Below are 576,716 nucleotides of genomic sequence, written 5' to 3'. Positions count from 1 at the left end.
CTAATTCTATTCCATCTCAGAGGAAAGGCAGCAAGAGGGCACAACAGCTCCCTGGCTCTCCAGGGATCTAGCAGACCTCCTGAGGCTAAAAAGAAAGGCCTACAAAGGATTCACCTCCAAGGAGGACTATTCTGCACTGGTCCAGTCCTGCAGGGAGCAAACCAGGAAAGCCAAGGCTACAACTGAACTCCAACCAGCTTCAAGCATCAAGGACAATAAAAAGTCCTTTTTCAAATGTGTGGGGAGCTGGAGAAAAAGCAAGGGCAAAATTGGACCCCTGCTAAACCAGATGGGACAACTGACAAGTGATGCCCAGGAAAAAGCCAACCTATGAAATGGGTACTTTGCGTCAGTCTTTCATCAGTCCCATGGGACGCCCATGCCAACCATGGGACAGGGAGGTCCAGATGAGGGAGATCAGCCTGACTCCTATCCTGGGGAAGGTCTTAGAAAAGTTTCTTAAAGAGGCCATCGTTAATGGACTGGCAGATGCCAACATCCTGAGAGATAGCCAGCACAGGTTTGTTGCTGGTAGGTCTTGCTTGACCAATCTCATTTCCTTCTATGACCAGCTGATCTATCACCTGGACAAGGGAGAAGGGATTGATGTGGTATCCCATGATCAAATCTTGGCGAAACTGACCAGTTGTGGCCTTGGGTCCACCACGATCCACTGGCTGGAGAACTGGCTCCGTGGTCAGACCCAGAGGGTAGTAATTAATGGAAGTCAATTGTCATGGTGCCCTGTGACCAGTGGGGTCCCCCAAGGCTCTGTCCTTGGACCCATATTGTTCAACATCTTCATTAATGATGTGGACATTGGAGTCAGAAGTGGACTGGACAAGTTTGCTGATGACACTAAACTTTGGGGCAAAGAATCCACACCAGAAGACAGGAGGGCAATTCAGGCTGACCTAGACAGGCTCAGCAAATGGGCAGATGAGAACCTGATGGTGTTTAATGCTGAAAAATGCAAGGTTCTCCCCCTGGGAAGAAAAACTGGTAGCATCCTTATAGGCATGGCAGTGCTACGCTGGCTAGCACTATGGAAGAAAGAGACTTGGGGGTCATCATTGACCACAAGATGAACATGATCCTGCAGTGTGATGCTGTGGTTAGTAAAATGACCAAAATGCTGGCTTGCATCCGTAGATTCCGCTCAAGAAATTCCCAGGATGTCAGTCTCCCCTTGTGCTCAGCCTTGGTGAGCCTGCAGCTGGAGTACTGCATCCACAATTCAAAAAGGATGTGGAGAAGCTTGAGAGAGTTCAGAGAAGAGCCACGCGCATGATCAGAGGTCAGGAAAACAGACCTTACGATGACAGGCTGAGAGCCATGGGGGTCTTTAGCCTAGAAGAGTGCAGGCTCAGTAGTGATCTGATGGCCACCTATAAGTTTATCAGTGGTGACCACTGGTACCTGGGGGAATGCTTGTTTACCAGAGTGCCCCAGGGGATGACAAGGTCGAATGGTTATAAACTGCTGCAAGACTGTTTCAGGCTGGACATGAGGAAGAATTTCTTTACTGTCTAAGCCTTCAAGGTCTGGAATAGCCTGCCATCAGAGGTGGTTCATGCAACTACGTTGAACACCTTCAAGAAAAAATTGGATACTTATCATGCTGGGATCCTATGACCCCAGCTGACTTCCTTCCCTTTGGGTAGGGGTCTGGACTCGATGACCTTCTGAGGTCCCTTCCAACCCTAATGTCTATTAAAATCTATGAAATTTTACTTTGGGAGCTGTGACTACTTGTCTAGTAAAATAAAAGAAGCAGCCTTCTTAAATAACAGTACTGCTTAATCTCAACAGTAAGACCATAAGAGAAAAATATTTATATTATTATAATTTTTAAATAATAAAAGGTCCATATGTTTATGTATCTTCCCTTAGCTTTGTCATGCTTGTTGTTGACTTGTTGAGAAGGGCTTTAAATTAGGTATGTACGGGGGCTGGGGAGAAGGTTCTTCTGCTGAAGCAGAATCCACTAACCACAATGACACACAGGAGAGCATTCAAACAGTGGATGTCCAGATGGGTACTGACATCTTGAGGTAGAGACAACATGACAGAAAATCTGATGTGACTAGGGGAGGGCTCAGATGCCTTTATGGGAACATCAGAAATAACCAGGACAAACTGGCACTCCTTCTGGCTTATGAAGGATTCAACTTGATTGGGCTGACCGAGACCTGGTGGTATGATACTTATGACTGGACAGTGCATATTGAGGGTTACAGGCTTTATAGGAAGGATCAGGTTTGGAAGAAGAGAAGAGTGTGGCTCTATGTGAAAGAGCAGTACCCCTTCCTGCAGGTCACTTTTGACAGCAGGAAAGAGTCCCTTGAGACCCTTTAGGTCAGGCTACAAGGGAGACCAGTAGAGGGGGACCTGATGAGGATTGGCAGTACTCTGGGCAACAGTGACTATGACTTGATAAGGTTCACCATCCACCGTAAGACTGGAAAGTTAGTCACCAGAACAGAAGTCCTAAATTTCAAGAAGGCAGATTTTGGCAAACTCAAGAGGCTCATTGGAGAGGCCCTCTGTAACCAGCAGTTGGATGATTTGGGAGTGCAGGAATGATGGTACTTCCTTAAGGAGGTAATTCTCATAGCTCAAAACCAGGCCATCCCCAACGCAGGCAAAAAGTGGGAAAAGAGTCAGGAGACCTGCTTGGCTCACCAGGGATATTAGGGATCCATTGAAGGAGAAAAAAAGAAGCATATATGCAGTGGAGGAATGGCTCAGCAACCAGGGAGAAATACACCTGTATCGCCTGCAGATATGAATACAGAAATCTAAGGCAGGCATGGAGATCAAACTGGCAAGCAGTATAAAAGACCAAAAAAAAAGTCCTTCTGCAGATATATATGGAGGAAAAAAATATTGGGTTTCACTGTGGGACCCCTGCTAAATACCCAAGGGCAATCCACAGTCAATGCCCATGAGAAGGCAAAACTCCAAAATACATACTTTGCTTCAGTATTCCTGAATTTCAGTGGGGGCTGTTCATCTGACCAAGGGCCCAAGGAACAGGGGGAATGTAACAGCCTACATGAAATCAGCCCAGAACAGGTAAGGGATCTTCTACAATGCTTGAACATTTCTAAAACTGCAGAGCCAGATGATCTGCACCTGAGAGTCCTGAAAGAACTGGCTGAACCTATAACAGCATCACTGGCCAAGCTGTTTGAAGAGTCATGGAACTCAGGAGTGGTCCCACATGCTTGGAAGAGGACCAATGTGTTGCCCATCTTTAAGAAAGGGAAGAGGGATGATCCTACAAGCTACAGACCGGTCAGCCTGACCTTGGTCCTGGGTAAAATCTTTGAAAAGTTGGTAAAGGAGGCTATCAACCAGAAGCTGGTAATGGATGGGGTGATAAAAAGCAACCAGCATGACTATGTCAAGGGTAGATCGTACCTAACAAACCTTGGGTCCTTCTACAACCAGGTAACTTACCATCTGGACCAGGAACACAAGGTTGATGTCACCTACTTAGATTTCAGTAAAGACTTTGACTGTCTCCCACAGGATTCTCTCTAACAAGCTAGAGAGTACTGGGCTGGACCAGTCTACAGTGAGGTGAGTGGACAACTGGTTTAGAGGCTGCTACCAGAGAGTGGTAATTGATGAGATGGCCTTATCCTGGATGGCCATCTCCAGTGGTATCTCCCAGGAATAGGTGGTTGGACCCATACTATGCAATATATTAATTACCGACTTAGATGATGGGGTGCAAAGCTCAGTGATTACATTTGTGGATGATACCAGGTTGTGGGGAAATGCAGGAACACCAGAGGATTGAGCGAAGATCCAGGATGACGTTGTCAGACTGGATCTATGGGCAGAACAAAACCATATGAGGTTTAACAGGAAGAAGTGCAAAGTCCTTCACCTGGGTAGTAAGAACCCTCACCACAACTACACAGTGCGTGGTGGTTCACTGGCGGGCACAGTAACTGAACGAGACCTGGGGGTCAAGATTGACTGGAAGATTAATATGAGCCAATAGTGTGACTAGGCTGCCAGAAGGGCAAATAAAGCTCTGGTGTCCATCTGCCAATGTGTGGATCTAGGGAGGTACTCCTCCCTCTCTATTTGGCATTGGTTGTAACTGTTTTATTTTTCTTCTGTATAACTGCCGCGTGGCACTCTCACATTTATGTAACTTTGAAGTCTTGACTGTTAATCAAAATGAGCGCTTTGTACTTTTCTCCGCTGGCATTGAGCTACATGTGTGCGTTCTGTAAATTTCATTTCTTATCTAGAAGTGTTATTTCTGCAGAAACGAAACTTATGTAGAAAGTCTGCCTAGCAATTACTGTGTAAAAGAAACTATCCTATCCCTGTATGCTTAGCTTATATCATAGTTAGTGTCACAGAGGCAGTCCAACCAACATCTTTAAAGAGGCAAAGAAGCAGGAAACAGCAGAGATGACAACTGGAAAACTCTGTAGGCCTGATCACCCTGCAGACCAGTTCTCAGCCTCCCCTCCTGGGAGTATCCCAGTGAAAACAAAGGCCTCGAAAACCCGACAATCGACAACGACTCACCGTGTTACAGTTTTGTATTCAATATCTCATTTATGAGCTGTTGACCAGTTCTGGGACTTAAGGAGCCGGCAGCTGCACCTAGCATTGGACTGGTTCCAGTGTTGGAATGCAAGGGCTGGCTCTGGAACCTCGTGAACCAACAGACCCCCTTTGTATCCAGCATACTGTAACTGAAGAAACATCGGAGACTCCACTTCTCGACTGCCTCTCATCGTAGCTTAGACAGCATACCTACGCTCCCTGTACATGTATTTACTGCAACTTTGTTCCAGCTGGCTTCCCCTCTTATTCGTAAGAGGGTGAGGCCAGGTAAGTGAATAAAACCTTTTGTCTTACCTTATATCTACTCTGTAATAACTTCTACTACTAACATCCCATCTCAATGAGCCGTTGACCAGTTCTGAGACTTAAGGAATCGGCAGCCACACCTAGCATTGGACTAGTTCCAGTGTTGGAACTCAAGGGCTGGCTCTGGAACCTCGTGAACCAACGGACATCCAATAGACTTATTACAAAAAAAACTAACAACTTACTCAAGTCGTCTACTTGTGCCAACTCGGCGAACCTTGAGGGCGGCTATAAAGCTACCTCCGATCCCGCCCCACAAGCCGCGCGCTTGCCCGCTCTGCAAAGCCCGCGGCTCCCCAAGCGGTGCTGGAACTGCTAGCCCGGCATTCCGCCACATTGGTTAGGCCTCAGCTGGAGTACTGTTTCCAGTTCTGGGAACCACACTTCAAGAAAGATGTGGATAAGCTTGAGAGGGTACAAAGAAGGGCCACCCATTTGGTTAAGGGCATGGGGGGTAGGAACTGTGAGGAGAGACTCCAAGAACTGGAACTGTTCAGCCTGAGGAAGAGAAGGCTGAGAGATGACTTGATAGCTGCCTACAAGTACGTCAAGGTGGAGCATCAAGAACTAAGACAGCAACTAATCAGGAGTGCACCTCAAGGGAAGATGAGGACCAACTGGCATAAACTAATAGAGGGTAAATTCAGTTTGGACATAAGGAAAAAAATTTCCTCTGTAAGGGTCTCCAGAATCTTGAACACACTCCCAGCAGAAGTGCAGCAGTCATCCTCCTTGGAAGTGTTCAAGATGAGGCTAGACAGGCACCTCCTTGAGCTCATCTGAGCCCAATAACTTCATGACCACAGTAGGGGGTTGGACTTGATGATCTTACAGGTCCCCTCTGGTTCTATGTTTCTATGCCTCTGGAAGCTTAAGGAGGCCCATTTGCTGCAGAACACAAAATAGGTGATTTTGTGACCAGTGCCCTGACAACCATCTCATCTGTCATTGGAAGGTGTTTAACTGTTTATGGTCTATTCATTTCAAGCAGTAGCAAAACAAGTCCTTTAAGTAAGATCTTCAGGCTTAAGCACAACTTATTAATGATCTCTTATGGGATGGGTGTCAAACATATGGTCCAGATCCAGCCCGCAGATCCATTGTACCCAACCTGTCAGGCTACCGGTGGGCAACTGAAAGTGGGGAAGGCATGGCCAGAAGTGTGTGGCCTATCATTAAATCTGGGGCTCTTGGGCCCCAATGACAAGTGGCAGAAGATGGGCAAATAAGGGCTGATACAGCCCCAGTCACCCTCCGGCTCTTTTGCATATAGCCACCATTGCGGCTTTACCTCTTCAGCCACCAGCTCTGCTCCCCGCTATGCTTAACCCACTTTTGCTGCTTCATGCCCCATGCTGGAACCAGTCCATGCCCTGGGTTGGATCTCATACAAGGATCCTCATGGTCTGTATCGGGCTACAGACACAAAGTAAGTGTGATAACTATGTCTTATGGGTTAGCAGGCAGTTGCTTGTCAGAAGCCATTGTATCACATTACTGCTTGTTTTCTACTCTCTCTGCTATTGAACTAAATCAGCATATGCAATATAGAGTAAACCTTCCAATAACTCAAGGTAGCCATACAATAATTCTCTCAATAACCAAGTTACATACAGTATTAATATATTATTACAGATCATCCCCATTTCCATAAAACGTTTCTTAAATACTTCTTTTAAATCACTCTGCCAGCTAAACATCTATGCCATCCTAGTGGCCTGTTGCCTTCATTTGGTACATTAGCTCCTGTGACCAGTCACATGAGAGTCAGTATGTGGCTAGCATTGCAACCACATTTCAAATACTTTTTTCCCTAGTTCAAATGACTAAGTACCCATGTACAACTGGATCAGTGTAGGGAGACAGGGGGAGAGAAGACTAGCATAAGTCCAAACAAGGCTTGAACTTCCCCCTTGGAGAAATAGATAAACCACATTAGAGTTAAGTGACACTGTGACAAGGGGCAATCTCCCAGGCCTGGTCACAGTACTGGCCTGCCTGCCTGTCTAGGTCAGTCTGTCTGGTTTGTCCTGCCACGCCTTTGATGTAAAGTAAACTGGTGTCAGAATAAGCAGGAGGCTGCCCATATTAGACCCCAATACCTAGGGGTTTGTACATGACTCCAACCTTCCCTTCTCATGTTCCATGCCTCGCAGATGCTTTCCTTGAGTTGCTGTTTGCTCTGTGTTGAGGCCAGGCAAATTCAGCTCTTTGCAAGGCCTCAAACATTTATCCTATCATTCCACTCCAATGGGTCTCATTCACACAATCCACTGTCATCAGGCCTCTCCACCCATTCTCACTGGGCCTTTTACTCGCTGCCCCACACAGAACCACATTCAACCTTCCCTGTTGCCTTGAGTGGCTCCTGTAGGCCATCAGGCTTGCCTACTCACACTCCTTGACTGGCCCTGATGCAGCCTTTTGGGTCTGTCCCACAACCCTCATCTGAGTAGAGACCAGCCAATTCACCTGGCCCTGGTTGGAGTTCTGAATCAAGCCCCTTGCCAGGTAACTCCTCATCCCCACATTTGCACCCTCTTATTAGGGTCAATTACTTTCCTTTGTGGCCTCAGGTGTCTGAAGACTTACCTGGGCCTAACTGCCCCATTCCTGGGGTGTCAAAGCTGCACTCCCTCACTAGAGTAACTACTCTGCCTCACTCACTGGGGCTCACACTCCACCCCTAAACTGGGGCCTCTGAGTATTACAGTCCCATGGATTCAGGTGCCTCTCCATTGGCGTGCCCAGCTCCACTACCATGGGGGTCTTACACCTCTGTGGGCTCAGGTGTCTCTCCCATAGGCATGCCTGGCCCTGCCACTCTCTGGTCTTAACCCCACCATCGGGTTGGTCATTATCAGGTGCCCTTACCCACCTTTCACTGGGGAGGTAACTAGCCTAGCTTTTCTGGGGGACTGTCATGCCATGGACAGCCCCACCAGACCACCCTTTCCCAGGAGGGTGCATTTTTAGGTCTTACCCAGGGCCAAGCAGGCCTACCTGCCTTGGTCTAGCTCCCCCACTGGGGCTCCTGTATGCTGTCCTTTGGCTTTCACTCTCATTGGGTCCAGCTCTCACTCTGGCCCCATTCCAATCTTATAACAGTCTACATGCTGGCTGACCCTTACCCTCTTCAGCTGTGATGTCCCTCCCATTGAAGGGACATTCATCCCTTACAGGCTGTGGCCCCACCTCTAGGCCAGTCAGGGGGCCAGATAGCGCACGGTGACCCTGGCCTGCCCCTCGCATTGGGCTTAACTGCCCTTTGGCCCTGGCCCTCTTGCACTGACCAGCGCAAGGGATCAGAGAATCAACCTAGCAGCTGCTGACCCCCATACTCCAGAGACGGGTCCCTCCTGAGTCCCACCAGAGAGCCCTCTTCTATGCCAGGGGTTTGCCTGGCCCCCTTGTAGGCCTACCAGCTGTTTGCCCCATGCCTAGGCTGGGCCTTGTTCTAACTAGTCTGAAACCTTCTTCCTGGGGATCAGGACTCTATTGGGTCTATATGACCTCCTGCCATCCCCATAGTTCTTCCCTTATCACCAAGGTGTTCCATGAGCAGTAGCTCAGCTGGGTGTTGTTGCTCCTTTGGCTGCTTGCAGCAAACTGCTGCCTCAGCCCAGAGAACCAGGGTCTAAAATGGCCGCCTCATCAGGGCTGGCCTGCACCTGCCAGCTGCCTGCTCCCAGCCCTTAGACTGACAGAGCACCAAAGGTGCTCCATCTCAGACACTAATTACCCAGCCACTGTGCTCTGCCTACTAGGCAGTGCAGGAAGTGAAATAAAAAGCCAGGAATTGCCTGTTTTGTCAAGAGATCAAGGACCTCTGGACAAGACCCTTACATTGGTCTTGTATACACTACTGCTTTCCTCACTTTTTGCTTTTCTCTCCTTGTCTTCATTTCTTATTATGTCACTTATATTTGGCTAACTGGACTTGCCCTTCCAGCACATTCAGGTTACCTGATTTGTCAAACTCTCCAGTTTTCCTTCTCTTATTCCATGCGCCATTCTTTGCCTCATACTCTGTCCATTCTGTATCAGTCATACTTCAGCCTATTGTTTTCTCTCATTCTCTTGAATGCAAATTTGAGGTGGGGCTGAATGATCTTTGGGTGATCATGCAATAGAATCAAAATTAGTGCAGATGGCAAAAGCCTCTCCCAGTAGGTCTTTAAGGATTTGGTCAAATATAATATTTTAATCATTTTAAAAGGGGAGAACCTGCTGGGGAGCTCAACTGTTATCATGTAACTGCTGTATCTACATCAAGAGTGTCAAACTCATGCTAGGTTGGATCCAGACTGTAGGTGCCCTTCCTGGGTTGGATCCATGAGGCAAACAGGAACTGCAGTAGAGCTACATACAAGCAGCAAAGCGGGGCTGCATTTGAGTGGCAGCATGGGTCCAGGAGGGGGCAGCAGCACAGGTCTGTGTTCAGGTGGTAGTCCAGGTCTGTGTTTGGGCAGCAGCATAGATCTGGGGGTCTGCTGCTGATGGCCATGTTCACCGGGGTCCAGGAACCCCACATTCTATAGCAGGCTACACCCTCTAACTTCCAGTAGCCCACCAGTCTATTGGTGGGCTGGATAGAATGGTTCTGTGGGCTGGATATGGCCCACAGGCCTTATGTTTGACACTGCTGGTCTGGTCTCCATGTACAATATAGTAATACAATGGAGACAAATCATTATAGCTTAAACACTGAATGAAGCAGTTAAAATGTTTTTTGCTACATTTGTATTGCATGGTGATGTAGCAGCTGCATTGTAACAGTCACTGATTCCAGATACAGTTGTTACCTTTATCTGTACTCCTATTTTATCTTCCTACTGCTGCAACATATTAACTGATAATCTGTCCAGTTTAATTTTAAATGTCTGCAGATGGTCACACCTTCTCCTGACCCTCTATTCCAAATCAGGTTGGTAGTAGAGTCAGCTTGTATCAGTATGCTAGACCCCATGAGTTGCTCCCTTTACTGGTGTGGGAAGACTTGGATGACAAATTTATTCAGATACACATTTGAGGTCTGTTTTCATTGTTCTATGCCATTTAAAAAGCTCACTAAATGGTCTGAAATTTTATTTATTTATTGCTATTTAAGAAATGGATATTGGGACTAAACATCAACAGGTGAACAGATTTGTAACAGGAAGGCTAATGCCCCTGTTACTTTAAGGGAAAACTTGCAGCAGGTAGAGCCTTGGCAGCTAAATGGAAGATAGCTGCAAGGGGCTAGTCATTGAGGAAGCCCTGTGACCTAGGCAGGGAGCTGCCCATTAAAGAAAGAAGAGCACCTGCAGTGAGTTAAGGAAACACTGTTCAGAGTGAGCAGGCTGCTGCAGACAATAGAGCAGAGTCTTGCTGGGCAACAAGGATGAAGCTGCAGCTATAACTGTAAGCTCCTAGGGCAACTAAATGGCAAGCCCTAATGATTCAGCCTCACTCCCCGAAGCTGAAAGGCTCTCCCTTCAAAAAGAGGGAGTGGAGGTGGAAAACTGACTGCTAACTGACCAGCAAACTGCTTGCCCTGCTTGCTGCTCCTGTTTGCTGGCTTCCTGGTCACTCAGGGTATCTCCTTTTATACCCTGCTGAGCCTGACTGTTGATAGTTGGGTCCTTCCAGCCAGTATGTGCTTCAAGGCACCTATTTGGTTTAGGGGCTTATTGCATGGCTCCAACTGCTTCTTATACCTTGCCTATGCCTCACAGATATAAGTGCACTATTACTCCCTTGTTGGGGCCATGGTCCTTTCAGCTTCCTCTTCCTCTTTTCTGTTGCTGCAAGCCTTCAGCCCTGGCCCATTGATTTGGGTCAGGCTCTCTTGGCCTCAGCCCCTGTCTCAGGGCCTCCTGCCCCTGGTTCTGCTCTCCACCCCATCCTGAGCAATGATGCCCTAGGCCCATAGTGGGATTCAAACACCTCCATGCCCTGAGGTACTACTAGGACCTCCGCCAACCCTTTGTGGTCCCAAACCAAAAACATCAGTAACAACTCCAACACAAACATAAGCACACTGGCTATAACATAAGTCCTACTGTCACAGATGGGTATACACTGTTCAGGAAGATAAAGGATGACCTATACAGGCTTGAAGTTCAGTATTGAGAAATATAAAGTACGGCACCTCAGGACAAGCAACCCCAACATACCTACAGACTTGGCAGCACCAAACTGACTAGCACCATGAATGAAAGGGACGTGGGTGTAGTAATAGACTACATATGAATATGAGCCATCAGTGTGATGCTGTAGCCAGTAGGGCAAATAATACTCTGGCATACATCAATCGATGCATCTCCAGCAAAACCAAGGAGGTGATTCTTCCGCTCTGCTCAGCACTGGGTAGACTGCAGCTGGAGTACTGTATCCAGTTCTGGGCACCGCACTTTAACAAGGACATGGACAAGCTTAAGAGAATCTAAAGAAGAGCCACCCGTATGATCAGAGTCTTAAAGGGCAAGCCATATGAGGAAAGGCTGAGGGATCTGGAACTCTTCCGCCTGAGGAAAAGACAACTGAAAGGGGACATAGTAGCAGCTTACTGCTACACTAGGGGAGTATGTCAAGGGCTCTGTGAGCAATTGTTCACCAGGGCACCTGAGGGGAAAGCCACGAGTAATGGCCGCAAACTCCTGGAAGATCAATTCAGGCTCAACATTAGGAAAAACTTCTTCACAGTCAGGTTGTCCAGACTGTGGAATAAGCTTCCTGTAGAGATGGTGCAATCACCAACCCTAGAAATCTTCAAGAGGAGACTAGACAGTCACCTTGCTGAGGTTACCTGACCCCCAGTTATCTTTCCAGCTTGGTGCAGGGGGCTGGACCCAATAATCTTCCGAGGTCCTTTCCGACCTTACAATCTATGAATCTAGGAAGGACAGGCAGGGGAGTTGCACTTTATGTAAAAGAGCCATATGATTGCTCAGAGCACAAGTATGAACCTGGAGATAGGCCTGTTGAAAGTCTCTGGATTAGGGTCAGAGGAGAAAGCAACAAGGGTGATGTTGTAGTGGGGGTCTGCTATAGACCACTAGACCAGGAGGAAGTGGTGGATTAGGCTTTCTTTAAACAGCTAGTGGAAGTTTCCCTGATGACAAGCCCTGGTTCTCATGGGGGACTTCTATCACCCTGTCATCTACTGGGAGGGCAATGCAGCAGTGCACAGGCAATCCAGGAAGTTTTTGGAGAATGTTGGGGACAACATCCTGGTGCAAGTGCTGGATCAGCCAACTAGGGGCTGTGCTCTTCTTCACCTGCTGCTCACAAACAGGGAAGAATTGGTGAGGAATGTAGTAGTGGAAGACAACTTGAACAGAAATGACCACAAGTTGACTGAGTTCAGGATCCTGAGGAAAGGAAGGATGGAAAGCACCAGAGTAAGGACCCTGGATTTCAGAAAAGCAGACTTTAACTTGCTTAGGAAACTTATGAGCAGGATTCCCTGGGAAGCCGGTTTGAGGGAGAGGAGTCCAGGAGAGCTGGCTGTACTTCAAAGAAGGCTTACTGAGGGTGTGGGAAGAAACCATCCCTATGTGCAGGAAGACTAGCAAGAATGGCAGAAGACCAGGTTAGTTTAGCAGGGAACTCATCAGTAAACTAAATCAGAAAAAGAAAGCTTATAAGGAGTGCAAACATGGACAAAGAACTAGGGAGGAGTATAAAAGCATTGCTCGGGCATGCAGCGATGAAGTCAGGAAGGTGTAATTGGAGTTGCAGCTAGCAAGGGATGTGAAGGGAAAAAAGAAGGGTTTCTACAAGTATGTCAGTAACAAGAGGAAGATCAGGGAAAGTGTGGGTCCCTTACTGAATGGGGGAGGCAGCCTAGTGATGCAGGAGGCAAAAAAAGCTGAAGTTCTCAATCCCATTTTCACTTCAATCTTCACAGGCAAGGTCCACTCTCAGATTACTGAACCTGGCAGCACAGTTTGGGGAGGAGATGAGCAGCCAACAGCGGTGAAAGAACAGGTTAGGGACTGTTTAGAAAAGCTGGACAATGGGTCCATGGGGCTGGATGGGATGCACCCAAGGGTACTGAGGGTGATTGCAGAGCCACTGGCCATCATCTCTAAAAACTCATGGCAGTTGGGAGAAGTCCCAGATGACTGGAAAAGGGCAAACACAGTGTCCATATTTAAGAAAGGGAAAAAGGAGGATCCAAGGAACTACAGACTGGTCGGCCTCATCTCAGTCCCTGGAAAAATCATGGAGCAGATTGTCAAGGAATCCATCTCTAAGCATGTGGAGGAGAAGAAAGTGATTAGGAAGTTGGCTTGGATTCACCAAGGGCAAGTCATGCCTGACCAACCTGATTGCCTTCTATGATGAGGTGACTGGCTCTGTGGATTCAGGGAGACCAGTGGAGGTGGTATAACTTGATTTTAGCAAGGCTTTTGATACAGTCTCCCATAACATTTGTACAGGCAAGCTAAGGAAGCACAGGCTGGATGCATGAACTGTAAGGTGGACAGAAAACTGGAAGGATCATAGGGCTTAGAGGATAATAACCATAGGTTCAGTGTCTAGTTGGCAGCCAGTATCAAGCGGAGTGCCCCAGGGGTCAGTCCGGGGGCCAGTTTTGTTCAATATCTTCATCAACAACCTGAAAGATTACATAGAGTGCACTATCAACAAGTTTGCAGATGACACCAAGCTCGGGAAAGTAGTAGATATATTGAAGGATAGGGTGAGGATTCATAGTGACCTAGACAAATTGGAGTGGACCAAAAGAAATCTCAAGAGGTTCAATAAGGATAAGTGCAAAGTCCTGCACTTCGGATGGAACAATCCCATGCATTCTTTCATGCTCTGGAGAAAAAGATCTTGGGTTTACAGTGGACGAAAAGCTGAATATGAGCCAACAGTATTGCCAAGAAAGCTAAAAACATATTGGGCTGCATTGGTAGGTATGTTGCCAGCTGGTCAAGGGAAGTGATTATTCCCATCTATTCAGTACTGGTGAGGCCACATCTGGAATGCGGTGTTCAATTTTGGGCCTTGCACTACAGAAAGGATGTGGAAAAATTGAAGAGAGTCTAGTAGAGGGCATATAACTTATGTGGAGAGGCTGAGGGGACTTATTTAGTCTAGAGAAGGGAAGACGGAGAGGGGATTTAATAGCAGCCTACAACTACCTGAAGCGGGATTTGAAAGAGGATGGAGCAAGTCTATTCTCAGTGGTGGCAGATGACTGAACAAGGAGCAACAGTGTCAAGTTGCAGCAAGGCATGAACCCCACATGCCCCTGGAGCTTGATGGGGCACGGTGAGCTCCCACAGGTGTCAGCGGTGGGAGTGTAGCAGTGGTGAGTAGCGAGCTCCTGCAGGTGGCCACAGTGGTCTCGGTAGCAGGAGGGTGGGGGCGTGGCAAGTAGTGACTGTCCACAGGTGCCGCTGGTGGCACTTTTTGCAGGGAGTGCACGTGAACCCACGTGCAACCCCTACATGTCACCAATGCAGCAAGGGAAGTTTAGGTTACATATTAGGAAGAACTTTCTCACTAGGAGGGTAGTAAATCACTGGAACAGGTTATCCAGAGAGGTTGTGGACTCCCCATCCTTGAAGGTTTTTAAGACCTGACTAGACAAAGCCTTGGCTGCAATGATGTAGTTGGGGATGGTCCTGTTTTGAGCAGAGGGTTGGACTAGATGGCCTTTAGAGGTCATAGGAATTTTCTATGACAGACTGGTTTCAGGCTATTGGTGTCTGGAGGGGATCCACTGGCAAAGGAAGGGCAAGGCTGGGTTCTAGGACTAACAGGCAGGTTCCCTTTCATAGTTTAACAATTACATCAAGGTTTCTCAGGTAAGAGCGGAGGAGAGAGTACCAGAATCAGTCTGAGGCAGTGACCAGTTGGCCACTGACAGGCAGCATGGTTGCCCCTGGATCCTGGCCCCACTACGGGATCCAAATGGAAACAGTTTTGAAGAACCTGTCATTATCATAGCGCCAAAACTTACATTGTGTAATGTGATATGACTTTAAACTCAGAGCATATTCAGAGAAGCTGTAGGGGGACCAAAGTAAATGCTTTTTGGTCAGAGTGAGAAGCAATGATTTGGTGACTTCAGTTGATTGGCATACATCAGCTATCATTGTAATCACCATTTCCCTAAGGTGAGGAGCAAGCTTCACTGCTTTGGGCATAGTGAGTGTTCCTCAAGCTGATATGTCAGCTAAGAGCAAACAGGGATTTATTACAAAAACATATCCAGCAGATGAAAATAAGATAAGTGAGGTTTTCACAGGCTGTACTATGACCAAGACACTGCAAACAGAGCTAATTGCCACTATACAGCATTGGATGCATTTTCAATAGTGAATTTGGGATTCAGAGTGGGATTTCTGCTACTGGTCACCCAACTGCCTCTTGTGCTATTTCATAAGCTGTGCACCTTCTCCAAAACACAGTAATTCCTATGAATTCCCAGGTGCTACCAGTGTGCAAAAACATAAAGCAAAAGCAAGAGATGCAAATGCAGCAATAAGAGGTGATGTGTTTTGAAGAATTTGTTCACTCAGTGGTTTAACAACAAGTGGTGTGACTGCGAGAAGTGGGAGGAGGGGGAATGTGCCTTAGGCAGCCACCCTGCATGCTGACTTGAGGACAGAGCCAAAAGAATTGCAGTTTGAAGGGTAAACCGGTAAGTGGAAGAGCAAGACCATTCAGGGGAGGAAGAAAGTCCCAGAGTGCAGATGATATTAGCAGGTAGATTATAATGAGCCATAAAGTCCATGTCTGTGTTTTGGTAATCTCTCTCAACCGTGCAGTTAGATGTCACCCATCAAAATATCCTTTGTCTGCTACCTAGGAAGGTTTCAATAGTTACACTAATGCAGTTATATAGGTATAGTTATACTAACTTGTGGAAACTTTTATTTTGTTATGAATGGTCTCTTTTTTTTTTTTTTTGGTTTAGCTTAAACCCTTTCCTCAGCCATGTAAAATAAATTGGAAAAAAGAAATTTGTACCAAAATGACAGTGTCACCATAGGTGAGCAGGAAGTTACACTGGTATAACAATATCAGTTTACATTTTTCCTTTCATTATACTGAAAAACTTTCCCTGCAAACAAGGCCTAAGCCATGGAGCTGTCACCCAGATTCACAGAAGTTTAGGGCTGGAAGGGACCTTGTGAGATCTTTGGGTCCAGGTCCCCTGCTCTGGGCAGGAAACACTGCTGGGGTGCAATAACTCCAGCAAAGTATGCATCCAGTCTCCTTTTGAAGATCTGCAGGGTAGGTGCCCCCAGTTGGGGTATGCAAAGGCATCCTATATGCTGGAAAACATGGTACCTATATTAGAGTAGTGTCCAGGAGTCCTAGTAACAAAGCTGGTGTAATTAATTTATATTGAATACTATTGACCAACCTGTGCTCCAGATAATACATGATGTTTTGGAACACAATAGGATTTGTCTGCTTTTTCATAGAAAACATTTCATAGTCATGATAATCTAAAGTACTTCACAATAATGAGGGTAATACTGCTGATGCAGAAACTATATAGGAAACACAATAATATGTGCTTTATAATAATTCATACACATCCATGGACAACTGATATCTTATTGAGAGACAAGGGTTATTGGATTAGTCCAGAGGTTACCTCTACTTGTTACCAAGAATGACACAGACTTAATTAAAATGTATGTTCTTTGATTTATTTTGAAATATTGGGCATTTATACACATACTATTTTTTCTGCGGTGCACTGGAGATCCACTGCTTCAGAGCAGACTTGATTAATTGAGTCTGCTTCGTACCCAAGTTGAAGTGAACTGCACTGCGCTGCGTGCAGTTGTGTAAGTGGCCAAATGCATATCAGTGCTGAGAAAATGGCAGTGGCACACTTTTGAACTAAAAAATCTTGGAAGTGCTTTAGTTCAAAAGTGCACTGCTACCATTTTCTATGCACTGATATGCATTTGGCCACTTATACAATTGCAAGTGTCACAGTGCCCAGTGCTGCAGTGCTTGCATGTGTAACAATTCCAATTGTGAAATAGATAAAATAAATGATTTAGCAAATTTCAAGAGCTTTGCACAACCTCTTTATTTTTGCAAGTACTGAGGGACAGAACTTCAGTATAGTGTTCCACAGAAGAATGGTCTCTCTATCAAGGCATGGTCCAACTTTTAATACACCATCAGCATTGGGTGCAATCTCTAATACTGGCACAGGATCTGTATTTGCAGTCTTTGGATTAACAAGCTACAAAAAATGTAGATGTGCTAATAAGAGACAGCATAATGGATTAATAATTTAGGTGTACAAGAGTGAGTGCCTGTGAATAGGCTGTGAGAAGTACATGTTTTCCATTAGTACTACACCACTTGAAGTATGTAGTTGTTATTATATGTGACATTTTAAAGGTAAAATCACTTCAAAATTATTTTAATATGCCCTTCCACTGTGAAAATTAGTTCTCATCCTTGACGTAGCTTTGTTATTATGATGGTGAATATCATTAAGGTAAGTGGATTAGGAAGCATCTACACATGCATGAATAAGTTCTGGAGCTTATTGCTCCAGAGTTCTTTGCTCCAAGGTTCACTGTTTATTGATGGACAGCACATGGAGCCTGGTCAGAGCAGTCCCTGCTGGCAGGGGGCTGGGAGGGGTCAGCCTGCCAGCCCAGGACTGCTTCCCCCAGCTCAATGTGCTGTGGAGGGGCTGACTGGGGCATGAGGGAGCTTCAGCATGGGCCTAGCTGGCAGGCAGCCCCCACACTTAAGTAGCTTCGTGCCCCAGTCAGCTGAGCAGTGTCTACACATATGCAGCTGTGGATTTTTTTACCCTGAAGCCGAATAATACTTGTGGCTGCTTGCAGATCTGAAAAAACAAACAATCGCCCCCCACCCCCAATGCACTTTACTTTAAATTTGGCATGGTCCCAATACCGAGCCCCGTACAGATGCCCAGAAGAGGCATAACGTTAGTTAGACTTGGCTTGCCCAATGTTTCTACTGGTCAGGAGCTTTAGTGGGGCTTTTCTGGCACTTATCTAATGCTGAATCAGCTATTAGATAAAAGTGCCAAAAAGTCCCGCTGAAACACCTGATCTATACAGATGCTGCAGAGCCAGGTCTAACTAATTTGCTGCTGCTTCTGATAAAGTGCAGTTTATTGTCTTTTTGCTTTTTTTAACATCTGTCAGCAGCCTTTATTTACTAGTGCTATTCTGTTGTGGATTAAATTAGTTTATTCCAGCCTAATAGAGGTGCACATGTAGGTGCTGAGACCTTCACCGTGCAGCTAATTAGTCTCCTGCGCAGTAAACATCTTGTGTAGACGTGCCCATAGTGTGGGAAAATATTTGAAAGTTCTGCAAATGTCATCTTTGACCTGTATTTTTAACATAGGAAGGATCTCTTCAGAAAGGCCATATTTTACAAAAATGGTACTTCCATCAATCATTTCAGAGTTTTAAAGTCCTTATAAGTTTTAAACTCTTTAAAACTTGGCTCCAATCCCTTGGGGAAGGGAATAGCCTTCTCAAGTGTTATTCCTCAAGTATTATTTCCTACTTCACACAAGTGCCTTCTTCAGTCTGACATCTAAGCAAGATTAAGCAGTCATTTTTAGGACATTCTAGTTTCATGTTTCTCTAGTTTCATAAAGCCTGTAGTTTTTTGTTATAGTTAATATTAGCTGAATTTGGGTGGTATCAGGGATTAAGGAATATATTCTTCTGCCTGTCTTTTTATGGATGTAATGGCACCAGAGCAAATATATCTAATAGAAAATAAAGTCTATACAGACTAAGAGAAGCAATATGTTTTTGGTGAGTCATGTGGACTGTATAAAACTATTTTATTTTGAACATAAAAATAAAATAAATAACACACATTGTTTATCAATGTACATTGTGCTGTACTTGATCACTTTTAGACCCCATTAAAACAAGTTGTATTTTTCCTGTATGTAGAATAATTCTCAAAAGGCGCTATTTTATTCATTGCATTTGGCAGTCCAAACCGTATGGTAAACGATCACATTATATGCAGTACCCTAATGTTGTGCAGAATATAAATGCTGGGGAGGATAATGGATAGGGCAATTAGAGACCAAAATTGCATTTCTTATTCACGGCCCTGATCAGCCCTAGTTAGCATGTTCATAAGTAAAGAGTTAGTTATGGGAAGTTTTTTGATGACTAAATGAGTGAAGAAACATGTTTATTTCATAAAGCAGAAGACATGGTAATAAATAGATGCACTAGTTGGCATTCCCAATGGGTAGACTGTGTTTAGGTGAATATCATGATGAAATGAAGCTGTCATTTTGTGATGACATACCACATATGTTCTTTATTAAAAGTTATTTTCTGTTGTGAATATGGCTTTTTCTTCCTATGTCTTTCTAATAGATTTCAGTTCTTTAATCTCTAAGGAGACTTGCTAGGACAGTCTTAATCCAATCCCATCTCATCGGGGTGCTAAACTTGTGACTTAACAAGTCACAAAATCTAGATGAAGTCACTCTTGTTCAGGAAGTAAAACAAACTGCCTCTTCAGCATCCTAGGAACATGGGACTGGAAACATTACCAGCTCCAGTTCCCTGTTCACAAGCAACTATTTATCCAAAGAGTCTTAATAATCATCCACTCCTGCCTATTGCACTTAGGCACAAAGCAGTTGTGAAAACTGTACCAGTGTACCACGGGCAAAAAGCTGGGAAGTCAAAGACAGTGCCCTCCCACTGTAATGGCAGAGTTTTTAGGTTATCATCTACAAGCAGAGTAGAAAAATACTCTCAAAGGACGAGGAGATGGTACTGGTATACATCTATGCCCCAGAAGTGCAAACTAGGAATCTGCAGGGGCTGGAACACAGGAGTAGGTTAGTACATCAAAATGAGGACAAAGCAGGAGTTTCAGTAAAACTAGCAGGAACAAATCAAAGAACTTTGGGGACTTTTCTTCCTTCAAGCAGAAACTGAGGTCTCCCTACTGGGAGCAAGTAGTGCCCAAACTTTCAAAAACACATACTAATGAGGTTATACGAAGAAAGAATACACAGTAATTATTATTGAACATAACCCTATGTCATACCAAACTGTAGGTGGCCACATCTGGGAGTTACTTCCAGGCCAGGAGAAGCAGCCAGAGTCTGAAGGGAGTGTGCCAAGTCAGAGTGTAGGGAAGCCAGAAAATCAAACCAGAATTGAGTCAGGTATCCAAATGGTATACTGTCCATTAATTCCCTGAATTAGTTAAAGTCTGTTTTTCTGAAGTCCAGAGTCCTTACACTACTTCTCTCCTTTCTTGATTGTCTTAGGATCCTGAACTCAGTCAGTGGTCACTGCTGCCCATGTTGCCATATACTTCTACATTCCCCACCAATTCTTCTCTGTGTGTGACCAAAAGGTCAAGAAGAGCATGGCCCCTAGGAAAACCACTGCATGTGGAGATGAAGACTTCTGGTTGCTGCTCGAGGTCACAAGCTTCCAGCTTCCACCTTCCTAGGAATCCATGTCCCCTTCCTTCCTTCTCTAGCGCTACCTCTGGCAGTCCTTCCTCTGGCAGCGCTGCCTCTTGCAGTCCAGTCCTAGAGGTCTCCTCCAGCATGGAATCCATGAAGTCCTCATGGTGGAGGATGTTTTGGAGTCTTGTTTTTCAGATATATAGGGAGAAAAAGGAAGGCCCAAAGTGGAATAGGACCACTACTGTATGGGCAAAAGCAATTGGTGACAGACAGGGAGGACAAGGCTGAACTCCTGAATGAGTTCTTTGCCTCAGTCTTCCTAAATGAGGGGCAAGACAAGTCTCACAATGGGATTGTAGAGAGGCAACAGCTGGGTGCCAGACTACAAAGTGTTGACCCTGAGATGTTGCAGAGTCACTTGGAAGAACTGGATGTGTTTAAGTTGGCAGGCCCAGGTGAGCTCCATCCGAGGGTACTGAAGGCACTGGCTGATATCACTGCACAGCCGCTGGCAAGAATATTTGAGCACTTGTGGTGCGTGGGACAGGTCCCGGAGGACTGGAAAAGGGCCAATGTGGTCCCTATTTTTAAGAAGGGGAGGAAGGAGGATCCAGGCAACTATAGGCCAGTCAGTCTCCATCCTTAGCAAAGTCTTTGAAAAGATTATTAAGGCTCATATATGTGAGAGCCCAGCAGGAAAAATTATGCTGAGGGGAAACCAGCACAGGTTCATAGCAGGTAGATCATGCCTGACTAATCTAGTCTTTTTTAATGACCAGGTTACAAAACACCTCGACACAGGAGTAGGGGTTGATATCATTTATTTAGACTTCAGGAAGGCCTTCGATATGGTATCCCACCCCATACTGGTGAACAAGTTAAGAGGCTGTGACTTAGATGATTACACAGTCTGGTGGGTGGCAAATTGGCTAGAGGGTCGTACCCAGAGAGTGGTAGTGGATGGGTCGGTATTGGCCTGGAAGGGAATGGGTGGTGGGATCCTGCAGGGTTCAGTCCTTGGACCGATACTCTTCAATGTCTTCATCAGTGACTTGGACGAGGGAGTGAAGTGTACTCTGTGGACACACTGGAGGACAGGGAACAACTACAAGCAGACCTGGACAGGTTGGACAAATGGGCAGAAAACAATAAAATGCAATTTAACAAGGAAAAATGCAAAGTGCTGCAACTAGGGAGGAAAAATGTCCAGCACACCTACTGCCTAGGAAATGACCTGCTTGGTAGCATGGAAGTGGAATGGGATCTTCGGAGTCCTAGTGGACTCCAAGATGAACATGAGTCGTCAGTGTGATGAAGTTATCAGAAAAGCTAACTGCACTTTATCATGCATCAGCTGATGCATGACAAACAGAACCAAAGAAGTGATACTTCCCCTCTATCGGGCACTGGTCAAACTGCAACTGTTTTGGGCACTACACTTCAAGAGGGATGTGGATAACCTGGAGAGGGTCCAGAGAAGGGCCACTCATATGGTTAAGGGCTTGCAGGCCAAGCCCTATGAGGAGAGACTAGGGCACCTGGACCTCTTCAGCCTCTTCAAGAGAAGGTTGAGAAGTGACTTTGTAGCTGTCTATAAATTCATCATGGGGGTGCAGAAAGGAATTGGTGAGGCTCTACTCACCAAGGCACCCCTGGGGATCACAAGAAATAATGGCCATAAGCTAGCAGAGAGCAGATTTAGACTGGACATTAGGAGGAACTTCTTCACAGTTAGAGTGGCCAAGGTCTGCAATAGGCTCCCAAGGGAGGTGGTGCTCTCCCCTACCCTGAGGGTCTTCAAGGGGAGGTTGGGTAGGTATCTGGCTGGGGTCATCTGAACCCAGCACTCTTTCCTGTCTATGCAGGGGGTCCGACTCAATGATTATTGAGGTCCCTTCCAACCCTAACATCTATGAACCTATGAATATGAATTAGTCTAACTGTGGAGTGTCAGCTACTTGCACTAAATATGTGCAGGTTAGTTGCTCTTAATTAAAGACAGAACTTACCTTAAAGGCTCAAAGAGGGAGATAGCAAACTGCCCTGTTTGCTCATTCCTTGGTTGCTTAGGAAGTCTCCTTTTATACCCTCCTGAGCCTGGACTGGCTCTTCCCCCTACTCAGGGCTTTCGTCAGATGCAGGGAGCAGTCACTCAGCTAGCAGCACACCCAGCTTCTCAGAGCACATGCCCAAACATACACAGCCCACCAGAAAACACTTAGCCAGCCAAACACACAGGCAGCCCTGGCTTACTTACCTTTCTCAGAGCAGGATCTAATGCCTGATGCCTGGCTCTTCTTCCCCTTCCTGCTCCCAGTGAGCTGCTTGCAAACTCCCCTGTTAGCTCCCCCTGTTTGCTCACTCCAAATCAAAACTTGCTTGAAATTCAAACTCAGACTCTTTCCAAATCAAACTCACTCCAAATCAAACTCAGGGTCCATGGGTAAGGCAGGTTGAGTATCCTGAGAGTCTGTCAGGAAGCCAGTAGCAGCACAAGCCAAGGGTGCAACAGCCTGTGTATAAGGTTGAAACTTTTTGCCCAGACACTTCTTTTTCTGGGTCAGGGTTTTATATTGAAAACCATGAGGGGTCAGTGGGTGAGGGGTCAACTGACCCTAGGCTGATGTCTCCCGTGGCAAGGAATAGATGTATGGCTATGCCTAGCTAGAGTGTTCTGGCCACCTGTGTCTGGCCACAGTGTCTTCAAATGTCTTTTTTCCTTTTGTCCTCTCCACTCAATGTCATTACCAGACATACTTTATCCTATTGGTGTGTTCTACCTCACAGACCAGAAATAGTATGGCTGCTTAGTGTGGTGCTATGCATGCACAAATAAACTTACTGAAAGGCTGCACTATTTCTAGTTTGAGATGAAGGGTACAAAGGGAAATCATAGCACATCTCAACACATCATTGACTGATGCTGTAATTAAATGGGTACTTTGCGTCAGTTTTTCACCAGTCCCATGGGATGCATCTGCCCACTGTGGGTCAGGGAGGCCTGGGTGAGAGAGATTCCTTACCCTCCATTGAAGCTGACCTCATGAAGGAACACCTTGACAGCCTGGACACCTTTAAGTCAGCCGGCCCTGATGGTTTACACCCAAGGGTACTCAAGTAACTGGCGAGCATCATAGCGCAGCCCCTGGCACAGATCTTTGAGAACTACTGGTGCTCTGGTGAAGTGCCCAAAGATTGGAAGAAGGCCAATGTCGTGCCTATCTTCAAGAAAGGGAGGAAAGTAGATCTGGCAAACTACAGGCCCATCAATCTGACCTGTATCCTGGGGAAGGTCTTGGAAAAGACTATCAAAGAGATACCCAGCATGGGTTTGTTGCGGGTAGGTCTTGCTTGACCAATCTCATTTCCTTTTACAACCAGGTGACCTGTCACCTGGACAAAGGGGAAGAGATTGATGTCATATATCTTGACTTTAAAAATGCCTTCGATTTGGTATTCCATGGTTACCTCCTGGCAAAACTGGCCAACCGCGGCCCCAACCTCACCATAATCTGCTGTCTGGGGAACTGGCTCCGCAGTAGGACCCAGAGGGTGGTGGTTGATGGAAGCCAATCATCTTGGTGCGCTGTGACCAATGGGGTCCCTCGAGGCTCTGTCCTAGGGCCTATGCTGTTTAACATCTTCATCAATGATGTAGACATTCATGTCCAAGACATTGGATTGTCCAAGTTCACTGATGACACCAAACTCTGGGGTAAAGCATCCATCCACACCTGAGGACAGGAGTGTGATCCAGGCAGATTTTGACAGGCTCATGAAATGGGTGGATGAGAACCTGATGATGTTCAACATCAAAAAATGCAAGGTTCTCCACCTTGGGAGGAAAAACCTGCAGCATGCTTATAGGTTCGGCAGTGCTACGCTGGTTAGCACTACAGATGAAAGGGACTTGGGGGTGATTATTGACCACAAGATGAACATAAGCCTTCAGTGTGATGCTGTGACTAGTAAAGCAAGGAAAATGCTGGCTTGCATCCGTAGATGCTTCTTAAGCAAATCCCAGGACATCATTCTCCCATTGTACTCGGCCTTGGTGAGGCCGTAGCTGGCGTACTGCGTCCAGTTTTGGGCTCCACAATTCAAAAAGGATGTGGAGAAGCTTGAGAGAATGTAGAGGAGAGCCACACACATGATCAGAGGTCAGGAAAACAGACCTTATGATGAGAGGCTGAGAGCTATGGGACTCTTCAGCCTGGAAAAGTGCAGGCTCAGGGGCAATTTGGTGGCCACCTGTAAGTTTATTAGGGGTGGTCACCAGAACGTCTGGGGGAACGTCTGTTCACCAGAGTGCCCCAAGGGATGATGAGATCAAATGGTCACAAACTCCTCTGCAACCATTTCAGGCTGGACATATGAAAGAACTTCTTTACTGTCCAAGCCCCCAAGGTTTGGAATAGACTGCCGCTGGAGGTGGTTCAAGCACCCACTTCGAGCGCCTTCAAGATACTTTTGGATGTTTATCTTGCTGGGATCCTATGATCCCTGCTGACTTCCTGCTCCTGGGCAGGGGGCTGGACTTGATGATCTTCAGGGGGGCCCTTCTAGCCTGAATGTCTATGAAATCTATGAAATGTGATCCTTAATAATTTTTTCAAAGGTTTTCCTGAGGATAGAGATGAGACTAACTGGTCTATAGTTACCCAGATCCTCTTTCCTCCCCTTCTTGAAAATGGGGACCACATTGGCCCTTTTCCAGTACTCTGGGACCTGACCTGAACACCAGGCGTGCTCAGAAAGCTGTGACAGTGGCTGTGCAATGCAAATGGTGATTGTTAGAAATATCGTTCTGTGCTACTGGTAGTTTCTATAATATAAGGCTCTGTAATAGAAGGGCAGACAGCCTGGAAGGGGGAGTTCTGTTTAAAGTTTCTCTGTTTTTGTCTGTAGAAGACTCGCTTCTTGCAGAATTTCTTATACAAATCAGATATTGGTGTCAGATGTAGTTTCCTGAAGGTAGGGATTAGGTGGCACTCTGTTTTGTCTCCTTTGTTCAAACACTAGTTTATATACGTAAACAAAACACACAATACTTAGATTGCACTGCTATTTCCTGCATTAGGAAGTAATCTTGCAAAGCCTTTGATGTTTTCTGATACTTAGCAAAGAGGAAACATTGGGAACAGTAGGGATCTCAGCATCCACAAAACAGGTAAACAATACATCTTGGCTCATTGAGATGAAAAATGGTGTAAACATTTACAACTATTGTAAAATGGTGTTGAGGACTGTGATGGTGGACCTTGCCTCTCTGTATCCTTTTATAATCTCCCAAAGAGCTGTAAGTACCCCGACTTTCCCGCCTGCCACATCTTGGATGTTATTATTAGTTCTGCTTTATGATGTCACGTGTCAGGAGGGTTGTTATATATATATATATATATATATATATATATACACATTTGTTGTTTTATTTTGCTCTTTGGGTGTCTCTATTAGGAATCCTGGTATTATAGAGGAAAACTTCACTCGATTATTCCCACATACTCGCTGATATATATATTCACAATCAGATGCAGATTAACACTTGTCTTTATCTTTATTCTTTATAACACTATACAAACTTTCCTTATCTTTAAATAGAAGTGGTCCTTTTTTTTTTAAACATTTATATCAACTTTGTAATTCTATCTACATACTGTTCTTATTTAACCTTTATCAGTTTGGTTGGACTGAACTTGGTGTAAATAAACAAAGTCCCTTTAACTCTGGTTTGTCCGTTTATTTCCTTTTTTTTTTTTTTTAGAATAGGCTTTTCTCTTCAAGGCTTGTTATTTCTCTGTCTTTACTTTTGCTATGCTGAGTGTGTACCTTTCATCTGGTGCTTGCCTGAAGCCTTGAATCCTTGTGGTCAGCACTCAGTTGTTTTCACTAAGTTTGTGGGAGTGAGTCAATTCACTCTTTTTATTTTTTGTGTGTTTACTTTTCAGTGTGGCTGCCAGCCGCGTTTCCGCTGCCTCTTCAGGGATCCGCTCCTCTTCCTCTGAGCTCCGCTCTCTCCAGAGGCGAGAAAAATCCTGAGGTAAGTTATCTCCTGGAGATCTTCTTTCTCCCGCACTTTCTCCTTCAGATGCACTTTCTTTCTTCTCCCTTTCTGAGACTCCCTTCTCCTCTTTTTCTTTTCTTTTTCTGGAGCTTCTATCCTAATATGGTAATATCTCCGGAAGCGGTGTTCTCCGGCTCTTTTTGCCGGATCGCTGTTTACTCTTTCACAAGAACACTTAAATATTTCATATCTGCTAACCAGCTGTGAATTGTCTCCTTTGTATACAGGAGTGATATAAGATGAATGCCTCTCTTCTAACTTGAGGGATCACTTATGTAGCACTTTTTTGTTAGCAAATTTCAGCTAGCAATATTGCTGGACAGTTACAAAGACATATCATAATTACATGTAACCCTGCTTATGCTATGAATGTTTAGCTACGGTTATGTTTAGGACCTACCAAATTTGTGATTTCACGGATTTTGTGGGGTCTGTAAAATCCGGCATTGCCCATGAAATCTCAGCAACGCCTAGAAAATCCATGGAAAAAAATTAAACTTTCAGAAAACAAAATGCTGGCTCCTCAGAGGGAGCCAGTAGTCCTCCATGTGCTGCAGCAGCCCAGCAGAGCGGGGAAGAGAGGAAGGGGGAGCTGCCCATTTGAAGGGCTGCAGGCAAGATGGCTACCACCCCTGCTCCCTGATGCTGACTGACTGCAAGGACTGCCTGTCATGTGGCCCCACCCCTGCCCACCAATCAGGGTTGAGGGGTGGGCTGCATGCTGGACAGCTCTTTTAGCCCATCAGCACTGAGGGGTAGAGGCCACATGACAGGCAGCCTCTGCAGCTAATCAGCAACAAACATGGGGCCACTGGGGCCCCTTGGCCAATCGGAGATGTGGGGGGCATTGCACTCTGCCTCCAAAATGGCTGCCTGGGCCTGTGTTCTGCCCATGAAAGCAGGGGGAACCCCTGAAAATTAGGTAGGTTCCTTGTTATTTTCTATAATAGTAAATGTCATGTCTATATGAAATGTTTACTGAGGAGTTGCCTAATTAGTTCTACAGTAAACACTGCAGCATCTACATGTGTGGCTCTATTAGGCCACAGGAGACTAATAAACTCAGCTGCAGGTTTGTACTTGTAACCACAAGTACTATCCTGCTGCAGAGCTTTTTTTGTGTGCAGCAAAGCACATTTAGATGCTGACAGGGCTAGCTGCAGCATGAGGCTGCTTCAGTATGGAGGCTGCCTGCCGTCTAGCCCGGCAGCCAGCTCCTCTGCAGCATGTTGTGCTGGGTCAGAGCAGCTCCAGGCTGGCAGGCTGACTCCCTACCAGCTGGGGCTGCTTCAGCCCAGCTCAATGTTCTGCGGTCCCAGGTGCATGTGTAAACATGGTGCCCGGGAGCAACGAACTCTGGTGCTATATGCAGCAGAACTTATTGCGTTTCATTAATATACACATGTAGATGAGTCCATTGTGTATTCTTTGTCTGCACAGCCTCATTAGCATGCATTTTTAGGAGTTTGAGAGCTATTTCCATTGTTTTACCATTTGTTAAAGTGGGTTAAAGTGTGCAATTGTAAATGACAGGTGGATCAGATTTTGTGTCCCCCAGCCCTCCCTTCCAAAACTATGAAGTTTGTAACTAAGGCAAAGTTTAGTAAAGGTCACTACTCATTGTGGGCTGTGCAGCGTTCTGCAGTGGAGCGGCCCACATTGCCTGTGCCTTAATCCAACCATGTCTACATATTATTTAGTAGTCTTTTGTTAGAAGGCATATGAGGTTGTTTGTTTGTTATATCTTTCTCATTGGCTGTTTTGTAAGGAATCATTTACAATTGCAGTTGATTTTTTTGTTACAGACTGGGGGTGTCTACACAAGATATTTACTGCAGAGCTGCATTATTAGCTCCACAGTGAAGTCTCTGTGTCTACACATGGGGCCCCTATTAGGCTAAAGGAAGCTAATTAACTCCACCATCGGGTTAGTACTTGTAAATCCAGGTACTACCTATTGCACTTAGAAAGCTGTTTTTTAAACCTAGCGCTCTGAGAACTGATACAACACTCGGTTGATGAATAGCAGAAAGGCTTGTTTTAATAACTTCCAACAAGCTACAATGCTAAATAAGAGAAAAAAAGATTCTTTCCCAATATAAAACAAGCTATTAGTCCTTAGTATTAACTTAGCTGCACAGAGATCTTGACCCAATGCAATCAGGAAGCAGTTCTTTTACAGCCTCAAAGTGTGGCTCCTTCACTTGTTGGCTGGGTGGCAGGATGGCTTCTTGGACTGCACACATCTTGTTGGCAGATTTGCCTAGTTCTTATACTGTTTAATTGTATAGCTTCAAAGCATTTTTTCCTTGACAGCTGGCTGGTTAGATTCCAAACAAACAGGGAGAAAAAGGTTGATCATCATGTCACAACTGTTAATTGCCCAGCTCCTGTTCTGGATTTGTCTAGGTGTGAAGACTGTGGTTTTTTTGCAGCTTCTGTAATTATCAGTCAGTTTACAGGTGATGGGCCTTGAGCTGTCAGACAGGATGCTCAGAAGCATTGGTTATGAGACCTGTTTTGGGGTATTTATTTATCAATGGGGCAAATTTGCAATGGTTTATTCTGGTGATGGTCGGTTTACTCCAGACATACATTGAATGACTGAGACATTTACACATTGGCTGCCTGTTTTGAGAAATGTAAGGAAATGTACAGAACATCCTCCCTATATTAAATGCACCTTTTACAGGTTTCTTTTAAGATGCATATTTAGCCCTTTGTTTTCTTTAGCTGCTAGATCAACTGAAATGCATATGTAGCTACCTTGCCTTCACTGGCTGTCTTAGATACACACATGTAATGAGCAGGTCAGGACTCTGCCAACAATTTAAGCCACTTTTATTATCTTATGGCATGGGTCTAGTATTGAGTACTGCAAGCACTCCACTGTCTCAATGCCTAATGGATTGCAAGCCATTAGTGGATTTTGATTTTCTTGTGGCAGTCTTGTTACCACAATCTCTTGCCCCAGCCATTGTCTTGTATACCATCCAAGCTTTCACAGTTTCATGTGCAGCACTATCATATGGCAGAGTTCTTTAGTACACAGCAGCACCCGTGTAGATGGGGATGAGGGTGCTTCAGTGCAGGGGCTGCCTGCTGGCTAGCCCCAGAGTAAAGCACCCTTGTGCCCCAGTCAATTCCTCCACAGCATATTGAGCTAGGGTGGAAGAACCCCAGGCTGCCAGGGTCCCCTCAATACACTATTGTCCAGAGTACACATGCAAATGCAGCATCTGGGAGCAATAAACACCTGCATGATATGCGTTGGAATATATTGCATCACACTAATTTCACATGTAGATGTGCCCACTGTGGATTTAATCCTTTGTCCAGGTTCTTAAATTCTGAAGGAATAATCTTTTATAGTTTTTATCTGTGTACATCTAAATCAGTAATTCTCAACCTGGATACAACAGCACCCTGGGGTGCCTTGAGATCCTTTCAAGGGTACCCTGGGGTGCTATGCAATGTTATTACTGTTAGGTATGCACATGATTTATAAAACAAATTCAGAGTTTTCAAGTAGGAATCCATGGATTAAACAGTCTGACCTGTTGCCATCTCTCTGAGTTCTTTGCAACAGAAAAGTGCTCTTACTATTTTTCCACGGTCAAAAAAAAAAGTGCAAATTGGGCACATCTACATGACATGCTTACTGTGCATTAGCCTAATAACATTGAGCAGTAGCATGTCACAGCAAAAAACATGCTAATAGGCTACTGTACAGTGCTATCAGGCTAATGTGCAGTAAGTGTCATTAAATAACTCTGCACTGGTGGTACTGCACAGTAACTCTAGTTACTGTGCATTCATTTAGTACTTCATTAAGGAAGTATTAAACTAAATGTGCAGTGTTTAAGGAACATTAATGAACATGTAGACATACCCACTAAGAGTTAACATGGTCCAAAGGGGTGTCTCCAGTCTAAAGAGGTTGAAAAACACAGAATAAATAAGTAAACAAAATTAATTATTTTTGGAACAAAAGAATTTGTATCTTAAGGAAATTAAGAAAATATTAATTATGTGAGAATTTATGAATTGGGATGCATAATTTTTCTTACACACATAAGCAAATTAAACCAAAACCTACCAGTTCAGGAAAAAGTATTGTATATGCAAGTGGTACTAGTAGCCATGAAGTGAGCTGTTGTTGCTGGTACATTAGTAGCTATCAAAAAATCTGCAGTCTCCAATTATTTTTATATTTTATGACAATAATTGCACTGTAGATGACAGTTAATGCCAAAATATTAACTACTTGTTCCTTCTTCTTCTGATTTGTGTAAATTAAATTAGGCATGTAACTTTATATTAATATTTCTGTTGAATTCTGTCTTCTTTCTAGAGAGCAGAGTCTCTGCTCATTTTTATTGTTGAGCTCTGACAGGTGCCCTCTTACATGGTGCCTTCTGGATTAATGTTTTGATGGACACTAATATATCCCTTTCATTGAAAATGGTATGTAATCATTATACTGTCTATGTTAATAGGAATTATGCATAGAAGCATTTCATATTTTCATCCTCAAATTGCCACTTGGAAAAAGGAGAAGTATCTAACCATTACAAAAACAGATGAATGTATTTAATACAGCATTTCACCAAATGAATACAAATAGGTTAAATATCATAAGGCAGATTTTGCTTCTATTTAAGTCATTACTAGATTTGACATTAATGTTGAATGGAAAGTAGATCAGGACCAACCCATATATTTAAATATAATATTTTAAGTATAATATATGCTAATGATATACTATTACATTGTGTATAGATTAGCACAATAAATTATATATTACTATGAAGTTATTATACATAGACAATATCCTTATGTGGCAGTTTGTCATTTAAAAACATTAGTGACTCTTGGCAGTTATGGTACATTCCCAGATCAAAGACAGTTTTAAAATTGGAGTTTTATAAGAAAGAAATCAAGCAAAATATAGGATACAAATCCCAGTGCTGTTGAATCTTTTGAGAGGACATACAACTATCAACCCCCACACCCTACAGGTCTTTCTGCTTTAACTTGTTCAGTAGAACTTCTATCCTCAAAGGAACAAGACATATGAAAATATAATTCTGGAATTTCCTTAAGAATTATATTTTCCTTCTTTGTAAGTATGGTGTTAACCTGAGATTTCAGTTAACAAATGATAATATTCAGTCCACCTTTTTGTCTTGTTAGCTGTAGTCCAAGAGTTCCACGAGCTTATAAATATCATTTTCAAATGAAGTGTATCCTCTTTCCCATGTCCTGGTACTGATGGTGGAAAATTATGCATCTCTTGGATTTATTTTCCATGAAACGGGATTTTCTCTGGTAACTCTTGTTTCACTCTCCAGCAATCAGCCAGTGCTGAGCAGTTTACATTTCAAAAGAATATATAGCATAAATTACATATCTTACATTAACTGTGATATCTCTGGGCACATGCCAAGTTATTTAAAAACATTTATTAAATAAATATAACAAATTAATCAGGATAACAAAATACTTGATTTAGAGCAATAGCTCTACAAAAATTATGGTTTCCAAACAGTGGTTCATAGACCACTGGAGGCCTGGACAGCCATGGTGAATACTCTGTGGATTGCCGCTGGGCCTTCTCTCTTTTCCAATTAAATATTTGATGATAAGAGTGATTAGTTTCTTGTGAGGAATTTTCAGAGTGAACAGTCCTTCATTTGAATTTCATTGGCAGCCTTAAGATCAAGCCCACTTTCTGTTTCCCGTTACTCTGCAAGCTTTCTAAGACATGATATGTGGTTGATGTGTATTGTCAATAAAGACCCTTTCACTGCGCTAATGGGATTAATATGTATTGTCAATTTATTTGTCTAGTAGTTAATGCTCTGATCCAATTAAAGTCATTTTAGTGAATTAAAAAGACAAAATCCCCTTATTAGGCTTTGGGAGACATGTCACTTTATCTGTGTTATTAATAACACCCTAAATCACTAAATCTACACAATTTTTTGAAAACAAACGTGCCTTTTACCATTAATGTCATAGCATGTTGACTTTAACAATAAATGGAAATAAGCTGCTATGTTTTAGCTTGATTCTGAACCAATCCTGCTCCCATGCACATCAGTGTCAGGAATGTCTTTGATTTTGGTGAAAGCTGAATCAGGCCTTTGGGACTCCTCATACTAGTAAATTTTTACAAGCTCAGGCCTTTTCACTTTTTGGAAGTTGTGCATTAGTTATAATGCCACAAGGTTTGTGTAACATATGCTGTAGAGAATTGTTTAAATCCTGACCAGACTGCTGTTCTTATTGCAGTTTATTTTCATTCATGAAAACATTCCTATTTTTATTTGACTTGATAGATGCACATCCAAAATTTATTACTTGGGCCTAAGTAGACCTTTAGTTATACTTTAACAATGTATTTTGCCTTCTTCCAAGTTCATTTTCTGTTTTCCTGTCCTTCTGTTTTGTTTTAAAGCAGTGTATCCACAGCAACACATGCAATTTTAAAGGTGTATGTAAGTTTAGGTTACTCGGGACAAATCCAAAATATGAAAAAAGAAATAAGAATAAGATAATTATAAAACAAACGGATGGTACTCCAAGCATTAATTTAAAGGAGAAACACATTAATAAGCCCAGATGAAGAACGCAGTCCTCTCATTTTTAAGCAAAATCATGGTTCTGCCTAGTTTAAAGGTGAAGATGGCTCATCTGTTAAATAGCTACTGGAGCTTGATGATATACGATGATTAATTGTAATCTGCAAACACTGTCCTAGGCGTAAAGACCTCATAAAGCCAAAGATGACACAAGTGGGTTATTAGCTCTCATCATAGTGGAAAAATAAGCCAACTTGTGATCTAATTATCAATTTTTCATATTTGTGATTATAATGACTATGCATACTGTATGTAGAAAAAGAATTTTAGTTATTCATGTTTTTATCTCCATTCTCCCTTTTGCCTTACATATGAAAATATATTGGTTGGCTTCTACAAATCTATAAAATATAGTTCAGGGCTCTGTGAGGTCTTTACTGTATTACTTGCTGAGTTCTTCTCTTGGTAGATATTTTTATTTCTTTTCCTTTTCCCCTTTCTCCCCTCCTTGTCTATAATGAATGACCCTACATAGCAGAAACCTTATTAAAGTATATGTTTAATGATTGCCCTAGCAATACCAGTGGCCTGATAACAAATTGAAATGTCAGACACTCCATGACCCTCAAATAATATTGAAACCTGCCAGGCTCCATTAAAATTCTCTCAAATGGCATTATCTTGTGACAATAGATCAGTTACTTCTTCCAACTAATATAGTTATCACATGGGAGATGGCAATATGATCCCTTTAATCAAAAGAGTCAAAAAAGCAGTAGAACAGAGGGTAAAATGAGGCATTGTCAAAGCACCTTATGATGAACCCCTTCATTAACTTAGAGAATGGCACAGGAAGAGAAGGAGTGAGGATTTGATTGATATTCACTCAGGCATGTCATAGTGTAAAGAGAAAGAAGTAACTTCCAAATTTGAATGAACAGGCATTTTTTTTAAATGGATGATTTTATTGCATAAGCCATAAGCTACTTTTATAAGTACAGAAGCTATCCACTCCGTTACAGTGCTGCTGTGGAAGAAAAGAGACTTTTTCATCATTACTTCTAACTGCTCCCCCAGCACTTTCACATGGATAGAAGGTCAGTTATATGTTATGTTTCCTGATATTTGCAGTGAAAAGTATCAATAAAAAGTAATAATCATCATGATAATTATAATTAAGCAAAACAAAAACAACAACAGTGATAATAATAATCATAAAAACAATATCACATTCCTCAGCTTTAGGACTCACACCTCCATGAATTACTTTAATGTATGAAGGGCATATCCATGCATTCAGGCTGCCTCAATAATTGCACTTGAATCAGTACACTGTTTATGATTAGAGAGATGGGGCAGATATTTAGTAGTGTTTATGAAAAGGCTCTCAAAGGATTAGATCTAGAGTCCTTTGAAGTAAATTGGAGAAGTAAATTGGAGACTTTCCATTTAGTGCAGCAGGTCTGCATTAAACGGTTTCTTTTTTGCCTCAATGGAAGAGATGCTGGAACAGGAGAAGGCAGCAAGCAAGTCCTCTCCAGTTCTTCCAGCCTCCAGTTTTTTCTAGTTTCAAAGGGAAGAAATCAGGAAAGTTCTTTCTTAAAACATACTTCTTAGGTCATATAGTATCTCTAAGCCTTATTTCTATGGCTGTAAATGGGGATATAAGTAATTTTCTATCTCATAGCTTTGCTGTGGGGAAAAACCCATTAAAGACTGTGAGGTACTCAAACACTACAAATGCTACAGGATAGGGTGACACCTTAAGGGTGCATACAGTCATTTTCCACACCGGGTCTATGTTCATACAACTTGCTTAAAGGCACTAAAAGTAGACTGGGAGTGGCATGGGGGCCCAATGGGGAGGAGCTAGCAGATCCAGTTTTGTGGATCCAGGATGGGGTTGAGATTGGCTGGGGAGGAGGAGGAGTGGTGGGTCTGCAGTGGGGCAGTTGCCCGGTAATAGGGCTAAAAGTAGCTCAGTCCAAGGTCTGGAGGGACCCAGCCGTACAAGTATTTTGCAAACATGTACAGGGCTAGGGACAGAAGTTACACATAAACTAGTTTAAGTGATCAGAAACTGCCTTAAATCTGTAACGGAACACAAGTTCAGTGCACATAAACCAATTTCAGAAGTCTGAAACTAGTTTAAGATAAACCTGGTTGAATGTAGTATCAGTCTTAACTGATTTGGGGGAAACTGGTTTATGGAACTTCTGTCTCAGACTCCTTCCTGGTTCAAGTTAAATCAGAGCCTCCCAGCATGCTTTCCAGCCCTGGGCTCGGCTGTGTGCTTCAGAAAGCAGGCCTGGCCCCACCCCTCTTCTCCCTAGCCAGAGCTCCAGCTAGCTGAGAAGAAGGTGGAGACTGCAGCCTGGAGACAGCAGCATTTGCCTGGCTTCCCCCTGCCCCAACCCCCTCACTGCTTAAGCAGGGATCCTCCACCCCTGCCCCTCTCCCAAGGCAAGGACCTCAGTGGTATAGACCCCACCCAGCATCTGGCCATACCCTGCCATGCTGGATATTGCGGGTGTCTGTGTGTGTGTGTCTCCAATTTCACTGAAACAAAGGCAGACAGAACAGTGTCTGCTTAGGGCTAGGAACCAGTGGCTTGCAAATGCAAATACACCTGCCAGAAGAGCTTGAAACTAATGAGAGCGGTGCATTTGTTTTCCTTTGTAGGGCTTGATGGGCTGATAAACTTTGTGTTCTAATAAGCTCTGTTCTGGTTTGCTTGCTTCAAAGCTCGCAATCTGTCAGTGTTCAACAGAGACAGACAGAGGTGTGAGAAAGACCTGGTTTGCAATGAATATGACCTATGAGTGCTGTCAGTTTGCTGCACACAATATGAAGGATCAGGGAGAGAGAGACTGAAAAGCTCAGTACCATCAACAGATGCATGCAGTCCACACAAGCAGTCCTCCCTCTGCCCCCACCCTTTGCCTCCAAGTGCTAGCTGGGAGCCAGGGGTTGGAGTCTGGCAACACTCCTCACCCCTTGAGCAGTGAGTGGAGGGAAAAGCCTGGTGAAGCCTGCTTCCTTCTCCCCCCCCCCCCAGGTATGCCCCAGCTGGGGACTTTGCAGGCCAAGGTGGGGGTTTAAACCCCTCCCTAATCATAATGTCCTGTCAGGGCCAGGCCATTCTCCCCCTCAGCTCAGCACTGTGAAAGGGAAGGGAGAGCTTGCTCTAGCACCCCCAACTTCTAGCCTGAACTATTGCAGGCATATGCCTGTATTTCCTGATTCAAAAGTGAATGACTATCCACTTACAAATCAGTTCAATCTCTGCAGGTTAGATTAACCTGTGAAGATTTAATCAATACAGGCTCAGGCTTTCCTTAATGTCTGTCCAGAGCCCAGGTGTCCAGGAAATTGAGTTAACCCTTTTCTAGATCAGGTTACCCCACTTTTCATCTAAGTTTGTACACCTTCTCAGCTGAACTTGATTGAGTGCACTATTTTTCTGGCCAATGAAGCCCTCTGCACAATTGGGTATTTAGGTCAACCTAGCCCTGGTCTAAATGTAATGCCTGTACACACACTGAAGAAACTAACTCTGAACAAGTTAGTCTCCAAGGTGCCCTTCTGTTTTGCCATTTGTCTGACTTCAAACTAACATAGGTAACTGCCTCTCTCTATAAATACTATAGTAATAATGCCATATGCCTATCTTAGCAGGCAAGTGATTTGACCACATATCTCTATTTTCTCTCCTCTATGTTCTCTCTATTTTTGGATATAAAATATCAGCATTCATGCCTCCAGTGCTTCCTACAGCCCACACAGACAGATCTTGGCTTGAGGAAAACTTTCCCTAGTTCCATCAATTTCTCTGGAGGGCATGTTTTCCTGCCTTCTTTTGCTTTATTCCTGGCTTGAAAATTTAACCTGGTCAGCTGTTGCTAACATTGGTCTGGACCCAGTCACTGAAATAATTTGGGTGTGGAGGGTTATTTTATTACATCCTTCCTTTCTAAAAGTTCTAATTAGCTGTATGTGCTCTGAATTTAGTATTCATCATGGTCCACATGTACTGAAGAACTTATTTCCAGCAACTGATTTGTCTTATGCTTGCTATCAATGTTTGTATGGAGAACAGGCCTTAGGGAAAATGGTGCCCTGGGAGAACTTCTATTTTGGCACTCCCCTACCCCCACAAGTCAGCAACGCTACTACAGTCAAAAGCAGGCAGGTAGGGGCATGAGGTGCAGTCTGGCAGGGAGGCAGAGTGCCATGGTGCACCAGGAAGGCAGGCAGACAAGCACCACTGTTGCTGTGCAGGAGCAAGGTGGGTAGACTGGATCAGGCACCACCCCACCCACATGTGCCCAGCCTGACTCCTTCTAAGGAGCTAGAGACAGGGGATGGGCTCAGCTGGGCTCCACTCCTTCTGCCTGGAGCTAAGATCTGCTGGGGTGGGGCAGGGGGAAGAGCACTCCTGTTAGTGTAGGCTCGTGTGTGTGTGTGTGTGGTGCTCCCTGTACATGGTTGCTGGGTGATCCCCCACATCCCCCATCCATATGACTAGCACTGCTTATATAAGGCAGATTTAAAGGACTCTGTTGTACGTCATATAAATTAAGTGGGGCTTCTGAAGTTCCCCCACCTTGTCCTCACAAAGTCCATTTAAACAACATGCCCTAGGAGTGAATGGAAAGTCTCCCTGTGACCCACAAAAGGCTACAGCTGATCCATGAACCTTATTTTTTTACAGCATTGCAAGAATACTTTGGAAATTAGCAATTGTGATAGGATTTTTGGCAGATGGGCACTGGGTTTGTCTGAGACATGCTTGGATGGGATGGGCTCCACCTTTCTGCTAAAGGTAAACATGTGTTTTCTTCTAGGTTGGCGGATCTCCTTTGGCGGGCTTTGAACTAGGCTTGTTGGGGGAAGGGGAAGATGAGGGTGGAGGAAGCCTCGGACTGCCAAACCAAGCAACACCCACAAGTACAGCCCAGCCTAGACTGATGAGTGGAACATATACACAGCTAAGCAACAGGGGCCAGGGCAATGCTGAGAGTAGGGGGGCATCCTCAGGAGGCCTACAAATGGGATACAAGCAAGAGGAACTTACCCTCCTGCTAGCTGAGACAAACCCAGACATAGTGGGGCTTACTGAAACGTGGTGGGATCCAACGCATGACTGGATGGTGAATATCAAGGGATATAGGCTGTACAGGAGGGATAGGACAGGGAGGAAAGGTGGGGGTGTGGCACTTTACATTAAGGAGGAATACACATCCTCATCAATTAGCAAAGAGTCAGAGGAAAGGCACACTGAAGTGCTCTGGGTTAGAATACAAGGCAGCCGAGGGGAAAGAGACTTAATGGTGGGGGTCTACTACAGACCACCCAACCAAGGGGAAGAGCTAGACCAGGAATTCTTAAGTCAGATCACAGAGGTAGTTAGGTCAAAGAACGTGGTCATCATGGGTGACCTGAACTTTCCAAACATCTGCTGGGAAGAGCAGTCAGCCAGGTCTGACGGCTCACATAGGCTCCTAGCCAGAATGCAAGAACCTCCATCTAACTCAGGAGGTGCACAGGGGAGATGCCTTGTTGGACCTGGTGCTGGCCACTGGTGATGACCTGGTGAGGGGGCTGTGGGTGCTCGACCACCTGGGCAACAGCGATCATCGCCTGCTGGAATTCACCATCCAGTGCAAGGTGGCAAAGGCCTGAAGCAAGGCAGCAGCCCTAGATTTCAGGAGGGTGGACTTCAATGAGCTAAGAAGAATTGTTGGGGAAGCGCTGAGGTCCCAGAGGGGAGGGGAGCCAGGTGTCCAAGAAGAGTGGTTGCTCCTTAAGGAGACGATTCTCCAAGCCCAAAGAGAAGTAATTCCAACATGGATCAAAGGGGGCAGGAGGGCACAAAGGCCCCCATGGCTCACCAAAAGCATCCAGGAATGTCTCCTAGCTAAAAGGGGGGTGCACACCCAATGGAAGGGATGGGCCATCACCAGGGAGGACTATACTGTGGTTGCTTGGGGATGCAGGGGGGCAGTCAGGAAGGCCAAGGCAGAGATGAAACTGGGACCAGCTTCCCAGATCAAGGACAACAGGAAGTTCTTTTTTAAATATATAGGGGGCAAAAAGAAGGTTCCGGGTAATGTGGGGCCCCTGCAAGACATGCTACGAAATTTGGTCGTCACACCAGATGATCAAGCTAACCTATTTAAAGACTTCTTTGCCTCCATTTTCCTGAGCAGGGACCGAAACAGCCACCCCCCCAGGTCCCCCTTAGAACCCAGGGGAGGCGCAGCTAGGCCAAGGGTTAGTGAGGAACTAGTTAGGGAACTCTGGAGGGACTGGGTGTATTCAAATCTGCTGGTCTGGGTGATCTCCACCCCAGAGTACTGAGGGAATTATCTGAGGTCATTGGGGGACCCCTGGCACAGCTTTACGAGCACTCATGGTGCTCTGGTGTGGTGCCAGAGGACCGGAAGAGGGCCAGTGTGGTTCCCATCTTCAAAAAGGGGAGGAAGGAGGACCCAGGAAACTATAGGCCAGTTAGTCTTACCTCAATCCTGGGTAAACTTTTTGAGAGAATTATTCTGGCACATGTCCACGAGGGGCCAGCAGGGGAAATTATGCTTGGGGCAACCAACATAGAGGCAGGTCCTGTCAGACCAACCTGGTGGCCTTGTACAACCAGGTAACCAAATCCTTAGATGCAGGGTTAGCCATGGACATAGTCTTCCTGGACTTTTGGAAGGCCTTCGACACTGTCTCTCACCCAATTCTCATTAAAAAACTGGGGGACTGTGGTGTCAACACCTACACAGTCAAATGGGTTGCCAACTGGCTGGAGGGCCGCACCCAGAGAGTGGCGGTGGATGGGTCATTTTCGACCAGGAGGGATGTGGGCATTGGGGTTCTGCAAGGCTCGGTCCTTGGGCCCGCACTGTTCAACATCTTCATCAGTGATTTGGACAAGAGGGTAAAAAGCACCCTGTTCAAAGTTGCTGATGACACTAAGATGTGGGAGGATGTGGGCACGCTAGAAGGAAGGAATAGGCTACAATCAGACCTAGACAGTTTACAGTTTACAGGGGTGGACAGATGAGAATAGGATGGGATTCAACACTGACAAGTGCAAGGTGATGCACCTGGGGAAAAAGAACCACCACCATACCTACAGGCTGGGGAACTCCCTTCTTGTCAGTACAGAGGCAGAAAAGGATCTTGGAGTCATCATTGATGCCAAGATGAATATGGGCTGGCAGTATGGGGATGCAGTCTGGAAGGCCAACTACACCTTGTCATGCATCCACAGATGCATCTCAACCAGATCCAAGGAGGTGATCCTCCCCCTCTATGCGGCTCTGGTCAGGCCACAGTTGGAGTACTGCATCCAGTTCTGGGCGCCGCACTTCAGGAGGGATGTGGACAACATCGAGAGGGCCCAGAGGAGGGCTACTCACATGATCAGGGGTCAGCAGGGCAGGCCCTACGAGGAGAGGCTAAGGGACCTGTACCTGTTCAGCCTCCACAAGAGAATGCTGAGGGGGGATCTAGTGGCCTGTTACAAACTAGTCAGAGGGGACCAGCAGGCATTGGGGGAGTCCCTGTTCCCCCGAGCGCTACCAGGAGTGACTAGAAATAACGGTCACAAGCTGGCAGAGAGTAGATTCAGACTAGATACCAGGAGGCACTATTTCACAGTCAGGGCAGCTAGGATCTGGAACCACCTTCCAAGAGAAATGGTGCTGGCTTCTACCCTGGGGGTCTTTAAGAGGAGGTTGGATGAACACCTTGTTGGGGTCATTTGACCTCAGTACTCTCTCCTGCCATGGCAGGGGGTTGGACTTGATGATCTGCTCAGGACCCTGCCAAGTATGAAACTATGAGGTGATGCTAAAGTACAGTTATGTTCTGAAAAATAATGTGGTCAAATAAATACCCTGGATCTCATTAGGCTGCCTGCCTTTAAATGTTTGAAAGCTTTGAATGTTATTTTCCCCAAGCCTGGAATGTTATTTTCCCCAAGCCTGATTTTATTTTCGGCTTTATTTCTTTTGATAATAGAAGTCCTTCTCCTGCAATGGGATCTATGTGAGCAAAGGACTGATAACCAGCATAGCTTTCATTGCTGCACTGAGTTCTAAAGAAACCAAGATGGATATCTATACTTGATTTTATGCGCAACAAAGAGTCTAGCTGAATTTCTTTTGGAACTGAAGTCAGTGGAACTGTCTGAAGAGCACAAAGTTAATTACATCGTAACATAGGATCAAGGCCTAAATATGTATTTCTGTATTATTCTTGAGGGGTAAGGATATTATTATTCATTTAATTATTCCAATAGTTCCTGAGTACTTAGGCCTAAATCTTGCTATGGAACTGAATTTTCAAATTCTGTATCTTAAGTGCATGGAAAAACTGTTCACAAAGAATTTTTGGAAAACAATTTCATCCAGCAAACATCTTTTGTGGAAATTGTCAAGTGCTCACAGGTAATTCAAGAACAGAAATTAAGGCCCTGATCTAGTATAGGCTCTAATATATGTGTAACTTGTTCCATGTTAGTCACACCACTGGCTTCATTGCGACCCCTGATATAGATAATACTGCGCTCAGCTTGGAAGTTTGCAAGTGTACTGCATTGTTTACTATTGGTTTTTTACTTTGACCTAGTAAGACCTAACAACATAAAGGGAACATTCTTAAATAGTCTATTGTTCAGTGTTCTTATATTATCCAACTTCCTTTACCTGAAAATTAATAAAATGTTTTCTAAATATCATCTTATACTCTTCTATAACTTATCCTTTATCCTATGGCCCTCTTATTTCTTTCACCCTTTTTAGCCATTTTTACTCTTACTGTATTTATGACAAGCTGGTATACATAACCTAGGAAACAGGGAATATTGTTTTCATTGCTTTCCCTGATATGTACCCTTTTCTCCTCCAAACATCTTGGATTTTCTTCCAAAGCAAGCCTTGAATCCACCTTTGTTCTGAACTTTTCATTTTATTACTGGGATTTCATGCACTTCAGTTTTAATTAAAAACATTTGCATTCAGCAGCTCTTTCATTTTCTCTTTTCTTTTCTTTTTTAGTTGTTTGTGTGTTTGGAGATGGATTACTTAGATATTTCTTCTCTAATTGTTCACTAGTTTTTTCCTGTTTTTTTTAATCAGAATTCTTTCCAGTTGGGATATACTTTTCCAAACGTATTGGCCTGTACAGATGTGGCCCATTTCCTCCCTTCTCCAGGAGCTAGAGCTAAAATTGCACGAGCCCTTTGCAGCTATAATGTGTCAAAAGCTCATGTTTAATTAGCTGCTCACCTTGAGGTTTTTCTCTTCTATTGGATTTATGGGTTCCCCCCAAATCAAGCATTCTTTCCCTGAGGTTTGCATTAACTTGCATTTTTCTAAGCTGTATCTCATTTTGACATGAGTCCACTTTTCTCTAAGCTGCTTTGTATTATATTTCTTGGTCTTGACTGCTGCTTGCATTCTTCCCAATTTAGTATTAGCTGCAAACTTAATTAACATGCTCTCTATTCTGCTGTCTTCATGATTATTAATAAAGTTGTTAAATAAATATTGGACCTGGTGCTGCTCCCTGTGGTGCTGTGCATCTCCCCCCACCTCCAGCATTGTACATAGCAGTTATTAGTACTCTTTGCTTATGGCCTCTTAGCCAGTTTCACTCCATGAAGCATGTTCCTTTGGAAATTCCATTTGAATTTGCATGTAAAATGTCATGAGACACTGTCTGAATGTTTTATTGGAATACAGATCTTTCATATCTGCTATATCCCACTTACCCACACACTGGGCAGATCTTTTTAAAGAGAAAACTTTTTCCTGTGAGATTTATTCTATGTAACCACAAGCTATTTATATGTCATGGTTCCATGTGTCCACAGGTCTGCTTTATAGCTCATTGAAGTTAATAAGACCTCACAGTTGGGCTATATGCTGATTTTTGTTTTGGTATTACTATATCAGGTAGGAACGTGTTGTTACATATATTTTTAACTATGTAGTTGTATCAGTTCAACCCTAACCTGGATGCAAAAATATAAAGGAGCATTATACCAGTATAGCTCATTCTCCTTATAGTAGAGAAACATATCTCCTAGAACAAAACATGTTTATCTTGATATAATTGTTCCATGTTAAGGGATATGGTACAACTTTCTAGTAGTCTTGTTCTGTACTTGGCTTGTTCTGAATGTAAAAAAATTGCCAGCATGGTGATTGTTGGTAAGGGTTAGTTGGTGAGGAACATCACAAAAAGTGCATGTAATCAACATACTGATAACAGTAGAGAGCATAAATGAAGTTACACTGATCTGTCCTGGGTCCTGTATTTTTTTTAATCTTCATTAATGATATGGATATGCAAGATGGGATTGAGTGCACAGTTAGCAAATTTGTGGATGACACCAAGTTGGGTGGTTTTGCAGACACTCTGGAGGATAGGGCTAGGTTCTAGAATGACCTGGAGAAATTGGAAAAATGACCCAAAATCAATCAACAAGGACAAGTGCAAATTTCTGCACTGGGGGGGAGGGATTATCTGCACAAATACAAATTGAGGAATGATTAGCTGGGCTCATTACTGCAGAGAAGAACCTGGGGTATTACAGTGGACCATAGGATGAATAAGAGGCAACAATATGCTTTTGTTTCAAAACAAAAAAGTGATTCTTCCACTCTATTTGGCATTGGTGAGGCCTCAAATGGGGTACTGTGATCAGTTTTGGGGCCCAAAGGTCAAGGAAGATGGAGTTAGATTGGACAGATTCCAGCGTTGAGTGATAAAAATGATTAGAAGTTTGGGAAACGCGACTTATGAGGAGAAGCTGAAAGAGCTCGGGTTATTTAGTTTGGAGAAGAGAAGGCTGAGGGAAGATTTGATAAGAGCGTTCAACTACCTGAAGGGCAATTACAAAGCAGAACAATGGCCTCAAACTGCTGAGGTGGGGAGTGGCAATCTAATTCACCCACCCCACCCTTCAGCACCAGAAGGGGAGCTCCAAGAACAAGCTGCCTCCACTGCCCCCCACCCCTCTTTCCCATTCTGAAAATAGTGAGCACTGGCTGAGAACCCTGGCCATTATGTATGGGAACCTGGCTGCAGGCTTTCAGACAGCAGCTAGATTTCCCCTCCTCCCTGGAACCACCAGTGAACTTCTGTTTGGCTTTTGGTAACTTTGTAACTCAGAATGCTTTGCAAAAATCTTCCTGAGTTACATCTGGGAGCTGCACTTCTGTCTGTACCCAGAAGAGGTAGAGGAATCTCCATCCCTGGGAATTTTCAAGAGTTGGGTCCATTTTTCTTATTGTGAGTGCTATTTACTGAGACACAAGTGACATTCACACAATGTGCAAGCAGTCAGATTCCCTGGTGCCTTCTCCAAACTTCTGTACAACAAGCTGCTCTTCAAGTTCCCTATAGATGACTACACCATCTGTTGAAATGAGCCCTGAGTTTAAGACAAGTTGTGGGCTCTTCTTTCCTTAATGACTGCAGTTTCCTTGTTGAAAGCAGATTTTAAAAACATATTTCCATGTACTGGCCCTTTTTGTGCCCTCATTCATTTCAAACCTCCCTCATATTTTCAGTGGGCTTCCCTTATTTCCTAGTTTTTTTTTCTCATTGATGTATTTATAAAAGTGCTCCCTATTTTCCTTCATACATGTGACTAACATTTACTATTACCTTTTCCCCACATACCTCAGCTATCCCTAAGTATTCTTGCTTGGTTGCTTCCTGACTTTTTCATTTCCAGTTGACAGCATCATTGTAAAGGTGAACTAAAAAGAAAATTGGAAATTCTGTTTAGTTCCCCAATATGTCCTGAATGCCCCAGCTAGCCAATCTACCAAGGATACTCATAATGAGAATATGCTGCACCAGCAGAGTTGTCTTTTCACTGAGGAATTTCTGTGCGCCTTACACAAGCGGTTAATTTTTAGTGGTGCCATTTTATGGCTGCACAAAAGCAAGCAAGATTTTGTTGCAAATGGCCTCTATCAGACTAATGCTACAGGTAAGTGTCATTAGTATTGCTATATCCCACATATATATTTCAAATCTCATTTCTTATTTGTCCTTTCATTCAAAAGGTAAACCTTTTACTTCCTTTCCAAGTGTACAATGTTCTCTGTTAGAGGATCCATCATGGTGTTATATCTGGCAAAGAGAGGATTTTCTAACAAAAGATTTCAGGAGAAGCTGAAAATTCCCCACCCAGTATGGGGAATTCCTGTGTGTCTGGGCTCATGTGTGTGCATGTATGCAGTCAAACACATGCACTGGTAGGGGGCTGAATTTGGGGCAAAATCAAAACTACCTGGATCCTTCCATCGTTACCTTCTTTGGATAGTAACTTCAATGAATGGATCTATTTTTTTTTTTTTTTTTTTTGTTCTGTGGCCCAGGATATATGACTCTTTTCTCTTACACACAAACATTTCCAGTACTTCAGTCTGGGGGAGAGATTTGTTCCTTAATAAATAATTCCATAGATTTTTTTTCTAAAGTAAATCTTATTAAAAGTCCCTTGTTAGCAGTGGAAGGTAAAATCCTCTCTTATTTCTGAAAACAGAGAAAGGATATAAGTAATTCAACAATAATTGTGAACCAGTTCCCAGTAAGTGACGTTTTGGAACAGCTTGATTATTATGTGTGTCTGCACCCTTAAACATGTAATTCTTCTAATCTGTTTGGCACTTGTAAGGCCTAACCTGGAGTATTGTTTGCAGTTCTAGGCAAACACTTCAAGAAAGTTATGGACAAGTTGGCAAAAGTCCAAAGGAAAATAAAAATCATCAGAGGTCTAGAAAACATGATGAGATATTGAATTAATGGGACTTTGTTAAAGTAGGTAAGAATAGACTTTTAACTGTAAAGTTTTTCAGGTGACCTAGGTGATGCGTAGGATGAGACAAGGGGGGTCATATTCTTCCCCTGAGATTGGCCACTACTGGCTTCTGCAGGCAGTCACCGCTCATACTGCCCCTCCACCACCACCACCGACACTGATGCTGGTGGTTGCGGGCAGTCTCTGCTCGCTGCCATGGTGCCCCCTCAGCCTCAGGAGGCACCAGTCATTCCTGTCAGTCAGGAGGCACAAGGGTGGATGTGGAATATCCATCCCTGGAAGTTTTTAAGAACAAATTGGGATGGTGTAGGTATAGATGATCCAACCAGGGGGGATAGAGGATGGACTACATCAGTAGTGCTCAACCTACCTGGCCCCATGGACCAGGGGAGTGGCACAGAGCTGGTCCACAGACTGGATCCGGATCCTGTGTTTAGGGTCAGTCCATTAATATATGCAACAGCTATAAGCAGGCAGTTGCTAGTCTGAAGGACATGCAAACATTTCTCTTATTAGTTCATAACAAAAATTTCTAGGCTTGGGACTAGCACAGTGAAATATATTTCTTTTACAAAGCAGAAAAAAGATGGAATGGAGAGAGTTGAGAGATTTCCCTGAAAAGCATGAGATATTCTTGTAGAAAGAGAGAAGAGAAGTTGAAGAAATATGTGCTCCACTACTTGATTTTAGCACTTTTATGTGTTCAAGGCCAGAACTGATTTAGATCATCACACAGCTGTCAAAGGGTAATGACTTTCAGTCACTATTGACTTGGCAGAATTTTAACTAGTGACCTAGAAGTGAGGCTCTTTGTCTAATTACCAGTCTCCTAAACCATTTATTACCCTGTTGTAATAATTATTGGATTTCTATAATGATTGGTAGCCATTACTTTATAAATATCACATGCATCATGCTGTTATCTATAAAAGTGCTGATTTCTTTTCATATAAAAATGTAGTAATTATCCTTGCAGCAATTTAGTCAAAACAAGAGCAGATAAAAAGGAGTGAGGAACAGACACACTATTGTCATCAGGGACAAGCAGAAAATAAGTGAGCATTTTAGTTAGAAAACAGACGTTTCTTGTAATAAACCCATTTCCATCCTGCTCCATCTGTAGGAAGGGATGAAGCTTCAAGGACTGAGTCCAATGAACAAAGGCTCATATCTGTCACTAAACATTACTATTACCTGTGTTTCTAAGGAAGCATAACAGAACTATTAAAAAATGTGCATTACATACAATAAATTTCAATGACATTTCAAAAGATCCTGAAGGTTGAAATGGTTGGTTTGTAGTGCTCTTTCTGATGGTGGTGGAAAACACATACAGAATACATAGTGTCCAAGAAAAAGATATTTTCTACAACCTATGCCAATGTTTTGTATGTTCCCTGTTTGTAAAAGTCTGTTAGGGAAGCATGAGATTAAAGAAGGCATTTAACTTTTCCTATGAAATAGCAATTTAGGGTGTGATGCTTATTTATTGATACAAGAAACAATTTCATCAATGGAATCTTTTAAAGACAGCAAGAGAAGTATCTTGCCTTGAAATACTGTGGTGATAAGAGCTGAAATAAACCCAGTTGTGAGGTTCTATTATTCTTCAACAGTCTTGGGAAAACAGTCATTCATATCTGGAAAGGGGAACTCATATCTCTCTGAAAACTATCAGATGTTTCTTATTAAATGGCTAATACCTCGGTGAGCATACCTGAGACAATGGCTGTCTAAAAATGCCATTCTCTGTTTCAGAAGAAAGCTGCATCCAGTGTTTCCCAACCTGATAGAGGAAACATAATTAACAATATAATTACCTCTCCATCACCAGGTCAGGACAGTTACCTGGTATTAGCATGGGGGATCACCTGTTTTTCATCATTTAGTTCAGTATTAGCTTAAGGGTGCAGTCTCCTAGATCAGTGGCAGGGGCAGGCACTCAGGTGAATAGCATTTACTATTCTACTACGCAGCAGATGATGATTTTAGGTATGTCCCTTATTATTGCTCTCTAAAGGACCAACATATTCAGTGTTTCAATACCATCCAATTTGCCTGCAATGTCAGGCATTTCCTGATCCTATGCCATGTGGGGAGCATGGCTCACCATTCTTCCCTACCACCAATGTAATAACAAATAGCCAGAATGGGAATTTGCCCTTTCACATCAAAGGAATGTGTGTTTGCTTAAAACACCAGGCTTTCAAGAAGGGACTTGATGTTAGGGATTTTGGAGTGTCATAAGAGATAACATATCGCTTCTGAGTAGACTGATAGGATCAGAGACAGGAAATACTGTCTCTTGAAGGAAAAAGTGATCTTTGCTTTTCAGAGAGGAAAGATGTTCTTTATACCTTATCATTTTTATCTGTCCTATCTTTACATATTTTCATGTGTATGAGAAATAGGCTTAGAACTAGTCTCATGAAATATACATTTTTGTGTTGACATATTTCTTCTCAGGATTTTTTAGTTGTGCAATTTAACCTTGTTCTGGAGATATCAATAAAAAAAGTGCCAATATTTTAACAGTTATAGAATGCCTGAGTCTAAATATTAGACTTTCTTTGAGCACAGTAACAAAAGAATATTGCTTAGCTAAACAATATCTCTTTGCCTCAAAATCATCTGGCATGTACCTAGCTGTATCAAAAGAGCTACAGCTTGATACTTGAGAGCTACCAGGAGGTCAGAGAATGGACTGGAGGTTATGTCTGTGGTATCTAAAGGCCACCTGACCAAAAGAAGTCAGTATAGTCATCTGGGAAGAAAGAATACAGGTGAGACCGTTTACAATAGAGAATCAACATCACAGATATAGTGGAGCAGGGAGGACCCTGTGACCCATGCTTTGTGCACAAATTCTGCTCAAGATTGAACTCCATATATAAAATGTGCTCATGTCTTGCATTGCATTTCTAATCGAACAAAGATTAGCTCTTCATGCAAAGACATTCTGTCAGCACAAAAGTTGAAGCCAAAGTATGCCAATTTATTTTTAGAAGGTTTCTAATCAGTAAAAATAGTTTATTCTAGCAATAAGCCCTTTAGAATCTGTTATTACCACTATTGATGACTTGCTAGTTAGAGTATTAATGGGCCATAACCAAAAACTGCTGGTAATGACCAATTTCAAAAGGATTATTGCTTAATTAATGGTACTCCACCTATCCTTAGTCAGTTTTGTAGGTATCCATTTTATTGTCTATTTCACGACACTAAAACTAGTTTATTACACGTGCAGAAACATCACAAGAGCAGATAAAATAGATGCTAATTTTCTGGTTGTTGTCAGCTTTGCATTTAGTGGCCCATCAACTAAATTGTTTCTGAATTTACTTCTCTGTTATTAATATAGTAATTCCTATTGGGAATTTTATGAGAATGATGTACAGAAATGTATTGCACTTTTTTTTTGGTGGGAAGGCTGAAAAATTTAACATATTACAAATTTTCCCATTTTAAATGTTATATCTTATCCATACCTGACTTAGATGACAGTATTTTAAAATATATTACTTTAACATGTCAGAGTTGTTGCACATTTTTAAAGATTTATGTTAGATTTATTTGTAATCTACATTCCTCTTCTGGTGAAGAACACAGCTAAGGAAATGAACTGAACCTAAATGCTATTGCGGCGAGTCAATAAAAAGGCTTACTGTAGGGAGAGAGATGATTTCCTTTCACTAAATAAAGTCCCTATATTTTCTTTTTTCCGAAGAAGTTTTCATTTCTCTTGCATTCTAGAGGGTTGCTGAAATGCCTACCCCATGCCTATGTTGTACCTGAAGCATTACACTATCTGGGCATTTTCTAAAGGCCTATCCTGACCTGTTGAAATCAGTTGCATAGTATGTGTTCCCTTTAATACTGTAAAATCTGGTTTTACACACTGATCCTGGAAACACACCTATGCTTCATTTTACATGCATCAACCATCTCTTTGACTTCAGTACGGCTTTTCATACACGTAAAACTAAACATACACGTAAAACTAAACATAATAATAGTTGCATTATTTCTCACATAAATAATCTTTTTCAATAAATACTTCTATTGACAGTAATGGGATTCCTCAGGTGAATGAGGTTTATTACTCATGTAAATATAAACCTGGGTATGAGCTAAAGATTCAACTGAGAGAATTACCAGTGTTCCATTCCTTTTTGATGGAAATATGCAGACAGTGCAATTTTAACTTCTGCAACTTCAGAATGAAAAGCAATGTATATTAACCACCCATTATAAAGTTTCCTATTACAGTCCATATTGACCAATATTTGTGACTATCCTACCATATTCTTGTCTAAGGGAAGGGTACAGCTACAAATTGCAGATTTACACCATCTGTTGTCATTTAAGTCAGATACCTTCCAGTCCCATGCTAATTGTGCCAGATTGCATGGTGAGTTTGGCTAGGGACAGATATTACACATAAACCAGTTTAAGTGATCAGAAACTGGTTTAAACCTGTAACAGAACAGATGTTCAGTGCACATAAACCAGTTTCAAAATGGCTGAAACTGTTTTGAGATAAACCTGGCTGAATGTAGTATCAGACTTAACTTATTTGGCTCAAACCAGTTTGTGCAATGTCTGTCCCAGACCCTTTGCTGGTTTATGATTAAGCAGATTCCTTTAGCATCCTGGCATGCTTTCTGGGTTGGGTGGGACTCTCTGCTCCACAGCAGGATGGTCCCCTCCCCTCTACTCCCTGATTGGAGCTCCAGCAGAGACCTGAAGGCACAGCAGGACCTGCTTGGCTTCCCCCTGCCCTGCCTTACCTGCTCTCTGCTTGCTGCTGAAGCAGGAAATCCCCTCCCCCTTCCATGTCCCAGAGCAGGGTGGTATGCTAGCCAATGCAGATGTGTGTGTGTCTCCAATTTCACTGGGACAGGCAGACAGAACAGTGACTCCTTAGTGCTGTTTGGAGCTAATCAACAAGTCAGATGGTAAGCTGTTTAAGAAGAGTTTGAAGTGTTGGAGAAAGGTTGTTGTTTTGCTGATGGAGTGATAAACACTGTTATCATCCTCCTGCTGGCTTGCTCACCTGTCAGTTTGCTGCAGACAGTATGAAGAAGCAGGGAGGAAGATTGAAAAGGTCTGTGACATCAATGGGTGCATGCACTGCAACCTACCCCCTTGCTTTAGAGTGCTAGCAGGGGCCTGGGGTCTGGCAACACTCCTTCCCCTTGAGCAGCAAGTAGATTTCATAGATTTCATAGACATCAGGGCTGGAAGGGACCTCGGGAGATCATCGAGTCCAGCCCCCTGCCCAAAGGGCAGGAAGTCAGCTGGGGTCATAGGATCCAAGCAAGATAAGCATCCAATTTACTCTTGAAGGTGTTCAATGTAAGTGCTTGAACCACCTCCGCTGGCAGACTGTTCCAGACCTTGGGGGCTCAGACAGTAAAGAAATTCTTCCTTATGTCCAGCCTGAAACGGTCTTGCAGGAGTTTGTGACCGTTCAACCTCGTCATCCCTTGGGGCGCTCTGGTGAACAAACGTTCCCCCAGATCCTGGTGGTCACCCCTGATAAACTTATAGGTGGCCGTCAGATCACCCCTGAGCCTGCGCTTTTCCAGGCTAAAGAGTCCCATGGCTCTCAGCCTGTCATCATAAGATCTGTTTTCCTGACCTCTGATCATGCGCGTGGCTCTCCTCTGGACTCTCTCAAGCTTCTCCACATCCTTTTTGAATTGTGGAGCCCAAAACTGGACGCAGTACTCCAGCTGCGGCCTCACCAAGGCCAAGTACAAGGGGAGAATGACGTCCCGGGATTTGCTCGAGAAGCATCTATGGATGCAAGCCAGTGTTTTGGTCGCTTTACTAGCCGCAGCATTGCATTGCAGGCTCATGTTCATCTTGTGGTCAATGATGACCCCCAAGTCTCTTTCTTCTGTAGTGCTATCCAACATAGCACTGCCGAGCCTATAAGGAAGCTGCAGGTTTTTCCTCCCAAGGTGGAGAACCTTGCATTTTTCGGTGTTAAACACCATGAGGTTCTTGTCTGCCCATTTGCTGAGCTTGTCCAGGTCAGCCTGGATCACCCGCCTATCTTCTGGCGTGGATGCTTTGCCCCAAAGTTTGGTGTCATCGGCGAACTTGGCCAGTCCACTCCTGACTCCAATGTCCACATCATTAATGAAGATGTTGAACAGGATGGGTCTCAGGACAGAGCCTTGAGGGACCCCACTGGTCACAGGGCACCACGATGAGTGACTGCCATCGATTACAACCCTCTGGGTCCGACCACGGAGCCAGTTTCCCAGCCAGAGAATCATGGTGGAACCAAGGCCACAACTGGCCAGTTTGGCCAAGAGGTGATCGTGGGATACCAGATCAAAGGCTTTTTTGAAGTCAAGATATATGACATCAATCTCTTCTCCCTTGTCCAGGTGATAGGTCACCTGGTCATAGAAGGAAATGAGATTGGTCAAACAAGACCTACCCGCAACAAACCCGTGCTGGCTATCCCTTAGAATGTTAGCCTGGGCCAGTCCATCAAGGATGGCCTCCTTAATAAACTTTTCCAAGATCTTCCCCAGGATAGAAGTCAGGCTAATGGGCCTGTAGTTAGCTGGATCCACTCTCCTCCCTTTCTCGAAGATCGGCACCACATTGGCCTTCTTCCAGTTTTCGGGCACTACACCAGAGTGCCAGGAGTTTTCAAAGATCTGTGCCAGGGGCTGGGCTATGACGCTCGCCAGCTCCTTGAGTACCCTGGGGTACAGATTGTCAGGGCCGGCTGACTTGAAGGTATCCAGCTTCTCAAGGTGTTCCTTCACGAGGTCAGCATTTGTGGAGGGTAGGGGATCCCCATCACCCGGATCTCCCTGTCCCATAGCAGGCATGGGCATTTTTTTGTAAGCAGCAGCACATGTGCAGACACTGACCTAGGTGGTTGGGGCATGAGGGTGCTTCAGTTTAGGGGCTGCCTGCTGACTAACCCCACATTGAACACCCTCTTGCCCCAGCCAGCCCCTCTGCAGTACATTTAATCCAGTCAGAGCAGTCCTGGGTTGGCAGGCTGACCCCTGCCAGCTGGGCTGCTCCAACCCACTCAGTGCACATGTAAATGGCACACCTGGGAGCACTAAACTCCAGAGCAATAAGCTCTGCAGTCTATTGCTGATCATTAATGGTACATGTAGATGCACCCCTCATGTGAAAGTCTACTTTTGAACCCTATTAAGGCATATCATCTAGTCTCTTGCATCCATCAGTCCTTCATGTATTTCATTCTTTGTTTTTTCTGTGCACAAAGATTTTAAGTTAAAGAGATGGAGTTGAACAGTATGTAGAAGTTTTATCACAGAGGATGGCAACCTATGGCCAACGGGCCAAGTTCAGGTCATGCAATCATTTGATGAGGGCCACAAACATGGGGCTTTAACAGTAGTCACTTTCCCCAGCCTTTGCAGGGAAAAGTGCTGGCTGTGGAAGCTTTCCCTATGATGCTGCTGGGAAAAGCAGAGGCATGTGGCTCCTAGCACTTGCTTGCCCAGCCATCTCTGACCCAAACTGCGTTTGTCTGGCCCACAGCCTTAAAAGGTTGCTAACTACCATTAATAAATGTACTTTGCTCCCTGACACCAGTAGCACTGTATAATCTATAACTTTAGTTTTCACATATAGAATAAGTTATATTACTATAACTTAATATTTAATATTTATATTCCCTCCCATGTGGAAAGTAGGCTTAAGCTGATTTTAATTCTAAACACAACTTATTTTGAAGCCATTTTAGTGAGATGTTTTAATTAAGTAGACTACTTGTTTTATCCCTGTGTACTCAATGCAAATTAATGGAACTCAGCACACATTCTTTGTGCTTTGCTGCTGTTTGCAGCCTATGGTCCTATCTCCCATCCCACACGTTGCACTTGCACAAATGATTAACTACCTCAAGAACTTATTTCATCATAAGTGGCCTTGCAAATGCCTTCTTCCACACAAGAGAGAAGTGGTGGATGAATCAGCACAGAGCCATTTCCAAAGGTGTCAGTAATGTTATTCCAAAGCCATTAATTCTAATAAATACTTTATGCAATAATGGAAGTTAGCAAAAAGAAAGTTAATAATACACTATCCCTTTAGTAGGGAGCAAGAAGTGTAACTGGCTACAACTAGAAATATATAGTTTGCCTTCTCAATGAAAGAAAAGAGTTTAGGGATGAGGCAGACTGAAGCTCACTTCACAAGAGAACCTAGGTATAGACATCTTAGTTTTAGAGTATGAGAAATGATATTCTAGGAACTGGACTTAACTCAGGAGGCACCATTCCACTCTGTTTCACAGCTACAATATACTGAACAATATTCCCTTCAACATCATATTCCCTACAACCTCTTGTTCTGAAAGTGTTAGAGAGATTCCAGCCTTTAATGCCACATCCACTCAAGTTCTTACATTGGCCCAAACATCCTGCTGCCTAAGGGGAGATCAATTGATTACTGGCTATTTAACCAATTGACACTCTTTTGCCAATTAGTTTCATTAAATGAACTCTTCAGACCATGCAAATGGACTTTTTTAGCATAGCACTATTGATTAACCCTATTAGCAGGCAGAAAATATAAGGAAACAGAAAATATAAGTTTCCTACCAGGCTTCCTACCCTATTTATAGTACTGCAGAAGATAGCTGTAGTGAATGTGAAGTCTGTTTATCAAAATGAGTGCTTTTAAGGATCTAATCACTAGAAATGAGGTGTTACTGGGAGAAACTGAGACACCATTTCTCATTAGCATCTCTGGAAAATTGGTCCAAACCAGGTTCTTAGTTATCCTTGAGAAGGATTCAGTTAGATAAGATTCAACATCCTGAAAAATTTAACAAGGGAGTCTTTATATCTAGTCCCATTGTTAACTGGGGACAGCTATTTTGGATGGTGCCTACTGGCCCATAAATTGGCTTTGTCCTGTACCTGAAACACTTAACACATTTTACACTAACAAGGATTTTAAAAATTCACTAGCATTCCAATTTGTTGTGTCTTAGACCAAATTTTCCTATAAGACCCTATTGCTAAGACTGCATAACACTGCATCTGCAATATAGCATGAATATACAGCTACAATATATCAATTCATAAATTATGTAAAGTTACCTAATTCACTAAACATGCTTAAAATTAAAACTACAGCTTGTATACACATTTGATTGTCTTGCAATTGTACAATACCAAAATGAATCAAGTGCCTATTGACTAGTGTGCATACTGAGGTGGGTGGGGCCTGGTGAAACTCTTGCACAACTTGTGGCACTCTGGAGAAGTCCTCGAGGACTGGAAGAGGACCAATGTTGTGCCCATCCACAAGGGCAGGAGGGAGGACCCAGGTACCTATAGGCCAATCAACCTAACTTCCACCCTAGGGAAAATCCTAGAGAAAAGTTCAAGGAGTCTATCTGCGATGATCTTGCAGAAGATAAGATTCTGAATGACAGCCAGCATGGCTTTGTCACAGGCAGATCTTGCCTTACCAACCTCATCTCCTTCTATGACCAGGTAACTCACCATCTGGACATGAGAGAGCAGGTTGACATTCATAGATTCATAGATTCATAGATGCTAGGGTCGGAAGGGACCTCCCGAGTCCGACCCCCTGCATAAGCAGGAAAGAGTGCTGGGCCTACATTACCCCAGCTAGATACACATCCAACCTTCTCTTGAATACCCCCAGGGTAGGGGAGAGCACCACCTCCCTTGGGAGCCCGTTCCAGACCTTGGCCACTCGAACTGTGAAGAAGTTCCTCCTAATATCCAATCTAAATCTGCTCTCCTCTAGCTTGTGGCCATTATTTCTTGTAACCCCCAGGGGCGCCTTGGTGAATAAATACTCACCAATTCCCTTCTGTGCCCCCCTGACAAACTTATAGGCATCCACCAGGTCGCCTCTCAACCTTCTCTTGCGGAGGCTGAAAAGGTCCAGTTTCTCTAATCTCTCCTCGTAGGGCTTGGCCTGCAGGCCCTTAACCATACGAGTGGCCCTTCTCTGGACCCTCTCCAGGTTATCCGCATCCTTCTTGAAGTGCGGCGCCCAGAATTGCACGCAGTACTCCAGCTGCGGTCTGACCAGCGCCCGATAGAGGGGAAGTATCACCTCCTTGGACCTATTTGTCATGCATCTGCTGATGCACGATAAAGTGCCATTGGCTTTTCTGATGGTTTCATCACACTGCCGACTCATGTTCATCTTGGAGTCCACTAGGACTCCAAGATCCCTTTCCACTTCCGTGCCACCCAGCAGGTCATTTCCTAGGCTGTAGGTGTGCTGGACATTTTTCCTCCCTAGATGCAGCACTTTGCATTTCTCCTTGTTGAACTGCATTCTGTTGTTTTCTGCCCACTTGTCTAACCTGTCCAGGTCTGCTTGCAGCTGTTCCCTGCCCTCCGGCGTGTCCACTTCGCCCCATAGCTTAGTGTCATCTGCAAACTTGGACAGAGTACATTTCACCCCGTCGTCCAAGTCGCTGATGAAGACATTAAAGAGTATCGGTCCAAGCACCGAGCCCTGCGGGACCCCACTGCCCACACTCTTCCAGGTCGAAACCGACCCATCCACCACAACTCTCTGGGTGCGACCCTCCAGCCAATTCTCCACCCACCGGACTGTGCAGTCATCCAAGTCACAGCCCCTTAACTTGTTCACCAGTATGGGGTGGGATACCGTATCAAAGGCCTTCCTGAAGTCCAAGTATACGACATCCACCCCTCCTCCTGCGTCGAGGCATTTTGTAACCTGGTCATAAAAAGAGACTAGATTGGTCAGGCACGATCTACCTGCCACGAACCCGTGCTGGTTTCCCCTCAGCATAATTTGTCCTGCCGGGCTCTCACAAATGTGAGCCTTGATGATTTTCTCAAAGATTTTGCCAAGGATGGAGGTGAGACTGACTGGCCTATAGTTACCCGGGTCCTCCTTCCTCCCCTTCTTGAAAATGGGAACCACATTGGCCCTTTTCCAGTCCTCCGGGACTTGACCCGTGCGCCACGAGCGTTCAAATATTCCTGCCAGTGGCTCTGCAATGATGTCGGCCAGTGCCTTCAGTACCCTCGGATGGAGCTCATCCGGGCCTGCCGACTTGAAGGCATCCAGTTCCTCCAAGTGACCCTGCACCACCTCAGGGTCCACGCATGGAAGTCTGGTGCCTTGCTGCTGCCTCCCTACACTCCCAGTGAGAGACTTGTCATGCCTCTCGCTTAGGAACACTGAGGCGAAGAACTCGTTGAGGAGTTCAGCCTTGTCCCCTCTGTCCGTCACCAATTGTTTCTGCCCATTTAGCAGGGGTCCTATTCCTCCCTGGGCCTTCCTTTTACTCCCTATATATCTAAAAAACAATTTCTTATTGTCTTTTACTTGGGTTGCCATCCTCAGCTCCATGGTAGCTTTGGCCTGTCTAACTGCCTCCCTACAAGCACGAGCAGAAGAGGTATATTCCTCTTTGGTGATCTCTCCCTGTTTCCACTTTTTATGTGCTCCCCTTTTGGCCCTTAGTCTGCCCTGGATTTCTCTGGTCAGCCAGGGAAGCCTCCTGGCCCCTTTCCCTCTTTTACCTCGCACGGGGATCGTCTCGCTTTGTGCTCGAAGGATAGCTTCCTTAAGGCACAGCCACCCTTCTTGGGCTCCCATCATTTCAAAACTACTACTCTGCAGTACATCCTTCACTAATCGCCTGAGTTCGCTGAAATCAGCTTTCCTAAAGTCCAGCACGTTCACCCTACTGGTTACCTTACCCACTCGACGCCTTATGTTGAATTGTACTTTTAGGTGATCACTGTCCCCCAGATGGCTACCGATCTGTAGGTCCCCTACTATGTCATCCCCCGTTGCCAATACCAGATCCAGTAAGGCATTCCCCCTAGTGGGACCATGTACCTCCTGCGTCAGGTGGAGGTCCTGTACACAGGTTAGAAACCTGCGTGAGCGGTGGGACTTTGCTGTCTGTGTCTCCCAGCAGATGTCCGGGTAGTTTAGGTCCCCCATGACCACCGCCTCTTTAGCTTTTATGGTCTCTGAGAGTTGCCTCAGGAGCCCCAAATCTATTTCTTCCCCTTGATGTGGGGGTCTGTAGCAGACCCCTACCACCAAATCCTTTTCTCCTTGCCCCCCATGTAGCCTAACCCACAGTCCTTCTACTTCCTCATCCTTTGATTCTGTCTTGATGAGGGTTGATGTATATTGCTCCTTAACATAGAGCGCAACCCCTCCCCCCCTTTTCCCCACTCTGTCCTTTGTATACCTTGACTTCCAAAAGGCCTTTGATCTAGTATCCCACAATGTCCTCATGAGAAAATTGGAGGATTGTAGGGTTAACTCTGAGATAGTCAGGTGGGTGAGAAACTGGCTGCAGGATAGAACCCAGAAAGTCATAGTGAACATCCTGGTGAGAAGTGGGCAGTGGTGTCCTGCAGGGGTCAGTGCTTGGTTCAGTACTTTTCAACATCTTCATTAAAGATTTGGATGTGGGGGTGAAGAGCTCACTGTTCGTGGATGACAAGCTCACTGTTCATGGATGACACCAAGTTTTGGGGGCACGTGGTCACACTTGAGGATAGGCTACAGACACAGGTGGACCTAGACAGGCTAGCTGGTTGGGCAGATTGGATTCTGATAAAGTTCAATGTTGAGAAATGTAAAGTGCTCCACCTCAAGACAAGCAACCCCCAACACACCTACAGGCTTGGTGGCACCAAACTGACTAGCACCATGAATGAAAGGGACCTTGGGGTAATAACAGACCACAGTATGAATATGAGCCGGCAGTGTGATGCTGTAGCCAGTAGAGCAAATAATATTCTGGCATGCATCAATAGATGCATCTCCAGCAAAACCAAGGTGATGCTTCTGCTCTACTCAGCACTGGGGAGACTGCAGCTTCAGTACGGTGTCCAGTTCTGGGTATCATCCTTTAACAAGGACGTGGAGAAGCTTGACAGAGTCCAAAGACTTACTACTCTTGAGAGAGTCAGTCACAACATTTTAGAGTCAGAAGACTCTAAATGACAGAGTCAAAAGACACTACAATGACTAAAGTTTTACTAAAAGACACTAAAATGACTAAAGTAACACTCTCAAATGACAAATGTGTCATTTGAGAGTATTACTTTAGTAAGGTTTTTGTTGTGTTCCCCATCTCTCCGGGAGTGTGTGCAGTGGCAGGGAGCCAGCCCCCACTCCTCCCACCCCCCCACCTCTGGGTGAGCTGCCCACAGCCCCATTTCACTCCCCACTGGGGCTCTGTGGCCACGCATTGTGGCCTTGGGCCCCAAGCCCCACTCACTGCCCAACTGGGCAGCAGCCCCAGACCTGCCCTGCCTAACTCCTTCTCTTCCTCCCTATGAGACCTCAATTCCCAACCCCTGCCACACACACACTTATTTGTGGAAGCTGCTCTCCAGGATGCCTGATGGCCATGTGCATATACATGTACATGGTGCCCCCTGCCTGACCAACCTCCTCCCACTCCCCCAGCCCCTTGCACACTGGAACTCTGCCAGCCTGCAGAGAACTCTTTGCAAAAGAGCAAAATACATCCGTTTCTCTGTTAAAATGAAAAATACATGTTTTTCTCGGAGAAAGGGGAAAATCCATGGTTTTTTTTCTGTTTTTCCACTGGGAAATGGAAAACCCAGATCCCTGCTCATTACTAAGTTAACAAAATACAGACTAGATAAAAGCAGTGTAAGGTGGATACATAACTTGTTGGATCATTGTACTCAATGAGCATACTCAATGGGCAACACGTTTATCACAAATGACTCGTGCCCCTGGCGAGTAGGGGGCACGACAGCAGTGGGAGCACAGCAGCAGGAGTGGCAGGAGTGTGGCAGCGGTATGTGGGGGAGCTCCATCAAATGCCACCAGCGCTGTTGGCAGTGGGGAGGGTGGAAGGTGGTAAGCACCGATCAAGGGTCAGCAACCATCCACAGCCACCATCAGCAGGGATTGTGGACCACCTGCAGATGCCACCGATGGTGCTGGTGGTGGGATGACAAGTGACAACTGCCTGCAGGCACTGCCGACACTGTCAGCAGCGCCTTTCTGTAGGGGGCGCACTGCCACGCTCAGGGGGTGTATGTGCACCCACATGTACCCCCCTACATGTTGCCCCTGCTGTTTACTGTAGAGTTGACTAATTACCTCCACAGTAAACATTGCACATCTACACATGCACTCCTATTAGGCTACAGGAAACTAATTATCTCTGAAGCAGGATAGTACTTGTATTTACAGGATGGTTTCTGTATCCTGCTTATCTGTTTCAAATACTATCCTGCTGCAAAGTAAAAAAAACTCTGCAGCAGCACACATGTAGATGTTGGAGGGACTGGCTAGGACATGAGAGTGCTTCAGCGTGGGGGCTGCCTGCTGGCTAGCAGTACATTGAAGCATCCTTGTGCCTGAGTCAGCCCCTCCACAGCACATTAAGCTGGCAGGAGCAGCCCTGGGCTGGTAGGCTGACCCCCCCCTCACCTCCCAGGGCTGCTCTGACCCACTTCAATGTGCTGCAGCCCTAGGCACACGTTCAAACAGCATGCTCAGCAGCAATAAACTCTAGTGTGATAAGCACTGGAGTTTGTTACTTCACATTAATTGTATGTGTAGGTGCATCAAATATGTAAACAATGGCTTAATTTCTAACTGGGAAAGGGTATCAAGTGGGATTCTCCAGAGATGTGGCCTGAGTCTCACACTGTTTAGTGTTTTCATTAATGATTTGGATGATGGGACTGAGCGAACACTTAGCAAATTTGTGGATAACACCAAATTGGGTGGAGTCACAGATGCTCTAGAGAGTAGAGCTATGATCCAGAATGACCTGGATGGAGAAATGATCTGCAAGCAACTTGAGGATATGCAATAAGAACAAATCCTGCACTTGGAACGGGGACAATTGCACACACAAATATAGACTGGGGAATGACTGGGAGGGTGGGGGAGCTGACAGCATACTGGGGTATTACTTGCAAACCAAGGGAAGTGATTCTTCCACTCTATTCAGTACTGGTGAGGCTTCCCCTATAGTACCATGTCCAGTTTTGGGCCCCACACTTCAAGAAGGATGTGGACAGTTTGGAAAGAGTCCAGCACTGAGCAACCAAGATTATTAGGGGCCAGGTAGGCAAGACTTAGGAGGAAAGGCTGAAAGAGGTATAATTATTTAGTCTGGAGAAGAGAATCTTCAATAACTAGTTCTTATACCTGAAAAGTTATAACAAATTTATAAAATTTCCATATATAGAATCTAATTGTTGCGGGGGGGGGTCAGCTTATATTTAGGGTTATCTTATATTTGAATAAATATGTTAATTCAACCTGGAATTATTACTATAGAAAGGACCGAGTCATTATGAGTCAAAGCAACTTTTGTCTGTCATCTAGGCTACAAAATTATAGAGCTTTTTTGCAAGCAACATATAAAGAAAGCATGTGATGGCAGCAAGGGATTTACTTTTGTTTGTTTGCCAATACTGTTTTCCAAGGCAGAAAGCAAATATATTCAGGAATATGCACATGTGGGGCTTCATGATCCATTATACGGTGTGTAACAAAGCTGAGCTCTGCGGGAAAGAGCCAGTCATGGGCTAGGGGACTGCTGCTGCTGAAGAGAACAGCTTCCTAAACTACTCTGACACTAAAATTAAAAATAGACAGCTAGGCTTTATGCAGAAGGTAGTGTAGGGTAGCAACTTAGAGACTACCTCATTCAGGCAGCTTACAATGTGCTGTTCTATAGCACACACAAAACAGTTGGCATAATTCTTACTAGGGCTACTTATTCAATGTAAAATAAGAGCAAATTCAGTTACATTTCATAAATATTAGTGACAGACAATTGTTTACAAGACATAAGAACAGCCAATAAAGACAAACAAAGCTAGACCACTGAGTTGGGCAAGGCAATACTTATATTTTTAGTGATTTTTCTTCTACAGGTTGGTGGAGTAATCTTCCTACCTCTAAGGCAATGTAAATCAGTGCAAGTTGCACCTTGTAGAAAGAGGGAAAGGATATGGTAGTAGCAGGAAAAGCAATCAACAAGATGGGTGGAAAAGAATATAAATCAGGATGCTTTACGCCTTCTTCCACCTGGCTCTTGATTGCTTTTCCTGCTACAACCCTGCCCTTGTGCCCCTACCAGTAGCTCAGCTTGCACCAGCATATAACTCTTTTGAATGTAGCAAGAATAAAAATAAAAATATAGTTTATAGCTGGTGGTTACAGCCTGGACTGAATGCTGTGCATATGTGACATAGAGTCATTTCCACATTAGATGTTACTCATCCTTTCATTCTTTTCTTGACAAGGGAATGTCACACTCTAAGGAAGTTTCAAATCAATAACCAGTTACTTTGAATACACTCAGTTGCTGAGTTATGCTAGTTCTGCACAAATGCTAGTTGGGCCCTGCTTTGAAAATCTCTGAATCTTAATGAGGCCATTTCACTTGGGAGCAAGTTTGAAATGTCTTCTGAAGAAACCCCATGACTCCTGTGACAAAAATCAACCCAGCTCAAACTGTAGGCATGGTTTGAACAAGAGAGATTATACACAGCAAGTAGCTTCTGATATAGATTGTTTTAGCACTGAGACAAAGAGTGAAGGTGGTACTGCCTACTACCAGATATGCTTTGGCTTTAAATTACTGTATGTTAAATGCTTGCCTTAGGCCCAGGTGCAAAATTCCATTATTTTTCTTCTTAAGGAAAGTTGAAACACCTGCTCTGAAGAGGAATACCAGGCAGAAGTTTTGATGGCACCTTGTTTTAGATTTAACTTCTCCCACTTCCTCATTCTCTGTTTTAAGAATTTGGGCCCCAGGAACTAGAACACAGCTCAGACATGAATCTTTGAATACCTTTCTAATAGTGTGTGGGGCTGTGTGTGGCAGCTGCTAGCTCTGTACTAGTAACTTATTCTAAAAGTTCTAAGAAAAGGACCACTGATCCTAAAGGTAACCCTCTGCCACTAAGAGACTACACCCCTTTTATGCACAAGTCTGATATATTTCCAACATGTATAGTGACACCATACTCCTTGTACTATAATGGATAATAATGGACTATAATGGACAAATTCAATTCTTTCCTTATGGGGAAAATAATATATATTAGTTTATCGAGACACCAAACTATCTTACACACACACACACACACACACACACACACACACACACACACACACACACACACACATTCTGGCAAATGGATTTAAGGGTTTGCATTGCAATCCAATAGCAAAGACCTTGATGCATGTAATTATGTTATATAGATTATGTTAGAAGTATATTGGACTTCATTTGTAGAGGACTATATGCAATCAATTAAAAAGGTGAATGCGAACTATAAGGAGTTAGGACGGAGACCTGAACTGCAAACTTCCTTTTCTGTAGGTTTTGGTGGGGCTCTGAACAGTCAACTATTTTATACCAAGTTATTTCTATGTGGAAGTAAATATATAGAGGTCAATTCACTTTAGCAGCATGTTTTGAAGCAGAAGATCTAACTATTCCAGGTCAGTTTCTTTCTCTAAGTCGCATGGCCACTTCATTTCTCAATGTGGTTTTATTGAGAACATATTTTAGAAAGCTATTTAGGTGGTATCACGGTTTTATGTTGAAACACGAACATCGCTGTTGTAACGTGGCCTGATTTACAGAATGTCCATGAGGACAAGACAAAGCAATATCACATTTCATGGATTTTTCTGTGGGGAATCAAATAGTTTAAAGGAAATGAAATATAGTGAAGCCAGACATGGGATTGTGAAGTTTGGTCCTTTGTTATAAATCCTACAGTAACCTCTTTACTTTGAGGAGAAGAGATCTAGCTTATTGGTGATCTCTTTCCAAAATGATGTATTCATCTTTGCTTTAAAACATGCTGGAAGTCTCACATCACAGGGAAATATGTTAGGTAGCATCTGTCAAGGGCAATTTTTTTGTGTTTGGGTTGCCTCTTAGTTCTTGGCATTTGGATGAGTCTCTGAATCAGTGTAAAATCATAATACTTATATTATCTGGGTATCTTATAGTGCTGAAATATGACTGGGTTTAGCTTTTAGCTTTTGTATAAAGCAGGTAAGTGCATCATTCTCATTTTGTAAATGAACTTATTGGGATATGGAAAACTTACATGATTTGCCTATAGTTCATATAGGAAGGTTGGGCAGAGCCAGGCGAAGAACTCAAATGATACAAATAGTTGCTTCTTGTAGACTTTGTCCTTACAGGCACTCAACATGTTCACTTCCTAGAAATCTTTTGTAGAAAAGACCAAAACATTTTTAAAAGATAAGGAAATGTAGCATTCACATGGAGTTTCTTATGGCACCCAAAATAGGCAGAGCATTTCCTTTTTCCATTTTTTTTAAATACAGACCAGAAACATCTTCCCAAACTTGAGTTGCATTCGAAGGCAGTATTTACCTGTTGGTATTTTCCTCATAAAAAATATAGTCTTGTTAAAATCATGTGTTTTTTCACTTATCCCTTGCTACCACTTCTGCTGTGCAGCTTAGTACAGAGAAACAGCAGAAAATGGACAAGAACGAATATTTCTTTTATTCTATGCATACTCTCAAGGGTATAACATAAATTACAGTGAAGTTAACAAATACAGAGACCCTTTGGCATTTGACACAAGAGCCTTTTCTCTTTAATTTGGCATCCTAATAATACTCAGTGTCCCTTCCTTTGAGCAAGTCACTGACAGATGCTTTATTGTGTCTGTTGTTTCTCCTCTGGGGCTGTACATTAGGTTAAAATATCACAAATAGCTGCTATTAAAGTGTGAGTCACAGTAACTATAATTTTTCATGACAGCCAGAGGAAATGTGACATGTTTAGGAAACCCTGTCATTGATGCTAACACTCAGATCTTCAGGCAAATGTTTAATGACATACTCAGCATGCTGTGCAAACTTTGCTATCTACCAAACAAAAGGTTACTACTAGAGAACTATAAATATTCGGAAATGTCACTAGACAATAGCATTGCAAGGTTCTTTTCTTCCTGATCACTGAAGGCAAGATAAAAATCAGACAGATATGAACTGTGAGAAAGAGACTTTTTGTATATCCAGTTATTTTTGTTTAGTTCCTACAAATATTCTGCTGTAGAATATCCATGCCTCTATCTGTGTTTAGTTCACAGCTATGGGCTTCCTCATTTATTCTGACAGAAGCTTGTGACAGTATAGAAGCCCATATTTACTATCATGCGTCTGCTTTTATTCAGTTTAATGAAATAGCAGATAAATAAAATATATTCCTAACCAAGGGCTTAAGAGAGCAGGAGAAGGAATCCTTTCACTCTGGAAATCACAAGTTAAAACCTATGTTCACTTTATGCTGCAATGGTGTTCCTATCCAGATTGTGAACCCTGTTATCCTACACATTCATGGAATATGCTGGTTCACTCTTAGGGTCCCTGATATTCAGGGGCATCTACATGAGATGTGTTAATGTGCATTAGCCTAATTTAATGCACATTATGGGTGTGCATCTACATGTGCACACCCTTAGTGCACAATAAAAATGGCAAAATTAGGCCTAATCGTACCTAAATTTGATACCTGCATTAGTTAAAGCACATGCAGACGTGACCTGGCCTGCCCAGCCGCTAGGGGACACATGGCAGTGCTGCAGGGACTTTGCACTAACTTTAGTGCCAAGTCTCTGCACATGTAGACACCTGCCAAGAATCACTTAATGTGCATTAGCTTAATGCACATTAAATTTACTCATGCTTAAATACACATGTAGATGCATGCTTATTAGCTTAAATTAAAGTCTGCATATTTATGTAATTTTTATGATAACTCTTAGGCACCAGGGCTATTCTGGTAATAACCAAATGAACACTAATGTTTTCAGAAGACCTTCACTATGACTGATGGATTTTAACATGACTAAATGAAAAGTGCTGCATTTTGGATATAAAACCATGAGGTCTTGTATACATTACTGGGTAGGAATGGGCATTTATGGGCATTTAATGTCACTTAAGGATTTAAATTAGCAGTGATATAAAAAGGAAAACTAATTATTCACGTGGCTCAGAGAAGGTCATCATGCTGTAGACCGCATAAAGAGGTATGATAAACAGGGCAAGGGTAGTTATGCTGGTATGGCACAAGGCCACAGGGAAGGCTCTGTTAGTCTCCTATTATGTCAGGCAACTGCTGTATCTTTATACAGAGGAATAATTTCTGATTCAAATGTTTAGGAGGGTCTTCATCATAGTATTATTACAGGTTAAGAGTTTAAACTAAGGTGACAATGCATCCTGGTTTGGCCAGGACAGCCCCAGATTTCATATGCCACTCCCAGCTAGTTGGTGAAAATTGAAACAAAAGTCCTGGAACTGTAGGACCATAGCGTGCAGGCCAGCAGGGAAGCAGAGCAATGGTCCACCAAGCAGGTAGCCAGGCAGGCACCACAGCTGCTATGCAGGAGTAAGGTGGGCAGACTGGAGCAGTACCCAGTCCAGCCCTCCCCCTGCCTCCAGAAGCTGCTCAGGAGGAGCCAGGCTGGGCACATGCAGACAGGGTGGCATTGCTCCTGTCCCTCTACCTTGCTCCCACACAGCAGCATCAATGCCTGCCCGCATGACTCCCTGCCATATCATGCTCTCCATCTTCCTACCAGACTGTGCCCCCACGTCTCTGCCTTCAGCAACACCACTGACTTGGGAGTAGAGCAGTGTCCTGGATTTCCTTAAACATAATATAGTCACCCTAGTTTAAACCTAATCAGCTTAGTGAAGATAAAACTGCCTGGGATAGGAACTGTGCAGTATGGTTGCTTGCAGACATTAAAAAACCCCCAAACTCATGCTTTACCGGAAGCAGCAGTGCATGACTTCAACTTGGCTCTGCAACACCTGTAAAGATTGGGTGTTTCAGTGGGGCTTTTTGGTGCTTTTAGCTCAAGCTGATTCAATTATCTATTAGATAAAAATGCCAAAAAAGCCCCACTAATGTACCCGAACTTTAAAGACATTGGGTGAGCTGGGTTGAAGTAAGGTGCTGTCTTTTGGCATGTGCAGGGCTCGGTGTGGGAACACACTAAGTTTAAAGTAAAGTTCTGGGGGGGAAGCATATGGATCTTTCTGGAAATTCAAACAAAGGAAGTAAAGAGGTTTCTAGAAGGCAGTGATCATTTATTGGAATCCTGTGCTCCCAGAGACAATGGCAATCTTCACTTCACTTTCATTCTATAAAAAAAGATACCTTATTCACAGGCACTAATCACATGGGTGTTGCCCCACCATACCTCCCAATGAAAGCGGGAAGAAGATGCTATTATCCTCCTACTATCATTCTGTCCTTCCTAAATGGACTCAAACTTCCAAATGGAAATTTGACCTCTATACCTTGGAAGGTCTTATCATGGCAGATTAGCAGAGCTGGTTAAATAAGATTTTGTGTTTTCTATTGGGTTTTGTTTTAAATCTAATTGTACCATTGTGTGTATTGTTCATCCTATGTTGGGGCTACACACAAACCTAAAAAAAAAATAGAAATGGCTTTGGCACCTAAAGAGGGATTTAAGTTGAATTTAGGCACCAGAGTTAATCCTGAAAACTACTACTTGGCTTCTGCTTAGCCCTGGACTTGCCTAAACTCTGTAGGCATCTTGTTTTGCTTCTGCATACACCTAGAAGTATTTCAGCCTTCATAGAGCTGAGCAGCTCAGCACCTCTGCAGATTGTTATGTATTTTATCCAAACTACTTTCATGAAAGTAATTCCAGAGCCTCTGTCTCACCACTCTCAGATAACCTGGCAAAAGGGAGTCCTAACCTTCTCCCTTTTGATTTGTCTCATTTAGTGGATTCTGAATTCTTTTGTACAGAGTTGAACAATCTCAGCAACAGGGATGGAGAGTGGATATGCTCCATAGCCCTCCAAAACAGCCTACCGTGTGGTGGCTGTGGAATCCCCTAGGAGATAGGTTATTGAAAGCAGTCAAATGAAAGAGGAACTTGATGTGGCACCCATATACCAGCTAAATACTCTCACCAAGAGGTGGTTGCTAAAACAGCTATGGGAATAGCACCACCCAACCTTCTGTTTTAACAATGTGGCTCTTGAAGGCATAGGCACCTTCTGTTGGGAGAGGGTTCTGGGCTCTGGATCCCATTGTATGGATGGAAGTGCCTCCTTGCAACCTAGATAGAGTTGGGAATTAAGATGCACCCTATTCGCTAGCTTTAGGTGACTCCATGCTAAGTGTTCTGGCATTACAGAATTATATAATCATAGAAAAGTAGGGTTGGAAGGGAACACAGGAGCCAGCCTGGGGCTGCTTCTCATGCCCGCCATCTCAACATGCTGCAGAGGGGCTGGCTGGGGCATGACGGGGCTAGGTAGTAGGTAGCAGAGAGCCGCTGCACTGAAGCACCCATGTGCCGCAGCCAGTCCCATCAGTGTCTACACGTGCATTCCTGTGTAGTAAATAACACTGCCACAGCATACTACTTGTATTTACAAGTACTAACCTATGGCAGCATTATTGGTGTACCATGACCTAATAGGGCTGCACATGTAAACATGGAGACGTTGCCAATTGGGCAGCTCCACAGTGAACATCTTGTGAGAATGCACCCTGACAGTACTGTCCTACAGTGGAGTTAACTAGTTTACTCTGTCCTAATAGCACTGCATGTGTAAACAGTGATGTTTTACAACAGGGCTAATTAATCAGCTCCATAATAAATGTCTCCTCTAGACACTCTCTGTGTGGTGAGCTCAAGTGTGCCCTGCTCTGCCCATTCCCTCCTGCTCAGGGGCTCTGAGAGTGTGCACCACACAGTGCACTCAAGACAACCTGAGAGCAACACTGGGCACGCTAAGGCTTTGGGCTGCAGTAAACTAGCCACACTGCTGAATTCTGGGCTTTGCACTTATATAGCAAATGTAGTAAAGGTATATAGAATTAAAAGCTCAGTCACAGTTTTCTCCCTTGTTTGGAAAACATTGAAAACATGAGCATTAAACTTCTCTTTATCCACTTCCCCCAATTTTCTGTCCCATAGAAATGCAAGTGAGGCCTCTTTTTCCCTTCTGCCCTGAGAAACTTCAAATAGGATAGTTGATGTGAACCTAGAAAAGAGACACCTTTACAGGTTTCTTTCATTCTTTTTCAGTAACCTACTAAGTTTCAAATGGTGTGTAGGAGGGGAAACATGGAGAAAGCTGTTCATGGGTAAGAATATGACAGAAAGAGGGCTGCTCCACAGCTGAACTCAATGCAGCGATCTCTAAAACTCTATAAATTGGCACACACAAAGAACTGGGAGAGCCAAAGCCCACCCGCTGAGCCTGTGGAGATCTCCAGTGCCCAAATGCTTATAAAGAAATGCATTTCTGATATTAAGAATTTTTTTGAAAGTAATGGGGGGGGACAGTAAGGAGAGCTGAGGACCCACTGAGGAGAAGTCCCTGTGGCCCAGTGTTCCACTTGCAAACAAAGTACAATGGTGAAAGATTGGCAGACATTAGAGAATTACTGTCTGGAATAACATCAATAGAATCTTTGATGCAAGGCTCTTTAAGGGATTTACAAGAAAAGGTAGAGTGACTGAAGTTGAAGCAGGCTTACACAAACATTCAGATGTAGTTACTTATTTAGAGATGAGAGATTTCACTTGCTTGAAAGCAAGGAGATAAAAAATAGATGATTTTGGAGAATTGGGCGAGAAGCAGGAGCACGAGATTGAAAAAAATGGACTGACAAGGGGAATGAGGAAGTTTTAGAAGAATATTGAGCTCCTGCTAAAGGGAAAGAAGGAAGGAAAGGAAGTAAAAACAACTGTATGCATATGGAAATGGAGTTTATTACATACGCTGCAACCAGCTGTGAGGTCTCAGTGTGGATAAGGTTCTTGTACAACACTAACATGAAGATAGTGATCACTTAACAAGAATAATTAAAGGATGATATGCCTTGCTAGAAGAGCAAGGACAAAGCATTGTTTTAAAACATAACACCCATTAAAAAGGAGCTGTGGAACTTAATAGAAGGAAGGAAAGCTAGCTAGGTGGAAAACAGTTCATGGCCTGTAAAAAAGGTTGCCCAGGGTAGGGAACTGACTAAGATTCAGCTTCAAGACCCTAGTGTTTCACAGATTTCTTGTGAAAGTTTTTTACAGTGATATCCACCAAACATATAATTACCTAAAACCTGAGTACAGCAATGCTTTGCTTTTAGGCACCAGGATCTAGAGTGGAATCCAGACTCCTTGTTAGGTGTGTAGGTTTCTTAGACAGTTCAAGTATTACACTAGAGCCATCATGTGGTCAGAGAACTGCCTAGGGTAACCAGTGAGAAATGCTGAGTCAATTGTTAGAGTACTAGCTCAAGAAGTGGGAATCCTGAGTCCCTTCTCTGAGGGCATTCAAACTTATGTCCCAACTCCTGGTAACAAACCCTTACCACCTGGCCAAGGCTATTTAGGGGGCAGAGAGAGCATTCTCTGCTCCTGCAGAAGCTGTGCTGCTATAGAGAAATTAATTCAAGATTTATTGATGGAAAAAGAGAAAGGAAGATAGAGTCCAGGACTTTTAGTCAAATATTTTACACACAACATATTGGATTAATAGAGATCAGTTCCTTTCCATAGCCTACACAATCTTAATGCTTTAACACAAGAGGCAGAGAGTGGAAATTGTGGAAAAGTCTATGCCCCGTTTGTTAGAGCGTGCTTTTGGAAAATAGGAACCATGGGTTTGAATCCCAACAGACAGAGGACGGAATTGAACCTGGGCTTCTGACTTGCTGTACAAAAGTTTGAAATATTCGACTGTGGCATAAACTGAGCGTAAAAGGAAGTAGCAGCTGCCACAGTATTTCTTGAAGAACCCAGTCCTGATGGTGGATATTAAGCCTATTCTGAAAACAGTCACCCAATTGTGCTCCTCAGAGGACACAAAAGGAAGGATGCCTAGTTTCTGGATTCTGAGCAGCCATGGGTCCTGGGCCAGGCAGCCCTGTCTAGCTGGAAGAAGTTCTGAATATACAGAGGAACACATTTGGTGCTTGGGGATCCTTGAAGTCAAAAAGCGATGAATTTATGGAAATTGGGTTTCTCCAGAATCAAGCAGCAGCTTAGCTGGGGTGTTCAAATTTTGCAAATTCAGATTTAGGTGCATAAATTCCCCCTAAATCATTAATCAGATCTGGCCTCTTATCCTCTCTATGCCTTAGTTACTAATCTATAAAGTGGGAATTGCAGTTTTTCTGTACCTTACCATGGTGTTGTGAGGTGCTCAAATGCTTTTGTATTTAGGGTTATATAAGTACATAAGAAATAATCGTCAAATCAGATTGTGATTTAATTATTTCCATTAAATTTAAGATTGTGTGATTAAAATGAACTAGCAGATGATCTCCATTGATGTGACAGAAAATCAAGTCCCAAGGGTCCTTTAACCAGCAAAGCCAAATGAAATAAATGTTGAACAAGAGATAAGGATGTGGTGGAAAAGAAAAAGCAAGAAAGAGAAGATCTTTGGTCAGGTATTAAACAAATGAGGGCTTTGACTCCAAAGCTTGTTAATTTTTTTTCTTAGAATCTTAGTGAATTTTGAAATCAATGGAAGCCCACATTTAATTGCTTTGAAACCTAACAAAGATAAATTTGATTCTGCTAATCATTGGCCTGTCTATCTGTTAAATATTGATGAATAGATATTTGCCAAAATGTTGGCTAATAGGCTGGAGTCTCTGCTGCCATGATTAATAAGTAGAGACCAGACAAAGTGAATTCAATGTTGTTAATTAGTAGATAGTGTATGAAGAGTTTAAGAGTTATCCATTTAGCCCAGCTGAAGGGCAAGTCTGGCCTATTACTGTCCCATGATGCAGGGAAAGGTTTCAATAGGATTGAATTAAATTATTCAAGAAAAGTACAAAATTATGTAGGGAATGGGGAAAAAAACTAGATCAATAGATAGAATCCTTTTATACAACCCCTGTGGACAGAGTCAAAGCTAATAATAGTTCCTCTGAGCCTTCAGAGATGCACCTGGCAGGGCAGCTTCTCTGGTCAGGGAACCTTTTGCACAAAATGCTAAAAAAAAAAGGCAATATCCTAAGGATAAATACCAGCTTGTTTGAGAAAGAAAGTCACGCTATGTATGTATAAGGTTTTAATGCTGATCCTTTTCCCTCATATGCTCCTATTATGAAGTATAAAATTTAATAAAGACTTGGGGTGTAGAGTCAGTTAGACTAAATCTCAAGCACTGTATTTACTCACATACCCCACATACCTCCCCCCGCCCAAAAAAAAATGCCTTCCAAAACTGAGATGCGTGTCATAAGAAGGAAAGCTGATTTTCTATGCAGAATAGAAGCAGGAAGATGAAGTAAAACAACTGCTGCTTCTTTCCTTTCTTTTTTGTCCAGTCCCTGCATAGAGGAAGGGGTGGAGTCTAGCAGAGGCAGATCTGGGTGTGGGGTCTAGTCATATGTTTACACACCCATTAATTTTTGTTCTAGCCAAAGTTTAAAGCCAAATGCCCGGCAGCAGCAGCAGCAGTGGCAGCAACATTTCTATTCAGATAGCGCTTCAGGAATCAATGGATTTTATGGTTCATTATTACCTACATGATTCCTGCTAATCATTTTTCATTTTACAGGTTCTAATGACCTCCCTTTTTTTTTAATGATCTTGATGGTCCACTAAGTCAGCCAGCCTTTCTTTGGTAATTTTGCTATTTGTTAGCTCCTCCTGGTCTCTCGCCTCTTATTTCACAGCCTTATTTCTAGCTGTTTTCAAAATCCTAGGTCTGCTCATAGAATCTAGTCTTTGGCAGCAGCTACAGTTTCTGCTTTTGGCTGAGCAGCCAAGAGCTGCTGATAGTTTAGCTGGGACAAAGTTAAAGCAGTAGCTTTTGCCTAAGTAGGAAAGAGAAAGTGAGTGATCTGTAGATTGGGTTCTTTCCTGGCTTTATAAGCCCATCATTCTGGAAATTTCTTTTTCTTTATTCTGCCTTTCCACAAGCAAGATACATGTCTTATGGGGGGTCTGTAGAAAAATATGGTATTAGTATGTCGAGTGAATCCAGATACCAAAAAATCATTATAAATTTTAGATGGGCAAAAATCTTAATCAGATACTTAAGAGCTGTAAATCCCAGATACATTGCTTCCCATCTGGGAAGATGACATGATGCAAATTACAAGTTTCTAGTGGAAAGATTTTTAAACTATTTAATGAGAAGGGACAAGCTAATAATATTTTAGTGTTAGGATCAGAATGGTAGAAGTAAGCCTTCTCCAGAAGTTTACCAGTATGTTCTTCCTGATACTTTCAATGACATTTTAAATGCTCCAAATATTTAAAGACTAATAATGTTTCCAGTTCAGCTATTATTTGAAGGGGGAAAAAATCTTCTATGGTCCTTAAATAATCTAAAATAGAATAGAATTGGAGGAAAAAACAAAAGGCAGGTAGGTGCCTGATTATACTGACTGTCAATGAATTAAGCATCTAGCAATTATTCACCCCTTCGAAAATCTCCTCTGAATGGAATAAATACAGTCCCTGAATCAGCCATAACTGTGATATAGCACTTTCCACAGTGCTATAATATAATTAAAACATAGCAACTTTTTCATTTTTTATCTACTCCAAAATATAAGAATGATGGCCCAATGAAGAATGTCTTATATTTCATAGATTTCATAGACATTAGGGCTGGAAGGCACCTCGGGAGATCGAGTCCAGCCCCCTGCCCAAAAGGCAGGAAGTCAGCTGGGGTCATAGGATCCCAGCAAGATAAGCATCCAATTTACTCTTGAAGGTGTTCAATGTAGGTGCTTGAACCACCTCCGCTGGAAGACCGTTCCAGACCTTGGGGGCTCGGACAGTAAAGAAATTCTTCCTTATGTCCAGCCTGAAACGGTCTTGCAGGAGTTTGTGACCATTCGACCTTGTCATCCCTTGGGGAGCTCTGGTGAACAAACGTTCCCCCAGATCCTGGTGGTCACCCCTGATAAACTTATAGGTGGCCATCAGATCACCCCTAAGCCTGCGCTTTTCCAGGCTAAAGAGTCCCATGGCTCTCAGCCTGTCATCGTAAGATCTGTTTTCCTGACCTCTGATCATGTGCGTGGCTCTCCTCTGGACTCTCTCAAGCTTCTCCACATCCTTTTTGAATTGTGGAGCCCAAAACTGGACGCAGTACTCCAGCTGCGGCCTCACCAAGGCTGAGTACAAGGGGAGAATGACATCCTGGGATTTGCTCGAGAAGCATCTATGGATGCAAGCCAGCGTTTTGGTTGCTTTACTAGCCGCAGCATCGCATTGCAGGCTCATGTTCATCTTGTGGTCAATGATGACCCCCAAGTCTTTCTTCTGTAGTGCTAACCAACGTAGCACTGCCGAGCCTATAAAGGTGCTGCAGGTTTTTCCTCCCAAGGTGGAGAACCTTGCATTTTTCGGTGTTAAACACCATCAGGTTCTTGTCTGCCCATTTGCTGAGCTTGTTCAGGCCAGCCTGGATCACCCGCCTATCTTCTGGAATGGATGCTTTGCCCCAAAGTTTGGTGTCATCGGCGAACTTGGCCAGTCCACTCCTGACTCCAGTGTCCACATCATTAATGAAGATATTGAACAGGATGGGTCCCAGGACAGAGCCTTGAGGGACCCCACTGGTCACAGGGCACCACGATGAGTGACTGCCATCAATTACAACCCTCTGGGTCTGACCACAGAGCCAATTTCCCAGCCAGCGGATTGTGTTGGAGCCAAGGCCACAACTGGCCAGTTTGGCCAAGAGGTGATCATGGGATACCAGATCAAAAGCTTTTTTGAAGTCAAGATATATGACATCAATCTCTTCTCCCTTGTCCAGGTGATAGGTCACCTGGTCATAGAAGGAAATGAGATTGGTCAAACAAGACCTACCTGCAAGAAACCCATGCCGGCTGTCCCTTAGAATGTTAGCCTGGGCCAGTCCCTCAAGGATGGCCTCCTTAAGAAACTTTTCTAAGATCTTCCCCAGGATAGAAGTCAGGCTAATGGGCCTGTAGTTAGCCGGATACACTCTCCTCCCTTTCTTGAAGATCGGCACCACATTGGCCTTCTTCCAGTCTTCAGGCACTACACCAGAGCGCCAGGAGTTTTCAAAGATCCGTGCCAGGGGCTGGGCTATGACGCTCACCAGCTCCTTGAGTACCCTGGGGTGCAGATTGTCAGGGCCGGCTGACTTGAAGGTATCCAGCTTCTCAAGGTGTTCCTTCACGAGGTCAGCATTGATGGAGGGTAGGGGATCCCCCTCACCCAGATTTCCCTGTCCCATAGCAGGCATGGGCATCCTGTGTGACTGATGAAAGACTGACGCAAAGTACCTATTTAATAGGTTGGCTTTTTCCTGGGCGTCAGTTGTCAGTTGCCCCATCTGGTTTAGCAGGGGTCCAACATTGCCCTTGCTTTTCCTCCGGCTCCCCACATATCTGAAAAAGGACTTTTTGTTGTCCTTGATGCCTGAAGCTTGTATTCAAACTGTCCTAAGTCTGCAGTTGGTTCAATACAAGATTTCACCCTAAGAAATCCTTGCCTTTTGAAAAGTAGAAGTAAGGCATGGGCACTTTTTACTGTGCACATCTGTACTGTACTGTACTGTATCTGTAAGAGTCCTGAGGATACCATTGAAAAGTATGCATCTGCCCTACTCCACAAGTGCCAAATCTGGAAATATGGCAGGGAAGCTAACTGGAGGGCACCCCATCCCTCCTCTCAAGCACCCCTGCAGCAAAGATCTTAAGAGCAACACTGTGGGGCTTTATGCCCACATTTACAGATGTGGTAAGTTTACAGCAGGAGAGGGTGAGTTTCCCAGTGGGTCTCTCAGGAGCATTGTGGAAGCAGTATAGATATACTTTAAGGAGTTTCCTCAGCAGATATTATGGAGCTGCCCAGGTAATTGAACTTCACTCCTGTGTAGAAGTTAGAATCATAGAATAATAGAAATTAGGCCTGGAAGGGGCCTGAGGAAGTTATCTAATCCAACCCCCTGCTCAAAGGAGGACCATCCCCAACTATATCATCCCAGCCAAGGCTTTGTCTAGCCAGGTTTTAAAAACCCCAAGCATAGAGATTACATCACCTCTCTGTGTAGCTTGTGCCAGTGGTTTACTACCTTTCTAGTGAGAAAATTCTTCCTAATATCTAACCTAAACTCCCCTGCTGCAGCTCAAGACCGTTGCTCCTTGTTCTGTTATTGGTCACCATGAGAACAGTTTAACTCCATCCTCTTTGGAACCACCCGCCAGGTAGTTGAAGGTAACTATTAAATCCTTTCTCAGTCTTCTCTTCTCCAGACTAAATAAGCCCAGTTCCCTCGGCCTGTCCTTAGAAGTCTTGTGCCACAGCCCCCTAACCATTTTCGTTGCCATCCACTGGAATCGCTCCAATTTCTCTTACATTCTTTCTGTAACAGGGTCCCAAAACTGGGTACAGTACTCCAGATGTGGTCTCAGCAATGATGAACAGAGGGGAATAATCACTTTCCTAGACCTGACGGCAATGCTTTTACTAATGCAGCCCAGTATGCTGTTAACCTTCTTTACAGCAAGGACACACTGTTGGCTCATATTCAAGTTCAGAGACTTTGAACTTACACATTTAGGTTTTTTTTACAAAAAACCTGAACACTTTATATAAAAAAAAAAATTGCAGCATTTTGTAGTAGAAATAGTAAAATGGTTGTGAAGTGGAGACATTTCAATGGTTTCAAGATGAAATGTGTTCCTCAGCAGCTTGATGGGCAAACTGTCACAGAGCCTGGGAGTCTGGAAGTCTTTGAAGACAGACAGCTGAGGGATAGGCCAGCATCAGAGCCAACTGTCTGGAAAGTCAGTCAGTCAGAAATCAGGCTGTCCTCAGGAACCAGCTTCTCAGCTGTATGAAAAGCTCAGAGAGCCCCCCCAAACCATCAAGGAACCAGGGAGACTGTCACAAAACGAGAGGATCTTAGTGGGAACATCTACACAAGATGCTTTACTCAAGATTAGAGCAATTATTGTGCAGTAAGCACCACCGTGTACACATGCAGATTCTTACTGTGTCATAATTTGCTCTAATCATGAGTAAATTTGCTACCTATAAATACAAGTAGCAAATTTACTCCCAATTACTTACTGTGCAGTAGCACACATGTAAACAGCCAACCAGGATCAAATGTGGGGCGATAACTCCCTGCTCCCAGGAGCTGTCTGCTGCCAGGCCCAGGCAGGGACAATGTCCCCCTGCCCCAGCAGTAGGGATCTCTCAAGCCCTGCTTCACAACCAGGATCAGGGAGCAGGGGCTGAGAGATTCTTATCACCCAGGCCTAGCTCCACGATTGCTGAGAGATAAGAATTTTCCAGCCCACAGGGCTAGGGCTGAGAAATAAGAATATCTCATTCCTGACACTGTGATCATGGAGCAGGGACTAGGAGCTCCTGTTGTTTGTGTCTCAGGAACATTGTCCCCACACAGGCTCCAATGGTGGAGCCCACCTGGCAGCAGGCAGCTCCCAGGGGCAAGGAGTAATGTCCCAGCTACCGCCAGGAGGTAGTTGTCTCCTGGTCCTGTGCTCCCTGCAAGCCCCTGAGCTAGCACCTGGGGGAACCTAGAGTAGGGGTGGGAGCAAACTGCTGCCATGAGCAGCAAATCTGCTCCTGCTTCCTTGCACATGTAGATGCTCGCTCAGAGTAAATTACTCTAGTAAACCCACCCCAGAACATTTGCATGTGTAGACGTGCCCAGTGAGACTAGGTGCCCAGCAGCTCACCATGGTGAGTTGCCAAAGATGCTGGGTGCCTGAATGCTGGATGTTAGTTCTATAGCAGATTGCTACATAGGTTGCCTAGGAGCTGTGAGGTAAGATTACTTGAGAGTCCTAGGTCCCATGCTGCCCACTAGGTTGATTGTTTAGAGACCACAGAAGTCCATCAGGAGTTCACTGAAGTTTACATGTTTTTGGGTAATCTTCTGATTTTGACAAACCAACATTTTCTGGTAGGACAAAAAAAAAATACTGTAAAAGTTCTAAACAACTGTAAGATTCTATAAGATCACCTGTAAGATTGTTGTCACAGAGCATCACCACCTGCTTTTTCTACAAGTTGTTCAACTCTCTTGTCTCTACTAGGACGGTGCTTCAGGAGGTCAATGTTTGATAAATATGATGAAGGAAGCATTGAACTTTTTTGCATTGTACCCTAAGGCTTCAACCTTTCTCTGGGCCATCTGGGTGGTGGAAAGATCTGAGTGTGACAGGCTAACTACCCACCTGAGGAATTTGCCCTCCATTTCCCCAGGGAAAGAAGAGACAGAATACCTTGTCCGAAAAGAAGCACTTTAAGTTGGAAACATCTCAGGTGAGTGGCCATGAGCAGGTGACGTAGTTCTTTTGAGTACAATTTTGTTCTGGGTGGGCCCAAATTGTGACTAGATTTAGTGCATGAGAATTAAGGACCAGATTCAAAAAAATATTCAATCATCTATGTCAGGATTTCAGTTTCTTAGAGTCAAAACTGAAGTCCAAAAAGGCCTATTGCTTCAAAGCCACTGAACCCTGGAGAGTCTTAACTCTCCAGCACTGTTTGTTAGACCTGTAAGTCCCCAAGATTCCTGTAGTCCTAATTCTGCAGCAGAGGTAGAGGAGGGGTAGTAACATCCATATAATAGTCTAGTGGTGAAGGCATTCATACAGGAAGAAGGCATCCTGGATTTTGTTTTATAGACCCACCACTTGTTTTGCATTTTATGTTAGACAATCATTGAAAAAAGGCCCAGACATACATTACCCTTGAGATGTGATTAACTCTTAATCATGTCACAAGTAGTGACCTAGCCACACATTCATTCAATTAATGGTGTGATAAAGCCAGGAATAAGCAACAAAATGATTATACAAAACATTTCATTGGTTCCTATCAGGTCTTTAATTGACTGTATGGCAGTGCTCCCAGCCTCCACAGCACACTCCCCTGTCCACTCCCATGTAGTGTAAAGGCTAGAAGCATGGGTCAGCTGATTAGAGCTCCCAGCTGGAGGACCAAAATGAGCTCCCCCAGCTGGGAGTCCTGATCAGCTGACAGAGCTTCTACCCATGGGAAGCCCATGCTAGGAATCCAGTGCTAAATTACTCATAGATTTTGTAGACATTAGGCCCTGAAGAGGCCTTGCAAGATCATCAGGTCCAGCCCCCTTTCCAAAGGGAAGGAAGTTTGCAAGGGTCAGATCACCTCAGCAAGATAAGCATCCAAGTGTTTCTTAAAGGTATCCAGAGTAGGCGCTTAAACTCAGTTTAAAATCAAAGAAAAAGAAATACCACTTCATTGGAATGTGCATTGATTTGCTACATTAAGTTTTAAAACACAATAACCTAGGCAAAAGTAGTCAACAATATTGTTTTATTATTGCAGTGATGACAGTTAAATGTACAAAACTTATTCAGACTTGTAAATCTCCATCTTCTTCAGCATCTTCACAGAGCATTCAACACTGCACTGTTTATCATTGTCACACCTGATTCAATAATTACCATTAACACCTGTGACTTTATGTTTTTAGCTAGAACCAAAAACAGTCTGAACAGCTATGAAATGGAAGGCAGATTACTATGAATGGCTAATGGACAGCTAAATTCCAGAATAAAGGATATTTTGATTGATCAAACATCAGGACCATTAAAAAGGAGAGAGGGTTGTTGACACATGTGAAGTGAAGTGAGATTAATGGGAACCAAGTAGATGATAATGAGTCCTGAAGTCAATTGACTCTATTAGCCCTGTCTGAATAGAAATGCTGCTGCCACTGCTAGGCATTTGGTTTTAAAGTTTGGGTCAGACATATTGGATCAGATCCCACATCAAACATCACTTTTTCCCAGTAGCCTAGTAGTCAGAGACTCAGTGCTGATATGGAAGACATAGAATTCCGTCTTTTTCCAGAGGGGATATGAATCTCTACTTCCCACTTACCTGTGAATGTTCTGCCCACCCTTCCTCCCCATAGCAGTGTATGTGGTACCAAGAGTTCTTAAACCCTCCTATTCCACTTTGCATGGACTAATTATATATTCATTGTTAGGGAAGGAGAGAGAATAACTCTATAATCAAGTAGGTAGGACAATGAAGAGACCTGCATGCTGGTTTCTGGCAAAAAATTCTTTCAACATTTATCAGAGTACAGACTGGCATCCAGCCCCCATCCCTCTAAGAATGAAGCCCCATCCATTGGGTTGAGCATTTGATGAAGTACACTGTAGTCTACAAAAGCTCATGCCTCTTTGAACAAGGTAGCACACATCATAACAGATTCAATTAATCAAATCTGCCAGAGTGTGTTAGTTAATGCGCTCCAGCAGCCTCCATGTCACATCTATTCAGCATCCCCGTGCTTCAAAATGGTAGTGGGGCTGCTTGAACTAAAGCTCATTGAATGAGTTTTAGTTCAAGCACTCCAGTGTAATGTTGAAGCACAGAACACTGAATACATGTGATGCTGTGGACACTTTAATTAGAGCAGCTCTCAGAGCCGCTCGAATTAAAGCACTCTGCCCTGCATCCTGGAGCTTGTGTATACTTGGTCTAAGGTGCCACCTTGTCCCGCCTCATGCTTGCTTTCTCCCTCTAACCCACTGAATATTTATTTTGTGCAGCCTCAAAGGAAGCATCCCTTAGAGTGTAAACAGACTCATTTGAAATGGTCTTGGTTGTCCCAGGTCTTGACTCTGATCAGAACACAGTCGTCTCTACACACATAACCCTTCCAAGCTGCATAATTGTTCCCCTGCCAGAAGATGGTCAGGGAGAGCACACAGCCTGACACCCTTGTTCCTAGAACGACTCACAATTAAGCTAAATGAGCCACAGTTAACTCACATGCCCAGAAGGCTACTGAGGAAGTGGTGGGGAAGGTATGTTAGCACATTTAATCCAGCATACTTAACATGTACTTGAAGTGGGACAATGAATGTGAACATCTGTAGGATCCTGAGACAAAAGGCTTTCTCCTGGGGGAAATGCAACATCTGTTTATAGTCTTATTGTAATACCGGCTGGAGGACACACTCCTTGCAAAGGCCAGCAAGGGCCACGCTCCACAGAGGCTGCAATAGTGCGAGTTGTAGGTCTCACCGTCCCAAATTCACCATGTGTGCAGGTGGCCTTCCATCTCACTGGCAACAGGCTGCCCCACTACACTGCATTGCAAACTCCCAAAGCACTGCAGGCTGCACCAGGTCACAACACCCCATGGGAAAGGTGCCAGAAGCAGAAATCAGAGGGGAAGCCTGGTATATGTCTACACATGCAATTTATATGCACATGAATAAACTCCAGAGCTTATTGCTCCAGAGTTTTTTGCTCCCAGGCACAGTTTGAACATGCACCGAGGAGCAATTAACTCTGGCGCAATCAAGCTCTGGAGTTTATTCATGCACAGCACATGGAGCCCAGTCAAAGAATTATGAACTGGCAGGGGACTCTGGGGGTCAGCCTGCCAGCCCATGGCTGCTGCTTCCAGTTCCATGTGCTTCAGAGGAGCTGACTGGGGCATGAGGGAGCTTCAGTGTGGCAGGCAGCAGGCAGTCACTGCAGTCTAACATCCTTTGCCCCTGTCAGCCAGCTCAGCACCTACACATGCACTGCTGTGCATGAAAAAAACTTCATAGCAGGGTAGTACTTGTATTTACATCCTTTAGAGTGTAAGTAAATACAAGTACGGTCTTGCTGTTGAGTTTCTTAGTTTCTTGTGCCCTAAAAGGGGTGCACTTGTAGATTCTGAAACATATACTGAGCTGTTAATTAGACAACTGTCAAGTAAACATCTCATGTAAAAGCACCCAGTATTTCCTATCCATGGATGAAGTGGCTTCATACCTTTTACTCTGGATTTACTGGACTCCTTTCTTAGATGCATAACGGTTCCTCCAAATACATATATAAGGAACCTAGGTGTCTCATAAAATGCTGCACATCCTACTAGGCAGCAAGGAGCCTAAAAGTTAGGTACTACAGCACTTAACACTGTGATCCCTGACCTTTTGAGGATCTAGCTCTGTGTTCGGTATCTTTGCAGTGACAAAGATAATCTGCGAGATGTGTACCAAGTGTCAGCCAATGCATCACTTTCATCCTCGGTGCAGATAGCTTGAAACAACAGATCTGAGGGTTGAGAAGTCTTACTCATCACAGAGGAGCAATAATTCTGACAGTGTTGTCAATTAAAATGTTAATATGTTAGCTCTTTCACTGGCTAGTATTTTTAACACAAACATCCACCAAATGTGCTTACTCCATAGTCTCAAACCACTTCCAAGCCTTTCCTGGTGACAAAACTATATGGTTGCTTAAACCTCCATCTTGCCCTGATAATGATTTTTCCAGCGTAGTTATGCCAATGCCAGTACATTGTAGCTGCACAGAGAAAATGTGGGCACAGTGTAAAATAAATTTAATTTACTATGGGAAATAAGGTAAGGAATTCTCTCTTGGATTATTCATTGTTATACTTAATGCAATAATAATCTCAATATTTAAAATTTACCTGAAGCTGCAGTATTTCCAGTGTGCTGCAATAAAGTGTCACAGAATCCAGGGGACCTTACTGCATTATTTAGGCCCCATTTGTCAAAGAGTATATGGGCTTTAGTTATAGTTGGAATTATGGGGAAAGAGATAATTAGTGAGATCTATGGTAACTTCAAGGTGGTTACTACATGGGAGCTGCCTTATAGCAGGCACTGAAAACAGGAGCAGTGAAAATCTAATTAGCATTCAAAAATACTATAAGCAAGGGATGTCATAGTCACTCTAGGCAGGAAGGGGGGGATACTAATACTTCAGTCTTGCTATATAGCTGCATAAAATAGCCATATAAATGGTAATAGGCTATATTCTGCTTGTAAGAAGCCATTGAGTAGGAAAGACATTTAATTGTACATGCATCTTTTGATGTTAGCCAGTATCTTTGGAACTAGTCAGCATCTCAAAAATGCATATTGAGGCCCAAACTTCTGAGTAAGTATATTGTTAATACAGCAGGTCTTATGCTATAAGGGGGGGGCTGTCATTTTGAAGAACTGAACTGGACATTTTTAACATTGTCTGTAGGAGGATATATAAGGACGATGTTGTGGCTGGCATGGTAACCAGCTTACAATGTTCACCACTAAAAATTAAAGTTACAAATTCCTCTGAGAGAAATGTGAATGACTCAGTATTCTGTGATCCCACAAAGAAAAAGGACAAAACCTAGGAGAGCCCCCAGCACAAGAATGGCAGTGAATATTTATTCAAATCTCTAGAACTACATAATATATCCTGTCTTGTGAGACTGCTACCTGGACTTCTCACAAGACAGGATGTTACATTATTTATTTTTAATTGACCAGATTAACAATATTTTTATTTAAGATTATTTTAGCATCACACTGTTTGTGGTGGTAATAACTGCACACTGTTATTGGAAACAAGAAAATAAGCCTTCAATCCTTGGCCGGAGATAGAAGAGGGCAAAACATAGTTGACTGGGTTGGATCTAAAGGCCACTGAAGTTTCCACTCTTTTCAGGACGTTTGGATCAGCTCCTTGAAAAAGTCACTCAAATGCATATAGCAAATATGACTGGTTCCAGCATGCTCTAGTCAGTGTCTGGTGCCCATGAACAGGGGAGGAACAGCAAGGGGTCAATGGCTATACCTTGCCTTCTGAAGGAACAGGTGATCTACCCCGCCTTACCCACTGGAGCTGAAATGTAGCCATTTTTGGCAATGTGACAACAATTTGATTGTTCTGAATAATCTAACATGTTTGGGCAATTAGCAAATAATAATAATATCATGTTTAACTAACTGATGGGGCAATTAGCCAGGCAAGATCCCAACAAGGAAAGGTCTGTCATTTAAAATGTGGTCTTGGTAAAAGTAAATGTGATGGAGTTTCAGGTGTCAAGATCACCATGTCCTCATTGCTCAGGTGCATGGTGTGACAAGGACAGAGAAGAATATGCTGTTCCAAATGTTTTGCTCAGAATTTCTTAGTTCAAACACTTCTTATTTGAAAAGCATCGGAGTGTTTAGTTTGACATTAAGAAGCTTTCTAACACTGTTACATAAAATGTAACCTCAAATAAATGTAGCCTGACCAAAGATAATTGAGTTCACAGGTCCTGACATAGATAAGGCCTCTAAACTGCTAAGTGCTTTTATGTTAATTAAATTATTTACTCATTAGAAATGCCTGTTACTTAAAAAGGGTCACTGATGTGTGTTCATAAAAGCCCCTTTATGTACACACACACACACCCATATCAGCATTTTTTTTAAAGATTTCCCCCTTCCTCTAGTGCGTAACTGGGCTTCTGTGTGTTGTGTTTTATTGTGTTTTCCTTGTACTGTCCCTTTAAGACCAAAGCCCCCCACGTTCAGCACTGCAGGGTTCAGTTGCTCTGTGGCAGTTTTGCAGCACTGGGACTCCCTGTTTTCTGCCATGTGGAGCCAGGGGCATCCTTGGTTCCTCTCCCTCCACAGGACTGGACTGGGTCAAGTCAGAGGTGAGCAGGTATAAGATCTGCATACATCTACTGATGCAACTGTTGAGATCCACCCCGGATATGACTCCAGAGAATTGTAATAAAGAACTGTTAGTTCAACACAGCACAGCAGTGTCCAGAGTGTTGTTGCTGAACTCACAACATATCACTGGGTTTGTTTGGGGTTTTTTGCCTTTTTCACAGAATCAGAAATCAGAATCAGAAATTGGCCAGAGCTAACAGTGGGAGATTGGATAGGATAATTTGGTGCTCCTGATGGTAATGATAAATCTCTCAAATGTCTGGCAATGGTTTCTTGCTTGCAGACTCAGAGTGAAATCGAGCTCTAGATTTGAAATCGAGAAAGAAGCTGCCTCAGGTCAGACTGTCAGGGGCCACTTCCTGAGAGCCCCGTCTATTCCTATGAACATATTTTTCGTAACAAAGGCTTTACCTTCCTCCCCTCCCCTCTGCAGGGGCCCACTGGTAGCAGTCTTGGTGTCTTCTACTTCTTTCTTGTGGAAAGTTTTGGTTTCCCAGGGCTTTTGTGTTTTTGTACGAAAGAGCCTACATTTATCGTAGGGTGCAAGGGATACATTTATCATGCGGTGTGTTTTGTGGTGTGAAGAAACATCTAGAGTGAATGTTTTTTGGGGCCATTTTGGACTTACCATCTACTACACAGTTGCCTGTGACTGCAGAGGAATAGACTAGGTAACTCAGATGGTCCCTTCTAGTCACTTGCTCCTGTGTTTTCTAAAAAGGACAATGATTTAGTAACAAATTAATTCTGAGTATGAGAGAAATTTTGTAGACCTCATCCAGCCACTAGCAAGAAAATCTTTACAGTTTCTTGAAATTATAATGATAATTTTCTAGCATAAAAGATATTGCACCCAATATGCACTCAGGGCTTTGGCCTCTGCTGCAGGAGCCAGAAACCTAAAAGTTGGTTATTTAAATGGGCAGCATTTGGGTGCAGCCTTACATTCTTACAGAACAGATCTGACAATAATTTTATTTAATTTATTCTTAGTTCTGCGCATGCTAGCTGCAGGGAAAAGAATAAAATCAGAACAAAATAGTCCTTCTTGGTTCTATTACTGCTGGTTTCTTGGGGGAAATTAATTTAACATTTTCTCTCTTTTAGTATGCTTCTTGTAATCCCTTTATTTCCTTTCACAATTTGTGGATCCTTCATTCTGGAACAACACCCTTTGCTTGATTGTATTTTTGATTCCACTGGGATCTCAGGCTAAATCGTGTGGAACATGTGCTGTTGTAAGATTTGGCTGAGAGGTATAATGAATACAATATTCTCTGAAGTCTCCTTACTGTCATAAGTATATTGAACAAAGATATCAGTAATTCAGCAAACAGTTTTCGAATTGTAGACCATTGTTTAAGGAAAAAAATCTTACTTTTAGTCACAAAATGCTATCATTCTATATGGGGGCAGGCAATTATTTTGGGCAAAGGGCCGCTTACTGAGTTTTGGCAAGCCATCGAGGGCCGCATGACAGGCAGCCCAGGGCAGATAAATATTAATTTTCTAAATTTTGTAGGGGCCCTGTGGGCCAGATGGAATGGCCTGGCAGGCTGCATCCAGCTCCCGGGTCACATTTTGCCCACCCCTGTTCTATATGATTCACAATGGAGGCAGAAAATAAAGAAATGGCATTTTCCTAACTGCCATCTACTGATGTGTAGAGTGAAGTGGGTAGGACTGGGTTTTAGAGACTGGGTGGCAGAGAGAAACAAATGTCGCATGAGTATTTGCTTTTAAAACTTTACCTTTAAAAGTCTACTTTACTTTTCTTTACGTAAAATGTTTCACAAATGAAGTGTCATCCTTGTAAATGAAAAGAATAAGACAATAACAACTTCCTTTTGCCTGTATCTTTTACCCAGAGATTTAAAAACATTAGTCTATTAACTACTATACTATGCCAGTGAGACCAGTGAGTAATTATTATTATCTGCATTCTAAAGCTGAAGAAAATGGGGTATAGGAAGATGAAGGCTGAATGCTGAATGCTTTCAGTATTAATTGACTTTATTGTTGGTTGATGGTACTCAGTTGGTGTGTCTACACATACATTTGTTCTGGGAGCAGTTTTCTCATGAGTAAACTACTTGTGAGTAAACACTCCCCGGCAGGCATTTACATGTGCAGGGTCTCAGAAGTAGTTTTGCTGCTCACAGCAGCAATTTGCTCCCACACCTGCCAGCCTTCCACCAGTCCCCTGCAGCAGGCAAGGGGAGCTCTAGGCTTCCCTTGCATGCTAACCCAGGAGCTGGCAGGGAGCACAGCGCCAGGAGACAACTGTCTCCTGGTGGGGGCTGGGACACTGTTCCCTGCCCCTGAGGGGCTGCATGCTGGCAGGGTGGGGACAATGTCCTCCTGTCCTGGCAACAGGGAACTTCTGGCCCTGGCTATCTGACCAGGGGCAGGGAACTTAGAAAGATCTGCAGGGGAGTAGCAGGTCCCAGCCTCCTGCCGCAGTCCACCAGTGGAGTAGCTAGCAGTGAGCCCTTGGCTGGGTGGGGATTCCTCGCCCAGCTGGGGGCTCACTGCTACCTAACCCACCAGCAGATGGAGCAGGAAGCTGGGACCTGCCCCACCCTGCAGTTCTTTACAAGTCCTGTGCCTTGATTGCCTGATTGGGTACGGGGCTGGGACCTGCCCCTGACCAAGACAGTTCCCAGACCCTGCTTCACAGTCATGGGGTGGGGGCTGGAGAGCCTGTTCCCTGCCCAGCTCCACAGTGATGGAGCTGGGTAGGGAACACACTGGAGAGCCCAAGCTCCAGGACTGTAGAACCCGGGCTGGGAGATCCTTACCTTCTAGTGCCAGCTGCATGGTCATGAGGCTGGTGCTGAGAAATCTTTATCTCCCAGTGTAAGCCTTGCAGACATGGGACCCAGGCTGGGAGACAAGGATCTCCCGGCCCCGTGATCACAGAGAGAGGGCTGAGAGCTCCCTGCTGCTGGATCAGGGGAACATTGTCCGCGTGCCTCAGCAGCAGGCAGTTCCCAGGGGCAGGGAGCAACCACCCCACTCCTCGCTGACCGGGAGCACATTTACTCCCCATTAGGGGTCTACATGTGCACTACTGCGCAGTTACTACTGCAGTTACTAATCTCAAGTAATAATATAACTTTGGGTTGGGAGAAGCAGGGCACCAGCTCAAGGCACTGAATCATAGCGGGTACCAGAATTATACTCCCCTTGGGGAGTCTGCACTGCTGCCACCACTGCTGCTGCAGTACCCCCCTGTTCAGCCCAAACTAGTACCACAACTGTGGCAGCTCCTATGTAAAAATATAAGTGCCTGATTGCCCTTTCCCCAAGCTGTCCAAGGCTCCAGAATGTCAAGGTTACCCCTCTGGACTAGTGCACGGATAAAGTTGACACCTCTTTCTTAAGACTGTGACTCACAGCAGACTTGGCCTGAGTCCTTACCTCATGAAGCAGGATTTCCACAGTGAGAACTTCTGCAAAAGTTCTAATAAACAGTACTTCAGATTTTCTTCTGGTGCCTGTTTTGAAAGTGATAGGCCTGGCAAAGTTGGTCAGCACTGTCAGCAAGGTTGCTGCTAGCATTTTACCCACCCTTTGATGACTGGTCCCAATATCTGGCATGATGTGAGCATGCTCTTCCCCTCCATTTGCTTTAGGTTAGGCATTCATTTCCTGTGCACAGCTTCATAAAGCTGTGGAATAGCCTTTCTCTAAGAGAACTTGTGAAAAAGGAACATAGTAAAAGGGGTTAGTTGTAGCCATAAATATGATGAATGGCTTGCTGGAAACTACATTAAATAGCAGCAATATCAGCCCAGAGATGAGTTCTGCAACATTCTTATTGCAAGTGTGTGTAGATGGATGATTCACTATGTGCTTGCTTTTCATGGACATCCTTTAATAGGATGTTCTATGTCACCAGTCATTTGCACTTCTGCTACAGAAGACTCATGTGCTGCTGTTTAACATTTCATCACACTTTCCTCATCCGCCAGACTTTTATTAAATGATGGGGAAGGATATCAGACATGGTACACGTTTTGCCTCCCATTCCCTTTGTATTCTTAATCTCTGGCCTAACCATGCTTTTTGTTCTTTGGTCTGGGCAGACAATGAAGAATTTTTTCTTGTTTGCTTGTCCACCATAATCCTCTGGAATCACTATGGAATCATTAGTTTCCACTGACTGACACGTGTGGCAGGCAGGGTGAAATATCCAACATGCAGGGTGTGTGTAAAATCACTGAACAACAAAGCCAATATTCTGGATGCACATGGTAGCACTGCAGGAAGAACTGTTGACATTGTGTTGCAAGGACTGCTCATTCCTTCAGCAGGGAAATCAAAAATAGGAAAAGGTTCTGACCCGTGTCTCATGTTAAATTCCTGCAGTGTCTATATTGCTGTGTATTTTTGGACAGTAAGGTGAAACAGGTGGGGGGAACTGTTTCACTTGCCTGCTGCTGAACTCATTCATACAATATGTAATAAGAGAGTACTACATAAAGTACTGAATGGGAATGAAATGAAGAACGAAGATTAGGGGAAAGAACAAAACAATCAAATGACTAAACCTAATCTCTGCTTGATGAATTTGGATATCTTATGGTGAAAGTTATAAAAAGAAAAGCAAATCTCAGCATGTACAATGAGTCAGTTCCTCTGATGGGTACGGTAAATGTTACAACAGCATTTGCTCTCGGTTCAGTCTTATCATAATCAAGTGACTGTACTAGATGGTACTTTGGGACATTTGTAGAAGAGGAAGTGCAGAGGCAGGTATGGTACTGTAAGTTATCAATAAACAGCCCCACTGTGCCTGATCTCCTCTTTTGAAAATCCCAGTTGTAGTCAGTCATGCTTGTTTACATTAATACAGACCAATTTTATTTGTAGTAGTACTAGTATCCTACATTCATATTTACTATATGCTGCTTCTTTCAGCCAAGCTTTGACCTCAGATTGACCCAGGTCTTTGTATGCTGTACACCAAGGTGTTATTATTTCTGTGGCTAACATTAACTTAAACATACCTGAAAAGGCACCAGGGGCAGGCAATCTAGAAAAAACCAGAGCAGCCATATTTAATCACTGTTAAAGGCAGTTATATTATTTACAATGTTTCAATAAATATTTTTATACCTTAAGGCATCCATAGCAATTACTCAATAATAGTGTGATTATTATTTCAATCCCTCATTACAACATTTTTGACAGCATATGTTATTGCATAGAAATTATCACTAAGTAGATCATGGACCTGTTTCATTATGTGCAGGTGACATGGCTAAGCTTTGGCCCCTGAGCCCTATTTGTAAAATCAATAGGGTTTATTGGCTGTGATTCTTTAGAATCCATCTATCTATCAGGACTTATATATAAACCTCTTCTCCCCTTAGTGTCTAAGCACAGTTCATGGAATAAAGCAAACTGACAGCTGCTCAGAAGGGCAACTGGCTTTCTATATTTTTTTGGATATAATCTGAATGCATTGGTGGTAACGTTTTGCCCTTCTGGGAATTGCATAGCAGAAAGAGTTGTATGCAGGAATATGGTGAAGAAGGAATTCCTCCTGAACTATTTTTGGGGAGTTTCAGGGTGTTCCAGGGGCTGTTTGCCCCTCCAAACTATTTTTCAGTTTGCATAAATGGTGTAGGCTCAATAATCATAAGACAGTGATTCTCATACAGGTTGCCTGGGGTGCTCTGAGATCTTTTAAAGGGTCCCACATGTAGCTACACAATGTTTGCACCATTAGGCATACAGATACCTACACAGTATTCACAAAGTAAACCCAGAGATTTCAAATAGGAGTTCATATTGTCAGAACATTCTGGCCTACTGTGGTCTTTCTACATAGGCAGCAGAAGGCAGGGGCTAACAGGACTGAGCCCCCCCAAATGCGGGGCAGTGTTAGGGCCACAAGGCAGCCCAGCCAAGGGCTACTGGCAGCTTCAGCAGGGGTGGGGAGAGAGTGGGACTGGGGCTGAGGCTAGGGGAGGGGCACGTGCTGCATAGCCAGTGGGGCACAGGAATGAGCTGCAAATGGTTCATCGGGGGCGGGGCGTGGCTCTTGCTGCTACACCCCGGGAGTCATGGGGGCTCCAGATCTGTGCAGGGCAGGATGGGCTACCATTGCAGGGTGGGGCCAGGGCTTCAGTGCCAGCACTGAGAGGGGACTATGGTGGGGTGCAGCCACCTCAAAATACACTGTAGCCCTATGAACCTATTCCCAGTGCCACCACCCCCCACCCCAGCACAGCACTTTTCCCTCCCTTCCCCTTCCCCGGGAAGAGCCCAACATTGCCCTGGCCACAGCTTACAGTGTGTCCCCCATGTCTCCCAGGATGTGTGTAGTGGTAGGAACCGCCACCACCTCCCCGCACCCTCTAGATGAGCCACAACTTTGTCTTGTGCTGGCCCGGTGGGCATGGGGGTCCTGGGAGCTCCAGCCCGTCCAGCCCAGTGGCACAGCTGTGGCTGCTCTGGCTCTTGGCTCCAGGCCCACCCACCCAGGCAGTGTGGGCCTTGGGCCATGGCCATGGCCAGTGTGGGGAGGCAACTGGGTCCAGTGCAGAGCTGAGGGGAGGTGGATTCATTGGTGCTAGTGGTGCTGGCATCAGGCAACAACCTCAGGCACAGGGGAAGTGGTGGCCAGAAAGGTGCAGCAGGCTCCAGCCCTGATCCCAATCATGTATTGGCTCCGGGGAGATGCCAGCCCAGCATGGTCCCCTAAGGTGAATTCTGAGGAATTACTTGAGTCTACTGATGGGTCCCTAAAGACTGAAAAGCTTGAGAACAACTATCATAGGAAATCTTAGAAACAAGGAGGTCTTTGTGAAAAATGGGAGCCTATCTCATTGATGAGACTGTACGTCATATCCATTTATTTTAACTGGATTGTGTGGGGCCAACTGGAGTAAGCATAGCCAGACCCCAGCCCTGGGGAGATGCCAGCCCAGCATGGTCCCCTAAGGTGAAGGGGGCAGGGAAGGGGTTTATTCCCCCGCCTTGCTACCCAGGGAACCCTAGCTGGGGTCTGCCCAGCCAGGGCATAGCAGCTCCTGTCAGGGTCTCCCCATTTGTTGGTCCAGTGGCAGGGGTGGGGGCATGGCCAGATGCAGGCTAAGGTAAAGAGGGCATAGAGGGAGGACCACATCTGGGGTCTGCCAGCCCTGCCCACCACCTCTACCACTCACCCCCAGCCAGGCAGATCCCAGCAGGGGTTCCCAAGGAGGAGAGGAGAGGGAGAGGGGAATAAACCCCCTCCCTGCCCACTGCATCTCAGGAGGCCATGCTGGCCAGCATGTGGCCATGCCCCGCCGCTGCTGCTGGAGGGTGCGGACTGATTGTGTCTGCTCCTATGCGTGCTAATAAACTTGCATCAGAGCAGGCACGGGATACATGTATAGGTGCCCTGTACATGCCTAGTGTATTTATCTACTGCTTTGTAAAAGTACTTCAGTGTAAGTTATGTATGACTACTGCTATGTAATATGACATTTTGTATTAATGAGGTACTTGTCAAATGTCCTTATGCCTAATGGAAATGTGGCATGTGATTTTGGTCTATGTACATTTAAAGAATATTGATAGACATCAAAAAAGGACAGAAAATAAAGGAAAAGGAAGTTTAGGCTAAATATCAGAACACATTTCTTTAGTGCAGTATCAAATCTAGGTCCTTCACCATCTTGCACCTTGCACAGTCCTTTGTATCAGGGATCAGCAACCTCTAAGGAGTGGTGGGCTAATATAAGGCAGCTAGGACCAAAGATGGGCTGCACTTGTGACCTGCTGCTGCCATGCCAGCCTCTCTGCTCTGTGCTGGGCTGCTCTTGCACCCCTTACCACAGCTGCTGCCACTGCTGACCCTTACCTCTTGCTGCCAATTCCCATAGCCACTGACTGACACCGGCAATGAATTTGGCAGCATCAGTGGCAGTTGAGAGAGCAAAAGGGAGTAGGGAGGGCTGTGCTGCAAAAACAATAGGTTAGAGAACAGGAATGCATGGATCAAGATGGTAAAGGAGGAAACAACATATGAACTGCACTGCAGAAAGCAAAGGGAACCTGGAGGTATTCTCTCTAGGTCCACACTGGTGCTCTCATTACCTACTTGGCTCACATTTTGAGTTTGTGGGCTGGATACATTCTCTAGGTGGGTCAGATCCAACCTGGGGGCCATAGGTTGTCAACACCTGCTTTATGTTAATGTAAATTGTAAAGCACGTATAATTTGCTTCCAAATCCAACACTGTTTTACATTTGCTTTATGAGGTTTTATTGGCTACACCAATCGTAAGGTAATGGTTAATTTAGGCCAAGACTGAAAGAATCTTTTAAGGGAAGTACTTGGCATGTTTTTAAAATGAGGCTGGATGAAATATGTCACACTATACATCAGAGAACAATGCTACAGAAAACAGGTTGGTAACCTTATGTCTTCTTAATCTCTAAGTTCAGTGATTCAGGAAACCGGGATAGGCACTGAATTAGGCCTAAGAATGACAAATCCTGGAGCTGATCATCTCTCTGGGTAAAATGCTAGTATAAAAGCTTTTCCAATAGTTCTGACAAATAATTTTGACATGAAATTCAGGAGCTTTTCTGAACTTGCACTGATGTTACTGATAATCTTTATTACTGCAAATGTCAAGGTACTGTCCCAATCTCCTTCCTCTGTGTGTACGTGCATTGGGATGTGTCTGAGTTAAAAAAAATTAGTTAAGGGAATTTATTTTTCTTGTATGACCTTCCACAAGATTATTAGTTTGCAGTGGTCTGCAGTACTTCAGAGGGTCCAACACAAGCTCCCTATGGTGAAAGGACAGTAAATGATTACAAATTCTCTATCTCCGTAAGCCATATGGTAGGTGATACGAAGACCCTTAAAATTGCTCCTTCCTTGAGTTGCTTTTCCCCTGATGTTCCTCTTTAATCTTTGACCTGATCATCTAGGAATGAACACTCTGCCTGTCTTCTTGAGAGGCTTCTGGGAGCTATATTCAAATGTCGCTAACCCATCAAACTCCTGTACAAAAGGCTGATACTTAGTGTGCATCTGCAGAAACCTGATATATTGATACTTCTTTTGAATTAAGGAAAGCATAGGATCTTTTTCACTGCTTGCTTGGCTATCAACAGTATCAGTGACTTTATTGGTTTATTCTGGTTCCCGGGGATTCAGATTATATGTTGGGATTTTAAGAATATTTCTTTGACAACCCTCAGGCAGGCTTTAAGTGTGTGGGGGGGTATATTTTCCTTTATAAAATATCTAATATGCCTTTTATGGAGGGTAGTTGAGGGCTTCCTTCACCACTTGCACTTTCCTTAGTGATTTATGCAAAAGTGGGTGAAAATACTAGGGCTGGGTATTTGACTGGTCAAATAAAGTTCAATCAACTGATCAGTCAAATATTGGTCAAGAATTTTAAAATTACCAATAGGTCCAAATAATATACAGAAAAAGCACAATTTTTCCATTAAGGAATGTTTAAAAAAACAATAAGAAAATCATATTTCTGTCAAGAAAACTACCAAAAACATAGGTTTTTTGTAAAATGTTTATTATAATCTTTGGTCAAAAGAATGTAGTTAATTGACTGGGTTGTCAACCCTAGAAAATATTACTGTTCTGATTTTGTAACACTTGTGGGGAAATCTCACAGTACACAGGCAAACATGACAAAACAAGGTTTAAGAGAATGGAGAGCAATGTCCAAAGCATGAGTAACTAGAACTCTGCCACTTGTCCTGATTCACTCAAGTGGGAAAAATCAACATTGGGGCATTGGGTAGCCTGCTGTCTGTCACTACTTGCATTGACTGGGTGGCATAGTTCACATAGTTTCATCTGTGTTTTGAGGGAGCCTCCAGATGAGGCAAATATCAGAGATCAAGAACAAGCCCTAAATATCTAATATTTTGTGGTGCTTCCTTAATTCTAACTTCAGTAAGTCTCACATGCATTGTCTTTATCCCTTTGACAGCTAATACAGTTAACACAGTTTCTTTAACTCCCATGCTCTTAATACAGGACTATCATATTCAAATGAAATTCTGAACTATTAATATGCACAGAGTTGAAATATTAACCTATTTCATCTCTCTAAGGGTATTATAATCAGCAAACCAGAGAGGATTTAAAATGTATGTCTTATCTGCTAGCAAAATTGTAGAGATTGCTGCAGTGCACAACATACCGACTTAATGACTTAAACACATTTGGTAAAGATGTATTCTTTCTGCAGATAATTTGTAAATAGAATTAGAATTAGAAATAGTATCTTTAGCGATTTTTCATGGTGGCACATTAAAATGTAAAAAGGCTACCTGTGCAATACCATGCATTGCTTTGCTGTAATACTCTAATATGGAAGAAACATAAGTTAAAAAGAAATATCATAATGAACTTCCCGCATACATGGGCTAAGTTGGAAGAGAACTTCCACAAATATGCATTATGCAAATCCTCTTATTCACGTCTCCCATATTCTTCTGCACAAAACACCAGTCTTCTTGCCCTGTCTTGTTCTTCCATTTGTTTCTTGTAGACAGGAAAACAAATTGTTGTGGGAAGCATGAACTTCAAAGAGCTAAAATATCTCTTCAAATCTTTGGATTAGGACTACATAAAAAGTTCTGCTTTGCTGAGAAAAAAGGAAGACAATGAGCTTGGTCACTGGGATACCAGAATGCTTTTGTGACCACTGGCAGCGGCAAGTAATGTCTGTTGGAATTTGTAAAAGTGGTTAAGGAAATCTGTTTTAAATGTTGTAAATGCTAAAATTCTAACTTGGTTATTAACGTCATAAATAAAAAGGCATGAATAAAATTTAAGCAAAAGAAAAATTATTGGAAATGGTCTTGATGTACTTATTTGTGTATAGCCCCTTGTTGGATTTGGCCACACGCTAGCACAATATGAACAAAGCCTGTACACTACAAAAAGTAAACTAGAGAAGTATGCAAACTCTGTATCCTGTTCGTTAGCTTCTAAGTGTGCAGGGTATTGGGTTGCCAGATAACCTTGCAACCTTGCAAAATTAGTTAAAGCATAAGGAACAACACCATTTATACATGTTTTTTGTCTTTCATTTATCTGCCAGTGTTTTAGATGTCTTCAGATACCATTATTTCTGGAATGCCCATGACACATGGCCCTGATAATTAAAAGAGATATCTTGTCCTCAACCTATCATTTTCACAGCGAGTGTGTTAACATGAAACATTACCCAGTTGTTAAGTTGAGATATTGATTATTTCAGGCTGTACATGTGCTAATATTGTTTTCATTGTGGACCAGAGTAATGTGTTTACCCACAACAAAGGATGAACACAGATGTACATCTTTTGTTTGTGGCCTAGAGATTAATTTTCAGAAGGAAAGTGGGCAAATGACTTGTGATACCATTAAGTGGGGTTTTTTTCATTCTTTTTCCCCCTGAGTGCTTTAGTTACAAAACAATGCTTCCATTCTTAACATGCTAAAGGTAGGAGCAGCTGCTTCCATGGAAGAGGAAACACATGCTTTGCAGAATAAAGAAAGCTTGTGCTCTTTTTATTAAAAAAATGCTTTTTACAACTGAAACATAATCTGCAGATGGAGCAGCTGATATGGCTATTTTGCTGGTTGTTAGAGTTTATACCACATTAAATTGACTCCCATGGGTTTAATTTTTCAGTGCTGTTACAACCACCAACCTTTCTTATTGAGAAGGTCAATAGGCACAATATGAAGTCTTGTAAATCATTGCCTCACTATTTCTGTAATATCTAATGTGACCCTATTCACACACCTTAAAAATTATAAACCACAGCACATACTGTATATCAAACAAATAAATCAGCTGCTATAAATATAGTCTTCCTTTTGGTTCTGGACAGATTAATTCTACTGCATTTCATATGTTTTAAATTGTTTTTGGCTTCACAGGCAAGATCTCCTTTTGTATTCAGAAAGCAGAGACCCTGGATTTAACCTATTTAAAAAACTTAACAGAGCCAAAGTGACCCCTAAAGCATTTTTTAAAAAATCATTCCACTAAAATCCTTAATGAACATAAACATTAAATAAATTAAATGATTGCAGTGGAATAAAGACTTTCCAGCTATCAGATAAAACCTTTGAAAGGTAAATTTTTGAAAGAGGATAAGGAAAATGAGAATTATATGTAAGGATGACCTAATATCCATTCTGTATCTCAGATGCATTAATTTATGATGCACATTTATTACCCCTGTTTCATATTTGAACAGAAAGCATTACAAATATGGCAGCCTTTTATGTGGATTGTTTGAGAGCATTACCTAGTTCACTTTTCCATTTGTTTAAGCCAATTGTAGAGACTGTAAATTTTCTGTTATAGTATTTGAAGTAAATTCTGCATTTGGCTGAACAAATATAGACACACCATAGGCTTGCTGACATTAAAAAATACAAGGTACTTGAATAAAATATGAATGTACATGTATATGTACACATGGAAAAAGAAACAATAGGAATGAACATCCTTTACCTGGACAATCTAAAGACATTTTGGGTTTTTTTTTAAATAAAAGATGGCCTTCAGAACCTTTTGGCCTTGCTTTGATAAAAATTGAGGTCAGGTATCATCTAGCATTTGGCAAGACTTAGGGAGTTGTTGCATGTGCTAAAGGCCCTTTAAGCTGCCCCTTGGGACTCTTCCCCTTTCTCCTCTCTGTCTCAGGGTTTCCCCTCTGCCCTCTCACCTCAGATCCCCACTCACCACTAGGGTGGCCATCATAGAGGACTGTTGGGTTGTCCTCTATTGATATGAAACTGGATGCCTGTAGGACATAAAGGCTTTGGGTTTCATATCAATAGAGGACAGAGTAGAAGAAAACTGGAATGTCATCTATGATGGCCACCCTACTCACCACCTCCCAGCAGCTCCCAGCTTATCTGCAGCTTCCAGCACTGTCCCAGTGAAGCAAGCAAAGAAGAAGTGCCATCACCTCTGTCTGGGCTGGGCTCATCCCAGAGAGCAGCTGCAGTATGGCAATGGTGATGGAAGCAGGAAGGTTCCCCTTCCCTACTTGCTACTCCAGGACAGTACCAGGAGCTACAGGTGAGCTTGGGGACATGGGAGATGGGCATGATCAGTGAGGGCTAGGGGAAAAGGGGAGGAACCCTGAATGGTAGAAAGGAAGCCCAGGGGGTGGGAAGGACGGGGGTGCCGTGGCTGGTCCAGACCAGGCTGGCAGAAGGGGTGGGAGGGGGGAAATAGGCTCTATCCAGGTGGCGGGTGGTAGCCAGGACCCAGATTGCAGGCAGACAGGGACTGGCAGGTCCAATGAAATCCTACCGGCCCCCAGCTGCCTACAGTCTGGACTGCCTTCTCTGCCCCTGAAAGCAGGTGAGCTAGGCAAGCTCAGAGCCAGCTTAGCTTTGAGCCACATCCCAGGTCACTGGCCCTCAAACAGCAGGTCAGAGCAGTGCAGGTTACAGGAGGCATTAACCCTCAGTGTGTGTCTGCTCAATGCATTTGTTAATTTTAACACCAATTAAATTAGCACATGCTAAGTGTAATGTGTAACAAGGCCCTTATGTACTTCCCACTCTGAATTGTGGATGAGTGATTGTCTGGGGCCACTACCTGGGCAGTAGGCCTGTGTGAATAGGGAAGTATTGGATTTGGATTCGGAGTCAGCTGATTCAGAGGACAGTGATTCAATTCAGTGATTCAAATCACTGTCACCATTCGATTAATCTGATCGATTTCAAAAGATTCAGCACTGATTCGGAGAGATTTGGTGATTCGGATTGGCCAGGAGAGGCTGGGAGGCTGGGGCCAGGCAGGGCAGCCATGAGGGCTTCCCCCATGGCTCCCCCTGCCCAGGGACAGGCAGGTACAGAGGAGGAGCTGCTGAAGAACCTGCAGCTGCCTGGCTATGCCTGCCTTTTCCCGGCCGATCTGGATCTTCGAATCTTTTCTGAATCTTTTCCAAATCAATTTGGATGCTTCAAATCAATATGGAGCTTTTAATGGGTCTCCTGATTCAATTTGGATTCAGAGATTTGGACCCCAAATCGGGCTGAATGTCCTCCAAATCAAATCGGTGACCGAAGTTTCACACAGCCCTACTGGGCAGTGTACTATACTATCTTGAGGGATTTGTTGCCTGTGCTCTGAAATCAAATGTTGTCATTGGCAAATTGACTGGGTGCATCTGGAGGCCATAGGGAATCAATTTCCTTATCAAGGTTACAGTTTAAAAAGCTGTGGGTCTTATTATTTTGCTTGGTGTGTGTGAACCTGCATATTGTACAGGCAACATATGGCAGCTGGAGAAAGTCCACTGGCATTGCTTGGGTTGCCCCTGAGGGTCAGATGGCTTGCCAGGTATCTAACACCAAGGTGTTGCAACACAGATTGATGGGGATGGTGCAGCTCTGTTGGATTGGCCATGTCATACATAAGAGTAATGAGCATACACTTAGGCAGCTGTTGAATGGAGAGCAGCCTGGATGAGGAAGTGTTTTGCATGTCTGTTTGCTCAGAGTAGGAGACCAACTGACTCTGGGATTTCAGTCATCGCTGTGGGCAATCTACTGAGGAGCTGACTTATTAGGTCCTCAGTAAAACATCCCCACCTACACGTGTGGTGCTATTAGGCCAGAGTGAACTAATTAACTCCGCTGTAGGATAGTACTGCCCGACACAAGTACTATCCTATGGCGGAGTTATTTAGTGCACCACAGTGCACGTGTAAATGGTGACCAGAGCTGACTGGGGCACAAGGATGCTGCCAGCTAGCCCTGCATTGTTGTACCCTCATGCCCCAGCCAGCCCCTCTGCAGTGTGTTGTGCCAGGGTGGAGCAGCTCTGGGCAGGCAGACTGACCTCTTGGTCCCCCTGCCAGCCAGGGCTGCACTTCTCTTACTCAATGTGCTGCAGTCCTGGGCACATGTGTAAATGCTGTGCCCGAGAGCAATAAATTGCAGTATGAACTGCGCCAGAGTTTATTCAGCCACTGTAATTACACATGTAGATGTGTCCACTGGGTTCAATAAATACAGGCATATAAGGAATGAGAAGAACTAACAACAATGAACTTTACTGTGGAACAACAGGCAACTTCTGTAACTAACTAGCTACTAAACTGAAGAACCATCTCCCAATTATCAACTTCTTTGCTATGGTGACATATCTGCTAAAAATAGCTGTGTGATACTGTCATTTAGTACTTCCTAAAACAAGTACTAAATGATGGCACACTAATGACTGCTCCATAGGGGCCACATGTAGATGCACCCACTGAGTGTTGCATCCATGAAATGTATTCTAGTGTTAGGTCTTTGTATCTTTTCTGAATAGATTAGACCGTTATGGACCTCACCTTAAATCAGTTTCGGTTTTGTGGGGAGCAGTTTAGGATGGGAATTTGTGTTCATTTTTTCATTTTACATCTTTCTGTTCTTTGGTTTATTTTTTTTATTTCCTCCCTGGTCTTTTTTTCTGAAATAAGGTTTTCATGGGAGGGATTCTTTTGCGCTTAATAAAAATCATGCTTAACCCTTAGGGCAGATCCTATTTACCCATCATGCAGCTAAATGGCATTTATGTGACCACATTACTACAGTTTTTGGCACATAACAGGTTTTGATTCTATTTTTCTACAAGGGGAAATAGGATTGCCCTGCTCTTAGAGAAGGACCCTTCCATCTTTTAGCCCAGTAGTCCACTGGTTAGAGCATTTGCCCAAGAAGCAGCTTCTACATCTTTTAATCTACCTTTCTTGGGTCTCAGTGAAGTCCTCTAACCAGGCCAGATACTATGCATTGTCAGCCCCTTCTCCCTCCCTTCTTTTGAAGTTTACCCACTGCATCTAATATTCATTGCTTAAAAATGGATTAATAACTGGTAAACTCACTCCCCTATTGGGAGCAACAGGCAAGACTAGGACTGCAGCTGTTCTCCTTTCGGGGAAGCATTCTTTTCACCAAACCACACACCCTATGGTTTGTATTTTTCTGCCTGACCCCATGTATATCTCTATCTTGGCTGCCTACTAAGCTATTGGGGTACAAGAGGTAAGTCTTGTCATAATCCTCCTCTGGAATCTAGCTAGTGATGATTTTTCTCCAACTAAAATGTTGGGCCTTTCCTGGTTTTCACACAAATACTTGGACAATTATCTTTCCCTTGGAAACCTGCCACATCCTGGACTGTGTGTAAGCACTAAAAACTGCAGCTTAGTAGCTATGTACTTATTATTTAGGCACATGAAACATGGGAACTACCTCTTACTGTAAACTGCTCTTTTCATCTTCAACAGCTTTGAATGGTGGTGGACTCCATTGGACTCAAGCAAATCTTTGGGAAAAGGAAAGCAATGCCATCTCCCATATTTACTCAAATCTAAGACAAACCTAAATTTAAGACAACCCCAATAATTAGATTCTATACATGAACTATTTATAAATGTTATAGTTTTCCATGTATAGAATCTAATTATTGGAGGGTTGCCTTTATTACATCCCTCCCACCACTGCAGGGGGGCAGGCAGTGGGGGAAAGCAGGTGAGGTAGGGATATCAAGCAGCTTACCTCTTGCTTGTGCCTGCCCCCCTGCCACCTCAGCCCCTGGCTGCTCCCCCACCCCCTCCACAGCCTCAGGTCTCCCTTCCCATCAGCCTCTACTCTCCCCTTCCCCTGTCAGCTTTTGCCCTTTGCCAGAAGGCTCCATCCCCGTTCCAGTCTGAGGCACTGAGCATGACCCAAGCCCAGCCCCCATAGTAACCATGAAGGCTGAGTGCCCTGCTGTGGGGCTAGACTGGAGCTGTGCTCAGTGCCCCAGGCTGCAGCGTACATGACACCTGCTGCCATGGAGAAAGGTAAGGTGGGGAGGAAAAGAGGCAGAGAGGGGAGAAGAGGTTGCAGTGTGATGGTAGATGGGGGGAAGAGATTTCAGGGGGCAGTTGGCCAGGTGTAGAGGTGACAAGGGAAGCTGGGGAGGCAGGAAGCAGCGGTATCTATGGCTCTGACCCTAAGTAGGGGCTGAAGCCTGAGCCATAGCAGCTACCTACCCCTCTACCACCCTTGTACTTGATTCTAAGACAAGAGGTTTTATCCCCATGCTAAATGAGGAGGAAACCTTGTCTTAGAATTGAGTGCATATGGCAATATATATGGGAAAGGTGTAAGTGGACTGCCCTGTACAGTTCTGTAATGCCCCACACACTTGGGAAAAGTAGCATTTCTATGAACAGTAGCCTTTGAACTTGACTTGTCCTTCTTCAGTGCAAGGATTGTGATTGTGTCTGGCTTCCTGACTTTCTGTGTTTGGCTTCATATTCCCTTTCCTGTACAGGGTTAACCAAAATCTGACCTGTGATTTTAGAACACATTCATATAGGACTGTCATTGCATGTACATCTAAAGATTCCTTATGGGCTACTGGTTGCATGGTAGCTTTAAGAATTTTCTCAGATAAACTTAGTTTATCTGGGAAAATCATTTAGAGTTAAAACTTTGTTATCTGGCATCCATGGGGAATAGGGTTAACTGAGAGGCCTGAACAGGCGTCTTTGCCTGTTTGGGTGCCGCTTCTTCTGCTGCGTCCGGAGTGTCACCACCCCTCCTGCTGCATTGCCAACCCTGCTGCCACATCGCCAACAGTCCTGTGGGCCTCACGGCGCTGAGGAACAGGGAGGCGGGCCCTACACAACCTGCGATGACCTCAGCCATGGGGGCTCAGCAGCTCAGGCTGCTTTGTCCTGGGCCGTGGGGGCTCAGAGAAACTGGAAGTGCCACGGTGGGCACTTCAGGTTTCACTTTACCTTACAAGCTGGCATGCTGGTAAATAGAACATGCTGGCTTAAGGTGCTGGTTAATGGAGCTTTTACTGTAATAGATTACCACTAACTGTCCTACAAAGATTAGGGACACATAATCATTATGCAACTATAATGAAAAAAGTTTCAGGACAACTGGGCTTCTAATAATTCCTGAGGTTTTGTACAGTTTTTTTAATGAGAAAATTTTAATTCAGTGTTCTTGTCACCAGATCATGTTCTCTTGCATTACATATTCTTGTTGTTACTAGTTGGATTTTTTTTTAGGTAGCACCATCCCTTTGTTCTTCCCTTTTCTTCTCTTAAGATAGCTACCTCAGTAGAGTTCATATAAGCCCCGTGCATTCTTAGAATTTTCTGTAAAATTCCTTAAAATATGTAAATTAAAACTGGGTCACAATCTGATTTATGCATTATATTTCATCTCAGAACACTTTCAGTAGGGCAAAGCTATAATATAAAATGCTGGGAGTCCATGAATTATAACACCTGAAACATAGATGTGTTCACCAGAGTTCAAAATATCTATTTTTGTCACATTGTAGAATATATGTATTTTACAAAGAGAAATAAAACTTACTTTACTGAACTTCTACATCTGAGATCTGGAGTGCAACACTAAGTATTACTTGATTTCAGTCATATTTGGAGAGTTAACATTTTAAATATAAATGCCACAATTTTAGAATAAAAAATTTCCTTTTAATTTGGGAAGCCTAACTAGACATTATATTTTGATGCCTATCTCTATGTGAAAAGGCTTAAGAAAACACTTTCCTTGGCCATTTGATAGCCTGTACTACGTTTTTTTGAGTCAATAGCTGTATTCCTATTTATAATGTCGAATACCTTTCCATAGTTGATTGTAATCAAGCAATCTTTCATCATGTGGACTTAATCTCAGTAAGATGAATTCAGTAAAGTATATTTTATTATTATATATTATTTGTTTTGCAGTAGTACCTGGGAATCTCAGCCATGGACTAGAACCCAATTATGCTAGGCCATTGTGGTCCCTGCCCTTAAAGACCTTAAACTCTGAGTACAAAACAAGAGACAGCAAGAACCTCTGACAGATAGATGAGGAAGCACAAGAAAACAGTGATATAATATGGGTAAGAAGATTTGGAAGTAGTCTCAAAGATTATAACGCATAACTTTTGGCAAGGCAATTGTTGGTAATTGCTCTAATTTAGAAGGGGTGAGGAGGGAGGATAGGAGACTTTTTAAACTTCTGAAATGCATTCAGAAATATTTACCCTTATTCATGATCTTACCTACCAGTTAAGTTTTGAAGAAAAGTTCACTTTTTTATCAATGATTTTTACCAAACTAAGACTTGGAATGATAGGCTTAATTATAGATCAGTTTCAGTATTAAAAAAAATTCTGGCATATCAAGAGCTTCATTTAAATATTTGTGGAAGTTTTGAAAAATGTTCCTTCAATATAATTTCCCACTGAAGCAGAAAACAGATTTAATCACGTCACATAAAGAATAAAAATAATAAACAAGTGAATATATACTACAGTAATAAAACTCCATGTAGGCTTTCTGGGAATATAAACCATAAAAATTAAAATCAAGTTCTTTATTAACAAGAAACTGAAGGAAAATATTTAATGTTGTCATAATATATTTTGTATAGCATAGTGTAGTATAATATAGTAAATACACTACTTGTGAACCATTTTCTATTCACGTACTATGTATTTGGAAAACTATATTAAACATCATTGCCATACCAGTAAATGAGGTAATTTTAGTATTCATAGATTTGTTTGGTTTTTAGCTATTCTAAGATTTTAGAAGCCATTGATTATAATAGTGTCATTCTGGTTCCTTTAGTTATGGAACAACCATTTGACTTGGAATTACATTTAAAAATTCGAAAGCATGAACAATATTAAAATATTCAGCTCTTAGGGCTTTTGAAAATGGAATTCGAAAACTCTGTTGAAAAGAAGAGATCTAATACATACAATGGTGTTACATGATTATTATATAATTAAAAAATGCAGTTCAGTATTCAATCTAACCTGCCCTCTCTAATCCTGTTGGATGTTAAAAGAACTTTGTTAACCAGAGGAATGTCATATTGACTGAGCATAATAGTCTTTTAGGAAGTTTCTCAGATGTTTAATCACAACAGCAGATCCCAAAGGCATGGGACAGAACAGAACCTCTGTATCCTGCTCTGTACAGCGGTCAGAGAACAGTTCTTTTACTGCTCCAATGAAGGATTCACATAGTGCCATTGACAAAGTTTTCTTACATTTTTCTTGTTTCCTTTTTTTTTTCTTCTCCATAATAGTATTTACTAAGTATAGCCTGAACCTTATAAGGTGCTGAGTACTGTCCCTGAGGTTGTGAGGGCCTGATCTGAAAAAATATTGACGTGCCTAGATCTCACTGAACTCAAGTATCTTTGAGCATCACTGTCCATCGTCTTCAGACAAACAATGCCAGACCCTTCCGCAGGCTGACTGGTGCCCCAACCACATAACGGCATGTTAGGCACGATGTGTAATATAGCAAAGGTGTCTGTTACAGTGTGATGTTATGAATGTAATGACATGGTGCTCTTGGTTTGATGGTAATACATTTGTCTTTGCCTTGTATATTGGACCTGGACCCCAGAGGAGCCAACTTTTTGTATTCCAAACTCCTGAATAAAGTAGTTAAAAAGTCAAAGTCTTTCTTTCTTGCTTGCTTGCTTGCTTTCTTGCTTTCTTGCTTTCTTCTTCATTTGTATTTCCTTAAAAGGTATATTATACACTGAAATAATACTTGTAAAGTTTGTCACACTGTATTTCTTCATCTTAAGAGGAAATTTGCCTTTCCTTGGACATTTGTCCTTTAGTCACAGCTGTGTAAACAGGGAGCCTGTAAGTTGTGAAATTGAAAGTTCCTCTCTCGGACAGCATTTCTGCGAAAATTAAGAACTTCTATTGTGGTTCATGTGCCAGTCCGCCTTTTTTCCATGGTAAATCTTGCTTTATTGAATTCAGTACTGTGTAATAATTATGTGCGTCTTCATGACAGAAAGGGGAGCCAAGGTTTGTATGTGTTTCAGTGAGGTATGTTATAGTAGATTTCACAATCAACTTCAGTCACAGGGGTGGGAGGCAAGGAAAGCTGAGCAGAGATAGCCTTGCTACAGAAAGCTGTAAAGAAAACAAATTAAAAAGCCACCTCCCTCGCCTCTAAGAAGATTCAAATCAGTGCTGCACAACTTCAGACTGAATATTATTAAAAAAAAAAGATATACACATGGCTGGAGTTCTGATAGCCTTTTCAAAAGCAATTTTTATTTTATTTATTTTTAGATTCACAAAAGGTGCCCTATTGACATATCTCAGAGCAGTTTAATAAAACACATACAAATCTGCCTCTTTTCAAAGGCAAAAGGCAAAAAGATAATCACCAATAAAGCTCATGTTCCCTTCCCCCATCTCAGAAAAGAGATTGCTTTACCTCTTCACTCTGCAGACTACTAAATGCAGGTTCTGTCTGACTTACAGCAGAACTGCTCCTAAAGCCTCTTTCCACAGAAAGAATCCTCTGCCACCTTTTAAAGACAGGGATTGTTAATCTGAACACACTTCATATGACTTCCATTGCTGCTGTTTCTTGTGGGACCACTTCAGATGACTTCCACAACGTGGTGGCACCCAGGGCACAAGCCCTGGGTGTTCTCTTGGAGGGGTTGCAAGAACGGCAGCTGCTGCTGCTGTCACAGCTTTCCCAGGTGCTGCTGCCACCACCATCACCCAGAAGTGAATAGAAAACCAGGGCAGTTGTCAAAGAACGGGTTTCTTGTATTTGAGTGAGATGCTACCAACAACCAGCTAGGCAGATACACTTGCAATTGTTAGACTTCAGGAATTACCCTGGTAGACTGCATTGCACAAACACAGGCAAAATCTAGAAAAGACAACTTCAGCAGTTAGTGGGACACAGGTAGAATTTACACATACACACTCAAACTGTTATCTTGAAAAAACATGCTCAGCTGTTGTCTAACTCTGCCGCCACATACATTTTTTCAGTTTTCCAGATGTCTAAAATTCTGGATCTGTGCCTGCAAAGCAGTGCTTCAGTTTTAACAACTCTGAGCAATTTGCCATATAGTTCACTCCTAGCCCAGACTGCCATCCAGAGTAGATGGTCATCTGACTCAACAGCCTCAGGGGCTTGTTCCCATAAATGATCTTCAGAACACACCTAACCCACAGCTACCAGATTTGGTTCTACACAAAATGCAGTGGTGGCCACCCCATTTTTTTAAAAGCCAGAAAAACTTTCCCTCCCTTTAGACATTAGTTCACTGTATAATAGTCCAAGAAACAGGAACAGTGTTGATGTATAGGAAGTGCATGGGGGGTACACATGCACCCCTTGAGAGTGCCAGTGCACCTCCTGTCTAGCCACGCTTGCTGCTTAGGCAATGGGTGCGGGGCAGGCAGGAGCTCTTGAGCCCCCACCTGCAAGCATCGGCTGGGAAGTGGGAGCACCATGGCACTCCCAGAAGCAGCTGCAGCCACTTCTGGAAGTGGTTTCAGCAATGGGCTTCTTCACGATTGGCCACAGGGCACCCCTCCCCCCCCCAGTCAGCAGGCTTGGCCACAGGGACCATTGGCTGACTGGTTGCTGGGGGGGGGGCACATGCCCCCCTGACTAAGGTGGCACCAGTTGCCCATGAATAGGAAGTCAGGTTGAAGTCCTTCATCTGTCTAAAGAGATTCAAGCTTACTTTCAAACCTTCTAGTACCATTTTCTAACCACTACACTTATATGGTATCTTGAGGTGAGGAAATGGCATATTCCATCCTTCCTATTGAAACTCTTCCGCTGTGAAGCACAAGTTCAAGACTGATTGGACCAGAAAGAGGGCTGCTTGGCCAGGCAGTTCATTGTTTAAGGTACTCACTGAGGATGTGGAAAACCTGGATGCCAGTCTCTAATCTAAGGGCAGTTTATGCATCTCATCCTATAATTGCTTCATGGAACGCACACAGGCAGCCTTTGTAAAAGGAACGAGTACTCAGGACTATCCCATACCACATAATTTCCCCAACCATTAGGCTACAAAGACACACTCCCTCTTCTGTTCTCTTTCCAGATCAATGAATCTTAAATACTGTCACGTACAGTGACACTATTTTAACAGAAGTGGGGAAAGTTGGTCCTGCCCCTGAGAATAACCAGTAATTTAGTATTCAATTCTCACCTCTAGATGGGAAGTCACTGTGGGTTTGAAATACTTCAAAAAGAGCGGGGAACTGAATCGTGGTTTCCTCCATCTTTTCCAGGTTCTCTAACAACTACACTGTTGAATGAAATGCATTGGCATCTCAAATGGTCTTCACCTTTTTTTTGAAAGAAAGGTCAAAAGAAACTGCTTTCTGGAAGGGATCCAGTGTTGATTCCAAGTGGCAGGGCACTATTTTCTGCAGCCCTGAGTAAGGCACCCAAGCCAAAAGGGGCTGGGGTAGATGAGTAGGGATATAAGGCATTTAAGATTTAAACTCCCCTGTTCTCAGTATTGCCTGTTGACTAGCTCTAGGTATTCAGCATCCAGCTTGTTAGCTTTAGAAGCTCCTTGCTCAGAAACCAAGTTGTTTGGCATCCCATTCTGAGGTACCTAGTTGTAGGTCTGCACAATGCAGGACTGTACTGGGTGGAGATATCCAGGCTTGCTCAGCATTTGCTAGTTCCTGAAGCAGGTGCAACCATGATCACAGAGCTTTGTGTGAGCATATCTATTCTTCTTCTGGTACAGGACCTGGACCACACAGAGTTAACCTGTGTACCACTACATAGGCACCTAACTCAGAGCCCTGGGTTTCACTTGGGGGACCATGTGCCTATAAAGCACTGTTGCATTTACTTCCCCTTCTGGATCTGGCACATAATCTAGACATTACAAAGGTGTTAGTAAAGGCTAACTTCACAAGAAACAGAACAACTGTTGCACTAGATGTAGCCTGGAACACTATCTGTCCAAAATGTTGGGTTTTTTTTGCAGGGGTAGGGGGCAAGGTTCTTTTTTTACATGTTTCAGAAATGTCAAAGGTCTAGGAACCCCCTCCCCCCACGAATTGTGATGCTCTTAGATAAAAATGAGGGAGTTATCCGCAATATCAGACCAAACCTGTGACACATACCCTTTCCCACTCAATGTATTTTTCTTAACTCACTAGTACCACCTTTAATTTATCTAAGTCTTAAATTCAAGACTTAAAACTAAGTCTTCCACAAAGCATCACTCAAATTCCATTTGATTTATGAAAAAAATCAGCTTTCAACCTTGTAAAAAAGTGTAGAGCCAGGCAGTATGTTATTGAAAGTAATTTCATACCCAGTTCTGACCAACTACCCTCCCCCCTGCCCTCCTGCCCCCAAAAGTATAATCCACAAAGCGGGAAGACTTCCCTTATATGACTGTACAAGTATGCAGCTGCATTTTGTTTCATTCTACCTAATATGGCGTTTAAAAGCAGAGTTTGTATGCAGTGTAGTCTGATGTTTATTGTAGGGTACTGCCTCTTCCTGACACTCAAAGCAACAAGCTTTGGAAACCAAGCCACTTATTTAATGGGTAAAAGAGATTAGATGCTTTATTTTAAGTCATTGAAATTTTAAAATTTCAGCCTCTTTCCTTGAAATCTTTAGGTTTTAGTTTTCTCTTTGGTAAAATAGAAATGATATTTTCCCAGGTATTTGTAATTTAATCAATGAATGTCTGTGAAATGCATTAAGACCTCTATTTTCACATGATTATGCATTTATTTTATGTTTATAAAATCACCAATAATATTATAACATGCAGCTCAAAGACACTTCTACTGTTTTGAACTTCCCTGTTTTGGATTCTTTTTTAAAATTGTATATTTACAACATATGTGTATGTTTATCAAAGTGCCACTGGGAAATAAAATAACACGTAAAACTCATTTTTTATTTTCCAGTAAACTTCATAACACTCTCCCAGATTCCATCCTTTGGATGGATTTCTAGTTTATCTTATGTGTGAGAAATGACCTTATAACCTATGTGTGACAGTTGTTTGGGTTTTATTAAGTGCCCTGTTCGCTAGCAGCATAGGAGCATTACTCATAGATATTTGTGTGCTACCATAGTAAGCCAGGGAAAATTATTTCTATATATTTAACTACAGTGTCTTTCTTTTCCAACATGTCATTTAAAAGTGTCTTATATAAGGCAAAGTTTGCCAATCCAATTTTATGTTATAAAAGAAAATAGGCTTCTTTTTCTCTATAGTGTGTTTTGGTCTTCATTACTTTAGAACATGCACTTTCCAGCCCTGAAATGTGGCGCTATAACTATTTAATTGGCTTCTGTTTAAATGAATATTTATATGCAGAAGCTGTTTCTGGTGCATGGATATAAATTGATTTCTATGGGGTGTCCAGGGAAAAAAAGTCAGGAGAGGGAAGAGTAAGAGGAGAAGCTCTCCTAAGGGTTTCAGCAACTCTCCAAGGGAACTGCAGAAGGAATTAAATTTAGATGGGCGTATTAATAATGTTAATTTGAAACTTATTTAAAAGGATTCTTCCTGCTATTATTACAACAGTGTTTTATTGTAGTTTTCCCTGTTTTCGGTCTCAAATGCCAGCTATAATAATACCTTTTATATCAATGATACTCATTATATTGCTCAGGGCTAACATGCCACTTTTATCTTCATCTCTGTCTCTCTTGCGGTTTTTAATTCAGCATTAGGTACAATGTGATTGTCCTCATATGCACAAGACTCAAGTCATTGCATTCATGCTCTGATTTTTTAAATAAGCTTGAAATCTGCATCTGAAAAGGCAACTTTGGATAAGGTGATGATTACAACAGCAAAATCACCAAATTCATAGCACCATAGTTGTGAGTAAATTGGAAAGGCTAATGGTCTAAGCAGTGAATGGGGAGGTGAATAAAACCAAAGTCAATTATTATTCCAAAAACTAATGGTGTAAAACAACAAACAGTACAATAATGGGACCCCAAATGAATAAAAAGTACTGTGATAAGGTTACTATTGCAAACACAAAGCTAGCTTAATGCAGAACAGGCCTGCAAATAATTTATATTTCATGCCCTTTATTAACTGATATTTAATGAGAATTATTCACATTTTCATTGTATCTTATCAAGAACTGCTAATAAAAAGCCCCACTATTTTGCATGTGAGTTGCATCATTCCATAAATTTTTCAGCAGCCTATGACTCACTAAATAAAGTTGTCACTCAAGCCTCATTTCCCATCTGAGTGTGAGGAATCAAAATGGACATTGAATTAATGCTGCATATTGTCTGCATTTGATAAGGTCTCCGCAAGAATCTTTGTTCTGTCACCTTTAATGCACTCTGCTTGAGGGACTTGTTAGCTGATTTCTTATCATTTTCAGGGAAAGATGAGATATTACAAAGCTGTCCCTGGCCTCATCTAATTTATGCCTTTGAAATTTTTTGCAGGAATGAAAAGAACATGTAAAAACGGGGAACTCCATCTTTGTCTTTTCAAAAATGTGAATCAAAGAGGCCTTAAAATGGGGAAGGGGTTAGCATATAGTATTTGTGTTGTATGTGAAATCAGGTAATTATTGAAGTGGACATCACAAGTCAGTATTTTAAGCAGGCACCATAGCCCTTGAAAAAATGAAAAATACAACCTAAAGTAACAGATATCTCTTTGTATCATATATCTGTGAGCACAGAGAGACAGATAGTATGCTAGGCTTCTTATCATCACTGATAATCTCTCCCTATGCTCTTTAGTAGGTCTGTACATTGCATTTGGACCCTGTATTTGAAGTCGTGAAACATATTCACTCACTCACTGTTCACATACTTTATAGAGGAAGCCAGCTGGGCACCTATATTTAGGTTGCTTAACCCTTTTCATTATAAAAGATTTTTGCAGTGTTTTCTTAGAGAAGCTCTCATATCTCTATTGTTTGCTGCAGGCTTTTGATATTCTGTGGGGAAAACATCCTTAGGCTACAGAAATACCTCTTATTTGTTATGAAATTCTGTTCAGCTTTTGTTGTTGAGATATAAACTGCTAAAATCACCAGCTCTCTGCTGTGCCTCAGAAAACTTTCTGGCTTGCTGCAAAACAGCTATGCATATTAGCATTCTAATGCTTGGCCCACAACACCACAAAAACAGCAGTAGTACATGCTCCATGAAGAACTCCCACTGATCACCTACTTCAAAAGCCCATAAGTCCATCATCCCTCTCTTTTCCTGGTACCACCTAATGTCACTAGCCCTGGAGTTCTTGTGGTAAAAGTCACTGAGCTGAAGCCTGTGAGGATCAGCACCGCATACATAACAGAGAGGAGGCTGTTGCATTTTTCTCCTGGAAATTTTTTTCCCAAAGAAATGGTATTTGGGAAGGCTCTGTTAAAACAGTGTTTATTAGGCTGCAATGTCAAGTAAATACTTGGTTTGTGGATAAATGTTTGGTTTGTGGATAGATGAAGTGGGGACAGTTAACAAACTTCCCTAAGAGGTGCAAAGTTTAACATTTCAATACAGTGGTATACTGCTGGGTTGAACAAAAAAATTTAGTATTATAAGCATCTGTTTTATGATCTTCCTACCAAAAATGCTGCGTTGTCTCCAGCCTTTATTTATTTAGAGTGCTTGTTCTAGGAATTATAGCTGGAGTTCACAATTAAAACCATGTTCTACAATTTAGGCAATTTCAGCTAATAATAAAAATATTTGATGACACAGGTCTTATCATTGGATAATATACACGAGGGGGTTTGTTAACCATCCCACGTTTTGCCTCAAGCTGTGTAACTACCTTGCAGAAGATATTAATTTCATATGTTAATGTTCGTGTCATCAGATGTTCTTATTTACACACTGGGACCCTCCTAATTTGCACACTAAGCTTTCAAGCATTGTTTTTATAGGTTTCTTGCATTAAACATACAGCTTTGCTACTTTCATTAATGAAGGCATCTTTACAAGTAGAGTTTGGCCAGTCTTATATGGTATTTGGACCTGGCTAACTATAAAAATTGCTTGTGGTGGCTTGGGAAATGTATTTACATACAGTTTATGAATTCTGGTTGATGAAATGCAACTGTTGGACCATAAAATACCAGTAGATAGGGAGTCAACCATCTGCTTTCAGGACTGTAGCACATCTCACTCATACCAGGTGCAACAGTGGATTGTTAGAAGTCAGTAGCTGCTTGTTTAGGCAAGAATGCCTTGGGATAATGGCAACAATAGGAGAACCATTTTTTTTCAACCTGTCTGCAGTGAGAAACAGAACATTCCCAACTGTGTAGGATTATTTGGATTTATATTTTTTTCTGTGATTTAATATACTGTAAACCCCTATGCAAAGCTGTGTGTGTGTGAGAGGTCACACACTATTCAGCTGCCCATGAAAGTGAAACTATTAAGGAAAGTACCTAGCCAGTTGGACTGTGGTGAGAGCTGTACTTAAGTTACTAAGGTATCTTGAGTACAAGCACTGGTTCTGGGGACATAAAACAGTTGGGCCATGGCTCCCATTTCTGTGAAAGAGTAAGAAAGTCTGTGCTAAAGTTGTGTGCCGGAGAGGAGACCTGGGAAGAAATAGTGCTGCTGTCCGTTTGTGCCAAGAAAAGCTTAAGAGCACTTGGATCCAGGACACTGGGACCCAATACAGCTGCCTAGTAAGTATTTTGCCTGAGAAGCTCTACTAAGGCCATGTATGTGGATGAGAGAGACATAGTATAGTACAAACAGTATAATCACTGTGAGTGTGTCTATACAAGATGCTTTACTGTACATTAAACTAATCTAATGCTCAATAAAGCATCTACCAACTACATGTATACATTAATTATTGCACATTAAATTAGTCTGATGTGCTGTTTGCTAGTACCAATACATACAGGTACTAGAAAAATGGTGTGTTAACTAATGTGCTAAAGCACATGTGTAGACTCTAGCCATGAGCAATTTGCTCCCAGGCATCCCAGGCAGCAGGGTGCTACAGCTGTTGCCTAGCTAAGCCCTGATCTATGCCGGGCAGGAGGAGCTGTCCCAGCTCCAGAGTATTTCCCTCCCAGCCATGCAGAAATTAGGGTGGGGGAAAGCTGTCATATCTGGGAGGGAGCTGCCCTGCAGCCAGAAGAGCTTTCTCCACCCCATGGAGATTAGGGCAAGCTCCAATCTCTGTGCAGCTGGGAGGGACCTGCCCTGGAGCTGGGACAGCACCCCCACCCTGTGGAGCCCAGGCTGACCCCCATGCCTCCTGCCAGCCTAAGGATGGCACCTGGGGGAGCCTGGAGCTCCCCCTCACTGCTGCAGGGGTGTAGAGCAGGGCAGGAGCAGCTGTGGACTGAACTGCTCCTGTTGAGAGCAAATTTGCTCTCAATGGGCACACGTTCAGGTGCATCCCTGGGCACAGTTTAATGCACCTGAATTTTCTGCACAGAAAATTCAGGCACATTAACTGCATGCGTAGATAACATGTATGCTTGTTAAAAAGATGCTTTGGTATGGAACCAACCTAGGTTATAAGAAGCTTTAGCGTTTATGGATCCAGTGGAGTCCCAATATAGCAACCTAGGCCATTAGTGGGATCTCTATTAGGACTATGGCATGGCTGCATGCTGAAAAAAGTGTAAAATATAATTAGTTTTCAGTTCATGGTAAAAAAATTGACAGCTGATCCTGTAGCTTTTTCCATGCATATAATGCTTATTCTGTTAAGGCAATCTTACTGACTACCCAGTGGAACTCCTCATGTAAGTAAGGATTACTCACACATGCTAGGTTTCACAATAGATGAGGCCCTGGTTTCTAGGTTGTGTTGTCATGAGCTCTACAAATATCTGAACATGATTTGGGTACTGCTGGACTTAGAAAATTGAACAATGTCCACACCTAATTTGATTTCCATGCAATCCCCAAGGTGGAACTTAAGCTGCATTTGATGTGACTCTCACAAAGAAGAGAATTAATATGCAGCTAATCACAGATACACACAGATCTGGGCAGTGTTCAGATTTAATGCTTCTCTGTTTCTATTTATTAATCCAGCATGAATACACCTGTTTCTTTTCAGCAAAATTCTGTTCTCTATCCAGGTTTCCATCTGCACTGCCAGAGGCACAAGTAGGTCAAATGGCTTGCCAAAATTTACACAATGCACAATGGTTGAATAAGGATTAGGCCCCAGAAACAGCCATTCTCAGTCACAGTCTTCTTTTAAAAAATACCTTACAACATCCTACAATAATGGCTATGACCTTTACATCAGGGTTAGTATAGAGCTGGAATTGTGTAAGGGAGGGAGATTCTTCATTTACTGTTCTGGATTAGGAGTCACAAAACCAGCATTCATTTCCTGGTTCTGCCTCAGACTTATTATGTGACCTCAGGTAAATCACTTTGGCCAAAAACTTTCAAATTTATATACAAAAAGGTATCTAAATAGCCTGAAATCTAAAGGAGTATTAGCTAGTCAGCATCACCTAACTGACAAATGCAAGCTTAGCCATGGCTAAGCTGTGCTCTTCAAAAGATGGTGCGTATGAAAGAGAGAGACAGGGGGCTCCTATACACATGCAAGGAGACTGCTTCAATGTGCTGTAATTACAGTGCATCGGAGCAGACTTAATTAATCAAGTCTGCTGGAGCGTGATATTTACTGCACTGCAGCAGACTTCAGTATCACATGTATTAGTGTCCCCGCGCTGAAAAATGGCTGTGGGGCACTTTAAACTAAAACCCGTTTGATAAGCTTTAGGTCAAAGTCCCCCACTGCCATTTTTCAGCATGGGGACATTGATACACATGATGCTCTGGGCACTTTAATTAGCGCAACTCTCAGACCTGCGATAACTAAACAGCCAGGCTCTGTGCCACTGCTGCCCTGGGAGGCCTCCAGGACTCCAGGTAAGGCTTTTGGGGCCAGCACAGGTCTTGGCCCCAGCTTCCCCTAGCTCATAAGGTCACTTTGCTGGGCACCAGAGCTCACATGCAGAGGCATGCCTGGGGACAATTAGCATTGGCACAAATATGTGTTGCTACCATTTGTCCCATGGGAAATATGTGCCCCTGCACATGCATGCTTGGTGGGACATGCCCCGTGTGAGTATTTGACCTGGTTCTCACTCAAAACTAACCAGAAAAACATTCTGATGTTTAAAAATTTACCAACAGCTCTTGCGAAGAGAATGTCTGTGCCTCTTTGGGATGCACTGTGCACTTTTAGAGGCATGACTAGTACAGATGTAGAAAATGAATTAAAAATATACATTAAATCCTTTAAGGATTTAATTCAATTCCAGTTTTACAGACTGCAGCCAATTGCATGAAAACCTTTGATGTACTGGCCAAGAATTTGAGAGACCAAGTCCAATAGCTACATTGATTCTGTGGATAAACACTGCTATTGGGCCTCCAATTAGATTATGGTGGCAGAGTAAGGCATCTTGTTGCAGCCCCAGGGAAATGAGTTTGAATGCTCCTCTGGACTTATATGAAAGGTTGGTCCTAACTGACAGAGCTGTAAATGGGTATCTGATCACTCAGGCTGTAGAATCAAAAGGGACTGGACGTGACCGTAGCTCTTGTCATCATTACTTATAAAAACTGATGTTCCTTCACCATGGGTTGTTTGGTTTTGACAGACCTCCAACTGTTTTTATTTGCCCTGTAACTCACTATTACCAAAATAATCCCCATTACTTTTGTAAATTCTACAAGTCACTACCTACCTCCTGCATTAAATGCACGGTCTTAATGTTTTACAAGATTATGTAATCAACAGGATAACTAGTAAGCCAAAGAAAGACCACAGCAAAACAATAGGATCTTGTTCTTTATGCTTTCACCCTTTGTCACATTCCATGCTAATGAAATTGCAATTTGTTTTAAATAAGGACATGATCAGTAAGCAAACTTGCAAAATCCGAGTGGCGTGTTTAAATATTTAGTTACATCAACTATTGAAATAGGAACTCTGAACAAATAATCTACATACATTTTGCTCTTGTGAGTAAAAATATTCTGCCTCTTAAAAATATGAATGTTATGGACAGCAATGAAATAAATACAACATTATGGTAGCATTGTAACTAAAGAGTTTCTGAAAAATAACAAAATGAAACGCATTAAAAAAACCTTTGCCCCAGGCTATTATAATGAAGAAAAAGTGTTCCAAATGTGAACTAATGAAGTACAAAGTAATGAATATTTAATTTGTATAATTTACCGAAGTGCAGCTAGGAACCAAAGCTACATTCTTCATAAACATAATGTTCATTAGGCCTTTAGTACAGCTTGTGTGTAGTTATTATATTTTTCCTGTACAGCTACTACTCCAGTATTATACAGAGGTGAGTGAACATCTCTTGAGAGTGCCTGGAAAGTTCAGGGGAGAAGGGAAAAGAAGTGGGCTGCAGTGTCTATTAAATTTGAATAAGCTACCTGCTTATAGTGAAGAAGATAAAAGACTATGCACTGGCAGAGGAGCAACAGAGAAAAGGAATAGAAAAGGTAATTGAGTTTTACCTTAGTAGGCTTCTTCACTTGTCAGTATGAATATTATTGAATTAGCCCCATTACTGGAAGGATTACACAAAAGCAGAACAGTGTGAAGGCTTGGTATGAAACTTTAACAATATCAATGAAGGTGAGATAAGTGCTACCAAAACCGTGCACAGTAACATATCAGATAAAGGCTATCACTAGCTTTCAATAGAACCAAACTATGATGTGATGTGAATTTTAATATGGGCAAAAGAAAAAATGAAAATTTGAATAGGAAAAGAATCTCATGCACAAAGTGAACAGTTTCACAGACACATCTTGCATAGTAAATATTAAGAAGCAATTTTTTTGTATAAAGGAAATGTTCTTTATGCTACCATTTTATTTAATAGAATATCCTTTCCCACATCTTCCCACTCCCCAGAATGCCAATTGGATAATGACATAAGGTCACATTTTCATTTGAAATAAGGAGTTCACATTTTTATAGAGTCAAAGATGAATGAATTTAAATCAAAAGTGGATCTAAAAGTCACAGCTGAACCTTTGTTTTAATGCAGTAAATTTAACTTGTTCTATTTTGTATTTCTCCACATTTTCTCCAATCGTTTTTTTCCTTGTATTTCAATCCTAAATTATTTCTGCTATCTATAACTTATTTGTTGAAAACCATTCATATACATGGCTACAGAGCAGTCCTTAACTGTATTTGAATTAAGACTACAGCATACACAATATTTCACCCTCCTCTTCCAAATGACAAGGGGGAAATAATGTAAAATCCACTTCCTTGGGGATCAGTGGTTGCAAAAGGCTGCTTTTCTGCACTCTGTAATTCAAAATTAAGAGTGATATTATTAAACAAGAGAAGTTACCCTGACACCAGGGGGCCTCAATTACCATAAGAACTACTGGCGCCTCATGCTGGCAAAGCAGTCTAATAAGGTATTAAGGAGAACATGATTTTGACAAATTATATATTCTTGGAGTATAAATATGCATCATGCTGTGTTCCACATTTTGTCTTCTTCCTTCCTGAATGAAAGGGTAAATTGCCCTTGCTATGGGTCACCCCCATCTATTCCCATTCCTTGTTCAGTGTTGTAAGTTAGCAAAGTAGTCCAACTGGAACCGTTTTTGGACAGCTGGCAAGCACAATCCAGAAGGAACCCCCTGCCTGTTTGATATAACTCCTGCCCACTTGAAGATAGAGTGGGCAGATATTTTTATAGCCTCCAAGGAGATCAGCCTTGGCAACCTCAGGTATCAGCACATAAAGAGCCTGGCAGGGTTCTGAACCCAAATCCCTCCATTTAGCAAGTCATTTGCAAGAAGCAGCAGGAGGCGAGTTTACTTCTGAGTAGTAAGAGGAGGAACTGAAAAGGGAGAACATGACTTCTGTTGTGTGATCTGTGAATTGATCTAGGGAGTCTGTTCAAGCTAAAATATGCAAATAATGAGCCAGGAGGGATTATCAGCAAAGAGTAAAACAATTAAAAATACTAAATAAGAGAACAAACTACTGCCAAACAGACAGGTAAAAGTAAATGACAACTCCTGAACTTTAGCTAAAGATAAGAATTTCTCAAAATTTGCACAAATTAATCTCTTGTGATCTACAAAGAATGAAATAAAAAGGTGTTTCCCGTTCCTCTGATACTCCCATTCCTGCTTGTCCTTTAAACTGTTGACTCAATCCCACTCTTGTGTCAACTAATGGGTAAGAACAATATTAAGCACAATTTTTTTAGGGACTGAAACCATGTTTTTGGAAGCTATTTTAGAAATGGTTTCCTAAAGAGTAAGTTAAAAATCTCCATCACTAAGGAAACCAAAGAGAAGCACTAATGAATAGTAAACAATAGGTCAACAGAGCACAGAAGAAATGAGCATTCTCACTTTGTAATTGGAACTGGAAATCAGCTGACTTCACTAATCTCTAAAGCATGAAACATTTTGGCATACTAATTGCTCAAGAGCAAATTTGTCAGATGCCAGAAGACTTTTTCAACTCATTGTCCCAATTTACAGTCAGGGATCATGAACTATGTGAATTGAGACCAAATGTCTGCTCTGAGAAAGTGTAGGATTCTGAACACTTTACTTAGACAAAATTTCATGAAGTGAAGATAATAGGAAATATTGCCTTGGTAAAAAAATATGCAGGATCAGTTCCATTATCTGGTGTATTTTGTTACAGCAGGACTGTCAGTTTCATTTTTTTGAAAGCCTGATACCATTTTTAATTATGTTCCATGGGCTGTGAAATAATTCCAGACTTAATACTCCTCTCCATCCATATCTGATTTCCTACATATGTTAATGGTGAGTCTGCACAAAGATCAAGGCCCTTTGTACTCATTACTATCTTTGTTGTTATGTCAGATGCCTCCGTCTGCATTATTTGGTGGGAAAATTTTTTAAGCTTTCTCTGCCTTTTGTTGTTCTTCCTTCTACATCCTTTCTGTCTCTGTTTTTCTCCCCCTCTCTCCAGTCTTTGATCTGTATCTTTCTCTTTTTTTCTGTCTTTTCCCCTTCTTTGCAGCAACTCTAAATCCCATCCTCCAGGCTTTGCTCCTATTTCCAATCTCCATTCTGTATGATACAATGATGAGTATGGCTAAGAGTAATATGCACAAAGTAACATCATTAAGTCTCTGAGATAACAGTCCACTGATGGCAGAGAGCAGAAGAGTAAGGACTTCCTAGAACCATTTCTTCACTTTTTATCTATGGTCAACTCTACATTATTTAACACTTATGTCATAATTGATACCCAAGAACCTACTCTTTTAAAGACAAAAAGATAGATTGCGGGTCATGCAGATCCTAGACATACTATGCAAGATCTCACTAATTGGCTGGGTGTTTATTACTTCTTATTTATATCATGCACACAGTGTTAAAGAAGTTATGCTGCTACCATTGGTGGGGGGGAGGGGAGAGAGAGAGAGAGAGAAAGAACAATCTATGTCATACTCCCTTTATAGTCTTCCTTTAACATAATTTGTGGATAGCAGCAAAAGAACAGTTTAAAATACAGCTTGCAAGACTGAAGAGTAAGGTAATTAGTCTCCTCAAAAACTACACACTCTTCTCAAACCTGCACCCTCCAGGTACAAAGCAGGAATAGAGAGGAAGAGAAATATGTATGTGAATAACAGCCACAAGAAGGTCTGACATGAACTGGGCATAAGGAACAGGGAGAAGTGGATCCAAACCAGCTGGTGCCACAGAGAGAAGACAACTCCTCCTCCTAACTACTTGGCTTCAGAAAGGGATTTGAAAACACATTTTTGCCAAAACCAAATGCCAGAATTTGGGCTGAAATTCAGCCAAATGCCTATTAGTAGCCCAATTCCTATTGAAATAGCAGATGAGCACTGATGTTGTATGGTATCCTAGACATGTGATCTCCTGAGAAGAATATAGTACAAAATGGAAAATTTTCATTACTGTAGTTGGTCTAGCTATTACTAAAGTGCCAATATCAGATCATAATAAAAGGAGTATCAAAATTACTTGCTACCACATGTACTGTGCATTCACTGTATACATTATTTTCTTACAAGCTTGTTATATTTCATTCTTCTTTAAAAAGATATATAATATACAGATAGAGTGGTACATTTTAGGGTGGAGGAAGGTTTTTTTCCTTTTCTTTTGAAACTGATTCACAGCCATTTATGCTGGAAGAGTTAGTGTCTGGGCATATTAAGGCAATGAAGGTCCATTTTTTCCACCCTGACACGCAGTGAGAAGGATTTTATTCCTCAAGTAATTCCATTGCTAAGTAAAGGGCTCAAATGTGATCCCTTCACATGGAAAGGTATTTACACATGTGAGTCATCCTGGTGGACTACTTATATAGGGTATGGACAGATGTTATTTGTGTTGGGAGAAAGGCCTTTCTTCTGGCACAAAAAGAGAGTACCACCATTCAAGGACTTTTTTTGCAAAAGAGAACCAGCTCTTCTGAGAAATAAATGGGAGTACTTCCTTCCAGAAAAATCTCTCTTTTCCCACCCCAACTTTAACAGCTGTATGTTGCTCCTATGAGTGGCAGTTTCCCACCACCCAACTTCTCCCAGGAACTGTAAGTAGATGAATGACTGCTGCCTCCAGCACTTTCCCCAGACCACCCTGGGGAAGATGCAGCCGGAGTAATTCCCTGAGACTGGAGCTCAGTCCCTGCAGGAGGTGGTGGCTGCAGTCTGGGATGCTGGTACATTTGTCCTTTTGTCAGGCTTCCTAGAAATTTGCAGGACAAGAAATAAGCACCTATCCCTAGCCTAAATAAATGCCTGAGAAGAGCATTCATAATTTGGTGCAACAGGCTGCTTGGGGTAGGTATTTGCAGCAACAGCTAAGGTGGGAAAATTTGACTCCTTCCAGTTGCAACCATTTTAAAAGGATGTATCATTACCATAACTACAGACATGGAATAAACTAGATGAATGATTTTTAACCTTTTCTCGTTTGCAGATCCCTAAAAAATTTTGAATGGAGGTGTGGATCCCTTTGAAAATTTCTAATGGAGGTGTGGCCTCCTTTGAATTGTAAGTGTGGGAATTCACATATTTTTGATTGATCATAGTCACTTTTCATGGACCCCGGCCCCTTAGACATAGGTCTGCAGACCACAGGTTGAAAACCACTGAACTAGACTGATGAGTAAAACATTTGTATTGTAACCAGTGTCATTCAGGATGGTAGGGTGAACCATTCACTCCTGTTCTTCTTTCCACTTGGTAGAAAGTGCTAGGAATTCACTGCTGAAGAGATAGAATAGGTAAAAGGAAATGAGTGTAAACTTAGGGTAAAAATGGCTCAGATAGAGCATTTTTCCTAGAGTCATTTTCATATGAATGACAAATTGGCTTTAATCTTCATCTCAATATTAGAAATTTCATCAGTTTATTTTTATCATGTATAAGCATATTCCTTCTCCTTCCTGGCCATAAATGAACTGGTTTAATCCCAGCCTTTTAATTTAATAGAATTATTATTCCTTGTGCATCTCCCCTGCTGCTTCATATCACCACTGAATGTTTGTTAAGTACAGACAAAATTAATAGTTTCCCCCCCACACCTCTTTTTTTGCTTGCTTGCCAAGTACAATATGTGGTAGAAAGGATGCTAAAGAAATATGTTCATGCTTATTCAACAAAGAGTGTTTAGGTAATACAGTGTTCTTAGATCTTACAGAAAAGCATCACAATTGTTTGCATGGAAAATTTTTCACAGTGAATGAGCGCAGTCCTGCAAAGTCCTGATGTCCTCAACTTCCACTGAAAAAAACAGGATATTCAAATGTGAAGACAAAGCATCCTTATGCAGCACCTGAAAAGAAGTACTTGGCACTAACAGTACAACAAACATGCAAGTTGGAGCCCAGTTCCCCAAAGGCGTTTAGTTGCTTAATTGTCACTGAAAGAACCTGGGTCTAGGTTACCAGGCTAACTACACTGACATTCCTACAATTAATACACTTCCAAACCTAAAGACTGCAAAATTCTTTAAGAAGGGATTGTGCTTTTCAATATATGGAAAATATCTAGTCACTCATTGTAGGTACCACTGGAAAACAGACCAGCTTTTAATATTTAAGTGATTTTACATTAGTTTTATGGTCAGGTTTAAATGATATTTTATGTATATTTAAAAACTTAAGCGTGTAAAAAATACCCCAGTTTAATTTTAAAATACTTTATGAAGCTCAAGAGTCAACTGAATTGCCAAAAATGTGCCTGGAAGATCTCTAGTTCAAACGTAATTTAAAAAATCCCCACCTGAGTCATGTGAAACCTAAGCAAATCATCAGTTCAAATCCATTTGAATATGATACTGCATCCTCAAATCTGATCCCCAGCTCCAGAAAAAGTAAATATTTTAATATCTTTGTCTTCACAAGAATTTTAAGCTGCCAGTCCAGAAAGAGATAAAACTTTTGTAGGCTACTTGAAAAAAATGCATCTTCCTTTCAAAAAATCAGAAAATCTCCCAGAATGTGGTTATTGTTGTTACTTTTTATGACAGATGCACAAGCTTCCTGTTTTGCTCTAAACTCCAGCAGAAATAGGGCTGCACATGTGAATTCAGTGGCAGATCTACCCATGAAATTAGCCTGGCTGAATAAACTCCAGCACAGTTTGCATCAGAGTTTATTGCTCCCAGGCACAGTGTTTACACATGTGCCCAGCCCAGAAACACAAAATATTGAGCCAAGGCAGAGCAACCATGGCTAGCAGGAGTCCTTGAGGGGTCAGCCTGCTGGCTGTGGCTGCTTCAACCCAGCTCAATGTGCTGTCAAGGGCCTGGCTGGGGCACAAGGGGTGCTATAATGCGGGACTAACCAGCAGGCAGCCACTGTAGCACCCTCGTTCCCCAGGCAACCCTGGTCAACATCTACATAAGCATTGCAGCAGAATAAATAACTGCCATAGGATAGTACTTGTATCAACCAGTACTAACTTATGCTGGAATTAATTAGTTTACTCTGGCCTAATATCTCTGCACATGTAGACAGAGACTTTTCACTGCAGAGCTAATTAGGCAACTTGCAGTAAGCATCTTGTGTAGATGCACCCAGTGTAATGTATATGCTTCTATTACTAAGGGAAGTTTGCCTAATGGTTCAGGTGCTAGCATGAAATAAAATTGTAATAACAATTAGACCAGAGGGAAGCTCTGATAAGATTTAGAACATCATACTTCATTTAAATTAGGCTTTTACACACACACACAATGTCTGTATAGAAGTGCAAACAAGCAATTATGATGGATTTTGTTCATGCTTTTTTGCTTATATAGGGGCACACAAATATGAGCCTATATTTAAATGCCAGTGTTATTGACTGCAAATACACAAATATGTGTCTATTAGTATTTAAGGTTTTTTCATCCTCCGATTATGGAGAACGCTATCTATTTTTCTCTTTATTTTTTAAAGTCATAAAGCAGATAGAGGGATAAGACATTAGCCACATACAACCCCTGCTTGTAATGGCTGTCCATAAGACAGAGTGAGAACATGCACACACACAAAGCATGTTTGATAAATTAGAGGCGATACAATACTTTATCTTCATCGAAGTGGTTCAAAAGACAGTAAGATTTGTGACATGGTTTTTGGGGGATGGATATAGAATATTTTATCAAGGGAGACAATGTTGCAAAACAATACTACTTCTTTTCCTTCTTTCTTCTTTGGGAGGTGCCCAGAGGTATGACCAAAGGATACTACAGAGGTAATCCCAGAAGGTCTTGTGACCTAAGTGGTACACAAGACAGATATATGCACCATATATAGGGGAAAGGAAAGGAATCACTCGATTATAAATATGTGAGTACACATTCAATGGGGTTCTTTTAATTAAAGGAACAAAAATACTTTTTCATCTAGGGATGAAAAATTTCGTTTTTAGAAATGAGCTGAACGAGGTGGATGTGGAGGCTTGCAAATCTGGTCATAGAAGGGTCTTCTAACTATAAAGACTAATGTGGAAGAGGAAAGAGTATTGAGAGATGTATCTTTGAAGGGAAGAAAGGGCTGAAGTGATGAAAAAGAGATATCAGTGGATGTATAGGTAGGAGCAGTATGTCATAGGGACTTGAAACTGTAGACTGTGAATTTGATGTTATGGGGAGGCAATGAAGTGACCCAGAGATATTTGAAATGAAAAGTAATGGGTTCAATGGGGAAGTAAGGTCATTGCAACAATGGCTTTTTGGAGGAAATTAATAGTTGAAGGTGATGTCATTGAGACCAGTGAGTTAGCTATTGGAAGGCAGAGAAAAGGAAGTATTGTTAACAGCAATAGAAGAGAGGGAGGAAGAGGTAGTTTAAGGGGAGCTATTAGGAGTTTGGTTTTGGCTACTCTGAGTATAAGAACATAAGAAGTGCCATACTGAGTCAGACCAATGGTATATCTAGCCCAACATCCTGTCTCCAGCAGCGGCAGAAGTGAATGCTTTAGAGGAAGTGCATTGCACTGCATATATCCAGAGTGATCTATTCCCTACTCAGTGCCCTTCCTGGCATCCATTATGAGTTTAGAGATGCCAGAGGAAACATCTCCAACTGCTCTGTTCCATAGCTATTAAAAGTACTATCATCCATATATTTATCTTGTCCCTTTCTTGTATCTGGCTAGGCTAGCTGCCTCTACCACCTCCTGTAGCAGTTAATTTCACATGTTAACTATGCATTGCTTAAAAAGTACTTTCTCTTGTTAATTTTAAACCTGCCAAGTTTTTATATGATGGCAGGCAATCTAAGATGAAATGTGAGAAAAACAAGAAAATGTGAACTTAAACACAGAAAGAGAGCTAATAGGCAATTTTGTATGCTAAGGTAGATTAGAGATTTGTCAGCACACAGACAATAGCAAAACCCATCCAAGTGGATGAAGTCACCCAATTATATAGAGTAGACTGAAAAGAGTTGAAAGCCAAAGACAGAAAGGTTTTTACATTTCTTTTGTGTTCCCAAAATGTATTCATTTGCCCATGATAGAGGTCTATAAGCAATTCAGGCAATAGCAAAAAATGAAAAGGGGGGAAGAGATTAAGGATACAAACCAGGGCATCAGACAAATGTATTTATAAAGAAAAAAACAATACCTTACTGTATGGATCTTTGAATATGTTCCAAAAAAATTAAGCTCTAGACCATGCTCATCATCTGAGCTTGCAAAGGCCACTAGCAACATGTTGTCACTGGCATAGGTCCATGACATGATGTCCTATCTGTGAAATCCTTGTGGGATCAGATCTGACCTGCATGATATTTGATTTTGAGGTGACTATTTATTTTTCTCATGTTCTATTGACTGAAGTCACCTGCTAGAGGATTGACATTTTATTGCCCTTTTCATTTCAACCAGGTATTTAAAAGCAAACAATTCACCAGATGATACCTGGATCAAAGTCCCATTTATAATGAAATAATTGAAGCCATTAAAAGTTTTTTAAAAACCCAGAAAAACACACATTGCTCTCTGTCTTTAGTTCTCACCTCTTTAAATTTAACCAGTTTCAAACATCTCAAACTCTAAAGTAGAGCAAATCAGGAAAGAAAAGCAAAAAAGAAACTGAGAGAGACTTAAGAGGATGGCACCAAACCAAATGACAGATCACAAACCCAGGAAATCAAGCAATATGCAAATAGAGGTAATCAAGAAGGATAACAAGAAAAGCATGATCAAAGCTAAACACTTCTGATGTGAATGGCTCCTATGGTATTCTAGACGTGCATTGACACCCTGTAACCACACTAAAGGAGCTTAATAAAGTAATTCATATCAAAGTATATCACATAGCAAGAAAGAATGCATAATAGAGTAACAAATGGTGATGAGACTCCACCTCCTGCTTACAATTAACTCCAGAAAGTGCAGAAAGCAATTACAGAGACACTTGCCATTTAAAAAAAAAGGATTTTAATAAAAGAGTTGCAATTTTTAAAGGAGCATTGAGAAGAATGAAATACCCCTCAGGAACTCTTGCTGTGCTTAGAAGGTTTTCCATTAAACACCAATGAAAATTTTGCAAACCAATGGAAAGCAACTCAAGACTTACTGGGCATGTCTCCATGAGCTGGTTACTGTGCATTTAACTAATTAACTATGTAGTAAATGTCTCAGCAGGGCCAGCAGCTCTGGTTGGATTACAGGGCTGGGCCAGGGGTGCAGCAAACAGCAGCCTTTTGCAGCACTCACCTGTGGCCAGACAGCAGTTTGGGAGTAACCTAAATTACTATGGATAGCCCATAGGCTCGGTGGACCTGGGTTGTCCAAGGGGCACACGGAGCCTGCTGGCCTCCTGGACAGAGAGCAGCTCCTTCAGGCTCCCTGTGGTGTGTGCACCAAGGCACAAAATGGCTGCAGCCTTTTATAACCTGCAGCTAGGGACTACCAGAGCTCAGTCATCCCAGCCACCGGAGAGGGGGCCATGCAGGAGCCCTGTGGCTGGGCTTGGGCTGGCCCCCTAGTTGCTGGGCGGACCCAGCCAGGAAGTTCCCATGCTACTGCACAGTAAAGCATCTATATGTGCAGGTAGCAAATTTACATCCAAGTCAGAGTAAGCTGCCATAGTTACTGCGCAGTTTGGGAATGCACAGGTAGACGCACACCTGTAGTGCACAGTAATTGTCAGTTACTGTGCAGTAATTTAGGTTACTGCACAGTAAATATTCACATTTGCCCTTTATTTCTCTATTGTTCTGCAAGATAAAATGTGTAAGCACTTTTTTCCCCAGGGAAATCACAGCTCATTCAAGTTAACTGCCATTCATTCTAGGGGGTATCTATGCATGGAAAGGGCTGTATTACTATTGGTTTGTCCCAGGTTTTGACTCAGATCAGTCAGAACTGCCTCAAAGGTGACATCTGTTTTTAGCCATAGTAACAGTAGGAATCATGACCAAGCTCTGTTATGGGCACTGTACATATGTGATTGAAGGACAGGTTAGTGGAAGAGTAGATATATATGGACAGTCCAGATGTCAAAGGATGACAAGATACGTGAGAGTTGTAGGATGTAAGTGTCAGAGTATATTATGGCTGCTAAGAAAGTATGGATAACTGGAAGTAAAGAAACAGTAGCATATATGCCAGTGTAGCTCAGCATGTAGTCATTTTAAGATGAAAGATATAGAATCATAGAAAATTTGGGTTTGAAAGGACTTCAGGGGAGTCATCTAGTCCAACCCCTGGCTCAGAGCAGGACCACCCCCAATTAGATCACTCCAGCCAAAGCTTTGTCTAGCTGGGTCTTAAAAACCTCCAAGGATGGAGATTTCACCACCTCTCTGGGTAACCTGTTCCAGTGCTTTACTACCCTCCTAATGAGAAAATTCTTTCTAATATCTAACCTAAATTTCCCTTGTTGCAACTTGAGATCATTGCTCCTTGTTCTGTCATCTGTCACCACCGAGAACAGGCTAGCTCCATCCTCTTTCCAACCCCCCTTCAGATAGTTGAGGGCTGCTATTAAATTCCCTCTCAGTCTTCTCTTCTCTAGAATAAATAAGCCCAGTTCCATCAGTCATGTCCCCTAGCCCCCAAACCATTTTTGTTGCCCTCTGCTGGACTCTCTCCAATTTGTCCACATCCTTTCTGCAGTGGGGGGCCCAAAACTGAACACAGAACTCCAGATGTGGCCTCACCAGTGCTGAACAGAGGGGAATAATTACTTCCCTGGACCTACTGGCAACACGCGTACCAATGCAGCCTAGTATGCCGTTGGCCTTCTTGGCAACAAGGGCACACTGCTGACTCATATTTAGCTTATTGTTCACCCTAACCTCCAGGTCCTTTTCTGCAGAGCTGCTGCCCAGCCAGTCAGTCCTCAGCCTGTACTGGTACATGAGATTGTTCCATCCTAAGTGCAGGATTTTGCACTTCTCCTTATTGAGGCTCATGAGATTTCTTTTGGCCCAAACCTCCAATTTGTCTGAGTTGCTCTGAATCCTAGCCCTACTACTCCCCCTAGTTTGGTGATATCTGCAAACTTACTGAGGGTGCACTCTATGTCATCTTCCAGGTCACTGGTGAAGACATTGAACAAAACCAGCCCCACAACCAACTCCTGGGGCACTCCACTTGATACCAGCTGCCAACTAGACATTGAGCCATTGATTATTACCTCTGAGCCTGATGCTGCAGCCAGTTTTCTATATATATTATAGTCCAGTCATGTCAAGTTGTCAAGAAATGTCTGGTTTATTGGAATTCTAGGGAATAAACAAGTGGATGATATGTATAAGAAGTATCTGGGTATGTTTAATGTATATGATAGCATTATAAACAGGCGTGAGAGCCCTTTGGCTTAGGTGTAGCTGTGCCTCTAAGAGAAATCAATTAAAAGGGTTGGGGATAAGGATGTATATCAGACAGTGTCTGAAAAAATGGCATTAATAAGAAAGCTGTTATTTCCAGAATTTTCAAATACATAGAATGTCTCAAGTAGATTACAGGGGTACTTGTCAATGAGCATTATTTTCAATCTTTTTGGCCTGCTTTTAATGAGCAATACAAGATTTAAGGACAAGAAAGAACTGGGATACAAATTCACAAACATTTGAAGAATACAAAAAGCAGAATTCAAAGACTCTCAAAAATGTCATCTGAATATCAGTGGTATGAACTAATTTAATAACATTGAAAAATATTGCAGAAACCAGTTTCCAGCTGAGACAAGCTGAGAACAGTTCCTACTGGCTTGGTATTTTTGGCTCACCTGATGAAGCTGCCACCAGGGTCCCAGGTGGAGCTTTGGTTGTGGCCATGCGCATATAAGAAGTCCAGCTACCAGATGGGAGATTTTACTAACTGCTTACATCTGCTCATGTGTCTGGCCACCAGCCGGCAAGCACAGTAGTATCTCCAGGACTTTTATTAAGCTCAAAAAATGCAATGGCAATAAGAAAGCAAAGCACACAATAGAAAAGTAACCCTGGTTTCTTTTTTTTATAAGTATTTGCCTCAAATACAGATTGAGACCATCAGCTTCCTCTGTGGAATTTGCAATAATATTTGTGTGTGCCACTGTCTATGATTGAAGCTTGGCATATAAGGAATCATATATACACACACTTGTCTATTTTAACTAAAAGTACTACAACGCAGAAAAAGTTGTTGATGGCTTCAGATAATTCTTTGCATTCCTAAATCTCAAAAGCTATAAAGCAAGGATAAAATCCAGATTGGTAAATGAATTGCCTAATTCAATGTAGGCATAATTTACATACCTAATTCCCAAGAAGCAATCCAGCATCAACCCTGCTCCAACACCACAATACCCCTCAGGTATGTATGTTTATCTTGCATTATCATTGTGGACCACAACACTGTTTAGGCACCTAAATTTAGGACCTTGTTACACCTTACACTTAGCCCATGCTAATTTTAATTGGTGTTAAAATTAGCAGGTGCTTTGAGCAGTCACATGTTAAGGGTTAATACTGCCTGCAGTGTGCACAGTTCTGATCTGTCCTCAGAGGGCTGGTGAGTAGCGGTGGGACTGCAGCCAAGGTGGCTCTGTGCCCCCCAGCTCATCTGCTCCCAGGGACAGGGTAGGTGGTTCAGCCTGCCATGACTGGGTTCTTGCTTCCACCCACATCCCCAGACCAGGCCCACTGTCCTTATACCCCCCACCCCTTCACCAGCATGGATTAAGCCAGCTGCTGCCCCCTAAACCTCTAGCTGCCCAGGGCCTCCCAACCCTCCCTGCCCCCCATGTCCACCAGCTTACCTGCGTTGCTGACACTGTCCCAGGAAGCAAGCAGGGAAAGGGAACTCACTTGCCTGGCCACTGCCGCCACTGCTGAGCCACTACTGCTCCCTGGGCTGAGCCCAACCCAGAAAGTGGCAGCAGCACCAGCAGCAGATGGGTTTCTCTTCCCTGCTTGCTCCACTGGGACAGTGTTGGGAGCTGCAGATGAGCCAGGAGCTGCCAGAGGTGCAGGGGATGGCATATGCACCAAATTTTGCTTTTCTGTTCAGCTTTCTTCAGCTTTCCATCTCTTGTTTTTGTTGTATTGCTTGTGGTGAGTGGCACAGAGGAACCTCCACTCCCACACAAAGTAGGGTTTTCATATACTGATTTTCTGTCTCTCACATGAGAGAGGCTCTTCAACCCAGCAATGACTGGTTTTTATAGAGAACAGGATTTTCATGACTGTGTTCAGACTGCTCCTGAGCTCCAGTACCAAACTGACTGAAAATTTCACAGAGAGCAGGATTTACACCCTCCAAGGTGTCTAAGGTGTCTCCACCCTCTAAGTGGCAAAGGTCTGAATGCCTTGCAGGCTGCATCAGCAGGTCTGCATGTTCACAGGCAGCACTAGGGTGAGCCATGGGCCTCTGCTGCAGTATGAACCCACACACCCCCTCCCACACCACGTACCCATGTCCTTTCTTGCTGCACTGCACACCTGCGCAACCCCAGACTCGACCTCAACTCCCCTGTCTATGCCATGCTGCGCCACTGTGCCCCCTGGATGCAGAGGCAGGCAGCAAAAGCTGGAGGAGAGAAGGGGAGTCCAGAGACTCCAGCTGCTCTGTTAACCAGAGCACCCGGGGTGGGAGCAATGACCAGACAGGACCCCAGGAGCCGCAACTTAGGTTTATTTGTGGGCTGCATGAAACCCACAGGCTGGACAGCTGGACAAGGTGTACAGCCCTGATCTGCAACCTGGGTCACTGTTGTGTTCGCAGATGGGACCCTCAACACAGTAACAGTTGCTTTACCCAAGGGGCTGCCCTCTGGGAAACAGTCCTGCCATTTCAGGATCTTTGCAGCTGGACAGTTTCACAGCTCTTAGTCATTGACAACAGCAGCTGCTTTGGAGGGGACCCCGGTCATGAAACTGCTCACATAAACTGTTTCACAGAACTTGACAAGCCAGCAGCTGCTCTTATTACACTACTGTGTAATCGAGATGATGCTGGGGGGGGGGGGCGCGGTTTCCTGCACCTTTCCTATAGGTTCAGGAGTAACTGGTCCATAATAAACTAACAGTTACTAATTCACCAAAGATCTAGGTTATCAGAAGTTATGATCTCCCGCTGGATTTCCATCACAAAAACCAACAATATGATTCAAAACTCTATAAATGTTACCATTTTGCTAATTAACAACATAATTACACAACCCCCAGATGGTTTGCCAAATTCTCAGTAGGTTCCATTTTTGACCGACCACAATTTGCGGGTTTTAAGTTAAAGTCTCAGAATGCAAATATTTTGAGGGCAATTATTAATTCATTAGAAATCAATTAAATAATTCATTGACTTTGTAGAAAAACTTCTGAAAATTTAAATTTTAGTCAGATTATTTGCTGAAAATGTATTACAGTGCAGTTTGCACATAGAAGAAATCAATTAAACTCCCACCCTAAGCACAAAACTGAACATCACTTTAACTATGGATATAGAACAGGTACCAGTATTGTATACTTTCTAACCCCTGAGACACACTCATATTGAAACAGAGTAATACAGAGAAAATAGTAACTGAGTTTTTCCATACAGTGTTCAAATGAGAAAACATAAAAGGATGTGCCTTTGAGGTTTGAAAAAAAAATGTTAAAAGTGAATCAATTTAGAAGATCACTTTTACCAGAACAGAAAATACAAAGAACCTTTGCAAATAATTAAACATTGTAATTCTAGATTATCTTTAATTAATGAAGAGAAAGGCATGGCACCTCCAGAGCTTTGGAAGACTGCGCTGTGATTATGTCACAATTGATCTTTATTTAATTGTTCTGTTTGAGGATTATTTATCTTCTTTCCTTATGATGGTATCCTTCCTGCTCATAAATCAGAGCTGGTTATCAGCAATAGTTGCTAATTTCCCCTAAAGATGGTCTGAATTTTCATACTGAAATACTGAACATGCTGTATTGTTGATAATTTTTTTATTGTTGCAAATTATTTGTTTTAAAATCCTTTTTTGCAAGCTTCAAAATGATCCAGTTCCATGTCTGAGACTAAAGAATTAATCTGTTTCAAAGGGAAGATAAATATACTTAAGTAATGCCTCCGGGACGGTATACAAGTTCTAATAAATGATTCTGTGCAGCTAAAATTAAATGCTCTTGTGAAAGGCCTGAAGAAACTGTAAGGTGCATAGTTATGAGGAGGCCAAGTTGTAATGTTCACGTTCAGAATGAACTACAAATTTAAGTGTCCTCAAAGTCTGAAGACACTTTTAAAAATACATATTTTTTGCAATTTCTCAGTTGGTCTAATAAAAGGCATTGTGTCTGAACCAAGAGTTCTAGATTTTTGCATTGCTTTTTGTCTCGGACTAACACAGCCACTAAATACATCCCTGAAACATGGAAGATACCTTATTTTAGCTGATTTTGGGTGATAAACTTCATTGCTGAACAACACATACCTGCTTTCCATCTGACCACCAGGGAAGGAATCCTGCTTGTTCTGCACAACAAAGAGCAATCCTACAAAGACACTCTCATGGACTCAGAGGACCAGATTTCTAGCTTCTGCTTCCTCTGTGCCAAAATGAAGTTTATTTTCTACATATAGGGACTTTTTACCATATTTAACTTTTCCTGAGCCCATTGATGAGCATGTGAGCCCAAAAGCTTGCTGAAAAAAGTAGCAAGAAGCAAGAGTTCTAGATGTTTGCATTTCTCAAAGTCTGAGGGTATTAGCATTTAGTGTTTCGGTACAAATTACTATAAAGGTAGCCTGTACCTTCAGTTTTGGATGTTGACTCAAATTTTCCTGACATACATTCGAGTTTTGCAGGAGTTGTGGGGAAAAGAGGTAATAGGTTCGGTTTGGAAAATCGACATACCACCCATTCCACTGCTTTATCCACAGACCAAGGCGGTACTGTTAAAATCACCACATGCAAAAGATGCAATATCCTGCACAGGGCCGGTCCAAGGGTAATTGGTATCCTAGGGGAACTGTGTACCTTGGCGCCCCCACCACTTCCAATATAGAGGAAAATAAGAAGTTTAGAATGAACTTTTATGGCTTAGTTGGGAAAGCAGCCTGGAGACCGGCCCCAACAGCCCCAGCGCTGGCCCTGGCTCCGGCTTTGGCTCCGGCTCCGGCTCTGGCCCTGCAGGGTGGGTGTGCTGGGAAGAAGTGGAGGGCACCACTGGCCTGGGGGCAGGGGCTGCAGATTGGGAGTGAGGGGCATGAGCAGGGCTGGGGGCAGGGCCGGTCCAAGGTGGAGGTGTAGCTGGCCTGGGCTGTTATTTAGAATGATGTTCCTGTTATTTTTCCCCATATAATTTTGCCACCCCACAAATTTTGGTGCCTAGTTCACCTAATGGTTGGACCAGTCCTGATCTGCAGCTTCCACACTGGCCCAGTCAACTTTCCAGCACCCTTTTCCAGAACTGTGCAGCACAGAAAACAGGAATAGAAGGCAAACTACAAGTTGCTAATAGAGGCAGGGATTTTATGGAAGGGCACGCTCAGGTAACTACTAAAGTCACCAGAGTTATGTGTAATACTAAAGATACCCAGTGGGTGCTTCTACACATGTGCCCAACTGCACAGGTGTTACTGCTCAATTGTTTAATACTTGCTTTACCATCTGACTTCAAGTAAGTACTATAGTGATGGTACCGTAGTGATGGTGCTGACGCTACAGTGCCATAGCGATGAGCTACATCACCGCAGCTTGTTACTATGGCAACATAGCTTCTCATGTAGACATGCACGCTGATCTTGCTTTCTCTATTCTTGTCCTCAGCGGCACCATCACTACAGTATCAAACCAATGACCTCTCTAGGTCATCACAGGTGTGCTATCTAAGAAAAAACCATTGGTATGGGCACAGATATGGCAGAAGCAAGAAGTTCAGTTCAGACACCAACTGTACATACATATTGGATTGTGACCTCATAGCATATAGTTTTAAAGTCACATGATCTACAAACCAGCTGATATTTTCCTCTGTGCTGTTTCGGAAGCATGGGGGTTTCAAGTGCAACCTTCTTGTAGCTGGCCAGCCACATCCCCTTGAAATCCCATTACACAGTATCAGGAGCTCCCTAAGAAATGCAGGAAAACTGAAGTGTATGGTTTTATTAAAATATACATTACCTTGTAGTCTTCTTATGCTATAGGAACAGTTCTATATTTTAATACATCTGGAGTAAACATTTCATTTATCTTGTTTAGCATGTTAAACAATTTGTTGTGATCTTATTTATTTATAGAGATTTAGAGGTTACATTTTGCTAGCACATGCACATTCTCTTGGTTTGAGTGCAAATGTTTGTATGTATTTTCCATTACAAGAAAAAACCAGTCAATCATATAATAAAGAAATTCTTCCTTACAATGCATATATTTCCATAAAGTACCGAGAAATGAATTTTAATATATATAATATTTGCATTTTCTGTTCCATTAAAGTGAATCAGACCGCTAATCTCAGCCTTATCTTGATTCATATTTTAGTGGAATGCACATAAATGAACATACATATTAACTTTGCACTTTCATCTTGCATTGTATGCATATTTTCCCATTTCATCTCCAAAGTTTTCTAGTTTTATATTTTTGCTGTTTTCCTCATGAAAGGAACAAAAGTTCATGTATAAAATATTACAGTACACTAAATATACCAAGATTCATTTCTGCTCTCTACTTTTTGGCAAACAGAGATTACTCCTTATTAACATTTTCTGTAACATAGAGGAAAATGGAAGAATAGTATTAGCTAGTATTTAATAAAGGATATAGATGGTCATAAGAGAGTGCACTGGACATATACACAATTATTATATTAAAAGGTGGCTGAATGACATTTAGAAACATAAGGAAATGGAATTGGAGGAATAGGACTTACTTGGCAAGCTAACTAGAAAAGTGCAAAGCTTTGGGGAAAGTAATAGCACCAGAATTAATGTAACCAACCATACTGCAACAATCTGCAACTGTGAAATGGGTTCTGGAAGAAAGGGGAAGGATTGTATATGTTTTTTACATATAATGGCAGTTTATTTCCTCAGATTGCTGTTAGAGCAGAAACCATATTTCACACTAATACCACTTAATATGTTATTCATTGCCCTGGGCTCCAGAAACAAGTAGTGAATTAGGTCATGGTGAATAAATGCCTATCATTGTCTATCAAGTGACATTCCTCATTCCTTTTTCTCTTTTCTTCCTTTCATGTGGCATCAAAATCTCATGCTTTTGTTTATTAGGCTCTTCATGACAGACTACACCTTTTAGGAGTAGCTATGAATACATAGTTGTAGCCAAATTACAGTTGTAGCTGAATTTAGCATAAACATAAGACTGATATAAAACCCAAAGGAGGATGATGAGGATTATGGATTAATATGTCAAATGATCATGGTACTTAAAACAATAATCTTGAACTAGGTGCCTGTCAATGAGGGCCCGATGATCAGCTGGTGTAACTCCATTGATTTGAAGGGATGTGCACTAATTACCAAAAGCTGAGAAGCTGGCCTCTAGGACAGTAAAGCATGATTCCTTCATTTGCAGTCCCCAAACTCAACAAGATGACTGATTTAATTTTGGCAAATATTGTCTAATAGACAAGAGCACTACAGCTGCTCATCAGACTGAGTCACCTGCTCTTTATTATTTTAAGAAATGACCCTGTTTTCTTTTTTATGTGGTGTCCTTAGTCTCAGACAATTGTTGATATATTGCAGTTTTGATGTACATTGACATATTGCTCCTGAAGTGCTAAATAAGTGCAGCAGGCTGCAGCAACAAAGTTAATTTATACCCTGAAGACACGACCTTAACGCTTGGCAATGACTCGGTTGCTCTCAGGTGACTCCTCATGTTGTTTCAGAGGTATTTTGTCTGACTGTAGCAACTTTTGACAATGGATGTTTAACAATCTAGCTAATCAAATATTGATTAGAACATTAGTGTTAATAGTATACTGAAATAGTTTAATGATAATTAGCCATTTAAAATATTTGAGTTTTTTAAATCAGATTTATAACAATTTTAAACATTTATTTTTTATAAGTGTCCAGAGAGGATTGGTGCCTAAGTGTAGTAATCCTGTGTCCATTGATCAGTTGCACACAAAAATCCCAGTCTTGCAAACATTTTTGTGCTTAACTCTATGCTACTAAATCCCAATAATTTTGGGGGGGATTGCTGAATATGCTAAATGTTTCAGTTTATCAGGAATTGGATCCTCACAAAATTACCAATAAGAGAACTAACTAGTGTCCTTTAAAATTGTCTGGGATTATAGATATCCTTGTTGTCTTCCAGACTGAAAAAAATACTATGTTCTTTGCTTTCAAGCAGATAGGCACACGGTTGCTGTACCTCTCCCTCAAGAATTGACTTTAGCTGTGTGGTTTCCCTAGAAGGACAAAGTCACTTTAAATATCTAGTTACAGACCCATTACTATGTTAGAGAAATGCCCTGAAGACCCTATATTTTCTTTTATATTTATGCATTTATACTGCTTTAGTTAAGGCTGTGGCAGCACTTCTATCATGCCCACTTTATTTTCCAAAGCTGGTAAGATTTTTTTTCACACTGTAATGAGACCATAAAAAAGAGCTTTGGGCTGCAACCTGCATTACAAGATCTCAGCCTGCAAGAAGACTCATAGGCCAACATTTTTTAAAAAAAGAAGAAGCTTGGCTGCTTTTAAATTACATCCATGGTTTACTAATTTGGATGTGCTACTGCCAGATTATCTCTTGATGTGAGATATTAGAAAGTCTCAAAAGGACACAGAGTAGCTTATTAAGGGATAAAGAACAACCAGCTTTGCAAGGTATTCCATTCTTTAATTCAAGGATATTAAAGCCAAACAGATATATTTTGATAATGACCTTGTAATTAATATGAGTCAGGAAAGTCAGATGCTGTGTATTAACTTAACTTATCCCAAAGCTGGAATCAGATTCTTGTATGGGGAGGGTTTGGTGCCTATCTTCCCACGCTACTGGTAAAATGTAAGCATTCAATTTGCATTTTTTATTTTTCAGCTTGTGCTACAAATACTAGTGCTACTTAATGCTAAATAAAAATCTGTACCATGTAGGTATGTTACCTGGACCCACCACCGGCTAGTTTTTCAATGCCAATAATATTTTTAAGTACCTATGATGATAATCTTACTCATATGCCAGATTTTCAGGGGGCTTCAAAAAGGAAATAGGATGGCAGTATCAGTTTGGATTTGTGAAATATTAGATATTGGTTTGCTTCACTCATTTGATTTGATTGGTTTATAGTTGTGCTTTTCAATTTGAGATTTAAAAAGCCGACAGTTTCTAGCACATAGAACAGCATTGTCTATACTGCTTAGGCAAATGTTTCATTCCACTCTCTTATAACATGTAATGAAGACAGACTAAAATTTTCCTCCACAGGAAACAGGAGACAGAAAAGCAACTGCCAGGAAACAAGAGAAAGGAAAAACCAAAAATGAGGATTGCAGGGAAAACAGAAGCTATAATATTTATTTAATAGAGTATCCCCGTTTAACTGGTGGCACAACACTTCTGATACCACTTTCCAAGGCTAGCTGCACTGTTGGCCTCCCTCTGAACTGTCCAAGTGTACCCTTTTATCATGTCATGACTTTTCCTTTAGCTCAGGTAGGTCAAACTCAACTGGCCCTGTTGATTGGATGAATGGCATGTGACCAGTCCACAGGTCAAATCAGACCCCCAGGTCATGGACTGGCTAGAGCAGGCACCATGTGTCCTGGGCCAGCAAAGAAGCAGACCCAGGGGTGGCATAAGGGGTGACAGGGATTCATGGGCCATATCTTTGACTCCCTTGCTGTACTTGATCTAGGGTTGAATTACTAATCCTGCCATCTATATGGAATTGTGGGATACCTACTGAGAGGTCTGACTTGGCTCAGAACCTACAAGTCTTCCCTTCAGAAACTGTGACTGGATGTTAATATACCACAGTAACTTTAATTAAAAATCATTGCATTTTCTTAGCATAAAAGAAGAAGGATGGTAAGCCAAAAATGGTCTATTTGCAGTTCTAACTCACCTAAGACTTCCCACCCTCTTTGGAAGTTTAGGGAAAAATAACTGTTTCTGACCCCCAACTCAGTGTTTGTTTCTGTCTCAGTCTGAATTTCCCAAACAGCCTTTGCATTTGGCCTAGTCCGTGCCAATTCTAACATAGGTCATATCTTTAATCAAACAGGGAAGGACAAAAAAGTAAAGGGAAGTAGATCTTCCCATGTTGTTCTGTGTAGATGTTTCAGTATTGTTGAATAGCCACACTGCTTTTTTATAAATTCAATCCTTTCTATTGATTTTTATTTACCAGGAAATATGTGGCCAAACATTACCCAAATTATTTCGCTTTTTCATCTACTTCCTTACATCTGAAAATGTATTCAGTCACTGGACCAAATATTTATCCTTGCATCAAGTCACTTAAAAATATACCCTTCGAGATCAAATCCTAATGTTTTCCCTTACAATTCAATGGGGTTTGCCTTTAGTAAGGGATTTGACTCTTTACCAGGACACATTTAAAGGTGTCAGTTCATTATCATAATTTGTAGCTATACTGGGCACATCTATATGAGACATTTTACTGCACAGTAGACTAATCTACATACAGTAAAGCATCAAAATCTACATGTGTGCAGCATTTACTGCACAGTAAATTAGTCTAATGCATGGTTGGCAACTACCTGTAAATACAGGTAGTATATTTACTGCACAGTAGTTACTGCACAGTAGCACATGTGGTCAGCCCAGGCAGCAGGGGACAGGAGAACTGTCCCATCCCACAGGCAGCTGCCTGCAAGCCAGCCTCCTCCCCCCCCCCATCTGATTAGTCAATCAAAGGGGGTGGGAGGGCTGGGACACCATCCCCTGCCCTGGGCAGGTACCTGCTGCCCAATCCCTGCTCTGATATTGGAAACAAGGCTGGAACTCCACCCCCTGCCCTGGGCAGCTGCTGGTGCTCAGCCCCAACTCTAGCCACTCAGAGTGGGGGGCTGGGCAGCAGGCAGCTGTCTGGGGCAGGCAATGGTGTCCTTGCTTCCACTCTGATTTCAGAGTAGGGGCTGGCAGCAGGCAGTTGACCAGGGTAGGGGATGGTGTCCCAGCCTCCACTCCCTTCAATCAACTGATCAGAGTGGGGGCTGGGCAGCAGGCAGCTGCCTGGGGTAGGTGATGGTGTCCCTGCCTCCTCTCCAGTCTCAGAGCAGGAGCTGGGAAGGAGACAGTTGCCTGGGGTGGGGGTGGCAGGGCTGGGAGGCAGCTGCCTCGGGGGTAGGACAGCTCCCCCCACCTCCTGGAGCGCAGCCTGACCCAGGTACCCCTTCTAGCCTGGGACTGGCACCTGGAGGAACTTGGAGCTCCCCCTAGCATCTGTAGGGGAGCATAGCAGGACAGGAGTAGCCCTACACTGAACTTCTCCTGTCAGGAGCAAATTTGCTCCCTACAGGTGCATGTGTAAATGCACTCCCTGTAAAAGTTTACTGTGCAGTACAATACTATATTTTACTGCCCAGTAAGCTTACAATGCATTAATAGCACATGTAGACACACCACCTTTATTAACCACAAACACATCATCTGGATTCACAACCTCTCATAAACAAGAAAAAGTCAAACAGGGTTTGTTTATATGGAATACTCAGGGAAGTTAAAGCAAATCAACTAAAGGTGTGAAGCCAATACTCATAATGTAAAGCTCCTTAAGGACTAGGCTATATTGAAGCAAGAGGACTTTACTTTTTAATTAGAGCACTCAAAGGAGGGTTTTATGTGCATTTATTTATATGCAGTTTCATCACAACTTTAATTGGTTTATCTTAACTTTCATAAGAGTGTCTGGTCTTATGAAATACAACCAGTTTCCTAACACCCTCTTTAATCACAAGACTCTATGAATGAAGTGGAGGAAAATTTTAGTCACAGTTTCTGAAGGGAAGACTTGTAGGTTCTGAGCCAAGTCAGACCTCTCAGTAGGTATCCCACAATTCCATATAGATGGCAGGATTAGTAATTCAACCCTAGATCAAGTACAGCAAGGGAGTCAAAGATATGGCCCATGAATCCCTGTCACCCCTTATGCCACCCCTGGGTCTGCTTCTTTGCTGGCCCAGGACACATGGTGCCTGCTCTAGCCAGTCCATGACCTGGGGGTCTGATTTGACCTGTGGACTGGTCACATGCCATTCATCCAATCAACAGGGCCAGTTGAGTTTGACCTACCTGAGCTAAAGGAAAAGTCATGACATGATAAAAGGGTACACTTGGACAGTTCAGAGGGAGGCCAACAGTGCAGCTAGCCTTGGAAAGTGGTAACAGAAGTGTTGTGCCACCAGTTAAACGGGGATACTCTATTAAATAAATATTATAGCTTCTGTTTTCCCTGCAATCCTCATTTTTGGTTTTTCCTTTCTCTTGTTTCCTGGCAGTTGCTTTTCTGTCTCCTATTCTTCATGATGGCAGAAGTGTTGAATGGTTGCAGGAGAAGATTTTACCCAACTCCTTCTGCCTCTTTTCATGTTCAGTAATTAATTTTTTTTTTAACATCTCACCACAGTGTTTTGCAAGTAATCTGCAGGTTCTATTAATTTTTGGTACCCCAGGATATAAAGTTATATAAGGGGATTTTGACTACGGGGCATCTCCAGCTCATAAATGTTTTGCATACATCAGTACAAGCACATTCTTTAAAGATATTGACAGCATAGGCTTGGTTAGCTTGTCTGGTTATGCTCTTCACTCTGTTATCATAGATGATTTGCATTTCCCTTTGTTTCAAGAGCTTACTCTCTGCCTTTGAAGGACTTTGAGCCTGACAGGGTTCAAGCTAAGCTTCTTGAACTTAAAACCAGCATGGCTATCCCCTGACTGACTCAGCTTTACCTTGAATTGTGCCTCTCTAATATTTCACACCATTTCAATTACACTCTATAGCAGCACAGGACTATGTGAATTCTAGTGCTAAATTTAATCAAGTGTTCCTTCAAGGTGGAAAAGAACATATCTTTGGAATTAATGGAAAGAGACAAATGAAATCAATCCCCAGGATCTTGGTTCTGTCCACTCTGTATCAGAGGACATTCCAGAGAAAAGACCTTCAGTGGCAACTGAAGCCTGATAATGTAGAAACTTAAAACTGCAAAGTATGAAACCTATGAAAAATGGTACACTTCATCTAGACTGTAGAATCAACAAGAATTTAATAAAGTTAATCAGATCATCATCATCTGAGCGCACATAAATTTGAATTGTTTCCCCATTATGAAGTGCTTGTCGGTAAATTATTGCAGAGAAAGCCATTTTCAAATTAATGTTTGAGCCATTAAAAAATACAAAGGGCATTTTCATTAATTAGAGACAGCTTTCCTTCCTCTTGCTTTATCATTACCTTTCCTACCTGGAATCAGTTTAGTACTCAAAGTTATTGACATGTATGATTCACTGGCACTATTTGTTTAGAATTCATCCTATACCTGGTGGAATAAACTAATTAAGTGTAAATGAATAGTTATGTAGTCATCATCTAAAATGAGAAAGTGCAGTCCTCTGAAGTCATTATAATGCTTGGGTGGGAAAACAGCTGGAATAAGAGACCCTGTGAAGGTTATAGTTTCTCTCACAAAGTTTAACCAACATTTATCTCCTTTTCTGTCTCAGTGTGGAAGCCCACTCTGTTAAAGACAATGGGTCTCTTTCTTCATCAAGAGTCAGATGCTCTCTGCTTTACTGGAGATGTGAAAGTATTGTGTGAGGCGTTCTGTAATCCTGCTGTCACACAATATTAATATGGAAGCCAGGGTACTAAAAGAAAATAAAACCAAGCATTATTTGGATTTACAACTAAATATTTTATCAACATTTCTGTAGTGATACCAGGGATATAGCTTCTCATAAGAAAGGCTTTGGCTGTAGAACTCTCTGTCGCTGGGAATCAGGAGATTCGGTCTTGTCTTTAGGACAAAATGCAAACCTCATCTCTCTGCCTTACCTCAGTAACATTGTCTCCAAGGGAGATCCTACTCAGACAGGGAGTATTAATTAAGGTGTGAGGAATCTGGCCCTTTTGGGCACACCCAGATGAATGTGCATGTGCATTTCCCTGGGGAAAAAGAGCAGAGGCACATAGTTTTATAGTAGCCAGGGTCAGGAGGGACCTGAATAGATCATCTAGCCTGACCCCCTGCCACAGGCAGTAATGAATGCTGGGTTCGCAAGACCCTAGACAGGTGATCATCTAACCTCTTTTTGAATATGCCCAAGGTATGGGTGAGGGCCACTTCCCTAGGAAGTTGGTTCCAGATTCTGGCCACCCTAACTGTAAAATATTACAGTTGCCTCCTGATCTCTAACCTAAACCTATTCTCCATCAGCTTATTACCATTGTTCCTTGTCACCCCAGGTGGTGCTGGGGAGAATAGGGCTCTTCCTATTTGCTGTTGATCTCCCCTGATGAGTTTGTAGGCAGCCACCAGGTGCCTCCTCAGCCTCCTCTTGCCGAGGCTGAACAGGTTCAGGTCCCTCAGTCTCTCCTCATAGGGCCTGTCCTGCTGCCCTCTCACCAAGCGGGTGGCCCTTCTCTGAACTCTCTCCAGGCTGGCCACATCCTTTTTAAAGTGTGGCGCCCAGTACTGGACGCAGTACTCCAATTGTGGCCTGACCAATGTCGCATGGAGGGGAAGCATCACCTCTCTGGACTGGCTTGAGATGCATCTTTGGATGCCTGACAAGGTATGGCTGGCCTTGCTGGCTGCGGTCTGGCATTGGTGGTTCATGTTCATCTTGGAGCCAGTAATGACTCCAAGATCCTTTGCCACCTCTGTGCTTTCAAGAGGGGAACTCCCCAGCCTGTATGTGTGCTGTGGATTCCTTCTCCCAAGGTGCAGCACCCTGCATTTGTCTACATTGCACCACCTCATTGGTTGCACCACGTTGCACCACCTCATTGCATCACCTCATTGGCTGCACTACATTGCACCACCTCATCTCCACATGCAGCATCTCATAGTTGTGCTGCTCCTACTTGTCCCTGGGGAATGCTTGTGCATGTGTACTCTGGCACGCAGAAAGTTGCCCCAGGTGGGCTAGGGGAGGCTGAGGCCAGCACCTGGGCTAGCCCCAGCAGCCTTACCTGGGGTCCTGGGGTCTTTCTGGGACTTCAGCAGCAGCAGCAATCCTGCATACAGAGCCTGGCCAGCAGCCAGAGCATGGCTCCAACCAACAAGGCTCTGGTTTAGGGGCAGCACACACTATCTCCCCATGCACAACCTCATTTTTTTCAGGGGCAGGTCTTTTTGACACAGGGGGAGTGGAGGGGGAAGGGAATCTCCCCATGTAAAAAAAAACATACTGCGCTGCAAATATGCAATGCAGCAAACACCTGCCTGTGCAGTGCACGTGGTTTGCTGTACGTGCCTGTTTGTCTGGATGTACCCTTTATGGAAAAAATGATGCTGTTTTACCTATATAAGTCTGGTATAGATATTTATGGTTCTTATCAATTGAAATAAAATAAGGTAAGTTCCATACTGGGAAAACATCTTTTACAACCTGCATATTCATCACTGAAGAGGAGCGTTTTTCTAGAGGAAAAATGACAGAATACAGGGAAGAACACAGCATTTTCTAGATCCATATTTTAACTGTTATTAGGTCCTAGAATTGTTTCAGTTTACCACTAGGAAACAAAGTAAGGAACACCCAAATGACATTTCACCTTGACTTGGAATATTTTAAGGCACCAAATACTAACGTGTTTAATTATACAACTTATTTAAAACAAAATGAATTCCAGTGAAATATGCATACAAATGTTGGGATGCCTGCTGCTGGGAAGATGTTGCACTCAGTGTAATGTAGTAAAATTGAAAAAAAAAACCAGGCCTGCAAACCTGTTTCTGTCCAGTTTTCTTTGTTCACAGCTGCCAGCAGCTCCATTACTAATTTTTCACTTGAACATCCTTAATAGGTTTAGTAAGCATGCTGGACGTGATCCTTTTTCTATCACGTGCTCACATACTGAGATTTTTTTGTAGCAAGTCCAGAAACCTGTGTGTAGGAAATATCTGATATTCATGATGTTTGTTACATTGCCTACAGAACCCATTCCAAAATAATAACTCTGATGCTCACTCCACCTGGATTTCTAGTCTTTGCCAAGTAAAAGTATGGCAGTTACCATGTAAATATAGAACCTGATCCAAAGCTCATGGAAGTCAGTAACAGTTTTTCTGTTTTATCACTGATAACTTCTCTGAAATTAGTTCCTCTGGTTTATTTTTCTGGCTCAGGAATATGGTAATCAAAGACTTAAGGACACATTTCGAATGCAACATGAGACATTTTTAAGACCCCAGTTACATTTGCTTCAATTAGGAATGGAGAATTGTTTTATACAGAGCATTAAATGGCACATTAGCAAATATAAATATTTCTGTGAAATTAAAAAGGTTTACTTTCTTTTTGCAATGTTTTGGAGGGTTTTTTTTTTAATTATTGTTTTGTACCACGGTTTTTTTGCAGTTGTATGATTTTCAACCAAGCAGGCTGGAACTGAACCAACTTCTCTTGTGCGCAGAGGACGCATTTACATGTGCCCCTACAACGTTGTTGTTACTGCACCATCATTTAACACTTCCTTTTGAAAGTACTAAATGATGGTGCAGTAACACCATCATTATTGTGCCATGCTGGCAGCACATGGTTATTTTTAGCTCCTGTGTAGCTCCTATACCAAGGAAGTGAGCCACTACAATGACATAGCTGCAGCATCATGGTTTGTGCCTTCCAACATTACATCGCTGGAGCATCACATGTAGACACACCCAGTAAGTGAGTTTTTAAGTGGTGATCAAATGTTGCTTTTTTCTGTAAGCAAACAGAATCAGAGAGGTGAACTGTTCTCTTTTGAGACAGCACAGGTCAATTTTGAGCAAAAATATTTCAAAATCCTATTTTCTAACTATCCCAGCTATAGTTAATGATCTGCTTTAAATTCTGCTCCAGCATCATGGGTCTTGTGTTATGAGAATATGTCTTTGCCTCAGTAGTAAGAAAAAGAAAATTGTAGAAAAATATAATAGATATTTTTACCAGTTGAAAGAAAGAAAGACGCAAGCAGGTGCAAAATGGGTGGCTTGTATTTGGCTGCAAAAGGTAAAGATCACTGCCAGAAAGTATTGGGTAGAAGGGGAATGCCTATTAGAGGGTAGTTCTGCACTGAAGAGACATAGAGATCAAAAAGTCAGCAAGACAGGTGCTGTTGGGTGAGGTGCATGGCGGACAAAGCCCTGGGAAAACTCTGTTCCATAGTATGGCTTGGAAAGAAACAGTTATTTAGTATAGATCCCAGTAATTAGACCCCTCTTCCAGTTAGACCACTGTTCTGCATGAGGATCCAAGGCCAACACTGTCTCTAATGTGCTATGTGTGGGTACTATATTTCAAGTCTGATGAGTTGATACCTCCTTTTAGAGAAGGAGTCCTTCTCTGGACACTCAGTAACATAGGAATTGGGAGTGGGTTTGTGGCAGGTGTACAAAGGCAGAGCTCAGCTTCTCTATGACCTGTTTCTGAAAGAACTTTTCTGATCCTGGAGGAAAAAGTTAGTATTGTAGGATATGGACATATGGTGCATTTGCACTGGTATAACTTACATCAGTTTGTATGCTGATGTAATTTTCACTAGAGTCACTCTATAGGGCCTCTCTCCTGTGGCAGCTGCCTGCAGTAATCACCATAGCAGCTGGTCAGTAAGTAGTGCAGAAGCCAGTAACAGCCTGTTGACATTGAACTACCACAGGCTGGCAATGCCTAGAGCTACAGGCACACAATGAACTCACAACTGGTATGTGTAGTTGCTCCTAATCTTACTGTGGGATAGAGTGAAAGTAATCAGAGTAAAGGTAGATCACACCGCTGTATTTCCATCATATGTCTATCCACACAATTACTTGTAGTATAGTAGTGCCTGAAAGCTCCATCTGAGCTTAGAGGACCTGCGCTTATGTGCACGTAAGAGGCAGAGAAAAATAGAGGACATAAAGGTGTCAGGTTTCGTATCAATAGAGGACAGAGTAGCAGAAAACTGGAATGTCCTCTATGATGGCCACCCTAGGTGGAGCAGTGGCAGTATTACTTGCTACAGCTGCGGAGCGTGCAGGACAGTGCGCGGGGTTAGTCTGTGGCTGAAGTGCCGGGTCCGTGGACCCAGATCCAGCCCATGATTCCCAGCCAGCATGCAGGATCAAAACCAGCACGCAGCTGGAGCCTGCATGCCAGATTGGGCCCTGCTCTGCCACGTACCCATGGAGCTGGCGTTCTGGATTGGGGCAAACCATGCCTCAGGCCTCTAGTACCTGTGCAGCCCTCAGCCCCAGTGTGAGTCTCTCAGCCCCCAGCCCTGGAGACCCCAGAGCTCTGCTACTAACCTGTACTCCATGGTAAGATTTTTTTTTCTTCTTGAAGCCTTACCAAAATATGATGTGTGTTATATTTGGGGATATGGTATATTAAAAAAAATATGGCACTTCTCTGAGCTTTTTCTTTGCTTGCTGACCGGAAACAAAAAATGATGGTAAGTCTGATGTTTACATTTTTATGGTTTTCTCTGAAAGGCTCAATTTAACACTTTCTGTAAAATCCAGTGGGAGACTGAAAATGACACAGAGTTAGTCATGAAGTTTGCCTAAGGATTTTCTATTATATGGCTTGGAAAATGGTCTTACTGCAATGCTACAGAACTATCAAGCTGACAAGGGGAAGTAAGGGGAAAGGAAAACTGAAACAAATTGAGTTGGGAGGCTGGGACTGGAAATCAGAGAGAGACAAGGACTTGGGTGGGAAGAATGGGTCTGAGAGCTGGAGATGAAAGGAGGAGGCTGGAACTGGCTAGGCAGGCAGGCCAGGAAGAGGGGCTGAATTGGGAACCGGGAACCACAAAGTGTGGGAAGGACAATGGGAGCCACATTTGGTGCTTATAAGCATATGAGCATCTCATGTGCTCATAAAGCACATGAGATGCTTTACTGGGCATTACGTTAATCTAATACACAGTAAAGTATCACTGTCTACATGTATGTAGCAATAACGGCACAGTAGATTAGTACCTCCAGATACAGGTACTAGCAATTGTAGATGCTGAACCAAATTGCTCCCAATCAGCCAACAGGGGGCCACAGGGGCAGAGAGAGTTGTCTTGGCTCAGCCTCTCAGCCAGGTGGATCCCAATTTCCCTGTGGCTGAGCGAGCTGTCCTAAGTGCCAGGCAGCTGTATCCCAGCCACATGAAGATCAGGATGCGTCCTAATCTGTGTGGGGCTGGCATTGAACAGCTTCCACCCCCCGACCCACGCAGATCGGGGATGCCCCCAGAGCTGGGACAGCTAAGGGCTGGCACTCAGGGGAGCATGGAGCTCCCCCTGGTTGCTGCAGGGGGGCAGAGTAAGGCAGGAGCAGCCCTGGATTGGTCTGTTCCTGCCATGTGCAATTTGCTCCCAACACAGGCACACATATATATATGTGCCTGGGAGTGCTCTAATGAGTCTGTATTTTCTGCACATTATTTGCATGTGTAGATATGCCTATTGTGTAGGGAACAGGATGCCATGACTAGTTCACAGATGTACCCCAAACAACCATGGTGTCCTCAAACATACATTTTGATCCATGCAGTTTACCACTCTGACTAGAAACCAAGTGGACACATCTACACATGCAAATACTGCTGGATGGATTTATGCCACAGTAATTTACTATGGTGTAAACCCACCCTGGGCAGGCATCAACACATGCAGGCAACTGGGAGCAGATTTACTTCCAATGGGAGAAGCCTGGAGAGGCTCCCACCCTGCTCTGCCCCCCTGCAGCAGCCAAGGGGAGTTCTTGGCTCCCTCTGAGTGCTAGCTGAGGGTCTGGCAGGGAGCACAAGGTCAGGAGACATCTGTCTTCTGGTGGGGGTTGGGAGATTGCTCCCTGCCCCCAGGAGCTGCCGCCTACCAGGTTGGGCTCCAGTGACAGAGCCTGGGCAGGGACAATGTCCCCCTGCCCCAGCAGCAGGGAGCTCCTGACCCTGGCTCCCCAACTGGGGGCAAAGGGCTTGGAAAATGCTGCGAGGGCAGGGCAGGTCCCAGCCCCCTGTCCCGATCCACAGTGGTGCAGCTAGCAGCTGCGGCCTGCCCTCCCCCACAGCTCTTTCCAAGCCCTGTGTCTTGATCACCCAATCAGGGCACAGGGCTGGGAAAAATCTGCTGGGTTGAGACCTGCCCTTGACTGGGAAAGTTCTCGGCCAGCCCTGGGCTGTGCAGGGAAGTCTGCACATGCAGCCTTGAGCTGTCTGAGAGCTGCCTGAAATTAGACAGTTCCCAGCCAGCTCCGGGCTGCACATGTAGACTTCCCTGTGCAGCCCAGGGCTGGATGGGAACTGTCCCAGTCTACACATGCAGCCCAGAGCTGGCTGGGAACTGCCCAAAATGGCACAGTTCCCACCCAACTCCAGGCTACGTGTGCAGGCTTCCTTACGCAGTCAGGGCAGGAGGACATTGTTCTAGCCTGGGCTTCAACACTGGAGCCCACCCTGGCAGCAGGCAGCTCCTGGGGACAGGGAGCAATCTCCCAACCCGCGCTTCATGACTATGGAACAAGGCCAGAAGCTCCTTTTGGCTGCCAGGGCAGGGGGACATTGTCCCGTCCTGGGCTCCAGCACTAGGGCTAGCCCCAGCAGCAGGCAGCTCCCATGGGCAAGAAGCAATCTCTTGCCTTCTGCTGCCCAGCTGACCAGGATTAAATTTGCTCCTAGTCAGCTATCTATATGTGCATTACTGCACAGTAACTCCTCGGCAGTTAATGTCCTACCTGCATTTGCCTATTGTGTAGGGAACAGGATGCATTTGCAGGTAGGATGCATTTGCAGGTAGGACATTAACTGCGGAGTAGAGCAAATTACTGTGCAGCGACTGCATCTACATGAAATGGTAACTGGCATACGCAAGTACTAAATGATCAGTGTTACTGTGCAGTAGTGTCCCCACACAGCTTTTTGGTGATGCTGACTGCGCAGTAGCTCATTACCACTCCAAAGTAGCATCATGTCGAACTTCATGCTACATGACACTAGGTTAACTCAGCTTGTTCTCAAGGTGGGCCACCACCATGCTGGCACCAATTTACTGCTGACCTGGATGCCTTCCTGCTGTCAAATTGCCAGTGATTTCCCCTGACAATGAATTGCTACTGATATCCCAGTTTCAGAGGCAGGTTGGAATCACTTGGCAGGCTGAATACTGCCAGCAGCCTGTAGTTTGCTGACCCCTGCTTTAGAGCAGCAGTCAGAGCAATTGAGAATGAGCTAATTAGCACTGTGGTGTGTCAGGGCCAATTAGGCCTCCTCTAGTGCTGTGCAGCAGTGGTTACACTCTTTCCAGTCCAGGAGCTAGTGAGTGCAGAGCCACAGCAGTATGTGTGAAGGCACTACTGCTGAGCGTGGTGAGCTGGTAAGCTAGACATGCCCAGAGATTGCATGAGGAGCTGGGAGAAAGGGACAGAACTAAGACCGGTTGGACAAAGAGCCTGGGAAGATGAACCCAATTGGGTAAAACTCACTCTTTTGTATGGCATCAGATATCAACTTCCAAAACTATGAGCCAGTGTCTGGTATTATCGCTCAATTTGTGGATTCCATCTGCCCTGTCTGGGCATTTGTAAAGAGTGCAGCTTTTGATTAAATGCTGTGCTGTTTGCTGGACACCGAATTCACACAGGGGGCTGTCCAAGAGGTTTATCTTGTGAAGTGTTGTTTTGAAGTGTCCATATCCAGATCTCAGTCTGTTCAGTTTGATTCACACTTCTCTATCAAGGTGGTGCCTATTGTGGGACTTGTTTGATGTTGGTATAAATCACTGTAGGAATAGGTCTGACATTTCCCAGCAGTCATCTCTCTCCATTGCTGCCCATAGGTGTGGTTCAGCCCAGTGACTTCTCGTGGTGCCTCCTACGAGTAGCTGTAAAGCAAAACTTTGTCACTACCAAGGCAATCAGATTTCGATACGGTGAAAGTGAAATTGGGTGAAGAGCCTGATGAGGAACTCTGGAACTGGGAGATACTGATATTCAGGCAAGAACATGGCTTGGCATGAAACCTGGAGACAAGGACTTGAGGCTCTTGTTTTGTTGCAGGAGTTGGAAAGTATATTATTAAGAAGACAGGGATGGCAAAAAGAACAAGCATGGTTCAGACAGTGGTAAAGTAACTAAAGGCTTTATCACAACACTTATGAACAAAGGGTCTAAGTAAGGCTGCTTATGAAGCTTTATGTCTGGCACATGCTAAATTTTGAGTACTTGACTCTGAAAACTTAATAATATTCTTTAAAAGTTGTTTTTGTGTGTACAATATGGCAGTGTAATAATACATATTGCTATATACACAAAACTATCTTCGTAGTTGGAAAAAAACCTGCCCTGATACAGTTAGTTGTCCAGATGTTTGTAACTCAGACAGTCCTGATACTTGGGCTTGATCATTTTTACTGAGAACATCTTTATCACAGAGCAGAAGCCAGTTTTCACTCACTTATTTAGAGCACTTGAGTTGTTTAAAGTCTGAAATACAGAATTGTGGCTTTCAAGTGGATGTTTGGTAACATCTCCATCTCTAATGTACTGATATTGAGATGTAATAGTTCATTCACATTGGCAGCCAGGTCATAAATATCATTTATTCAAAAATGTCTGAAGAAAAGCTGAAGTGCATCAGTTTCTTAAAGTAGTTATTTTTTTAAACAGCTGTCCTTCTCATGTGTATGGAACTGCTGTTTGATTTAATTCTTTTCACCAAGACTTTTCCATACTGTCATGCTTTCTTTTCATTTTAGCTACCCACATATCCAACTTCACTTTGAATGTTTTTATCATGTATTTTTCATTGTATTTATCATGCATGTCTGTATTTTTTTTCAGTTTCTTGCCAACTTTCATGTTAATTTATGTTAGCAAAGTCAGTCAGAGATCACTGTGGCACCTGAGACAGGAACTAAGGTAGTATGGTTTTCATTTCTAGGTTTGAAGAATGTTCTGCTTTCTGATAAAAGGTGGGAAAAAAACCTTAGTAAATGATAACTTTACCCTCCATCTCATTCATCCCAGTGTACAGAATCAGACTGTTAAAAGCTAAGCCATGTTAATCAAGCAGCCTTTGAAACAAATGATGATAGAGGCTTCTGATTCAAATGGAGTTAACAGTTTTTTTTACCTCTGCTCCCATAACATGTTTCAAGTCATTCCCTTTTTCACAAAGTGCTCACTGATGATTATGAGCAATGAAGCTTTGGATCCAATCATAGCTGGTATTTCCATCTGTTGTTACAGAAACCAATTTTATCATCATTACTTTCTTGTTAATGACTTACTTCTTGAACTCATTATAGATACCTGTCCCTTTTGTTTTCTTCTTCATCAGTAGTGTCATCAAAATAGCTGCCTCTGCGTTCCAACACCCTGAACATAAAAATTACTGATTGAATCACATCAGTCAGATGTGCTGATTTGCCAAAATGGAGAGAAAGTAATACACATCTATACAAATCATTCTCTGCTTGTTGACCCACATCATCTGGCAATAATTCCACTCTTCTAGTCACTGCATGTACAGAGTCTCAAGTCACTAATGACATAATTTATTACTTATTAGGGGAATCTCTGGGTAGGCACTCAGCTTCTGTCAGTACTTTCTTTAGCACAGCACTACTATTTAAAGTCTTCTTTTGGTTTACAAGTACATAAGAAATGCTGAAACAGTCTGATGAGCTTTCAAGGATGCCTTAACCTCCTCATTCCTTCAGGGTTCTTTTTTTAGGATACTTCTCTTTACATTTCTGGTGAACTGTAGTGAAGCAGTGCTCCAAATTACCTGGCTGCTTAGCAGTGTTGCATGGCATTTGGGATTGATATGGTTGTCTTTAACCATCACCCATGGTATAATCCCACTATCCATAAAAATGCTGTATTTTCTCTTTCAGTAGCAGAACTCAGACTGAGGGACCAGGGCATGAACACGGGCATTGACTCTGAGAAGGGCGGCCCCAGAATGGAGGCGAGAGGTAGGCCACTCTAGTGGTGGCAGGGGGTTGTGCTCTGCCTAGACTCACCCAGGAGCTTTTAACTCTGGCTCTACAGACCTCATTCCTCCTGCTATGCAGCTAACAGCTACCATATTAATCCTTTCATAGACACCACCAACTTAAGGCACAGCCAAGATCTACATACAGGTTGGTCACATCTGTGAGAGGTTAATGCAGAAGCTGTTGAAACAGCCATGTCTCCCACAGGAGAGGGAGAGTGAAGCTGACAAGGGGACTCCACCTCCAGTCTGCATGGCTGAAGTTAACAGCCCCTGGGTGAGTTTATGCCACAGCAGATGAGACTGCCTGGCCCCTGCATCTCTCTTCTCCAGCCTTCAGCACAACTCTCTTCCCCCTCCTCAATGCTCCCTGCCCAGGGAGCCAAACTCACGAACTATACCTGTACATGCTGGATCTGTGTCTTCTTCGGGACTTGAATTGAGAGCTTCCTTTTTCTCCGTTATGTAACACATATATACAAGAGAGAAAGAGTTAGTATCACTTTCCCTCGTCTTTCCATGCACTTCCCTGCATCTCCTTCCTCTTTTTCAATGTGCAAGGGATCAAAAAAAGAGGCAGGAGTCTGTAACAGTAAGGTCTTTCCTACTTACCACATGTGGACAGGGGCAGCCTTCTCCCCTTCAACCTGGACTCTAGTCTGTTTCCTCCACTATCCCAAAATGTCTACATTTAGCAGCAAGGTAGCATCTGTATGACTTTCTTGTGATACTGCAACAATAGGAGGCAGTACTGTAAAAGGAGGAAAGAAAGCTGGTGACCTGTCTTACATGGCTAGGGACTTACTGGAAGATCCTAATTTATTTTTGGAGACCTTGACCTGCACTACATGCTTCATAACTCTATTAAACTGGAGCCTGTATCTTCCTTAACATCTAAAGGGAAAAGAAGGGTGAACTTCACTGATACATAGTAGCTCTGACATGACTGACAGGATTATTTTAACTGGGTAGATGAATGCATTTCTCCTTCAGAGGCAACAGGGAGAGGAGTATTTCATGTGATCTTTCCCTTTTCCAGTTCCATTGAAGCATAGGGAATTATTGTTTTCAGACAAAGAAAGAAAGAGTTGAGTCTGACAAATCAGCAATCAATTTTCCTATAATTTTACATACATTGTGTTGATCTTGTTTGGATGCATGGTAAAGTTTGGTCTGAAAATGTCATTAAAGATTTTAAAATAATATAAAGAAGAGACCTGTAACTACTTTTGCTTATTCACTCCATGCTTAGGATGTACATAAAGCTCTTCCTTCAATTTTTCTGAAAATAAATTGACAAAGCCTAGGCTGGAATGAATCCAAGCCAGATCGTACATGTGGTTAAGAAGCCTCATAATAAAACATAGAGATAAGGCCTTTCATCATAGATAGGCAATAGAAAGTCCTAACGAAAAATAATTTCTTGTCTCTTCCTCCCTAATCCCCTTCTGAAGACTGTACCTGTTTGACCTAATCTAACTAGGTTTAGCTCACTTTGTTGTTACTGGAACATATTACTCTGGATGCTAATACCAGTACATCTACTTTATTGATATAAGCCTGCACTATGGTGACAAGAATGCCCGCCTCTCTTATCCTACTGATAATTTCTCTATTTCTTAATCCTTATAGGTTGGGATATTGTTTTCTATCACATTACTTGTGAATGTTGACTTCAAAAATACTGTAACAAAAGTAGCAGAAAGTTCATTGAAATCTCATTTTTAAAAAAAGCAACACAGAACATTTGAAGGAATTTGGGGCTGTCAACAACAGTATGATTTACTCAAAGCTTTACCCTGATGGATAACATAAATGAAAGGACTGGGTTGTTTTGTGCAACCCTATTCTTTTTTATCATGGTTAAAATGAAATGGGTAGTTTCAGGTACAGTGTATGCACATAATTGCTTCTTACACCTTGGTAAAGCTGATCAGAAATTTTCCATTGCAGTTCAATATCTTCATCAGTAACATGGATGAGGGGGTGAAAAGCCAAGTTCACAGAGGGCACCAAGATATGGGGTAGTTTGGACCCGCAGATAGGCTGTAGATAGGCAGCAGACCTAGACAGGCTGGCATGTTGGGCAGAACAGAACCAGATGAGGTTCAACATAGAGAAATGCAAAGTGCTGCATCTGGGAAGGAAGACCCCCCGGCACACCTACGGGCTGTGCATCACTAACTTGACCAGCACTACAAATGAAAGAGATTTGGGGGTAACAATAAACCACAGAATGAATATGAGCCAGCAATGTGATGCAGTAGCCACTAGGGCCAATAAAACTCTGGCATGAATCAATTGATGCATCTCCTGTAAATCCAGAGAAGTGATTGCCCCACTTTATTCAACATTGGTGTGGTCGTAGCTGGAGTATTGCATCCAGTTCCGGGTGCCGCACTTCAATAAGGATATGCTAAAGCTCAAGAGGGTCCAGAGAAGGGCCACCTGTATGATCAGGGACTTGCATGGCAAGCCATATGAGGAGAGACTGAGCGATCTTGGACTCTTCAGCCTAAAGAAAAGAAGGCTGAGAGGGGACCTGTTTGTGGCTTACTACTATATCAGAGGAGTAAATCAGGGGCTCAGTGAAAAACTGTTCACCAGAGTGCCCTGGGGGAAAACTAGAAACAATGGCAACAAACTCCTGGAAGATAGTTTCAGGCTGAACATTAGGAAAACCTTCTTCACAACTAGGGTGTCCAGACTATGAAATAAGCTCCTACCAGAGGTCGTGCAATCATCTACCCTAGAGGTCTTCAAGAGAAGACTGGATGGTCACCTGGCAGAGAGGGATTCTATTTCCTTTTCAACACTTAAATGTCAATCTGGTAGCCAAATACTTGGAATTGTTTGGTGCGTACTCCATACACTTCAGGACAGCACACATGCATGTGTGGACTGCTCAATGCCTAGGCACATATGTGACAGGAAATGGGTACATATACATGTCCATTCTGGATATGCAAGTCAAAGATGTAGCAGCTTAGAAACCCACAGCTAACAGGGGGAGAAGGCTACAGCACTTATCTCGGTAGCAGATGACATAGATTGCATAGATTTCATAGACATTAAGGCTGGAAGGGACCTCCAAAGATCATTGAGTCCAGCCCCCTACCCCAGGGGCAAGAAGTCAGCAGGGGTCATAGGATCCCAGCAAGATAAACATCCAAATTTCTCTTGAAGGCGTTCAAAGTAGGTGCTTGAACCACCTCTGGCGGCAGTCTGTTCCAGACCTTGGGGGCTAGGACAGTAAAAAAGTTCTTCCTTATGTCCAGCCTGAAACTGTCATGGAGCAGTTTGTGACCATTTGACTTTGTCATTCCTTGGGGTGATCTGGTGAACAGACGTTCCCCCAGATCCTGGTGAGCACCCCCTATAAACTTATAGGCAGCCACCAGATCACTCCTGAGCCTGCACTTTTCCAGGCTGAAGATTCCCATAGCTCTAAACCTCTCATCATATGGTTTGTTTTCCTGACCTCTGATCATGCACGTGGCTCTCCTCTGGACTCTGTCATGCTTCTTCACATCCTTTTTGAATTGCGGAGTCCAAAACTGGACGCAGTACTCCAGCTGCGGCCTCACCAAGGCCGAGTACAAGGGGAGAATGATGTCCTGGGATTTGCTTCAGAAGCATCTATGGATGCAAGCCAGAGTTTTGCTTGCTTTACTAGCTGAAGCATCACATTGGTGGCTCATGTTCATCTTGTGGCCAATCATGACTCCTAAGTCCCTTTTGACCATAGCGCTAGCCAGCGTAGCACTGCTAAGCCTATAAGCATGCTGTGGATTTTTCTTCCCAAGGTGGAGGACCTTGAATTTTTCATGTTAAACACCATCATGTTCTCATCCACCCATTTCCTGAGCCTGTCAAGGTCAGCCTGGATTACCCTCTTGTCCTCAGGTGTGGACGCTTTACCCCAAAGTTTGGTGTTGTTGGTGATGTTGGCCAGTCCACTTCTGTTACCAATGTCCACGTCATTATTGAAGATGTTGAATAGCCTTGGGCCAAGGACCGAGCCTTGAGGGACCCCACTGGTCACAGCGCACCATGATGATTGACTTCTGTCAATCACCACCCTCTGGGTCCTACCAGAGAGCCAATTCCCCAGCCAGTGGATTGTGGTGAAGCTGCAGTTGGCCAGTTTTGCTAAGAGGTGATCACGGGATACCAGATCGAAGGCTTTTTTAAAGTCAAGATATACCACATCAATCTCTTCTCCCTTGTCCAGGTGATAGGTCACCTAGTCATTGTCCCAGCCACCTGTGGAGGGTTCGGATTGAAAGCGTGTTCAAGGGTAGAAAAGTAAGAAAGGTTTATTGACTTAACAAAAATACGACTACACACAGATAACAAAACAACAGACCATAATAATTCGCATCGGCAACATATTGGCAGTCCCCTCTGATGCTTGATGTACAACAAGTTTCTCTTCTGCAAAGCTCAGCAAAGTCAGGTGTCCCCAGTCAGCACTGTCTGAAGGGTACTGGGAAGGACCCTGGTATTCAGTGCTTGGGCTCCTCAAGGTCCACGGGCCCACTGATCCAGGCCAGCAACTAATCTTATACCAGTACGTCTTTCACAGAGCTACATCTTCCTTCTAAATGATTTCCAGATGTGCCACCCAATTTATAATTTCTGAGCTATACTGATAAGTTACAGCCATTCAGATTATTTTTACTTCAACTGTCCTTAGACTGACCAATAGCAGTACAAGCCTTGCATTCTTTTGATAAGGTTAATTTTAACTACACCACAGGGCCTTACTACTTCAAGGCTTTGCTAAATTTACTAGACCTTACTTCATACAAAGCCTTACTACATCTTAAACTGTAATTAGCAGCAACATATAGCTTAATATCTGAACAAATGACAGAAAAACACTTAGTCGAATCTTCATAGAGCCGTCGGCAAGCACCTTTATCACACAGATGTAATTTTCAGCTGTCACAGTTGTAAAAGGAAATAAGAATGATCAAGGAAGACCTACCTGCAACAAACCCATGCTGGCTATCCCTCAGGGTGCTGCCATCAGCCAGTCTGTTAAGAATGGTCTCTTTGATAAACTTTTCTAAGACTTTCCCCGGTATAGAGGTCAGGCTGATGGGCCTGTAGTTTGCCAGATCCACTTTCCTCCCTTTCTTGAAGATAGGCACCACATTGGCCTTCTTCCAATCTTCAGGCACTTCACCAGAGTGCCAGGAGTTCTTGAAGATTCATACCAGGGGTTGAGCTATGATGCTTGCCAGCTCCTTGAGTACCCTGGGGTGTCAGGGCCGGCTGACTTGAAGGTGTCCAGCTTCTCAAGGAGCATTGATGGAGGGCAAGGCATCTTCCTCACCTGGGCCTCCCTGTCCTGTAATGGGCAGGGGTGTCCCATGGGACTGGAAAAACCAATGCAAAGTACCCATTTAGCAAGTTTGCTTTTTCCTGGGCATCGGTTGTCAGTTGTCCCATCTGGTTTAGCAAGGGTCCAATGTTACCCTTGCTTTTCCTGTGGCTCCCCACATATCTAAAAAAGGACTTTTTATTGTCCTTGATACTTGTAGCTAGTTGGAGTTCAGTTGCAGCCTGCAGGTCCAGACCGTGCAGAATATTCCTCCTTGGAGGTGGATCCAGTCTTCCATTCTTTGTAGGTCTTTCTTTTTAGACACAGGAGGTCTGCTAGTTCCCTGCACAGCCAAGGGGACTGCTGTGCCCTTTTGTTGCCTTTCCTCCACGACAGAATAGACTTTGCTTGTGCACCCAAGATTGCTCTCTTGAGAAGCAATCACTCAGCCTGAACTCCCCGCCCCTTTGGGTCATGGTCCTTTAGGGCCTCACTGACATGGGCTCAAAATACTTCTTCCATAGTTGGGTTTTGAACTTGTATCTTTCTAACTCCTTATTACAGTACTCTAACCACTTTGATGCTGGTTAGGCTTTTCCTTATGTTAGCTCCAGTGCATCTTTTCAAAATGGCTACCCTGGGCAGCCAAAAGAGGGAAATATGAGGAACCAGGAAGAACAATGCAAACTTGAGAAAAGGCAGTGGGTCCTAGCCTGGACCCTTGCTTTCAATGAGGCAGACGTCTGCACTATTCTTCATCTATTTTATCCAATGACCATTAAAGTAAGGGGAAATGGCTCCACTTTCAAAGCAGTACTCCTCTTCCTCCTTCTTCTTTGCTCCCTCCTTGTTTTGTTTTTTTTGGACAGATACTTATTCACACATGCAGCCATATATGTGACCAGCCAGCACCTAGCCAGCTGTACATACTGAGTCAATGCAACCATGCTTTATGTGTTCATGCTGCAGGGGTAATAGAATAGTAACCTGTGCACCAGTGCCAAAAATGTGATGTGCATCATGCATGCTGGAAAACTGCCATTTAGGTGCACAAAATGAAACAGAATTTCACGCTGAGTTTCTGCCAGTGAATCTAGAAGGTTTCTTCCTGTAGGAAAAAAGGGAAATTGCCAATAGGTCCTGAATGGGCAGCCAGGACATCTTGTAATTCCCCTGTTCCTTCCCTCATACATCTCTAATGTATTTTTTGGCGACAGAACATTTTTTAAAACCCATACAGTATGTTGAGGAACTGATTTCAATTTTTTGGACTGAGGTGTATCTGCCAGGATGGGAAGCTTAAATTTGGTTTGGGAAGCTTACTTTCTTGTCTAGATTTTGCTGTATATGGTTTCTAAAAGGGGTTAGGTGTCTTATCCAGGTGAACTGTATGGAATTCAGTCTTTGGAATGTAGGGAATATGCAAGGAGTTCTTACCAAAAGAGTCTAGACAGCGAGGATGAGCATTCTTCTCTGTGGGAGCTCCAGTGTCTCTTGGAGATCCATGGTGGGCAGAAGAGTACATCAATGCACCACTGCCAATGCACCAGGGCATTTATAAGTGTAACCTGGGTACACCCAAGGGTGTGCCCTATTCTCAATAGGATGGGATGGGTAGGCAGGAGGGGGTGCTGTGAGAGGGATGCCAGAATTTCAAGCAGATCTTTCCTCTATAGAGTTAGCCCAAGCCCAAAGTTCTTAGCTATGTACAATTTATTGAGATATAATATACATAAACATAAAACTAAATATCATATACATATATTTACAGTGAACATTAACCAATAACCAAGGTCAAACCCGAAATAACACTATCTACAACATCACAATACAACAGTTCAATTGCAAAATATAAGGTGCGAACATGAACAATCTTAAAAACATCTATTTCCTTAATATAGTCCCTGACCTATGGCAAGAGATAGTCCTCCTTCCAATGGAGTCCCTTGGGTGGGTGTCCAGGAAGCACCAGGGGCCCCTCCCCTTAGGGCCTTGACTAGGCAGGGGGGCGCTGCTCACCCAGCCCCTTCTCTGGGTTTGTCTGCCCCAAATGTCTTTCCCTTGTGGGACCCAAGGGCTCAATGACTCATGTCCCCTCAGGTGGCAGTGGTCAGGGCACAGGTCAATGGGATCTCTTCTGCTGGAGCGCCTCTCCAGGCCTCTTCTGTGCCACTGGGATCCTTTCCACCCTGTGCCCTGCTGTGGGCACCAAGGGCTCAGCTGCTGCTGACTTCTGGGTGCTGAGCCTCACGCTGCAGCACTATCATTTCCCCATGCCCTGGCTCAGCACTGAGGGCTCTCTTAGCACAGGCTGGGCCCTTCAGGCTCTGACCAGCTGTTCTCATGCCAGGTGGCTAACCCAGGCAGCCTCCACTGCTTCCTGGCTCCCAAGGCTTGGGCCTGTGCGCTGCCCTGCACACCGTGGGACCTGGCTGTTTGCTGGGAGATGAGGCCAGAACCACCTCACTGTGGGCCCCAAGGCTCTGCCAGGGTTGCAGGCTCAAGCCGCCGCTTGTGTCTCCCAAAGCCTGGGCTCTGTACACCAAACTATGCATCGTGATGGGCCCAAGCAGTCTCACATTAATTGGATATTTCTTCATGGCAGAATGCAGTGCTAGGACAACTCATGTGAGTTAAGTTAAAGGAGATTGGTACAAACTGACCTTTTCTACACATTTACTGCACTGCTGACTAATTCACTGTGCAGTAAACATCTCAGTGTCTACATATGCACCCCTATTAAGGCGCACCAAACTAATATATTCTGCAATGGGATAGGACTTCTGCTGCAGAGTTTTTTTGTGTGTAGCAGCACATGTGTAGAAGCTGAGCTGGATGGCTGGGGGACAAGGGTGCCTCAGTGCCAGGGCTACCTGCTGGCTAGCCCCACACTGAAGCAAGTTCATGTCCCAGCCAGCCCTCCCTAGCACACGGAGCCCAGTTAGAGCAGCCCCAAGCTGGCAGACTGACCCCCCCCCCAGGCCCTCTGGCAGCCAGGGCTGTTTCAATCCAGCTCAGTATGCTACTGTTTGGGTGCACCTGCAAACCTCACACCCTGGAGCTTTATGGGAGCAATAAACTGCATATATGAGACACTTTATTGCACAGTAATTGGCCCTAATCATAAGTAAATTTGCTACCTGTAAATGCAAGTAGCAAATTTACTCAAGATTAGTAACTGTAGTTGCTCATGTGTAGACCCCTGACCAGAAGAAAATGTGCTCCAGGGCAGCAGGGGGGAAGAAGATTGATTCCTGCCCCTGGGAGTTGCCTGCTGCCAGGGCACAGAGACAATGACCCCTGCCTTGGCAGCAGGGAGCTCCCAGGCCCTGCTCTGCAATCACAGGGCCAGCACTGGGAGATCCCTGCCCAAGCTGTGTGGTTGCGGAACCTGGTTGCTCCCCAGAACTGGGGTGTTTGTTCCTTGCCCAGCCCCGTGATCATGGGGCCAGCACTGGGGCTCCTTCTCTCTCAGCCTGAGCCCTGTAGGGGTGGGATCTGGGCTGAGCGATCCTTATCTCCAAGCACCAGCTCTGAGTTTTGGGGCCAGTGTTGGGAGATCCCCAGCCAGGGGCTTACTGATAGTTGTCCCACTGCTGGATTGAGGCAGGGGGCTGGGATCTGCCCCTCCCCTGCAGCTCTTTCCAAGCCCATTTCTCCCAGTCAGGGATCTGGGGCCAGGAGCTCCCTGCTGTCAGGACAGGGGGACATTGTCACCACCCTGGCAGCAGACAGCTCCTTAGAGGCAGGGAGTAATGTCCCAGCCCACACCAGGAGCTGTCTCCTTGCCCAGGTTCCCTGCCAGTCCCTGGGCTACCACCCCGGGTGAAGGGGAGGGGCTAGATCTCCCCCTGGCCACTGCAGGGGGCCAGGACAGGGCCAGTGGGGGCAGGAAATCTGCTCCTTAGACCCTGAACATGTAGATGCCTATCTGGGAGTATTTACTTATGAGTAGTTTACTTGCAAGTAAACTGCTCCCAGATTAAATGCATGTGTAGACACTCCCACTATGGAACAATTAAGTCAGAAGTTTATTGCTGCACATTAATGGCACGTGTAGCCACACCCACTGTGCTGTTTCTTGCCTTCCTGTGTAGTAGGGGGCATGGTCCTCTACCTGGAATCTCCTAAGCCTATATTAACAGCTTTTTATAGAAAAAGGATGTTGGCTGTTGTGGTCTCCCTGCTTTACCTGTCTTGTGTTATGTTAGGGTTTTATGAAATGTTTCTATTATGGATTCGTATAGGATGGTTTGGACAGGGATGATCCTGTCTCATGCAGTGGGTTGCACTAGGTGATAAATGGAGGTCCCTTCCAGTCCTACTTCCCTATGATTAGATGATTTTCTATGTACAGGTTTACAAGAGTGGGGCCTGAGATTTCAGGTGCATTCTCAAATACTGCAAAGTGCTATATTTTCAGCTGTATCACTGTGTCAAAGAGAAAACTCGTGTTTTCAGGTTTAGGAACTAATCTACAGTGAAAAAAAAAGCAAGGATCATCTCTGGGTTTTGTGATGTTATCTTTGATCACATAAATGACACATTACATGTTAATCTTCCACTACATCTTTGCAGTTAACAAAGAGCAGAGTGGTTTATAAAAGGTTTTTGCAGAGATGATGGTAGAGATATTTTAGTAAAAACAGTTATACTCATGTAGTTAGTCTGTATTTGTTAAGATTTGAGACACTTTACTCAAATTCTCAACCATCTTCACCCAGGTAATGGTCATTAAAATACCAAAACAGGTGCATCTATAATACTTGGTCGAGTTGTGAATGGTTATATCCAAAGAGGATGACAGTCAGTTTAGTAAATTAATGATCATTGGTTTTAATTTTGCACTGTTTATGTTTTCCTCAGTTTATCATAATATTGTAGAGAATAATTCTTCGTGAAGGGTACCAATCTCTTAGCTATGTGGTAAGTATATTTCTTTACACATTCTTAGTTGTAGGCATTTAGTGAAAATTTAAAAAGGAAAAAAACTCTAGCAATATCCCTTACCACCCCAGTGAACACAAAAATTAATAATCTCAGAGAGTCTGTATTAAACCTGACACAGCGATATGGTACAAAGTCTATCTTTACATTTATTTGCAAATGTGTATAGATATGCTTCGTATAAATTAATCCTCTGTTTCATTATAAGGAAGGAATTATGTCTGTGGTCAAAAGGGTGGGGTACAGTTAATCTGATTTAGCACAGCATGTGAAAAATTAATTGAAAGTCAGAACTCCATAGTGTTTATTATAAAGTAATTTCACACCAGCTCAGGATTAGCATGGTAACAGGTGACAATAGGTCATTACTATGTTAATTGAAAGACAGCATGCTTTTGTAAAAAAAAAAGGGAGAAAAAAAAGAAGGAAAATATTAAAATGCAATATTTTATCTAAGATTCAGTTGTGGTTCTGTGGGATACATAAGAAAAGGAATATATCTTCTGGAAAGAGCTGGTTGGCTTTCTGGTGATAACCTAGCATTGTTCACGGTGACTAGAAGCATGGTAAATATTTGTGCGACACTGTTTCTTTCTTCATACAAGCTAGCTGCCTTAGCTTCCACAAGAGAAAGAGAAAGATATATCCCAAAAAACATTTAGAGCCTCCAAATTTTGGTCATTAATCCAGTAAAGCTGAGCAGAAGGGAATATTGACTAAGTTTTCTCATCTCTTGCTTACTTGAAGCCACTATAGTTCCAATAAGTGCAGACAAAGCTCCTGTCACTAGGAAGCAATGCAATTTGCACTAGTGTTTAACAGAAGGAAACCCCATTTTGCTCCTCGACAAGAAGATTAATAAAATAAAATGACTGGCAAACCACCAATGGAAAATAACCTGTCACTTTGACAGCACACTGAAACATGAAGCTAAGGCAAACTCATCCTTCCACTTCAGCTGTAATTCCATTATACTGATTTTGAATGGGAATGGGTGCCGCACCATTCTCTGCTGTAGTTCTTTTGTGAAAAATGACAGACAAGGATGTATAGGCATTTCCTATTACAGGCAGAGGATCGGCATATGCAGCACTGAACCACATGCCTCATTCCATTGAGTGAAATAGGGTAGCTATTTTCCTATTTTATTTGCATAATGGTGAAAGGTGTTAAATCAGTTTCATGGACAGAAGATCATTCCACAGGTCCTCCTGGCTGACAGAACATAAAAGACCATGTGTGTGTATGTGTGTGTGTAAGAAGAAGAGAGGGCTCTCTATTAGCTGTGATATCATAAAAAGGACCATTGCTAATGGCCCGTTATAATTTAAACAGGCATCCACTCTGGAAGAAAATAATACAACTATCTAATGAAGCCAGACACCTTGCTCAAAGTAAATGGAATTCAGAAGCACAGCTGGGACCTGGAAATAGGGAATTGTGATTTTATTTCTTGGAAGAGGAATTTAACTTCTTCCGATACACTCCTGCAGCCTGATATATGAGTTGCTGAGGAACATGACCTTTCTGCTCACCCTTCTTCTGAAAAGTTTGCAATCTAGCCTGACACAATCTGTTGTAATATGTTAATTTCAACACGGCACTGCCACAAATACTAAGCATGATCCCTAAGACCTTTACCCTGAGAAATATAGTCCTTTCAGATATAGCTCTCAGCTCTAAATATCCCGATTAAAGGAGCCCCTCCCTCCCTTTCTAAATGAAGGTCAAATTGAAAAGAAAAAGGAAAGGAAAGCATTACAAGAAAAATGTAAATGCCACTCTTGCCCTTTACTATAACGAAAGCAACTCCGTTAGAAAATGGTGCCTTGGCTTTTAATGGAGTTTAATGTACAGTACAAAGTGATGGGGTCCTCTGGGAAAAACATCAAAAGATGAGAGCTGTCATAGAGTGTGTGCACCATGCAGCTAAAATAGCAGCTCAATGCAAATCTCTTAGCAGCAAGGTAGCTGGGTAAGCTTACCCTCTACGTTTAGAAAAAGCCTACATGATAAAAACTTGCAAAAGAAGCTTACAGAGGAAGTTAGAGAGAAGTTGTTTTGCCTAGAGATCTGAGCATAGCTAGATTTGAATTTTCTGATAAGAGGATAGTCTTTACTAAAGGAGAGATGAAAGGGACAGGGCTCTACACTCAAGGCACTTTTCAAGAAAGTGTGTCTGAGCCCAGCACATTTGTCCAGTTGTAATGGTGAGCTTTTATAACAATTTACTCAGGTATTTGTATGCTTGTTTGGAACAATAGGTTGAGATAGACAAAAAGTAAAAAGACAACTACCCCTGCCAGGAATTATAGCTAGCATCAAATAGTAGAAACATTAACTAATTACACTTTGCAGCAGGTGAGCAGGTCAGCATTATCACCATCATCTCTCTGTGATGAATAGGGAAACTCAAACAGGACGGTGAAGTGCCTTTCCTAAGGTCACACAGTCATTTGGCAAAGCCAGGATCAGAATCATCAGCCCACTGATTCCCAGCTCTGCAGGCATTCTTCCAGGTTACTCATCTCTTACAAAAACCATTACATTAGAGACAAGAGATTGTCTTGCAGCCTCCCTGCCAGCAGGGCCATAGAAAGCAGATGGCTCAGAATAGCAGCCACCCCTTAGAAATCCTCAGTGTCTTTTGTAGTTCTCTAATAAGTATGCCCTGAGGTGAGATGGCAAGAAGCTCAGAGCAGCAGCTAGCTGCTAGGCTATGTACTGAGAAGCAGCTTAGATAGTAGTGATGAACATCAGGCAGCTCTGAGTGGCAGGAGGTTTGGAATGTTTGAGAGTTTTCATGCAGTGCATCCAAGGAGAAAGACCTTCAAAGTCTAAGGGTATAGCTTCATGGCATTAGCCAGAGTCCTCAGCTCCCTGATATGCCTAGTCCAGATGTGAGTAGTCACCATGCAAAGCCATACCTTAATGACTGTGTCCTAGTTCATGCTGCATTCATTCATGTGCTGCGAGAACCTTTGGGAGTATATTGCATGGCGTTTTGTGTTGCAGTAAGCTGAGCTATGCTATGATTCTTTCCCAGTGAATGATGAAAGAATTTTCCTGTTCTTCTGGTCAAGAAACTTGTAGTCTTATTCATTACATAGCTGGGCTGGGTAGCCTAAGCCGAAAGCACTAGTGAATTCAGGTGAGAGATTTCTGTGTGGATGGGAAGGGTGTTAGAGGCACCTCCTGGTAAAAATTTAAGCTACATTGTATGGGATTCTCTGTCAAAAGCAACCCAGATCATTAGGTACTCTCCCATTTGGTCTGCCACTGTGAGGATTGTGTTCTGACAGACACATAGGGCGTGTCCAGATGAGTACGCATGTGTGGTATGTGGCACTGCAGACTGGTATGCAGCTCTGCACACCACATGCACTGCACACATGCAGGCACTCCCCATACTGCTAATTCGCAGGACAGGGAGGGGGAGGTTTGACAATGGGAGATTCCAGTGTCAGAAAATCCCACATCTAAAAAATGCAGGGCAGCACACATGGCATCGGCACTTGCCGCCCAAAACTGGAGCCTGGTTTACTTGCTTTAGGCTTACTACCAGAAATAACTCCTTCACAGTCAGGGTGTCCAGGCTGGAATAAACTCCCTCCAGAGGTAGTGCAGTCACCTGCTCTGGAGATTTTCCAAGAGGAGACTGGACAGTCACCTCTCTGGGGTCACTTGACCCCAATTGTCTTCCTGCCTAGCACGGGTGGGGCTGGACCTGATCTGCAAGGGTCCTTCCAGCCCATAATAATCTATGAATCTATAAACCGATGAATCTGGCTGGTTGGAGCCACACTTCAGCTACCAGCCAGACTTTTTGCTGCAGGATTACTGTGGCTGCAGTCCCTGGAGGCCCCAGAACCACACATGCTGGCCCCAGCCTCCCTTACCCCACCAAGGGCAATGTGTGGTGTGCTAGTGCACATGTGCATGGGGATTCACCAGGGACAAGTAGCAGTGGCACATATTGTGCTGCTGCTGTTTGTCCCCAGGGAATTACACATCCCTGCTCCTGGGGATGCACCCTCAGGCAGCACGTAATAACCAAAGGCAAGAACCAAGGATAAGAACCTTACAGTGGGCAGGTCTACATGTGCACTTTACAGTGCAGGGGAGCTTGTGCACATGATGAAAGCTGCCCTTTTTTTGCAATTTGTGTTACAGTTTTCACATATGTGTAGGGTTTTTTTTGGTGATTGAAATGTCTTCTTTGTAATTCAAAGTAAAACACATCTCAATGTATTTTAGTTTCAATTGCTGCAAATATTAGGTGACTAGTGGGGTGGTGAGGGGGGGCATGTACCCCCTCGACAGGGCTGTCCCTGCTGCTGCCGTCTGCAGGTGCTCACCAGTGCCGTCCCCGCTGCTGCCACCGGCTTCTGCAGGTGGTATCCCAGACTCAGGAGGCACCAGTTGCCCACACCACAAATTAAATTGATGTATCCATGTATCTGTCATGTGAAAACAGAAATGTACTCAATGGCATGTAGTGAGCCCCTTTGTTCACGAGATGTTGCTTCAAATTGCAGATAGGAGAGGAAGAAGATACCTACAGTTTTTAAGTACTTGGGTGTCAGGATGCCAGGTATTGCATGCCAGGTGCTGTGGTACACCTAGCCCAACATTAATCAATCTTCTGTTCTCCTGCATTGACAACTGTTCCCCTCCACCCCCGGTCATGGCCTGGACTGGGTGACAATGGCACCATCACCATCACCATAATCTGTCCCGTTTCCATCCAGGAATGAAGAATCACTTGGCTGCCTAAAGCAGGGAGCACTTTCATTTATTTTCAGAGCAAATGGCTCCCTCCTGATCACAGGAGTTTAGCCCATAGCCTCCATGCACAAGGTCACCCCACAGTCAGACCTATGACAGCATGCAGCCCTTAATGAGAACAGTCCCATCACCCCATAGTCTGCCCCTAGTTTAGTCCAAGAATGAAGAACTGCTTGGGTGCCTCAATGGGGTGCCATGGACTGCTTTCATTTGCTCTTCAGTCAAACAGAGCAAATGGTGCCTGCCTTCTTACAGCAGTGACTGTAGCCCATACCCTCCATGCTTCAATTTTTTTTTCTTGTGCTGGCTGCCACGCCATTTGTGATTGCACGAGGTCACCCCACAGTCAGACCCATGGCAGCAGTCATCCCTTAATGAGAACGGCACCATCACCACCTAATCTGCCATGCCCTGAACTGCTTTCTGATGTCCTTCAGAGCAAATGGTGCCCACCCCCTCATAGCACAGCATGCAGCCCATAACAGCCATGCTTCATAAAGTTATTTTTTTCCCCTGTGCTGGCTGCTGTAGCAGTAAAGATTGTACAGGCTCATCCCACAGTCAGACCCATGGGCGCTTTTGCAATGGCAGCAGGCAGCCCTTACTGACAACATCATCGTCACTAGGGTTAACATATTTCCAGTTCCAAAAAAGTAGTGCCTGACCATTCCAGTGTGCCTCACTCCCAAGCTAGGCATCCGTGGCCCTGCCAGTGCCCCTCACTACCAGCCTGCAGTTCCCTGCCCCCCTGTGCCAAGTTGGTGCTGCTTGGGATATTTATTGTGTACTGTATACACATGCATGACAATCACATCAGTGTAGACTAATTTACTGCACTGTCAGATAGTCCCATCAGACACAATTACTATCTGACAGTGGAGTAAATTACTGTGCTTAATCATATGTGTAGATGGTGACATCTGGATTAATTTACTCCGACTTAATCTGCACAGGAGTTTATTCAGTTGCATTAATTGCACATGCAGACATGCCTAATGACACCAAATCTCCATAGGCAGAAACACACCTTAGGACCTGAAGGTGACATAGGTTCTTCCACCCCACTTTTATTTCAACATGTCACTGATCTCAGCTCTGGTATACACTGCTCTCTTCTCAGACCTGCCTCTATTTAAAAAAGACAAGAAAAAAAAAATATTAACAAATGTTCAGCAATACTGGGACATAGATGATGGTAGGAGTGCATTATAAATATACTAGGGAGATCGATGAGATAAAATAGATCAGGAAGCTGCAACAAATATGAAGCTGCCACAACAAATGTAACGGTGTGCTTTCCCAAGGGTAATATTTCCCTACACATTTGTTCTCTGCTGTCTTTCCTTATTTATTTTGCCCTCCCTGAATCTTAGCACTAATGGTCTAAATTAGACTCTAAACTCTTTAGAGAAGGGCTCATATCTTCCTACCTGTAAAACATAATATATCTCTGTGTCAATGGTACTACATCCTTTATAGATTTGGATAATATCAATACCTGTATGTGGCTTGGCTTTAGCTCAGTGACAAAACCTGAAATGGAATCTGTTAAACTGATATCCTCCGCTACACTGGGGACAGTTTCTTCCTGATCAGGGGTTGTTGGGTTTTTTTTGTTTTGTTTTGTTTTGGGTTTTTTTTGGGGGGGGGGGCGGGGCGGGGAGCGTTATTGTTTCAGAGTGTCCCAAAAAAAGCAGACATAGCAAGGAAGCTTAAGAAGGTGTGGATTTTACTTCGTGGAAATTGAGCATCCATGAGCTGACTTCTCTCCCAGGATAATGAAATTTCACATGTAGCATTTGTTGTTCTGGGATTCATAAAGGTTATCAGGCAGGCATTTATAATAAAAGTTCTTCCTCCTTTTCCTGGCATGCATTGGGAAGATGGGAGTGCTATCAGTTTGACATTTCTGTCAGAACTGGTATTTGAACCACTGGATGATTCTGACAAATGCCACTGCTGTCATCTGCTGCTCAGTTTTAATTATATTTGACTGAAGCTTTCAATGGCAGCAAGCAGAAAACTTAATTAGTTGGTGTAAAGGCTGATGTTCAGAGTCTGAGGAATCCAAACAGCTTTGCAGCATTTATGTACAGTATCTGCCATTTTCAGCCTGACAACGCAAGTAAGAAAAATTAATGGTCCTACTCAGGAAAGGAAAAACCAGAGAAAGATTACAGGAATATACGTCAACAAAAGACACCATTGCTGTACACAACCCGTCAGGGAGCCTGCCCATTTTACTTTTAAAGCAACTTTGTGAGTAACATACTGCTGTGCTGGCTTGTGGAGAGGTCCAAGCCAAATGTTAACGGAATGCAGGCAAAATATTATGAGCTCCTGGGATCATGCAGCAAATGAACATCTGCTACCTTAAAAAGAACGTATGCATCTATTCGGCACCTGATGGCAAGTATCGCACTCTGGAAACATGGAGAGGCAGGCATTTTCTCACACACCAATGCACTGTTAACACAGGCTGCTTTAAAAGATTTTATTAACAATTTATAGCCCCTTACTGTTTGCTTTCAAGGTGCTAATGTGATTAAACTGCTACATTATAGTTTGGAAAAAACAAGCTTTAGCAAGAAGCAATGTCAAACTGCTAATATGGTGCAATTACAAATTAACATAATATTTGCATGTTGGTTCCCCCAACGTTGCCTGTGGGGGGGGGAAATATTTTGTTTGAGAAAACACAATGCTATTACAGCTGCTTTGGATACTTGATGCAGTTGCTTCTCAGAGTAGATGTGCTCTGAGAAGAAAGCCTTTATCTCACTTCTTAAGCTGCACGTTACCCTGGGTGGGGCTAGGGGAGGCTGGGGCCAGCAGCAGTGATGGTTGCAGCAGACTTACCTGGGATCCTGGGAGCCTCAGGGAGCTGCAGCCACAGTGCTCCTGCAGTAGGGAGCTAGGCTGGCAGCAGGACCGCGGCTCCAGTTTTGGGCAGTGTGTGCTGCTGCCAGGTGCGCCACCTCGTTTCTTTTGGCATGAGTTATTTTTTTTTTACCCAGGATCTTCCAGTGGTAAGAAAGTCCCCACGCTGCAAAGTAGTGTCACGGAGAACACTTAACGTGTGTGGCATCGCAGATGTGCCTGTGGCACATACCACCCATCTGTGCTCATCTGGATGTGGCCTTAAGTTGCATGGTTGGATCTGTACTGCTGTTTGTTTTATCTTTGTAATCATACATATGAACACAGCATATTGTCTAGGTGATATTGAGGAAGACTGTTTTATTTCACAGATAAAATGTGACAAGGTTCTACATCTGTGTGCTGCAGTCATAATCCCACAGTGCAGTACAACTTTTATAGCCAACAGGATTGATTTGCTCTAGTTGGACTTGTCTAAGGCCGTTGGAATACATTATGTTTGTCACACGTTAAATGAGTATTATGTGACAAATCATAACGTGGCAGATATTAAACTAGTAAAACTGACCATGTGTACATGCCACAGGGGTTTACTTCAGTTTAATTGTCCCTAAATTGAAGCGGTGGGTTTTTAAAAACAACCCTTCAATTTAGGGCAAAGTAAACCCCCATGGCATATACACAAAGGTTGGGCCCGATCCTTACCTGCCTCTCCAGCGACAGCTCAAGGATGAGCTGCTGGTGGGCTGAGTGGTCCCTGAGCTGTAGGGGAGGGGGGGCGGGAGGGGGCTGGTGCTTCCCTCTGTGGCAGTGTTAGCACCCCTTAGGTGGCACCTGCCTGCAGGCACCAGCCTGGGTGGTCCCAGGGGGCCCTCACAGAGCTCAGGCAAGCAGGCAGGCTCCGGGGAGAAAAAAATAAGACCAGGCTCACCATTTTTTTTTCCTTCCCTTCAGTGAAGCCTGCCTACTCAGGCTGCTGCTGGGCTGCCTGTACAGCCCCTGAGCTGCATGTGGCTTGGTGCTTTCCTCCACGGCTGTAACGTAGCAAACTAAAACACTCCGAACATGTTTTATTTCACTGCATCCCAAAGTCATTTAATGTACATTAAGCTGCTGACATGTGTAAACAGCCATGCCATTAAAGTGCATCACGCTGCCAACATGTGTAAATAGCTGTACCATTAAAGTGGTGCAAAAGGGCATTAAGCCACTTTAAAGGCCATTTTGTGGTGTGTACAAATGACCACTCTGGATAAAAATGGTGGATAAGCCACAAAGTTTGTCACTGAAACAGCAAATTCTTTTTGGGGTGAAAGTATCCTACAATAATTTTAACATGTGACCAGCTGGCATGTTACAACTTGTTGTGCAATACTCACATTTCACACTCAACAAATGTGATGTCTTTCAGGGGCCTAGAGTTGCAAACGTTTGAGCTATAATTTTATCATTGATAGTTTTAAAAAATCTGGATAAGGTTCCTATATAACACCCTCCCCCACTGCCAGTTCTGAAATATCCCAGTGTCACAACCTTATCGAGCTCCTTCTGTTTAGACAGTAACCAAGCTACTACTTCATACTAGACAGTAACCAAACTACTACAATCTACTAGATCCATGTGATCCATACTATCTTTCCTCATACTACCTTTTCATCCACACTGAAAATACCTACATTTTTTTCAGGAGCAATTACAACTCAAGCCCATGCCCCTTGCTTAGGGCAGTGGTTCTCAACTGTTTAGCCTAAATGCACTCCTCACTAGACTCAAGGCAACCCTGGAAAATACCACCTCTTAATTTTTGCTAATTTTTTGACTACAGAAAAATAATAGAACAATTTTTCTGTTGCAAAGAACTCAGAAAGACCTCAACAGGTCAGCATGTTTTTAACACTACGGTTTCCTATTTCAAATCTCTGGATTTAGCTTGTAAATCATGTTTTCCCACCTAACAGGGTTAACAGGGTGGGGCACTCTGCATCACCCTTGAAAGGATCTCAAGGAACCCCAGGATGTCACAGCATGCTAGCTGAGGATCACTGGCTTAGGCTCTGAGTGGGTGCATCTACATGGGATGCTGACTGTGCAGTAGCCAAATAATACTGCACAGTAGTACGTCACAGCACCAGCAGTGCTAATACACTACTGCACAGTGTTATTAGGCTACTGTGTAGTAATGTCACTTAAAAGGTGTTCGCTGGTGCAACTGCGCAGTAACTCTGGTTACTGTGCATTTATTTAGAACTGATTATACATCATACATATAGTATACATATTATTAGCTGTGCAGTAGCCTGATTATACAAGTACTAAATAAATACACAGTAACCACTGCACAGTAGAGTCTTGTGTAGATGCGCCCAGTATGTACCTACCTCAGCTGCTATCCACCTCTCTACATGATCAGTAGCAAAAAGTTATTGCTGCAAATACAAGCAATCCTCCGTTGGCATTCCCACAGTTCCCTGCAACTGAGTCTTATGGTCCTTCTGCATACACCCCTTATAATTTAGAATTTCTTGGCTGTGTCTACAGAAGATGCTTAGTGCACAGTAACCTGTGCCTACCGTGCAGTAGTGTCACATGGCAGGAAGTGGGACATGATGCTACTGTGCAGTAGTCTTGGATTACTGCACAGTCAGCATCATGAAAAAGTCATGCTTGGTGATGCTACTGTACAGTAACTCTGGTTACTGCACAGTCATTAGTACTTGTTTATACAAGTTCTAAATTACTGCAGTAACTACTGTGCAGTTAGTGTCTTGTGTGGACATGGTCCTTGAGCATCTGTTGAGAACAGCACTAAATAGGATCCATATTCAGAAAGCTGTGGACCTATATTTCTCTATTCAGGTCCACAACTTTCTAAATCCTTGTTTAGAGTTTAATCCCTTATTTTCCTTGTGGATTGCTGTAGATGGGGAGCAGAGCCACTACCAGCTTCTGACTGCCAGCTATCTCCTGTTCTGCCAGGCTGGGGCTACGCTCTAAATGTGGAGCTAGTTGGCATAAACAGCAGTCACATATTGGTGGGTATCTGAAGGAGGTACTCTAAGTGCTAGGATTTCCGTTGCAGCAGCAGGGTTATTCACTGTCACAACATCATGCTGAGCCAATGTGCTCTGCAGGGCATGCATAAGGCTGAATCACTGTACCACAATGAAATAAAATGATTGTTGAAGGACAGAGGATGCCAACTAAAAATGTAGCAATGCCTTCAGCCTGTGCCCCTGATATTCACAGCTTGCCAAATTGGTTTCCTGAGCATCAAACCTGCTGCCTCCCATAACTCCATTTATGAGAAGAGGCCTTCGTTTCAGAAAGGAACAGTGAGAAGATGCTCTCACAGAGGTGTCCCAAATGGGAGGGCGTTTATGGTGCTGTAACCTTTGGGAAACCCATAGCAGCCTGCTAGGCAAGCTATCACAGCCAGTATCCTCAGAGAATTCTTCCAGGATCTGTTCAACTGCGGAGGTAGAAGCATAAAAGTGCTGCCCACCATATTTATTACTGTTCTGAGGGATGCTTGGGTATAAAGAAAAAGGAATTTTCTGTTAGGCCAGTCAATTCACACTTAGTGGGTATGGCTACATGAGACTGCGTCACAGTAGCGACAAGCTGAGGCGATGTAGAGTTGGTGGGCACTAACTGTGACACCACTGCTATGTTGCTATACTGATGAGCTACATCACCATAGCTCGTCGCTATGCAATCTAGGGTAAGAAATGACCCGTGTGCCGCCAGGACTGTGCAGTACCAGCGGGTACCAGCTACGCATTTGGGAGCGTGTATAGACATACCTAGTAAGGATTTTCAGTTCCCTGTGGTGGGATCAGCTTTACATAAGGATGCAGCTGCTTGCTCTCCCACTGCTCTACCTCCTCCGAGGGCCATCAGACTACATTTTTTCCAAGATGACCACCAAGAAGAAAAAAAAGCATGTAACCACACAAGCTGAATGCTGAATGTTTCATAGTGTTTCAGTATTGATTTTGGGTACAGCTAACAGTCAAGTGGCACTTGAGCAGCTTATCATTCTTTTTCCAGATCTTTCCCCTACTCTTTTGCACAACTTGCAAATTTGTCATACACAAGAAATTGTAGTCAGCTCATCAGATTAGTTTGTAAGGGAAAGCTTTGCTACCCCAGCTCTGTAACCAAGAATCTCTCATTCTCTTATATGTTTTGCTGTCACCGATCTCTTAAAAAATCTCCTCTGTCCAGACTGAGGGAACTCCTCCACTGTCCTGGATTGTCATGTTTCTTTTGACTTCAGTAATCTCCAAAATGTGTGTACACTGGGTGGCTGACCAGCCTGAAAAACAAAATCAGGGAACCCATCTGGTAGAAAAGGCTTCCCTCCCGCACTGCATTGTGGGCAGGCAGTTTGATCTCCACTTAAAGGTTCTGAACATTTAACATTTTTTTTAAACAAAAGCAGAAAGGGAGGGACACTTACTATCTGATCTGTGTGATCACAGTGGAGGTCTTGCTAATTTTTTGCTTACTTCCTCCAAACGTGTTCATAAACAAGAGGATGGCATACAAAAAACAAGAAAAAAGGCCAACTGGGCCTCATAGTGGAGTAACAAGGTCATTCCTTACATGTCTAAAAAAATACCGAGCAGACTTTTTTTCTTTGTAGGCACTCTGAGATCTGAAGTGCCAGCAATCCCACCCAGGAGCCTAAGTACAGATATTGCCACTGAGGGCAAAGAAAAGAGCACACAGATAATACCATTGCAGAGCTGCACAGCAGAAGTGACAAATCCAGGGAGATACTGCAGAGAAGCTTGGAGAGGTTTGTGGAATGGGAGACTATAGGAAAGGAGTGGAACAAGAAACTTCTTGAGCATCTGTTGAGAACAGCATGAAATAGGACCCAGCACCTATATTTCTCTGTTCAGGTTCACGACTCTGTGCGGACCTCTGAGCAGGGCAGGACCTTGTACAGTGTCCAGCAAGTATCACTTGCAACTCAAAGGGAGCATCTACACGTCTCCCTGCGGCAACATTGTTACTGCACCATGCTTGTTAACTACCCATACTGCACTATGCATGTGGCATGTGGTTAGTTTAAGCCACTACTTCGCCATAAAGCGGGGACTGTGCTACTACGGTGAAGTAGCTGCCAGTCACATGTAGACTCACAAGATTACTATGTCACTGTAGCACATTGTATGGCAATGTAGTGCATCACTATGGCGAGGTAGGGTGACGTGTAGAGGAGCCCAAAGCCCTCTCTCTCCAAGAGCTTAGTTAAGCACAGGGTGCTTTCCAAATGCCTGTTTCTCTGGCATATATTGTAATCTGAAGACTATCCAAAAGTTGGAATCGTTAGTGATTACCTTGGAGCTGGACAAAGACAAGCAATTCCTTCTTATACAACCCTATTCAGAACAACATCTTCAAAGAAGAAGGAAAAGGAATTGTAAAGGGTGCAAAATGGGCAAATGTCATTACCACTGAAGATCACAAAGTCTAAGTCAAATGTCTGCTTAAGCCTAATGGCTCTTCAGGCAAACGTGGAAAAGACATGCCAGTATCTATAGCCAAGGGTCATGATAGAGGCAGTGATACAGCCAGCGGTGAGACAAAGATGACAGTCTTTTAGTAAATAAGGAAGCCATCATTGAGCCTGAGGAGGCTGATCCAAGATTTACGTGTTCGACTGCAGACAGTAAATAGCCCTAGGAGAAAGGAGTAGATCCTGGTGATGTCAGGTCACAGCTCCTTCCCTTTGTCCCTCTCATTTCTCTACCTCCATAATAAGGTGAGTGGAGATATGGCCAGCTCCACACTTTCAACCCCCCAACCTGAAAGACCAGGTTCCCAATTACAATTGGGTTAATTCAGCACTACCTTCAGCACGAATGTCAAACAGAGATCGAACTCATGCCCCTGGAGTGATAGTGAAATACTTGAAATGCTCTGCTACTCTGCCCAGCCCTACTGAAGGTGTCTGCATTTTTTTCTGCACGCCTCACTATTTAATTTATTTTGTACAGTGTTTGAGTGCTAAAGCAGCACATTTACTCTGTGTTAGCATTTATTTCTCTGTGTGTATATTTGTGAGTTTAATAAAGTCCTCTATTTACTTCAGCACTTCTTGTTGGTCGCCTAACTGTAAGGAAAAGGGAAGCGGCACCAAAGGATTTCCTGACATAAAAAAACAGCAAGCAACCTACATAAGCCAATAAAATGGCATCCTGTGTCTCCGAGCACAGACAGTTACATTTAAATTGATATTTAATTTGGCAAATAAATCACCCTTACCCAATGCAACCCATAAAATTAATCAGGCACAAAATACACCCTCCAGATTCGCATCCCTTTACCCCAGAGGTTTAAGAAACCAAGCACACCCGGGTCTTTAAAACCCTGTAACATATCCACACAACATGTTCCATAGTATTTCACCAGTCCCAAAATAGCACATGCATTAGCAATTGTTTTGGCACTGGCAGCAATCCCATGATTTGAGGATGATGTCTACCATGGCTCATTGATGAGTTTTGAGATGACTCAACAGTGCAATCCTTGAGCCCCAGGTCTGTCAACAGAAGTTGCAGGTTTTTCAACAGGGGAGAGTAGGTCACCAGCCAGGATTTCTCTCTTTTTCCTTCCTTCACTCTCTCATCTCTGCTTCAAGGGCAAGATGCCTTACCTCAAAGCAGGCTGCCATGACACTGTGGCACTATCGGAGTCAGTTAGCAGCCGGCTCCTCCCAGTTCTTGATGGCCATTTTCTTTAGGCATACCTTCAATGTGTCCTTGTAGTGTTTCTTCTGGCCATCACTAAAACTCAGGCCACAAGCTGGGTATAGAGCATTATTTTGGGAAGTAATCATTTACTCATTAAACTCACCACATGTAACACAGATGTGCATGTGTCTGGCATCCCTTATTTCCCTTGACCCTGGACCCATATTGTCTATGGGGAGTTTTCTGGTTGGGCAAATCAGTTAAGAAGGCTATTGGTATCCAGGGTCCACTCCATAGAAACATACATCTTGTGGTCATAGCAGGCCACAATCAAGCACAGGGGGTTTTCAATGCTGGCAGCCCAACAACCCTGCCTTCAGGCTTCAGATGTGCACAGCACCACCATGCAGAAGCTGCTAGGAGTATAAGACATGTTCTGAGTAATTTCATGCTGTCAGGAAATTCATAAGTTATGACATGAGAGAATAGGCAGGGTCTCCAAATCTTGGAGGCACCTAAAATTCAGATCTCTGAGATTGGGGGAGAATAAGGGCCCAGCTGACCTAAGCATGTAAGTGCCAGATTTATGCTTCAGCCTTGCTCTATATTCCTTGCCACCGCTTCTGACATTGAACTTCCCTGTGTGGTCCATCAAGCCCTACAGAAATATGGAGAGGGACCCCCTTACAATAAATGTATTTATTGCCTCTGTTAGGGGAGCAATGAACTGTTGTGTGTGTTATCAATGGCTGAAGTGCAGTTTGGAATCCCTTTTCTCTGAAAGCTAGCTATTATTACAAGCGTGGTCCTGATGCTCACAAACTATAACAATCTCTGTTACAGCAGCACAAACCTCCCCTTTTGCTGGTCTGACAGTTTACTGATTAGACAGGAGCCTGCAACTGTTTGAGGAAGCTAGTTTCCAAATTAGTGATAGCAATCTGCTTCTGCACCACTGTAGATTCTTTCAGTCTCTTCCTCTACACTGTCCACATCCAACACCCTGGCACATTTCTGTAACGCCTGAAAGGACTGCTAGCATTCCTCTGATGACTGTTTCACATCATACACTGGCAGAAGGAGCTCCTCTATCAGTTATATGGTTCTGTATCACTGCTACAAATGCCCAAAACTAAGTGCGGTGTTGGCAAAAGTAATTAGCACTTGGATCTCATAGGCATCAATAGGCCTGAGGTAGCATGACTTATACCATGGAGGCCCTGGTTTGGATGGCTTCATGAACAACCAACTCACCTGCTGGAAATACATGGGTGAGGCTAGTCCAAGGTTCTCCTCAGTGGCCTCTCTCAAGCACACTGTAGAGAGAATGCCAGAGATTGGCTACAGAAAGATGTCCCAAAGCTTCCTCCCTAAGGCTCTCCTTCATCTTTGAGTCACAGTTTGAGTTAGTTTGGCTGCTCATTATGCAGCCTTTTTTCCTTCTCTATGCCAGAGAAAGTCAGCATAGCTGTTAGCAGTCTGGCAGCAGGCTCCCTTAGGCAAGGTATCATTCAAACTGTCAGCATCAGTCAGTCCTTGCCTAACCTAATTTTCTTGTAGCCATCATAGCCAAGACAAGAGACCACACTGCTATCCTCATTGATTTGCTATCACCATATCCAGAACTTCCAAAGAGCTCTGGGTTCTATGGACAGGACATGCCAACAGGCAGAGGAGGAGTGCCCATATCTAATAATCTAAATAATCAAGAGGACAGTGCTTCACCATCATGGAGACTACCGATGTGGGTGCTAGTCATGGAGACTACCCATGTGGGGCGGAATTTTATTTCACTATTAAGACAAATAGGTATTACTTATGCAATTTAAAAGTATCTAAGGCACCTAAAAACATTCTGCATCATCTTGCATAGTTGCCTGAATCATATGTATGTACCTGTATGATTTATGCTTCTATAATTTTACCTTCTGCACTATGAATGCCCAGAGGTATCTAAGTCCATTTATACGTTGTTGCTATTCAACTTAATTATGGATGCACAAAATTCTGTATAAATACCCCAAATTTTGGGTGACACAGACCATAAATAGTGACTGACACTGACCTGAGACTGCCATGGTGGTCAGTATCTTAGTGGCTAAGGGCTCTTGCCATGGACAGGGTGGATCTGAGGAATCCAAGGGTACACCAACCACCCCCAAGAGGATTTCACCCTGGCTTGCTGTGTCATAGAACATCCTAATCACAAGGCCCCAGACTACCTTCCTGTTGAAGTTAAGTCCCTAGGCAGCCAAGAGTGAAAGCATCCTGGGGACAGGAGGAGAACAAGCAAGAGGGAGCCTGACTCTGTGGTTCAGAGAGGGAGAAGTTGCTATGGCCTGGGCGGGATTAGCCCTAGCTTCCAATGTTATTTGTAATCTTGTATTACAGAGCCATTGGGTAAACTATATAAGCAGCAGTAAAGAAAGCAGGATTCTTTACCTGGTGCTCCATCTGCTTGAAACTTCTTCTCCCTGGGTGCATCTACATGAGCCGTTTACTGCAGAGCTGTCTAATTAGCTCCACAGTAAATGTCTCTGTGTCTGCACATGCTGCATCTATTAGGAAACACGAAGCCAAAAACTCTACACTAGGCTAGTACTTATAAGTACAAGTACTACCCTGCTCCAGAGTTTTTGTGTGTGCAATAATGCACGTTAGCTAGCCCTGCACTGAAGCACCCTCATGCTGCAGCCAGCCCTTTCGCAGCACATTGAGTCCAGTCGGAGCAGCCCTGGGGTGCTGCCAGCTGGGGATGCTCCAACCAGGCTCAATGTGCTGCACACGAATAAACTCTGGAGCAATATATTCCAGAGTTTTTTGCTTCTGGGTGCACATTCAAATGGTGCTCCCTAAAGCAAAAAACTCTGGAGCAATAAACTCTGGAGTTTATTCATGTGCATTAATTGCACGTGTAGATATGTCCCCTGAGGCTGGAAAAGGTGCCCAGACTGCACTATCTGGAAAGTCTTTGGATGGCAATCCTCATTACTGGAGTAATCACCATCCAGGAAGAGCACACACCAACTTCAGATGCTTCCTCAGCCTGATGAAGGGTTTTTAAACCTGAAAACTTGCTAAGAATTTTTTTCCCAACTATTTAAGTTGGTCTAATAAAAGATACCAGATTCACCCAAAGAACATTGTCTACCTATGTCCTTAGACCAACACAGCTACAACCTATACCTGTAATTCTCATTCCTGTACTTCAATGCAGGAGAAAATATAATGTAGAATCCCTAGCAGGAAAGAGTCTGGACCTGTATTTGGGAAGAAGAGAAAAAATGTGGTGGAATGGAGGTAACAAACCTTAATATCTATTATCTGCCTTTCAGGAAAAGAGAAGCCCCATGTCTATACTACTCAACATTTTTCAAGGGACAGGGCCTTGGGTTCTGGTTTGGTTGAGGGCTTGTTTCTATACGTATCCTCTATTTTCATCTTGCCTTTTCCTAAGCCAATGTCCCCACCATTGTCTGTTGGTTGCTGTTCACCTTCCCCAGAATCCAGACTATCTGCATGCTATGCTTGATACAAATGATGTTGCTATTCCCTTTAGTTTTGGCAGGTGACCAGCCACCACCTCCAAACCTTACACTCCCAGGTGGATTCACACTTGGTATCCACAGATGGAGGCACACCCACTGCAACTATTCATTTTAACTACAGCTCAGTAGTAGGCAAAGACTTTGGCTTCTTGAAGATATGCTGGTGATGCCTTCAGCCTTCTGCTGATGCAAAACTGTGTAGCCCCAAGAAAGTGAATCGGAATTTCCTTACATGCTGCAGTAGGCGCAATATAATCATTCAGCTATATGCCTTAGGGCTTAAAATGAGGGAAAAAAGTCCTGTGGTTGGAGTCTGGGGAACCTGTTATGCCTGTGAAAGGATGAAAGAGAACTACATGAGACAGTCAGTCAGTCAGTATGTGCATAATTGCCGAGCCATGCAATAACATCCCCAGTGGCCATGCGCAGTTCCTGTAGTGCACCACTGAACTCAGTCAGCAGGCAGTCATTAACAATATGTAACATGGTGTGTTTTACCACACCTACAATCTGGGTTGTCACAAAGATCCCAATAGTTAAGATTGGCCATGCACAAACCTTGCCCCGTCTGGAACCTGTTCAGCAAGGTCCACTGACAACATGGCAGGTTGAATCCAGGTAGGCAGACTGCAGGATTTGTGATAAGGAACATGTTTGGTGGTGATGTTGACCTCCATTCCAAGCACCATGGGGTCTCTGCCGTGCAGTCCTGGTGCAGCAGTTTGGACCAAAGTGGGTGTCATGATGGTACATATACAGCAGGTGGATTTAAGAGATTATTGAATAGCAGCAGACTGGATTGACATAAATCCCCAGCAGCTTGCTAGTGGCAACTTCCCATTGGATATGAGGGGGAACAATGTTGTTCAGGAGTGGGAGCCATGGTAGAGGTGTTGGTTGAAGAGTTCCCGAAATGATGCACATTGTTGAATGTAGCTGCACATCAACGAGCTTGGTGTCTAACAACCAATTCCAGACTGGTGCACAGTCCTCTGCCACAGAGTATGAGATGACAAGAGCTGACATCCTTAGGATTGAGACTTTTGCACCCCATGATGACCCAGCCAGCTTTTTAAAGTGGTTGTTGCGTGTTTTAACTTTCATTGCTGTTTTTTTCAAGTGTTCATGATAGCTCAGTATTTGGTCTAGCATCACACCCAGGTAGATGGGTTGTGCTTCATGCCTCAGCCTCTGGCCATCCAGGTAGATGTTCAGCTTCCAGCAAGCATTGGCATTGTGTAGGTGGAAAATGCTGGAAATTGTCTTAGTGACACTTGGCTGGAGATGCCCAGTCTTGCAGTAGTCATCCAACTTTGCAATATCACTGTTCAGAATGTGTTCTAGCTCAGAGAAAGTCTAGGCCTGAAATGCATAGCAGATGTCGTCAGCATAAATTAATTTCCATGCTGTGCATGAGATAGATGTGTGTGAAGCTGCAATTCCCTGTTTCCATCTATGGCTCTCCTTCATGTGTTGCTGCTTACTCTCCCCACTGAGTGATGATCACCTGTCCCTACTCCACATCTTGGCAATATGTTCAGCTCACCAGCTCTTGTATCTGGATTCAAAGATATAACCCATGCAAACACCTTGCCTTAGTTCCAGCACTAAGAATTTCAAAGGAGAACTACACAGACACCACAGAAGCAAACTTTTCAGTCAAGGGGCATTAGAAGATTGCTTCTTAAATTCCTCCACCCCTAGGGTAGCCCGATAATGGACAGCCTGCATGCTCCCCTATCAGGGAAGAGAGCAAGCTTTAAATGAACAACATCCAAAGAGAGCCTCTCCACCCCCACAAGTGTGGAAGGGGGTGGGGGGAGAAAAACTGCTCTCCTCATCCCTCCTAGCCCCATTGGATTCCTGATGCCTCTTGAATAAGCCATGCCACTATGCCTCCCTAGTGCTGTTCAAAGGACGGAGGGAAGTGAGGCTTTTCCTGGAGTTCCTGTAGTATAGTGAGGCAGCTCTAGTCACTGACTCCACTCACAAGAACCAAATTGTTTCTGGGCCTGTGGCCATACTGGTTCTTGCCCATGTTCTAGCTGTGGAGGAGGGGCTTCTTGCCATCACTGTCAGAGCATAGGCAGCCATGGTAGCACTGTGGGAGAGTCCTGCCCCAAGCAGAACATGAAGCATGTGGCAGATGACTGGCTAGAAGAGCTGGAGCTCTGTTTATTTGTACCTAGGACACAGGCCTCCTATCCCACCCCCCACCCCGTCTGTATTCAGTAGATACAGTTATATAGGAAACCCTTGCTTTTTGCGGGTTCAGCATTTGCGGTTTCAAATATTCGCGAATATTTGAATATGCCAAACCCGTATTTTAAAATACACTTTATACACTTACAGGAGCTCCTTGGGAGCTCCATGCTTGCTCCTGCAGTCACTGCACCCCACCCTTACAGCCACCGGGGGCACTGCATTCATGAACTCGGTGCCTTATTCGTGGCTGTCGCCATTTGCGGGGGATAGAAGAATGTATCCCCTGTAAACGGCAAGGGTCACCTGTACAATGAATGAGAAAAAGTAAACAACAAACTTTAATTACAGAGCAGTAGGCAACCTCTGCAGAGCCTTTGGCCCTCTGAATAACTAGCTGTTGCCTCACTGAGGGACCATTTACCAATTCCTAACTCTCTCGGTCTTCCGTTAGGAAGCATCTCTAAATTACTTCTATCACTACACTGTCTATTCCCATCAATCAGCTGATTGGTGGGACCACAGTGGGACAGCCTCCAGCCCTTGGACACAGCCACCCCCCACTAGGTCTCTCAGTCTGAGACTAGGCAAGAGGCAGCTGCACTGGGTGCACTGCAGTTGGGTGGTCTATCAGAATGATTAAGAGCCAGCTTCTCTACCTCTCTCCTTCCTTCCCCCTTGGAGCAGTGGTGGGGGATTGTGGGATACTGGAGAGCCTTAGATGTAGAGGCGGTACACATGCAAACTTCAGAGTTAGCTGTGAAAGAATAGTTTGGTGGAATCATTAGCTTTTTTCTACCACAAATTGCTTGAATGCCTGTGTGCTTACTTTTTACTTTTCACGTCAAGAAAAGGGCATACTTCCTGACACAAATATAATAGCTACCCATGGCCTCTGTCTGCAGAGTTGGTTCAAAGGGGCCATCTGTAGGAGATGTGCCTGCCACTGTATCATTTTCAACATTTTGATAGAACAGGTGTACTTAGTCTTTCTTCAAATGCATCTCCCAACAGCTACCTAGACCATCTATGTGAGGCTGCAAGGTGACAGCAACTCTTACCGCTAAGAGTAGGCATCTGAGAGGCCAATTGGGTTCTGGGCCAATATCCTCCAGACTGGACAGCTCATCATCATTAATGTATTTCTCATCACAAAATAAAGTAAGGAAGCATTATCCCATTTTACAGATGGGGGAACTGAAGCAAAGAAAGATAAGGCCCAGATCCTCACAGATATTTAAGTTTCCAAGTGACTAAATAACTTTTGAGGATCTGGACCCAAGTGACATTTCCCAAACACAACTCCAACCGATGACCTATCCTTTCCTTCAGCTGTGATTGTAAAAAAAGTCTGAACCCTATTTCCACTTCAGAGTTACCAGTAGAACTGCACCAGTGATGAATGATGGCTACAAAGTTTGCTTGTGCAAACTCAGCCTTTTAACTCACCTGTCACTGTCACTCATCCTGCTAATGCAGTTACTTCCTTGTAACAGAACACCATTTTACATGGAAGAGTGTCTGGGTAAAATATTAGCTAAGGGGGTCCTGAGAATAGTCTGCCTGCCTCTAGCAAAGGAGACTGTATGCTTTTGTTTTTGAAAAGTCCCAGTGGTGCTTCCTTTGTGAATGGTTGTAAATTGCTTACTGGAACCAAAATGCCACTTTTTTGTCCAAGTCTTCCTTATTTTACCCTGGAGGTGCATAGCTTAGGTTGATTAAATTGCTTGTTGTGGCTTTCTGACTGAAAGATTGTCTCTACATGCCTGTTTTGGCATAAATATTCAGTAGTTGCGAGAAAAAGGAATTATTCATCTTCAGTGATATGGACATTCATTCTCTCTTTGGAGAGGTTTAATACATGGTAAGTCTGCAACAGCCTAATTCCCTTACACATAAATCTTTTAATTTTGGAAGAAGATAAGAAAATCTTATGGAACATCTTTTTTTGTTCTGGGGAATCCATTGCTGATGATGTTGCTTTAATAGGACACTTAAGATGAAGACTAATTGTGATTCCTGGAAGTTCATTAGAAATCTTTTCAGCCTTTACCAATGTTTTCACTAAACACCTGTTTTTCCATTTCCTGATCTCCACTGAGCAGAGATATAAAATGAACAAGGTGCCTTGTTCCTTTTCTTATCCGTATGAAAATGGTGTGACATTAGAAACTGCACTTGAAATGGCAGGTGAAATAGCAAGCATTCAGTAAATATAAAGCCTTTAAAATAAAAGGATATAGATAATATTAAAGTACAAAAACTGTTACTGACATGAATAATTCACTGACTATAGTATGGTATAAGTCACCAACTAATGTGCATTACGTGCCAGTTAAAAGTGGATGTGTCTGAAGAAATATGGAAATTGGAATACTTTAATAACTTTCTATATGAAAGATGATGAGACTGCCTAAATGATTAAGAGGAAGATATGTTATAATGAACTAAAGCCACTCGAGTGTAAGGTAATTTTAATTCAAATCTCCATCTGCTTATGTATAATTAAGACTCATTTAACAAGTTAATGCCTAACAGAGAGAACTGATAAGTTTGGTATTAAAGAGCTTAAGAAAAGTAAATTAAACTGTCGAGTTTGAGGAGATTTCGTTTTAATTTCTTACACCTGAACCAAAACATAGTGTTCCAGAGGGTATTTCTTTACTCTAACCATGCAGCCAAGTGCCAAACTTGAGGAGAAAAGGAGGGAACAAAACCGAATATCTTTTTTATATTTTAATTTTTGATATCATGTCAAGCCAGGAGTTTGACAGCATCTTTGCTGACATGAATATTTATACCTTTCAACCTGCTCACAGTATAGCATCCATACACCATTAAAAAGACACTTTGCATGCCATCAAAAATATTTATGCATTGGAGAGATTGCCAGCAGGGTTAAATAACCTGTGAAAATATGAGGGATGCCTTTGAAGTGCAAAAAAAGTAATATTTTGATCTCTAGTAAATTTCATGTGATATTCCCTCTGCTTAACTTCCTATTTCATTCTTTCTTCAGAGAGCTCTTCCAGAAGGTCCAGCAGTCAAAACAGTGGCTTCAACCTTTTCATCTTTTATCATACAATTTTAATTCTCTTTTTTGGCTTCTTATCCGCTATGGAGATGAGTTTCTTACATTCACTTTATACTTAAAATTCTCTCTACTCTTGAATTTTTGTCAGCAGACCTAGCCATTTATTTCTGAATTGCTTCTAGCACTTGCCGATATGTTAAACCTGGTTAGAAATGCATTTTTAGAGCAAGTGCTACTGTACACCCAACTCTTATAACAGGGTAGTTATTTCCTTCTGAATTAAGACAAAATAGTCATTCACTGAAGTATTTAAAATATAACAGAGATGTGAGATCTACATCTTGTTGGTTTTGCATTGGCAGACTTGGCTAAGCCACTTTGAGAGAGATTAAAATCAGGAAAATTGCAGAATGATTTATTAAAAAATAAGTAATAAATCCAACCTAGTAGAAGGAACACATTCTGGTTTAAGTCAACAGATGGTTTAGCAGAGTCACACCTTAGATACTAACTGGTTTATACATGAGCTTTTAAAGGCAACAAGAGCTTTTGTACTTCATTTGATGCTAGTGCCCTCACTTTTGCCTGACAACAGACTAATGTGGATAACTAGTACTGTAAAATTCAACAGAAAATAAAATGTTCACATATAAAAATGTGCAGAAGGGACATAACACATAACGTATTATTAACATTGTATAGCCACATTTTACATTACAGCAACTTTAGCATTTCTATTTCAATGTACCTAGTACAACAACACAACTTAGATTTAAGGAATTCTGGGCACGTCCACACGTGCTTTAATGCGCAACAGCCTATTCTACTGCACATCCAAATGGTGTGTAAAAAAACATGTTAATATGCTAATGTGCAGTAGAATAGGCTAGTGCACATTAAGTGTCACCTGAAAAGCATGCGCTTGCGCTACTGTGCATTAGCACCGTCTAATGCACATTTATTTAGTACCTCATACTGAAGGTACTACATTTAATGCGCATTAGGAAAAGCTCATTAATACATGTGTAGACATGCTCTCTGTCCTCCTTATTGGCTCACTGCTGTAGGAAGAGGCTACATAAAACATTGGTTGTACTTGTATGGTTGAATTCACCCAAAACGCAGGAGATAAATGCAAGCAATTCTCAAAGGGGTAAGAGTTACACTATCTGACTTTTAGTAGACAACAGTCAATTTAGTCTATAACCAGCCATCTTTAATATTGATGAGTTTTTCCATGCCAAAAAATTCCCCTTTTTCTGGAATACCTTAATATTGAGAATCTTCAACTCTTTTGAACTTTAAAAACAAAGTCAAAACATTTACAAGCAACCCGATCTGACTATCACAACCCAAAGAGATGAACAAAGAGATAAGCTTAAATATGAACCCTGAATATGCCTGCACATTAGACTGTGGAGGAGTTTCAGCACATATCTTAGTTTTAACTAATATTTGTATAATTCTAACTTCACCTTTGTGAAACCGTGTTAGTACTTCCTGTTATCATGGAAGATATTCCAGAATCCATTCTTTCATGCAAGCTGTGTAAGCTAAAGAAGTATTGTTTATATGAAAGCATTGTGAGGTGGATACATAATTAGCTACATCATGAGTAAAGAATAACCATCAGTGTTTCAGTGTCTAACTGGGAAGAGATATCAAGTAGGGTTCCCTGCGTCTGGTACTGTTTAATATATTCATTAGTAATTTGGAGGATGGGATTGAGTGCACAGGTGGCAGATTTTCAGATGACACTAAGGTTGTTGGAAGTGCTTTGAGGGCTTGGATTAGGATGAGAATGACATTGACAAATTGAAGAAATGGTCCAAAATTGATCAAATGAAATTCAACAAGGGCAAGTGCAAAGTCCTGCACTTTGGACAAAATAACTGCAGGTACAACTACAGACTGAGGAATGACTGGCTAGACTACAGTATTGCAGGAAAGGACCAGGTGGGTTATAGTAGACTTTGCACTGAATATGAGCCAACAACGTGCTCGCCGCAAAAAATGCTAGTAGCCTACTAGGCTATAGTAACAGGAGTGTCACCTGCAAACCAAGGGATGTGATTCTTCTATTCTATTCTGTACTAGTGAGACCTCACCTGGAGTACCATGTCTGGTTTAGGGTGCTACAATTCAAGAAAGATGTAGACAAATTAGAACAAGCCAATATTGACATAAGGTGGATTTTGCTAACAGTCTTCAAATAGAACAAAGCAGCTTTACTGAGGATGGTGACAGACTGAAGTTACAGGGGGCAGGACAAGGAGCAATGGCCTTAAATTGCAGCAATGGACATTTTGGTTACAGAGTAGAGAGAAGTTTCCTATCACGAGGATGGTTACGCATGAGAGTAGGCTACCTAGAGCATATGCTGAATAGCATCAAGTTAACAGGGAGATTTGCTGCAAAGCGTCTGATGTGTGGCAATTGTCCATCTGGTCATACTTATTCTGTGGTAAGTGAAAGCCAAGCCATGGCAGTTTATCTGCAATTATGCAAGGTCAAGTTGTCCTTGTTTAATTTTCAGTTACCATGAGGCAGGAACAGTGAGATGGATAGTTACCATTCATCAACAACTCCACAGTGAGCATCTTCTCTCTGCTAATTCACATCAAGTTGATAATTTGTCCATACCCTTCCAGAGTAAGAAAAGAGTTACATATATTTTATCATCTATGTATGTAAGATATTTTGGTAAGAAATGATTATTGTCTATGCAGGAAGCCTCTCATTTTTTAAAAAGTCCCAAGGATCCTACAAGTTTTCCCCATACCCATTAGGCAGTTGAGGGATGTTAGAGGGCATGTGATACCCCTTCCCAATAAGGTTGAGTGGTTGGATTTGGATACTCAAAAAAAATCCCAAGATTTGTCATCTTTTTAGTTAAAAGGCATTTTTATTTAGGTTCCTTTCCAGAAGAAAATTGTTTTTTACTAACAGAAAAGTCTGTGACAACATGACAAATATTTTCTCTACATTTTAACGTAGCTTCATGCAGACATGTATTTTAATCATTAAAAATTATGACATTTTTTGCTTAAAGAAAAGTTCATGAGTAATGTCAGTCTTTCATCTCATTGGACAAGAATTGTTAATATGGAGGGAAAAAATAGAGTTCAGATTTTTATGGAGACAGAGTGAGTCTAATAGGGCAGCAACTGGACCTTCTAATGACAGCCCAAAATCATGTTATGGCTCTTCATGGTCAATCTATGATCTAAAGTTAGAGTTTAGCTTTGCTGGCTCACTAAATACTATCAAAATATTTAATTACCCCCCCCCCCACACACACTTTTCTCTCGCCCTTCAAAGACCTGTACAAAAAAGAAGTTAGTCAATAATCTAAATTAATTATACTGCAGAGAGGAAACTAGAAGAAGGACTTAGGGAACCATGAACAGGCCCTAGTGAGGCTTCTTCCATGTATTTTGGAATGGATGTTTAGGAGAAGTGGGTGGAAAACAAGACAGAAATGGAAGGAAAAGAAGTGAAGGGAATCTGAAGAGGGTAATAGATAAAAGGGAAGGTGTGCTTGTAGGAGGGGAGATTGATTAGACATTTTCAAATCTAATCCATCTATCTCTCTTCTCTTCCTTACAGGACAATTTGTGAGGTGCCCTGTGTTTGCACGGGCATATATGTCCTATCTGAAAGGAGTGAATGAGCCAGGGTTCCAAGCGCAAATAAACATGACAGTATATGATATTGACTCTACCAACAGAATTAGTATTACCTGGGCACTTTTGTCTAAGCCTAGTGCTGGACTTTGCGATCTTAATAATGTTTTTTAATGTAGTTTTTGCAGCTAACATTGATATGAATCTCAACCAGTTTTCATGCTGTTCTGTGTAATTCTCTAATATGACAATATAATCCTCTCTGATCTTGCTGCTTTTCTCTTCAAGAATCAAATATTGCTGAACAACACCTCAGCTTTCCATTTTATCTCAACTGATTTTGGTTCATTTCTCTTCACTTAAAAATTCTTACTACATTATTCTGCATAAACATTACTTATTTGCTTCTCTGAATGGTCAACATTAGTATAAAAACTGTCAGATTTTCTTATTTGTTATCTAATAAGTCAAGTTATGCAAACCTTTTCAGATTTTCCTCATTTTCTCTCAGTGATTAAATATTGATATTAAATCACCTTAAAATTCACCAGATTTCTATTCTAATTATTGATTGAAATAGGATCTCCTCAGTTTTAGGGAACTATTGCCCTGAATTATTGACTTGATTATGGGGAGAAAAATATTGGATGTTAAAAACCTAACAGAAAGGCATAACAAGGAGCAATGGCTGGAATTTTAATGCTAATTGGAAACAGGGACACCTTTTTAAGAGTGAGGGTGACATATCACTGGAAAAACCTGCTCAAAGGAAACAATGACGTCTCCATATTTTGATATACTAAAATGAGGGCTGGATGTGTTTCTGAAAAGTTGTGTTTCTGTCAAGCTCAACTTACTGGGCTGACTATAGACTTGATGAAAGTCTCTGGTCATTGTTAAACAGTAGGCTACTGTAGAAGTATTAATGGTCTCTCCCGGCCTGAAAATATAGTAATCTATGAATTTAATATGGAAAACCAGAAACAATTTTCAGCTATATATGAACAAGTACATGTTAGCAATATTTTATATTTCAGAAAAAAAATCCTTGTATGATACATAGATTGCTATGATAAGTATTTATTTTTCTGATTATTGGAGTAAATCATAAAACAACAAGGAGTGCCATTAAAATTGCTTAAGGGACAGATTTTAAAAGGGTTTAGGCATCTAAAGGTACAATTTAAGTTGCAGATATCTAGTGGGATTTCCAGAACTGATAATCTATAATCAGTTGTTGATATAAGTGGGAGTTAGGAGTCCAGATAATCTTTGAAATTCTACAAGATGAATCTTTAGTGACATAAACATCTTGAAAAATCTAACCCTAATTAGATGACATGCCTAAAGCCTGTTTTGAAGAACACCTGAATTATTTCAGAACCAAAGTTCAACTGATGCATTTCCAAATGACTTAGGCAGACGTGGATATAGGAATTAGACTCTAAAGGTATGTCTACATGATGCTGTATAGCAATGTTGCTACAGCGCCATGCTTTAGTACTTCCTTTCGGATGAGTGGCACACTGGGGTCATGCTGTATGCAAGTGGCAGGCATGCTGTACAGCCCTGCAGCAGTTCTGGCATTGTGCTGTACAACCCCATGGCAGTGGTAGCGGCAATGGCTCCAGGGCCATGTTGTGAAGCCTTGAGGTAGCTTGGGCATCAAGGCTATATAGAGCTGCCCTGCAGCAGTGGTGGCTTTGGAGGCATACTGCACAGCTCTGGAGTGACTGCAGCAGGACTGTGCTGCATGCAGCGCCCACTCCAGAACCAGACTGCCAGGCTGATCTATGAGTTCCAACTGGCCCACAGACCAGCCCCATGCCACTCATCGCCAGATGAGTTTGACACCCTGCCCTAGGCTAAAGAAGCCAGAGAAAGTATGTTTGATGAGCGGTTATGACTTACTTGTTTGAAAGATTGGAACACACTGATTGTACTTGATTAATAACAATAACCAAAACAACATAATGGGGGAAAGTAGTAATACATTGGGCTCTTATGTGTGTTCTTATAGGTATACTCTTATGTTTTCTTACTTCAAACCTCTTGAAGTTTTGTATGAGGAACAAATGCAAGACTAGGTCTACTGAATAAAGTTTATAAGAAAATAATGGTAGGAAAAAGCTGTATCTGCTTCATAGGAAATACTGATTAGTGCACTGTGTCCTTTAATTCTTCATTTAAAAAAAACTGCATGTGGAAATAAAGTGATCAATTAAACTCAAGGAACTCTTGATATTTTTTCCCCTTAAAGATAAGCAATAATTTATTTCTCTTTCATCTTCACAGTTATCACATATTACCTACCTACATGACCTATGCCACTACATACCACAGGAGAATTGCCCACCTACATTTACTTGGACAAATACAATTGCAATTTACAGGTTAAATGTACTGTACAATGTGTTGTTGGAAAAGGTCATTCTGATCCATATGATGGGATGTAGGACATGACTTATTAACAGATGCAATTTAACATGTAAAAGTTTAACAACTTTTTATACCAAGAAGCAAGGATACTGTATAAAACATTTTGTTTTGGTATTGGATTTTTACTAAAGTAGAAAAAAGAAAACTATAGAAATAAATCCAGATCTTAACTTACATTACATACATTAAAGTAAGAAATTGAGTGGATCCTCCATTTTTTTGTTTTACTTTTCTTTTTTTATATAAATGAATATTATGAATATATTGCATGGTAAAGAAAGATTGCCCGCTAAGGAAGGTACCATTATATGAAAAACAAATGAAAAATTACCAAGTTATTTTGCTTACAAAAAAGGCCAAACTATAAACAGTCACAAAATATATAAAAATGCCACATTGAACGAGGCAATCAGACTCTACCCAAACTGGTAGTATACTTTTTGAAACAGTTGTGTTCATACAGTAGTAACTGATAGAAAGGCATTGTGCACTCTTGTGCCATCTGGAGACTTAGCACCATGTGTCATTAGTTCTTGGATTGTCATCCAGTTGTCCAAAATTTTCTTGTTCCTCTTTTTCATCATCTTTTTGTGACTGAGTTCAATAATGTTAATTTCTTTTTTGCCCTCACTGCCACTTTGTGGACTTTCCTTAAGACACTCTAACCTGCTCCGCATCATGAATTCTCGCCGCCGCCTCTGCTCCTTAGCTCTCACCAAATGCTGCTTCCGCTCCTCTTTGCTCCAGTAACGTCCCATTTTCATTTCACTCATCGTATCATCATCTGTTGTCATTCCACTGCGCTCCTCTTTAATTTTTAAGGCACGTTCCTTCAGGATTCTGTCTCGTACTGGTCTCTTTGTGATATATCGCGTTCCATCACTTCTTATTTTCACTTTCCATTCCATCTTCGGTTCTGTACACTTCGATGAATCTTTGCACATGCTCACTAGGCTGAGCTGACTTTGGGCATACTCTACAGCAGATTTCTGTTGGATCAGCTGCATATAGCTTTGATAATGTTTTGCATGTGCAGGTATATTCCCATATCTGTATGATGAACTGTGATATGGAGATAGGTAAGGAATGTGCTCAGTGCTTTGCTTCTCCTGGTCTGTGAATTTGCTGCTTTCTGAAACCATTACCTTATCTTCAACAGTACTGCTTTGCTCAGTAGTTTTGGTTTTGGTTGGGGTTGCCTCCCTGCTACTCTGTCCAGAAGACAACTGGTTAGCTACAATTGTGCTTCTCAGGTTTTTCCTATTGGTGATGCTGATCATTCTCTGGAGTGAGCTATCAGGAGATCGGTCAACAGTCAGTGGAGTGCTCCTGCAGCTTTCTGCTGTGTTGTAAGCACTGGAGCTATCTTTGTCAGATTTCTCAGGGTGCTCTATGATATCATCTAGCTTACCTCTTTGTACATCTATGCTGGTGTTATAATTCCTGAATCCCCCATCATGTAAGGACCAAATATCTCCATACTGATCCCTCACCTTTTGAAGCCTGTGAGCCTGCATAATGTTCTGACACTCGAGTTCAATATTCCTCAATTCCTCATTGAGTAACTGTAGCTCATGCTCCACCCCATCTTGTTCCTTTCTGTTACACTCTATTGTACTGCTTGAGTAATATAAGTCATATTCACCGTGGTTTCTAATCTTGCATTTGAGTTCCAAGAGTTGCCGAAACCTTTCACAGTCCTCATCTTGGTTTCTAACAAAATCTGATTCAATATATTCCCCAGACACAAAGCTTTCATTGCACTGGAGTTCAACACTTCCTAAAGTATCCTGGCTCTGGCCCAGCTCCCGCTTGCTTTGTAGGGCAGCAGTGCTCTGCTCCTCAGGTGCATTCTCCTGCTCCGAGCTCTCATCATTACGTAGACTCTCATCTGTAGGCCCCACTCCACTGTCTTTCTCATGGTTGTTGGATGAAGAAGTTGCAGTGTCTGTTGTGCCATCCTCTTCCTCATGCTTCTTTGGCTAAGGAAAAGAAGAAACCAAACAATGACAAGATGCAAGCCACATTAAACGTAAATATTTTCAATCGGAGTTGTGCTAAAACAGTTGAGTTCTAATTTAACCTGAGTGAAAATGGTTGACTGAACAGTATCCCTACTAGCGTATTCCTTTTAAACCTCTCTGAGCCTCAAGCTTCAGTCTCCAGAGCCCACCTGGATTTCTGAAAGGTGGGAGAAGAATGGTGGAGGAAGTAGAGCACTGTTAAACCACTGACATATCTTCCAGAGACAGGAAATAAATACTTCCCTCCCCAGCTAAGCCAACTCAGCTCAATGCTTAAGGATAATGATCACCATATGGTGTATTGCTTTTGGCTCTGGATTATGGCCAGACACTGGTGAATCTAAGCTCTTCTCAAACCTGAGGCAAACATTATGCCTGCATAACTTCAAAAAATAGATTAAGCAGCTCTTATGAAACATAGGATGTTACAATAAGGATTATTTTTACCAGTGGGGCTACTATTTTGTGTCTACACATACTGTACTTCACTACCAGTAAAGTCAAGACTGACATAATGAAAAGCACCAGAGTTGTTGGCCTATACTTAAATGTTTCATCTATTTTTTCCACCTCTTGTTTTCAAAGCTACCTTTTTGAAAAATTGCTAAATGTCTGAATGGTAGGACTTATTCAGATGACTTGAACAAACTTCTTCCCAACCTAGCCCTTCCAGAGGTCCAACAACAGTAGAACAACACTGAGCAACTGCCATGGGACAGTCCAGCCTTTTTGCTCTTGGCTTTTATTTCACTCCCAACTCATGGTACTTTCCTATTTATTGTGCACTTTAGTGCCAAGAGTATAAGCAAACATCATACTGAAGGAGTATAAGTATTTTCTTTTTCTAACTGAATGTGCTACAGGCATTCCCCCTCCTCCCTTTTCTCTAACACTGTCATCCAAAGTGCAATTTACATAGCCTATTTACTGTATGCCTAAGTGCACCCAGCATCAGCCTAAAGTGCTTTCCCCTTTTAAAGGTGTAATTACATAATTAAGCATAATGGTTAGCGAGATTAAAGAGAGAAAAAAGGTACAGTGCACAAGTAACAGGAAACAAAATCCAAGAGGGCACACATAACAACAGCTGATTATTCTACCATGAAAGATACTAGCAGATACAAAAAAAAAAATCCCTCACCTAGCCAGTGTGCCATTAGTACTTTAGAACAATGAACCCTTCAACTATTTTCTTCTCACTTGTTAGAAAAGAGGGGGTAACTAGGTGGCACAGCTTTAAAAAAAAATAAACAGGTATAAAGTGTCAGGAGTGAAGCAAATTCAGAAGAAATCCCATCACCAGCAGCAAGCAAGCAGTCTTAACAGAGTTCTCAAAAATGAGAAAAGTTTCTCTTACTAGCTGGAAAGGCTTATTAGGAAACTGCTATCCTTACAGCAGTATTGCATATTTTAAACATACACATCAGCTCAAAGAACACATGTAGCGGTAGTGAACTATATAATAAACATAGCCTTGCTATGGGCCACCACCCACCTGGCCACCACCCATACCAATTGCAGAATTAGCCTCCAGAATGTAATTTCTTAAGAGGGTAGGGTAAGTGTCATTTAACCCTGAATAGGTGAGAAATTTAAAATCTGATATTTCATGGCCTTTTAGGCCTGAAAACTTTTGGAAGGCTCCCAGATACTAGAACTTAAAACTTCAGTGTTACAGTGGACATGAAAGGTGCTTGCAAATGTAACACCCCCCACCCCCCCGCAACTGCACTTTACCAGGAGAAGCAGTGCATTACTTTTACCTCGCTCTGTAGCATCTGTATAGGTTGGGCACTTCAGCAGGGCTTTTTCGCACTTTTATCTAAAGCTGATTCAACCAGCTATTGGATAAAGCACCAAAAAAGGCCCACTAAAGTGCCCAATCTATACAGACATTGAGCGAGCTGGGTCCAATTGACACACTGCCTCTTTTGGGCATGTGCTGGGTGCAGGGCAGGAGTGAACAGTTTTAAGTGCTGTTTTGTTTGTTTTTTTAATGTCTGCAAGTAGCCAGAAGTATTTTAGTGTAATTGTTAGAGGTTTCTAAAATTTATAGCTATGTATTTTTCTCTCTGAGGTCTTTATAGTTATGCTTAGAGCAACTAAAGTATTTCGGCTTTATAGGAAGAAGGAAAATGAAACACAGTATCAATAACATTTTAAATAGCTTTAAAACATTTCTGAATTAGTTCTTCTTTTACAATGTGAGGCATGCATACATACAGAATATATGTTGGCATGTTTCAGTGGTATATAAAAGCTTTATCAATAGTTTGAGATGTAAGCAACGTTGCCGTTCCATGCTTATGAAAATACTTTGTTTTTACCACACCGTGTTTTCTTTTTTGTAATATTCTTTTATTTCTTCTTCCTCTGTGTGACAGATACATTGCTGTGAAGGATTATGAACCTCATCTAAAGACTTTTTAAGATTTCATACATTTTTCTAACATACCCATGGAACCTTAGTTTCGGTTTCAAAAGGAATTCTAGAATTCCGGACTTAGTAGCAGTGGTTTTTCCATCCCATAAACAATTAAAGATTTCAAAAATATTACCTGTCTGCACCAGAACAAAACCATCATCTTTAGAAGGAAGAAATGAGGAAGACTCACTCTGAAATAGCCTACTGCTTAAAGTACTTCCCTCAAATGTGGGAAATCCATGATTAAGCTTCTACTCTGCCATTTCCCTTATCTTGGTAAGTGCCCTAACCACCAAGCTATTGGGACGGGTTTCTCTCCGCCTCTCCTATTGGAGCCATCACCCTTTATTTGAAAATAAACCTTTGTTGGAGCATTCCTCATTGTTAACAGGGCACTGGAAGAAGGAAGAAGGAAATATGCATTTTTGCTTTTTAAACTCCTATTCAGTTTGTCAACTTTGAAGAAACTAAATCATACAAAAAAGATATTGTTTCTTTACCTGCTGGCACTAAAAACTAAAGTAATCAGAATAAATTTAATTTTATATATATTTTCTAAACAATTGAAACTGACATTTGTAAAAAAATCTAAATGTCAGTATTTGCTAGTTGTAAAGACTGAAAATAATACAGATATTTGCTTAAAATGCAGTACATGATACTATGACATATTTATAAATTACCCTTGGGACTTAGACATCTGAGTACCAAAGTCACTTTTTAAAACTTTACACATTATTTATTGAAAATTAATAACCCTGTTTTTGAATATGTACATTGACTGTTGCTCCACAATTACTTTTGTTTGAAAGACCAAGGAACCCAGTAAGTCTCATCTATGCAGAAAGAACTACAGATGACAAGAATCCTAACTTGGTGGTGCGTATAATCTAGCAGTAAGTGAACCTCAAAAAATTCTGTATTTCAACTTGGAAATGCACTCATTCCTGTAAGAATGGCTAATCTTGCAGACACTGCTCTCACTCTGGCTTTACAACATTTATTTTCTAATCTAAACTACAACATTTATTCTGTAACCTAACATCTAGAGTGCTGTTAAAGTTTGAAAGTAGAGAGTCCCAGTGCAGAGACTGAATCGGTCCTGTTGCTCCAAACCAGGAGAGTGGGCTATCCTACCAGCCTCTGATGGTGAATGTGATAGCAGCAGAGGTGTGGAGAACTGCCAGGAAGATAAAGAACAATGTTGCACATACTACTTGTATATGTTAAATGCACTTAAAATTTTAGTGTCCATGTGATCAAGCAGCAGATAACATGCTAAGTGTGTTTGTATCATAGCAAACACAACTTTCTGGGTAAGGAGTATCTATAGATTGTATTCAGCTACCATCAGCCTGTTCTATAGAGATAATAGGAGTAATTTGTGCTCCTCCAGTATTCCAGAATGCACCACTCCCAGCCCTGCCCACCCCCCAACTCTTGCTCCAGGGAATGATCTATTCATCTGCCCAAGCTCTACTGCCCAGGGGGGTGGCACTAATCCCAAGGCAACACCTGCTCCCACTCCTAGGTGTGACCCTGACCCACATGGCATCATTTGAGCACCCACTGTAAACTGCAATATTTGCTAAGGCCTGCCACTTTTGTTTGGGCACTCTGGTGCAGACAGTGAACACTTAGCTTCCAGTCCAAACCAGAGAAGGTCCTCCTCAGAAAGGTCAGGAAGGACAGTGGACGAACCAGATGGTCTATGAGTTCATCATTGCCTAGATGGTGGCTTGGGCATACCAGCAGGACTAGCAGAAGATCCACATTAAAATCTAATGTTGGAAGTTACAGAACGTTTGGAGTAGGGATGTCTTGAGTACTGTGAGGACCATGGTCCCCTACCATGCTTGTGAAGTGCCCTGCTTCATCCCCAAACCGGCCTGTCTAGCAATGGCAGCTCACTGCCCCACTTTGCCCATGTTCCTGGCCCCTTCCTCCCTCTCCAAATGTTCCATACACACTGGAGGTGCCCTGGCCCATGGAAATTGGTTACTGCCTAGGGATAGGGTCCCATCCTCACATCCAAGGTCTAAGCCCCTGGGACAGCTTTTTAGGGCACTAACACACAGAATCATACCATAGTCCTGCTGCCCTGCATTCCTACACCCCCAGAGACACTGCTGGTATGGCCGGGGCAATCCCATATGTTCTTCTGTGGGGGCCCAAGCACAGACTGGTCCAGTGCTAGAGAACACTGCCATTGTTCAGGTCCTGGCATGGTAGCCATCTCCATCACCCCAGGGATACCAGGCACAGCCACTTCAGGTGGCAGTTAAAGCTGTCATTTGTCAGGATTTCAGGTGCATCTCACAGCTTGGAGTCCCAGCAATAGCTGGTTTGGAGTATTGGGGCAGGGTATGGGATGCGGCATTATTCTTCACGGGAGAGCTTGTGAGTGTGCTCAATGCTTGATTGATCATTGCTTTCATTGGTAGGAGGTCTGGCAGAGCTATGAAGCTATAACACAGGCACAGGAAGGTTTCCAAAGCTTCATGCACATTCCATGGAATCACTATTTTTCCTGGGGAAACACCACAATTGGCTCCTCTCTTCCATGATTCTAGGGATTGCAGAAGCAGCAAGACATATCTTGCTGGTTGCCACTGCCAGGAACACTGATCAGGCAGACTAGCCTGGGTCCAGTGCTATCAGGGCTCATAGAAGGCAGGCCAGCCTGGGCCAAATTACCACCTGCAGCACAGATTCATAGATGTTAGGGTCAGAAGGAACCTCAACAGATCATCAAATCCAACCCCCTGCCTGGGCAGGAAAGAGTGCTGGGGTCAGATGACCCCAGCCAGATGCCTATCCAGCCTTCTCTTAAAGACCCCCAAGGGAGGGGAGAGCACCACCTCCCTTGGAAGCCCATTGCAAATTTTGGCCACCCTTACCGTGAAGAAGTTTTTCCTGATATCTAGCCTAAATCTGCTCTCTGTCAGTTTGTGACCATTGTTCCTTGTTACCCCAAGAGGTGCCCTGGTGAACAGAGCATCTCTGATTGCTGTGCTCCCCTAATGAATTTGTAGGCAGCCACAAAATCACCTCTCAGCCTTCTCTTGTGGAGGCTGAAGAGGTCCAAGTCCCTCAGTCTCTCCTCTTAGGGCTTGTTCTGTAAGCCCCTAACAATACAAGTGGCTCTCCTCTGCACCCTCTCGAGTCTATCAACATCCTTCTTGAAGTGCAGTGCCCAAAACTGGATGCAATACTCCAACTGTGGTCTGACCAATGCCGCATAGAGGGGAAGTATTACCTCCTTGGTTATATTTGCTGATGCATGATAACGTGCAGTTAGCTTTGCTGATGATTTCATGACACTGACGACTCATGTTCACCTTGGAGTCCACTATATCCCTGTCCACTTCTGTGCTACTGAGAGGGTCACTTCCCAGCCAGCAGTTATGCTGGATATTTTGGTGCCCTAGGTGCAGCACTCTGCACTTGTCCTTGTTGTACTGCCTCCTATTGTGGGCACACTTTTCTAACCTGTCCAGGTCTGCCTGCAACCGTTCCCTACCCTCTGGAGAGTGCATTTCACTCCACAATTTAGTATCATCTGCAAGCCCCAGCTAATGAACTCAGCAGCAACAAACATCCTGATTGGCTGCTGGGAGCAACACCTTTTCATTTAGCGTAAGCTGGGCTCCAGAGTCTAAAGAACAGTCAGCATTTCTGCTTTGGCAAGCTTCCTGGTTCCTGACCCCAGTTTTTGTCCTATTTCTGCACTTTGATTTGGGATTCCTTTTAATGTCTTTAAGGTCTTTATTAATCATGTGGACGCTGGTATCAGAAGCAAACTGGCCAAGTTCACCGATGACACCAAATTTTGGGGGACAGCATCCATCCCCAAAGATAGGCTGGTGATCCAAGCTGATCTTGATAGGAAGATAAAAACCTGACATTCAAGTGGGAGGATAAAAACCTGACATTCAATATGGAAAAATGCAAGGTAGTCCAGCTTGGGGAAAAAAACCTGCCTCAAGCTTATAGGTTCAGCAATGCTATGCTCACTAGCACAACAACCGAAAGGGGCTTGGGGGTCATGATTGACCACAAGATGAACATGAGCCACCAATGTAATGTTGCAGCTTCCAAAGTGAACAAAACTCTGGCTTGCATCCATAGATGCTTCTCAAGCAAATCCCAGGATGTCATCCTCCTGCTGTACTCGGCCTTGGTGAGGCCACAGCTGAAGTACTGCATCCAATTCTGGGCTCCAGAATTCAAGAAGGATATGGAAAAGCTTGAGAGAGTCCAGATGAGAACTACGTGCATGATCAGAGGGCAGGAAAACAGACCTTATGATGAGAGGCTGAGAGCCATGGGACTCTTCAGCCTGGAAAAGTGCAGGCTCATGGGTGACCTGGTGGCAGCCTATAAGTATATAAGGGGTGTGCATCAGGATCTGGGGGAACACCTGTTCACCAGAGCACCCCAAGGGATGACAAGGTCCAACGGTCACAAACTCCTCCAAGACCATTTTAGGCTGGATATAAGGAAAAACTTCTTTACTGTCCAAGCCCCCAAGGTCTGGAATAGACCGCCCCCCCCGAGGTAGTGCAAACACCTGCTCTGGACTCATTTAAGAAACATCTGGATGCTTATCTTGCTGGGATCCTTTGCCCCTACCTAACTTCCTGCCCCCAGGGCAGCAGGCTGGACTCGATGATCTTTTGAGGTCCTTTCCAGCCCTAATGTCTATGAAATCCCCTGTGGTTGTTTCCTGGCTCCTGACCCTGGTTTGGCCCTGCAGACTGCTCCTTGGATTGGTACTTGGCATCTGACCCCCTGGATCCTGACCCTGGGCTGTGTTGTGGACTCTGCTTCTCGATTTCCCTCTGGCTTTGGTATATGGCTGCTCCCTTTAACCTAGTCCCAGTCCTTGCTTCCCCTTGATGGTCTAACCATTAGGCAAGACTGCCTGTGCCCTGGTACCTTACAGCCACCTTGCAACTCAAAGAGCTCTTCTCTGCACTGCTGGGACCCTCTTGCCAGGCAGATACTGGCCAGAGAAGTAGTGTTCTGAGACAGTGACAGACAGACAAGTTAACATGGTGTGTGTGGGTGTGTTTGTGAGGGGGCTTCCTCCCTAATGGGGACTTCTTGGGGAGGAAGAAAGAGGAGAGAATAGCTACCTAAGAGCAGATAGCTAAGAGACTGCTTACCATGGTGGTCCCAATTTTGTCCTGATTGCTCACAGAAGTGAGTTTGCTGGGATAGCAAGACACTCAGGCCTTCCCTCACAGTATCTACAAGTTTGTAACCATTTCTAGATCTGCCCTGCTTTCAAAGTACTGTTGTCTGCACACTTGCAGAGTATGTGGGAATCCAGAACTGACATATCTTCTGCTAACTATGGAAACCCAACCAAGATCACGTCTACTAAGTTTACCCCTCAGAATTAGGTCCAAGCAGTGACACCTCGGGGGGTTCTAATACTTTTGCTTCCCCAAGTACACAAAGGGACACTTCTACTCAGAGGATGTCCTGTAGCTGAAAATGTCAGTGGCACCAGTGAGATCAGATGCTGGCAGACCTCATGGAATCCTGCACACATTGAGTCCACAGTACTGAGAGCTGGTTTGCTGCCTACAAGCACTGGCAGAACTGGGTGGACGTACAGCTAAGAGCTCTTCAACAGACTTTTGTGCCTTGGGACTGCTGGTTCCTGGATTTGGTGCAGGGATTGGTGAGGGATTCAGACAGGGTCCAGGAATTTGCTCTCCATATCCAAGCAGCCCTCTGGTCCATTGTGGAGTCACGCACATGCTTCCTGGACAGGGTGGCTACCACTGCAGAGTCATGAAGGTCTTTCCTGGATAGGGTAGCTGTCACTGCAGAGGAGTGTGTTCAGGCCACAACATGAACAGACACCTGTAGCCACCTACCCTCACCTACCCAGCCAGAGGTAGTGGCACCAGCCTCAGACCACCTTGGGCTACCACGAAAACTGGTCTTGTCTGTGCCACCCTCCACCCTTGTCTGGAAAGCAACTGCCACTAAATGGTCAGTGGGAAGAAGGGGAGACTGACCATGTGCATGCCTCCCCATACTCCAGCTGCTCTGGCTAGCCAGAGCCTTGCACGCACTGGCATGGCTGGATGCCAAGCATAGAGTACAGGTCTGAGTGGCAGGTCCACTGAACATCACAGAAGGGTCAGCCCACCTCTTGCCTGGGGCAGCAGGGAATGCTACCTCCTCCCAGGTGCCTGAATCTGAGCAGCAGGAGAACAGTGCCACAAAAAGGTACCTGAAATTTGATGATGAAATAGAAGGAAGGTCCTTGGTGCTATATGCCCCACTCCAGCTCCCCAGCAGTGCAGTGCTGGACCTACCCAGGGAGATGTAGCTTGAAGCCATCTGGCTCGGAGTTGGGAGGGCATACTTCCATGCCATAGTACCCTCAGGGACACTCAAAGACAGGCAAAAGATCAGTGGATAAAGGACTTGGGCAGACCCAAAACCACAGAGCATTTTGTGCAAATGTGCATTTCGTGCAGTTTGCATGGTTCATTTGAAGAAATAAAGCTTGCACAGTTATGAAATCTGTCCCTGGTGTGTTTGCTGTCCAGGCCTTAGCCTGACCTAGTCAGCAGACTGTGCCTTGGTTTCCCCCTCCCAGCTAGCCCTCTCTGAATGCAGCATCTGCACGAGTCTTCCAGCTCTCCTGCTCCTTGGTTTCCCCTCTCCATTTCCCTCACCCCAGTCTCACACAACAGACAGCATTAAGTCCAGCAATTAACATGAAAGATTTTTACCAATATTTTGGAAAAGCACATTAAAGGTACAGCACAGTGAATGAAGGGTTCATAATTGCTCAGAGGTCCCCATACCCCCTCCCACCCAGCAGAATGCTGTCCCAGAAAGCAGTAAGCCAAGGCTTCCCTTATCAGTATGGCTTGCTGGTGATTTTGTCCTGGACACTCTGCCGGGAATGTCACTTTAGCCTGGGCACCATCTAAAGTGCTAGGGGCTTCCCTCTCCATGGGTCCGTCTGGAGCTGGTCTGATTTCCAGGAAGGCTTCCTCTCTCATCTCACATAGTGTGGAGGATGTAGGCAGCAGCCACAGAGCTGAGAATGTTCCTTAGCCTGAGTTCAAGAAAGACCACTAGGGATTTCCAGTGTGCCTTTAGGTGCCGAAAGGTGCACTTCACCTTCTGAAACATGCTCACCTGTCAACTGAAGAACTCCTTCCTGGGGAGCTGACCACTAATGGCTTTATGAACTTGGGGAGCAGCAGGGTGGCCAGGTCCTTATAATGATCAATAGGGAAACACTTGGCCCACCCAAAACCATGGTAGGAGCTGGGGATAAACTCCCCCACCCCATTACCTTTGGGAGATTGGAGTTCCTGAATACATGGTCATTACGTATCTAGCCTGGCCACACAACACTGATGTGTTAGTGAAGTGGTCCAAAACTCCCTGAAGTACAATGGAAAAGAACCGCTATGATTTTTGTAATCAGAGGCACAGTGAGGTATGTTCAGAATAGGTATGTGGATCCCATTGATGGAGCCCCACCCAGTTAATGAAGCCCAGCTCTTCAAAACCAGTGATAACCTTCTGTGGATCCTTGAGCTAGATGAACTGAGGCCCCAGCTCCTCTAGTATGGCATCACACACTTTGTACACAGTTATCACCACTGTTCGTTGGGTCCATGGCAAGCTGGTTGGTGACAGAACAGAGGCTGACTTTGAAATAAGCAGGGCTACATGTCTCTCGATGGACATAGGGTGTTGAAGCTCAATGTCTTGGTGCTGGAGCAGGGGCAGCTCAGTGAAAAGGTTCATGAACGTGCCATGGGAAATCCTAAAGTTTCACCGCCACTGCTCATCATCCTAGGTTCCAAGCATGAGCTGCCCCCACTAGTCCGAGCTCACCAGTAGCACCTAGCAGTGATGAGATGGCATCTGATACCAAGCCAACAGCACTCCAGTTTGTGTGGCATTGTGTCATGCCTCTTGCAAGTGGGCCAGCATGATGGCAGCATCATGGTCCTCAAAGCAGCACCTCATTAAGGCCAGGATCTCGTGCTTCCAAAATGAAGAGGACCCATGGATTAGAGTAGTTAGGGCAAGGATTTGCTTGGTTCCACCTCTCATCATCCCCAAGAAGCCCCTGGAGATCCGATGCCAGGTGGAATGGCTGGTCAAGGAGAGATTGGAATTTGCATCCTCACATCACCTCAGTCATTTAGTGCTTCTGTCTCTGCTCCGCTGTTTCCGGCCACTGTCAGAAATATGGGAAAAAGTCGCTCCAACACTATATACTGGAAGGCCTGCTCACTGGCCTTCTAGTGGCAGAGCACACACTGTGCATGCACTCGTACAACACTGGTGGATGACTACTCAGAACATGTTCTACCTTTAATACTGAACAACATTCCACAGACCTCACACATACCCTGTGTGACAAAGCCAAAAGATAAATACCACTGCTTTGAATAAGGCTGGTAGAATAATTTAAATATTGCAACAGAAGGGACTGAAGGATTTCTCTTTCATGTGAAAATTCAATTTCTGAAACAGGTTTTTTCTTTCAATATATTTTTTCTCTCAGAAATTTTAGCTGTTTGTACATTAGACCAGGGATGCTCCACTCCTGGCATGAGGGTCAGATCTGGCCCCTGATGCCCTGTTACCTGGCCTGCAGGGCTCCACAGTGTCTGTGGGGAGCCCCATGAGCCATGGCCCTGCATGTTCAATTGAGTGCACAGGGCAGCCTGCAGCCTGGTCCTGGTGTACAGGGCTGGGCAGTATGGGCTCCAATCCTAGCACATTGGACTGGGCGGGGAAGGCATAGGGCTCCAGGGCCCCGACACCAGCAAGCAAGCCCTGGCAAAAGCAATGCAGGGCTCAGTCCTGGCATGCAGGGGTGATACGGTACTCAATCCTAGTGTGCGGACACCAGCTGAGGGTGCAAAGTGCCAAATGTGGATGTGTGGGCCTGATTCTGGTTCATAAAATCTGATCCAGCCTGTAGACTGGCCCCATGCCACTCATCTGACCCATGAGGCCAAAAGGTTGAGCACAACTACAATAGACATTTATTATTTTAACCAATGCTTTCCTGTACTGGACTTTTACTTAGGATAATTGCTTTATTCTGCATATATAGGTTTGGTGGATATAAAATATGTTGTATTCTTTTGAAAGTTGTTTCCAACTGTCCTTATAGAACTTAACATGGATGAAGGCAACTAAGTGCCACAAAGATAACTTCATGAAGAACTGAACTGAGAGTTATAACCTTCCTGTCAGTTCAGGGAGTTGTTCCATGGGATTCTAAAGCAGGGATACAATTCTTTACTACATTCCCTAAAACTTTTCAGAAACTATTACAAAAGATGTAATTCTCCAGTCAGTTCATTTGCAAGATGGCTGTTTCCTATTATAAATTCTGTATAGAAATTTTCAAAAACAGCCTGTAGTATAGGTTGAAGATGGCATCTTATAACACAGACTCATATTTAGAAGTGAAACTTCAGTATGTATGGATTCCAGGAGCTCAGGAAAATTTGAAACAAGGGCCACGATGGCTATGGCTTAGCTTTCTCCACCAAGTGCCTCTGAGGTGAAAACTCTTTAGTCAACCTGTGAGCTGATGCCCCATTACAAACGAAGATCCATTTGTCCTAGTTTTGCCTCAGACTCCTTCAAAAGTTGAAGGGACACTTAATCAAGCAGATACACCTACATTTTTCCATAAAATCTGTGCAGTGTTAAATGCATCTGTGGTATGTCTCATCACTACAAAGTTCTTGCCACCGACTAAGAACCATGTCAGGTCAACAACAAAGTTGGTGATGAGATTAAATCACGCATAGGCCACAGAATAGGCTATCAAACCTCTCATTAAGTAAACCCAGTGGCCTTAATATACTGTATAAGATCTACAAAGGGATTTCAGTCAGAGCTGATCAGAAGTTTTCCAACAAAATGTCTTTTCATTGGAAAATACTAATTTGTCAAACATAAAACTACTCTCAGGAAAGTATACACCATTCTTGGCAGAAAAGAGTTCTCTTGTTCAGGAATTTCGAGACAGGAATTTCTGACCAAGAATTCTGGTTTCTGATCCTCCCCAGAATACTATTAGTCCCATACTATGTCTCTCATCTGGAACATGGAATAATGAGGTTGAATTGCCTAGTCCAAGTCTCAGAAAACAAGTTCTTACCCACCAACCTATTAGCAGTTCTGAGACTGGGCTCCCACCTTCCTTTACTGGGCCTTTTTTCTACTTTGTATAAACATCTAAATAGACCTGGTTTCTGGTTGCCTTAGCGCATTTACCCACTTACCTCCCTAGTGCACTTCTCACTAAAAATTCTTCATAAGGTCTTCATTTTTTTGCCAGTAGAAGATGAGAACAGTTTTGAAGGCTTAAACACTTTTTGAAGATGAAAGATTCATTTCCTGCCCAGCTCTGCTACATGTAGTCACTATTCAAGCCCATAGATGAGAACAGATTTCATATCTTCTATACCACCAATCCTTTGCATACATATCCACAGAATGGCATGGTAGCATATGAGCAAAGACATTTACCTCTTACACAGTTTATTGTCACTGTTACATTCCATTCATCTATTTTAAGTATGTATTACTTTTTAAAATAAGTACCAATTACTATTTTAAGTACCTATTACGACTTGCCTTAAACTCAGACTGTAAATTCTCTGGAGCTAGAGCAGTCCTGATAGTAAGTTTTATGTCTTAGCCCTACAATGCTGTGTCCCAGTTAGGATGTCCAAATGCAGCTTTTAAAGTTCATAAATTTACATGAGAATGCTTCATACTGACAAATAGTTCTGTATTTTAGACACCAGTCTAGAAATATGAGAAACCGGGGGAAACGAGAAATCAGTGCTTTACTTTCTTCCTGTCTTCAAATGTCTTCTCTGTTACAACTGGCTTTAAAAAACTATTGTTCTCATTTTCTCTCTCTAAAATGAACTGCAGTTGATAGAGCATTGTCACTAAGATGCGATCAAAGCCTTTAATACAATTTTTCAACTTAACATTTCATTCTGTATTAACAGAAAAGATACACCTAGAAAAATTTCTAATGATACATTTAGCAAGAGTCTTACCTGCTCCACCTCATTGGCTGTGTACTGCATCGCTTCATTATGCTGTTCTTCCAACATTTCTAAGTTTAACTCCTCTAAGAACTCGTTCCTTTCATCATCCAGCCACCCTTCCTCCAGCTGTAAAGAATACATTAGTGCATTATATTATGTTAGCAGGGACGCATGCTAAAATAGGGTAAACCCAAATGGCAACGCCTGACTAGTTCTTTTTATCATAATGATTCTTTTCAGAACGCTAGGCTCCTGCAGTTTGGTTCTCTACAAAGAAGAAGAAGAAAAAAATGATAAAAAATGGAACTCTTAGGCCTTTTATCCTTTCTTGAAACAGTATGACTGATTTTCTCTCATAATGAAGGAGATTGCACAGCACAGAACATTATTTCCTTTCAAAATGTATGAAAGGCATACTGCATAATCCTGGTGCTGTCATGTTCATTACCTCCGAGAGCTCCAGTGTTAAAAGAACTGCAATGATACTAATAGGGCCATGAGACAATTGGGCTCTTTCCTTTAACAACCTCTACCCCAGTGTTTTTCTAGCGCCTGAACTTCAATAGTACCTCACTCAGTATTTCCATCACATTTCTTGCACTGTTCTTTCAGGTAAACCTACGTGAACAAACAAACAAACAAAAAAAGGATGATTGAATGATGGAATGACTTTTAGAAAGTTATTTTGTTCTTTGGATGTGTCTTTGAACTGGCTTCTTTTAAAGAATATAATATTATTTTAAAATATGTCAAAGACAGTGCTGTAAAAAGAAAAAGGCTGATGCCAAGGTTTTCAATTAAGTGAATGGGTTGTGGCTGGACACACTTGCACACTATACTATGTATACAAACTGTGTGTCCATTTATGTTTGTAATCTCTTTCCAAATATCATGCTGGATGGATTAAAGAAAGAGAAGCCTGTCCACTGAGGCTTAGGACTATGTTTGACAGGGAAGTATCAGCAGGATACAGGCAGCAGTGTTGATTTCTGCCCAAGTCCATATTTTAGGGGTAATTATGAGCATGACAGAAGGGAGGTGACACAGAGCTGGTGAAGAATGGAAACTAAAGTATTAGACAACAGTGATACTCTTAACTATGCTATGCTTAGAGAGACTATTGTTACCTGTAAACTTTTATGGACATCAAAGAAGCTACAAAACATGTAATTGTATGTAGCATGATTAGGGACCCACTGAAATAGAGGACACAGGCAGGAAAATTCACAGACCAATTGCAGCACCTGCTGCCATTTTCATGATGTTTTGCAGCAAGATCCCTCTCCTTGCTGCTCACTGGCTGAGAGGTCTGCCCTTCAAGAGGCCCCATCCCTCATTGTTGGTTGCCTGAGGGATGGGGGCAGTTCCACCATTCATGCAGGTCCACCCCAAGCCACAAATTGGGGAGGGGGCCACACAATGGGCAGCCCTCTCAGCCAATCAGCTCCACAGGGAGGAGGGGCAGCAGGAGGGAGGACTTCCTTTTTGTGGGCCAACAGCCGTGAGAATGGCCGGCTTCCAGTAGGGAACCAGCATTTTATTTTCAATAAGTCCCCCCCACCGCCGCCCAGCAAATCTGCTGAAAATCATGAGGAATATTGCTTTTCATGGAAATTGCCTCAAATCTCCATTTCTGTGAAAAACGTGAAATAATGATTTAAGTAGGTCCCTAAACATGATATTCAGTTACTTTGTGGAGCAGGCATGCACAACTCTGTTGAAGCCAAATCAATAAATAACAACATATAGTATAAAAAACTGACTGACTTTTACCCTATTCTAGTATCTGGTTAGAATAACTATACAGGTATCTTTAAAACGATCCTTAAAATCTTTTTTACTCGTATTTTACAGTTAGCTTTTTGACCTTATCAAGAGTACAAGCCTCCAGGTTTCTTAGCACAGCAAACCACTAGGGTTAGGAGGAAACTCTCCCTCTCCACCACCAAACAACATTACATTTTACAATTGTTGTTAATGAGTTTTTTAAACCTTCGTCTGAAGGATCCAGCAGCAGACAGTATTGCCTCCATGCACCCCTGATCTGACTGAATACAGCAATTCCTAGTATGCTCCTCAAAGACACAAATACACATGTCCAAATATGTGTGCACACACAATAGTTTATAGGGTTATTTGTATGTGCTCCTGCGGTACTCAGTTATTAAAGTTAACCCATTAATAAGTAATACTGATGGTATGAAGAAATTGTAAAAGATGCGTTGTTAGCTACTGTATGGTCTGGCAGTGAGTCCTTGACAGCACAGTCATTATCACATTCTCTCTATAAATAAAAGAATGAAGCCACAGGACTTGATCACACAGATGTTTTGCCAGGTAGATAGGAAGAATGTTCCTAGTTTTACCAATTAATCTTAGCAGTGGTGACCTGATACAGTTCTGCCAGAAAAACCTTGGTGGACCTGGAATAAGAAGGCTTTTGCTTACTATCCCCTTTCAAGGTTAAATAATCTAAACTGAAAAGGGCTCTGTTATACCAGAAAAAGTGTGTCCACATTTAGACTTACCTTGGATTAATGGATCACATTTTAGCTTATACAGATATGATGATATAATAATGTAGACGAGTCCTAGGGAAGGCAGAAAATGGGCTTTGGTTTGGCCCCACCTTGTAAATAGATGACCTCTGTGCTTGTTGAGGTCCTGCTGAGATGAAATCTTTTGAATACCTTAAGTTGAAGGCTTAAACAGATCTTTGAAAAGCAGTGGAAGCTTCCCTAGATCACTAAGGTTGTAACCTCGCTACATAAACCTCTGATGAATAGCTCTACTCTATAGCAGTATATAGCCAGTTTTATAGAAGCTATTTACAATGGCTAAGAACATAAAAAGAAATATATGCTGAAACTGTTATCTTGTATAACGACTGGATTCAAGCAGGGATTCCAAATGACACTGAATTACACTTGCTCAATTTAATTTATAGAGAGTATGTAGTTACCAAGCCTGAAAAATATCAGATCAATAGTATGGGAAACAAATGGCCACATAACCAACTTTGTTTGAACTGCTGACAGATGGTGTGAACAGTGACAATATAATGTCCTTTTTGCTTCATGGTGGGGTATAAAAAAGAATATAAAAGGAAGTACAAATAACACTTTTCTTTCACTATTACCTCTCCTTTACTGTGATGACCAGTTGAACATCGCCCACTGCAAAGGTATAAAAAATTTCTTTGCAAGGCATCATTACTTTTTAATTCAGAAAGATATTTTTGCTACACAACTTCTATTACATGATCTGGACTGTTCTTACATGACCAATTTCCCTTGAAAAGACCTAGGACTGGTTTTGCTAGTAATCTAACAATGTCCATTATTAATATTTAAATGGATAGTTTGCTGAAAGGCTGTGTAAAAAGAGCCATGGAGCCCATTAGTGGTATAAGCAGGTGAAAACCAGAGAGGGGAGGACAAGTGCTTTGCCTCAGAAATCTTTAAGAACTGTCCACCAAATACTATGTATTTTAAGGTTCCACTTATGGTGATTTAAGCATCATATTAACAGTTAATAATCAGCTTTGCTTATAGGTACATCTACTATATTTACTTGAATAATTTAGCTAGTACAATGTGTAATAAGCCCCTAATAATTTAGCTTTAATTTCTCCTTCAGTTACAGCTTGGCAAAGATTCTTTTATTTTATTGTTTTTGGATTTTCATCACAAACCTCTGCATTCCTATTTTTCTACTGTTCACTACTCATGAATGACAATGAACGTATAGGATAAGCTAGTCCCTTTCTCAGTGCAGCTATTTATTCTAACCTGCATCTCAGGTCTTGCAACCAGCAACACAATTTTCTTGCATTCATCGCTGGAGAGCAATGCCACTGCCTCCTCTCGATTCTGGATGTCTTGGCCATTTATCTAGAAAACAAATGAAAGTGGCACATTAGTTTCTATTTCCACAAAGCAACACACAATAAAGGGCAAATATCAGCTCATTTGTGGTAAATGTATGGACAATGAAACTCGCACAATGGGCTCATCTTCAGCCCCTCAGTGGTAAGTGCCTTCACTCAATTATGCGCTTACTGTAAGAGCTGTATCGATCGCTGAAGGATGGCGGACATCAGAGGAAGCAGTTATGTTCATAAATGTCCAACCTGTGCCCTGGCAACATACATCTAGCAACACAATTAACCAGCCCCTGACAGGTGACGTTCATCTTTCTCCGTTCAGAGTAATGGAAGTGTCACTCTGAGATAATAGTGCTGGTGGAAGCAAGACCGGTAATACTACAGCTGAAATCAGTCATACTGTATGCTTGTAGAGAGCCAATTAGAGGGCTACAGTATTATCTCTCACCAGGCAATACTTACAGGCCACTGCTTATTGCTGTTTCATTTAATCATTTTATATTTGTGTGTGAAACTCAGTGTCCAGGACCCCTACAATCACAAAAAAAAGCCCTGCCCCCAATGGGATAATCAAAATAAAAAATAGATCATCAATAAAAACCTGCTTTCCTACAACTTCTCTTTGTATTGCTGTTAGTGTTTTAAAACAATCACACTAATAACTACATGTATTTTACAGCCCTTTCCCAACACTACCATAGATGCTCCTTAAGAAAATCAGATTTCAAGTACAAATCATCTTGTTCTGAAAATGAAGGGTTTTTTTCCCCCATTTGTTGAATGACGCAAGAAGTGGATTTTCTTTGTGATGCCAAATAGCATCATCAAAAAACATTTGGCTCATCTGAGAATTATTGGGAATAGAGGTAAAGAGGGAATGATTTTAATATTTTTGTAGAATAAAAATACTTTCCAATGCTCAGTCCGATTAATTTATTTCCCCACCAATGACACTCAGTTTCAAAGCTTGTAGCAAAGGAAGACTGGGTGAAGTGCATAGCCTCAACAGGTTGCTTTGAAGACACAGTTTTATTTAAGACTGAATAAAAACCCATATATATAGTAACTGTCTGACTGACAGTATGCAAGATATAGATAAAGCAAATTGTGGACTGTAAAAAAATGACACCTATTTAGTTGTCCACAAGTACCCTGATCTTAAATTCAGAAAAGCAACCACACAGGCCATGGACCAGGTTGTCAGCTTGAGTAAAATGACATAGTTCTTGTGAGTTCAATACGTATGGCCTGGTGGCTCAAGGTAGATCACTGTATGTGCATACCTGTAGCAGCTGGAGACTGCCTTATCATAGTGAAGGTGAACGGGACTGCAAAATACTCCACTTCATCACAACTAGAGACACTTATTTGTGCAAAATTTGGATGTCCATTAATAAAAGCCTAACAAGTATTAGGCAAATCTCATCACAGTCATCCTTGCAGGGTCTTTCCCTTCATTTTACAGATTTTGCTGAAAGGTAATTAGGCTAGTCTCATCTGCTTAAGAAAACAAGATTGGCTGTGTGCAGTATGCGAGTTTCTAAGGCCCCTGGCACGTGTTTATTTAAAGGCTCCATGGGATCTGATCCCCAATCCCAGCAATCCCACCTCTTGTCATGACACTTGTGACTGGAATCAGAGATCAGTTCCATTTGTATCCTTTCTCCTTGCTAGTGCACGGGGAGCCCAAGATCATGATTATGATAATGATTGTGATCCTGGGTTCACCCTCTGTTGGCAAGCTGAAAGACAAGTGCCCACAGTCCTGCATGAGGAAGGCTGCTATACATCTCTGACAAATGCTCAAACAAGCATTCTCTCCCCATTCCAAAGCCTCCTACTACCTACTCAAGGATTATGCTTTTCCAAACTTGAATGCAATCCCTATATAACAACATTGTCATCTTTCATTTCTCTGAGTTACCTCACCAATAAGAGTATATAGAGGGCCAATGCATTTTCAGATAGAAGAGAAAACCCCACATAACTCACTTAGTGTTAACTTTAATGATCAAATTCCTGGCTACATATCAGCACTGGAATTACAGTAATGCTATTCATCTACAAAAAATGCAACAGAATCTTCTTTTACCTCTTGAGCCTTGAATCATGAGAGAAGTGAATGTGATAGTCTCAAACTACTATCTGTTGGATGACTGTCTGCACTGTACCTGGCAGTCTAATTCACCCAGAAACATTTAAAGGAATAAAACAGGATCAGGAATGAATGTCATATACTATCCATTTAAATATTTCAATATGCCTTAAAATGGGAAGGGTTTTTCAACGATGTAGAAACAAACTAGAATTTAATATATCAAATACACTGGTTTTGATTTAGACAGTTAAATCAACATTAAGTCCTGTTTCCTCTTCACGGAAGGCATTTTATAGATACATGTGAAAAATAATTCATTGACTTTTCAGTTTCTAAACAGATCTCTGCATAATCCCATCAAATCAAAGGTCCATTATCTTTTTATATCATGAATGAGACTTCTGTGGGCACAGTTTTTGTGGTGTGAAAAATTTGTACCTTTTGGACTACAAAGATAATAGGCCACAGGCACCTGCACGAGGCTCAACACATTAAAATGTAACTTATTTCCTTTCTGAAATAAGGGCCTGTGGCACAACACGACCTAGGGGTGCCGTGAACTCCCCTAGCACCCTGCTACCGTGCCAAATCGGTCTTAAATGCACCCTCTTTATCTCACTTGCCACATCTTTGATGTTGATATAGTAAAGGGGAGGCTGCCTTTCTACCCTCTTTGGCATGGTGCCTTGATGTACCTTGGCTCGGTCTAGTCGCCCGGTGCACTCCCACCTCTGGGCTGCACGTGAGTCCCACCATCACCCGTGCCTTCACAGGTCCCCGGACTCATCTCCGTTGCCTGCCTGTGCCCTTGCAGGCGCCTCCTGGCTTCTCCTGCGGCTGTCATAGCCTGCACCGGGGCCTGTCTCCCCGTGGCTCTTGTAGCCTGCACCGGGGCCTTGCCTCATGATTCCCCACCCACACTGGGGCCTTGCCTCGCGATTCCCCGCAAATCGAGGCTCAGGTGACCGTAGCCGTGCCTGGCCCTCCAGACCCTTTTCCCCAGTCTCATGCCCACTGGGCTCCTCACAATCGAGGCTCAGGTGGCCATAGCCGTGCCTGGCCTCCAGACCCCCTTTCCGGGTCTTGTGCCCCACTGGGGCTTTTCGCCTGCGCCCACACTGGGATCCTCCCAATGCTGCCCACACTGGGGCCGGGGTCAGGACACCCCAAAACGCAGTGCCCTCTCTGGCACCAACAACCCCCCACTACTGGGGAGCTCCTATGAGGCCTCCTCCACCCCTACAGCCTCACCCAGTCCTCTGGTCCCCGCCCGCACTGGGGCCCTGCCTCGCGATTCCCCGCAATCGAGGCTCAGGTGGCCGTAGCTGTGCCTGGCCCCCAGACGCCTTTCCCGGGTCTCATGCCCACCGGGCTCCTCATAATCGAGGTTCAGATGGCCACAGCCGTGCCTGGCCTCCAGACCCCCTTTCCGGGTCTTGCACCCCACTGGGGCTCCTTGCCTGCGCCCACACTGGGCTCCTCCTGATACTGCCCACACTGGGGCCGGGGTCGGGACACCCCAATATGCAGCACTCTCTCCGGCACCAGGACCCCCCACACTACTGGGGAGCTCCTCCACCCCTACAGCCTCACCCGGTCCTCCAGTGTAACACAACAAAACAGAAAACTCACACTCTTGTGTTCCAACACAAAATCGAAGCCGCCTGGCTAACCTTCATACATAGCCCTACTAGGGTTTCCTCCTCCCAGTATCCTCATGCAGACGCTGCTCAGGCCATCAGACTTCTCTGCTATGCCTGCCCTGCTTGCTCCAGCAGAGCTCCACCTTCCTTGGCTGCCAGAGGGGAACTGACCTCTGGCCTCAAACTGGCTTGTTTATATACGCCAGGCCCTGCCCCCTTCCGGTCAGCTGATCAGACTTGTTGTCTCGGCAACCCACACCTGTGCTGCCCTGGTGACTGGCAGCTGAGCCCATGTTACTATTTGTCAGTAGCAGGCACCTTAGTGCCCTGCTACAGGGCCACTTTAACCAGCTACCTTGTAGATCCTATTGTACTTAGATATGTTTTATTCCCAAAGCTGATATTGGGGTACAAAATACAGCTATGTTTTTTAGCAAAGATGTTTCCTGAGGAAATTAAAAAGACTGGCAGGATGGAATCAGATTGATCTTGCAACATGTACCTGAAATAATGATTGGCAGTTACAAAGCTGGTTATTGAGAAGCAACTTGCCATTACCTGCAGTTACCACTGGGGCTTCAGTGAAGAGAAGTCAAAATGTAAGGGTGGTTGGTTAGAAAAGTGTGAAGGGAGCTCACAAGCAGCAACATGAACTGAAGAGGGTTACTGAAGCCCTGAGTTTGGGTGTAGTGATGCATAGTTTCAGTAAACGTGCTTCTCTCTACACTGAAATCTGCTTTCCTTCTCCTCTCTGCAGTTTAATTACACGCTTTCCTTTCCTGCTGACCGTACCAGCTATAATTTCCTTCTGACTGAACTGGGAAACTGAAAGCCATGAGGTTCACAATTAAAAGGACATCATCAGGTTCCAAATCATTGTCTGGGGAGGGAACACAGCTTTGTACATGCTTGAAAATGCGGAACAAAGTCACTACCTCTTCCTAGCTCTACCTTCCCCGAGATCAGTTTTCAGGTTCTCTCACCCACATACCTGGTGGCTTCTCAGCTAGAAGTTCTGAATCCAAATAAGGTGTCTTAAATAAATGTGAGGTTTGATCATAATTTAGTGCAGTCACCCATGACAATTATATTTTAATGTCATCTTCTCAAAAAGAGAGTTCCATTCCTTTTTGAATATCCTGTTTGGCTAACTAACATCTCCCCTCCTTTCAAACCCATGCTTTTTCAAACAGTTCTCTGAAACATGTGCTTGTGGGTGGATACTCTCAAATACAGACTGTCTTGTTGGTTCACTCCTCAAATATTGCATACACAAGTCTTAATATTGTTTGATGAAACACTTTCAGTTGAATGTGAACTACGTTGTACCCACATGAGCACCTACACTGCAGTGGCCAAGATTTGTTTGGGCAGACAAAGCTGAAGCTGTTCATTATCTGAGATCTTTATATTGCTCATTTGTTTGCTAATCTGCTGTTATCAGTATAACCTCCTTTTTCTTTTCCATTATACAGCAATCTGTCTTATTGCTGCTGCTGTTGAAGGCACTGCTGGTGTGGCCTGCTGAGAAGCACTGTACTTTATTGGAGGAACCTATCTCAGATCTGTAGGGTAAATAAATCTTAGATGCTCCTTGAATGGATCATTAGAAACCAAGAATAAATAAAACAATTGTTTTCATGGTGGCTTACCAGAGAAATCAGGAAAGTTCAGTTATGAATGATGGAGGCAAATGATATAGGCAAAATTAGCCAAGCTCCTATCTCCAGTATATTAAATAATCTTCTTTACAATTAGTCCTTCTTTTCTATGAAAAGCTTCTTAACCATGGTAGGTATTACTCAAAGTTTTACCCAGATTTATGCTACTACTGAATAATCATCAGGGCACTGCCTCCCATATTTCTGTTTGCAGCAGCCCTATTTAGAATTTGACACTGAGATGAACAAATGAGAAATAATATTTGATCATAAATATGGCAAAAAAGATGTAGGATAGAAGTACATCAGCCAGAACAAGTTTGTCATTCTAGTTTTTAGTCCTTTACGTCCTACCCATAGTGTGTAAAAGACAGACATGAATTTTCACATCTCTCACACTAACAAAGAGAATTACCATCTGTTGTTAGCAGTCTATAGAAAGATTATAGCTCTTCACACTTTTTTTTAGGAAAGAGTTCAGGTAAAAGTTTATCAACACACACCTGCAAAATGCGGTCTCCTTCTCGGATCCGGCCATCTCTGGCAGCAATACTGTTTGGATCAACCTGCACAGAACATGAAAAGATTGTAACCTAAGAAAGATTACATTTGGAGGACATGCTAAACAGATTACATTTTTCTTCAGTCAGATGAACACACAACCTTCCCTGAATAATCACCTTGTTTTAGACAACCTTCTAAAACCTTGTTTTAGAAAAAGCCTAGACAGTAAGAGGTGAGACCATATGCTTTTCAGACCAATATTTTTCCACACGACTGTCAAGTTCTAACCTTCAGCTGTCATGGACTGAGTATTAATGATTGAATTCTTAGGCTCTGGAAATTCACTTTGGACTGCGGTGATTTTGGAGCCTTGCTAATGAACAGTTGAGATCTCCACACAGACAGGTCTGTTTGCTTACGAAAGGGCATTCTCCTTTTATGAAAATATTTTCTGATAAATTATTCTAGTGGTTACTAATTTACTTTTTTCTCTAGATTTTTACATTCCTAAATAAAATTAAAAATAAACCCAAAGAAGCATCTATTGTACATAGATTACACACTGATGTTGTATACAGGTTCTGTTTGGAATCCGTTAATTTTAAGTTAGTTTAACCTCAGTAGATGTTTAGGGATCCCCTAACAGTCTATCAGAGACCCAATATTTCATCCCTGAGCAATGACCTACTGTTCATAGGGGTAATACTATCTATCTCCTTTCACTTGATGGTTATCTTAAATCATTTATTTTGCCTTGTCATGCCAAGAACCATTTTTCAAACTAAACATTTTGAGTGTAGCATTTGGCTTGCAGGTTACGTCCTCTAAAGATGTTACATATTATTTTCTTATTGTGCGTTGTCAGAACAGAAACTGATTCTGAAGGGCTTAATCAAGTATGAAAGATAATATAATTACATTTCCTTGAAAGGAAGGGGCTGAGAGATTTGAAGCAGAGCAATGCCCTCCATGTAGGAACAACAACGCATTTTAGATATAAGGGCATGTAGTATTAAAAGATTTCTTGACCTTTTTCTGCCTCATAAGGTCAAACAGATTTTAACAGTAGTGCTTATATACCTATGGGAAGAGTTACTCTCAACTAATGTTGTAGCAATTCCTTATTCTTGATCTAAGGCTCATTTTTTTAGCTTCTTTGACATTGTTGTTAGACTGTTATGGAAGAATCCTTTTCTCCATTGCCATTTTTATATGATTCGTTTTACTGCAATACAGAAGAATTCTTTCTATGAAATTCACTCTTTTCACGATCTTCAGGAATCTGTGATATATGTCCCCTGAAGGTGACAAACCGTGCATCAGATTCAGCCAGGACAGCCAATACCAAACTGAGATTCATAATATTTTTCCTTTTTCATACAGGAAGACAACCCTTTTTAAAATGGTTAGAGAACAAGGCATCTGAAAATCTTTTTGGGTTTGATATTACAAAGTATTAAATGTGTTCTGGAGAAAAAGAACAAGGGGAATTGAGAGTGTTCAACATCTTTCAGGATCAGATCCTCCATTTGTTAGTTAATAAAACTGTGAAATGTGACAGGACAAATCAGATTATTTGAAATACTCACTCCCTCTCCTCTTTGAGTATATAAGTTAAAATATGCAAGAGGCAAGAATTTCTTAGGGTATCTTTCACTGGAACAACTGTGTAGCGGAGCTAGAGAAGTTTCTGAATGCAAGGCATTCCTCATCAAGTCAAAAAGAAGGCATTGGTATTGTTAACACGACTGCAGTAACAGAAGGGCACAGAGGTGTGGGGATCAGAAGGTTTGCTGATTAAGAACTCTGCCTGATTTTCTCTGTACTTGTGGGATTTCATTCAAATCTCAGACAATTGTCAGACTTCTTTGCACTTTGCAAAACAGTGATGTTGTATTTACAGCATTCATATTAAACAATCAAGCTGATAATAATTACATTACTTGAATAACATAATTTACTTTCCTAAATTTATCTGACAGGTGTTGGCTAAGGGGCCATATTTCTGCAGTTAGGTCTCAGAACACTTGTTCTTATTTTTCTACTGAGTCCTCCCAAAAATCTTTACCTCACTGACATAGATTCCTGTGTCTTCCTCATCATCCGTTCTGTAACAGACAGTCAGCCCCAACTTCTCTTGACTGCTTACACGACAGAGCTCAACCTCCTACAACAAAACACAGGAACAGTGTGACATTTATATTGGAAAGAAAAAAGTACGCAGCAGAAATGGAGAATTAAGTCACTAACATTGTCTTGGTCAGCCACTGAGGAATTTAAATATTAACGGTCTTATAAAATCTTAGTGTTAGCCAATTTCCCTTTTCTAACAAGTAAAGCAAATCATGAGAAGGTAGACTGTACCATGCAGCAGCCAGGTAAGTACATGGGATTGTGTATTTGATGAGTAAAATAACTCTTTGAAAATTCAGGAACAATGTCCAAATGCATAAAAGTTTTAAGTTACGTAGGAAGAGTTTGGTAAGTCATGCCTAACCTCAAGAAATATGGGTGTGCATTGATTTTGTAGTTTTTTTCCTTTTGGATAATAGAAGCTGACTAACAGTATATTACATAGTCATTTTGTTCCTATCACTCCAACTATGGATTTATAGGAGAGAGGACAGACTGACTACTCATCAATCAATCCATCACACATGAATGTCACTCTTCCAACAGCAAGCTAAACGACAAAGCAAAACCATAGCTTTCTGTTAATAGCATAATTCATTCCCCAGCCAGTTCAGTTCCATGGTTTCATTGTGGGAGTTTTAAGAGAATTATAAAATGCTTCAAGGAACCTCCTGTGATATTGGACAGCCATGGCAGAAAATGGCAGCCATTTTTTGGTGCAGAAAATATAATCTGGGGGCTGGATGCTTCTGCAGTTGTGTCTCCTGAAAAGCATCTGTTTCACAGGCACCTGACATATTACAACTGCTACACTAGTGGGACTTAAGCATCTCAAGACTTTGCGTGGGTGAAATATATTGAAATAAGTAAGGTTAATAACAATTAATCCATCAGAAAATAGTGTTCTAAATTGTTTGAAAAAGGGTATCCTTAAGGCCTTATTAATATTAAATAATAATAACTTATTTATAAACAAAAAACATATGCACTTGCTTTATAGCTGGCATTTTGTGTGCTGTGAGAAGAAAAGAAAAGGTGAAAAGAAAAGCTATAGAAGCCGTCTCCTCCCCTTATAAACTTTGCATGCAACACTAGTCATTGCATTCATGAAACACAAGGACTACCCCAGAGTTGGTACCTATAGCAGCAATAGACTTCCCAAAGGGCGAAGGAAGGATAATGTTAATCTGAGTTCTCTTAGTTCATCTTTCTTTCATTAGCACTTGGAAACACCATGAGAAAGAAGAGAATAAAAGCTGGTCCTCTGAATGTGTGAGGCAGCCACTATGGTCCAGCGATACCACACTGACCTTGGGTGCAATGTTTTCCAAAGAATGGTTTTGTGGCTAGGTCACTGGACTCAAACTCAGGGAATCTGAATTCTCAGTTTAGCCACATACTTCTAGTGTGGGCTCCAGGACAAGTCACTTAATCTAATTTATACTTCAGTTCCTACTATGAAATAAAGGGCTAGGATTGCACGAGTTTACTAGAATATCACAAGGATAAAATTCATTAATGATTGTAAGGTGCTTAGATACTAAGGAAACAGACAGAATTGTTCCAGCTGGGATAACATATCACTACACCGCTCTTACTGAAGGAAATGGCTCACAATCATGATATAGTCAATGATCTTCACATTGTCTTCATTTTTATTAGAGATGTTTTATAAAAGGGCATGGCTGGGCCACTGTTTATTGTACTCCTGTGCCTCCCATTGTATACAAGCATAATGGGGGCTCAAAACATGAACTAAATCTATCTAAAACCATCTTAAGACATTCCATGTTTTAAAAAGCTTTTAGAATATGAAAAAAGCCCCAAACATGTAGGCCCCCTGACCCCTGCTTTAAAAAGCAAGTTAGATGTTGAGAAGTGGAATTAGTCTATACTTCATGGTTTGTATGGCACATTTTAAAGTAGAAACGCAAAACCTTTTTCACTAAGAAAGATGAATCACAAATAGTGACCTGATTTTGGCATTGGGAGTAAAAGTAAGTGTATTGAATAGAGGCCTATTTAAAACCCATAATAATTGATGCCTCCAGAGGGAAAGAACACTTGGCTAGAACTGTAATATTAGGAAGGAATTACAGTAACAAAATGGCTTCAATTACAGCAACAAGGTATACATTTAAGGACTAAAGAATCTTGTGGTCCCTTAGAGGCCTATAAGGAAGCCTAAATACACCATAAAGGACTGAGACTGGGACCTTTAAATCAAGGCAAATGAGGAGCTGTGCACGAGCTGAAATCCATTGACTTTCACTGTCCTGCCAATAGAACCTCAGAGTCTCCCTGAACTGAGGCTGGACAGGGACCCTAAGGACTGCTCTGATCATAATTTCTTGAGTGTATAGTGACCTTGAAGTTCTTTTGGATGATTCGTCTCAAGATGTTTGCTATAATAATGCTGCATGAATATTTTACATTGAAAATGAACCAAACGCTTCTGGATGATATTGGTTACATGAGCAAAATAATTTATATATTTACCTATTTAAAACATGAAACAAATGAGCATAAATGGCCAAAACTATGGATATTCCCGTAATGCAGTCTATGAAGTTTATTTGGACTGGCTGCTTATGTAATGATTTGCATATACTTGATTTTCATTGCTTACAGGGTGAAATGCATCAGGTCTACTTGTGTACACCACCTGAGCTGCTACAGCTAGCTGAGTGAGGAACCCTAAATTCCCTGCTTATGGAGAGGCACCCCAAGGTGCTTCTCTGCAAGGGGGGAACGTGGGCAGGTGATTAGGTGGTTTGAGGGCCCCGCAAGACTGCCGAGCACTTGCCTGTGGTGGTAGGAGAATGCCAGCAGCTCAGGTTGCTTCTATTCTTCCAGCTCAGAGATAATAGATATCCGCTGGGATAAAGCAATAAAGAGTATATGAAGCACCTTTTGTTGTGCTGCTGATTTTTCTTTCATGTGGCACAACAAAGGTTATGGATGTTTATTTCCTTGGTGTTTGTGCCACCATAAAAATGTTTGTGGAGGCACAAATGGGTTGTCAGGTGGTATCTATTTCCACCCTTATTTTCATCACAGTTCTAGTGTCTTAGGAATCTTGTAAAAAAATAATGTAATATTTGGGAATTTGTGATGTGCATTAATCTAAGAGGTGGTATCAGAGAAGCAGAAGATGGAAGTTGGAGAAATATTAGGTCTGTATCCTTTGATGGGCAGCTATTTCTCCCCACAAAAAAAGTCTTCTGCTGAAGTCACTTTCAGTGACTGAAATCAAAATAACACCAGGTTATTAAATTACCGAGTGACTTCTGCTTTCTTTGGGTGGGCAGGACAGTAATTCAGCCCACTGGTACATTTAATTCAGTGAAAGCAGTACCATTCATTTTCTGCCATAAGTGATGTTTTAAATACATTTAAGTAGATCTGTTTAATCACTCCATGAAACATGAGAAAGTGAATTCCCAAGGTAGCTCACTTCTTAAGAATGGAAAAGATGGCTAAGGGGAGGAGGTCATTCTCTTGAAGGCCTCAAGAACAGGTTAAATTGGTCATCTTCCAAAATGATGGAGTAGTGGCTTCAGGGCTATAACCTTCTGCCTCCAGGTTAAAGGCCACCATTCCCTTTAGTGATGGAAAACCAGTTTAAAGGCTGTCAGCCTGGGGAGACAGAAAACCAAGTTAGGAGCTGTCACTTCTTTGGGAGAAGTAAAGCTAGGTTAATACTGTCATTTCTTCAACTGATAGGAAACTAGGCTATAAATGTCATCAACTGGATTGCTGGCTTTCTAGAAGTGATGAAAAAGGTTAAGGGCTATTAAAGGAGACCTTGTTAAGTTTCCACTAGTTTGCAGGTCACCGAATTTTCATACGGAGAGCTACAAGGTTAAGAAAATTTTTCTCATTGAAAACAAGTGAACAGCCCCAAAACAAACTGTCCCTACTGGGACTTTCTTCAAAGAGGCAAAAGCTCTGGGCATTGCAAGCTATAATCCACTTGAGAACATTAGAATATATGTAGAAAAAAACCCTTTTTCCTCCTCCTCGCAGCTTCAGTTCAACAAGAGTTATTATTAACCTAGGGGAAACAGAAATGGAATAGTAATAGTGGGGAAAAAAAATCCTTTCCTTTTTGTCCATCCCCAAAAAATGGTTGGCCAAGTCCTGCCCCGATTTTGTTCAGAATTTTTCAATCTCCTCCTTTTGGCATTAGTTATTCCCAATAAACCCTTCTCCCCTTTGAATTAATTTAAAATGCTGCTGCCAGAAATGATCTTCCTAGCTTATCATTCTGCCAAGGACACTCATTACCCTTTGTTAAAGTATCTTCATTGCCTCCCTTTCTTTCGCAACCATAAACTCCTCATCTCTGTCTTAAGAGCCCTTCACTAACTCACAGCCCCCCTTGCAATGTTTACACTGTCTGATGCCAGCCTCAGTCACCTATTTCTCCAATTCTCTCCCAAGCATTTTCACACTTCATGCCATTCTGATCCAGTGAGTGACTATGACTCTCTATCTGCCAAGACACCTTATTACTTTCCTTTGTGTCGCACTTTATAATCCACATCTGCTCTAATGGCTACAGAAGTCTGCCACCTCATATGGCATATTTGTTTTGTCTTTTTACAGTATAAACTGTACTGAGTAGGGCTGGTCATAGAACTACATCTGAAGCAACTGCAAGGAGAATGTGCTGAATTAGAATGCCCCTTAGCTACTCTGGGATGACCACTTCCAGGTCCCACAGCAGACCAGGAGCTATGGGTGCTTTATGGCTTCCCATCACCCCTTCTGATAGACTGTGCCCTGTTTCATGGGTAAAGTCATTTTCTACCAATGTAGACCAAGCTGAATTAATCCCATTAAGGGCAACTTCATTGCACAGAACAGTTATAGTTTATCCAATATCTAAAATAATTGGAGATTTATAAAAACTTTAAAAATTATCTATGATGAACTGGACATATTCTGTTGATACTGACAGCATGGGTAGTGATGCTGTTCTACTGAATTCTTGTCAATGATAGCATACTTGTTTGGTTGCTCTGGTGTAATTCTAGTAAAAGACATAAAAAAGAATGACATTGTTCCGATCATTGTACATTTTAATGTCCTGCCTTACATTGCAGATACTGAATTATGTCTCCTTTTATGTCTACTTTCAGTTCCTTCCACTTACTACTTAGGCTTCCATTTCTGTTTGTGAAATGCATTAAGTCTAGTGTACTGTATTTGCAATAAAACTAAAACATGCATTTCAATCACTTAGGAGACATGGGATGGCTTTTGTTCTGATAATATTCCATGGTATGACAAATGGAAGGTCTATATTTGTCTGTTTCATATTTAATACATGGCATTCTAGACTGGAAGACGCCTGATACAATGTTGACAAAATAACCTTGTCAATCCCCTTTAAAACTTTTTTCTGTATGAAAACACTGGGCCCATTTCCAGCATATATTATTTAGAAATGTAAAAAGAACAGATCACCACAGCAAAAGTAAGAGGAAGGACATGTGGACAGAAGTCATTTTCTTTTTTCAATTGAAGCAAGAACTAAGATTTTCTGATAAGGCACTGGACACATTATAGGCAGCTGAACATATGCAAATGTCTTCTTTTGACGATATTCTAAAATGAACTGGAGAACTTTTTCCCTACTTTATCTATGATAATTTGGTTATTTATAATGAAATTGATAAAACCCAATTTCTCAGATGGCTTTCCAACAAGTGTTCAGATCATTAATATTTTTCCTATAGTCATAAATAAGGCATTGAGCAAAGAGCATTATTTGTATCTATAAAATAGTCCTTTTTTTATTTCAGTTTAGAAATTAAATATTAATGGGGAACAATTCAGGAACAAATCTGAGATGTACAAGATCTAGGTTCTAATCCTTTATTTCCTGTAAACTCAGTGGGCATGTGTCGCAGGTGCCCGGCTCCTATAAAGAGTGGGTACTGCCCGGGAAAGAGCCCCAGCAGTGAGTAGGGAGCCCCAGCTGTGGGTTACCAGGGCAACCAGAGTGAGCCTGTGGCACACACCAGCCAGCTGTTAGCAAGGGGCAGGGCCTAACTCACATACAAGTCCCAGGCCCGAGGCCAGGAGGGAGTTTCCTGTCAGCCACCGAGAGGAAAGGAGCTCTCCCAGAGCAACCAAAGGGGAGAGGCCTGTCTGCAGGAACTGCTTCTTCCCTGTTGAGGAACGGAGTATTCCCCGGTAGGGTGATTGATGTTATAGCCGGGCAGTTTGGATTTTATGTTATAGCCCAGGGACTTGTCTTTTGTTTGCTGTTTTGAACGGTGGCTTGGGTGAGGCTATTAGGGGATGGAGGAGGCCTCAGAGGGGACCTGCGGTAGTGAGGGGGCCCCAGCATCAGAGAGGGCACAGCATTGGGATGCACGGACCCTGGCACCAGAGAAGACACAGCACTGGGGGTGCCTGGACCCTGAGCACCAGTGAGGGCACAGTGCTAGACTGGGACCATGGAGAGCCCAAGCGTGAGTGAGGGTGCAGAGCGAGAGACAGGGCCGCAGGGAGCTCAGGGAGGACAAGGGGGCCAAATTATAATAACGTCCAGACCAAACGTCAGTACCATTGGTGAGGCTTGGGCTGTGGTGTAGGGGAGGAAAAGGAGCCACAGATATCGCCCCCTAGCATCGGGGCAGTAAATGGGAAGCTTCCCGCTAATTAACATCAATTAATCAATTAACAACAAGGCATGGCAGGCAAGAAGGCAGGGGTTGGCCCATAACAGGTGGGCGGGGTCACCAGTAGATGGACCCTGAAGAGGCGCTCCTGTTACAGCATGATACTTAACTTTTCGGTGACTGCCACTGTGTAAGGTGAAAATTCATAAATAGGGGTATTATGGAGCTAAATTAATACATGTTTATAAAATGCTTCAAGGCAACTGGTTAGTAATGATATGGAAAGCTCTTTAAAAATACTTCAAATACTGAAGTTCCTAAAATAGTCTTCTGATATCTTTTTAACAAATAGGTGTGGCATGATAAAGAAAAAGCAACCAAACCAAAAACAAAATTATAATTGCCATGATCACTCAGTCTGTACTACAATATTTTACATCAATGGTACTAAATGCTGTAGCTACTTATTATAGGCTATAGTTCTGAGGACAATATCAACTTGCACATAATGGGTTAAAAGGAGGAAGTGTAAACCATATTATGTAATACTAACATTCTTTTTGTTTCTAAATTGAGTTAAGTTAGTAAAATCTGGTTCTCATTAAAATGGCAGAACGATCATACTGACTAGACCCTAAAGCTCCAATATCCTTGATAGCAGCTGGTCTTTCTACTGAGGACTTCACAACAAAGATAAGATGTTCTGGAATAGGGCTGTCCAAGTGGCAGGGAGCTGCCCTGCACATGGTGCACTGGCAGGGGCATCTGGGTACACAATACAGTGTGTGTGTGTGGTGGGGTGAGCAAAGGGTACAGCAGCACAAGCACCTGGGCCTACTGTGCAGTGCAGGGGACATGCAGCTTCCACTCGCATAGCCCTTGCTAGTCATGACCCTGCTAGTGGGACCCAAGGGGCATGCATCCTCTGGCATCCTCTGGCCACTTACATCTAATAATGAATGAATAATAACGAATGGTAGTTTTAATATAGCCTAATTACTTTGTGCTGTCATCTTGGAGTGTAAGAATTGGAATTCTAAATTAAATCTAGGTCTGTTGAGTCCTGAAACTATTTTGCTTCGAGTACTGGCTCAATACCTGATGTTTTAGAGAGAGAGCAGTAGTTTTCCCCACAAAGTTTAAAAAGAAAATATAAAGAATACAAATGAAGCAAGATGGACATTATTACTGGTATCTCAGCTTTTCTTTCCTAGCTGAAGTAAAGCCTGAGAAGCTGATTTAATGTTCATCCTGCTAATGGCATCATTGACTAAACAATTAACTGAAATAGAAAGGGCCAAGAGCAGAGTAACTTAAAGAACAACTGACAGAAGAATGAGCTGAGAATATTAATTTCTATGTATTTTAAAAATTGATTTTTTGTTTATTATAGTGTTTCTACTTAAAAAGAACTTCACAATGCAAAATGAATTACTACATAGTATGGGTATTGGGGAATAGATGAAGTCAATCGGACAATTCGTATCCTTAAGTCAGGCATGTTCATTAGTACCTTTCTTGGTCAGTAACAATATGGGGTAAGATCATCTTCTAGGATCAGTTATGATTTGACTGTCCCCCATTTTTTATCAAGATTACCAAAAAGGGTTGCCGTGAAACAGGCATCTTAATGTTACCTGCTTCTTGCAAGTGGTCTCTATAAGGTTATAGACCAAGTTTTTGCTTCTTGAGAACTACGGCTCTCTGCTAGTCTCAGAAATTTGTCTAGTAATCTTATGCTATTGTTATTTCTTCTATACATGCTTTGTAATGGTTTGAACACACTAATTAAACAGCCTTCTTGTGGAACAGTTATTGATAATATCGCTCTAATCACACACTGCTTCTCTTTTGCCCACATGATTAGAGGCTACCCTTTTTCATACTGCAGAATCACCTATCATTTAGGTGGCTGCTTCTTGCAGCACTTAGCCTTTATATCCTGCTTCTGAATTATACAAGTTTATTCTCAACCATTCTAATAATCACAAACACTATATGAGATGCACTCTCCTTCTGAAGGCAAGTAAAATGAGTGGAGAAAAAGATTGGGGAACAGGGCTATCTGTTCTTCTACAATACAGCCCTATGGCAGGGGTGCCGAACATATAGCTCAGTGGTTCGTTCTCAACTGGGCAGATGCAGCACCTTGGGGTGCCATGAGACCCCCTTAGGCATGCTGCAGCAGCAGCAACCAAGTGCAACTGCCCCACACGCTTCTCCTGGTGGGCAGCAATGCTGCCTTGTGCTGTGCAGCGCTTCCTGGTCTGCAGTCCCTGTTTTTAGAAATTGATCATTCTTTATATGAGCTACTTCTATCCATGGAGATAAAGTTGAAGATATAACAAACACAATTTATTAATTCTGTTTTGGGGATAATATTTTAGAAACCTTTTAAAATATTTTCATGAACATATATTATTGGTCAGTTCTTTAAAACATGTCAGTGAGGTTATTTATAATATGTGATGATCTCCAAAGACAGTCAACACTTGACTTATTTAAAAAAAGATTGTATAGACACTTAAAACTACATTTTGGGGAATATTCCTACATAGTTAGACAGAGATGGGTGGATGGCCCAACAAATTTACTGTACCACCTTACGTAATCTATATATCCAAGTCTAATTTCTATTATTATATGATAAATCCATTTAAGAAAAAATAAGTATTTACTAAAAATCATAATATCAGAGACAGCAAAAGGCAACAGAAAATTTTAGTCCACTGGAAAGGCTCATCATTTATCACCTGTAAGATCAGTTAAAGATGAAAAATCTCTGTCTAATACTTCAGCTCTGCGAGAATTGTTTGTTCAGGGTGGGCCAGGGTAAAGAAAGAGTTTACAGGACAGATTATATACAGGAAATGAATATGAATGGAGCTTTCTTAATTGTTTCAATAAAAAAATAGAAATGCTTATGATCCTACAGGGAAGGTGAGTTATAATGAATGCCAACAAAGGTTCCACAGATCTAAGAACTATAGCAAGGCTGTTTACACTTATGTTCTCTTGTTAGAGGATTTTCTATGAAATAAGTTAATGTCTATATGACAGAGGCTAATTGTAGGGTATGCTTAAATGTTTAGTATACAAACTGTGCAATGTATCCAGCATCTGCTCTGGAGGTCATCATATACCTTTTATTTCATTCTTTCCCCAAAAAGTAAGTTTAAATGTAAATGTATTCTGTGGCTTTAATTTACAAACACTGGCCCCTGTTGTGCTTAAAAAGCAGTACTCTTAATCACAAAAGCTTCATTCTTACTCCTCCAACACCTTCATTGCAGAACGTAATGAGTATCTTAGGATTTTAGCAGCACTCCTTCCATCCACCCCTTGGGCTTTTCTATTTCACAGAATTTACAACCCATTCTGCTAAACACCTACAGAGAATTGGTCAAGTTCAAGATTTCTCTTTTAAAGCTACTGAAATTCTTCAGTTGTGAAAATAAGTTAATGAAATAGCCCCCCTTTTTCCTCTCTAACACTCCCAATGTGCTCTGTTATGCAGATTTTACACAGACAGGCACATCCACAATGTATTTGGGGGCTATTTGGATGGAAATAGAAAAAGCTATGGAGCAAGACAGAGCCAGTCTAGATGTAAACAGGCTGGAACTGCTGGCAGCTGTACTGTTACAAATAAAATTGCATTCCCTACTGTCTTCTCACTTATCAATTTTGACAGAAGACTGTCCTGACTTCTCATAAACTGCATTGAAAAGGACAAATCACATTGGATGTCAGATTTGCTGGAATGGATTTGGTTGGTAGCTTACCACAAAGAAACTGAGACTTATCTCCATTCCACATGGTGGAGAAAGACAATGCTCTATCTAGGCAGTGGGGGCTGTACCTCACAGGATAAAGTAACATTTAATCCCTATCTTTTTTTGGTCGGGTCTAGTTTTGGGAATATCTGACACAAGATATATAATTTTCTTTTACACCTCAGCAGAAGTGCCATATTCCAGCATGTCTTTTGCAAATACAAGATCCAAATGAAAACATAATCTAGCATGGAAGACAGATTTAAAAAATAAGATTACTTTCCTCGCTCTCATTTCTCTACGTACAATTAGGGTCACAACACTGCTTTGTCTCCATGTGCAAGATTCCCTCAGATGTCAGCATATGCTAGAAAACAGTACCAGTGTTAGAAAATTGGTACCAGAAAAAATACAGCATTTGAGTGCTTATTAAATTTTTCATTCCACTATTTTGGATGAAGAATTTTAATAACTTTTGACCTAGACAAATAGGTGACAAATCCCTGGTAATAAGCATGCAATACTATATCGGTAGCTATTATCTTCCTGAGGCTTTTGTAGAATAAACTGCTGGCATATAGCACTGTATTACACAGAAGAGCCAAACAATGAGGTATCCCCTGAGGAATGGCTTCTGCAACTGGCATTGTTATATGTTTTTCTACTATATAGGACATGCACCTGTGTGTCAGTTGTTTGCAGTAAAAGACTAGCAGGTTGGCTTGCTGAGCAGGGGCAACAGGTGGGCAACACCTGATGGACAGGTAGTCTGACGGAGAAAGTGGGTAGGTCTGGTTAGAGAAAGAAGCTGTGGAGCTAACTGTGAGAAGAGAGCCATAGCTACCAAGATCACCAAGCTATTTCTGATGCACAAAGTGAGTACTGTGGTAGATCCAAAGTGTTAAGAATACACAAAATATTAAATGCTGTGAGCCCTTGTAGGGCTGATGAGGCCTTGCTAGCCTGCTTTTAAATTTAAGCCTTGAGTTTGAGGAACTCATGGCAGACTTTCAGGGAGTGTGTCTCATAAACAAGTCAAAGAGAAGGAACATTGTTTCAGGATTATACACTAACTGCCTACAAAAGGCTCAAGAGCTGTCATCACATCCTCTAGTAAGTCACAAACATCCACTTGAACTCCATTCCCCCCCTGCCTACTAGCTGACAGAAGTATACTGAATTTCGAAATCCTTGTCAAAAGACTAAATCTCAATAATCACTTCTTGTAGCATGTACACACAGCACCTTAAACTCTCAAACAAAAAGCAAATGCTTTACATTACCTTCTGGACAGCTATACACACTGGAAAATAACATACTCTCAGCTTATTTTGTTATCTTAAATACAACTTGTTTATTTTTAGCTTTCATTATCTCTCATTTTACCATCTCCACTAATACTACATCTCAGGAGCTACTGCAGTCTTTGTTATTTTCTCACATTGACTTCTCTCTCTAGATTTTTCTTTTATCCTCAGGCAATATTCCTTGTTTCTGACACTCCACATGGCAAAATGTCCACGCTGTTTTTATTAAAACTAACTTACCTGGGTCATAAAGTATTTAGATCCACTTGTGGGATGCCCTAGGATTGAAGGGCCCCTCAATGAATTTGAACCTTTCTGTAAGAAAGAACCAGAGGACGATGCTGGACTACTGCTCACATACAGCAGACCCACAGCACTATAGCTTGTATCACTGAACAGCTTTTGCAAGCATGAGAGAGATGTTTTGGGCAGAGGTGCTCATGCCTTGGAGTTGGGACAGCTCTCCTCTGCCCTGTGGAGATTACCAGCCCCAATCGCCATGCAGCTTGGAGGGAGCTGCCCTGGAGCCAGGACAGCTCCCCCCACCTCGCCATAGCCTAGGCCTGACCCCTGTTGTTCCCCACCAGCTGGAGGCTGGCACCTGGGAGAGCCTGGAGCTCCCCCTGGCTGCTGCAGGGGGGGCGGAGTAGGGCAGAAGCAGTCCTGGACTGAACTGCTCCCGATGGGAGTAAATTTGCTCCCAACAGGTGCATGTTCAGATCTGTGTCCAGGCGCAGTTTAAGTTGTGAAAAGCAATGCTTTCTCATCAGATTAGAGGGGTGTTTTGGTAATGGCAGTATCTATTATAGAAGTTATGAGATATACTTTAGTCAAATTGATTTAGATCCTCTAGATCCTGATGAAGTCTTCACTGTTCCTGAATGAAGCTCATTAGAAAATGTTTCCACCCTCCTAAAAATTTTGATGAAAACAAGAAAAAATCATTTTCAAATAAATTTATTGTGAAAAATGTGACTTTTCAAAAAACCTGTAAAACCTGTAAACTGAAATTGCTTTCCCTTATATTTTGAAAATGAAAATAATGCAAAAAATATGAAAAGTTTAAACTGAAAGCAAAAACTACAACCTACACCCTTCTTGAGTGCTACTTTGATCTCCTTCCTCTACCCAATCTGCTGTTCTCCCTTCTGTTCCCTACCCTGTACTTCCTGCCTGATTTGCTGCTCTGGTTTTTTTTGCTTCCTGCCCTGTGCTTTCTGTCCAATTTGCTCTAGTTTCTGCAACCTGCTCTATCTGCTGCTGTGCTACCTGTCTCCTCCCCTGCCTGCCATGTGCCACCTGTTCTAAAGCATCTACTACTGCTGGAGACTGGGCTAGGGGGACCATTGGTCTGAACCAGTATGGCATTTCTTATATTCTAGAGAGGATAGGAAGGACTGGGGTCCAAGGTACATACCAAACCCTGCTTACAGATGTTAAAAAACAAAACAGTGCTTTACTTTAAACTTGGTGCAGTCCCATGCTGGGCCCAGCACATGCCTAAAAGAGGCAGCATATTAGTTGGACCAGGCTCACCTACATCTGTACAGTTTGGGTACTTTAATGGGGCTTTTTTGGCACTTTTATCTAATAGCTGATTGAATCAGCTTTTGATAACAGCTATGAAAAACTTTCTTTTACAACGTACAAGTGTGTGGCAGCTGCTCCTGAACCAAATTCTCAGCTCCATTCAAGTATATTTAAAAGCCCAGTCCCTTAACCTGCAGGTTTCTCTAAACTGCAATATGTGCCCTTCTCTAAGTGATGAGCTTCAGACACACAAAATCCTAAAGTCTATGTGGCTCTCAGATTTCAAATTTAAATTAACTGAGAATCAATGTGACATAATTAGCTTTCATTTTTTACAATTTATTACACTTGTAATGCATAAAGTCACACTTTATCTTTGCTGTATTTCAAAATGTTACTGCCCAGCACTTGGCTCTGTAAACATCATTATTACTGCTGAGTGCCTGCCTTGGATTCGAAATGAGTGAGAAGATTTATTTGCTTCATCAGCACATTCTAAACATCCAGCCAGCCAACCAAAATGCAGAAAATACAACAGATGTTCTAGCATCTGCTATGAAGAACATTTATGCGGCCAAGAGAATATTCAGCTAAATTTTCAAACCTTTACAGTTTCACATTTGAATATTCTTGATCTAAAACTGCATAAATGGTATTTGGAATATTAATTAAATCAAGTTACTGAACATAACGATTCAATTCTAGACAGATGCAAAAAATTAACATACTTGCCTGTGTTGCAGTTTATTATTTAAATATGTTAAATGCAAAAGACTATAAAAAGGCAATGTTAAGACTGTACCTTCAAAAACCCATGAAAGTGTGTAAATTGAAATTACAGAAGCAATACAGCTCATCTAGATTCCTGCCTACCTTATACAGATACAGGCACACAATGATACACAGTGGGCATGTCTACATGTGCATTAATGCACCGCAGTTATGGCGCATGAAGTCTAGTACCTGTGGGCATTTTTACACATGTAAGTGCTACAGTGCCAGGCACTTTGAAAAGTGATGCACTGTGATGCTTTCAGTTATATAAGCAGTGAAACGCACACCAGAGCTGAGAAAACTTCAGCGGCACGCTTTTGAACTAAAACACATTGGAGGTGCTTTAGTTCAAAAGCACACCGCTGCTATTTTTAGTGTGCTGATATGCATTTTGCCACTTATACAACTGCACGCAGTACAATCTACTCTACTCTGAAGCAGCGGATTTTTGGCATGTCACAGGACAAAAAAGTATGTGTATAAATGCCCTGTAATAACAAGTACTAACTCAATGCGCAGTAACCAGCACTATTGAGCAGTAGCAGTGGCACACTATCAGTGCTACTGGTGCCAGCAGTGGCACAGGTGCATGCCTTTTTAGTGCTGTGATGTGCTGATGTGCAGAAGAATTAGTGTACTGCACATTTAGCCTCTCATGTAGATAAGCCCAATGATTTTTTTAAGTTACTTCCTTTTTTTTCTTAGTAGCAATATGACATTGATGAGTACATCGTCCGTGCTGCCTTTCAGCTGTTTAAGTGTCATCCAAATATGCTACAGCCCTCACTCCAAAACACAGAGGTTGATGGTGACAGTCATGAGATTAACTATAGAGGAATGTTATAAACAAACCGTTGTGTTGTATACCACTGTCTATTTCACTTGCACTTTATCTACTAATCCATATCCTCCAAGACTGAGTAAAATATTCAAAACTCTCTGACAAGCTGCCTTGGTCAGTAAATTAATAAACAGTTTTTCAGAAAAATTCTCTTTTTGGATTTTTCCTTTGTGAAGATGACTTCTAAGGCCCAAGGCATGTCATTTTTAGCCATGGTTTAAGCTTTATCTCACTGGCAGCTATCAGTCTCAGGAGACCAGGGAGATTATGCCTCTGGTGTGTTACTGCGTACCACCACAGCTTCTTGAATGGCTGAGGAATACAATGCATGACAAGCAGACCCTCTGACAAGTTGCTCATATAAACTCAGTTGAACTTGCACTGGCACACCGAGTACCATTTAGTCTTGCCTGCCTCCAACGCCTCTTCTCTAGATCATCTAGGAGGATAGTTGGTGAAGTGCTGAGGTCCCAGAGGGGAGGGGAGCCAGGTGTCCAAGGAGAGTGGTCGCTCCTTAAGTAGACGATCCTCCAAGCCCAAAGGAAGGTAATCCCAACGAGGATCAAAGGGAGCAGGAGAGCACACAAGCCTCCGTGGCTCACCAAAAGCATCCGGGAATGTCTCCTTGCTAAAAAGGAGGCTTACACCCAATGGAAAGAAGGGGTCATCACCAGGGAGGACTATTCTGTAGTTGCTTGGGATATAGGGGGGTCGTTAGGAAGGCCAAGGCAGAGATGGAACTGGGACTAGCTTCCCAGATTAAGGACAATAAGAAGTCCTTTTTTAAATACATAGGGGGTAAAAAGAAGGTCCCGAGTAATGTGGGGCCCTTGCAGGATGTGATGGGAAACTTGGTTGTCACACCAGACGGCAAAGCTAACATGTTTAACGATTTCTTTGCCTCCGTCTTCCTAAGTAGGGACCAGAACAGCCACCTCCCTGCTGGGCCCCCCTCGGGCCCTGGGGGAGGCACACCTGGGCCATGGGTTAGTGAGGATTTAGTTAGGGAGCTTCTGGAGGGGTTGGATGTATTCAAGTCAGCCGGTCCAGATGATCTCCACCCTAGAGTTCTAAAGGAACTGGCTGAGGTCATTGCAAGTCCCCTGGCATGGCTTTACGAGCACTTGTGGTGCTCTGGTGAGGTACCGGAGGACTGGAAAAGGGCCAACGTGGTCCCCATCTTCAAAAAAGGCAGGAAGGAGGACCCGGGAAACTATAGGCCGGTTAGTCTCACCTCGATCCTAGGCAAGCTGTTCGAGAAAATTAGGCTGGCACACATCCACAAGGGGCTAGCAGGGGACTGCATGCTTAGGGGCAACCAACATGGGTTCATCAGTGGCAGGTCCTGTCAGACCAACCTGGTGGCCTTTTACGATCAGATCACCAGATCATTAGATGCAGGGGTAGCAGTGGATATAGTCTTCCTGGAGTTCCAGAAGGCTTTTGACACTGTCTCTCACCCCGTTCTCATTAAGAAACTGGGGGGCTGTGGTGTAGACATCCACACAGTCAAATGGGTCACCAATTGGCTGGAGGGCTGCACCCAGAGGGTAGTAGTGGATGGGTCCTTCTCAACCTGGAAGGACGTGGGCAGTGGGGTTCTGCAGGGCTCGGTCCTCGGGCCCGCACTGTTCAACATCTTCATCAGTGATTTGGACGAGGGGGTAAAAAGCACCCTGTTCAAATTTGCTGATGACACTAAGATGTCGGGGGATGTAGGCACACTGGAAGGATGCAACAGGCTACAATCAGACCTAGACAGGTTACAAGGGTGGGCGGACAAGAATAGGATGGGTTTCAACACAGACAAGTGCAAGGTGATGCACCTTGGGAGGAACAACTGGCACTATACCTACAGGTTAGGGAACTCCCCTCTTGTCAGCACAGAGGTGGAAAAGGATCTTGGGGTCATCATTGACTCCAAGATGAACATGGGCCGGCAGTGTGGGGAGGCAGTTAGGAAGGCCAACTGCACCTTGGCATGCATCCACAGATGCATCTCGAGCAGGTCCAAAGGGGTGATCCTCCCCCTCTATGCGGCACTGGTCAGGCCGCAGATGGAGTACTGCATCCAGTTCTGGGCGCCACAGTTCAAGAGGGATGTGGACAGCATGGAGAGGGCCACTCACATGATTAGGGGACAGCAGGGCAGGCCCTATGAGGAGAGGCTATGGGACCTGAACCTGTTCAGCCTCCAAAAGAGAAGGCTGAGGGGGGATCTAGTGATCTGTTATAAACTAGTCAGGGGGGATCAGCAGGCATTGGGGGAGTCACTGTTCCCCCAAGCACCGCCAGGAGTGACCAGGAATAATGGTCACAAGCTGGCAGAGGGTAGGTTTAGGTTAGATATCAGGAGGCGCTACTTCACAGTCAGGGCGGCTAGGGTCCGGAACCAACTTCCAAGAGAAGTGGTGCCGGCTCCTACCCTGTGGGTGTTTAAGAGGAGGTTAGATGAACATCTTGCTGGGGTCGTTTGACCCCAGTATTCTTTCCTGCCATGGCAGGGGGTCAGACTAGATGATCTGCTCAGGTCCCTTCCGACCCTAGAAACTATGAAACTATGAAACTATCATTGACCCTCTCCCTCTCAAAGCGATGTAGCCCTGCTTTATGGTGGCTTTCCATTTGCAGTAGTCTGAAGCAATTGTTTCCTAATGATAGAATCATAGAATCAATGAGTCAGAAGGGACCTAGACAGATCATCTAGTCCAACCCCCTGCCATGGGCAGGAAGGAGCACTGGGGGTGGCAGGGGTCATAAGACCCCAGCCAGGTGCCTATTCAGTCTCCTCTTGAAGATCTCCAGGGAAGGTGAGAGCACCACCTCTCTGGGAAGCCTACTCCAGGCTCTGGTCACCCTTACCATGAAGTAGTTCTTCCGAATATCTAACCTAAACCTATCCTCCCTCAGCTTGTGGCCATTGTTCCTGGTGACTCCAAGATGGGCCCTGGTGAACAGACTTTCCCCAAGTCCCTGCTGCTGGCCCCTGATAAAGTTGTAGGCAGCCACAAGATCCCCCCTCAGTCTCCTCTTGAGGAGATTGAAGAGATTCAGGTCCCTCAGCCTTTCTTCATAGGGCTGGCCATGGAGGCCCTCAACCATACGAGGGGCCCTCCTCTGGACCCTCTCCAGGTTCTCCATGTCCTTCTTGAAGTGCGGCGCCCAGACCTGGACACAGTACTCCAGCTGTGGCCTGACCAGCGATGCATAAAGGGGGAGCAAGACCTCTCTGGACCTGTTAGTGATGCTCCTGTTGATGCAGGACAGGGTGCGGTTGGCTCTACCTATTGCTTCATCGCATTGCCGACTCATATTCATCCTGGAGTCAATCATGATTCCAAGATCCCTCTCTGCCTGTGTGCTGCTGAGAGGGTCAGACATCAACAACATGGAGTTAGGGACATCCAAGTTGATGTTTTCCAGTGGCCAACTCGCCATAAAGTATGTCTTTGGGGATTCAGCCATCGCTGGCTTCACATGTCCTAACCAACAGAGGAGTCTATGTCTCATGAGCATGAACATACTGGGTATCTTGGCCCATTCCAGAAGAGCAAAGTCAGGGATTTTGTCACACCATGTTATGCCCAGCATACAGTGGAGACATTGAAGATGGAAACTGTTCAATTTCTTCCTTCCTTAGCATAAGGAGTCCATGTCTGCCTGCTGTACAATACAGTATGCCATCACTGTAGACAGTAATCTTGTCAACAGAGTGAGTGCTCTGTTTTTACAAACTCTCTTTTGAAGTTTAGCCATGGTGTTGCTTGCCTTTCCAATGCGAGCATTAATTTCAGCTTCCAAGCCAAGATTCTGTGAGATGGTGGAGCCCAAGTAAGTGAATTATAACTCTTTAGGACTTAGTATCATAGGAAAGGAGAGTCCCAACTTCCCAGGAGAACTACATACGTTTCTTGGCTTGGAAAGTCTCAATACATTATTGACCAATGATATTATTCATACACGGAAGATATTTTAAAATGTTTGAGTTATATTTTAAAGTTATGTTTTCTTTCCTTTTAAGTCTATGAAATTGAGTTACATGATACTGGACACATCTACATGAGCCACCCACTGCACAGTTGTTATTGCACAGTCATTTAGTACTTGCATAACCAAGTACTAAATGACTGTGCAGTAACTGGTGTTACTGAGCAGTACTGTCCTGGCACAGTTGCCTAGTGATGCTTACTACATAGTAGCTTGTTACTACTGTGCAGTAGCATCACATCATGGTTCATACCCAGCAATGCTACTGAGCAGTAGTAACAAGCTACTGTGCAGTAAGGGTCTCATGCAGATGTGTCTGCTGACGCACATCAACTCTGGTGGAAGTGAATGAACAAAAACACTGAAGTACTTAAATTCTTGAGCTACCTAAAATAATTTTACCAGAAAATACGGACATATAAAGACTACATAAGGGTGTGGTATAATGATAAAGCCTACAGATAAAACATCATTAAAATGAAAGATTTATAATCCACAGAATCTCACAAACATGAAAATAATTCAAGCACCTTGTTCTTCATTCTCCAAATGAAAAATAGATGCCATATATTGTAATGCTGCCCAGCAATAAGGTGCTGTAGAACTAAGCTCACTTTTCTTCATTTTCTTGGGAAAACATAAGCTGTGACAACAATGAGGAAGAATTTTTATTACCTTTCAGGTGAAATGAGGAGTAACCTTGTGTTTGTTTTATGAAATCATGAAACAAAATGACTATCACTGACTTGATATATTTTCCTCCTATTTTAAAACACAATGAATGGCAATAACTTTGATAAATTTGCCACTGTCATTTTTGTGTCCTTTCTTCCTCCACATGTAGTGATGCTCCTTAGTTAGGAGCACAATTCAAGTCAGTAAATTGGGATATTCATTACTAGTGACAGCTACAGAAGACAGCAATTTCATCTGCTTTGAATGTCAGCATTTTGTGGTGAGTTATGCTAAATACATAAAAAAATATTAAGAACAAACAAACACAACAGCAACTGGCCTGACATCCTGCTTTATATAAATGATCTTCACATCAAAAGAAAAGGTGGAAGTGTGATTTAGGGGCTAAAACAAAAATGCAACTAGTCAGGACTTCAGGGTTGTATTGCCAGTTCTGTCACTGACTGGCTGTTTTATCTTGTGCAAATCATTTAACTTGTGGGCTAGGGACAGACATTCAAAAAGCCTGAGCCTGAACTGATTCAATCTTTGCAGGTTAGTCTAACCTGGCTAGGCTAAATTAGTCTGTAACCCAGACAGACATGCCAGAAATGCAGGCACATGCTTGCAGTGGCTCAGGCTAGAAGCAGGGGGGTGGGGTGGGGTGGGGTGGGAGGCACTGTAGCAGTCCTCCCATTGCTTCCACAGAACAGAGCTGAGGTGAGTATGGCCAGGCCCCTGCAGGATGCTCTTATTATTCCCCCACCTCCTGAGCTGCTCAGTGGAGGATGTTTATCACCCCTAACTCAGTGTTTGTCAACTCATTAAGAAAACAAAGCCTCTCTCCACTAAGTAATGGAGCTCTTCTTAAACAGCTCTTCCAAGGAAGGACATTAAGCACGGTGTTGATTAGCTCCAGAAAGCCTGTCTGCTTCTGTCCTCTCCCACACCACAGACTGTAGCCAGCAGCCAGCCAGCCAGTGGTTTGCTAGCTAATACATGGACACCTCTCAGCAAGGCAGAGGGGAGGGGGGAATTCCTGCTTAGCAGGGAGTGGTGAGAGGGAGCTTTTCCAAGGAAGGACATTAAGCTACCTGTTGATTAGCTCCAAAAAGCCTTTCTGCCTTGGTTGTCTCCCACAGCATGGACTGCAGCTAGCATGTGGTTTGCTAGCTAATGCTGAGGTGTCTGAGTAAGGCAGAGGGGAGGGGAGAAATAATCCCTGCTTATCAGGGAGAAGCCAGGCAGATGCTCTGTGCCTGCAAGTTTGTGCCAAGCTCCATCCAAGGAGCAGAGGGGAGGGGCCAGACCTGCTGTGGAGCGCAGAACCCTGCCCAGCCCAGAGACCATGCTGGGATGCTGAGGGTGTCTAGTTTATCTTAAACCAGCAAGAGCCAAATCAGTTAAGTCTGATACTATATTCAGCCAGGTTTATCTCAAACCAGTTTCAGCCACTCTTAAACTGGTTTATGTGCACTGACCGTCTGTTCTGTTACAGGTTTAAACCAGTTTCTGATCATTTAACCAGTTTATGTGTAATATCTGTCCCTAGCTGTGGAGCTCAGTTCACCTACTTATAAATAACACTGTTGTAACAATAGTGACTATACTTCATTTGGGCTGTGGTAGGTTTAATTAATTCAAATCTATAAAGGGAGTGTGCCATTCTGAACTCAAAGGTGACATTTTAAAAGTAAAGCATTATTCTGTTATTACCTCTTACACAGGGTTCTACTGGCCATATTTAGCCAGAAATGACATGCATATTACTGTCTTTATGTAAATCATGACTATTTAAACCTCAAGGGCCTTTTTAATACGAAAATATCTGAAATGTGTTTCCTTGTGCTAGTGGGCCAGATGTGTGCTAAAAGCCATTCATTTTAATTACTATTCTGGCTTATTTAAAGAACTACAGTAAAACCTAATGCCATGCCACTGTTTCATTTTTAACAGTCACCCTTCTTTTTACAGTCTGCACTGGCAGTAAGACAATTCACAGGATAGGCATTACAATTATAACAACACAAGACTCCTCTTGAATCAAGGAAGAAATCTTCAATAAGAAACCCTGAATGGGAACTATGTAATATTTTCATGTGTACATCTGAACCAATTTATAGTATGCCATTTACAAACTAAAAAAAGATTATTTAAGATGCTTTTTAATAAATATATTTAAAATGAAATCCACCTTTTTCTGTACCTTTGTATGTTAAAACTGGTAAGAGTGGCAGAGAAAAAAAGAAGTTAGTAAAACCAGAAAGACTTTCTTGTGACTGAGATTACAGACATACTCATTATCTTTCATATCATTCTTAATACTGTAGATTTAAAATGAAAAATTTACATTCTATACTTAAATAACTGTGTTAATAAAATGCCCGCATAGAGTAAGGTTTCCAGATTTCAGTATTAATTTTTGGGCAATTTTGAACAGTTGTTCAGCAAATACATGGAATATTAAAAAGCCTACGTTTTCCAACCCACTTCTGACCTGCCTGTCAGTTCAATACCACCCCCGCTCATCAACGCGATTAGCAGCTGCATAAAGCTGACAACTATGGGTGTAGAGATAAGGTATGTGGTAAAAAATATCACTCTTCCATTAAAAGTCTACAGTACATTTACCAGCAAGTCTGATTTACATCCCTTCATCCCAAGAAACTGGTCTAACTGCAATAGAAAGTTACAAATTTTTTCCTGATTTGGCTGTGGCAAATACATCTTCAGAGCAGGGGTTGGCAATGTTTTTCGACATAGTGCCAAGGACACCTGCAAACTCTACTTGCAAAATGTTGGTGTGCCAGGAGTGGATGGTGGGGGAACCACAAGAGGCCCGATCCTTATTGTGGCAGGGAAAGGGCTGGGGTTGCACTGCTGTCTGCCCTGAGGTGCACGTATCAAACAAAATGCCTTTGTGTACCACACTCTGGCACCTGCCTATCCCTGCTTTAGAGTCAATCTAAAGAGCACTGCATTTCTTGAAGCTTTCACTGTTCGATTATTTCTGGTGGCTGCCGAATTTGAAATTTGCTTCCTATTTGCTAATGGCTCTTTTTGATTTATTCTAGCTTTTAGAAGATTCAAGTGAAAAATTGAACCCAGGAGGAAATAAAGAAGGAGAAAGGACAGTACTATGGGATGTAAATAAGGTATTATAGTGACTCTGTTCATTTATACCTCTTACAAAGTCTCTGTCAAGGTGTGATCTCTGTATCCCCTTCACTCTTAGAAAATTAAATGTAATGATTTAATACTTGTAACAAGATATTCCATGCTAAATCAATGGGCTTTATCATGAACCCCTAAATCAGAAATAGCTCCCAGTTTGGTGACCACAAATTATTATATAGGTTAGTTTCTTTACATAGATACTGTAGTTCAAGAATCAAACAAAAAAGTTATTTGTTTAAACAAAAAGTGACTCTGCATGTACACTAACTACTTCTATGAAAATGGTATTCTATATTTAGCATTCATAAGCTCCAATTACACTGAGGGCCTTGTTACACCTTACACTGTGAGCTGCAGTAATGTTGATTTGTGTTAGTGCTAGCTTGAATTTGGAACAGTCACAGATCATCCAGCAGGGGCTCAGAGGACTGAAAGGTAAGAATACCCTCCAGCCCTACCTTACATTATAGGCTTTCCCCCTGCCACCTGGAGTTTCCCCTTGGCGCCTGGAGTTCCACATCAGCAAGATAAGGAGGGCAGGTCAGGTGTTTTTACACTAAGATGTAGCCTAGTGTGGCTACATCTTAGATGTGACTATGCCTTAGTGTAACATGAGCTGGGTAACACAGATTAGAGATAATTGTGCCCTGGAGTGGTATAATTTTGAGCCTCCTAACAGGTGCTTAAAACCAGTTTCGGGTGTTAACGTGTGGACAATCCAGGTTTTAAGAGCTTCAAAACCCACTTAAATTACTGTGCAACAAGATTCTGACACTGACTGTAATGTCTGTAAAAGAGTGTTTGCAGGCTATCACAGCTCTGAGGGGAGCTGTTATAGGTTATCAGATCAGTAATCCTCATGTTAAAAAGTCATGAGGCAGATCTCATTTGGTCTAGTGTGTTAATAACAGACCATTCAGAAAGTCCCTAAATACTTACAAAATTCCCTTTTTACCATGTCCCGATATATATTTAGAGCCTAAGCCTGAAAATCCTTACATATGCAAGAAACTTTACTTTGGTTTCTTTGACTTCAGTGGGGTTGCTTCAATGGCATGGTTTCTCACATATATTCTTGTATTTTCACACCTTTAAACAATAGCATTTGAAAATGACGGAAATCCCTTTCTGGCAATGGTGTGGGGAAAAAACAGTAAACAAAATTAACCCCCAAAATATTAACGTTAATCATGTGACAACAATGAAAATATGTAAATTTAAATATAGAGCTAACGCTTCATCCTCCTCTCATCACAAAGGCTTTAGGGGCCCCAAACAAAATAAATACGATATTGTTGAAATGTTCAAATACAATAAGACAAATTTAGGACAGAGAATTGAATGCTTTACCTATTGTACTGAAATCAATGGAAGCTTTGCCACTAACATCAAGGCTAAGGACAGAAGTTACACATAAACTGGTTTAAGTAATCAGAAACTGATTTAAACTTGTAAAAGAACAGAAGGTCAGTGCACATAAACCAGTTTCAAAATGGCTGAAACTGGGTAAGATAAACCTGGTTAAATGTAATATCAAATTTAACTGATTTTGGTCAACTCGGTTTATGAAACTTCTGTCCCAGAATTTTTTCTGGTTCAAGTTAAATCACAGTCCCCCCAGCATCCCAGCATGCTTTCCAGCCCTGGGCTGGGGTAGGCTGTGCTGTCTGCTCCAGAAGAGAAGGGCTGGGGGAGGAGGGGAGGCAAGGACTAACTCCCTACCAGTCAAACCCTGGCTGGGGTCTGGAGCCAGGGAGTGGGGGTTAAACTCCCCTTCCCCTGGATAAACCCCACTTCCCCTGAGTACAGAGCTGCCCTGCCCTGCTAAACTTACTGAAAATTACTGCTGGCTGTGAATGTGGACTACAAATCCCAGAGGCACCTGGAAGTAGGAAGAAGAAATGATGAGCAACCCTGCAGAGTGCTGTTTCTGTGATTCTGGACCACAAATCCCAGAGACCTCAGGGACAGCAGGAATAGGAAGTGAATAGTCAGCCCATGCTGGCTACATGCCAGAGAGACACACTCTACCACCCTCCAGCTTTTGATCTGAGCCAGTGCAGGCATGTGGCTGCATTTCCTGAAACAAAAATGAATGCGTGTCCAGTTGGTTCTCAATTTAATCTCTGCAGTTTAGACTAACCTGCAAAGACTGAACTGATTCAGCCTCAGGCTTTTTGACTGCCTTGTACATAGCCCAAGTGACGCAAGTTATACTCCTCCTACTTTAGTGAAGGAATATAAAAAATAGGATTTATTCACATTCATATTTAACAGATTTGTGCATGCAAATACTTCCCTACACATTTAAATGACCAGAGTTATACGAGGGGTTATATGTCCATAAAAATTGTTAGTGCCTTCCAAGACACATGTCCCTGTTATGGATGTAGCTGAAAATGTGTCTATATTTCACACAGCTGAAGCTTGGACTTAAAGCTGTTGTCTTTTGTCCCAAACAGTTAGCTACAGGTTGCTTTGGTTAGGAGGAGAAACTGATGATACAAATATCTCTGATACAATTATGTATATTTGTAATGATGGTTTTCCTCAATGCAGGAGTAATCAAACATTAGGAGACAAGCACTTTGTTTACATTTGATACTTTTTTCAGCCAGCACATCACAAAGTCTCTTATCATAGATTCATAGACAATTAGGGTTAAGGGACCCCAGGGGGTCACCTAGTTCTAGTCCAGGTGTGGGCAAGAACTTCGGCTGGAGGGCTGCCAATCTTTCTTCACACCACAGGTGATAATGATATTCCTCACTTTTGAAATATCTTGATTTTCTGCTAATAAGCTATCTTTTCTATGATTTGCTTGCCTACTATCCCTGGAAATGTCTTCTCCAGTTTCACAGATTTTTAATCCTTTTTGTAACTGCAGACATGAAGAAGACAGTGACATATCTATATGTGTCCCTAGCATGCCATTGTTACTCTGCTGTCATTTAGTGCTTCCTCCTGGACGTACTAAATGATAGTGCAGTAACAGCCCATACTGCGCTGTATTGGCACTGCATGGTTATTTTTACCTCTACATCACTATAATGAGGAAGTGCATTGCTATGGCAATGTAGCGTCACATGCAGATATGCACACTGTATTCAAAAGTTTGACTCAGTCTATCCCAACCATGCATTTAGTCCAATAAAATATATCACCCACAGAAACCCTCACATATTTCCTGGACCATCTCAGCTACAACATCTCTCCTTCACTACCAGACTCCAATTATAATTGCCAAGTCCCAAACAAAAGACACTGAGACTGGACCATCCAGCTAAACTCTTTCCCTTTGGCTTGGTGTCAGCACCTCCCGCCCCATTTTCTGAACTAGGAAAGAAAACTTCACTAGCCACTTGTGACACCAATGAGGCTTATAAGTGTAACTGTCCAATTTTTGTGGTAAATTAAGTACCAACACTAAAATGAACTACTTCACTTACTTTTTGCACTACTGATATTTCCCCTTGTTTTACACATTAAATTTATCTCTTTTTCTTAAACATTAAAAAATGTCATGAACCACATTAGAATCCTGTTATTAAATATGGAACTTATCTTACAGGGCTTATAGGGTGTGTCCAGACAAGCGCAGCCATGTGGTATGTGGTACTGCAAACATGTCTGCAATGACACATACTGCACAGCATGCGCTTCCCTATTTTTTTTCCCCACAGGCTTTTCTGACCCCTGAATATCCCGCAATAAAAAAAAATTGAAGCAGCGCATGTACCAGCAGTGTACATTGCTGAAAAGTGGAGCCAGGCCACCCAGAGCCATGCTGTGGCTGCCAGCCAGGCTTTGCCTGGCAGGATCGTTGCTGCCGCAGACCTGGAAGGCCCTCAGGACCCCAGGTAAGTCTCCCCTACCACACCTGGGGTAACTTGTGCCACAGCTACTTGTCCTGGAGGAACCAAATGTCCATGATTGTCTGGACGCAGCCATAGAGATCAACTTTCTTACTCCTCACTAGTAATTCATCTTTCTTCAGGTGATCTACTGCAAAGAAAGATTCAAGTTTAATGTAAAATCCTGCAACCTCTCCCTATGCATCTGGTTTCTTTTGCTCATTTAGATTTTCAAGTTCAAGTCCAGCTGAGAAAGTTTAATTGATCTATTGCTACTTTATAGCAATAGATGTCTTTGTGTCTCCTGGGTCCTCTGCTAGATCAGGATAGTTTTCTTCTTTCCCATTCCTTCTAGCTTTCTGCTGTGTGCTGAACAGATCAAAATGATGATGGGCTCTCAACAGCATCTAGTAGTATATACTAAATCTTGCTAATTCTTGAAAGAGGGATACAAACCTTTTCTAGGCATAAATTCTGCAGCACTTTTAGGGCTGGGCCACACAACACAACTAGTTCATCTTAACAGCCATTTATTTAAGCTGTTGAGATGTTGAAATGATCCAATTAAGTCTCCAACAGAAGTTCTTTTCCTCCCACCAAGATAGTGAGCTTTAGTGGTATATAAATTACCTGAACTGGGAAAACCTGACCTCACTCTTCTAGAACTCTGGATTACAGAGTAGAAAACTGATGTAAATATGCAGTTTTACTCAAGGCCATCAGCTGTCCTAAAATCATTTCTAGGTGGCCTTTGATATTATTCTCCAGAAGATTGTTCAGCTCTTTACACACTTGCTGCAGCTTATCTCTATCAGCTAGTTCCAGTTTAAGTAAAGTTCTTCTGGCCTTCTGAATACACAAGAAATATTCTGGTCCATGACAGTCAGGTTACTGATTACTCCATTGATCTATCTTGCCATTCCAAGTCATCTTGGAAGGCAAGATAGAGGCCTCCACCCAGACAGAACTCATGGATCCATCCCACAAAGACTCCACCCAGATGGATGGTTCTGGACTCCATTCAGGCAGAGCCCTTGGCTCTTGGCTGTGGGGGCTGCCTGGCATGACTCCTAATTCAAACTTCCTCTCTCGAGCCCCCTGATTGTAATGGGTTGTTTGCCGCTCTTGGGCCTCCCTCAGATTTCCTAAAGCCTCCTTCCAGACCGATTCCAGGAGTTCTCTAAGTTGTATCACGTATTGAATCAGGTTCCGGTCTTTACTTTGTTGTTCTTCCCAGCTTTCTTTAACCAAATCAAGAATTCCTCTTGGCTGCCGCCCGTATAACAGTCCAAAGGGGGAAAATCCTGTTGAGGCTTGGGGTGCCTCTCTTATTGGAAACAACAAGGGTGGCAACATCTGATCCCACTTCTGGGGGCTCTCTATCACAAACTTCTTCATCATCTGTTTCAGGGTCCTGTTAAATCGCTCCACTAGTCCGTCGGTTTGAGGGTGGTATACTGTAGTCTTTAGGTGTTTAATGCCCAGTGTTTTGCTCACTTCCTTGAACACACAAGATGTAAAGTTTGTCCCTTGGTCGGTCAATAATTCCTTAGGAAGCCCCACTCTGGAGAATATTTTTAATAACTCTTCTGCCACTTTGGGTGTAGACATCACCCGCATAGGTACAGCCTCCAAATACCTCATCACATAGTCCAGGAGGACCAAAATAAATTGGTGCCCTGCACTGCTTCTAGGCAGTGGCCCCACAATATCCACAGCCACCCGCTCAAAGGGGACTTCTACCAACGGTAGTGGTAATAATGGAGCTCTTGGAGGATGACTGGGTTTCAGTTTTTGGCACATGGGGCAAGATGCGCAGTACTTGGCCACTTCTCGTATTAACCCCAGCCAAACAAATCTTCCTCTGATGCGAGCCTCAATCTTCTCTCACCCCAATGTCCGCCCACAGGGAGTTCATGGGTCACCTTCAGTAGGGCCTTTCGGTATTGAGGTATTACTTCCTCATCCCCATTCAACTCTATATAGAAGATCATTCCTTATCTCAAACCATGGGGTAGGCTGCATCAACTCTGGTCTCCGCACTTCCCCATTCTGCTGGGCTGTTCCTGGAAGGCATACCGAAACCCTTCTTCTCTGCTCTGTTCCAACCTGAAGTGTTCATCCTCCCACAAATGGGCCATGTCCACTTCCTGTTCTGCTTCTTTATCTGATAGAGGTAGTTCAAGCTCACTGGTGAACGCGTCTATAGTATGAGCCTCCTCAGATACCGCCTCAGACCTCACTGTCTTACACCCTCCTTTCCTTGCTCCAAGGGGTCTCCAGCTGGGGCTGTCTACCTCTGTATTCTCCTCAGAGGCTTTCCTCCTAGTGTGACTAGGGTAGTGTTGTGGGGTCGCCCCTCTCCAACTGTATGCCCATGCTACAACTGTCAAAAGCTCTGGCCAGTCACATCCCAGCATCACCAGGTAGGGTAAGTGCTCAGCCACTTCAACCAGCATTCAGCAAACTTTCTCACCCACTGGCAGAGTAACCCACACTCAGTTCTGTCTTAGCAATTCCCTGCACCAACAATAAATGGTGATCTGGTCCGCCACTTCCCTCTCCCCTCTTGGTAGGATGTCTCTCCACACTATCATGTGGGATGAACCGGAATCTAACATAGCCTCTGTTTTCCGTCTCTCAAGCCACACATCTATGGTAAGTGTGGACCGTTCCTCTCTTGGCTCAGTGTAAACTCAGGCAACATACCCACCAACACCCATGGACCTGCTTTCTGGTGACAGGGCTAGGGTTCCTTGTTACACACTCCCATACTATCCAGCCAGGGGGTTGGACAAAGGTTGTCTCCAGCCCCAAGCCATACTGTACTATTGTCACCACCCTCCTGGATCTCTGCAACAGGTATGAACCTCTTGCAGCACCAGTAGAGACTGAAGAGCTGCCAGCTGTTGCAAGTGAGGAAGAAACATGACCAGCTATCATCCCTAAGATGAAATGCAGAGTGGTTGTTGTGCAGAGAGAGAAATCTGTCACCCCAACCCCTTAGTTAAGGTCTGCTGCCTCCCAGGAGTCCATATCCAGGATGTGGCTGAGAGGATCCCAAAACTTATCAGGCCCTCTGACCACTACCCTATACTCCTTATCCATGCGGGCACAAATGACATGGCACAGAGCAATCCCAGCTGGGTCGTGAGTGGCTACAGGGCTCTGGGAGCTGGACTCAGGAGAATAGGAGCACAGGTGGTTTTTTCCTTGATCCTTCTGGTTACGGGTCATGGGCAAAGGAGGGAGAGACGAAGCAAGACAGTAAACAGAAGACTTCAGCTCTGGTGCTACCGTGAAGCTTTGGCTTCTACAACCACAGTCCACTCTTTGGAGAGAGCGACAGTAGTCTGTTGGGAAGAGATGGCCTCCACCTCACTCCATTGGGGAAGAAGTTCTTCTCAGCCAGAATGGCTGACTTGCTTGACCAGGCTTTAAACTAAGCTCGCCGTGGGATGGGCAGACTACCATCAGAGCAAGCTCACCAAGCATCAGCCACAAAACCAGTAGGTTAGGATGCTCAAGGGACCCCACTCCTACCCAAGCCCAGGAACAGAGCTTCTCCATGAGTATAAGGAAGCCTACGACCTCCAACAGCACACTCATCTGCCTTCACACTAATGCTAGAGTCTGGAGAAAAAACAGGAAGAACTGGTCCTTCTGTTAAACAAAAACTACTACAATCTCATAGGGATCACAGAGATCTGGTGGGACTCCACCTATGACTGGACTACCGGTATAAATGGCTACACCCTGTACGGGAGAGATCATGCTAAAAAAGGGGGCGGGGGTGCAGCTCTTTATATGAAGGACAGCTACATGTCCCTACAAGCTGAGACTGGCACCCAAGGAGGATGACTGGAAACCCTTTGGGTTAGAATATGAGGGGAACATAGTGAAGGGGATACAATGGTAGGAGTCTACGACAGACCTCCAAACCAGGAACATGAGCTTGACCAAGAATTCACCAGGGAGCTGGCTGAGGCTGCACACTGTCAGTGCATGGTCATGATGGGCAATTTTAACTACTTGGACATCTCATGGGATGAGCACTCAGCTAAATCTGATTGGTCACAAAGCTTCCTTACCTGCATGGATGAGTTCTACCTGTCTCAAAAAGCTTATGGGCCAACAACAGGCAAGGCACTGTTGAACCTGGTACTGGCCAAAGGGGGTGATCTAATCAGCAACCTAAGAATCAGAGGGAACCTGGGTGACAGTGACCACGAGCTGATCATTTTCACCATCCATCACAAAGCTGGCAAGTCACTCAGCAATGCAGCAGACCTTGAATTTAGGAAAGCTAACTTTCATAAGCTCAGGAGGCTTGTTCTTGAGGCCCTGAGAGGCCATGATTTCACAGGGAGGGGAGTTCAGGATGGGTAGTTGCTCCTTAAGGAACTGATCCTAGAAGCACAAGGGGAGTCCGTCCCAACCCATAGGAAAGGTGGTAAAAGGGCTTAACAACCCCATTGGTTCAACAGGGAACTCATGGATCTCCTACATCTAAAAAGAATGGAGTATAGAGGATGGAAGAAAAGAAACATCACTAAGGAAGAGTATACTGTACTGGTCCACATCTGCAGGGAGCCAATTAGAAAAGCCAAGGCTGCAACTGAACTCTATCTGGCCACGTGAATTAAGGACAATAAAAAGTCATTCTTTAGATATGTAGGGAGTCAAAAGAAAAACCAGGGCAGAACTGGACCCCTGCTAAGGCAGCTCGGGCTGCTGATTAGTAACCCCCAGGAAAAAGCCAATCTGCTTAATGATTACTTTGAGTTGGTTTTTCACGAGCTCAAAGGTGTCTGAACCAGAATTGAAAAGGATGCTGATAACACAGAGTTAAAGGAAGCTAGTGCAAGCATGCAAGTAGAAAAACCCCAGGGAGCCAGCACGCATGTCCAAACATGCCCCACACATGGTCAGTATGTAATTTGAGTGAGGTAATTTGAATTGGCGAAGCACGCATGCCCAGTCATGTACTAGGCATTATGTAATCTGACTAGAACTTTCCAAAAAGAGAACCGTGTGATTGGCTACCTGGAGAGTATTTAAGCCAGCGAGTTTCTGCCCAAAGCGGAGACCAGCTCTCACAGAAACCTGGTTCACATGAGCCCAGAGTTACCTCACAGGCTGGCCACTTGTGATTGTTTCCCCACCACTGTCATCTCCCGGAGTACCCCATCCTCACACACGCTCGACTTTGTTTTGACTAACTCGTTTTTCCGCCACCGTTATCTCCTGGTGTACCCCACCCTCACACACGATCGTTGTTACCAAGCCTGACCTGCGCTACACTACCATTACCTGGTGGCATAAGTAAAAGGAAAATAAAAAGGTTTTTTTCTGCAACCATATGAGTATTGACCACCTGACTCCGCGCCGCTAGCCCCCACCTGCTCGATCGTGTCGGCCCAGACTGTGACCAGGCAACTCGGCCGCCACAAAAGGGACTACCCTACCTAACATGACACGGGATGACCAGGGTAAGGATGAATATTGCCGGACACTGGTGTGGATCTTGTGAAGGAACATCTTGAGAGGCTGGACCCCCATAAATCAGCTGGTCCAGACAGGTTGCACCCAAGAGTGCTAAAGGAATTGGCAGACATCATAGCACAGCCACTGGTGAGGATATTCTTAGACCTGTACTCTTTAATGTCTTAATAAATGATCTGAAAACTGGTGTCAAAAGTGGACTAGCCAAGTTTGTTGACAATACCAAACTTTGGGAAAGACTGTCCACACTTGAGGACAGGCTGGTGATCCAGGTCAACCTCAATAGGCTTGCAAGGTGGGCGAATGAAAACTTGATGGCATTCATACAGAAAAATGCTACACTCACTAGCATCAGGACCAGAAGAGACTTGGGGGTCATGCTTAACCACAAGATGAATATGAGCCACCAAGGTGATACTGCAGCTGGCAATGTGAATAAAACAAACTCCTGCAAGAGTGTTTTAGGCTGGACATAAGGAAAAATTTCTTTAATGTCCAACCCCCCCAAGGCCTGGAACAGATTCCCCATAGAGGTGGTGCAAGCACCTATTCTGGGCACTTTCAAGAAACATTTGGTTGCTTACCTCACTGGGATCCTATGACCCCAGCTGACTTTCTGCCCCTTGGGCAGGGGGCTGGCCCCGATGATCTTACGAGGTCCCTTCCAGCCTAATGTCTATGAAATCTCTCCGTCTTTCCTGGAAAAAAGTCCAGATGCAATTCTAGTTCCCTTTAGAAATAGTTTCCAGCTGCTTTATGCTTTGGTTCAATTCCTTTTGTGAAATCCTCAGCTCTTTTTTTTTTAGGTATTATTTCAAACTCTCTTGGCTACTTCTGACTTTCATGAATGCCTCCATTATTTCTGACATCTTGGTTCATCAGGTACAGCCATCCAGTATTTGAGAACTGCACTCATCTCCTGACACCAGTTTTCTCTTTTTGACCTAACTTGTTGGCCAACATTTAGAGCCCTACAGTTTTCCATTATTAGGAAAAACTGCTAATAAAGTCCAGTATCTTTAATAAAATTCTGTTTATTTACAGAGAAAGTTAAAAGGCATGCTTCCCTGAACATATGCAGAATCAAACAACAAGAAATATCTTCTTTGCTCACAGTCCACAGCCCATTATACTAATATATACATTTAAATGTAGGGGCTGTCTTTTGTGTTTGGAGGCTCACTAGCTACAGGGTGGAAGATGCAGGCATTTCTACCTCAAAAGTTCCAAGTTTTGAAGAAGAAATTCTTCTCTGTAGAGGCCAGACAACTTTCTTATTTAAATTTCATGTGAAATATTCTTTATTTCAGTCACTCAGTGGGTTTGCCTGGGGCAACTGAATCACAGCTGACAGTAAATTAATGACTACGATGGTGTGATTAGTAGAGATTACCGGCAACTGAGAACCTGCCTGAGCATTTACCACTGTCATAATACTTATGCTGGCTATTATTATGGATTAATAATGGTCATAAAGAGGACATGATTCCACTGTGGTAGACGCTATATAAATGTAAAATCTGTCTGCATTTTAATATCTCACTGATATTCTGATTAAATGGGGGAAAAATCTTTAATTTTTATGAAAATTAAAATTTTTATTATGTATTTTTGCTAATCGGCTATTTTATTAATTTATTGAAACCTTAATAAACAAAGTCTCTCTCAGCCATAAGGCAGCAGCAGGGCAAATAAACACATTCAACAAAGAATTTGAAATTATATAAGCCCTACAGAAGAAACCAAACTTAAGACGAGAGACGCTTTCATTATTGGATACTACTCTGAAGGGCAACTGGAGGAAATAATGATTTCACTAATCCCCAACAATGATTTTTTAAGAGTTCAAATAAGAGTTTGTTTGTTCTGAGTGAGGTTCACCGAGTAGATGTTATTTGATTTTTCAGTTTCCTTGGGGAGGAACTTCAGATTTCCTAGGTTTTTAGGGGGTAACAAGAACATTTGCTGAACTTGTATGAGAATATCTTAACAGTTAAAAGACAAAATAAAAGTGAACTCTGTACTTGTTTACCAAAGCTTCCCCATCCATTTCATTTCCAAATATTAAACAGTAATCTGAAACCTTTAGAAAATTATTATGTACTATTAAAGGAGAGTAAATATTAGGAAAGGATATTTTCATACTTTCATGTAAGCCACTGAATAATTTATATATATGTTATTGAAAAGACTAAACTCTATAAAGTTATGCAAAAGCTGAATATAATTTAATAATAAAAAATACCATGTGCTGTTTATAGTTTCTACTAGAAACATTTTACCACTGTATTATAGGAAGGATGAGAAGCTAATGAGTGACAAATAAGAAGAATATTTAAACTGTGAAATGCAAATCTAATGAAGGGCAACACTACAAATGACAAGTTATCATTTTCGGAAGATACACATTACAGTTTTTCAGTCACTCAAAAAACCATCACTTCTGTCATTAAAGTGTATAATGAATGTACAAGTACATAGATATAAATAGTACAGAGCACAATTTGTTGTAAATTCAATCCTTACAACTTCAAATATTAACAAACAAGTTACAGAAATTATACCCAATTTCAAAGTCAGAGACTGATCTTTCATACATTGAAGCATGTGCCTAAGCATCTGCAAGACTGCACTCTTAGGTGGTAGAAAAAAAGCTAATTAATTCTGAAAATGAGAAGAAAAACCAATTAAGCTTCTAGTAACAGTTTTTTGATTTAGGAAAGGCTTTCTTTAAAGTGTCAAAACTGCAAAAGCAGAGAAGTTGAACTACAATTTCCATTGCACAACCATGATATGTGTGTAATAAGCTTTCTGAACTCATAATTAGACATGCATAGCAAAATCTTGCTTTCATTTATAACCATACACTTTACTGAAGTCTGGGATATTGAATAGGTATATGTGATGACAGAACTTGCTTCTTTATGTTTTTGTTTTAAATGAGCACCCCTGCTAGTATTTTTCTCACAGCAGTTGGTTATCAGCAGTGCAAATACAAGATCTGTAAATGTAAAAAGAAATGCTGCAGTATGCCAATCATCTTACCTCATACTCGAAGTCTTCTGTTCTATCTGCATCAGCAGGCAGGCTGGAAAGATAGTCGTTACCTTCGTAAAATTCATGCTCCACTGGGTGAAGCGAATGGCAGCTATGTGAAACAAAGCAGTACAATGGAAATAGATGAGACAATAGTTTTTCAAATTAAAAATAATAAAAAAAACCTTCTGTGTAGTTTTCTCATCTCTGAAATTCTGTTTTGAATGATCTGACAGTCCGAAAAAATGGAACTAGGAAGGATCTGGGGCTCTTTCAAATGGAGAGACCAGTTAATTATATTTTGTTGTGTTCAACGACTGAATACCTCGTGTCAGATGTATACACGATCATTTCTGAAAAGTGATTGAAGCAGAACGTTGTTTTTGGCAACGTGCTTCAATGATTAAAATATCTGTGATTTCTCCTAGTTAAACGTACCTAAGCTGTAGGTATGAAGGCTATGTCTACGTGCACCCAAAAACACACTTCAGATTAGAACAACACTCCCCTTACTACATTTTACCACCTTAAATCCCTTAACTGAAATCTCAAATATGTGCAATCTTAAGTGAAGTAATGTGCACTCTATACCCTTCTCTAGGAAAAGTCAATAGGTAAATGTAATGATACTCTTGAAAGCATCAACAAAGAAGACATTTGCATTGGTTGGATAAAACCTACACAGAGCTTTGTGTCTGTGTGCTTGTGAGAGTTTGAAAAATGATATACACTCTGCCGCTGTGCTTCTTGGAGGCCCATAGAATTCGTGGCCTTCAAGGGGAAAGCTCTAGTATCACTGCAGTTTTGCCTGTAGCATAGCACAAGGCTAAGGTGGAAGGAAATAAGTGACAAACAATTGCAGTAACTCATGGAGGTGACCATAGAGTATAGAGGATGAATCACAGAAAATTAGGGTTGGAAGGGACTGCAGGAGATCATCTAGTTCAACCCCCTACTCAAAGTAGGACCATTCCCAACTAGATGATCCTAGCCAAGGTTTTGTTTAGCTAGGTCTTAAAAACTGCCAAGGATGAAGAGTCCACAATCTCTCTGGGTAAAGTCCTGTTCCAGCACTTTACTACCCTCCCAGTAAGAAAGTTTTTCCTAATATCTAACCTAAACTTCCCTTGCTCCAACTTGAGACCACTGCTCCTTGTTCTGTCATCTGTCACCTCCGAGAACAGTCTAGCTCCATCCTCTATGGAACCACCCTTCAGGTAGCTGAAGGCTGTTATTAAATCCCCACCTGAGTCTTCTCTTTTCCAGACTAAATAAGCTCAGTTCCCTCAGCCCCTCTTCAGAAGTCATGTCCCCCAGCCTCCAACAATTTTTGTTCCCCTCCACTAGAGTCTCTCCAATTTGACCACATCTTTTCTACAGTGCAGGGCCCAAAACTGGACACTGTACTCCAGATGTGGCCTCACCAGTGCCAAATAGAGAAGAAGAATTTCCCTTGATCTATTGGCAACACTCCTACTAATGCAGCCCACTATGGTGTTAGCTTTCTTCCCAAAAAGGGCACTTCATAACTTTTGGCTTATATTCAGCTTATTGCCCACTATAATCCCCAGGTCTTTTTCTGCTGATCTGCTGCTTAGCTAATCGGTCTCCAGCCTGTACCACTGCATAGGATTGTTCCATCCTAAGTGCAGGACTTTGCATTTGTCCTTATTGAACCTCATGAGATTAGGATAGATAGGATGGATCCCTATTTTAGCATAACTATTCTAGGCCAACATTTAAATCCAGTAAGTTTCAGGTAGAGATTTTATTGATAATTTATTACATTTTGTTTGCCATTTGGCAGGTGAGACTCTAGGTTTAATATCTATACTTTCAGTACAGTTTTGCTGTAGGAAAGTGAACTTTCATTAGTTTCTTTGCTTCCTCTTTTGTGAGACATAAATAGTAATAATAATGATGATGATAATAATGTATGCAATAACAATAAAACAATTCTTTATGAAATTTTATGAACCTTTTGGCTTTCTCCCTAACTTCAATTAAGATAAAGCCTTTTTTTAAAAAAAAATAACTATGAGTATGAAATAATCAGAACTGGGTTCCTCTAGTCTGTGAGTGAAGTTCAGGACTGAAACAGCCACTGCTCTAGGCCAGTCTAGAGTAGTGGCTAACAGTGAACGTTGTATAGACTAAGATGAAAATGGTCAAGTGGCATTTTCCAGAGAGAACTGTGATACTAACACTGCAATTAATTCTTTGGTAGCAAAAAATCTCTTTGAAACAAATACAGGAAAAGCTGTGTTAACCGGCACTTTATTAGCCAGAAAACTATTAACTAGCATCCAAGGGATCAGAGGGCAGCACGGAAGGCCTTATGAAGGCAGCAAGGAAGGCCTTATGAGGAGAGGCTACGGGACCTGAACCTGTTCAGCCTCCACAAGAGAAGGCTGAGGGGAGATCTAGTGGCCTGTTACAAACTAGTCAGAGGGGACCAGCAGGCATTGGGAGAGTCCCTGTTCCCCTGAGCACTACCAGGAGTGACTAGAAATAACGGTCACAAGCTGGCAGAGGGCAGATTCAGATTAGACATCAGGAGGCGCTACTTCACAGTCAGGGCAGCTAGGATCTGGAACCAACTTCCAAGAGAAGTGGTGCAGGCTCCTACCCTGGGGGTCTTTAAGAATAGGTTAGATGACCCCTTGCTGGGGTCGTTTGACCCCAGTACTCTTTCCTGCCATGGCAAGGGGTCACACTAGATGATTTACTCAGGACCCTTCCGACCCTAGAAACTATGAAACTATGGATGTGGCAAAAGCGAAACTGGAAGTACCACTTCCAGGGGACTTCCCGTTTCGTTGCTGTGAGCTGAGTTTTTCTTTGCCACTTCTTCAGACCATGGCCCAGGGCAAAGCAGCCTGCATGGGGCAAAGCAGCCTGCGTGGGGCCCCCCTTTCTGTCCCCTGGCACATTGATGCCGGGGAGAGCATCAGATGGTGCACATTTGATTAACTGGCATATTTGATTAACCAGCATCCCCCATTTCTGGGGGATGCCAGATGACAGCGCTTTTACTGTACCTTATTTTACTAAAGATAATATGTGACGCTGACTGGAAAAATGGGAGAAAAAGGTAAATCATACCTGTCTGAAAGTAAAAAAGGGCAGATATCAGGTACTGGAGGTGTGGATGGCCTAAGCTTGGCCAGAGCCATAATGTGCTCAAAGGTAATGTCAGTCTGGGTACTAGCATCCACAAGTTGAACATCCTGTGGGCAACTATGTGCTTTATTAATGGGTGCTCTCCGTAAAACCTGAACTACAATTGGCTCCCTGGCATTGCGAAAAGCTTCCACTGCCTCTTCATGTGTAGCCTTGGAGAGGTCCTTCCCATTGACCTAAAGGAAAAGAGAATATTATACAATTAGTAGTCAGAATACAAAGTATTTTATAATAATAGAAACATAAAATATATTCTATTTGTACAGTATATTAAATCATATTCTGATGTTTACTGTCCTCTATGGCAATTCATGCAACAGATGACATAAGGACTGGGTAGGAAAATAACTTCTTTGGTCTTTGCTGAAAAATTAAATGTTAGAACTATTAAAGAAATGTCCTGCTAGAATTAGAAAGAAGCAAAATTAATTTTTTTAAATCTAAATATATTATAAACTCTCCTTGTAATTTATTTTTCTGGCTTATAAAATTTGTATGTGTATGTGTGCACGAGAAAGAGAAACAGAGTGTATAAACTAAGGTTTTATTTTGTTTGCCATTTCAGAATCTTCTGTAACATGAATATGACGCTATTTCTGGCAGATATTCTTATTAATGCAGATGTCAATAAATATGTGAAAGGAAATGAGGCCAACTTTAAATGTTTTGTCACTCATCTACTATTGTTACACTGTCATTAAGACTTTAGTCAGATAGAAGATCTAACTGATATAATTTGCATTATAAATTAAATGTAAACTTAAGTTACAAGGTAAAAAAAACAGAGGGTCAATAAGTAAGGGAACTGTGTACAGTACAAGGTAAAAATTTTTTTGCCAGTATAGTTGTATAAGCAAATTATCTAGAATAGGCAAGTTGAGAAGTTTTAGGCACCCCTTTACACATTACAGGTCAGCAGCAGAAGCAGCAGCAGCAGCAACAATCCCTTAAAGTTGAGGATGCTCAGTTGACCATGGGTCAATTGAAGGGTTATATACGAGTCCATTTTTTCTATCACTGCAGGACTTTGTAGAAGTTATGGGTATTGGTAATTGGTTATGGTGGTAGATGTTGGATCCAGTGGAAAAAACCTGCATGTAACTTGTTTTATGTGAGGAGGCCATTGTGTGGAGGAGAAACCTTTGTCCAGTGGCAATGAGATCCAAGATGACTGGGGTTACTTTCCCACTGAAGCCTTCATCCGACTTCTTAGCCATTGAGAAGTATGCCTTCTTCATCCACCTGTTCCACCACTGAGGTCTTTATGTTACGTTATGCTGGACTGCCCTCCATCTGATACATTACCACCATGGGTTACCATTCCAGGAGTGCAAGACTCCTGATGGTGTTGCACTTAGGGTCATTGGCACATGCAAGCCTTTCCACCCCATGAAGGTGGCAGTCCATGATGAGGACATTACAGGTATCACACAATTAGCTGGTTAACTATGCAATTACCTGGAGACTAGTTACATGGGCAACCATAAAAAGTTCCAACCAGCTATAAAGTTAGACCTCAAAAATGTGTACTAATTTTATAGTTGGCTGCTATAATTGTACATGCTCTGATTTGTACATATTGCAGGCTCTCTCCTGCATCTGGGAACCCTGTCAGCTGACCAGACTTCCAGGTGCAGGGGTACACCTTGCCCACCCAGGGCTGGGAGTCTTGCAACTGAGGGGACTCTTAGCTCCAGGAGCTTCTTATTCTAGGTCTCTGCAGCACCTTGCAGTTTCCAGGACCCAGAGTCTTGTAGCTGCAGATGCTGGGTCCCACAGCATGCCTTTCTGTGCTTGGACCCAGCTGAGTCCTGGCTGCTGCGATGCACGGCTGCCATCTACCAGCTCTGGGGGTGCGTGGAGCCTCCAGTGCTGTGAAATGCAGTTGCTCTGATGTCTGAGCCCCAGGGGTTTCTCACACTCCCAGGGCTCAGTTCTGGGAGGCCATGGCAACTGAGGAGCTTCCAGCCACAGGTGTGTCCAATGAAGCCCTCAGCTGAGATGGGGTCCCAGTTGTGGGAACGTGCTTCTTGCTGGTAGGGAGAAGCTTGATCTTGCTGGGATCATGCTCCCCCTGCACTGTCAATAAGACACAATAAAGATCTAACGCACAATCCCACAATGATGCCTCCTGTTGTGCATGCGTGACAAGCCAGGAGGCATGACTATGTGGATTGCACAGTATATCTCATCATGCCATTACCTACACATGCAGAGGGCTAAGATATAAGGCTAGATCTATTTTACTTTAGGCACATACTAAGCTTTGCAGCTGCACTTATACTCACTTTGAGACCCCATTGTGTTGCAGTGGAGATGTCCAAGTGTCTACTCAGCTAGTGCATGCTCAGTTGTCTCTACTTTGAATGGGTAGGCATGCAACAGCATATACACACCTACTTAACATCCCAAAATTGTACTTGGGAAAAATCCCACAAATGGTGCATATTAGACAGAGAAGAAAGGCAGCTCTCCCATGATTTAGTCGAATCACCTAGTGTTAGGCCACTCCCACAAGGAGCAAGAGATCTAGGTTCTAGATTTCCTTCACCTAGAGAAGTTTCAAAGCTGAATCTCTTGCTTCCCATCCCTGTCTAACCAACGGGCAAGGGCAGATCCAGATGGGGTGTGGCAGTGCAGCTACATCCTCGTTATGGCTGTATTGTATGTGGGCTCTCAGCAGGGAGTCTAGCCAAAAACCTGGCTTTCATGTTGCTTCAGAGCCCAGGGGGTGAGTGCTGCCACTGCTCATCACCTCTCATGGGCTAGGGACATACATTCAAAAAGCCTGAGCCTGAATTGATTCAATCTTTGCAGGTTAGCCTAACCTGCAGAGATTGACCCAATTTGCAAGTGCACAGACATCCATATTTCATTCTGGAAATGCAGGCACATGCCCGTAGTGGCTCAGGCCAGAACCCCGGGAATGCTAAAGAATCCGTCTCTTCTCTTCCACAGGGAAGCTGAGATGAGGCGGAATGCATTCCCAGGCCCCGGCAGGCCTGAGTAAGATTAAGGAGGGGTTTAAACCCCAACCTTCACCTGTAGGGTTCAGAGGGTGAGGGAAGAGGGAGCCTGTCCAGACAGGGGCATGGGAAGACTCCTGGGCAGGGGTGGATGAGGAAGGGGAGAGTCCTGCCCACAGCAGCAGCTCCATAACAGCTGGGAGAAATTTGGGAACACAGCTCCACTGCCAGCCCCGGCCCCTGCCTCCACCTCTGCAGCTTGCCTGCAGACAGGTAGACCCTGGTTGTAGTTCAGAGGAAGAGGGGAAGAATTAACCCCCACCCTGCCCAAGTGCTTAACAGGGTTATGCCCAGACACATCTGGCCATGCCTCCACCCCTGCTTTGGCCATGAAAGCAGAGGGGCAAGGCCAGCCCTGTTCTCTGGAGCAGACAGCACAGACCAGCCTAGGGCTCAGAAAATGTGGAGATGCTGGAGGACTCTGGTTTAACTTAAACCAGGAAGGGGTCTAGTACAGAGCTGCATAAACCAGTTTGACCCAATCAGTTAAGTCTGACACTACATTCACCCAACTTTATCTTAAACCAATTTTGGCCATTCTGAAACTGGTTTATGTGCACTGAACTTATGTTTGGTTATGGGTTTAAATAAGTTTCTGATCACTTAAAATGGTTTATGTCTAACTTCTGTTCCCAGCCTTAATCTGCTGCTGAATTCAGCAGGGAGGGGGAAGGAGGGAAAGATGAAAGAGCAACAGCATTAATCCTCTGGGCTCCAGAGCTGCGTGAAAGCAGGGACTCTTCCCCTGTCACAACCAGGTGATGAACTCAAAGCTCATTGTGCATCTGTGGGACAGCCAAAAGGTGTGTTGAACACCGCCTTACTCCATTCCTCAATCTGCTACTGCCACCAGGCTACAGGTTGAGCATTTTCCAGTCCCCTCTCCAGAGATCTTCAAACTGAGCTACTGCATTTATTATGTATTGTCCAAAACAGACAGGAAAGCAGTGAGAACTTTCTGAGAGCAAAGGTCTCTGGAGCCTCTCCCATTGAGAAAAGCATCCCACGGAGCCACACTCACAGTAGCTTTTTCTCTTCTTCCTCATTTCATGTATGAGGCTGCCTAGAAGGACAACTTAAAGGGGAGGATTTGGAAAGTATTCTGGATAATGCCTAACCTGTGACCAAGGGGGTCTAGCACTGTGCTGGGAATTGGAAATGTAGGTTTAACCCTTCTCTGTGCAAGGGGCTGGGCATTAGAATTTGAGTTGCCAGTTATGAACCACAAGCTTATTTGGATAAATAATGGAAGGGCACCTAACCCTTGGATGAATTTTTGCCAGCTACTATTTCCAGACTTACGTGCATAGCAGAGTGAGCATATAGTGTGAGTATCTGCCTGGCCTGACAATACCCTACTGAGCATGCAAAGTAGCTGTGCAGATGTTTTGAGGTCTATACTGTGCCTAGAATAGAATTCCAAATTGTGTGCAAGTGCCAAGAAGAGGAGTTAGGCAGCTGGATAATCCCATCTTGACCCATAAAATGAAACAGATTCTAGTTCTTGGTGTTTGTGGTGTAATGTAGATTGCTACAAAATCTGTGGATTGTTAAATTCCTAGGTGTTCACTTGTCTGCAGGTGAATTTTTAAAAAGAATACATTTAAAATAATGGGTGAATTGGGCAGTGGCAGTCAAAAACAGAACATCTGACCTGGAATTTATGATATTACCCTACAGAACACTTTATTGTGGTCACATTCAGAAGTCAGGAAAATATTGCTCAATGTCATTAAATTGCAAGGGAGGCTTGATGTGATCTAATTTACATTGTGACATGGTAGAAGATAGGTTTTTGTTGTAAAATATAAGATGAACTGAAGGGTATTAATCCCAGTCTCCTGCTTTATTTTACAGCTTCCTTGACTGCTTGTTTTGATATGAACCTTCACCTTTCATCATACAAATATTTTTCAGCTCCTCCAACAAGTTCATTTAATGGTGGATCATTTGCACTATCACTTAGGTCATTTTTGAGTGTGTTATAGACACAGCAATAGAAACACATTTTGTTTAGGTGGCATACCACTTTCCATTACAACCATTACATTTCAATTGCTTTTACTCTTGCCAAATAAACTGCCAAATAAATGGAAGTCAATAATCACGGTGCCCTGTGACCAATGGGGTATCCCAAGGCTCTGTCCTTCGACCCATATTGTTCAACATCTTCATTAATGATGTGGACATTGGAGTCAGAAGCAGACTTGCCAAGTTCGCCGATGACACCAAACTTTGGGGCAAAGCATCCACACCAGAAGACAGGCAGGCGATCCAGGCTGACCTGGACAGGCTCAGCAAATGGGCAGACGAGAACCTGATGGTGTTTAAACCAAAAAATGCAAGGTTCTCCACCTTGGGAGGAAAAACCTGCAGCATCCTTATAGGCTCACCAGTGATATGCTGGCTAGCACTACAGAAGAAAGAGACTTGGGGGTCATCATTGACCACAAGATGAACATGAGCCTGCAATGTGATGCTGTGGCTAGTAAAGTCACCAAAATGCTGGCTTGCATCCATAGATGCTTCTCAAGCAAATCCAGGGATGTCATTCTCCCCTTGTACTCAGCCTTGGTGAGGCCGCAGCTGGAGTACTGCGTCCAGTTTTGGGCTCCACAATTCAAAAAGGATGTGGAATAGCTTGACAGAGTCCAGAGAAGAGCCATGCGCATGATCAGAGGTCAGGAAAACAGATCTTACAATGACAGGCTGAGAGCCATGGGGCTCTTTAGCCTGGAAAAGCGCAGGCTCAGGGGTGATCTGATGGCCATCTATAAGTTTAACAGGGTGATCACCAGTATCTGGGGGGAACGTTTGTTCACCAGAGCACCCCAAGCGATGACGAGGTCGAACGGTCATAAACTCCTGCAAGACCGTTTCAGGCTGGACATAAGGAAGAATTTCTTTACTGTCTGAGCCCCCATGGTCTGGAACAGCCTGCCATCGCAGGTGGTTCAAGCACCTACACTGAACACCTTCAAGAGCAAATTGGATGCTTATCTTGCTGGGATCCTATAACTCCAGCTGACTTCCTGTCCTTTGGGTGGGGGGCTGGACTTGATGATCTTTCGAGGTCCCTTCCAGCCCTAATGTCTACGAAATCTATGAAATCTATGTACACATTGTCACTTCCCATGATTAGTTTTTGCTTTTTCATTTTTTTTGTAATCTCAAAAATCAGGACAATTTAAAACAAGGAAATTGTGCCCATGTAAAAGCATATCCAAGCACCAACAGACTGTACATGAGGCAGCTGAAATTTGGCAGTCTTCACTCTGTCCAAGTAAATCCACCTGGAGTTACCTGAGTTACTTAAATATCACCTTTGGACATTTGTAGAATAAGTTCTGCTTTTTTTCCCTAGTGAAGTGAAACTGTGCTATGCTGCATGGAGCATGCTTCCAACCCCCAGGGTCAAAGAATCAGAATTCCAAATTGGGTCAGACAAATGGATCCTCATCCAGGCTTTCCTATCAAAACCTATGATAAAAATTATAAATCATAACCCTTCATGAATATGCATTATGATACCATCTGTAATAAGATAAGCACACACATCAATTCATAAAATCCATAGGTACTTTCTGTTGGGGAAACAGGTGGTTCATACAGAGTCTAATATGCATCTGTCCCTGGCAAACCTGTAAGAACGGAAATGTGAGGCAACCTTGGTATGATGTAGTTACCCCCTCTGATGGGGAAAATGTATATTTTTAGCTACACCATTATAACGAGCATAACCTATTTAAGCAGATTTCTTGCAGCCGTTTCTAAGAATGAAGGTATTATGTTGAGTATCTAAGAATGTCTGAGGTGGGATACCAATGTGAATAAAACTGGGATCAAATAATATAAACACTGAGCACACAAAATAGTCTCTTGGACTCTGAACAACATGTTCTACATCACTACATACCCAATATTTCTCTGATAATTTAAGCAAGAGATGGTTAAATAGTGGCTCTATTAAAACTGCACCCTAGAGGGAAGGAACTATACACAAAGGTATTACTGGGCCGGCAGCATTAGGTGGGGGGGATGGTTTAATGATGATCTAAAATATATAAAATGGTAGGAAAATCTGAGAAACTTCCTTAAATAGCAAGATGCTCTAAAAGCTTTTGCAAATGGATAAAACTAAAACCTCTCTTAGCTGCCTAGGAGGCTGTAATCAGTGCTTGTGAAGAGACACTTGGATTCTCTACCAGGAAATATCAAGACTGGTTTGATGAGGATGTTTGGGAGATTCAAGAGTTGATCATTCACAAGTGCAAGGCCTTTTGTACTTGGCAAAATGACACCAATGTAAAGCAAAGAAATTGAATCTCCAACAAGCCAAGACAGGTCCAAACAAGGACCCGTAATATGAAAAAAAAATGGTGGGAAGACAAGGCTAAGGAGATTCAACATCTTGTGGGCATTCATCTTAAGGATCTGGAATGATGAAGAAATCCCAGATGGCCTCAAGGATGCCATGATTGTGAAATCTTCAAGAAAGGAGACACATCTGACTGGAAATGACTGTGGATTGGCTTGCTGTCCACCACAAGAAAGATCATTGTAAGAGCCCTCCTAAACCATCTCCTTCCACTTGCTGAAGAGCTCCTCCTGGAATCTTAGTGTGGGTTTAGGGTATCAAGATGAGCAAGTGACATGATATTCATATCTCACCAGCTGCAGGTGAAATGCCAGGAACAACAAAAGCCTTTCTATATGGAGAACTGTTGTGAAGGATCTTTCTGAAGTACAGGTACCCACCAAGACTTGTCATAATTCTCTGCCTGCTCCATGATGGTATGTGAGCGGTGGTTCTCAGTAACGGATCTATCACAGAACCTTTTGAGGTTAAAATGGGAGTTAAGCAAGGCTGCACCATTGCTTCAACACTTTTCTCAATTTTCCTTGCCATGATGCTATATCTGATGACCTCAAAACTTCCATCTGGAGTGGAGCTAAACTACCAAATGCATGGTAAGTTGCTTAACCTCAGCTGACTCCAAGCCAAAAACAAGACCATCTCAACCTCAATCATTGAACTCCAGTACACTGCTGTTGCAGTAGTGTGTGTTCACTCAGAAGCTGACCTTCAGGCAGTCATCATCATCTTTACTAAGACGTACAAAAAAATGGAACTGACACTTAACATTCAGAAGACTAAAGTCCTCCACTAACAAGCTCCTAATGAACAGTCCTCAGCTCAGCAATCCAGATGCTTAGTGAGACTCCTGAGAACACTGAGAATTTCCAGTACCTCAGAAGCCATCTTTCTCAGAAGGCTCATATCGACAAAGAAATTCAACACCACCTCAAATGTGCAAGTGCAGCCTTTGGACGCCTGAAGAAACAGGTGTTTGAAGATCTCAACATCAGATCCAAACAAAACCAAGCTCAAGGTTTATCAAGCAGTCATGATCCCCACCTTGCTGTACAGAGCTGAGATGTGGACAACGTACACGAGAATCTAAAGTTGTTGAAAAAGTACCATCAGTGGAAGATCCTCTGAATCCACTAGGAAGACAGACATACCAACATTAGCATTCTCCTGCAAGCAAACACCATGATTATTGAGGTGATGATCAATCAACATCAACTCCACTCAGCCAGCCATGTCATATGCATGTCCAACTCCAGGCTTCTGAACCAAATTTTATTCTCCCAGCTTAGCCAAGGTGTACACTCAAGAAGATGGCAGAGAAAGCATTGCAAAAACATCCTTAAGGCCAACTTAAAAAAATGCAACATTAATGTCAGCTCATGGGAGACTATTGCCCAGGACCACCCCAAATACACAAAGAGTCTGCTGCAGGGATCTCAGTACTTTGAAAGCTCCCGACAACAACAGGAGATGGAAAAGCAAGAGCAGCAGAAACAGCATGCCGTAGACCAAATCATGAATTGGACAGAAACATATGTCCAAGCTGCAGTAGAGTCTGTCAATCCCAGATAGGCCTCATCAGCCATCTTTGGACACAGAGATAAGACAATCAAGGAAAACAATAATCTTTGACTGTGAGGTACTGCTGAATAAGTTGAAAAACTAAAATGTCAGTTTAATCTAACAAAAACAGTTCTTAGTAATGCTTTAAATCTGGATCTTTTAGTCACTGCTGAGTTTCACCACTCTAATTCCTTTTTCCTTTCAGGGACATAGACTTACATAGGCCCCTGCTTCTGTAGGTGAAATTTCCCCATTTAAAGTGTGGGGGCTTTACAACTGTCACTTCACAATGTCATATAAGTCCTTAGCATAATTTTTACCCCTCGTGTCCCTAGTCTAACTTTAATATGTAAAGCAGGTTTTCCTAACTTCTTATCCTCTTGTCTAAATCGTTTTGATGTTTATAAAAGTCTCAGGTTAACACATTCAACATTCCCCATTACAAGCCTATGTCTGGAAATACATGCTATGATGTTGCTGCTGTTTACGTTTATATCTCATCCTATCCAGACAGGCTCAGGAAGGCTTACAATAAATAACAAACAACCCACAGACAACAAAACAGCAGCCTCCCCAGTGCTATATCAAGAGTTTTTCCTGTTATAAGTATTGTGATTATAATATCTCAGCTGTGTGGTAATTGAGAGCAAAAGCTGACTTTTAAAAATTGACCATTTTCCATAGATCTGTGTCAGCAGACACAATAGTATGTGTATAATATTTCAGGGGGTGGCAATGTATTTATAGTATTCTCATTAGAATTCTTTGGGAAACCTACAACCTTTTTAATTAATATACATCAATATATATTGATTATTTTGAGGATATATACATGCATTTACAGTAATACTATTTACATGTAAATTGTACTGCAAGGAACAATGTTATTGCCAAATCACATAAACATGAAAATCACAGCTTACACAAGATGTATATTTTGACTTATCTTGGCAATTAACATGCCACTGACCTCTGTTGTCAGAAAATGTTTGTTTTTTCCCCAAAGAAGTGAGGAAATCCATGACCTTTAAAACACTCCATCTTGAACTCCTTGTAAGATACAAGCACTTGTAAGATATACAACACTTCTTTTAATTGTCACTTGGTGTCATTACAACAGCTAGTTAGCGTGCCTAAAAGGTCACTTTTTAAATGCTACCTTCCCCTGAAGAAAGGCCATAGTTTAACTGCCAGATGCTAGTAGCTGTGCTGGCCACTTACATCACTTGATGGTGGGAAGAGAGAAATGTGTTTTTAAAACTAAAACCAGTGCAACAGACAGACCCCTGTTGGAGATCTCTTCACTTAGTTTCTTTAAGATCTTTTCACCTCCTGCATTATCCCCCACCCCAGCACTCTGATATAATCACCTTGGGAGTCCTAGACAGTTGAGTACTTATTTACTGCAAGCCATTTACAGATTCTTAGCTGGATGATTAAATAAACTCCTTGCCTTGGAAAGGTTATTTTCAATGGAAGCCAGGGTACTATTGTAAGTGGATAGGGAAATCAGTCACTTTTAACAATCAACACAAAAGACATGGGAATACATTTGTTGCAGCAGATGGGCTAATTAATCCATAAGCAACTTCTGAATGTTAAGTAAAGAATATATCTTTTCACATGTAAACCGTACCACTGCCCTGTTTGATGAAGCTTCTGTTTAATGAACATTCTCCCCCTTTGGGGTAAACTGCAAAGTCTGGGCCACTTGTCAACAACTTCCCCAGAGTGATTGGTGGCCACTGTTTGGACCTGAGCCATTGCCTTTTGATTATCTCTCTAAACCCAGCCACTTGCAAAAATTCGGCAATATCAGAAAACAAGCAAACAGGGTTTTTTTGTCTTTGATGCATAAACAAATGCTTGAAAAACCAACTGACACTGGCTGACTGCCATTTCTAAAGCCATCACTGACTGCATACCAGTTTATTTCCAAGCACACAGGAGGATGGTGGGGGGAGGGGGGAGAGGCAAGGCGAGGATGGGGCGGGGGAGAGGGAAGGGCAGGGGTGGCTGGAGGAGAAAAGATTATCCATTCATTATATAGGGAAAAAAGGGCTTTAGATTATCCTTACCATACTTATTCTAAAAATAATAATTCTAGATACATACACTATTCCCAGGATACAAGCACTTCTGATCTAGACATAAATTGCCTGGAACTGTTTTTCTGCTACTACTGATTTTGCTTAGTACTGGGGGTCAAAAATGTTGATATCTGTCTCCTGCTTGACAGCCTGAGTTTTATTTCTCACTGTATTTTTTAAAACAAAACACAAACGTGTGAATTTAGTACTCATGGAAGGCATCACATTTACAGCTTTGAAGATTGCAGTCTGTTATCCACAAAACATATTTGGCACAGGCAACCTGAAAAGCAAGTCAGGATATATTGAAGCAAAATCCTTGGAGATCATCCACTTAATCAGTGAGGCCAAATACAAGACCACCTTGAGCATCTTGTTAATCTAGAGACCTCCAAACACATAGGCTTCCCGGAGGAGCTGACAGAGATGCTGTTTGACATAATGCTGAAGTTCACAAGGCACGCTGTCTTAAAAGACATCAATATCTACACAATGTCTCTGAATCAATGGCACTAAACCTCATACCTGATCTTATTACTTCACATATTTTACTCAGAACCTAAATACACACAGATGACTACAACCTGGACTGTATCCTTGATAGACTGGATGTACTATTGATAAGTAGACATAACTGCAAGTGGAATGATTATCCATCCACTACACAGAAAAATGCCTTTATATTATTATAAATGAACACAAATTCCTAACCTGATGATTCTTTATTGTGGGTGGAAATTTGAATCTTCCCTTGAACAATTTGAAGAGAAGTGAAGTACAGAAAAAAACCCCATAATTCTTTCCATCTCAAACATGGCCTTTGGCAAAAGGAGCAGTTCTAGAAATATGAAGGACATGACGTGGTATTCTCACCATTTCTCTTCATTACTAATAGAGTGTGGAGAACATCTGCGACCATCTGGGAGACTTCTTTCTAAAGAGGGATACTAATTCTAATGCTAAAGCATACAACACTCCAACCAAAGAAATAAACAAAAGGTGACCTGTTCAATTACCGCGCACATACTGACTAAATCATGCTTTTGGAGCAAACTACTCTGGAAACTAGCAAATACAGCCTCCAGTGCTGACTGACAAACTTGTATCTGGATCAGGGCTTATGCCAGGATACAGTTAAACAGACACAGCATTTTTTGGTCTGGTCCATGACCAGGCACCATTCTCATTCCTGGAGTGGTGAACTACATTATTCTTTGTTTCCACTGGATCTCTTAGTCACATATTCCTATCTTGCCCCATCTCCTAAAGTCTGCAAAAGTGACTCAGGTCCTTTTCCAAAAACTAAACCCAAAGTATTATGATGGAAATTAATCCTCCACTCCCTGAATGCTATTCCAGAAATATTAGTCCTATGCAATATCTACCTGAAGCCAGTAAGATAGTTAGTTAGATAAGGGCTATTCAACTGGCAGCCTGTAAGGAGTTAAATTGTAGCTCCTGGATTCCCTCCTTGCTCTACTCATCACTCCAGACTGCAGCTGGAGACTCCAGGTTCCCCCTCCCTCCTCTGGATGCTGTTTCCTGAACCACCTCAGAGGGCGGAGCAGTTTGGGGAGCTGACACGGTGAGCCTGGGGTGTGAGGTGCAGTGTGGGGATTAGAGGCACCAGGGGCTGCACATATATGTTGCAGGGAGGAGGGATTGCAAGTATGTGGTGCAGTATGGGGTGCCCACATGTACCAGTGGTGGGCTCAGAGGCACACAGTGCAGCAGTAGGAAGGGATCATAGGCACCTGTTTCAGTGGTGGGGGCAGAGACGTGGGCATGTAGTGCAGCAGTGTGTGGGGTGTGCTGCCTGGGCAGGTGGTAGGGGGAGCTATGGCTCACCATGGTGCAGTGCAGAGGGCATGTGGCCCCCGCTGGTGCAGCCCGTGGGGTGTGCAGCCCCCAGCAGCTTGGAAGTTGGACAGCCCTGGGTTAGACAATGCAAGAAATACAAAATGAATCATGCTATCGTTTTCTCGTGGTGGACATCCCCCCCCCTACAATGTCCTAGTGTCTAATAGAAATTTGAAACCCTTCTAAGCAAGCTGGCAAGACAAGGGTACGCTGGCGTGCTTTCTATTGGTGTAAAAGTCACCCTGCCTGCCTCACCCAGGCACCATCAGCCACCATCAGGCACCAGATCAAGGGATGGTGGAAGAGGAGAATGGTGGAACATTCCCTGTGCAAGTGTTGCCCTTCCTGCCTCCCACCACCAGCTTGCCATCCTCCTGGGGCCCTTGCCCATCTCCAGGTGGGATAAGCATGGGTGGAAACCCCAGAGAAGGAGAAGTGGTGGTTTGGGGATCCTAGACAAAAGCTTGTGTCAAGTGCTGACTTTCATGATATCTCAGAGAGGTAGATGCTCTGCTACATACAAAACCTGACTCAGAATCAGATTATTTATGAATGATTTATCACCCTGTTCCCCACAAACATGCAGTGTGCTATGGGTGAGAGGTGGCTCCCTTCTGTCCATGGTCTGGTCCTGACATGAATGGCTCTCCACCCCAGGTCCTGCCCCCTACTGGGGGCAGCCAGCTATCTAGGGTGAACCAAGGCTCGACAGTGCTGTGGTATCACTGCGTTTAGGAGAGGTTCTGACTTACAAGTATTCAGTCATAATCTCACAGGTGGTAGCTTCACTCATTGGATCCTCAGCCAAGCACATACACCAAATGTCTGAACCTGCAATTCCTCTTGTACTGAGCAGGATTACTACTGCAACAACACATCATTAGTAGGGTAAAACTAACCTGACTCATGACAATCTAAAGCCAGCTCACGTTCCCTCTTAGTGGGTAACCAATCCAATGCTTGGTGAATTCTGCTTCACAACGACAGGAAGAGCCGACAGCAAAGGATCAAACAGTGACATCGCTACGAATGCTTGTCCATCACAAGCCAGTTATTCCTGTGGTAGCTTTCTGACACATCCTGCTTTAAATCCAAAAAATTAGAGGGATCATGAGGCCCCGTTTTCATGGTCTGTACTCCATGAAAATCAAGATCAAACAAGTTTCTGCCCTTCTGCTCCACAGGAGGTTTCTGTCCTCCCTGAGCTCGCCTTAGAATAATACCTCATTACAATTTGACAGGTCTACCACCCCACTCAAACTCCCCACCTCACACTGTCGCCAGGTGCTTGGAGCCAGAAGGACGAACCTGCATCAGGTTGGGGTAGCAGGGGTGTCCCCAAGATGGCCTCCTCCCAGCCCAGTTGGTTCTCCCCCTTCCTCAGAGGGAAGAGACCTAGGAGGTGGGAAACTTGAGTTATATGCCGTCAATCATAGAAATTAAGGACTGGAAGGGACCTCAAAAGATCATTGAATCCAACCCCCCCGCTCTGGGCAGGAATACTGATGAGATCAAATGATCCCAGCAAGGTGTCTGTCCATTCTCCTCTTGAAGACTTTCAAGGTTGGAAACTGCACCACCTCCTTGAGAAGTCTATTCCAGATTCTGGTCACTTTTACCATAAAGAAGTTCTTCCTTACATCCAACCTGAAATCATCCTCTAACAGATTATGGCCATTGCTCCTTGCCCTCCCCTGAGGCACCCTAGTGAACAACTTTTCTCCCAGCTCCTGATATTCACCCTTACAGCCCTGTAGACTGCCACCAAGTCCCCCCTCAGTCCTCTCTGCACCAGGCTGAACAATCCCAGATCCCTTAGTCTTTCCTCAAAAGGTTTGTCCTCCAGGCCCTTAATCATTCTTCTGCTTCTCTGGACCCCTGCAAGATTCTCCACATCTTTTTTGAAGTGCGATGCCCAGAACTGGACACAGTACTCTGGTTGGGGTCTCACCAGCACTGAGTATCAGTTCCTTAGCGCTGCTTACAATGCATTGGCTAATGCATCCCAGTATGCTATTATCTCTGTTGATTACAGCATTGCACTGGTGGTTTATGTTCATCCTGTGATCAGTCATAACCCCAAAGGCCCTTTCAGCCATCATGCTGGCCAGGACTTCTCAACTAGTATCAGGAAAGCAAATCTGAAGAGATACAGCCATGTCCTGATTTCTTCCTTCCTCAGAGAGATTTCCTTCTTCAAATACTTCTTGTGCACTGAAATCAATGATGTATGAACATATGAACAGTTACAACTTTTCACAGTACTCCCAGCTGCACAAGGAGTTTGCCTTTATTGGTGCAGAGCACAATCCAAACTCCATTGATTTCAATGGAGTTTGGATTGGGCCCTGATTTTAACAAGTGAATGGAGATTCAAACTCACATCTCCTACTGGGCAAGAGATTGGCCTAACTGGTAGGTTAAAGGCTATTCTGGGTTAGGGGCAGTGTCCTCACCTTTTACTGAAACTGTCACTGTCTAGAAAGGAATGTTGGATTTATTAGGTCAGGATAAGAGAGAGGGTACACGAAGGAACATAACCTTTCTCCAAGGACTATTGGTGCATTTTGCATTGAACAGTCACTGTATACACATACAGCAGTGACAGCATAGACAGGAACTCAGGAACCCACGCTTCCTGATTGAGTGCCCTCAGCACTAGACTTCAGAGTTAGGTTTCCCCTAGTGTTCTCTTTTCCGATCCCACAAATCTTGCTTTCTTTCTTTCGTAGAAGGGTTAGAGGGTGCCCCTCCTCAACCAACCTAACTCATGCATTGTAATTACATTCCCCTGGGAAGTGGTTGCTAGATCTTTAAAACTCCTCAGACTAAGAGTGGCATAGAACCCAGTTCTTTCATGTTGTGTCTGAATGGTCTACTGGTCTAACCAGTAGAATATTATGTAAAATATGGGTAATCATACTGCCCCAGTAGCCATGTTTAAAAGAAGCAGCAATAGCTATAGGAGTACCTCAGGTCCATAAGCCTGGCAAGGGGTGGATTTTCAGATATTCCCCTCTCTTTGATGTTTCTCATTTGCTAATTTCTGCATCCTCCAAATCAGCATGCTAGCTGTTGTCAATCCCATGCTTAGGAATCCAAATGCAGGTTTGTGGTAATACTGAGTATCACCACATCTAACCTCCTTTATGGATCTGGTCCCAAGTGGATTTTGTGCTGAAGGATACTCAGCTCTGCCTGTTTCTCCCGCAGCATCTTGCCCTGCTTGATGCTCTGGTGGAAGTAGCCTGCCACCTTCCTGCAATTGGAAATGAGCTTGTAGTGCAAGCTCCAAGGTAGTCCCCCTCCAAGGCATCCCTGACAATGAGGTGGAACTTATGTGCCACACAGTGGATGCCAAAAAGTTGGCATCACACACCTCCTTGACCATACTGACCCCATTGTTGGTGACCATGAACCTGCAGGTGAGCTTGCCCTGTCCAGTGACCCAACCCTGCACCAAGTGGTTCATGGCCTGCATGATCTCAGTTGCCGTGTGGGACTCATCGATTATGTTAGCTTGAAGGAGAGCTCACCTATGGCCTTACTGGTTGCACCAGTGCCCTGTGAGGGAGAGGTAAGCATGATCTCCACCTCGACTGCTCCAGATGCCCAAGGTGAAGTGCAAGGCCACCTGTTTTGTGTAGCTCCTCGTTCAAGTACTCCCTGCATGCCTCATACAGGGAGGGCACCATCGTCCTGTTGAAGGCATGTGGTGTCTTTGTATGATGGGCGAAGAGGATCATGACCTGCCTGAACCCTGGCCGTTCAACAAAGGACAAGGGCTGGCCATTGGCACCAAGCATCTCTCCAATGCTCTGGGTGACCTCACTCACCTTGGGAACATGTCCCCATGTGCCCACCTTTCCCCCACTGTTCCAGGGTGGCCTGCCTTTGCTTCGGGGCAACGGGGGCTTTTGAGGGAGAGCAGGATTTCTTTTTGGGCACACACTCACTGGTCCCAGGCTGACAAGGAGCAAAGGCAAGGGCATGGGGGTGATGCCTGCAGAGATACATCAGCATATCCGTGGTGCTCATGTATTTCACTCCCTTGCCCTGGCTGGTTTTGGCTCAGCATTGCAGGTAGGTAGCATATGTGGTATCATCTGCCACCTCAAAATGATCCCAGACCACACTACCCCCTCACCTCATCCCTTGACTCAGCAGGCAGAGGCACAACAACAGGAGGAGCTAAGCCAGCTGCCCCCAGAGTCTCCTCTGCAGTCCCTTCCGGGGAAGATGACCTGACTCTAGGGGTGTGAAAAACAAACTCTGCTTCCCCCTCCTGCCCCAGAATTTCTTGTGCTATCAAGCTAAGGTTCATTACTTCAAGATTGAGCTCCTCTAAGACTGGGAGTGGGAGGCTCACGGTGGGACCTGCAATTGGGGTGGAGGAGACTGTGCTGCTGGTGTTTCTTGTTTTCATGCTGCTGGTGCTGTGGTTTATTATCACAGCTGGTGTCAGAGGTAGTGCAGATGCAGGCACTGCTGTGACCTCCTTGCTCCCAGTACCATCAGAAGTCTCATGGCTGGCTGCAAAGAGGCTGTCTCAGCTTGGGTGGTGGGGAACTGACACCGCTCCCTCTGTCCCCTCTCACTCCCTTTCCAGACTTGGCATCATTGGCCTTTCCAGCATGCTTCACGTTTTCCTGTACTGAAAAAGGTGTCTGACTGTGTGTAGTGTGTATATGTAGGTGTGTGTTTGTGCAATCTATCTAGTCTATGCTGTGCTTTCCTGAACAGTGCCCAGCGATCACACTGTCGGACAAAACACAGATCTCTTTTTCTTCAGGTAAAAAAAAAAAAGAAAGAATAATTTCAAAGGAATGGCTATAGGAAAAAAAAATGATATAGGGATAACAATCCTAGTATTGAAGTTAGGCTAGTATAGCTAAGCTGTCAGTGTAAGCTGTATCCTATCCAATCCTTTGCAAGTAGAAGACACACTCCCTACTAGACAGTAGCAGCTATGAAGCAGTTAGAGTCAGTGTCTTTCAGATGCTGCTGTCTGGCGAGAGACAGGCTGACAAAGGCTGACATCTTAGGCACTCACAGGCTTATATACTGTTTTAAAACTTTTTAGGTCCCTCCCCCAGAGCACTGGGATTGGAAGGGACCTCAGGGACAGTTGGCAGACACTGGCCAGCTACAGACATCAATCTGTTCTCCTCTTTTCCCTCCCTTTCCTTACTTTTTCTTTCCCTGCAAGCGCAGCTTCGAAACACCTTTGAAATGGAGAAACATCTTTGAAACACTTTGACTTGTTTTGTTTTATTTTGTTTCATTTTGAACATTTTGGCATGTCTCCTGTTTCATTTCAGATTCGGGGTTGAGTGGCGAAACACTCAAAACACCACCTATATGAAATGGCAGTTGAAATTTTGCACAGCCCTAGTGGTCACTGCTTGCCAATCACTGGGAGCCACCTAGGAGAGAAAATCTGAGTGTGGTCCCCAACTGGTGAAAGGGGAAAGTGGACATTTGGGCAGCCGACCAGGGGCCCTTGGTGCCTCAGAAGTCCATAAGGGGTCACACCAGACCTCAATGCCTGACTTCAGTTCTAGGAGCCTGGCCACAAATCCTGGTTTGCCCCTGGTGACCAGCCCAGGTGCTCAAACCTTTGAACATGGTCCCAGGAGATGTATAGGGAGAGGGTAGTCAGAGCTTCCCAACCGCCAACTGCCACTTAGGGGACCAACCTGAGCCTTGTCTCTGACCAATGAAAGGGGGAAGGTGGACACCCAAAGGGTTGACCTTGGGTCCACTCAGGACTCAGAAAATTTTTTACTGGACACTAGGTTACCCTCTTATAGGAATCCATGGGTTGACCTGGTGCCAATGGGGAACTTAGAAAAATTTCCACTGGGCACTAGGTCTACCTTCCATAGGAATGCATTAGTTGACCTGGTGTCCCAGGAGGCCTCAGCAGTTCGTAAGGGGTCATTCAAAGCCCTAATACCCATCTTTGGTTCTAGGAACTCGGATATATTTCCTGGTTTGGTCCAGTGATCAGGCCAGGTAGCAGGGATGTGCAAACTGTTGAGAAACGTTCATGGGGATTTTTAGTAACACAGTTTTCAGAAACCTCTGAGAACTAGGAGCCATGCAGGGGACAAATCTGAATGCTATACCCAACTGACAAGAGGGAGAAGGCAGACATCTCAAGGTGGGATCCCCCAGTTTGGCACCAGTTCTCTTGCCTGATTCTGCTTTTCCTGTCATTTGCTCCACACTTCCAGGGACATTTCTATGACACCTAGGGGACCAATCTGCATGTTGTACTGGACTGAGTGGGGGAGGGAGGGGAAGGTAGGCATTTGGAGGCAGGAAACCCAGTCTGGTGCCAGTTTTCCTGCCTGACCTGACCTGGCATTCACACCACATTACCAGGGACACCTCCATGCCACCCAGGGGACTAATCTGTATGTTGTATTGGCTCAAGAATTGGGAAAAACCAGAAAACCCCAGTCTGGCACAAGTTCTCCCACTTGCCCTGCCCTGCCTCAGTATTTGCACCACACTACCAGGGGACACCGTCTCACTGCATAGGGGACCTACCTGCACATTGTACCCAATTGGTCAGGGGGTAGGGGGAAGGCAGACACTTGTGGGTGAGAGACCCCGGTCTGGTACCAATTCTCCTGCCTGCCCTGACCTGCACTGGCACTCACACCATGGTACCTGAATATCCTCTGTGGATTCCCTGTACTCACCATATCCCACTGTGGGTAACACTTATTGCGTGCCACTTCTCCATGATTTTTTATGGGTGTTTGTAGGGCTGCCTCTCCTGTCAGATTCTGGGGCCTCTTTACTTCTGCAGTTTCAGGCCATGCCCTGATCTGCCTTGTGTTCGTCTTAGAATTGATGTGGCAATTGCAGTCATATGGAACAGAGCCATTTGTGGGCCAGTGGGTCCCCTGCCAGTGTTCAGGCCTTTCACCTCCCAGATTAGTACTCTAATCACTAGCCTATTATGTAAAAGTTGTCTGTGGGCTCTTCTTTCCATCTTTTTTTTCTGAACACCATATTACACATTAGAAGGGTGCATGTCACAAAAAATCTTTGCAGGCAAATAATTCTACCAAGACCCTTTTCACTTCAGTGCATAGGAGGAGAAGAGGTATTTTTATGAATCTCTGCATTTAGGGGATAATGAAAACAACACACTAAATTTACTGGTTATCACATCTGTCCTTTCCAGCTTCAGTCCTTTCCCTGATGCTCCATCTTCTTTCATCCTTTCTTCTTTCACCTTCCTCATCCTGGGTATTTCGGCTTTCCTTGAAGTCTGTTTTTACCTGTAGGAGGCTATAGATCTAACTGCATGTCTCTCACTCTTTCACGGATTCTACCTCCCCCATTTTCTCATTTCACTAGATTGACTTCCCCACTTCTTTCTCCATACATGGACCCATTCCCCCTCCACTTAATCCACTCTATCCAAGAGTGTACCATTGCAACAGCCAGAAAATTTGAGCACTTGTGCAGTCTGCATTCAACACCACTTTTGATAATATTCCAAATGTTAGGCTTTCCTAGATGATGATGCAACCAGGTTACAGTGTATTTACTATGTAAATTACTTGTGATATTGAGAGACAGGTTTTCTAATATTATACTTCTGCCTGAGGACAATAAAGATTAAACTAGGTGTAGATACCTAAAATGCATAAAGGTATTTCTTGTTATAACTCACATTAATTTAAGTATTACAAAGTTTAAAAATGGCTTTCTTCTTGTAGATAGGTAGGTGTAGAAAATTCCCATAAGGTCTGACATATACAACAGCCCTTTTTAAAGGACAGCATTTGTGCTCAAAGCAAATCAATTTTGCCCGTAAACCACCCCAATCTCCCTGCAATACACCATTCCCTTGTAAACTTCACAGCTTCTCTGCTCTGGCATAAAATTGCTCTTCAATTTCTATTCCAGGACATGTAACAGTTTTCTTAGAGAATGGGCACCTAAATTGGTAGCTGCTGTTAAAGTTTTATGAGATCAAATTAGTGACATATCTGAATCATCTACAATTCCCAAAGAAGAATGAATGGCACTGAATGGCTGGTTTCATAACTCCATAAATCCATAAATGACTTATTGCATCTTGTTTGAAAAAAAGTCTTTCCTGTTTTCCTTAAAAAAACAAAACAAAACAAAAATCTTCCATGAGCTCTACGGCAAAGACTGGCATTGCCAGTGAATGTTATACTTATCACTGTCATAACAATTCATCCATGTTCAGACATCTGAAATGCCTGGTCTCCTCCGAACAGAGCAGTTTAAAAAGATAGATAGTTGCCTTCTGGCTAATTGGGCGGGGGGGGTTCATTACTATAAAAAGACTTTTTATATCTCAAGTGACTTTATAAGCAGTGAATAATGAGATTTAAAGTCTTTAGAAAAGAGTCCACCGATCAAATGCTAGGATAACTTATGGGCACAGTGACCTTTTCCTCAGTAAGATACTCCAAACTGCTGCTGGTGGCACATTATTAACATTTCCTATTTAAGAAGTGCACTTTAGTATGTGGCAGGTTTTATTTAAACAAAAAGGAAAGAAAATCCAATATCAGGTAGCACAGAGAAAATTGAAAATCTCTCAGTCCTGGAGCTAGATCCTGCCTGCTTTTGCAGCTGTGCAAGGGCAGGACAGATGGCCTAGGCGGTGTAAGCAGCTGGGCAGAGTGTTTTGGCACAGAGCCCAAATACTGTGCCAGCGCAAACTGCTTGCTTGGCTTTTTAGCTATGGGACATGCCTAAACTCCAAACAGGTAGGATGTTTACTGCGCTTACCCAAGTGTTAGCTGGGGGAAACATTCATGCATCCTTTAAGAGCTGAAACAATGTATACTTTCCCTGCAGCAGGTCCAGTGGCATTTTGTCTTTGCCAATAGGATTCCTGGAGCAGATGCTCCATCTGCCAGTGTTTCACTGGGTAAAAAAATCTATGTTAAACCGAACAGCAGCAATGTAGCATTGAGTTATTGCTACCACCTCTCTCCTAACTCAACCCCTGTGGCTGTTTCAAGAGTGTTGAAACTGCAGATACTGCTGCACAACTAAACAAGCCATATGTCCTGCTGCCACTCCTAAACACATCAAGCAGCACTAAGGACAGCATACTACCCACACAGTTGGCTTTTCTTTCTTTTTATGTTAATCCAGTATGAGTTTTTGCTTCATTTCTTTTGTAAGTCTCCTATTAGAGGAAGAAAAAGTTCCTCCTGCCCCTAAATAAAATGTTTAAAGGATATTTTTATTTGTTTTGTTTTCACATATTTGAACTCATTCTCTTCTCATGTTTGCTTTACGCTGATGTTGTTCTTCTGGATTTCTGTTGAGTTACTCTAAAGCAGCATTTCTCAACCCATGGGTCAAGACCCAAAAGTGTCTTGTTGAACAAGCTTTAAAATAGAATAACAAACTTTAAAAATGGATTCTCTTTTAAAGGAGAAAAATGTGGGAAACCGTGGCTTTTCTCTTGCAGGATGTCAGAATTCCAACTTGCAAGGGGCTGCTCGGGGCCCCCCACCATGTCCCACACTCACCCCCCACATCCCCCCCGCCCTACACACTGGGGGCTGAAGCCTGGGGTGGGGAGCAGTGGGTCAGGAGTGAGGGCCACTGGGTCAGGACTGGCCATCAATGTTTACAAATGGGTCCTGGTCCAAAAAAGGTTGAGAACACTGCTCTTAAGAACAGTAATGAGGCATTCTGGGTTTTTGTTTCTATTGGCACAGCAATGGTTAGTTATAAACCCTTCCGACTTTTTTATGAGCTCGGATTCCTGAAACTTCCATCTTTCCATCTTAGCTCTATTTACAGTGGAATAAATTTAGGGAAAGATCATGGCCATACTTATCTTATAGACATTATTAGAGCTGGAAGGGACCTCAGGAGATCATTGAGTCCAGCCCCCCCACCCAAAAGGCAGGAAGTCAGCCAGGGTCAAAGGATCCCAGCAAGACAGACATCCAAATGTTTCTTAGGCTCCCTCCAGAGGTGTTGTAAGCACCTACTCTGGACTGTTTTATTCCAGGCCTTGGGGGCTCAGACAGTAAAGAAGTTTTTCCTTATGTCCAGCCTAAAACTTTCTTGCAGGAGTCTGTGACTGTTTGATCTTGTCATCCCTTAAGGTTCTCTGGTGAATAGACGTTGCCCCAGATCCTGATGAACACCTCTTATATACTTATAGGCAGCCACCAGGTCTGCCCTGAGCCTGCGCTTTTCCAGGCTGAAGAGTCCCAGGGCTCTCAGCCTCTCATCATAAGGCCTGTTCTCCTACCTTCTGATCATATGTGTGGCTCTCCTCTGGACTCTCTCAAGCTTTTCCACATCCTTTTTAAATTGTGGAGCCCAGAACTGGATGCAGTACTCCAGCTGCAGTCTCACCAAGGCTGGGTACAGTCAAAGGATGACATCCTGGGATTTGTTTGAGAAGCATCTATGGATGCAAACCAGACTTTTGCTTGCTTTCTCAGCTACGACATCACATTGGTGGCTCATATTCATTTTGTGATCAATCATGACCCCCAAGTCCCTTTCAGCCATGGTGCTAGCAAGTGTAGCGCTGCCAAGCCTATAAGCATGCTGTATGTTTTTTTTCCCACAGTGGAGTACCTTGCATTTTTTAGTGTTGAACACCATCAGCTTTTCATTCAACCATTTTCTGAGCCTGTCAAGGTCAGCCCGAATGACCAGCCTATCCTCAGGTGTGGATGATTTGCCCCAAAGTTTGGCGTCATTGGCAAACTTGGCCAGTCTGCTTCTGACACCAATGTCTAAATCATTAATAAGATCATTAATAAAGATGTTAAAGAGTATAGGCCCAGGGATGGAGCCTTGGGAGACCCCACTGGTCACAGCGCACCACAATGATGTACTTCCGTCTATTACCACTCTCTGGGTCCAACTTCAGAGCCAATTCCCCAGCCATTGGACTGTGATGTAGCCAAGGCTGCAGCTGGACAATTTTTTCCATGAGGAGATAATGGGGCACCAGATCAAAGCTTTTTTAAAATCAAGTTATATGACATCAATCTATTCTCCCTTGTCCAGGTGATATGTCACCTGGTCATAGAAGAAAATGAGATTGATCTGGCAAGATCTACCCCCAACAAACCCATGCTGGCTATCCCTCAGGGTGTTGCCAGGAGCCAGTTTGTCAAGAATGGTCTCTTTGATAATTTTTTCCAAGATCTTCCCCAGGATAGAGGTCAGGCTGATAGGCCTGTAGTTTCCCAGATCTACTTTCTTCCCTTTCTTGAAGATGGACACCATATTGGCCTTTTTCCAATCTTTGGCCACTTCATCTGAGCACCATGAGTTCTCAAAGATCTGTGCCAGTGGCTGAGCTATGATGCTTGCCAGCTCCTTAAGTACCCTGGGCTGTAAACTGTTTGGGCCAGCTGACTTGAAGGTGCCCAGCCTCTTAAGGTGTTGTGGTACCCTAACTTAATTTTGTCCACTAGATCCCTGACAAAGGAAATACTTTGGTTTCACATTCTGTAAAATAATGGGATAGCTCACCTCCATCATAAACGGGAAGGGTGGTCTAGGAATAAATTTTATTGAGGCACCAAGAGCACAAATAACTATCCCAAGCCGGTATGTAATTTTAAATATATGTCTACCTTCCACTTGTTCATCTCTACATTTTGGGCCTCTCATTAATTCTTAATGGGAAAAATGAGGTAAAGAAATAATATTGGGACCATAATAACTGCTTTTTATTAATACAGAATTATTGCTCTATACAGGGCTTTACAAATACGAGTCAGTTCCTGCTTGACTGGTAATCAATTACAGCTACTATTTCTGTCCTGTTTCTATATATATATTCCATCTCGTGCTTCCCTCCTTCCTTAATCTGCATCTTAACTTCTCCTTTGACTTTCTTTTCTCACCAAGTCAGACTGATTTTCTCTCCCTCATAATTCCCCTGTATGACATAAGAGAAATCCTATTGTATTCCATTTGACTTTTTTGCTTTTTTCCCCCTTGTCATTCCCTTGTTCCTTCATTTCCTTAATCACCATCTTTTTAGTCTCAGGGTTAGACACAAAGCAACAATGCCACACTTGAAAGAGTTGCAAAAGGAATCTTCTCTCTGTATTTGTTCTATATGGAAAATGCTTTCATAACAGATGCAGAAAGAAACCAATAGGCTCCTTCAACACCAAGCTCACTTCAGAGCAAGTCAGCTGCAAAGTGAAATTACGGTAACTAATACAATTTTTCAGACAACTCTGTGCATATAGCAGGACCTTACTGAAGCACTGTTTAAACTGAAGGCTGGCTCTCCAAGGTAACATCAAAGCTGATGAGGAACAAATGATTGAGAACTGTGGCATGAGGCATATACATGGCTGGTGGTCAATGCTGTGTAATAGTTCTGCCACCTTAATACATTGTGTGAGGCCCTCTTCTTGTAATATTATGAATGCCATTGAAATCTGAACTGCTTGAAGCCTCTCCCTTTGTCCATTCAGGGACAGATTTTGTCTTTGGTTACATGGGGGTGGCTCTTGTTGATTTCAACAGCTTGGCAGTGGCAGCAGACATCAGAATTCAGTATGCAGAGTATGAAAGTCCATTCCTACTTCTTTTTACAATAGAGTTAACCCTTAATGCACAATGAATAAACAGCCAACTCTTGCACGTCCCCAAACTTTGTCTGTCTTTAGAATAAAAGCTTTTATGGGCGAGGACTATTTATTTGTGTATGTACAGTACCTAGCACAATGGGGTGCAAGAGTGATTTGGGGTTTCTGAGCAGACAAGGTTATTTGGGTAGATGTCATATATTTTATTAAGCCAACTAAATAATTGGAAAAACTGCAAGCTTTCAGGCACAAACGCCCTTATTTAGGCATTGGGAAAGTCTGTATATATACACTTGTCTATCTATGTCCTTAGAGAAACATGGCTACATCCAATAACCCTTGGGGATTCTTGGCATTTCCACAAAATGCGTAAGTTAAAGATATGCTGAAAACTGAGATGATAAATTATAAATAGATGTGGATCAAAAAGGATGGATTATACAATAGTTTATAGTTTAGAAATTAAGAATCCTTTAACTATGGTGCCTTTTCGGATACCAAAAAAGGTCATTCCATATTTTTGTTACCTTTAACATCTAAATAGTTTTTAAAAATTAGATCATGTTGCACAAATATATTGACAGCAGCTTCATGAAAGAAAAAAAAGTAGACATAAAGAAAATATGGATAATAGGATTTTATTTGTTTTCAAAACTATGCATTATGTGATACATCTTCAGTGCACACATGCCTTTGCTAAGTCCATATACAAATTATAAATATTAGTTTCTGGAGGGAAAATCATTTCAATATGTTCTAATAAAGTAGCCTTCAACCTGGTTACCTAATACTACTGTTGTTAACATGGGTAAATTGAAGACAATTCTTTGGTATTGCAAAGCCAAACCCCAAATTACCAGTGCTGACATGAATGTAAGTTATTATCAAGAATATCAATGTTTGAGCGGAAGATGATCAACAATAAGAATGCACAAAAATGTGTTAATACATGTGTTTGCATATTGTAACCAGTCCTTTAAGCTAGGGAGAGAAGTTACAGATAAATCATCTTAAGTGATCAGAAACTGGTATAAACCTGTAACAGAAGAGAAGTTCAGTGTACAAAAAATGCTTTCATAACCCAAACCAGCTTATGATAAACCTGGTTGGATGAAGTATCAAACTTAACTGATTTAGGTCAAACTGGTTTGTGGAACTGCTGTCCCAGATCCCTTCCTGGTTCAAGTTAACTCATAGTCCCCCAGCATCCCAGGATGCATTGCAGCCCTCGGTTATGCTGCCTGCTCCAGTGGAGCAGGTACTGCCTCACCCCTCTACTCCTTTGCCTGCATCCTGCCTGTGTCTGTCAGTTTATAGGGCTGGGTGGGCTGGGGTGGGCTGGGGTGTTCCCCTCAGTCCTCGCTAGCCAGAGTCTGCACAGCACATGGAGGGAGGGCTGGGGTGTGGGGAATCCCTCCAAGGCAGGAGCTCCCTGATGCCCCCAGCTGGGCTTCATGGGCAGGCACTTGGCCTGGAGGTCTCCTTCTTCCTCTCTCCTGTGGCAGCCACTGAAGCAATTAGCAGCTGGAAAGGGGGAGCTGGGACAGCCCCTGGACAAGGGGATTCTTAGGGACAGCAGGGGTTTGGGGACACTTGGCTGGGTTGGTGTAGAGAAAACTTACCTGTGGCAGAAGAAAGGTGGTGGGACACTGCACCAGTGGCTGGCAACAGCAAAAGTGAAACCGCAGTGGTGGGAGCCACCACGGTTCAAGATCAAAGGGAAAACCCATGGTGGAGCCAGAAGGAGCCAGGAATGGCTCCCGTGTCTGTTTGGGCATGCTTCATAAGAGCGTGCTGAGGGCGACTGGCCAGGTGGCCACCTAGCACCAGGATAAAAAGCCCAGCAGGCAGGAAGCCGAGGGAAGAGGAAGAGGAAGTGATGTCCCCAACTGGCTCATAGGGGTCAGGGAGGACCAAAGGTCCTGCAGTGGAGGAGACATGGTGGCACCCTAGAGGGGGAGCCAAGAAAGACAAGTCAGGCCAGCGAGGGCCCAAGGAGTCATCTACCAGACCAGCATGGACAGAGGCCAGCAGCAGCAGTGACCTACGGAGACAATGAAGCCAGAACCTGGACGCTGATGATTGGCAACAGGTACCAAACCTGGGGAGGGAATAACTCACCAAGGGGACCCGAAGCCCAGGTGTGAACCGGGGAACACTGAATGGCAGCAGTCAACGCTTGGTGCCAGTGCCATCTGTATCCTGCAGCCGCAGCCCTTGAGAAATCGAGTGTCAGTGAGGGCCAGAACACCAGCCCTGAAGGATAACATCACGGTTGGCGTTAGGCAGGATGTAGGGGAGGTGGAGCTCTGAGAAGCAAAGGCCGTGAGGATGACCAAGGGGAGGTTCCAGGGCCATACACCTTCCTCCCGCTAGAAGACTAAGTACCATCAAAGACATAAGCAGGTGAAACCCCTGGGGGAGCTGACCCAAGGCCGCTCCCAGTAGTTCGACTGTGCAGTCCTGAAGGTGACAGCGAGGCTCAAAGGGGACCCAGAGGCATGACACTCGGACAGATAGGCACGGAAAGTTACAGTTGGCAATAGTCAGCAGGCTGGGAGATGTGTTTTCCCACTTACTGGCACCCGCCATCCCACACTGGCCTGGACCAGTGCAGGCCTCCCCCTGCCTTTCCCAGTTGAAAACTGAACGTTAGTTCTGTTGGTTATTGGTTCAACCTACACAGCTTAAAGGAAGCTGCCTAGATTGAATCGATTCAGCCTCAGACTTTTTGACTATCTGTATGTAGCCCTAGGGTTAGTGTTTTTTAGTACTAATATCAGCAATGTCCTCTAGAAGATGGGGGAGATCATAATGAAAATGCGACAATTTGAAGGTTTTGAAGATACAAAATCCAATATAAACAAGAGACTGTTGAGAGCCATGAAATTTTCATTTAGATATTTGGAGTTTAGGGAGTTTTCTAGAACTGGGACTACACTGTTATATAGAAGCTAACTAAAGAATTTGGATGAGGAACCAGCTTCTAATTCCAAACCTACTTAAAGTTTAAGTGCTTCTGAATCAAGTGGGTTAGTTTGGGCTAATTCCTGAAGTAAAAATAACTTGTTTTTAGAAGATATTAATATTAGTTTTATGATTAAAAGGACCCAGCTTATAATGTTGGGCAGATAGGATTGGAGAGCAGCTCTTGTGCTACTTGAGATGCTTTGATCCTTTAAGAGGGGCAGGTCCTTCACACTTTTATTTTGGTCTTATTCCAAGTCCAAGTGGAATGCTGTAGTAGTGTAAAGTTCTTGGTGAAAAGACAAGCGACTGAAAAGCAGATACTTCCTATAAATTGAGAAAGCCCTGATGCCAGTTTGAAATGGCAGGAAAAATCTAAGCAAACATTTCACACCTGAGGAGAGGCAGAAGTGCATAAATCATTTTCGACAATCAATTCTGGTATTTGAATTCATTCTGACACTTGTTGGGCTCAGTCACTGACATGGAACTGTGGTAAAAGGCCAGGCCACCAGGGAAATTTGGCAAGTTTCCACATCTGAAAGTAAACCACATGACTTCATGCTATTTAATCCTCTTAGTACTATTTTTCACTCCTAGTATAAAAACATCTGCATTTTATACACGGCTTAAAGCAATGAAAAAAAAATTGGTTCTTCTTTTTGGAAAATAAGGAATTACATAACAAATTTGCAACAAGAAACAATTTAGATACCTTTTTGAGCACACAACTCTTATTAAACATAAATTAGCTACAGTAATATTCAGGGTGTTGTTTCTTACCAGAATTATTCTGGGGTCAATTATTGCAAATATGAAGGTAAGAGATGTGAGCAATCAAGAGAAGGGATTTCAGATTTCAAATTTACATAGGAATTCTTTACATAGGATCTAATTCTGATCCTGATGGGGCTTCTCAGGTGAGTAATGAGTTTCAGGAGCATAAGTGTTTGCAAAACTAGATGCTAGCCATGATGCTTACTTTTTATATAATTTATAACATACTGAAATACATATATTCAATAAATAAATATTTAAAACAAAGATAGGGACATCTCATGCCTTTCTAGAACATCAGGTTCAGTAAAACTCAAACTTCTCTAAACTAGGAAATTAAAAGTTAAGAAATGCACCCACAAAATTTTAACTTTGTTCCTGGAACTGCATATATATAATGGGAATCAACTACTAGCATTCCAGCTGCATTCACTGTATTAGGTGTGTATATAAGAGAGATTAGCTGGAATAGCTTTGGCAGTATGTGCAATATGAAGTGATCTGGAAGGATCGTGTCCCTTTGAGAGAGAGTGATCCCTTCTGCCTGACCTTACATATGTGACCAAAGGAAAGAGGCATATATGCACATTGAGAGTTTCAGCATCCTCATTTTTATGCTGCATTGGATGATCTGCATCAGCAGCAGGGGATAGGGGCCATCTTGCCATGGGGACTGTCAGCAGTGAGACGGTATGTTTTTCAGTTGGTACACTAGGATGAGAGCCACTTGTGAGTTCAGTGACTGGTAAATGAAAAGCTGCTGTGAGATGGTATCCTATATATAAAGAGCAAAGGGGTTGTAAAATTTAACAGCATGCATTGCTGAGTGGGGAGGAGGCTAACTGTTTGACTATGGGACAGATGTCAGCAACTGTGTTTGGTTAAATTCAGACACAGTGAGAGTGTGTGTTATGGGAATACTGGGGCATGACTCAAAGAGAGCAGGTAAGGTGACTTGACTTTGTATCTTAACTCTTCATATTATGGTTTGTAAAAGTTTGACTTCTGATCATACCACAGGGCAATCTAAACACTTCATAAATTTTTGACATTAACTCTCCTAGTTTTCTTTTAACAAAAAGAGCTTCTTTTCTTTTATAAAAAAGTATAGTTGCTTATGCAGCTGATGAGCAAAATCACAGACATGGTCTAATTTCCAAGATTTTGACACCTTTTAATATGAAGTAATTATAGCAATTGTAAGCATGAGGAAGTCTCTCTCCTTCTCCCTCCTCCCTCCCACAATCTCCATCAACATCTAGTTCCCCCCCAGCCACCTAACTCTTTCTGTTCCATTAAGCCATTAACATTTTATAATACATTAGCACATAAGAAGTTGTTCCTTGCTGTTTAGTGTCATCTATTGCTTTGTAAATATATCAGTCACCATTTTACCAGATAACCAGGGAAGAGCATAACTATCTGGATTGAGCTATACACTGAACCAGACCACATACTCTCACAATATCTCTATGCTAGTTGAACATCCCTTCCCTGCTTCAGTTAAGCTTCTCTAGGCATGCTTTTGATCTGCTTACATGTCACCCCCTTTACCTATACCTGGCTAGTTTCCCCAACATAGAAAACTCTGGGGAAAACCTTAATTTTGTATTTCCTGGTTGAGGGTAGATGAGTCTGAGCCATTCCCTTTGCCTGTATGCACATGCCAAGATCTGGGGAAGCCCTGCCTCATCCCAGTGTCATCTAATTTTTTTTCCTGCCCCCAAGTAAGAGAGAGGATCTGGGGGGACTGTGGACATAACCCAGATTTAAATCTTTGACTCCCAGTTGAAAGGTTAGCATCCTTCGGAGGTGCATGGAGGAAGATCAGACACCCCTTTTAATCCCAAGCTTGTCTGGGCTCATATCTAGGACACAACTTTTTGTTGAATACTACATTCAATATGAGTCATAAAATAGTGATAAAGCCAGATGCTAGATGGGGTATTTGTCAAGAGACAGAGACTGTTTGGAGACTCACGAGTGATGAGACATGTAATGTGATTCTCAGGTGCGTGCAACAACCCAGTGGTACACCCCACTGGGTATTCTGGTGTCCTCAGCAGAGCCCAGCTATAGAAGCCAGGCAGTGTATGGGGAGAAGGGGTCAGGTGAATGCCTCTTCACATCTCCCCAAAGATTTTTGTCATGGAAGATGAAGATCTCTGCCCAGTAATGTATCTAACATAGGGGAGGGAACAAGGCACTGGGGACAGCCCCCAAAAAGCACATGTCATGGCTGTTAGAGATGAACACTGCACACAAGCTGCAGTAACTCCATGGCACTCCTCAGTGATAAACACTCTGCCCAGGGCACTGCAGAAGCCTGCAGTACCTCTGCATATTAATACCCCTGACTGCCAAAAGGTCATGACTACTTCAGCATCCCTGAAGTCACCATTAAGTTTTGCCAGAGATTTAAGCACATGCAAAGTGCCTTACTGAATGGGACTGTATTGAAAATATTTTGCTAATTCAAGGTTTATGTGAGTTAGGCCTAGTCTGCACTACAAAGTTTTGCCCAGAGAACTCCATTTCTGACAGCAAAATTGTCTTCAAACTCAAAGCAGTGGCAGAACTATTCTTTCTGCTGGCAAAGGTATATCAGCTCTCCTGAATCAAGTAAGGCTTTTGCTCTCCAGCAGCTAGCAGACATGCCCATGCCTTCAGCTGCTTGCCTCAGTTCATTCTGCAGCTGATGCCTGGCCACGGTACACTTCACACTCTGGCAACACAGCTACTGAGTGGAGCCACATGGAGCTGCCAGACGCACAACATGGCAGCTGCTGTCGGATGCCAGAAGTTCCAGTAACAGAAAGAGGTGAGCATAGGCAAGGCATTAGGCCATGTCTATGCTTAAATCACTTTGCTGCTAGTCTAGGAACAGCAACACACTCCTACAGTTAGACAGCCTATATCAGCAAAACTGTACTTTTGCTGGCAGAGCTTGTTCCAGCCCCCACCAGGAGAAATCAGCTACACCAGCAAAAATGCAGCTTTGCTGTTGTAACTGTATTATACTAGGAGCCTGGATTATGCTAGGAGCACAGCTGGGTCAGTCAGGGATGCTTTCTCTCTGCCCACACTAACACAGCTATGCCAGCAGAAGTTTCATGCAAGGCCACACAGAATGGCAGTTTCCTTTTCCCTTTTACCCCACTTTGTCTCTTTCTATAGCTCCTTTACTTTACTCTTACTCTAGCCCAGTAGTGGCCAGCCTTTTTGCAAGGCAGGTCGGATTGATCCAGCTCATCTGTGCGCTGGATCCAGCCAGTGCTTCAAATCCAGTGCCTGTGTAGGCATTATCTTGCCACATGGGAAGGGGTAGGGGGTGGCAGACCAGCCCCAACACAGACTCTTGGGGGAAGAAGCTTTACTCAGCTCTATGGAGAGGAAAGGGCCCTGGGGAGGGGGCTTGGCCAGGCCCTAACCCAGCCCCACAGTGGCCTGGCCCTGGGAGTGAAAAGCATGTGGCCAGGCTGGAACCTGGTTCTGCAGAGAGGGAAGGGGGTGTCACCAACCTAGTGTCACTAACCTAGCCCCAGGAGGAGGAAAGGAGGTATGGCCCAGCCCTGATCCAGAAGCAGGAACAGAGTGGTAGTTTGGGTCTGACTGGCTGGGGGAATAGAGGTTGGGAATTTGATAAGGTGGGGAGAGAGGCCATATTAATGGCCATTGCACCCTCGCTGACACATTTTTGGACCCGTGGGGAGCCACATGGACCAGGCACAATGGTTCCATGGGCTGCATTTGGCCCACAGGCTGGAGGTTGAGCATCCCTGCTTTAACCCAACAAAAATGCACTGAAATAAAGAACTATCTACTTCAGATAACTGAAGGTGTGTGCTACAGAATATGTGCCCCTGTAGGGAAAAAAAATACCCTTGTGTGAATAGAGTTTATGCCAGAAAAGAAAGTTTTTGCTGGTGGAGTTTATTCTTGTTCTCCAAGTAAAATAAACTAAATCAGCAAAAGCACTTTTATTCTGGCATAACTCAACCTGCACCATGGGTTTGAAACATTATGAAAAAGATCAAGCCCATAACTGACACTGCTGTGGATGTCAGCATTTCTAGTGCAGAAAGGTGGCTTTGAAAGCTGAGCAAAGGTTGTGCAACCAACTCAACTTTTGTCAAGGCCTTTCTTAAACCAAATGTTTGTTTTGTTGAAAACAAAGGATTTAGATGTTTAAGGAGTGTCCAAACTAGCTTTTATAAATGTGTTAATTACCTAGAGTTAATTAGGAAACAATAAACTGAAATTCAGGTGCTTGTGTAGACAAGCCCTATAAAGCTTTCCTTTAGATGCACACTTCATGTGCAGTGTTTGTCACAAACCCATTTCAACCTGGAGCTTAAGTGGATTAGATTAGAGACTGACAGACAGTGGGACATGAGCTCTCAAACCTTTCCTTCCAGTCTTACAGATGGTTTTCTATTTTCCCTTCCCTCCCACAAACCTCTGTCTGAAAGATACTGCAACTATCAAAGGAGCTGAGAGGCTATTGTTCAGTTCAGCAAGTAGGCCCATAAAGTTGAAACAAAACAAAACACAATGCAGGCTAATGTATTTCTGTATGTTTAGACACTCTCACTTGGGCCAACTGGTTCCCAGGCTACTTGAGAGGCATATATAACACTCTCTATTAAATAGTTTAAAACCACTTATACACATCTCTAACTTAGCACCTCATATATTGTTATTAATACTACTTAAACAACACTTTCATTTGCAGAACTCAAAGTACTTTACAAAGGTAGAAATCAGCCACACTTAGTTATGGAAACTGAGCCACAGCAGTATGTTTGGTAATTTTTACAACACTGAAATAAAGGTCCCAACCCATCACACAGGACTCTTAAGAAAAATATCTTAAGGGACTCCTATCCTCACATCAGGTAAATGACCTCATCACTACATTAGAATCATGCTTCTTTCTCTGGCTCTGAAATCTTGCATTCCTTTCTTCACGGGGGCAAGACTTTGGTGGGAGAGGTGGATGGTGCTACACCTCAGCCCAGCTGACAGCCAAACAGTCAAGGCAGTGGTGCTCACTGTTTTGGCACCAGGGTCGAGTTGCACATTTCAGGCCCATGTGGCCTCTGTATGTTGGGATAGATCCTTGTATGCTGGGATCTGCTGGGTGCTACCTCTAGTTGGCTCTGCACACCAGAATTGGACCCTGAGCTGCCTTCACCCATCCTGTGTGCCAGGACTGAGGTCTGCAGGGCTCCCCAGAGACCTGGCAGATGAAAGAGCATTGGCAGCTAAATCTGGCCCCTGGGCGAAAGGTTGAGCACCCCTGAGCTGAGGCACTCTCCTTGGGGAGACAAAAATGAGTTTGAACGTCTTCAGGCTTGGTCTCCCACTTCCTTGTGAAAGTGCTAATCACTAGGAAATTATATAATAAAATGGGCCCTCTTGCATATGAAAGTAGCCATGGCTTTCTGCTGACCCATTGTTCTTGGCATGTGTTACATAGGATATAAGCATATTTACTGGATCAGGCCCTTCATGAGATAGGCACTAAAACACTCAGAATGGCTAACATGGTATTACTTCTGGCAATGTGTAGTAGTAGAACTTTGGGTGCACAAGTAACTTCAATGGCCAAAACATAGGTGCCTCCAGCCTTCCAGTGCCTAATCAGTTAGTTGGGGATTTTGTGAATCGTTCACTTGAACAAAGATAATGTCCAAGTGAGCAACCCCATCTCATTTGCAACCCATGTTGGAAATCCCACCTAATTTGCATTGTAGGGGCTAGATCCTAATGCAATCCTATTCCATCCCGAGTCTTTAAAAACAGGTTGATAGGCCCTGCTCATTGTGGCTTTTCTATGATTTAAGTCTTTAGTCTAAGACAGCAGCGTGGAAATAGGATTGCATTTAGATGCCTAACAATTGGAATAGGATCTGGTCCTATGTATCTTAATTCTTTTTGGGGATTTGGGCCCTATTACCAATCTCTCTTTCTGGAGGGCTGGAAGGGGAGTCTTTGAGAATTTAGAGAACAGGCAGCAGATCAGACAAGAGAAGGAAACAGGGCTCAAGAGGGAAGATAGCAGATGACATGGAAAATGGGAGATTTTAAAACTGGGAACATCAAATATAGCTGTCACACTAACTTGTACTTTGTCATAAATTAGAGACAGTGTCTTAATTAACCAAAAAATAGAAACGTTAGTAGTGCTTTTCAATATTTTTTTTTCCCAGGCTGAGGCTTCATTTATATATTCTTGGTCAGAATTCAGTTTTTAATTATTTTTCAAAAGATTAAAAATAAATCTATTCAGTCATGGTTTCAAGTTACAGGAGAACAATGCAGAAGAGACTTCAGAGCTCTTGATGCCTTATATGCTCCCATAAGTTAGCTTAAAATGGTTTAATTTTTTTAGAGTAATATTTTACAGGCCGTTAATCCAGAAAGTGGATTATTGCCTTTGGGTATTTTGTGGAAAAATAAAATTGAAAACAACCGAAGTATTTCATTTAGAATAGCTGTGCTGTGCATGGGCAATCATTTCTTTTCTACCATAATATATTAGGCTTCTCAGCACTTGGACTTCTGAAGCAGACATGGTTGGCTGTAAGTGCCCCTCAGAGCTGTTATGGTCTGTCATGTCAATTATCTGTGAATTTAGTAGGATTTACACAAAAGATCATAATGAGTCTGGGTTTGAAGGAGGCCATAAAGATGTGGAGTATTTACACTGTGGACTTGAACAGCTTTAATGGAGATGTGCAATGTGTCAGCTCCCATATTTAGACAATATGGGTTTTTTCACGTTTTTTCCTTACAAAAAATGGAGAAGGAGAGTATACAAAAAGAAGGAAGTGTCTAACAATTAAATGGAGACCTGGGAAATGAGCTGTTTCCACTTCTGCTTTACTCTAGGACTTTAAAACAATCATTTAATCTGCCTGTCCAGATTAACTAGTTTGCAATTTCAGAACGCATGTAATATATTAAATGTAAATCTCCTGAACTCCACAGAAAATGGGTGGTGCAGGGGCAAGCTATACAGTGGATGGGAAAAGGATCTTCTCCTGCAGCCTACATTATTGCATGACAGCTAATCCCATTTCTGAGGTGTAACAGTAACCACACTCACCATGCTTGCTTCACCTGGGAGTGAAACTTGTTCCACCTCTGTGTTTCATCTCCTCTTACCATCTCACCCAAAAGCTTCCCTTTAGACTGCTGCAAAAATCACCACAGAGCCTTGTTTTAGATTAATCAGGAATGCTATGCTCCCTCAAAATGTGCAGCAGATTCACAGTTACCAAGTATTTCTGGCATGCTCATGAATGATGGATCTTGCCCTCAAGAACATAATTCTTGTTGTAATTCTATGGTTCTATTATGGTAGTTTCACTGTCTGACAGTACAGGACTGTGTAAAAAATCTGTATGCAAGGCACCAGGGCTTTTCCCACCTACCAGGGGTTCTCCCATGACAGCTACCAACAGCAGCAGACTTAAAGGAGGTCTCCTTTTGAGTATCTGGACTGCTTTTCACACATACAAATTACTACAGGAAGGGTAAAAGCTTGAGGAGAATCTTCCCTGTTTACACATTTGGATGTCTGGTTCACGGAGAGCGCCCATCCACGAGCAGGGAGGCTGCTCTGACGTGCTGGAATTGCAGTGACTCAGAGCAGACTTGATTAATTGAGTCTGCTGGAGCCTGGAAATTGCCGCACTCCAGCAGCATCCTGCATGTTGTGTATCAGTGTCCCTGCGCTTAAAAAATGGCAGTGGGGTTCACTTGAACACTTTAGTTCAAGTGCCTGTGCTGCCATTTTTAATGGTGACGATGATGATATATGAGACGTGGTGGCACTTTAAGTAGAGTGGCTCTTGGAGCTGCTCTAAGTAAAGAGCTATCCTTCTCCACCCCCGGAGCAGATGTAAAAGTGCCCAGAGAGAATAAAGGCCTCAGAAGGTCAGGTTTCTCTCTGATCCAAGGTAGTTTTCTTGGCTGAGGAAAAGACCTTGGGCTCTAGCATACTAGCAATTAACAGAGTCTTTTTTACCTCAAATATTCAATATTTGAGATATTATTACTGTTGCTCCTGCTGTGTAGCAAAACCCCCAGGTTTCTTTTTCTTTTTATAAACTTAAAAATACATTCCCTCCCCTTCCCGAACCATTTCTGACTTTCTCTCTGCCCTCTCTTCCCTTATAAGTAATTATAAGTAGTCACAGGTAAGCTAAGTTTGTGTATGCTATTACTGTAATAAGCCCCTTTTTATATTGTAAATAGCGTTCAAATAGTGTTTGTATGATTTTTACTTGTATATATTGTATTATATTGCATTCCTATAATTTTTGCATTGATTTTTATTGTTTCATATTAATATTGTATGATCTAGGCCTGTGTCTTGTAACGTTAAATAATGTCAAGTTTCCATTTTGTATGTTTAGCCTCCATCTTATGTCCCCTGCCTGGGTATAACCTATTGTATAGTATGTTGTAACTGTGACTTGTGTCTAACCAGTCTCATGTAAATTGGTTCCTGAATGAATGGGAATGAATGACGGTGCTTAAGGCATAATGGTAGCAGGCCTCTACTGAATGATCAGTAACGACTGAACCATCAAGTCAACAACCTGACCATTGCCTTACATTGACTCACTCAGGAACCACAGACCTCACCCAGGAACACAGACAAAACCCAGATTTGAAACATAAAGAACTAACAGGAACCCAACATTTGGAAGACAAAGACCCTACAGAAACCAGCAACCCCACCATTGTATCCCGCCAGACAATGAGGACACCTGGATCTGCCCGTATGCATCTGAGCACGACTGGCCTTGCTTGGACATGTCCTTCCCATAGGAGACAAAGGGAGCCCACTCCTGTAAAAGCAGTGGTAGAATGTGACCTCTTTGAGATGTCCTCTCCACCTGGACCAGAACTACACCACACCACCTATCCACCCAGAGTCCCTGTCGGTGACCCCCTCTGGACAATACCTTCCTGGAAACAACCCCGACTGGCCACTGAAGATCAACTCACAGCCCAGAATAGGTAGCTATCACCCACCTTCCTTCCCCAAGCAAAGGATCTGGACTCTGTCCCCATACACCATGACTTGAATACCTCCACCAAGCCTTTCCTTTCCTGCTACCATTGTGTATGTGTGTGTGAGTGCTTGTGTGTGTGTGGGAACCAATAACTTCGTGAGCTGTATAGTACATTGCCTGTGTAATAAAACTGATATTTTTGACTCCAAGTTGGTCTTTGTCTTGCTGCAGGCTTCCAACTAACCCCTGTCTCTCTTACCTTCCTCTGGACTTTGTTCCTCTCTGCCACCTCTATCTCCCCTGCCCCCGGCTTTCACCTGCTGTCTCCCTGCTCTCGCACTGCCTTTCTAGCCCAGCTCGGATTACTCCCGGCTTTCTCCCCCAGCCCTGGCTTTCACCTGCTGTCTCCTGGCCTTTCCAGCCCAACTCCACCTGGCTTGCCACTGCCGCATTCTGGCATTCCTCCCCAGCTTTTGCTCCATCCGCCTCCCAACTTTCTCTCCCTCTTCGCTGACTTCCCAGTCCTGCTCTTTAGTCTCCCAGCTCTAGCCCTCACTCTGCCTCCCTCTTTCTCCTCCTTGATTCCCCAGATTCCCGTTTGTGTCCTGCCAACTTTGCCTTCTCTCTCCATTCTCTGGCTTCCCCATTGTGCCCCGTCACCTCCACTTTCTCTTCCCAATCTTCCCTGTCTCTCTCTCTGTTCTCCCCACTGTACTCCACCACCTCCTTCAGCTTCCTGATCCCTGGCTTGCTGCCTCTGCTTTCTGGCTTCCTTCCCCGGCTTTGGCTCCCTCCGCCTCCTGACTTTCTCCCCCTCTCCATTGCTTTCCCAGCACCTCCTGTAGCGTCCCTGATCTCCCAACTTTTTCCCCAATCCTGGCTCCTTCCCTGTGCTGCTTCCCAGCTCCCCTGCTGTCTCTTTCCTCCTGGCCCCTGTGTTGCTCTATTGCCCCTCACTGCTGCTCCTCGATCTCTTGGCTTACCTCTGCAGCCTCCAGTGGCTCCTCACTTTCCTCCCCAGCGCCTGCAGCCTCCTCCCGGCTTTCCCTGGCTGGTTCCCCAATCCAGTTCCCAGCACCCACAGCTTCCCTGACCCGGCTCCCGGCTTCCCTCTCCCCATACCTCCTTGCTTCCCCAGATTCCCCACAGCCTCTCCACTCTGGCTCCAGCCCCCAGCTTCTGTGCTGGCTTCTCCCCAGCACCTCCTCTGCTCTGCCACCTCTGGGCTTCTCCTTTGACCAATTAACCTCAAGTAACCCTGGGGCAACTTGACTTCAAGTAACCCCAAGCCCCGGTGACCCCGAGTAACCCCAAGCACCAAGTTACCCCAAATGATCCCTGGTGTTCACATGCAGCCACAGAAGTGCATGTTTGTGTATGTGTATGTGAACTTATAGTGGTGCATGTGTTGTTTGTGTGTGTGTGTGTGTGTGTGTGTGAGTGTGTGTGTATAATTTTGTATCATGCCCTTCTGTCTAACAGGACAATATTGAGATCCCAAGTGTTGCTTTGGTGTGTGTCAAGTCAACAGCTGTTATTATTTACAAGTTATGTTTCTATGGCCTATTATGAATGCCACATATGTGGTTTAGGCATGATATGAACTGTCTAAAGGGTTTCAAACTCCTGAGTAGCACAGGACTGCTTCACAGGTCAGATGAATCATACGGGGTTGGCTGGATCCCGCTCATGAACCAGCCCCTGCACCTTTTGTCCCCAGACCTCTGAATGCCAGATTCATTGCATATGGTACCCATTCCAGCTGATCAAGTGTGGGCACCATGTGCAGAATAGTTGCTGGAGCAGGAGCCATATGCAGTGCAGTCTTAGACCAGCCATACCAGGATCCAGCATGCAGGGGACCCATGGACCCCACGTACATGCAGATCCAGTGCCTGCTCTGGTCAGTTTGGGGCTGTACTGTGCACACTGCCCAGTTCAGCTACTCTGGGACCCACACTGCATGCAGCTAATGTTCCGGAGCAGGCAGTGCAGTCCAAGACCAGCTGGACTGGACACCGAGTGCAGAGTGCAACCCAGTCTGGCAGATACCACGTGGGTCAGCTTTCAGACCAAGGGGCAGCTCTGGGTGCCAGATAAGGGGGTTCTGCAGGCCAGATTCACCCCCCCGGCCATATCTTTGACACCCATAGTCTAAAGTATGAAACAATTTGTTACATTACCACTAAGATGTGGGAAGAAGTGGGCATGCTAGAAGGGAGGGACAGGCTGCAATTGGATCTGGACTGGTTACAGGGGTGGGCGGATGAGAATAAGATGGGATTCAATAGTGACAAGTGCAGGGTATTGCACCTAGGGAGAAAGAACCGGCACCATACCTACAGGCTGGGGAACTCCCTTCTCATCAGCACAGAGGCAGAAAGGATCTTGGAGTCATTAGAGACTCCAAGGTGAACATGGGCTGCCAATGTGGGGATGCAGTCAGGAAGGCTATCTGCACCTTGTCATGCATTCACAGATGCATCACGATCAGGTCCAAGAAGGTGATCCTCCCCCTCTATGTGGCACTGATCAGACCACAGTTGGAGTACTGCATCCAGTTCTGGGCGCCACTCACAGCATTGAGAGGGTCCAGAGGAGGGCCACTCACATGGTCAGGGGGCAACAGGGCAGGCCCTACAAGGAGAGGCTACGGGACTTGAACCTATTCAGCCTCCACAAGAGAAGGCTGAGAGGGGATCTGGTGGCCTTCTATAAACTTACTAGGGGGGACCAGCAGGAAATGGGAGAGGCCTTGTTTCCCTGAACACTACCCGCAGTAACTACGAATAACAGCCACAAGTTGAAAGTAGGTTCAGGCTAGCTATCAGGAGGCACTACTTCACAGCCAGAGTGGATAGGATCTGGAACCAACTTCTGAGGGAAGTGGTGCTCAATCCTACCCTGGGGGTCTTCAAAAGCAGGCTAGTTAGACACCTTGCTGGGGTTGTTTGAACCCAGCATTCTTTCCTGCCATGGCAGGGAGTCGGACTTGATGATCTGCTCAGGTCCCTTCCGACCCTACAAACTATGAAACTATGAAAGAACACTGCACAATTTAACTGAATTTGTAAAACAATTTTAGAATCCTGAAAGAAAGATTCCAACCACAAAGCATTCCTAACAGGACATCTACTATAATTTCATCAGAGCTGCAGCTCAAATCAATAACAGTAAAGACATTTAAAGCTAAGGCTGATATTGGTTTTTAACTCAGTCAGGTGTTTCCTAAATGGCAGATGGTCTGAAGTGTTATATGCAGTTTGAAGTGCACTGTTGTACATAAGCAAAATAAGGTAAATTTAACATGTACCCACAAGCACTGATGCTGAACTTCTAATTTATCTGACAACTAAAGAAACCCATCAAAAGCCTGGTCACCATTTGGCAGATACAGTTGGCTCCCAGGTGCAGCTTCTGGAAAATATAAAATCTGCAAAGTATAACTCCCAGCTGAGCCAAACTTCACACAGCTCCTACTGGCTTAGCCAGCAGGAGGTTCCTTTGGCACAGGTTGGATCCCTGCTGTCTACAGAACCTGTTTCCTCTGGAGGTTTCTAGTTTAAATCTCAGTTGTAATAATGTGAATGTTATGGCACATAATGTGAATTTAGTTGCAAAATTGTGCTTATTTACATATCTTGTATAGTTACTGCTAAGCAGGATACTACTGCTTTAGTTAACTTTCTATATACAGATATTCAGAGTTAAGAACTACTCATCTTTGTAGATTTGGAATGACCTCTTTGGTCTTTGTCAAACCACACCAAGTGCAATATCTTATAATCCACCTTTCACATAGCATTCAGTGTTTCAAGAAGCATCCTGTGTTAAAAGGGTGACTGATGAAATCCACAGGATGAAAGAAACCTCTTTTAAAACAGCAGCTAAGAGGTGTAAGCAGTATTTTATGTTGGATTTTTTTTAAGTATTGTATTTTACACAAACTACTCAAGCAACTACTGCGTTTTAATTAGCATGCCTTGAATGCAAATGGAACATGAGACACAGGACATTTAAGAATGACCTAATTAAAAAAGATAAAAGTTTTATGGAAAAAATACATTAAAGGAATTTGATGGGATGCTAAAATATTGTAGCCTGAAGTAGATGGATATTTATAGACCAAGATGTGTGCAACTGTAACATAATTTTGCCAAGTACAAATTAAGCTAATGTACCATTAAAAGCTAGTAGCTCATATACAATAAAACAAGATACTAGGACACAGGCTGTACTACCACAAACAACCAGTGTGGGGGTGTAGTATGGAATGTCCAACATGCACATTTAAAACACAATCATTGACACTCAGTTCAGCTGGGATTTGTAACATGACCTTACAACCTTTCTAGTGATATATAGAAGATGAGCTTTACGAACAATAATTATACTAATCCAAACAGAACCTTGCTTTCTTCTTGGCCTGCTGAACCTACAAAAATGAAGAATGGGCAAATTAGAGTAACTTAATCTGAAACCAATTAAAAGATAAGGCAGTACTTTTGGGAAGAATATTCCTTACTTCATAAATAATAAAGCCAAATTCTGTAACCCTTGCTCATGTTCAGCGCTACCTTTGTCATGCATGAAAACCTGAAGGAGGGAGCTTGTCAAGGAAGAAAGAAGGGCAGATGACATCCAAAATCAGGTGCAAAACAGATGGCACATTTGAAGCATTTCAAATGCTTTTGAAGCACTTCAGCAACAAGCTATGCAAAAGTACATAGCCTTTGAAGCACTCCAACAACACCCGAAGTGGTCCAAAATAGCACCTGTTGGAATGAGGTATTTCTCAAGACTGTCTACTGTATGGGCAATGAAAGAGCCCCTGAGTCCTCCATAATGCTCCATTCTTTCTTTCCCCCTTCACTCTTCCCCTCCTGCCCACAATCCCATTTGTTACCATCTTTCTTACTTCCCTAGTGGCATGCCCTTGAGCCACCTGCAGTGACGTGTGTCCCTAAACTAACCCACTGCCCTTTCTCTTTCTAGTACTGTGACAAACAGCTCCAGCTTCTCACCTCAGCTGAAAAACTTCCAGGCATTGTGTCTCCAAAGACAAGTGACATTTCCTACGTCCTTTTAAGAAAAGTTTCTTATGGTGAAGCTAAACATTATACTTAGAGTATAATAATGGCTCTTAAAATGTTGGCAAACTTAAAACATGAGCTCATTAATTCCTATTAATTGCCCCTTGAGCCTCTTAAAGCTACACCACTTCAGGTGACAGTTAACCATGGGCTGTGCTACCTAGCTTATGTTAAGGTAACTTCCATCTGCTTCATGGAGATTGGGGGCATTTTTACACATGGAAGTGCTGCAGAGCCTGGCACTGCAATGCATGCAGTTGTATAAGTGGTGAAATGTGCATCAGTGCTGAGAAAATGGTGGTAACATACTTTTGAACTTGGAGGTGCTTTAGTTCAAAATTGCACTGCTGGCCTTTTCAGCGTGCTGACGTGCATTTCACCGCTTATACAACTGTATGTGGTGCAGCGCAGTTCACCTCAGTTTGTGTGCAGAGCAGACTTGATTAACTGAGTCTGCTCTGAAGTGGCAGATCTCTGGCACGTTGCAGAAAAAAAGCATGTGTATAAATGCCCCAAATGAGCAATGTGTAGCCCTAGCATCCCAGGATGCACCACTCCCCAAAACCTCCTACCCAGAGCAGCGACAGAGTCCAGGCACCCTGGCTCCGAGCCACACCTCTGCTTGCCAGCCCTCTACTGGCAAGTCAGAGCTGTGCAGACAAGAAATTAACCATTAATGCACAACTGCTCACAGCACATTCTGAATTTAATACTGCTTAATATTCTGCACATTTAGTATGCTCTTAGCGTAATGCACACCCTTAGCTGACACTGTTGTTTTCCAAAAATGCCAGCTGAAGTAGTTTCAAAATCATTGACAGTGGGGTTTTCAAGTGCCCAGGGGACACAACTTCCCTCAGGTGCCTTTCCAATCCTAAATTTACTTATCAATCACTAAAAATGGAAAATAGAAAAGAAAAAAGAAAAGAAAAGAAAAGATCTCAAACAAGTCAGGAGGTTCACTTATTCAGTACAGGAGTTGAATGTAAGCCCATCTTGAACCTGTGTGCATCTTGGTTGCTAGGGTGCTTAAATGAAGCTAAATAAACGTTGAGTCCTGTTCCTAGCGAGCCTACACCTCAGGGGAAAAAGAAACCACACACAGCCTGCAAAATTATATTTCTTTATCTCTGTAATTGTGTATCTCTGATTTTGTATCTGCGCCCTTGCTGCTGAAGATTTCACTGTGTTTGGTAGCTATGCCTTTTTCTACATTTGCTTCATCAAAACAATTAACATCTGTGGCCTTCTGAAAATATTTTCAGCAGATAAAACAATTGTGCCAAGGTCTGGTAACAACCTCTCCACTGTTCCACATCTGAACAAATTACCTTGCATTTTAGATGATTTTATGTACATTTAATCACTAAAGATTAATTAGATGGCATACAGGATCCAGAGAAACACTGAGGAGCTAACTTCAGTTTAAGTGCACATGCAGCTAAACTTGTGGCTTTTTAGAACAATTTTAATTAAAAATATTAGAACAATCATCCAGCTGAAAATATTAGGAGATTTGGGATGGGCTTAGCATAGCTAATTAATTGTATATTTAATCAAAGCAGCCGTTGGCTGTAATTAATAATCTATTTTCTTCTGGTAATAAATATAGTAATTCTGTGAAACAGAATATACAATTTACAGAATGTACAGAAGAGTAATTCTGAAAAAAGATCATTTCAACTCCAAGTGTCAGAAAGAAGGTTGTTTTCCTTTTAAATATGTAAGACTTAAAATCAGTTTTAAATGTCATGTCATAACAACAATTTATCAAATAGATGCCCCAAATTGCCTTGGATTTTTCTGAGCAGGAGAGAATAATCTAAGAAAGCAAGCAAACAACATCAAGTTTGAGGCTGATTTTTTTCAGCAGACCTTAAAGAGCTAACCATCTAAAGGAACTTTACAGAGCAGCTTTTTACAATGAGTATTGGGCACAGACCTGAAAGATACTGTTGATGCTTTGTTTTTAAGCAGAATAAGACAGCTGGCAAATTTCTACCTCCCACCAACCAGATCAAATACTGGACTTGATCCACACAGCCAGATGAAAACCTCCTTACTAAAGCAGCACAACCCTTTCTGCTTGAAGAGCCAAAGAAATACCCCTTGGTCCACCTGCAGAATGAAAGCCAAGAGCTGCTAGAGCATCAGATATTGCTTTCATTTGTATGACACAAATTCCCTACTGGTGTTATTGTGACATGTTTTTCACATGGTCTTGGATTGAATTATCTACACTGTGTTACTGTTAAGATGCAAATTCAAGTATTCCTGAATATAAAGCAGATGAGGAAATGTTATATTAATTTAACATGATGCATCTTCCACTCTGGTAAAAATATGTAATAGCCTAATCTAAATAATAGCTTTGCCACTCTGTCTGTTTAGTTAATTTAGAAACTACTGTATTTTATCTGAATTAAAAACACTTCACTTGTTTTTAACAGTAGAGGTATTTTCTCACACTTTATTTGCAGTTAGCACAACAGACTGACTAGAAAACTATCAGCATCATGTATTCTCCCAATACAATTAAATTGGCAAACAGATTAGATATTGATTATCTGGTAAACAGATGCTGATGAACACTAGTTTATTGAGAATTATTGTTTAAATGCAAACTGGTGATTCATTTTATAGGTATCCTGTAAAATGTGGCCATTACAAACTGACTGGAATAAACTAATAGATAAGTGTCCATCATCAAAAAAATGGTGCAACTGATAAGGTTAGATGCCATGGTGCTTGTCCTTGTAAGAACTTCCCAGAGGAAGATCTGACACTTATTATGCTATCAAGTTCGCTATCATGTTCCATTTAATTACTCAAGCCAAAGAGGCTTGCTGCACAGGAACCTAAGAAGTGCACTACTGGGTCAGAACAATGGTCCATTAGTCCAGTTTTCTGTCTCTGATCGTGGCAGGGGTGCATCCCTATACAGGGAGAGCATCCAACTGAATATCTTTTGAGTGATCTATCCCATATTCATTATCTTCCTTGGCGTCAACCATTTCTTGGGTTAAGATGCCAGAGGAGATGTCTCCAACCATTCTGTTCAATAGCCATTAATAGATCTATAATCCATGAATTTATTGGGTCCCTTTTAGAACCTGGCTATGCCCCCTATCATCTCCTGTGGCAATGAATTCCACAAGTCAACTATATGTTGCATAAAAAGTACTCTCTCTTGTTAGTTTTAAAACTATCACCTACTAATTTCAGTGAGTGCCCCCCTAAAATAACAGGGCTTTAAAAACGAACTTGAATGTGAAACTGTGAAACAAAAAAATAATTCACAGACTGGATTGTGTTAATGATGGTCTGACCAGGGACTGTGAATCCTTACCACCATTAGCTGGACTAGCTGTTAATTTGTGTCCTTCAAGGGACACAGGTTAACAGGTATTCCAGGTAATGGAGGTAATATACAACTGCCTCCTTCATCTTAGTTGATCCAATTAAGTTACTCTCTACCTCTCTTAGTAGTATTCCCTCCTACTGTCTCTTTTCCTTTTATATAAAACCCTTTCTTTCTGCCAGTCCCTTCATGGCATCTGATTAGGTAGGTTGCTGACTATGAAAGCTTATGCATCTCTAAACCATTTGTCTCTCAGGTGCTACCCACACCTACCTTCTGCCTTTTCTAACGTTAACATAGTCACCATTAAGAAGCTGTTTTCAGCCTTCAGAAATATAATCCTTTGCTTAGTTTTGTCCCATTTCTCCCAGCTACACTCCCCTTATCATATTTTTCCATTGCATTATGCCAGGAGAAGACTCAAGATACTATAATGTATAAAACAACAAATAGGTTAATTTTATAGATAAGTAGGCAGCCATGCCATCACACTGTTTTGTGCACCATGAGTTACTAGTATCAATATCTGCTGGAAATTTATCAAATGAAGTTCAAGTCTGCTGCTGAGTACCAAGGAGTCATCTTTGCATCTAATAATGCAATTTAACTATTTTTCTCTACAATACTTCCCTACACATAGAGATAAAATACGTTACAGCAGTAACTAGCCTCCATGCTACAAAGCATTGTCTTTTCTACAACCAGCACTGGAAACAGAGCCTCTTAAGTTACAAGACTACAAAATATCCTACCTCATGCTCCAAAACTGTAACAAAAATTATCTGAAATAAAATAATTTCTGTACCATAGTAGCCAGCACCAACTATCAAAAGGGGAAAGGACAAAACAGTGATTTAGCACTGAACTCCACACTGGTGACAGTCTCCTTTAGTGCTTTTCAATACAACAATGCTTTTAGATTTCCCTAAATGTTAAATCTTATAAAGACAAGGGTAAAGAGAACCCCCTTCTGTAGTAGAATATTAAGGAGAGACACTGTAAAAGAATCAATAATGCCCATCATTTCCACCAATGAATTTTTCACAGCCAGCTGCTAGTATGATGCAAGAGTTTGTATACTGCTAATTAGATGTCGACAAAGAGGACAGATGCAACTGTTTTAGAACACCAACTGTATAATCACCAATTGTGCATATCACACAGCCAGAAACAAAGATGAGGAAAAAGTAGGTTCTTCTGGGCACCTCAAATGTAATATTTCACATGCAGAATCCTATCTTAGTCAGAGACAAAAGTTATCCGAATATAATGGGAGATCAGGCAAAGTAGGAAAGAAATAAAATTGGAATCCATATACCATGGTAAAAACTGTAGATAGATCAGACAAGCACATCTGGCACTAGTGGCTGTTACTGGAAATAGTGACAAAAGTCACAAAAAGAAATTAATATTATTCAGCCTTTTATGCTGTACCTATCAACTGTTACTACTTGCCTCTGGAACCCAAAACACAACTTAAACTATCATTAACTCTTCAGGTCTATCATATTAAATATGTTTTGAAAGGTCAATGTATCCATGTGCACTCCTTCAAGTACTCACAGGGTCCCTGTGGTCTTGGATAATATTGCAAACATTAATTTGAATTATTGCAGTGACCAGGAGCCTTTCCCTTTTTGCTACATGCTAATACTAAAGCAGAACAAAAAGATGATCCCTACCCATAGACATAACAACAGATGGATACAGATGGAGAGGGGAGCAGAAGGAAATAGTGACTATTTGAGAGTTCAGTCTGAAACATTTATTTTCAAAGAAAATTAGCAGCCTTTATTGTTTCGTCCCAGTGACCCTGTAACCCAATCCTACTGCCCACAAAAAGCAAATGTACTGTTGTGGGCTCGCTCCACCCCATGTACCTGCAGGGTTTGGACTCAGAAGCTTACAAGGGGAAACTACAGCTCAACTGATGACAGAACAGAGCACATTTTCCTGAAGGCAGGAACTTTCCAGGTGACCTCTGCTCTTTGGTCCTTTCTCCAAGGCCCAAAACTGAGTGCTCTGCGAGTACATTTCTGAATATCTGACTGGGGCTAGTCTTCCAGACACTTGTTCAAGGAAGAGAGTCACACCACAATCTTGTTTTAGTTCATTTGTGTTTGGTTTCCCTTTGACAGTTTAACACCAGAATGGAAGACCACTATATATGCAGCTGGTGAAGTGAGTCTCTCCTATGGTCAGACTTGAGAGCAGATCCACCCAGTATTACAATGCTGGCCAAGAATGGTTTTCAGTATGATTATATTATTATTATTATTATTGTTATAATAGCTCATAAATATGTGTACATTTTTTTATCTTGGACCAAAAGCTGGGCAAGTGCAAGGCCTTGTCGTACCCCAAACATAACTCATCATACGCAAACAGTCAAGTTAGCAGAGATGGGTAAAAGCCTGGCATACCTCTGAGGTACACCTATCATATCTTTGTCTCTGGGGTGGGGAGATAAGGCAGTCTCCTAATATCAGCCAAAAAGGAACTGGGGAATGCTCTGACTATCTCATATATTAAATACCTGTTATCAATTGATCCCTTATTGGGACCTCATGGGAGAGCCCAGGCTGGGCTGGAGCATGTTTAGCTACCTGCCAGCATCACATTTGGTCTTCTGTCTATGAGTGCCATGGATCAGGGTTTCAATCCCAGGGGCCCTGACACTGCCACAGCCACTAAAAAGAGGCATTAGGCAGGTGCGTGCATTGAGAGGGACAGGAGGGAAAGGAAGATCACGCATACACCCAAGTGTATTTGATGTTGCTCCTGCTCTCTCATTTCTGATTAACAGCCCTGGCATTTCAGGAGACTGAAATCTCAGAGAGCAGGGGTGCCAAATTAGTTTGGCCCACTGGGCTGGATCCAGACTGTGAGATTCCTTGCAGGAAAGATCAGAACCCACCTGGATCAGCAGGGTGAATGCAATTAGACGTTAATGCAGCAATCACTCACTCCCTGTTGCCAATACACCTTTTTGATGGGTCTCCCATGGATTTTGGTGGTGGGTCCCACTCCTATTTGCACATCCAAGATCTCCACAAGCCAGATGGACCTGACTCTGTGGGGTGTACCTGGCGGCCATGTTTCACACCTGCTATAGTGATTTGAGAAAAAAGTTCAGTACAAGCAAAGTTACATTACCCGGAAATTCAGAATTATACTTGTCCCATTCAAAGAATTTTTTACTTAAGATATATCTTATCTGTCCTCACCCTTTCTGCTCTATGATTGATAACTTTAAAGGTTTTGCGAATACTATTTTCCATGTAGTAGAGTGACAAGACCAGAGAAAATACTCACAACCCCAGAGCATAGTGCAAGCCTGAGGGCTACCTCCATTATAGCCAAACCCAAAATTAGTTCAATGCAGGCCAGGGAAAAAGAAGGGGACAGGTAAATTACTGTATTTACTTGAATCCAAGATGAGGTTCCTCCCCCCGCTCCACCGCCCCCTCCTCTTGTTTTGGATTGAAGTACAAGGCTGTGTAGCAGGTGGCTGCTGCAGCTCTGGCTCTGGCCTTGACCTGGACTCACAGTCAGAGCCACAGTAGCCCCTTGCATCACCTCTTTCCAACCCTCCCAATCCCCGCTTACCCACAGTCATAGCTCCATTCCCAGTCTGGCTGGGGGCACCAAGCATATTGTGGCTTCAGCCATAGCCCAGCAGCAGAAACACCTCCAGCCTCAACTCTATCTTCAAACTGGGGCCAGCTCCGAAGCTGCTGCCTCCTCAAACTCCATTGCATGGCTGGTTCGAGGCCAGAGTCACCATGTGCTCCATGCCCCCCGGAGGGAGGGTGGAAAGGGAAGGGACCAGGGGTGCAAGCACAGGGTATGCAGGCACATACTGCGGGGCGGGCAAGGGGTAGGGTGGAGAGTAGGTGGCAGGTAGAAAGATGCAGGATGGAAAAGGGGGCTGGAGACAAATTGCATGACTCCCCTTTTGCCTGGACCCTGCCAAAGGTTTCATGTTTTCTCTGCTGCAGTAGTGGGGAAGGTCCACATTTAAGATGACCCTTTAATAATTAGATTCAAAACATGGAACACTATAACAAATTTATAATTGTTCCATGTCTATTATCTAATTATTTAGGAATTGTCTTAAATTTGAAGTCATTTTGGATTCAGGAAATACAGTATCTGCTTGAGATTTTTGTGGGAAAATTATAGACTTAAGGGCATTTTTTTATATGAAACCCATCTATTTGACTTTTGATTTTTGACAGGATGCAGCCTTGCTTTTAAGTAATATTTTTTAAAGCTGAGGTCATCCCATAATTTTTAAGACTGCCTTGTTTGCTGTTTCACTGTGGTATATTGACCTCCCCCCAGTGACATTTTCTTTTGTTCTGGCACCATGGGAACAAGCAAAAGAGTAGCCTGAAGCACTTACAACAATCTATATAGTCTAGAGTCAGTTGACATGGTGCGGATGTACCAGAGACTAGCATACCTCTGAGACAGGCCTTCCTGTTATGTAGATTTGGTTTGGTTTCTTTTGTAGAGGAAGTTATCATATTAAACGGTTTCTATTGATTAAAATCAATCAGACAATAAAAAAATTACATGTCATTTTTCTAAGGTTCAGACACTTACAATCTCCTATAAAACAGAAATAAAAAGATTCACTCTGCAATAACTATAAAATCATATTAACTATCTGGACCTGGCCAGTTTGAGGTATTATTGAATACATTGGTACAAAATGTCATACTACATCACAGGTTGGAGTCCTGAGATAATTAATCCCCTTATTAGCATGCTTGAATTATTTGAGGAAATTTGAGGAATTAGTGAGGAATTCTTGGCTGCAATTATCCATGGAAAGGAACTTTCATCTACTTCCCTGGATGATGTCACTCTCATTTTTCTTGGTACATCTCCAGAGCCATAACATCTCAGGAGAAAGCATTTTCTTGAGAAATGTTCTCTTTAATTTGGGAATGCAAATGGCTTAGGCAGTTTGGATGAGCAGATGCACTTTGGGATGGTATGGAACTTTTGGATTTGTATTTGAATGGGACATGTTCATAGAAATATTTTAATGGTTAGGCAGAATTCCCTTTGAAATAAGAAACAATCTTTTATTACAATACATTATAGATGCTTCCTATTGTTCAGTGGAAGCATGTTTTTCCTCTTGAGTGATCCATTCTCAAAGTGTTCTATGCTCAAGGCAGCACCTGACTATAGAAATGACATGAGTTAATTCATCTCTTTTTATAATGAATTTTGGACCCAAGCCTTTGAATTAAGTACTCATGGTCTCTGTTCCAGTGTAGAGTAATGTAAGCACGATTAGGTTACATGCTTTTAAACTAGTCAGACCTACTAGAAGTCTATAGTAGCTAGTGTGGTTCCACTAGATGCAAATTTATTTTTAAAAATTACTTTCAAAAGAACTAAAGAATAAAAGGCATTAATCAGCTAAAGGATATGCAAAATGAACAGAACTATTCACACTAGATGCTTTATTCTGTAGAGAGTGATAACTGCATGGTTACCTGGCGCCAAAAGATACCATAAAGAGTCCACAGGGAACAGTACCATTCAAATTACGTCTCACAATCCAATTAAATAGCTGGCAGAATTCTTAGAGACAATGTGGCCATTGCAAACACGTGTCTTGCCTGGGGACCCACAGAAAACACCGAACTATAATCCTTAGGGCCAACTGGGATGCTTGGCAGAAGATATCTGCCTTATCCTGTTTTCCAGTACTACTGTTGTGCCTCAAAGCACTACATCATGGGTACTCCTGAAGCAGTAAGGAACTGTCCAGCACTGACTAAGGAGTCATGTAGGTATGTAAGTGCACACACTTATGTTCCACATTTATGGCTGTGGACTAGACTGAATATGCTCTCTCTCACAGACAGACTGAATACATTCTAAATTCAGAGAGGACATAGGCTTTATACAATTAGCGGCACTAGCCACAAAAAAAATTCTTAAAGTCTGAAAGGAAACAATACTATGGCCAAGAATGGCAGGGTCTGGATCAAAGCCAGATAATTCTGGTATAAAATGCATTTCTGTACATTGTGGAATGAGACCCATTTCCAACTCCTGCACAGTTGATATATGGAATTTAAGCCACTAATTACACCTGTACCTAATGGTTGTAAACTACAGGTATGGGCTGTGTGAGTTGCTCCATTCAATAGAATTTAGAAGAATTACAGAAACATGAGGTAGAATGATAAGAAAAAAGTAAAAATGACAAGAACACAGCAAGCCATTGTGGGGTGCCAGAACAAAAATGACTACTGTGGCCGTAATTTCAAGCAAAAAATGGGTTCAAACTCAGGAATTCATGCATCTCAGCTCTCAATGTTTAGGAATGTTTGAGTACCTTCATAGGCCTTCTCTAAATTAGACAAGGCAGCATGATCAGTTGTAGCAGATTACAAGGGAAACCCTGTTGAGAGAGACTGAGCTCATTCATTCTCGTCATGGTCCACTCACAGGTTCACTTTGCTGCTCAGATCATTGTTAGATTTCATCTTTTAAAAAGTTATATGACTTCTATTGGTGGGTAAAACAAGAACAGCAGGATTCATCTCATCTCTCCACAGCACTTTCATCTCCTTAGGCAGCTCTATTACCCACTTTTTCTGAATGGAGAATGGGGGAAAGTTCAACAGCAGACTGACATAATAATGAGGACACAAAATATAGATGAAAAGAATACATGCCCAAATGTCTGATGAAGTGATATTAGCATATAAATGCAATGTATGTACAACAGCAGCCTTTGAATTAAACCACAAAGAACACTGTCTACTTGATTAGGTGTTTATTTTTTTTTTCGTTTGAGGGGGCACATCAGAGCCATGGCTTGATGCCTTAATAAGGAATCCAAAAATCTTTAGCAGAGATAAAAAGGTCCTGGAGTTAGATGTCAAAATTTATGGCTACAGATTGTGAAGGAGTTTTGAAAACAACCATTAATTGTCAATGTGTAACTACCTTCTGAAGTCACATAGTCAATTTAGACCTAATTCTTATAAGATCTGGTAAGATCATTAAAAAAAGCTTGAGGCTAAGCACTGATAATAGGAGCGTTTTAATATTCTTGGTACTTTTACAAAGGAATGGCATGTCCTTCATCAATTCTGTATACTGTGCTTAATATTTCTAGCTGTATTATCCTTTTTCCATCTCATTTGCCATTCAGTAAAGGGAGATATTGTGAACTGCACTCTTTGTCAGACTTTGGGTATGCTAGGAATGGAAGGAAAGCCAAATATTTCATATTTCCTTCCTTTGAGATATCCATCATTCACTGGGCTATCCTGGAAATTTTGTTTGCTGGTCTACCATATAAGCTGATTTTCAAAAACATGAAAAAGGAAAAAAATGTAAAGCACAGGTACCTTCTCTCCTCCCTATAAACCCTTAGGAGTTTTAGAAGGCAATTTTATTCTTTTGGTTCCACGGAAATTTAGGATTTTGAAACATCAAGGTAAGCTACAACTACATTAGGATTTTACCTCAGTGGTAAGAGCGAGAGTTCATATGTGATCTTTGGGCAAGGTCTCGCACTGGAGACAAGACAGCACTCCCTTCAAGGGAGCTTTTAGAAACAGAATGACTACTATTACACCTTTTCTGGGACTGTATATTGATGTGCTCAAGGGGACAGGTGTTTTCATGCTCCCTTAGTACTGCATTTGTAGCTGGCCATAGCAAAGACCTCATAGGGGTCTGAGGCATGGGGAAAAAGCTTCCTAACTGTCCATCTTCATAAAGACGAAACAGAATCTAGGCCTGATTAATGGATTGGCTTATGAATATTACCCTGTAGATAAGCAGGAACAGTGGCAGAGTGGTTAAGCTATCTTCTTGTAGCTCCAGAGATACAAATTTGAATCTTGCTTTGGATTTGTTCTGAAGGTTGCTCCCAGATAGCTCAGCTACAAATGAGTATGTAGTTATTTGGGCAGGGATTTGCTAGCCTGAATGGCTGTCAGGTTTAGGAAGAACTTTGACATAGGGGATAAAAACCTGTCCCCATTAAAATCAATGGGAATTCTGCCATTGATTTCTGTGATAACCATCTGTCCAACAGGAAGCAGATATCAATTAGTCACAGCTCATATGCCATGTGTAGGGTTAATAGCAAATAGTCTAATATGAGTAAAATAATATCATACAGATGCCAATAGAGGTAATCTAGTCCAAGGCCCTGACTAAGGCAGGATCATCCCTATGTAAACCATCCCATACAAATCTACTGTCTAGCTTTTTAGCAAAACTGCACAGTCAACCCTGATGCAACACAAGGCATAAGAGCCTAACCTGCCATGGGTAAAGCAAGGGGACCATGGTGGGCAATGTCCTGCTTCTGTAAAAGTTGTTAATATACACTCAAGAGCTACTAGAAAAAGGGTATAACCTATAACAGGGGTGGCCAACCTGTGGCTCCAGAGCCATATGCACCTCTTTAGAAGTTAACATGCATCTCTTTGATTCAAGGAGATGCATATTAACTTCTGAAGAGCCGCATGTGGCTCCAGAGCTGCAGGTTGGCCACCCCTGCCCTATATCCTCAACTACAGAGGAAAGCAAAAACCCTGCACTCCAAACAAATCTTCTTGATCCCAAATATGGTGATTGGTCTGACTCTGAGTAGAAAGACAACAACACCCTGTAGCCAGGGAACTCTGGATTTAATTACCAGCAGGAACACTGGCACATCCCAGTTAAAATCTCCAGCCTTGTCTGCAGTCAACACTTAGTGCCTCTGAAGAAGACTTAAAAAACTTCCTGACACATGTAGCAGGAAGGGTAGAGGTAACAGGGGGAGGGAGGGGAATTCCCTCCCAGCCCCGTGTGGCAACCAGCAAAGCCCAGCAACATAGGAATAGCTACAGCAGAACACATATATAGCTATGCCTAGATCACCCCCAACCTGTGCTTGTCCAACCTCTTCTTGAACACCTCCAGTGATGGGAAGTTTACAACTTCCCTAGGAAGTCTATTCTACTGCCTCACTCTTATAACAGTGAAGTAGTTTTTCCTCATTTCATTTCTTAAATAGTTCAGATTTCCACTGGTGTAACAATTTCAGAATGTGGTTTATAGGCTTCTACAGGCCACAGACCTGTTTTGTTTTTTTTAATAAGAAACAGCTGTTTTTCAAAGTGAGATGCAGAAAAAAATTGACAGGAAGCTTCAAAACTGAAAACAATCTTCTGTTCATAAAGAAGGAAACAATGGCTGAAAAAAAGATTTAACATTTCAACACTCTCTACAAATTCCCTTGAGGTTGGCCAATTAATTTTTGGTTGCAATATTTTCGGAGAATACAGAACCTGCTTTGTTTACAGCTCATTCTATATTATTCAAACACATTATCATTGTTGACATCACATTAATTAAACAAGCATAGAGACAGATTGTTCTAGCCTTAGAATAAAAGACCCCACAAGAATAGATTTCTCACTCTCACATTCTGAACACCAAAACAGAGCTAGAAATATTCCCTGTCAGTCTCATCAGGTACCAGTTTTTCAGCATCTGAGCAGTTTCTGTTTTGATTATGTACAAGTGCACAATAGATACAATTTCTATAAGTTACACAAAAATATTTATAAAAAACTGGCATGAGGCTTTCCTGCTTTCTTTCTCTACAACATATTGATAAACAGCTTCAGGTTGACTTATTGGATAAGTATCTGAAAGAAATCTTTGTAAAGTTGTAGTGTGACCTCCCTCCGAACAACCTCTCACAGCAACAGTGAAAAGCTCTAAACTAGTGTTCTGCTTCTCTTGCCTTGGGAAACAACATGGTATTTTGAGTACACAAGGGACAGTATCATGGCCAAATAAATTTTCTGTACGTTGGAACCGTCCTTTTTAAATGTACAGATTATTAGGACTGGACACATTCTCCTATGGCAGATAACCTTCTGTATTCCTTTTCCAATTTCTGGCCCCCTTACATACCAATATGTATTTATCACTGTTGTCTAAAAAGAGAGATCTTTCTTTGTCTCATGTAGAGTATTAATGATCCTGTTGTTGTTTATTTTTTCATTCAATTTATACATCACTGTTCCCAAAAATACCCTCAGAGAAGCTTACAATAAGAGAACAAAATGACTTATAAAACTGGGGAAAAAACAACTTAAAAACATGTGGAATAACAACATAAAACAGAACTGAACAAGATCCCAGCCTAGCTTAGTTTGCTAAATGCTTACTCAAATAGGAAGCTGAAGAATAACTGCCAAGAATAACCTTCCATGAGTTTGCATCAAGTGGAGTTAGCACATTGATGGTACTTGCAGGAGATTGCTCTGGGCTGATGGAGTATAAGGGAGAAGGCAGTCCTTTAGGTATGTAGGGCCCGAATCTTTTAGGGCCTTATAGGTCAAAACCAGCACCTTGAATTTCACTTGGAAAGCTATTGGGAGCCAGTGCAGACTTGAATACTGAAGTTATGTACTCCTGGTCACCCAGCTCTGTCAAAAGACATGCTATTACAATCTACATCAGCTGATGCTTCTGCATGGTCATAAAAAGCAGCCTCACACAAAGAATACTGCAGTAGTCTAGGCTTGAGGTTTATGAAGGCATTAATGATGGTAGCCAGATCTGAATCTGAAAGAAAGGATCGTGGTCTTCTCATCAGCTGGAGTTGGTGAAACGTGTTTGTAGCCATTGCCACCACTTGAAGATCCACATGCAGCAGAGGATCCAGGATCACCTCAAGGCTGTGAACCTGAATGGCAGGGTCAGGTTGAGCTCCATCAATGATAAATGTTCCAGTACTCCCAAGACAAACAATTTGCTTAGCACCATCACCTCTGCTTTGTCTAAGTTCACTTTCAATTGGCTCACCTGCATCCAGTCCTCAATTGCAGCTGGGAAAGGACTAAGATTGCAGGGCCTGCGTCAGATGAGAAAGAAAGGTAGAGCTTGGTCTCATCAGCATACTGATGGCATCGTATTCCAGATCTCTGCACAGTCTTGCCCACTGGCCTCACATACAGATTGAATAGGAGGGGCAGCAAAATGGAATCCATGGAGACCCCACAAATAAAGTCCTGAGGCGATGATAAGCAACTATCATTTGGAGTCTTCCTGGTAGGAAAGGGTGGAACTAATTTAGAGTGGTCCTATTAATACCCACCAAGTTACATAAATACTATATTGCACCCCGTGATCAACTATATCAAAGGCTGCTGAAAGATACTGTAAGTTCAGCAGGGCACAACTTCCCCTGTCTGTCTCCAGGTGAAGAGCATTAACTAAGACCATGAGCACAGTCTCTGTGCTGTAGTCAAGACAAAATCCAGACTGACAAGGTTTCAGGAATCTGATGGTATCCAGATGCTCTTAGAGCTGTCAGGTAACCACCTGTTCAATAACCAAAAAAGGGGCGGTTGGAGACAGGGAGACTGACTGGAGGGTCATCAAGCAATGATTTCTTGAGTAAGGGCTAGACAGTCAAAGATTGTTGATGGACTAGCATATTTTGAAAGCATTTATCATTAGTCAAAAGCATACTTCTTTCTGGTTTACCCTTTCATCAGCCTTCACTGCTCCATTGCTTCTAGAACACTGCTACAAAAGTGTCACCTCTCCCCAGTCCTCTTAATTATCATCTCTCCTATATTAGCTTCAGGCTTCACATATTTCCCTCAAGGCTCTCCATACTTCTGCTGTTGCTTACACTTCTGTTCCCTTTTTCTTCTTTTGACATGTCTTCCTCTTCCCCTTCATCTCTTCAATTAACATTGTTTCCTTCTTCCCTTCTGACATGTTATTTACTACCCATAAAACTTTCTCCAATAGTGTCTCCACATCTGGCTTGCACATTGGGCTTGGTGAAATAAACTGTAAGTTCCCTGGGCTGTTGTTACTGTGCCTTCTAGCTGTGCTACTAATGCACAGTAAAAATTGACATTTTAACATGTATAATGTATATTTTAACTTTTATAATTCAGTGCTGCTACAATAACAACTAATATTGAAGCCTGGTTGTGTTTATTATAGGCATCTCTGGACAGCTGGGTAAGGACATACATTCATGAATGTGATCTTACATTGTGAAGATTTGTCAGCCTTTTCTTGGTTAGTATTCTTTCAATATGGATAGCTAACACATCCTTTAGAGGACTCCTGTGAGAAGTAAACTTGGAATATATTTTTAAAATATTCTTGGTGGCAAGAAGCATCTTTTTATTTTGTGTTGGGATAGCGCCTTGCACTGTTGGTCCCCAGCCCATGATGGAAGCTTCTACACACTACCCCAGTACAAATGCTGTGATGATAAAAATAAAAAGATGGTCTTTTAGGTACGAAGTAGGCTTCTTAAAGAAATAGCTCCAGGAAATGAGGCAACGTGTTAAACTAACCCTGTGGATCTTGCATACTATATTAAACCATATAAATCTATTTCTGTCTGTTATGAGGTAAAATTCACCCTGTTTACCCAATATTGTAGATATCACTGTGCTCAGTATCACATGGAAGAAAGTACTGGTACTTCCATGTAAACAGTGCTTATCAGAGCTGTATTTGCACATCCCTGTTAGAAGCCTGTTGTAAAGCCACAGATACTTATTGGAACAGTCTGCACTTTATGTTACTTGAATTATTGATCAAATACAAACAGATCACTAACAACTATGAATCCTTAAATCCCTATACTAATAAATCAGGAAAACAAATAAAGCACTATTAGAGTGAATACATACTCTTTTTGCTCTCTTTTCTCTACAAACACTATCAAAAGTATTGAACTAACTCATTGATAGTACCACTACCTACTAAAGTAGAAAAGACATTTAGAGAGAAAAGAGTGCTGCCCTGGATATTGGTTCCACTACCACCAGAAGTTTACTCTCCATAATGTATGCTATGACAAAGCAGCCCAGCATAATAAGGGAAGAACTAACAGACTGTATTTTTTTTTTCATTTCAAATTAGTTTATTCCACCTCTTTCACAAGATTAATTTACTAACACTATGAAAATGCACAATGCTTGCTGAAAAATGTAATGAAGTCATCCAAAAACGTGCAGCATGATCAACAAAGCAAGACAAATATTTAAGTGATTCTTTACAGCTGGTAAGATAACTATTGAAGAAGAACTGACACTCCAAACCTTTGGCAAAACTTTCTGTGTAGAACCAAATCTGGAAATCTCACAAATATGTTCTGTATTCTGTTGCTATGCTGTTGTGGTGTAGTAATATACTCATTATTAAGGAATAAATTACTTCCTCACAGGCATTCTTAGCTTCAAAGGGCTCCATTTCTACATTTATTAGCAAAGAGAACTAGCTTCAGCAGCTACTTGAGTCATGCCGATGGAGAGGAGGACATGTTCTCTATTTCCAGAAGACCTACTGGATGGCAGGTACAAGTTATCCTTTATCCTTTACCTCAAGGATAAAAGATGAATGTAACAGTCTCTCCACACTAGGGATATCTTGAGGAGAACTTCTCCCCAAATTAAAAACTAAGTCTAGCATGGCTGATTGGCACAAGGGGATTTTATTCACTGAAATCTTAAATACAAACTTTGAAGTGAATCTACAAGGATGACTCATTTTTAATCCCTCACAAATCAGTTCACGTTTCAGTTTGTGAATAGCAGCATAAGCCAAATCTAGCAGGATTCACAGATCTCTAATTTTTGCAAAAATGTGATGTTGGTTGCTTAGATACCCTCTCAGCATTTACATACTTTTTATTATTATGCTGCTGTATCCAGACTGTATCCGAGGCACAGAGTACTTTATATGCAATTTAACCCAACACAGAAAAAAATCACAGTAACATACTCTCTAGTAACTGTGATTTTTCAAGTATGTGACAGCATGGATCCTGCTACAGGGGCACATGCATCCTGTGTGTGTGATGTTACATTTTATTTAATAGCAATGCCCACTGGGTCACACACATCTGTATATTATAGGATGTATAAGGCAGTTGGCAATTGAGCTTTAGGAGTAACCCTGAAAGCATGAAGATCAGATTTCTTCACCAAGTGGGTTGAAAAAACACTGATTTAGAGTCTCTGAAGAGAGCAGCACATTGTATTCTGTCTTGTTGCCATGGATGGTGAAAAAACTGACAGAGAAACAGATGTCTGCAAGATAGCATAAGAAGTTAGAGGCTGCCTATGTGGTCTTGAGGGAAAAAACCATTCAAAAATATAGAATCTCACATGAGTGGTGGAGTGAAATTAACCCTGACATATATTCAAAAAAATTAAAATAACTATTATTCTAGTTATTCATGAGTTGTTTTGCTGTAATGCCTGGAGGTCTAAATGGACTGGGAGCTCATGGTGTTAGGTATTGTTCTAATATCATGGTTCTCAACCTTTTTAGGCTCATGGCACCCCATGTTAGACTCAAGGCATCTCTTGGGAAAAATAACAAAGCAAATATTCTGTTGCAAAGAACTCAGAAAGATCACAACAGGTCAGAATATTTTTAACACCATGGATTCCTATTTGAAATCTCTGGGTTCATCCTGTGAATCATGTTCATACATCTAACAGTGCTAACATTGCATGGCACTCTGTGGCACCCTTGAAAGGACCTCAAGGCACCCTAGGATGCTGTGGCACCCTGGCTGAGAATCACTGTTTTAGTACATTAAAAAAAAGAGCGCCCAAAAGAGTTTGCCAGAAAAATGCAAGACAAGAAACTGTGAGGGGATAATCATTGCTTAATCATTGTATTATCCATGTCCCCCATCTGATGTTCTATTTGTTACTTTACAAGTCCATTCATAACATCTGATGACTTGAGTAGGTTGTAGCCTATGAAGGTCATGCCTCTCAGAGTCAATTTATAAGAGTCCTTGCCCTGCTTTCTACTTTTGTGGTTACAGAATTCTATCTGACACCACAACCAGTTCTGCTGTAACAAAACGTGTTGTCACAGAGAGAATTATAAATGTATTAATACAATAGGAGGCAAAAGCAGTTGTATCCTTAATGAAGGTAAATCTTATTTTAAGCAACTGTCCCTTGTTACCTTATTTAACCAAATCTAAGGCAACTCTGAATGTAAGATGACCCCCCCGAATAATTCAATTCTAACACGGAAAATTTATAAATTTATTATAATTCCTAATGCGACAGAATAATGGGTAGTATGACAGGAGATCAGTCCAGCTAGACAGGCTAGAGCTCTTCAAGGAGCTGAAACTCAAAATGAAATCTTATAGAAAGTGGAAACTTGGTCACAGTACTAGGGAGGAGTATAAGAGTATCATATTGCATGAGTGTGCAGGGAGAAAATTAGGAAGGCCAAGGCACTGAGACACAGCTGGCAAGGGACATAAAAGGCAATAAAAAGGGACTCTATAGGTATGTCAAATGTATGAGGAAGACCAGAGATGCCACAGGTCCATTAAGGAGTGTGGAAGGCAATCTGATCACAGACAATGCAGCAAAGGCTAAAGTATTTAATGTCTTTTTTACTTCAGTTTTCACAAATAGGGACAGCTGACAAGTCCAGTTGGCAGCAGAGATAGAGAAGGAGACAAACAACCTAGTGTCATGACAGAATGGGTTAGTGATTAGAGAAGCTAGATGCTTTCAAGTAGGCAGAGTTGGATGGGATACACACATGCAGAAAATAGCTGGGGTAATTTCTAGGGGTCTACCTAAATCATGGGGTGACTCACCAATTTTTACGGGTTGATTGTGCCATAAAGTTTTAATTCAGTGGTTATTTCGCAGTGGTCTGCCCCTCAGCACTGATTGGCAGAGAGGACCGAGAGGGAGGAGGGACAAGGAGGCAGCCATCATATGGATTACTGGCTGCCCTTCATCTGGCCCTGCTCCTCAGTGCTGAATGGTAGAAAAACCGGGGTGGGGGGGAGGGGAGGGATAAAAGGGCAGCTGCCATCTTGTCTGCTATCATTTGTGCCACCCTGCCAGACAGTGCCTTTGGCTCCCAGGAGTGAAAGGGAGCACTGGGGAGCAAGTGAGTAACCCTTAATGGTTCAATGTCTATTTGGAAGGAGGTATCAAATGGCATTCCACAGGGCTCTGTCCTGGCTGCAGCATTGTTCAATATCTTCATTAATGATTTGGTTACTTGGACCAAGCATATGCGTAACAAATTTGTGGGTGACACCAAGTTGAGTGAACTTACAGACACACTGGAATGACCTGTACACACTGGAGAAATGGTCCACAATCAACTAGATGAGATTCAACAAGGACTTAAAAGTGCAAAGTCCTGCACTTGGGACAGAATAACTACATGCCCAAATATAGGCTGGGAAATGACTGCAGAGAAGGACCTGACATAGGACCCCAGCAAGGGTCAGAGCTGTGAGGGGAAGGTAAGTGGCAGTGGGGGGCAAAGGTGGGGAAACAGAGACTGCAGGGGGAAAGAGCAGCAGCTACAATTCCAACCTCATACCTGAGGTGGAGGTTCAAGCTGCAGCCCTGCCCCCACCCATCTTGTACTCGAATCTAAGATGAGGGGATTTCCCCCCCTCTCTGTTTGGGAGGTAACTTGTCTTTGATTTGAGCAAATATGGTATTTAACTAGGGAAAGAGGAAAACAAAGAATATATGTGCATGTCAATCAAAAGGAAAATGGAGGCTCTGAACATGGTGCAAGACTCAATCATTTTTGTGGCCCACTTCTCTTTCACAGTGGCTCAAGTCTAAAAATGTTTCAGTAATCCCCAAATGAACATATTATGATGTCAGTTTCCAGTCCTTTTGCAAAGAGGGTAAATTTCTCACCGTTGCATATTTATTGTTACCACGGATGAATACATGCGATAAAACAAGGGTATGTATCTGATTTCTGGCCGCTCTTTTGTTTGCGGCACTTGTATAGAAAAAACTTATTTAAAAAAAATTGAGGCTCTAGATGAAACATCAGATGGTTTTATGGCAGACAGTTTCAGAAAAATGCAGGTATTAGAGAAGAGAAAAAAGTATGACATAGTTTAGAATTATGCACAGTATATTTAGGGACTGATTCTCCTATTATTCACACTGCTTTTATGCCTATGAAACTCCACTATAATTCTATCAAATTACATTAGCACAGCCGTGAGGAAAAACAGTTCCCCGGCAAGAGTGAGATTCACCGAATGTGAAATTATATCGCCTGCACCATCTAATTACCTGGCAAAACAAGAAAGATTCACCTACCATCAGGGAGGAAATAGTGTCACACCTGCTCTCCCCATGACACTTTCTGCTAGGGGAATAGGATAAGGAAGTAAGCAGCTTTAAGTCAGGGCATCGGTGGAGTCCAGGAAGCATAGGCTGCTGAAGAGATGTATGCAATCACTGCACCCTCCAGGCTCCCACTTTCCTTGTTCATCTCAACCTCTATAGCACAGGCTCTTTGAGCTGCTATGGTTTAGGAGTTCTGGTAACTTTCTGACTCTAAACTTCTTTTCCATGTGAGCTTACCACGATGAGGAGGCTCTGTCTGAGGTGAGGCCAGCAAAAGCTGCATTTGGCACAAGGAATATACAAATAATTTATCTTAACCCAGGAGAACAGTCCACTTCTCCCAGACTACTGCAATGTATTCCCATTATCAAAATATAGGCTGCAATATTATGCCATGCTCACTGTGCATCAGACAGGTGAAAGGATCAGCAACTTACCAGCCTGCCAAGGATTTTAAGGACAATAAAATGTTCCTTACCTGAAAAACATAACAGGAAGCAAAAGCTTAATATTTTCCCATCAGAATAATACGGTATAATGAACTTTGATAATTGCTGATGCTTAAACAGCACACAAACTTAATGCTCTCAAAATATTTTGAACCTTTACAGTATTTTGCTAATTTATTGATCTGTGAAATGTCTGAACCACAGGAGAACATGTACAGAGGATATCTGCATGCAAGGAATTCTGCTCACCATTCGGCCTATGTCCAGACCAAGAACACAGAGAAGAAACTTGAGACCACTGGACTCTCTAATATTAACATTTTCAAATTTTCTTCCTTTTTATTCCATTTTCAACTGATATGTGCCAACATTTCTTGTAGACAATTTCACCTTCAATTCTGCTGAGGATCTGTCCACTAATGACCATAATGAAACATGCTTTGTGTGAGAGCCTGTTCATTTATTTTCATTCCCGTGAGTGCCTTCAGAGACCAGTGCTGCAATCACGGCTACTTACTATTTAATTCCCAGCCAAATTTATGGCAAAATTGAAAAATGAATGCAGGCTGCTTGATGCAGGATGCTTTTGTGTGAAGTGTCCTCATGGAATCATTATACTTGCATTAATCTTTAATCTGCAATTAAACAATCAGATCTATGTAAAAGATAGCTGCTAACAGATCTCTGAATGTGTATTAGCCAATATATCTTATGGGCATGTGTACATGTGTATTGTGGATAGAATGGGAGGGGGGGAAGTTGGCTATTAGCATCAAATCCATCACTGGACCCCAGGTCAGGAAAAGGTTATACAGAAAAAGAAAAACCCACTATTGTATTGAATGACTTCAATGCATTCCCAGAACTCTAGGTTTTTTCTCCACTAAGTGAAAGGCACATGGTAAAATGGAAAGAAAAAACAGGGGTAGGGGACTCAGGAAGGGGAATACAATGGATTAAGGCATGGTTTAGCCAATAAATCTGTCTTGGCAGAAAATGCAACCTGCTTTGAATCAGTTTTTTTTCCAATTAAGAGCCCTGCTTCCAGCTCCGGCAGATGCTTAATTGAAGACTGAGGCTGCCAGGCAGGCACCAGCACCACAATAATTAACAGGTATTTAGGTGCTTCTGCTTGTCTATTTCCTTCTTATATACCCTTCTCAAAAACAAGTATCAAATAGACCTTCTTCCTCATGAAGGTGAATACATCTAGTTGGGAGAAGTGTGTCTGAATGCTGAAAGCCTCTACACTTTTCTGGTATATTACATTAGCACCCAAGGTTTTTAATTCAGTGGGGGACATAATAGATCTTCCTGTCTAGTGTCAGTGTAACGTTAGAGTGGTACCAAATGGCTACCACAATAGGTAAGCAGAAGGGCATCTGTTTCAGATTTGACTAAAATTGTGTAATTAGATCTTGGTGAAAGATATGTTTGCTCATATGTAGTTTTATCTAATTGCTCTTGGCTTGATCCAAGAAAGGAACCATCCCTCAGAAATCAGTTGCAATTGTTCATAACGGAAACCTGGGTACTACCTTAAGGATTCTGCACCTGTGCAGAATATTCAGCAGTGATATAAGCTAGTGTCAATAATCTGGGTTTTGAATTACAAAGACAAGGGAACAAAACTATGATTACTCATTTATTATGAGATGCACACTTTTAGTAAAATGTAGTGTTAGCAAGCTGCAGAATGTTTTAGCAAAGAACATTACTAGATTCATGTAAAAAGGTGATAGACATTTTTGTTTTTAGGGAAGTCTTTATAAAATTTCACTATCAAGACATTTAATGCAACACAGAATTCACTACAATATACCACTTATGGTTTACACGTTAAGCAATCTAGACAAACATACACTAATTGAGGACAAGGATGTAAAAAGGCCTGTATTGATTGCAAGTGCTGAAGCACAAGAAAACTGATTAAATATATATTGTTAAGGAGTTGACATGATTTAACTCTCCCATGCTATGCTCTGTGTACATTCAGGGCTAAGACAGCTAAATGGCAATCCAATGCTTTAGTCTTCTGTTATTTTCAAAGGGCTAATCTGACACACAGTTAGACTGTGGTGTTATCTGTGAATTGCAACTCTAGCATTTTCACTAATACAAGTGCTCTTTGAATGAACAGCACCATGAACAGAAGGCAGAGGCATCACACCCTCTAAAACTGGGATGGTCAACCTGCAGCATGGGTTACAGTGACACAGGTATCTGTGCGAGAGGCATGCATATCAGGAAGGGACAGACGGCACAGTAGGAAATAGGGGAGGAAACAGAAGGCAGAGCAGCAAATTAGACAGAGGAAAAGGACTGGAGTGGCACTCAGAGAGGGTGTGGGGCTAATTTGTAAAATACCTCCCAAAAAGACAACTGGAGATTTTCAGAAAATTCTAAAATATAGAGTTCAGGGAAAGGCCTATACCACAACTCTGCTGCTCCCAGAAGGGGCCCAATATGCTTTGTCGATTTGCCCCTACTTGAATACACCAAAAGCAGAAATGAGGCATGTTGTCCACAACATAGGCCCTCTATGGTCACCCTTTGGATTTCTGTTTGTGCTGCACTTGTAAGCAGCTGTGTGGTGAGTCTATGGAAAGCTTCTTTTTGGGGTTTGCATGAAGGTGGGAACAGTAGGCTCATGAATAATCTTCCCCAGAAAGATGTGCTGATATATCCCTCAAGCCCAGAGCCTCCCAGCATTCTCTACTGGAAAGATTCCTTAGAAGCAGCGATGGAAACATAAAAGTTCAAATGATAATTCTTCACAGTTATAAAAAAGTGTTACCTGTCTTTTATTTAATTTTTTTAAATTAAGGAATGGACACCTTGACCTATATATATAAAAAAATCAGAATGATGACAACTCATGGGCAAGATCAAACTCTTGCATTCCCTGAAGCAATCTATACTAAGCCTGTCTGACATACTCAAGACAGAGAAATTAACTGAAGATGCTGAGAAGCTCTGGGGTACTTACATGGCTTAAATGTCTTGATTTATCTGTTTCCATATATTGGCCAAAGGGACTTCTCTACTCTCTGAACCAGTACAAAAAGACTACACAATAGCAGAAATGTACAACTATAGAGCTGTTATCCATTCCTTTCCTATTCCAAAGGTTTAGGCTGGGTTAATAAAATGGCAAGATGTGACAGAACAGAAATAAAATACCCTGTAACAAGAGTTTAAGAACTTAACTTAAACAACAGAATTCCTAGGATACAAACAGATGTTGCATTTGTCTCAAAATAAAGAATTTTATTCCAGGAAAAAGGGTAATTGTTCAGATGTCCATGTTCACCATCCAGGGATAAAACCTAAAAAGGTTCACAGGATAAAAAGTACTACCAGTTTATTCCAGGATATCGCAAAAAGCATCTGAACTCTGGGAGTGGACCATTGAATCAATGGCAGAAAAGTGGCAGTGCTTTCAGTTGCTCGCTAAACCCTGATGAAAAGGAAGTATGTAAATACCAAACTCAGGATATTCTTCTAGGACAAACACAGGCAAAACTTGTTCAGGGATAAATGCAATCACTGTTCCTAGCTGGGCAAAATATGGACCATGGGCAATTCCAGCCTATCAGGTGATTCTATCTGAGCCATAGCAACTCCCTTGGCCCCACCCAGCCCAGGCAGAAGTAGCCCAGGCCCTGGCATTTGTGGCCAGTCTCACCACCCCTGGATGCTCAGTGGGACAAGGGTGGTGCAGCTGCCAAACTCAGCTTCCTGGCAGCCCTGGCAGTGGCGGCTCCTTCCGGTTGCCACCACTGGCGCCACCATCACTGTCAGACCTGGCCCCGCTGCCTGGGAGTCCTGGTCTATCCACCCCACAGCCACTGCCAGGGGCTCTGGATGGAGTAGGCGGGCTGGGTCTCTGTGGTGACTGGCCTGGAATCCCCGCGGGCAGGGCATGCTCGGCCAGGCAGATGGATTGGGTGGGTGGGTGGGTGGGTGCAGCAGCATCCGGGAGTGAGACTGACAGGCAGGGCTGGGCCTGGGATCATAGTGGGGTGACAGCATGGGGCTGGGGACCAGGGCAGAGCCACGATCCACTCTCTGTACTCTCCTGCCCATGGAACCGGCACCCATCATACTGCCCCAGCCTCAGCCCTGCCTTCCCATCACACTTTCCACCTGCCTGCAACCTCATTCCATCTGCTCAGACTAGCATATCTTGCCCAAGGGGGTCCCAAGCCAGTCTCCTGGCTCCCAGGCCAGTGACGGGTGCAGGGAGAACAGGCCCAGGCCGGATTTGTCCATTGTTGTTTCCCCTCCCCACAACAACCAGGTCAGCATCCGCCACTGCTGCCTGCTGTGCCAGGACCAGGTCAACACCCCCCTGGCCTGCAACAGCTTACCAAAACTCTCTAAGTGGCCCTCCAACCCAAATAATTGCCAACCCCTGCTCTAGAGTCAACAAGGAAATACAAATTTGCATTTGCTGACCATGATATTCATCCCAGACTTCATGGCTGTGACACCCTACCATTGTCTTATGTGTATAAGTAAACCCAAAGAATTTTTAATGAAGTCTACCATTACAATTTGGATTATAACCAAAGTCACTGGTAAAACAATTGGCTGAGTTGCCCCTATAGTTACAGGCTAATCACCGAACAACAAGCTGCTTATGGTCCAGTGACTGGATGCCAGTGTGAGATAGTGGGGGTCTGTGGTACACTAGCAGCACAAAGGAGACAACCAGGTGTCATAGTTGCACAGCCAGAAATTCCTTATATAAAACAAGATGCTATCTTTAGTGGTTAAGAGCTCTATCCTAGCTATAGCTTTCCTGACACAGGTACAGCATGAGTTACTGGGTGAGCTGGGAGAGGGATGAGGTGGAGCTGGAGAACACTGCACTCCATAAAACAGAAGTCCATACACTCTTACTTATGCTGTGAGCAATTCTCTTCCCAAAATAATGTTGCATGTCAAATGTACTCACTGAAGTCACTGGAGTATACTATTCTTATAGTACTACTTTCACAATAAACACCATACTAGTAAAAGCATTTGCCTGATAGGGCCCTAATTGCATGTGGGTTTTCCTGGAAGTCTAAAATTTGGTATATGGAGTTTCCAGCCACTGAAGAGACTTAATAGACTGAAAAATTAAATTAGACAGACACAGATCTGTGGTGTGGCTATATCAGAGAAGTGCTTGTTTGCTGCATTCACTGAAAATAGATGTGATATTTAATAATTATATTGTGGCAATGTCCACAGACCAGAGTTTGAAACAGGACCATGGTAAACCCTTGTAAACACACAAAAGATAGATCAGGTAGGTATAACATACAGACAAAGGGAGCATAACTCTGAGGTAACAGGGAAAATTTTAGTATTCTAAGAGGCAGTCACAGCACACCCATCCAAATACTGTCAAAGAGCTTTTCTTGCATCTGCTTTCCTTATCACATTCCTGTTTTTATTTATAGAAGATTATATAAAAATAACTGTTTTGAAATTTTAAAAAATCCTTATTTTGTGATATAGTAAATGGAACTGAGGAAAAATGCAGGAAGATAGGTGGATATTTTGCTTATCTTTGGGTCTTCCTCAATATTACTGAAATATTCATGTATGTTCACCCCTCCGATTAGAAAGCAAAGCTTTATACGCTGAGGCATGCTGCATATCCTTAAGCAGTAAAGTAATTTCTCTGTGAGTACTCTACTACTTTGGCAGTGTCAAATTTAAACCAAAATGTGTGGTACTTCACATCTGTAAATCATATTATGCTTTCTTCTCTGTAAGCCTATCAAAGAGAGAGCAGTGGTGAGTGGTCATTCAGGTCACAATTTGTGCATCATCCACTACTCAGCAGGCTACAAAACTTTAACTAGGAAACTGCATGGATAAAAGACAACATACTTTGCCAGAAAGTTTAAAATGTACACAACTGAAAGATGACTAGGAGCCAATAATGACAGATTAAAACTCTGTTTGCAACTCAGAGTCCTCATACATCTATTAATAAGTGAGTGTGTCCTTTTTCTACTATGGCATCAGCAATACGGTAAACTACTAAAGTAAGTCACGCAGAGGTTAGACGAAAACTCCAAGTAGTTATCCACCTTGGGAGCTAACAAAAATGTTTTATTTCCAAAATATATGTTAGCTAAGTTATAGCTTAATAAATAAGGCCAATTTCAGTAAAGCATTTATACATACATGTAACTTTAAGCACTGAAGCAGTCCCAGTGAAATCAATGAGTTACAGAAATGGAGAGAAGTGATATGTTGATAAATATATTAGCTTTTAGATAGAACCTTACAGTTATATAACTATTTATTTACATTATGATAGTAGCAGGAAGCCATTTAGGGAAGACAGTGACCCCCTTCACATAAAAACTTCCTTAGACATTGTTTCCAGTACCTCAAATCTCATTAGCTAAATTATTTAACAATGTACATGATTACAATACAAAACAGTGGACTTTTTCCACCTCTTTTAGAAGGTAAAACATTTTACTGTTGAACGCAAGTTAAATATTATGTTCAAAGGTATACACTTCATTTACTATGAATTGGGACACGCTATAGGTTTTCCATGTCACAGAGCATAAAATATAGCAGGTCTCCTAACTAATGGCAATTTAAAGTTTAGCTTCTCAAATTCTAGAAATAATAAATTGACATGACATTGACTAGGAAGAATTCAAAATCTCATCGAAAGCAATGCTTTGCAAGTTACAAAGTGCCTTTAGTCTATAAAAATCAGAGTTTTCTATCATATTGTTTAATGAAAATGCTTTTGTGTTAGTAAAATAACTTTTCTGTGAGTAATACAAATTCAAAGGGCTGCTGGTGGAATCACAATAGGTCAGGTCCATAACCTTTATTGGGATAAGCAATGCTGTTACAGTGACCACAAGATGATTGAGTTCAGGACCCTGAGGAAAGGACGGATGGAGAGCAGCAGAGTAAGGACCCTGGACTTCAGAAAAGCAGGCTTTGACTCAGGGAACTCATGGATAGGATCTCCTGGGAAGCCAAACTGAGGGGAAGAGGACGGAGCTAGACTGTTCTCAGTGGTGGCAGATGACAAACCAAGGAGCAATGGTCTCAAGTTGCAGCAAGGGAAGTTTAGGTTAGATATTAGGAAAAACTTTCTTACTGGGAGGGTAGTAAAGTGCTGGAACAGGACTTTACCCAGAGAGGTTGTGGACTCTCCATCCTTGGCAGTTTTTAAGACCTAGCTAAACAAAGCCTTGGCTAGGATCATCTAGTTGGGAATGATCCTACTTTGAGTAGGGGGTTGAACTACTCAGATCATCTCCTGAGGTCCCTTCCAGCCCTATCTTTCTATGATTCTATGTTGTCCTGTCTGTTATTTTTGTAGCCTTTTGCTATTCTAATGTGATATACTATACAGATATATAGGGTCAATAAGGATTTGGGGCATACAGTGGTGAACTTTGAAATAAAACAGGTTCGAAGTGCTTTAGTTCATCGTGCCCTGCTGCCATTTTCTCAGCACGGGGACGTCTTGCACCATAGAAATATATGTTGTGTGGGCACTTCTAATTAGCGCGGCTTGCTAATTAAAAGCATCCGGTGCTGCATCAGGAGTACGGGTAAAAATGCTCATAAATGTTGTGCCATATTTTGCTTGACTGCAGAAACAATACATAAATCATTGGGGACCAACATTTTTGGCAGATATGCCATAAGGTAAGCTCCTCCCTCTCCCCAAGTGCCGCTCTATTCTATCTATTACATAATGTATATTTTGCACCAAATTGTGTGGTGTATAATATTCACAGAATAGTGAATCTTCAGTAATAAAAATTTTAGGAAAGAAGAAAAATAGGGCGGGGGAGGGACCTTAGCAGGCCATCTGGTCAAACTCCCTGTTCAAGGCAGGATCATCCCTATTAAAACATTCCAGCCAAATATTTGTCTAAAATACACTTCAAAATTTCTAAGGATGAAGATTTCATCTTGCAAGCATGATTGTACTTAGAAGGTTCTTCCTAATATTGAACCGAAATTTCTCATGGCAATTTAAAATTACTATTATTTGTCCTGTCTCTATATACAGACAGAAGAGTTGATAATCGTCCTCTTTATAACAACCATTTTGTATTTGAAGATAGTTAATGAACACCTTGCAGTCTTCTTTTCTCCATACTAAGTGATCCCAGTTATTCCAACCTTTCTTTGTATGTTATTTTTTCTAGACCTCCAATCATTTTTGATGTTCTTCTTTTTTCATTTTTTCTATATCTTTCTTTTAAAAAGCTGGACACAGTACTGAGACAGAGCCTCATAAGTGTTAACTAGGCTGGAAGAGTCACTGCCTATGAAGTGCTGTTAATACAGCCTGTGGCGGGCCAGTAGGGGGCGCTCCTGCGTTGAGCCGCCCACCTCCCTGCGCACGACCACCTGCCAGGCTCCGAATGCCTCCCTAGGGGCGCCTTATGTCCGGCCCGACCCCTTCCTGGAGCACATACACTAGCCTGGGGGTAACGTTGCCACCACCACCCCTCACTCCTGGCCCTGTGTCCTTGGGGTAATACAGGCCTAATGTCCTATGGGTACTTGACCCAGTAGAGGCACTTGGGGCACTTCCCCAAGTCAGGGGGCAATAAGTAAAGTCTCCCTTAGTCCACAGACCTAAGGGGTCTCTTAGGCATAATTTAAACCCACCCCTCAATAAGTCTCCCACACCAGTCACAAAGGAAGACTTTATTGGTTACAGGGGTAGGGTGAAAATAGGGTACAAGATTGAGCAATATCCTAGAAATCCTAAAGAGCAAACAGTCTGGCTGTGGTAGCCTTTTGATCATGCATCTCAGTTACTGCCAGCTAGATATCTATCAGATCTCGAGTAGCTTACTCTCACACTTCATCCAGAGGCTGGTGAGATCCTTTCTAGCATCTGGCTGTTCCTGGTTCATGAGTTTTTGGGGGAAAGGGCCCTTTCAGATGTTTATGCTCCTCTGAGTCCCCCCCTCATGGCTCCAGCCTCACCTCATGGCCAAAGAGACTGCCTCCTTGCCCGTCCTAACTTATATAGCCCCTGTGACCTCATTCACCTGGTCCAGTGGAGGCCATCCCCGGTTGGCTGTCAGCCAGCCAATTTGAAATACATCACCTGTTACCGGGCAGATCCCAGCCCACCAGGTAGATGCCCCTCACCCAGGTACCAGTCACGTAGGCAGAGGGAGCAGGTTTCCCCCCTCCCTCAGGAATGCAGCCAGCTCAGGCTACCTAAAGAGACAGGGCGAGGGTGTGGTCTCCTCTGCTGAGCCCACCCTACTCAAATGGTCACAGCACAGAGATTTTATCACATTGTCACAGGGCAGAGATTTTGGGGAGAAACCAAGGTGGCTTTCTGTCACACAGCTGAACCAGCTATTAGCCCTTTTGTAGAAACAGTGAACTTTTGAATCATATTCAACTATAACCCCCAGGCCCATTTCTACATCCTAGCCAGTCATTTTCCGTTTTTCATTTTTGTATTTGATAGTTCTAAGTGCAGTACTCTGAACTTATCCTTGTTGAATTTTATCAGAAGTTACTCTATACTAATATGGAACAATAAAAATAGAAATGGAAAAGACTTATTAGTCTTTTAGGCTAGAGACAGAAGTTACACAGAAATCAGTTTAAGTGATCAGAAATTGGTTTAAACCTATAATAGAATAGAAGTTCAATGCACATAAATCAGCTTCAAAAGGGCTGAAACTTATTTGATAAAGTTGCTTGAATGTAGTATCAGGCTTAACTGATTTAGGTCAACCCCATTTATGAAACTTCTGTCCGAGATCTCTTCCTGGTTTAAGTTAAATCACAGTTCCCCAGCATCCCAGCATTTTGCAGCCCTGGGCTGGGCTGTGCTGTCTGCTCCAGAGAGCAGGGCTGGCCTCGCCTCTCTGGCACCCTAGCTGGAGCAGTGACAGCTGGCTCACTGACTTCTCAAGCAACCCCCTGTTGGGTTCTGGGTCCAGGGAGGGAGGTTAAACTTCCCTTCCCCCAAGTACAGAGCTGCCCTGCCCTGCCCTGCCCTGCTTATTTACTGCTGGCTGCGAGTGTGGACTACAAATCCCAGAGGCATATGGAAGCAGTAAGAGGAAGTGATGAGCAACCCTACAGAGTCCTGCTGATGTGAGTCTGGACTGCAAATCTCAGACACCTCCGGGGCAGCAGGGAGAGGAAGCCAACACACAGCTACATGCCAGAAAACTGTGTTTTGGCACCCCCTAGCTTCTGGCTTGAGCCACTGCAGGCATGTGGCTGAACTTCCTGAATCAAAAGTGAATGTCCGCTTATTTGCTTATTGGTTCAATCTTTTAAGCTTCGACTAATCTGCAAAGACTGAATACATTCAGCCTTGGGCTTTTTGACTGTCTGTTCTTAGCCTTAGTATACACCTATTTTGTACATCCTTTTGTCACTGAAGGTTTGTTCATTGCTACATATGTTTTGGCTCTTTACTATTTAAATGATTCATCTAGTAGGACTTCTACCTCTTCACACTTCTGAATACAACAGCTAGCCTATTATAAACGAATATTCCATTATTCCTCTGTATATTATCAAACCAATATTCCTTTTTACAGCTCTTTGCATCAGTCTGTGCATTCATTTACTCTGTGGCAAAGTGTGTGTAAAACACTTCAATATGATCTGGCAATGTTTGACATTCTCTTTGTACTGATGCCAATTACTGTTAAGATTCAGGTCAAAGATGTACTCTTCTCAGATATACTTCTATTAAACTTTCAGGTACCTGATATCTCCTTATTCTCTCATTTCACAAAGCTGTAGACACATACAAGTTTGTCCTGTCCTAATTGCTGGCCATTAGGGGTGTTCAAAACAGGCTGTATTTGATTCGGATTTGGACTCTATTAGTTGATTCGGATCACTGTCTCTGATTCAATTCGATGAATCTGAATCTGAAGATTTGATGCTGATTCAGGAGAATCAGTGATTTGGCCATAGACACAGCTTTAAATGTTTTTTCTACATACCTCAAGGTACCAGGAGTGGCTTGTTGAATGCTGCAATGCTGGGGCGGAAGGAACATCCTACAAGAGTGTGGGGGGCCCCCCCACATGCTCAGTGGTGAACCCAGAAGTGGATTGGAAGTACTTCCGGTCCACTGGGGAGCATGTGCCCTACCCCCGCACCCTCTTGGCTCAGCAATCAGCCATGGGGGGACTCCAGGTGCCCCACCAGACCCAGGAGTCACCAGTCGCCAAGCCAGGGATCCCCCAGCATACTCCCTACCAGACCCAGAAGTGGACCGGAAGTGCATCTGGTCCACTTCCAAGTCTGCTGCTGAGCATGCTGGGGAGCCCCCCATGCTCCTGCAGGACGCTCCATCTGCTCCAGCATGGCAGCATTCATGAGTTACCTGCTACCTTGAGGCATGTGGAAAAATCATTTAAAGCTGTGTCTATGTCCAAATCGCCAAAGTTTCCAAATCTCTCTGAATCAATTCGGAGGGTTCCATTTTGATTCATAGAGATTAAAGGGTCTCCTGATTCAACTGGATTTGGAAATTCAGCCACCGAATCGGGCCAAAACTCCCCCAAATCGAATCAGAGACTGAAGCTTCGCACAGGCCTACTGGCCATCCTCTGAACTGCATAGAAGTCAAAAAAGCCCATATTTTCTCAGAATTGGCCTCTTAGATCTTTTAATTATTAATGATGGCCCATCAGTCTATTAATTTTTGTTGGTTTTTTTCTAACCTATCAAAGGTTTTGCAATACTGAGATATATAAAATGGACTAGGTATAGATTTAAAAGTAATGTGGATTTTTGCTGAAGGCCTATGACCATCCTAACCCATGAAGCGCATGACATGCAGTCCCACTTGCATTGTTGCCGCTTTATCTAATTGCAAGGGCCTCAGAGATGGGGCCGTGGATATCTTCATATATAGTGTCTATGAACTCGGGTCACATAAGAGCAAAGGAAAATTAACCAGGGAAACTACCACATGCAGGGAAAAGTGATATTAAGGAAATTGTGGGTTATTTATTAAACTAGTGAGGTTACTTCCTTGCTTTTTGTCTCTCATTGTCTTTCAAGTTAATACATGGTAATCACACATCTTGTGCCTATCATCCACATCCACATTCTGTGGCTTTCTGCACTGCAAAAGTGGATGATAGAGATCATGATTCTGATGACAGATTGTAACTTGAGTTGAAGGTGACGCCTGCAGTTGTCTCTGTGTCATGGTTTTTTATGTTTCTGATTTGTGCTGGGTTGAAGACTGAAATATACCTTCCTTATATTATCTCTTTCTTTCTTTAAAAGTGAAGGATTTTTTTAGGGAAAGGATATATGAAGAATGCAGCATAGCATAAAATGCATCCACTTCTATTTTGCTGACAAAAAGTGCATAAAAAGAAAGAATAATAGGAAAAATCCACTTCGTTTGTGTTAACATTTCACAGTCTTCAAGAATGTCATATAAGAGTAATGTGCAGATACTGCATTTGTGACATTACCCCTGGTATAAAGTATAACTGACTAGAGAGCATCTAACTGCATTTCTAGCAAAACAAATGCTATGCAAAAATAACTATGGCATTTATGTAATCCTGTGTGAGTTATGTTGCAACAAACATTTTTTCCCAAAAATCAAATTTTAGAAATATTCTTAGCTCATAAAGAAAAACAAAATGTTACACTTCTCACCTTTTCTTTTTGTTGCATAAATATGAAACTTCCCACCAAAATACCATTATACAGACTTCTGTTGCCCTTAAATGTCATTGAGATGATACTAATATTTGTAGTTCCATATGACACTCAGTCATCAGAAGCAAAGCTATTTTGCACTGTAATGCAAATGACTGCATTCATCAAATGAGCTTTGTTAGTTATTCATTGTGTTCCTTATCATTCCTTTCCAAAACCTCAGTGCATCTGCAATGAGCACAGAGGTGTGTCAACAGCAGCATCACCCACTGTAAAATGTATCCTTATCAGACAGAGCAGGGCACAACGGGAATGACCTGCCAAGTCACGGCATCCTGTCTTGTCTTTCTAACCCCTTTGTGCAGTGTGTCACTCTTTGTCCTCATTATGTGATCTGTCTCTCCCAGCCTTGCTCAAAGTGCAAGACCCTCTCCCACATCTGGAAGAATTATTTGAAATGTAAAGGACTTGAGAGCCTTCCCCACTTCCTTCCTGTAAAGCAGACTACTCTGTCCAGCCTTCCAAATGGACTTGCTTTTTCAAATAGCAGCACAGCAACAACAAAACATCCAAGGACACCATGACTATTTCAGCTGCCAAGTATGACTGGAAATGATATTGACAAGTTTAGAAAGGAACATACACCGACTCCAAAACGGACAGGCACTTGGGGCTTTTTTCATTAAATCTCTCATTGCTTAACATACTTCAACATATCATTCAGTACTCCTCCGGAGAAAAACATTTTTGGGCTGGCATTGGAGATTAATCCTTTTGTAATTTCTTCTGTTACCGGCTTTAGTAACTGCCAAGGGATTTTTGTGGGAGATAATGGCAATGTTAACTTGTAACCTAGGTGTAAAAATGATCTGAATAAAACAGGGATAATCAAGCCACACAAATAATTGCTGCACATCATATTTATTTAATGCAACATGTAATAAATGAGGGTGTATCCCACACTGTAAATAATAGCATTTGGGGATACTGTTTGGAGAGTGTCATTCACAATAGTCAAGCAGACTATTTAACCTTTAACTCAGATGTAAAAACAGCTTTATTAATGGCCCTGGCCTGGGTCTCACCAGTGAAAAACACAATTAAAAAGGGCATAAAGTGTGATATAATTAAACCACTTTTGGGTGATTCTGTCAGCTACTCTATAATTAATATCTGCATAAAACAGGTTTTGGTTTTTTTGCAGGAACCAGCAGACAGTAAGTAGGTGAATGTTTACCTGTAAGTACACTTAGATTTATACTTCTCTGTCCACCTTCCTGTGAAACATACTGTTAACACCATGAGTAACTTTCACAAAATGATTCTCTCTGTCCTGTGTTTATCCCTAAAACAGAATCAGTGGCAGACCCAGGGGATCTGGCTACATCCCTCTTCCTCTGTAAAGCACAGGTCCAATGAGCTTTGAGGTCACTGACTTGTCAGTGTGGTTCCAGTACCAAGGGTGTGAACACTGCTTCTCAGTGCCATTTTGAGGATCTACACAATAAAGATTCTGAGGTGCTTTGATACTGTGGCAATAAGAGTCTTATAATAACTAAGACAGTATCATAATATGAGTCAGAATTGTGTGCAAGGTACATACAATTATTTGGGGAATTAAGCGATAATGGGCACGTCTACACATGCACTTTAATGCACGGTAGCCTAGTTTACCATGCATTAAATCATTATGTAAAAAACATGCTATTATGCTAACTCACAGTAAAATAGGTTACTGCACATTAAGTGTTACTTAAAAACTATGTACATTCATTACTACTGCGCATTAAGGCACCCAAATGCACAATTGTTTAGTACCTCACATTGGGGCTAGGAGCAGACATTCAAAAAGTCTGAGCCTGAATTGATTCAATTTTTGCACATTAGTCTAACCTGGCTGGGCTAAACCAGCTTGTAACTGAACAGACATTCTCTCTGGACTGAGGAAATTCAGGCACATGTCTGCAGTGGCTCAGGCTAGAAGCTGGGGGGGGCAGGGGTGGTGCTAGTGCAGCCCTCCCTTCTATTCTAAAGTGCTGAGCTGGGCAGGGTGGGGTACATAGCCAGGCCCGGGCAGGACAGTCTGATTAGGGAGGTCTGCCTGCACCATCCCAGGCTTTTCCTCAATGGCTGCTCAAGAGGGAGTGGTGTTGCTAGACCCCAGACCCAGGCTAGAACTCTGAGGCAAGGAGTGTGTGTGCAGTGCATGCATCTGTTGATGATACAGAGATTTTTAATCTCCCTCCCTGCTTCTTTATATTGTCTTCAGCAAACTGACAGGCAAGCAAGCCAGCAGAGGGATGATAACAGTGCTTATCACCACATCAGCAAAACAATAGTCTCTCTCCATTAGTTCAAGATCTTCTAAAACAGCTTTCTCCAAGGAAGAAATTACCAGCTGACCTGTTGATTAGCTCCAAAAAGTCCTAAGCAGACACTGTTCTGTCTGCTGTCCCAGTGAAACTGAAGACACAGACACCTCTCAGCATTAGCTAGCATACCACATGCCTCGGGTCCATGGGGCTGGCATCCATGCTGTGGGAGATGGGAGGGAGGGAGGGCAAGATCCCCGCTTGAGCAGCGAGGGGGATGGGGTGAGGGGGGAGGAAGCCAGGCAGACCCTGCTGTATGTGCAGTCTCTGCTGGAGCTCTGAGCAGGGGGGTAGGGCCACTCTGCTGTCTGGAGCAGAGAGCCGAGCCTGAAGAGCATGCTGGGATGCTGGGGGCATCTGGTTTAACTTAAACAAGGAACAGGTCTGGAACAGACATTGGACAAACTGGTTTGATCCAAATCAGTTAAGTCTGATACCACATTCAACCATTTTTATCTTAAAAATGTTTCAAAATGGCTGAAACTGGTTTGTGTGCACTGAACTTACATTCTATTACAGGTTTAAACAAGTTTTTGATCACTTAAACCAGTTTGTGTGTAATTCATAGATTCATAGATTGTTGGGGGCTGGAAGGGACCTTGCAGATCATTGGGTCCAGCCCCTCACTCTAGGCAGGAAGACAACTGGAGTCAATTGACCCCAGTGAGGTGACCGTTCTGTCTCCTCTTGAAAATGTCCAGGGTAGGTGACTGCACCACCTCTGGCAGGAGTTTATTCCAGTCTGGACACCCTGAGTATGAAGGAGTTTTTCTGGTATTAAGTCTGAAGTGGCCTTCCACGAGTTTATACCTATTGGTCCTGGTCTTCCCCAGCGGTTCACCAAGTTCCTGATATACTCTTCTGGTATAGTGGTAAGCTACTATCAAGTCCCCTCTCAACCTTCTCTACCTTAGGCTAAAGAGTCCCAAGTCCCTCAGCTTCTCCTTGTATGGCTTGTCTTACAAGTCTTTGATCATACAGGTGGCTCTTCTCTGGACCCTCTCAAGTTTTTCCACATACTTATTGGAGTGCAGCACCCAGAACTTAGTCTCACCAGCACTAAGTACAGTGGGAGTAACACTTTCTTAGTTTTACATGACAGGCATCAGTTGATGCATGCCAGCATGTTGTTTACGCCTACTGGCCACCGCATCGGACTGATGGCTCATGTTCATGTGATGGTCAATCATTACCCCTAGGTCCCTTTCAGCCATGGTGCATGTCAGGCTGTCACCTCCGAGCCTGTATGTGTGTTGAGGGTTATTTGCCCCCAGATGGAACCTTACACTTTGAAGTGTTAAACTTCATCTGGTTTCAGTCTGCCCAACTCTAGCCTGTCGAGGTCTGCCTCTATCATCTACAACCTATTTTCTGGCATGCCCACACTGCCCCATAACTTGGTTGCATCCACAAAGTTGGCCAGTGAGCCTTTCACTCCCCCATTCAAATCATTGATAAAGATGTTGAAAAGTACCAGTCCAAGCATGGACCCCTGAGGGACTCCACTGGCCACTTCGTGCCAAGATGACACAGATCCGTTCATTAGAACTCCCTGGGTCCTACTGTGTAGCCAATTTTCCACCCACTGAAACGTCAAGCAGCTGAGCCCACAATTTTCCTGTTTTCCCACAAGGATATCATGGGATACTAGATCAAAAGCCTTTTGGAAGTCTAGGTATATAACGTTTACCTTGTCTCCCATGTTCATGTGGCAAGAGACCTGCTCGTAAAAGGAGATGAGACTGGTAAGACAAGACCTGTGACAAAGCCATGCTGGCTGTTCTTCTGCAAGCGTATTGCACATAGATTCTTTAATGAGCTTTTCCAGGATTTTCCCTGGGACAGAGGTTAGGCTGATTGGTCTATAGATGCCTGAGTCCTCCCTCTTCCCCTTCTTAAAGATGGGCACAATGTTGGCCCTCTTTTAATCCTCAGGGATCTTCCCTGTGTACCATGAATTCTGAAAGAGCTTTGCCAGGAATTCCGAGATTACCTCAGCCAGCTCCTTCAGCACTCTTGGATACAGTCCGTTTGGTCCCACTGACTTATAAATGTCTAGCTTTTCTAGTTGGAATCGCACCCATTCAGCATCCACAGTGGGGAGGCTGTCAGTCCTGGCATGCTGCCTATGAGTCTTAAGTTGCCTGTCTTTCCCCTTGGTCTGGTGAAATACCAAAGCAAAATGGGCATTCAGGTCTACATACCTAAAGAAGGACTTTTTATTGCCCTCGACTCCCGTGGCTAACCTAAATTTAGTTGCCACCTTGGCGTTCCTGATCATTTCCCTACAAGTGCTGGCCACTAAAGTATAGTTCTCCTTGAGGACCGTCCCTAGCTTTCAGCGTGTGTATACCTCTTTTCTTTCTTGAGGACCACAATGTCCCTATTAAGCCAGGAGGGCTTGCCAGCCATCCTGCTACCGTTCCTCTTCACAGAAAGGGTGTTGTTTTGTGCTTTGTGAATCATGCCCTTGAACAATAACCAGTCTTCATGCACCCCATTTGCTTTCCCTTCCTGGTTCCTCGTCACCTCCCCTACTCATACTCTGAGCCTGTCAAAGTCAGCATTCTTGAAGTCCAGGACTTCCATCCTACCGCTTGATTTGTTGACCTTGCGGTGGACAGTGAACCTGATAATTTCATGATTGCTGTCTCCCAGATTACCCTCAATGTTCACTCCACATGCCAGATCATATCCCTTGGGCTAGACCAGGTCCCAGACAGCATTACCTCTGGTTGGCCCTTGAACTTCCTGGGTCAGAAAGAGCCCCTTGACTGCAGTCAGGAAACTGCATGAATTATTTGACCTAGCCAAGTGTTCCTCCCAGTCTATGTCTGGGTAATTGAAGTCACCCATGACTACCAAGTCTCTTCCATGTGCGGCTTCTGTCAGTTCTTGAGAGAAGTCCAGATCCAGCTCCTCCCCCTGGTTCGGTGGCCTGTAGTAAATGCCCACAGTTGGGTCTCTCTCACCTCACTCCCCCTGCCCCCAGTAGCTTGACCCAGAGAATTTCAAGCTGCTTATCTTTGGAGCCAATGTCAGCCTCCAGAGAGGTGTACTGCTCTCTCACATAGAGAGCTACCCCTCCACTTTTTCTCCCTACTCTGTCCCTTCTGTGCAGGGTGTAGCCTTCTATGGCTACTCTCCAGTCATGCAAGGAGTCCCAATAGGTCTCTGTGATTCCTACCAGGTCATATTGCCCACCAGAGCACAGGAGGGCTAGCTCCTCTTGCTTATTCCCCATGCTCCTGGCATTGGTGTACAAGCAGCTGAGACCCTCAACTGACACTCTGTCCCTAGCCCAGAGGTACTAAATTTAATGTGCATTAGGAAAAGCACCTTAATGTACATGTAGATGCATCCAGTGTGATTCAGTTGCCAGTGCAATTTGGGCATGTGTAACTTCCCTTTTTGGAAAACAGAGTAAGAGGAGAACGGACCAGAAGTGGAATGCCAGGACTTCATCACAGTTAAAAAGAACATAGCAAGAAATTAATCAATAGGAAGTTCTTCCCATTGTTATCTCTGGCCAATGTTTAACTCTGCTTACCTTGATATTATGCTTTAGCCATAGTTGCCATTATAAACTTATAATCTTCCCTGTTTCTGTCAATCACTTCTTCCTAAATTTTGCTACCTCCTATTATTCATAGTCCTTTTGTTTTGCATCAGTGATAAATAGTTCAGAAGTAACTATACCCATGCTTGTTAGTTATGTATAATTTGATTTACCAGGACAGGACACTGACTAGAGGATAAGACCCACTATGTCAGGAAATTAAAATTGAGTCTAAACTAAACTAGACCTGGACTAGGCCTGGACTGGGTAGCCAAAGACCATGAATCAAAAGTCAGCTTCCTCCACTGCCAGTGTGCTTGGATGATACTGTTACTGTTATTATTCATTTATATTACAGTAGTGCCTAAGGATATGCTAGAGACTATACAAACACGAAGTAGCAGACAACCCCCACTTGAAGAATTTACAAACAATAACACGGAAAAAGAGGCACCTATATCATGGCTACAAACAAGCACTATGTTAGTTCCACAATTTCTACGGTAGGTTTAGTTATAAGGAGGTTACCTAAAGGTAAGGGAATGACAAAAACAAGGCAGAGTAAGGAAGGAAGGTAAGCAGAGTAAATACAATGCAGCTAGGGTCAACAGACTGCTCTGGGGTGAAGTAGGGAGAAGGTGCAGGGGCACAGCAACCAGAAAGGGAAGAAGAAAATCAATCATAACTGCAGAAAGTTCTCTCACAGACTGAAGAACCTGGTTTGGCTACTTTTGCAATCGTTCCTGCCAAATGGAATCCACAGCAGTTTCATCTCTGAGTTTCTCTCAAAGCCCATGATGGAAAGAGGCAGTGAAATGGAGGGAGAAGCACCACTCCATCCTAGCTTCCCTACAGCATGCATCTCTTACCCAGTTTTGGGAATTGGAGGGTACTCTCAGGAAGATGACAGCAGCTGGCCCCACTATGCCCCCCTCTGCATAACCGTAAAGCAGTCCCTTCTAGTTAGTCTTGCCCTGATAGGACTGGGGATACCTTGTGGGAAAACCTGCTTGGGTAAATCTGTTTTATGGTTCAAGGTTTCACTTTCCAATCATGCTTATTTGGGATCATTCAAAAAGGCATAACATAAAATTTTTCAAAGAACACAGGGACGAGGTATCCAAATGACAATGAATAAACAGCAAAAGTTCTGTTAACTGGCACCTTAGAAGCCAGCATGCTCTATTAACCAGCATGCTGGCTTGTAAGGTAAAGTGAAACTGGAAGTGTCCACTGTGACACTTCTGGTTTCTCCAAGCTCCCATGGCCCAGGGCAAAACAGCCTGTGCTGCCAAGGCCCCATGGCCTAGGGGCATAACAGGCTGTGTGGGAACCACCCCTCTGTCCTGCAGGACTTCACGGGAGTGTCGGCGATGCCGCAGGAGGGACAGCGACACCCTGGATGCAGCAGGAGAAGCGATGGCCCAAACAGACTCAATTAACCAGCATATTTTGTTATCTGGCATCCTCCATTCTTGGAGAATGCCAGATAGCAGAGCTTTTACTGTAGCTGTATTGGATACTTAGCTCCTGTACACACTTTGGAATATCTCAGCCTAGCTAAAAAAATTTACTAAGGCTAGGGACAGACATTACACATAAACTGGTTGAAGTGATCAGAAACTGGTTTAAACTTGTAACAGAACAGATGTGCAGTGCACACCAGTTTGAAAATGGCTGAAACCAGTTTGAGATAAACCCGGTTGAATGTAATATCAGACTTAACTGATTTGCCTCAAACAGTTTATGCAATGTCTGTTCCAGACCCCTTGCTCGTTTAAGATAAATCAGAGTCCCCCAGCATCCTCTTATGTTCTCTCGCTGGGTGGGGCTTTCTGCTCCACAGCTGGGCTGGCCCCTCCCATCCGCTGCTTTGCTGGAGCTCGGCAGTCTCTGTAGGCATCTGCCTGGCTTATGCTCCCTCCCTCCCCACCCCACTCAGTACTAAATAGGCATTCCCCTGTCCCTCACAGACACCTCAGCATTAGCAAGCAGACCACATGCTGGCTACAGTCTGTGCTGTGAGAGATGACAGAAGCAGACAAGCTTTTTGGAGCTATTCAACAGGTAGCTTAATGTCCTTCCTTGGAAAAGCTTTTTAAGAGCTGTTTGCCCCCCTGCACTCTCTCACCACTCCAGGCTAAGCAGGAATCCCCCCACTCCTCCTCCGCCTTGTGGACAAGGTATCTGTGTATTAGCTAGCAGACCACATGCTGGGTCCATCCAGAATCAACAGGTACCTGGTAATGTCCCTCTGTTTTCTTAATGGAGCAATAAACACTGAGATAGGGGTGACACTGTTATCAGCCCCCCAACCCCCAGCTTGCCTTACTTTGCTGCAGACACTATACAGAAGCAGGGTGGGAGATTGAAAAGCTCCATATCATCAATAGATGCATGCACTGCACACACCCCCTTTGCCTCAGTGCTAGCTGGGGGCTGGAGCCTGGCAACACTCCCGCACCTTAATCAGTGAGCCAGGAAAAGCCTGGGACTGCAGGCAGGCTGGGGGTTTATACCCCTCCCTTATCAGAGCCTTCTGCTGGGACCTAGCCACACCCTGCTCAGCTCAGCTCTGCTAGGGAAGGGAAGGCTGCTCTAGCCCCCCCCCGGCTTCCAGCCTGAGCCACTGAAGGCATTTGCCCGAATTTCCTCAGTCCAGAGGGATTGTCTATATGGTTGGAAACTGGTTCAGCCTAGCCAGGTTAGACTAACCTTCAAAGGTTGAATCAATTCAGGCTCAGGCTTTTTGAATACCTGTCCCTAGCCTAAAGAAATTATATCAAGTAAATCCAGCAAAATAATATACATCCTTAGAAAGAAATCTATAGGTAGTATAAATTACTTATTGGTCAATATCTATATCTGGATGGATAGATAGACATTTTTCAAAAACATCTCTGGCATCAATACATAAATTCATCAATACACAGAATATAAGAATTATAGGGGGGAAAAACAATGGACAATTTCTGTCAAAGATGATCAGAAGTGTTTCTCACATCCAGAGTTTGCTGAATTAGGAAAGAAAGAAGGAATAAACCCCACATGCATATTTTGTAGTTATATAAAATAGATGTAAATTGTAACAAGGTACAGCAAAATATCAGGACATGTATGTAAAAATGAGGAGAAAAATGAAGCATTAGATATTCTATTAAGGGGAAACATCTTTCAATAGGCCACAAGCTTCACCATACAGAAGGTTAATAGAAAATGATCAAATCAGCAGAAATCCAAATTGATAGTTCTTGTGCATAGTGAAAAAGCAATATTTTACTGAGAAGACTGAATCCCTTACATACAACATAAAAGCACACCACAATGACATATAGTTCTATTACAATAGGTACTGAGTGCATAATTAACTATTGCTAATATGTGAATATTTGAAAAGAAGAAAAATTTTTTCAAGTGGGATATAAGCTATTCATCAAAGCTGTAAAAATATATATAAATGAAACTGCTACAGTGAAAACATGTACTAGTCAGACCATGTTTATGATCTCCTGACAGAAGATGTATAAATAGGAAAAATTTACCACTCATTCACTAGGGGCTAATGAAGCAGAACTAAGATCACATGCACGCCATCACTCAAGTGTAAGACATTTGCAACTTCTCAATTTCATATGGAACTGCCTGTTCAAATCACACACAGTGGAACAAAGGTAATTTTTTTTGTTTTAGTCTAACCAGTAAACTGTAATTGGTCCAGAAGTTTCATTTTTCTTAAGCTAATGTTAATTTAATGAGTATTCTTTCCACATTCCTGAATATATGTGATGAAGGACTTTGCTTTTTTAGAGTCCCCGTATCAATCAGTTCCATATAGTATGCAATGCAAAATAACACTTAATTGATGTTTCCTGTTCTGCAAAATGATTTATATTCTTCAACAGTCACAACTAAAAAGCTTTGTTTTTTCTTTATTTCTGTAAATGGATATGATTTTAATCATGTTCATTTCCTTTGATGCTATGCAAGGCATTGCATCTATTTAGATATCAGAGGTTTTATGATGAAAATAGCCCAATACATAAAATAAAAGGACATACTTATAGTTCTGTAAGGGATAATCACAAGTTTGCACTCTGCATGCAGGTGTAATTAAGGACTAGATTCCCAAACAAAGGCAAGCTTCCAATTAGCGAATGTTCATTTTTAATTCAGCAATCTGTGTTACTCTTTTGGCCAACAGAGGCATATGGATCATAGATACACTTAGTTCTCAAAGCCACACATTTACCACTTTTAAGTGTAAACGTTTTAATGAATTTCATCATCATCCTTTACAGATGACTTAATTTATCTGTTTCTTGTAGTATTTTCCAGAAGCTGTTTGGTGTGTGAATGAAATACAACTTGGAGCATTTCAAATATAGAGATATTTAAACTATTTCCCTTAATTTTACTTCAGAAAAGACACTAAATAAATATCTGCCCTGAAATTTTAGTGACTGGATTTTCCCTAATACAGTAGCTTCTTTCTCCTTTACTTACACTACAATACACTACACTTTTACACTACAATTTACAAATATTTTAAGGATTAAAACGTATTCTGTCAATACTAAAATACATAACTACGGGCCTGTTCTGGGAAAGGAGCAATAGTAGTTGGGTGTGTGCATCCAGCAGCATACTATAAATGGCTTTGCTGGGATAAGTATTTAAAACATACTAGCCAAATGCCTCAGGTATGGTGGCAATTTGCATGATACAAGCATTTCTCACAGTAGTTTAAATATATACTATATTTTATAGACCCTTTTACAGATGTCTGAAATAAAAATAATGATCCTAAAATAACTGAAACTCCAAATAACTGAAAAGTCCATAATAATTATGTTATCTCCAAAATGTAAGGCTCACTTAAAATACCCCAGCTTATTAACAAACTCTGAAAAACAGAAGTTTAGAATCTGTGACTAAAGACTCAGATCTGCAACTAGTTATTGAAATCAGCTATTTCTCTGAATTGCCAAATCCTCAACCTTGAAGCCAAAACATTCAGTATAAAATTGAAAATCATATCTATTTTAGTACCTGGACCAGCCTAGTGGTAGGGAAAATATGTATTTATTGAAGCACCGCTTTCCAACTAAACCAGTTGGGGCATTTTCTGCTTTTAAAGACATAGAAGAACAATTCTCCATTGCTGGTATAAGAATCAGACCTAGGAACCATAAATAAGGGCTGCTATGAGCTATGGATCACCATGTGGCCTCAGTCAGGATTCTAACTATTCTTTATCTAAGTTTCTGAATCTAAAATAGGTATTTAAAATGTCTCTTCTTATTTCCTTGAGGAGAGAGGATTGCAAGGAAAAATGATTTTCATATCTCTTAAAGAGCTCCAAATGAAAAACACTATTAAAGTAAAAAGTGGTATTATTATTATTATAACTAAAGGAATACATATACCAACTCCAAAAAGGTAAAAGTCCCCTGTTGTTTTACCTTATTTTAAACTAACTGAATAGAAGACAGTAAAACATTACATTGCATAATAAAGAGTGCTTACAGACGTTACAATGATAAGTTTGGGAGGTCAGATTGGGTAAAAAATGTCTGCCCACTCTAATTCAGTGATTATTTAGGAGCGGGCAGCTGGATCTAAGGTAAGTTGGGGAGGGGCAGGCAGGATGCAGGACCATGGGGGGGAAGGCTTGGCAAAATTGGGGATCTAGCAGGGTCTGCAAGGGGATTTGAAGGAATTTGGGCGGCTTACAGGGTCTATGCGGGGAACAGGGCTTGGGGGATTAGGAAGCTAGCAGGCCCATGTGGCCTAGTGGGGTCCAGGAGGATTTGGCAGGATCAGCAGGGTCTGCCATAGGTTTGGGGGTATCAGCAGGATTGGACAGCCTCTCTGATCCCACCAAACCCCTCCCCTGGACCCCAATCCCTCCCTTCCCGCCCCAATCCAACTAAACCACTTCCAATCCTGCACACTTCTCCTGGTACCAGTTTCACAGTGTTCACCACTGCTGGGAGCCTGACCAGAGTAAGCTGGGGTTGGGGGAGGGATAGGCAGATTGTAGCAGGGATAGAAGCTCTGCAGGGGCAGGGGGAGGGTTGGTGGAACTGGGAATGGCAGCTCCATGGGAGGGTTGGTAAGTTTTGGGGACAGGGGTTGAGACGATAAGGGGTGCTCTCCCCCCTCAACTGGGGACTTTTAGTCCCTTGACTCTCCCCCCCTCGGTGGACAACTCCCCACTTCAAACCAACACCCACCCTTCTGTTCCCACCTGCCCCTCCCCCCACCCCACCTTACTTTGATTGGGCTCCTAGCACTAATACCGGAGTCATTTTTTGAGCAATCTAACCTTCAGGGAATGTCTGTATAGTTTGGCACCTAACTAGGAATGCAAGGGCATTTGTACACATGCATGCACTACAGCAGTGGGTGCTCTGGCATGTGCAGCTGTATAAGTGGCAAAATACGCGTCAGTGTTGAGAAAATGGTGGTGGCACACTTCTGATCTAAAACACACTGGAGGTGATTTAATTCAAAAGTATGCTGCTGCTATTTTCTGTGCACTGATGTGCATTTTGCCACTTATAAAACTGCATGTGATGCAATGTATTGTGAATCAGCACAGTGTGTATCAGCTTGCATGTGGAGCAGACGCGAGTCTGCTTCAATGTGCTAAATCTCTGGCACATCCCTGCACAAAAATGTATGTGTATAAGTGCCCTACAGAAGTTACACAGCTGGCTAAGTACCACTTGGGTGCATCAAGAAAATAAGATTCTGCCCATATTGCCTGGGAGTCAATGCAACCAATCCGTAAGGCTATAAGGCTGAATTAGTCCTCCTAAAATCTGAACTAGAGGATACAGACTATGGTCATGAAATGGTTAAAGTGCATCATAAAAGAACAGGAATGCTTCAGTTTTGGAGCCTGTCATGTATGGAAGTGATACTGTTGGGACTGGGTACACAGATAATATAATAGGTGTGAGAGAAGGAATGTAGCTTCAAAGGATCCACAGCCCAAGCATTAGGTCACAGCCTGTGGGTACGAAGAACAGCTGGAAAATGACACAACCTGGACAACCTAAACTTAATTCCTCTTTGAATGGAGAATCTGGCTAAAATGGAGCTATGTTGCTGTATAAATAATAAAACTAAGGGACGCCTTGGGATTCTCTCTAGATTTATTAGGAAATATCTCGTGACATTTAACAATGTTGGAAGATTTAAAATCTTTTTTTAAAGTAATGGTAAGAAGTATGCATGTACATACCATATTATGTATTATTTCTCCATCTTTTTACTTAAGAGGAAAATAAATATAACCCTTATTCCCTGCCCTCCTAGAAAAGAGGAGAGGTGGCAGCAGGAGAGGAAAGATTCCCGCCCCCGTCCTCTTCTCTCCTAAACTGGGAGGACAGGTTTGGAGATAGAATTTGGGTAAGATAGTGATAGAGAATCTAACAGGACAGCTACTACTTTACAGCAAAAAAGAGTGGTGGATCCTGGTGAAGGGGATACTTTCTCTCTCCATTAGAATTTTCAGTTTCTCCATCCACTACTAGAAAATGCTATGAAATCCAGAGATTTTACTAGGCCTCTTCTACTGTTCCTTCTTCAGATTCTCCATCCCTGTTAGTCATTACTTCAGCCAAGGTCCCACAGGTGTGCAAGAAAAAAAGGGGAAGATACACAGATTTCATTTACTTTAACACTGGACATTTAAAATATAACCCTTATAGTACCTATGCCACCCTCCAGCTATTATTACATTCATTATTTCTTTTAAATCTGAAGGCTCTTGTCACACATTTTCCAGGTTGGAAAACACCTCAGTGCCTCCTTTCCATCTTCCCTGCCAAATATAGGATCTTAAAAAAAAAATGTTTCTTTTATACCAAATATAGTTTTGAAGGCATGTTAACCCACAGGCTGGAAATTCCCATGGGAAGGCTTCCCCCCCCGCCCCCTTAAACTTCAAAGATAACCACATGGTTGGTTCAATAAATGATATCACCAACAAAAATCATTGCCTCTCATATATTTCCTGACCTCGTGGCAACAAAATCACTTTAACTCTATCATAATTAAACAGAATATTCATAAACTATAAAATATTTTCCCATTCTACATTGTGTTGAACACAAAGCTAAAAAGAAAAGAAGGATTAGATGCAGAAAATGACTAGGAATCCCAAACTCATTATTATTTGGCAATCAAAAAGACAGAGGGGCACTCATCTTCCTTTCCTGTCTCATTCAGGAAAAATTACACATTATTGGCAATGGTCAACTGAATTAGGAATTTCATAAAAATAGCACCTATTTTACCTATAAGCACAAATGAATATGGAAGTCAAGTAAATTAAGAGTTTTCTCATGGAGTTTAAGTGAATCCCATGGAAATGAACAAAGAGTTGCTATATGGTTTAAAACTAATTCTAAACTTGATCAACATACCAACCATAAGTTATAGAGATAAGAACAATTGTCCTTAAAAACAAATAAAACAAACTCATACTGATTCAGTGTCAACATTAAAGTGTTATCCAGGCCTCAATAAAGATGCATTACTATCCCAATTCAGAGTCTTAGAATAAAAACTAGGACAACAGAACAAAAGCCCTTCAAGGCCTATTAACCAACATATTTAAACAATGTTAAACAACACTGAAGTAAGTTTTCAAATTTACAAACCCTCCATTGACAGGGCCCACCCCCCACCAAATCATTCTTTGGAAGCCTTAAAAATAGACAATCCACTCATTCTCAATCACCTGCAAAGCATGACACTGAGACAAACTCTGAGAAACTCGGGACTCATAGCATAAAAGTCTCTAAAAATCAAAAACATATTTGAATTCCACATTGAAATAAACTCATATGCACAATAATACACTCCTGACATGAAATACTACCAAGAACACAAATGGATGCATTCTAAACTAGCTAAAGCTTTAAATATGTTTTTAAAGAAGCCATATAGAATGTAATTACAGTATTGCAGGCTGGGTGTGATAAGGGCAGTGGTGATTAGGGAAAAACCAGGAAAAATCACAGCCTTCTTGAGTAGTGCAGATATAGATGTATCATTGGCTCATGTGGCTACCTGGGTGTAGCAGGACGCTAGGGTGCCTGCTACTGGATAATAGTAATGTGGGCTCAGCTGCCACTCACCAGGGCAGCACAGGTGGGGGTTGCCAAGGCAACCAGTCTGGTCAGCTGACTAGAAGGGGGCAGGGCCTGGCCTATATAAACAGAGAAGGCTGAGGCCAGAAGTCAATTCCCCTTCTGGCAGCCAGGGAGGAGGGAGCTCTGTTGGAGCAGAGCAGAGCAGAGCAGAGCAGAGCAGAGCAGAACAGAACAGAACATGGCGGAGAGGCCTGATGGCTGGAGAGTGTCTGCTTGGCAATACTGGGTGGAGAAAACCCTGAGAAGGATACTTGAGGGATAGCCAGGTTGGCTTGAAGTTTAGGTTGTAACCCAGGAGTGGGAGTTTTCTGTTTTGGTTGTGATATTACACTGGAGGACCGGGCAAGGCTGTAGGGGTGGAGAAGGCCTCAGGGGAGCTCCCCAGCAGTGGGGGCGGTTCCTAGTGCCAAAGAGAGCGCTGCATTTTGGGGTGTCCTGGCCCCAGTGTGGGCGATCTCGGGAGGAGCCCAGTGGGCGTAAGACCCCAGGAAGGGGGTCTGGGGGCCACGTAAGGCCAAGGCCGCCTGAGCCCCGATTTGCGGGGAGCGCAAGCAAGGCCCCAGTGCGGGCGGGGAGCACGAGTGGCACTGCATTTCGGGGTGTCCCGACCCCAGCCCCAGTGGGGCAGTATCGGGAGAGGCCCAGTGTGGGCGCAGCCGAAAGGCCCAGTGGGGCGTAAGACCTAGGAAAGGGGTCTGAGGGCCAGGTGAGGCTGAGGCTGCCTGAGCCCCGATTCTGGGAAGCCCGAGTCGGGCGTAGGATCCAAAAAAGGGTCAGGGGGCCAGGCACGGCTACAGCCACCTGAGACCCAACTGCGGGAATCACGCGGAGATAGGCCCCAGTGCAGGCGGGCGTGAGCACAGGTGAGCGCGGAGAGACAGGCCCCAGTGGGGCACTGTCTGTGCGGGAGAGGCCCCAGGAGGGGGCGAGCGCATGCTGTGGAGACCCAAATGCTTAACCTGAGCAACAAATAGCAAGCATATTTCTCAACCAAAGAGGATATTGCTTCTGTATTTCCTCTGGCTGTCTTCTACAGTCTACCCACATCATTTCTTCCTTTTCTAGGCTACATTTCAAACAGTTCTCTGTCATCCAGATCCCAATCATTGGACCTACACGCTTGGGAATCAGTGCAAATGCAATTAATTAAATACGTAGGACTGTGTATCAACATGAAGGCCTTCTACCACATTCTTTCACTGACTGCCCTGAAGAACCATAAACTGAATAAGATATAGCACATAGTAGAGAAGGCAGAAGGTAGGATAGGGTGGCAGGTAGAGCAGAACAGATGAACAGTAGCTGTATACTATTCTTAGAGTCTTCTCTGAGAGAAAAAACTGAGCCATTCAAGCATAGTTCCATCTTTCCTGAGGGGTATTCAGGCATATAAACAATATCTCATAGTCGACAATATCAATATCAGCTGATACATCTGAAACAATCAGTATGTATACTCAGTAATATGAAATTTCAGGACACAAGCAGTGGCATAAACTTGCCAACTTGGTAACATGTTATCAACAGAACAGAACAAGAAATAGAAATAAATTCTAAATCTACTCTGGATCCCAGTAGAGTCTCATTTGCTCTTTCAGAGGCATAATCAGCTGAAGGGCACATTTTTCTTCTCTTTGTTCTTTCCCATCAATTTTAATGGGTGCAGAACATCAGTCACATGAAATGTAATGGGACAAGAAGATGGATGAGTACATTTGAAGCTACTAGTCACAGGACAGAAAACGTCCTGATGAAGTGACACTGGCAGCATAGGGTCCAACAATAGAGCCTAGACAATATTTACTAAGTGATACTACACTGCTACATGATTTGGCATTCTCACTGGGCAAAATCCATTCCCTGCCACTATCCATCATGTTTCTACAGGTCAGACTTTCAAAGTCATTCTCCATTGAACATGACCAAATGACATTTTTAATTCAAAAAGATGAGTAAAACTAGGGACAAAGAGGTCATTTGAAGATGAATGGGAAATACTTCCTGTATTAGAAACATAAAACTCCTTCACCAAGAAGACTTTAAATGGTTTAGTAAAGTTGTTTGCATAAAATCTGAAATCCATCAGATTTCTAGATGAAGGTTTATTTGTGCTCTGTGCTAAACATAATGTATATAGCCAGATTCCACAACCAGTTATAAACAGAAAACTGTTTTTGGTATTATCTGAAGAAAGTGATACAATAAAGTAAATATGTTTTTATAAATTGCTCCATTTTGAAAGGCCTCCACACAATATAATAAAACATAAAAATAGGTAGAATGGCCCATTAGTTATCAAAGAAAAGGTACTAGGGAAATAGCAAACTAAAATTCCTATTACTACTGACCTTCAAGCATAAAGTGTAGCCTAAGTCCATCCTTTAATAAATTAAAAACTTTTATGGTTTACACAGAAATAGGATTTCATAATATTCATACAATTAAGAAATGTAATGAGACCTACTGTGACATTCCATCTATAGTTGTATAAATAATTGCTTAAATGAATTGTTCCACCATGTTTAATTCCATGTTTATGATGCTCATCATTATTATTTGATAATGTTTATGCTCTTTCACTAGCTGTATGTTATTCAATATGGTTACTATTCATCTTTAAAGCCTTAAATAATATAGGATTTGATACCATTTACTATATGCTCCATAATAACGGTAATAATCAGTAAGGCAGTTTGCCCTATGATGACTATTCCTGCACAATAACACAGGAACATTTTTCAATACTATATCCATGAACATTTAGATGATCAGTGTTAATATAACTAAGGCTGCAGTCCTACAAGCTGCTTGCCATTAGCTGACCCATTTCTAAGTGCAGAACTTCTGATTTCTCTGGGGCTCCACATAGGTTAGGCAATCCATCCAATATTACAAGTGGCAGGATTAGGGCCTAAAACTAATACCTGTCTAGCTTGTACATAATGTTTTTCATCTCTAGCTCTACAAGCCCTTTAAAAAAGGAGCTTTTTATCATTACTTCCACTTTTCAGATGAGGAAATTGAGGCACAAAAGGGGAGTAACTTATGCAAGGTCACTAGTATGCTGTGGGCTGAGTTGGGAATTGAATCCAATTCTTCTGAGTCACAGTACAGTATTTTATGCACTAAGACAAACAACTTCCTTAAATAATTTCCCAGCAATTGCATGCCAATGTACTATACTACTCCATTTAGACAATGATACTAACTCCAATAAAACACATGCACAGTAAATCTCGTGTAAATTTTGTGCAAGTGTCCCAGGATCCCTCAGGAGAAAGACAACAACATTCAGGACACTGATAGAAGTGAAGTTTCCCTTATGATACACATACACAGCTGCAGCACGCTTTAAAAGTGCCCAATTGCATGACAAACCAACCCTCATCTAATGAGGGATTAGATGAATACGCTTCAAAGTGAAGAACTTTAGGGAACTTCTGTTCCCTAGGTTCAGTCTATAAGCGGTATTGGGGCTCCCATGCCCCCAGTGCTATCTGCAGAAAGGGAGGGGAGAGAAGGGAGTGGGAGGGAGCTTCAGGCTGGGGTTTGCCCAGCCGGAGCTGGAGGGGGTGCAGATGGATTGGAGCCCCTCACTTCCTCCCCATCTAGATCAGGTTGGGCAAACCCCAGCCTACAGCTCCCTCTCCCTCCCTTCTCTCCTCTCCCTTCCTGCAGACACTGGGGGAGCAGGGAGAAGGGCTAGGGGAGAGAGGCTGCAGGAAGGTACCTCCACTGGATCAGCTGCAAAGCAGAGCCCCCAGATCCAACAGGCAAGTGACCATTAGGAAGTTTGGGGGCAGGGGAAAGACAGAGTCACTCTAATTCATGGTGCTTTATGTGAAGTGCTATGAATTAAAGTGGGGATTTGCATGTCTGTCAGGATCCTTAGATTTCCCATTTGAACCTATAAACCTCCCCAAACCCCTTCTTACTATAGTTTAGTTATTACATCAGTTAGACCTCTACAGGTATGTGGAGCAGGAACAATGAAGCTTTCACAGTTTAGCTGAAACTTTCAGGAACCAGAGAATGAGGAGGGCCTGAATCATAGAACTTATGACTTCAGGAGATTAGGAGGAGCCAAAGACTTAGTGAGTTCAAAACATGGTATTAAGACTCACACCTTCAGGCAAGCCATAAGTACAGAGCAAAAAAATATACAGTCTCACTGGCAGGGGGAAAAGGGATAGTTGCAAACAGACATGAACATCACATTCCATCCAGATAAATAACACATGCTTAAAACACACAGTCAGACATCAAGAGCCCTCTTTAGTTAAATTCTGAAAACAAATAATGATGAAGATTATGTATGCTAGTTTGGGGGATTAAGTCTCTTTTCTAGCATGCGAAAGAACTTGATCTGCCTTGCTGATATTGTCTTAGAGGTCAGACATCATGGCAAAGACCTCAAGGGAATAAACAGCTATTGAAACAATCAGACCACAGAAGAAGGGAGAATGAATGTTTTCTTTGTTTTGCTTTGTTGATTATTGGGGTTTGCTTCTGCTGTTAGAACCAGGCAACCTTCTTCCCTGAGGAAAAGGAATGATTTATTTTTCCACCTGATAGAAAACGGATTTTTAAGGTTTTCTAACTTCCTAGGAGTGCAGCAATAAAGGGCTATGAAGGTCACTTTAAACCTTGGATGGGTTGATATCATACTATTTTGTATGGATGTAGAGCCAGTCAAGTATTTGATGCAACTTTAGCACCTGCTTACAGCAAGATCTGAAACTTAGAGACAGTCCTGAGCAAAATACAAAATACTACATAATACAGACAGCTCTGTTTTATATGGACATATACCAGCTTCATTTTTAGATTCCACTAATAATATAAAGCACCTGGAATAAATTTCCTTATTAACTGCTACAGTTTTTCTACAGTATGTAGGGCTTGACAGTTATTTATGTATTATCTTCTCTCTACACACAGCCAGAATGTCAAAATCTGTCACTGTAAGGAAAACTGATGCAAAGCTTATTATAAACAAAAGAAAATCTGGCTAATCTATTTTTATATATAGTATAAACATTGAACTCTACATCAGATTTTTAAAAAAACTTTCAGTTGTAACAATCTGGGGGAGTGTTTATAACCTGGGTAATTCCTTTATTTTGGAAAAAATAGTGTCTTTTTATACCTGTGTCCCTGAGAAATCCTCAACTAACTGAGAGCCATATTGTTCCCTAACTACTCCAATAAAACTCCACTGTATTACATTTCTCACCAGGAAGTAAAACACTGGAACAGTTGTGGACTCTCCATCCTTAAAAGTTTTTAAGACCTAGCTAGACAAAGCCTTGGCTCAGATGATCTGGTTGGGGTTGGTCTAGGTTTGAGCAGGAGGTTTCACAGACATTTGGTTTTCACAGACATTAGGGCTGGAAGGGATCCCGGAGGATCATCGAGTCCAACCCCCAAGTGACCTCCTGAGGTCCCTCCCAACCCTAATTTTCTATGATTTCACAGCCTTTTTTGAAACAATAAATTGGGAGTCCTAAATAACTATGATAAAAACTACTTTGAATGATATCCTGGCAAAGATCTCAAAATGTTCTATATATTTAATTTAATAAAACCAAATGGGGTAGAACAACTGGCTACAACCAAACTACATTCTATAGGTTTTTGTTTTTGAATGCATAAATTCCTCTCTCATGTTCTAACTTCTCAAGAAGGAACACAGTTTAATCCCATTTTATCAAATTATCAGTTCAAAAGAACTCAGGACAAATATTTAGCATTATGTTCAGACAACATTTTCATCACCTTCCCTGCATGTCCTTCAAAACAAAATTTGGATCTGCTACAGACTGCTCTTTGAAACCTAGAAGCTCTGAAAATGCGGAGGATATCAACATTTGTACACACCACTGACATAGAGGGCTCATATGAAGAGCCTCCACTTAGGTCTGAAGTTTGTCTTAAAGGCCGCATGCTAAATTAATTTTAAAAAATGAGCCAGCTTTTCTTTTTTTTAATTGCTAATTATCAGAAGTATGCTTAACGTCCTTTGTTAAATTACAGGAAGCCAGATTATGGAAAAAACTGTGCTGCGCCATGCTTCATTTATTTTTATATTTTTGAAAAGTTTTTCAGCCCCCTGGAGGTCACTGATGTATTCAGAATGCTGCCAGATAGGTGCCATTATTCTACTAATTTCCTGAATTCTTATCTCATATGCCATGATCTGGTTGTCTATCTTATGACTCTTTTTTTATCTATCGTCTTCAGGAAGGGACAGTAAGTATACTCTTATGTAAAATGGACAATTGCACCAAATGAAATCCTGGCCCCACTGAAGTAAATAAAAAGGTCTCATTCACTTTAAAGGGGCTAGGACTTCACCCTGAGAGGTTAAGTCAGTTACCTAAGACATTTAGGGCATTTATACATGTGCTCTAAGAGGTGGGGGTGAGGGAAAGGGGGTGCTTTAATTAGCATGACTCTGAGAGCTGCACTGATTAAAAGTGCCCAAAGTGTCATGAGTATGAGTCTCCCCATGCTGAAAAATGGCAGTGGGGCACTTTGAACTAAAGCTTGTTTTACAAGCTTTAGCTCAAAGTGCCCTGCCGCCATTTTTCAGCATAGGGACACTGACACTTGTGATGCTGTAGTCTGCCAGAGCACAGTAATTACCATGCTCCAGCAGACTCAACTACTCAAGTCTGCTCTGACACACTGTAATTACAGTGCATTGGAGCAGCCTCCCTGCATGTGTATAGGAGCCTTTAGGGCCTAATGCAGTTTGGTCTCGAAGGCACCTCAATGGTGCTTAGGAGCATGCATCACTTGCATGAACTACACTGAATTTGGATGAAAAAACACGTAGCAATGCCAACATTTTGCCTACTGGTTATAGAACTCACCCAAAATAGTGGAGATTTAGCTTCTAAGCCTCTCTCACCCTTAAAGTATTTGAACCCATCTTTCTTACTTCCCAGAAGTATACCCTAAGCACCAAGATTTAAAGCAGCCTAGCTGATACCACTCTCCTTGTAAAGCTGGCTCAGGAGACAGTCAAGGGAGCACCTTTCATGGGTTCAGAATAAAAGTAAGCAAAAAGAGGCTTGACTTTGTACCTTGCAGTTACACTGGGGACCATTTTTAATGAACGGTTACCTAAAACAATGCATAAAGAGCCCTGAGAACAGGGACTAGAAACCAGGATTCCCTCTTCTTCAGGGGAGTGCCATGACCACTAGACTACAGAGCATTTCTCCCACCTCTCCCCTACTGGGGAGAGGGGATTTCAGTCTCTGGTGATATGTGAGTTTTGTTGCTGCCGAATGTCTCATGCTTGGGCTGGGTGGAAGGGGGGGAAGGGGGAAGCACACATGCTTTTCCTCTGTTCTTTTTCAAAATTATTATAATAAAGTTTTAAAATATCAAAAGTGTCTCTCTCTCTAGACTGACTATCCATTTTCTAACAGGCTCATTGGGTAAAAGACAGAAAAAGCCTTGACAGCAAGGAACTGGAGTCTGAACCGCCTTCCTTCCAGGGAAGTGCTGTAAAGTATGGCTGTAAATTCACCTTTTTGTTGACCTTCTGGCTTCATGAATTTTATTCTTTGCTGCTCAGATTCAACAGGAGGGGTACAGGTGCACTCCATCTAGCCTCTTCCAACCCCAATACTTAGTGCAGTCTCCTGGGAATGGGAGATATCTGTTCAAATCCCCTTAAGCCGAGGAAAGTCGGCAACCTGGGCCACCCATATTCTGTATGAGTGCTCTAACCACTAGGTAACTGGGAAAAAACTGGGTACCACCACTATTGTTGAATGCCTCCCTCCAAATACCATGCAAGCTATAACATTACTCTGAGACTATGAGGTCCAAGTAGAATTTGGGTACCATGCCTGCTGTTCAGCCTGGCAAGAACTTAAACAGATGCTTGTTCTTATTGTTTCCAACCTTTAGCTTTTTCAGTTACCCTTAGAGACCCCTACATCTCCCCTTTCACTGTATAAACTACTTCAACACCTACATTTAATGAAACTGTTATCACTCTTTCTCAGCATCCAAGTTACCTCTCTTCACTGTCAATTTAGGGGTTGACTGATAGCAAGGGAAGAGAAATGAGAAAGGTTGGAATCAACTAATCTAGGTTCTGTTGTCCAACTGCAAGACCTGGTTCATGACTTACAAGAAAAAAAAGATTTATGGGAAATCAGTTTTAAAAGTCAGTTTAGTTTGACAGAATCCCTTTAAAGTAAATTCTAAGCAAGTAAGTCTCTCAGATGTGGCTTGAAATATATAAAAAGCTTTATATGATCATATTTTTATGGTAAATGTACTGCTTCACTACTATGAGATGATATAGCTGCAAAAGGCATTATTCAATCCCAAATCTATCTTTGTTCATTTTAAGCAAGAGAAAAAATATCTCTACAAAGATTCTTGGAAAACTAACCAGAAATCAGTGGTTTCACAATCATTAAAAACTACCACAAGAAACCATCTAAACTGGCTGTGTTTTATTCTCTGAACAAACCTAAACTTTTTCAATGTCAGAACCAGTAGTCTGCATATTGCAATATCAGGATGATATCCCACCTGCATTCAGCATATTGCTTAATACAGAAAAGGAAGGTCATCCATAGAAATGAAGAGTAGTCACTTACAGAGAACTTTTTGGAGAATACCCTTGTTTATAAATGGTTATACAGGTTATTCAATTCCTTAAATATTTCAAGGGGAATCAAAACTTACACAACATAAAAGCATACCACTGTTCTGTTGAGTAGCACCTATACGAAGTAGATTTTGTATGTTGCATCTTGCCATGTGTGTCATTCACTTGTATTCTTAAGGTGACCACTTTTTAACCATGTGATTGGTACGTAAATATGTGACTAAAGGTTTGTTAAAATTAAACAAATGAGAAAATTAATAATGAGAAAATTTTAAATTAAGAATTCTTTAATATAAATACACATGTATTATGACACTAGCGTATTGTTATACTTTATTATCGGGGTATAATGAAGTGGCTATGGGGTGATCTGGTAGCCACCTATAAGTTTATCAGGGGTGACCACCAGGATCTGGGGGAATGTCTATTCACCAGAGTGCCTCAAGGGATGACAAGACTGAATGGTCACAAACTCCTCCATGACTGTTTCAGGCTGCACATAAGGAAGAATTTCTCTACTGTCCGGGCCCCTAAGGTCTGGAACCATCTGCCATCGGAGGTGGTTCAAGCACCTACTTTGAATGCCTTCAAGAGACATTTGGATCTTGCTGGGATCCTATGACCCCTGTTGACTTCCTGCCCCTGGAGCAAGGGGGCTGGACTCAAAGATCTTCCAAGGTCCCTTCCAGCCCAAATGTCTATGAAATCTATGAATTTACAAACATTTTGTATCTTTAGCATTTTGAAGCGAACAGCTAAGTCAACTAGCTAATTCATAGCTACAACATAAAATTCTTTGTTCTATGATCTCTAAGGTCCAGACTATATCTTCCTAGGTGTTTATATGGCATCTGGTACAATGGGGCTCCCAATCCAAATTGTGATCTTGAAAAGTATTCTAATATATATCTATTAAGAGACAGAGCATCAGCTGCTCTAAGTTGCTTCTTGGAATAATTTTGCACTCTTAGTTAGTAGACTCGGCCTCATTAGCTATGAATTCTAGCCCTAGCTCTACCACGGATTTGCTGGAGAGTGCAAGTTAAAATTCTAGATTCTTCTCATTAACAGTCCATTGTGAGGCAGAGTGGCCTCTAAGTCTAGAGTGTTTTTAGGCATATCAACATTTGCAGCCAAAGCATACAAGGTACTGATATTGTTAGGACCATGTCCAATCCCATCTGAGGACAAGTTCCCAATTTTCAGCAGAGTCAACTGGAGTGGCCTTCACCATCAGAACAGAAGAAAGCTCCCACCCACATTTCTAGATCTATAGCAAAGCATCTGAACCACTCTGCTATTGTACCCTTATACAACTTTTATGTCTTGCTGTAATTCATTTTACTACTTGTTCCCCTCCTTCCCCGTCTTCTATTTTTCTTATTTATGTTCTACACTCGTCAGGGTATGGATTACCTTACTACATATCTATATGGTACAATCTCATCCAATTTCTTGGGTATGGATTGCCTTACTACAATCTCATATAATCTCATCAAGTTTCCAGAGTATGGATTACATTACTACATATCTATAGGGTACCCAGTACAATCTCATCCAATTTCTTGAAGTGCTATCTTGCTGCATCTCTTTCTCTATGGTAAATTTTAAAATTTGAAAATACTGAACAAAAGTTAACAGTGGGAATGGAAAGACTTGCATTGATTTCTTTGAGCTTTTCATAAGATCCTTGATGTAACCATAAGGACCAATATGGTGGCTGAAGATAACAAGGAGCCTCATGTGCTTCTGCCCCATCTTCTGTTGCCCTTGGCATGACCCTACAAATACACTGGAGGAATCCTTATCAGTGCATTTAGGGTGGTTTTAAAACCATTTTTGCACTTCTTCAACAATACAAAGAGTTTTCTGTAAGGACCAAAGAATATTGATAATGATGCACTATCACCCTCACTGGCACAAATCTATCAAAAGATATGTCAGAAACTGGACATATATACTTCATTAACTCAATGCTGCCTGTACAGTACACAGGAGATGTGGGTTGCTAAATAAAGCTAAATAAATAATTAGTATGTGGGGCTACCTTTCATGGGTTCATGAAATATTATCTCTGTAATTTCTATATTGGTATGTATGTATGTGGGTAGACTCCTGGGAAGAACCCATAATTCTGTGCCTGCAATGTTCTTAAAGTGCTGTAACAACACAAAGCTGAGCATTTTAGATACACTAAATACAGAAAAAGAAGCACTCTGAATAATCATGGTGATTCTCCAGTATTCAGTCATCTCTCTCAATATTTTTATTCATTCTTAAAAGACTTGTATTTGACTTTTTGTTTTTAATCCTGATCTGCACGTGTAATACTGCTACCAAAATAAAAGGGAACTGCATGCAAAGAAGTGCTGCACTCTGATTGGTTAGCCTTGTTCTCTGACCTGCTATCTCATTGCAAGACTGATTCAGTGAAAATGTGAAAATGGGGGAAAAATTATTCTAATGATGCCTTCATTCTCAGAAGCACTAGACTACATATCACTCCAAAGCTAACTATGTTACAAACAAGCTCACTATGAAAGTAACAAAACCCTTGTATTTCCATTAATTTTCTCAGCAAACACAGTCTTCTTTTTTAACTATATCTTGAAACACAAGAGAGCATAGACCAACTGTGTTATCAGGTAGCCCAGGTTCTGAAAGGTAAGGACAAGACTAGGATTGCTTTCCTTGTGTGAATATAAATGAACTGATCCATATATGCCAGTGAGCCACTGCTCATACTCAGTCAGTTCATGTCCCTGACAGACTAACTTGTTCTAAGCCCTCCAAAAATCATACACATGAGAAACCCAAGGCTGTCATGTAAGAACTGTAATGCCATACTATTAAAAATGTTTTTTGACAATCATCAATTAATGTCTGATTTCAAGATACTGCACTCAACTATTGTTCCAACTTCTAATTTTAAATCAGTAGTGTAAGCACTAACATTATGGTGGCAGTTGGTAAAAGGCTTTTACCATTGTTACTGGTTAAAAACCATGCTCACTGGTATGTGGGATCTAACCTGAAACTGCAACAAGATAGCAACTAGTTTACAAATCTATATAGGGTCACACATGGTGTCAAAAGTCACTTCACTGATCTCCTTTGATATCTTATAAGAGACATTTCCCCAGCGGTATAGGATGCAAAGCTGGGGGTTGAGAGCCTTAGGAAACTATATTCTTCTAATTAATATATTTTATCTGGGCAAATACCAAAGTAAAAGTGGAAAAGTGAAAGGAATAATTCATTAATGACCACAAACACTGCTTCTGCACAGCATAAAAGAGAACAGATGAAGGCAAAAATTCCTTTGACATCCCTTAACAAAATCCTGGCATTGTTTGGGATTTTATTAGCAATGTCTTTACAAGAAATAGTGTAAAAATGAATCATCTCTGAAATAGAGGTAGCCTATTTCCTTACATCATTTAAAGTAAATCTATCCTTTTTTATAGCACAATCTGGATCCCTTATTTTTCAGCTGTGTAGGTGTAAAGCAGGCAGTATCCTACTACCCTCTCTCCATTTTGCACTTTCAGATCACTTAGGCAATTCAGAGCTGTGGAGAATATAGGTGGGATGGGAGGGGTGCAGCTTTGCTTTCCCTTGTACTGTTGCTGTATAATGATGAAATTATGACTAACTACTAAACTAAAGGAAAGTGTTCCACCTAGAGACCAGCTTCATGACTCAAAGCAGCTGACAGGCTATCTGCAAATGGACATTATTTTAGGATTGAATATACTTGCTAGTTTTGTGCTAAAAAATGATGCAGAGGTATTGCCCCCAGAAGTAATTAACAATGTTAATCTTCTTTTTCCTCTCTATGGTGATAAAAAGAGTCATTTTTATATTTAATTAATGCAGAGGATCATTTTGGAAACTGGCTAATGAGGCGCTGATCACATTACCATGAAAATGTGCATTAACACTGCAACTGAGGAGGCTGTTTCATGTGTAGAGAATCCACTTTGTAATTACCCCACTGTGAAATGAATCACGTCAAGAACTCTAAGGGAACCAGTAGGCAATGGGCACTTAGCCACTGCTGTGCCAATAGACCACCAACATTATAAGCTGTTTTCTCCTCAATACTGCCTGTCATCCACAGTGCAGTCCAAAACTGTAAGTGTTCAGCCTCTGTCAACTATAATGTATCAAAGCTAGGACAAATTACAAAGAAGGAAAGAACAGATGCTAAAAGGCACTAAACTTTAGATTGTTAGATCCTGCAATGCCAAAAGAAAACAAACAAAACGCTGTAAATCAAACAGAGATTCAATAAGATCTGTGCAAAATTATGGGCTATTATGGTAAGTGCTTGTTCCCCTCACCCCCGCTTATTATGAATAAGCTGAAAACACATGTTAACAACAAACTGCTATAGTAATATTCCTGCTGCTGGAAAAGGCAACAAAATAACTGGAAGATATTATGATATTTGTTTAGTCATAAACTAAAATAATACACAGTCTGCATAAAAAAGAACTGAGAAAACCATTATCCTTTAAATCTATTCTATTTCAGTCCTGTTCAGAAAATTCAAATGTATATTAAGAGCATTTTAATTTCAGCAAACATATTCATCTATCAATCATAAAATTATATACACTTATTGACCAGCACAAATTTGCCATGAAAACTTTCTTCCATGAGTCAGAAATACCTGAGATTGCAGACCTGTTAAATCCTAGCACCTGCAGAAGCCATCGTATAACTGATCTGAAACCACAATCCTATTACTAAAGCTAAGGGTTCCCTTACAACATTACTGATACGGTTCAATGAAAATTGCTGTTATACGACTGGCATGTTGGCAGAAGATGCACAAAAATGTTAAAAGGATCCCACAGGAAGTCATCTGAAGGGGGAGTGGCAAAGTGGTAGAAAACAACAGTCACCCAAAAATAATAAAAAGGAACAATTTAACTAATAATTTCCACAGGGGGAAAACATCCCTTTTTATTTAATGTTTTTGTAAGAGCACAAAGTCTGAGTCAAGAGACACTGGCAATATCCTCTGCACTCACCTGTGAAACTTCATAGAGCAGTTTGTAGTGTTCCTCTCTCTTCTGAAAAGTGCACAGATTGCAGCCCATTCTAACAAGCAAAACAAGAGCAAAGCTTCTAATTTTCCCAGAACTGAAAGGCAAATGCACTGACAGGGAATCACCCTCCAGACTTGAATACTGTTTTTCATCAGTCACTCCAGCACAGAAACACAGACACACCACTGTTAGCTGGAAGCACAAGCCAGGGTACTGTGTAGCAGCATGCTCTTCTTCCCCTTCCCTAAGTATCTTACACTCACGTATACACACACACAGAGTTTCGACTCAGTTCATGGCAACACTCCCCCTGTCTCTGCATCAGTGCACATGACTACACAGATTCTGACTCATGAATATTAATAGAGCCTCATTGATTATTTATGACAGAACGTGTTAGCGGGGAGGGGTGTCATAGCTGCTGTTGATGACAGATGAATATTCACTAATTAAGAAGCAAATGTAGTGTGGTTAAACAAAATTCACTTGTGTCAATACCATAGCTGTTTATAAGGATAGAAGGATTAAGCACAGAATATTTCAAAGAGGAATACACATTTGTCTTTTAATTTTATCAGTAATCATAAGACTAATTCATGACTAAGAATTTCCTAGGCACAAAACCAAGTCTTAGGTTAGGTCTCCACCTTGTGCAAAAGGAATTATGAAATGCATTTCAGGAATATTTCTTACACATTTAAAAAAGTGATTGTGAAACCTCAGCGTATGTTGTTGAATATCTAAAGCCAAAAAAAAAAAAAGAGATAAAACAAACCCAGATGGTTGTACTACTACTATATTCACTTTTGACAGTGCCAAATCTACACAGAAACAAGGATACCATAATTGTGAGTCTATAATGTGTATGTGTAAATATACAGTGCATGTATAAATGCAATGAATATAAGATTAGATCATTTTTCTATATACATACACACATTATATACATGTAGTGAACATATATTCTACAGAGTTACACTTGTATACCTGCCATGTAAAACAAAGATTAAGAGAGTATAGTATAGTACAGTAAATCTTATCAGCCCTAAGTTTTTCAGGAAACTGAACAGATATGCCCTCTTGGACTTTTAAATATTCAATGGCTTCTATAATATAATGCCTCAGTGTCTAATTTTACCATTTATAAATTAGATTATAATAGCTCAGTAATTCTCAATATGTGTATAAAAGCAGGGATGCATTTAAAATTAAACCTACATGTTAAATGTTAAAGGTAATGGAAGTCACTTGTACTTCCATGCTTACATTAATTCCCTTATTTTACACCACGTGATCTCTCTGTATGTTTCTTAAAGATAAAAACCTTGACTGTAACAAACCCAGGCTCCCCTTCTCCTCTCCCACCCAAAGCAGGCAAGAAATAAAAATCAAGATTTCTTCTGTCTCTATAGTACCTTATCCAACAACTCTACTAATAAAGAAGTATGTCCTTCTTCCAAAGCATCTTTAAACCGGATGGGATAGCAGGTGGACTCCAAAGTAAAAATAATTACTCAAGGAGCCAAGGTAACCAGTTTAGTTAAGATTGACACTGGGCTCTGAAGAATTTTAATTGCTAGACACTAATGTACAGCTACTATTTTTGGGTGCAGTTTCCTAAAAGTGCTTTGTCAAACATTTAAAAGTCGATAACAGGAAATGATTCTAATGAGTACTAATTGTTAACAAATTGGCTTTGCATCTAGCAGCACCTCAAACACCACCAGCGCACAGTAGCAAGTAGATCAACAATCATCTGCTGCTTATCAGTCCTTCCCCTTGGGATATAATAATCCGATTTTCTGGGCCTTAATTTTACCTAACGGGCTGGATGAAAGCCAAGCAGACAGACCTACAGGAAAACAGCATTATTACTGTGGACACTGAATACGAGTAAAGTTTGTAGAACCCTTATGCAAATTGTGGATGTACTGGTATCAAACCTTAATTAAAATTAATTTCTTTTAAGAAATGGATGGCGTCATGAGAGAGAAAATAGTGACCGTGTACAGAGCAGACTCTTTTTATACCAGCTACAGGCACCATTCATGTAACACACCTCTCATATCTTTTTTCATATGGACATGGATCTGAAGCCGACAAATCTGGATCAGAACTTTCCTGAAGTTCACAGGGTTAAGTTTGAAATTTTGGGAATGGGCTTATCATTGCTACCAAGTCATGACTTCTGGTTCTCTTCCTCTCTACTGATATACCCACAAAATTGTGTTCAGAACAAGTTCCACATACCTGAAGCAAACATTAGATATTTCTTGGAAGGTTTCCACATTGCGGAATTGAAGAAGAATTCTCAGGTATGTCAATTTTAAACTTAAGAAATTCAGATCAAAGAATTAGATAACAGTCATGCAAGGACAACCATGCCATCTTTTGATGGAAGTGTTTTCTTCAGCTGCTGACAGAACATCTTCCTATGAGTTCTGAAAGCTAAACTATAAATTTAATGACAAGGGGGGCATTATTTACCATAGTTTATAAGCCCCACAATTAGTTTGTAAATACAAAAATATCACTACAGTATTTCACTTCTTAGTTCCAAAAAACAAAAATAAAATAGCAGATGAAATATGCAATTGAAACTTGCAGTTAATCTTTCAGCAGTTTTCCTTGGCTGTCCCTTTTTCATTACCACTCCTCTGGTTTTGTTTCCTTCCATGAAACCCACCTAGGCTTTTCCACTCATTTATCAAATGCCTACCCTTTGCCCATATGTACAGTAAAGGTTCTATTTTCTGTTCCTATATCCTTCTAATGGGCACTGGCTATAGAGCTAAGAAGATTTATTTCAGAAGGGAAAGGAATACTTCAGAGTACTTGAATTCCATCAAAAATGTTCTGTTTTGTTTTCACCTGCAGTCAGAACTTTAAACTTTGTGCATCAGTGTGTGAAATTTGAAGCAAAACTGGATCCAACTAATGATTAAATTGAAATATATTATGCACTTTGGTCAAGTTGAATTTGACGTTAGGAAGAAAGTAATCTCCTTTCTGTTTAATGCCCTCCCACATCAGAACTGTAGCTAAAGGGAGAGAAAAGATATTAAAACATAATCAAGTATTTTTTATTCTACATGTAATTCAAAGATATTTGAATTATTCAACAATCTTCTTGATTGTGGAGTTCCCCCTGTTCATCACCCATAATGTAATGTCACTACAAAGACTACAAAGGTTCGGCAGGGTTTACAGTCAAACTAAGAATGCAAGAACCATGAGCCAAAATGCAAAAGATGATTTAAATTTTAACAGTGTGACAGTAATATTCATGAATAAATTTTCATGTGACAGTCTAAGTTGAGCACCTTGTTCCATGAGGCACCTGAGATATGATTTAGGTCACCTAAATTTGGTATATAGTTGTGCCAATGAAGCATTTCAGTGCTTAACAATAGGTACCAGTGTTTAGATAGGTACCTAGTGTTTCTCTGGCTAAACGTATCAAGAAGGAAGAGAGCTCAAGAGTAAATTATTCCAAATGGACCCTGTTCTAAAGAGTGGTCCTGTAGCTTTAAATATCACACAAAACAGAGCTTTGTGCTGTACTCCAAAATTCTGCCTGAGTGAGGGAAGCCAAGTCATCAGTCCAAATTCAAAGGCAAAACTAAGCGAGTCTGAGGTGGTTCAACTTAAATTTTCTTTCAGACTCTTCAGCAAATAAAATCCACCAATTTATATTTCGTTAAATTCAGACTCTTTTTCTGACATGCTAATATTATAAAAACTTTAGTCTGTCTGTAATGCTTTATTCGCACTCTGATTGGCTGTCTCGGCACCCAACCAGAGTGCTCTGCACACACAGAGGCACACAGCGGAGCGCTGCCATGGCAGCGGGGAATGAGGGGCCAGAGTGGTGGGGAAGGGAGGGAGGGAGGACCAGCAGTGCTTCGTCCCCCCAGCTCTGCTCCTTGGAGGCAGAAGTGGTGCAGGGTGCTGGTGGTGCAGCGCTGGCCTCGCCTCCCCACACAGCAGAGTGCCACCATGACAGTAGGGACTGAGGGGCCACTAGCCTCGTCCCCCATCCCAGCCCTGCTCCTTGGAACCAGGGGCCAAACCAGAGGGCAGGGAGAGGGAGGAGGCAGATAAGAGGGGAGGAACGGAGGAGGAGAGCTATTGGTGGCAGCGGTTGGTTCACCTGCCATGGCCGCCAGCTGCAGGCGCCCGCCACCACCGCTTGCAAACTCCCCTCCCCTGTTCCTGGGAGGCATGGAGTGGCGGTGGCATGGAGGTGCAGGGCTGCAGAGGCTCACACCTGAAGCAGCAGGGGGGAACTGGACCCAAAATGACAGGGGGGAAGGGGGAGTGGGCTGAACCTAAAGCAGCAGGGAGGAGTGGGGGAATGAGCCAAAGCCCGAAGCGACGGGTGGGGAAGGGAGGGAGCGGGCCCAGATCTGAGGTGGTGGACGGGAGGGGCAAAGCGACACAGGCCTCTGTCCCTGCCTGCTCCCCAACCCCCCACCCCCCAGTCATGCTTAATTGGCAATTTGCTTGTATAAACCCCACCCAATCCCTCTGAATTTGGTTTCAACAGTCTAGATGTCAAGGGACTAAAAGAAGGATGTGTAGCAATAGCATGCAAAGTATAAGATAACGTGAAATAGAAAAAATTCATTGTGACTTGGCATATATCATATTTTCTCACACACAACATGCCCCAGAATAAGATACCTCATTTCTGAAAGGCAGAATGAAGAAATAAAGGAAGAAAGGTCTCTTCTTGTAGTAGGTAACTGAGTAGCAGGAGCTAAGGAGTCAATCCTGCTCGTTGTTTTGTTCTCTGGGGAGTGGGCACAGACTTTACTTTCACTTTTGCTCAGCAGAATCTTAAGTGGGAGAAACTGCTGTTACCGTGTTTCCTTTTGTGTAATACACACTCCAATATCTAGCAGATGGTTTTGGGGAAAAATGTGTATTATGAATGAGAAAAATATGGTTTCTACCATCTCAGAGTGAGCCAAATTCAGAAGTTCATTGCCATCTCTTGTCATTTTATGCACATCTCAATAAAACTGTTTTTATTAAAGCTTCAGCTCTTGGAATAAAAGATTTATAGAACAAACTCACTTTGCATTAAGGAAAAAAGGTTCTACCTGTCATGTTTACCAAGGAAAAAAAACACAAGTGGACTCTAGGCACTCAGGAACTGGAAGACAAATAACTATGACCCAATGTATTTTTAAAAAAGAGAAAACAAAACAAAACAAAAAAATCTGACGATTCTTGAGGACCACATCCTAATTTTCAAACACTTAACAATATGTGAAGGTACATAAATTGCCATTGTAAATTTCATGGGAAACAGTAGTTGAAATTGCTGCATTACTAGGAACAGAAAAAAGGTGCAAAGTATGTGTCCCAAGACTTGTTGTACTAAATAGAACCCACTGAGTAAATGGCTTTACATGAGTTTAAGTGAGGGACATGAAAAGAGACATATCTAGGATATTGGAAATCAGGGGAGGATGTGCAGATGGTGAGGTACATCATCCCATAGAATATAACACATATTTTTCTCCAGCTAAAAAGGAACCAGAAGCTTCACTAATCAGTAGAGGCCTATGGTTAGATTATTCAACTTAATAATCCCCGCCACCACACACACTTTATTTAAATGTGCAGTAGTGTGTTATATTATATATTTTTTATATATATAACGCATTATTTGTATAACATAACAAATTAGGCATAACGAAGGTGTTGTTTCACAAGTCCTGGAGTCATTAGAGTTAAATGTACATCTATTTCATATTCATAAAACAAATCAAGGCTTCTTGAGTGTCTGAACAGTCTCCAATGCTTCACTGGAAGTGATTTTCACCCCTCAACTAATGTCCACCTAAGTTAATATTTCTATTAGCTTATGTATTTATCTAGAGGTTTTAGCTAGAGTTAAAAAGCACTTTCACAGCAGGGCAGTGAAATGGGAGAGATGATTAGCAGTGAACAGACAGCAGCACAACAGAAGGAAGGAGAGCTAGAGTAGTGGGACCAATACAGACCATTTAAAAGGAAAGAGGGTTGTTAACACCCATGGAACGAAGAGTTTAGAAGGAATCAAGCAAATTATAATGATCTAATTGACTCTGCTTGAATAGAAATGCTGCAGTCACAGCCAGGCAGTTGGCTTTAAACTTTGGATGGAGTAGGAGTGCCCCCGCTAGATATGAAGAACTACAAAAGATCTGTGACAATCTAACTGGGAGCATCATCACTGGCAAGGCAGAAAAAAACAGAAAGGAAATAAACTGCATCATATGAATCCAGAAAACCATCAGAAACCACATGCAAAAGCACACAGTAAATAACTGAGTGAGGAAAACATATATTACGGACCAACACTCTCAGGAATTTATGTACACAAAAATAAGTTAACAGAAGTCTTCTGAAATTCCTGACCTTATTGGTTTAGACTCTGAGGTTTTTCACATTATCCAAAATCTGGCAGAACCCAGACTACAGGCCTGAAAGCAAGCAAGACTAGCTAGCATAGGACAAGGAATGCCGACATTCAGTGCATCTCTACAGACCGCCATGTCTAGGATCCTTTGGGGATCTGACTTAATTAAATAGGTTCACATTTCAGCTTCAGCAGTCTCTCTGATACTGGAGATGATACATGGGTGATGCAAAGTACATTCATTTTGTCTTTTATTTTATACGTTTAATTGAAATGTCTTGAAAACACAGAAGTGCAGGACACCTAGTACATTCTGTAAGGAAATTTCTAGAGACAGATCGTGAGCTAAGCAGAAGGCATGCACATAAAAACCTTTCTGTGCAAGGACTATTCACCACAGAAAAACTGCATGGGTTTAAGTGAGGAACATGAAGATCTCTGCAAAAGATCTGGAACAGTTTCAATTCCTACTTTTTCACATCAAATTTACAATGGCAATTTATGCTCCTCTACATATTGCTAGGTGTTCAAAAACTGCTTCGATAGAAAAACCCTTTCCTCCCTAGAAAACAAACTACTTAGAAAGTTTCATTCATCTCCACTTGCAGAGTCCATGTAAAAGGGCTCGTACTCCTTTATAATACAAGAAATTCTATCATTCCTACTTCCTGATTAATTACATTTTTTTCCTCTACCTCATTCTTATCCCACAGTTTCAAACACTAAATACTTTTTCACTTCAAGTCATAACTTATTCCATAGTTTTCTAGTGTTCTGTTAAACAGCCATTGCAAGCAAACCTTGAAGTGGCTGCAGATCAGTGAGTGGTGGCTATATAATACATCCCTATTTATTTTAAGGCCTAAGGGTTACCTGAAGCATAACTGAAGTTTGATTGCACTGAGAAACTTATTCTTATAAACTTATTCTGGCCCAATAATTCCCAACTAAATTTGGGAACTGGGGAGAGTACAGTAACTGCTAGAGTATGAACCTTCTGGCTTTCTCCCCTCTTCAAAGTTTAGAACAACCAGGCTGTCTTAAGAACGTGGGCAAGTGGCTTTTCACTGCATGAGAGAGGCTCTGGATTTTGCAGTAGACTACAGTTATATAGGACCAACTTCCTGTAATCCAGCTGAACTAGATTTCAATGTGTGCTTACATATTCCACAGGTGTTATAAGGCTTAACTAACGCTTTCTTAAATACCTTTGGATTTGAAAAATGTTATAGAACAAAACATTTTGCTACTGTCCAAATTATTTCTAAAGCTTTCTTTTTGTCTTAGTGACATGCATGAGTAAAAAATCTGAAGTCAGTTTTCTATTCTCTCCCCCATATGTAAACAATCTAACCGTCTTTTACATGAAAAAAACAATTTTCCAGAACAAAGATCTTATATGCCATTTTTAGGCCTAGATAAAAACGACAGAAATAATGGCATGGAAAGGGAGCTTAAATTGAAATTCTACTGTATCTTCTGAAGCAGCATGAACTAATACGTTGGAGATGGGTTTTTTTGGCATGCTTAACCCAGTAAATGGTGGATGGCATGGAAGGTATTGGATAGAGGATAGATCACTCTAGAGATATCCAATTCAATGATATCCCCATATAAAACTCACTTCTGCCACTGTCAGAGATTGGCTTATTTGTAGTAGCAAGGGTATCATGGGCCTTAGCCCACCAAGAAAACTATAAGCCTCTTTCAATAAGGGAGGCCACTGGGAATGCAAAGGCTAATTACTGAGTTGGCTTTGACACACAAAATGAAAAAATAGGGATGGGAGCGATGGTTATTTCATAGATTTCATAGACATTATGGCTGGAAGGGACCTTGAAAGATCGAGTCCAGCCACCCGCCCGAAGGGCAGCAAGTCAGCTGGGGTCATAGGATCCTAGCAAGATAAGCATCCAATTTACTCTTGAAGGCGTGCAATGTAGGTGCTTGAACCACCTCCGATGGCAGACTGTTCCAGACCTTGGGGGCTCGGACAGTAAAAAAATTTTTCCTTATGTCCAGCCTGAAATGGTCTTGTAGTAGTTTATAACTGTTCGACCTCATCATCCCTTGTGGCACTCTGGTGAACAAACACTCCCCCAGATACTGGTGGTCACCCGTGATAAACTTATAGGTTGCCATCAGGTCACCCCGAGCCTGCGCTTTTCCAAGCTAAAGAGCCCCATGACTCTCAGCCTGTTATTGTAAGGTCTGTTTTCCTGACCTCTGATCATGTGCATGGCACTCTCTCAAGCTTCTCCAAATCCTTTTTGAAATGTGGAGCCCAAAACTGGACGCAGTACTCCAGCTGCGGCCTCACCAAGGCCGAGTACAAGGGGAGAATCACATCCTGGGATTTGCTTGAGAAGTATCTATGGATGCAAGCCAGCGTTTTGGTCGCTTTACTAGCTGCAGCATCACATTGCAGGCTCATGTTCATCTTGTGGTTAATGATGACCCCCAAGTCTCTTTCTTCCATCGTGCTAGCCAGCATAGCACTGCCAAGCCTATAAGGGTGCTGCAGGTTTTTCCTCCCAAGGTGGAGAACCTTGCAATGTTCAGTGTTAAACACCATCAGGTTCTTATCCGCCCATTTGCTGAGCCTGTCCAGGTCAGCCTGGATCGCCTGCCTGTCTTCAGGTGTGGATTCTCTGCCCCAAAGTTTTGTGTCATTGGTGAACTTGGCTAGTCCACTCCTGACTCCAATGTCCACATCTTTAATGAAGACGTTGAACAATATGGGTCCAAGGACAGAGCCTTGGGGGACCCCACTGGTCACAGGGCACCACGATGATTAACTTCCATCTGTTACTACCCTCTGGGTCCAACCATGGAACCAATTTCCCAGCCAGCAGATTGTGGTGGACCCAAGGCCACAATTGGCGAGTTTCGCCAAGAGGTGATCATGGTGATCATGGGATACCAGATCGAAGGCTTTTTTTAAGTCAAGATATATGACATCAATCTCTTCTCCCTTGTCCAGGTGATAGGTCACCTGGTCATAGAAGGAAATGAGATTGGTCAAACAAGACCTACCCTCAACAAACTCATGCTGGCTATCCCTCAGGATGTTGGCGTCAGCCATTCCATTAAGGATGGCCTCTTTAATAAACTTTTCTAAGAACTTCCCTGGGATAGAAGTCAGGCTGATGGGCCTATAGTTAGCCGGATCCACTTTTCTCTGATCCTTCGATCTGGTATCTCATATCCTTCTACGACCAGGTGATCTTCATGTTCCTCACTTAAACCCATGCAGTTTTTCTGTGGTGAATAGTCCTTGCACAGAAAGGTTTTTATGTGCATGCCTTCTGCTTAGCTCACGATCTGTCTCTAGAAATTTCCTTACAGAATGTACTAGGTGTCCTGCACTTCTGTGTTTTCAAGACATTTCAATTAAACGTATAAAATAAAAGACAAAATGAATGTACTTTGCATCACCCATGTATCATCTCCAGTATCAGAGAGACTGCTGAAGCTGAAATGTGAACCTATTTAATTAAGTCAGATCCCCAAAGGATCCTAGACATGGCGGTCTGTAGAGATGCACTGAATGTCGGCATTCCTTGTCCTATGCTAGCTAGTCTTGCTTGCTTTCAGGCCTGTAGTCTGGGTTCTGCCAGATTTTGGATAATGTGAAAAACCTCAGAGTCTAAACCAATAAGGTCAGGAATTTCAGAAGACTTCTGTTAACTTATTTTTGTGTACATAAATTCCTGAGAGTGTTGGTCCGTAATATATGTTTTCCTCACTCAGTTATTTACTGTGTGCTTTTGCATGTGGTTTCTGATGGTTTTCTGGATTCATATGATGCAGTTTATTTCCTTTCTGTTTTTTTCTGCCTTGCCAGTGATGATGCTCCCAGTTAGATTGTCACATATCTATACATTTCAATGCTTTTCAGTTGTGCCTCAACTTAGCCACTATTTGTTGGCTGAAATCTAATGGATAACCTCATGGTAGGATATGAAGTTACAGAGAATAGTAGTCCATAGCATAAATGTTGCATTATAATCACAGAGACATGCTTAGCAATGTTTTGACTTCAGGGTCTGCTCTCAAAGATGGCACTGTTGCCAACTTATAACTGATATTAAGAGACACATTCAGTAAAGGAGTCAGTCAGCTTTGCGTTTTACAAATGCACCTCACTCTTTAGGAGGCTTTCGTAGCCTTGAATGGACTTCCAAGGCATTGAAGTCCAAAGAAGGTTGTGCTGAATCAGGACGTAAAAAGGAAGTTGGCTTACTCTGTTGCCAAAATATAAAGATGTTGTAACATCACTGTTAGTGCTTTATGTCACTGCAGCCAACACTAATATTTCAACACAGAAATAATCTCTGTCTCCAAAGGAGGAGGGGAGAAGGAGAACTGTTTTTGTAGGTGGCACACTGTGACTTTTCACCACTATATCATTCATAGTAAGCAGTATACATGGTCATAGGAAAAAAATTTGGCTTCCAACTAACGATCTGATAGGATGATGGATGTAGGGGTAGCACTGTGCATTATCACAGAAAGGAGCTATACATACAATTCAAGGGTCTGACAGCTGGCTAGTTTGATTTAAAATTACAATTTGAACAGAAATCAACTCTGTTTCTTGACAGTCATTAACTGAGAACCATAAAAGTGCCATTAATTCTGTAGTAGTCAGCAAATGTTTTGTAATGATCTAATACTAATGCACCCTCTCCTATAAAGCCCCCACAGCAGCAATGGTTTACTGTACACTACTTGTGTTTTCTAAAGCTGAAAATCAGTGCCAGTGCACCTGCCTTCCAGAAGATCATTACGTAAAAATCCCAATGTAGTCCAATCAACCTGGTTTTAGTTACCTTACCGTCTGCTCTTGACGAAAATTAATGTTATTAGATGCGTCTTTCTCTCAAGATTGGCTGGTGTTTGGTTACCGTGCCAGCTGTCTGAGAGGTGCTTAGGTCTGTTCTACACTGACCCAGCTCATTGTCTGGGTAGGGCCCAAGTCCCAACATACTACACTAACGCACCGACTGGAGCCTGCACCAGCTGTTACACTATTGTACAGGTACTTAAAAGGATTACAGCACACTAAACCACAAGCTTGGCAGCAGACACTCTCTTGTCAAACCAGAGCTCTGCTGCAATTCTCACCGAGACCATTATAAAATAGGAACACTGAGCTCAGGTATAAATGAGTTAAAAAAAAGCAGGGGGGATTGAGGTGGGGGATGGACAACACAGGGTGGGAAACTCCCGCAGTCACATGGATTGCAACAAATGAAATCTGATTAACAACTCTTTCTTTTATTACAATTTCCTGTAGAAAATACAAATTAGCATAGCAAATCCTGCTTTATCTCCAAACAGAATTACAGATCCTTAATCTGAAATCTGCTCTTTCCTTTTGAAACTAAAAGTCAAACAGGAGAACCTGTCAACTTCAGAGGAGAGATTTGTAACATCTCAGTAGTTCTAAGGGGGGTGATTGTTTTTCTGGGCATTGGTTTCAGATAGCAGTGGTTCCCTCTACATGTACACAGTATCTCGGCCACACAACCACAATTCTCTGGTCTACAAGATGCATTTTCTCTTGTATACCATTTCTATGGTACTGTAAGTTACCAATACTCCCCATTTGTCAGTCCAGCCTTCTGGAAGCATGCAATAAAAGTGCTTTTCTTTTAAATAGCTGATAATGATGACATTTACTACACTAAAGTAGCCATGGGGAAATGCGAAATACCAAAAACAAACTCACTTATTTCAAACACAGAATGCTTCTATTAACTGAGCTACTTTAGAAATATTCCGCACAAGGAATGTTTTAAATTGTCCATTCATAAAGCCCTCAGTATACCCTTATATCACTTAAGGGAACATTTTTATAGTGGTAAGTAGGGATTTTGCATATGTGGATCCCATTGACTTTACCAAGATTCAAGCTGCTAAAACCCCACACAGTACTTTGAAAATGGACCCCTTAGGGTCTTTCTCCTTCAGTAAATATTAATAAAGTAGAAGAAATACTGGTGCAATTCATTTGGGATGACAATCTTTTCCAATTAAAGTTCCATACAATAAAAACACTATCTCCCCAAAGTTTGGGTTTTTTTTTCCTATTTGGATTTCCGATTATGCTTCTGTTAAAACACACATACATACACATAACCCTCCCCACCCCCCGCTGTGTATTTTTGATGTTGTCAATAACAGTCATAAATAAAGATAAATCAAGGTCTAGAACAGAAGGATGCCATGAGAAAAGGGTAAAAAATCTTGCACACACAGCTGCTACTTTGTAATTCCATGTTGACTGTTCCATCCACAGTCTTAAGCTATAAAAGGAGAAGTCCCCTTATAGTTCACTGAGTATTATGTATATAAGGGCAAATGTCCCTCTAGTTTTTTTTTTTAGTGTAGTGAATGTCCTCAACACACAGTTACTGCATCTTCTAATAGACACCAGAAGTAGGAAATGTCATTTCTAGAGGTAAAATTTCAAATTGTTATCTCCCAGGGTATTCTTTAGAGTTCGTTATCTCTAAGTTCAAAGACAGATTGCACAATATTCATCAGCTGACAGAGGAACTGAGATCATGGGCTTACATTTGGAAAAGTTTATACACATGTATCTAAATATAGCTGAAGCAACCTGCTGCAATATAACAGGATAAACCTAATCTCATACACTTCAAAGCCAACTCTCTTATGACCAGATCATTTAACCCTGGTAGAAAAACAATAGATTTTAGACCCTGTAAGCATCTCCTGTGGTTAAATCTGTCCAAATTTCTAGTTGTACATAAAAATGTAAGCTGGCCCTCACTTTTTCAACTCTGTCATGAGAGAGGAAAAGAAAGATTCTCTTATTTACCACAGGGGAGAAAGTGACATCTGTGAAAAATGAATTTACTTATCAGGCTTCCAACTATAGTAAGTATTCATGTGAGTTGGTGTATACCAGAGGGGAAAGCTGAAAATGAATTTTGTACATCTGTACATACCCAAAGCGCATCTGATTGTTTTTTTAATGGGATCACAATTCTTTAAAATGTAAGACCCTTTTTAAGGGTGACAATATTTCTCCTTCTCAGAGTCAATGCTTAGCCTCTCTTCCACGATCACTTCCATACAGATATGAAAGATCACAGTAAAATTAAGCATAAAAGGCATGGGTTTGAGTTTTCTGTTACTGCTTTGTTTTGGGGGGAAGGTTGGGGGTTGGATTTTTTATTTTGATTTGGTTGGGTTTGGAGGGGGGGCGTTCCCTGTAAGATGCACGTTAACCAGCTAGGCAGAAGCAGTTTCATTTCTATTCAGTTTTTGTGCAGGACACTGGGATTATAAATTTCAGCCTAATTTAATGATAAGAAAATCCTTATATAAATCCTACCATGTGGGACAAATCTGTCAAGATCTTGATTATCAAAACAAATGAACAGACAGTAAAATGTGACACATGTAGCATATACTTTACATGATAAATTAGCCCTCCCAAAACTGACAGACATACTGTAACTGGATGTTAAGGTTGCTATGGCAAACAATGCTTTTTCCTCAGCTATTGAATTACAAGTTTCTGAAAGAGCAACTGACTTCTAGACAATGGATTTTCTACTGGTAAACACTGTCCCCATGTAACAGACATATTTCTCTACCTCATTTTAATCTTCTTTAAAAGTCAATGTGTTACTAGTGACAGGACTGCCTTAATAACCAAATATAAGCAATCAACATCGCTCTATTTTCTTCCAGGAAATATGTAGTTCATGTAGTAATGGGTGAACCTATAGGGGGAAAAAACCTTCTTACCATGTACTGAACAATAACAGTGTAGACTTGAGAAAAACCAATCCTGCCTCAATGAACTGAGAACCTGAACTAATGAATCAGTTCATAAAGCTATCCAAAAGTTTAGCTATTGCTGAATCTTTAAAATTGGGCTAGGGATCACATAAAAATATACCTATTAAGAGAGTTCAGATTTCTTTCTCTTCGTGCTAAGAAGATGTCATCCAGTAGTGTTTTGGCACTATTTTTGGGCCCAGATGGCTCCAGGAGTTGCAAATGCAGGAAACAATAATAAATACATTTTAAAGAATTTTAACAATCTTAGTGCTAGTGTTTACCACATGTTTAAGCATGCTGAAGCATGAGCTTAAGATATATTTAAGGTAGGCAGCCATTAGGCCATAAATATAAACCTAAGTTTTCTTTTAAATACAAATCATCTTAAGCACATGTCTCAGTGCTTTCCTGAAGTGGAGCTTTTAAACCTGAAGTCATGGTGGGCTCAGTATACACATTTATTTTTCTTAGAAACTAACTGTGAAATTACAATTTAATCCTGACAAATTCACTAATCTTTAATTTCAAAAGAAACCTCTGGGGGAGAGTTAGTCAGAAATTTAAAACTGTTAAATACTTTCCTTCTAACTCACTTACAGATGCTCATTAACTTAACACACAGAAGGCAGGGCAGGGTGGCATTTTCGAGACTAACTTGTTCAGAAATGCACATGTTTTGTGGGCGACAGAGTACTTTGTCAAATAACATCTGAAGTAGGCCATTGCTTATGAAAGCTTATGCATGTCTGAAGAAGTTAGTCTCTAAGGACACTTTTACATGTGCTCCGACACGTTCTAAGCAGAGCACTCCAGCATGCTGCAGCATCTCCTGTATTTAGTATCCCCACATTTCAAAATAGTGGTGGAGGTGCTTTAACTAAAGCTTGTCAAATGAGCTTAGTTAAAGCACCTCCACTGCCATTTTGAAATGTGGGATGTTGAATACATGACGCATTGCAGACATCTTAATTAAAGTGGCTCCCAAGAGCCACTCTAATTAAAATGTTCCCCCACCCAAACTCCAGAGTACATGTATAGGTGTCCTAAGGTGCCACCCTGCTCTGCCTTCTACCTGACTTAAGACTAACACAGCTAACGACCTCTCTTTTCTTAGTGCTATATAATATTTGGGCTGCGGAGGTGTGAGTGAAGGAGCCCTTCTCTAACCTAAACTTGTAGTATGGACTGTAAATCCCTCTGGCTCTTTGTGTCCACCTTTCTCTACACCATTGGTTGGTAATCTTTTTAGGCTGTATGCCACAGTAACCCAGTTCAGGTCAAAGAGAGGTAGCTGGGGCGATGCTAGGATCTAGCCACACCACCAACACTTCCCTGTGGCAGCACAGGGAGAGAGTGTTTCATTGCACAGGAAAGTGACTATTGCTGAAACTGACCCTCGCTGCTGAGTGCTGCCAAAGCCCCATGTCCACAGGCCATAGCTACCAGCTCCATGGGCCAGACTCAGGCCGTAGGCTGGTGACCTCTATTCTACACTATCAATGATTTTCAAACTGCTAGAAGCAGGACTGAAAAGTCTTACTGTGCAGCAAGGCTCTAAATGTAATATTCAGAAACAAACAAGACTGCAGTATGACCTACTTGGAAAATGATTCATTTTTGAGTGGAGTACATGTAGAGCATGCATATTAGCAGAGGGAGAAGGGGCAAAAAAAAAAAAAAGAAAGAAAAAAGAGAAATAAAGCATAGCTGCTTTATTTTGTGTGTATTTATTACTATTATTAATCTATTATTAACTTTTTATTAATTACTATTGTGGACATTTTACAAATGTCCACAATTCAATTAATCTACTTAATCATTTAAAAGCATTTCCCCTCCAGTCTTCTGAGTCCCAACAAGGAAGTACATTTGTAGTAGCAGTTAAATTATTAAATAGGGAATGCAGGCAAAGATACTGAAACACCATAATCCAATGGATAGTCTGTCCTCTCGCTCTCCCTCTCTCTCTCCCCTTGATTCTAGTAAAGAAAAAGAAAATGTATACAAAGACATATTTTCTCTTTGAGAGTAGATTGTTTTTTCCCCTTGTGTGAGGGAGGATAAGGAGATTCTCAGCAAATGGGTAACATTTTTTATCTTAAATTCTTAAAAGTCTGAAATCCTCTAGCTTGTCACTGGAACATAAAAATATCACCAAACTCTTTCTTAGAGCTTTTGATTAATTAGTTGATATCCAAATACTTTTCAAAGGATGTCAATATCAGTATCACCACTTTTACAGATACAGAGGAATTTTGTGGAATCCGAGAGTGCCTAGGACTGCAACATCACAGTTACCACAAACCGCCAAAGTTCAATAAATATTCCCAAGATAATACCTCATGTCAATTAAGGAACTGGGAACTACTAAGCCCCTAGCCAAGACTGTATACATGGATCATGGGACTGGATGGAAGGTATATGATTGTGATATGGATTTTAATTAATTTTGGTATACCTGTTTTGGAAAAAAGTACTTTTTAAGCTACATTCAGAACTTCAAAAACAAACAAAATAGGGCACAGACCCATTCAAAAAAATAAAAAGAGTCTTTTAAAATAAACCAGAGAACTTACTTACCTAAACAGGTATAGGACTAAATGAAGAACTGGGAACAAATGCAGTTTTCTCCCATTTTTATCCAGTCTTTCCACTGTTGGTTGGTGTATTCTCACTCAGGGTGTTTCTCTTATTTCCCTGTGTACCAAAGGCTCCAACATCATTCTGTGCTTTATTTCCACCCTCCCACCCTGGTTCTAAGAGTTGTTTGCCTATTCCTCTCTTCTGTCCATAGCATCCTCTTCTGTGCATTTCTGTCCATTTTTTTCCACCTCCATCTTCCAGGTCACATCTGCCTCTTTTCAGCTGCGGAAACAGGTTTCCGCTGTCTTATCCCTGTCTCCCCCATCTCAAGAGCTTAACACAGAACTGCAATTCCTCTCTAAAGCTTGAAGACAAGGACTACTGCTGCTGCAGGGAAGGTTAGTTCTCTCAGTCTTGTTTCTGGCCTTATGATGATCACCTGTGAAGCACTTGGTGTGTGGGTACCCAGGACAGCTTACATTCCCAGCTGTTAAGAGAAGAACGGGGCGCAATTGCTAAAGCAAAGTAGCAGTGTAGTAGGTCAGAAGCACTCAATGTGAGTACTTTCTGGGATTTTATTGAAACAAGATTACTCTGGTTTATAAATTTTGACTTCCCTCCAAACCAATATGTAGTCACCCAATGCTCACCAGCTAAGTTCTTTAGAATACTCACAGCTCTTAAGTTAAACCATGGTTAAACAGCTGTCTGCTTTGCTGTATAGTATGAAATAAACCAGAATGCCCGTGTCACAGATTTAATTGATTTTTTGGCTTCACCCTGCTTTAGAAGTCTGTTTGATCAATGCTATTTCACAATCTCCAGTGCAAGTTTTACTGATCTAACCCCTGACTAAAAATAGATTCATCAAAGAAGCACCAGGGGAGGCAATATTTATCCCCTTAGCACACAGGGAATGTCACGTTACAACTTCCTCTTCACTTTCCTGTTTTATTGAGAGAGCTGGGAGCAGGAGGCGAGGAAAGGAGGATTCATACTACTGAAATGAGTGCCAGGAGTGGAAACTGATGTTGTGTATTTATCCACTCACATTAAGTATGGAAGAGGCAGTTCACAGTTCATGCTCCCCATAGTGCTCTTGCAAATTCTTTTTGTTTCCATCTTCCAGCGGGTGACAGAAAATAGCAGTTACTGACAAATACTGGGAAAAAGCACAAGATCTAACCAATAAATAATAAATTCATCTATATCTCTGTAACTTCTACCTTCTAGACTGGATAGAGTAAATATCAGAATCCCCGTAAGAAATAATGAAAGCTTCTGATTCCGTGCAAAAAAGGTGTTGAAAACAAATTACCATACTTCTCTGCTGATTTTTTCTAATAACCTGAATAAATGTAATCAACTAATAATGCAGTAAAATCTATTCATGCTGCCATGAAAAATGTAAATTTCATTTAGTGCTGACAAAATGCATGGGTACCAGGGCAGATAACTGTAGTGGCTTCAGAGAATATTTTGTGTGCAATGAACATTTACAATGCTAATAAAAGCAATGCACACGAATCAGGAGGAGATTGTATGCCCTTTGCCTTTTCATCTCAATCCACAGGTGCCACTGTGTACAGAGGCTGTACCTGCACAAAGAAGTTGCTAGCTGAGAACTTTAGCAAGCGTTTCATAGGCCTGTTGAAGAGTCATGTGTGTCACTTCATCTTTGCTCCTTGCTCTTTTCTACACTTTTATACAACTTTTGGTTAATCTCAAACTATATCTCTTTCCACCTGTCATATCAAATCTGTACATTCTGTAATATTCTTAGTGGGACCAAAATGCATACAGTCTTCCCATATCCAATTAAAAAAATCCTTGTTGCTGCTTTAAAACACTGCTTACCTTGATTACTCTGATTATTTCCTTTGCCATGAGTGAATATCCCCACTTTAAATTGCTTTGCTACAATCATGTTTTTACCACATTGTGTTCAAGAGCCTTATCCTCAGCACCACAGACATAAATGGTTTCTGTTATTATGTCCTGCAAGTACCTCTCTCTCCTTATTTTTCCCTATTCATCTTTCTCCCACTCTCAGTTTTGTACCTTTATACATGCTGTGCCCTAACCTTAGAACACGATTTTATTTCTTGTCTGTCAAGAAAATCTTTCCCACCTCCTCCTTCCCAGGGCTCCAAAAATCCAATTCTATCCAGGAATCCCTCATGCATTAGTCTCTTCCCAATGAAGTCTGTACTTTTCCTGCAACTAAACTGCTATTCTATTTTCTCATGTTTTTGTCAAATTCTACAATCTTTAGGTCAGAAACCACTGTAATCTCTCTCCTTATCTCTCCCATAGGCCCCTGCATAGAAAAAAGACTTTCTTTTCTTTCTCTCACACAACTATACCCAACTACCTCCAATACTTTCTTAGAAAGTTGCTTTGAAACCTAGCTACCTATCCAGCTCTGAAGTGCTGTAAACTTGGACTGTTCACGGAGGAATGAAATATGGGATTTCCTAAAACCTTAGCCCCAAGTCCAAGACTTAGCTACAATTCCTGCAGCTTAAGTGACTAGTGAACTAAGAGCCCAGGAATTACTACTCTCAGGTATTTGTGTTATTCTGTGCTATTAAAAGCTATCTTTTCCATCCAAGTATAGTCTACTGAGAATCTGTTCTTCACTACAATCAAATCAGCTCTCAAGACTGTAACAAAAGGTTCACGAATCTCAGGAACCCATGCCAGTGCTTAAAATTAAACAACAAAACTATATTAGTTATCTAAGAAGTGTTTAAAGCCATGACCCTCAAAGGCCTTGGTGTGACTTTAGGGTATAGGGCAAAAGTGATCACATAACCTTTTTGTTTCTTATGCTAATTCACACAGTGTCATTTTACATAGCTCCTGATCTTTAGCTCTGCTGCTAACTGGGAGCCTAATTCCACTTTAAAAGGCTGCTGTCTTATGTGCTGAAAATAATAAAGAATGATTTGACCACTCATCACCCTCCTTGACCTCAACTGGGCAGATGTCTTTAAAACTTGGGCCATAAGGACTTGTGTGTTTGCATGGCATTATGTGCTAAATGAAATTAAAACACAGTATAACAGTCAATTGGAAAACAGACACCTTATCTTTGTGCTTCAAAACCAATTTACAATGAGAAAATAAACTACTATTGTAAATTATGGGAACTCACGTCTTTCATATACTTTTATTAGTGTAATAGGAAATACCTTTTCTTAAATTCTGCAATACCCCAATCAGCAATGATGTCTTTACTATCCTCAAGTCTCTGTTCTATGTGTTTATTTTTTTAAAGTATTTACTTTCTAGAGATGTTATATTAGTAATTTTTTTCAAACAGTTAAAATTCCCATGGTAATTACTAAATACATCTCTCTGCACAGCTCAGTTTTGAAAACTTGCTATATTAATAAACAGCACAATGCTGTAAACTAAGTGTATATAAAGTCAACGGGTGCATGTTTAAGAATTTTAATTACTGTTCCATGATTGCTTTATATTCAATACATAACATTCAGGTAATACAGCCTTTATGATGATAAGCAGTTTAATTAGAAAGCAAAGATAAGAAAAAAATGCCTTTAAGTTACTGAATTTGTTCATGCTGGTCATGTGATAACTTGAGCACATAGTTTCCCTCGGTATTTCAAAATGTGAAATGCTAATTCTATCTAAACCTTTGTTTCCTCACACTACAACTGCTTTATATGCCATTTGCTTCTCTCTTGTATGTATGTCAACACCACAGTTTTAATTAGATTGCAAACCTGAACTTGTCTTTAATCTTTGCGCCAGTCCAAACAAATAAGTTCTGCCTTGCACTCCTGTACTGGCATAAGTATCACAACAAACAGACGCAAATGTAAGTTGCTTGCTGCCAATAGGAAACTTACCCTTTCAACAAACTGTCTCAGAGGATGGCCATTGATTTCCTAGTTATTATGAACATGAAATTATTGAATGACAGATGATAGAGTGTTAGGTCCTACAAGTATTTTCCCAAATGGGTTATCTAGTCAGGGTTGTCATAGCAACTGAGCTGTTTGACAGAGCTTATGACAAAGAACTCTTTGCTCAAAATTCAGCTACAAAATAGCTCATTGCTTCTTACTTTCCACTCATGTAAATAACAGAACTCTACAAATGAAAGGTATATGCACCTTCCCAAGCCCACTGTAACAACCTGACCAACACCCCCCTGCAAGAGGTCTAGTGTAAAACTATGAGCAAGTAATGGGTTGCTCCAAGTCAATATGTTTCAAAGTTGAAGGCTATGCCAATGTCTGGACATTGCACTTTTAAACATGATAATGTTAATCCCTATCAGATAATTAATAGATCTGACAGCCTTCAGTCCGTGGGGAATATACGTTCTGCATCATGGCACACAGCTGATTAAACTGAAGAGGAACAATGCTAACCAATCAGTCATTGCTTTGCACAGTTAAAGGTAAAATAATCTCTTGCCAACACGATGCATATGCAGCAGAGATCTGCTGAACTTCTGGTTTACAACTTTCTTTCTTTTTTTATAGTAATAAATTAGATTTTCATACTGAATGGTTTGTTTGAACAGGGATTGTTTTTCATAGGATTGCTCTCTTTCCCATCCTAACCTGCCCTATCCATGAAAGGAGAAATTTATATTTAATTCTTTTTACGTAGTGGTGTTCTGGTTGAGTGCAGGACTATAATTCTGCATCAAAACAACATGTCAGAGATGTTGCAAAGGCTCTGGCCAGATGAAGGGCACTGTGCATTAGACAAGCCATTTCACCCTGGAACAACTTCTCTTCTATGAAAGTCATAATAATTCTCTCCATCCTCAAGGAGAATTTAGCCTTCAAGAAAGGTGTTACTCATCAAATCTTGGTTTCAACAGCAGTCTTTTTCTCTCCTGCCATTCTTTCATTTGTATAAGAAGTAAATTTTGCTCAAAGTTTCATTCCTTCCTTTTTGGCAATTCTTGATCTTTGGTACACATACATAACAACTTGAACAACTTGTCTTGAGCCTTGCCTTAGCATCACACCATAACGTGTTTTTATGCACGTAGACCATAAAATTTGGCCTCTCCCAACTATGGTAACAGTGAGCATCAATATCTAACAACACAGCAAGATTTCTCTTCCTTGAACTTCTAGAAGTTAAAAGAATTCACTTAAATAAAAAAATAAGCATACATAAAAATCTGAAAGGTATGGATCTTAACTCTCTAGGAATAGGTCATTCTACCTACTTAACTGACTTTCAGATTAATTCTCTAGTCCATAACACAGTCACAGATACTTGATAAGGACACACTATGGGCCAGATAATAAAGCCCTTATGCATAGTAAGCAAGTTGGCAACTGAGAGCTTCATTCATTTCAACAAACTGGTTATCAGCACAAGAACTTAAAATTCTTTCCCTTGAGCCATTCATTCTCAGTAACTAGCACAATGAATTCTGTGGACACAAGAAAGCAGACAAGACCCCAGAAAAACCTGCAGCCAAGACTCCTCAGAAGACTCCAGCCAAGAACCTTTCAAAAAGTCGAACTGAGAGCCTTTCAGAAAGTCCAGCAAAGTCACTTCAAAGAAGTCCTTCCAAATTAATATGATAGCTATTTACAATATAAATGCATTAATGTAGCTATATTACTCATCTATTATTGATCGAGTACAAAATTCTGGGGCATTTTTAGTGAAAATAGGGTATTGGGCCTTGGTTCAGGAAGCAAACCCCCATTTATAACATTGTTTCCTATGAGAAAATTGGTTCCAAATTACAACATTTTCACTTAAGACGGTTTTCAGGAACCAATTGTGTCGAAGTCCAAGGACTGCCTGTACAAATATTCTTGATAAAGCCATGTCTAGTCATAACAGTATCTATAAACAGCTCTCAATGAGCTCTCATATAAAGCTGTTCTGCAAGATGCAATAAACAAGGCACTGAGAACACATGGAGAAATCAAGCTTTACACTGTCATCAGCCACCACTCATATATTTCACCTCTCTTCACTTTCTTCTACTATGAGCAGAGCTGTAAATGTTTTAGGGCTGTGTGATAGTCCCAGAGAAAAACAGAGAGCATATGTAGTATATTTTCAGATGGAAAAAAAATGGTGATCTTAATTTCTGAAGTGTGCCTTCTGCCTAAAGTACACCCTTGACACTAACTCGGCTGTGATGCAAATCACTTTACACAGATTACTCAGCCATAGATGATACTGAGGCATCATCAGAAGGGTATTAGTCAACAATTTCACATGAAGTCCAATTACATGTTTTCTATATCATTCCCCAACTACCCACTAAAATTTTGCTGATAGTAGCCCATCCAAAATGCATTTCAGGGACTGGGAGCAGAGATAATGTCCATTACAAAACCGGTCTATGGTTTCTGTCAAATCTAACTTAAATGCACAATAGGGACTGGAAAGCTGCTGCAAAACTGCAGATTCAGGAGATATAAGAAACAAAGAGAACGTTTTTGTATGCTGCTCTCATTTGTTTAAGCTGAAAGTACTTCAAGTATAAAAAGTGAAAATACCACAGAAATTCACATGAGCCATGAAATAAGAAGAGAGTCAAGTGGTCTCTAGCCCTTTCTCCAAATATTTTCTGTAGAGAGAAAAAAATATTCTGGGTACTGAATCCCTGTCATTTTAAATAGGAGAATAGTTACCAAAACTGTTTTCAAAAGAATCTTCTCTTTCTCTGTCTGTCCAATCAGATTTTCATGACCTATTTGTTCTAAAGACATTTAGGTGGTTAGATGGCTCTAGGTACTGGTTATGGCTACAAAGCCCTCCACCTATCGGTTACTGGTTTGATTTCAGCCCTCAGATAGCAGAGGCTGAAAGTCATTATGATGAAACAGCTGTTCAATGGCTTATCTGAAATGAGCTGGTAGACTCAGTCTAGTTCCTACTGGACAGGTGTTCAAATCATATAAACCATCTCTACTTTCAGTACCCTTGCTGGCAGTGTTAACAGAGAGGCCAAGGACAGAACAGATAGACAATGAGCTATCCTTTCATTTTAAGAGGAGCGCTCACTCAGATAGCACCGAGGCTTACTGATGGAGTATCACTTGTAAACATACACTATCATTAATCCTGCTGTACTTGTTTAGAAAAGAAAGATCACAACTTTAGACTTCCACAAACACTATTGATTATCATTATCATCATTACCCCTCTCCTCCTCAAAAACGCCGTTTGTTATTATTGTAGGCTTCCATAAACATTAGGTACAACTGCTGTCGTTGTAATTACCTAGGAAATGCTAAGTGGTCCAGGTACCATAAAGAGCTGAAAAAGATAATACATTTGCTATATACATCCTGGTTTGAATATTTTATATACATTTTTAACATATGACACATATTTAACATGTTCAAGCACTCAAACCAGGGTTACCAAATGAAAAATAAAATAGTTGGAAGATAGCAGGAAGTGGCAAAGTAAAAACAAAATGTTAGTAAAACATATTCTTCCTTTGAGAAACATGAAGGTGTGCATTAATTATTTTATTGATTTAAGTTGCAGTAAAGAATCTATTTAAGTACAGTGGTAATGAAACAAAAGCTTTGTGCAATGAACCAGCCTGGCTACTTACTTCATAACAACCAGTATTGGCACAACACATTAAAATATCCATAAAGGAAAGAGATAAGCTACAGTATTTTTAGCTACAAAAAATTAGAATCCTAGGACATTGCTTACTGAAGTGTGTCAATAGCAAGTAAAACTCTCCAAATTTCCAAGTTTTAATCATGGACTACCTGATATTTACACTTCAGTTTCATTCAGTCAAGAAAACAGTCATAATGCAGTGACAACTCCAGATCCATTCATACTGCATTCACACTTGACACAAAGATATACCTATTCGTTGGTTGACCTCTACAAAGATTTTCAATACGTAACAACTGCACAAGAGAGAAATTGAGTAATGCTCATTTGTACTGTAAGGAGAAGAGTTTATTTTTAAAGCAAATATCTATATAAAAGCTTTCAAAGGAGTGATGACTCGGAAGGTCTAAAGGCTGTGAAGGGAAAAAAAAATCATATATTGCTATATTGGGAAGAGATATGCCAAGAAACACCTCTATTTTAGTTAAAATGGAAGGTTTCATTGGATTATACCACTAGGAGATCAATGAAAAAGGTTCTTTCCTTAAAACCATGCAGTTCAAAAATATGCTTACAACTCTTACAACAACGCTGCACCGGCTCATTTTAAAGATAACACTGGGTAAGCTTTTTTCTGCTATGGGTGATCCCAGTCAGCTTTGGAAACAAAAAGAATGTATTTGCTCACCAGGCAGATTTGTCCTATAACACATTCCTCCAAATTCAATCCACTGTTAAAAAATTACTCCATTCTAAAAGCAATTAAGTAGGGCATTTTCCCCCTAGCTTGACTTGTCAATCCTATTAGACCAAACTCTAATTAAGGGTGGAAAAGTAGTTATTTTATCTGCCAAATGAAAATAATTTAGTGCAAGTTAATGAGGACTGGCTTCTAACTGATTAGTCATTTTGATTCTAGCTTATTACAATGGTAGAAATTACCTTCAAAAGATACAGCAGGATCAGCAGTCATTTTTACATGTTGATAAACAAACACCACTTTCTTTTGAAACCAATTTGGGCACAAAAGTATTTAAGAACAGGAATAAAAACAGGCAAAACAGCTTGCACCTTGGAAAACATAATCCATTTAGGAGAGAATCAACTTTGTTGTATTTTTCTGTGCCATGTTTGCAACAAATAGACTTAAAACTAATGAGAATGAAACACAGCTTGTCACCTTGCAAGCCCTTACTCCTACGAGACATCCTTAGCCACATAAAGAACCCCAGAAGTATGATGCTATTTCCGTAAGTTTTCAAAATAAACTGGCACCTATTACCAAGTATAAATTTTCAAAACTAAGCATGCTACATTTTTAGTAGGGCTGTATAATGTCAAAATCCACACAATGCTTAACAAATTTTACCTCTCACTGCAAGCAGTAAACTACCAATTCATACAGCTGAGAATGCACCCCAAGGCAGTCTTCAGTTTGGAATGCTAGGAAACCAGAGTGCCGTATAACTACATACCTTAAAAATAGGTCATCTCCATCAAACTCATCTGGGAAGTGCCCAAGTTAATTTCCCAGTTCCTGAACTCTTAGGGTGCCGTCCCTGTGTGCATGAATATGCATTTCCCCAGGGACAAATAGCAGTGGCACAATATATGTGCCCAGGGGACGCCCCTGAATGCATGCTCTGGCATATGGCAGGTTGCCCTGGATGGGGTAGGGGAGGCTGAGCCAGCACCTGGGCTGGCCCCAGCAGTCTTACCTGGGGCCTCTCAGGTCTGCAGCAGCAGCGATCCGGGCATTTAGCCTGACTGACACCTGAAGTGTGGCTCTGGCCAGCCAGGCTCCAGTTTTGGGCAGCATGCACTGCTGCCATGGGCACTGTCCTGCTTTTTTCTAGCACATTTATTTTTGATGGGTGTCAAAAAAGCTAGCGTGCAGCACATTAGCAGCATGGCAAATGCCTCATTTGTGCAACATATGTGGTTTGCATTGCCGCAAACCACACAAGAACGTTTGTGGGGACAGCCCCTTAGAGTAAAAACAGACATAATTTTTGTCACCTTTGTGGTGCCATAAACACGCTTACAGTGGCCCAAACTGACAGCAAATTGATGTCCATACCTTTTGTTGTGCCATAATAACACTGTGACAAAAGGGGATAATAAATTGTCTTGTCTTATTACAGTGGATGTCTATTTGCTTTATGGTGGGAGAGTGTGGGCAGCCTGGAGTTCTCCCAGCTCCCAAGCAGGCACTCCCTGGGCTTAAGGGGCCCAGTCCTGCACAACCTGTGAATTCTTACACCGGATTGGGACCCTCAAGCTTAGGGAGCACCTGCTCAGCTTTCTCTGCTCCCAGAGATGCATCTTGGTGATCCCAGGAGCACATCTCTGGAAGCAGAGCCGGTGTGATACCCAGTCCTGGGTCTATGGTTACCAGTCATCTGTAACACATTGCCCTTTATCCCACAAGATCAACGGGGTGGGACAACAGTTGACGTGTTTCACCTAATGAAGCAGAAAAGCTGTACCTGGACAGCTGATCTGCTTCATTTAGCAACATCTATTTCTAGTCTTACACATTTGTTCAACTGTCCGCATTCCACAACAATAATTTAAATCCCTTCTATAGTTTCCCTTCAAAAGGTCAATAATGCTTTAATAATATTTAATGTATATGGCACATGCTTCATCCTGACTTCATATAAAACTGCCAGATGATGAAATTTTAATTTAAAAATTCTAGATTTTATAAAAAGATAATGTCATCAAATAAGACTCTAAAACCAAACCATTTTAAAAAGTTCATCTTAATTTCTCATATAATGAAGAACCCAAATGATTATTCGACTTCATAAAAAAATGCTGAATTGGTCATCATGACATGCCAAGTGTCTTAAAATAGTAAAAGTTAAAAGAAACCAAATCTGTGACTATTTTAATGTCAGGAAGCAGACCACTCCACAAAACTATGGCCCATAAAACAAAAGTGTAGGCAATAACTCTCCTATCTTTGCAAATCTCCAGAAGCAAATGCTCCCGAGTAAAGATAATGACAGTTTGTAGCTAATTCCATAAACCTATAATGAGAGATATCTCTAGCTGTAGTACAACACAGTTAAATAATTTGACCCCACACTTCAATATCATAATATTTAAGAACTGATTATTTATTAAAAAAAATAAAGTAAAAACTGGAGCACAGGTGCACGTAAGGAACTCTCTGAGATATGAAAAAGACTGACCTCAAAATTTTTACAAGTACTTCGATACCTAAAGATACAAACAGGTGCCTAAGTACCTTTGAAGATCTATGTCCTAATGTGGTTTTCAAATATTTCTTTATGCATCTCCAAGCATCAAAATACCTTTAAGAATCTGGCCCCAACCAAAAAATTCACATTTTAAATTTACAAATTGCTAAAAAATATGGTGCTCTCTCTGTTCTCAGCAATGACTTAAAACAAGTGTCATGCTAACATTTCATAGTGCTTAAATTCCATTATTGTACAAAAACATACCACATTTATTAATCTGCATAGACTATTACAGGTAATTTAAAGTTGTGTATAATTGACAGAATAAATATTTATTTGGGGCTTCATTTGGGGCTTTGTTAGTTTACAGCATTTTTTTTTTTAGTTTACAGTGTATGTTAATTCATTAGCCAAAATTAACAAGATTGTTCAGGAATCAGCAAAGCCTTAAAATTACCCTTAAAGCCTTTGTATGCATTATTCTGAGGGGTATGTTTTACAAAAAGATGTAAGACCTGTAATGGAAAAATACATTAGGCTAGGATTCGTGGAAAAAAATGTTCATAAAGTCCCATGGTGGGATGGGTCACAATCTAAGATCTGACCCAAAGGTGCCAAGCCAGTGTAGCACTACATCCCTAATTTTCAGGAGTGCTATAATTTGTACCTGGGCCTTCCTATCTGTCAAAATGCTGACACTTTCAATGCTATATTGGATTTACCCCAAAAAACTTGTCTGCCTTATTCTACTAATACACAAAAGGAAAAGAAACTTGTGTCATTTTAGTTAGAGTATTTCCAGTCTGAGTTTTACATTGCAGTTGGTGAAACAGATATTTCTGATTTAAAACTGTACAGCAACTTCATTGCTCTTTAATTTTGCATGGTCCCCCTGAAGCACTTTGCTTCTGAACGGCCTTTAATATGATTTGAAGCAGATACTACTCCAGGGCTTTCTCATCTTCATCACTTGTTTGTTTTGACCTTGACATTTATTCAATTAGAACTGATTTGCCAATCATGCACAACGCTTCTTAAAGTCAGTCTCCTTACGCCAGCAAAGAGGCCCATTCAGTTAGTAATGATTTTCCAACACACCCACAGTAAAAATATACAAACCTAGCAGCATACAAAGTAGCAGGGGCACCTGTCTCAAGGAATTTGCTGTTTCCCCGCTTATTACAGCTTTCAATAAATGGCAAATGAAGCAGATCCATAAAAGATCTGTTAGCAAATAAGCAGCTCCAACACAGCCAACACTGTCATATTATCTAATCAGCTCTTTGAAACTTGCCTAAGTGGAGGAAAACCGCAAGTTTGCTGAAGCAGGATTCAGTCCCTGATTATCATGTCAGTTCTTTCACAGCTGGAGAACAGAAGAGAGCACACAATCCCTATCACATGTCTGTCACACATTGAGCTCTGGGAGAGAAGGACTTGTTAAGATTGTCAAGTACCATTCACGAATTTATGCCTGTGGAGTTGTTCCTCCTGGAAGAGAACCAAATAACTCATACTTTTTGAAAATTGCTTATGACAGCTTTTCAGTCTGCTTCAGGCTGGCTCTCAGTGGTGATTTGTATTTTCATATACTTCTCATACATTAAGAAATTTACACCTGTCAGGTCCTGACAGAGTGTCTCCATCCCCAATCTTTTCGGGGGGGACTCTTCGCTTGCAGATATTATCCAAATAAGTTTCTAAGAGAAGTATGGGTGACATAACAGGTAGAGGGATAAGAAATATGGTGCAGACTGATATAGAATTTTAACGACAAACAGGGAATTCTGTGCTCTCATAAAATGGGATGAAAATTACCATACTGATCCCTGACACTTTAAACTGCATATCAAGCCCAGAGTAATTGTTAGGAAAAGACGTGAATGCTGTCATATGAAACTTGTTTTACTGTCCATGTGGAGATCACATTTCTTGTTTCTGTTTATGAATCATGTTTCAAGTTAACCATAGAAGCTCAGAGAAGAACAGACTTACAGATAGGAGAAGAACTTCTGCTGCATTTCCCTAATGAAAACAATTTCTCCTTCCTTCCTCCCCCCAAATACAACGAGTGCATAGGACACAGAGATGAAAACTGCACTGGAACGCTTCTGAACGTCAGTGAAATCGAGAGATGGATCACCAGTTTAAGCTGACACCTGGCATGCAGGACCTATAACAGGCCAAATAACTCCCTACATCCCAAACACTCTAAGCATGGACATATTCCAGTCCAGATCCTAACTTTGAGACCCAGGGCTTAACATCATCATCTTCATCATCATCATTATTATTAACAATAGCAATAATAATGTGAACTTTGCTTCTGGATATTACAAATACACTGGATAGAATAAGACACATTACTAATGCTTTTTCGAAAGTCCAACAAAATGGCGAATCTGATAGAGTAATTTGTATCTGTTCTATGGAGACACTCTATTCACCACCGCACAAAGTTTTCACTGCAGGGTATGTGACTAAAACATCTCTCGTGGGCAAGCCATACTTCACATTTATAGCAAATATGATAAGAGGACAAATAGAGAGCTAAAAGGGCAGTGTAGTTGGCGATCAACCTACCACTTATAAAGGAGGTGCTCTGGGAATCTCTGACTCGAGCACACACTTCACAGTCTCAGCTGACTTGTTCAAAGACACAGGGTGTGTTTACCTGAGACACATTTACTGTGCTGTACATTAATCTATTGTAGGGTGGCCTACTACCTATAAATACAGGTAGATTAACCACACGGTAACTACTGCTCAGTAGCACATATGTAGACTGCATGTGTAGACTGTGACTGGGAAAATGTCCCCACCCTGGCTGCTGGTTCCCAGACCCATGCTCTCATCAGCAGATCAGGACACAGGGCAGGGAAACTGTCCTCTCCCTCAGGCAGCTGCTTCCCAGCCCTAAGTTCCGATCAGCTGATCAAGGCATGGGGCTAGGAAGCAGCACCCAGGGAAGGGGACAGGTTCCCTGCCCTATGCCCTGATCTGCCAAACAGGGCATGGGACTGGGAGACAGGTGCCCCAAAAGTGGGACCGCTTCCCCCACTCCCCTCCCCACCCCACAGAGATCAAGGCCAGACTCCAGTGCCCCCTGAAAGCCCAGGGCTGGCACCTGGGGGAGCCTAGAGCAACCCCTGGTTCATGAAAAGGGACGTAAGGCTGGAGTAGCCCTGCACTGAAGTGCTTCCCTTGCGAGCCGAGAAAAGCTTACTTTACTGCATAGTAAGCTTACAGCACATCAATAGAACGTGTATACTGAGATAGTGTGTGTAGACCAAGGCAATGCAAAGTGGTAGTGTGGACAGTAGGAGTGGCACTGTACACTTTCCTCCCAGGGCTTTCTTTCTGATCTACTTTCATTGACTGGTGACAGGCCCCGTCAGTAATAATGGAAGATGACTAAGGAGGACTTAATGCTTCTCTCCTTATTTTAGGACAGAAGTGAAGTGAAGTGACACTGTAAGAGGAAGAGGTGACAGTAGGCTAATATTAGAAATTTAGTTATACTGAGATATGAGAAAAAAAGACAGACCAGTATGGGAGGGAAAGGACAAAGACCCCACAGGCACCTTTTCTCACCACCTTACAGGACTCAGTGGGTAAAAACAAAAGGAACAGCCCAACTGCCCCACACTTGCAGAGTTCAGGGCAATACTACATAGCTCTCTGGGCTTGTGTTTAGTACAGAAGACATGTACATTCATTTGAAAATTATAAAGCAAGTTGTTCCACACCAGTCTCCACTGTAAATAACTGTAGTAGCACTGTTGGGCAGTAATGCTTAATTACCACTGCTCTTACAGTCTAATAAATGGTTGGATTACCAGTGTTAAAAAGACACAATTTGTCAACTGTAAATTAATGTTATTCAAATTAACTTTAGACCATAAAGAGGGCTTTTAATGTCATTCATCCATTCAAGATTTACCACCCCTATTTTATAACTAATGTGCAAACTGCTGAATTATTGGATTTCTTTAATCTTTTTTTAAATTCTTTATTACTCAGTGCCTTCTGTTATACTTTAATGATCTATCATGCCCAATATCGTTAAAAGAAAAGGCCTGGTTAACAATTCAGTGGATTAATTTTCCTTGTGATATAATTCTTCCTGACTTCATTGGGAATAGGATCAGGTCTGTGATATGTATATCAGCCCCTGAAGTTATTTTCTGCTTGTCTGGGGAAAGGGGTTCATGATTCCTAGTTTCCAAGGTAAGAGTACCTGAAACATATACAGACAATACTTGAGTCAGTAAAAGCACTTAAATACTTCACCAGGCAGGAAAAGATCATTTCAATCCTAAAGGCGATCAAATCAACCCATTAAACAGAATCATAGTCAGTTGCTGCTGGCATTATCTTCTACAAAAGGCCATTTTTAGATTTGGGCTACTAGATATAGATAGATTTTAGCTTTATTTTATTCAGAAATGATCTAAAGACTTTTGTTTCTTGATGTGATGATTTTACAAGCTTGCTGCCATATTTAGACAGGTTGGCTTTTTTTGAAGGTGCTATGTAATTTAGTAATTAAATCAGGTCCAATATAACGTTTCTGAAGGAAGATCAGCTGGGGCAAGGAGGTGAAACACTTCACCGCCACAGGTATGTTGTCTGAGGAGGCAGCACCCCCTTGCCCTTTTTTCTCCTCAGTCTGGCACCAGTGGAAGCATGCCCAAAGGGAAGTCCCCATCCCCGCAAAGCAGAAGCAGGCTACCCTGGAGTGGTGGAGGAAAGCTGCAGACAAAACTCATTGCAAGGGTGAGCGAGAGCACCCAGGCATTGGGGAGATGGTTCCTCTGGTTGGCCAACCCTTCTCCATAGTTGAGTGGCTAGGGTTCAGGCGGTTCGTGGAGCTCATGGCCCTATCTTACCAAGTGCCCGTATGCACCACCTTTAGCAGGATGGTGGTTCCCTCTCTGTATGAGGCATGCAGGGAGTACTTGAGGAAGGACCTGCACAAGGCAGGGCTGCAGGTAGCCTTGCACTTCACCTCGGACATCTGGAGCAGCCAGGGTACAGATACAATAAAGCACTGATACAATAAAGTCAAGCCACTGGTGGGCTCTCCTTCAAGCTGAGGTGATGGATGAGTCCCACACAGCAAGGAAGATCATGGTGACCATGAACCACATGGTACAGGGGTGGCTCACTGGGCAGGACAAGCTCACCCGCAGGTTCATGGTCACTGGCAATGGGACCAATATGGTCAAGGCCATCCATGATGCCAACGTTGTTGGCATCTGCTGCGTGGCACACAAGCTGCACCTCATAGTCAGGGATGCCTTGGAGGGGCACAGGGTTTTCTGGTGATGGTGCCATCACTACTACCCAGCTGATTTCAAAATGCAGGAAGGTGGCGGGCTACTTCCACTGCAGCATCAAGGGGGGCAAGATGTGAAAAGGGGTTTCTAAATTCCCTTTCAGAATCAGGCCTGAAAGGCTGGAGACAGAGTGGGGGGTTTTTTGTGACAAATGTGCCCCCACAGGTAGTTGGGTATTCTTGTTTTTGATAGATTCTGGTGTGCAGTTTGTGGGGGTACTAGAGATTGTTGACAGGTTTTGTGTTTTGAGCTGTAGGAAGTTGGCTTATGGTAATGAGGTTAGGTTAGCAAGGTTCGGTGCTTGTCTGAATTTACAAAACACTTTTCACAGCCGGGCCTATGAACTGCACTTCATCAACTTTCTATGTACAGAAACTCATGGACTCAATATAGACATTGGAATTCTGACACACTACAACCTACCCGACATCTGACTCCCCAAGTACCTCTCCACTTTTACCTGAGCTGCTACATCCCCCTTCTCCCCCACCCCAGCTGTCCCTCACCCTCTGTCACCTCCATTTCCATTTTCACTGACTGGCTTTCTTGCCTGCATTGCAAGCCAGTCTCTGGCTTCCTTACTATTCCTTCCATTCAGGAACAGCACCCCCCCCCCGCCCCAAATGCAGGGGTTTCCTCAGCCTGACAAAGCGTTTTTCAACACAAAAGCCTGCTAAGATATATTTCTCTAACTATTCAGTGGGTCTACTAAAAGATACCAGATTAACCCAAAGGACCTTGTCTGCCAATGCCATGTCCTTAGACCAACACCCCTAACACCTGTCCCTGGTCAGATGACTAGGGCCCTACGCATATATAAGCCCCAGGGCTAGGGCTGGCAGGGAGAGGTCTCTGGCAGCTGCTGGAGAAGAAGCTCCTGCAGGAAAGTAAAGAAAGGGTCTGGTCTGTCACAGTTTGGCTGCCTGAGATGCTGCTGTTGCGACTGTGCTGCAGTGAACTGCATTAGCTATTGTTATTTAAAGTGATGGACCAGACTGAGACTATAGGAAGGAGGAGGCTTCATTGGGGCACATTATGTCATGCAGAGACCCAGGTGCCAGTGGGGGTGCACCTTTACACATACAGAGAGTCACACAGTGAGGGCGTGCCTTAACACACATGCTGTAGAAGAAGCTCCTGCAGGACAGGAAAGAAAGGCTCTGTCACAATTTGGCTGCCTAAGATGCTGCTGGTGCTACTGTGCTAGTCCTCAATCTGTTTTTTATTACCTGTTGATATTTAAAGTGGTAGACTGGCCTGATGCTGTAGGGGAGGAGGAGGCTTCACTGGGACACACCATTATGTCATGTGGAGGCCCCGGTGCCAGTGAGGGTGCGCTTTAACACACACATAGTGTCACCCACGTCATGAGTTTAGCTTGTCAACAGCCTGAGGTGCAATTTCCCAGAAACCCCTGCACCTATCCCCTTGAAAGCTGGCAGGCTCCATGGCCTCAGTAGGGGCTAGCATGCCTGCAGTTTTCACCCCACTGTGCTTAACACACACGTGACATGAGTTTTGCTTGTCAGCAGTTTGAGGTGCATTTTCCCAGAAACCCCTGCACCTATCTCTTTGAAACTTGGCAGGCCTCATGCCCTCAGAAGGGGCTACAATCCCTGCTGTTTTAATCTAAATCTGTCTTAACACACACACACGTGACACAAGTTTTGCTTTCAAGATTTTGAGGTGCAGTTTCCCAGAAACCCCTCCACCTATCTCCTTGTAACTTGACAGGCTTTATGTCCTCAGAAGGGGCTACAATTCCTGCAATTTTCTATCCAAATTGGCCATAAAATGACAAAGTTGTAGATATTTCAGTGATTCCCCATTATCACCTATGGCCAAATCTCTGAATCTCTCCGAATCGGCTGAGTCTTCCGAAGCTGATTCAGCCAAATCAATTCAAGACAGTGGTCTGAATCTCCAAGCTGAATCACTGTCCTCTGAATTGGCTGAACTTGAATCCAAATCAAATACTTCCCTTTTGGCACAGGCCTAGCATTCTTACACACAAACACACATACTTCTCTTAAATTATATAATTTCTTATCCTATGGTTTTGTACTAATTGCCAGAATTTTTAAGAAGCGTTAATGGAAAGGATCAGCTGACTAGAATCTATAATTATTTTAAATAAACTAAAAATTCCAATCTGTCCAATATGATGAATTGTTACATCCCCCTTAGACATCTATATGTAGCCCTCTCAAAAGGATTTGTGACTGAAGCCTTTTCTAATTTTAAGACCAGTTGGAAGCATTCCTTGAAAAATGACATTCAGATTGTCCAGGACACAATCACTGTCACACCTGAAATGCAAAAATGGAGGAAGGCATATACACATACAAAAATGGAAGAAACAGCAATTCATCAAATTGAGTAATGTATAGAATGATGTCATGGGACCTTCAGTTAGGTCATGTTTAACAAGTTTATTATCAAGAAGACTAAGTAAACAATATGTTAATGCAGGGGTTTTCAACCTTTTTTAAGGAGTGTACCCCTTCTGGATATGCCCCTTCTGTGGGTTGCACAGGCACCACCCAGCCAGCCGGATGTGGGGGTGGAGTGGGTGGGCGAGGGGGGCAGCAGTCGGATGTGGAGCAGGGTGGGGCTTGCATATAGTGGCATGGGGTAGGCCCCCCACCCACGTCTGGATGGCTGTGCGGCACCTGTGCAGTCCATACAAGGGAACCACTGCCCTCACCTCCCCCCACCTCTGGCCCTGCTCCTGGGAGGCAGTGGCACGGGGTGGTGGGTGGTGGTGCTCCATCGCTGCCCACCCACACATACTCCCTAGCACCTTTCCACGTATCCCCTGTGTTAATGCAATAAACAGTGAATATTACATGGAGAGAAGTTATTAATGTCAGTGAGGAAAAAATTATCAGAGCAGGGGACCTAGAAACATTAGAAATATGTGAAGGAAATAAAATGAGAGTCAGTCTAGGTAAAGACAAGCTAATATATCTGAAGAAAAATAACCTAAAGGACAGAAGTTTATGGGAAAACAGGCACTTGAAAAAAAGAAATGTTGAAGTGAGGTTGATAGAGAATAGTAAATTGGATGTGGATTAGTAATATATGGGTGCAAAAAATCATGTTTGTCACAATTAATAAATGATCAGTACATGCCCATGTTGGAGCAGCATTTACTTTGTTAATGAGCTAAATTTGATACTATTCTGCTAACTGAAAAATCTCTTCCTAATTTCAACCAGAGAAGTTGAATTCACTTACCGTATTTCCCAAAAGACTGAAATAAGACCTACAAAGAGTCCTCTTTATTAACTGCTGGTACTAAATGGTTGTAGCTGCATTTTGATGGCAGTTGAGTGACTAATTATATGCCATTTGTTAGGCATTTTGCAATCCTACAAAGTGAAAAGCATAATACAGATACAAACTTTCCATTTCATTCAGCACACTATACTGCAAATAGACATAAAGGCATCTTTATGTTTAGGTGGTGTTTGGATCTCAAAACACAAGTACTAAAACTCAAATCAGAGAATCATGGAATAATAAAAAGATATGTTTTGAAGGGAATCCAGTCCAACCCCATGCTCAAAGTAGGATCACCTCTGTCCAAATTATTTGTCTCCCGTCTCTCCCCATCATTGTGTTTTTCCTCACGTTGGGTCCTGTCTGGAATTATACTGTCATATCCTTATACATGAAAGTTATGTTTCTTATCTATGGGTCCATGACATAATATAATGGCATGATTAGGACCTGAGATGCCAGATGTGTGTGGAAGAATGCACAATGTCTGAAATGGAGCATAAAATTCCTCAGGGCCAAATTAACTGAACTGGGACCCTGGGCTGCTCAGTCCAGATCCTGGGGTCAGGGGGTAGCTATATTCTGGACCCCAGGACTGCCCCATACCCAATCATGATGCTCAAATGATCATCCAGATCCCCCAGGCCAACAACATGAATTAACTTTTTTGTTGGAAGGTAAGTAGGCAAATACACTAAAATGAACAAAATCAGTAAAGCGCACTAATTTAAATCAATCCAACCTGAATCAAGAAGTATTTTTCAGAATTGAGCAAAGCCTCCGCTGAGGTCAGGCAGAAGTGCTGCTAGACCTTAAACAAAATGTAGGCTCACAAGCCCTTAGGGAATACACATACACTGAGCACATCCCCCTCCCCATACCACTAAAAAGAAATGCAAAACGAACATCCTTTCCCTCCTCCTCCTCTTTCTGAACTGCTGTGGATTGAGGGAGAATCTTGGTCTCATTTTGATATATCCGCTATAGTGGTTATTGAAAGCCAATAAATGCTTAAAACTCAGGCACTGTTCTTCGAGTAGACATGATATCTTTTATTAGACCAACTGAGTAGTTGGAAAAAGTTCCTAGAAACTTTCAGGTGCAGTCACCCTCCGTCAGGCACAGGGAGTCTCTGCTGGTCTATGGCTCCCAAGGAATGAGAGAAGCTAAAAGTGTGGCTGGATGTCAGTGAAAATGTAAATAGGTAAAGATAAGCAAGACAAAAGGTAAAGCAGGGGAGGGGAGGGAGAAGAGAGGAGGGAAAAGAGAAAAAAAAAGATCAGAAGGAATGAACAGTGACAAAATATGAGGTGGAAAAGATGTCTGTGAAAAAGGAAATAGCTGGAGATCAGGAAAGTAGGAATGACAGAAGCTAAAAATGTGACAGGATGTCAGTGAAAATATAAAAGGGTAGAAATTAGAAAAGCAAAAGGTAAAGCAGGGAAGGAAGGGTGAGGAAAAACAGAGGGCAAAAAAGGCCAAAGGGAAAACACTACTGTGGTAATAATGAGTTTTAAAAGAGGCTATAAATAAGAAGGAAATGATAGGGAATCCAGAAGCAAAAGTGCAGAGAAGAAGGGGTGGGGAGGAGAGAAGAGGCTGGGAGAAAAAAAGGTGCGAGAGGTCAGGCCAGGCAGGTACCTGGTGAATCAGATGTCAGGCAGGTTGTTATGTGTCATAAGTGTCTATACTGAGTCCGTGATTTTTAGTATCCGGTAGGTTGATGAAGTGAAGTCTGTAGGCTCATCTACAAAAGGTGTGATGTAAGTTCCCTTTTAGGATTAGATCTGAGAGACTGGAGAGGGAGAGAGGGAAGCATGTTCCTACAGGTAGTTGCGTGTTCTTGTCTTTAATAGATTTCTGGTGCTCATTCATTCTGGTGCACAGCTGTTTTTTGGTTTCTCCTACATATTTTCCATCAGGGCATTTGGTGCACTGGAGGAGATATATTACATTTCTGGAGGTGCAGGTGTAAGATCTAGGAATGGTGATGGTTCTGTTGTGGGCTGTAGTTATTGTGGGAGTAGTGGAGATATGTTGGCAGGTTTTGCATTACTTGTCCTGGTATGGTCTGGATCCATTCAGTGTGATTCGGGTCATAGGGAGTTTACTTCTGGTGATGAGGTTAGCAAGGTAAGTAAAAAGAAGGCACAAGGTGAGTAGGGAGTAAAAAGAAGACACAAGGTAATGTGGGGCTTCCGCAGGACACACTTGGCCATCTGGTAGTTGCACCAGATGAAAAAGCTGACCCCTTTAACAAATGCTTTGCCTCCATTTTTCTGAGCAGAGACCGGGACATCTTCCCCATCAGAGTTCCGGACAAACTCATGAGAGGCGCAGCCAGGCCTAGGGTCAGTTAGGGAACTTCTGGCGGGGCTGGACATATTTAAATCAGCAGGTCCAGATGATCTCCGCCCCAGGGTGCTGAGTGAACTGACAGGGGTCATTGCGGGACCCCTGGCATGGCTTTACGAGCACTCGTGGTGCTCTGGCCAGGTGCCAGAGGACTGGAAAAAGGCCGGTGTGGTCCCCATTTTCAAAAAGGGAGGAAGGAGGACCCAGATAACTATAGGCCTGTTAGTCTTACCTCAGTCCTGGGGAAGCTCTTTGAGAGGATTATCCAGGAACACATCTGCGAGGGACCAGCAGGGGAGGTGATGCTCAGGGCAACCAACATGGGTTCATTAGGGGCAGGTCCTGTTAGACCAACCTGGTTGCCTTTTATGATCAGGTCACAAAATCCTCAGACACAGGTGTTGCAATGGATGTAGTCTTTCTGGAATTTAGGAAGGCCTTCGGCATTGTCTCTCACCCCATTCTCATTAAAGAAATTGGTGACTGTTGCATTGATGCCTACACAGTCAGATGGGTTGCAAATTGGCTGGAGCACCACACCCAGAGAGTAGTGGTGGATGAGTCATTCTCAGCCTGGAAGGATGTAGGCAGTGGGGTCCCCCAGGGCTCGGTCCTCGGGCCCATACTGTTCAACATCTTTATCAGTGAGTTGGGGTGAAAAGCACCTTGTTCAAATTCACGGATGACACTAACGTGCAGAGAGGTCGGCACATTAGAAGGAAGGGGCAGGCTACAATTAGATCTGGACAAGTTACAGGGGTGGGCAGATGAGAATAGGATGCGATTCAATACTGACAACTGCACCTAGGAGGAGAGAACCAGCACCATACCTATAGGCTGGGAACTCCCTTCTCATCAGTACAGAGGCAGAAAAGGATCTTGGAGTCATTATTGATTCCAAGATGAACATGGGCCGCCAATGCAAGGACACAGTCAGTAAGGCTAACCACACCTTGCCATACATTCACAGATGCATCATGAGCAGATCCAAAGAGGTGATCCTTCCCCTCTATGCAGGATTGGTCAGGCCGCAGTTGGAGTACTGCATCCAGTTCTGGGTATCGCACTTCAGGAGGGATGTGGACAGCATTGAGAGGGTCCAGAGGAGGACCACTCGCATAGTCAGGGGGCAGCAGGGCAGGCCCTACAAGGAGAGGCTACGGGACCTGAACCTGTTCAGCCTCCACAAGAGAAGGCTGAGAGGGGATCTGGTGGCCATCTATAAACTTACCAGGGGGGACCAGCAGGAAATGGGAGAGGCCCTGTTCCCCCGAACACTACCCGGAGTAACTAGGAATAACAATCACAAGTTGATCAAGAGTAGGTTCAGGCTAGATATCAGGAGGTGCTACTTCACAGTCATGGTGGCTAGGATCTGGAACCAACTTCCAAGGGAAGTGGTGCTCGCTCCTACCCTGGGGATCTTCAAAAGGAGGCTGGATGAACCTGTCGGGGCCATTTGACTCCAATGGCAGGGAGTCAGACTTGATGATCTGCTTAGGTCTCTTCTGACACTATCAACTATGAAACTATAAGGTTTGGTGCTTATTTAAAGGTTAGGATGGGGTATTATGGAAAGATCTCTTTAAGAATGGCGTCTTCTTCTAGTATAGGTTGCAATTGTTTGAGGATTTTCAGTGTAGGTTCCAGGGATGGGTGACAAGTCATCATCACTAATGTGTGATTCCTGGGGATTTTCATTTTGTACTGCAGTAAATCTTTGCATGGTATCCAGGTGGCTCTTTCAAAAGTGTGATCTTTCTCTCTGGAGGAGTGTCCTTGTTGGCTGAAAGCCCTTTTGAGATGTGTGTTGTGGTTATCCTGGGTAGTCTCAAAAAACAAAAGATCACTGATCCCTCACCAAAGGATTTATGGCTAACTTAAGCAGGTAAATACAGTCTTTCCACTTGTGAAAGACATGCAATTCCAACAGTAGGACAAAAAGTCCTTTTTGTATTATGTTTTTCTTCAAAAATGATGTGTCAATCATTACGGACACAGGGTGCCTATGTTCTACCTTAGCCTGAGTACACTTGTTAGTAATTTATCAACATACTTTTTCTTTCACACATAACTGGTTGCTTCTCATTAATGTGCCACCGTGGTGCTTCCTAACAGAAGGCAGGGGAAAAACTGACAGTCCAGGTGCAGCCTGCATGAGATGCATGTACTCACTACAACAGCTACTCACAACGTGAGTTTGTCTGGTCAATTCATGCATTGAAAAAGCTGGGCCTGCTTCAGCACTGAATTACTCCAGCTTCATGCCAATAAAACTCTAATGGTCAGACATCAAATAAACTGTTCAAAGGTTCTGGGCTTTGTATCTTTTTTCTTCTTGCAACAAGAAAAGAATATATTAATACATACATTCTCAAATCTTACTGTAGAATGAGATGGTCTGGAATGAACAGGGTAGGGAGATCCTACCCAGTTTTCCAATGGTTCATTTTATAAGAGGTAGAGACCACACCAAACAAAATAATATTGCATATTCTTTTAAATAATCAAAATCCTCTTGCTCTCTAACTTTATGCTGATTTGCATTTGACCCCACCTTGCATGCTAACTGACTTCCCACAGCCTGCAACCAGTATATAAAATTGAGAATGATCCAGTCTGAGCCAAGGTAGCATGAATCATGCAAAACTTCACGAAAGGAGAAATAGGAAGAAGAAAATAATATGACAAGGGAACCCAACGCAGAGAAAACAGTACTACTTCAGGATTAAGTCTTTAGAAATCTATTCTTGTAATCAGGCAAATGAACAGCTCATAGTATTTCTACTTTGCTTGTATGTCTAATAGCGTTATTCCTCTACCCTGTTCTCAGCAGGTCAGGAATGCACATGGGATTCCCCAGCTATCTTCCTTCAGAATTGGTTGCAGCACTTTGCCTGTTCTTCATGATTTCTTCACACAGATTTATAGCATAAACTTGCATCCAGACAGACATAAAAGTATTTTCATTGAAGATGACACAGAGTTTCACCAGGAAAAAGTAACTGCTTCTGCTCTGTCATCTCTGAACATTCATTTGAGGGGTATGCAGTCCATTTTTCTTGCCTGAGCCAAGGGACTGAGAAAGGTAAAAAAAAAAAAAAAAAAATTTATAGTCTTCAGAAAAAGGTCTCCAACAGCTTTAATGGTTCTCACAGTCCTTCTCCTATCCCTAATACTGGGCAGGAGGACTGAAATGGAACTGCATTTATTTCCTTACTTGAATGTCTTATCAGTGACACTGAAATGCCACACATTTTTTAAAAATGGGCTAGCATGAGAATATATGGCAATGGCTTGCAAGTCCCCACCATACTTGAACTAATCATTTGCCAAAGGAGAATACAAAGCTTTCTCTGCTGAGGACTAAACTATTAATTTCTGAGAATATATGCCTACAATGAAAACAATTCTAGGTCTTACAATAGTGGTGATAGTGGTGACCCACGCAGTAACGTTTACCTGAACCTGCAGCATACAGCTCCAGTGCCTCTGATCCTTCTCATAACTTTCCAGAGAGAGAAGAACAATGTTAAAAAAAGAGCAGAAAATACTGTGAATTGTATTGATTCAAGGCCAATGGTGCAACTTGGGAAAACAGCATCCATCACAGCAGGCACTAGAACAGTTAATGAAAGACAACCCAAAATGGGTGCTGGCAATAGGGTAACAACATGTATCAGGATCTCTTCTGCTCTTCCAACAATCAAGTATCTGGGGAATAGCTGAGAAGCAAAATACTAAAAGCAGCTCCAGAAAGGGAGAAGGGGAAGAAGATGATAAACTGACAGTTCCTTTGCCTTTCCAGGAGCCAGAATGGGAAGAAGTTTAAAACACTGGCAGAGGCTTAAATGAACCTGATACAAAAGCTGGAGCAAGGTCTAGCAATGAAAACATAATAGAAGTCCCAGCACTTTCTTCATTTCCAGCACCTGAAATTTTGGGCTACTTAATGTGTTCTGATTGTGAACTTCACTTGCAAATCCCTCCCCTATTATCACATTAAACTCATAATTTTAATGCTGATCAATTTTTACTGTAAGATTCTCTATCTTTGCCATCTAAAATGAACTTTGATACCATTAAAGTTAGAGGAAGGATTTCAAACAAACAGCTATAAGTCTTCTGTTAATTCAACAAAATTACCTCAACCAAGCAAGTGGGTGGCAACTTAAAAGCAGATTAGACAAAAAGAGACTTCTACTATCTATGTAAAATTTCCTGGAAGCCACAGCTTGCTATTCAACCACAGACTTAAAACAATGGAACTTGTGAAAAAAGAATTTGCTAATCACTCTGAATTCCTTCCTCAAAAACTACTCTTTGATGGCACCGGTTTCTTCCTAACACATTCCAGATATAAATAAACCAGGTTATTCAGTAAGATTTTAAGATTCTGAAATAGATCCTTCCTCAGTCAGCTCAGCAAGGTATGAGCTGACAACAGTTTCCCCATTCCAACAAAAAAAGACATGCTGTCCAGCTTCAGTTGGCTACTGAGAACATGGATATCCATAACAGTATTTTCTGATGCAATTCTTAATTCTGGAGCAAGTTTCTGTGGACAAGGACTCTTTCTTCAGACTAGTATTTAAGCTTTTACCTTTCTTTGTCTACTATTTCTGCTCTATCAAACCTGGTAATGCCCATTTTATTGCTAAGTCTTATAAAAAGAAACAGGTTATCCAAAAAGGAAACATTATGGTCTATCCCATTAAACACAGTAAAACTTTAACTCTAACATAAAAATAGGTCATCCAATTACACGGTAAAAGCATCATTTTTTCATTGTCCAGTACACAATATATTTACAGGAAAATTACCAGAAACCCTTCAGCTGTATCAGATCTGAACCTTATATTTAGATGCAGTCATATATTACTGCTGATAATGTGATGTCAGTGAATAGATTGGAATTTTTCACTGTCCTTTATCAAGATAAATTGTTCTGTCAATAGCAAATGGCTGGCAAGTATTAACACTCTGCACACTATATGACTTTTCATTCCAAGCAAAAATTGTATTTAATGCTTTTGCACAAAATCTATGGCCGTGACTATCCCTATTACCTATTTAACTACCTTTTAAAAGGAGGATTTATTTCTGCAAATTAGGACCTGGGTAACAAGATGGTATCATGCATCATAAACTTTAAGTCAATACAAGGCGGGACACTTGCCGTTCAAATGGGGAAATACCTTGCTCTTATCAGTTGGTCATCCAATAGTATTATCAAGCTGTGGTGGGAGCAGCTGCTCAGAGCAGAACTTTATCTTGGCCTTCTTCCATCTACACTGCCACGGTGTCCCACAGTAGCAATTTGCTCATTGGCCTATTACTTTCAATAGGTATTCCAGTAATTGGCTATTTCACACTTGTAAGGCTTGAACTGGCAGAGTGCAAAGGCCAGCCAACCAGCCTGTCAGGGTCCAGCAAGCTAGTCATTCATCAATTATTATCAGCTTCTACAAGAATGAGTGAATCCTCCAAAAACCATGTTTGCTCAGATCAGCTTTGCTACAAGTGTAATTTAACCAAAAAATGTGCTAAGTTCCTATTTCAGAAACAAGAAGATTGCCATGGAGTGACTAATGTATTTGTTAGCTGGTGCGTGTTTGCAGTGGAGATAGGGAGGGATGTTGATTACCAGTACTGCAGCTTCTGCTGGTTTCTGCAGCCACCTGCTGTCTTACATATGTTCCCTCTGCCAAGCAATATTCAAACCAGATAAAAATAGTTTGTTTCATAATGGTTGATTTAAAGACAGCCATAAAAAAAAATCCTGCTTATAACAATTTAAGGCTGGGACTGGTCAAGCCAGCTCTCTCCTCTTCTTTTGAGGCTGTTAGAAACTTAACATTTGAAGTATAAAACTGCATATACATTTATAACAATGAAAAATACTTTGGTAAGGTAGCCAGTCTGAAGTGGTCAATTGGTTAAAGACTTTTAGTGACCCAAAGTGGCTCTTGTTCTGTAAACTACTAGGTAAAACTTCCTTAGTACCTGTCACAAAAGAATTTTCTGCTATACAAGTTCCTGATTGAAGGAAAAAGATTAATAAAAACACTCTTAGCTGAAATTAGGTTAAAAAAAAAGAAGAAAATGAAAAGAAAAAAGAAAAAGATTTTCGCCAACCTTTATTTCTATTTCTATTCTATTTCAGGATACATTCCAATTGCAACTAATACATTTCACTGTGAGAAGTCTGCTGCCTGCCTGCCACTAGCCCCTCTGATCTCTGTACCACAGACCTATGATATTTCTTCCCAAAGGCCCATTTGGTCTGTTGACCAGTTAAGTGACAAGGTGATCTGTCATCCAGCAATTGCCTTAAGCAAAATGAGTAAACCACAAGACAAAAATTATACTTTATTACACTTACTAATAAAATCTCAAGTATTAAAAAAGTACGTATAAAGAGCAAAGTGATTTAGAAAGCTGTTAAGGATGTTTAAAAAATCAATTCCAAATTTTGAGAGGACATGACTAAGGCTCTTAATAAATCTACCTCCAAATGGATCTAAGAGTTATACACCCTTACTAGTTGAATAAATGAAGTGACACTGAAGCATATCTAATTGTAATACATCACAAGATAATCTGTCAAGCCCCAAGTGTTCAGGCCCCGTCACCCTTCTCCATCCATTATTTATACACAACCTTCATTGCCAGTGAAATCCCTATGAAGTATAGCACAGCATCTATGACTACGGTTTTGCAACTTAGCAGCTACATTCAGGAATCTTACCTGTAAGAGCCCAAAATAATTGTTAGTCTTTTAGAGAAATGGTTCTGAGAGGAACAAATATGCCATAGGCAGAGAAGCTGCAACCATTATACATTTTGCTTAATTGACTGAAGCAATACCCTGCTACCTTTGCCAGATGAGAAGTACACCTTGGTATACTAAATTGCCAAAGCTTTATCTTCATCTCAGAGTATAATCAAGCCATCACGACTCCCTGCTTCTTTATTCTGTACCATGAACAGAAACACTTGTCTAGAAACACAACTCAGTGCCTTTAACAGCATCTGCTACAGTAATAGGCAAGCTAACTAATGGAGCAGTGCAATATTTTTACTCCAAACTTGCCAAAGATGTGTGAAGGGCAAACAGTTGGACATATTTACATACATTCATGATCCAGAAAGTCTCAGTTCAGCAGCTGCTACAGAAAAAGCAACCCTTTTTTGTGAAGTCTGCTCTGTGAACACAGCTCTGCTCTATATCCTATGCAGAGGAATGGGCTCTTTTTAGGGAAAACCTCTAGAGCAAAAGCTTCACTCTTTTGTTTTTTTAATAATTTAACCCACATATTGTACAAAATGTTTAATCATGGCACTATTTTAGAATAAGTGAGCTTTGTTTCTAACATGATTTTAAATAATGAAAAGGAAAAGTGCACATTTTAAAAGGCATTTTAACAGTTCATCCAGGGCCCCTGCCTTGCTCATAAGGGGGTGATAACAACAAGAATCTGCTTGAGGCATGCAGCACTAGAAAATTAAAGGTCCTGTAAATTAGGTGGCTATATTCCTCCCACAGTTCAATTACAGGCTTTATTATTTGTCAATAAAGTACCAAATAAAACGCTATCCTCCAGATAAGGCAGCTGTTGCCATTTGGCTCTGGTGATTCTTTATTTATGTTCCATAACTTTGCAGCCTGAAAACTGCTGATAGTGCATGTATATTATTAACAGGTGCCCCTATGAAAAGTGCTCGTATCCCCAGGCTCAAGTCTTAAATATTATATTTCTTTTTCGGTATGCAAGCAGCCTACTCACTGTACAGTGCAATACATTTCAGTGCTTCATTCCTTCTTTGTATTTGTTCTAAAGTGGCAGACATTTCTTCTCAATTAACAAAGTGATCCATAGTAGGATCGATCCCTGCTCTTGTGCTATTACTTTTACTTTCTGCCCTTGCATACAATACAACAGACCTTATGCTCAACCCCTGGCAATGAAATACATAGGATTTTTACCACTGACGTAAAAGGGAAATAGGACCAGGCCTATATTCAGTGGCTTTCTCCTGATGAAAGCTGCTGCCCATCACTCCCTCTCTGGGCTAGAAGAATTACATACTGCATGTCTTTGTTGACCATGTTCCACCCTGGCTCTGAGCTTGCAGAATACCTTGCATGTAGCAGAGGTCATTTTCTTCCTTCCCATCACAGGGCTGCATATGCCTAATTAGCATGGGATTGCTTTATCATGTTAAAAAAACCTGTTCTCCCTCTTCAAAGATTGCTCTGTGCTCCATACATTAGCCTCATGCTGCCAGTTCTCAGGAACCAAGACACTGACACATAACCACTGCACTATCATTGTTTAAGGCATATTTGTTTTCACCTTTTTCAATTCTATGCACTCCCTACTTCCCATTTAGGTTTTTGATCCACAGAAGTATGCAATTCGTAAAAGAAAGTTAAACATTTATTATGGTACGCTCTATAAATAAAATTAAGGGAAGCATTTCCACTTATTGTTTCTTGCACAAACAAATAAATGTTTTTTAATTTTTGTTTTTTACTTTTTGGGAAAAATAAAATTCCTACCTTTCATAGATTATGGAGGAACTAAAAATTAATTTAAGATGATAATGTTACATGAAATTAAAAGCCTCTTCTGATTGAATTTCAAGGACTCTTCTGTTTAACTAGCTTCAAGAGTCCTTTTTTTGATCATAATAAAATTATTTGCCATATGGTTCAGATGCTTCTGATCCTCTCTCAATGAGAGGATTATGCATGAAATATAATGCCTACTGTAGCTGCAGCCAAGCACACAGCTGGCTCTGATAATGCCAACAAATGGCTTCATCTATCTCAATGTCACGTAGGAGCTGGTGCGATGAGAATCAGCCCGGAGTACAATTAAAATCTACATCATCTGTGAGAAAGGTGATGGAGGTTCTGACATCAGAGCTGTGCCAGATTCATCCTCTTTCCATTGTAACAGAAGAAACACGTTGCCCCTTTCACCCTGTCACACTAATGATGTGCTTTGCACATCCCTTCCCGTACACATTAAAGGTAGTAAATCAGGAAGACTCCTATTTAAAAGCTTCACCTTTATCTGACATTCAGTAACAAATTTCTAAATTTAAGTGTATTTCTTGCTCCCCTTTCTCTGATGAGATAATACCATTTAGGTCTGCAAGTGAAATACAAATATAAGAGTTTATGATCCATGTGGCCCAAAATTGTGACAGTATGCAAGTATTTCCATTTTAGTTCCACTATGTTTAGTAGCACTAATAAAAGCAGGTCTGAAATCCATTTGTTCCAGCAAGCCAAACCTTATTGTAAAAATGGCCATAATTCACAATAAACAAGCTTGATACCAATTCACCAATGAATTTCCTCTTCTAAGCTTTCAGTGCAAATGGGGGGGGGGTGTTTGCAATGATTTTACCTTATTATAATATTTATTAGAAAGAAAACTCACAAAAATATTTTATTAGAATTTCAAATGACTTAACATAAATACAAGACACAATAAAACTTGAAACCCAGAGAGAGGTAATTACAACTAGAGGGTTTATTAAAGTATTTTAAGCTTTGGATATTAGAAATGTCTGAGACAACATGGCAAGCCACTAGCTGATGCTGTCTTCCTCCCTTCTGTCAATTTAAAAGCATCATTCTATGTGGTACTATACGAAGAGTATTGCTAGTCAATGGAATATACGCACTGGAAAATGAAGATACGCAGGTTTACACTCACTCCTGAACTTTACTGGGGTCTGCATGTAATCAAAGTCTATTTAAAAATCTTTAATCACACAATATGCATGCAAACCATTTTCAACTATCTTCTATTCAGGAATTCAGTCAAAGTCCCTGTCAATGATTCTTTCTTACACCAATAAAAATGTGTTTCAAATGCTCGTACATTTTGTATCAAATCAGACTTTTGCCACTGTTTGAGGTCCAGTTTTATACCAATATATATCATTGTTAAATTGATATTATGCACTCAGGAATCTCTCTCTCTCTCTCGTGTGTATGTGTATACACACACACACGTGGGTCTTCCTGTGGCTTTGTTTAAATCAGTCAGATTAACTAAATCATTCTAATAAAACACTTTTAGTTAAAAGTGTGCGTGTGTGTATATGTATGTATACATAAATTGATATTATGCAGTCAGGAATCTCTCTTTCTCGTGTGTGTGTGTGTATAGATAGACAGATAGATAGATATAGTATAGATATATATATACACATATACACACACACGAGAAAGAGAGATTCCTGACTGCATACTATCAGTTTATGTATACATACATACACATACACACACACACTTTTAACTAAAAGTGTTTTATTAGAATGATTTAGTTAATCTGACTGATTTAGACAAAGCCACAGGAAGACCCACATCCCCCAAACCCAGAATACCAAGTCTTATATTTGGAGTGGCAAGAACTTTCAACACAAAAAAATTATAGGCTTTAATCAATACTTTAATATAAAGGAACTTGTTCAAACAATTGGTGTAAGCGAACAAAAAAAAATTTTACATGTAAGACCAAAACCAAGTATCAGCTTCTAATGCATTGTGAAGAATACGGGATAGATGGTCAACTAAATGTTCAGGCATTCAAGGTATTACCTGCAATGGCTCCCAGATAGAACCTATATAGATTGAACGAATGAGAGAAAAGAAACACAACTCGTGACAGATTAACCTATATAACGACACAACACAATAAACTGTGCACTAATGTTTCATTTAAATAAAATTCCATCTTCTCACATTTACCCATATTTTTCCCCCAAAAGGTCAGAGTCAACTAGTAACTGATTCTGTCAACTTATTATTTTAGAATTCAGATTTAAATTGCTAAAAACACAACCAAGAAATCAGCCTTCAAAGATCATATACATAATTTTCTTTAGTTTCAACTTCATGCCCACAGTTGAACAGGAAAACATACAGCAATGCATGTGCAAGTTCGAAAATGAATTGCAGAAGATGATAAACTCATCTAGAGGATAAATTGCCATTCCTTATGCATCTCTAAATAGCTCTGAAATAGATCATTCACACCACATAAAAGAAAAATAGGAAGGAGGAATTCAGAATATCATAAAAGGTGACTTCTGCATCACCATCAGCAATCCCTCGCAATCAAGGATTATTATCTTCCATGATGACAACCTGTGGGTCCAAAGATGGCTGACAAGGCCTATCCAGGACCAAAAGACTCTGTTGCAACTCAAGCATAAATTTCTGTGTAGGGTGGCTGGCTCTGGGTTCTTGGTTCAGTCTGCAACATGCTGTTTCTGCAACTCCTGTTTTTTCTGTCTCCTGTTGCTGTTGTAAGGTTTCAAAGTGCTGAGACCCTTGCAAAAGACACTTCCTCCATTTGGGGCAGTCCTGGGCGATAGACTCCCATGGATTGATGTTAATATTTCATTTTTTCAAGCTGGCCTTGAGGACATCCTTGAAGCACTTCCTCTGGCCTCCCCTTGAGCGTGCATCTTGACTGAGCTGAAAGACTTGCTTCGGGAGTCTGGAGTCAGACATCTTTGTGACATGGTCATCCCAGGGAAGTTGATGTCAGATGATTATCACCTTGATGATCATGGTGTTTGCTTGTGAGAGGATGCTAATGTTGGTGCATCTGTCTAGCCACTGGATTCAACGGATCTTTCACAGGAAGTACTGATGGTACTTCTCCAGCAACTAAAGGTATCTCCTGTACATTGTCCATGTCTCAGCTCCATACAGTAAGGTAGGGATCACAACTGCACAACTTACACAATAACTCAAAATAAAGTCTTAGTCTTGTATATTGTGTAAGGGTGTGTGTGTGGGGGGGGGAAGTTTGTGAAGGAGTGTGGGGGGTGTGGGTATATGTCGAGTTTTGTAGGGGATTGTGAGGGGTTGTGAGGAGGGTATGGGAGTATGTGTGAGGTTTTTGGGGGTGTAGATGTGGGGTGTGTGGGAGTGTATGTGTAGGTGGGTTTTTGGGGGGAGGGTCTGAGGTGGGGGGGTTAGTGTGGACCCCCCAACACATCCCTCCCATGGTGCACAGTCTTTGCTGCCCATGGCAGCAGCAGTCCTTGCTGCCTCAAAGTCATCCAGTGGTGCATGGCTCCAGCTAAATCCTGGGAGCTGGATGTGGCGGTACAGAGCTGGCCTGGCCTATCCCCCCCGGTACATGACTTCAAACTGGACTGGACTGGCTCCATGCCAGCATGTGGGGCTCCTGGCACTGCAGGTAGGAGCCGCATGCCGTTGGGCCAGGCTGAGCCAGCTCCATGTCTCCACATGGGGCTTCCAGAACTCTAGCAGGGAGTCACACATGGAGGTACAGAGCCCACCAGCCAAACTGGGAGTGACAGGAAGCTGTGGGCCACTAGGCCAGGCAGGCTCCATGCCTCCAAGGATCGCCCCAAATCCCTCACTGCCATCTGCTGCTTGACCACTGGGAACAGACTGAGATTTGACAGGGGCCAATTCCTTGACTGATGGCACCTCAGCCTTACCTGTCTCACCAAATCTTGTCAGCTCTTAGCAGAGTGGATTCTGTCAACTAGAAGAATCACACCCTTACCCTCTCACACACTCAGAAAAGATAGCCGCCCCCCCCCCAACTTCCTTGGAAGAGGTGTACTTGCATGATCAAATACTCTAAAATCATACTTCCCTTGATAACAAAACATTTATAATAAAAAAAGATAAAATACAAGAAATCAACAAACATATGTCAGGATACAGACAGAGATATAGGAATAAACAAACTAAGGAAAATATCAAACCAATAATTTGATTTCACCTTCCATCTTAAACTCAAGAATGCAGTTTATAAGCAGCCCAATAAATGAGGGACAAATGCACCTTATACCCACAAAGCTTAGACAAAAACTGCTCTCAAGGCAAAGCTAGAGTACTGCGTTTTACACAGTCATTTATCAATTCCCCATTGGATTCTTAGGGAGCTCACACTATGCATATAACTTCTAGGCCTCAGAAGTGCATGATTACTAAATTTAAATCTTTCCTTATCTAATTAAGACCTGGAGAATATTTTCATCTTTTCAGACATGAAAATTATTAATCCAATATCTTAAAGATACTGTCTCTCACTTAATTTCCCTACAGTGAGAAATGTACTTCTAGGTGGTATCCTAATGGGTCTCTTCCCTTGAATGTAAATTGAGCATGGTCTAAAATGGCCTGTTTTGTGAGCAAACACACGGATGTTAAATGCTAATTATCTGCATTTACTTCTCCCAATTGTGAACAGGTAAGAAACACTTGAGTGGATGCGGCTAACTACAGGTCCATTAGCCTGACTTCTATCCTGGGGAAGATCTTAGAAAAGTTTATTAAGGAGGCCATCCTTGATGGACTGGCCCAGGCTAACATTCTAAGGGACAGCCAGCACGGGTTTGTTGTGGGTAGGTCTTGTTTGACCAATCTCATTTCCTTCTATGACCAGGTGACCTATCACCTCGACGAGGGAGAAGAGATTGATGTCATATATCTTGACTTCAAAAAAGCTTTTGATCTGGTATCCCATGATCACCTCTTGGCCAAACTGCCCAGTTGTGGCCTTGGCTCCACCACGATCCGCTGGCTGGGAAATTGGCTTCGTGGTCAGACCCAGAGGGTTGTGATTGATGACAGTCACTCATCGTGGTGCTCTGTGACCAGTGGGGTCCCTCAAGGCTCTGTCCTGGGACCCATGCTGTTCAACATATTCATTAACGATGTGGACATTGGAGTCAGGAGTGGACTGGCCAAGTTCGCCGATGACACCAAACTTTGGGGCAAAGCATCCACGCCAGAAGATAGGCGGGTGATCCAGGCTGACCTGGACAAGCTCAGCAAATGGGCAGACAAGAACCTCATGGTGTTTAACACCGAAAAATGCAAGGTTCTCCACCTTGGGAGGAAAAACCTGCAGCACCCTTATAGGCTCGGCAGTGCTACTTTGGTTAGCACTACAGAAGAAAAAGACTTGGGGGTCATCATTGACCACAAGATGAACATGAGCCTCCAATGCGATGCTGCGGCTAGTAAAGCGACCAAAACGCTGGCTTGCATCCATAGATACTTCTCAAGCAAATCCCGGGACGTCATTCTCCCCTTGTACTCGGCCTTAGTGAGGCCGCAGCTGGAGTACTGTGTCCAGTTTTGGGCTCCACAATTCAAAAAGGATGTGGAGAAGCTTGAGAGAGTCCAGAGGAGAGCCACGCGCATGATCAGAGGTCAGGAAAACAGATCTTACGATGACAGGCTGAGAGCCATGGGACTCTTTAGCCTGGAAAAGCGCAGGCTCAGGGGTGATCTGATGGCCACCTACAAGTTTATCAGGGGTGACCACCAGGATCTGGGGGAACGTCTGTTCACCAGAGTGCCCCATGGGATGACGAGGTCAAACGGTCACAAACTCCTGCAAGACTGTTTCAGGCTGGACATAAGGAAGAATTTCTTTACTGTCTGAGCCCCCAAGGTCTGGAACAGTCTGCCAGCAGAGGTGGTTCAAGCGCCTACATTGAACACCTTCAAGAGTAAATTGGATGCTTATCTTGCTGGGATCCTATGACCCCAGCTGACTTCCTGCCCTTTGGGCAGGGGGCTGGACTCGATGATCTCCCGAGGTCCCTTCCAGCCCTAATGTCTATGAAATCTATGAAATCTATGAAATGTAATCACTGCCATACTAAACATTCTTGGCTAAAAGTTAAAAAAATCTACATTATATTTATATCAAAATACTACAATTCAGGCAAACATAATGATAGGGCTAAGTGCAAGATAATGCTACATATATGTAGAGATGACACATACCAAACATATCTGTAAAAAAACCCAAGGAGACATACATGGCATGCCACAACCCCACACCCTGCAACGTTGTGACAGTTATAAATTCTCCCTATTTTTTCATATCTCATTAGTAATTTTCTCCACAGTATGAAGTTCTATGCCCCCCTAGGTAATGTGCAAGCATCAAACTGTTTAGAAACTGTTTCTGAGTTAGCCTTATAAATCTATTTTAGTTTCTATTAATTCACTTTTCAGGTACCTGGAATGTTTTATTGTAGGGTTGTTAACAGTGGTTACCACTGTTTATAAAGCCCACTTTTGCCCAGTGCTGCTTCATCACAGCTGACTAAGCACACACATACAGACAGCAGCAAATGCTACTATAAAGAAAACACTTTTTTCATTAAATAGCACATGTTTACTACAAAGGAATAGGCTCTTCTTTGAGATATGAAATATTTCTTCAGTTATTTAAAACAAAATATATACAAGTCTTCTCCTTTAAAGGTGTAGCACAACTGATAGTGATAGATTGAAGACTAGCAATACACAAGTTATTGCTAGTCTACAAACAGTCTTTCTCGTTGTTATCTTGTAGAAAAGCTCTCATCAGAGACTTGCAGAATACTGCATTAGGGATAAGAGGGCAGAGAAGGAGAACTTGAAGTCTTTGAGCTAGCTTCAGTGAAACTTGGAGTTTTAAGATATTCTCTTCACCTCCCTTCACTTCCAATTTCATCATGTTAGGCCCAGCTGTCTGCTGGTAAGACTACGAAGATATTGCTTACTACAGTATCAATTTTTTGGTATAGCATTGACAAATTTGAAAAGGTTGTAGAAAAACAAATGCATATATGCAAATGTTTTGTTATTAAATGGAAACAGTCCAAGAACTCAAATGATCCATGTGAAATTTTAATTATAACTTAACAGCTGTTTGAGCTAATTGAAGGATATCAGAAAGGTGATTTCCTTCTCATTGTAATTAAAGAGTTAAGCCTAATTTACTGTTGTCAGAACAAGACTAAATACCAATCTGGTCTCCCTAATTACATTAAAAGGTAAACAGGAGAACTCCAGGAAAAGAGGCAGAACCCATCTTTAAAGGGACAAGTTGCCCAGAGTTTTTTCCCCATATTTTTTCTGATGGGAAAGAAAGTGAGCAACTCTTCTCAACAACTCTTACTGTGACTAATTCTGCTTCACTATCCCATTTATTAATTTTCCCTGAAAGCTATTTTCACTTTCATATTTCATTAATCGAAGGCCTCATTGTTTAATGCTTTGGCCATTCATAAAGATAAACATGTTTTGTATTCACTAATGCTACACTATCGGCTATCAGTAACAAAAAAAAAACATAATGGAGTATTTATGTTTATAAAAGGATGACGTTTGGTATTCTTTACGCTGGAAACTTAAAATATAAAAATTAAAAGGAAACATTTTCAAACAAATACATAGTAACACATCTACAGTATTTCAATTATATGTAAAATCCCATAATTCTATAACTCTTGGGGTAACAATTACAACATGTAATTTATGCAGTCAAGTATTTAGTATCCCCATGAAGAGACTGAAAAGAACCTCAATTTCTGTGAGAGAGCTATCTAGTAATCTGTTACTTCAAAGTGTCTACTGATCAGCTGAAGGACTCATGTTGGACTAATGGCAACCTATGCTGTATTTGTTCTATGGATATGGAACTTAATGAGTTTGACTGAAAGCAGCAAAAATAACAATTACTTTGAGAGGGAAAGAAGGAGAGAGAGAGAGAACTGAAAAAGGGAACCATTCACCAAAAACATCAGAAAGCAACTTGCATTTAATATATCTGCTGCATTTTAATGCACAAGAATGTTTACCTCAACTCAAACAGCTACGCACACTGTTCTTTTACACGCAATTAGTGTGACTTAATCCAGCCATAAGCAGAGTATTTCAGAAAGCTAAACGGAACTGGGATTCCCTTCCTCTTCATATTCTGCTGGCTTCTCTGACCTTAATAGGTCTCTAGTAGAAACGTATAAAGCACCTAGAGGGAACCATCTTTCTAAACAGCAGAAAAGAAACAATGCACTGCAAAAAATTAATGAGGAGTTATGATATTTGATCTTACTGGGAATCTTTGCCTGACTCATTAACTTCAAAGCAGATCATAACAAGATAGCTATTTTGTTCACTACGTTATGACATACATACATTTTCTGTATTTCATTTCAGTGGACATGCCTCCTCTATAAAGCAGGACTCAGATACCAGGTCAATATGAAATAGGTACAGCTATTTTCATGGGCGGATCTAAGATAATGGTGATGTGGGTGTGACCACACCCCCTTTGGGGACAGGGTGCATGCACAGTGAAGAAAGCTCATTGCACGTGTGCCATATAGCCGAATGGGATGTGGCTGAAGCCCCCTGCTGTGATCCTAGATTTGGTGTGGGTTCTGAGTTCACTGGTACAGGGTCCCTGTTTTCAAGTAGCTCTGGAGTTTGCTGCTCTTCACTTTCCCACCCTCCTCCCCTTGCCCCCTGCTGAATTCAGCAGCAGGGAAAGGATGATACTGGACAAGCAGTGGCAGCCACTGGAACCTCCAGAGCTGAGTGAAAGCAAGGGCAGGGAAGGAGAGAAGAGAAAAGCAAAGAGCAGCTTCAATGCAAGTACTCCAAGAAGAGCCTGTGCTAACTAGAAATGAGCTCATAGAGTTCATAGCACATGTGCAGCTCCCAGCAGGAGTTTCCTTGTACTGGCGAGCTCTGAGAGCTGACTGTGCTTGTGAGGCACAGCCATAGGAGGTGTGCCTGCATTACTACACCAGCCCTGGATCCATCCTTGGACATTTTTACATCCTCTTTTTCCTGCACTTCTGTCATTCTGCTGGTTCTGCGCCCCTTGTTCCCATGCAGTGAATAATTCCAAGGCAAGAATGTCCAAAGAACATTCACACAGACAGTCACCTTTAAGACTACTGTCCCACTGGTTTACTTCCCCAGATAAGAAGCTATCAGAATCAAATTATTTTACGACTCATCTTTTTTTGTCCTGACAGGAGTACATTTAATGCAATCTTTGTGATGAATGTGGCCTCATGGAAAGTGGGAGGGAAAATTAATTTGGGGGCTTGACAATGAAAAGATCATTTGTCATTACTCTGCTGAGGTACACTAGAAAATAACTAGGGCCCAGACATGTATTGTTAGACTATCGGCCACTGCCTCTTTTCTGCCCCTTCCTTTAGCAGACTCCTCCCTCCTAATGCTTCAGTTTACTCGGAGTGAAGGTTATTAGCAATATTAACCAGCCAGAGTGGCCAAGTTAGATGCAGTGGGGGTGGGTCATGAATTTGTAAGAACTAATTTGTCTAATGTTCAGTAACAAAGGGAAAGTGTCTGTGCTGTGCATTAATACAGCATCAATCACTGACTAACTGCTTCGACACATGTAATGAGAATATTCTCAGGCCAACCCCATGGTCTGCACAGACAGCTGGGGAGATAATAACCCAAATGGAATTTTTATTTTAATGCAACTCCCGTCTTCAAAGAAAGAAAGAAAAAGAACTAAAGAGATTAAACTTGGTAAATATATAACAGCCTTTGGTGAAAGCTTAGCATGAGAAAGTATTTATTTCAAAAGGCAATGCCTGAATAGCCTGAAATATGTTCAGTCAATTGTACAGTTCCCAGTCGAATGGTCCTTTTCTTTTAATTCACTGTAATTATTTTACAGTCTTTCCAGGAGACATTTATAATGATGTAGTTATCTCAGTTGATTAGAATTTTAGCTTATGTAAAAAAATAAGGACTGCTTTGAAAGATCTGCAATACTTAGACGAGTTTTATTCTCTCTCTCATTTTCACATTTCATTAATGGTAGCAAAAATATTTCATATTTTTAGATTAAACATAATCAGTTTTAAAAGGCACATCAGGGTGCTACATCAACAATAGATGCCGTACTACTTCTTTCAGTGCCAAAATCTGCAACAATCTCCTACTCATTCACAAAACAGTACATCTTTCCAACAAGCTAAAAATGCAGCTATTTACTTATAAGTTATTATTCACATTTTAAGATTAGATTTGAAAATAAAAAGAAAGATCTCTGACACTGAATATTGGGTTATTTTAATGATCAGCAATCCTAAAATTTTTCTAGGCTTGGGTCACAAGGTACTTCACACTGGATAAATTAAGCAGCCAATTGTACTGTCACTATTATGTAGGACTTAATGATAGAATGGCCAAAAAAGAATCTTAAAAAAAGTAAGCTTAAAAAGTAAAGACAAACTGAAGAAATGCATTTATTACACAGATGGAATTGTAAATATTATTTATGAGAAAAAAAGCTCATGGAATTCTGGATATATCCAGTATACCATACTCAATCTATCTGATATCCAGCATGAACTTTTCAGTTGGGTAAGCTACAGTGAAGTAAAGAAGCTGGTATGATCCAGTATTAAAATGAGGTGGAAAACAGCCCTTTTCTTCTCAAGATTTAGGTACATTAGGAACCTACTCAACCTAAAAACATTCTTCAGCTTCAATTCCACCCCCTTGTTATTGTAATTATTGCTACTGTTGTTATTAATTAACAATGTAGTAGATGTCTAACAATACAGATGAGTAAGGTATTTCATGTGGGCAACCCAACCAATACTGGGTAAAATCCTATCCATATTGAAACAAAGGGAGTTTTCCAGGTACTTGAAAGCATTTTGGACATCACTCACGTTCTGAAAAATTCAAAGGATTTACAGAAATATCACAAAATGTTTTTTAACAAGAAGTTACAAAATTTAATTATTCAACACACTTGCTATATCAACTTATGCCATCCTTGCCTTGTTTGCAACCACTGAACTATTAGCCTCACCTGTAAACTGGCAGTAGATGGCATTCATCACAGGCAGAAAAGAGCTATAGTTTCTAGGTTAAGAGAGTTGCAGAAAAGTATTACAATATGGTAAGACATCTTAGAAAGATGTTGCTGCAAGATAATGGTGACAAATAGCATTTAACATGGAAACAGCAAAGTTTCTCACTCTACCTTCCAGAGGAAAGGATGAGGTAAGGAGGGATGACTAGTTACACCAAAATGAGGTAAAGAAGGATAAAAACCCATCTACGTTTTTCTAGCAAAGGAAGTACAGAGCAAAATTTTCCTTCTCCCTGAGGAGTAGCTGAACCTCAGGGACCTCCCAAGTCCCTAGCTGCATGCAGACTGAGGATCAGGAAGCTCCCTTCCACAGCTCCCTGTACTCCATCACACCAGTGCAGCCAGCTGCACACCCCAGAACATGCACAATGAGAATGGAGGACTTTTATCCCATATCCTAGCAGTTGTAAGTCTGGCATAGCATAACATTAATCAGAACCCATCACACCATTAAATTACCTTTTACCTGGGGGCTAAGATCTTCTAGCTAGTATGTTTCAAGGAGGAGATGGAATTAAGGTTACACCCACCACAACCTCTTTTCAACCCCATCCTGCCTATGTGTAGTCACATAGGGGAAGAGAGGGGTACAACAGCGGACCCTGTGGAGCTTCCTCTTCACCTAAACTTGAGAAACTAACCAGAGTAAATTCTGCAGACTCAGAATATAACATATTACTTCTTTCTATCCTGAATAATGATACAATTAAGAATAACTTCACTTTAATCCCAGCTAAAAACTTTAAAGAGTTTTGTCCCACTGGTTTTGCCCCATGATTGACCACACCAGGAAGAATTTTTTTCATCATGGACAGTTTCAGTCCCTTAGGACACTATTAGGAATAAATACTTTCTTAAAAGTAGTCTTAGTTGTTTTCTTAAATTTATGAAATAACAACCCCCCACACCTGTTTTGCACTTTAGGTACTTCTATAAAGTATTTACAACAATAAACATATTTGTATATGTAACAGCTTTGATAAGATATCAACTGTTATTCTCCCTGACAATAAAGTTGCATTGTTGACTTGATTTTCATACTCCATAAGAGCTGTCATGAAAGTGGTGCATCATTATAATTTTCTAATTCTCTTTTGGCCTGTGAATGAAAATACATATTTTGCCAATTTATGATTTTCGCTACATTTCACATGTATTGAAAAAGATCAATAAAAGTAGCAAAAATGTGTAATTTAGAAAATCAACAACCAGCATTGCATTGTGCTCTTGCTTTGTAAGCAACGATTTTATTGAAATACTACAGTATAAAATAACATCAACATTCTGGTTTATATGGAAAATGTAGATATAACCTCAATGAAACAGTAATACTATAATTTCAATGACAATTAATTTGAAAAAGAAAATCACATATCCTTTCATCAATGGTTTATCTTCTTTTATTTGTAGAATTAAATCCTACCCCAGTTGGGTGAGTTATCTGTGGTGTGCAAGGCAGACACCATCCATTATATGCCCTAGTGAGTGACAGTATGAATGGCAGTCTTTGCCAGTTAAAGCTGCGATAAGGACTAGGTTCTGAGAGAAGTTCCTGCTCCAGAGTGATCTCTATTGTTCCAGCCATCAGTTCTGGCAGGAAGACTGATTCAGAGATAAGGAGGTGATGATGCTAAGGTTTTTACATAGAAAAATCTCAGCAAATAATCAGTTCATCTGCATTTAGAAAGACATCCATCAATTTGACCTCTTTCTTTTTTAAAAAAAATAAGAGCCTGTACTGAATATTTTAAACTTAGCTGAATAATACAAATTTCAAGATTTTTAGACTCGGAGCGTGCAGCAGGAGGTGGTTATTCTGCACCAAGTGTTCTGGAGATTTTCACCAAGACAAAATCTCCAAGAGTTACCACACTGCATATTCACATGTGTGCACACACTTACACATATAGCATTAGTAAATATATTACTGGTGCTTGGAGTTATCTGCTGAGTTTTTATGAGTAACACTGAGATGGTGATGTCACTTCCTGAAGCTCTAAATACCCAGTGGCGGTGTGGGGGGCCAGCTGTATGGGATACCTGTGCAGTTAGTAGCAAAGGAAGAGTCTTCAGACACTTTATAAGTTTGCAGAAAGAGAGATGACTGATTCTTTGGATATGACTTGAACTCTGTCCATAGATCAACAGTTGTCTATTTTTAAAAATTGTAATAGTTGGTTCTACACCATTGAAACAGAAGTCCAGGCACAAGCATGCTATAATTCAGGACCATGGATAGAACTAGGGGAATTGGACAGAGTTTGAAGGCCAGCAGCAAGTCACACAGGGTTGGAGATATTCAATTTGTTGCTTCAGCAGAAATATATATTTGTCACAAGGTCAATTGGGATGTGTGTCCACCAGGTGTGAGCCACTCAGACCTAAGATTAATGAAGCAAAGCATACAGATTTGTAGCATACAGTGTAACTGAAGTTATCAGAATATCCTGAACAGGAAAGGATAGGCTTCTTGAGTTTTTTGAAAAAGCAGATGAAATAGTAGGCAATACTGACATAATTTACTTGAATTTTTCAAACAGTGTATTGTAAGTTTCCATCTTCAGAGACTATTAAGGAAATAAATATGGGGCACAGGACAGAGTCCTGGCATTGATTCAAAAATGTTAAATGATAGGAAACAATGAATAACAGGGAACAGCTGCCCTTCAGAATGAATAAATAGCAAAGACACCAGAGCTCTACCGCCACTACTGAGTTCAGTAGTATTTAATATATTTAATATACCAGAAAGTGGACACGAAAAGCAAGCCTAAAGGGTTTGTTGATGTTAATTCCTTATTTTGGTTAATAAGTACTAAGATGACTTATAATAATAAGTATCTATAAAGGGATACAGCACTACCTGTATTAGCAGAATAAAATATCCACAAGAAAATCTATGTCACATCAGAAGCAGTTCTCAGAACACAGGTGTTAGACTGTGGAATAGTTTCTTAAAGGAAAAGATGGAGGATCCATCACCTGAGACAAGTCAAGTCATTTGTGGATTCCTTTGGAGGATCTGTGTGCAGCCGGTTCCAGGGTCAATATACTGGCCCTGGAACATACAGCATTTGACAGAGGTTCTTTCAGAAATATTCATTTATTTTACATGATAACCTCTTCACCACAGGGATCATGCTGTCTGGTATTTTAGTCTAACATATAATAGGCACTACCAGGTTGAAAAATAGCAAAATGGGATAAAAATTAATAAATATAGTTAACTCTATTAATATAAAAATATTCATAGGACTGGAAGGGATCTTCAGACCACTGGAGTCCAGGCCCCTTCATTTTCAGGCACCCATTTGTTCCAAAGGGTCCATGTGAACATTCCCTCCCAGCCCTCCCATATACCACAGCTGCAAAACACTGAAAAGAAAAGGGAAAAAATGTTCAATGACAAAATGTACAGGATTCATAGAGACAAAATAAACATGGCTTGGTGTATACCCAAATGTCTTTAAGAGGAGGAACTGCAAACTTTGAAATTATTTTGTCCCAAAAATAATCTTCTGTGAAAAGTTATAGGGAATTTGATGAAGCTATTTACGAGTAAGTAGGACAGAGTGAAATCTGATCAGACCTCTCTTTTTACTCTTATCACATAGTTTAAATTAAAAAATCAAAAGGAACTTTCAATTAAAGTGCAATAAATTTAAAAACCATAAAAGAAAATATTTCCTTCATAGAGCCAAAAGAACTGTCTGCTACATGAGGTCACAGAGATAAATACCATCGCTACGTTTTACAAGGAACTGAATAATTTTATGATGGCTAATAACATTTGTAGCTATGCAAGTTAAGATAATAAGGGTAATCAAACATCATGCTTCAGGGTGTAAGACAATCAACTGTGAGGTTTAAGAAGACGTGTGTAGTGTTGCATAAATGAACAGATCCAGTAGCACTTTAGGGAGGGATTTTCCTTCTTCTGAAATATCAGGAATCGGCCACTGCCAGAGGCAGGACACCAGACTAGAGGGACCTGTGGTCTGATCAAGTATGCTAAGTCCTTTGTTGCTATGAATTTGGCTTTGATAGACAATAGATTCTCCTGAGTATAATAGAGCTGAATTCAAATTAAAAGCACATGGTCTTTGAAAGTATAGCTTGGAGGAAGAATCTGAGGGACAGATCTGTTAGCCAGTAATTAAGAGTCCTGCACTGCACTTTCTGGCAGTAATTATTTTAACATAATTCTTAACAGAGTCTATTAAGGAGGAAATGCCAATTAGCACCAGGTTATTGCACAACAAAACAACGACTGCAGATATAATTTACTATCATAAAATATGTAGAGAATTGACTGCTGAAAGTACGATCCAATGATTAATTAAACGTGGGAAAAGTCTATGCACTCAGCCTGCATGAGTCTGATGAGTTTTCAGAGAAAACTTCAGATCCTGCAGAAAGGGTTCAATTCAGAATCATACTAAGCTCTCTATGCCAAACATGTTGTTTAAGTGGGTGTCATAAAAAGGAAACCTGAAGTGCGATTTGTGGATAAGGTTCTTAAAAACTCACATTTTCTGCCTACTAAGCAGGTAGTTACCTATCCAAAGTAACCTGAATTGCATTTCAAATAATTGTGCATGAAAAATTATGCCCCAAAATTTGCATTTATAAACAGGAGACAATGAAAGGGAGGCTTATTGGGCCAGGTCTTAGCACAGAATAAAATTCTGCTGTATAGAATTTTAGAGTAATATTCTATAGAGTAATATAGAAATAACCTACCTTAGTGGCACACAAACCTCCAGCCCTTGTGGGCCAGGTTGAGTGGCACAGAGCCACTCCACAGGCTGGATCAGGCTCTGTGCTGCCTCTGCCTGGATCTACATCCCAGATTAGGTCCCACACCAGCCCCCAGCATACCAGGATTGGGCCCCAAGACACCCTATATGCCTAATCCAGTGCACAGAGTCATGCTTTGTAGCCCCTGGTCCAGAAATTTAGCAACAGGAAGTGGTGCCACTACTCCCTGACTGCCAAATTTTCAGACCTGTGGGGACTCCATGGGCCAAATGACCTGATGCCAGGAGCCAGATCTGGCCCATACTGGAGGTTGAACAACTCTGAGCTACCTCAAGAACTATTTGTTACTTTAAACTTTGACAACGATTGATGCAGCTGCCCCATAACTGTACTGTAGCTCTGACCTTTCTATCCAGTATCCATTCTGTGCATAAAATTTTGTATCTCCTCGCCTAGTTAGACAAAAACTTAGACATCTTTCACTTACAAATGCAATTAGTTGTGTATGCAAACTTCCAGGTGTGCAATTAATAAGGCTACAGTTACTTTCACTGCTGATGTCAGAGCCAAGAGTTAAGAACTGAAACATTCAAGGATCACCTACATGTTACACTGCTACTTTTAGGGTCTAAGAAAACTATGAACAGCAACAGAAATAAACACATGAGCAAGGGGAAGAATGATCTATATTGGTCCAAATAGAAGCTGGGCAGGAACAAAGAACAAGCAGTCAAAAGCCTCCACAGAAAAGATACAGAAATTGAAAATCTTCCATTGCCACAATTGGAAGGCTCCAAAGAGAAGGTGGTCAAGGAAGATTTTTCCTTCTAGCTATGTAGGGCAGTGGTGGGTCTTCAGATTATGAAGATACCTAGTTGCCAAAGCTGACATAAAACATTAAGCTACCTGGCAGGGTATACAGATAGCAAGCCTCGCAGTCACCTTCCTTGTAACCTGGGATGGCTGTACAGAAAAGAAAGAATCTTTATCTTGTACATCTGATTAATTAGTGACTTTCCAGCCCTGCATTATAATCTTCCCATAAAAAATTAGATGGAGCTGATGCTTAAGCAATAACATTAAACTGTGGCTCATGAAGCTGGTAAAATGACATTGGTACATTTGAAGTGTAATTGTTGGATAAAGAAAGGAATGAAAATAAAAAAGTGTATTGTGAATGCAAGAACTTCAAAAGCTTACACATTTCTGAACAAATTAATCTCTAACGATCCTTCCTTCCTTCTACCTAGAAAATAGTGATTGGCAACAAGAATGGAATTCAGGAATCTCTTAAAAAGGGAAGGGAAGGGGAGGAGAAGGGAGGGGAAGGGAAGGGAAATAATAATGTTCTGTATGAAAGACAAGGATTTTCTAGTGATATCTTTTGTTGGACCAACAATGTAAATGGGAGAGATGGTAGACTAGCTTTCATATCACAAAAAAAATCCTTGACTCAGATTTCCTGGATCAACAGGGCTGTAAGATTCCAACTGTGAAACAGTGAAATAATCTTAGGATAGACTCTATGTTTGGTGAAAGGTAATTTATCGAAACAATCTGTGCCTCCACACGTGAGGCAAGGGAAGAACCTTCTACCCCCAACCAAGACTATGGCTATACTCACCTGTTCATCTGGCAACAGGCAGCAACGACTGTGGCTAAGCCACCAAAACACATACACACCAGAGTACTTCTAGCAGTTCCATGAGACCCCACTGCAACAGCCAAGCTGTCAGTATTAACAGCACTCTGGAAAGGCACCAGCTCCTGCAAGGACTGGTGTAGCCAGTTAAAGGAGTAGGAGTGTCTTCAAACACCTTCAGAAACCTGACTCCACTCAGCACAGATGGATTAATTCTGCCAGCAAAGCTGGAGTTGTCCCTAGTTCTTTTACATTTGGAAAACACCTTCCTGTTTTCTCAATTTTCCCTCCAATTTTGAAGCCCATTCTGGCATGGAAACATGGAATCTACATGCTGAAGTTAAGTCTCTTAAGTTTTAGACATCTCCTGCCTAAATTAATTAAAAGGCAAATCAGCCATTAAAGAAGTAGTCTAATTCAACTCTGTTTTGTTTCTCCACCTCCCAGGGTGAACTCATGCTTTCCAAAGCCTCAGGTCACATGTAACACTGCAGGAGATAGTATGTAATTACTGAGGAACCACCTGATTGATTTGTTTTCAATTTCAGATGGGTTTTAAACCTTCTCAAGAGAAAACCTATTATGTTGGAATAGTTATCTTAAAAATATTGTGAGCTATGATTGTAGTTTCTATTGCAGTTCTCTGTAATGACACAATGAAAGTGATGTTTGATCAAATTAGAAACAAAATAATGGTAAGAAATATTAAATATACTGTCACATATCTTAGTTGATGCAACAAAAATGTTTGCTATTAAAAGGAGTCTGAGACTGAGGACAACCAATGGCAATATATTAAATTAATTCCTCATCCTAATTTCTACTGTACAGTGTTAATTTGCTGTTACCAATACAACACATTATAACAAAAGCAAGAGGCAGATTTTTAACACAAGGTATCAGATCCTGTTTTTCGTCTACTTAGAGATGGACATCAGCAACCTTTATTCCTTGTTGTAATAAATCTTTATATATACTATCACTGTCCTGAATCAATTAGGCCAAATCTGATTCAGAGATTCGGCCACCACCAAATCCACCGAATCTCCGAATTGAACAGGCCCCATCCCCCATGCACTCTTTCAGCCCCGTCAATGGCTGTCCAGCCTGGCCCCAGCATCCCAGCACCCTAAAAAGATTTGAATCACTGAATCAAATCACTGTTCCCCAAATCACCCGAATCCAAATCCAAAGCGAATATTAGCCTCTTCACACAGGCCTATTATCTGCCCTACTGGCTACAGTGTCACACTGTCGGCTCATGTTCATACTGTGGTCTATTATTACCCCCAGGTCCCCTTCATTCGTGGCGTTGGTCAGTTGGGAGCTGCCAAGCCTGTAGGTATATTGGGGGTCACACATCCTGAGGTGGAGCTCTTTACATTTCTTGACAGTGAGCTTCATCATATTCTGATCCACTCAACTTGCTAGCCTGTCTAGGTCCACCTGTATTTGCAGCCTATCTTCAAGTCTGACCATGCTCCCCCGTAAGATGGTGTTGTCTGCGAACCTGGCCAGTGAACTCTTCACCCCCACATCCAAATCATTGATAAAGATGTTGAAAAGTACTGGACCAAGCACTGACCTCTGTGGGACACCACTGGCCACTTCTCATCAGGATGACATAAATCCATTCATTAGGACTCACTGGGTCCTACCCCGCAGCCAGTTTCCCACCCACCTGACTGTCTCAGAGTTGATCCCACAATCCTCCAATTTTCACATCATTTGATTGCTCCTAATAAACTATGTATTTTGCCTGTATATAGACCATTATTACCACAACTGAAGAGAGTAGGAAGCTATCACTTAACTACCAATCGTCTGAATTAAAATTATACAAATTTTACATATTTCTATTCTTATTTACATGCTTGTCTGAAAAGCTGTTTAAAATTTTAAGTGAGCACACCTTGCCCTTGCAAATCCAATGATCTACATGGCAAAAGTTATTGGAAATGAGAAGGTGGGGGTGGCATTTCTTATCAAGTTTGGCTATGGGTAGTGAAAGGATATATCTGCCTAAGCAATTAAAATAGTATTTGGACTACTCAAAAAGCCTCGAAGTCTGATGACAGATAATGCAACTCAAAGTAAGCTTCTCAAAAGCAGACAGTCTTAGAGGTTTATGCTCTGTATTTAAGGAAATGTTTCTTTGGAGATTTGGCTAACATCAAATATATTACTCTTATGTGCCAACATTTTCATTCTTTTTGTATCAGCCCATTCCTCCTGGGCTGGAAAAAAGTATCAGAAGATAATATTTATTCAAAAGATTTCTCTACAAACCAATTGCATGCTGCTTTTAAATGCAATGCAGCTTGGTTGGACTTCTAAAATTTTTATTTTAAATCTGTAAAATCTTTGTTTAAATGAAATGACAGTTGCTGAATTCTAACTCAACTATGTGGGCAGAACAAAAGGTTTTCAGTAGGTAGGGAGGGAACACTTCATAAATAATAATATAATCTAGTAATTGTTTGATAATAGCATATCAAATGGAAAGACAGGGTTGATCTATTGAACATTTTCCATGTCATTAAATTTGACCAGCAAGCTGCTTTTTGCTTATAGTAAATGACCTTCCGTTCATATGACAGTGATGTGAAACTCATCCTTCCACTCCTCACCCATGCTGTCAAATGGTTTACTGTTTTGTTACATATGGTATCTTAGATGATATTATTCATTTTTTAACCTTGTCTGCTGTGTCACGTTGTTATGGACTATTACAACACTGCAATGTTTTGCTCCAGAAATGGCTGCATTCCAGTAGTGGAAAAAGGATGTCTGTGTACAGTTTTTGGTTGCATATAATTTCAGAATTCTTCATAATAAAAAATGCCATGAGCACATTATATCACTTTCTGCCTGGTTTGCTGTGGCTTGGCAAGACACTGTGCACAACTGGTCCTGAACAACAGTTTAAATGAAGGGTGGAAAAAAGGAAATTAATTCCAGTCTACTTGGGAAGGCTGAGGAAGAGACCGGGGTTGTGCACAGTTGACCAAATACTACCTCCCCCATTTTGGAAAGTAGCCTTAACCTTGCAAAAATCCTGACTGCTTTGTACACTCATGTCTGAGTGCTGCATTTCCAAATGGAAAGAAAGAAAGCAAGTCAATATTACTTAGGAAAATCATGGAAGGGAGTCCAAGGGGCATCCAAGCAAATCTCATACATGGAAGTTTATCCCCTTCAACCCAAGCACTGGCTACAGCTATTAATTCATGTTAAATTTAAACCTCACTGGATCTTATCAGATTTTCAGGCCAAACAGTTTGTAAAGAAAAGGAAAAAAAGATGTCTTGCTACTTCTCCCCACACTAATGTAGAAAATAACTGGAAGGCTGGAGTTGAAAGAAAACTTTCCAGAGAAATGCTTTGGGTTCTGCTTCCAAAATCTCCCCCAGAACGCTCTGAAAGGAAGATACAGGCCTCTCAGTTTAGGTTCCCAGGAATGGGAATGGTTCTTTAGACCATCCTGGGGATGCACCAGTACCTAACCACATGGGATCCTGAGCAGGAGTGGAGTATGAGATAAGCGGGCAAGAGAGCTTGCAGTAAGTTGCACACAGGCTTACATTCACACTCCCTTTCCTTAAGGAAATCTGATTCCAGAATGAAAAGTAGAGAAAGATTATTTACGAACTACCTTTATCATGGCTGAAAGAAGGTCATTAGAGCTAGTAAGGAGGCAGTATAAGATACGGACATCAAAAAGAGAAACAGAATTGGAAGCTTCAGAGGCCTGAAAGCCTCAAAGGTTTACGATTGGGATTAGAAATTTTCCTCAGGGAAAAAGAAAGAGAGCTTTCAGTGAGGTGGTCCAGAAAGAATCATAGAATCACAGGACCAGAAGGGACCTATAAGATCATCAAGTCTGGTCCCCTGCCATGGGCAGGAGATTACTGGGCTCAAACAAGCTCAATGAGGTGCTTGTCCAGCCTCCTCTTGAACATTCCCAAGGATGGTGACTGCATCATTGCTGTTGGAAGTGTGTTCCAGATCCTAGATACCCTTACGGGGAAGTTTTTCCTAATGTCCAACCGAAATCTTTCCTCAATTAGCTTGTGCCTGTTGGTCCTCGTCGTCCCTGGAGGTTCCTTTCTGAAGATTTGCTCCCCTAGATTTTGGTGTTCACCCTTGACATACTTGTAGGTAGCTATCAAGTCACCTCTCAGTCTTCTCTTGCTCAGACTGAACAAACCCAGTTCATGGAGTCTCTCCTCAGACAGCCTATCCTCCAGGCTCCTGATCATCTGGGTGGCCTTTCTCTGCACTCTTTCAAGTTTATCCACATCCTTCCTGAAGTGCGGTGCCCAGAACACAGGGCTGCAGCTATGGCCTCACCAACTCTTAAGAGAGGGGGAGGATCACCTCTCTGGATCTGTTCACATTGGCTGATACACACCAGAGTCCTATTTGCCTTGCTGGTGACTTCATCACACTGTTGGCTCATATTCATCTTCTGGTTGATTGTCACCACCCATTGTACAGATATGGTGAAGATATGGTGTACAGATATGGTGAAGGTTTTTCCTCCTAGATGAAGAACCCAGCACTTGTCACTCTTGAACCTCATCTGATTGCATTCAGTTCATAGGACCAGTCTGTCAAGGTCATCTTGGATCTTTACCCTATCCTCAGATGTGACCACATTTCCCTACAGCTTGGTGTTGTATGCAAATTTAATCATTGTGCTTTCCACCCCCTCATTCAAGATATTGATAAAGATTTTGAAGAGCACAGGCCCAAGCACCAATCCCCGGGGGACTCTACTGGAGATGGCCCTCCAGAATGCGGCCGCCCCCTCGATTACAGCTCTCTGGGATCAGCTTCTGAGCCAGCTGCCAACCCACCCCACTGTAGACTGATCTATGCCAGTACCCTTCATTGATAGGATCTCATGGGAAACAGTATCAAAGGCCTTGCGGAAGTCTAGGTAAATGATGTCAACCTCACGCCCCTCATCCAGCTGATTAGTTACCTGATCATAAAAGAACACCAGGCTTGTTAGGCATGACCTGCCCTCAACAAATCTGTCATGGTTGCTTCTTAACACCCCACCAGGTACAAGCTTGTGGTTGATAGCCTCCTTGATAATTTTTTCAAAGATCTTTTCCTAGGACCAAGGTTAGACTGACTGGTCTGCAGTTTGCAGGATTGTTCCTTTTCCCTTTCTTAAAGATGGGTGCCATTAGCCCTCTTCCAGTTACTGGGGACCACTCCTGAGTTCCACAACTCTTTGAACAGCTTTTCCAGAGGCTCTGCTATGAGCTCAGCAAGTTCTTTCAGGACTCTCAGATGCAGGTCACCTGGCCCAGCAGATTTGAATACGTCCAGATGATGTAAGAGTACTCTCACCTGTTTAGGGCTGATTTTATGTGGACTGTTGCCTTCCCCATAATCCCTGAGCCTCTGGACAGGTGAACAACTCCCATGTGATTTCAGAAACACAGATGTGAAGTAAGCATTTAGGAGCTCTGCCTTTTCACGGGGATCAACTGCAGGCTGCACCCCCACTAATTCAGTAGGGACCCCACTGTTGACCTTGATTTTTTCTTGTTCCCTATAGAAGGACTTTTTGTTGCCCTTTATTTCGGATGCCAGCTTGATCTATATGCCTGCCTTGGCTTTCCGCATCTCATACCTACAGACACTTGCCATGCAATTATACTTCTCTCTGGATCCTGAACCATTTTTCCAGTGCTTATATGCTCTTTTTTTATTTTTCAAAAGTTCCCTGATGTCCCTATTAAGTGCAGCAGGTCATTGGCCCGTTTCCTGCTTTTTGACCACATGGGAATGGCCTCTTTTTGGGCAGTGAGAATTGCCCCTTAAGGAAGCTCCACCAATCCTGAACTCTCAAGTCATCCAGTTGATGGTCACAGTGGGCCTTTCTGACTAGACTGCTGAGCTTACCAAAGTCTGCCCTTCTGAAGTCTAGGACTTCTGTTCTACTGGCTGAGTTCCCAGCCTTTTGGTGGATGGTGAACCTAATCAGGTCATGGTCACTGTTGCCCAGAGCACCTCCAATCTTCAGGTTGAATACAATGTCTTCCCCCCTGGTCAGCACTAAGTTGATAGCTGCCAGGAAGCTGGTTAACCTGGTGGAGCTGGCTGAATAGTCTTCCCAACAGATGTCAGGGTAGTTGAAGTCACCCATGACAATCAGGTCTTTGGTGCTAGCTGTCTCTGTCAGTTCCCTGGAGAATGCCTGATTGCACTCCTCTTCTTGGTAGGGAGGCCTATAGTATACTCCTACCATCAGGTCCTCCTCTCCTGAGCCCTTGTATCTTGACCCAGAGCGCCTCAGGGGACCTCTCCCTGCAATAAAATGTGACCTTCAGGGAGGGGTACCACTCTTTCACATAGAGGGCCGCACCACCTCCCTTCTTCCCAACCCAATCCTTCCTATAGACTCTACAGCCCTCAATATCCATTGCCCAATCATATGCATCATTCCACCAGGTCTCCGTCAGCCCATTGAGGTCAAATTCCTTGTCTGCCAGAAGGAGTGCCAGTTTGTCCTCTTTGTTGGCCATGCTTTTGGTGTTCCCATAAAGACACGTGAGTTCACCCCTAGTCACGTCAGGTTTTCTGTCCCACTTCAAGGTCCTCAGGGCACTGGTACTCCTCTGTATGTCCCCTACTTGAAAGTCCTCCCTTGGGTCATCTTAGCCAGAGGATTTGTGTACAGCAGTGAAATCTACCCTCCCTCCCACAGACATGCCTATTTTAATCCCCTACCTGTTGTCTCTTTCCATTGCTCTGGGGTGTCCTGTCCAGAACTAGATGGAGCAAGGGAATCCAAGTGAAGAGATAATACAACTTCATATTGTGTGGAAGGTCTGAAGTGTCAACAGAAAACCACCTCTGAATTCAGTTCCATATTATTGCAACTAAGAAACTCTCTTTATTATAAATTTTCTTTAAATCCTAGTCTTGAAATATAAACAGCTATACGTCTCATTTCATCTTGTTTATGATTATAATGTATATTAGTCTTTCTTTGTAGTTTTTCACATATAAGCTACTTCTATTTTTTTTCCTTAAATTTGACTGAAATGTGAACATATATAAGTAATTGCAGCTATCAAGACTGCAGTACTTGGAAATACTTTTTAATTAATCCTGATCAACAAACTGCCCAAGGTCTAAATAGCACAACACCATGCCCACCACACAAAACCTTGTATCCTTTCAAAAACAGAAATATCAAAGTCTGCTAGATTACCACAGATTTAACATATGTACATCCTATTCTAGCAATATCTCTATGCCAGTGTATATTATGACATCATAATGGCTACATCAGCTATAATAAAAATTAATTCCCCTGACATATATTATTCGTAAGTGCAGTCTTGTAAATAAATGATTCATGTAAGTTCAATTACAAGGGTATGATGTCTATAAATGCTAAATACCTGCAATATGGAAACATTACAGAAAATTAACCCAAGCACTGTTAAAAATGCCTTCCAGCTAAATTCTCTGACCACACCTTTTATCTCATTTTGTGACACATAAACATGCTCATGTTAACAATCCGTTAAAAAATGTTAATATAGTTAAACAGTATGGTTGAGTCTCTATCCCTTTAAACACAAACAGAAAAATAAGTCTACCACTCCTTTGCTCTTCAGAAAATAAAGAAATACAAAAAATAATTTATAGAATAGAACCTAATAGCCCATTTGATGCATGTATTTCAGTAACCTTGTTACCATATACATGGCTGGTAATTAAAGCTTCTGGACATTATTAGCACTACCATCATCATAACATAGCATAAATTCTGAAAAATATAAAGTTTATAGCTCTTTATAGTTCATACAGTTTGTTTCAATAAAATGTGGTATGAAGCAGAAAATATATAATTTTAAAACAGTTAAATAAAAGCATGCATAAGGTAGGAGGTCACTCAGACACTTAGAAATGACATATTTAATCTTAAATGGTAACTATTATCCAACCCAGATCAGGAGCAACCAAAAGTTTTAGCCAAAGCAAAATGAGTTGATAATTTCATATACAAACACACAAATGTTCACAACACACTGAGTGGCATTTTTTACTCCAAGTTTTGAATGGACATGTTTCATAGTTTCATAGCTGCATAGTTTCTAGGGACCTGAGCAGATCATCTAGTCCGACATGGAGACTGACCTCCCTGAGTCCCCTGGAGGGATGTTCACTTCAGGTCAGGTGCTGCTTACTTCATGTGCTGCTTTACTTTATGCTCCCTGCCCTGTTATCCATGTCTGCTTCCTGCACTATCTGTAGTTGTGCTACCTGCCCCCTACCCAATCTGATGCAAGGGGGACACAGAGGCTATCTATGCCACCTATAGCACCTCTGTTGCAGGTTGACCACCCTGCTTTAGAGGAAGTGTAACTACATGGGCTATTCTGCCCAAATATCACTGTGTCACCCTGATCTAAGTGAGAGGCTGAATGAATATGCCTCCTTTCAGATTAATACAGCTAACCACCTTTACATTCCTCAGTCTCTTCAGTCCTGACTGATCTAAATCATTGTGCATCATATCCGGATTAGATTCAAATGACAGAAACAGCATAATTCAGTAGTCTTATGTGCACTCATTATAATAGTGTCTCTAAATATATGATCACATGAGATTTTCTACCCACAGAATCCATACTCATTACAGCAGAGGCTGGCAATTTACAACCCATAGACCAGACGCAGCCTGTGAAGAGGCTCAGTCCAGCCCAGGGGATAAGTTGGTATGGAACTATGCCTTGCTGTCCATTGCCCCTGAAGTGCTCCCCTCCACTTTAGAGCTTGCTTCTCCACCACATCCATGCTAACACCAACTGCAGAGGGGCAGGGGATCAGTGACAAAGGTAAGCACAGGCTGGTTGCTCTGGAAGGGGAAGGGAAGGGGTGTGAATGGGGGCAGAGATTTGTGGCCCACAGTCCACACTGGCAAAAGGTTGCCCACTTCCATGCTAAATACAAGGAAGGGATAGAAACAAGGAAAATTAAATACTGCCTATTCTTTCCTATCTGGCATTTCTTAGCTTTTGACCACTTGATTTTACAATCCACATAACATCTTGTTAATAATTTTTTGATTATGAAACATCTATACCAATACAAAAGACACACTCAATACTGCAACATTTTCTGTCTTACACAGCCTGATTTCAAGCCACTATATATCACTGAAAGAGGGTTCCACATATACCTCCAATGATAGCTTCTTTTGAACATCATCAAAATTCAAAAGGTGTATGCCAGTGGCATGGATCAAAACTTCATAATGCAGTGAATAATTGTAGAAAAAAAGTCAAATGTCAGTTTGCTTATTTCACTGTTATGACCATGATGGTAGAAAGAATAAACTGAAATTGATATATTGTTTAGCAGAGGATTCTCTCACTGTTATGAAACAGACATGTATGAGAACCAGGACAGACAGAGTGCATAAAATGCCACTCTACAATGGACAATATATTTAATCACATCCAGGATAGCTGTGTCCAAAAGGGTTGAAGACTGAAATTTAGAGGCCACTTTTATCACATACCATAATGAGAAAACACTTCTTATAGGTCTGAGTCTTATTTGAAATTAAAACATCAAAAGACATGCAGAGCCTGAAAGGAAAGTTGCATTACGTTCTCTTCACTTTCTTTACCATATGGCTGTAAACTGTTAGAACTCACAGCAGCTGCTGCTGAAAAACATAAAACAACAAATCTTTAAGCTATTAGAAATGGAAGCTGCTAACCCCCTGCTTAAAAATAACACAGTTGAGTGTGCACCTCCCATGCGCTCTGTTGAAAATATACTGGGAAGAACAATTCATAAAATATCAGTGCTTCATTATTTATTCATGAAATCCAGAATGACCCTCCAAGCCATCTTTTCAAACATGCACAATGTCTTGATTACATCCAGAGACAAAAACAAATAAAAAAATGAAGGAAGCCAATGATTTGCACCCACCACTGTAGTACAAGAACTCCCTCTGCAGCAGCTAACTCATAGGAACTGTAAGATATTGAGCTGATCTTCTGAAGTAACATGCACTGGACTCACTTCTAAATTATTTTTTTTTAAACAAAGAAAATTAGTGTTGTTTGAAACAAATTTCTCCCCATCTTTTAAAGGGATTTCAAGGTTGAGCCTTAAACACACCTCCCCTGAAAGTTGTACCATATTGCAGCATTTATCTTTATGGACTCCAGCAGTGCTTTTTAATTTCTTTTTAAAGGAGTGAACACTACTATAGTGCTATATTAAAAATATATATAAGCAATCAACTTGCTGTATGTGTAAACAAAAGCTACCCCCACTGATTCTGCACATACGTTATTTGCTTACAAAGGACCAGAAATATGACAAGTGGTTGTTTTCTGGGGTTTTTTTTAATTTAGCACTATAATTAATTCAGTGCTAGCTTAAGAAAATGCAGTCATTGTACAACTGAGACTTAGGTGGACAATGTAGCCAGTGTTTGTTAGCTAAGTTCTCTCTCCACAGGAGTTTGCCCACAGGGGTGGGCAAACTGTGCCCCGGGGGCCAGATGCAGCCCACCAGGCCATTCTATCCAGCCTGCAGGATCCCTAAAAAATTTAGAAAATTAATATTTATCTTCCCCTGGCTGGCTGTCATGAGGCCCTTGATGGCTTGCCAAAACTCAGTAAGTGGCCCTCCGCCCAAAATAATTGCCCACCCCTGTTCTAGAATGAGGCTTAACAAACAATGTTCTGTGTGCCCATTAGCAGATTGCCACTTATACATAAGGTGCCACTTCGGGTATGTACCTCTTCTCTAACTTCTTATACTACCATATACATGTAATAAAAAAGTAGCATTTTATGTCACTCCAGTAGCACTGTACTCTATCCAACAACCTAAAATATATTGTTTTGTGTTCTGCTTTTTCATTTTTCTTCCTTTTTTATCACACATACTTCCTCTTCTGGTTTCCTGTCCCTTCCACTCACACACCCCTTAGAAGCTTGTTATATACCCCCAGGAGTAAGTGTACCCCGATTTGAGAAACACTGCTCTAGAAAAATGAATCAGGACCTTGAATAAGCTAGAGAACCAACTTCAAAGGAACATTAATTTTAAAAACCTAATATCCCTGAAAATGTGCCATACCCATTTGAATTTTTCTGATCAATTATTTCATCTTTCTTGCTCCTTCTGCTCATAATTTGCTACTATTCTCAAAATTGATACTGCTTTAAAATTAGCTCTCTCAGGTACTCTTAGCAGCAGCATAGCCGAAGTCATATGGGATTCAAACACACCCAAAAAAAACTGGTCATAAGCGTGTGCTGAGTTCTGCGCTACTTCAGCTAGACTGTTTCTGGTAAGCAAGCTAATTTAAAGCTAGCTTGGGTGTGTCTATATAAACTACAGTCACTGCAGCAAATATACTGTAGACATACTTATTGTTAATAAAAGAAGAAAAAGCAAGTGGTATGGTACACCAGATTGCAATAGGAAGGGTAAGTGGAATAGACAGTTTAAATAGGTTTGGATACATAACCCTTCTTCCAAGTTCTGGTGGCATTACAGGAGCCAATTTCAAATTTGGGGGGCTTAGGCTCTAGCTTCCATCCAGAAGCCTGGGCAAATTTCACCTTTATTGAGTGTCCTAAAAGAACAACCTCCCCACTTGCAAGCAACTTGGATACTGACAGTATATAAGTTTATTAAAAGGGAAAAAGAAAATAACTAAACCTTATCCTGCATAATAACTACAGAATACCCTAACTATTAAATGCCCTCAAATAACAAACAAACCCAAATAGCAAACCCTCTGAGTCTTTTGGTGTTAGTTTCTGAGAGGCTTCCCAGCCCAGGAGGTTGCTATCTCTCCTGGTAGAAGGGGGTAAAAAGGGTGTCTCTGATTCACTGGGGAAGATCTTGATCTGCCAACTTCTGCTTGGGATGATCATTGCTGGGGCTGTCACTGAAACAGGCCAGGGTAAGTTCAAGGGTGTGGCATCTCAGGGCACTTTCTGGCTCACTGCCTCTCACAGGTCAGGGATGCTGCCTCTGCTGCTGCTCTGAGGAGCAGTGAAGCATGCTGCCTGCCTGCCATCTTCTGAATTCGCTGCTCTGCTGCTTCTTGCTGTCAGGTTCCCTGTTGCCTCTCTCTAAATGCTGTTGGGGTCATTTGAGGTGTGCTGCCTGCCACTCCAGGTTACTACTCAGAGTGACCCCTATTTGATTCCAGCTTGGGGTCTTGCTAATGAGATGGCTCTCCATGTCTCTGCGCAGTGAGGGTTATGAGTCTCTGTGAGAATGTCCTTAAAGGGGAACTCTACTCTGCGGTCCCCTCGGGGTCTCTGGCTCCTCCAGTCACAGCCTTGAAGCTTTTCTTCCTTAGCCCTCCATGAACCCTTACCCTCCCTACTGCCACCTATCCATCACAAAAACTTCTCATCCTACACACTTAATGAGGGCATGCAAATGCACAGCAGAACAGCTCTAGTACCAAAACATATGAACAAAGTCATACTGTATTTACTCAAATTCAAGACAAAATTTTTTTTCTCCCACTTAACATGGGGAAAAAAAGCTTCTTTTCTTGGGCTCAAGTACAAGACAATGGGAGAAGGAGGGGAGACGGACAAGTGGCTACTGTCTCCAACTCTGGCCCCTAATTGGGCTCAAAGCCACAGCTGCTGTCCACCCCACTGCCTCTGCCCCCCTTCCCCCAGTCTGGCCCTGGCCCTGATCTGTGACAGCAGGTCTACCCCAGTTCCATGGCCAAAATAGCTGCAGGACCAAACCAAAGCCAGTGTGAACATGTGCTCCATGCCCCAGGTTGGAGTGGGCCTGAAGCCAGCCAGAGCCAGAGCCAGAGCCAGAGCCAGAGCCAGAGCCAGAAGTAGAGAGAATAGGTGTGCAAAAATAGTGGGGGAGCAGGCACTTGCAGGGCAGGCAGTCTTGGCACTGGATTTATGACCCAGATACCTTGTTCCAGGCAGACCTAAACCCTCAGACCAACCACGGGCTCTCCACTTGATAAAAGGAAAAGGCATGAAGCTGGCACCAAAGTGGGGGAGACAAGTGTGGGGGGGTAGGGTGTGACAGGCAACAGGGGTCAAGCCACTTCATTCCCCTGCCAACTGTCCTCGACTGCTGCTTGCCCCACCAGAGAAGTGCGGGGGGTAGAGATTTAAGATGACACCCCAATAATTATTTTCTATACATGGGAAATTATTTTAGATTTTTTCCATGTATAGAATCTACTTATTGGGGGGGTGGAAGTCATTTTATATTCAAAGTCACTCTGGATTCCACTAAATACAGTGTGTGCATATAAGCAGGGCTACACGTACAGTTACTCCTAGACAAACATGTTCAACTTGAGCTTCTGTCCTGCAACTTATATAGGCAACAGGGTTACCTGAGTAGAGCCCAAATAAAATCAGCTAGACTCACTGTAGACAGAAGTATGAATATTAAGGCAAGTCACACCAATTTTTTTAGTTAAAAACTTCTAAAATTAGGCTGAGATTCACCAGATAGATGTAGCAGTAGGACTACCTAACACGAACGTTCAGGAAACACTAATGCCAGAAATACTAAGTGAATCAAGACACTGGCAGCTGGCAGGAGGTATGAAATGGCTCTATACTAGATTTTTTAAGTGTTGGCACTGGTGTTCAAGCTGCCCAATGATTCAACTAACCTTTCTAATGATGCTCTGCAAGAGGCAACTGCAGACGTGATCTACCTGTATCTGCAGCTGTAACAGGCAATCTGACTCTAGTCTGCTATAGTAGCTATTTTCTGCATGACCATTATATCTGTAAATGCATCAGTATTGAAGGTGGTAGTATATTATTGCAGGCAACACATTTCAAACTTAATTGATTCCATTCTCTAATGCCCACTGGATCTGTATCCTTGTTTTCACCTAACCCACGTCTGTCTTGTATCCAATATTTATCCTGTGACTTTGGGGTATTCAGCTTAGGCAGAGTCCTACATTAAAATGTTTATAGGATAATTGGGACAATCCATATAATTTTTCCTGTGAATAAAGAAAGTATTAATAAAATTCACTGTAGCACCATTTCAGAAAATCTGAGTGCTACCCCAAGAACTAAAACACACCAGCAATACTTTTCCATAGAGCACTGCTTTCATCTTGAAATCTGTTCTTTACTTCTTAAGTAAGATCAACAATTGACTGATTACTTAGCAACCTAACTGAGTCTGGTGGAGTCATGCTGAGATAATGGAACTATCAATGCAGTTATAATGTACTTATATTCTATAGACAGCACTTTCAAATACAGCAACATTCCCTTTCAGCCCACTGCTTCTTTGTAAGGATACAAGGGCTACTAAAGACTGAATACATCTCTTCAAAAACAGCAAACTACAAAGTTTCATTGACCATTAGTCTTTTGTCCGTTACATTAGATTTTGTCTGTTACTACAGTAACATATACTGTATTCATTTCAGTCTCCATTTTATTTATTCATTACAATTTTGATTACCTTTTAAAAAGCCTGATAATTTTTGGAGATTTTAAGTGCTATAAAGTTCATTACATTTATATATTGTATAATAACTAATGATAAAGCAACTTTTAAATGACGGGGTAACATGTTAACAGGTAACACGGTCCAGACAAAACATATTACCTCTCCCAGCTAGAAGTAGCTATATTTTATTTCTTAAAATATCATTACCATGTATGCGTATCACCCCAAGGGACCACATGGCACAGCAGCTGTACTATGTCACCATGCTACAATGCAAACCAAAAGCTATTTATTTAATAAGCCTTTCTGTGAAACATAATTTAAAAGTTCAAATTTTCAAAGTGCCTAAATGACTAAGCACTCTAAGTGTCAGGAATCAGGGCAGCAGGCAGACAAGTTCCCAGCTGGTTGCCTGCCTTCCCTGCAGCTGAGAAAATGTTTGGTTATGGCTGCTGTATAAAAGCAGCAGTCCTTGCAGTGCTCTGTAAGTTCTCAACCAGGAAGGCTTCCCTTCTGTCTAGCTACAATGCTCTTGTGTCCGCATCCTGATGACTTGCTGCTCCTAGTCCTGGTTCTCCTGGATTCCTAGTTCTGATTCTTAGTCCTGATTCCTAATTCCTGTCTCTGAATACCCTAGTCTAGTTCCCCATCTTTGTCTCTTTGTTCTCTAGCCTGGTTCCTCCTGTCCCGCTTTCCAACTTGAACCTTTGCTCCTGCCTGACTTTTGCCTAGGCTGAAACTGTACGTTGCTCCTACACCTGAATCTTTGCCAGGTTCATGGCTGCCTCTTCTCCTGCTCCCATGTCTGCATGCTCCAGTCTCGGATTGCTCCAGACTTGCCTTGTCTGTCCTCAACTGTTCCAGTGCCTTGCTTGTACCTCCCAGCTTGATCAACAACTTGCCTCAACCACACACCCATTTCAATCACCAGCTTGAAATCTCTGGGTGCTACCTGTTTTGTGATCCTCTGCTTCAGCTCTCAGAATCTCAGTATTGTGACCCCTTCACTCAAGACCACTTTGGCTTGTGACCCCTTTTGGTTCTTGGGCTCCTGGTTTGTTGACCCTTCGCTTTGGCTCTCAGACTCCTAGTATTATGATCAGGTGCTGATCTCCTAGCCGTGTGCCATTAACCACTGAATCCCACCCATCTTTGCCCCCACCAAGATCTGGGTCAGTCCATGATTTCATAGATTTCATAGATTTCATAGACATTAGGGCTGGAAGGGACCTCGGGAGATCATCGAGTCCAGCCCCCTGCCCAAAGGGCAGGAAGTTAGCTGGGGTCATAGGATCCCAGCAAGATAAGCATCCAATTTGCTCTTGATGGTGTTCAATGTAGGTGCTTGAACCACCTCCGCTGGCAGACTGTTCCAGAACTTGGGGGCTCGGACAGTAAAGAAATTCTTCCTTATGTCCAGCCTGAAACGGTCTTGCAGGAGTTTGTGACCGTTCGACCTCGTCATCCCTTGGGGCGCTCTGGTGAACAGACGTTCCCCCAGATCCTGGTGGTCACCCCTGATAAACTTATAGGTGGCCATCAGATCACCCCTGAGCCTGCGCTTTTCCAGGCTAAAGAGTCCCATGGCTCTCAGCCTGTCATCGTAAGATCTGTTTTCCTGACCTCTGATCATGCGCGTGGCTCTCCTCTGGACTCTCTCAAGCTTCTCCACATCCTTTTTGAATTGTGGAGCCCAAAACTGGACGCAGTACTCCAGCTGCGGCCTCACCAAGGCCAAGTACAAGGGGAGAATAACGTCCCGGGATTTGCTCAAGAAGCATCTATGGATGCACGCCAGCATTTTGGTCGCTTTACTAGCCGCAGCATCGCATTGGAGGCTCATGTTCATCTTGTGGTCAATGATGACCCCCAAGTCTTTTTCTTCTGTAGTGCTAACCAACGTAGCACTGCCGAGCCTATAAGGATGCTGCAGGTTTTTCCTCCCAAGGTGGAGAACCTTGCATTTATCGGTGTTAAACACCATGAGGTTCTCGTCTGCCCATTTGCTGAGCTTGTCCAGGTCAGCCTGGATCACCCGCCTGTCTTCTGGCGTGGATGCTTTGCCCCAAAGTTTGGTGTCATCGGCGAACTTGGCCAGTCCACTCCTGACTCCAATGTCCACATCTTTAATGAAGACATTGAACAATATGGGTCCAAGGACAGAGCCTTGGGGGACCCCACTGGTCACAGGGCACCACGATGATTGACTTCCATCTGTTACTACCCTCTGGGTCCAACCACGAAGCCAATTTCCCAGCCAGCGGATCGTGGTGGAGCCAAGGCCACAACTGGGCAGTTTGGCCAAGAGGTGATCATGGGATACCAGATCAAAAGCTTTTTTGAAGTCAAGATATATGACATCAATCTCTTCTCCCTTGTCCAGGTGATAGGTCACCTGGTCATAGAAGGAAATGAGATTGGTCAAACAAGACCTACCCGCAACAAACCCATACTGGCTGTCCCTTAGAATGTTAGCCTGGGCCAGTCCCTCAAGGATGGCCTCCTTAATAAACTTTTCTAAGATCTTCCCCAGGATAGAAGTCAGGCTAATGGACCTGTAGTTAGCCGGATCCACTCTCCTCCCTTTCTTGAAGATCGGCACCACATGATACTAAGTACCATTTTCAAGTGACCTGAGAAATTAGGTCCTTAGGAGCCTATGGACCTAAACATGCATATAGAAACCTAGTGGGATTTTCAAAAACACTTAGACAATTAATTACATCTTTAGGTACCCAGAACAGAGCTTTTAACAATGCTTAAGTCTCTTAAAATAGGCAGAAGAGGGACCATCCTCAATGCCATAAAAAGAACATAATGCAGTCATCTTTATCTTTAGATAGGAATGACTTAATCTGGTTCATTTTAAAACATTTTCCTAATCAGCTTATGCTATAGTGAAATTAATCTGGTGAAGCAAATTAAGAGCAGCCTCAATTCAACCACTTTAATTAAACTTGCATAAAATAATACCATAAGTTAAATGGGTGCCATTCTGCATACAAACCTAAGGCCAGTGCAGTCATGTGCACAAGCACTGTGGCATCCAGGAGTGGACAGACCACTTTTTCACAAATCAAAAGTCCCATTTGATGCCCTAGAGCAGAGCTATGATCAAACGTGGATTTAAGTCCATGTCTTACATTGACACACACCTTTCCAGGGGGCCAGGCTTTTGTATCAAGAGCCGCATATCATTTGTTCCTAGCCAGGGTTATCTGCCTGGGTTATCCAATACAGTATAACCATAGTGTATTAAACAAAACATTCAAACTTAGTCATTTAATAGTTCCTTCATAATCCTAACAAATTATGAGAGTTAACAAATTAACATTGGTATTATACCTGTCTATGAATTTCCAGGAAAACCTACTAGTCTGACATTTCTTAATCAGAACCTGTTTCCTTACCAGCTCATTTACCAGTGTTTGACTATTTTTAATATTCTTTATTAAGATAAGAGACAGATGATTATTATTTTTTAACCATCAGGTCTTCAGTCTTCTCTCTTCCTACAGCCTAGAAACATAGCTTTTTAAATTGGGTCCAAATAGCATGTGCCAACCCCATGGCCAAATCAGTCTAAGATGGCTTGATGAGTCAAAATTATATTCTTGAGAATAAGCAAAACTGGAAGATCACCTTTTGATGGCTCTGAGAAGATAGAAAACAAAACGCTGAACCTTTGTCAGACCTAGATTATTATTTTTCTTTTTAAGGGATTATTATTTCTAATATCCTAAAGCAGGGGTCAGTAACCCCCAGCCCACAGGCCAAATCTGGATCACTGAACCATTTGATGCAGCCTGAGGACATAAAGTTTTGACAGCAGAGGGCTTCAGCAGCAGGAAAGCAGTTGTCAACTGCAAAAAGATGTGCTGGCTGCTGGCACTCTCCCCAAGCCAATTCAGGGAAAAGAAGTGGTGACCAAGACGGATGGGTCCTAACATCCACCTGTCTATCCACTTCTGTCCAGAACTGGGTCACTCTGGCCATCAACCTAAAAAGGTTGCCAACCACTTTCCTAAGGTACAAGGCCAAATTAAATTGTATTTTGATAAGCAAATTAAAGAACTGAAACTGGCATTACCTTACCACACACACACTACTTGTACCAAGTCTGATGTGCAGCAACCCAACAAAGAATTCAAGCATCTGGTTAAAGAATCTGAGCAATCCCATTGACTTAAGTAGAACAAACAAAATTAAAAACTAAGCATAAGATTCACTGCTTTTTTTGACAATGTCCCTGCAAGATAACTTTGAAATACGTTGCATCTAATTTCAAATACACCTGTAGACTGTACATTTAAATGTTAACAAGATAGATGCATGAGCAAATTTTATGGGTATGTATGTATATTTTGGATGTATACCACTGGCAGTCTATCAGCTATCACAGGCCTATAATTTTACATATGCAGACAGGATGGATTTTTAAAAATTGTCTATTTTTAATTTTTTAATTTAAATCATAATTAAGGTTTCCTTTTTAAAAATATACCATCTTAATGTATTCAAAATAAACTCTGAATGTAATAAAGCATAGGCTATAGTATAAATTTCATATAATATATTAAAATAATTCAAATAAAATCTGTTCAGTTAATAAGTCTTTATTAAAAACTCTAGACTTAAAGGCTGACTTTCTTCCACATAAGAATGAGTGGAAAAACATCTAACTTCTGAGGTCAAATTTTTTTAAAATGGCACAATCTTTCATTTGTTATGACAGGAGTGGGCAATGATTTGGGCTGTAGGGCCACTTCAGGAATTTTGGTCAGTTACTGCATGGTGGGAAGTGGGGAGGGGCAATTGATCCCCCTCTTGCCCTGCACCCACCACCCGGAGCACCCAACAGAGTGAGCAGGTGGCCAGGGTCCCCATGGACACCAGCCTGGAACCCATGCAGGCAGGGCACACTCGGCCGGGCAGATGGGATGGGGCCACTGACGCAAAGGGAGTGGCATCCAGGAGCGAGATGGGCAGCTGGGGCCAGGATCATGAAGGGTGACAGTGTGGGGATGAAACCCAGGTCAGACATGCAATCCATTCCCTACACAACCCTACAACAGGCACTGGTTCCAGGTTCAACTCATTCAACATGATACACAGGGAGCTCCAAGCACCTATCAATAGTGAGGCTCTTGGAGCTACATTCGTTAAAGCACCCCCTCCCCAACACACACCTCCCAGAGCACGTGTATAAATGCCCTGGTGAATAAGAAATATATTCCACCATTTTATAGCACACTAAAATGTAGGCTTTCTAACAATACAAACATGTTTTTTATGTATATCTATATGTACCCATATAGATCTATATATAGATAGACTAGTTTGTGTACTGAGAAACATATACCAATTCTACTGTAAAAATTGTATTTAGTTGCAAATCAACATTTTATTTTAACCAATGAAAATATACCCTTCTTTAAAAAGCTATACATACACACACACACAATTGGAAAGTTGATAAATCAGGGTTTTACTGCTTTAAATCATGATTTAAATAGACGATTTAGTTCAATCCACCCTGAGAACAGATGAAGAGGTAGACAAATAATGGGGCTATTTGGATTTTTAAAATTCCCTTTAAGACTCAGAAGCTTCAAACTTTCTTCACAAGGAAAATAAGCCTCAGACATGTGGCAAAGGCCCATGAGAATGTTCCCTAAAAATCCCCTTTTACATTTCACTTCATCATATTTTTGCCAAGGTTAACAGTCAACTAGTGGTTTTATTGATTTACTGTCCAGTGTCGATTAAGATAGGAAAATAGTGGGCTATCAGGTGGCAGTAATCATAAGTGCATGACGTCTTTCCCCAAATCCTTCATTCTAAAATATGTGCCGATATTCCATCTTGAACTTCTAAAGGAGGAAATCAAACCATTTGTGAAAGAAGAATGTTCCTTTCCTCTATAAGGTTCACTTTACTGAGCAGCACAACAGCCATTCTTCTGGATCTTTTTATTCAGTAAGTTTTGCCCATCACAAAACAAATAAGCAACCTTGCACACTATAAGTAACTGATCATATTTACTCAACAACCTCCAATAATTAGATTCTTTAAATGAAAAATGTATAGATTTGTTATAGTTTTTCCAGATACAGAATCTAACTATTGAAGGTTTGCCTTGAATTTCTCCCCTTCCCACTTCTACAGACAGAGAATGCCATCTTCCAGCTGTATCCCTTTGCATGGAAGGTCTGCTGCCTTCCAGGGACCCATATCTGGGATGTGACAGAGAGGATTACAAAACTCATCTGGCCCTCCGACCACTATCCCATGCTGTTCATCCATGTGGGCACACATAACACTCCCAGGAACAACCCTGGGTGGGTCACAAGTGACTACAGGGCTCTGGAGGCTAGCCTCAAGCGGTTGGGGGTGCAGGTGGTTTTCTCTTCCATTCTCCCAGTCAGGGGTCAAAGGACCTGGAAGGACAGTTGTACTGAAGAGGGCAACTCGAGGCTCAGGAGATGGTGCAACAGCAAAGGTTTTGGATTTTATGATCATGAAATGCTGTTCCAGGATAGAGACTTGTTGGGAAGAAATGGCAGCCACCTCACACCAAGGGGGAAGAAACTGTTTTCTTCCAAGATGACTGACTTGCTGGAGAAGGCTTTAAACTAGGTACATCAGGGGATGGGTGTCCTTCAAGAATACAAACTGGGGGACAGACAAGCAGGAAGGACATAGAGAGGGTGGTCAGGGAGGTGTCAAGAGGCTGGAACAACGTAGAGGCAGCAGGGAACTGGAGTTTATCAATGAGGGACTTAAGTATCTATACACAAATGCTAGGAGTATGGGGAATAAGCAGGAGGTACTGACACTCCTGCTAGTAACTAGAGAATATGATCTTGTTGGAATAATGGAGACCTGGTGGGATGCCACACATGACTCAGCTGTATGCGTAGCAGGCTACAGTCTGCACAGAAGAGATCCAGTAGGGAAGAAGGGAGGAGATGTAGCTCTTTATGTAAAGGAGTAGCATGCCTCCTCAGAGACTCAACTGGCTCGAGAGAAGGGCAACTCAAGATTGTGTGAGTCAAGATATGGGGGCAGATGAAGAGAAGGGGACTTGATGGTAGGCATCTACTACAGAGCACCACAACAGGAGGAGGAGCTGGATCTGGAATTTTCCAGACAACTGAGGGAGGCTCCATGTTCATGGGACATAATTATCATGGGTAACTTCTGCTGGGACCAGCACTCAGCCAGATCTGACCAGTCATGTAGGATAAAGGTTACCAGCTATCGGACTGTGGCCTGATACCAGGGCATGATAGGTTTGCTTCCAAGTTGTGCCATGAGCCCTCCACTCGGTCCCCCATCTGTCCGCCCTGGTGATCAGCTTCTAGGTTTACAGCTGTACAGTGGGGAAGCTGGCTCTATGTACCTTGTCCTACTCCCACTGGGCCACAGTCAAAAAAAGGTTGGGAACCACTGATGGAGGTTTTTGACCTGTGCCAAAGAACTTTATTTAGTACAGGAGGTAAATGGGCCAACCAGGGAGAAGGCTTTGTTGTATTTGGTTTTAGCCAAAGGGGATGACCTGGTGGGAAATCTGAGAATTGAGGGTAATCTGAGACAGAGTGATCATGAGACAATAGAATTCACCATCTGGCATAGGGCAGGAAAGGCAGTCAGTGGGCAGTTGTGCTTGACTTCAGGAAGTCTGATTTCAATGAGCTGACTTCAACAGGAAAATAGTGGGAGAGAGGGACTGGAGGGGGAGTTCAGGAAGAGTGGTCATTCCTCAAAGAAGTGATTCTCAGAGTGCAGAAAAGGTCCATTCCCATGGTAAAGGGGTCAGGAAGCCCTCTGGCTTACCAGAGGAGTCAAGGAGTACTTAAAAAAAAGGAGGCTTACAGACAATGGAAATAAGGGGTAGTCACCAAGGAGGAATACACTAGTATAGTCCATATTTGTAGAGAGAGGGTAAGGAAGGCAAGGGTGGCAACCGAGATCAGGTTGGCAACCCAAATCAAGGACAATAAGAAGTTCTTCTTTAAGTATATAGGGAGCAGGAGGAAGACTAAGGAAAATGTGGGGCACTTGCAGAATGGGATGGGAAAGCTGATCAGAGACAGTTAGGAGAAAGCTGAACCTTTTAATGAATACTTTGGATCGGTGTTCCTGAATACAAATGGTGGTTGCTCACCTGGTCAGATACTGGATGGATTGTGGGGGGTGCAATTGTCAGTCAATGGTCAGTGTCAAACTGGTGAAGGAGCACTTAGAATGGCTGAACGTCTTCAAGTTCGTAGGACCAGTTGGACTACACCCAAGAATGCTAGGGAGCTGGCTGGAGTCATTGCAGGACCATTGGCAAAGGTATCTAAAGACTCATGGTGCTCAGGAGAGGTCCTGGAAGATTGGAAAAGGGCCAATGTGGTGCCAGTCTTTAAGAAAGGGAGGGGAGAGGATCCTGGAAGCCATAGGCCAGTCAGTTTGACCTTGATACTGGGTAAAATTTTGGAAAAAATTATCAAGAAGTCCATTTGTGAGAGACTGGCAGAAGGCATGATGCTGAAGGATAGCCAATATGGTTTAACTGGGGGCAGGTCATGTCTGACCAACCTCATCTCCTTCTATGATCAAGTAACAAACCGCTTAGATGGGGGAGATGCGGTTGATGTCATATACTTGGATTTTAAAAAGGCTTTTTCCCATGACACTTTTATAAAAAAAACTGGGGGATTGTGGGCTGGAAAAGTGCATGGTCAGCTGGGTCAGGAACTGGCCAAAGGGTCGAACCCAGACAGTGTTAGTGGATGGGTCTGTATCATCTTGGCGGGAAGTGGCCAGTGGTGTCCCACAGGGTTTCGTTCTGCTGTTCAACATCCTTGTCAACAATTTACATGAGAATGTGGAAAGTACGCTGGCCAAGTTTGCAGAAGATACTAAGTTATGAGGAAAAGTGATCATGCTAGGGGATAGGTTCCAAATGGATCCAAATGTTGAACTAAAGTTAATTTGCCTTTATATACTCTTGATATTGCCTTTATAATATGCTTTATTGCTTTGTTAATTATTATTTTATAACCAATATCCATTTTAGTTTGCCCAAATAACTGTGGAACTTAGCCTTAGTTGAGACTCTATTTTAATTTTTATATTGCTTAGCATAAGTGTAACAGTAATTTAATTTTGTAACTTTGTAGGTTAAATATAGTATAAGAGAAGTAGTGTGTATGCAAGGCCTGTGGTATGTCTGGGATGTTTGAAAAAGAGGTAATGAAAGAATAAACAGTATGTGTGAAAATGCATTTGTTGAGACAGTCTGTCTTGCACCTCAGAAGGATAGAAATAGCTTTCTGTGATTTAACAGCCAAAGGTTACAGCAATGTCCAAAGACCAGCAGTTAAGGATTGCAAAATGTAAGATCAGGATTTGTTTTAACAGGTGAAGAAATTGCTGATAACAGATGGAAGAAACTGCAGACCACAAAGCCTGAAGAGTCTGTCAATCATAACTTCATAACCAAAGAGGAGGAGGATTTGTATGGGGAACCATTACTATAAAGATGGACAAAAACAAAGAGGCTTTGGGTCTCTCCTGCACAAAAAAGGAAGCATCGGTACGCGTCCAACAAGACCTGACTTCATTCTCGTGGTTAAATTGGCTGGCTACCAAGATAACCTGAGCATCTTAAGGACTGGTAATATCGTGATATCTGCAGGACTGTCTGTCTCCTTCTGTATGTATGTGAATAAATGGGTATGTATGTATGAGTGTATGAGTATGTATGTGTGAGGAAACACCACCTTTCTGTTGTTCTTTCATTTTGTTTGTCTTACGTTTTCAATAAATGCAGTGTTGTGCCTTATCCCCTAAAAAGATACAGTTCATCTTTCTTAGACACTGTATGCCACCAGTATACACTATTTACATAATAAACACAACACAAGTGGACCTGGACAAGCTGGAAAGATGGGCAGAGTGGAACCAGATACAGTTCAATAAGGATAAATGCAGAGTGCTTCATCTGGGGAGAAGTAACCAGCAACATGAATACAGGTTAGGAGGAGATGCCCTGGCCAGCACAATGGCTGAAAGGAACTTCAGGGTTATGGCTGATCACAGGATGAACACCAGCTGCCAGTGTGATGCTGTAGTCAACAAAGCTAACAGCATACTGGGATACATTAGCCAATGCATCGCAAGCAGAGCTAAGGAAGTGATACTTCCTTTCTACTCAGTGCTGGTGAGACCCAAGTTCTTGGTGCCGCACTTCAAAAAAGATGTGGAGAATCTTGAAAGAGTCCAGAGAAGGACCATAAGAATGATTAAGGGCAGAGAGGACAAATCTTATGAGAAAAGACTAAGGAATCTGAGACTGTTCAACCTGGGGAAGAGAAGACTGAGCGGGGACTTGGTGGCTGTCTGTAAGTATATAAGAGGTGAATATCAGGAGCTGGAAGAAAAACTGTTCACTAGGGCATCCCAGGGGAGGACAAGGAGCAATAGCCATAAGCTGTTAAAGGACGGTTTCAGATTGGATGTAAGGAAGAACTTTCTTAGGGTAAGGGTGACCAGAATTTGGAACTGATTCTCCAAGGAGGTGGTGCAGTCCTCAACCTTGGAAGTCTTCAAGAGGAGATGGGACAGACACCTTGCCGAGATCATTTGATCCCAGCAGTATATCTGCCCAGAGCAGAGGGGTTGGACTCGATGATCCTTCAAAGTCCCTTCCAGCCCTTCATTTCCATGATTCTATGATATAGCAGGGAAAATAAATCTGGGGGGTCAGGTAACCCCCTTGCCCTCTGCTCCATCAATTTCTTTCCCCTGCAGCTCCTTCCCCATGCCTCCTTACTATCAGCCCCTGCTCTCCCTGGGCACATTTGAAAACCTTGAACTTGAAATAAACATAACTATAACAGGTACCCATAAACTTAGCTAATCCATAATTGATGCATTTTACATTTTTTGAAGCTGTTGCAACTTTTAGCTCAGGCACTCCATAAACATATTTTTAAGCTGCATTTTGTACCTACTTATATAAAGTATAAACACTGTGTTTTTAAATCAATTTCATGTCTCCAGCCAAATTAGCCAAATCAGTTCCAAATTCTATCAACTAAGCAGAGCTCAGTCATTCAAGTCTCCATAGTGTTATCATCAGAAAATATCCTACCTTCCAGACTTTTCAGCCTGAGGCTTCAGATACTCTCAAATCCCTGGCAGACATCCTACATGCAAACCCCAAGCCCAGAGGCCCTCTGAGTTCAAATACCCGCTAGTCTCTCTTATCCCCAGGCAAAAGGCCATAGGAGCAAGTTAGAGAGAGCGTTCAAGAGCAATCCTGCATCACCATAAATTGTATAGCCGAGAACCTTCCATTGAGAGGCTATAGTAAGCTCTTGTAGGGGTGACTGTCTGCAGTGTAATGGATAGGTCTCCACCCTCAGCTACACCTTCTGAATAAGATAAGAATAGGGACTACACTTGATCTGAGCCAAAAGGCAAAGACGCACACAATGGGCACTACTGTATATCTTATTCAGATGGGCTGCACTAACCTATTCTTGTGGTAGGGGAGATACCACCATAAGGTGGTTTTTGGCCTAGGTGGTTTTTGCTCATCTGGAAGAGGGGATACCCTTCTTCTCGGCCTTGAATGACATGGTGCAGTTAGAGCATAAAGGCCTATTCCTTGCACTGTGGCAGCCTGGCCTCTGCAAGAGTCTTGCCTGCCTATACAAAAATGCCAGGAGCTTGGGGAATAAGCAGAAGGAGCTCATCCTCCTGCTCAATGCAAATAATTATGATGTTTTAGGAATAACGGAGACCTGGTGGGACTCCACCCATGACTGGACCATGGGTATAGATGGCTGTACAGGAAGGATTGTGTAGATAGAAGCGGCGGGAGTGTAGCTATCTACGTTAAGGAAAGCTACGCGTCTCTGCAAGCTGATATTGGTGACTAGGGTGGATGACTGGAGACCCTCTGGGTTAAAATCTGTGGGGAACACAGCACAGGGGACACAATGGTGGGAGTCTACTACAGACCTCCCACCCAAAGTCCTGAGCTTGACCAGGAGTTCACCCGGGAACTGGCTGAGGCCACATGCTCCACAACTATGGTTGTCATGGGTGACTTCAATTACCTGGACATCTCATGGGAGGATCACTCAGCAAAATCTGAGCAGTCGCAAAGCTTCCTCTGCTGCGTGGATGACCTCTACCTGACTCAATAAGTCTGTGGGCCAATGAGAGGCAAAGCGCTGCTCAACCTGGTACTGGCTACTGCAGATGACCTAATCTGTGACCTACTGATCGATGGGAAGCTGGGTGACAGCAACCACGAGCTGATAATCTTCACCATCTACTGTAAAGCTGTCAAGTCAGTCAGCAACACAGAAGTCCTCGACTTCAGGAAAGCTGACTTTGACAAGCTCAGGAGGCTTGTCAGTCAGGCCTTAAGAGACCATGACCCCAGGGAGATGGGAGTTCAAGAAGAGTGGTTGCTCCTCAAGGGAGCGATCTTCAATGCACAAGCTAAGTCTATTCCATCTTGGAGGAAAGGCAGCAAGAGGGCTACAGCAGCCCCTCTGGCTCTCCAGGGACCTAGCAGACCACCTGAGGCTAAAGAGAAAGGCCTACAAAGGATGGAGGATGGGATTCACCTCCAAGGAGCAATATTCTCCACTGGTCTGGTCCTGCAGGGAGCAAACCAGGAAAGCCAAGGCTGCAACAGGACTCCAACTAGCTTCAAGCATCAAGGACAATAAAAGTCCTTTTTCAGATATGTGGGGAGCTGGAGGACAAGCAAGGGCAACTTTGGACCCCTGCTGAACCAGATGGGGCAACTGACAACTAACACCCAGGAAAAAGCCAACCTATTAAATGGGTACTTTGCATCGGTCCTTCATCAGTCCCATAAAACTCCCATGCTCGCTATGGGACAGGGAGGTCCGGGTGAGGGAGATTCCCTGCCCTCCATTAATGTTGACCTCATGAAGGAACACCTTGAGTAGCTAGATATCTTCAAATCAGCCGGCCCTGACAATCTACACCACAGGGTACTCAAGGAGCTGGCGAGCATCATAGCCCAGCCTCTGGCACAGATCTCTGAAAACTCCTGGCGCTCTGGTGTAGTGCCCGAAGACTGGAAGGCCAGTGTGGTGCCTATCTTCAAGAAAGGGAGGAAAATGGATCCGGCTAACTATAGGCCCATAAGCCTGACTCCTATCCCGGGGAAGATCTTAGAAAAGTTTATTAAAGAGGCCATCCTTAATGGACTGGCCAACGCCAACATCCTGAGGTATAGCCAGCATGGGTTTGTTGTGGGTAGGTCTTCCTTGACCAGTCTCATTTCCTTCTACGACCTATCACCTGGACAAGGGAGAAGAGATTGATTTCATATATCTTGACTTCAAACAAGCCTTCCATCTGGTATCCCATGATCACCTCTTGGCAAAACTGGCCAATTGTGGCCTAGGGTCCACCACTATCCACTGGCTGGAAAATCGGCTCTGTGGTCGGACCCAGAGGATAGTAATTGATGGAAGTCACTCATCATGGTGTCCTGTGACTAGTGGGGTCCCCCAAGGCTCTGTCCTTGGACCCATATTGTTCAACATCTTCATTAATGATGTGGACATTGGAGTCAGAAGCAGACTGGACAAGTTCACCGATGACATCAAACTTTGGGGCAAAGAATCCACACCAGAAGACAGGCGGGTGATCCGGGCTGACCTGGACAGGCTCAACAAATGGGCGGACGAGAACCTGATGGTGGTTAACACCGAAAAATGCAAGGTTCTCCACCTTGGGAAGAAAAACCTGCAGCATCCTTATAGGATCAGCAGTGCTACACTGGCTAAGACTATGGAAGAAAGAGACTTGGGGGTCATCAGTGACTACAAGATGAACATGAGCCTAAAATGCAATGCTGCGGCTAGTAAAGCATCCAAAATGCTGGCTTGCATCCATAGATGCTTCTCAAACAAATCCCCGGACGTCATTCTCCCCTTGTACTTGGCCTTGGTGAGGCCACAGCTGGAGTACTGCGTCCAGTTTTGGGCTCCACAATTCAAAAAGGATGTGGAGAAGCTTGACACAGTCCAGAGAAGAGCCATGCATGTGATCAGAGGTCAGGAAAACAGACCTTATGATGACAGGCTGAGAGCCATGGGGCTCTAGCCTGGAAAAGCGCAGGCTCAGGGGTGATCTGATGGCCACCTATGAGTTTATCAGGGGTGACCACCAATATCTGGGGGAACGTTTGTTCACCAGAGTGCCTCAGGGGATGATGAGGTCGAATGGTCATAAGCGACAACAAGACCATTTCAAGCTGGACATAAGGAAGAATGTCTTTACTGTCTGAGCCCCCAAAGTCTGGAACAGCCATTGGAGGTGGTTCAAGCACCTACATTGAACACCATCAAGAGCAAATTGAATGCTTATCTTGTTGGGATCCTATGACCCCAGCTGACTTCCTGCCCTTTGGGCGGAGGGCTGGACTCGATCTTCCAAGGTCCCTTCCAGTCCTAATGTCTATGAAATCTATGAAAATCTATGAAGTCTATAAATGCCTCCAAATATGAGGATCAAAGCTACATAATTTATACTGATGGAGGATTGCTTTTGGGCTTTCCCTTTAGCTTACTCCTTCAGCCATTTGGCTAAAAGCAACAGAGAATAGGAGACATCTGAACTTCAAGGCCTCTGGGCTTGGGGCTTGCACACAGGATGCCTGCCATGGATTTGGGAGTATCTGAAGGAAGCCACAAGCTAAAGTGTTTGGGAGGTATTGCCAGTGGTAACACTATGCAGACTTAAATGATTAAGCTCTGCTTAGTTGAGAGAATTCGGAACTGATTTGGTTAATTTGGCCCGAGACAAAATTAAAAAAAGAAAAAAATCAGTAAGTTTGCCCAATATGGGCCATGTCTTTTATAGTCATGCTCAGTGTTGGCTGCATTTAATCCACTTCATAGTTGGTTTCCATTACTGAGCACATACTGCTTTTGGCAGTAATTTAATGTTAGACAGTATATTTTCTAGCATGGAGGAGAGGTTTCCTTGTATGGAAATATAAAATGGGGGGCCTTTCTCCCCATGCTGTTGGGGGGTGTGTATGGAAAGACCTCATCTTGCATTACAGTAAATACAGTATTTTATCATATGAACAAAAGAGAGTTTATGAAGCTCTTGGATCAATCTAATGGAAGGGTTCTGTCTCTTTCCGAAAGCTTTAAGCTGATACTCATTAAACCTACATCACTTCTCAGAGGTTCTGTTCAAGCATTAGGTGAATACAGGAATGCTGCACGTTTCATTTAATTTTCTAGCTCATACTACATTCATTCTTTGTTCAAAGACTTTTGTATAGTTTCTTTGATCCTCCAGTCAATTGTATTAATTCTTTATGCAGGCCAAACCCATAACTCTATCTCCCAGTTAAATATAACAAGTTGCCTACATACTTTCTGGTACATTATTACCTCCAGATACCAACCTCTTCCAGCTATCACAGCTACAAATCACTTCAGCTGCAAATATAGCACACATCATTTCATCATTATCTCAAGTCATGCTTGACCAACAAAAATGAAATGGTCAAGGGCCTCAGGCACATGACTTCTGAGGAGTGGCTGAAGGAACTAGTCTTATTTAGTTTGAAGAAGAGAAGACTGAAGGGGGATTTAATAGCAGCCTTCAACTACCTGAAGGCTAGCTCCAGAGAGGATAGAGCTAGATTATTCTCAGTGGAAGCAGATAACAGAACAAGGAGCAGCAAGAGAAGTTGTAGCAAGGGAAGTTTAGGTTAGATATTAGGAAAAACTCTCTCACAAGAAGAGTAGTAAAGCACTGGAACAGGCTATCCAGAGAGGCTGTGGAACCTCCACCCTTGAAGGTTTCTAAGACCTGGCTAGACAAAGCCTTGGCTGGGATGATATAACTGGGGATGGTACTGCTTTGAGCAGGGTTGAATTAGGTGTCCTCCTGAGGTCCTTTCCAACCCTAATTCTTTATGATGCTATGATCTGATCCTTGATAAAAAAAACACAACTGAAGACTGTGTCCACCCTGTATTAGAGAGTGGAATAATTACCCACTGCACACAATAATTGCATTAATATATCCCAAAATGACATTTACCTTTATTCAATAGCATCATACTGTTGATTCATATTCAGTTTGTGGGTATGCTATAACCTCCAGATCATTTTGCACAGAACTCCTGCCTACGCAGCTATTCCTCATATTAGATCTGTGCATTTGATTTTTCCAGCCTATGAAGAGCATTTTGAGTATTATGGAGGGAAAAGTGTTTTCAACCCTTTCCTAAGTTGGTATCATTCTTCAGATATTATAACTACAGATATTTTAACTGTCTATTCCAGTGGTGGCCAACCTGCGGCACTCATGCCACAAGTGGCATAGGCAGCCTCTGTGTGGCACACAGCAGAGCAGGGAGGGGGAGGGACAGGCAGCACAGACCAGGAAGGGGACAGACAGGCTAGCGGCAGATAGGTTAGGGAGCAGAAAACAGAACAGGGGCCCTTAAGGAGGATGTGGGGCATATTTGTAGCACACCTGCCAAACAGATTAGCCCCGCTAGTCTCTTACATCATCTAATTCATTAATGAAAATAGTGAATAGTACTGGATCCAGAAACACCTGTTGCTGTCCACACTTTATAGGTCATAATACTGGTAAGTACTCTTTCAGTTATGCACATAATTTCTGGTAATTTCATCTGGATGATATTTTCCTAGTTCGCTTATGAGAATTGTTATGTGAGAGAATGTCAAGAAACTCACTAAAGTCAAGATATAGCTACTGTTTCCTCACATCTTCAAGGATATCAAAAAAGGATATCTAGCAAAAAATATCCCAGCCAAACAAGTTGGCTATCATCTTATTGCCCTCCATGCACTTTTCTCCCCTCTTTTAAAGATAGGTACTACTGTTTGCCTTTCTCCAGTCCTCTGAGACATCTCCAATCCTCCATGAGTTCTTGAAAATAACCACTAATGATTCAGAGATAGTTTCTTATACTTTCTAAAGTAAACTTTTTCAGACCCTGCCATATTAAATACATCTAAGTTATCCAAGTATTCTTTAACCTCTTCTTTTCCTATTCTAGCTTGAATTATTACAATAGTGCTATTAATTTGTCAAATATCTGGTCACAATTAACTATTTTTTAAGATTTGAGAGAAAAGAAAGAAACTTTACAAAAAGTTTAATTGTGACCATCAGTTTGATGATTAAAATTAATAAAAAAGGTGTAGGCATACAGAACAGAAAAAGGAAAGAAGTAGTTTAAAAAAAACAAGTAGAAGGTATTCACTTAGGAAGGCCAAATGACGATGGCTTTGACAAAACTACTGCTATGACCTTGAGAGAGAAATAATCACAATACTGGAATTCTGGTTCCGACTCTGTCTCCTGTATGGCCTTGCCCAGCTCCTTAACCACACTCTGCCTTAGCTTCCCTTCCTATAAAATGAGAATAAAAATCCTAAAGCATTAGTAGTATTTAAATTGATGAGACAAGGCCAGACTTCTTTGGCTCTGGACAGGCATGTATTTGAAGTACTCCAAATCAAATCAGATCCAAGAAAGTGCTCATCTCTCCCAGGGCTAACTGCAGACAGTAGAACAGAAACACTTTTGCCATCCATTTTTCCCATTTGTATTTTCATTTACTGAACTTTACAACAAAACCAACTGGAGAGGGGGCTCTTGCCCAATTCTCATTCAAAGAAGCATTAATGCTACATTAAGGTGAATGTCTAAAAGTGGGCACAAAGTTGTTTTAAAAATATAGTAAACTTTTTTCCAAATTGAATTTATCCTTTAAAAATAAATTATCTCAGAGACTTTCTCCTATTCAGTACTCGTGAACAAAGCAGCAGATCAAGCATTAAGCTTGTATTCTGGGAACCTGTATCTCTTGGTCATTGTTATTTAGAGAGTTGTATCTGGAAGAGGCTTTCCTTTAAAGCTTTTGAAAATGATCACAAAAGTCTAGATGGATATAAGAGTTCCAAATGAAACATCATTTGGTTGATATTCAACAATGGGACTGACTACTTATGTGAGGTTGGAAAGCAAGATTTGAAAAAATGTATAGGAACAATAAATGTTTATCATGGCCCTTGTGTTTTAGTGACCAATATCTGAGAAGCCATAGAGCTATCTGAAAAAAAAATCTTAAATTAACATGTGGAAACAGGGGAATTCATGAGGTTTTTATATCCTTAATGTATCCCAGGGATAAAGAAACCTTTATTTGGGGCCATTTTTCAAAGAAAAGATAATGATCACTGGGAAAACTGGAAACCTATTATTTTTTTTTCCCTTAAGATGAACTCTACATATAATGAGCTGTTTATAATGCATGGTTTATTTTAATTGGGGTATTTCTAGAGCTGCTTTCAGGTTATCGAACCATTTCAGTTTTAACAAAACATCACTAGAAACTAACTGATGCATTTAGGGGCTTGTGAAACACAGGTCATATTACAAATCATTGATCTGCCTGGCATGAACTGTGCCTACATGTAGCATAATTACCTAAGAAAGGTATTAAACTGTATATATATGAAAAGGAAACTGTCCTCAAAGAGGTCAACTGAGGGTCAGAACAAACAGCTCAGCGATTAAACGAAGATACACATCCACAGTCATTATACTTAGTAGCATAATATCAACCTATTGTTCTGCATGGCTTCTCTGTTCACTACATCATTAGAAACCAATATTTATTATACAATGTTATTACTATTTAGAGGAGGAATATACAAATTATGCACAATATTAATAAATAAATACTCCTAAATGGTTTTTAATGATAAAAATTGCTGACCCTACTTATGTACAAGTTGTAAATCCAAGACAACAACATGTAATTAGATAAACACTGCTAACAGGCATGGTTTAAAAAAATGCAAAGGAATCATGACCTTCAAAATTATACATTTTTCTTTTATCAGCTGAAAAACCAGTTGCATGGGCCCGATCACCCCAGAATCTGAGTACCTCTTGATGAATACGATGAGTTTGTCCTCCCAGCACCTTTGCCAGGCAGGGAAGTATTTTTGTCCCCATTTGTGGATGTGGAATGGAGGCATAGAGAAATTATACTTTGAGGCACATTATAAAATTGAATCGTGCAACTGAACTGTTTGACTGAAGTTCTTAAGCGCACAAACAGCTCATAATGTACAAGCATGGAGGAATGATGGTGGATCAGCTGAAGAACTGCTGCATTCTAGCAGTATTGTCAGCTGTTATCCTTGAAGTATCTTAAGCTATGTACAGACGTTCAGTTTCTCCTGAGAAAGTCACTGCTCACCCAATTGAAACCACAAGCAACTAGATGCTCAGGATTTTTTTCCCCAAAGCAAACATGGCCATTCCAGGAGAAAAATAACTCAGGCTAAATCATTCCCAGGAGACCAAATATTTGTACGTTTCATTCTGAGAAAAGCCACAAAACAGTCCCCCATGTTCCAAGGGTGCTTTGCTTCCACACCCCTAGGGAGACTCTGTCACTCACTGGACTCTACTGCTCCAGCCAAGCAGGGAACAAAGCATGCCCCCTTCATAATCCCTAAAATGTGCTGCAAGGGAGACAGGCTAAGCCTGAGCTGTCTGGGTCAACTAATCAGGGCTGCCCTGTGCACTGCTTCCATCTGTCACTAGGCAGACTGAAAGAGCCTGCAAAGCACATTAAGATGTGCACACAGAGGCCCCTTCAGCACTGTGCAGCCTCAGCACTGGAAGCTCTGCTCTTCTAGGACTCAGCATTCAAATATCTGTTCAGGTGTCTCCAGGTAAGTTTTTCTACCAAACAAAATAAACCTAGGAGAATTCTCCCCGATCATCTGAACATATGTAGACAGCCTTAATTCATATCCTAGAATCCCAAGCCCAGCTCTCAAAAACAATAGCTTCTGGGATATTTCAGTGCATCATAAATCAATAACAGGAGAACTACTTGCACCTTTATCTTCATTCGCACTGACATTAAGATTCAAATGGAAAGTTTAAATCAAAATGGTTCTTAAACCTGATTCAAGTTTAGTTTAAGCCAATGAGTTTAAGAATATGAGGTATACTACAAGACATTTAAGGTATGGGAAGATACACAAATTATACTAATACTACATATCAGGTGCTCTACCTAAATGCTGTCTATTTATTCCTATCTTAGGCCACAGACAGACATTCATTTTTAGCAGTAAGAATTTCAGAGAAATACAGACACACAGCACATGCATTCCAGCCCCCTGGCTGGTGAGCTACACAAATAGCTGTCCAGCCAAAGGGCACTAGAAACCTGCTCTCTGGGCCACCCTCACCTTTAAGTCCATTAACTGACAGCCTGTCTTCTCCCCCGCTCATGAAGGCAGTGGACTGTCAATAGAAACACCCCTCTCCCCCCACCTCGCCCCTGGTTTTTAAATCACTGCGTATGCAGCCAAGACAGATGACACACAGGGCAATTTACCACAGGAAGCACAAGGAAGTGGAGTCAGGGAGAGCTTCCCTAACTCCAGTTCCCAACTTTTAAATTGCTGCATATGCTGCCCACCTGTGACAGCCCCAGTCCCAATGCTAAAAATGGACAATCAAGGGAGCAAGTTGTAAGGTTGCATGCAGAAATCTCATAGGGAACCTTGCAACCTGCTCCCTTCTCTATCAGGAGCCTTGTAGTCCCCACACCAAGCAGTCTTTCCTGCTTTGTGTCTCACAGCCCCCATGGGGACTTTGGGGCACGGCACTTTAAAATATCAGCTCCCTGAAAGCTGTCATTTTAAAGTGCCTTGCTCTGCAGTTATGCCAGGTTCCCTCAGCACAGCAAATTCAAAACTGTGTCTACTGTCCAGGTGCAGGGCTGAAGGCACATGGCTGTGCAAGTGCCATGACAAGGAAGGCTGATTGGCTTCCTCCCACATGGCAAGTTAAAAGCCAGGCCCATAGATCCTCTGGACTGCACATGTGTGTTTTGAAGGTCTTAACACACAGGGACTTTTCAAAGCCTTGTGTGTGATTTTTAGACTTACTGGTGCAGCGAGACCTTTAAAACCCATATGTGCAGTTTTTAAAGGTCCTGGTTCACCAGAACCTTTAAAAACGACATGTACAGTTTTTAGGCTTCCCAGAACACTGAGACCCTGGGATCAGGAGAGGCTCATATTATATATCACATGAATCATAGTAGCGACAATGAAGCATTTCTTTGATGTAGGTTCCTTAATGTACTTAGAAAGAAGATTTGAGAAATCTACATTTTATTTCTTTTGATTAAACAAGTTCCACTGGGATAATGCAAAAAAATGGACACTATAATGATATAGCTCTAAGTTTTCAATAACCAGTATGGCTGTATAACCCTGAAGACCCTGTATATATTGCACGATACTATTAGACACATTCCTGTTAAGTCTCAGTCTATTTTCACAGAGATAGTACTGGAGTTGTCTGGAGAATTCAGAGCAACAGAACAGGCAGAAATCTTAAGCAGGAAAAAACACACACAACAGACTTCACAAGTTAAAAACAAACATCGTATAAACATTCATTTTGTGATATGATATATTTACACACATTAAAATAAATTTGAAAATGTTCAAAGGCTTTACCAAAAAAGATAAAATAATAAAGATTTTCAGCAGGCATGTATGTCTGACAAAAGAACTGAGATAACAACTATCTCATTGGAATTACTATGCAGCATGAGAAGAAATAGCTATGGGATCATAGGAAAGTAGGGCTGAAGGGGTCATCTAGTCCAGTCTCCTACTTAAGACAGAATCATTCCTAACTAAACCATCACAGTCAAGTGTCTGTCTAACCTGCTCCTGAATTTTTGAGGATGAAGATTCCACAACTTCTCTGGGCAGCCTGTTCCAATGTTTGCCCACCCTTGTAGTCAAAAAGTTCCTCCCAATCTCCATCCTAAATTTATCCTGCTACAACTGGAGGCCATTTCTCCTAGTCCTCTCCCTACAGCCACAAAGAAAAACCCATCTCCATCCTCTCTGTAACTGCCATTCAGGTCTTTGAAGACCATTATCAAATCCCCTCCTGGTCTTCTCTTCTCCAGACTAAATAACCCTAGATCTTTTAGCCATTCCTCATAATTCTTGTCTCCCAGGCCCCTTATCTTTTCTGTTGCCTTGCACTAAACCCTTTCCAAAATGCTCACATCCTTCTTGGAGTGTGGGGCCAAAAAAATGGGAATATGGTACTCCAGGTGAAGCCTCACCTGTGCTGAATGGAGTGGAAAAATCAACTTCTCTTGATTTGCAAGTGACACTCCTGTTAATTCAACCCAGCATACTGTTCACTTTTTGTTTTGTTTTTTGGAACAAGAGCACAGTGTTGGCTCTTATTCAGCTTATGGTCTACTGTTACCCCCAGATCCTTCTCTACAGTATTGCGGCCTAGCTAGTCATTCCCTGCCTACATCCGACCGGCAGACCAGTACCCCATGGTTGTCATCCACGTGGGGATGACAAGGCCAGGAGCAACCCTTACCACATTATGAAGGATTTCAAGGCTCTGGGGGACAAGCTTAAGGAGATGGGGGTACAGGTGGTATACTCCTCTCTGCTTCCGGTGAGTAGGTGGGGACGGCGACACGGGGCCTGCATTGCCGAGGTCAACTGGCGCTTACGTAGTTGGTACCGCCCGGCAGGCCTTGGGTTCCTAGATAATGATCCATGCTTTCGGGCGGGGGACTTGCTGGGGTGGGATGGGCTTCACCTCTTTCCTAAAGGCAAGAGTATCTTCTCTTCTAGGTTGGCTGATCTCGTACGGTGAGCTTTAAACTAACCTTGCTGAGGGAGGGGGCCACAGGAAGATGAGAAGACACCACCCGAGCAAGACAGGTGACAAATGCAAGGAGTGCCCAGGTAAGAAACAGGGGTCCAGACAGTCTCCCAAATCAAGGGGTGGCACACGCAGCTAGGCAAAGCCTTAAATGCCTATATACGAATGCTCATAGTATGGGGAACAAACAGGAGGAACTCACCATCAGAATAGCCAGTTCAGACCCAGACATATTAGGGCTTACATAAATGTGGTGGGATTCATCCCACGACTGGGCAGTTACCATTAGGGGCTATAGGCTTTACAGGGAAGGAAGAAAAGGTGGGGGTGTGGCATTCTATGTCAAGGAGCAATACACATCCTCTGCCAGCAGAATGGGGCCAGAGGAGGGGCAAGGAGAAGTGCTCTGGGTCTCCTTGGGGGAGACCCAGGGGCCGTGGGGAGAGGGATCTAACAGTGGGGGTCTACTACAGACTCCCCAACCAAGGGGAGGAGCTGGACCAGGAATTTTCGGGCCAGCTTGCAGAAGCACTTAAGGCAAGGGATGTAGCTGTCATGGGTGATTTAAATTACCCAGACATCTGCTGGGAGGAACAGTCAGCCAGGTCTGACCATTCCAGGAGGTTCCTGGCTGATATAGGACCTCCACTGAATTCAGGAGGTGCACAGTCCCACCAGAGGAAATGCCCTGTTGGACCTGGTCCTGGCCACAGGCAACGACCTGGTAAGGGGCCTCCAGGTTCTTGACCACCTGGGTGATAGCGATCGTCGCTTGCTGGAATTCACCCTCCAGTGCAGGGTGTCAAGGGCCTGCAGCAAGGCGGTAGCCTAGACTTCAAGAGGGCCAACTTCAACACATTGAGATCAGTAGGAGAGGTGCTGGGGTTCTTGAGAGCAGGGGAACTCAGTGCCCAAGATGAGTGGTCGTTCCTTAAGGGGATGATACTCAGGACCCAAGGGGTGACTATCCCAACAAGAACCCAGGGGGGCAGGAGTGCCCGAAAGCCCCCCTGGCTCACCAAGGGCATCCAGGAATGCCTGATTGCCAAAAAGACATCATACAACCGGTGGAAGGGGGGTGTTATCTCCAAAGAGAAGTATACCTCCTCTGCTCAGGCCTGTAGCGAGGCTGTCAGGAAAGTTAAGGTGGACATAGAGGTAGGACTAGCATCCAAGATCAAAGATAATAAAAAGACCTTTTTCAAATATATCGGGAGGAAATGTGGGGCCCTGCATGATTCTCTGGGCAAACTGGTGGTTGTGCCAGAGGAGAAAGCAGACCTCTTTAACCAACTCTTCACCTCCGTTTTCTTGTGTAAGGACCAGGACTTCCCTACCGTGATGCAAGACAGACTCGAGGGGAACGCCTCCAGACCTCAGGCTGGGGAGGACCGGGTTAGAGAGCTTCTGGAGGGACTGGACATGTTTAAATCAGTGGGTCCAGATGCTCTCCAACCCAGGGTGTTGAGGGAGCTAGCAGGGGTTTTTGCAGGGCCTTTGGCACAGCTTTATGAGCGCTCATGGTGCTCTGACCAAGTGCCAAATCATTGGAAGATAGCCAATGTGGTCCCCATCTTTAAAAAAGGGAGGAGGGAGAACCCAGGCAACTATAGGCCTGTCAGTCTTACCTCAATCTTACAGAAACTCTTTGAGAAGATCATCAAGGAGCACATCTGCAATGGGTCGGCTTCAGGGATGATGCTCAAGGGCAACCAGCATGGTTTCATTAGGGGCAGATCATGTCAGACCAACCGATTGCCTTTTATGAGCAGGTCACAAAAGCACTGGATGCAGGTGTCGCCATGGATGTAGTCTTTCTGGACTTCAGCAAGACCTTTGACACTGTCTCCCACCCCATCCTCATTAAAAAACTAGGTGACTCTGGCATTGATGCCTACACAGGCAGATGGATTGCAGATTGGCTGAAGGGTTGCACTCAGAGGGTTGTGGTGGATGGGTCATATTTGACCTGGGGAGAAGTGGGCAGCAGAGTCCCCCAGGGCTCGGACCCTGGGCCCGCGTTGTTCAATCTCTTTATCAGTGATTTGGATGATGAGGTGAAAAGCAACCTGTTTAAATTTGCTGATGATACCAAAATTTGGGGTGAGGTGAACACGCTAGTAGGGAGGGAAAGACTGCAGCAAGACTCGGATAGGTTACAGGAGTGGGCTAACAAAAACAGGATGCATTTCAATACTGACAAATGCAAGGTGCTGGACTTGGGCAGTAGTAACCAGCAGCACACTTATAAGATGGGAAACTCTCTTCTTGAGATCACGGAGGCAGAAAGGGATCTTGGAGTCATTACTGACTCCAAGATGAACATGGGCCGACAATGCGAGGTCTCGGTTGGCAGGGCTAACTGCACCTTGTCGTGCATCCACAGGTGCATCTTAAGTAGGGCCAAGGGGCTGATCCCCCCCTCTGTGTGCCACTGGTCAGGCCACAGCTGGAGTACTGTGTCCAGTTCTGTGCGCCCCACTTCAGGAGGGATGTGGACAACATTGAGAGGGTCCAGAGGAGGGCCACCCACATGATCCGGGGGCAACAGGGCAGACCCTACAATGAGAGACTGCGGGACCTGAACCTGTTCAGTCTTCACAAGAGGAGGCTGAGGGGGGACCTGGTAACCATCGATAAACTCACTAGGGGGGACCAGAAGAGTTTGGGAGAGACCTTGTTTCCCCTAGCACCCCCTGGCATAACAAGGAATAACAGCCATTAGTTGTTGGCGAGTAGGTTTAGATTAGACATCCGTAAGAACTACTTCACAGTCAGGGCGGCTAGGATCTGGAACCAACTTCCAAGGGAAGTGGTGCTGGCTCCTACCCTGGGAGTCTTTAAGAAGAGGCTTGATGCCTACCGGGCTGGAGTCATCTGAGCCCAGTTTTATTCCTGCCCATGCAGGGGGTCGGACTTGAAGATCTACAAGGTCCCTTCCGACCCTACTTCTATGATATGATTCTGTGATATGTGAATGCAATTATTCTTCCCCAAGAGTAGGACTTTGCACTTATCCTTGATAAATCTCATAACACTGACTGCAGACCACTTCTCCAGTCTACGCAGGTCATTCAGAATTCTAGCCCTGCTGTGCAACTCCATCCAACGTGGCATCATCCACAAATTTATAAAGGATGCCCTCAATCTCATCATCCAAATCTTTAGCGATATTAAACAATACCAGCCCCAGGACAGACCCTGCTTAATAACAAGACATTGAGTCACTGACAAAAATCCACTGAATACAGTGATACAGTCAGTTATATCTCCACCTTACAGTACTATGGCTGATAAAAAGTAAAAGCTTCATGTTAAAACAATAGTATACTTTTGGGAAAAAACTTCTACGTTTTAGAAAGTCTAGAAATTCCAAGAGCTCACTCCCCCATATCACAATCAATGTTCCACCCAATTAGAAGCCACAGTTGCAACAAAAAACTTAAGGATATGTCCTAATAGTATGTTCTCTACCAACATAATGATTTAATCCAAAATCAACTTCGAAGCATAGATTGGATGCATTGGGAACAAAATGAGATTTCACTAGACAACATAAAACCATGTCAGAGTTGAAGTGTTCTTTCTATCCAGGAGATTGGACACTGCAATACAGAATACATATGTGTTCATAGGAAATGGGCAGTTGAAATCTGAGCTTCAAATACCTTATAAAAGAAAGAATTTCTATAATTATCTTATGTGTATCATAGCATTCAGCTGGAAACCAACCTAAGAGCAACTGCTACTGAGGACAAATCTCCATGTCAAAATTGATCCATCACTAGCAATGGGCCTCAATAAGGGAAACCTTTTGTGTTTTCAAGTCAGGTATTCAAAAATGAAAGGAATTAGGTAACTAAATAGCCATTTCCACATCTCACTGCAACAAGCATCCATAGATGCTTCATCAAACAAATCCCAGGATGTCATTCTCCTGTTGTACTTGGCCTTGGTGAGGCTACAGCTGGAATACCGCATCCAGTTCTGGGCTCTGCAAATCAAAAAGGATGTGGAGAAGCTTGAGAGAGTGCAGAGGAGAGCCACACACATGATCAGAGGTCAGGAAAACAGACCTTATGATGAGAGGCTGAGAGGTATGGGACTCTTCAGCCTGGAAAAGTGCAGGCTCGGGGGAGCCTGTAGCCACCTATAAGTTTATCAGGGTGCTCAACAGGATCTGGGGGAATGTCTGTTCACAAGAGTGCCCCAGGGGGATGGCAAGGTTGAATGTTCATAAACTCCTTCAGGACCGTTTCAGACTGGACATAAGGAAAAACTTCTTTACAGTCTGAGCCCCCACGGTCTGGAATAGTCTGCTGCTGGAGGTGGTTCAAGCACCTAGTTGGCACACCTTCAAGAGAAATTTGGATGTTTATCTTGCTGGGATCCTATGTCCCCTACTGATTTCCTGCTCCTGGGGCGGGGGGCTGGAATCAATGATCTTCTGAGGTCCCTTCCAGCCTGAATATCTATGAAATCTATGAAACTATGCATACAAGATCTGCCATGCTTTCACATTACACATATTTTTCTAAGCAGAACTTTGGTTTTCCATTTTGAAAGTCTGGTTCTAAAATATCTATTTCTATATAAAATCTTTTTGAAGATCCCATTGGAAATTTACACTCAAATTCTTATTTCAAGAATTCTGAAATATTTCCTTTTATTTAAATAATTTGTCTGGGTTCACTCCAATGTAACTGGAAGTAGAAATTAGCCCACAATATTTACCAAGGAGTACTGATGTGCCACATTCACTGTATATCTTTATTTCTAAGCTTATTTGTATTCCATAGTTGTAGGTCGCTTTCCTTATGCAAATATTTATAACAGGTAATTTGTATGGAAATCTAAAGTACAAAATTTGAAAAAGTCATAAAAAAACTAAATAAATCTGATCAAAGAAAAACAAACAGCAGTAACTCAGAAATGCTGCTTTGCATTCCAAGAGCCAAGGGTTATAGTTAAACTCCAAGGTAGCCCTAAATTGTGATGTGGTTTTTATATTGTTCAAATTCAAACTGACTCTGAAAGCTGAATAACATATTTGAATTAACAGGATGTAGAGAAGGAACGATTGTTATAGAAACATCTGGATAGGTGTGGAGTCTTGGTATGTGGATGTCACATAGCAGAGAGGATGGAGGCCTGTTGTTTCTATCACACTCTCTCCTCACAGGAGAATTAAGATTCTCATTTATGCGTTGAGATCTGAAATACCTCCATCGATCCTTTGACCTACTGGTTAAGATTCTGGTTACGTGTGCAGTACTCCCAAGACTTTCATTGAAGAGCCCATACTCAAAGAAGCTACAGAGTTCAACTACAACACTCATTTCGTAAAATATCCATCTTGTCATTATCAAAAAAGACTGTGAAAGAAAGAATCCTATCTATCTGGACATCCTTAACAGAAAATCATAATGAAGATTTTGAAAATATTTAAGAACTTAAGACAGTACTGAAGTCAAGCTAATTATTCTAATTGAATTGCAGTTACATCCCTTTGGACTGGGTATTGTACAGAGTCAATATTAAAAGGATGAGTTCAGAAACTGTTACTTGAATGAGAAGATACCTCAAATTCAAAAGCAGTTCCAGTTTGGTCCCATCTCAGTATGCTTTAGCTTTATCTGTTTTTTCTCGAACTAGGATGGAACCATGCATCAATTATTTAAGTACTATAAATTAACTGTTTTATTATTATTCATTTTAATTTCAAAGTAGTAAAAGCAATTAGTCATGCTACAAACAGATGGCTTTTAAAAATTTCAACTTCCCAAAACAAATCTTTTTTCTAAATATTGTTATTCATTTCAAATATACACTACCATTATGAACAAAATATAGAGTAAAATATAACAAAGTTTTTGCTATCCCAAGATTTAAGGACAAGATTTGTAAGATCCTTCAGACCTTTAATGGAACAGACTCAGGCCAGATTCTATTCCATCTATTAGGCCCATAAATGGACCTAAGTGCGATTTTATTCTATTCTGGCCAAGTCCCTGAAAAGCGATTAATGCAGCAGATGGGAGAATATGGGTAAGGGTGTGCACAGAGGTGTGCGCTGCAGCAATTTGTGCCACCGTAAATCCACATCCCTGCATGTTTAGACATGGGCTAAAAGCCTAAAATAGGTATACTGTAGCAAAAATGAAATTCATGAAAAAAAACATATCCAAGAACTACATAACGTTCTTTGTCAACTCATGTCAAAGGGCAATGCACTAGTGTGCCAAGGGAAGTATTTCCCCACAGAGTAACAATAACAAACTCTCTTACTCACTCTACTATGTGAGCCAGGGTACAGGGGAACAACCTAACTACACATTGGGTACATCTACATGTCACTCTACAGTGATGTAGCGATATGTTAGGTCACCATACAGCACACTATGGAAATGTAGCAATCAAATCTGTCAACACATGATCACCAGCTACATCGCCATAGTGGCACACTCCCCAGGTATAGCACACAGCTATAGTAACATAATGGCAAAAGTTAACCGTGTACTACGCATGGCACAGCAACTGCCCACACTGCGCTGTGCTTTAATACTTCCAAAAATGTACTAAAATCATGAGTGAAAGCGTCCAAAAGGAAGTGCTAAAGCATGGCACCATAGCAACATCGCCATATGGCAATGTGTAGACATGCACAGTTGTTCTTAGATGACAGTAACATCAGTGGTACAACCACTATGTTCTTCTCCCCAATCCCCAGTCCTGCCTTGGGTCTGATGGCATGCAGCACAACTAGACAAAGGAGAAACTTTATTTCTTTTAATTCTTTCTCCACCCCATTATTTGAAGTTGTTTGCAAGACAGAAGCCCCAGAGGTCTTGTTGCTGGGTAGTCATAGCACTGGATGTTTACAGATAATAGACTGTATTATCCAGAAGTTGGCAAAATGACACAATTAAAATATGATGGCAGACAATAATAGTATTTTATATATTTGACTGAGCTGAGTTCACAAGCTTCCTAAGTTACAATACACACTAACAATTGCTAGGATATTAGATTGTGTTTACCCCAGTAAAAGAAGTACTTCAAAACTCCTTTGCTCAGGTTTTTATAAGCAATTTCTCATTAGCTGTGCAAACCCCGATCGAGAAAAGGGATAAATTTTTCATCCTAATGTGTCACATTTGTTGGTGCCTTTGCATCTTGCTTAGTTATTGCTACTTGTGTAGAGTGTATACAAATTACCATTCAGATTTAGGCACTTTGCAGAGGCCTCAGTGTTCACACAAAGGGATATTGCAATAGAGACTACTAACCCAAGGGAGGATCTTTCTGTGGCTATGGAAAAAGGGAGGGGCAATTTCAGAAAGCTAGTATCACCACAGCTAATACTTTATGCCTTCTGAAGATGGAAGACTTCAGCTCCCCGAAAGTCTCATACCTGGTAAAAGCATGCATTCTCCTAAAGAAAATAAAGAAAAGCAATTTCTTCTAGAACTGCAGTGCAAGCCTACATAAGATGAAGTCTCATCTCCTACATAACAGCTGCTATTTCCTGCATATTATCTTCACAGTTTTTTCCATGTATATTTCCCTCCATTCATGGAAACTATAACACATGGTAGAAAGATAAAGTTAAAGCCCAATAAACTCCACCAATTGCTGCAAAATTTAGTAAATGACAATGGCTTCTCCAAACTAAAGTGCTCAAAACAAAAAGTAAGGATAAGGCATAACATAATGGATATTGTTAATTTATTTAGACATTATTATTTAGCAGTAGTAATTGTTCGTAATAATACCACATAATGTGCTAGTAAATGTACCGTAGTGTATTTTGTAAATATAATGAAATCTTATTAATATGAGACCTCACTACAGCTCTCTGCTATTAAATCTTGGCTGAGAAGTGGGAAAAGTCCATCTTCTTACGCAAATAATGAAATGTGCAAATTAGGAAAGAGTGGATTAGCAAAGTTCTACTGTACATCTTCTCTGAGAGCTGCACAACATAATGCTATCCTCAGTGGAAATTAAAGCAAAATTAATAAATGTGAAATAGCTCACATATTTTAGCAAAGTTTATACAAATATGCTTTCTCAAATTTTGCATAATCAATATAGGTCTGCTTCCACCTATTCTGTGTTGCCACCATCTGGACCATTTGCAGCAATGATTAGCTGATATATACACACTGAAGCTTCAGGAAAGACAGTTTTTACAAAGGAAGCATTAAAATAGCCCTAAAGCATGTAAAATGAAAACAAAATGTAATTGATTTTACTTCCCTACAAAGATAACTGCAGAGCAGAGCAGGATGCCATTCATGGCATTCTCACTGAGCTACACTGCAATGTATTTTCAAAAGGAGACGTGAAGCCATATTGCAAATAGAGACACAAAACATCACAGAAGAGCTACAGTTCCAATTAGAATAAAATCAGCCACTCTAGGCAATAAAACAACAGGAGGCATCATAACATCGATACCTGAGAAATAGTGCCACTTGTTATCTAACCATATCGCTCACTCAAAACATTACCCAGGAGATTCAGAGCCAGTCTAAACACTTCAGAAACCATCCAGAGCCGTATGGCACTAGATTCTTTCAGACCTCAGGAGTAAAAGTTAGCCAGAGCCCTCTGACAAACTAAAATGATTTATTATCACAAGGCAGAACTAATGCATTCTGCTTTACAACTCTCCTGGTAGTCTAGGGGAGACGTTGCATTTATTACCTACAGTACATAATGCCCATTGCACAGTTCTGTATTATTCATAAGACTGGCTCTTTTGTGCCATCATAATGCTGATAAATTATGAAAAAATGCATATTTTATTTCAATTTCTAACATATTTTGGTATACATATCAATATATCATGTTGCTGCAGGAGGCGTAAGCATTATTGCTGATAGCTGTTGACATGTTCACCTCAATAAAAGACAAAACAAAAGGGCTGCAGAGATCATCCTAACTCATTTCTAGCATTCCACATAAAAAGCTTGATTCCTTCCTGTTTTAATATTTGGAAGAGGATTTGTAGAAATGTCAGTGCTGCATGAGAAGGTGGGGAGCAAAGAAGCTTCTGAAACGCAGAAAGCACTATTTATAATTTTCTATCCAAATGCACAGGGAGATCACTGTGATAACAGAGAGGCTGCCTACAGTGAATCTCATCTCTTTGAACAAGGTGAGGCAAGTCTAATTTCTGAGGCAGCAGACCTGCCAGGCTCCTCTGTTATTCCTGTTTATATTGTGAAGCACAATAAAGGTGGCTGCCAGGCAACACAACTACAAATACGTTTGGGACTGAAGAAAGAGGGGATGAAATTTTCACACACACTTTATCTAGCAATGGTCTATTTCTTCTTTTTTCTTCCTTTAGTTGTGATTTTCTTTAATAGTAAATTTTAGACTGGGAAGCCCAGTCAGAGATATACATATATTCACTCCAAGTGCCCTCATGTACAACTTTTCACTGCTCATCAACCCTTATTATAAACCATTCCTGCTAAAATGTTGCAGTGGACATCCTTTATGGATACTTACTTGTTTACAGAAGTGTCAGTATTAGACAAAGGTACAAAATATTTGTGGGTACTAGTATATAATTTCATAGTGGTCTACATTTACCTTTGTCAGTGCCCCCCTTACTACAGCATTCTGTTGTTAACCCAAAACATTGGAGCACTACCCTTCAAAGTTGTAGCAGTTTCTGTTACCATACAACACTGTTAGACCTGGGACACACAAGAACATGCTAGCCTAATCTGTCATAATAAAAATATGGAATAAAAAAAGTATAGATTCTGTAGTAGAAATCTTTTATGGAAGGCTACGATTTCATTATTCATTGTGCTTTCAATTGATTTTTAATTTCAACCCAACAAACAAACGTAAAATTTGAGTCCACTCATCCAGCAACAACTTAATTTTATTATTAAATTGTTTTTCTTTCTTACTATTTTCTGATTATATAAAATAAAAATGCTCTGCTTTAATTTCTTGTGTAAGTATCATGAGTGCAAGCTGAGCTCTTTTATCTACACTGAAATATTCTGTATGAAAGGGCTATACCAGCATATGGCCACAGCTTTTAGATCTATGAGACCATTAACATAATTGGCTTTTGGATCAGATTGAAAGTTGTTTGCCTTTAGTCCTAGCAGCGGACTAAAATATGTGACTAATATCCCCCCTTTTACTCTATATTATTTCTAAAATTAATATAATCTCTAGGCATATAAACAGGGATTTATACTTCCATTCAGTAAACTGCTAAACTTTAAAGAAGCAATTGATTTTCTTTAGCAAGTGTGGCTTGTCCAGATCTAAGGGAGTGCATGAAGCCCCAGCATGTGAGCTCCAGGATCTCAGCCCAAGTTGCTCTATGACCTCAGTTCACTTGAAAGTTTCAGTCAAGTCCCTAGTACCAGGACCCATTCATATTACAAAAACGTTATGTGACATTTGGCACCACACTAAGCAGACTGGCAAGTCAATTATCCATCCACCTGCACCATGCACACTTTCCCTATTGTAAGGCTAAGGTCACCATCTGGCTTGGAGTGCCTCACCTGGCCTTTGCAAAACATTTGACTTCATATTTGAGTCTAATAAATTAAATCTTAATGACAGGTGTATGACTACAACCTGCAAGGATGTATGTCTATATATACACAACATTTTTAGGCCAGTTTACAGAGAGAATGAGTGTGCGTTAGTTGAGAGTACTCTTTCATTATCATAAATAATACATTTTTAAAAATCCAAACAACAGGGCAGCCTGAGCAGTTTCTTTTATGAAACTTTACCAGTTAGACTAGGATAGTCTGCCACCTGCTGGTAAAAATGTGGGTTGTTGTAAACACAATAGAAAAGTTTCAGCCCTTGGAGTTTTCTGAAGCGTCTGATATCACTTGTCTCTTGAGTCAGAAGGTCATGAGTTTGTTTCCCATATGAAGGCATAGGGGGAGTTTTAAAACTGGCACTGTTGTGGGGATTTGTGGGAAGTCATGAACAAACCAGAAGCACAATGTTCTAACAGAATTTACAGTAAAATAAGGTTCCTTTCTCTTGCCCATCGCTGATATAGGGTTTTAGAATACTATGCTCAGAATGACATGTATAAAAGAATATGCAAACTGTTACATTTGTCAAACAGACTATTTAAGATATATATCAAATAAGTGGAATGAAAGCATTTAGCCTCAGGGATATAGTCTAAGTATTATTTAATAGGAATATTAATTATAATAAACTCAACATTGATAAAATCTACAAAAATGCTAAGTCCTGCATAACAATTTCAGGATTTTAGTACCACCTGATAAAGTTCGTTAATAAAGGTGTCACTTCTGTGAGCAGTTTTATTATGGAGCCAGAGGCAAGCTCTGCAGAACCTTGGTCTGTCTCTAACTCCTAGCTACAGACAGACCAAGGGTCTGCAGAGCTTGCCTATGGCTCTATGATAAAATTTACCATTTAGTTCCCTAAGGGACCATCTCCCATTTTCCTACTCTCTCAGCCTCCTTTTGTAGAACCTGTAAATTACAGCTTCTGTTATTACATCTTACCTCTTAACAATAATTACGATAATCAATTAACACAAAAATAAACTAACCTCCATCTACAGAGGAGAGTCTATTAGCACTTCAGTCTAAGATGAGTTTTTACCACTCAGTTTCCTATTTCCCCATTCCTGCAGCTCTGTTAACAAGCGTTTGTGAGTCTCTGGTGGAGAATGAGAGAGACTTCTCAAAATAAGTATATGCACTGTGAGGCACCTATAACAATAACAGCAATGTAACAGTAATAATAATGATAATAAAATAATAACTGGTAATAATAATACAGGAAACTCTCACTATTTGCGATTTCGGCATTCACCGTTTTAAATATTTGCGAATGCCAAACCTGCATCTTAAATACACTTACAGAAGCTTCTTGGGAGTTCTGTTCTTGCTGCCATCAGGCTCCCGCCACTGCCAGGGGCACTGTGTTCATGACAGTCATGAATTCAGTGCCATATTCACAGACTTCACCATTCACAGGGATTTCAAGGACGTATCCCCTGAGAATTGCAAGGGTCACCTGTATTGCTGATACACTTTAAGGTTTTGTGACTTCATATTTTCCTCATTGCAAAGAATAACTTTCAATAAAATTTAAAGTTCCTTCATTGCAAGAACAGTTTCATTATTGTTAAATAAACATATCATCTAAAAAAAATGGTCCTAGACTCCCCAGCTGATTAGCTAAAGATAATTTATAACCTTCATAAAGATACCATAATATGCACAAAGCATCATAACTACTTACTGTATTTCACTGGAAATGATGTCAGAATACTAGCAATTGTATCTAACACTTAGAAAAATAAAGCATACTGAGAAAATGCACTACTGAATGATTATGGACTGCTATGTACAAAGGAAATCAAGATGATAAAAAATTAAAAACAGTTTATGCAGCCTAACCTGAAGGATTCCAAACTACTGTACAACTCTTAAAATACAATTATAAATACGACTATTCTGAAAGGCAGACAATTCTGAGCACTACTTCAGTAGCACCACAGTAGTTAAAATTATACTTTGAAAATACTGGAGATAGTAGCTAGATGGACTGTAACTACCAAGCTAGAATTTCTCCAGGAAAACACCTTTAATCCTGTGCAAATTGCTGTGGGCTTTTAATTACCACAAGGGGTAATCTGTCCTACATTCAATATGAAAGATGATACCTCTACCAGTACATTGGACTCTGCCTCTGGTTGGGTTAGTACTGGCTTAACAAAAAACAATACCACTTATAGCTATCTACTTGCAGAGTTCTATCACAAAAGCTAAGTGCACGACATCACCTTAAACTCATTTTTCTTTGGGTAATGAGTTCATAAATAACATTTTGAATGCATGGTATGCATCTTTTACACATATCATTTATAAGTAACAAACTCATTTGTGTATGCCAGCATTAATTTAAACTGCACTTCAAAGTACAGTCTGGGTAATTAGATACCATCATCCAAGAGCTTTTTACAGATGAAATACTTACCACAAATAACACAAACACATCACAAGACAAAACACCAGTAATGGATAAAACTCAAAGTAATAATGAAATATGCTACATACAGTCCATATAAAAACAGATCACCTCCTTACAAAAAAAAAATAGCTGTTACTTTATACATTTAGGTGCCTTGCACTTCACTCTCCAACCCAGGATTGAAGTAAACACCCTAATTATCTAAATAAAAAGAGTGCATCACATTCTCAATACAGTAAATGACTGATGTTAAAATACTGAAGTACCACATCTTGAATTCCGACCCCTTTTATAACAAGCTAATAATAATCCAAAGGGAGCTATGATGAATAACATATATCCACAGAGACTTTTTAGTACAAAACACCTCAAGAGCGTTTAGGGTGCAGACAGAACTGCAACTCTTGGGTTGAATTTATGCCGATTCATAGAAATCATAATGAGTTAGATCAATGGTCTCCAACCTTTTTAAGTAGGAGATCACCTTTGGCATTAAAAGCAACACAAGATTTACTGTATGCTACCACCCTTCCCCTCCTGCCCTGGGTAAGTCTGTGGACTGGGGGGGGGGTGCAGATCGAGGCAAAGGGGAAAAAAATTATTTGGGGGTGCACTTCCCCAGCAGGTAAGTCCCACGCGGCCAGGGCCCCACTCAACTTATCCCTGCTCCTACCTCTGCAGCACTGTCCCTCACTGCAGGGGCCTCGATCTAGCCCTCGCCCCTGCCCTCCCCCACACACTGATCTGCTGCACTAGGGCACACGCACACATGCACGTGGGCACTCAGCCCCCCACCCCAGCCTCGGATTGACTCCAAGAGGCTCTGAGATCTACCACAAGGAACTCCGAGATCTATCAGTGGATTGAGATCCACTGGTTGGTGACCACTTAGTTAGACCAATCCCTTCGATCCAACAGACATTAGCTGTTGGATTGGGCAGGTGGAGGATTGGCTCCAATTTGGAGTTGATACAGGGAGAGAGCCTGTGTCTTCCCTTAGTTGCTGTCTCTGTATGGAAAGTGGGGAGAAGGCAGGGGATGGATGTATTCTGGGGTTCTCAGCCCTGGTGGAGTGGGGGGAGCAGGTAGATTGGAGCCACCCACTCCCCTCCTTGGAGGTGAGGGGCTCTAATCCATTGCACCCCTTCCTCCAGGGGGTTTCAGAAAACCACAGAAGGGATTTCCCTCCCCTGCCTTCTCCCCCACCCATCCAGTGACAGCAGCTGCATCTCACTGTGTTACAGACAGAGCAGACAGAAATTAAGTTGTTCTACTTAGGAATGGTTTCATTTGAACCCTCATATAATGAGGGTTAATTTGTCACAGGATTAGAAGGCTCTGCAGCCATGCTCTTCTATTTAGGTACAGCTTTCAAGCAATTTCAAGGGGCTGATTGCTCAACAAATAAAATTTCTGTCTATGTCCTTAAAGAGTAAATACATGGGAGCAATGTCTCTAAAATGGCACTGCTTGATCAATTCAGCAATGAAAGCTGTCTGTAAACAGGGGTATAAAAGCAAATGTTAAACTGTATCTGTTATCAAAACTACCTAGATATACGCTATTTCCTTGTTTTGTCCCCAAGGAATATTCATGTCAGTGACAATCCATGCTTTAAGTAACATACTCACCTCTGTCTTACAATTTTAGAAATTTTCTTTTGAGTGAATAGGCACCACCTAGTTCTCAATTATTAGACCTGTTTCTACTCTGATGGTTCTTAAAAGCCATGGTTAAGAATTTCAAAAAAAATGCAGAGGACTACATTCTTAGCAATGCTTCTGGGATCCTTTGACCCTAGCTGACTTTCTGGACCCGATGATCTTACAAGGTCCCTTCCAGCCCTAATGTCTATGAAAGCTATGAAAATCTAGGACAGAGTCCTTGGGTTTTATTTCCCAATATCTATAATTGAGGGCCTTCTATTGGGGTGGGGGGGGGGTGGGGGGGGGAATCTTGTCCCACTTGAATATTACCACCAATGTTTTATGTAAGCCTTCATTTATTAAATTAAACCTGAAGCGTTTATTGTTATGTTGCTTTAAAATGATGGTACAAGGTAGTTTGAAAGATTAAACATATTTTGCAGACAGTGATAGCAATAGAGATCAGAGGATATGTATTCTGCAAGATTTAAGATTAATTATGCCACTTAGCATAGCCAAAGGAATCATACAAAATACCTCTGTATAAGCAAATAATAGAACATTGACATGCATGGTACAATAAAATGAATCAACTGAGAAAGCACAGTACTGACTAGGAATATTAAAGACACAAGGACCTTATATTTAGATTGTAATGGCTCATACATTCTGGAATGTTCACTATTTTTAGTGGACCCTCTCAATGTGCTTTATGATAACTGAATATGAGGAAGTTTGAAGCACATGGTAAGTATTGAACTATAATCAACCTTTTACATGTTCTCTTATTCCTTCCTACTTTTAACCTTATTGAATACAGAAATACTTAAATAGAAATTCCCCACCCCACTTTTAAAATGAAATATATTTGAAGTTATGTAAAGCAAGGAAAAAACACCTTAGAGAGGCTTAATATTTCTCATGTATTTTTGATGCTTCAAAGTGTGAAAAGAAATGTTTCCATGACAGTGGAAACATACAAACTCAGTGACAACTTCCAGGCCCATCATTATGATGATTTTATTACATTTTACACACTGTTCTTGCTCTTACCATGTATACTGTTTTAGAATTTTGCCTGCCTCCAAATGTACTGGATATTGGTGATAAAGGTAAGTGTAAATATTTGTAAGTGATCTGCTTTAAGAGGCACTTAAAGTTGTGACCCTTTAAAGCATTTTAAATAGTTGCAAAGATTTAAACACTCATTTTGCTAGACGAACAGCCAATTATTGGCAAGTTGGTTATTTTTCCAGTATGTCAGTTAGGTCTGTTCTAAAATCAATATATACCATTTGTCAATTGTGCTTCTTGTGCCTTCAGTCTGAAAATGGTCATTAAGAAAGAACAAGTCTAACAGCAGTCACTGTAAATTATGTTTCATGCGGTCAGAAAACAAACACTTTTTGCCATAAGATTATGAGCTTAAATTCCTAGTTAGAAGTTGTAGAGAAAGTGCACCTGTAAAAAGAGGTAATGAAGTAAAGTCTTTAGTCTAAGAAGAGTTGCTCAGACTTTTAGTCTAATAAATACTAAAGCAATGTTGCCTTAAGAATTCCATGATTTCATATTTTTAATGGCCATGATAGGCATATGAACCTAGAAGAGCTCATTCTTGGAAAGGAGATCTAATTATATAACACCATTTTGATTTCAAGAAATAAAGAATACATCTACTTAAACAAGCAGTTCAACAGAAGAGTAGTGGGGAAATGCCTTGAATGTCACAACAAAAAGGAAATAAATTAACCCTTGCGTTTCCAAATTCATTTTTTATATCATCTCATAACTCTTCATAGCAATATAAGAAAATGAAAATTAGTATTTCAAAGACAGATTTTCTATGCACTATAACTACAAAGATGATGAAAACGGGCTGAAAACGTGTTTTATTTCCATTTTTTTAAATATTCTTCAATGATAAACACAGCTTGCTAACATACTGCATTTTCAATAACTACCTTCCAGCTGCAAATGTGAACTGTCATCCCTGATTTATGCTCATTAAATCATGACTGAAAATGCATGTGAGCACAGATCTGGGTTCCAGGGCGTAGTCTGTAAATGTGATCAATCATAGCTGATTGGCATTTTGAGTCAAACTATATGAGAATTCAGAAAAGCAGATGCTGGTTTGGAATAAAGGAAAGGAAATCAAGGCCAAGGAGGCAGAACTTTAATTGGCATGATATAAACATGAAAAAACAGGTTGAAAAGCTTGTAATTTTTGTGAAATGAGAATCCAGTTATGTGGAAACACAGTGAAGCCACTTACAACATTGAGCACTTTCAATGGCAGCTATATGCATGACCAACTGAAAGGAATGCTACTGAAAAATCACCATGACTATTGTTATAACTGCCACTTGAAGGAAATGGTTTAGGAGATCAGTTTGTTAGTCTGTGAAGAAATGAGGAAAACAAGCCTTTAATGTCAGTTACTAAGGTTAGTGATATGCATACACATATACATACATATACACAAGTTAGCATTAAAAGATGCTGCATACAAGTATCAGATGATCAGATAGGAGGCCATCCTATTCATAAAAGGTAACTTGAGACACTTGCCAACCATTTATAAGTATATTTAACTGGAATATGTATCCAAAGTACAAGCAGCAATATAAATGCTACAGCGCCTGAGAACTCATTTCAGTTTCCCTATACAATGCAACTGAAAGAAGCTGGATTATCTATTGCCACCCTTGATATTCTTTGTGCTCCACTGACTTTAACCATCCACATAAGATGTCTCATTTGTTTTACAGTACCTGTGCGGAGGTGACTAGAAATTCCACAAGAAATTATAATCAATAAACTTTAACCTGTCATCAGTACTGCTGCATCACATGCTAATAATACAGTTATTAGTTTGTATCACCACTGACCAGAAGATAAGTTTGGAATCCCTCATTTGAATCTTCATCTTGATCTTCTTTTGATGTATAGAGCATGTAAAGTATACAAAAATTAACATACTGCATGCAGCTAACTATGTTTATGAAGGAATTATTCATAAGGCAAGCACTGTGCCAATGAGCAAATGGCCAGGCCAGTAAAAAACGGGGGACAAGAGATATAGACATAAAAGCACTCAACCAGAAGTTGTACAACCACACATCCTTTCAAACAGGACATGATAAAGGCATGTTTCAAAACTCATACAGACTTCAGTTCTCTGAGCCTGAAATATGTTCCAAGGGCATGGAAAGGGAACAACTGGACAAAGTTACAAACTGTTAAAGATAATACCACTGTATACTACGAAACAGCCATACATGTTATTAAAGACATTTAGAATCCTGAAAATATATATTATATTAGGTTATATGCAGGTATTTAAAAATATATACATATTTCTCTGCATGATTAATTGTAACAATGCTGTTATATTTTTATCCTTGATAATAATAAGGGCAAAATTAACAGTTTTTAAGAAACAGGATGAAAAAAATCTCTTTGTGGTAAGATATTGAATTTTTAAAACATCTTTAAGATTCAAAACAAGCATGTTCCAATGTTTCTTACACACAAAAAAAGTAGGAGCACAAACCTTCATAGAACAAAATAAATTCACGCCAACAATAGGTAAATCAAGAACAACATCAGAGTTCAAAGCAGAAGACAAATGCATTCAGGTGACAAAGCAATTTATCTGCATTCCAATCACTGCAGGACTCCTCCATTCTATGTGACAGCTAAAAAACATACATGCAATTTTGGGCTTAGATTTACCATACGTGCTTTTGAATTTATCCTATATACAAACCTAAGCAGTTAGCTGAACATCCACGTATCTTACCGTTGCAAGCACTTCTTTTAATTACACTTCTTTAAATACATTTCTTTTAATTACAGTGAGCTTCCTCACTGTTATCTACAATTGAGTTTTTATCCTTTGAAAATTTGGCTCTCACATCGCCAACAGCATCACTGTGTACTGTAATGAGGACTACATAAAATGGCTACCTCTCTAAATGCAGCACAAACGAGTGATTTTGCAAAACCTCCCCTATGCTGGAGGAAGTATGGAGGGGGAGCAAAATGAAACTTATAGCTATATCCTCCTTTATTTTGTGTGATTAACATAGTGATGATCATGTTTTCTTCTTTTTGATGGGACCAAATAGACACTAGATGACCTTGAAGAAAATATTCAGACAACAATTTTTTAAGCTGATGTACCTGGTGGACTCAATCATTTCAACCAACAACCACTTAGCAACCAGACATTCTCTTTGATTTTATACTCACAGGTCATCTTAGCTTGTAACAAATGAGTGGGAAGACAACTGGTGTACCATGACAGAATTCTTATCATCATTCAGTTCACTGGCAAAGAACTATGGCTGCTTGCAGACATGGAAAAAAAATAGTGTTTTACTTTAAACAAGGCACGCTCCCACACTGAGCAAATCACATGCCCAGAAGAAACAGCGTGTTAGTTGCACCTGGCTTTCCCAAAATCTGTTGAAATCTGGTGCTTTAGTGGGGCTTTTGGCCACTTTTATCTAATAGCTGATTGAATAAGCTTTAGCTAAAAGTGCCCAAAAGCCCCAATGAATTGCCTGATCTATACAGACATTGTGGGGCTGGGTCAAAGTAATGCGCTGCTGCTGCTTCTGGTAGAGCATGAGTTTTTTCCCCTTTCCACATCTGTCAGTGCCCTATGATGTATTCCACACCAGTAGTGAATAGTCTTTACTCCAGTTAGACTTCATCAGCAGCAATAACATGTGTCCTTTCTGTGGGCTTGGAGCCTACCATTTCCCTTATGCTAGGGCTGTCCAAATTTTATATGGGCTGGAGGCCATATGTGGTGATGGCATGCAGGCCCTGGGCTGCACTTGGCATGGGTCATATACTGCACAGCAGTGGTGGGTCCATGGGATTCCCTCCCTTCCCCCCACTCCTCCACTACATGGGCAGCACTGGTAGGATGTAGCTCTCCGTACCACCACGTGGCAATAGAAGAGGCAGCTGCAGGGGCTCAGAGGCCACATGTTAACTGCTTGTGGGCCACCAGGTGGACAGTTATGCACTATGCAATTCTGCAGCTGTTGTTTCCAATTCCGAGCTGGTTATGAGAGAAGATTGAAGGAGCTAAATTTAGGGAAAAGTTAGGATGCTACAAAGGGGAGATTTGCTCTCCAGTTAAGTGGAGTTGTGCTTGCCATACCCAGGTTTCAGTATAGCGTAGAAGTTTGGTTTTCCCATACTTCTGGACTTAGCTGGTCACCGCATGAGACCAGGAAAGAATTCCAGAATCCCCCTTCCCCTCTGTGGCTCTGGGTCAAAGTGGTTTCACCTTCCTACCTAGAGGAACTTGTCAGGCTGGCGTGGACTGCAGGGGGTTTCACCTTCCTCTGTAGCAGGGGGCATGGCCCACTTCCTTGCATCTCTTGAGAGTATTTTAACAACTTCTGTATTTTAACAACCACAGTGACAGACCTCTGACAATACCTTCATTGCCCTGGTTTCTGTGACAAGTTTTTTTGATATTTTGAATGTTGTGCCTGGTAGTTGTGTGAAAGGCCTGTTCACAACGCTTTCAAAAATAGGTTTAACCATAGGTGCCAACTTTGGTTTTTGCTAGTGAGTGCTTTTTTTCATTTCTTTCTTTTTTTTTTTTTTTTGAGTTCCCACATGCCCAGGAGAGGCAGCCCGTTACTTCAACCTGGCTCATCCAATGTGGCTCATGGGTGCTAATTTTTTTTCAGTAGGTGCTTGAGCTCCAGAACCCCCATGGAGTTGGTTCCTACGGGTTCGACCCCAGTTTGCTGCAAGATCCTTTCATGGGTGCTGTGGCACAGGTGCTGCTGCAACCAGGTGGACCGCTGCCCAACCATATACCCTGTGCCAAGCCAGACTGGGAAGTAGCTTATCTTATAAACCTAATGGAGGCAGAAGCATGTGTTCTTGATATGGCCTTCCCAATCTGCCCCTGTACACTACTACTGGAAACAGAGGTATGTAGGACAGTTCAAACTGGTGACAGAGGTGATAGCATGGCAGCCAGGAGATTTCTGTGCGTTTCCTCAGGCTGCCATGCTGCTGTCAAATGAAACCACACTATGCAATTCTTGTTTCCATAAAGAACATGTAGGCCTTGACCAGAAAGGGCTGTGAGAAGAGCAGATAAACCAAATGCAGGCAGGAGGACCTGCTCTTGCCACAGCTGCTTCCTGATCTGGCTCCCCTTGAGGCTTACAGGGCAATGGCACCCCTCCCCAAGCCTCAGCTACAGCATAACCAAGCATATCTGCAGGGGGAGCACCCAGTCTAGGGAGGAAGATAGTTAGGCAGCAGAAGGGAAATACTCCAGTCAGGGCTCATTTGGGAGAGGGGAGAGGAACAGCACATCCCCAGGACTGTGGCAAGTGGGTGGGATTTCCTAAGCATTCACAAGGTCAGGTTAACTCTTGCTACATTAGGTTAATCCTTTATCAGCTGAAAGTTACCATATTTACTTAAATGCAAGTAAAGATTTTTCCCCCATAGGAAAAATGAGAAAATACGCCCCTTATCTTATATTGACATACATGTAAGCCTCATTAAAGACACTGTCTATCATTAAACTGTGGTCACTAATGGAAACCAACAATTAAGTTGATTAAATACAGCCAACACTAGGCATGACTATAAAACAGATGGCCCAAATGGAGCAAACATACTGATGGGAAATCTTTTTGTGTGCGTGTGTCATCCTTAAAAAAAAAGAAAAAAAAAAAAGGTCAGTTGCTCCCCTAAGAGGGCAGGTACTGCAATACCAGGAGGTACTGCAATAAGCAGGCCTGCACCAGGAAGGCCAGAGCCAATCCTGATACTCTCCCCTTTGTGCCAAAAATGCAACACTTAATATTAGCCAAAAAAGCCATAGGTACCACATCACTTTTTTTCAATTACAAGTCTCGGGCCAAATTAGCCAAATCAGTTCCAAATCCCACCCACTGAGCAGAGATCAGTTGTCCAGGTCCATCTGGTGCTACCACTGACAAGTATCTTATCTCCTAGACTCTTCAGCCTGAGGCTTCAGATACTGCCAAATCCATGGCAGACATCCTACATGGAAGCCGCAAGCCCAGAGGTCTGGGGGTTCAGATGCCCCTGCACCTTGCTTGCCCTTAGCCAAACGGCCAAAGGAGAAAGCTAGGAAGAAATCTAGCATCTCCATAAAATAGTTTGTAACCAACATCCTCCCAGTGAGGGAGTACAATACTCTCTCATAGGGTGGCCTGCCTGCAGTACAAAGGACAGGTCCCCACCCTCTACTATACAAAGTTATCCAAAGGTAAGAAAGAAAGGGATCTTCCTTTTAAGTTTCAGCAAAAAAACCACCTGCATGGGGCTTGCTTTGCTTTCCAGGAAGGTTGTTTATTTACTTAGGCAATCTCGTTCCTAACAGCTTTATTAACTGCTACTTAGTCTAATGTCTTCCATTGTTGGCCAGCACTCAGTTCCTTTTCTTTGATATGAAGGTCCCTGCTTTCAGGGCAGAGAAGCTTGTTTCCCTTAGCATCCATTTCAATGTGGTGATGCTTGTTTAGAGTAGCCCATCAGAATAAAATATATAGTGGTGCCCACTGCATGCAGTCCCCATGTGCTGACTCTTTTTCAAGTTATGGTAAGCCACTACACTGAATACGTTTCAACTTTCTCTTCATTCCCACAGCTGAGCTACACCTTTCTTCCCCATTTCCAATTAATCCTGTTTTTTCACCAGCCTTAAATGTCTCACAAACATCACCAAACAGGGTCCCAGTTAACTCAGAATCCCTTTGTTGCCCCATTCTCAGCCTGTCACACGATTATTGCAGCCCCGCCCTCCATGAGGGAGAGCCAGATGAGGCTGTCCTACACCTCACCTGCATATAAATAATTGGAGAATCCCAGGACTCATGACAAGAACACCCAATACCAGTCATGAGTGGAGGGAAAATTAGAAGATGAATCTTTTGTGAGAAGTATCTGGAATAAACACACATACTGAGTAGTGCTGAGATGTGGAGTCACCATGGCTTGACATACTGTTGGCTTTACCGGAGCCCTGCCCAACGAACTATACAATAAGTCATAGGCTTTTGGCTTTGGACTCACATCATGCATTGTTTGTACTAGATGTAAGTAGGTACCAAAGTGTTGCTTAAAAGTGTGTTTATCAAGTACCTGTGCTAAAACTTGCAGCAGTTTCAAAAAAGGTAAAATGCTGAAGGAGAGGAGGATCTGATAGGAAAGAGGTAGGAGAGGGACTGCAGGGGGAAGAAGTTAGGGGGGCAGAGCACAAAGGAGCTACCTGGCCTTCCAGATTTATTTTTCCTGCTGTAACAGTGGAACAGAAGCAAATTCATGGCAAACCTCCAATAATTAGATTCTATATCTGGAAAATTATAACAAATTTATAAATTTTCCATATATAGAATCTAATTATTGGGGGCATCATCTTAAAGTTGAATAAATGTGATAGTTCACCTCTGACATGAACTAACTTTAGATCAGGTGCACATTTTTACATCAACTTAAGCCTCGTGAATGCTTGCACACTGGGCCACTTAGACTGCCTAACCTTCATTATGTGCCAATAATACATTTGGATTACCCTAACCAAGGTAATCTTAGGTTAGGGCAATCTAAATATAACACATACGCATACCCAGAGAGAGCACTAGCTACTCATCCACATTACAACAATCAAAATATAATTTCTATTTTCTGAGTTACCTGATCTACTAATAGGTTCTTTATGATTTGTATAGGATGCAAGTGCTTTAACCTAAAGCAATTTAAATAGGAATGGAATCAACCTTCTCTTCCTCAGAGTTCAATATCCCCAGTGCTTAGAGCCAAGGATGTTGTGGTTATTATGGTTCTGAAGCTCAAAACAGTATTACTAGTGTCCATGAAAATGAAATAGTGGCTATAAAAATGATTGACATGTTTTAAACTTCTACTGTCAATCACTTAAATATGACTCATTAATCACACTATAAACATCTGACAGATGAGTGACAATAACAAATTTTCCACTGAAAAAGCTTGAAGAGCTGCTTATTAATGTTGATCCTGATTAAGCCAAGATGATATGCAATGCATAAAAAATAGCTAGTAAAGCCTGACCATGAGGCACAATCCTGAGTTTCAGCTGTGCTAGATATCACCTTAAAAGTTTTCTTCCTTGTGCAAACTAAATGTAAATGCACAGCTACTTTCCTATTTGCTGAAGAGAAGAAAATACACATAATTTCCTACACATTCTGAGGGATGATTTCCTGACTGCATTAACTGTCCTATTTTCATTTAAGCAATTAGAGATAAGTGAGTACAACAAGATAAACATTTACAATTAAGTTTTCTTCATAGCAAGAAATTTATCAAAGCAAATCTACTATTTTAGACTTCTCCACCAGCTTTGGAACATTTGCCTCCAAGTCTCTCACTCAGGGATTAATTCTTTTAGAAGGACAAGTTCAGTGAGTAGGGCTCTTTGAAACTATTTTGTCCTCCTAGAGGGTCATAAATGTCAAATAAATCAGCATAGCTTTTATTGTGTATTACAGGGGTGGGCAATTCTTTGAGCCTGAGGACCTCACAGAAAGTTTTGATGAGTTGTTGTGGGCTGGGTCAGCACCTCATTCCACAACAACTCACCAAAACTCCCTATGTAGGATGAGGCCACAGGTGGGCAGGCAAGGGTGTTCGGGAGCAGGATGGGTAGGCAAGGCCAAGATCACAAGACAAGTTTGCAGGGTGGTGACAGAGTGGGGCTGGGGCCCAGAGCAGAGCTGCGATCTGCTTCCTGCACACCCCTGCCCTGTGGAGTGGGTATGATGTGCCCACACCTGTGGCAGCCTGCTCTGCACTCCAGCCCATGCCCAATGTCCTGGCCTTGGCTCTGGCCCCAGCTAACACATACAGCTTACCCGCAGGGCTGCTCCTAGTGGAGTTATATCTGCCCAGGTACTGTTCAGCTTCCCTTGCCTCTAGCAGCAGCTTGTCCTCTTGCTCCTGTTGCACTATTCCAGGCAGTGAGGAAGCTCCAGCCAGATGGGCCACTCCAGGCCACAGGAAAAGGCTCTGGTTCCCAGCTGCCTTCCACCCACTCAGCTGCCTGTGCCGGGTGGGCAGAGTGGGTAGAAGGTATCCAGGAGCTAGAGCTGGAGGCCTGCAGGCCGGGGCAGGAGCCACCCAAGAGAAGCTCCTGCCTGCCTTCAGCCCACTCAGCCACCTACACTTGAGGGGTAGAGTGGGTAGAAGGCAGCCAGGAGCTGGAACAAGAGTCATGTGCGCTAAGGGAGCAGCCATCCAGCTGAAGCTCCCAGTTGCCTTCCACCCACTTGGCGGCCCACGCCAGCTGGATGGAAGGCATGGATGGTAGCCAGGAGCCAGAGCTGGAGCCAGAGCTGGAGCTGAAGCCTCACGCACTGGGGCAGAAGCCACATGACTGAATCTTCCTCCCCACCCAGAGTGGCACAGCAGGAGAAGGAGCTACCTCTGCAGGCAAAGGAAGATGAGCAGCACCCAGACAGCTGCAGCTGCTCTGGGAGCAGCCCCACCAGTATGCTGCGTGCATTAGCCCAAACCAGGGCTGGTGGATGTGGGCTGGCATATAGTGTGGGCTGCCCCAGGTATGGCTCAGCCCCATGCAGAGCACTGTGGGGGCAGCCATGGGCCAGATCCAGTAAATTGGCAGGCGGCCCCTATGGGCTGGATCCAATCAGTTGACAGGACAGATCCAGCCCACAGGCCACATTTTGCTCACCCTTGGTATATTAGGATAGAATGATAGGAAAGATAACAAGTCAATTTATCATTTTCTGGATCTGGATCATGAAACAACCTATACTCCAACTAGAAGAACATCAATTCCATGTATATTAAACATAACCTCTTGCATAATCATATTTCCCATTTAAACACTGGAGATAAAATAATGTAAAAGGTACAATCTAATTACAACATAGCCATTAATTTTTAACTTTCATAGAAAAATAATTCAAATTTATTCTTCACACAACTGAAGGGAAATTCAAGTATTCCAAAGCCACTTCTAAAATATATAACAAATAACTGCAACCATACACGACTTTTTGCAGCAAACTTTTTGAAGGAAAGCTGTCAACAGGCTCGTTTCTGTTAAGAGGCCCTGAATTTTGTCTGATATTTCAGGCACGCTTCCTCCTAAGTACTCGTAAACTCTTGTCCTTCAAGTCATAGTGTAAGGATCATTTATTCATCCAGCCTCCTAGGGAAAATGAGTTATAAAATCTGAAATATGCTGATGTAGTAAGTCCATCCTATTTATTTTCTGATTTGTAATGCTGAAGAAGCTGGTTTGGTCTGATTTAGTTTCGTTTGAGTAATTTTTTTAAAGCTATAATGTAAATCAAATTAAATACTCAAATATACCAGTAGTTTTCATACCTATTGTCTCATTTCCAGTTTACAGCAGTGTGCTAGAGTGCCACAAGAATCAATGAAAAGAAGCAATGACTAACTGCTGAAGCAGAAGTCCTATTAAAGGGCAACTATATTGTATTAATGTGATATTGGTATTATCCCACAAGAAGCAGGATGCAAGTTTCAGCTACTGGTCATTTTAATAGTCTCTCTGCAGAACAAGTAAAATATTACTTAGGTTTATTTTTTTTATGCCGAGAAATCAACATTTGTTAAATGTGAATCCAGAGAATAGCAGTCTGAGGTTCTCATGCAAATCATAAAGGAAATGGTTTCTCTCTCAAGCCTCCTTATTTGCCATCTTTCTAAAGATACCCCGTAGGGCTCAGACATTCCTTTCTATACCAGTAAGTATGTAGATCTTTGGCAAAAACCATAAACACATTTTCACAATGGAATCAGTTATAACCAGAAGCCACTGATAAAAATAGACCTGACAGAGAAACTGTAAATAGCTCTGGGACTATTTATATATACTTGCTCTGTGTAGTTCTGAAAACCAGAGTTCTTCATCTGTGAACAATTATTAAAAGACTGGATCATTCAAGTATGAGATTTGGATAGATGCCCTACCTCCACTTCAATATTTTAGAAAAAATAAAGCAGCTAAGCAATCTTCTAACTTGACAAGGGATGTGTGAGCTGGTCACTTGAGAAACTAAAGCAAATTTTCTCTTGCAAAAATATAGCTCAGCACCATGGGTTTATTTGTGGAGTAAATCTGATATTTAAATTTCAGTTTGTATTCATAACTACCTCCCTTTAGTCTACTTCTAAAATAGAAGTATGACATATGACATGCTGGCATCAGCTAAGGCAAAACTTATACATTAATTATGCTTATTATGTTATAAAACACGAGATTTTCTTTTAGCATTAATAAAAATAATATTGGTTAGTGCTAACATAATAGATTAAACACATTACCCTTCCCTAAGCATCCGGAGCATTACACAACCCACCCTAAATGCATCTACTCAGTAACATTTACAAGAAAGTTATAAACTTCAACACTTTTCCAAACTGAATTTGATCACTCTATGTATCTGAAGAACATGCAGAGGTATTTTTTCAATACATTACATTTCAAAAGTAGATCAGCCTGCTATCTTTGAAAAAAGAAAGATGCCACACAAAGTTTGGATATAAAGCAAACTAACATTTTCTGTTCATGTTGAACTTATATTTTAAATGAACCTATACCCCTTCCCGCCCCACACACACGATCAAAAACAAGAATCCTTAACATTTACTAGTGTGGCATCTTCTAAATTACCTCATAACAACTCATTGAAATAGGTTCAATTATCCCTGTTTTAAAAGGGAAAACAGAAATTATGATAAAAAAAAATTCAGACTTGATGACTAAAGATCTAGTATCCCAGGCTTCAAAGGCAGTTCTGTTCAGCATCTATTGATTTTAACACTTGTTTTTTGATTTGGTGCCTTAATATGATTTATGTGCTTAATTTTAGCCACTCATGTTTGGAAACTTTTATGTATGTAACCTGGTGAAGGGCACAGGGCAAACTAGAAACAGAATCAGTATTAGGACTCTGCAATCTAAGATTCCTGGTGCTGGCATCATCCTTTGAATTAAATTGATTTATCACATTTCCATTGAAAAACAGAGTCCATGATGCCTGCTCAAATTAACTAACTTCCTAATTCTATATTCTACTACTAACCTCATTAACACATCCCTTATAATTAAAATAGGCTTGAGCTGCCCTGTTAAACATAGAACACCCAGATCAATTTTGTTACCTAAATACTTATACTGTTACTCTCACACGGGTCAAAAAATCCTATTTCCTTACACTAATTATTTTTTCTCAGCAACAAAACAATATTACATTGCCCTCTAATGGATTACCTGGACTACTGCACAGTACTGTTTGCTGATAGAAACACAGCTCAAAAAGTAAACCTGGTAGCACTAGAAATGGAAAAATAATTTTTGTTTTCCTGTTTTGCTTTGTTTCCACTTTTCCCTATCTGTTCTTTCAGATTTGTGGGGAAATCAATTATAGAACCTTTCCCCCATCATAATGAGTGTATAAGCAGAGAAAGTTTGCAAACTTGTCAAAGAACTGAAGTTGAATTTGACAACTGTAAATAAAAGAGGTTGGTTGCTATTGTTATTTAGATCATAGGTTAAATTTTTGCTGGCCAGGAAGAAAATATGACCTAATATTTTTTATTCAGGTTTTAAAAGAAACCACTAGAGTTGAAAACTAAACTTGTCAATTCATCGTGGGCACATTTACACAAGACATTTACTACACACTAATTAGCTGTGCAGTAGATGTCATGTGTTTATACATGCGCCCCTATTAGGTGGAGTGAACTAATTTACACTGCAGTAGGATAGTACTAGTATTTAACAAGTACTATCCTACTGCAGAATAAAAAACTCTTCAGCAGCACATGTGTAAATGCTGCCCCAGCTGGCTGGGGCACAAAAGTGCTTCAGTGTGGGGGCTGCCTGCCAGCTCACCCCAAGTCAGCCCTTCACAGCACACTGAGCTGGGTCAGAGCAGCCTCGGGCTGGCAGGCTGACCCCACCCCAGCCTCCTTGCCAGCCAAGGATGCTCTGATCCAGCTCAATGTACTGCACTCCCAGGCACATGTGCAGACATAGCACCCAGGAGCAATAAACTGCAGAGAAAGGCAGGTGTGTAGAGTGAACAGCTTGGTAACCTCCAAACCTCTTGAGCATAGCTCAGACATGAGGGGAAGAGGTGGTCAGGGTCTAGCAATAAGAAGAACTAAACAACAGAGACTTGTCTAGCTCCAGTGCTCTAACAATTTAAATGTCAATGTTGCAAAGAGGGCTGGTTCCTGGGCATTATACAGATCTACAAGCCAACACCTGCTAAGTGATACAGCCACTCTTTCTCAACTATCACATAGTTCCCCATATAAAGCCTGTTTGCATGGGTTATGGGGTGAATGTCATGGGTGAAACTCATGTTTGGAACAAACATGACTATAATGTCATCATCTTGCTACCACTATGCAGACAAGAATATGGTTCTATAGATAGTGCTTATGGTGGAATGCTGATTTCTCTTCTGTCTATACCACAGTGGTGCCCAGTCTCCAGTCAGCAGGCCAGATATGGCCCATGGAGCTGGGTCATCCAGCTTCCGGGGCTCCCAAAAGATCCAGAAATTTGGTGGTCAGGAAGCCATGACAGCACTAATTGCCACTCCCATACTACCAAAGTTCTGGACCCCAGGAATGCTCCATCGGCCAGATAACATGATCCTACAGGTTGGATGATGCTAGTACACGGTCAAGTCAGTGTGTATGGCTGCCCCACAAGGGGATCTGGCCCCATGCAGGGTCGAGGCCATATGGGGTCAGCTAGTGCACAGCCACATCCAGCATGCCAGGCAATGCTGGCATGCTGGGTCACACCTGCAGACTGATTCCATGCAGGATCAGGCCCATGGACCAACCACATGCCAAACATTTGGCCTCTGAGCCCAGAAGGTTGAACACCACTAGTCTATACCCCTAGCTACCTAACTGGCTGAAACATTGTGGGCAATGTAACTCCCATTTTGCAGAAAGCAGTGTATCACTTCTTAAACTGGTTTGTGATTTGAATAATACTATTAACCAATACTGTCTAATTTATTTAGACCGTAAGTTCTTTTTCTTTTTATCCTGTGTACTTGTGACAAAGAAAACAGGCATGAAGGTCACAGATCCTTACTGCAAAAGACTATGCCCAGCATGTTACCTCTGTTACCACAGACCCCGCATAAATGCAAATATGTGTGCAGAACTACCTTGTGCATCCTACCACATGTTACTCAAAAACTTTCTCACTGGCACCTATTATGTATGAAGTATGCAAGCATAAACTGCCACAACAGAAGGCACGTCAAGGCTCAGGTAGTCTAACCTCCTTGCAGAAATGCAGGATTCACTATTTTTTTATGTTATCCTGAGCATTCTCTCTGCATACTTCACCAATACAAACCAAGAACTTATTCTTAAACACACTTCCTGTAGCATGTAACATTATACAGTACTACATTTACTAGCATACCACACACACATCTTCTTCCTTAAAAATTCACTCTTCAAAACCAGGGTGGGTATTTTAAGCTGATTTCCCTGCTGGAATGGAGGCATAAGGATGCTGTAATAGCTGCAAGGTACTGGCTCCATGTTGGGCACAGCCCATGCCTCAGTGTCACTTACTCTCTCCTTCCATCTAGAATTTTAATTTCATCACAGTCAATGTTGAACTGGCAGCAACTTTCTGCAGTGGCTATGATGGAGTTAAAGCTTTGGCTGTAAGGAGGAAGTACGTGACATTGGAGTGTAGATTGCCTTATTTTGGGCTTGTAATATGAGAGGAAACATGGTGTTGCTTTAATTATGGCGGCCATTTGTAACCATCACCTTGTAAGTTGCCTACATGCTCGACATGAAATACACACTATGGGCTTGTCCACACATGCAAGCACGTGCCCTTGCAGCGGCTCAAATAGAAGTGGTGAAAATTTGAGGTGGGGCTTTTTGCCTCAACGTAGGTGCTTGAACATGCACTTTGTTGTGGAGCAAATTGTGCCACTTGGGGCAAAATAACCCTGCCTGACTCCTCCCGGATCTGCAGCCAAGGAGAGCTAGAGCCCGGGGCCAGCACCTGTGCTGTTCCCAGCAGTATAAAAAGCTGCCCTCTCCTGGCCCCAGCAATATAAAAAGCTGCCCTGACAAGTAGCTCAGGGCTACTCGATCTCAGGAGCTTCTGAGGCCCAGCCAATTGGTACCTGGGGACACTACCCCTTGTGCCAGCTGGACTGCTGAAGCAGCCCTGAGAGTCCCTTGCATCCTTTACCCACTGCTGCAGTCTGGCAGTGGTGGCTTCTGCCTGGTTGTGACCTGCTGTGCACCTGCCAGATACAGATGGGGATTGCACAGCCAGTAGAGGCATCTGCCCCTCTGAGCAGGGTTGGCCTCTGTGCAGCACTACTGCCACGTGTGCCACCTCCCCGGCCATCTGGGCATCTATCACCCATAAGATGTTCTGGGTGTGGTGGAACTATCAAAGCATGTCCTCCCAGCCACATTTGGCCAGGTCAGCTTCAGCCAGCTGGGTCCAAGATGCCACCTCTGAGCAGGCAGGGTTCTGCCACTGGCCTCCCTGGCAGGAATTCTGGTGTTCCCTATTGGAAAACTGAAAAATCCCTGATAAAAAAAAATCCCAAAGTCAGTCTGTAAAATAACCCCAAATCCATGTTCCTCCACAAGTAAAATAAAAGACCACTATAAATAGAGAGAGATAGGGTGAGGCAGAGACAGCAATCAGTTGGGCAATGTTTTATTGATATAGCTACAGTGTTAAAGCAATGTGGAAGTCTACCAGTGTCTCATATCATAATAATAAAGTGAACTATAAATACATGTATTCATGAAAGCAAGAAACATGAATATTCTGCTGCCTTCCCACAGGGGCTACAACACCCACACAGGGGTTATGGCCCCCACACAGGGGTTACCACTCCCCTCTGCAAGGCCCACATGCCCCACTCTAGGCCCCCCATTGCTGCCCCACCTGGCCCCATCCCCTGCCAGCTGCTGTATCTCCCTGATGGCTGCCCCACCCAGCCCTACCCCCTGCTCCTCCAGACCCCACAATGACTGCCCTGCCTATCTCCATCCACCACTTGCACCCTCAGGCCCCCATGGCTGCCCCCCCAACCCCAGGCACCATCCCTTTAAAAAGAAAAAAAAAGAAAAAGAAAAAAAACCACACAGAAAAGGCCTCTACTTATCCAAGAAGCAGGGGCTGGTGGGGCTCCAATGCCTCCTGGCAGAGCCCCACCAGGCAATGCAGTGTGGGGCAGGAGGGCCCAGGCTGAGGCTGCTGGGTCTGTCCCTCTGCCCCATGCTGTGTGGGCAGGGCCCCAATGACCCAGACAGCAGCTGGACTGCCAGTAAGTGCTGGGGGGGTATTTTTTCAACTGTTGGGATGCTGATGGGGGCAGGGGTTGGGGGGGTCTGGGGACAGGCAGGGTATGTGGCTGGGTAGAAAAGGGATCGGGGGCTTGGGGGGCAGGCAGGGTATGGGGCAGGAAGAGCATGGATTGGGGAAGAAGGGGGGGTAGATGGGGGACAGGGCCAGGCAGAAAAGGGTTCAGGAGGATCTGGGGGCAGGCAGGGGGTAGGGCCAGGGAAGAAAGGCATCAGGAGCCTTGGGGCACAGGTGGGGGATGGGGATGGGTAGAAAAAGGATCGGGAGCCTCGGGGGCCAGGCAGGGGGTGGGGATGGGCAGAAAATGGATCGGGGTTAGGGGGGATGGGTGGAGAGTGGGGCTGGGCAGAGCAGGGATCAGGATGGCTTGAGGGGCAGGTGGGTTTGGGAGGGCTGGGGGAGTGGGTGTGGCCAGTAGGGGTCCTCCACATAGTCCCCTCCCCCCTCCTCCAGCCCCCCCTGACCCCTTACTTACCAGCACTGGAGCCCTGGTGCTGAAGCAGCTGCCTGCTGTGCACGGGCTGGCCACGTGCTTCAGCACCAGGGTGAGGGGCCAACCACAGAGATGCTCTGGCAGCCACAGCATCTCTGTGGAGGACCCAGGCTCCGGTTGCCTGCCCCACTTTTTTTAACTCCCATTTTTTTAGACCCCTGGATATCCAGGAGTCTAATTTTCTCCCTGTGCTGCAAGTTTGCAGTGCAGGGAACATTTTTTCATTCCCGCACATGCCTCTTGCCCCATCTCAAGGGGGTTTGAGACAAGGCAAGAGGTATGTGCACATTCATTTGGACATGCCCTATATAGGCAAATAAGGCAGGGTGAGAGAGGGGGATTGAAGCCTTTTTGGAGTTAACTAGTATAACTGATATCAAGCAGCCAAAATTCAATTAAATCAGGATTCAGAAAAATAATCTAATATTAATAGTTACAACAGAGTTCTTATTGTCCCATCTCATCTGTAGATTTTCACTAGACATTCAATACTTTTCTTATACATACATGCTTTTTTCAAACTACATCACCATGGTTCAAGGCAATAACAATTGGAGAATGTATATAAATTCAGAATGAATATGAGGACTTTGAATTAGGAGTTAAATAAATAAATGTGATAAGATAAAAGATCTTATCCTATAACTGTAAGTAATTCGGCTTTAAAGTATGAAAAAAAATTGGAATGAAGAAAATGGCCCTTGCAATTCAAAGCTTCTATAAGCTACATGACTAGTGTTTAATATTATCTGATTCTGTTTGCAGGAAACATAAGACCCTATTGGATTGGCGAGGTGAGAAGGGGGAAGAGAAAGAGAGAGAGAATGATATGCATTATAGTGCATTTTTTTGATTCTATAAAAGAGGGAGAGAAATGCTAACATTTCTAGTGGGAGGAGAGGACTCAGGGCTGACACAGGGGAAGAGGGTGGGGGAGGAGCGGCCAGGACTGAGTGGGGGAGGAGGCCCGCTCCTCCCCTCCCTGAGCTGCTGCTGTGTTGAGCCAGGTCCACTTCTCTCCCCACCACATTGGGCCTGGGCCCACTTCTGCCCTTCCCCCACCACCACTTCCACTGCTGCACATCTGCCCCTTGTTAGGACCACTCCTCCACCCACCACCACCAGGTCAGCACTACAGACAGCACTGACAGAAGGGGGGAGGGGCAAGCCGAGGCCAGCACTGGTGGCCTTGCCCACTCCGTGGCATCCCAACCCTGCTCCCTCCCCATGCTGCTGCCACCGTCATCTGGAAGGGTGTGGGGCAAGGCCAGCTCCAGTGGCCTTGAGCCCCCCACCCTCCACTCCATCATTGCCACCTGTAAGGAGCAGGGCAGGGGGGTTAAGCCAGGGCTGCTGGCCTTGCCCCCACATTCCATCCAGTCCATTGCCATTGCCTCCAGACATCAGGGCGGGGGGGGTGAGGCCAGCTGTGCCCCCCCCACTCAGTCCCCTGTGTCCCCACCACCATTGTGGCATGTTGCTACTTGTCCCAATGCTTCTTTGTACTCTGATTGGCTATTTGTCAGCTAATTAGAGTGCAAACAAAACATTACGGACAGACAGACAGACAGACAGACAGACAGACAAAGGCTTTAATAATATTAGAATTCATTCTTCATTTACTACAAGCTACTGGATTCTAGTCAGCATCTGAAAAGCAGTTCCACTTTATTTTTGCAATGTGGTACAATTTATTTATGTCTAAAACACATACAAATACAAAACAAGTAGTCCTTCTGGTAAAAATTAACCAGCAAATAGAGATTTCATACTAAAGCAGTAATAACTCATATTGGAACTTGAACACTACAGCTAACAGAACTCAGAGAACTGCAGAAAAACTACACAATTTCAAGTTGCAATTTCAAGCCTGTTCTTGTCAAACTGAAATTTTAATCTCACAGATTTATATTAGGAAGCTAAGAAAACCACTACTAGCTATGGTCTTTTCACCCATGACACTCATTCCAACCTGTGGTCCTGAATATGATTTCTGGCACATCAGCTTAGACATGTCAACATCATAGCCCACCCAGAATCTGGCAGTCTCTGTAGGAGAAAAACAAGGCTAAGCTACCATGAAAGCTACATCATTACATATCAAGGTATAATATGATCCATCGGTGGTCAAAAATATGCCATTTAGGGTTTGCAAAGAAATGTAGGCTTAAAGAAGAAAAATACTTCTCCCTTTACCCTCCTCTCCAAAGTTACACATCAGACTAAAGTTCAAAAATAGAATTTTAAAGACAAACATTCATCTGAATGAAGGCAGTGTCTAAAGCATTTTATAATAAACTGCTCTGTTTTTAAAGAAGAAAGGAAGAAAAGAAATTGCTGGATTATGAAAAGAAATATAAACTCAATATTTCCATTTTTAAAAATGGAAGCATTGGAAAGCAAGATGCAACAATAGAACTTCACTAGGGAGACTGTTAAACAACTAGCAAAGGAATGCAACAGATTAAAAGAAAACACTGTCAAGCAGATGTGTGGCTTGAGAGAACTATTAGATTAGTAGCAGAATACAAAATTGGAAGTCAGAATACATATAACGTGGGGTTAAGTAAAGTGTTCAAAGAGTACCATTCTAGGAACAAATTCAATGTCTAAGAGGGGTACATGATTCAGTCTGAACTCCATGAGAACATATAAAAATAGAGACAGAGACCTGGAAGTTTTAGGCAGACACCAAAGTAGATTTCTAAAGAGATGCTTCTATTTAAAACAGGGGTGGGCAATTATTTTAGGCAGAGGGCTGCTTACCGAGTTTTGTCAAGCTGTTGAGGGCCACATGGGTATCCCTGCCCCTTGACAGGTGCCCTGTCCCCTAGTCACCATCTTGGAACCGGAAGTCCCACCCCCTAACTCCCAACCTTTGCCACCAGAAGTCCCTCCCCTTGCCCCAGAAATACTCCTTTCAGCAAGGGTTTTTGCCATCTCAGAACCAGAAAAAAAAACAAATTATATTCTAGAAATCGAACATCAACAACATTCATTAATTTGATTTCAAAAAATATTTTTGTCGTGATTTACATGTATTTGTATAGTGTACATAGAGGTGATCTCACAATAGCTTAAAATGAAGTCTTACTTTTGTATACTGTGGGGGGGTGGGAGGCATGGGGGTGGGTATAGGCTTGTGGGGGGCTGTGGGTGTGTGGGTATGTGGGGTTTTGGGAGGGTGTGTGGGGGGTTGTGGGAGAGTGGATTGGTATGGAAGTGTGGGTGTGGGGCGAGGGAGCATGTGGGTGTATGGATATGTAGGGTGTGGGTGGGTATGGGGTTTATGGTAGGATGTAGGGGGAGAGGGTGGCTGGGATGTATGAAGGGGTGTGGGGGTCTGCGTGTAAAGTAGTGTGAGGTGGGGGGTGGGTACATATGGATGGTGGGGTGTGCATATGGGACTCACCCTAGGAATGAACACACACACACACGCACATGCACTGTGCCTCCCTCACTACATACACACCACACACACACACACACACACACATATACACACTCTCTCTCCTTTCCTCATTGTTCTCTGTCTCTCTCTCCCCCTCCCTCACTACACAGACACACACACACCTTCCTGTGTCAGGCAACCCAGATAGCAATGGTAGCTCACTGCAAACCAACCCACTCTGCCACTACCCTCAATATCTGTACACAACCCCTGATGACCTATCATGGAACACCAAGGTTCTGCACAACACTGTGTGAAAACCACTGCTTTAATACATAGTATCTCAAAAGCCTTGGAAATGTAAAAAATCTCAGAATGAAAAAATACTGATGGCTAACTTGATCAGGATATTAATAATCATTCACATCTCAAAAGGCTCCTGGTAACAAGACTTATTCACCTTTTGGTAAGGAAGCAATTATTCTGTAAAATTAATTGTATGCTCCAATTGGCAATGAACTACCGAGTGTGGGTTACAGTTACCATACTCAGGATTTTCAGGTAAATACTACTCCCCTATACATAAAGCCTCTCACCACTTCTTCCACTCTACTTCCTGACTCTTGTCATAAGAGCAGGAGTCGGCAACTCCTGGCATGCATGCCAGAGCATGGAACACAAGGCCATTTTGCCTGGCACACCAGAGCAGGCCCAGGCTCTGGGCAGTTGCCACTGGTCACAGCAGGCAGCCAGGAGGCTGAAAGCCTTTCTGCAAGCAGCCCAGGATCCATGACTGGCAACACCTGCCCAGAGGCCAGACCAGCTGCAGCCAGGAGGCTGCAAACAGCTGCACTGGGCTTGGGAGCCCCAGGTGGGCTCCGTGGCAGCAGTGGACGCACGCAAGTCTCCAAGTGGATGGTGTGGGAGGGGCCTGGGGCAGCACAACCCTGGCCTGTCTCCCAATGTCCACCCAGAGACAAGCAGGCAGCTGCTGCCACAGAGCCAGTGCCGGGACTCTGGAGCCCAGTGCAGCAGTTTGCTGCCAGAAGTATTTGGGCCTGTGATTTAGAAAACAATCAACCAGAGATTCCACAGGTCCATGTGAAGGTTAGAAAAGACTTTTCATTGCCTGACTCCCTCTGACATTATGAATCAGGATAAAACTGCATAGTTTTTAATTACTTTATTTATTTATATGTAAGTAAAAGATTAATAAAATCCATATATAAATCTGGCCTGGCTAGACTGGCATGGGCAGGAGTTGCCTCCATGGCCCAGTGGACAGGACTCAGTATAGGAGGGCGGAGTAGGACAAAGAGACTCATTGCTGCTGCTGCTGCTGCTGCTGCTGCTGCCAAGATCCCACCACCAGCCACACTGCCAGCAGTACAAAGAATAAGGGATGCCAGGAGGAGGCTGCACTGCCCTTACCTTCTACTGACACCAGCTATGGCCTGGCCACCACTCTCCTCAGGCTACAGCTCTACCCTAGAGAGGTGATGGGGTGGTGGGCAGTGTTGCCTGTGCCCCCCAACCCACCTGACACATCATCTCTGCCCCCCCCACCCCATAGACTTAGTGTTGGGAGATGCAAGAGCTGCTCTCCACAGTGCCTGGCTGCCATGTGCACGCACATGCACATGGCCCCCCTCCCTGATTGCTCTCCTCCCACTCTCCCCAGCCCCAAGCAGCCCCTTGCAGGCTGGAACTCTGCCAGCCTGCAGGAGGAAATCCATGGTTTCCCACATTTTTCTTCTTTAAAGAAGAATCCATTTTCAAAGTTTGTTTCTGACCCTTTCACATATTCTTGTGACCCACTTTTGGGTCGCGACCTATGGGTTGAGAAATACCGCTCTACAGCAAAATAGTCTCATTTTCTACCTTCATCTTTGTCAGGTTAACATTTGAAAAGATTGAAAGTCGACTGTTTAGAGAGCACCCTTCCAACAACTTGGTTTTCTTTAGCATGGTTTACCCTCAAAATACATATTCCCTATTATGGGTCAGACTATCAAGATTATGCATCTCAGTTCAACAATCATTTGTAATCCAAACTGCAGGCTTGGACCATATTTGTTTCTAAAAAAGTATTGACAAATAAGGTATATTATAGCTTTTTGGTGCCATTTAAGTAGTTACTTCCTCTTTACAAAGTCTGTCAACTTAATTCCTTGCCATGAAAATCAATCCTTGTTTATGCAACACAGTAGAAAGAGCGAACAAGCTAAGACTGTGGAAAAACAACTAGAAAGATGACCCATGCCCATGGAATTAAGTACCAGAATGTTTGTTTTTCTGGTCTATGTTTTAGCTCAGCAGTCACTGCAGGAATTTCAAATGTGTTGTCCTGTATGTGTGTCAGGTGCTAGAATTGTAATTCAGGGGGAAAACTGACTAAATCCAGAAGCCACCAAAGGCTTCATTATGATAATCAATCTCCCTAATGAAGAGCTAGACGGAAAAACTGAGTAAGAAAATGCTGAGTTTGCAAGTGATACTGCAAACACCTGAAGCAGGCAGCTTTTAAAGTTTAGCCATAGCTCTGTTTCTTTATTCTTTTCATGCTGGACTTTAGTGCAGTTTTTTTAAATTACAAAAAAGTCATTATGCGGTGACTTCTGATGTTTGAGGGTCTATAACGGTTTGTTCTTTAAATGTTACTATCAACTCAGTGCCAGTTCCTCAGGGATTCTCAGTCCCTCTTAAATAAACAATTTATCAGCAGTGTGTTTGGGTACACAGTTCCTTAAGTCTCTCATCTGCTGTTCTTAGGCATGACAAGTATAGGTTCTGCGTGAAGTAAAGCTCATGTAACAATATGCAAACGCCTGTAAAATTATCAATAGCATTGTTTTTATTTCTAATTTTTTCAGATGTGTCTATCACTACTGCCTAAGCACACATGAGTTTATTATAATGCACAAAAACTGGGTAATTACCTTGATTAAAATCACAATTAAGTTGTTAAAATAAACATACTCCATCAAATGTGAACTGGTAAAGTTTAAATAAACCAATGGTTTTATTTATGCCACTACAGAGTTACAGAGCTCAGATTCTACTGAAGGAGGCAAACTCCCTTACTAAAGATACCTTTACCACCAGACGTTTGAGATTTATGGAATATTAGTGAAAGCATATCAACTGATATCTTGTCTGGTATTGCGGTCACTGAATACAGAGAAAGTATGAGATGGCAATAAGAAAAGATGATGTGGCCCTAGATACTGATGGAAATCTATTACAGTACATCTAAGCCACCAGCCTGAGATTTCAGTGACAGGCTTTTACTTTGAACTTCAGCTATATGAAACAAGGGTAACAATTAGATCTTCTTGAAGTGGATAACAAAGTCCACAAAGATGCGAAAGAAGTAAGAATTGTTTTATTTCTTTCACACATTTGGAAAAAATTTTCTAAGATAGTCTTTAAGTGTAATTGGAGCCTATGATTTGTTGTGGTCTGGGAAAGTGGGTAAAAACATTCAGCCAAAAAAGGATTATGACCATGGATGAATTCAGAATGTCTGATGAATTCAAGAAAACATTACAGTATTTATGACTTCAAAGCATTTGTACCACAACATTTGTACCAGTAACTTAGAAAACTTTAAATTCTACCTTATTTAACCTTATTTGTATTTCTGCAAATTTTGAAGTCTTGCAACTAAGCTAAGCTTTGCTTAATTTATTGCTTTGTTCATGAGGTATTTTTAAGGTACTCACACAAGGAAATAAATTAAAAGTAAGGCTACTGAACCAGAAGGACATAAAATGCACTCTTAAAAGCCATTTAAGAACAAGTATTTACAACTTTAATTGACTGTAGTTGTTCTGCAACTATCATACATTTCAGGCAATCCCATTTATAATAAACCAAGCTTTTACTTCCTCAAGTGGCCCTGGGAGCTGCTGTCAATGTCTGTGGAACCTGGCCTAAGTGCCTGGCAGCGTAAAAGAAGGATCACACGGAGGAACAGAGCCTCGGTAGCAGAAAGCTGCCAAAGGAATGTGGCTGATGATTAGACAAACAGAATTTGTTGAAGTAAAAACCTGTCAATGACCCAGGCAGAAACAGAAGTTTTCTGGAAAAGCTGTTGGCAAAATCTGGTAACAGACACTGAGAGCACTGGTTTAAAAGAAACTAAGGAATAAACTTTTTAGAAATAATATTTAGTTTATCCCTGTGAACAGCAATCTTGTGTAAATCTCCTAATTTGAATTGCCAAAAGCCACAAATGCATATAATTTATTTGATAGGCAAATAGCTCATTAGTCTTTCTTACCTGCAAAATAAATGTATTGTACTTGATTCTGAAATAGCATACTTTAAATGGGGAGTTTTAGCTTTTTATTTTATATCACATTCCTTCCCCCTGTTTAGATAAGAGAGAAAGAGAGAGGAAAAAATTCAGCATTAAACTCTAGAGCTGCAGAATATAACAACAGAAGATCTTGAAACTTGCAACTAGGTGAAGCCAAGGGATTCAGTGGAGACAAAACTTATCCTATGCAGAATCCCAGCACACAGCCTAGCCACTAGCTTGCACCCTTGAAGATGCAAGCATTTGAAGGGTATCAATAACTATGATTGGAACACAGCATGCACACCAGTACGTTTCACACATATACCACACAGAATCTGATGAAGCAGGTTATCACCTGCAGAATACAGAATCATCCATCTTTCTTTGCAGCATTTATTATTGGCAGGATACTATTCTAATCACTTCTATTTATGAATATCTGTATTAGACTCAAAGCACTTCCCAGAAAGAGCACTTCAGTTCTGTACTATCCAAATATTCTGATGTAGGCAAGGTTACAAATCATTCACACAGGAATATTTTATATGTACAATAAAAAGGAAAACAGTGGAAAAGTCTATCTGAAAATTCTCATTTTTGCTTCAAAGTGATTTACAGCAAATGTTTCAAAATATCCACTGAAAGTACATAAATGCAATGAACATATGTTCTATATTTAACTGTGACATCTAAACATTTCCTGTCTATTACGGAATTTAATATTAGTATGGAAGCTAAGTTATAGTTACCTCTGATGTGATATAAATCACTCTGCTCAAGGTTATTTTATGCTATATTAATAACTTCTACTTGGATTTGTAAAACTTCTTTCACTACAACACACATGCACATTTATTTTAAAGTAATATGGACTTTTTTGCTTTGTTTATTTACTTCATTCCTTTCTGCAAGAATGCAAGCTGTCTTCCAGATGTTAATTTTTTTGGATAATTATTGTACATCAAGTATGTTTTGTTCTAGTTGTCAAAAAATGCACATTGCAATCATTAACACAAATGACTCCAACTGCCTTTATTTTCTTGACAGTCTAAAATAATGATTAATTACTGGCAGCTTGAGCTTTATTTTTTAACTTTGAATTTAACTTTTGTTACAGCTAACTGAACCCACAAGCACACACACAAAGGACACACAAGCACACACACAAAGGATTTTCACTGTTCAATTGTGGGTTTTAGTTGTATATGGAACTAAATGTTCAATGTTTTTATACTGCTCAGACTGTTAAAGACTACCACAGCATCATAGTATAGCTGTTACCTTGGCCTAGATGAAGCAAAATAAGCATTTGCATGTTTAAAACATGATATGCTTGACATCAATACCTAAATCAGTAGGAAGACTTCTAAAACCATTATTGGGAGTGGGGAGGGCATGACATCAGGAAGGTTTCCTCATCTATAAAGTTACAAGTATGACAACCATCAAAGGTTTTAGCATGAAGCCACTGTATCATATTTAAACTCCAAATGTGATGACTTGCTAAAGCTAAACAATAGGATCCCCTAACTTTCTGAATGACATCACTTTAGCTATCATAGTTAGGCAACTGACTAGCATCTTTCTTTCTAAATGACTGGCTTCATGCAGGTCATTTCCTGTTTCACAATGGCTGCCTAAAACAACACTCCTGCATCCTTCACATCTGTAAAATCTCTCAGTATATGGACCAATGCCAAGCTCTTGTGCAGCTGAAATACCCAGTGACTGTACATGTACTCTGCCCTTCTGAGCAGATTACCTGCAGTTTTCTATGCATTTCTAAACAAGCTCAATCAGAAAGTGCTTCTGTGAACACAAAGGTTATTTGTTTCTCTTCCAGAGAAGCTTATAATACTTTTTTATCTCTTCGCCTTGGGTACACAGTTTTTTATTTTCTTCCCCAACTTGTTTTCATGTAGGGGTTACACCACTAATTGCACCTTAAAAAGGAATGTGATACCAAAAACAGTAAAAATATCAAATAAAGCAAAAAAATTGTGAATGTAGAGGCAATCTCCACTAATCTAAAATATTCATTAAAATTTCAGCAGACAAAACCACTGTGTTCATAGAATTTTTCCATGAAAAAAATACTGTGAATAACAATTTATCTTTGATGGGTCTCATAAAGCTGTAACAGCAATGCATGTCAATTTATACTGTCAAGACTTATTTACACACACACCTGTATACAATTTGATTTATGCAATCTGTACGCCTTGGAAGTGGTAGAAAAATTTAGGATTTACAAAACATAGATGTTTGAGAAGTTTAAAAGAAAATTCAGTATGAAGTCACAACACTGCAAGAGTCAAATATAATGGAGCATAAAATGAAAACATGAAACTGAGCCAGCTGTTCAAAGGAAGTTATCACTGAAACAGAAAATTGTTGAATGAAAAATAGTTTGAAAAAGTCTGTTAACACTACACCCTGAGGCTAAGGGTATAAATTACACATAAACCTGTATGTGTAAACTAAGTACAGACAGTCAAAAGTACTGAGGCTGAATTGATTCAGTCTTTGCAGGTTAATCTAAACTGCAGAGATTAAATTGAAACAGAACAGACATTCAGGAACTGCAGCCACAAGCCTGCATTGGCTCAGGCCAGAAGCCAGAGGGCGCTAGAGCACAGCTCCGGCACACAGTCGGCATAAGCTGTGTGTTCGCTTCCTCTTCATTCTGCCCCCAAGGTCTCTGGGATCTGTAGTCCAAAATCACAGCAGCCAAACTCTGCAGGGTTTCTTATCACTTCCTCTTCCCACTTCCAGGTGCCTCTGGGATTTGTAGTCCACAGTAGCAGCCAGCAGTAAGTTTGAGAGCGGGAAGGGGTATTTAACCCCCCCTCCCTGGCCCCAGACCCCATCTTTGCCTGGGGGGACATCCTCCCCTCCCCTTGAAGAATGGGCTGCATCCCCAGTCAGACTTGCCCACCCCACACTTGTCAGCCAGGCTTATCTCAAACCAGTTTCAGCCATTTGTCATTGTATTTGTTGCAGTTGATTAAATGCAGTCAACAACAAATAAGGTGCATGTTAGTATCCATTGAGCACAATCCCCCTCAGCATTGACTATTTCAAGTCATGGTAAGCTACTACATTGCATACAGACTTCCACAGCTGAGCTCCACCTTCCTTTCCCATTTCCAATTATTCTTGTTTCTTAACTGCCTTAAATGTCTGGCAAGCCCAATCAGTTCACCCAGAATCCCTCTGTCATCCCCCTCTCTGCCTGGTGCATATGATTAGTGTGGCCCTGCCCTCCATGAAAAGGAACTGGACCAGGTTTGCCTGTGCCACACCTACATTTAAATGTTTAGAGCATACCAGGACTTGTGACAAGAATATATAGATCCAATCATAAATGGGGACTAATTAGCACATGGATCCTTTGCGGGGGACAGCGGAGATACCACCATGCAATGGTTTCTTGTCCAAGTGATTTTACTTACATGGCAGAGGAGATATCCTTCCTCTTGGTCTTGAATGACTTGCTGTAGTTAGAGGGTGGAAACCTGTCCATTGCAATGCAGACAGGCACCACTGTGAGAGTCTACAAATGACTCCACGGGCAAGGATCTTGGCTACACAATTTATGGTATTGGGAGATTGCTCTTGGGTTTGCCTTCCAACTTGCTCCATTGGCCTTTTGCTTAGGGGCAAGTGAGAATATGGGCCCTCTGAACTCCAAGGTTTCCAGGCTTGGAGTCTGCACGTAGGTGTCTGCCATGGATTTGGGATTATCTGAAGCCCCAGGTTCAACAGTCTGGGAGGTAGGATACTTGCCAAAGCAAGCACCACACAGACTTGAATGATTGAGCTCTGCTCAGTCAACAGACTTAGGAACTGATTTTGTCTGAGACACAAAAGTTTTAAAAAAGTGTACTATATAAGCAGGTAGCAAAGTGCTGTTTAAAAGTTTGTTTATGGTCTTCCTGTACTAAAACTTGCAGCACTTTCAAAACAAGGTGTTGCAACATTTTTACATGAATTAAGTCAATGGGTACTACATGCAAATTACTACAGGTCTCTCTATTTTGAGGTTAGTGTTTTCAGGTTTACTCCTTGCTTTCATATGTTCAGAGAGAGCAGTCTGAGAATAAGGAGAGGGGAAAGGGGGGAAGGGGGGAAGAAGTTATGAGTAAAGGGCAAGGAGGCTACCGGAACCCCAGATTTATTTCCCTGCTGTAGCAGTGGGAGTGGGGACAAATTCAGGGCAAACCTCCAATAATTAAATTCTGTACCTGGAAAATTATAACACAGTTATAAATTTTCCATATATGTCTAATTATTGGGGGGGTCATCTTATATTCAGGTCTGTCTTTTGTAGTTGAGTAAATACAGTATGTCTACTAAGAGTTAGTCAAATCCATCTGACCGTCCCTCTCTTTTTGTCAGTAACATGTTCACTGGTTAAGTCTCCGTGTTGTCACTTTTGAACTCAGAGGTTCTGTTTCTTTAAACATAAAGTTTGATTTCACTGGGAACTTTTGGTGCTTAGTACTTTTGAATATCTCCTACTTAAACTGGTTTCTAAAGCTTAGGCTTATGTCCCTATCATAAAGGTTGTTTTCATCAAGCAGAGATTAAGCATTCTTTCTCCACTTGAACTTCATCAAATTGATAGTGCATAATCTGGAAGTAAAGACTGAATTTTCTGGGGCAGGGGTTGAACTAAGTCTATTTAAGTGGGGTTGATCTAAGTCTATTTGTTTTTAAAGCTTTCTAGTGGGATTAAAGATCTATATCTGAATAGCCACTCTTTCACTTGGTATGTAATATGCATACGAATGGGAGAGACTGTAGTAATGAAATTAGGTTGGAGACTGGCTTTAGAAAGACTGTTATTTTCAGCTGTGCTCTTATTTTTAGGAAATTGGCAAGTAGTGTATGCCACAAACTGCCTCAAGGAGCACCTGCTGAGGCTCCTGGAAGAGAGAAGTTCCAGGTTTCAGTGCTAAGCTGTACAAAGCTAATCAACCTCCTGCTGCTCTGACTGAAGCTTTTTCACTCTGTCTGTAGACAGGCATATTATCTGTGCTGTGAGAAATGCCTTTTTCCTGACACAAAAAGTTATTGTGCAAGCATTCAAGTGAACTGGCTCTTCCAAAAAGTAAATTAGCATGTCCAACCAGGAAGATCTCCCTGGATGCCTACAGGGTGTAGGTCAGTCTGTGGCAACTGCTACTTTTTAGCACAGAGGCAGGCAATTATTTCAGGTGAAGGGCCACTTAATGAGTTTTGGTGAGCTCTCAAGGACCACATGGGTAGTCCTGCCCCTTAACGGTTGCCCCACACCCTTGTCACCAACTTGAGGCCGGAATTCCCTCCCCTAACTCTTGACCTTTGCCACCAGAAGTCTCTATCTTTACCCCACCCAAGAAATACCCATTTTGGGAGGGGGGGGGTTGCCATCTTAGAACCAAATCATACACTAAAAGACAAACACCTACTATAATATACAGTATTTTAATTTCATTACAAAAAATATTTTGTCATGATATGTGTTTGGATAGTGTATACAGAGGTGACTGCATTATAACTCAAAAATAAATTCTTAGTCTCGTATATTGTGGGGGGGAATGTATGGTGGAGTGCGAGTGTGAGTGTGGGTGTGTATGGTGAGGTGTGTGTGGTGGAGTGTCAGGGTGGCTGTGTGTGTGTGCATGTATGGTGACTGTGTGTGGAGGGGTGTGGGGGTGTGGGGGTGTATGGTAGGATGTGGGGGGGCTTAGGGAGTCTGGCTGTGTGGGGACATGGGGTACATTATGGGGTTTTGTATATCTGGGGGGTTGTGAGGGCAGGGTGTGCTTGTGTGAGGTTTGTGGGGTGTGAGGGAGGCAGCAGCAGGCAGGACACTCAAGACACAGGTGCCTGGTGGGGCACATCTCTGGCCAGCACTGCACATCACAGCAAGGGACACAGCCTCCACCAGGTGATTGCATAATAACTCAGAAATAAAGTCTTAGTCTTTTATATTGTGGGTGGTATGTATGGTGGGGTGTGAGTGTGGGTGTGTATGGTAGGGTATGGAGTGAAGTGGAGTGTCAGTGCATGGTGGGTGTATGTGTATATCTGTAATCCATATTGCCAGTGCTCCCTGCCACACATGCATAGCCCCTGGGTTCATACAGCACAGGAGGGAAGCACTGTGCACTAGAGCCAGCTGCCTTCCCCACCAGGGCTTCATTGCAGGGGAAGGAAGCCACAGGCGCCTTCCCCTGGGGGCAGGGAAAACAGCCAGCTCCAGGGCCTGAGGCATCTCTCCTGTGATGTGCAGCCCCAGTGGGGAAGGCAGCTGGCTCCAGAATGTGGGGTTTCCCTCCCATGCTGTGCAAGTGCAAGGTCTGCACATGAGTGGCAGGGAGTGCCGGAGATACAGACTGCCCAGTGAAGGCTACACCCCTCACTGCAATGCACAGCACTGTCTGAAGCCTGGCCCTACTGGGCACCCATGCCCTAAGCACCCCTGCCTGCTGCCACTACCACCACTGCTTGCCAGGCCTATGCATCATAAGGGGAGTGTGGGTGTGGTCCCCATACCCCCCCACCCTCCCTCACACCTACACATTGCCACTCAAACTCTGCATTGCCACGGCCCCTCCTGGATGTGGGCTCTACCCTACCACCAGCCCCTGCCCCACCCTCCATGCTCCACACTGCCGCCCAGCTGCAGCCCCACCCCCGGCTGCTTCCCTACCTGCTGTCCAGTGCCAGCAAGAAACTGGGGAAGTGGAGCAGGTCCCTGTGGGCGGCAGCAGCAGTGGCAGCAGCCTCACGCAAAAGATGCACGTTGGCTGGGCTGGGCCATTCTGCCAAGAGTTGGAGCAAGGCAGTATGTTTGGGGCTGTGTGTACATGTGGGTGCCTCGCTCCCACTCTTGTGGGCAGATGGGCTGGGCAGGGCACAAGTTGGTGGTGGGTACCATGGGCCAGATGAAAGGGCTTGGTGGGCTGGATCCAGTACTTTGCCCACCCCTGGGACAGGGAGTTCTCATTCTTTGATGGGAAAAGCTGGAAATTACATTTCTGTTTGTGTCTTTTTATTGTTTTTATTGATGTTGTTTAGGGAACATTCAGAAGAAATAAAAGGAGAGAAGAGAGGAGGTTATGGAGAAGGGAATTCTAAAAATTCAAAAGTAAATACTGGTAACAAGGAGTTAATTATGTAGTAATACTGAAGAGCACACTTCCATACAGTCTTTCCTTACAACTGTAAATTACTATATATTTTATTTCTCATTTTCTCTTTTCAAATTATATAGTAGGGCCTGACAGTGTATGTTCCACATACGCTTTGATTAAGAAGGTAATATGGCTGTGTCGTGGTCAACAAAACCTAGTAGAGGCAGGTGCAATAAAAATAAGTCACATCTGAGACCACTAAGACTTACTGATTGAAGCAGAAAGGGAAAAGGAATATCATTTTGAAACAGAGTGCTGAACCAGAGAAAGGCAAGATGACCACTAGTAGGGATTAATTGGTAGGATCTCTCTCACATTTTCAAGACCAATACAAATAAATATACTTGCTATTGCGAGTAAAGACAGATAGGATGTTATTAAATTTGGCAAGGAAACTAAAACATCCTTTGGCAAGGGATTAAAGAGCTGAATCAGTTCAGAGGAAAACTTTCGTCAATTGTCAATGAACAGCTCCCAAAAAGGTGAGCTTTAGTTAAAGCGCCCTCACCATCATTTTGAAGTACAGGATGCTGAATACACAAGATGCTGCCAGTGCTTTAATTAAAGCAGGTCACGAGAGCCACTGTAATTAAAATGCGCCCCCACCCCAACTCCAGGGCATGTATAAAGACACCCTAGGTTCTCAAATAGAATTGCTCTTAATTACTCCATATAAAGGCAGATTTTCCACATTAGCTGCAGCAAGGCAAAATGTAATTTAAAACTGCTTTGATGCAGCAGCTGAGAATTCCCTCATTACAAAAATGCCTCTCACCAACACAGAAGTTGTGTTGTGTAGCAAAATGGCCTGCAGAAAATCCCCTAAGGAACCACTGACTTCGCAGTATACTCAGTAGGCTCAGGTGGGATTCTTTGGCCAGAAGGCAGAATACCACTGTCCCCACACTTGCCAGACTGGGGAGAAACTGCCAGGGACAAAAAGATCTCACTCACACATTAAGAGTTATTTTAAAACATATTTTCTTCACTGCCAGTGCTGTATAGCTTAAAATTATATTTTCAAACAATGTTTTATACCCTTCCTTCTTCCCAACTGATATATTTCTAATAGTCAACAGTATCATCCACCTGTTCATCTAGAATACCACCATCAATGTAAATCTATAGCAAGGGACTGGCCTTCTGTTAAAATATTATTCTGGGACATTCGCACCTAAATTTTTGGGTCTGTGGGCCACAGGAAAACATAGGAACAGTTGGAACCTTATGAAACCAGAAATATATCTTCCATAGTTACACAAAGTGAAATGAAAACATTACAAGGGATTGTGAAATCCTCACTGCATTCAAGTGTTTGGCAAAGAATCCTCAAAGAGGCATATCCACATCATCTAAATGCCCAACACACTGCAGGAAGATCTCTCTAAACACTAGGAAAAACTGGCAGTGGCAATCCTGAAGGACTGGAACAAAAGTGACACTTATGTACCTCTTTCTCTAATACACTTAGTGCTGCAAAGTCTGGCCATACTTATTTTGTATAAAGGGGATTCCACAAAAAGAATGAAGGGGAAAAATTATCAGAAGACATCTTGCTAACCAGTGATCAAAACAAGCTGATGCTAAACACAGCTTGCTGCAATTACAGTAGGTGAAAGGTACTCTTTAAATCTGTGTTAGTTTCAAGTAATACATTTAAACACAAGCATTTTTCTAAGTCTAAGATGCCTGCTCTTTGGGGTAGCAGCTCTTAAAGTTTCTCAACTCAAAGTTAGCCTCACCTGATTTTGGAAAAGACCTATTTTTATAATATTTAGCTATTATTTTAAAATAACTTCAAGTTATAAGAAGTAATCTGAAAAGAAAAGAATGGTTAAACATATTCCAGACAGTAGCAAATAGCTTCAGGGGCCATTTCCTTTAAAAATGATGCTGTCTTTTTTAGTCTAGTGCAACTACTTATCATTTGGTTAGTTTCTCTTAATATAGTCTTTATTTTCCTGTATTTTTGATCCTGCAAGAAAAGCAGGAAATGAAAGTTCTTTGATGAATAAAGTCGAACAGATGTTGCTGTGTATCCCTCAATGTTAAAAGGCCCCTTATTTGAACTGGAATTAAATGGATGGCAGGAATAAGTTTGGCAGTTAGCATTAAATAGCAAGCAAGATGATGGTACACAGGATAGTAAAGGAGGGAACAGTCACAAAAATGTTGCAAGTTGTTTGGTATACAAAAAGGTATTGCCAGCTTAAATTATTAGTTAGCTGCAGTTCCAGGTTTATGTAAAATGCTGTTCCTTGATGTTACACAGTATTACCACCCCAACAGTTTTCATAGAAATTAAAAGATCCACTAAATGGTCTTTATTACAACTTTAAATTACACATGTAGTGATTTCAATAATCAGCTGGTTCACTTGGCTGATTATGCTTCTGGCATTCAGACCACACCATTTATTTCATTTTATTTTATAAGCTTAAGAATCATCATGGAATATTACATGGCCATAAATCTTTATGTAAAATAATCAAATTCATATGGAGACATATGGGAATACAGAAACTGCAACTGACTTCAAACCTCCACCCCCAAAATAATCAATACAATATGTTACAACTGGTTTGGTGAGGGTTTTTTTCTGTATCATATCTTTCAAATAAATTCATTTCCTACTGAAAACTGCTCTTTTAATTTTGAAATACAACTGCTGAATAGTTAATTATTTTTCATTTTCTGGCAAGCATCCAGAACCCTCAGGGCAAAGGGGATGAGGAATTAGAAAAGTGTCATTTTTTTTAAGATCGCTGGTATCTGCCTTTGTTAGCAGCCCAGGGATGGCGAACTTCTACAGCAGTCTGCTAACATGTCAATGGAAAGGCTGCACAATGTGAAAGAGAGTCTCTAGCATAACATGTTGCTTAGGAGAGATATGAAGCTCTACAAGAAGAGTAAGCACTTCTGTCAGGCTATTAACTTAAATGGATGAGGACAATAAGTTGAAAAGACCAAAAAAAAATTTCTTCTAAGAAGTCCATCTAGCTCCACAGAAAAGTTTCAGATTATTAAATGTGTGTGCCTATTAAACCTCATTGGGTGCATCTACATGTGCAATTAAGCTGGAGTAATAATACCTGGCACAGGTTGCAGCAGAGAAATCTGCTCCTATGCACAGTGTTTACAGATGCAGCAATTTGGGTTGGCAGGGGATCCGGGGGGGGGGGGGAGGGGGAAGGGGGTGTCAGCCCTAGGCTCCAGGTAGCGGTGTCAGGTGGTGAAGGGGATGGCTTGGGCAGAAGGGTGCTATAGTACAGGGTTAGCCAGCAGACAGCCCCCGCCCTTTAACACCCTCATGCACATGCTTGTGAAATTTGAAACAAGACAAAAAAAAAGTGACAGAAGGGTCAGAAAGCCAGTGAAGTTTAGATGTGGTGTCCTATGGGGCAGCTTGAGGGGCTTAAGAACAGCTTATTGTGCCATGATGCCGCTTCTCCTTCTTACAGTTAATCACTGTATAATTTTTAACAATATATGATTTTTATACAGTTTTGACTTAATATCTTATGTTAGACATGAAATACACATCACATTTAGACACAATGTAAAACTCTCACAAATGAGCAAAAGGAAAATTGTGGCGGGGGGGGGTGAGGGAAAGGGAGTCCTAGATTCTCCAAATTTAGAGCTGCCCCTTATGAAGCTACTGGAACAATAGTTAGCACATTTTGTGAACACCTGAAACAAAATGAACACTCAAAACAAATGGTCCTTTATCACTTGATGTCATCTTATGAACCATATTTTCATCTTGTGCTGCCACCTGGCATGCAATTTCTATTATTGTTGGTCCTGTGCACATGATAACATCATGGTCTAAAATTCCTTACATAAGTGTATAAATTTTTACTATATCAGCCCCCATCACAGTCTACATGTGCATTTGATCACACATAATTACTCTGCCATAAGATAGTACTGTACAGCAGTTAATTAATCTACTGCTCCCTAATACCAGCACATGTGTAGACTGTGAAGCTTTACTGCAGAGCTTTACTGCTAATTAGTCTACTATGCAGTAAAGTACATGTGTAAATGCACCCAATAAGATTATTTTAAGCCATTTATGAAAGTACTACTATACTTTTAGATCAAATCTGGAGGATATGGTTTGAGCATGGTCTGGGCATTGTCCTAATGATGTTCTTACCACAAGTGGGCAGACAGAGGCAGCTGCTAGGTAGAGATTCTGCCTGTAGATAACGTCCCTACCTGCACCTCTGCTTCATGAAGCCATACACAAAGGGGCCTAGGAAGCGGAACCCAGATTTATAGCGCCGCTTAATTCATGTCTGTACCGAAAAAAGAATGCATGCTAAGGACTGCAGATGTCCAAGTGCTTATTTTTAATGTGCCATACTGTGATGCAAGAAAAAAATGTCCTTTGCCTGAGCTACTCCAGGCCCACTGCTAGAATATACTTCCTCCCCTAGCTGGCCTCTTTAGCTTACCTTCTCTCTCCTCTGTGGCAACAACCACCTAGCCCACTTATCACAGGTACACAATGAAAGGAGAACCGTGCTACTACATCAGAGCGAATGAGCAAGAGGCCTCCTGAAACCACACTTTAGAGACAGCCCATGGCTACTTATGCTGTACACTACTTTCTCTGCAATGCTTTGGTCCCCTTCCCCACTACAGAAACCCAGCAGATTTTCTTCTCCTCCAAAAGCAACATTAAGATTATTTTCCAGCCAGTTAAACCTTTCCCTGGCTGCTGTCTATAAGATCTTGGTTTAAGAGCTAACAAAATGGAGTACAGAGAGTTCCATGTGCAAAGCAAAATTAAATACGGTCCCTTAGCATCATCTTGGCATAATAAATTAATTCTGTACATTCCAATTCCCTTTCTGATCTCTGTTCATCTCAGGATCAGTTTTGCACTACTTGAAATATGTGGTACAGACATATTATACACATGCAAATATAGGTTACCAACAGCACACTAACTATTCTTGAATAGTCAACCAAGTCCCTATTCAGCTCTTAGTTAGGACTGGACAAACAATTCCATAGGAAAAAAAAAAATCAAACCATTGTCATCATTCCATCGATATGGGGATGCCTGTCTTCCAGTAAACAGAAAAGTCATCAGTGAGTCTCCAGATGACTGAGGAAGCCACTCTGAGATCTGCACATCCAATTGCAGATGTGGCAAATAGTTCTGGGAAGAAGCAGTAAATCCTGGTGATGTCATGTCACAGTTGTTTTCCTTTGTCTCTGTCAGCTATCCACTTCCATAGTCAAGCAATTTTTCTCAAGGTGATTGATACCTGGTTGTACATCCTGGCACCATCAGAAATGATTCAGTGCTTGAGCCTCCCAGAAATTAATGTTAATATTGCATTTCTTCAGATTGTCCTTCAAAGTATCTTGGAATCTCTTCTTTGCCCACTTCTAGAATAGTAAGCATCAGTGAGTTGAGAGGGGAGTATAGGGCCTGTTTTGGGAGCTGGTTTTCAGACATCCTTATTTATGACATGCCCTTTTCATAAAAAAAGAATTAAAATATCATCATGTGACATCACACTAACAGCTACAGGATCAGCAAAGTTGGAAAATTTACCTCCTTTACAAAAACTTCTGCCACTTGAGCTACTGGTGTAACTAAGAGCAATAGTAGTATACTGTCCTCTCTGAGAAGAAAGGAGAATGAAAGACATTCTTTCAGTGGATTTCAGATATTTGATGACAACAGAAGAATGGGGAACCTGGGAACCTCAGGTTATATTCCAGTCTCCTCTTCTTTTCACACCAATCCCAAACACCTTGACCAATTACTCCCAGATCCCCAATCCAAGCAGACTGGTGAGACTGGATCTAACAAGGTGCTAGGTGTTAGAGAAGAACTGAGCTGATGTAGGAAAGGCCGTATGAGGAGAGGCTGAAGGACTTGGGACTCTTCAGTCTGAAGAACAGAAGGATCATTGGTGGCAGCCTAAAATTACATAAGAGGGATACATCAGGACCTGGGAGAACAGCTGTTCACCAGAGCTCTCCAAGGGATAACAAGGTCCACCAGCCATAAACTCCAGGAAGGCCAATTTAGACAGGACAGAAGAAAAAAGTTCTTTACAAGTGTCCAGGGTCTGGAACAAGCTCCACCCAGAGGCGGTGCAAGCACCTACTCTGGACTCTTTCAAAAAAAAAAACAGGTGGATGCATTTCTTGCTGGGGTCACTTGATCCCAGCTGACTTCCTGCCTATGGCAGGGGGGCTAGAGTTGATGATCTCATGAGGTTCTTTCCAGCGCCTAATGTCTATGCAATCTATGAAATCTGTCTCTCCACTCCCAACAACTGGTTCCTAGTCCTAGTTTCCCTTCTCAGTTTCCTCACCAATCTATTTGCTATATCATCTCAGTTCTCCTCTAACACCTAGCACCTTCTTAGATTCAGTCTCATCAGTCTCCTCTGTCCAGTTTATTTCTTTCCATCTATCCCCTGTCCTCTGCATCCAAATCAGCTTAATTCTTCCTCCATGTTACCTATACAGTAGCAGGGGGACTACTGAAAGCACTGAAGGGACTACATCTCTTCCCTCAGATCTGGGCCCTAGACCTATCCTAGCTTAGGGCAGAATGGGGTAACCCTTTATTGGAAAAGTTATATCGTGGCCTCAGCCCGAAACTGCAGTATGGTCAATCTCTTTGTGGGGCATGAGATAAGAATCTTGTAAGCTATTAAATCATACCTTCACTTTTCAAAGTCTTACAGTTTGGCCGAATTTGAGTGGATTTTCACAGAGGAAGCAAAAAAGGGAAGGGGTCTTCAAAAAAAATGGTACTACTCTTCCAGATTTCAAGTCCTGCCCCAAAGTATGACCAGAGCTGTTCAAAAAAGATTTTTTTCAGCATTGAAAAAAGTGTATTTTCCCCTAAATTTATTCTTAGCAACAACTGCACTGCTTTGGCTTTTCAAAAAATTCTAAATGAGCCATGACAAATTTCAGCCCAAATAATTAACACTTGGCAAAACTGTATGCAGAGGAAAACAGGGTCTCATAATGAAAAGCGTGAGATAACCCTAATAGGCAACACTAGAAGTCCCACTTAGAATTACAGAATTCACATCTTTTTTCCCATGCTTATAAAGCTTTTAGGTGAGCCACAAACAAAATTAACAATAAAATGGGTACAAACATATTTACAGTCTGCAAATACAGAAAGGAACAATCTTTTGTAGGGCTCTGCGAAGCTTCGGTCCCTGATTCAATTTGGCAGAGATTCAGCCCACTTCAGTGGCTGAATCTCCAAATCTGAACTGAATCAAAGGACCCTTTAATCTCTCTGAATTGAATTGGAACCCTCCGAATCGATTTGGAGAGATTCGGAAAGATTTGTCAATTCGGACATAGACACAGCTTTAAATGTTTTTTTCTACATAACTCAAGGTACCTGGTGGCTCGTGAATGCTGCAATGGTGGGACAGATGGAGTGTCCCACAGGAGCGTGGGGGAGAGGGTGTCCCCTAGCACATGCTCGGCATCAGACCCATAAGTGGACCAGAAGCACTTCCAATCAACTTACAGGTCCACTGGAGAGCATGCTGGGGGGCCCCTCTGGCTTGGCGACTGGTGTCTTCTGGGTCTGGGCGGGGAACCCAGGTCCCCCCCATGGCTCATTGCCAAGCTAGGGGAGCAGCAGGGGGGTCCCTAGTGCACTCCCCAGCGAACCCAGAAGTGGACCAGAAGTACTTCCAGCCCACTTCCATATTTGCCACTGAGCATGCGCCCCCCTCCAACCCCCTGCGCTCCTGTGGGACGCTCCATCCACCCCAGCATCACAGCATTCACAAGCTGCACCTGGTACCTCAAGGTATTTAGAAAAAGCATTTAAAGCTGTGTCTATGACCAAATTGCTGATTCTCTGAATCGGTATCGAATATTCAGATTCGGACTCAGCCAAATCAAATCAGGGACAGTGATCCGAATCAACAAATCAAATCATTGTTCCCAACTCAGGTCAAATCCAAATCAAATAGGGCCTATTTTGCACACCCCTAATCCTTCTGTCCTTTACATTTACCAATAAAAGGACAAAGCACAATCAGAGCCTCTCCACTGCCTTGACTATCCAGTTACCTCTACCCTAGAGCAGGGGTTTTCAACCAGGGGCATACTCCTCGGGGTACTTGCGATAGCCTCAGGGGATACTCAGCAGCAGGCACCGCCACCACCACCATGCCGCTGGCACTTCCGCCACCGCCATGCTGCTGGCATATTCAGTGATCATCCCACTCCCACCTCCACTCCCCCTCGACTGGCCACCGGGTGCGGAGAATGACTCCTTCTTGCTGGGCCGCTGGGGGTACAGTGACCCAAAAAGGTTGAAAACCCCTGCCCTAGAGCCATCATGGAATGCAAGAAGCACCAGGGATAGAAGATATAGCCAATAGAGTTGTCCACCCATAGAAAAAGAGATTGGGACAAGCATTTCCCCCCCTCCACACTGTGGAGCTCTTGGAAGGATTTGTTCCCTAAAACAATGTAATTTCACAATGCCCTTAACATATGACTGTATATAATAGGCACAATCTGGCCCCAATATTTTTATAATCTTTCTTTTCCTTGAAACAGCTATTAATCTAGACAACATTTATGAAGAGGCTTTCCCTGCCATCTCGCTGCTGAGTTAGGGTGAAGACAAGATAAAGGCTAAACGCAACAAACAAATTAGTTTTCTGGCAGACTAGTGCATGCTTTGAAAAAACTCATTCTCCAACTTGTCATAAGATTCTACCTACTAGCTTCAAATCTATGATGTAAAAAACAAGAAACTTGTAAATTACTGTTCTATTTAGCATGTGGTTGTACTGTGCTTCAGTCGGTGATACAAAGAAGCTCCAGCTAGTAAATATAATGGATTATAAATGTATAGCCTAGGAAACCATTGTAACATGTACCAAATAAACTGAACCACATACAGCTCATAGCATGAATTTTAAGGTCACTAACCAAGTGTATTCCCATGCCTGGTTAACAGCTGTAGGTCACCCTTACTTGGAGACAAGTTTTGTTCAATGTAACCAGCAAGTAAAACAAGTATAGAAAAAAAGAATAGCTAACAATATGAACATAAATAGAAAGTGGAATATAATGCAATGCAAGTTTACTAAAGATAGATCACATCAAACTGACCTGTTATCTCTTTTTGATCCGTTAATTTATTTTCTAGACTACTGGTGCACAACCTTTTGGCCTGCAGGGCAGATGAGTGGTGCAGGGCCAGCCCACAGGTCAAACTGAACCTCACACACTGGGATCAGGCCCACATGTCCAGATCAAGCCCCACATTGCCCGAGTTGGCCCTCTGTGCTAGAGTCAAGTTATGCACCATCCCCACATGCCATGATCAGTCCCCACAGCCTTACGCTGCCTCCACACGCCAGAATCAGACCCTGTACTTCCTCTCCCTAATCCTATATTCTGGATTTGGGTCCTGCACTCCTCCACATGCAGAATTGAGCAGTGAGGGCCCAGCACCACCTCCATCCATCCCTGGGTGGTGGGACCAGGCCCTGTACAACCTCCACGCAACCCTGAGTGCCAGGAGCAGGTCCCAGGGCCCTGTCCTACCCCTCACTCTCAGCGCTATGCACAAAAATCCAGGGGAGCCCTACAAGCCAGATGACATGGCAGCAGGGGTTGGATCTGGCCCACAGGCCAGGGGTTGAGCATCCCTGTTCTAGACCAAAAAAATGAAGTACATCTGATCTATCAAGAGTCAATATAGTGTCACTTGGGAAATTTTAATTATGGAGAAAATGGGGATTAGTGCAAAAACTGTAAGGTACCAGCTTAGGGAGACGACAATGGATTGCAGTAGAAGAGGTGTGAAGTTCCTTAATTCAGCTTTCAGACCAATCTGATTTAGCATTTCAATTTTAAACCTTGCATTAAAAAGTAGGACCACACTAATGATAGTTGCCAACAACAAAAACTCAGGAAGCAGCTCCAATATAAAGCAGAACCAGGATTTTATACAGGAAGAACCACTGGACCAAATCCAACTATATACTTTAGATGGGTAAGCAGCACTTACACAACTAACTGTAGCCACATAAGTGACATTTCAGACCAAGTACATGGACTCTAGACTCCTCGTGGGAATGTCCAGTAACTGGAGGAACAGGTGGAGAATAAATAGTAACATGTCCAGTTGTGCATCTTCCCATAGGAAGTAAATTCTAAAATCCATGTAGGTAGCCCAAAAGTCTGCTCAGCAACCTAAAGGGGATTGGGTTTTGCCCTTAGTAACTAATAACTGGAGCTTCTGCTATAAAGTTGGACCTCATCATTTGCAAATAACAAAGCCTCCCAATAAGAATAATGAGGGGAGGGGGAAGGGAAGGAGGAAAGAGGCATTTCTTTTTTTGACCTTTTAAACTTTATTATACAAATATTTTTAAAAAAAATAAATCATAGGATCAGACAGAAGTAGGGCTGGAAGCAACCTCCAGAACTCCTTTATTCCAACCCCCTGCCTGAGATGGATCATCCCTATCCAAAGCATCCCATACAAGCCATAATCTAAACCAGGGGCAGGCAATTATTTCAGGTGGAAGGCTGCTTACCGAGTTTTGGCAAGCTATTGAGGGCCACATGGGTAGCCCTGTCCCCTGGTCACCATCTTGGGACTGGAAATCCTGCCCCTAATCTCTGACCTTTGCCACCAGAAGTCCCTCCCTTTGGCACTGGGAGTACTCCTTTGAGGAAGAGGGTTTGCCATCTTTGTGGGGGGAAAAAATCAAATTATATACTAAAACACCCATAATAATATATTTTAATTTAATTTAAAAAAAAATTTTTGTCCTGATTTGTGTGCATTTGTGCTGTATATGTAGAAGTGATTCCATAATAGCTCAAAATGCAATCTTACTTGTATATTGTGTGAGATGTCAGGGGGGAGAAGAGGATACGGGTGGGTGGTGTCCTCCATAGATCCCTGCCAGCCCACACCCTGCCAGCACTGGCCCTAGGACACTGGAGTGGGCCCCATGCTTCTGCTGGCTCCTGCGCACCCGCTTGCTCCCAGCTGCCGGGCAGTGTTTGCTGTGGCTATCAGGAGCCCACACCACACTAACCTGGGGTGCAGCTCCTTCATCGCATCGCCACTTGTGAGCTGCCCAGCAGGGCTGCTCCACACAGCCACTGCTACCACACTGGGAAGCACATAGTCTGCATCCCAGCCTAGCATGGTATGGGCTCCCAGTGGCTGCAGTAAACACTGGCCGCCAGCAGTGAGGGGGCCACTTTCCTTCACCCAGATGGGCAAGTGCGGGGTCAGGACTGTGCGTGCTCATCCCCATCTGCACTGTGGGGCTAGGGTGGGGGAGACTGGGAGCGAGCAGCTAGGAGCCAGCTACAGCTGGGCAAGCACGCAGGACTTGCATCAGTGTCCTGGGCCCAGAGCAGAGCAGCAGGAGAGCGGGGTCCCAAATGGCAGGGCCTCTATGGAGCCAGGCCAGCTTCCCTCTCTCCTTGCAGGCACAGCCCAACCCAGCTTCATAGACCCCTGCTAGCCCATGCCCCATACTCCTGCCACCCCACTCTCGGTCCCGTGGGCACTGGTCCTGAGATACTGGTGCAGGCCCCGTGCTCCCACTTGCCCCTCACTTCCACTGTCCCCTGCCCCTCACCACCACTTTCCTCACTTCCCGGCCCACCTGTCAGCCACTCTACACCATATGGCTCCCATATGCATGGCCAGACCATGGGACTCAGCAAGAGCCAGCCCAGGCCCAAGGACTGGGGCAATCGCCCACAGTCTAGGCAGGTGCAAACAGCCCCACAGTCCCAGGCCAGAAGCCTCTGCTAGGCAAGGGCTTCCAGCTGGGGGCAGAGCCAAGCACACCTTGCTGCTGCAGAAACCTGCTGTGGCTTCCCCTGGGTCATACTGCCCTGGCTCCTGTCATTTTTTACAAGCAGCCAGGGGCAGATAAATATTAAATTTTCTAAATTTTTTAGGGGCCCTGCAGGCCAGATACAATGGTCTGGTGGGCCAGATCTGGCCTACAGGCCATATTTTGCTCACCTTGATCTAAATTCTACATAAGATCATCAATCCTGACACAACACAGACCTAACATCCTAATCTGCACAGGCAAAGAAGGGGAACCATGGCAGTCTGTGTCCTTTTTCTATGAAATATCATCAATATATGCATAAGAGATGCTAGGAAGAGGGCCATGACCCCGCTACAGAGGAAGGCAAAACCCCAGATAGCCTATGAGGTAAAATTCCTTCTGACCCCAAAAATGGCAACTGGTCTGACCCTAAGCAGAGGGACAAAGCCCTCTAGCCAGGAACCTCTGGCTATGGCTCTAGCATAAGAACTGGCACACCCCAGTCAAAATCCCCACCCAATGCCTCTGAAGGTATTAAAACCACCCTGGCAAAGGTAGCAAAAACAGGGGGTGGGGGCAACCAGCAAAACCCAGATGCATGGGAAATGCCTAGAGTAGAACACACCTTCAACAAATTCCCTAGGCAGTCTATTCCACTGCCTCGCTGTTCTAACAGTGAGGACGTTTTTCCCAATACCCAATCTAAACTTACCTTGCTACAACTTCAAGACATCTGTTCATGTCTTCCTGTTTGCAAAGACAGAAAAAGGTCCTTTCCCTTTTCTTTATGGCAGCCCTTCAAGTATTTGAAGAATGTGTTCATGTCCCCTCTTAAGTGCCTTTTCATCAAGCTGAACACACCTAGTTCCTTCAGCTTCTTCTCATATGACTTGCCATCCAAGCCCTTTATCATCCTGGTTGTCTACCCCTAAACCCTAACTTCTTTATGTCCTTCTTAAAATGTGAAGCCTAGAACTGCACACAATGCTCCAAAAGGGGCCTAACCAGTGCCAAATATAGAGGCACTATCACTTCCTCTTTTGTACCTAATCCCTCTATTAATGCATACCAAAAATCACATTCACCTTTTGTATGGCTGCATCATGCTGTAGAGTCATACTGAGTCTGTGATCTACTAAGACTCCAAAGTCCTTTTGCACAGTGCTGCCATCCAGTCTGGTGTCACCCATTTTATATTTGTATTTTAATAATAAATTGAATTGAACTGAACTGGTTATTCTTTAAGGTATAGCCCCTTGCATCTATCTACATCGAACTTCATCCTGTTAACTCTAGGCCAGCTTTCCTTCTGAGTTTCACCCACATCCTTCCCAGTATGTTTGCAATCCTTCCCAGTTTTAGTATGATCTGCAAGCTTGCTCAAGAAGCTTTCTATACCAGCATCCAAATTATTAATAAACATGTTGAACATGTACAGTCCCTGCAGGACTCCACTCAAAACCTCCTGTCATTCTGACACTGACCATTTAATAATTACCCTTTGCTTGTGGCTACTGAGCCAGTTATCTATCCACCTTACAGTAGTTTTACCCAGCCTTCATTTCTCCTATAAGCAGGTTGTGCAGGACCTTGTCAAAAGCCTTGCTGAAGTCCACATACACTACATTCACAGCATTCCACTCATCCATCCAAGTACTCACTTTGTCAAAGAAGGAGATCAAGTTTGTTTGATAAGATTTGTTTTTCATAAATCTATGCTGGTTGCTTGTGATTAAGTCTTTTTTTTCCTCCAGATGCTTGCTTCCTTAGGATATGCTCCAGTAGCTTCCCAAGTATTGAGGTGAGGCTGACCAGTTTGTAGTTCTACAGGTCCTCTTTTTTGCCTTTATTAAAGAGGGGCATTATGTTGGCCCTTTTCCACTCCTCTGGTAGCTGGCCCACCTTCCACAACTTCACAAAGATCACTGCCAAGGGATCCAAGATCTTCTCTGCCAGTTCCTTCGGAACCCTGGGATGAAGTCCATCCAGTCCTTCTGACTTGAATTCATTTAGACCTATCAAAAGCTTTCTGACCATCTCTTTTGTCATCTCATCCATCAGCTTTCCCCCTTCCTTATTCAAATAATCCTTATTAGGTGTTTGGCTGTAGCTTAATTTTTTTGTGAAGACTGAGGCAAAGTTCTTTGCATCTTCTGCTATGAGTTCCACCTGGCCTGTTTACAGGTAACACACAGCTTCCTCGGTCCTTCTTTTCTGGCCAGCATACTTATAGAACCTCTTCTTGTTGTCATTAACATCCTTTTGCCAGGTGCAGCTCATTCTTCATCTTTGCCTTCCTTTGTCCCTGCAGGTTCTTGCTATCTCTTGCTATCACTTCCTTACTGATCTGCCTCCTCTTCCATTGGCAGTATGTTTTCCTTTTGCATTCAAAGCATTCTAGAAGCTCATTGTAGAGGTGCACCAATACATCAGTTCCATATCAGATGGGCACCAATATAAGGAAAATTGACAATATCGGCAATCCGCTTTTTTGGGGGTGATGTGGCCAATAATAAATAAATGCCCCATGCAGGCACACAGCCACAGTACAGCACACAGGTGGCAAGGAGCACAGCCTGGCAGCTTGGAAAGCAGCTGGGCCTGGCTGGTAAGTGTGCTGTGTGGGAAGGGGTGGGGAAGGGAAGGGACATGGGGAGGGGGGCAGGTCAAGGCCCCATGATGAGGGAGGGAGTGGGGTTGGCACTGGGGCTGAGGCAGGGGCAGGTGCTGCCTAGCCAAGGCAGGGCACAAGATGGAGCCACAGCTCAACTGGGGGTGGGGGGTGCAGCTCCAACCACTGCACACCCTGGGAGGGCATGGGGGGCATGTGCTCCCAGATCTGCACATGGGGGTAAAGGTGGGCTGCCACTGCAGGTGGCCCTGAGCTCTTCCTAGTGGGTAGCTGGGTTGGGCTGTGCACAGGGTGGATGGCAGTGGCACTGGGAGGGGAAGTTAGGGTGTCTAGAACCACCCCAAAATTCACAATAGCTCCACTCCCAGCTCTCCCCACCACCTGTCCCAAGAGCAGCCTGGCCCAGCCTCCACCAGGAAAAGCGCGGCACTGCCCCTGGCCCCAACCTGCTACAGAAGCCCACCCCACCCCAAGCAGATCTGGGGGCACATGCCTCCCATGCCCTCCCAGGGTGCGCATAGCAGCAGGAGCTGCCCCTCCCTTCCCATGCCCCCTGGATAATCTGTGGCTCTGTCCCATGCCCTGCCCTGTCCTGGCTGGGCAGCACCTACCCCTGCCCCAGCCTCACCAAAGTGGCCTTGATCTGGTTCACATTTTGTTACAAGGTGAAGTGTCCAAGTTTAAAATGTAACACATGCTTGAACCAGGAAGAAGAAAAGTTAGAGGGCATTGTAGGGACTGCACCCTGTAAACTGGCTTCTGTGGCTTTTCAGCAGGAAACTGGCCAGGCAGTCACACTCCTCTGGGCCACTTAGTATGGGATAGAGAAGATATACACAGTCTTGGAGAAGTCTGAGTCCAGTGCACCAAAAGAGAGTCCTAAGGGCAGCAGAAACAGGCCACAGGCAGGGCCAGTCAAGGAAGATGTGGAAGAGAGTTTCCTTCACCTCCTCCTTGCAGACAAGACAGTCTGCTAATGTTGTCAGGTCTAAATGTCAGACAAAGTTGTCCATTGCCAGGGCTACATGCAGCAGCCACCACTGGAGATTGCCAGTTACCTTGGAAATAGATAGCTTGTACAGGGTGTGCCAGGCCAGGCAGGCTTGCTCTGGTGTTGCTGCCAAAAAGCACCACACCTCCAAGTTGCATAAGGAAGGATGTTGAGGACATAGGAATGATGCGCTTGACTGTCAACATTTACAGTGCTTTCCTAGGTAAGATCTCCAAACAGATCCCACCACCATTCTCACTGGACAGCAGGTGCCAGGCCCGCCACTGTCATTGCTATCTACAGCTGGACAGGTTAATGATAGAGGGATCTGTTTAGTGACCTGCCAGAGGGAAAGGCTTATTGTGTATTGTGGTGGTTTTCCAGGGCAGCAAATGCACTGAGAGAGAGAGAACATGTGCACAAGCTAGTGAGTGAGCACACACACACACACACTAGTGAGCATTTGCACCTAACTACTTTTAAAATGAAACTTTATTAAAGGGATTTCACACAGTTGTATGTGAAAGCAAGTAATAGAATTCAGTTACCCAGGAAGTCCTTTACAATCTTGTGCTCCCAAGCAGATCTATTTAGCAATTCAGAGTGAAGGATAAAATGAAACACTATTCTATCAATGGTTCCACCCCACACGCACTTTCTGTTTCCTCCACTTCTTCTCTACTATTATCAAAACACACCAGACTGAAAACTCCAGCTCATGCCCAAGGTCAAACAACAAAAATCTTTAGAAGGAAAAAGTGATTCATTTCTTCTAACTTGTGTTTTGCAAGGAGCCCATCTATCTTGTCATCATGAAAGATACTCTGGATAGGCATCCCTAAAAGCTTTATACAGAGCAGTGTGTTTATGTAACCCTCTAACCCCTTCCAGTATAGACCAGTGAGGTCACTTACGCAGACCATTGGCTGGCTTCAAAGCTTATGACTAAAAAAAAGTGACAGGAATTTATCCTTCCTTACCTTCTCAGCATGTCAACTCTAATTATTCTCATATTTACTGACTTCTGTACCCATTTGCCTTTAATTTTCACTCTTTGAGGACACAGACATACTGGCTCCATCTGCCATAGGCTTAAATAACTCTCTCTCTCTGATTTCTGTATATTCTATGAACTACAAAATAGAGCCCAGAACCAATCCTTGTTCTCAAAGACTGAATTATTGTCCTGGTCCCTTTCCAAAGGAAAACAAAGGGAATTTAGACACCAATTTAAATTGGAGCATGAGCAAGTTTCATTTATCACCATTAGAGTACAATACTATGGTGAATGTTCATGTCTTTTTGAAATATGACATTTTAGTTTAGGGACAACATTCAGAAGAATTTTTCAGCAGATCTATTTGAGCCATTATGCACTATTAACTAGTATGTGTATGTCTCTATTTTGCAATTTCAGATGACACTATAATTCTGTTACATTGATACTTACAAGAAAGCTCAAGGAAAACAATGTTTTAAGAAAACATGTAATAAATGTTCAAACCTATACATCCAGACAGTACTGGTAAGAGTGGTATCTCCCAGAGGAGCATTTTAGAAATTCATCTAAATCAGTGATTCCTACAGGGTGTGCCATGAAGAGTGACAGAAATATGCCACAAACTCCCTCAGTGCAAGAAAGTAAATGTTCTCCTCTCACCTGGCACTCTGCCCCTGTCCCTGCAACTCCAGCGGCTCTTCTGGGGACTACTGCCACTGTTGCTGCCTTCCCCCCAAACCTTTCCCCACCTCCAAGCAGCCCTTGTGTAGACCCACACCGCACACACAAGCAGCATGCTCTACTACAAGTGGGTGGGCAGGAAGACACAAGGATGGAATCACATTTTGCAGTGAAGTATGTCACCAATTTTAAGCCAGAAAATAAAGTGTGCCCCAAGTGTCAGAAGTCTGGGAAACACTGATCTACACTGTCCAATACATTGAAATATTCATGCAGCCACCTACTTCCTCCTTCTTGGTTAAATATACATATTATTATTTCTATACTACATATTTTCTGCTAGTTAAAGACATCTTTTCCCATACCAAACTACTTAACACTACATTAGATGTCACAGCTAAAGAAAATCTAATATAGACAGACAACAGATTATTTATTATACTGCTTATGTAACACAGCTATCCTTTTTCTTAAAAAGAACATTGATACCGATAACTCATTGTAGTAGTATGTATCAAATACAGGCAATTTCAAGCTATATTTGAGATGAAAAAATAATTAAAAAAAAATATACATGTGAATGGCCTGTAGACTGGAGAGAGGGGTTAACTTTTTCAGGCATCTTTTTCAGTTTCTTTTCAGGATATTTGGTTGCTGTACTAACTGACAGGTATATTTTACCTCTTAGCTGCCTTGTCACAAAACAACATGAGCGTGTCACCACTGGAATGACTTCACAGCAATAAAATTACAGCAGCCTGCAAGTCAAATTGAGTTAAAGAGTTACCTGTACAGATGACATATAGTTATAGCTTCTTTCAGCACCCCCCTCAATGAATTGCTGTGCAATAACCTTATATACCACTCTCGGTTTCTCTCTTTTGCTTTCTTGTCATTTAACCATTTGCCCTCCAAAACAGCATAATTTTGCCCTTATGGGAACAATATGAGAAGGTAAGAAATCAAAACAATTAATAGGATCCTATAAAAATTTCTGAACAAGGTAAATGTATTTATGGAGAATGAAATCCCCACCACTTAACACCAGCATCAGGGTAGCATACACTAGGTCTCTCCTATAGGTCTTCATAACCTTCCCTACCTCTTCACACAGCACAGTCAGAACACTGCTATATTGCTAGTAAAGTCATAAGTTTAAGAACTGTTTTATTTAAAAGGGAGTAGATCAAAGCAAACTAACTCTTAGGTTCATCACAAATGATGGAAAACTATTTTTGTGGGAGGAACACAACTATCCCCAATGCATACAAATAGGCTTTGGTATTACTCTTTACAAAAACAGAAACTACCCTTATGAAAAATAGTCTCCCAGAAGAAGTATGACAATTCAGTGAAACTTTTTTAAAGCATTTTAGTCACTTTATTTAAGACCTTGTAAATAAAGAAGTTGACTGGCCAAAGGATGTAGATATCTTTGTTTTTAACTTCAGGTGATACCCACAACACAAAAAATGGAACTTTTTCACCAATAAAGAGAAGAGCTCATAGTATATTTGTCTTAACATATACATATTAGCCACTTCTACCTTTGACATTTGTGAAAAGGCCATTGATCTGAGGTTTTCATAGCTTTGCAAAGTGAACAGTTAGGCACATTTAGAACCCAAATGCCAACAGTGTTTGAGAAAAATCAGAAGCTGAATGGCTGTCACAGAAACGTGACAAGGTCTTCTTCATATTCATCTTGTTACCACATGTTCAAACCCTGAGCAGAAATGCTAAACTGATTCCTGATGACTGAAGGGGAGAGGCTCTCAGGGCAGCATTAACCAGTTATGGGACAGAGAGGTCCCAGAACCCTAGGAACAGCTTAGGAACATTTTGTTAGGACAGGGAGTAAGACTAGGTTCCTCAGGCACACACTCTGCACACTACCGCCCAAACTAGAAGTAACGTAGCCCAAAACAGAAATACCGTAGCTGGACACAGAATGGCATAACTGTAATCAGTAATCTAGTGTGGCCTCATTAGCATAGAGCTGCAAGCGAGTTACTTAGCTCTGAAAAGGACAAGGACTAATTAGATAGGACACAGCACCATTACACTACTTCTAGTCCTAGATCTAGAATGCACAGCTCCAGATAATTCAGTAACTCTGCTTATAACTGCCTTACAGGCTGATTAGCCTTGACAACAAATATTTTCATAGTTTCATAGTTTCTAGGGTTGGAAGGGACCTGAGCAGATCATCTAGTCTGACCCCCTGCCATGGCAGGAAAGAATACTGGGGTCAAACGACCCCAGCAAGATGTTCATCTAACCTCCTCTTAAACACCCCCAGGGTAGAAGCCTGCACCACTTCTCTTGGAAGCTGGTTCCAGACCCTAGCCACCCTGACCGTGCAGTAGCGCCTCCTGATATCTAACCTAAACCTACCCTCTGCCAGCTTGTGACTTCCCCAATGCCTGCTGATCCCCCCTTTTCTTTTGTATTACACAGTGATAAAGAGATTGACAGAGCTATGGCATTGCACTAAGGCAGCAATACAGCTTCTTGCTGGAGAAGTAGTGGGGATAGGGTTCTGCAGCCAGATGCTGTCAGGTACTGAAGGAATATATGAGAGGATCAGCTAACTCTTGCTTACCTTGTATCTGCCCCTGGAACAGCCTGGCTGCAGAAGGAGGAAAAATATATGCTGATCTTTATGTTGTATGTGTTGTGTATTGAGTACATACAGTCTGCACTCTAGCAGCAGAAAGTGCTACCCAAATTGCCTTATATTGTGTTGCTGTTTACTGTTCTGCTTTGTCCATATAGTTTCAGGAAGTTATTACTTCTTGTTAAAAATAGAGGTGCGCTGATACATCAGTTCAATATCGGATCAGTACCAATATAAAGAACATTTTCTGTACTGAAAATCAGCCCAATGCAGCCAATAATTTGTCTGATAAATGCCCATGCATGGATGCAGCTGCAGTGTAGCATATAGGCAGTGAGGAGGAAAGCCAGCACTATGGAGAGCTACCTGCAGCTGGTAAGTCCAGTGTGGTGGAAGGGGAAGGGGAGGGAGGAAGTGTGGGGGGTACAGATCAGGGCCCCCAAGGGAAGGGAGCATATGGGGTTGAGGCTGTGACTGGTGCTGGGTTAGGGGCTATCCAGCCAAGGCCAGGGTGGGCACAGGATAGAGGCATGGCTCATTGGGTGGTGCAGGAAGTGGGGGGTGGCTCTTGCCACTGTGTGTGTCTTGTCTGGTGTTAGTCTGGTGTCTTCTGCCGCGCTGCTCCTACCAGTTGTCCAGGAGGACATGGGGTGGAGGAGGGTGCCCCAGGATCAGGCCAGGGCAGGGTGGGGTGGGCTGGAGCCAGGCTTTTCCTGGCCAGACAGATCTGGGGTCCCATGCCATCCCAGACAAGTGGCACGAGCAGCGGCAGGAGCCGCCAGATGAGCATCAGACAAGCTGCGCTCAATGGTGAGAGCCGCCCATCCTCCTGCACCTCCCTGATGAGCCACGCCAGTGGCAGACACCAACCAGCATGGCCCACCTGAGTCAGAGGGGGCAGGGAGAGGATTTATTTCCTCCTCCGCCCCCTCTGCCCCTGAGGGACCACAGCCAGGATCTACCAGCCCTGACCGCTGCTTCCGTCAATCACTCCCTGCACAGAGTGAGCAGTGGAATAAGCTCCTTCCTTGCCCCCTCCACCAGATGCCAGAGGGAGGGGGGAAATAAACCCTTGGGAAAGCTCCTTGCCTAAGGGGTCCAGTCAGCCTCTGACTGTGCCCCACCCTCTGCCATTGCAGTGGCAAGTGGGGAGGGACTGTGACGGGGCAGCAGCCCTTCTCATGATTTCCTGGAAGTGCATGCCTCTTCCCAGCAGGGTGGCTATGTGGCAGGCAAGAGCAGGGCGGGGCGGGAAGAGATGCCACAGACTGTGTGGGGCAAGTGGTGGCACCAGGTCTCAGAGGAGTGGCCATAGCATCCCAAGCTTCCCCTAGCACTGCTGCCACTGGCCCTATGCAGTCTGTGGCAGCTCTGCCCCTGCCCGCAATGCAGCCTCCCTGCTGGGAAGAGGCTAGCGCTCCCTGGGAAACCATGAGAGGGGCTGCTGCCCCCATCAAGTTCCCTGCACCCTCACTATTCCAGTGGCAGGGGCAGGGGTGCAGCTAGAGGCCAGCCAGCATAGCGCCCTTAAGCAAGGGGGAAGCAAAGGGGGTTATTTCCCCACTCCCTCCAGCATCTGGTGGAGGGGGCAGGGAAGGAGTTTATTCCACTGCTCACCCCTGTCTGGGACAGACTTTCCATAAATTGGTTTGAGCTCAATCAGTTAAGTCTAATACTACATTCAACCACTTATTTCAAACTGGCTTTGGCCATTTTTAAACCTGTTTATGTGCACTGAACTTCTGTTCTGTTACAGGTTTAAATCAGTTTCTGATCACTTAAACCAGTTTATGTAAAATTTCTGTCCCTAGCCCTTAGGAAACTGACTCTAGTGCCTGAAGGAATGTCAGGGATACCACCTTAGAAATTAACTGGTTCAGAGAGGCATACAATTGTATAGGTAACAGCCTACTTCCTATGAAAGTCTATGCCTCTCTGAACCAGCTATTCTCTAAGGTGCTAAACTGCCCTGCCCTAGCCTAATTTTAGAATGATGTTCCTGATTACTTCTCTCTATTATCCACTGGGGGACCTTTACAACTTCCTGAGCTTCTCTATCATGACCATGCTGAAAATCACAAATCTAACTTACAAAAGGAAACAGGAAGAAAACCTTTAGCCCTGAAAATCTTGTGTGTATTTAAAAAACCTAAAGGATTTCTCCTCTGACTTAACTTTCTGTCAAAGTCAAGCATGTTATTTCCTTATTACAGATTGATATCAGAGTCTGCAAGAATTATTCATAGCAGTAGCCATTCACTGCCAGATGTGAAGAGGGAGTGGGGAGAGGAAAAAGAATGATGAAAAATAGATTCTAATGCGGTAACATCATTACCAACTAATTCCAATTTCAGAAAAAGTGATTTTGTGCATAATGTAAAATACTACTCAGAGATGATATGGGGGAAGGGGGGAGGCAAAAAACTCATCATTTTTTTCCTTAACAGTCTGTTCATCTGACCCCCAGTATAAACCCAGAGTCACTGGAAAATAAGACAAGATCTTAGAAGCTTTTTACTTCAATGGAGAACTACTATTAAAACACAGATTCCAAGTTTTGTACCATCATGCATGCAAACCACTAAGATAGCCATCACTGGGAGCTGCACATATTCTTTGTTCTGACTGGATGCAATCATATCTATAAATGATGATCAAAAAATTGGTGATATTTTACTCTTTTAGGCTATGGAAAGAAATTACACATAATCTGGAACAAGTGATCACCAGGGATCCAGGTTTTCTGTTTCCTACAGAAAAACAGAAAAAACCATGGATGTCCCGATTTTACCGGACTGAAAACAGATTCTCCCTTTTAGTAGAGAAACCTGTGGATTTCCTGCTTTGCAAAGAGCTCTGCCGGCTGGCAGCATTGCCACCTGCAAGAGCTAATTGCAAAAAGGGCAGGAAATCCCCAGCCCTGCCTGGAGGGAAGGAGATGGGGAAAGGGTGGGGCCTGAGGCACTCAGTCACCCAAGGCTTGGCTGAAGATTGCTGTTCATTCCTGGAACTTGTCAGATAAGTGGGGCTTGCAGGGGGGCTGGGGGCTGCCTCTGGCAGGGATGGGGGTTGCAGATCATGACGGGGGGGCAAGATAGCAGGTGTGGGTGGGGGTGACTGCCAGAACTAGGGGGATAACCAGCAGAGCAGGTGGGGGGCAGAGTACTGGTGTGTGGCTGGGGGCTGAGGGAACAGGTAGGTGTTGGAGGAAGCCCCACATGGAGTGCCCACCCACCCAGCAGCACATGGACCTGGGGCAGTGCACTATCACAAAGCCAGGCTTGGCCAGGGACAGGGCGTGGGGCCAGGTGGCAGCAGCAGCACAGAGTCCTGGGAGGCAGGAGGGACCTGTGCCCCCCAGATCTGAGCAGGGTGCAGAGGCAGGGAAGATGCGCACTGCGGGTTTATACTCCCGGTCTTCCTGCTCTCCTCTACAGCCTCCGCAGCTCAGCGTGTGCAACCTGGCATAGCAGGGCATAGTGGGGACACACACACTGCTGCTCTGAGCTCCATGCTGCCCTGGCCATGCTTACCCTGAAGGTGGGGGCAACAGTGAAGAGCACAACCCTGTGCTCTGCCCATGCTGCCCCTATGCACACAGAAGAAGTGTGATCAGGGAAGCTCAGTGCTTGAAGTGGCAGGCTGCTTTCATGCATGTCCCCACTGTGCCCTGCCATGCCAAGTCACACACCTTGTGCTGTGGAGGCCAAAGGGGAGGGCAGCAGAGCTGGGAGAATGAGTCCACAGCACTCACACACTCTGCCCCCCACCCCCTGCACAGATTTTGGGGGCATGGGTCCCTTCTACCCCCCAGGACTGTGCACTGCCACCGGAAGCCACCCCCTCCCCTGGACAAGCCCGGCCTGCTAATAGTATGCCACTCCAGGTCAATGCACTGCCAGCCAGGGAGGCCAGCTTCCCACAGGAGTACCCACCTGGCCAGCAGAACGTGGACCCAGGGCAGTGTCCTATAGGCTCTTCAGGGAAGCTGCACAGCATGTATCTGCCCTGGCCCCACCCCCCGCACAGATCTGAGGGGTGAAGATCCCCCTTGCCCCCGAGGAGTGCATGCTGCTGCCAGGAGCCACCCCCGCCAAGCCCGCAGCAAAGGGGAGTTGGCTCCATGCTCCTTCTGCTGCTGCCTTCTGTTGGGGACAGGGACCTGAGGACCTGGGGCCCTGGCCACATAGCCCTGGCCAGGGAGGCCCTCCAGCAGGGTTGGAGGGCAGGGGGTGTGGGTGGGGATAAGGGGCATGAGCAGGGCTGGGGGCTGGTGGGGAGGGGGGAGGGGTACAAGCAGGGCTGGACGGCTGTTGTGGGGGAGTGAGGGGCACCAGCAGGGCTTGTGAGGAGTGAGGGACACCAGCAGGGCTTGTGCGGGAGGGGGCAATTTTTTATCAGAGAATTTATGATTTTTTTTATCAGATAAAACCAGGATACCTGGTGATAGGAACCTGATTCACATCCATAGCACAACAGACATTCAGTGCACATAAACTGCTTTCAAAATGACCAAAACTGTTTTAAGATAAACCTGGATGGATGTAGTATTGGACTGAACTGATTTAGGTTAAATCAGTTTAGTGAACTTCTGTCCCAGATCCCCTCCAGATTCAAGTTAACTCACAGTCCCCCAGCATCCCAGGATGCTTTCCACCTCTCGTACAACCCCCCGCCCCCATTATGGGGGGCAGGCTAGCCCAAGCTGTCTGCTCCAGTCAAATGAAGATGTGTGCTTGAGCACCTGCCAGTTTCTGGACTGAGCCACTGCAAGCATGTGGCTGCATTTCCAGAATCAAAAGTGAATGTCTATTCACTTGCTTATCAGTTCAATCTACACAGCTTAGACTAACCTGAGAAGACTGAATCAATTCAACCTCTAGCTTTTTGACTCTGTACTTATCCTTAAACATTGTTTTTAAATCCTTCTTTTGCATCTTTACTTCTTCCATGTATTCTAATAGAAGAAAACAACCTTTGTTACTGCCTTTGGTAACAAGAATCTCAGATTCTTCCCTTGAAAATTTAAGGAAGCTGAGAAACTGAGAAAATGCTTAACAAAACCAGTCACCAAATCTTCCCGTTTATCCTTATCAGTAAGTCATGAAGTGTGAATTTTGCATACTAAAGAAAGCCTTTATATTAGGAAGGGTAAAATAAAGCAAGAAAAGAAAAAAACACAGGGATGTTTTCTTGCCAGTTAACATCTTAACTCATAACATGTTCCTACTTGCATGAAGTTAGTACATTGTTTCTAACATCAGACTCCAAAACTTCCACTTTACCAAATTATCAGGATATTAAATCAAGCCTTTCAGATCATACCATTCAGATCCTTTCTGAACCCCCTCAGATTTTCAAAAAATGTTAAAAAAAGATTCTGCAGTCAGCCAGTCTAACTTTTGACCCTACAATTTGACATAGCTAATTAAAATTAACCTAGAGCACAAGCACCAAGCTATGAATTTCCCTACTGTATTGCAAGATCATTACTGTGACAAGTGAATGGTAAGATCCTGATGAATACCTGCCACTGTTCAATAGACTGAAGAAGGACTTGAAAATGTCTTATCTTCGCTCTCTGATACAGCCAGATTAAAGAAAGGGTGGATAATAACCTTTCATATTGCCCTCAGACACAGGATTCAGTGCATCTGGCTCCATGCTACATTATTGCTTCAGTCTGGGCTTCTGTCTACTCTTATGACATTGATTTGAGAGAGAGAAAGAGAGAAATAAGATGTTTTAGCTCTCATTTTACAGGCCAAAAAGTATCATTAACAAGCTTCTAAATATTTCATAGCAAAACAAATCATTTAACTAAGTTGCATCAATTAAAAAGGCGATAAAGCCCATATTATGAATGGCATCGAGTTTATTACCGATTGGGCACCATTTTCCACTTCATTATTTTATTTCAATTCTTTTTTTATTTTAAGAATGTTGACACATTTAGGCATGCTAATGTGAATTCTTGTTAAACGGTTGGAATATTTAAATTGCAAAAAATGTTGGTATCCCTATTTCCTTATTAATGATATATAAAGAGTCTATCTACTTAAAAGGAATTTTCTACAAATTTTTACCTTAAAAATACCAGGATTTTTCTGTCCTGCTCGGGTTAACCTTAGAGACCTCTAAGGACAACTCAAAAATTGTAAGATTTTGGCAGAAGAGCAATTTAGCAGATTTCAATCTCATGTCTGGTATTCTAAAAGGACCAGAGAAAAACCTGTTAACCCTGAAAAACCTTGTGTATAAATAGATTTGGGCGCAATAATGCTTTGTTTGTGTGTTGTGTAGTTGGTTTGTATGCCTTTTAACTGTGGTAGCTTTTTCAAATTTCATTTGAAGGAGGTGCTGTGTACCTTTATACTTTCTCTCCACACTCCTTTTTGTAAGTATAAAGGTACACAGCACCTCCTTCAAACAAAGCATTATTGCACCCAAAATTGTCTCAGGGCGCGATGTTTGAACATGCACTCAGACCACAGCACCCTGAGCCAGGTCAGAGCAATCCCAGCTGGCAAGGGGACCCCTGGGGGTGAGCCTGCCAGTAGGCCTGTGCAAAGCAGCTGGTAATCACTTTGAAATTGGATTCAGCCAATTTGGGGGACAGCGATTCGATTCAGTGATTCCAATCACTGTCCTGAACTGATTTGGCTGAATCTGATTCGGAGATTCAGCTGCTGCTGAATCTCTGAATCACCCAGGCCCCTCCCCTGCCCACTGTCCCAGCCCAGCAATGGCTGCCCCACCCACCCCAGCTCCTGGTTCTTTGAAAAAAAAAAAAAAAAAGCCATGACTCACTGGGTGCTGCTGGGTGGGAGGCAATCCCCGCTGCCCCCCCCCCCACTGGCCCACACTACATGGGGGGCTCTGCTTGAGTCCCCCAACCCTCCCCCCGCTGTCCCAGCCCCCCCGCCCAAGGCTGCCCCGCCCACCCCAGCTTTTTTTTTTTAAGGGAAAAAAAAGAGAAAACCCCCCACACTCACCAATTCCTGTCCAGCAGGGTGCAATCCCTGCTGTCCCACATTGCCCTGAGCCATATGGGAGGCTCTGCACAAGCTCCCTGAAGCCCTGAGGCCACTGCAGGAGTGGTGAGTTCCAGGGTTTTTTATGCTTTTTTTTTCTTAAAGGGCCAGAGCAGGCTGGGCAGTCATGGCAGGGGCTGGGAGAGCAAGGGAGGGTTGGCAGCTTGTGAGCCCCATCCACACAGTGTGAGGGAGTGGAGGGCAGTGGGTTGACCCCCTCCCCCCACCCAGCAGCACCCGGTGAGTCAGGGCTTTTTTTTTAAACCACCAGGAGCTGAAGCGGGCAGAGCAGCCATGCAGGGGGTTGGAGGAGCAGGCAAGGGAGCCCCCCCATGGTCCCCTCCCCACTCCTCCAGCCCCTGTTCCTGCACCCTCCAAGTCCAGCTCCAGCTCCCTGCTGCAGTGGGCAGGGACTGTCTGAATCAGCAAAGCTCTCCAAATCCTTTTCTGAATTGATTCAGACCTTTGTATTGGTTCCCTGATTCGATCTGTCTTTCAAGATTCGGCCACTGGATCGAGCCAAATCTCCTCCAAATCAAATTAGCACCTGAAGCTTTGCACAGCCCTACCTGCCAGCCCAAGGCTGTCCCATCTTAATGTGCTGCAGAGGGGCTGGGTGGGGCACAAGGTATTTACCACTGTAAAAACTGGGATAGTACTTGTGTTTGCCATTCCTGCTGCAGTGGGAGAGGGTATGAATTTAAAGTCACTCCCCCATAATTAGACTTTACACATGGAAAATGATAACAAATGTATAAATTATCCACATAGAGTCTAATTATGGGGAAGGGGTTGACTTAAATTCAGAGTTATCATGGATTTGGGTTAAAAACTTCTAGTGTCGGTACAGTAAAAGCTGCATTATCCGGAACTTTATTAACCGTCATGCTCCATTAACAAGCATGCTAATTGACGCAGCAAAGTCCCACTTCCAGTTTCGCCAAGTCCCACTTTGGCTGACTTTAGACCACGGCCCAAGGCAAAGCAGCCTGCATGGCACCCCCCTTCCTGTCCCCCAGTACACTGACATGGCAGAAGGGGCGGTGGCGTACCAGACATGGTAGGAGGGGCAGTGACCCAAACAGACAAAGACGCATGTTTGCGCCTCTCAGGTAACCAGCATATTTGATTATCCCATTCCCTATGGGTGCCGGATAACAAGGTTTTTGCTGTATTTAAAGTTAGTTACTTGAATCCATATTCAAGCACCTAAATATAAGGAGATTTATTTTTAAATGTCTGGACCACCAACAATTCATTTGGAGTCAAAGCAGCAAAGGTGACATACTTTAGGTCCCATTGAACAGGAAGGTGATATAACAGGGAATTGTTTAAGAGGACACTATGTAAGAGCCATAAATATCTCTACATTCTGTAAGTAGGGATGTAAATAATAATTTAAAATACTTTTTTAAACTCCCCATGTTATCATTTAAATGGTTAACTGATAACAGGCATCTGCCCTGTACTCATTCTCCAGGTGTGAGCAGTGGGCTGGGAAAACCCCCCATCCTCTGCTGCTGTTTGCAGCTTTATGGGGCTATGGCAGGGCTTGCTGCTGCCTGCAACCAGCCTGTAGCAGGAGTCCTACTCTCGGAGCCCCTCCTGCAATGGGCCAACCGCCTGCTTACTCACCTGCCACACCTTGATCTTACTTTTGATTAATAAATGATTGGAATCAGCGGGAGGCTACCCATTTTTATGTGCCCCAATGACAGGGGACACTGTCTGCGGCTCCTTTTCCTCCCCTACATCGCAGCCCAAGCCTTGCAGATGGTGCTGGTATGATCTTACTTGGGTCTTGTTATTATGTCTTGGCCCCTCCTCGCTGCCCCCTTAGCTCCGGGGCTCCTCACTGCCCCCCCTAGCTCCAGGGCTCCTCACTGCCCCCCCAGCTCCGGGCTGAGCCAATGCGCCCCCAAACAAAGCTGCGCCCTCTCCGGCACCAGGAGACCCCACGCTATCGTGGAGCTCCTATGAGGCCTCCTCCAACCCCTTATAGCCTCACCCGGTCCTCCGGTGAAACAGAAAACACAAAACGCAAAGCCCCCGGGCTACAACATAAAAGCTAGACCATTCTGGTCAAAATATGAATCTCTCCCTACCAAAGAGAGAGAGAGCGCATCGACCCCCAGCAGGAACCAGGGGGTGTTCCAACCGTCAGAGTTCTCCCCTTTGTTCTGGCTGAGTTCCTCCTCCCTCAGCCGCCGGAGGGGAACTGCCCTCCTGGGCTTCTGCCTGGGCTTAAGAAGGGCTAAGCTCCACCCCTTCCTGGCTCTAAGTTTCCCTGGTTGCTAGGGCAACCAGCACCTGCACAGTCCTGGTGACTGACAGCTGCGGTTCCCCCTTCCCGCCCCTAGGGGTCTCTCCTGAGCCATTTCTGCTCTCAGTCGCAGGGCACCTGAGAGCTCTGCAACACAGCCCCAACCCCAAGGCAGTTGCACAGCAGCAGTGGGCTGGTAAAGCCACTCGCCTGCTGCTGCCACCAGCACGTGGCTGCCTGGAGACCAGGGCTGGCTGCAGGCAACAGCAGCAAGCACTACCAGAGTCCTGGTGAGGCCATGGGTGGCAGCAGCAGGCTGGGAAAGTCCCTTGCCCACCACTGCTGCTAGCACATGACTGCACATGGTCCAGGGCTGCAAGCAGCTGCACCAGGGTCCACTGAGCCCCAGTTTGGCTCATTAACAGCGGCGTGTGCATGCATGACTTGGGGCAGATGACAATGGAGTCACAAGGAAAACTAATCCTTCTTGTGGTTCTTCTGGCAGCACAGCCCCAGCCCCTTCCCTGCCATCTGCTCTGAGGCACATGTGCACTTACTGCCAGCAATGAGCCAGGCCAGGGCTCCACAGACCCCAATGCAGCTGCTTGCAGCCTCCCACCACTTGCCAAGAACAGCCCAAGCTCTGTGTTGGGCTGCAGAGACCTGCCTAGAGCCCTGGCTGACTGTGGCAGGCAAACAGGAGGCTGAAAGCAGTTACACCAAGGTTTGTGGACCTCCAACGCAGCTCACTGCTGGCTGCACATGTACTTGCACCTTGGGGTGGACAGTGGGGAAGTGGCCAGGGCTGCGCTGCCGCAAGAAGAATCAGCCCTCGCTATGGCTCCCCCACCGATTTTCCACCATACTACTTACTAGTTCCCTCTTCTACGTCCACTCTCCCTCACACCTCCCTCTCTCCATCCTGCCTGCCCTGCCACCTTCAGGGCATCGTGTCACTTCCTTTCCCCTCCGTTTCTGCCAAACTGCTCCCCACCCCACACGAAATTGTAACAGGTAAGGTATTACCAGTTATCAATAGGTGAATGGTTAAATGTTTAAATGTTTAACTGTTCACATCCCTACCTGTAATGTGCCTCCTTCCTGTCATCAAAGCTTATATCCTATACCCTAGCCTGCAGTTATACTCCTCCAACTCCAAATTAGGCCCAGTTTGATATAAGCTGCAGAACAGTCTCAGTAATTGAAAACAAGAAAATTGGGGAATGAAAAGTTAAGATTACACTTCTTAAACAAGCCATCCATGTGACCTCAACTCTACCCACATATGGATGTTTTTAAGCATTCAAAACTTAGCAATCTCTATATCTAACCCAGAAGTGTCAAACTCTTCCAGTCCCATAGGTCAGGTGAGTGGTGTAAAGCCAATGCATGGCCTATAGTTACTAAAGGCTTACTGAACAAGAGGGAAGCCCCTATTGCAAGAGGCAGAGAGGACACTGATAGCAGGACCAACTGTATTGTGAACTTGAGTGACAAGAAGAAACGCTGTGTTTATTGGTGAACAGTAAGAGGTTTCTTACAATTTAACTTGAACTTTTATGCTTTTGCTGATCCATCATCCCAAAATCGAATCTTCTGCTGTGCATGTGTGGGATGCCCAGTGATCATAGAACCATAGAATCATAGAAGTAGGGTCAGAAGGGACCTTGTAGATCTTCAAGTCTGAAGACACATTAAAATCACTGAGCCAATAAATTTTTGGTAGGTTAAAACAAAAGGACAACAAGGAAAGAAAACTGACTGCAAATACTACAATACTAATCTATTCTGTAGTGACTGACAAGGTTTCAAAGTCCACTTTCTTTCTGTCACCAGCTATGAAAGGGTTCCTGTCCCCGTTAAGTGCTAGGGCCTCAGCCATCAATTGTGGTAAAATTTGGGGGGAAATTGTGTGACAATCTTCACTGAAAAGATAGTGATATAAACTGATGTAGTGATATAGTCCTGAGCCCAGAAACAGATCATTGTTTCTGCTTTTGCTCAGTGGCTTCACAAACATCTGCTTATCAAGAACCGCTCCCTTGTCTAAGCAATGGCATAAGAAGGATTCAGGTTCACCACAGTGAAACTAACAAGACTCAGGTTTAACAATGACATTCCTAATTTTTAGGGAAATTGTCAAGAATACCAGTATACCAGTATATTAATGCAGTATTGCATGGAAGAATGAACAAGACTGGAAAAGCATTTTTGCCTACAATTAATTTCTCAAACAGGTGCCATTAAATTTTGTAAAATATAACTTTTAAATTAAAAGATACAGTTTTTAGCCCATATTCTTTTTGGAAAAAACCTTCTTCACATTTGACTCAAATGTTAACTGTTGCAATGGTGTTTTCAGTCCTTAGATCAATACTCCCATTGCAAGTTCATTAATTAGCTAGCTAATCTCACTGATTGTCATCAGTATTTTTTTAATAAATGTGATGAAATTAGTTATTAAAATAAAGTACATTTATTAAAAAATGCACTTTCTAATGCAACTCCAGTGACTTCAGACCAACACCAGCAAGACGTTTAAAAAGATGCATCTTGATTAATTTTATGTTACAGGGGTCATTAGTATACATAGCAAATTAAGTGTTAAAGCACATGTGATCTACCTCCAAACATAAATTCCCACGCAAACTTACTACAGCTGTTCTGCCACTGCCATTATGCATGCCCTAAGTACGCCTGTGAAATTTTTCAAAGAACAATATTGATTTGTAACCTTCCCCCATAAATGTGCTCAGCATACCACTGAAATCAGTTGGGGGGGTTTTCATGCATATCTCCACTGAACTGTCTGAGAAAGATCCTCAGAGATTCACTGTTTTCTTTCAACAAGCCATTATTAAGAAGAGCTTAGGTTTGGATCACTCAAGCATATACTTAAATGTCTATACTATTACTAGACCTAACCAGCAGATTGTTCTCCAAACAAAAAAGCCATTTACAAATATACAGCCACTTCATAGCATATGTCCACATAAAGCTACATGTCATTTACTACTATACATCTAGTCTTACACTTTGAACTCAGATTTGTCTCCCTAGTGGATGGTTTACAAAAGACTATTGAAATTATTTGAATTTTCCTTTTATTTCGTTACTGACATATACTAGCTCCCATGAGGTGCGCTATGTGCTGATAGATTGGATGTAGGAGAAATGAGCCTAGTTTGGGATCTAAGTTTGCAAACACATTTTGTAAAGATTTATTCCCAATGGTTTTTACAGTTAGCTATTGCTCCAAATGAAGTTAATGGAAGCATATGCAATTGCCATTTCTCAGAATCAGGCCCGTAATTACATGCAGAAAGAATGAAAATAGGGAAATCATTTTCATTTATCAGTTATGAGCACACAGTTTGAAAAGCTGATGCACCATTTCTACATGCAAGCTTAACGCCAGCCCACAACACCCTAAACACCCTAAAGCATCTGCTGCAGAAGAAATGTGCATATCCTCTTTCTGCAGAAGCAACTCTTGCTTCTGCCTTTCTGGGCTGTTGCCCTCAACAGCAACCCTCAGAGCTGCATGGCAGAACAGAAGAACTGTCTTCCTCCCCATTCTTCACCATAGTAGCAATTGATGAATGTGCTTTTTACTGCAGACAAAATATTGCACAGCTTCTAACTTATCATTTATATGGAAGCAATCACCAAACTATCCTAGTTACTTTTCAAATAAAGGAAGACAACATGCTTGCCCAATAGACCATTTAAATAATAAATAAAGCTGTAGAATTTGTTGGAAGCAGCTAACCCAGGGGTGGGCAAAATGTGGCCCACAGCTGCCAGGCCATTCTATCTGGCCCATGGAGCCCCTAAAAATGTATAAAATTAATGCCCCGGCTGCCTGTCATGCGGCCCTCGATGGCTTGCCAAAACTCAGCAAGCAGCCCTCTGCCCAAAACAATTGCCTGCCTCTGAGCTAACCAGTAAGCACAACCCAAGTGAAGATATAAAACCAGTTTGAACAAATATACTTAACAGATAAACTTACAAATGTTCTTTATAGCTAATAATTTCTTGCCTTCCTTCCTCGCCTATGTTTGCCCTTTAATATGTGAAATTAAATGTTAAACTAATATTCATGAAAAACAAAAAATATTAAAAAACACAACCAAGGAAAGAGTCAAAGTGCTAACATTACATTTGAAAACTATCACTAGTGTGTTTTTTTCAAAAGTAATGGCACCAATTTCTAGGCACAGATAATAATTTTCTCTCTTTATTACATTTTTTTTCTGGGAATGTAATTCAATGCAACTGAAAAGCAACAAAGCACAATCCTGTCCCCTACTAGGTTTGAATCATTGTTTCTCCACCTCCAAAGACATATCTGTAATTTCACTTGCTAAAAATTATAACAAGAATTTCAAGACCAGTTACTATTTTTCCTCCAGAAAATGACAGACAACAAGGTTCCCCAATTTCTAAAACATCACTATGAACATTTGAAAATACAATCTGGAAAATGCTCTCAGCTGTCACAGCTGTTCATGTCACTTTTTCCACTTCCGCAGGGGCATGATGAGCTACAATAGCATATTGACCATCATTTTATGGGATGCAAACTCCTCTTAAACAGTTTGGAATCACTTATCTCCCTCCTAAGCGTACAAGTTGATGAAATTGAACATGACATGAAACCACATAACTGATTTCAAACCAAGTCTCTGAAGACCCAGTAGTCTACAGGAATATTTCAAGTTAAATCTTCTCTCTTAATAATTTTTGGCAGAAAGGTTGTAGCCATGTTCCTAATTTAGCTAATAAAGGTTTAGGGTACTTTACTTTTTTAATTAAAAAAAAAAAAAAAAGGTTCAGAGATTCAGAACAGACCACTAAGTATCTTAAAGAGAATGAAGGGACATCTTCTCACCCACAGCAGCCCCTTCTTATCACCTCAAGCAGCTTGCTGATCAATTCAAGGGACTCCAATTGTGTGCTCTGTGTATATTCTAAACTGCCACTTATAAAAATGGAATGAGATACACAAAAATTATCAAAATATGGTATATTCCCACTAGGTCATCCCTGAATGAAATAAAAGATGCAATACATAGTATTCTGGCTACACAGTAAAGAGCTATCACACAGAGGTCACATATCATGAGAATTCAAATTCAACAGCAAAAACTGGCAGTTAAGTCATATCATGCGAATTTGAAACTCACAAGAAAAAAAAGGGGTTACAACAAGAAACATCACCATCTCTACCTCTGGGTTTCTCAGCATGTTCTAGCTTTTTTGGAGCTATTTAATTTTAGATTACTAGTCGATTATTTCAGCATTCTGTACACTGCATAGCACATTGTTCACACTAAACAAATTAAATTCTATTGAATAGCTTGGTCCATCCATATTTATAATTGTTTTCTTAATGCTTTATTCAGTAGCAGCATAGTCACTTCATGCACAGACTGACCACTGCAATAGTAGCACACGCTCATGGACCCTGAGAGCAAGAACCCAGATGATGACATTATAGTTCTCTTAAAACATGAAAGGTGGAAACACATAACACCTGAAGTGTTTCCAAGTGTTATGGGCTTGTAAATATTTCAAAACATACCATTTCAGCTGCTGGACAGACAAACAGCTCTTGTCATGCCTCCTGGCTGGAGCACTTCAAAATTGCTGCTACTCTGCTCCCCACCATGGGGGGAGGGAGAACGGAGCAGAACTGATTTTAATAACTGCTCTCCTGCAACCCAGCCTCCACTTTCCCAGAGTGCCCCTTTCCCTTGCCAGAGCACAAGGTGGGCTGGAGAACCAGAATCCTGTCTCCAGCAAGATGGGCCATGGGCATCTCACGATGAGGGCTGGTATCTCCCAGCTCCAGTGGGATCCTGGGAGTGCCCTACCTGGAGCCCCACACTGTGCACTTCCAGCACTGCCGCTCCTGACATTTGGGTGCAAGGAGTAAGGAGGCAGCAGCAGCAACTTGAGTGCTGGGAGACTGGGGCAGGGGGAAGGGGAAGCACTGTACTGTGGGATGAAGGAGGACTGACAGACCCACACAAACATATGATGGGACAGAACAGTGCAGAATAATACCGGCTCCCTGCAGAAGAATATCAGCTAGGATTTGATTAAAAACAGCAGAATTAAATATTCAGTGCAGAATTAGCATATGTGACTTAAGGCTGACATTACATATACCACATATTTCACAGCACGCTAATCCGGTGGTGTTCAACCTTCCAGCCCTGCAGGCTGGATGAGTGTCACAGGTTCAGTCCACGGGCCAAATTCCATGGGCAGGGACAGTCTACAGGCTAAATCCAGAATGGGATTGGCATGTAAAGTCAGTCTGTGGGTGCAAAATAACATAACCCTGCATACCAACATAATCTGGTACAGAGGGAATTGTCATCTGTCCCACAGGGCTCTCCATGGGTCCAGAAATTTGGCAGTCGGGGAGGGCCAACAGCAGTAATTGCCGTGTCTCTGAAAGCCACCCTGCGCTTTGGCAGGATAATTAATGCTGCCACTGCTTCCCCCACTGTCAAATCGCTGGACCCATGGGTCACTCCATGGGCTTGACAATGTGGCCCTGCAGGACAGAGGTTCAATACCACTGTTCTAATCCATTGTTAAATAAGGGTGATTTGCTTTTAGGGCTGTTAAGTCAACTGTTTCTAAAAGAAGGAAAAAGAAAGCATGGAAGAGGTATTTTGATTTTATGCTTCATTTTCCAAAACATGTATTTAACAATGAGGGATAATTTGGCCCCAATTGCAGGCAATGAGATGACAGCATGCAAAATGCCACCAGTGAAGGAAAGTGTCAATCTGGATGAGAAAAAGCAGGAGGAAAGAAAAAATGAAAATAAAAATGAAAATTAAATTATTGCTTTGTCAAAAAAATTAAATTCAGAGAAAAATTGATTTTTTAAAATAAAAATGTCACAAAGATGTTAAGCAGTTTTCAATCAGATTGGATTAATACATTTCATCGGCATTTACTTTCTGAAGTAGACATTGTAATGTTGATTGATTTTATTCTTCTTCCCCCCACTTTCTTTTTTTCCTTGAAACACACTGTAAAGCATTTCAGCAAATAGCCTATTAGATCAACTGCTCTTATACCCTTCACGGGGGTCTCTCAGAAAAGGGAAGAGTAAAGATCCCTCTGACAAGGTGTTGACATGTGATAGTCAGAGCTAAAATGTAAACAGCTTTGAAAGCAATTTGCAATACTGAAGCACATATTTATACACAAACTCTCACTTATTTAACAGGCTCCCAATATATCCAAACCTCCGCACTTAGATATGCAACAGTATTTAAATTGAAATACCACATTGCTGTAGCAGTTGATAAACACTCATACTCTGAAAGTTGGAAGATCTCCAAGATGTATTAAACGTAAGTATGTTTAATGCAGCACTCTGCAACCTCTTGGGTAACAAATGTGAAGGATGAAATTGGCAGTACTAAATGTCTTAGAAGATTCTGGAAGCAAAAAATCAAGACAACAGCTAACAGAGATCAAGTACAGCACCAAAACAGAAAAGTGTTTCTCTGTTCAGTCAGTTTATTTCTATCCTCGAAAACAAAACAAAATGTATGGATAGGTAAGTAGGTGTTCTCTTACCTTACATTTGAGATTGAAAACTATAAAGCAACAAGGATCGACCACACTAGTCAACTTTTAACAGAACTTGTGATCCTCAGTGCAAAGGATTTCCAGGTAAACAGAATTTTCCACACTGAAATAACATTGCAGGCCACGAGCTGTCCTTGGAGGAAGTTTGTCACTCTCCAATAAACCTAAAACTAGCATCTTCATTGTGATTATTTACATTCTGCTGCAGACTGGTTGCTCAGGGTTCTTATCCTGAGATAAGACATATTTCTTTTGGACATATCTCTATAGGTGTTAAAGGCAATTATGCTGGGAGCTAGAAGTAGGTTTGGCATAACCTAAAGTAAATAAGATGCAGAGAGAAAGAATGGGGGTGGATGGAGGGGAAGGCAATACATCAAACATACTAGCACATTTGGCAAAAGCAAATGATGTCTGATTTGGATCAGGGGCCTGTTCACTTTTGGAGTAATGAAGGTTTTTAGCTTTCAAGTTTGGAGAACAAGGTGATGTTCTACTTACAAACGTAATTAGCCTATTGAAGGGAGAAAAAATTTTAAGAGCCCTTGGAACATACAGTCCATGGACTATAGCACCTCCTATTCAAAGGAAGAGGGGAGGTGAACAAAGTTATAGGTGTATGATGAAAAGGGTTGCTGACAGCATGGGGCCTAAACAGTAACACTTGCCACTTGTTTAGGAACAGTCGTGGTCAATCAAAATGCAAGGGAGTTAACAGCTGCAGGAATCTAGCGGCTTTAATTCACACAAGAAAGCAAAACTCCTCCATCTAAAATATATACAAAAAACTAGAACTCTTGGTTCCAAAATGATATCCTTTATTAGACCAACTGGAAAACTGTCCTTTTCTGCAAGCTTTCGGGATCAAAGTCCCTTCGTCAGGCTCTGGGACAAATGTAGATGGTACAAGATGGTAAAAAGTCCCCATAGGTAGGAAATAAAACTTCATTTTTGCACAAAGGGAGCAGGAGATGGAAGGCTGTCCCTCTCAGTCCTTCATCTAAAATAGAAAGACCTTCCTTGTAGACAGCTAGGAAGACTTTAGCCACCAAGTGGCTTGATCTCTTTTACAAGTCACAGATTCTACTGAGAAGAAAACATCCAAATTCTAAGCCACTAATGCAGCAGATCTGACCTGAGGCTAGCCTCACATGAAGCCTGTTCACAACTATCCCTTCCTAAGCAGCCTCCTTAAAATCTTTCTGTTTACCATAGACTTGAGATATCCACAAATGTTTCTCATCATAAAGTAAATTGTACAACACTTGGTAGGCTTGATGGCTTCATAGAAAAATAAAACATGAAGCATAATACCCATCTCAAGTGGTAAACTAATTTCTTAACAAATGCCTTGGATTTGGGGTTAGACTTTTGTTAGACTTAACAAATGTTGGATTTGGGGTTAGACTTTTGTTAGACAGTTACTAGTGTACAGTAAACTTACTGCTTGTCCATTTTTAAGTGCAAAACTGTGCTAAACACAGATACTTGTAAACCTGTATTTTACATACCTTAAAAGCCAAAGAGAGAATGAAAGGACTTCAGCACGTGGTATATATTAAGATTTTCACAATTTTAATTTTTAGTTAGTATTTAGATACTTTTGAGAAGGCAAAACTGCCAAAAATAATATGCTACTACTAAAATACAGGTTTCCCTTGCTTTACGCAGGTTCTGTATGTGCGAATTCACTCTTATGTGATGACTTTTTATACCAAAAATTCATTATATGCAATGTAAATTCACTCTTATGCAATTGGCGTGGTGGAAGTCTGCAGTCAGCTGCTTTGTGTGGTGCATTGTGGAAATAACACACAGCAACCTATAGTCTCCTGTGTGGATCTATGCTTCTCGCTCACTGACTATGACAAGTGTTTCTGTAGCTGCCATCCCCATTATGGTAACATTCACTACCACCCTGTCCTCGTGTGTACTGTCTGCTGTTGGTGAGTACCAAAACAGTCTTGTCAAAGTGGTAGAAATGGGTCTGGGGGTCAGTACAGTCGAGGTCTTGAAACATATCCCTATTTGTTACAGAGAAAAGTGGGTTCCCTTTATGTGAATTTGAGTTATGCGCCATTTCCCAGGACTACATGTACAGCATAAAGTGAGGGAAACCATACAGAATAGCTATATATAGTATAGATGGTATAATTTCTACTACTTGTGCTCTAGATCTAACATTTTATACAGAAATGAGTTGTAAACCTCAAAATAACAGAAATTATACAAATAAATAGTGACCATAATCTGTTTTCTCAGCATCATCTTTTACAGAGCCTTGGCCATTAGTATTTGTCGAAAAGTGGCAATGCTATACTGCTTATTGAGCATTCATTTATGCTTTGTCCTAGTGCTTTTGAGTATTTATAGTTTACCTTAATTATTACAAATTGACAAAAGAAACTTTTGCAGAGAGCCTCATCACATGAAGGAAGAGAGATCCAAAATATCACACAATAACCTTTTCTTATCAGCAGTGCAATTAAGTTGGGCATACAGATAAATGTTATCTATTCAAAATCCTTTTTGCTTAAATAAAACCAAAACAAACACGTTTTTGTCCTTTCCAAAGCTTCACTTGCTCTCACCTAGCCACCGATGTTCTTGTGAACAACACGGCATATACAGGTACCTGCCTAAATGCTCTCAGGTGTTACCAGCTCCAATAATGTAAGCCTCCAAAGAAAATCTGGGCTGCATACATAATGACCCAACTTGGTCACCAATGGAACCGCTTTAGCACATATGCTAAAGTCCAATTTAAAATGGACTTTAGCACATATACATAGTCCAATTTAAAATGGACTTTGGTTGCACCTGCAAAATACTACATCTGATCTTTCCAATTTGAGAATAACCTGTTCTAACGCCGCAGGGTTTTCAGCTCCACAAAATCCTACATTGTGGGAAGAAGGCTTCCATATAACAGTATCTTTTGCATGATCCATTTACATTTCAACACATTTGAAAAGTATAAGCAGAATTATTCATGTGTGACTATTCATGAGTCAGATGGAGTGGCACTCGCTAATTGAATGCATTATAGTATCCCACAGCAATCTAAAAATTAGGTTATGAATCTTAAACCCCCCCACTGAAGTCATGAAAAATAACTATTCTTTCTGAGCATTTCTGCATTGGTAGACAATAATAGATTTCCTTACTTAGCCTCTGATTACAGAGAACAGTCATTAGCTACTCCTTACAAATATAATTAACTTATTATGAAAAAGGGCAGGGAAGATCAAAGCTCTTGGGGCATACAGCCTTTGAATTGCAACAGCAATTAATTCAATGGGTTAAAAGGATAAAACACCACATTCACACAAAACTTGTCAACTGTCTCCCCTCTCATTGTGAAGCTGTCACAGTCTACAAGAAAAAACAATCTTTTATCAAAGGATAAAGAAGGTACCATTCATTTTACTTCATGAACACGCTAAAACTCTGCTAGGAGTACAGAAGCATTTGTTCTCTTCAGCCTTCCCAAATTTCCTTAAGAAGTTCTAACCAATAAGCTTAGTGTGCCAACCTCTTAAAGCTCACCAGAACCATTCACAGCTGAGTCTACTGCTAAGTATTCCAATCAGTTCTCATCAGGTGAACTTCAAAGACCAAGCCTGGTCAGTCCTTAAATGTTCTCTGAATCTTCTAACTTTGCATACTCACCAAGTGACTTACAAGGTTAATGAACATGGTCTGAAAATGTCTTTCATCTTCTCAGCCCCTCTAGTTATCCAGGTTTGTTTCAGCTCTATATGGTGTATTGGGCCCATGATTTATCCAACGCAATGAATGAAGACTGATTGATAATTTACCTCGAGTGGCCCAAAAGGACCTCCTAAAATAAGGTTAATCTGTGAAGGAGATGGCTTTCCTGGATGCTGCTATGTAATCGTGGCATAGACTCTCTCAGGCACTAAGGGCCATCACAAGCTTTATGACCTTCTGTTCAAAATGCAAGGTGCATTTCTTTGTCTGTCTTCTCTAACAAACACAAAGCAACCTGGCATTTTACACATGTATAAAAGCAATTCTATAAAAAGAGAACTACTGTATATTAAAAAATCCAAACAAAATACTCCATTTACCCATACATGCCTACCCCTGGGAAGAAGATGAAAGACCAAACATGGGACCAAACAGATGTTAGTCACGCTACTTAATATGTTAGTGGAAGTGTTCAGACACATTTTTGAGTGCCATATTTTTGAGTGCTACAAAGGTTCAGACACCTTTGTAGAAGGGAGTTCACTGTTTTACATTACTTCTAGTGATGGACATTTTGGAATCCTTTTTTCCTTTATAAAAGGACTGTCAAACTGGCAGCCATGAGCAACATTCAACCCACAAGGGGCCAGTTTGCTGTCTCCAGGCTCCAACCCAGTTGCCATTCTGCCCATTGCTCTTGCTACCAGGGTCTCCAGGCTCCCACTTCCTTTCCACAGCTTCTGGTTCCTACTCCTGCTCCAAAGGGTGTGGCAGTGGAGCAGAAGGGGCCAGGCTGCCAAGGCTGCATATACCACATGCCTGGACAAAGAGGGAGCCAGGCTGCCTACCCTGCATATAGGGTGAACAGTAGGTGCACAATGGAGATGGGGGTGAGGTACAGCACATGTGAAGGGGGAGAGCTGAGCTGAGCTGGGGAGCTGAGCTGCATGAGAAACTGGGCAGGGGGTCTGAGCTGCACATGGGGAGGGGCTGTGCTGGAGCTATGCAAATAGTGGTAATGGTCTTGGGTCTTGAGAAGGAGGCAGTCTCTGGGTTATGCCACAGCCCCCAGATCTCTGTCCAGCACTGTGTGTGGCCCACAGCTACTGAGAAGTTGGACAGCTCTGCTTTAGGAAGTTAATGAAAGCAAGATTTGACACGCAGCAAGACAAGCTCAAACAGCAGAGTTAAACAATGGGTTTGAGGAGTTGCTGACATGTATTCCCCTTGGGAAGTGGATAAGCAACTAGGTTGCACCCAGTCCTTTCCTAAACCTCCTACACAGCAACCAAACCATCTCCAGATTTGGAAGACCTCTCTTGGAAAATCAGCTCTTCCACAAGTTTACTAACAGCCCTTCTGCCTCAAAAACACAGCTAGTTCAGTGGCTGCGCTATCTGTCCACTCCAATTCAGATCACAACACACTGTTCTATCCTGAGATGAGTATATCATGAGAGCAAGTAAATCTCCGGGTATATTTCATCACATTCTGGAGAGTGGGAAGTATGCATACTTGTTCACATGCAAAGACGAAAACATATTGTCTACTATCTTTGTATCAAACTCATTAAGGTTTGCAAGTCTAGTGCTGTGTTTTCTAATGCTATAAACCAGGGGTGTGAAACACCCCAGGCTCTGGATCAAATCAGACCTTAGGGGTCCTCACAGGACTCAGATCCATGGAGCCAGCAGCGGGGTCAGTGGCAGGTGGAGGTGGAGCCAGGACCACAGGGTAAAGGAAGGCATACCAAGAGGCCATAGGCCAAGAGGCTATGGGGGCAAGCAGGGCTATGTTGACACAGCCCTCACTTGCCCCCTGCTGCCATGTTCAACAGGGCCCCTGGATTCTGCAGCAGCCCTCACCTGCTAGCTTTGACTCCAAATTCCTTGGCCTGTAGTGATCACTGGTTCAATAAACATAGGCATATGTGAATGAGAACTTAACATTTCACTTTATTTGTGGAGCAGCAGGCAAACCTCAACAGTCATTTATTCTCTCAAAGTCCCTTAACCGAAGGACTGTCTCCCAATTTCTATAGTCTTCTAAGTAAGGGAGTTTCTCTAAAGTATAACTTCTACCACAATGTGTCTAGACAGCCTCAGCTTATAAACAAAAACTGCTTCTTTTAAAATCTAACAGAACTTAACCACATGTCCACAAATTAAATATTCTTCTGCTACTATCCATATCCTACAGGTCATATCATGAACATCTTTAATTCATAACCATTCCAAATGTGCTTGCGCTGATCCCAGCAAGAATGTATTTAAATTCACTCCTATTTATGTACTCTAATAGTCAAGATTTTTAACTTAACAAACATGACCAGTATCAAGGATTTTCCTCAGCAACATAATTTATGTAAAGACAGTTACAGGCAGAAGGTAAAACACAGAGCTGACACACAGCAGTCAACAATCTGGCTATAGTTAAAAAAAAATTGCTTAGACACTTTTCAGATGCAAGTTCCTTTTGTTTATAGTCTGTATATGCCTCTAGATTTTCCCTTTATTAAAGCTGGCTTTCCTGACATGCACTTAAAATTCACCATGTGGATACTCTGTGAGAAAAGTGCCAGGAAAAAAGAAAGAAAAGGAATAAGAGAGATGCAGTCTAATTTAGCATTTTCTTATGGAATTTAGGTTGCATAAACAAACTAGACAATCAAAACACATATGTTTGTATGCAGTTTTTCAAAAGAGTACAGATTCAAAAATACTTTGCATCTCTTTTCCCAGTCACAATTTCCCAGTCACCATCACATTCATTTATTTTATTTTTATTTGGGGTAAGATTTGCATTATTTTATTTGTGAAAATGCAGGAAATATTGAGAAGCAAGGCTTTTTGTGATATATTTTACTGGAGATAAAACTATATAGTTAAGAGAGCTGCTGGACAAGCTTTCGGGCACCTGATATCTGTAAGCTTGTCTATCAACTCTCTTAACTATACAGTTTGACCAATAAAAGGTATCACAAAAAAAAGACTTGCTCCTTAATTTATTATTTGGTAAACTTAGTACTGATCCTTCATCTATGAGCACAGCGCCACTGCTTCCTAGGCAACTTAAAATATTCTTATCTTTTTTACTTCATTACAATACACCCATATACATACATATACACACACACACTCAAATGCTGCTTATTAAAAAAGAAAAAGAATTTTAAAATTCCACCTGGACTTACAAATTCTACCATTGCCATAAAATATATATATAACATTTAAGCAAAAAGGTAACTTTAACTTGTTAACACAACAATATGTTGCAGGACAAAATGAGTTATACTATTAGGGTATAAGAGGGCTTAAAACATCCAGTCGGGTTTTGTTTTTGGTTAAACAGAGGAACCCTATTGGAAGGGTTTGAAAAATGGTGCTTATGGCTATAAAAATTTACCTCCTCAGGAAGGTTACAAAGGCAGCGATGTCTTCCTTGCTCTGCAGAGAGCCAGCTGCCATGCCATGCTGCTGCATAGCCTTAACAAAAATCCAGCAAGGTAATACAACATGAGCAGCTTCACTGGGTATCACATTGGCTTGAGAAGCCAATGTGAAGCCAGTGGATATCATACTGGCTGAAGACAAGCATTAAAGTAATTTCAAAACAAGAGGACACACAAAGACAGCCAAGGTCAAGTAATACAGACCTCTTCCTTTCTCTTACTTTCAGGTAGTCAGGATAGTGAATTGTGTCTCCCCCTTCCAGAAGCAGATCCAGGATTTTATAATGGGCGTGTGGGAACAGGAACTGGCATTGCAAGGGTGTGATGGCCAGAACCAAAGAAATTAATAAGCAATAAATATGTGCTTCTTGGAGGCATTTGGAACTTTTGTCTAATATGAAGCTTCTATTTTTGTTACCCGCAAACGTAACTTGTAACTGTTTGTGGAACTGACTAGGCCTCAAAGACAAAGCTATAGCTGTGAAATTGGTTGACCTAATAGTTCTTTCTCACTCAGAACTTAGCCTTGATGATGATAAAAACTGGATTCAACTGCTTAGCTTGTCCTTTCTTGAAATGTACTGGATATCTCAAAAAAGCACAGTCAGAGAGTTTTGAAGAGGCTGGATTTACGCGGGGTAATGTTAATTTCAAACCTGAAGATGCTGTGTTGCAATTTGCTTATTGGAAAAACCCAAGCTTAGATAGTAACTTATTATAATGATTTCTAACCCCTTTTAACCCCATCGGATAACAGCTATAAAGCAATATTATGAATGGCTATATAACTAAAAATTAGCATAATTAGAATATAAAAGAACACACGTCATAGTAAACCTCGGGAAGGATGGAACAGAAGAGTCACTGCTGTCCCATACCCCCACGAATCTCTCTTATTCCATGTGAGAGTGAGGACCAGATCCTGACTGAAGAGCTTCCACCAGTTCTTCTTCGGACAGCCCAGTTCAAAAATGTCTGACTTCACTGATTCAACTTGACATGCATCTTCTAACCAAGGAACTATCGATAAGTTACTAACCAAGTGAAAACTCTTGGTTAATTCTTTATCTGTTTTATTATCACTATCAATTTTAATTTGTATTATTATGTTGTCTGTTTATTAGCTTAACCTTTTTATTAACTATTATATGTGCAAACTATATCTTTTATTGTCATAAGTAAAATTCATTCTTTTTTTATAAGTAAAACTTGTCATTTCTTTCCTTTTCAACATCACCTCCTTGATCGCAAACCAAAAAGCCCAGTGGCTAATAAAGTTGCAGTGCTCAGTCAGTCTGCAACTAAATTGATATACTCACAGTGCCCAGCTGGCCTGTAACACAGGGGTGGCCACACCTCCTCCCACTACCAGCCTCCTCTCCCCGACACTGAGGTGGGCAGACACCGTCACAGGAGTAGCAGCTGGGGGCTTTTTTTTTTTTTAAGTCCCCAAAGCAGGTAAGAATTTCCTCCATACCTTTCCCTCCTTGTTCCAGCGCACATCCCTTTCCCCCTTTTCCCTACTGCTACCACTGTTCCAACTGTCCTGGGGGCAAGTTAAACTCCAGAGCTGCTCCAGTTGGGTTGTACGGGGACTGAACTCATTCCAGGACAGTGGCAAAGAAAAGGAGGAGATGTGACTTTGCAGATGAAAGGGAAGAGAAGGGGAGAATTCTTGCCTTCTTTGGGGACTTGAAGTCCTTACCTGCTGCCATGTGGTCAGAAAAGGGAATGCAGCCATGCCACTACACCTGCTTTTGATCCGCCCCTTCCCCCTTCCTTAAGGCAATGAATTCTCAGCAGCAGGGAACCTTTCCCTCTCCCTTGCGCACGCTGCTGGAGAGAGCAGGAGAGAGAAAGATGCTTTTCCCTTTCCACAAGAGCTCTGATAGTTTCCTAGGACACCTACTATCCAGTGCTGTTATGCCAGAAGTCACAGAACTGTTACACTTTTTTCAAGTTCTTTTTCATACCACGTGTACAGCAAAAAGTCTTAAAAGCAGTGCTGCACTACATGCAGTTTCTTTGGGTGAAATAACTGCAAGCAGTAGAAGGGTTAGCTCTCTGCCTTTATCTCCTCAGTCTTGAGGCAGAGCTGTTCCCTGGGTAACTGAGCAACGAATAGCCAAAGGGACTGTCCTGAGATACCTGCAAGATGGAATTGCCTTAGTGCTTTGTAATGGCACTATTCAAGGACAGATTTAGGTATTGTAAAAAACATGCTAGGCTAAAACAACACTGTCATCATCAACTTCTTAAACAAAATAAGACTTAAATATAAATATAACACCCAGAAATCTACTACCCCATAGAGAATAGCAACAACACCAAATCCTGAGAGTCCAGCGATGAAACCGTGGCAGAAATATGTCCTTTGACAGAAAATGCTGGGTTTCAACTAGTCATCAGACTGTTGCCATGCAATTCCTGTTGGTGAGGGTCCCCTCTATACACACTATGAGCTAGTATTAACTAACAGACATCTACTGAATTTTTCAGTTTCTGGGATACAAAGACAGAAAACTTGAAACTCAAGTCCATGCAATGCCAGTACTTTTCAGCCAGTAAAAAAAGTATAGATCATACTCTTTGCCCTTTCGGTACACCAGTTTCACTATCCTCTCAAGACCTCAGGCATTCTGTATCACCTTTCCTCACACTTATAGAGAACACCTTGACAAAGAATTCAGACTTCTCACCTTGCTCTCCTTGCAAATACACTTGCAATTATTAAACAAAGCTTCTTATCTTCAGTTGTGACCAATGGGTAGTGAAGAGCGGCTGTTAAATCTGTCAAGCTTAATTCACAATTCCAGGTGCCACTGTCACAGTACTGTGAAATCCATTAATCCTTTGAATGGTCACCCGAAATTTGCACAAGCTCACCTTGTCAACCATATGCAGCTAACATTTGTCAAGCATCTGATGGCGCATTCCAACAAATCACCTTCTTTATTTAGCCACGACTGAAAAACTGACAGTGATGCCAATTTTTTTGCTAATTTAATGGGTTATTTCTGTTCATTGGCCCATTTGCAACACACTGTTAAAAGCTACACTGGGCTTTTCCAATGTCAATGGCATCTATTGCAATGCCAAATAATTGATTAAAGTTATTATAAAGTCACTGATCTACATAAACTCTTCTGGCACTTGATTGTTGAAAAACAACCTCTTAAAACATGTACCTACTATTATTCATTTTACTTGATCACTGAATGACTGTCGAAAAAACAAAACTAGAGAAATCTGGTTTCCCTCTACTCCTCACCAAAGCTCACTCTCATTCTGTGTATCTGCCAACATGCATGAAAAAATACACCATCTGGCACAGTTCCTCACAGTGGAAATATTTATGTTGATCTTTTAAACAAGACAGCAAGAGTACAGATTTTCAGGACATTCCAGTGAGAAGACGTTCATGTGAGAAGACATTGATAGCTACACATTGCCAAAGTCAATTTCAACCTTTTGACTCCTGATGTTTGTAGGGGCAAGGTCACAGCAATACAGAGAGTTACTACTTCAAATATAGCTAGAAAGAGTGATGGTGCCTTATTTCTCCATTTTATTTCATTCAGTGTTTTTAATAAATCGTTTAGGTGTTCTGAGATCTTCTTCCTGGATATTCTTACAATCCTTTTCCAAAATATAAAAAAAAAAAGTATTATTAAAGTAAAGCAGGTACATAGTGTTATGGTGCCAAAAAGATCTCCCCTCATCCAAGCAGCATAAAATCATTAAGAAGCATTACGCCATCTCTGCTTAATTTTATTTTTACGAATGTCAATTTCACATGGAACTGAAATCCCCCCATACCAGTATTTATTAATTTATAGATGAAAGTCTAAAAAAATCTAGCTTTACTCAAAAGCAGACATTACAAGAAGACTCATTATACTTTAACATTGCTCTATGTAATCTTTCCTTCATGTAGTTCCATCTTTTTCATTAAAACAGAAATACCTAGAAAAAACCATAACGAGCAAAAAGATTTCCGTAAATGCATAAAACATTACGGCAGTTCAATTTTTAGCAAGCACATGAAGAGTGAAATGTTAAGATCAGAGGACAATAGATTTCTGTCTTCTTGGCTATAGTGCTGATGCTAGAAAAAAATGATAACTGATATCCGTGTAGACAAAAGCAACATTGCAAGTTCAGCTTAACTTCAGCCACCCTGCTTAACAAGTATATAACTAAGTTCAAGAACATGTGCCCCACATTGCAAAAACAAAACAAAATCTTGTTTGGCATACTGCTCTAGGATTCCTCCACTGAGAGCAATACCAGCAATTAAGCAACTTTGACACGTGCCATGCTGCTATCTACTCCTCAATGAGGAAATTATGTAGGAGACCTACTACTGAGCATCAGTCTTTTGATCCAAGTTTTTCATTGTTCTGTTCTGAAATTTCTTGTTTAGCTAACAACTTAAAACCATGCTTCTGTACTTTCAAGGCCAAAATGCTGCCACACTAAGCAATGGTAAAAGCCACAGTAAAGTGCTATGATTAAAAGGCTGTGATGTAAAATTCAACTGTCATAGCACATCTGGGGACCCATTTAAGTAACAACTTTTCCCACATACATTGCTGCATCTTTTATAGTGCTAATTATGTTTGTGGATCACTGGTAGGGTAAAAAAAAACACTTTCAATACAGCTTTAGGTTGAGTTTCTAGTTTTGTCTTTTTAAGACAAACACCTTCTCTTTAGTAAATGTATATACAAAGTTTTGTGCGTGTGTATGCATGCATACATACACGGGAAGATTTTAATATGGACATAATAGCTTATTTTATGAATGGGGAAGAGCTCCAATGGTTTAGGTGAAAAAAAAAAACAGGTACACAACTAAGTTGATCACATACAAGAAAAGAGCAGTTCACACTGTTCAAAGAAGTTCCCCAACACCATTTATCAACCCAGATCCTTTGAAGTGTCCCAAGTGCAAAACAGCAATACCACTTCTTCAGAACTAAAAGCAACTTCACATAAAAACGGTGAATTTATGAAGAACCATTTGTCTCTCCTCTTCATACATCACAAAGAAAACCAGAATACCACTTCTGTTTAGTTGTTCACTTTCTACACTACAGCTCTTCTTGGTAAAAACTTAATCTTTATATTAACATATGTACATAGTTGGTTAGTTATTAGGGAAATCTATGCATCTTTTCATCTAAAAGGATTCTATCAGTTCAGTTATTTGATTCATGTCATCATACACGAATCAAGAAAAATTGCCCCACTCTGATGTAACAAACCATCACACTTACGTGTTAGTTCAAATGCATGGTTAGTCTGCCGTTATTAGATTAACATGTTGTTCCTTATCTTACCTCCATGATCTTGTCATGAATCTGCAGGCCTTCTGCCTTGTCAGCAGGCCCATTTTCCAAAATTTTTGAGACGTAAATTCCTTCACTGTAAGATTCTTCCTGATTGTTCTACAACAGGTAAAAATGAAATTGCAAAATAAAACAGGGCTGCATTAGTACAAGAGAAAAGAATGAAAAACACTTCCTGCTGTTAACTCCTTCTCATACCTTAAAGCAGAGGTATCAAACTCACCCCAGGCCCTGGGGCTAAATCCGGACTGCTGCATCCCCTTCCAGACCAAATCCCAGATTGTCAGGGGGTCCTCTCAGGCCAGATCCGTGGGGCCGTATTAGGGCAAAAGTGACTCAAGGAGCATGTGGCTGCATAGAGACACATTCAGGCAACACAGACCAGGGACATGCATCAGCAAGGAGCCTGAACCAGGCAGCAGGGCTGAACTCTGGCCAGACAGTAGCACAAAACCAAAGGCACAAGTCACAGAACTGCATTCAGGCTGCACAAGGCTGGAGCCAGGGGCAGGCAGCAACACAAACATAAAAATGAGTATAGGCGACAGCTCCCCAGCTCCACACCACCACCCAAACACTCTGTGTTGCTGCCCAGCCACAGCTCCATGTCGATGAATGCCCACCATTTTACACTTCCTGACCATGACTCCATGCCATCACATGCCCCTAGCTCCGCAATGGCACATGGCCCAGGCACTGCTGACTGCCGGAAGTTCCATGCTGCTGCCTAAGTGCAGCTCCATGCAGCCAGACTGTATGGCAGTGCCAGGGCTATGTGGCAGTGTGAACCAAGCATGCGCACTTCTAATAACCCACTGGACTACCAGTGAGCTGGATGTAACAGTACCATAAGCCAGATGCAACCCATGGGCCATATGTTTGACACCCCTGCCTTAAGGCCTCTTTAAAGCCTCTAGGGCATAAAGTACAGGGTAAACCACAAACAAAAAATTCAGTGCTTCAAAGTGATAAACAGACCTATCAAGTATCCATTTCAGCTGCAAGCATATGATGGGGGAAGACTTTAAATAAAACTATACATTTCTGGGGGGGGGGTTAGAATACAAAAAAAGGACTTATATTATGATTGCATGAGGGATCCTACTGACTTTTTGCTAATTAGGTAGAACCATAGTGTCACAATTTGCCACTGTTAGGTGTTGTGTTGTATACCATAGGGCAGTGGTGTTCCACCTCTCTGGCACCGTGGGCTGGGTTTGTGGCATGGGGCTAGTCTGTGGGCTAGATTCCACTGGCAGGGTTGGCCCGTGAGTACAATCTCGCATGCTGGTATACAACCCTGCCACAATATCATTCCATACACTGGCTCACCCTAAGCAGCAGACATGGCCATGGAGTGATCTAGCATGCAGGGTCATATCATCTGAACAGCAGTGCACCCCATGAGTCCAGAAATTTAGCAGTAAAGAAGTATTAGCATCAGCAGTGACATAGCTCTAGGAGCAATTAATGCTGCTTCTGCTCTCCAGCCACCAAATTTCTGGACCTGTGGGGAGCTCCATAAGTGGGATGACACAGCTCCAGGGCTTGAATATAGTTCACAGGCCAGAAATTGAGAAACCACTACCACAAGGCATACACAATCCTTTGGGAATCATTGCCACCTACATCCACAAATAGTGACAGGGGATTCTATGAGACAGCTCTACAACAGGCAGCACAAAACCTGCAGCTTGGAAAGTGAGATTTGTGTAAGTAAGGTGGCTTCTGTAGTTTACCCTAATGTTTGCAGCACTGTTTGAAAGCCAGGCCTCCATTGCATCTCTCTGGTCCTCAGTACACTTCCTACAGGACTTACAGTCAGGTCCTCAGAGCATACCTTGTGGCGGTCTCCATCATGTGTACACCAGAATAATTCCCAGAGCCAGCCAAGAAAAATGAGATCTCAACAGCTTCAAATTAAGATAGCATTTCATATCCTTTGAAACAAACATACAAACCTTTGACTTTATTTTTTTCTGGGGAGAATGGGAGGAAACCAGAGATATGGAGCAGAACATTTTCCATTCCTTTTTTTTCCCATGGGAAATTTTCCATTTCTAAAAATTCATTGTTTCATAAAATTCATTAGTAACAATGAATGGATGCTAATACAATATTAGGCAAGCTTGGCAGTTTCAAAGCTGTAAATAATGTTTTTCAGGTGATTATCGCTAGGAAGTGTGCGAGAGAGTACATATATGCTTTATTGATTTGTAAACAGGAGGGTAAATACACTCACATAATAATCCAAACCAAAAATAAAGTTATGAATTCACCTAATTAGCGGTGCAGGTCATATCAAAACCCCAGCTAAAATTCTTATTTCATCTCAGACTGTAAGTGAAAGCAAAACCAAAACTAAAATTGTGATTAATTTTTGTTTCATTTTCAGTTCAAGCACACAGAGCAGCGTCTCATTTCTTTTCTTGAGATGAGGAAGTTGGACATGTTTGCATAAGATCTGTTAGATTTTTAATGCTTTTGGTTTGAAGTAGTCACAATAATGCCTAATCAGAAAAAAATAGTGTGGCATCATTATAGTGAAGTTCAAGTAACTAAAGAAAGGAAGAAAAGTTGATAGGTATAAATATTGCGGGCAGAAATATGCTAACAACACAACAAAAATGAAGAAATATTTAATAACATGTAAAAACTGTCCTAAAAGAGTACAAGCCATATGCAGAAAGCTAATACAACACAGTTGTGGAACAACATAATCTGAGAAGAGTCTACTACAGGAATCCTATGCAAGTAAACAAATTAATATGTTAAACAACGCACAGCACCGACTAATAACTATATTGTTTTAAAACATTATAAAAGTTGTTAATGCAACTCTGGACTATTATTTATCTATTTATTTAAAATATACATATCCTGCGCTTTTCTGCTTGCACTATGCACCCAAGTGGCTGAGGCTTAACAATATATTTTTTTTATTACATAATAGATAAATAGTTAACTATTTCAACCCAGCAGAGCAAGCTTAGTCCTTTGGCTGATGGCAGAGACCAAACTATACTTCCCTTTGGTTCTGCAGACTCAGGGCAACTGAGCAGCAAGCTGAGCAGCAACAAGTTCTTTCTGGCAGGAAGCGGGGAAGCAAGCTCCCTGCTCCTTCTCCTTCTGATGGATGAAGCCAGACTAGAATAGGCTAAAGTACAAATCTTTTCCCCCTTTTGTTGCAGGAACTTGGTAGCTCAAGTGAAATAGCAGATTTGCAAAAAATGGAAAATAAAAATGTTGAGCTGCCAGGTCTGGAAGAAAAAGAAGCAGGATCCTTGCTTTCAAAATCACTGTCACCAGATCCACCATGAGTAGTTGTTCAAGACAGCTAAGCTTTTTATCAAGCTCTGTGGACAAAATGTCCAAAGAAGATCAAGAAAAACAGATGAAACATTAACTTGAGCTATATTTGCATGTGGTACACATCTTTCCATAACTGAAAATCAATACTGGAAGGAACATTACAAACTAGTTTGCCCATCATATAAGTTACCATCACATTATCATTTATCACATTTTCTCCTAGATAGAGAATATGACAGAGTTCAAACAATGGTTATTCAAAGGACTGGTCAAGCAGAATCACTGACTGATGTCAGATGGATAGACATGACAAGGAAATCCTTTATTGACCATTATGTTAGCAACACCTGAACCAATATTCTTGAAAGCAACTGCTACCAAATCTTCTCATTATACAGGTGAATACATAGCCAAATTACTGAATGAAGAGACCAAAAGTACAGGTCCCGCCAGAGTACAAGCCCTTCTAACTGATAATGCGAGTACCATGAAAGCTGCATGGCAAATATTAAAGGCAAAGTATCCTCATTTAATAGTATTTGGCTGTCTTGTTCATGGGTTGAATCTTCTGGCAAAGGGACATAGTAAGTGTGAATACAGTGAAGACAATACTGGCAAACTGCAAAGCAATTGTGAAGGTATTCAAAAGTCATTGTGATGCTAATCAGACTTTGAAGAAATTATATAAAAAGAAGCAAGGGAAGTAAAGTGCACTTTTATTGCCAGGAGAAACTAAATGGGGCTCAGCTACAAAGTGTTTACATAGTTTGCTGCACACAAAGAACTGTGTGCAATGTGCTTCAATAGATGACACTATATCCCAGATTATTCCCGCGAACTTTTGGAAGCAGATTCTAGACAACAATGTGTTCTGGGTTTGAGTTCAAGAAGCATTCAATTTGCTACTACCAGTTTCAGTGGCTATCAAGAAACTTGAAGGAGATATGCCAGCCTTTCAAATATTCCAGAGATATTCAGACAACTGAATGAAAATCTAATGGAGCTTTTGCCTTCTTCACCTCTATGCAAAACAAAGAAGCAAAACAAATGTTTACTAAGAAGTCTGAGTTTTGCTCTCATCCAGTTCATCTGGATCCTCAACAGAGAGAACAACATTTAACAGAAGATTAATTATTTACTACTCTTGATGCAATTATGGAAGTAGCTCAGAATATTTCCAACATCAATGAAATAGCTGTGTTGACAGACATTGCCAAGTACCACGCAAAAGAAAAACTTTGGAGCAAAGACATCATTTGGTAGGCAGTAGAGAATATGTCTCCTCTCACATGGTGGAAGGGGTACAGTACCACCCAACAGCTGTCCAGGATTGCTCTAAGTACCTGAAGCAGTCCACCGACAGCAGCTTCTTGTGAACAGAACTGAAAGGCTTTCAGCTCAATCAAGACAAAAAAGAGGAACAAACTAACGAATGAACACAATGCTAAGCTTGTTTCTAATTCTGAAAATCTCTTGCTTCTGGAGAATCTGTCAGATGCACAATTAGTGAAGAAGATGCAGTGTGACGATAAGTTGCCTTTGCCTGTAGACTCATTGGTAAAACCATCCTTTAGTAAAAGGGAATGTGGTTCAAGTAGTTCTGAATCAGATTTGCCTGAATCCGATTCTGAAATGGAACTAATAAGTAGTGCAAGCGATTCTACACATAGTGACAGTGAAACTGGAGGTGCCCCAATGACCTCAGTAGAAGAGAATTAAACTCTGTTGAAGTAGATGAGTGGACAAACACGGTATATCATGCAGTTATTTGGGTGTGCTAAAATTAGCATGTCAACAGTTTTCAGTGCCTTCATTTTTTTTCTTAAATTTAAGCAAATTATGTAAGGGATGTGCATGCTATTGTGCATTGTCTTTACAGTCTTACAAGTATTCCAATAAAATAATTTCTTTCCATATAAAGCTTTGAATTTGTTTGACTATAACATTTAAACCACATTAAGTGTGCTGTATTTAATTTTTTTCATAAACAAATGGAAAATTTAGGACATTGGAAAATTTTTCAGGAAACCCACACCTCTGGGGGAAACAATGGAAAAAAAAAACTTGTGTGTTACAAAATGAAATACAGATTTACATACAGATGCAAGTTGTATGTAAATCTAACAAACAAACAAACATGTTTATTCCCTAAATCACAGAGAACTGCACACTAATGCAAGAGGGAAAGATTGTATTCTATTGATAAATACAACGACAAAATCTCTGGCATAAAAAAATCTGTCATTTGCAGAATTAGCAGCATAACTGAGGTGTTGCCCTTCTGCATAAGCTACGGCAGTTGTTCATTCACACAACATTGTTCTTTGAAGAACATGAACAAACAGATTTCCTGCAGTTTAAATTGAGCACAAGCTCTTTTTATCTTGGCACTTAACAATTCTTGACACACTTCTGACATTTGTATTTTGGTAACAAAAATAATCTCTTAATGCCACTCAGTCTTCAATCATCCTGCTACTTCCCTTGACATTAGATATGTTGACACGCATCCACCTTATGTTTGATATCTGAGAATTACTGAACTCTAATAATCCAGTCACAGCATTCACAGTTGCTACAGTTAAAGTGAAAATAATCAAATTGTGAATTCACACCCAAGATTCAAAAATAAGGTGAACTGGAACTTATAGTTTCATAGTTTCTAGGGTCGGAAGGGACCTGAGCAGATCATCTAGTCCGACCCCCTGCCATGGCAGGAAAGAGTGCTGGTGTTAAATGACTTGTTTTATCCAATGTTCTGACCTCCTTCCGTAAGTTTGCACCCAACTTCCTTCTCCTTCAAACTGATGGCAGCTGATTCTACATAATAACCATTCCTCCAATCAACAGTATCTACTTATCTTTAAAGATCAGTGGAGCTCAGCCCTTCAGAATGGTGAGCTGAGCCACATGCTTATGATCTAGCAGCAGCATGGAGTTACCACTCCCCTCCAGTCGAAAAAGAGAAAGAGAGAGGAGAGGGGAGTGAATGCCAATATCAGGGGGTGGGGAGAAGTAGGAAGAGAGCTTACTTTCAGACAGCAAAAGGGATCAGTGGCACAGCACTGGGTAGTGAAGGGGATATGGCAGGCTAATCTGCTTGCCACTGATCCCCCAAGTCATGGGCCAGATCCAGCCACTTTTGGGGGCAGCCTGCAGGCCATAGGCTGAGCACCACTGTTAGACGGCACAAAGAACCTTAGAGGATTTATCACTTCCCTTTCAATTTTCTAGAATATTTAAAGCTGTCATTCAGATCAATTAGAGCCTAATATTTCCAGCACCAAAACCTTTTCCAATATAAGCTACCTCTAAGTAAATACTTGAGGGAGCATCTACACATGCAGGTAATGTGACACAATGACCTCCAGAGCTGTTTGAGCCAGAGTCAGCTGCTCCCAGGCACAGTGTCTACACAGGACAACAAGAGTTTGAGCAGAGGTGGGCAGGCCTGGGCTGGCAGCAAGGTTTTAGGGGTCAGCCCCAGGCTCCGAGTAGCGGTGTCACGCAGTAGAGAGGCTGGCCGGGGCATGAGAGTGCCCAAAGTGCAGAGGTATATGACTACACAGCAGACAGGAGTCTGTCCCTCTGCTGCCTAGGCTGACTGGGTGCAATTTACACCCAGCTATAAGTATCTTCACATGCTTTTCAGTGCAGTAAATTACTTTGCTGTATGATAGTACTGTACTATCCCCAACAGTTTTGTCTTATGGCAGAGCTAATTTACTGTGCCACAACACCAGCACACATGTAGATGGTGACACCTACTGCGGAGCTAACTAACTATTCCACAGCAAAGTGCACATGTAAATGCACCCTCAGAGTAGCAATGAAAATTCACAATTGGAAAGCAAAATAAAGTCAAAAGCAATGTTTTTTCTGTAAAACCCTGAATTTTTCTACAACCCTGGACTACAGAAATCACACTACTAACTGAAATAGAAATTTGATGGACTTTGTCATTAAGGCATTGAAAATGTGTTCTATATTGCAGTACATACATTCCATCTCTCAGATTCCCACAGTATTATCATTTCCACTACAAAATCTTACAAACTAACTTGGACTTCTTTATAAAAGGTGCACAATACCTGCAAGTAGTCTTATTTACCTAATAGCATCACAGTGAAATTCTGCAGAGTAGGCACTGTACTACTTCGGCTGTTTTGCAATGGAGAACAGACTCCTTGGCACCATTAACAATACCTTTGTACAGTTAGAACAGAAAAGTTGTAGACCAAGCATGGAGATCCCCACCTCACCAATTATATTTTCCTGCTAAAAACCAGTTAGTTTTCATATTTTATAAACCTGATTAGTACATTGTAATTACATTCTATCAAGTATTTTAATCAACTACTAATTTCCCAGTTTAGTGAGTTTCTTTACTCTTCAAAAAATATGACATTCTTGATTAAATACTTTTATAAGAATAAAGGTAAAAGAGAGAGATTGATATTCTCTTCTAAATGTCTTCCTTAACCAAGAATAGCAATTGTTGAGAGTGGGCTGGTTTAGGATACAAGATAGGTGGAAAATACAATTCAAATTAAAAAAAAAATTGAATATGTGTACAAGAAGGATTACATTAAATTATCAACTATTGGAATTTGATTGGACATGGGGTATCAAAAAGAGATGGCTGCAGCCTGTGAAACTGTATCATCCAGCCTCTGATGCTGCCTATGGGTCTGGGACTGGCCCCACACACCACATGCAGCAAGCATGTGGAGCCAGTCTGGTGTGTACTGCATGCAGTACGTGAGGCTGACCAGGTGCAGGCACTGCATGCAGTGTGAGGCCGGTGTGGGACACACGTTACATATGGCTCACAGGAGCAATCTGAGGTGTGTGCTGCACACAGTGCCTGCACCAATCCAGATAGGGCACACAGACCAGCCCCAGGTACCAGATCCAGCCCACAGGGCTACATCAGCACAGGCACTGCATGCAGCATATGCCCTGAACCAGACTCATGCACTAGAACCACTATGTGCCTCAAACCAGCCCTGCCCCATGCGTCTCATCCAGCATGTGGGATCAGAACCAGTGCATGCTGCATGTGGCACAAGGGGCTGGAGCCAAGGGATGCACAGGGCTGATTTAAGGAGCAGGCTGGCTCTGGTGTGCAGGGTTGGTCTGTAGGACCAGTGTGACCAATGGACCAGCCCTGTGATCTTCCTCCAGCCCACAGGACTGGATGAGTTTGATACCCCTGACTTAGACTATTATACAGAGAGCTCAGCTAGAGAATAAAATGTTCATCTCACCTTTTAATGGGGAAAAAGAAATCAAGAATATTTCATGGGTGCAGGTTGTAGCCATGTTGGTCTAGGGACACAGGCAGACAAGGTTCTTTGGGGGAATCTGATATCTTTTATTAGACCAACTTAAATAGCTGGAAAAAAAAAATTTCGTAAGCTTTCAGGTTTAAAAACCCTTTGTTAGAGGCTTCCTCAGCCTGACAAAGGGTTTTTAAACTGAAAGCTTGCTAAAAAAATTTTTTCCAACTATTTAAGTTGGTCTAATAAAAGATACCAGATTCACACAAAGAATCTTGTCTAAGGATATTTCATGTAATTCCAGGGGCTTAAACCTGCAACAGTTACTCATGTGAGTAGTCCCACTGACTTTAATGGTACAACTGGCATGAACACAGATTACTCACATACATTCGAACTGCAGATCAGCCCCAGGTTTGTTTTAAAGGTATTACAAGCTCTTTGTAATCTTAGAAAAGGGGCCGCTCCAGTCCTCAAACGGACCAGGTCCTAAAAATAGTAAGTCTAACAATAAACTTGTATAACAAAAATGGGGGCATATTCTGTATCTATTTTCATCCAGTGCAGTTCCAAGGTGTAATTCAATGTAGAAGTGCAGACTTTTTTATTACTACTACTGTAACTTATAATGCACTTGTTAATTTAAAATACCATTGCACAATAAAAAAGAAACTGATTACCTGGCTAGGTCGTCCTCCTATAATATTGAATCCCAGAGTATCATTTTTTCTTTGCAGCAGGATGGTTAGTGGATTGGTTTCACCATGCTGTGAAAGAAAGGGAATAAACACTATATTCAAAATATGACTTGAAAAATAATACTTTAAGCAAGTGCACTGATGTGTTAAAGCTCTTAATTGTGGAAAACACAAGATAAGAAGGCTCCTAGAAAATCATGTTGAAAACATTGGTGTTACAAAACATACAGGGGTTTACATTGTTGGGGCTGAGGGGGTGGGGGAAGAAAACAAATACCACTAAAATGTAGTAGGCATTAGAAGAGCCCAAGGGTCTGATTTTCATTCAAACTAAGCCAGTGATTTTTAGATTCAGAGCAACCCCGAATGACTCAAGGCACACCTAAGAAAAAGCCAACTCTTAATTTTCACTCTTTTTTGACTAGGGAAAAACAACAGAACAATTCTTTTCTGGCAAAGAACTCAGAAAGACCACAACAGGTCAGAATATTTTTAACAGTATGGATTCCAATTTGAAAAATCTGAGTTTAATGCCATGAATCATGTTGGCACATCTAAAAGTGCTACCACTGCATAACACCATGTGGCACCTTTGAAAAGATCCACAGCACCCGAGGATACCATGACACAATGGTGAAGAATCACTGGAGTAAGCACACAGTTGTACATTTACTGGGACTGAGGATTTGGCATCTCTGAAAATAAAAGTTCAAAATGTTTGTTAATCACTGTTTACTAACACTGAAGACATTAAACATACAGGGGAAATCCTTAAACTTGCTTCTGTACGGATTTGCCATGAATTCACAGGAAAAATAAATGTTATGATCACCTTTATTTCTCCACTACAAAACAAAAAAGCAAGGAAAAGAGGCAAGACGACATTCTTTTCTGGATGACAATTTTTTTCTTTTAAACACACAATCAAAAATAGCCAAGAAACCAAAGTTAAATAATAAGTAAGACAGGAGAGAAACTCCTTTCTTAAGTAGCAATATTAAATAATTTCCTAAATGATAAAAACATAAAAAAACCTCAGAAAGTTTTAAAGTTCATTTACTGGCAGGTTCACTGATTTTGCCTTTTTCACATATAGAAAATAGTTAGACATGAAGAGACAAAATCCCTACAGCAAAACTGTACTCAACACACACAAGCTGAGATAACCTCTCCAAACTGCAAACCAAAACAAACATGACAACTAAAGAACATATATATTTTTCAACAGTCAAAACATAATATGTAATCTGGACCCAGTGACAGACATGTTTTATTAACAGTGGCAGTGAAAGTTTTTATCATAGCACAATACATTTAATTTTAAGATGTATTTCTACTTTACTTATAGTTTTTTCTTTTAAGTCACTGTTTTTTCCATCATCCCTGTCTTCTTCTAGAAAAAAAAGAGATTTCTCTAAGGGAGAACATACAGCAACACCTACTGGTAGTGAGCAGGGATATTCAAGCATTACCCAAAAAGAATGCCTTCATGCCAATCAATGCAGTATATGCTACCTCCTTTTCATATCCAATCTCCTTTCCTCCCTTCTACTACAACCAATACTTTTCTTATATATCCTGCCCTTCTCTACACCCATTGCTGTCTCTCCATCAGACCTCATATCTTCCAAGAAGTTAAGCAGAGTAATTGGCTTCCAAAGCCAATAACTCAAACCCTTTATACGTGCCATCATGAGCACTTAGCAAAATAAAAATCTAAAACTAAAAGCAAAAACAGGAAAAAGATTAAATATTTTCTCAAACACCAAGTATAGGCCTTTCCAGGAAGATCTATGTTATGTTGTTTATATTAGTCCTGCACACACCACGAATGTTAATCAGTGCCCTCAGTTTAAATCTTATGTCTAGCAGTTTAATGCTAACCATATTGCATAATTAGCTCAGAAGTAAAGAAGGCTACTCACGTCTTTTCTTTTGGATTCTGTTTCCCAAGAGTCAATAAAGATTTTGGAAGAAAAGTCCCTTGAGTGGAGCTTAAGTTCCGTTAATGCACTTCTCACCATGGCTGCAACCAGAAATGCCAGACCCTGCACAGCAATCCATCGGACAGGAATGCTTTACAAAACAACCCTCGTAGCATATTAAACCAGATCACTGGGAAAATGGGGTTGTTTATTCAATCAAAAGCAAGCAATTCACTATCCAAGCAAGGCCATCACACTTGAAAAAAGACCAAAGCAGCAGTGCTGGTCTCTAACGTCAAATTGCCAATCATCATGACATTCTCCAAAATGAACAACACTCCCCTTTGCCCCTAAACACAATTGTACTGAAAGAGCAAAGCATTCCAATGTCCTTAAATATCAAACTATTTTGTAAAGCAACTTCTTGATACTGTAAATATAGAGAGAAAAATCGTCCAACTCCACAGTTTTTCCAAGCATCTTAATACTGACCTAAAAGATCTCAGGAAGCTGTACATATCTACCGAACTGGGACCCCAAATAAAAAAAAAGCAACCTTTGTAAACACAGTATAAGCCAAGTCAAACCAAGACTGATGGATTGTGGTCCCTTCTGTTCCCCCTGCTATGGAAGATCCACATTCATATTATTTTACCGGCAGCCAAGTTCAAACCCTGTCCTCTCGTGTCTACTTTCCCTTCTTGCTAAACCAGCATTTCTCATCCAGGGTGTCCCCGCATCTTGGAGTGGCACGAGATCCCTTTAAGGGTGCCACATGCCCTACTACCACTGTTAGGTGTGCAAATACCTACACGTGATTCACAAGAAAAACACGGGTTTCAAATCCACTGTGTCAAAACCATTTTGACCTGTGGTGGGCTTTATGTGTTCCCTGCAACACAAGAACTGCTCTGTTATTTTTCTTCTTCCTCTTCTTCCCCGCCTTCCTTGTCCTGTCAAAAAGGGGGTTGCTGCTGCAGATCCCGTTGTAACAGAGCTGTTCTGTTGTTATTTTTCTTCTTCTTCTTCCTCCCCTCTCCCTGGTCCCATCTAAACAGGCTCACTGTGTCAGATCCTGTTATAACAGGACTACTATTTTTCTAGAGTCAAAAAGGAAGCGACAGCAAAGGGCTGGCATCTTCTGAGGGGCACCTGGAATGCAAGGACGGGCACCTTCAGCCTTACAAAGCGTCTAACAAGGTTGGGAATCCGGGCTGTAAGCAAACCTGCCACAAGATGCTGGCCCAGGCAACTTGCTCTGGGTGCTCAGCAGCGACCGCCTTAAGGTTTGCTGGAGCTGCCTGCTGCAAAAGACCCCCCCACCCGAAAAAAATTGACCCCAAAATAACAGCACAAGTAGAAGAAACCCAGAGTTTCTAACTCCCTTGTAGATTCCAGGTCTGTTCCAAAAAAAAATTTTAAAAAGCAGCGTGGAGAAGCTGGAGAAAGGCTGCCGGCAGGAGCCGGGAATTAGACGAAGGGCGCAGCGCCCGTGCCCAGGGCAGGGAGCGGGAGGCAGCGGGGCGCGCTTGCCAGTCCCGCCCCGACTCACCTGGCAGGTGCCGGCGCTCATGGCCCGGTGCCGGCCGTGAGCCCCGCAGCCCCGCGGGCAGCGGCCGGGCGGGGCGCCGCGGGCCGGGCCGTGCTCGCCGGCCGCCACGTGGGCGGGCAGGTCGCGGCGCCGGCCGGAGTCGCACCGGCCGCGCAGGAGGCGGCCGAGCGGCGGCGGCGGCGGCTCCCGCGCCGACACGGGCCGGCAGCGCCAGGGGCAGAGGCGGCGGCGCCGCGCCCGGGGCAGCAGGCAGCCGGCGCAGAAGACGTGTCCGCACGGCGCGGCCAGCGGCTCCTCCAGCCCGCGGCCGCACAGCCCGCAGCGCAGCGCCCGCGCCACGGGCTCCGCGCAGCGCTGCAGGGCGAAGCCCATGGCGGGCGGCGGGGGCTGCGCGGAGTTTGCCGGGCTGGAAGTTTGCAGCGGCTCCGCCCGCAGCCACACGCGGCCGGGGAGGGGGAGGCGTCGCCGCCGCGGAGAAGCTGCGCTCTTCCCTCGGGAGACCGGGGCGCCGCCAAGCCGGGGCAGCTCAGCGCGCCCGTCACGAGCGGGCAGGCTCCCGCCGGGCTCTCCTCAGCCCGAGGGGGACCGGCGGGGGCATCGCTGAGATGACGCGTGCACCCGTCCTTAGGCCGCACGTCTGTGCGGCTCTCGGCCCCCACCCGCGCACGAGGCGCCCTCAGAGCGGCCTCCCGCAACGAATGCCCACTCAAAGCCCTCAAAAGCCTGGACATCCACGACCAAGGCTCCCAGCCTGAATCTGGCCCCCTGCATGGCTGTGAAGACGCAGCCTGGCAGCGAACCCCAAAATGGGAAGCCCTGCGGCTCCCCCACTTAACTTTACTGTTGAAAGCACACGGCCAGAGTGCTGCCGCCAGCCTTGTACACATATCCCAGCAGGGAGCAGGGAAGAAAAGCTCTGGGAGGTTTCCTCCCTTACACCCTGTGGGACTGTGCTGGCGCTGCCCTCCTGCGGCTGAGGACCCTGTCACAGAACCGGGGAGCCGGGAGGGAGCTGTAAGATCATCAAAGTTGATCCCCTGCCGCTGGCAGGAAGTTATAGGGCTCTCAACAAGGTGCCTGTGTAGCCTCCACTTGAACACCTCCAAGGAGGGTGACTGCACCACCTCTGCCAGAAGCATCTTCCAGATTCTGGCAACCCTTACAGAAAAGTTGTTTCTGATATCTAGCCTGAATTTACCCTGTTAGCTTATGCCCACTGGTCCTCATCTTCCCTTGGGGTGCCTTCCCGAAGTGTTGCTCCCCTAGATCCTGGTGCTCACCTCTGACGTCCTATCAAGTCACCTCTCAGCCTTCTCTTACTCGGGCTGAACAGCCCAGTTCCTGGAGTCTCTCCTTGTAGGCCCTCTCCTCCAGGCCTCTGATCATATGGGTGGCCCTTTGTATCCTCTCAAGCTTATCCAGGTCCCTCACCGGGACTAGCCCACAGGCATGTGTTTGATACACTTACCTTAAAGGATTCTTTTTCAGGGCTGAAAAGGAGGCATGATGCAAGCCTATGCCATGGAGACAACCAAG

At 42.4% G+C, this 576,716-nt stretch overlaps 1 protein-coding gene and 2 long non-coding RNA genes across 4 annotated transcripts; 2 read left to right on the top strand and 1 right to left on the bottom strand.

Annotated features, from left to right (window-relative positions):
* The first annotated feature begins 27,254 nt into the window (after positions 1-27,254).
* Positions 27,255-128,555, top strand: LOC149865735 (uncharacterized). The gene is made up of 4 exons (XR_016441758.1): positions 27,255-27,330; positions 121,279-121,352; positions 124,010-124,138; positions 128,341-128,555. It is a non-coding gene; the product is annotated as an uncharacterized LOC149865735 (long non-coding RNA).
* On the top strand, positions 34,029-41,262 carry LOC149865736 (uncharacterized). The gene is made up of 3 exons (XR_016441759.1): positions 34,029-34,092; positions 37,710-37,820; positions 41,027-41,262. It is a non-coding gene; the product is annotated as an uncharacterized LOC149865736 (long non-coding RNA).
* Positions 128,556-188,716: 60,161 nt separating the features above from the next.
* Positions 188,717-575,675, bottom strand: PDZRN4 (PDZ domain containing ring finger 4). 2 transcript variants are annotated; one of them, XM_090042335.1, is made up of 10 exons: positions 575,181-575,675; positions 571,686-571,772; positions 562,403-562,510; positions 257,588-257,841; positions 254,492-254,594; positions 219,318-219,416; positions 217,249-217,311; positions 211,249-211,350; positions 207,467-207,583; positions 188,717-193,894 (listed from the first exon to the last, which is right to left on the bottom strand). In XM_090042335.1, exons 1-10 carry the CDS (start codon positions 575,550-575,552, stop codon positions 192,368-192,370), a joined length of 2,832 nt encoding a protein of 943 aa, XP_089898461.1. In that variant the 5' UTR covers positions 575,553-575,675; the 3' UTR covers positions 188,717-192,367. The 2 variants fall into 2 exon arrangements, with proteins under 2 accessions (XP_089898461.1, XP_089898462.1); XM_090042336.1 differs by lacking the exons at positions 562,403-562,510; positions 571,686-571,772; positions 575,181-575,675 and adding an exon at positions 363,557-363,854.
* Between the last annotated feature and the right edge of the window lie 1,041 nt (positions 575,676-576,716).

The sequence above is a fragment of the Crocodylus siamensis genome, chromosome 4 (genome assembly GCF_052110815.1).
Source record: "Crocodylus siamensis isolate JL-2025a chromosome 4, ASM5211081v1, whole genome shotgun sequence".
Lineage (NCBI taxonomy): Eukaryota > Metazoa > Chordata > Crocodylia > Crocodylidae > Crocodylus > Crocodylus siamensis.
The sequence above is the reverse complement of the archived record's forward strand: the minus strand, read 5'-3'. Positions and strand labels throughout refer to the sequence as shown.

Excerpts from the sequence above, each read along its gene's own strand:
- PDZRN4 (XM_090042335.1), bottom strand. The coding sequence starts at position 575,552 with ATGGGCTTCGCCCTGCAGCGCTGCGCGGAGCCCGTGGCGCGGGCGCTG. Across the intron at positions 257,842-562,402 it reads TTCATGACAAGATCATGGAG|GTCAATGGGAAGGACCTCTC; the intron begins GTAAGATAAGGA and ends CTTTTCCTTTAG. Across the intron at positions 254,595-257,587 it reads CCTTTTTTACTTTCAGACAG|CTGCCATTCGCTTCACCCAG; the intron begins GTATGATTTACC and ends TGTTTCACATAG.